This window comes from Canis aureus, chromosome 34 (assembly GCF_053574225.1).
Source record: "Canis aureus isolate CA01 chromosome 34, VMU_Caureus_v.1.0, whole genome shotgun sequence".
NCBI classification, from domain to species: Eukaryota; Metazoa; Chordata; class Mammalia; order Carnivora; family Canidae; genus Canis; species Canis aureus.
This window is the reverse complement of record NC_135644.1, coordinates 19,279,613-19,785,005: the sequence shown is the minus strand read 5'-3', so window position 1 is coordinate 19,785,005 and position 505,393 is coordinate 19,279,613. Positions and strand designations below refer to the sequence as shown.

General features: G+C 35.8%; 3 protein-coding genes, 7 long non-coding RNA genes and 1 pseudogene across 39 annotated transcripts; 8 read left to right on the top strand and 3 right to left on the bottom strand.

Moving 5' to 3' along the window:
• Positions 1 to 18,295: 18,295 nt before the first annotated feature.
• Positions 18,296 to 158,983, bottom strand: LOC144304823 (sodium channel protein type 1 subunit alpha). Of its 7 annotated transcripts, XM_077883417.1 has the most exons (29): positions 158,545 to 158,982; positions 154,528 to 154,628; positions 138,909 to 139,160; positions 95,497 to 95,809; positions 84,189 to 84,306; positions 82,145 to 82,235; positions 80,437 to 80,565; positions 78,167 to 78,258; positions 77,004 to 77,273; positions 75,143 to 75,206; positions 74,494 to 74,635; positions 73,625 to 73,831; positions 71,676 to 71,960; positions 70,325 to 70,705; positions 68,941 to 69,073; positions 67,645 to 67,883; positions 66,155 to 66,328; positions 64,785 to 65,141; positions 62,329 to 62,811; positions 45,379 to 45,499; positions 44,189 to 44,343; positions 42,325 to 42,498; positions 39,616 to 39,738; positions 32,311 to 32,592; positions 29,833 to 29,886; positions 27,976 to 28,113; positions 25,529 to 25,633; positions 23,717 to 23,987; positions 18,296 to 21,599 (listed from the first exon to the last, which is right to left on the bottom strand). In XM_077883417.1, the coding sequence occupies exons 4-29, from the start codon at positions 95,758 to 95,760 to the stop codon at positions 20,422 to 20,424; spliced, it is 6,030 nt and encodes a 2,009-aa protein (XP_077739543.1). In that variant the 5' UTR covers positions 95,761 to 95,809; positions 138,909 to 139,160; positions 154,528 to 154,628; positions 158,545 to 158,982; the 3' UTR covers positions 18,296 to 20,421. The 7 variants fall into 7 exon arrangements, with proteins under 7 accessions (XP_077739543.1, XP_077739545.1, XP_077739544.1 ...); XM_077883419.1 differs by lacking the exon at positions 138,909 to 139,160 and having other exon boundaries at positions 158,545 to 158,983; XM_077883418.1 differs by lacking the exon at positions 154,528 to 154,628.
• LOC144304879 (protein CEBPZOS pseudogene) lies at positions 63,973 to 64,390 on the top strand (annotated as a pseudogene).
• LOC144304835 (uncharacterized) lies at positions 138,463 to 142,094 on the top strand. Its single transcript, XR_013371817.1, has 2 exons — positions 138,463 to 138,696; positions 138,820 to 142,094. It is a non-coding gene; the product is annotated as an uncharacterized LOC144304835 (long non-coding RNA).
• Positions 158,576 to 231,502, top strand: LOC144304831 (uncharacterized). The gene is made up of 3 exons (XR_013371814.1): positions 158,576 to 159,064; positions 175,725 to 175,791; positions 229,098 to 231,502. It is a non-coding gene; the product is annotated as an uncharacterized LOC144304831 (long non-coding RNA).
• On the bottom strand, positions 199,925 to 359,628 carry SCN9A (sodium voltage-gated channel alpha subunit 9). Of its 7 annotated transcripts, none has more exons than XM_077883425.1 (27): positions 359,381 to 359,628; positions 295,591 to 295,898; positions 290,001 to 290,118; positions 289,535 to 289,625; positions 288,883 to 289,011; positions 286,733 to 286,824; positions 285,731 to 285,940; positions 280,020 to 280,083; positions 278,472 to 278,613; positions 276,616 to 276,822; positions 274,762 to 275,049; positions 272,113 to 272,484; positions 269,318 to 269,447; positions 267,730 to 267,968; positions 264,892 to 265,065; positions 263,714 to 264,070; positions 258,059 to 258,535; positions 235,611 to 235,731; positions 228,691 to 228,845; positions 224,469 to 224,642; positions 221,480 to 221,602; positions 217,132 to 217,413; positions 216,423 to 216,476; positions 215,337 to 215,474; positions 209,219 to 209,323; positions 207,121 to 207,391; positions 199,925 to 204,382 (listed from the first exon to the last, which is right to left on the bottom strand). In XM_077883425.1, exons 2-27 carry the CDS (start codon positions 295,846 to 295,848, stop codon positions 203,193 to 203,195), a joined length of 5,961 nt encoding a protein of 1,986 aa, XP_077739551.1. In that variant the 5' UTR covers positions 295,849 to 295,898; positions 359,381 to 359,628; the 3' UTR covers positions 199,925 to 203,192. The 7 variants fall into 7 exon arrangements, with proteins under 7 accessions (XP_077739551.1, XP_077739553.1, XP_077739549.1 ...); XM_077883427.1 differs by having other exon boundaries at positions 272,146 to 272,484; XM_077883423.1 differs by lacking the exon at positions 286,733 to 286,824 and adding an exon at positions 286,944 to 287,035 and having other exon boundaries at positions 359,381 to 359,627.
• LOC144304829 (uncharacterized) lies at positions 272,125 to 350,832 on the top strand. Its single transcript, XR_013371812.1, has 5 exons — positions 272,125 to 272,692; positions 274,947 to 275,076; positions 277,589 to 277,695; positions 279,257 to 279,328; positions 348,978 to 350,832. It is a non-coding gene; the product is annotated as an uncharacterized LOC144304829 (long non-coding RNA).
• LOC144304830 (uncharacterized) lies at positions 303,969 to 322,975 on the top strand. Its single transcript, XR_013371813.1, has 3 exons — positions 303,969 to 304,033; positions 305,464 to 305,576; positions 322,446 to 322,975. It is a non-coding gene; the product is annotated as an uncharacterized LOC144304830 (long non-coding RNA).
• A 192-nt stretch (positions 359,629 to 359,820) lies between the features above and the next one.
• LOC144304828 (uncharacterized) lies at positions 359,821 to 372,495 on the top strand. Of its 15 annotated transcripts, XR_013371804.1 has the most exons (10): positions 359,905 to 360,169; positions 360,400 to 360,526; positions 360,653 to 360,758; positions 360,953 to 361,066; positions 363,272 to 363,390; positions 364,126 to 364,206; positions 364,909 to 365,022; positions 366,112 to 366,368; positions 371,435 to 371,671; positions 371,705 to 372,495. It is a non-coding gene; the product is annotated as an uncharacterized LOC144304828 (long non-coding RNA). The 15 variants fall into 15 exon arrangements; XR_013371809.1 differs by lacking the exons at positions 359,905 to 360,169; positions 360,653 to 360,758 and adding an exon at positions 359,821 to 359,898; XR_013371799.1 differs by lacking the exon at positions 360,653 to 360,758 and having other exon boundaries at positions 363,286 to 363,390.
• Positions 372,496 to 399,252: 26,757 nt separating this feature from the next.
• Positions 399,253 to 424,755, top strand: LOC144304834 (uncharacterized). Its single transcript, XR_013371816.1, has 3 exons — positions 399,253 to 399,385; positions 402,889 to 403,082; positions 423,452 to 424,755. It is a non-coding gene; the product is annotated as an uncharacterized LOC144304834 (long non-coding RNA).
• SCN7A (sodium voltage-gated channel alpha subunit 7) lies at positions 400,054 to 505,142 on the bottom strand. Of its 4 annotated transcripts, none has more exons than XM_077883430.1 (25): positions 504,996 to 505,142; positions 456,947 to 457,182; positions 453,788 to 453,899; positions 453,344 to 453,434; positions 452,133 to 452,261; positions 450,612 to 450,703; positions 445,495 to 445,701; positions 442,543 to 442,612; positions 441,146 to 441,287; positions 437,501 to 437,701; positions 430,874 to 430,976; positions 429,977 to 430,215; positions 428,671 to 428,844; positions 426,637 to 426,993; positions 422,687 to 423,124; positions 419,532 to 419,637; positions 417,804 to 417,958; positions 415,358 to 415,531; positions 413,035 to 413,142; positions 410,261 to 410,539; positions 409,447 to 409,500; positions 408,395 to 408,536; positions 406,613 to 406,710; positions 405,789 to 406,059; positions 400,054 to 403,114 (listed from the first exon to the last, which is right to left on the bottom strand). In XM_077883430.1, the coding sequence occupies exons 1-25, from the start codon at positions 505,033 to 505,035 to the stop codon at positions 402,048 to 402,050; spliced, it is 5,085 nt and encodes a 1,694-aa protein (XP_077739556.1). In that variant the 5' UTR covers positions 505,036 to 505,142; the 3' UTR covers positions 400,054 to 402,047. The 4 variants fall into 4 exon arrangements, with proteins under 4 accessions (XP_077739556.1, XP_077739557.1, XP_077739558.1 ...); XM_077883431.1 differs by lacking the exon at positions 504,996 to 505,142 and adding an exon at positions 475,465 to 475,799 and having other exon boundaries at positions 406,613 to 406,717; positions 408,399 to 408,536; XM_077883432.1 differs by lacking the exon at positions 504,996 to 505,142 and adding an exon at positions 475,235 to 475,364 and having other exon boundaries at positions 406,613 to 406,717; positions 408,399 to 408,536.
• On the top strand, positions 447,775 to 454,757 carry LOC144304832 (uncharacterized). Its single transcript, XR_013371815.1, has 4 exons — positions 447,775 to 447,921; positions 448,482 to 448,653; positions 450,396 to 450,683; positions 454,124 to 454,757. It is a non-coding gene; the product is annotated as an uncharacterized LOC144304832 (long non-coding RNA).
• Positions 505,143 to 505,393: the final 251 nt, after the last annotated feature.

The following is a 505,393-nucleotide window of genomic DNA, read 5'->3' as shown; positions in this document are numbered from 1 at the left end:
TCCTCTGCGGATGTTTATGTTTGTACCCATCGGGCAACTCTGACAGCAGCTCACAGATTTCTTTAGGTCGGAAAATTTTAAATATGATGAATTAAGACATTTCCTGTTTCAGCTTACAGTTACTTTGAAAACGGTGGTAAAGATTTGAGGTTTAAGTGGTTTTTTTTTTTTTTGTAGATTATAAATTTCCATCCCATCTTTAGTAATCGTACTTTAGTTGATATGTTTGGAAGATGCCTTAATCAGATTTTACATTCGTTGAAGAGGAAGGGGGCCTAAGGGACTCCCTCTGCTGAGCTTTCTGCTCAGGTCCTGAGATCAGGGTCCTGAGGTCAAGCCCAGTGTACACTCTTTTTCTCTCCAATAAATAAATCTTAAAAAAAAAAAAAATCTGCTGAGGAGGCAATGAACATTAGCTTTCTCCATGCTAGTAGGTTAGGTAATGACAATCTAGAAGGAAAAAGTGGTTACTTTCCCAGACTCCATGGCTGGGAAACATTCTTCATTGGTTTATGTATAAAGATTGCTCCACCCAAAGTCGCATATTGTTTTCATGAGGATTATTTTTTTGTTTCCAGTATTTACAGTTGAAACTAGACAACTGCGCTGATGGACAACGTGTAAGCGCTGGTCTGAATCTCAAAGCCTGTAGTATAATTTGCACTTGTAAGTCATGGTGCTCATCAAAGTGCAGAATCTTGAACTCCTTGGTTTTGGTTCTAAGTGAAAAGTTCATTGGAAAGAAAATATTTAAGGATGTGGTTAAAGGTACAGGTGATCCAGCTACTGTTCTGAGAACTTTAAAGTCTAAACTTGGACCATCAATCAGACCATTGGAAGGCTGCATGCTTGGACCATATTAATTTAGCCCTTTATAGAATTTCCTTCATTGAGTTTTGTTCGATGATTAAATTATTTAACACAAAACACCATCCCTGGCACTCCATGAGTGTCTGTTGGATTAAATCTACTTTAGAAATTTTCTTCGCCGAGGCTGGGAACTTGATGTTCTCCATATAAGGTAAGAAGTTTCTTTTGGATCCCAGGCCAGGAAAAACTGTCTTCCCTAAAAAACCAAGGCATGTGTTCCTCAGCTCAAACATTTTTATGGACTCACCTTTGCCTACCAACTTCTGAGTGTGGCATCTAAGACTCTTCACTTCATCATCTTCTTCAACGTGCTTCACCCTCCCCAGAGCCTGATTTTAGGCAAATGGGACAACCATTCTTTCTTCTAGGAATGCTTTCCCCTACTCTGGGCTCCACCTTCATCTGAAAAAAAATCTACTCTTTCTTCAGAGTTCATCTCAAATCTCATTCTGTATGAAGGCTTTAGGATTACCATAACTGGATGGATGTGAGAGGTTGCGTGGAATGGTAGCAAGAATATGGTCTCCCAGACCTAAAGTAGAACTCTTACCTGTTTACGGTTGTGGCTTAGGAAGAAGCACTTTCCTGAGCCTTGGTTTCTTCAATAACTGAAAAAACTAAACACCTAACACACATGGAAATTTCCTAACATATAATAGGCATTCTACAACCAGTAATTCCCATTAAATGCATAGTGCTCTGCATGACCTGCAGCACTCATGTGTTCCTTGTACTCTGGTTTTGGTGTACTCTTTGTTAAATTTAATCTTGTCTATTATATGGTGAGCTCCTTAAAGCCATGCATGTAGTGTAGTCGGTAAGAGCTTAGTCCCTCGAGATAGATCATCTGAGATCATATCCTAATACTATTATTTACTAGTTGTTCATTGGGAAAAATTACTTAGCCTCTCTGTGTTTCAGCTGTAAACTGAAACTAATACTTCAGAAAGTTAAGAAGATTAAATTAGTTAATATTTAATGGATATAGCAGTGTTAGGTATAGGGTAAGCATTAAATAACTTTAACCTCTAATTATTTGTACTCCTAACTTCTCCAAGTATAGAATATGGTATTGATTCTGTAAGCATTTAGTAAATCTTACAGGACTGTTGGGGCTCTACAATTGCATCTGTTTGGCTTTCTTCTTTCCCATTCTTAAACTAAGCTACTTGTATCTACATTATTTCATTATATGAACTAGAAGTTAAAGAAAAAACATTTAGGATAAACAAGTGGTTCTGGTGAAGACAAAAGTAAAGGTAAGAAAAAAATAAAGCAGACATATGGAACTTGGAATCTGGTAAGAACTTTAGAGGGACGCCTGGGTGGCTCAGTGGTTGAGCGTCTGCCTTTGGCTCAGGTCATGATCCCAGGGTCACATATCAGGCTCCCCAGAGGGAGCCTACTTCTCCCTCTGCCTATGTCTCTGCCTCTCTCTCTGTGCCTCTCATGAATAAATAAAATCTTTTTAAAAAAAGAACTTTAGAGACTATTGTCCAACTTCTTTATTTTTCAAAGGAGTAGAATGAGGTCCAAAGAGATGAAATAATCCACCCCAAATCTCACAGTTTTCTACTTCCAATGTAGCCTTCAGAGCAGTTATGAAGAATGGACAAGATGAAGTGTTTGTCTTTCTTTTCTTCTTAAGGCTATTACTATAAAGTTGAAACAGGAGATGAAGAGGTTAAAAATGTATGAAATCCAGATAAACCAGCACACAGTTCAGTCTCAGAGGGGACGTTATAGAAAAGTTAGAGGTTAACCGAAGGCAGGAATCTGAGTTATGGCTCTGACCCTTAATAACTTTTCAACTCTGGGCAAGTTTTTAACCTTTCTCTGCTTTAGTTGATACATCTGTAATGAGTAATTGGAAATAGGATAATAATATTTGCTTTATCAATATTTAGACTAAATGAGATTATAGTAAGGTCATTGAAATATTGAAAAGTCCCATGTGAAAGACCGTAGTACATTTACAGGAAAACTCCTTAGCTGATGAGCTGTTTGACTATGGGGCAACCACCTTGCCTCGCTGAGATCAGGATCCAACCTTTCATACGCTGTCTAGTGCTCTTTTCTTTTCCAAATAACACAGGACAAAAGTACCATACTTTTGAATCATGTATGAAACGTGGTATCTGCTAATGCAAAAATTATGATTGTTGTAACTCATCCATTTAAAATTCTACAATTTGAGGCTCCTGGGTGGCTCCGTTGGTTAAGTATCTGCCTTCAGCTCAGGTCATGATCTCAGGGTCCTGGGATGGAGGCCCTGTTTTGGGGGCTCCCTGCTGAGTGGGAAGTCTGCTTTTCCCTGTCCCTCTGTTGCTCCCCCTACTTGTGCTCTCTCTCTCTCTCTCTCTCTCTCCCTGTCTTGCTCTGTCAAATAAATAAATAAAATAATAATAAAATTAAATAAAATTCTGCAATTTTATTCATTTAAGTTAGGGAGAAGACAGTAATTCTTGTTCCTCTCTTCCTATACTTTAAAGTCTAGTAAAGGTGAACAGACAATGAATGGGTAGTCACAATAGGAAATGAATAAATTATAAGTAGTGATCGCCTTAATAGCTGTTTTAGGAAGTGCAGTTAAACAAGAGACTAAATTGAGTGGTCTCTTCACAATTTTAGGGATTAATGTATTAAGAACAAAGTGAAATTAACATCACTTGTTATAGTCCAGAGAGTTCTTCTCCTCAATTCCTACAATTGACTTCTTTTCAACCATTGATACTTTGTTTTTCTTTAAAAATACCCATGCAGTTCAGCTATCTGATGGCTAAGAATTCCTAATAACAGAAAAATTTGCCTCTTGCTCATCTATCAGATGTGGTGACTGTTTCTACTCAAATACCATGATGGAGATTTACCAAGAGAGTTATTTTTTTTTCTTGATTATATCTTGACATTTAATCTATGCAAAAGTAGGAGGGGGAAGATACAGAAAAATATTTTTCAGAAGAGTCTGGAATTTTGAAATAGAAATAATAAATTATTTAAATGCTTACAACCACGATATACAGAACATCTTCACGAGATGCCATCTGTCTTCTTTCTACTCCTTTCAAGAATCTTTATCTGAAAAAAAAAAAAAGAATCTTTATCTGGTTGATAAAATAAGAACAAAAAATAGTGATAACTCCCCCCTCAGCCTGGAATTTACTCATGTGGGTCCAAGTTCATATCTGAAAAATCTTACCCAACATCAAATTCACACTGCCGTCTTCCTAGACAGTGTTATTTCTGGATGTAAGATAACCAGCGGTCTGTTCTACTTTTTATCCTAAAGTTGAGAAAAATCATTACCTTGGCTTTGTAGGTGTCTGATTCTTGATAACTTTGTTTATGGCAGTGTTTCCATCTGGTCACTAACATTCCTTAGAGGCAATACATTCTAATGTATAATGTTGAGTTTGCAAAAATGATGAGGGAACAGTGGCTTCATGCCCATGCCCAGTACACATGAGGTCATGAAGGATGCTGTGCTCTAATGCGATTGTCTTTGAGTATGTTGGATATGATTTTTCTTACTGGCCTTCCTTTCTCTGCCTTTCCCATTGGTCTCTCTCTTCCCTGCATCCATTTCAGCATCTGATGTTAACAGCCACTGTATGATACCTCTGCTCCACTGAATTGCCTCTTCAGTTTGTCATTCTAGTGTGCTTGCCCTTAATACCTCTTATTTCTCCAACTTCAGAAGCTCATTAGAGTGTCACCCCACCCTGAGGCACATGGCATGCCTTCCACCCTGAAGGCACCTGAGTCCATCTTCCTCAGGAAAGCACCTTTGCCAGAGTGATGCCTGGAAGCAGGGCTTATGTTTCCCTCTCACAGCTTATGAGATTTTTTTTTTCCCTCTCCTCAGAGTATCCAGGTTTTTTTCTTTTCACATCTTACTCCTGGCTTCTCATTCATAGACTCCTCCTCATCGGCCTTACCACTTATCTGAATTAGCTGAATTAAAACAGCTGGAGCTCACACCACAGGATCCCTGCTCATAAATCCATTTACAACTGAGCTCTAATTTGTGGCAATATATTTTTCCCCAAATCTTTATTTTGAGGATTTTCAAACATGTGAAAAATTGAACAATATAATGAACATTCCTATACTCATCACCGGAGAACTTTTCTGAGATGCTATTTTATTGCTCCCTGGATTTTCCATTCTCTTCAATTTATGTACATGACTAGGCCCTTAGTATTTTGTATCAGGGTGGAAGAAGAAGTCTTTAGAAACGTGCTGCCCAGTGAAACAGCCACTAGCCACATGAGGCTGTTTAAATTTACATAGTTAAAATGAAAATTAAATTCATCAGTTGCTCTAGTCACATTTCAGATGCTCAGTAGCCACATGTGTTGTGGCCAGCACGCACAGAGGACAATTTCATCGTCTCAGGAAATTCTATTTTACAGCACTTCAGAAGAATTTGAGATCTTTTCTAAAATAAAAGACCTTTTACAAAAGAGCTGGGTTTCTTGGCAGATAGAAGGGGCCAGAGCAGTGCCATTAAGGCAAAAGAGGGAGGACTTTCCAGAAACAGAGACAGAGACAAAAGTCAATAGAGTCCTGTAATTTCAGGTATCCACACCGCTGCCCCCCCACCCCACCCCCGCCCATCTGTGACAGTGTACCCAGAGGGAGGCGAAACTTCAGAACTTCAGATACATGGTTGCATGGTGGACCCAGTAAAGCTGAATCTATAATACCAACCTCAGAGACCCACTTTAGTTTGGACAATAAGGAAGTCATCAGAAGCTGTCATGAACTGTGGGGGTCAAGAAACGTCTCCCCTTTTTTGAGCACCATATGAACCTCTTGGATTCTAATTGAGTCCTGGGAGAGGAGGATGTTCCTACCGAGTGGAATTAATTTCCTGGCTATCCAATAGACCGATGCTAAGCCTTGAATTTTATTAGATTTAAAAGAAGAAAAGAAAGAAGAAGAAAAAGAAATAGAAATTTTTTGCACATATGAATTTTGGGACTGAATTTCAAGCCCACTAAAAATAGTGAAAGTTGTCTTTGGTAATTATTTAAAATATATGTGTATTTAAATAGTGTATGGGTTTTTGGCCACTGGGGGACATTGTTGCCCCATGCATAAGACAAGCAGTGGTTCTCAAACTTGAGCATACATCAAAATTACCTGGAGGGCTCCTTAAAACACAGATTGCTAGATTGCCACCTGCAAAGGTTCTAGTTCAATTTGTGGGGAGAGGGGGCTCAAAGATAGGAATTTCTAACACATTCTCACATAGTGCTGTTGCTGCTGGTCTGGGGACCATGCTTTGAAACCCACTGCTTTAGCGAAAATTGTAATGAAAATATAACATTAAGACTACTTATTGACCAAACTTGTTTCATCATTAGGGTATTCTAATGGACACAGAGAACAATCTAGATGCTATACTAACAACTGGCCTTAGTCTAGCATACGAATTTTGTGTGGTATTCCAATAGTTCATAAGAGCACTTTAGAAAGTCATAGTTTCTATATAGTTGAAGTTCATAGTTCTGTATAGTGCAATGGACGGAATGAAGTTTAAGACCAAAAATCTTCATGGCTTCTGTGACTAAATTAGCTTAGGTCTAAACAGAACTTGATCCCCCAAATAATGGTTTAGAAGATGCTCTCAAGATGCGTACCCAAATATACCTTAAAACCCGATAATTTATTTCCAAATTATAATTCAAATAATATCAAGGAGACTAGATTTGGCAGGATAATCCAGGGTGAGGTCTATTTCAGAGTTGCATTGGAGACTTGGACATGAGCCCCCTCATAAAATAAGACTTTCAGAGCAAAAAGAATATCATTTTTCATGGGTTCCAAAGAACTGGTGGTCTCTCTATAATGTTTGTATCTTTTTCTCCCCTAGGTATTATACCAAAATCAATGTGTAGATAGCAGCTATCCCTTCTCACGAAAACTCCTTTGTATTGTCTTAAAAGCCTAGAAAACTAATTTAGGGTTTACTTGATTTACCATGTTAATTATGGTAGTTTATTGTTTTATGCCGCCAAAATTGGTTTTGCTCTCAGAAAAGTAATGTTTTGAAATTAGAATAGACCTTGAAAATTCATGTCTTTTTAAACCCTGCATTTTGTAAATGAGATTCTAGTGTTCAGGAAAGTTAAATGATGAGTTCAAAGTGTTACAGCTTTTATTAGAACAGTATTTCTAGTCTTCTGGAAGAGCAACAAATAGTAGCGTAGGAAGTTTAAAAGGTTAAGCAAATGTTTGGATCTAATGTCACATGTAGTAATAAGCTATGAAAAAATATAAATCACATTTTAGCAATATTTGTCGTTGGGCTTCTCATTTTCTACTGCATAAATTTTATAGGCTTGATTTTGTTACAATAATCGTGTTTTGCTATTGTAATGAAAAATAGAGATAATTTCTATTTCAGAAATAAATGTAGCAGTACTTTTCAATATTTTAAAAGAAAAACTATTGCTGAATGAGATAGCTTAAGTATTATTGTTCATAGGTATTTAATATAAATTACATTCTTTATCATTCATAGGATATGTAGGAGTTAAATAGTATTATATAGGCTAATAGTATTTGCCATAACTCCTCATTTTCATTCTCAAATAAGCATTTTCTTTGAATAATAATGTGATGATATGTGGCTCCTATTATCTGAAATGACATTGTTAGCATGCTGTTTTGTGTTGGGTTCACTGCAAAAAAAATTGTATCATTGGCTTTATGTTTTTAATCCTAAATTTCAAGATATTGTGAGAAAAGTTTTCACTTTGCAATATCTATCCAAGTTGGTAGGTTGTTAATTTATTCAACTTTTTAAAAAAGTACAGTGCTGGCACTATTTGATACTATGTTAAGATGGCTGTGGTTCCGGCTCTTAGAGGTGTTTTGGTTGTAGAACTGTTTGTCCTGGAAGAGATGTTGGGAGATGAAAAATTAAAGAGTATCCTATAATACTGGCTGGCTCCTGCTTCAAGGAGAAGCACCTATACCTAAATCCAACTGTCTAATATAAATGTGGAAAATGTATCTTTGACCTAGAAAGCCCAATTTCAGAAATCTATCCAACAGAAATACTTACAGATTTCACAAAAATACCAGAACAAAGATATTCATTATAGCCTTGTCAGCTGCAAAGCAAAATTGGAAAAAAATCTAAATGTACATCAGGAAATGACCCATTAATTAAATCTATAGAATGGAATGCTATGCACCATTTAAAAAGAATGAGGTAGATTTAAAAAAATTGTTTTAAAAAGATTTATTCATTTGAGAGAGAGAGAGCACATGTGTGATTTGGGGGGAGGGGCAAAGGGAGAGGGGAAAAAGAGAATCCTAAGCAGATTCCCCACTGAGCACAGAGCTTGATGTGGAGCTCCATTTCACCATCCTGAGATCATGACCTGAGCCAAAATCAAAAGTTGGATACTTAACTGACTGAGCCACCGAGATGTCCCAAGAATGAGGTAAGATTATATGTGTCAAATGGAAATATACTCAAGATACATTAATTAAAAGAGCAAGTTGCAGAACAACATATGTATACAACATGATATGTGTACAACAATATGCATACAATAATGCCTGGACCGTTATTCAAGAACTATTTAAAGAAGAGAGTGGGAAAATATGATTTTATACCTTTCTGTGCTGTTTTAGTTATTTTTCTGAAATAAAAGGCATGCTATATTTTTATAGCCCAATCAAAAGCAATCTCTCTCGAATAAATAAATAAAATCTTAAAAAACAAACAGACAAATAAAGCTACATCACACTTCAATAAAGTTTGCAAAGACAAATACGTACTGGTCCCAATCCCTATTATAACTTTTATATTCTCATATTTATCATAAAATGCTATCTGGGTGGAAAAAAGTGTTCCATAGCCCTAAAATATTAGAATGGTCATTGGACTAGAAGTTAATATTTCCTATGTGATCTCTCTTGGTATTGTAGTCTGTGTCATTAAATGACCACCAGCGGCTCAGACTATCCTGCACCAAGATACCATGTCCCAGTTACCAAATTCTTTATCCCAGTGCACAGCTCTTTTCCCCAGAGGAGAAAGGGAAATCTTTCCTAATTTTTACAAAGATCTGTATGAGCTAATCGTGTTCTTGATGTTAGAATTTATCACATGTGCTAAAGATAACCATTTTGTTCTGCTTATTCAGCCTAGATTGCTGGGAAGTCTTTGGGCACCCAAAATATCATATGAAATCAAACTCTAACTCTGGGGTGGTCCTTGGTGATGCCAGCACATTCTGACCTTTAAGCATTTTATTGGTTTAGTACTATTATCAACTAATGATGAGTTCCTGAAGCCCTGAAACTTACCAGGTTGCCTATCCCTAAGTGAACTTTTCAGACTTGCTGATCATAAAACTCTCCTGGGGAGCTTACTCCACCTCATTCTAACACTGTAACTCAATAGACATTTTTGAGTCCTTTTCTAGAGATTCTGACATAATTTGAGGTGAGGCTTAAAACTGTAGTTTAGCTATTGCCCTGGTAGGTTGTTAGGATTAGATAAGGAAAGAAAGAAAGAAAAGAAAGAAAGAAAGAAGAAAGAAAGAGAAAGAGAGAAAGAAAGAAAAGAAAGAAAAGAAAGAAAGAAGAAAGACAAAAGAAAGAAGAAAGAGAAAAATAAAGAAAAAAAGAAAAGAAAAAGAAAAGAAAAAAGAAAAGAAAGAAAGAAAAAAGAAAAGAAAAGAAAAGAAGAAAAGAAAAGAAAAGAAAAGAAAACTGCCCTAAGATTGTTGAAAGGTAAGAGAGCCTATGTAATAGACTCAGAGACTTGGAGCCACCGTATTGAAGTTATCCTTGGATGGTTTGGACTCTTAAGGCCTAGTTCAGGGAGAATGCCGTGGAAATACCTAGGTTTTGGGGTGGAAGAGAGAGTATCTTATAGTTGTAAGACATACCTGGATAGTGTACTAAATTTCATGCAATTAACTGCACATTGAGTTTTATTTTAGCAAATCATAACATACGACAAATAGGACAACTTCTGCTATATTTGAATGAAGTCCTTCCTCACTCTCCTTATCTCTGAAGAAAATATTTCCAGGTATTTCACCATTCTCCATAAATCCTGTTGTCCATTTCCCTATATATTTATAAGATCACAATCTTATAGTTGCTATCTATAGTTTGCTCTAGCATTGCATCTATTTTAGGTCATCAGTTAGCATAACTCCATAAACTTTTCCCTAAGGTCAGGCAAATGGCTGCACTTACAATTGAGGTTGATCAGAGGTACAATCTATTTGCCTTTAGAAATTTGTGTTTTCTACAACTGCAAGAAATACTGCTGAACAAGACATTTCTTCACCATCTTTGATGAAAGATGAGCATTAATAATGCAGGTAAGAATCAGGCCAAGTGATGTTGAAAAGAAAACAAGGTCCAGTAGCCCTAATTCCTTTTAAAGGAATAAATTTAAAATGACAAGCTCAATAGTTCCACCATAGCAAAGAATGGGGTATTATATAATCCTTAAGTTCTAAAGAGTTAAAAATCAATTTATGAACTCTTTTACCTTGGAAATATTTATGTATATACATATCTATACCTATATCTATGTCTTTTTCTTTATAGGTAATAGGTAGTGTATGTGCTCTTATGGATAGATGTAATACTCATCCATTTAAATATTTATTATATATATCCAATATTACTAAAATATACTAAGGCCGATATTCATTTGTAACTCTTGAGATGTTTTATTGCTTTATATATCTTGTATATAATAAGAGCCCTCTGATATTATATAAATAAAGAGGAAAATATCTTAGAGGGATAAATAACTTAAAAATAGAGCTATTTTGATCAGTGCTAAAAATTAATTAATTTGTTCATTTGCTTAAATACCTACTGAAAACATTCTCTGTGCAAAGCTCTATAGAGGATAAAAGGCATTTATAGTCAGTCTCTGCCTATCAGACACCATCTGGTGTGTGAGTTCTTGTGGCAGAAGTAGAGAGGGAGGGTGGTCAGAGGAAGCAATCACATTCCAGACCACTGCATCCTGGCAGTTTAAGTGCTATATGAGGTGATCTCATGTCCTGGTTTGCCTCCTGGTTTTGCATAATTATTAATAGTCTCTTCCTTCATTCTCAAAACTTCTTGGGTTTGGAAATACCCATCAGAATCCCTTGGAAGTTCCTAGGAAAGAAAATTCTCTTGCAGTAATAAGATGCAAGGGAGGTGTCACTGAATTCCAAAGTTTGGGTTTGGTTTCAGTGGGGAGAAAGGGAGATGAGGAAGGAACTTAAGGCTAATCATGTCTCATCATTGCTTGCCTGGTTCTCCCAGTAGCTTTTTAAATTATGTATCTGCTGTTTCCTTTTCCTTAAAGTCAAAATCTTCTCTAGCATCTTCACTTCTACCTTTGCTTATTGTACAAATGTCTTAACAATTCTTTATCACTGTACTTTGGACATGCACTCAGGGCCCTTTATTATCTGGCCTCTACCTGTCTCTCAGTCACTGTCAATACTTACTTTTCATTTTATTGTGAATTCTCTGAACATGTTGTCCTGTTTCTATGTGTCTTGGTCATCAGCAGCAGGGCATATATGTGTATAGTAATTACTATATGCTTGAAACTGTTGATCGAAATGCTTAATTTGTATTAACTCATTTAATCCTCATAAAATTATTATTACCATTTTAAAGATGACAAAACTGAGGCAACAAAGTGTTAAGAAGCTTTTCAAGGTTGTTCAGCTAATAAGCAATATAGCTGATATTTGAGTCCAGGCACTCTGGCTCCAGAATCTATGCTTTTGACCCCTATTCTATAATATTTCTGCTGTTCAGCCTACCCTGCCCCTCTTATTCTTCAAACCCAGGCCAGAATTTACTGCTGTAATTGTTCCTACATCATCCTATAGAGGATCATCAATCCCTCTGTATACTATGTAACGTGTACTTACTTCTTTTCTTGAACTAGAAGGATAACCCACAAAATAACAGATATTGGGAAAGCAGGTCGACTTCTGGCGAGTTTTGTTGATGGCTGAGAGGAATAGAATGTAGTCAAATCAGTTTGGTCATATTAAGTGGAAGGTGATAGTTGAATATGCAAATCTAAAAGACCAACAGAAAGTTGAAATTGCAGGATCAGCTCAGCAAAAAAAGGCTGATGATATTGTATAAATCCAAAAGGACAGAAGAAGTTAATAAGTGGAAAAGGCAAAGAATCTAAAATATAGGAAGAAACCTAGAATAGTTAGTTTTATGGAAGGCAAAGGAAGATGCAATTTAATAAAGAAGGTATTGATGATGATCAACATCAAATTCTAATAATCTGTCAAATATAATAAAGATTGAATAAAGATCATGGAGTTTGGGTAATTGTAGCTTGGTGGGAATAGTACCCTTTTTTGAGAGCATTAAAGAGAGAAAGAAGAGCTATGGAAGAATAAGTTTCAGCATTGATTTGGCATTTGAATCTGTTAGAGTCACAATTTATATCAAACAGCTTGATGAAGAAAGAGAAAACCTGTATCTTAATGTTTTCCAAAAACATGCACATGTACACACAAATGCAGATTTTGGTAAATTTAGTACAGGATAGTGAATTCATTAATATCTTAATGAGCAAATTAAATTTTATATGATAATATATTTTCTATGAAAAATTTACACTTAAAATATAACTTCCTATAAATTTACTTTAAGATGATATTTGCAAATGACATATCTGATAAAGGATTAGTATCCAAATTTTTTTTTAGTGTCCAAAATTTATAAAGAACTTAGAAAACTCAACACTGAAAAAAACATATAATCCAGTTAAAAATGGGCAGAATACATGAGTAGACATTCTTCCAAAGAAGACATCCAGATGGCCAACAAACCATGTAAAGATGCTCCACATTACTCATCATCAGAGAAATAAATACAAATCAAAACTACAGTGAGGTATTACCACACATCTGTCAGAATGGCTAAAATTAACAACACAGGAAACAGGTGTAGCAAGGAAGTAGAGAAAGGGGAACCCTCTTACATTGTTGCTGGGAATGCAAACAGGTGCAGCCACTCTGGAAGACAATGTGGGGGTTCCTCAAAAAGTTAAAAAGAGAACCGCCTTATACCCTAGAAATTGCAGGAGTAGGTATTACTCAAAAGATACAAAAATATTAATTCAAAAGGATACATGCACTCCAATGTTTATAGCAACATTATCAATAATAACCAAATTATGAAAAGTGCCCAAATGTCCATCAACTGATGAATGGATTAAGGTGTGAGATACACACACACACACACACACACACACACACAGTAGAATATTATTCAGCCATAAAAAAGAATGAAATCTTGCCATTTATAATGACATGAATGGAGCCAAGAGTATATGCTAAGCGAAGTAAGTCAGAGAAAAACAAATACCATATAATTTCACTCATATGTGGAATTTAAGAAACTAAACAAATGAATATAGTGGGGAAAAAGAGGAAAACCAAGAAACAGACTCTTAACTATAGAGAACCAACTAAAGGTTACCAGAATGGAGGTGGTGGTGGGGGGTAGGTAGAGAGCTGGGTTAAATAGGTGATAGAGATTAAGGAGGATAATGAGCACCGGATATTGTATATAAGTGTTGAATCTCTAAATTCTACACCTGAAACTACTATTATTCTGTATGTAAACTAACTGGAATTTAAATAAAAACTTAGAAAATACAAAATAACTTTTTGGTCTCCATGCCTTATAAAGAAAGGTTATATTCCTGGGAAACAAAACAAACAAAATGCAGTTAACAGTTGAATAGCTCTGTGAATACATTTCCCTTCTAAGTAAACATTAAATAGAGAAGATGTAGTTCATGATAACCAGAAACAGAGCCTGTACAGCTTTGCTCCATGTGGGTGATGTTCTTTGTGCCTATTACTACCTTTTGTAAGTGTTTTCATCTTTTCCTCATAACGTTATTGATAAAAGCCAGTATAGCACTTTGAAAATTCAGTGTGCTTATGTGAACAAGATTTTCTTAAAAGTAATCTCTGTATCCAACATGAGGTTCAAATTTACAACTCTGAGATCAAGAGTCACATGCTCTGCTAACTGAGCCAGCCAGGTGCCCCCAACAAGAATATTCACAGTCAAGTTTTCTCATCAACATCACTGGGATCTATATTTTATGTAATTTTAGCCAAGAGTGAAGGTAGTCAGTAGAGAATACTGATTTCAGAAGGTAATTTTTTAAAAAGAATGAGATAATGGGACAGTGCATAAAGCATCAAAGTTGAGCAAAATTAGTTTTCAAGATTGGAAGAACCAATTTTAAAAGCACAAAGCCTGACAGAAAGGATCAATCAAGAAGAGAGAATAAAGATACGAAAGAAAGTAAATAGCTTATGGAGCATGGTATCAGAGCCTGTAAAAATGAATGGGGAGAAATTATTTCTGGACAGATGAAGAAATAGAAGAGAGGCAGAGAGAAGGAAGGAGAAAGGAAGGAAAGCAAAGACAAGGAGCAGCGAAGGAAATGGAAGGGGAGACAGGAAAAGGAAATGGAAGAGACGAGATAGGAAGGAAGACATATTTTTCACTGGAGAGGAAAGAATTTGAGGAAGTTCATGACAATGTCCTTGTGTTTATTGATCAGTAAGAGGCGGAGCTATCTGCAAATATGAGGAGTGTTCTGAGGGGATGAGAAAGCACTTGAGCAACACAGTTGGCATTGCAGATTATTCAGCTGTGATAGTAAGCATTTCTTGGTGATGCAACTTCTCTAGCAACACTCGATTGTCTGGAATATTTTTCTCCTCCAGGGCCTATGCTGCCACACTGATTGAATCAATGTTCATTGATAACTTCGAAGAGTATTCCAAGAGGTACTATCAGCTGCACCTGATTGAAGCAATAATGTTTTTTTGATTATAAAGATTTTAATAAATTTGTAATGATTGAGAAACATTTATTTTCTTATAATAATATGAAATTCCAGTAGAACAGGCAATTACAGGACATATTTGCTGTCTTTAAAACAGTTTATATAGTTCTAATCTAACTTTCTGGTGCACACATACGAATATACAAATTTATGAGGTCGAGTAGTATTTGTCTACCCCAATGGTTCCTAGACTTTTGAATTCATGTACCAGTAAAATACAAATGTGAGGACCACCACAAAGTTGCCAATTTTTAATCTGGCCAAAGAAAATATTAAAACAACCCACTACTATTTATTCTCACCATAATTTCTTTTTTTAAAGATTTTATCTATTGATCTATCATCTATCTATCATCTATCTATCTATCTATCTATCTATCTATCTATCTATCAAGAGAGAAGCACTTGTGTGAGTAAGCAGAGGGAGGGGCAGAAGGAGAGAGAGACAGAGAGAGAGAATGCTTAGCGCAATGCCTGCAGCAGGGCTCCAGCCTATGACCCTGAGTTCATGACCTGAACCAAAATCAAGAGTCAGAGACCAACCAACAGAGCCACCCAGGCTCACCATAATTTCTAAAAAAAACATTTTAACATAAAAATGATTTCAGTCTGAAAATAATATAAAAGATACACTTTTGCAATGAAATTATTAAATAGAATACATTAAACTTTATAAATATTTATGACATTTAATTTCTTGGCTTAACTATAGGCATATGAAAACCTTGTCATGGGGTGATGGTCTGTGGAACTGTGTTTGGGTTATTAGTTTATACCTACAATGTCTGGATCCCAGCTCAGATAGCCAATAAGCCAACTTCTTTTATGGTATGGATAAAATCCAGAGTTTAGATCATAAAGCTCCAGTTTAGGTCTAATTTCAAATACAGATGTCTTAACCATTAGGTCACATATATCTTTTAAAGTCTTCTTTTTTTGACAATGTAAGGATTATCATAAAGGGCAAGAAATAAATCATTTAAATGACTTGAGAAAGATGACTTATAGGAAAAAAAGAATTGTAGCTAAAACATAGCATTCTCTGAAGTAGTTAGAGATAGTATATCTAATTTTGAGGGTAGAAATACTCAATTCTAGGACGCAAAAAACAAATGACAGAGTGAACACACATACATACACACTTCAATAACTCAATCGGAACAAAAAACACCCTTCCCAAAAATATACATGTATATTATATTATATATATATATATATGTATACACATAATTCATTTTCCTTTGAACACATTTTCTTTTGATAGTGAATTGCAGACATCATCTCATTCACCCCTAAATAGCTTAGTGTGCATTTATCCAAGAAGGACATTACTTATAATTATGTAATAGCTACATTAGACTTACTAAAATGAGAAAACTCAGCTTGCATACTACTACTAATTAAACAACAGTCCATATTCAAACTTAGTTTTCCCAACAATATCTTTAATCAATGTTATTTTCCCAGTCTAATATCCAACACAGAATCACAGATTATGTTTAGTTTTCATAGCTTTTCCGTCTCAGGCAGTTCCTGACCTTTCTTTGTTTTTCATGACCTAAACATTTTGAAGAGTTCAATTCAGTTATTTTACAGAATGTCCTCAGTTTGATTTTCCTTATGGTTAAATTCTTAATTTGTGGATACTAAGAAGTGATGTATCTTTTTCAGTGTAATTGGCCCTATAGTTGATGTCTTTGAAGGTAGTATCTGCAAGGTTTCTCCATTGTAAATTCTTCTTAATTTTTTTAATTAATAAAAAAGAGATACTTTGAGACAACATAATTTTCTTATTCCCCATCAAACTTTCATTCATGAGTTTGCATGCATTATTCTTGCATGAATAAGTTGTCATTATCACAGTTGCCAAATGGTGACTTTCTAATTCCAGTATTTCTCCTATCCTTGTTAGTTAACTTTCACCTGTAAGGGTTTTACTTTTTTCCATTTATTTATATCACTATATATTTGTGGATTCTTATTTTTATTTAATGGGTTTTAATCTACTACTTTTGTTATTTATTTTGATTCTCAAATTCCCCCCAGTTTTGGCCAGTGGGAACCCCCTTCAAGCTGTTATTTTTGTTCCACTGATATGACTTATTATTCCTTAAGCATTGTATTGCTTTTTGGCACAACAAATATTACGTAAAGTAATACCAAAAGGAATTTGGTAATTTACAATTATATTTCACCAGTTCTTTATGTATTTGGAAAAATACCACTAATTGTGGTGTGGATATGAAGTATAAAAAAAAATCTCAATAGGAAACAAAAAAATAACTCAATAGGAACTAACTCTATAGGAATAGAGATTCTCCTATAATCCTACTGTGTTGGTTGGAAACAGGAAATTATTTTTAGCCACTAATAAATCAGAACTAACTGTCCTGATACGATGAAGAGACAAGTCAGTAAGTGTGGAAGGACAGGAGAAGCACTGTAAATGACTGTTCCTTTCTCCATCGACCTGTGTTCCCCCTTTAAGCTTTGCAACTGAGATTGTACTACCTTGATGACCAGAGAAGACTTCTCTTTCCTCGTCAATTTAGATGTTTTTGAGGCTGTTGCTCTTACTGTTGGGACCACTCTGGTAACATTTCTGTGATCTCTAGGAATAGAATTTTTTATTGTAATCCCCTCAGTTTTTATTCCTTTATCTACCATAGCCAGTTAGATTGAATTTCCAAGGTGACTTAAATCAACTCTGCCATTTGTCCCCTTCCGTAAGCTATTTAATTACTGTCTGATCCAGACAGGAGACAAATGAAACAAACAGATGAAGGGGCCGTTTGAAAGGGTGTCAGCAAGATGAGGGGAAAGCTACAAGGAACAGGGAAGACCAGCCACAGGTCTAAGGGAACCAGTAAGGGAGTGATGACCACACCCCCAAGTAGCTCTTGCTGTGGAATGGACTGTCTGACCAAAAGTATAGCTTTATGTTGATGAATGCACCACTGCCAACTGAGAGCAATTCAGCAAAGAAGGATCTGGGGAATAAATACCCAAGTTTACTCTCTCCCACTGATGCTTTCTTTGATGATGCTTCCCTGTTGGCACTTCCCAGGTGGAAGCCAGGGGATAAGAGAGCCCACTGATGCAATGCGTAAAATCACCCTGCCACAGAGCAGGATGGAGAAGTATGGAGAGTGGTTTTAGAGGAACAAACAAAATATCCGCAAGGCAATTTTTAATTTTCTAAATACAGATGTAAGGGCTTTTTATATCTCCAAAGGCCATCCACCATTGCTCTGACTCCCATACCTCTTTTCCACCGAGACCCACCAGCTTAGGCTCTGGTATCAGTATCTGGTAGCAGAGCTCACCCCCTACCGCTTGTAGCCCCTGGGAGGTTGTTCCTCCTAGTTCCATTTCTACCCCACGTTTTCTACTGTCAGCTCAGGTATAGCCATAGCCAGGTATAGCCGTATACTTCCCCTTCTCCCCTCATTTGTCGCATAAAGCATCTTCATCTTCTCACAAAATGCTCTTAACAAAAAGTAACGGGGCAAACAATAAAATAAAAAATGTAATCTTTATTAGTTTTGCACATTTTTAATGTTGGTTAGCATCATTTAGGGTAATAGCATTTTCCAGCATGCAGTTCACGGATACAGGTTATCTAAGTAATTTTAAGAAAAAGAAGAGCCTATGGTTTGCTTCTGTAAGAAACACAAAATATCCTGATGTAATTGTCTATGTGAGTTCACTACTCTCTGTTCTTGTGGAAAAAAAAAAAAACCTGCGAAACTCGCATTGTATTTACAGCAATCTAGAGCAACATGACTGCAAAGAAATGAAAATAAAAACAAGTTAGAAAGAAAAACGACAAAAATAAAAATTAGCATTATCTTCAATCAGCTTGTGCAGGCACTACCAAAAATGTAAGTAAAATTTTATGCCCTTTGCCAATTGCAGAGCATAGTCTGGAAGTGACTTGTGAAACTATTTTGCCCCTTAAAATTATGAAATAACCTAGAATTAGCAGATGTAATTAAAAAAAAAAGCAGAAATCTACAACTACCCAGTCTTGTTTTCATTTCTTAGTTAGCAAATGTCTTCCATGAAAAAGTACTATGGACAGAAAGTAAGAAAAGTGATCGTGATATCAACCCGAAGATAATTCCCTCTTCATATTTATGTACATAATGCTGAAAAATAAAATAAAATGACTTTTTACAGTATTTATATTTGCTTATAAAATTCTAAACACATTTTTAACAGGTTAAGCAGTGTTTGTTGTTTGTTTGTTTGTTTTTTAAACATGTCTGTACAGTCTGGCTATACACCATATGTTATCCACTTAAAATTTAAAAATAACCAAAAAGCTGTTAAAGTGCTGCAAACTATTGCTTAATGACTTAAAGAAATGAGATCTGTTGAACAATTTCCTTGACTTTACCACTGACATATGGTTTCCCATAAATGAGATTCTGAGCAGTGGGAGAAACCAGATACAGCAGCATGGTAATATAGACATGCATTGAGAGCATCCAAACTATCTCTAATGGTACAGAATACATTATATTACCTGTGTAAAGCTTGCACTCTACATTTCTTGTGGTACATATTTGATGCAATAAATACTGTGCTTAGGTCATTATTTGTTTGCCCAAACGTGCACCACAGGGTAAAATGACTATTTACATAATAAATAGCATTTCATTAACATATACGGTTGTCAACCTTGCTGAGCTGAAGATGGCTAACCAAAGTGCAGGATTAAGCAGAAATTTATAAAGGGTTCTTTTGGTCAATTCAGTCTTCAGAGGAGAAGCGATGCTCATTTCTCAGTTGTTGTTTGTTTTTAAATACAATAAACAGAAACACAACATTTATGACTCCAGACAGTTGAATGAAGTTTGCACCTGCTAAGGTTTAATGGCCAACCCCCCCCCCCCCCCCAGAAATGATCTACTTGGTGGGGGAGCTGGATTTGACAAAAACAAGATCTGCAAAGCACCTCCAATTATCACCCAATTACCCCTCCCAGAAACATGGATGGAATTTAAGAACTCATTGTATTCCTTGTGACTTTTTTTTTTTCATGCATGATCTCTAAGTGCAGCATGCCCTCATGCAAACCACACCTTTGTGCAGATGGGAGGCCACGAGATTGCGCTCACCCCTGGGGACATACCCGTTGAAGAGGCCCTTTGTCTATTTCACAACAGAAACCCCATTTACAAAAATAGTCACGTATAATAAACAACACATGGATTAAAAAAAAGATGAATCTCCTAACAGATTTCGTAAAAATGTGACAAATGTGGCAGTTGAGATGCAAAGAGTGGATACAATTACTACACTAAAGTGTTTCATGTTAAACAACCCCCAAATTATAGGTTTGCACCCCTTTGAACTGGTCCCTCCAGTCCGAGTAGCCATTTGATCTCTTGTCTTCAGCAGTGTCAGCTGGTAGTGAGAACAGTAACCTCCTGTCGAGGTCGTCTCCCCTTTACCCAGAGTCACAGTTTTCTGACAAGGGGTCACTGTCTTATTGTAGGCACTGACCTTAAGTAGATTTGTGTAAAAACAGTCAGTTTGGCATTGACCTCCGAAAGGAGTCCTGTGGACAAAAATACATCACCTTCACAGGCTGTAAACAATGTGTCACCCCATCATGCCTATTTATTTGCACTTTATTTCCCTTTGGCTTTTTCATCTTTGCCTTCTTGCTCATGTTTTTCCACAATTGGCTTTGTTACCCGATCGTAGGAAGGTGGACAAGCTGCGGTGGACATGGTCAGTTCGGTTTTCTCCGTAATTGAGTTTTCATTGATTCTGTCAATTATCATGTCTTCTTTTACAAGAAGATTAGCTCCACCTTTGATTTTATTTTTATTATACGTAAACGAAGCTTGTTTTACAGTTCGCTTCAAAAGGTGGCGCCTGTAAGCACGCTGAATGATAACAGCGGACACCTCCTCTTGTTTCCGTTTTAAAGTCGTAGTTATTGGCTGATAAGAGACCTTTGATGGGTTGGAAGCCATGAATCGCTCCTCCATCTGTATTCGGAGGGCATCCATCTCTCCGCTCTCTCCCAGGACCCGCTTTGTAAAAGCAAATAAGATGTCAAGACAGTGGATCCGGTCCCCACTGACCATGGGCAAATCCATGGCAATGAGCTGGAGTTTGTTCGGTTGTGGCAAATTGAGTGGGGGTTCAAGAGCAGCTGCAAACTGAGACAGTTTCTCAAATTCCATGAACTGGGTGGCATCAGGATCAAACTTCTCCCAAACCTCATAGAACATCTCAAAGTCATCCTCGCTCAGGGGCTCTGCACTCTCCTCAGTGGCAACACTGAAGTTCTCCAGGATGACAGCGATGTACATGTTCACCACAACCAGAAAGGAGATGATGATGTAACTGACAAAAAAGAAAATCCCCACAGATGGGTTCCCACAGTCTCCCTTAACTGAGCTTCCAGGATTAACTTTATTAGGATCACAATCGGGTGGTTTACTGTTGAGAATAGGTGCTAGCAATCCGTCCCAGCCAGCCGAGGTGGTAATTTGGAACAAGCAGATCATGCTGTTGCCAAAGGTCTCAAAGTTGAACATGTCATCAATCCCAACTTCCCTCTTGACATAGGCAAAGTTGGACATTCCAAAGATGGCGTAGATGAACATGACCAGGAAGAGCAGGAGGCCGATGTTAAACAAGGCAGGGAGGGACATCATCAGAGCAAAGAGCAGTGTGCGGATCCCCTTCGCCCCTTTGATCAGACGCAAGATTCGACCGATCCTGGCGAGCCGGATCACTCGGAACAGGGTGGGGGACACAAAGTATTTTTCTATCAGCTCAGCCAGAAACATGCCTGTGGAAAAAAATGAGAATACCAACCATTGAAGAAGTTATCCATTAAAATAATCATTACTCTCCTGTTAAATCTCCAAAGTAAAGTTTAGAGCCTGAAATTTAGTTACATAATCTCAACTTTGACATACATAGATTATATGTGACTGTATATAATATATATAAGTAAACCTTAATTTTGACATTCAGTATTAAATTCATCTCAATATTTGTTATAGACTAAATTGTGTCCCTTCCTCCTCCCTGCCCACCCCCCCATTCATATGTTAAAGCTCTAACTCTCCAGTGCCTGTATTTTGAGATAGGGTTTTGAGGAGATAATTAGGTTTAGATGAGGTCATAAGGGTGGGGCTCTCATAATAGGATTAATTCCCTTATGAGAAGAAACACTGGAGAACTTCCTCTTTCTCTGCCATATGACACAGAGAGAAGGTAGCCATATACCAGCCATGAAGAGAGCTCTCACCAGAAACCCACTATGCTGGGTTTGATCTTGGACATCTAGCCTCTAGAACTGTGAGAAAGTAAATTTTGGTTATTTAAACCACCCAGTCTGTGATAATTTGTTATGGCACTCCAAGCTCAGACAATATTCAATAACAATATTATAGTACTTTTTGTCTTGAGGGATGTCTGAAAACTATCTTTAGCTTATATAAAATCCCAAGACTAGATCTAAAAAAAATAAGTAAAAAATTATCAAGTCTGTCTGAACAGCAGTGGCCAAGGGTACCAGTACACATTTATATGAATAGAATTTTTTTTTTCTGAAATTGTATGTTGAGTCCTTATCCATCTAAAAGTATCTGCAATTTTTAATACTATTTTCATCTTCCGTGAACTTGATGCTTGCCTACACTTCCACTATAACGTTCTTATATATTATATAGACATATAAAGAGATATATGCTCTAGTACATTTCTCAAAGGATCCAAGCTGAAGCTCTTTCTGGTCTCCTGTGTCTAATGTTGGTCTCTCAGTCTGTTTTTTTTGTTTTTTTTTTTTTCTTTTTTTTCAAGACTTCTTCTCCATTTGCCTTTTAAATAATGAAATAAAGATTGGACTGAAGAGTTCAGGAAACTAAGTGTTTCCAGTTACATGGTCTCATTCAATAAAGAGTGAGTTAGTCTCACTATGTGTGGGTGTGTGAGAGAGGGAGAGAAAGAGGAAAATAGAGTGAAAGAGACGAGAGGTGAATACAACCTTAATACTCTTGCCACAACTGATTACACCATAGATCAGTATAGAAATTGAAGGCTACTTGCAACCTATGGGTTAGAGATAAGACCAACTTCTTCAGAGGGAGTAATGGCATGAAAAGCTACCCAGCAGAGGTGCCCCATATTGAATGGTAAAATGTTGACCTAATCATATTATCTGGTTTAAGAAAGAATGAATACTTTCAGCCCACAGATAGACTTCTTCACTTCCCTGGAGCTAGAGTTGTATCTTTAATGAGATGAGCTATTGCTCACGCGATGTGTTGTACATTCCAGACTTTGAAGTGTATAACTGTTAAAATGATGCCCCACACCACCTCACATCTTTTTGTGTATCATTACTATAACCCCATTTCAAGGTTATCTATAAAATCTCTACCTGATACCCTTAAAAGAAACTACCATCTGTATTTGGTAACATATTGCACTTAATTTTCTTTTCACTCTATACCTTTCTTTATCTTGCCACCAGCTTCCACTCCTATCTACATGCTAATGGCTCTGTGTCTATATCTCTGATGTAGTGTCTCTCCCGAGTATCCCAATAAATTTCTAGTTCTCTTCTCAACAGAGCCATTTAGATGTTATGCAGATTACTCAATCTCGACATTTCACAAATATTTTTATCTTGGTTAGTAGCACATGCCTAGTTCAAATGAATGAGAATTTACCCTTAGATTCACCATAATCTAAAATGGTTAGAAAAGGGTTAGGATACAATACTCTACATATATCAGGAGCCTCATTTTGTAAGAAGACAAACACACAGGGATGAAATACAAAAAAAAAAGATTTCAGAGTGGTTATTTGTGAGTAGTGGGATGACTTCTAATTTAAACTTGAATGTTCCAACTTTTACTTTTCCTGAACAGAACTTAAGAGATTTTAAATACTTACCTACAATGGAGAGAATGACAACCACAAAATCAAAAATATTCCAGCCTATGGTAAAATAATAATGGCGGAGGGAGATGAGCTTCAGCACACACTCTCCAGTGAACAACACAATGAACACCAGGTTGATGCGTGACAAAATGTTAGTCACATATTCACTCTGGTCATCTGTTTCTACCATCATTGTGACCATGTTGAGACAGATGAGAATCATGATGCTTATGTCAAAAACTTGTCTGGTTACAAAGTCAAAGACCATTCCTTGAAATTTGTTCTGTAGGGAAACAGAAATGGTTTTAGCAACCTAGGAGTTTTCCTATACATGTTGGCATCTACATAAGTACTTTCTACATTAACTCTCTAATACTATGCATAGTAACCACTGACCCTGAATTTTGTAAAAGATGGCTTACACATTAATTTTTAAAATTTAGTTATCAAAATTTCTATTTATCAATATGTATTCCACAGAATAGCAATCTCTATCCAAAGGGGATTTCTGAAAAGAAACACTGCATGCTGTATACTTCACTCAGAGGCACAAAATGCATAGTAACATATTAAGATTATGAGAAGTTAGAAAACCTGCTTAATTTTGTTTTACCAGAATATCCCATGATCAGTTGGACCATGCAGCCATTTCAAAACATAGTGTCTATTAACATTCCATTTGTCTTATTCTCAAAGACTTGTTAAAGGGAGCTTGGAACTTCAAGAACATATCTATAACATTATGCATTTAAAGGCTATAAGTGGCAATATTGATGTTCTTTGACTGAATAGTCTTTGCTGCTTGGCACAGAATGCTGAGGCTACACAGGAATAATCAGACCAGAATGATATTCCTTATGCTCTGATATAAAAAATTAATGTCTCTATCACTGATCTGTGGTTCTGCTCCCCATTTCTGCCACTTTTAGTCACTGCAGGCCATTGTCTGGCTCATTTTCCAAGGCTGTTCAGGAACTCTGAGGATATCTTCTATCTTAACATTTTTTCAACACATAGTTGACCCATTTCTACTGCCAGTGATAAGGTTTAACAGAGAACAGTATGTATTTCTCATCATTTTCAAGAAGGCAACTCTTGGCTAGCACAATATGAATGTTAACTAGTATTTTGCTCCCTAATGGACTCCATGAATTATTTTAACTTCATAGATCATCATGACAAAATCAATACAGTGTGGGATAAGTCTTCCCCATTTCACAGGAGTTGTTTGGTCAGTTCATCATGGAAACATAAGAATTGTTATTTATCAACATGAATTGTATTTATTGACCCTGACTCTGAAGACATTAGTAACTTCTAACTTCACAGCCATAAATACAAACAGTAGATACTAGAATTCTTTTGTTCTCCACTCAGTACCTCTAATGGAAAATAAAATGGAAGTAAGATGTTATTTCACCAACATTTTGTCAGTCTGTTAATCTAGTAGAAAATTGCATGTATTTTAACCCCATCCAAAGTTTACTCCTCTCTTTACATTTACTTGGCAACTACTCTTGAATTATATGACCAACTTTTTCTTGTGCATATCACCTACTTATGTGTCTCTGCCTTTTAGTTTGGAGTCTAGTTGTGTAGTTAGAAATACCCTGAAAATAGGGTGCGTTTTCTGTTTTCTTTATTTTGGTGGTCTTCCCCTTTTTAATTTTTTTTTTTTACCATTACTATAAAAGGTATAAATTAATGAAGCTCTAAATGTGGAAGAAATCTTTGCTATTGGAAATGTCAGCTGCTATCTCTCCTGTGAGAAAACCCATGCAATTTTTAAATTTTATTTTTCCCTTATCATTTGGTATTTCTTACTCCTGGTCGCGGTATAGGCTTTTGTGGCTTTTTTGATCCTAATTTTTTCATGGCATTATAGTATTTCTTCTGTTCTTCTGTCATGAAGATGTCTTGACCTCCAAAGTATAGAAAAGAAAAAGAAAAACTCGTTAAAATTATGTCCCTTTGCACATAATTTTTCAATGTTAAACTTAAAAGAGGTAATGGATAATTAAAAAAGAAAATGGATAATATAATTATGCCTAGGACTTTGAATTTGAAAAACAAGAAATGTATTTTTTATGTACTATAATATTATTTAATTCTCTCATTATACAAAACTGACTTTATTACTTTCATTATTATTTTCCATTAGAAAAAAACCTAGAAACTGAGAGGGTAAGTATTTTATCCAACATCATATACTTAGAGAGTGGTAAAATTCTATTCACTGAGACAGGAAATACTCAGTTCCTAATGCTATGTACTGCTTTTCAGAAATTAAAGACAATGATTTTCTTATTCCAATGTAGCAATGCATTATAGTATGTATATTGTAAGATGGGTTAAAGTTACTCACAAAAAGCCACTTTCACTTTGCCAAGAATTGGAACAAAAGGATAAAAAGGAAATTGGCTAAGTTGGTAGAAGAGTTATGGGATACATCAGAGATCATGAGTATGGCAAGAATCTGATAGGCCAGGAGGTACAGAGGATTGAAACTCAGGCTAATAAGTGAAATAAAGGCCTTACATTGACCATAGAATATTAATAACAATAAAAAGGGATGGGGAAAGAAAAAAAAATAAAATAAAAAAAAAGGGATGGGGAAAAGAATGTTCTATAGGCATTTCATACAATGGAAGCACTCACAATAAGAAGATACACTGAATAAAAAAAAAAAGAAAATATACTGAATACAAAAGATGAAGGAATATAAACAAAAGAAGAAATATAAATGAGAAAAAGCACTCAAAAACATGTTTATACATCTAGTAATAAAAGACCTAAAAATTAAAATTAAAAACAATTTTCATTTATCAAATATGAAGTATTAAAAATTAGAATGTTTGATGCCAGTGAAACAGCAGTGACCTGGGAACATCCATACACTGTTTTAGGAGTATGAGCAGGCATATTATTTGGAGGAAGCAAAATACTTTAGAAATTAGTCTTAGAAAAATAATTACTTTTTTTTTTTTAATTTACATGAAGACTTTTGACAAGGCACTATTTAAAGCATTATAATTAGTAACAACATAAATAATCAATTTGTTGGGCAATGGTTAAGTATATTATGATAATGTATATACAAAGACTTAACAGAATGGAAAAACATTTATGTTAATTCAAAAGAGAATTTATAATTATATGCAAGACCTCTTTTTTTTTTTTTATTTTAAGTAGGCTCCAAACCCAGCATGGGCCCAACACCAAGCCCAACGCTGGGCTTGAACTCATGACCGTGAGATCAAGATCTGAGTTCAAATCAAGAGTCAGAGGCCCAAATGACTGAGCCACTCAGGTGCCCTGAGAATTTATAATTATAGATAAAATAATTTTGATACCAAAAACATGTGTAGAAAAAGTATGAAGAGAAAAGCATAAAATATGAATAGTGATTATTTCCAAGTAATGATGTTTCTTTACTTTTCATATATTCTAGAATGTGCATATATAATTAGGATGATAAAATGGGCTTTATAAATGGTAATAAAATAAAGAGCTGTTCGATTCAACACTGGAGCTAATAGTTTATGATTAAATATCAGAGAGAAGGAAGTGGAAATTATACGAGGAACCAATGAAGGAAAAAAACAGTAGGAGATGTTTACATCTTATGCTTAATTTATTGCGAACATTCTAAGGGTTTTCACTATAAAGTATATTTTAAGGAGGGGATTTATAGGGATAAAAACAACAAATTGACCTTGGAAAAGGGGCATATACTTGGGTTCTTTTCCAATTTTTTTCCTAATTATTTTCTTCCAAAGGATTGAAAATTTGGCCCCCTGGCTTAAAAGAAGAAAGAAAGAAAGAAAGAAAGAAAGAAAGAAAGAAAGAAAGAAAGAAAGAAAGAAAGAAAGAAAGAAAGAAAGAAAGAAAGGAAGGAAGGAAGGAAGGAAGGAAGGAAGGAAGGAAGGAAGGAAGGAAGGAAAAAAGAAAAGAAAAAAAGAAAAGAAGAAAAGAAAAGAAAAAGAAAAGAAAAAAGAAAAGAAAAGAAAAAGAAAAAGAAAAGAAAAGGAAAGGAAAAAGAAAAAGAGAAGAGAGGTTTGTGAAGCTATGTACAGGAATACAGAGCACAGTTGTTTTTGACTTCCAATACTCTGAAACAGATGGACAGTGGATGGCAGAGGAGAAGAATGCAAAATGTAATTTAATATATATGCCCATTTTACTTCTGAATCAAAGTACTCATTTAGTGGAAATAACACTCCCAATAATTTTATCATCTTAGTGGGAGAGAAAATATTAGAAATACTTATCTTCTTTTTTTGCTGGTTGAAATTATCTATGATGACACCAATAAACAGGTTCAAGGTGAAGAAGGACCCAAAGATGATGAAAATAACAAAGTAAAGATACATGTATAGACTTTCCTCATACTTAGGCTGGAGTTCAACCTACCAAAGGAGAAGAGTTCGTAAAATATCATAATACATTTTGTTGCCAGAAGTCATGGGTACTTTTTCATGAGAATAGATAGAAAAGAAAATGCCTAGTAATACTTAGCAGTACTTTTCTTTTTCCCTCTTGAGAATCACCTACCTCTAATAAGTCTCTGAAATTAGCCTTTAGACATGTTTTCATGTAAAAAAAATATGGTTGTTATAACACTTTAGAATCTATTTTTATTACTATAAATACAACTAATATCTTGCTATAAGGATAGTAGAGTGTTAACTTTGGTAATTTTTTTTAAGTTCTGAATTTTAATAATTTACAAATTATTAGTGAAAAATTTTATTCCAGAAAATATGCATAAACTATGCTTAGACACAACAATTTGTGTATGCATGAATTTATTTGGCAAACAAGAATTGAGTTATTCATTTAGATGTTCAGCATCATACCTTTAACATTACAATAGCCATTGAATTTTTTAGATTGGGTAAATATAACCAAATATCCTTCTCATGAATTTTCAAGTGATAATTTAGTCTTTAGATTGTACTTACAGTAAGTTATCAGTGAGCTACCACATATCACATAGTAAAGGGTAAATGAATCACAGTAGATAGGTCCCTAATAAATTCATGTCTTTCTAAAGATAACAGAATTAAAACCAGCCAGACACACAAAATTGTGATAACAAATGAAATAACACAACTCTGGAGGATATCAGAGGAAAGTCAACATAAAACTAGAGCCACTTATGGGAAGTGCACATCAAGAAAGGTAGGTGAGCTCTACTGGGTCAGTTTAAAAATTACAGAGACAGAAGTTATTTTTCATGATAATAGACAAAACAGATTGGACTTCAGAAGAGAAAGATGGGGCAGCCCGAGTGGCTCAGCAGTTTAGCGCCTCCTTTAGCCCAGGGCCCAATCCTGGAGACCCAGGATCGAGTTCCACGTCAGGCTCCCTGTATGGAGCCTGCTTCTCTCTCTGCCTGTGTCTCTGCCTCTCTCTCTGTGTGTGTCTCTCATGAATAAATAAATAAAATATTAAAAAAAAAGAACAGAAAGATGAAGACAGAACATAGAATTTTATGAAGTTTTGAAGAGTAGGGTTGGAATAAGCATGGATTTCAGTTCTCTTCTTAAAGCCTGAAAGAGGCTATTGTAGGAGAAACCAAATAAAATAGGTCTTGCCTTTGATGATACAAACTTAAAGGAAATGTTGACCACTGAAGTGATAACATCATTGGTAAAGGCTCCTGTAAATTTATGGATACTAAAATCATACAAATGAATGAATTTGACAGGGATTATTACAGAAATCTAGAGATGGACAGCATCTCTAACTTTTCACACTATCTACTTACGGAGAGGAACTATACATTTCATCTACTGATAGCAATCATGTATTTTTTCACATTTGCTCTTACACACCAAAACTACTGCTTATGATTATAAAATTAGTAGATAACAAGAAAGTAAAATATTTGTCAGTTTTTAAATATAGGAATACGTTACTTTAACTTTCAAAATCATGTTTTAATTTATTTTATTAAGGTCTTTCTGATAAACACAGCTATCATTGAATATTAATTTGAGTCATGTTTTTTCCTTTTTAAAAATAGTCATCATAGAATCATCCCATTTTGCTGCTATGCTCTGTTGAGTTAATTTTAGTACTTAACCAATACTATGAAAAGGCAGGATACAAGAAATACTTACATTTCTGGAATCAACTGCTGCATACATTATATCCATCCATCCCTTAAATGTGGCCTATTAAAAAGGACATGCAAGCTTTACTTTGGAATAATTCAGACCTGCTGTTTAATAAATATTCTTACGTATCTATTTTTTTAAAAAGAACATTTTTGAAAGGCATTTCAAAACAAATTTTACATAGATTTTGGACAAATATCATATCTTAGTAAGGCTTTTCATTTCTAAAATACACAATAAACAAAATGGTTATTTTATATATCCTCCTGCTTGATAACCAACTCACAAATACTTTTCAATTCCTTAGAGTTAATGGAATAATGCAAATTTGAAGTGCTATCGAAATTTGGTGGAATACTTTTAGAAAGCTTTACAAATGCCAACACACTTGATAATAAATATAGCTGCAAAAACAATTGACAATTTAGATCCACAATCAACTGCTGAAATCTATCTGCTCGGTGATGACAGTGACAATAAGTTTAACATTTCTCTTGATTGTAACACTCTGAGGATCAGATTGATTACATAAAGTCAGAGCTGCAACTATTCTTCTAAGAATTTTGAAGCATGGCATCCAGAAATAGTCTTTTATTCTATTTTTTTCTCTGTAGTTTTTGATGAAAGTGAGTTAATATGGGTAAAAGTGGAAAATAAAACAGTAGATACTTGGTGTTCCATATTCAAGACAGATCCCAAGTCTAAAAGCTTATAGTAATTTGTTATTTGTCAGAGAACATAAACTTTAAACCCTGGAAGTCTGAGATGATTGTTCTTAGCTAGTGAGCAAGTCTAGCAAATCTTTCAGCAACTGTATCCCAACACATCTTTGTTTTCATAACACTAACACTTGTGAAGTGGTGGATGTCATGGGAAGAAAGCCGAGAAAGGGTGAGTGTGATGGCAGTAAAGAGACAGTAATAATTCTTAGCTAGAAAATGGAAGCTGTTTGTACATCAGAGAGGGAAATGTTGAATGTCAATGGCTGAGGTGAATGATAGAACAAGTCAATTACACACTAGGCATATGAAGAAAGGAAGTGATTTGAGGAACCAGTTCAACGAGTTACTCATCAACAGAGGTGATTTTGTAGAAAGCCAACTATAAAGAAGTACTTCGAGTTTCTTTAGTGGTAGAATTTATTTAATGGCTCCATGCACGATCATTATCCTACATTTTCAAGTTATTTAGCATTTTAAGGCATTTCTTGAAAAAATTTTTTCTTTTCTCCATTTTATGGAGGAAGTGATACACTTTAGTGATATTTACAAGTGCGGTTATTAATTAAGGGTTAGGATAAATTCTCAAGAGTGTCATCATGTGTCCACTATAATATTTAAAGAATTCATACTTGCCAGATTTTTTAAATCCCTATTTTAATTGCTTAAACATTCAGAGTAAGTCAGAAACATCCAAAAGAGAAATAGGAATTTCCAACAAGAAGGTGGGAAGAACTTGTCAAGGAATCATAGTACAGACACCTCTGAAAGAGATGTTAGAGGGTTTTGACCAATGCAGGTTTGTTTGCTTGGTTAGTCTCCTGGTTGAACAACTGAAAACAATCCTGGTGAACAGAAATGGATTTCTGCTCTAAAGCCTCTGTAGAAACACAAGGAAAGAACTTTTATAGACTTCTTTTTTTTTTTTTTTTTTTTAAGCTCAGTTTTTAGTGGCCAAAAAAGAGCAGGATCTTTCTGTGTTTTTCAAACAATCTGGATTCTGTTTTTAGCCACTGCTGTGTTGTGATGTAGCTGTTGCAAAATAGCATCAAATATACATCCTTCAAGGGCCACCATCTTCTCTTTGTGTTTTTATAAATTGTGAACTGTTTTTCTTTTGTGTAAATTAGGCTTAAAAACCAGTAATAAAAGGCAGGAATACTTAGATAAAATAGACTTAATTGCACTGAAAAGTCATTTGACAAGACCATGGCTGCTAGTATTTCATTTCTGAGTTCAGGCACTACCCTGTATTATTTCCATTTCACTGTAAGGATCCAACCCTAATACCTAAATATCATTTACTCCCTGATTTTCAATCCAAATCCTACAACTCAGTAGCATTAAACTGCCACCAATTAGTTACAATCCAATCAGGTGTGTTAAGTGTGTATGTTTGGGGAGGGTGATCCATCAGCGTACAAAGCTTTCCAGTAGCAATAGAAAAAAATACCAGCAAACTTAATGGCTAATCAACTTGTTCATATGGGAAGAGAGCATATGGGCAGGAGGAGAATAAAACCTTTGGGAAGAACTGAAATAGCTGGTCACTATCAACTATGTCTGCACTGAATTTCCACTGACTGGTAGCCACCCATCTGGGCTCATAGGCTCTTACTAATAAATCAAAATTAGAAAAAAAAGTCTGTTATAAACTTTCTTCTTAATAACTAACTCTCTTCTTAGTAACTCAGGTGTTTGTCATTACTTTGTTATTATTCCAAACAATAAACAAATTTCAGAGAAAAGAGTGTTCACTTACAACTTGAAGCAAAGAGAGATACCCAAATCCTACATTATCAAAGTTTACTTTCACATTTTTCCATCGGGCAGTCTCATTTCTTTCTATTAGTTTTAGGCAATCAGAATGATTATTCACTTCGGTGATGTCAAACATGTCACCAGTTGTGGTGTTAATACAGTGGTAGAATTTGCCAGCAAACAAATTTACGCCCATGATGCTGAAAATTAGCCAGAATATAAGACAAACCAGAAGCACATTCATGATGGATGGAATTGCTCCTAAAAGGGCATTCACAACCACCTAATACACAAATGGAAAAAAAGAAAAGTCAGAATTCTTATTTGTTAAAAAGGAAAAGACATTCCCTAGTAATCTTTAGTATTTCCATTTTTTTTTTAAAGTATCAAGACTATTCTAGGACACTTAAAAGTAAAGTAAAAAAAAAAAAACTTAAAATGAAATCCATTCTTTCTTAAGCAATACATTTAGGGAAACAAATATAGACAATATAACAAAGAAACAAAAAAAGTTTAAGAAAAGAGAGGAAGAAGTACCAAAAAGTTAAAGGAAAGGCAAAATCAGAGGAATTTGCTGCCAGATGATATTAGAATATTTGTTGTTTATTAGAAAAAAGAGAAATAGGAAATCCTAATACAGAAGATTAATTTTTAAAAAGGCAATATATTAAATAATGAAACTAAAATATTTGGACAGAAGTTGGCTTGACCAACATACTTTAATAAAAAAAAAGTTCAGATGTATAAATATAAAAATATTATTAAATGCCTACTATAAGTTTTGTCCTTAATTATTCATGCATTGCTATGACTAATAATTTTTGCATAAGAAGCAAGACCATTTAGCATTATGTATTTCATTAGATCATCACATCGTTTATTTCAAGCTCCAGTCATGTCAGTTGTTTCATTTACTGAGTTTAATTCAATAAACTTATTTTAAATGAAACATAATAGAAATTAGTTTCTTAGGAAAATAAGAAAAGGGGGATGTCATACATAGTTCCCAAATCTGATGTGATTAACATCAAATTCTGTGCTAAATAATTATCTATTCTTTTTCTATGGGAGCATGTTTTTTTCCCCTCTTATCTTAATTTCTGGATCCCAGATGAAAACATCTGAGTTTTCATATTTGGCAACACTGTAGGGATAGGTGTCCTTGCTCCCTGCTCGACAGTGCCCATTGGAGCTGTATAGGAGTAGCTAAGAGGGGAGATAAAGACAGGACCTCAGATGCTCGTAAGTGGCAGAGGATGCCTCAGACTTGAACACTGATAGCTACATTAATGCTACCTATGTACTTCTATTATTCTTGTCATTCTGGTCCAATGTAAACAATAAGCATCAAAGTATTTTCTATCTGCCATTTGATGCCAGTGCATTTTTAGAACAAAGTTTTTTGATTACATGTCTGAAAAAACAAATACATGAGCCAATTCCTTCTGCTCCTGAGCTATGTTTAAAGTTTGCAAAGAACTCTAGGACTTTTGGGATTCCAAAACAATGTGCTAAGTGGGCCAAAGGAAATAGTAAAACCACTACTGACAAAGGTAGGAAAATGAGCGTAAACATTTAGGTTGGTGGGGTCACCCAGGGAGATCCAGGTGATAAGGCCTACGCAGCTTACCAGACTGAAACATGGATCTTATCTCATTTCCCTGTCTGCAGTAATACCAGTTGATCAAATAAATCCTATTTTATACCTCATTTTAAATGTGTGGATACACTTAGATTTCTCTTGGATTCAAAATTTGATAGGTGGAATCAAGTTAGTTATCTCCCTCCTTTTCTGAATTTTTTGCCTACCATCCAGATTAAAAAAAAAACACTTATTTTTATTGTGTATACACAGAGTACATGTTAAAATGCATTTTACCTACAACAGTCAGTTTAGAGTATGGTGACCTATACGTATTCCTGAAGTTCTTTTCATGTCAATCTGTAGGTCCGATACTTCTTTTTTCAAATCCTTCCTCATCTCTGTCATTTCTTTCTCATTTTCACCTTCATCCTAAATCTGGCCTCCATTAATTCATAGTGGCACTATTGTCAGAGTCTTCTAATTTTCTCCTTCCTATGTGATACAAATTCATCATCCCCAAGTCTCACTTTAAAATTACTTAATGGATCTCCACTGATTATCTTTTCCTTGCCTCAGTATTCAAATCAATTCACAATCTACATTTCTAGTTTAAACTTCCCTAGCCAACTACCCTCATGCCAACCCAACTAATACAATTACCAGACAACTGAGATGCCTTTGAAATCCCTTGCCCAGTATCCCCCTTTCTGGAACATTCTTTCTTCTACAAGGTCTAGTTCACGTAGCACTTCTTTCATGAAGCCTCACTTCGCCCTCCACGTTAGCCTCCAAAACAAAGATGAGCGTTTCCTCTTTTGAATTTAAGAATCAGAATTCCAGGGCTGGCCAGGACCATAGAGATAATTTAGAATGATGTTCTCTGTTGGCAATGAAAAAAATGAGGCTAAGATAGATTAAATTCAGAAAGTAGACTAGAAGTAGCATCTAGGGCTTGTTCTTTCCATTCTACATCACTCATTCTCCATAGAGTTGCTCCTACTAACCTGGTTCCCACATTGCTCTGTCTTAGAGTTAACTGCATTCCTGTAATTTTGACAGACAAGAGGCTTTTTCTTTTTTTAACTTAAGATGCAAAAATATATTTGTGAATTCTCCAAGGTCTTCAATGCTTTGACTATGGGAATATAGTAGAGTACTTTGAATATAGGGAAAAATGGTGGAATGAATGAGTGGAGTAAAAGATTAGCTTAGCATTTATTGATGAAAACATAATTTTTAATGTTACTTTGGACACGAGATGAGAATAAAGAGCTGGGCATAACAAAAAATTGGGGGTTAGCCAGTAAGTCTGAGAGGTCTACTTTGAAACTGGGGATTAGTTTTGTGTTAAAATGAGCTCTATGTAATTCGTGACGCAAGTAAGTACTCTGAAGCAGTGTCTTTCAGAAAATAATTTGCAACGTTGGCATACTTTCGGTCCAGAGAAAAGGTTTATTTTTATGAAGATATGAAGATAAAAGAACTAAAACATTAGGCACAGTATTGGGAAATCTGCTATACAAAGGTCCATCGTATTTAAAATTTCATTAAGCAATAAAGTTCAGAGCAAGGATTGTCTTTTCCCAAGAGCCTCAAGGCATTTCTTGGTTCAGCACAGAGGGAGGTGTATTAATTCTTTCCAGGCTCTAGGGAACTGCAGTAATTGTTTCCCATGAGGTGAAGACACTGGGCAGAAATGGCCTGAATTAATTGGAAAGAACAGATTGAGGTTGTAGGATGCATAAAAGAAGATGTCTAAGGAAGGAACGATCTTAATAAATTAATATCAGAGATTGCGTCTTCTCACAAATGTTTTGCAAAACATCATCAATAGAATTTCTCTATTCTAGTACAATCCATTCTTATAAAAACTTTCTGTATCTGGTTCACCATCTGCATTTTTATTAAATCAACACAAAATGAAGGATTGACAGTTAAGTATGCAAATTAATGTTAGGAATTTTGATACATGTAGAAATGTCTTGTCTGAACAAATTATCTCTGAATTTCAAATACTACTACTCATGGATTCTAATGCTTCATTAATCTAAATACAAAACCTATATGAATAAAAATCAAAAGTAGGCAAAATAAAATCACACATTTTTAAATACAAAAAAGAATAATGGAATTTTTTAAAGAATCTACTGACTACATTTGTGTTGTGGGGCTTAATTAAGATAATTATCTTGGAAAGATATGATACATCAATTATCCAAGTAAAATCTCCAACTTTATCTCTTTCAAAAATAAAAACTCTCCTTCTTGTACATTAGTTTCAAACTTTAAGAATAAACAAAATATAGATTCATTTTTATTTATGTTTTCATTGTGGTATCTTCTAAGATCCTAAAAAGTTATTTGGGAGTGACTTACTCTAAGAAATGAGTTTATGGATTAAATTCTATTTAATACATATGGTAAGATATTTCTGTTTTATTTCAGGGCAGGTATTCTAGTTTGTATAATTCAAATATATAGATCTCTTTGTACTTACTTTTCCCCATTTAAAACACAAAGCACATGTGCTAACTCAACTCTTAATACATTGTTTTCTCATTACATTTTGAAAATAACCCTTATAAATTTCCACGTAAAAATGAATATGGTCATACATAATCATTATGAGTCTTATGAAATCTGGGATAGTGAACCCTAGTTTCTGCTCACATATATCAACAAGGCAGGGAACTGACTGCTGGTGTCTGGATGGCTGTTTTCAGGACCCAGACCGGTGTAAAAAATGCCGAGGATTTAATGCCTCAAACAGCATCATCAATCAAAAAGTTAACGTTTTCACGCATTCATTCTAAACCAGGTCGCCCACCCTCACCAATCAGATAATCTCCCCGTAAATGGATAACTCCATAAACACATAACTAAATCATATTCCGTGAAGCTTAATGAAGATATCAACAGTTGGTGTTCAGACCCACAGAGGGTAAGTTCACAAAGGTATTTTTCTCAAAAGAAAACTTAAGACAGTTGAAAATAGGGGATTAGAATATAGTGTATTTTCTCTACTGTGGTGCGATAGTACCCTTCCCAATCCCTCCCTCACCCCACTACACAAAGTCACAGTGAAAGGATGAAAGGTAGCAAAAGGGGTAATACAGTACCCATAATAAAGGGCTGAGGGGAGGAACCAGCGCTCCACCCCATCCAAGTTGGAGCAAGATTATCCTATATAAAATAGAAATATATAGTTTGTTATTAGTTAGAAATCTGATATTACAGAACATTTGGTGTTACTTTTTATATATGATGGTCTCTGTCTGTCTCCCTATCAATCAGGACTTGAGTTCTTTTGAAAAAGAAGGTATCTAAGATTTCCTAGATTAGGAAAATAAAAATACAAATTTAAGTACAAATTTTATGTTACTCTAGATAGTCACAACATCAATTCACTCAGTTCAATTTTACAGGTTGAAAAATTTGGACTGGAAATTTGAAATACAATAAATGTTTAAAAGCTGTCAGCCAGAAATGTGCATAGAACATGCAAAACATAAAGTGCAATGGGATGATAACTTATCACTTTCTAACTTCTTATCAGGCACTACATAACATGCTTTATTTGGTTATGTTGCATAAAAGCACATGCTTGAAAAAGTGACAAATCAACAAAAATAGAATGAGTGCTCGATTTACACTCTGACACAGCTATTGTGATTTTATGCTGCTAGTGAAAAGAATAAAATGAGAGTTTCTGCATATATTCAAATATCACTTCCCAATGATAGTCATCATTATCATCTCTAACCTCACCATCATCTATGTTTACATTTTTAAGAAAGTAAAAAATTCAAACACTAAAAATACAAAAATAGAGTCAATAATTAGGTTATTTTGTCTCTACAATGCCAAACACCTCTTGAAATGATCAGCCATTTTACGGTTGTATATATGCTGTCACTATGAGGCAAGAAACCATATTCATAAATCCTATAATTTAAAGATGAGTTCACCTCCTATTAGCATCAATAAAGAGTTTATTTTTAAAATTCTCAGTTGCAAAAGTTAATCTCTCTTTATAATATAAAAAGCATTACTGATCAATAATAACAGATAAGGTTATTTCTGTAAAAATCAAAGGTAGACCCACGAGACCAACGTCATTATGGAAATAAAGTGTTAAGCATGGGGATATCTGGCCATCTCAATTGTGGATTTAATACATTTTCAAAAGGTTAAATTTGAAACGTTTATAACAGCTTTAAATACTTAGCTTCGTTCAGATTTCAGAAGATGTTTAAAAGGTATTACTTTGATTCAGGTAATATGTTTTCAAGTAGAATGTATAAAAATAATATTTTTCTCAAAAACTGAAACTGCCTGTCTGAAACAAAAGAAAGTAACATTTTAATTGGAAAATAAACTTAATTTTTACATACCCTGGAGAGAATTTCCTTTAACATTTTAGTAAAAATGTGAAGATCTCTGTGAGAAATAAAATAAGACTGCATTATATTGTGTTAAATTGTTTCTAATGAGGAAAAAATTTTCTATATATGTTAGGGAAACTAAAGACAAGTCTCATGTTCTTCAAGTGACATTTAAAATAAATCTTATTTTAAAGGAACACGTAAGGCTATGAACAACCTACAAGATGTAATTGGAAGTCTTCAATACAGCTTAGTTTCTATAAGCGACTAAACCTTAAGCATTTTTTTTTTTTTAAAAGCAATGTTTTTCTATTGGAATCACACTTAATTCAGCAGCTTTGCTTTGGTAAAAGAAATTTTGACTTTTTTTTTTTAAAGGAGCTAATTTTTTAATGTTACACATCTTATATATCAATGCTTCATGCATTTTAAAAGGCATGGAAAATAATAACTCAGTAATGGCAACATTTATAATCTGTAATGAATCATAGGGATAGCTGAATATTTCCTTGAAAGGAAGAGTATAAAATTTTCTGTGACTCAAGTGAAATTTGAGTTATGCTTAATTTATGAATTATCTATGGTAATGAGTCAAAATTACATTTTCTGTTCATTATATTATAAATGCTTTATTGTCATGAAAAATTGTGTGGATTTCCACATAATCTTTAAGTTAGTACTACTATTTACATAAATTAAAAAGATTAATGCAGTTATAAATTGAGGCTATATTAAACAACTTTAAAAAAAAGTTGAAAATTCAGTCAATATTTAATAGCTACCTTTGAGCATATTCAAATAATGCAAACTTTGGCATTATACAGACAAAATTTTGACATTTAAAAATTGTTTTCCTTTCCTCTTAGGCAATGTGTGAGTCACATTATTTTCAATAAAACTCATTAAGTACAATTTAGGTCATCACAATGAGAAGCATATAATGTAGACTTCACTTCAGTGGATTATTATCCTATCATTACACATAGTACTTTAGTGGTGCATCTGTTTGGTTTTGTTGTTGTTGTTGTTGTTGTTGTTGTTGTTGTTGTTGTTGTTTTTTGTATACAGGTTGGTAAGGAAACTCCCAAGGTGGATTAGGAAATAAAGTCATTTTAATAAGCACAGCAGATAAATGATATTATATCATTTCAAGGGAGGCCTAAATTCTCTTGCATATCACACAGAAGTAAATATGCAACAGATAAAATGATAAAGTAGCAACTTTGCAAGGATTTGCCATTCCTTTTGCATGCATGGGTTTTCCTCTTATAAAGTTTAGTTTAATGAATTTAATTTTTACTACATGTAATACTTCAGGTTCTTTCATTTTCCTTACCCTCATCCCTTCAAATCGCGATAAGGCTCTTAGGGGTCTCAGAGCTCTTAGTGTCCTGAGAGATTTGATGGCACCAAGTTCTGAGTAACCCAAGGCGTTTGCTGTTAAACTGACCAATGAAACCTGCACCAATAAATAAGTAAATAAATAAAATCATCATACAATTTACTATATAATATAATAAATACGATTTTTGCTTATAATTACTCAGAAGAAAAATGGTTGTATATTTTCAGTAAAGCTTTTAAAATTTAAGGAAGTATTTTCAGCTTGATGCAAAAAAATGTAGTTTTCAGGATGTTAAAGGTAGTAGAATAAAAACCTTAAATGCTATGTAATTTATTAATTGTTAAACTAATTTATCAGTAGAGCAATTAGATAGAAAAACTAGATAAAAATTAATTTTAAAAAAAAGGAAGAAATTCAGGTATAAGGTAATTGGTTATCCTTCTTTATTTTATTAAGTAAATTTAGAACTTTGGATGGCCAGTAGATAAAATACAAAAGCTGCTATTATACCAGAGAAAGCAAGAAATCTTAGTCCTGCATTGTATGTTCAACTAATTATAGTTGGTACTCTCAAAAATTAATAACTTGGCACATTGATTTCACAGTTGATTTTTGAAGGTGCGTTTTTTTCTTGCTAACCTCTGTTTTTTCTCTAGTTTATTCAGATGTAAACAATGCAACCTAATAAATAATTCCATCATGAAAATTACTCAAATTTTTCTTTCTTTTTCTTTTTTTTTAAGATTTTTATTTATTTATTCACAAGAGACACACAGAGAGAAACAGAGACATAGGCAGAGGGAGAAGCAGGATCCTCGCGGGGAGCCCAGTATGGGACTCGATCACCGGACCCGGGATCAACGCCCTAGCCAAAGGCAGACGCTCAACCGCTGAGCCACACAGGAGTCCCAAATTTTTCTGTACTAACTTACAGCTTCTGTCACACTATCTGGCTGAAAATGGATAATCAATAAGTATTTGCCATGAAAATAAATCAATGCATTTACTTAATTTTTATGAAATAAGAGAGAACTAAGAAACAAAAATGTTAGGTGTCTAAGTCTCTAGCTAAAGAACATACCAAAACTCCATATCCAGAGCTACAATTTCTTTGGTTTGAGAAAGAACTAGTATTGGACAGTTTCATATATACTGGATATAATTTTTGCAAAATTTTCTATTTTTAAGTATATTAAGTTGCCTTATGTTTAAATATACTTTTTATATTACTTGCAATGTGCTATAATTTTTTTGTTTTTAAAAAAAGATACACTGATCCTTATGAAATAATTAAAATAGAACATTAAAAAATGATTATTGCAAAATAACAAGATCTATATAGAATTATTTTCTTAATATATTTCAGACTATTGAATTTACTTTGTTGCATACCTGAAACTAATGTGACATTGCATGCTAATTATACTTCAATAAAAATAATTAAAATAAAGTGTTTATAATCTAATAATTAAAAAACTCAACTTATAATAATAATAAAATCATCATTTTTTCATTAAAAATTTAGACATGAATAAGCATAGTAGAGAAAAGCAAAGCTCATGGTTTCAAAAGGGTTTGATTATATTTAGATTTAAAATGTAGTGTGAAAAAAATGTAGTGTGAAAAATTATGAAGAGTTGAAATATAACTTTTTTTTTTGAAATATAACTTCTAATGAAACCTCAATGTCGGAAATTTTTTCTTTTGTAATGATGAAGCTATTCTACTTTTGAGGTTTTTCTCAATTGACCATTTCATAGTAACGTCATTAAGCTTTTCAAACAGCTCTGGCTTTGCCTTTATTTAGAATTCAGGAAATATAACATGCATGACTCTGAGCTCTAGAAATACATTCCACAATAAACCTGTGTGGTCTTGCTGAATTATTATCTATTTTCTTTTGGAGATAAAACTTGCCTATGAAATCTGTGATATTTTGGACACATTTTCCTGCAGCTGAAATTACAGTAAATTGATAGCATGAAATATTTTGTTTAAGAAATCTCGAAGGCAACCACCTGGTTTGTGGTAGATGAAATATTATTAATTTTTATTGGACATGTAACTTCTGGGAAGGGCTGTTTGACCTATTATGGGCTTGCTGCAAATGGAGTCTACATCTCGGGAAACTCCTGCAGCTGCACCAAGCAGTTTTTCCCTACACTCGGTACACTTCACTGCCTCTAACGGATAATAATCTCTGTAATCTACTCTTTAAACTCACCCTTTAAAACTTTGAGTAGATCAAAGAGAATTTTTTAAAAATGACAGTAGCTCCTACCATCATCACTGTTTACTGAGAGCCTTCAATACCGTGTGTACTAATATCTTTTTACAGATTCAAGAGCCAGGTAATTCACTCACTGGCACACAACCAATCAGTCATGGGACTGGGATGTGAGCGTGTGTCTGTCTGATTTGCAATATAAGGGATTTAAGCAACATACCCTATTTCACCACTTTCTCTAGAAACTCCTGTGTCCTCTGTTTTTTATCCTAGATAACCTCCCCACCCCCTGTGCTAAACCAGTACTAAGCCAATGGTTTACTACAACACTATCATTCAGTGAATTAGTTTAGCGTCTATTAAGTAGCATATCCTGTCAACTCAGCATACTGGTCAGAGATTCACTGTTCTAGAATGAATACAGATAAGACAAATTACTGTGAATATGAGGCAAAGATAGGGAGGATACTTACATCAACAATTAAGAAGTCTAGCCAACACCAGGCATTGGTAAAATATGTTTGATAGCCATATGCCACCCATTTTAGAAGCATTTCCAGAATGAAAATGTAAGTGAAAACCTTGTCAGCATATTCCAACATTGTCTTAATTGTCTTTCGCTGATCAATATATATGTCTTCAAATGCCTGTAAAGAAAAGTTATATATTTTAAGCTTTCTAAAACTATTACAGTCTAGGCTATGTTTCTGATCATATATTTTTTCCCAGATTTTATATGTATACATATGACATTCCATTGGACTAGGAGGGCAGAGGGGTAGTAACTATTGCTGTTTTTAAGATTTTTTTCCTCTCAAAGATCTTTTAATGAACCAGGGGAAAGTTACTCTCCATTGATGTTATAGCCAGAAGAAAGAGGTAAAAGCATAATTCTCATTAATTTGACTTCTTTAGGAAACAGTTCTTGATGCTATATCCAGATGGTGCTACCCCAACTTGAAGTTATTTATTTCTTTTGTTTCATTTCTTTTGCTTCTTCCTGTTGATTTTTTGCCATAATAGGAAGATTGAAGAAATAAAAAGTGAAGGTTTATGTTTTTCATAAAGCAGAAATTGTAATCGATTATCACATTGCCCAATTTTATTACAGAGTGGGGCTCATTTGTCTCCTTCTCTCCCCTTCATTTTGTTGATAGTTTAGATTTCTCAGCAGAGCTATGCTATGACAATGATGATAGGATGAAAATACTTTTCATTTAGATTGTGATATTGTTCTTCTAATATGAACTTTTCTTTATACTTAACATCTGAGTCTCACATTTGTTTCAGGGGCAGATTATCTCTTGTATAAAGAGGCATGCAGAGAAAATTTATGTCATTAGAAAATATGCAGGAAAATAAAGACTTATGTTCCAATTATAAACCTAAGTTATAAACTTAAGTGAGTGTGTATCAATCAGACAAGCTCATTTTATCTCTCATCTATCTACCCTATGGCTTAAGTATTCTATTTGTGTCAGTGTTTTTCTAAAATGTTACCTATGTTATGCTTTATATTTTTATAAGTGATTTTCATATAAATATAAATTAATTTGTTATAAAAGCCATCTTCATATAAAGAAAAAGTGATCTTTAAATGAATCACTTAGGCATGCTGCCCAATATTTTTTGTTACCAATATTCCTTTGTTTCCTGAGTAGCATAAAAATAGTGTACACAATTAAAAAGGGACAGAGAAGTGGTCCCTAAGGACTTATTGGCTGTCCATAAACAAATGATAATACCATTCAGACACAATATTCGTCAGAACTCAGAAGTCCATCACAGGACTTCTATTAACTACATTGAGTTGCCATGCTTACTTTCTTGTTAAAATATGAGTAATTGAATATTTGTATTCTTTGGTTATAATGAATAAGCTGGAGGGACAAATTTTCATAGGTTGCTTACAAGTAAGCAAAAATTAAGAGTTTATTAGAAATTGTAATAGTAGAAATAAATCCAGAAGTATGTAGTTAAAACATTAAATCTATAATTTGGAAGATGGGATGTGGGGGTAGGCAATGAAAAATGTGTTGGAGACAGGTAGAAGAGTGGGTGGGTGGACAGGTGCTAAGTGGGTAGATGGATGGATGGAGGGATTGTTGGATACAGAGATGCACACATATTTAAGGAAGGAGTCTTAAGTAGAGATAAATGAGGTTTATCAAACAGAGGTTATGGCTGATACCATGAAAATGAAAATGGATGTAGGATGAGGGCTTCGGAAAGAATGCATTGGGTACTAAAACAGTGCAATAGAAAGAATTAAAAAGTCATCAGTATTAGATTATCTTAAACTTAATATTGTACCACTTTTACTTAATATTCACTTACCAGTGCACCACTACTAAGGAGAATCATGAAAACAATGAAGGTCTCAAACCAGTTATGTTCAACTATTCGGAAACATGTTCTTCTCAGGTTCCACCATTGTTTTCCTCTCCCTTCTTCCACACTGATTTGACAACATTTAAATCTTTGTACACAGCCTGCAAGTATAATGTTCAAAGAGGAGTAGATGAAGTAACTTCTGTTGCCTCAGTAATATTCTTTAGCATGTCCCTGATTGATCTTTTTACTACAATTATCATCTCCATCTTGCTAGGGTAACTCTCTAAGCTGGAGTAGTAAAAGCACATTCATTAGCTGTGTGAGGTTGTGAAAACTGAAAATTATTCAGCCTCCTTAAACAGTTTCCTGGTTTTTCTGCCCCGGGTCATATTGTCCAAGAAAGAACTTTGAAAAGTACAAACAAATGTAAAGTAGCTTTGCCTTGTCCTATGTCATCTTATTGCACTCTGTTGAAGTGACACTAGTAGAGGAGTTCAAAACGAATATTAGTGATAAATAGAAAACTTCCCTTTTGAAGAGATTATAGAATAATAATGTAGATATCCCCCAACTGGGTTTGTTACTGTTTTATTTTTTGAGGTGTTTCTAGAAGAGCTCACATAATTTTCAAAATTAATTTAGTCCACTAAGATGTGATTGGTTGGCCCTGCTTAGATTTCTCATTGCTTTCCTTATACTGCTTTTACTCACTCAAACATAAGAATTAAATCCACAGATATCTGTGACTACCTTTGCAAACACCATGGAGGATACAAATACATTTTTTTAAGGCAAAAAGAAAAAAGTATGGGACCTGGACCTTCCCGCCAAGAACCTTACATTCTTGTTTTCGAGAAAAGATATAAACCCAGGAAACCTACCTCAAGGCAAAAACAAAAACAAAACAAACCCAGAAAACAAAAAGAAAAGAGAAAAAAGAAAAAGTCATGTATGCTAGAAGAAAAGGGAGGAAGGGAAGGAAGGAAGAGAGGGAAGAAAAAAGACAGTAAAGATACATATAATAGTTCAAAACAGAAAGAGAAGAGTTATCATAAAGTAATAAACAAAAAGTTATCAGCTGAATTAAATGGGTATATTTATTCTATTATGAATGGTCCATCTTGGGTGATCAACAGTTAAAAAAAACCTGCACTCTATAAATGGAAGATTAACGTGAGGGTCACTGCCTTTACCTTCAGTGAAACAGGCCTCAGGTTCAAGGGTTTCCTCCGGTTCCACTATAGGCTGTTCTTCTGCAGGTGCACCAATGTCTACAGTGCTGCCTTCAGAGGAGCTACTGCTTTCATTGAGTTTCTGTGCATGAGGTGGACATAAAAAGTCAGTCACTTTAATTTCAGTAATGAATAGTCTAGAAAGAAAGGATTAGTACTATGAATTGATTTTTTGGATTCTCCTTGAAGTGAAGAGATTTTAAGTTTAGAGCAAAGGACAGGTTGAATAAGAAAAGGAAATAAGAAAATTGTCTGTTGTCTCCTTGCCATTATTCACAATGTTAGTATGAAACCAAATTGTTATGTTATGAAGTTACAGATGGCCATCAGGAACATGTACTAAGCAAACCACTTAGAGAAGGCCCAGAGAGAAGGTGAGGGGGGAGGAAAATTAATTGTTCTCATTTTGTAGATAAGGGAACTAAGGCCTAGATAGGTTAAGAATTTGTCTAACATCATATAACTAGTAAATGTGCAAAGCAAGATTTGAGAGAATTACTCCTGAGCCCAAACTCCATGCTCTGTCTTCTGTGCAATCACACTTATAATTTTCCCATCAATTTAAAACTGAAAATAATTCATTGAAAAATGTGGCAAGATTAGCCTAACAGGTGAAGAGAATCTACAATTTGAAGTGAAAAACAAAAAACAAAAACACTTATACACACCACAAACTAATTACGCCATTTTATGTAATACAAATATTCAGTATCTTCATGGAAATTATTTCATCAGCTACAGCAAGCCAGCTCTTTGGTAGCTGTAGACATGAGTTCCATTTAATTTCTGTTTACAGTAATTTTGCCAATCTAATTATATACTTGCTATAAAGCAAATGTCACAATAATAAGTTAAGCACAAGCAGTAATAAAACCCTTTGTTATACAGTATTACTTCAACTCACAGGGAAATTTTGTTTGTTTTTGTTTGTTTTGAGTTTTTATTTACATTTTAGTGAGTTAGTATCTAGGGTATTAGTGGTTTCAGGAGTAGAATTCAGTGATTCATCACTTACATGGAACACCTGGTTACAGGGAAATTTTTTAAAGTAATATTGAAAAGTCTTTTTAAAATTTGGACAAATCCACCTTTTGCATATCACAGTTCTTCACACATGGTGCCAAATATCAGCCTCCATATCAAACTTCATACCCATTAGTAAATGCCATTATTAGTCATCTAGATTTCAAATTTCCAATCAGCAACTGTATTAAGGTAAAAAGATGTGAATCTAAAATGATATGAAATTAATTTTTATCAAATGCCTCCTCATTGCCTCCCTGAATATCCTCCTCTGATGTGTCTTGCCCGGATGATGATAAAATAAATTGCTAGCTTTTTTTTTTTTTTTAATGCACAGAGTTACTCCAGGTCTAACTGGTTCAGATTTTCTATAGATAAGAGTGCTATTGCCAATATATCAAACTTTATTCTTAAGAATATTCTTTAAAATCAGCTATTCTTGTTTTACAACCCAATTTTGTAATATGTTACCAGTTACTAGGTATAGACAAGTGATCCTATACATGCTTACAAATTAATTTGCAAACACTTCTCAAGCAATATAAGTATATTCTACAGTCAGCCTGGAATACTGTAAGAAAGTTGAAGCATGCCTAATGTTACTCAAACTCAAATGCTCTCAATTAAAGTCATGACTTTTTTTTTCTATCCTAACCTACTCCTTTAACCATGTTTGAGGCTGGTTGTTTGCAATATCATTCTTCGAGCAAACAGACTCAAACTCTCCTTTATTCTTAATGCTTTTCTAATATTGACTGTAATTGAAAGTCAGATTTGTTAAATTTTACCTTTGTAATAACCCTTCTCTCAGTATCATCTTCCAAATTCCTGTGGGCTTTCTGTTCATTCTTGTCACTTCTTTGGAGAGTTATACTTAATAATTATTGCCCTCATTCTAGCCTCACCTAATTCTGGAACTTTGTGGGCCACAAAGCCTATTCTGCGCCAGATGCCCAATAAATACTTGGTGAATGAATACCTCTGTTTTATATATTCTTGCCAGATGAAGCTTTTTGTCTCCAACTTAGCACTCCAACCAAATTTCCCAAATCTGTCCTTCACAGAAGTTGTGCTTTAGCCAAGGTGAACTTCCTAATGTTCTCTGGCTGTTGCTCATAGTAGTTATTTTTGCCCATTATCGTGTCAGAATAATAATTGCTGCCTCATCTAAACCCCCTTCACCACTTTATCTGCACAATCTTTTGGGCACATATTGCTTTATCTAACCTACCTGTATTCTAATTGACTTACCACATTAACAATGGTTGGCATTTTGTCTGTGAGACACAATGACCGATGTGCTCGGTGTGCTACAGTTGATCGGTGTGCTAAAGTTGATCAGGTAATTAGCTACACTGTCACACCTGTGCATTGCTGCTTTCACCAGGTGAGCTGTTTGCTTATCAAGAATAAGTTATATTTGTTTTCAAATCATTGTGCCACTTTAAATTATTGTAATTATGTAATTTACGCTTACATAATTTGATAAAATGAATGAAAAGAAAGTTAGTCTTGTTGTGTCCATAAAAACTAAGTTGAAATCATTGTATACATTTAATAAAGAAAAATCCCCCACACATATACATACACACACAAAAAACTTGTTATAAAATCAGGCATGAATTGCTAAAAAAAAAAAAGGAGGGGAATGGGGACATGCATTTCTGGAAGGATGCTAAATTCGGGTTTTATAAGGTTCTGAAAATCTCAATCCTTTTTGAAAACAACCTAAACTGGAAATCACAGTTGAAATTATAGGTATGGCTCAGGCCAAAGAGAGGGTGTAGAACTGCCAACAATGGAACACCTGTTAGAACAAGAGGCCTAGGGACGCCTGGGTAGCTCAGCAGTCGAGCGTTTGCCTTCGGCCCAGCGTGTGATCCCAGAGTCCCGGGATCGAGTCCCACATCAGGCTCCCTTCATGGAGCCTGCTTCTCCCTCTGTCTGTGTCTCTGCCTCTCTGTGTCTCTCACGAATAAATAAATAAAATGTTAAAAAAAAAAAAAAAGAACAAGAGGCCTCAAGCAACATTTGATGTAGGTACCTATCATTTTTCAAAATGAGGCAGTTTATAATATCTGGGATCTAGGAGAAATTTGCACACCTCTCAGGAGTGGGACACGATTACAAATTAGATTTTAAAAGTTACTCTCCATATTTGGCTTAAACAACTTCCAAAATCAACATATTGCAAAGAAAGCCTGGTAAGCCATATCGCAGCAGGGTAGACCCTGATTCTCATACTAGTCAGGGAAACTTGCTCCAAATTTCAAGTCAGGACAACATCAGATACAGTGATAAGTGAATGGCAGCAAGATCAAACTACAGACAGGTGGGTGCAGGCCAGTTAGTCTACTCCAGATTAACTACCCTAACCACGCCACAGTGTGATAGGCGGCCCTTTGCGCATCTGCCTTAGTAGAGAGGGCGAGTGCCCCCTGCCCTGACGGGTGGAGCTCCAGAGCGAGCTTTCTGGACCAGATGCCCTGTGACAGACTGGTTAAATCCCCTCATTTTACAGAGTTGATGCTAGCTATGCTTTTGCTCAGAGGTCCCAAGTGACATTTAGTGACATTTATGTGCGACTTTGACTTCTGTCACAGTGTCCCTATAGATGAGGAGCAATTCACATCCTGTCTGTGCCAGGGCTTCTCCAATGAAACCCAGTTCTGGACTGGGTAGTCATCTAGCTTTTTATATCCAAATCTAATTTTTCATTTGTTTTTCAAAAATGCTTCAAATAAAAACAAAATGGAGCAGGGGAGAGAGAAGGGGAAGGGACCCTGGCTTCTTCACTTCAATTCTTTGCTCTGCTGTGGGGCACCCAGCCTGAGAAGACAGCACAAGCCCCAGACACTATGACCTATGACAGGCAGCCTTTCCTTCCTCCTGGGCAACTGTTCTTGGAACGGTAAAATCAGAATCATTATATAAATATAATGTTTAGAAAAACCTAACCAACACATTTTGAATTTTAAAATTTTGGCTTTCTTAATATTTAAGTATTATCTAAAATGAAAAAAAAATTAAATTTTGTTCATTTCTGTTTAAAATCAAAACAAAAAACTACCATAACCAGAAAGAAATGTCACTGCTTTTTCCAGGAGTTTACACGTGATGTAAACAAATGAGTATTAGTGTGGGAGAGAAAAGAAAAACAAACAAAATAAAACAGATGCAGAAATGACTGAGCTGAAGTGTGCCCAGGCCATTCATGGGCGGCAACAAGGATTTTTATAAATTATTCTCAAGATTTTTACTAGAAGCTTATAAGGATTAAAATTAAAATTGACCCTAGAGAACTTCACATTCAGGTTTGAAAAGTGGACCTAGATGGTACAACTGGCAAATCTGACCTGGCAAACATAAACAGTTAATAGGTCAATAAGCTAGGGTTCAAAATGTCTAACTTTAAAACTCTTTTTTAATTGAACTTGTTGCTTCTGCGCATATTTCATTACCACATACCACTGTACCAATTATTCATAGTTGTTTTATGTGTTTGTATGCATGCAGAAAATATGCATGAACTGTTATCATGTTGTAAGTTTATCCACAGATGAAGTAGGCAGGTTTAGGCTAGTTTACAGTCAAGCCACATCTGTCACTCTCAGCATTTCTCAACTGATTATTCCAAGAATTTTTAAAACCCTATGGCCTCCAGTTGAACCTTTCTTCAATCCATCTGCCACCAAAAGCTGGTGTGATGTTTTAACACAAATCACCTTCCTACTAAAATCTACAAAGACTCTCCATCATTTCTCTGGCATTTAACTACTTTTTTAGGATTCATTATCTGTGAGTCACTGACAACCCTATCTTTCACCCTCTCCTGGCCCCAGCCATCACAGTGGAAAGAAAACCATTAATAATTATGGGAAGAAATCTGCCCTGGTTCAACCTCTCGCTTTCTGTATGGTTTTGTCCACATAATTATTTGGGCTAGTCTCTTATATGTAAAATGAAGGGATGATCTCCCATGTTCCCATGTTCTTGTTGTAATGTTCTACAACTCACAGTCTTTTAGGATTTGAAATGATATAAGAGAGATACTGATATTGAAAATGATAAGAAACCAATGTAGGGACAAACCTGAACCCAGGAAGAGATAAGGCAATAAGAGCTCAGGTGGGTATGATTGCTGGAAAAATCCCATGATTTTTAGAAAAATCCCATGATCTATATCTAGAAAAATCTATATCTAGAAAAATCCCATGATCATCTTTGGCCAATGATGGGACAAGCAAGAGTAATAGCTACTCCTACCTTGGAAACAGAGAAACCACTCACATATAACTGGGCTTTTAAGTTAATTTCTCTACTAGCTCTATGTGCAATATTCAATTAATCATTAAACATTTGTTTGAGGATGCTATATTCTGAAATTTGTGTTAAGTCTCTGTCTCATAGAAACCCTTTATCAGCATAATGCATTATTTATCTGGGTTTTTTCCTATTCCTTCACTGCCTTTTTTTTTCTTTAGTGGCCAAAGTGAAAAGTACAAAGTACTTTATGGTTAATTTAATTTATTAAAATTAAGGTTAACAATTCTTAAGCTTCATTTCAATTATGTTTTTTCTTCTGTCAATTGTCCCTGACTTTTGCCCATTTCTCTACTGGAGTGTTGTGTTCTTCTTCTTTTTTTTTTTAAATGTTTTATTTATTTATTCATAACACACAGAGAGGAGGCAGAGGGAGAAGCAGGCTCCCTGGAGAGCCCGATGTGGACTCAATCCCAGGACCCCAGGATCATGACCTGAGTCAAAGGCAGATGCTCAATCGCTGAACCACCCAGGTGCCCCTGTTTATGTTCTTACCAAACTGCAATTGCAATTTATAAACAGAAAGTGATTTGAGTTTCCTTAATATATAATATTTGCCAAATATTAGTTCTCTACTGCTGTGTATCAAATTGTACAAATTTAGCAGCTTAAAACAATACCAATTTATTATTTGGAGTTTCTATAGGTCAGTAGTCTGGCACTACATAGTCACATTCTGTACTAGGGTCTCACTGGGATGAAGTTAGGGTGTTGGCTGGGAATGCAGTTATCATCCAAAGCTCAGGATCCACCAACTTTACTGGCTATGAGTAAAGTTCATTTCTTTTCTAAGAATCACCTGCTATCTTAATATCATCTGCCACGTTGATAATTCATTAATTTCTCTACTTATAGTCTCTTCATTTTAATTTCCAATTTATCAAACTAAGTATTTTTATCATATTCTTTCATTAATTCTTCTTTTTTAAGATTTTATTTATTTATTTGAGAGAAAGACAGCATGAGGTGGAGAGCTGAGGATGGAACCCCATGTGGGGCTCAGACCAGGTTTGGGCATGGGGCTCCCTTGCAGGACCCTGAGGTCATGACAGGAGCAGAAGTCAGAAGCTTAACTGACTGAGCCACCCAGGTGCCCCTCATTCTTTCTTGATCATTCTTGTCAATATTAAGACTCTCAATGACTGCTTGGTCCTATTCCACAGATTCTGACAGAAAATGTTATTTTCCAAATAGCTATTTATATATTTTATCTGGTCCTTAATCCAATATTTGTTTAGGAGGGGATTTCTTAATTTTCAAATGGCTAGAATTTTTTCTGTCATTTTACTATTAACTTCTAGTTTAACTGTATTGTGATTAGATAATAACCCAATAACTCTTTTACTACAAATTTATTGAGTTTTACTTAGCTGTCTAGTATATTTTTAATTTATGTAAATATATACATAAATAAGAATTCTCTACATGTATACATTTAAGATATATAATCCATGACATTTACTTTTATTACTTATATTATCAAGTGATCAATGTCCCTATTTAATTTTTCTTTGTTTTATCACATTCTAAAAGAATGTAAATGTAAAACTCTCACAACCATTTTTATATATTTTTATCAATATAGTCTTATATTTTTCATTGTTAAAAATCAAAGATGATGTGTCTCTGAGTTCTTTCTTTCATTGAAGTAATAATACAATTACTCAAAGAAGGAAGGAAAAAGTTTTAGATGTGTGGCAAGAATACATCTCTAATAAAATACTTAAAAAATTGGATAACAGCCAAACTAGAACATTCTCAAACAAGTACTTTTACTTATTTAAAAACCAATAAGGCCAATTAATTTTTCCTTTTTTGTTTTTAAATTCAAATTTAATCTTATTTTGAAATTCACCATCCAAATAATAAAGCATCCAGTTCTCAATTTTTGAGAGCAATAGACTATTTTAAAAATCCAATTTTCATGTTTATTAAGCCATTAATCAAATTTTAATTTACCAATGAGCTAGTTCATTTGCAAATATGTGTATGTTCACACATGACTCTCTAAATTTTACCCTGACCTATAGTGTATTTTTGGCAGGCTGACTTAATAAGTGAGCTGAAAGAGTGCAGGGACCACAGCATATCTAAAGCATCCACTTTGCCTGTACACCAGGGCATTCAATAACCACTTAATAACTACACACTGATGGTAAGAGCATTTTTCCTTCTCAGTGGATTTATGCAACATTTCTTGCTTTTTAAAAATGTTCTCTACTATAGCAAATGATTTTGACCTTGAGGGCGAAGCAAAACAAAGCACAGCAAATAAAATACTCCATGATATTTTTAAAGAGTAAATGATTAAATGGTTTTCTTGTTCTCTGACTTGATTAGGATGTTTACACTTTTATTTTAGACTTGGTTTGTTACAGGAAGCTTACTTATAGGGTTTAATAGGAGTTCAATTTATAATAAGTGATAAGTGTATTAAAATATAAACTTGGCATTTAGGGTCAAGAGGATACAGAATACATGTGTTTGTGTGTATATATATATATATATATATATATTATTTTTGAAGAAGTACTTATTTTTAAAGATTTATTTATTTATTTTAGAAAGAAAGAGAGGCAGTATGAGTGGGGGGAGGGGCAGAGGGTAAGAAAAAATCTGAAGCAGATTCTGAGCTGAGCGCAGAGCCTGACACAGAACTTGATCTCAGAGCTCTGAAATCATGACTTGAGCGAAATCAGGAGTTAGATGCTTAAATGACTGAGCCATCCAGGCACCCCAAAAACACTTATTTTTAAAGCTAGGCATGTATTACTTTAAAAGTGGGCATTTTATATTGTTTTATATATATATACACAAATACATATGTACATATATATCATCTTAAATCATACATAAATGAGATGCTCTACATAAAAAATATTAGTATTAATATTTCATTGTGTACACTATGCATTAGTAAATATTTTTTGTGTACACTAGTATATTAAAAATTTAAATGACCCCTATTAAAGACTCTCAACAAAGCAACAATATAATATCAAAGAAAAATACACTGTATAGAAATTTAACATTTCTATAAAGCAGCTGGAAAAGTCAAATATTAACTCATTAATTCCCACATCATCCCTAATACCCAGATGACTTCTAGCTGTGGGTTGAAAGGGAAGTTTCAGTGCATTATTCCCTTTTACTAAATATTAACTTGTCTTATCAATTGTGAAATCCAGTATTAGACACTTCACCAAGGTAGAAGGGAAGGTGGAGGAAAGGAATATAGCTCTAATATATTCTGAATTCTGCCTTAAAATACGTCAAATATGAATTTTGTATTGAGTATTAGATATAAAAGAACAGAAATAGAATATCTAATAATATATTGGACCAATAGAAAATTATAATGCAAATAAATTAAAAATAGCAAAAAAATTCTGCAAAATTGCATTTATAATTCCCAAGCTAGAAATCAAGGTTGTAAATCAATTGAGAATTTTCCTTGTTAAAGTCATTTTGCTTGCTCTAGAGTTCTTTTGACATTAATTTTTCATGATAAATTAAAACATATTTAACAAATATTTAACAAGTGTCTACTGGCTGGAGGAACCATGTAACAACTATAATGAAAAGGATAAGAGTTTTAAGTCACACAAGCTTGAGTTTCAATCATAATTAGTGGTTTTATGGACTTTTTGGAATTATCTCCACCTCCTTAAGCTTTAGTTTCTAATTTGTAAAATGATCCTTATGTAACATGATTGTTGTAAGGATCAAACAAGATAACACATGGAAAGTGCCTGGCATGTGCTTACCCAATAAATGGTTATAAATTTCATAACACTATTATATAGTGTGTAATTTGTATAACTGCAAATATTTGACCTTTTCAAATACCAAAAATATCAGTCCATATACAACAAGATCAGGACCTGAAAAATGAAACAGTGAATATCATAGACCTCGTACCTGCCCTCATGTGTTCACAATCAGAAGGAAGATACAGATAAGCAAATGACTGCCACACACTGTGATTGGGTTAGTTTAGGGTATCTTGAGAGCACCTCTAAGTCTAAGAAGGGCAGGGTAGAAGAAAGTAACATTTGACACCAGAAGGATGAGTTGGGTGGCGGTGGGGCAGGTGAAGAGGATAACGTAAGAGTATGCAAGATGGAAAGAACAGGTATAAGGATAAGAACCTGACAAAGCATGGGCAGTTTTAGGAAACAAAACATCAGTGTACTTGGATGCAGAGAGGTGGAGAGTACTACTATGTGAGGCTGGAAAGATCCATAATGGTCATTTTTTGCAGGGACTCTTAGGCATGTAGTATAAACTGTAAGCAAGGGGCAACTCCTGAAAGGTTAGAAAGAAAGGGGAGTTATGACCAGATTTGCCTTTTAGAAAAACTACCTATTATAAGCAGACTAGACTAGTGAGAGGGAACATTAGTTGCAGCAGTTAAGTCTGAGAGATGATGGAGGTCTGATGTTGTGTGTGCTGGTGGGGATGCAGAGTAGACAAAGATGCATAGAGTTGGTGGCACCTGGTAATCATTTAGATATAAGGAAGAGGAAGTTTGGGTATCCACTGGTTAGATGGTAGCACTCTTCACATAGAATAGTTGCCATCTCATTAAAGAGCATGGCCCTGACACACTATAGCTCAGGACAAGGAAATAGGAAAGAGCTGGAAGGAACACATCCAACCAATGTTCGGATGGGCCTCTACATCTGTTCCTGAACATCTGTCAGGCAATTATATGAAAATTCTGAGTGTTTTCTTTTCTCCTCTCTCTCTCCTTCCTGCTCCCTCCCCAGAGAAGAAGCTGCATCCAAAAGCAAACTGCTTACATAGTTTTACTTAGGCATAGTCTTGCTTGATTTATTCATCTGTATACTTTCAGAAGGAATAACCGATAAAAATGTAGGTATTCATGAAACATGTAATTAACTAACATAATGCTAATTAACACCGATCCAACACCTCATTTGTGCCAGGTACTATGCAAGTTACTAGAAGTACAAAGGTACAAATGACCACAGTGCTTGTTCTCGAGTTGCTCACAAGTTTGGGAAGTAGGATAGACAGATACACAACAGATAAATAGAGTTAGTTATGCAGCTAGTCATTCTACTTGGGGGGAAATTCAGAGGGCTTTCCAGAATTACGAGTTGTTTGATATAGTGAGCAACAAAGCAGCAATATATCTTTATTGAGTGAATACATGGACAGAGTCTTGCATGTTGATTCAAAGGTCATTTTGTTTTGTTAAATTTTGCAGAGTGGCGAGGAGAAGAAGATAACTTCTAACAAGAAATGAGGGAGTCCAAAGACATAAACTTCATGGAACTATGTGACTAGAACTGACCTGAGTCATGGGGAATTAGACTGATGAAAAGAGTCTGATCAAGACTGTCTAATTGCTCATGATATGTTCAAGACTGCCTTTTTTCCTCCCATGGAAATGTGTTTCAGATGGTAATTGTAGTGATACAGATGAAATAATAGGACAGGAAGTGGGAGGCCAAGGTTGGGGATAGATTTAGGGGAAAAAATCGACAGGACTTGGCAGTAAATTTGATGAGGGCCTTCCGATTAGAGAAGTTGAGAATGAATCCGGCCTTCTTATAAGCTATTTGAGAGCTTATGTGATTGGGAGGAAAGTCGCATGGATTTCTGGAAGCCAGGGAATGCAGAGCTTAAAGAATTAGGAAATATTGCAGACAAGTGATATAGGGTCACTGAACTTGGCAAATACGAGAACATCAATAATTTTTGACAGAGAGAAATGTAGAGGAAGAAACCAGAAAGGAGATGTTTGAAGGTGACCGAGCAGTGGAAAATGGGAAGGCAGTGAATATAATCTAATCTATCTTTTAAGGAAGATTGGCAATGAATTCAAGGAGAGAAACTTAAGGAAGAGATGAGATCAAAGGAACATTTAAAATTTACATGATTTTGTTTTATTTTAGGACAGGAATCTTCTCCATTTATATAAGTTTGTGGTAAGGGCTTCTGAAGGAGAAAGTGTAATACGGGATGGAGACAATAGCTGCTGCATCAGAGACCACGAGGATTTGTGAAGAGACTGAACAGAAAGAACAGCTGGGGGCACACACATTTATCTCCCAGAGATCTTTGATGTCCTCAGATATGTTGTGTGATGCTTTTCTAGGGGGAAAATTATGTTATCACGATGTTCTTGAATTGGGATATTTGCAAAAATCTTGGTATATATCTATTTTGATTCAAGATTGACCAGAGACTTCCAACACTTATTTCTTTATTTAACATGTATTTACTGGACACCTACTCTATGCTAGGCATGATGGTGAATGTGGGCTATACTGTGGCAAATGAAATGGACTAATCCCCACATTTAAAAACTGAGCATTGCCCACGTAAGGCATTCACTGGAGGCCTTTCCGTGGTAGTATAAATTCAGTCTGATAAGCAGTATATGCTTTGGTTGGGAATTGTCATATGTTCTTTAACTCAAATATAGTAAAGGTAAAAGTACTAAATGAAAGAATATCCACAAAGCATCAAATAAATATTACTTTAACATAGATGTTCATCTGAGAGGGCCAATGAGGGTCTGGAAGTAAATGTTCATTACCCATTTATTTATTCATTTAATAAACATTTTGTACTCACTGTGGCCTTAAAGTGAGTAAGACCTGGTTAGTGTTTCACCTATTCTCAAAGACTTCATAAGCTAATGAGGCAACTACAGAAGTGCTTCCAAATGGTTTGAAAGATTCTTTCAGGTGGCATTAAATTTAGAAGCGTATCTTCCTAAAACACAGCTTGGGGTAACCATAGTCTAAGAGAACTAATGCTCTATAATTGGAATTAGACCTCTGTAGATCAGTGTGCGAGGCGGAAGCAGATGGCTGTAACATGCAGGCCAGTGCAGAAGGAAAAGGACCCTCCAGGACTGAGACAGAGGACTCAGACACCGGTGGTTATGCCATTACCCTAAGCCCACTGAAGAAGTATTGGGAGTTATGACAACTCTACAATGGACACCTATTCTTAGTTTTTCAATAAGCAATATCATTACTTTTAAAGTACTGGCAGAGAAAATATTTTATCAGACAATGTTAAGGAGATTTAGTTAAATAGATTTAATAGTTATTTAGATTTAATAGTTTATTTAGATTTATAAATATATTTATATTTATTTAGATTTAATAGTTAAAAACATAGACTGTGTCACCAAATGCCTGGATTCGAGTCCAGGATCAGTGCCTACCATTTGTATGACAGTGGCAAGCTATTTAAACTCTGCATTCAATGTCCTTATCTGTAATATTGGAATAATATCTATCTCTTGGTATGAAGATTGAGTGAGATGATACGTGTAAAACCCTACAAACAGTGTTTTCCCATGGTAAGCTCTCAACAAATGATATCTGTTATTAGCATGACCTGAATTACAAAGATCCAAATGGCATTTTCACTCATTCTAGGGCTGACTCGTTACAAAAACAATGAGTTTTTCCCTAACTAGTATAGTAATGTCTTGTTTTTATTCCAAAAAGGTATTAAGTTTAATAACTCAATTCATTTCAAAAGTATTGATGCAGACAGAATTATAGTAGTAATTGTGCTGTTATCACCTTATGTTTTTGAGCACTTTTAACTTCCAAATAGCTTTTAGATCCTCATAATATTCCCATAAGCACCAGAGGACAGTTGTCTTCCTTTTACAAATTAGGAAACAGGATAATGTAAAGTTAATGATTTGCTTGCAGTATAGCTAAGGCCACTAGACGTTTAGTCTAGTTATCCAAACAAGTCAACCAAAACTCAAAAAGTTATTGAGCACAGATTTGTGCCCAGCATTGCAGTGGGTGCCTCAGAAGACCAAAATTATATAAAATACAATCCATAACCAAAGAAACGTATTTTTTTAATCGGGGAGAGATATGATTTTATATTGCTTTTTGCGTAGTCTCAGCAATTTTGCCTTGTTTTTAATTTTTTTTTTTTTTTTTTTTTTTATTTATTTTTGATAGTCACACAGAGAGAGAGAGAGAGAGAGGCAGAGACATAGGCAGAGGGAGAAGCAGGCTCCATGCACCAGGAGCCCGATATGGGATTCGATCCCGGGTCTCCAGGATCGCGCCCCGGGCCAAAGGCAGGCGCTAAACCGCTGCGCCACCCAGGGATCCCCAATTTTGCCTTGTTTTTAAAGTTCTTCATAATCTTCAAAGTCTAAGTCACTGTTCTTTATTATTAATTTCCAGTGGAAACCCGTATTTCTAGTTGATCCATTATTCTTGACTGCTGAGTGAGTCAAGAAACTTTGCGGTTTTAAAAGCAATTCCTTAGGTTATTTGAATGTATTTTGTGGGTTGAGGTCTGCTGGGACTTATAGAAGTGATGAATGTGACCCATGCTATGCCTTTTCTGCATCTAGGGACAAGCATGGGACAAGTATAGAAAGATTGCCCGCAAATTTGTCCTGGAATGCAGGACAGTGATGCATAAGTATGCACCTTATTGGAGAGGCAAAACAAATACAGGTATGCATTTTATATGTCTCTTCATTTGCAGTCTGGTCTTCATGTCCTGGAAACTGAGGGAGTCTGCTCCTTGTACAACTCCTGTAGATTCATCTCCCAGAAACACCAAACTATTATGGTGTCTAAACACATCCTGTTGTGTAACTTCTCTAGATTTTTCTATATTTATTATCTCTGACTGGAATGATCTTTAGGAAAAAAAGTTTCCCACTTTTTTTTTTAAGGAGTCTACCATTATCAAGAATTTAATGAGGCAATTTAAAAATTAAACAGAAAATACAAAATCTATCACTTTCCCGGATAAACATGTAAAGCAATTTATTGCAGAAAGCAAACAACACAAAAGGACTAACAATGGAATATGTTACTAGTAATTCTTACAAGACACTGGAATAGAGTTTTGGAAGTGCTATTAGTAATAATAATAATAATGACAATTTATTGAATATCATTTGTCAGGAACTATGCTAACTCCTTCACGTTTATTGTCTCATTTAATACTCCACAGAAAGTATGAAATAGATAATATTATACCTATTTTTGAGATGAGAATTGAGGACTGGATAGTCAGGTAAGGCCATGTGGTATGTAGCTAAAATGGAATCGTATAACACATTGTCTGGCTCCAGAGAATAATCTATTCTGAACAACATTATAATTGTGAGCTTACATGTCTAAAAACAAATGCTTAGAAAATGGATAATAAACAATGGCCATTTATAACTTTAACCCAAGGCATTAATATAATTTCAATAATGATCCATTATAGATAAGGCTCATTATTGAAGTCTAGGAACAGAAACATTAACATATTCAAATGGAACAGGTCTAATAGAGCCCATGGCAGGTAACATGTGAATCAATAAAGTATGTCTCAACATATAAATTCATAGTTAAAGGTTAAGAGTCATCTTTCTAAAATCCAAATATATGTAGAGTTGTTTCTTGAACAATACAGAGGTTAAGGGTGCTCACTCCCTGTGCAGTCAAAAATCAGCATATAACTTTTGACTCCCCCAAACTCAAATATATACATATATATGATAATTATCACACGTGATAATTACCATACATATATGTAAAACTATGGCTCATTTGTATCCTCCATTATCTAGTACAATCTCTGGTACATGGTAACTGCTGAATAAATGAAGGTAGGCAAAAGAATAAAGGCTAGAACAGAAAGAACCAAAATGGTGAGATTACTTTAAATATACTATAGGCTGCATTCCTAACTTAGAATAAAGAATCTTCCTTTTTGAGGCATCTGCCATCAGTTTAATTCCACTAAAAAGAGCATCTTCTAAATTGTGCCTTGTTTTGAAGAGATTAGAATATAAGACTAAGGAAGCAATGAGGAGAAACAATTTTATACGGGTTTATTTCTGACCAAGAGGGACGAAATAAATGGCGAACTAAAGTGCCAGAAAATTTGTGACAATATGACAATTCATAAAAGAATATTTATAGAAAGCCAATTTAAAATGAATGAAAGAAACTGAAATGTAATGAGGATGAATAGAAGTTTCAGTATTTAATATAAAAATTCACCTGATTGAGATACAATTGCATTTCAATAGCAATTCTTGTGAAAAAAGATGAGATAATTACTATCCTAGAAGCCCAACACAAATTGACAAGGGAAATGTCTAATAAAGAAAAAAACAACAAAATCTAACACAATATTAGATTGAATCAAGAGAAAAATCCAAGAGTCTGAATCATAAATAAAACTATTTTCAAGTGTGCTCTCATCAGAGCAAGTGTGATAATGAGAATCCTTCAAAATGGTTCTATTAAACAGAGTTAAATGAGATGGAAAAATTTAATCTGGGTGGCTACTTTGTACCAAACATATTCAAGCATGTCACAATAGAAAAGGAGAGACATTATGCATATAAGTTGGAACAAAATGTTATGATACTTGGTGAGAAATATGAGCCTAGAAGATGAGTTGTTTATTACCTATACTCTGTCTTCTATTTTGGGGAACCCGAAAAGAAGCCATCCATTCTGTCTAGGGTCCAGAAGTCTCATGATCACTACTTTTAAAGAGCTGAAACAGTGTTTCTCACATTTAAGAATTCGGCACCTTAGGTGTCCCCGCCCCCCCCATGGACCTAGTCCTTGTATTCTGATTAGAAAAGCAGCGCATCTGAGTTCAGCATAGGCAGCCCAAGTGTCATTCAGTATCCTCTACATTATGCAATGTGCTTTGGTATCATCAATTCTGTTTAATTACAAATTAAAAAATTACTGGTACAATAAATTGGGTTATCAACTCCTACTGGGTCATGACTCATAATCTGAGAAAAACTGCATTAGATTGTCTCTAAAGTTTCTACTACCCTAACATTTAAATTTTCGATTAATACAATGATAATCCAAGATATAAAATAAAGAGTATGAAGAAATAGAACTGCCTCTAGTGGTTCAGTGGATAATCACTCTTTAATAAAAGATCAGTCTTTCTGTTAGCCCTGAACAATACAGATGAAAACAATATAAATCACGTAAATTTTTTGCAGAAAAGTATTTGTAATGGATGGTCTTTGTAATAAAAGTTTCTTTGTTTAAAAAGTTTCTTTTTTAAATTCATCAGAGCCTGTGGTAACTATTAGTCTTCATCAAACTATCAGATGCAAATCTGAAGATTCAAGACAAAAAAAATCAGACTAGACAAAAATATTGCCAAATTTAACAATACCTTAGACCCAACTTTGTAAAAATAAAGATCACTTTTAAAAAATGAGCTTCCATTGGTTCTTTAGTAAAACTCAAATCTTTAATAAACAGAATTTGAATGGAAATAATACTCAAATTAAAATCCTGAAAAAAATTATACAATGTTTTACAAAAATAATCGATCATTTCCCCCCTGAATCCATTATCTGTGGACATATAAAATGTGATAAGGATCTTCCGACCATTATATCTCTGCACTCTTTCTCACCCCATCTCATTACACAAATCTGATTTACCCAAGGCAGTAATATACATGTATATATTTATAGATAGGCAATAATAACTGTATATACATATAAATTTATACCTACCAACATCTATAAAATCTTACCTCTTTGCTTTCTTCCAGATCCGATTCACTGCTGAAGTCCTCTGTGTTTAAATTTTCAAAGTCAGACTCTCCTACAGCGATTGGTACAGTCACAGTAAGACTGGGATTGTTTATGAATGACATGTAATCGCTTTCATCAATAATGTATTTTTCAACACTGCTGCCGGTTCCTATTCCACTTGTGGTTCCATTCACGTCTTTAAGATAGTCAAGATCTTTTCCAATTTCTGTTGTATGATTGGACATACAACTGTCTTTCTTATTGTTTAGATCATCAAGTGGTTTAATTTCATCCAAAATCTTTTGTTTCCTAACAAAGGATTGTTGAATGAACTCATATATTTTTCTCTTCACGTAAGCTACTCCCTTGTGCATCCTGTCCACAGCTATTTGGAGATTGTTCATTTCATTATCATCATCCGTGGCTGCAAGATTGTCTGCACTAAATGAGCTCAGTAGCAAGGCCAGAAAGAGGTTCAGGACCTTAAAAATAAAACAGACATGATTGTGCTCGCTTCGGCAGCACATATACTAAAAAAACAAACAAACAAACAAACAAACAAAAAAAACAGACATGATTATAATTTTACCCCAATGTAAAGAATAGCAGAATGAAATTACTTATTCCTCGAAATGTAGAGGAAACTCTAAGTTCTAACAGCTAGATAAGAAAGAAACACCATAGCATAGTAATTAGAAGTTGGGTAATCTCAATTTGTGATCTGGCTCAGTAGTTACTATACTCTGCATCCTTGGGCAGACATGATTTTTGTTGGTCTCACATTCTCCCACTTTTAGAATGAAGAAGCTGAATGAGTTTACCTAAGGTTCAGCTATGTTTAAAATTGTATGATTATAAGAAAACAGATTGAAATATGTATAAGAGTTCTAACCTTAAAAATCATTAGTGTTTACACTTACACACTTAAATAAATTCTATAGTTTCTTTTTGATAAGCAGATATTGAGTTAGATATTAATTTAAAAAATAATCATGATGATCCAGAATGAGAATCTTAACACTGACATTTTCTCGACCTATTATATTTCTCAGACTCCACTATTGATTAAGTAGGAGAACTGTTTTTTGTTTTTTAAAGATTTTATTATTCATGAGAGACAGACAGAGAGAGAGAGAGAGACAGGCAGAGGGAGAAGCAGGCTCCATGATGCAGGGAGCCTGACGTGGGACTCGATTCCAGGACTCCAGGATCATGCTCTGAGCCGAAGGCAGATGCTCAACAGCTCAGCCACCCAGGCATCCCTGGAGAACTATTTTTAAATAATCTTTAATATTTCCATAAAACTGACACTTAATATATATACATATCTTTTAGAATATATTAAATTTTTCTATACTGTAAAGAGTCATTAATGTTTCAAACTTAGAAGAATTGATCAGTTACTCCATGTGGGTAATCTCAGGCATCATTAGCCCACCCTTATTTTGACTAGAACCATTAGAGAACTGATTAACCTAGGTTGGCTAATGCACCTGCCATATGATACAGAGTGATTGAATGCTATGCCCTGAAGAGGCAAGGAAATGGTAAAATCACTATGAATACTTAAGGACACCATCTTTTGTCCTATACTGGCAGGTAAGATTAAGTTTCCCTTAAAGTTATTTTTCGAGCACCTCAGGATGGCTCACACTATGGAACCACTGGCAAAGAAGATCTTTAAAGGAGTTTTAGTAGTTGAACTCTTGGGCATTTTTGGAGCGTATTTTTTGTTTAATAGGATGAACACAAGCCAAGATTTCAGGCAGACAATGAGGAAGAAATTTTCCTTCATCTTGGAAGTTTATTACAAATCCATTGAACAGTCTGGAATATATGAAGTCAGAGAGCAAGATCAAGAAAGATGGCTGAATAGCAAAAATTAGGACCAGTCATCGCGTTCAACCTCCCATCTAAGCTGTTTGAGACCTTTGCGGGGGAGAAGAAAGATGAGCACACCACATGGTAGACTCCTGGCCCCACAGAACAAAACAGGAGCTTCTGGCCTGCCATGGCTTACAGTCATTTCCCATCCACTGTACAAATCCACTTACTTTTGTTTGTTTTCCTTTGGCATTTATTGTTAAAGATTACTTTTAACAAAAGACTAAGATAAGAAAGGGGAAAAAATAAAGTTATTTTTCATACTTCTCCCTCCCTTTTTTTCTGAAATTGTAAAATGTTCCCAGCATATCCTCTAGGCCTGGCTTCAATGTTCTACTCTATTAAAATTCATATAATAAATGTGATGAAATGATTGACAAAGTGGATTTGAATATAAAAACTGTAGGGTCACTGCTATATTGTAGTGCTGTCAGAGTAAGACTGTATGCATATCCAAGGCTAGAGACTTTATCAATTATTAATTGTATTTTTTTTTGTTTTTAACAAGATGGTCACCATTCTATTACACCCTTCATCTATTTCTGAAACACATATCTTAAATGGTACATACCACCAAGTTTCCAATCACCATGACCATCATGAAGACAGTAAGGCACATGGCTTGACCAGCGACCTCCATGCAGTCCCACATGGTTTCTATCCACTCTCCACACAGCACGCGGAAGACAATTAGGAAGGAGTGGAAGAAGTCATTCATGTGCCAGCGTGGGAGCTCACAGCTGGTAGAGATCTTGCAGACACAATCTTTGTAGCTCTTACCAAAGAGCTGCATGCCGACCACAGCAAAAATGAAGACAATGATGGCCAACACCAAGGTGAGGTTACCCAGAGCCCCCACTGAGTTGCCAATGATCTTTATCAGCATATTCAATGTTGGCCAAGATTTTGCCAACTTGAAAACTCGGAGCTGGAAAATAAAAAAGTAATAATAATATATATTATTATGATCTTTAAGAGCATTACATATATTGAGGTTTACCAAGAAATGATGGATTAATGTTGAATCTCTTACAACATCTGCCTTGCCCTTGAACACTCTCAGGCTCATAGCTAATTTTTGGAACCCTAGGAAGAATCTAATTCTTCTGTATTTTAACCATGTAGATCATTTTCCCTAAGTGTGAATTTTTTGAAGATTACTTGAGGTCCCACTGTCCTTAATTTTTTTGTGAATGTGGCTCTAAGGCATACCAGACCTGACACTTATATTAACATCTGAATTACAATAATCACTGTTGAAAAGATATTCATTGGTCAATAACATGCAAAATGACATCATATAAGCTAAAAGCAGAGAAAAGTGATTATTATTCCCATTAATGCTTCTTTGGAGCACTGACATAGCTAGATGCCTGTGTTTAAAAATTTGGAGATTTCCCATACCTGTAATTATTTCCCTGATTTGCAAGGACATATATGTAAATCAATAGGCATGGTAAGTAATGCTACAGATTTTTCTCCTCTGATTTAGGAAACGAGCATATTTTCCAGAGGTCAAATTAGGAATATTTTGCATGCCCAATTTAGGGTCTGACCACCATACGAAGGGTTGTTTATATTTTTAATTACTATTAAAATGTAACATATTTTCATTAAAAATATTTTCTTAGATCCAGAAATCTCTAGAAGTAGTCCTCTCTAGTTAGTCACAATGGCAATTGAGTAATATATTAAACTCTACATGACCATGCTTTTTTAAATAAAGGTTTATCTAAATAAGTGGAGATAATTTTTTTCCATTTAGGGATAGTTTTGACAATGCAAATGTGACACAATTTTTTTTGTGTGTGACACAAAAATTTAAAATGTTAATAGTTGTGTAGTAAAACCTATGACAATACTATGTAAGAGCCCTGATGGTTGGACAGATTTTGTTTTTTTCAGATTTTGTTTTTGTTGTTGTTTTGTTTTGCTTTTTACCAGTCGGAATGAACGGAGAACTGATAATCCTTCCACATTGGCGAGGCCAAGCTCAACCAGGCTAAGTGTCACGATAAAACCATCAAAGATATTCCAGCCTTCTTGGAAATAATAGTAAGGATCCATGGCAATAATTTTCAGGAACATTTCTGCTGTAAAGATTCCAGTGAAAACCTAAGATCAAAACAAAGTGACGTTAATTCCATCAGATGATGATAAAGTAGAATGACATAGTATTTGATCTTAGAACAAAATGTTTATGCTAACTTCCTCATAATGATTCTAAGACTAGATACATTTGTGTAGTAATTTATAGTTTATAAAAAAGCTCTCATATACTTTATTTCATTATATTGCCACAGAAGTTTATGAAGTGGCTACTGCAGGTAATACAAATACTACTTTGCCAATGAGGAAACAGGTCTTTACATGGGTGCAGTGACTTGCCTGGTATCATATATCTGGAAAATGGCAAAACTAGGATTTGAATGCAAGTCTATTTTTAGATTCCATCACATCAAACTGCCTGTCCCTCCAGACTTTATACAGCACGGGTACTGATCACATCTTGCCCATGAACACTTTTATTTATTATAAATAAGTATATTCCCATTTTCTTAAAATCTGATTATTATTATATATGTATATCTATTACTATAATGTGTGTTACTGTTATCAATTTATTAAGCATGTGGAAAAAATAAATTTATTTCCATTGTATTAATACCAGAGCTTTAAAAATATGAATACTACAATACAGGATGTTTTATATGTTTTGCCTTTTCCATCAGAAATCTTAAACCTCAAAACAAATATTATGAAAAATACATAAAGTCCCCTTCAGCAAATAAAAGCTAATATTCCTAGATTGAGTCAACCGACAAACACTTTAATAATTCATTTTTTTGAGCATAGAAGAGAGGGATTTAAGTGACAACCTTTACCAAAAATGGCCTTACTAATCATATGACACACAAAATGTACTAGAAGTTTGTACTAGAAGTATTTGATGGTTTTGATATAAAATAGATAGATAAAACAATGCATGTCCTACCTAGATCCTGGAAGTGGAAAAGCTGAAGATATTTTTGAGTTGTTAAATTTTTTATTGTAATGATGATGACTAAGCAAAGTAAAAAGATATACTTTTTTTTTTCTTTCTACAGCTAGGGAAACTATGATAATATCATTTCAAAGATTGTGTCCTTAAATTTCTTCTGCATCTTGAAAAAATTATAAACCCCAATGTTGACTTTTCAAATAGTAGTAGAGGCCTATGCCTATTGCCCTCTTTCTCAGTTCTTGCTTTGACATTAAGGGCTATTATTGTTGGCAAAAAGTGCAGTGCAGCCAGCTAGATATAATTCTCATCTTTTGGGAGCCAGGAGGTAGGAAGGGTGGTAGAAAGACTGCTTTAAGCTATTAAATGGAAACAGTTTCTCAAACAGAAAATTCGAAGATTGAACACATTTACCTTCCAATATGCTTACCAAGTTTCCTACTGTAAGCACATTATTGAAATGTTCCGTCATTGGATAGTGCTCCATGGCCATGAAAAGGGTATTTAAGACAATACAGATGGTGATGGCCAGGTCAACAAATGGGTCCATTACAACCAGGTTGACAATATGTTTCACTTTTAACCAGTATGGTGAACAGTCCCAGATTAAGAATATGTTGGAAAATTTATACCAACAGGGTGGGCATTTCTGTCTGGATTCTTCAAGTTCTAGATTAAAAAAAAAAAACCACCAGAAGATATATTTTGTACACACATATATTTATTTCAGATCCACTAGACTTCTTTTTCAGTAATCAACACACTTTTATTTGCTACAGGATCAACCTTTTTTGTACTTAAAAAAAAAACTATAGAATTTATTCTTTAGACACCTGAAGATATTTCTTCAGACACACACATAGAGCAGAATTAGCAAAGAATAGTATTTTCCTCATATACAATGACAATACAGCTCAGCACTTGGCCCGAAGTGAAAGGTCTTTTAAATGAAGTTTCAATAGGAACACGAGATGCAGATATGTAGATACTATGTGTAATCCTGTATTGATTTCTGGCTAAACTGTCAACCTAAAGTTGTAAGAGACAACTTTATATGCGCCAAAAATCATCTTTGAAATGACCCACTCCTCCCCTCCAATCTTGAGAGTATTTAGGATGATGATGATGTTGAAGTCCTAAGCTAAATGGGACAGAACAGAGGGTCATTATGACTAATGAGATTAGAAACTCCTAATGGAAATGCTTTATTCCGCATTTTCAAGGAATTGCCACACACAGGAAAATATTCTTTATATTTCCAATATTATTGTGCTTAAGTAACTTTTTTTTTAATAAATTGCTTTATTTTATTGTATGTAGGAAACTAAGTAGTGGAATTGAAACATTTACAGTTTTATTTATTTTATTTTTTTTAAAGATTTTATTTATTTATTCATGAGAGACACATGAGAGAGACAGAGAGAGGCAGAGACACAGGCAGAGGGAGAAGCAGCTCCATGCAGGGAGCCTGACATGGGACTCGATCCTGGAGACCTGGGCCAAAGGCGGCACTAAACCTCTGAGGCACTGGGGCTGCCCTTAAGTAACTTTTTTTAAAGCTCCTAGAATATATGAGTAGGTATAACGAATAATAACTCTCAAATAAGATCTATTATAGTCCTTTTAAAATGTACTGTTTCCAATTTACAAACAGGGATATTTGTTTCAAGTGAGACAACAGAAGTTTAGTGAAAATAACTGAATGAAAATAGAATGTGTAACAAACCTTCTACTGTATTTGTTAAAATGCTGGCTATGCTCATTGCTCTTTGCCTTTGGGAAGGATCTTCTAGAAAGTCCATGGAAACATGGAAAGAACTTGACCTTCTCTTCCTCATCTCAGTTTCGGTGGTTGTTCCCTATAAAGAAAATGCTAATGTATTAAATGATTACTTGAACAAAGTGATAAGCAAAGAACCAAATGTGACACAGTGAATTTCATGAAACACATGCATCATGCACTTTCGTATTTAGTTGGTGATGGCAGATATTGCTGACTTATTGTATCATTAACCTGGAATATCCAAACTGTCAACCATTTAGTCATACAGCAAAAACTGAGTTTTTTAACTCTCTAATTTCATAATTTTATGAGACATGATATAATTTTGATATAGTTAATAAATCTCTTGAGAGACATATTTAACAGTTCACCTTATTTCTGAGCTAATAGTGCAAACAAACAACCTGAGAAGTCATGTAAATGATCAGGCATTTTCTTTTGAGAAGGTAGCCATTTATTTTTCAAGAAGTACAAGTGATTACAACACATGTAGCCGCCATCTCATTTCCTATACACAAGACACAGATGGTCATTGACAACACAAACTGTATGTTAAAAAACACACACATGCTGCATGGACAACAGTTTCATCCAGGGTACCAAAGCAATAAGTCATCTAATTCTGACTTAGTCATGCCTCATCATGCTGATATATTTCCAAGTGAGTTATCAGTCTAATAAGAGGCAGCATGTGTTCAGAAATTCCTCATCCTCGTATACGTTCACAAACACGTAACATTCGTTTGTACAGACAATTCCTTTATCTGTCTGTATTAACGATTTATTTCTGTCTTGTCATTTAGATTAATTTTGAGAAGACTTATATCAGCATTCTTTTTTACGAAGACAAATGTGAATACTAGAAATTTTTAAGATAACAATGAAGCTATCTACTTAGGCACAGTGTTCTTGAAAATCTTCTAAAATAAGGCAGAGATAGTGAAGGAGATGTTGGAAAGATTTATTATACACCCTTTATACTTAAACAGAGGAATCATTCATTTACTTTTATGCCAAAGCTTTAGAGGATATCTTGCTAACTAAGCTCAGCATGGGTATATAGCAAATCCTCCAACTGGAGGCAGTGATTCATTATTGTGTCTAATTTATCCTTAGCATGTTTAATAAGTAAATGCATTCGGTGTTATGCAAAAGTGTTGAGGCCTTCAGTTTTAGTTGGTTAGTCTATCAAAGGTATTACAAGATGCAGGTGCATTCACAGCTTGACCAACCAGGAATCATTCTCAAAGGGTTCCATTCTGTAGAAACACTGGCTGGTGCAGCAATAATGGGCCAGCCATGCCTGAACTATTTAAAACTTCCTTACATTGTCATCAGTAGCTGGCTTATCTATTATCACCTCTGGCAGAAGCTGTCCAACAGGCGATGTAGGAACTGAAGGTCCACCAACCAAGGAAACCACACCATTGCAATCCACAGTGCTGTGCATCTTCCCATTCGCTGGAAACACTGCCAGCATCCGGGAAGACCTACTGGTCTGACTCAGGTTACTGTTGCGTCGCTCTCCGTGTCGTCGTGGCACAAACAAGGAGTCTCTCCGGCTCTCGTTATCCTCAAACGTACTGTGCTCATCATCCGCAAAGTCATTCTCTGATCCCACATCCTTTGCTCGCCCTCTAAAGCTGAAAAGGCTTGTTCTGCTATTTCGCCTTGGAGAAAATAGGGAGCCACGGATGCTCAACAAAGACTAAAGTCAGAAACCAAAAAGAAGTACAATTATATTAATATAGGCTTTTGAAATGTGCTTTTAATTTTACAAGATTAAGTTGAAGGAGATTTCAGTATTCATAACAGAACGTGATTCATTCCTTTTGATTAACATTCTTATTTAAGAATGTTAATCAAAAGGAAATTAAATTGGTCAAATTAAATTGGCTTTCTCGGAGAAGATTTCTAGTCCTTGAGATTATGAATGGGGAGATAGAGATCACAACTTAAAGATACTGAAAAAACACCACCTCCAACCACCGTCTTTCAAATTCAAAAGGAAACATCCTTTGTACATACTGTGGACACCATGAACATTCAATAAACATTGGCAGCATGACCTTCACAAGGACACATTTGTTCTCACTGTTCTTTCCTTTCAAGGAAGTCCAACACTTCATAAATCGTTTTAGGTCATCTTTCTAAAGTCACTTTACATTAATTATCATCCCTGTATCATTTAAGAGGCACAGACTTCTGAAATTCAGAGTAATGCGCTTTTTGATCATGTACATCACACCTGATTATTTTCAGAAGCACAAATGCTGGTTTATAAAGAAGTTGGCGGGGGCAGAGGGAAGGGAACAGCATAAAATAACCCAGAAAAGTTACGGATCACTTTTTTGGTTTGTTTTTGTTTTCATTAAAAAGGGTGGGGAGCAAAAAGAATAAATGTCATTAGTTTCAAAAGGTATCAGCAGATAGGATCAGGATGGGAATCCAGGTCTTCTGCCTTTCACCCCAGCGTTACCCCAATTACACAAAGCCGCAGACTTACATACACATGGAGTAAAATTTTCTCCTAGCTATGTGAAGAAAAGATAGGTTTAAATATAATAAACATAGCAGTCAGTTCAGTTGATGACAATTCGTAAATCTGATTTCATTCTCCCCCTCTCTAGAGTGTTCTGATTTTCACCCATGCACCATCTAACCCAGTCGTGCCGTACCTGGTGCGGGGAGGAGTACCTCTTTTCATAGGTCAATCTGTTCCCTTCTATGGAGAAGCGAAACCCTTTCCTCCTGATGCTGTCTTCAGATTCAGATTTATGGAATTCATCCTCATCTTTCTCTTCCCCACCTGACTGCTCTTTCTGTTTTCTTTTCTTTCTCCGGTTTCTTCTTTCCTTAGCACTCTTGGAACTCAGCTTGGATGCTTCAGATGAGCTGTCGGAGAGCCCCCCGGCGGCACTAGGTTCTCTGGAATGCTCTGAGGCAGTTACAGCTGCTGCCTGCTACATTAAGGAGAAATGGTTTTAGTATGGCATGAGAGGAGACTTTATCTTTTTAAGCTCAAGTATTTGCACGACATTTAAAAAACATATTTAGCTGACTCAAGCTGTTTGTCCAAGAAGAAGCTCTGCAAGTGTAAGTGGGATTTTCCCCCCTTTCTAGCTAATGAAGACTTTTGGGGTTAATGTGGTTTTATCTGTGCTAACATCTATTGTGTTTATATTACACTATAAAGGCCACATATTCAAAAGGATCAATCAGGCATCAACAAGAACATAAAGTTTTATTTCTTTTTGGGATTTGATTTACTCTAAAAATTGCTATTTAATTAGCACTGTTTTCTTTTCTCTGAAAAAGAAACTGAAGCATGGAAGAAAAGCTAATGACTTAATTGAGGTCATATTCCAAGGTAGGAGGAATGAAATAAAAAGCTGAGATCCTCTTCCCAGTTATTAAAATTGGGCTGTCAAAATATTATCAATCAAATTTACAGAAAGGTGATAAAATCCCTTTCTTGCCCCTCCGTAATCCAAAAGACTGGAAAATGGGCAGTCACAGTTTCTACTAAGCAAGACAAGACATTCCATTCTCCAAACACCATCCCCAGCTTCTTTGGCTCACCACTAGTTCTTGCTGGATGTATGGGCGTGGAATGAAAACGACGCTTTTGATCATAGCTTGTACTGGTACTCAGTTGGCACTTTTTGATTATTACTACTGTTCTCAGAGTATCCTCAATACAGGGACTCTTGCAAATAAATCAGTATTTCCCAAACATCTTTATTCTAAAGTAAATGTACTGAGTTGTATGATAGACAGAAAGCATGAATGAAGATGGAAGTGATGAAACAGGCATTTTATCACACTGAGAGTATCAATACCTCACTATAAGAACAAGCAATCCATAGGCCACCTGGTCTTCATAAAATTGGTGACTTTCATATGCCTATTGAATACTGCTTTGTCATAGAACATTGTATTATTTCATCCCTTCCTTATTTACTATATAAGAAAGACAAGTAAGCAACCATATTAAAAGCCAGTAGAGGAGATCCCTGGGTGGCTCATTGGTTTAGCACCTGCCTTTGGTCCAGGGCGTGATCCTGGAGTCCCGGGATTAAGTCTCACATCAGGCTCCCTGCATGGAGCCTGCTTCTCCCTCTGCCTGTGTCTCTACCTCTCTCTCTCTCTCTGTCTCTCATGAATAAATAAATAGAATTTTTTTTTAAAAAAGCCAGTATATCTTTGGTTAAAGATCTTTAAAGAGTCAGATGAACATCTTTTTATATAATAACCAATACTTTTTTTCTAAGAAAAGATGACTTCTTAGGGATTTCTCCCAATGCCAGTGTACTCATTCAGTATGTTTTTCACTTGAGAAGATTCAAAATCACATTTTTCCTTTAGTCATAAAAAAACTTAAAACATTAAAAAGGCATGAGAGATTTCCATTGTGACCAATACTACAGACATCTTAGAAAAAAATTAAACTAAATGATCTCCAGATAACTAATATGTAGAAACCATTACTAATCTGCCAACTACCAGCCTAAGTGGAGTCAAACAATTATCCATCTCTCACTTTTTCTCCAGTATTTTTGTAACAATCAAAACAATAAAAAAGAATTGTATCATGAGACAGACATATTTGATTTGGAAAATTTACCTGAGCTGCCTCCTGTTGCTTTTTAAGCTGTTCGAGCATCTGCTGAAATTCAGCCTCTTTCTGTTCTGCTTCTTCCAAGGTGGCCTGATTCTGTTCCTCATAGGCCATGGCCACCACAGCCAGGATCAAATTTATCAGATAGAATGAGCCCAAGAAAATGACCAGCACAAAAAATATCATGTATGTTTTTCCAGCAGCACGTAATGTCTGAAAAGAACATTAAAATTATTTTTTCAATATCATTTCACTCACTAGGACCTTCAACTTTCAACTTACTTATATGTCATGTAGGACTCTGACATAAATAATAATTATGATGGTTACACCCCCTTCTACCTCCTTGATTGTAACCTCCTCTTCCTTTCCCCCTAACTCATGCAGTCACGTTCTGATCTCTAGGAGGAAATTCTCGGATAAATAATAAGTAAATAAGTAAGCAAGTAAATAAATAAATCAGAATCAAATTAAATACCGTTGAGATTTCATCAAAGAGCTGAGCCTGTGATAAAAGTCAAGAAGGACATCAAAGTTATCTTTCTATCTGCTTATTGATTTTCACCACCTGCCACCTGAGGAATAATACTTGAGGGGGCAGATGGGGCTGAGGGGAAGATGTACCTCCTATTTAGAGGACCTGTGTCTGGAAAGAGTGGGAAATTGGTTTTGAGCCTAAGAGAAATGAGAGAAAATTGTTATTCCTGTCATCAATATGCTGAATATGTGCTATAATCAATATGATAAAGGAACTCAAATCTAATTTCGAGTTCTGTTCCTTCTACTATATTATGCTGTGATTTGGATTTTATAACTAAGATGCTTTTCTTAGATGCTTCTAGGTAAATGAGGTATGTATATCTTCAGGTTCTCACCAGCTGATAAAGATTTTCCCAGAAGTCCTGAGTCATCAGTCGAAACAGAGACAAAAAAGCCCAACTGAAGGTATCAAAGCTTGTGTAGCCATAATTAGGATTTCTACCAGCTTTCACACACATATATCCTTCTGGACATTGACTATAAGTGGGGCAAAAGAAAGTATTACAAGAAGTTCTGCTATCCTTTTATTCTGATAGCGTGATATACTTAAAGCATTGTCTACCCAGGAAAACTGGCAATTTCAAGACATAGAAGTTATCTCAAGGGATAGAAGCATGATAAGTAAGTAACATACATTTCCCAACTTTAGACTTAACATAAGTTTACTAGCCTCTTGATGTCATCATTAAAATATTGCCTAGCATTTTACTAATATCTAACAAAATTATTTTCTGTTGATAAATAGAATTTTAGCATACTCTAGTTTATTTTCCCCACTATGAAGCTTCTAGACCTGTCTTCCAGCTCACATATAGTATTCTAAGAGACAAACCACTAAAGCCAAAGTATTGTTCCTTGTTTTATGAAACATAAAAGCTTGCCTAATCTTTAAATAATCCCTCACCTTAGGAGTAACCTTAATTATAGCAAATACGTATTAATAAAGTATACACATTCACAAGCACACACAAATTATTGGCTTACCCTGCATCAGAGCTATTTCCACATAGGAGTGCATCCAAAATACCCTCCAGAAAATAATGATATCCTGGTTAGAAAAAAGAAAGTCATATGATGGGCATTTGCATTACATTCCAAAATGAAAGCAAGATCAGGCCCAACTTTTAGGATTCATAGAGTAATTGAAAATATAATATAATTCACTCAAAGACAGACGTATTTGCCACCTGCCCCTCTAAATACTAGATATTATATTAAAGGGACTGGATACTTAATAGGAGAAAGCATTTGCTTTTTATGAATGTAAAATTAACAATAATTGCAGGTGCTAGCAGAAAAATTTAAAAGGTATCAGTGTTTTTTCCATCACCCTTGTGAAAAATAAAAATTTCATTCTGTAAAAATAGATAAGCATGAAGAGATTCCTTTATTTTTCAAAATAGCCAAGTATTTGAAAATAAAAGGATTGTATTTTTTCTTTCTTCTGTATGCTAAACTACTTATAAATGTTTAATAGTTAATTATAATTTCCATTCTACCAACTTCCAGAATATTTCATTAAAGTCAATGATCTAGAAACTTAATCTGAAGAAATTATAACTTTCAGTCATAATGTTTAACCTTTAATTTTAATAAATTTAATTTTCTATTACTTTCAAAGATAAACCATTTTATTTATATTTGCATTTGATTTAAATTAATCTTTTTGGGTACTTGGGTGGCTCAGTTATTTAAGTGTCTGCCTTCTGCTCAGGTTATGATCCCAGGATCCTGGGATCAAGCTCCTCAGCAGGGAGCCTGTTTCTCCCTCTCCTTTCTACTTGTGCTATCCCAGTCGCTATTTCTGTCTGCCTCTCTTTCTCAAATAAAACCTTTTTAAAATATAAATTAAAAAATTTTTAAATAATCTTTTCAACAATTGGAGTATTATTGAATACTCCATTCAACAAATAAAGTACTACTAGGCAAAATAAGTACAAATTGATAGAGATGAAAAATGCCTCAGATATTTATTATTTCTTTCTTTTACTTTGACAATAAGAGAAATGGAGTCCAGCACATTTTCACATGAGAGAATAAAACCTAACAGACATCCTCATAGACCCTTAATGTTAGATGAAGAGAAAAAATATAACAGATTTCAGGGAGTTGGTGACAGCAATAGCCTTAGTGGCATCATACGAAGTGAATAAGGGACATTTCATGTTTGCTTTAACACATAATTTTCTTAATCTAGAGATTTCCAACCGTTTGCAAAATATTTGTTGACATATCACTAATGTCATGAAAGAGTTAATCTGTGTCATCCAAGGCATTTTCTAGATCTCCAACTATAAAAAGAGACACTGATTAGGTTTTTTATAATGCTTATCATGCCTTTAAGAATTATCCAACTACCAGTAATTTTTTATGACTAATCCTACTTGTTCCATACAACAGTCACTAAGGTTTTTTCTTTGATTTTTTTTCCTCAGTGTTACTCATCACCTTAAACTAATAACGATACAAGCTCATCTAAAGACTAAGTTTTATATATTTAATATTTTTCTTTAAAAAAGACATTCCATTTCTCCATGAATTATGTTCTGTCTCTGCTTTTGAAACATTGCTACTGGCAAATACTAAAACTAAATAAAAGAGAAAATTTTACTTACTTTCTTTGCAGCCGAATTCTTCAGCCTCCCATATAATGATACAACAGAAAATGGCATTTAGGAGTCAAAATTAAAACAGTTATCAATAAAATAATTAAGTGTATATGCAAACCATTGATTAGATGATTAAAAGATCAGAACCTATTACACAATCATTTTAAGAGAATTTTTCATGTGTTGGTGGAAGACAGATCAATGAAAAAATAAATTTATGTAACAAAAATTCTTACTTGAATCTTGAATATATGATTTCCAGTCAAACTCAATGAGAGTTTCGTTGACAAGCGTGCCATTATAATTCACAGTTATATTCCTCTCTATACTGTGTTCCTCTAGAGAAGCATTGGTGGGAGGCCATTGTACACATTTATTCCGCAGGTTGCCCATGAACAGCTGCAGCCCGATCAGTGCAAACACACTCAGACAGAACACAGTCAGAATCATGACATCAGAGAGCTTCTTCACTGACTGGATCAGGGCCCCCACAATGGTCTTCAGGCCTTAAAGAAAGAAGGTGATGTCTATGAAGACTTAGAAGGTCAAAAATAACAAAGTCTCCACAATTTTCTTGAAAACAAAGATTCCATGCATAAGTCTGAAAATAACTGTAATGCTAGTGGATAAGCAACACTTTATGTAGGCTAAAGTGCTAAGGAGATAAGCTTTGGAAACATAATGATCCAAGCAATGAAATGAAGTTCATATCCCATTATGTTGAGAGAAAATAATGGAAAGTTCACGGTCTTCATGAAATCTGTGTTAAGAAAAGGCTCTTGTATCTCTACTTTTAGCTAATGAAACTCATTCTACACTTTCACTGGGGTCATTTGTCAGTTTTATAGCAAATTACCTGATACATATTTTTAAATGCCTATTTATAAGTAGGAAATGTTTTGCTATAACTCTGGAGGTGGTTTGGCATATAACTATACTTTAAGACAATAAATCCTCCATTCAGACTCATGCTATTCTCTATTATCTTATTTCCTTTTCTTTAAAGCAATATTAGAATTTACATTGTATATTCATCATCATCAATACCTACAATGAGCAAGAAATTATAAGTTGGTACATTCAGTAGGGACCAAATCCTTGGTACAACTGACATGGAGAAAAAGAAAACAAAATATGCCATCTCTAAGTACAAAACACACACGCTGTACTTTTCAGTATCTCCTGCAAAACACTATTAAACTCCTAGGCTGATGAAAAGTGGAAAAGCATAAAAGCTCATGTCCAAATAAGAATTATTGTCTGTAAAGCACTCAATTTTGATTATGATTTTGATTATTTCCTTATGATTCCTGATTTTCAGCAATGCTGAGTGTCAAGTAAAGAAGCTGTCACTGAAGAAACATGATGGGTCAGCCCTGGTTTTTAACCTAGCTCTCACCTGGGATGACTGAAATTGTTTTCAGTGCTCGGAGAACTCTGAATGTTCTTAGCGCTGAGACATTGCCCAGGTCCACAAACTCTGTCACGTATCTGTAATAGGGAGTTCACACACAACACAATAACAGGATACAAAGAAAGAGCTGTAGGTATAAGGACCCTTATGCTTCACACCAATCACTCCTTACCTGGAATTACAGAAATAGTTTTCAAAGCTCTCAAGACTCTGAAAGTTCGAAGAGCTGAAAAATTGCCTAGGCTTACAAATTCTGTTACATACCTGTAGAATTAAATCAGAGTTATTCAAGATTTAAGCAGGATTTATATTATTTGCTTGGACCTTTTATAAAGACCTTCCTGGTGATTCTAAATGATAATATTCTAAGTAGCAATTTAGAAATTAGAGTTTATCACTATGGTTCACTTAGCCTACATAATTAAGGCTGTTCATAGATGTAAACTTCATAAAGTATATAATCCTGTTGCTATTTAGGCAAGAAATACAATCAACATCATGTGTAACTAAGGAGAATTAAATACATAGAAAATAAATCTTGGCTATAGTTTCAGGGTTTCAGTTAGAAAAAAAAGGGGGGGTATGTAATCATCCAAGAGAAATTTAGGTAGGAAAGGGCAGATTGCCTTACTATCTGTACATGAAAGTTTTTTTCTGGTGCAACTCCTAATTAAAGTTAGGCAATGTAAGAACGAGATTTTTTTGAGGGCTCAATGGTGCCCTTGCTATTACTGTTACTTTATTAGCAAAAAACAATTGTCCCAATATGCTTTCTTTTGAATTGTCTGAGAAGGACTAGTGAAGGACTGGCTTATCTTGACTAGCTATGTAATTAAGACCAGACAGGCAGCATTTAGAGCCTTGAGTATGTATGTCAGCCCTATTTCTCCTCCTATCTCCCCCATTATGCCTACAAGAGACCAAGAAAATCAGCTCCTGAAGGAACAATGAGGGCAAGTGGACACAGGTCACCTTCCTCTATACTAATTTCACCTACTCTCCAATGACCTTTGGTTACTTTTCTGAGTCTTCTTCCTCGGGGAAGTTTACCACTAGAAAAAAAGGAGATGGTTGGAGAAACTGTCCGTATTACTACTGAGTGTACCTGGATGGGAGATGAAGATAAGAAGGTTTATGTTGAGGGTAAAGAATGATATGAAGAAAATCATGAAAGGGGGGAAAAAAAAAAGAGGCAGAAATAAATAGGACCAGGTGAGGAATAGAAAAAGACAGGAGATTCCTGGGTGGCTCAGTGGTTCAGCGCGGCCTTCAGCCCAGGGTGTGATCCTGGAGACCCGGGATGGAGTCCCACGTCAGGCTTCCTGCATGGAGCCTGCTTCTCCCTCTGCCTGTGTCTCTGCCTCTCTCTCTCTCTATGTCTATCATAAATAAATAAATAAAAATCTTTAAAAAAAAGAAAAATACAGAGAATGTGTCTGCTCGTAAGTCTTAAAAATCAATTTGCTGATAAAATAATAATTTACTATATTAAATACATAATATGTTAAGTACCTTATTTTTTCCTATTAGTTTGATCTGTAAGAATGTTTTGATGCTCATAGATGTTTATAGACTATTATTGTACCAACCAATAAAAGAAGACAGAGGATTGCCTCGGTGGCTCAGTCAGTTAAGCATCTGAATCTCAATTTCAGTTCAGGTTGTGATTTCCAGAGTTGTGAGACCAACCCCTGCATTGGGCTCTGCACTGGGTGTGGAGTCTACTTGTCCCTCCCCCTTCCTCTGCTTGCTGTCTCTCACTCTCTCTGAAATGAATGAATCAATGAATCAATGAATAAATAAATAAAATCTTTTTAAAAAAGAAGACAGAATACATAATACAGGTAAGGTCAATGAAAATTTGTGCAGTCAGCAAAGCTGTCTGTGACTATAATTTTTGTGTGTGTGGCTATAATTTTTAAAAGTGATTTTCACAGATGTATTATGAATATACCTGTGCTTTCATATTGTGTGAGTGTGGGAGGAGGTTGTGTGTGTGTTGAACAAGTGGCATGTATGAAATTTGCTTTCATGTTTGTTACACGCGGAGGTTGTAACTTCACTTCCCCTGCAGAAACTGTATGCCAAAGTAAAGCACTTTGACTTCTGTTGTCCTAAATAAAATCAGGAGCTTAAATATATAAATCACATCAAAATATCTTTTCAGTTAAAGCAAGCTTAGTCTTTAAAAACATAGGCACTCATAGAAAGTCAAACCACATTCTATCTTGCAGTTTCAAGTATCTTGCACTTACGCGAATGTAATGACAGTGAAGTCGAGCCAGTTCCATGGGTCTCGAAGGAAAGTAAAGTCTTCTAAACAGAAGCCCCTTGCAATAATTTTTATAAGTGATTCAAAAGTATATATTCCTGTGAAGGTGTACCTGGAGGCAAGTATCCAAAAAGAATTGATAAAGACATAATTTTCTTTTATAGCATATCAATTTCTTATCATTCTGTCATTGCCGTAGATGAATATTAAAAAAGGAACCTAAGCAGGCTGTTATTTTCATGGAAATAAAAAATTTAAATCCACTCCCTAACATATAAAGAGTTGTTTTTAAAGTGTCCTAAGGGCAGAGTGAGAAATACATGCTGTATAAAGTCTATGGAGCTACTGTCTGAAATGTCTTGGGATTGACATAAATGAATAGAACCTCCTGAAAATTACCCAGTTCATTCACATGATAGAGTCGCCAACTAATAATATTGCAGAAGCATAAAATGATTTTCCCTTAGACACTAAAAAATTAATTTCAATCATGTTTTATGAATGAAAGAACATTGACAAGTTAGCAAGTCTCGTGTTTTTCCCTTTCTATAAGATAAGACAGTTAACTAACTTGGATAAAGGATTTTATTAACATCAAAACAGGGTAACTCCAGGGTCATAAGAGTTAATTGAAAATTTAATTTGGAATAAAATGTTAGTCTAATTCAGAAATTTAGATGATTCCAAAGTTTTGACCTTCTACTCACAAGTTAGAGAATAAAATCACAGAAACCAGGGGACTCACAGGTTAACTTTAATACTTTAGGAATTCTTTGTACGCAAATTGTATTATTTCCTGTAGGATCTCTGTTTCTTTCTGATTGGCTCCAACTTGGAAGTGTCCAGTGAGGGATAGGGCTCTTGGGAATACTCTGTGGTGGTTGTTTTCAGAGTCAGCAGCCACAGAGCAAGAGTGGTTACAACCTAGGCAGGTGAGCAGCCTCAGCAGCACTTAACACAACTCCAGCCTCTCTGCCCTCTGAGGTAGCCCAGAGCAGAGACACCAGTGCAGTTAGTGATGCTTCAGGTTTCCAAAAACACAAACGTAACTTTCACTCCAGTTAGTTTAGCCTGCAGTTTATTGAATTTTCAAGTTGTAAAATTCCAAATTTGGGGATTTTTTTTTCAGTGAAGTTTTTGATGACAATGCTTAAAACTAATATAAGCCTGACACAAAGTGGATGTGCCTGATGGAAATGAAAACTCTGAAGAGGATCAACATTGTCCTCTTATGGCATGTGTAACATTCCCTTATAAGTTCTTAATTCACTGAATTCATCTAGGATTTAATTGGAATCAAGGTCTATCATATTAGTTCTTTTCTGCAATTATTTTCATCACATTTGCTTTGGCCACTGTAGATCCTAAAGGAAAAATGGTGAATGTCCAAGGATGATGGGATTCTGATAACCATCAAATATAAGTGAGGGACCGATATTAAATCCAATACCAGCAGGCCTGAAGGCCAATGTCATTTGTCTTCCTGCTTGTACTTGTATTCAGAAATGGCTTTACTAAAACTCTTCAGTGTTGTTTGGAAAGTACGTGGGGTATTTTTTCAAAATCCTAAATAGATAGATATACATGTCTATATGTCTCTACATGTATATGCTTTCATCTACACACACACACACATACACACACAAACACACGCTCACATAGTAGGTGGTTTAAATATAAGTTGAACTTACTCTACATTCTTTGTCCAGTCAGGAGGGTTACTCATTGTCATAAACACACAGTTTGTCAAAATAGTGCACATAATTAGCATGCTGAATAATGTAGGTACTTGTTAAGGAACACACAAAAGAAAATCTAAATCCATGTATTATATTATATAAAACCAGCATTGAAAGCTCAAACTGTAGTTTGTCCAGGACACTATCTAATACATTGTGGGCAATTACATTTTGTCATCTGTCAAATATGGGCAATAATATCGCCCTCACAGAGGAGTTGTGTAGATTAAGTGAGATAATGTATGAGGAGGCTTTATGTAAGTATAAAATGTTGCTTTGATACTATTATTGAATCAGTATACTTACTTCCCAGAGAACTTCAGTGAGAAAACTGTGCAATCAGGAGTAGTACAGCTTTTGAAGAGAGATAACCGATCTGAACCAATTTGAATTTGAACTAATTCAAGTGACTAAAAGAGCAAATCTTAAAGGAAGGCACATATATGCAATATTGTAATTTCTTAAATACATAGAAATTTGATGCATTAAATAATAATGTAAATATGATAAATTTTAAAAATTGGTAGTCATAGTATAGCATGGTGCTAAGTGTCTGATTGCTTTACTTTGAGTTTGTACAAGTGCAGCAGTACTGAATATGGGTAAAAATGAAAATTCCAGAAGGCCAGGATTTAATGTGATATGAATTATAATTAAAATTCAACATAAAAGTGATCTTGGGCAAGTCACTCAGCCACTCTGACCACAGAATCTTAGGTCTCCACTGACTTTCTTATAATGTAGCTGGTCAAGTCTAGACCTGGTCAGTTCTAGGTGCAGATGACATGAGTTAAAAACGTGGAAGGTACTTGGCAGAGGCCTAAATGTTAGTAGACAGGATCCAAGTGTTAGCTCAAACAAATGACGAAGACAGAACTATTAGGGAGCTGAAAGGGACCTTGAAAAACACCTAGCCTAATCACTATATTTCAGGAATTAGAGAAATAAGACCTAAGCTCTAGAGAAATTAGATAACTTGGCTGAGGAGTAGAACATAAGTTTCCTGCCCTCATAGCCAACATTCTTTCCACTACGGTTTACTGCCAAAACAAAAATTTTCCATAAGTGCAAAAGGAAGTTTTCATCAAATGACCACATGATGGCACTCGGAGTACAAACTAGGATAAGGTAACCTCTGTAAATGTAAAAACCTTGAACATATAATTCTTATGTTTCAAATCTTTTAATATTAATAGCATCATATTTAGACCTCTAAGGATTCTCTTGCTAGCAGGTTAAAAATAGAATGGCCTTTTTAGTTTTAGAATCTTTTAAAAAAATCAGATAGTATGTGTTTATCACCAAAGCTATCAAATGAGACATAACCAGAAATAAAGTATTTCTGCCAATGAATATGAATAGATGAATTTAGAGTCCGTTTTTAACAGCAATGAAAATTGCAAAGTCAAATCCCTAAAGACTATTCAGAAATATAATCTCAGCTTCTTTCATTAATTTCCAGAGTCTTTACTAAGCAATCAGTTTTACATGACACAGCCATAATTCAATGACTTAAATTTGAAATTCAGCCAATATTCCAGTATTTCCTCAGGTATTTCATTAGAAAAGTTCAAGAATTCACTAAGTATTGGCCAATGCCCCTTGACATTCTCCCACAGAAAATATACTTAAAGGTTTATACTAAGGTCCATTAAAATGCTTTATATAATAAATAAGTCTACACTTGGCTCTGGAAATAGATTTCTCTGTTATTATATCATTATTCACTGCAAGTTCCAGATAGTCACAAACTTTGTACAAAGATGGTAAGGATAAATATGGCCACCTTTCACTAGTTTTCTAAGACTCAATACATACAAGTATTTTTAGGAAGATATATACCAAATGTTGAAGAGTGACATATAATATATGTTTGAAAGATATATTGATAAATGCCATAGAATATGGACATTTCCCAAGCAAACTTTATATTTAGCTACAAAACACTTATAGATCACCCACAAATAGTTAGTATCGATCACTTGAAAAGGATATGAATGTACCAAAATCTTAATAGCTATTTTCCTAAGAGGATTGAAGGGAGTTAAAATGTACAGGGCAGAGGTGGCACTGAACCGGAAGATGGCCTTCCCTTTATTCAATACTATAAAAGTCTGTAAGATAGGAACACAACATAGAAGTATAAAAGTATAAACCATATAACTTTTTTGCCTACTTCTGTTATTTGTCATAATGAATCATTCCAATATTGCAATTCTTACTGTGCACCATGCAGCCAAACTGTCACTGGACATCCAATGGTGTCACTTACCTTTTACCTGGTACTTACCTGCAATTTTATCATACATAAGGTATTTGGCCAAGAGAATGTATTTATTTTCTTAATATTTTAAGCATCTGAGTTAAATGAAAGTCTTAAATTGGTATGTATTTCATTTCATTCTAAAACTCTTAAGACACTACATTCCTTTGATAGTGATTCCAAGCTTTCCCAATTCAAACATCTTGAAAATTAGTCCCGTAGAATGCAAAATCATTCAATAGAACTAATTCTTTTTTTTTTTTGAAATTATTTTTTAACCACTTATTCTTTAAAATAAATATCATCACTCTACGGGTAATAGGAAATAAAAACAGCCACCATCAAAACCACTCTTGAGTTAGATGGACATAATCCAATAATTGATTTTTGGAAGCCAAGCTCCCTGGAGAGTATCTGTTGACCAGGAGTGCTAAATTCTGTATTGGGATTTCTGAGTTAGCTGACACATTGAATTCTAATCCCAGTTGAATGCTCATCTCATGTAGTGATTTTTTAGCACAGAGGAAAACCCCAAAGCCCCCCAAAAACCTAGGTTCCATTAATGTAAATGGAATCACATTCTAAAAATTAGATATATTTCAGAGCAATTAGCAGTGTGCAGCCAAAAAAATAAAGTAGCAACATACAATGACATAAATTTCATATAACAGAAGATTCTGATTCTGTGTTTCTTAAAGCATTTACTAATAATCACATAACAAAATTTACCGTCTTAACCAATTCTAAATGTATACTTTAATATTGGCTTTTTAAAAGAATGTGTTGGATGGTTTATTATATAATGAAGTACCTTAGCGTCTTTTAAATCTAATTAGTTCAATAAAAATTTCATTACCACAACTCCTCAGGATAATGTTTACTGTACAAAGTTACTTCAATACCAATGAAGAAGTTCAAAATTGATGGTTGAGGAGAAAGGCTGATAAATAGCATTGAGCTTGAAATAGACTTCTCTTCACAGCCCAAGGGTGCAGAAAACTCATGGATTCATTTCAACATAATTAAATAATTATATGAATAATTATGTGCCTCAGAACAAATTTCAAAATAGCATTTTCACTGAATCAGAAATGAGATTCTATATATGAAATATCACTTTAAGGATACATTTGTATGAGTGTAACTCTTCATACATTAGATGGTGGTCAGATTTGTCACCTCTTCATATGTAGTTATTAAATTCAAGTAACATTTATTGAGTCCCTATATGATAAGCTGCTAATATGTATGATCATGTCAAACACATGGAAAGTATCATGGAACTAGTTTAGGTTCAAATATTACTTGAATTAAATATCAATGCAAAAGATGTATATTAACTATGTAGCACAATATGTGCAAATCTCTGTGCTATGGTTTATAGGGAAAACAAAGATAGACATGACCCCAAGAAGTCTGTATACTAGTAAATGTTCAACTCTATCAGCTAATGGAAGAAAACTTAGAAGGATAAGGGAATGTTTACCTAGATCAGAGCTGTCCAATAGAAATATTATGAGAATTACAAATCTGAGACCATATGTGATTTTAAATATTCTGAGTCATAGTTTTAAAAAGTAAAGAAGCAAATGAAATTAATTTTAATAGTTTCTTTAGCCTAATATATCCATTATATTATCATTTCATGAAATCAATATTAAAAATTATTGAGAGATTTTACTTTTTTTTTTTTCATACCAATTCTAAGTCTTCAAAGTCTGGACTCACCACATTTAAAGTACTTTAGCCACACTTGGCTAATGTCTATTGCATTTGGCAACACAGGTCAAGAGGTAAACCATGCATTGTACTGCTAGTTCAGACTCTCTTCAGCCAGGTAAAAATCAATTCTGATTTTAAAGGCAAACCAAGAAAAACAGGCAAACACCCCTGCTACTCAACAGTCTGACAATCTGGAGAGCAACGTTAGGAAAATATAAGTAGGATTTGTTTTAACTAATGTAGTTATTAAGAGTGCAGACTCTGGAGTCAGATGTCTGGCTCAAATGTAGCCTTCTAGCGGTGAGATCCTAGACAAGTTACTTCATTTTCATGTGACTCATTTGTCTCTTTTGAAAAATGGGAATACACATTCTTAGCTCATAAAGTTGTTAGGATTCCAATTCAGTAGAGATTCTGATGCCTAGTATTGTGTATTTTTCATAAAATACTCAGGTGATTCTTCAATAGCGGGGCTGTGAACCTGTGTTTCTTAATGAGCAATATTTAAAATTGCCCAAATTGTCAATGATTATGTTGTACACAAGCATTAAAATTCTTCCTCTTGACCTAGCTGCATGGTCAATAAGGAAACAATTATGTTATGAAAGTTTGGTAGAAACTGCTATTTATGAATCTGTGCTTGTTAGCATCAAGTGATTTTTGTCTCGGAGTTTTTAGAAAGCTATTTTTTAATAATTTTCTTCCCAACGTGGACATTAAATCTAACAAGCCATAGTTTTCCAGTCTCATTTTCTAAAGATGTCCACTTCTAAAGAAATCTTAACTTTTCCTTCAATCTAGGGGCCATATTCCTTACAATAAAGCGTTTCAATGCAAGCCCCGATTTTGTATTTATCTAAAAAAATTACCAAAATTAAATTTACTGCATTTGCCTGCTTTGAAGGTAAATGCACTGGCAAAAGTAATAGAGGAAGGTTAGCAATGGTCATAAACAAGAGAAAATATAGAATACGGGTTGATGAAATTTATGCTTCAGCCTCAAAATTTAAAACAAGCGATTTTCAACTTGTACATACACTATGCTCCAAAGATATATTTGGAAATCAATTCTTTGAAACATTGAATATATTTTCCTATTGAAAGAATATATACATATATATATATATATACATATACACATATACATATATATAGTTACATGCCACTCCAAATTGAGCCTATGTAATGCTCAATGAAAAGGAATTCTATATTTATGGTAAACTTTATTACCATGTAAAAGAAAATGTGACTCTGCAAATGGCAAAAGAATTCCAAGTTGGGCTGTAAGGTAAACCTTTCCCCTGATGTTGCCCTGGCATGTGACCTAGGGAAATTCCCTGGCTCAGTCTTCCATCAGAAGAGGAGTCAACCTTTTCCCAGTTCTAAACTGCTGGTTTGGGAAGAGATTCTAGAAGAGAGGGATAGAATGGGAGCCATGTGGCAGGAGGAGAGATATTTCAGAAGTTTTGGGTGTAAAGAACTTCATAGAAAGTCAAGAGATTCCTCTTGGTGCTTATCTCTGGGAACATTCCTCATCCCTGCCAACTCCACAGAGTCTAATACTTTTTCCCCCCTGGGCATTCTAAATGGTCTTACTCTGACTATTTTACGATAACCTGTGGATTCAGGCCAAGATTTTCCTCTTTTTCTGGCTCACTGGGGGAATGGAAAGCATTCTCACATGTTTACCACCTAACTGAAGGGAACATGTCTTATTTAAAATTTTTTTTCTCTCCTAGTCTTATTCTATTTTTTCCCTTTAGGCTTGGGATAAGCAGTCTAAAGAACAACCTGTAGCACTTGCCTGCCTGTGGCCCACCCAAGCTTTAGTATCTGGCCTTTACCTAATTACACATGTAATCTTTAATCCAGGGATCACAAGCCAAAATGCCCACAGAGGCTAGATGGTAGGAGGTCCTTATCAATTTTTGGTATGCAAACCAGTAATGCCAGATCTGATATTATAAGAGAAATCCGAAATATGCATGATTATATGTGTGTCTGTGTGTGTGTAATCTCTCAATTTATAGATCTTGGAAACTAATTCAAAATAAACAATAGTGCATGATTCAAAGCAAATGTATGTGTGGGCTCAATACCTCACAGTCAGTTAAAAAAAACAAAAACAAAAACTGTTTTAAGCTCATCCAAAAGAGAAGAATTTGTATCCAAGGAAGAGTCTGTAAAGTTGCTGGTCCCTAGGCTTTAGCTGGGTGTAATAGTGGGGGTGGGGCCAGTGCCCTCCCACGGGAGGCCCAGCTGGGGTCTATCAGCCAGAGTTATAGCTGCCTCTGCCTCTGCCTCTGCCTCTGCCTCCACCTCAGAGAAGAGAAACTCTAACTGCAGGTGCGAGTAAAATCTGAGGGTCAAATATGTCCCAGTCTGTATCTTCAGCCTATATCGTGGGTGTGGTACATTATTATATGCTCAAGTTTTCACTGACTGGAGAGGACTAATTAGTGGCCCAGTTTTATTGCAGACTTGCTGTGTCAGAACTTTGAGCAAATTATTCCCTGTTGATTCTTACATCTGAATAGGGAAGATGTGAACGCCCTTAATGAATTCTAAAGTGGCCACAAAAATACAAGACTTTAAAGGTGAAAAGTGTGTGTTTGTCTGGTTCTCAAATACGTACACATACCAAAACTTGCATATTTGAAAGCAGGATCAATTTTCACATTGGAACTTTGCTGCTCAACGTTTCCTCCCAAATTTCATATTCAGAAAACAATGCCATAAGTCAGCTCTTGTCTGATTCTTGCGCACCTCCAAAATATATTTAGATCCCATCTATCATTCTCTGTTTTCATTGACAAAAATCTAGACTAAGCTTCCATAAACACTCCCAACTTGATCCTTAAAAATATAAAGTGGACCATGTCACTCCTGTACTCAAATCTTACTGAGAATTCATTTTGCCCTTAAACTTCGAATTCTTCAGTATGCACTTCAAAGCACCCTTACCTAGCCCTGGGCCACCTCCCCAACCACATCTTCTTTTCTTCCTACTTATTACAGTCCAGCTCTATTGCATGTCCACTTATAGGCTGTTCCCTTTCTCTGGAAAACTTTTCTCTCCTCTCCTTTCTACCCTGCAGACCCAAATTAAATGCATTTCTTTGCAGAGGCACATAATTTAAGTTTCCTGAATTGGTCCTCTTTGAAGAAAAAATGTTTATCACCCTATAACAATCTGATGGGAAATGTAATTATCTATTTTTTAAAAGATTTTATTTATTTATTCATGAGACACACAGATAGAAAGAGAGGCAGAGACACAGGCAGAGGGAGAAGCAGGCTCCATGTAGGGAGCCCAACATGGGACTCCATCCTGGGTCTCCAGGATCACACTCTGGGCTGAAGGCAGCGCTAAACTGCTGAGCCACCTGGGCTGCCCTTATCTAATGATTTTAGAAGTTGATCCAAGTCTACTGAGTCTTAAAGATTTTAGTTTTTACAAAGACAGGGCATGCTCCTGATTGAGCAGAAATAAGGAAGCAATAAGGCAGGCTTGGGAAATATTGCCCATCTAGGAAGTGAAGGGTACAGGTTACAAGGCGGTGTGAGTAGAGGGGCAGGAAAAGCAGCAATAGGCTTATTTAAATTCTATTATTGGCTTTTCTGTTCCACTGGCATTATCAGTGCAAAGACTACAAACCCAAAGTAGCATGGCAATGGGCCATAGAAACTGACAGATCTGTTTTAAATCTAGTATCCATTACTTAATAGCTTTGTGATCTTAGGCAAATTACTTCACCTCAGTTTCATTATTTTAGAATAAAGACAAGAGTTATCTTGGAAGGACATGAGGATTAAATAAAAACTGTAAATATTCTGACATGTAGTGTACTGAGTACAGTTATAATTTTTCCCTGCCTGGCATACTTCCTTCAGCTGACTCCATGTCTTCATTTCAGAGAACACCTCTGCTCCATTGTCTGCCCATGTGGCTTGGGTGGAGCTGAACCATCCCTTGGCAACATAGGTCAACGTGTGGCACTAATCTGGGCAAGGAGACCATCACATACCCAAGGCTACAGAAATTAATTCAGAGGAAGTCAAGGGAACTGATTAGAACAAATTCTAGGACTTCTGCTAGAGCTTTTGGAGAAAACATGAGCTTTTTCTTGGGGTTACTGGGCTGTAGGATGTTAGCGTGATGCTGCCAGTAGCCATTTCTGCCATCTTGTGGGAAGAGCCAGTCTGTGAATATAGCCAGCACAGGAGAAAGTAGAGCTCAAATGGAAAATGACTGCGTCCTGTTGTTGTTCTTTTAGCTGCTAGATCCTTTGATAGTAAAATGAGATTCACCTCACACATATATTTATTTATTAATTATTTAGCTTGTTTGTTTTCAAGAACTTGTTTCTGTTGGATTTTTGTCTGAATCAAAGGGTTTCTTCCTAACATAGCAGGTGCTTAATAAATGCTAACCTTGATTTTACTACCACCACCTTCATTTGGGGCTGTTTCTGAGCCAGAGATGGGGAAGTGATGAAGATAGGGGCATAAGGAAGAAATAATGGATGAGGTGGAGAAAGATTTGGAAGTCAACTATAGTGCTTTAGGTATAAGGGAGAGCCTGGGGGACTGCTAGCTCTAGAGGAGCTAATGATATGCCAAAAAAAAAGTTATAAATTGGCGACTGTTCATAATATAATTTATGGGATCATAAGCTTTTGTTTACCATCTACTTTTCTTATTTTCTGTTAAATTCTTTTTGCAAGAAAAACCCCTTAATTAAAAACAAAGCAAACAGCTCTCTCTACTTAATATAGCCATTTTAAATTCCTGCAGCAGTAACAGACCAGGCATGAATTTGAATCACAAATTCATATATGACTCTTCAAGCAGCTCCAATAAAGAGGCAGTATGCATCTTTTTTTAGAAGAGTTGATAAAAAGGGAGAATAAGTTGTTCATAAATGGCCCATGAGACAATCAAAGAAAGAATACATTTTTAAATGGATACATTTCTATATTCCATAATTAACAAACATCCATTTTCACTACAGATCTAAAATACTTCATTCTATTTCTAGGACACTGTCACAAAGGATATTTTCTTCCATGGTACTAATGAGTCATCTGTAATTTTAAGAAGAACATGAGAAGAAAGAAGTTTTCTGTAATAAAGAGTAGGTGAAGAATTTGAATGTATAGCCAAATGGTACAAAATTAAGCCAAACTATGAAAATAAATGTGGAAAAAAATAAGGGAAAAAAAGCTTAAAAAGTGTTCACAAGCTAATGTGCCTTGCCACATAGCTAATACAAATCAACAAACAAAAGGAACCCAACCTGGAATTGTGTTTTGAAGACCACTGGACCAGAGCTAACATGATAGGGAAAATTCTGTGACTATATTCTGATAGCACTGTTATTTTATTTTTTAGTTCTTATCGTGGACTGCTGAAGGCTTAAAACTTCTGAGGGTCTAGAAATGCTTCCATGCATCAGGAATGTTCATGAGATGGTTGCTACGATCTCTTCAGTTGTTACTACCATATTACTGACCACCATGGATTAAACTACTTTAACAACTTTAGTAGAACTCTTGAACATTATATAACTTGCACATTTTAAACTAGGGCAAAGAAGATAAAAATATGTGGGCATATGCCATCTGAAAATACACCATCAGCAATGACATTTCCAAAAGCTCACTGACATTGTCTTTTTAGAAGATCACAGAGGGCTTTAGTGTGGTTTGTGTGTTTCTATTCCTTACATATAAATTTCCTATATGGATACCACTGTACTTTATAACATAAAGCACAGATTCTGCAACCATTTTTATAGTGGCTTGCTTTGTTTATTCTATACATTAGTAAGAAACTAGAGACTTTGTGTAGAGCTATAAATGGCACATGAATTATTGTACTTGAGTTAAACCTTTAGGAAGTAAGTCACTGGCCTCCTGATATTTGCATATTCCAACTCACTCGGGCAATAAAATCCACAACCCCAATATCAGGGATAGTGGGAAATTTCATCCTAAGAAGCATTTTCTCCAGGGACATTTCCACCATTAGACGCTTTGTCTATGCTAGGATTCCCATGTGTGTGTAATCCACCATTTTAATGAAGATTGCCTTGATGATCTCAGATATCCAAGTCAGAAAATAAAACTGGTTATCAAATATCAAAAGAAATAGTCATTATTTTAAAAAGGCTATTAATTTTCTAAGCATTCCAACTTTAATCAGAGCAAACTAACTTAGAATTTAAGGCTATTCCTCAATATTGAGATAATCCAATTATGGAGGGAAAATTTAAGACTAGAAAACAGTGTAATGGCAACCGTAGAACGTCTTCCCATGAAAATGCAAAAGAAGGAAATTTTAAACACATAGCTTAGTCATGTGCCCTAAGCATGCAGGGTTAGTTTCTAAGGATTACAGTGCTTCATTTGCATTGTTGTTGGATGGCTTACATTAGAAGACTTGCTTGATTGATGTCAGCTCAGTGGTAAGCCAATGCATGTGCCTTACCTTGGGGAAAACTTCCTGATAACAATATTTCTTTTATCGGGTCATCCTGCTTGGACAATGTGATTTGTTCCAAAATGCCAAAATGTTTTTCCTTCCTCACACAATGTGCATTTGAAGATAAAGATAGATGAGGGTTAGAGGCAAGTCTGAATGTGAGCCTAACAAAGTTTTAAGGGTTACTTCAGCACAAGAATCTGGCTGGCTAGTCATTCCTTCAGAGTTGGTCTTTTATCCTCAGTTTTAACAACTTTTCTTTTAACTATTTGAAAAGATTTGCATAATTTTCTTTTCTATCTGCCTTTGTATCCTTTGTTACATATCATATGTTATAAGCCAATCAAGGGGGATCCCTGGGTGGCGCAGTGGTTTGGCGCCTGCCTTTGGCCCAGGGCGTGATCCTGGAGACCCAGGATCGAATCCCACATCAGGCTCCCGGTGCATGGAGCCTGCTTCTCCTTCTGCCTCTCTCTCTCTCTCTCTCTCTGTGTGTGACTATCATAAATAAATAAAAATTAAAAAAAAAATAAGCCAATCAAGGGGTGTTCTTTTGGGGGGATACTCCCTCAACACAACTTGTATCAGTTTGAAAACTCTCAAATTGGGGCACCTGGGTGGCTCAGTGGTTGACCATCTGCCTTCCGCTCCAGTTGTGATCCTGGGGTCCTGGGATCAAGTCCTACATCAGGCTCCCCACAGGGAGCCTACTTCTCCCTCTGACTATGTCTCTATCTCTTTCTGTGTGTCTCTCATGAATAAATAAATAAAATATTTTTTAAAAAGGAAAGAAAACTCTTTAATTTAAAGCAAAGATTGATTGGATAATCTGGTTTTCACATAAAGAATTGCCCTTGTCAACATGTATTAGTTTGGTCTTTCTCAAAATAATCACTTACTGTTTTATAAATAAGGACATGGAGTATGAGCTGTGAGGCTAGATTTCAGCCCTGTTGATAAAGGGGTAGTCTCTGGGTAGCTTTAATTATTTTTAGATTATGATTCCTACCAGAAAGGTGGGGCATGGATATTGGGGGGCAGCAAAAGTCCTGCTGAGGATGGAGCTCACTATTCCATGATAATAGCACTTTTAGATAGGCTGTCCAATGGCTGAAAAAATAAAGGAACAAATTCTATGGTGTGAATGAATTTCTGCCTAGAAACACATCAGATTCCTTTAATAATGAAGCAATTTTAAATAAGTTAAAATGTTGTATAATTGAATTCTCTGCATTGTTACTTTCCTTATGCAAATAAGCCCTTCATCATTTGCTTAATTTGGGTTTTAGCTTTCCGGATATTATATTAAATTAATTTTCAAAGGATTAACTTAACCATAATGTGCAATTTATAATTTAAATAGTAGTTATAAAGTGGATAAACTTTTACCTGCTAAGATTTAACAGTACTATGTTAAAAAGCAAAGTTAAATAAAAGATAATAAAATCTATAGAAAGTGACTTTAAAAACTCTTTCTATACTGTATAAACAGGCAAACCAGTTTTTAAAAAGGGAAAGTAAGTACTGAAATTGGTTATATCCCTAAAAATTAAAAAAAAAAATCTGAGCATAGTGAGATTTTTACCTCTGAAACTACAGTAGTCAATAAGAAGCAATTTGTGAAACTGTCTCAAATCCACATATTAAAATCACCAAACTTATACATCTAATAAGGACTAACTTGATACAGAACTGTGCCAGCAACCAAGAAAGTCCCTAAAAGTTTTGGGGGTATTTTAAGGCTCATGTCCAACTAAATAAATTTATTTGCTTAGTTACAATCTTTTTGCCCCACCCTTCTACCAAGAGTTCAAAGGTGAAAAAGATAATAAAATGTTGGAAGTTAACTAGTCATAAATTTAATGTAATATCAATATGATACTTTTTTGCTTTTCCTTCTTGGTTTGGTGAAATCATGGTTATTATGAAAGACTGGGTGCTTAATATAAGGTATTCATTTCAAGCATGGATACAGAAAATGCAGGCATTTAAATATTATTTTATAAGTTCTTCAGAATACTATGTTTTTGTTAATTCTTACCAATATCAATATACTTCCATCAAGAAATTGAATAATTTTTTGAAATAAAAATATTTTAAGTAAATTTTTATGTATTAATAGTATTGAGAAAATGGTTGAATAGCTTTCACTATTTAAATTTTGATTTAACATTTGTCATACAGCAATTCAGTTATTTGTTTCATAATTCAGTTGATTGATATACTGAGTTTTAATGAATGTTACTGTTAAACATGATACTTCCCAAAGATACATGGATCCAAATGGAAAGAAAAAGTACATTATAATTTGCTCTGAATAACTTTTAAAACTATAGTTTGTATAGGAATGTTCTTTTCCAAGCAGAAAAAAATTTCTGCAGAAAATTGATTTATTATATATAACATTATATAGAAATTGAAACCCTTTGTGGCATCAAATTTTGTTCCATGAGAAATTAATATTGACATTTTCGAAGTCTTTATCATTGTGATACTTTCAGGATTTTCAAGTGCAGAAGCCACATCAAATTGTATAGTTAATACAATCTCTGGGGAGAACTTTTTAATTTGTTAAATTAGCTGCCTGCCTACAACATATATTTATTTTTAGGTATCCATTATGGTGCATTTGGGACAGCTCCATCTGTTAGGATATCAGTTTATTTCTCATGCATGCATATACATAAAACACATTTACATAAAACACATACAAATGTGTTTTATTTTTTAAACAGAAGGACTTTCTGCTAATTTGGCATGTGTTGGTACTATAATAGTCCAAGGTATGCAGTAGGCAATTAGCAGTAAAATATGCCTGATAAAAAACACTCACTTTTTTATTGATATAGTATGGGTCCAGGTCCTCCAGCGGCTCTGACACCATCTCTGGAGGGATGTCTCCATAAATAAAAGGAAGGTTCTTTCCAGCTTCCAAGTCACTATTTGGCTTTGGGCCATTTTCGTCATCATCTTTCTTGTCTGGTTTGGGATTCTTAGCCTTTTCTTCTGCAATGCGTCTTTCAATAGCCGCAAGAGATTCTCTGGTGAAGAAGTTGAAGCTGTCAGGTCCTGGTGGTACAAGCACTGTTTGCTCCATCTTGTCATCCTGCACATTTTAATTACCATTTACTCTGCATATGAAAGTCCTAAAAAAAAGAAGGATGCAGATATTCTAAGGAGATTAAGAGAAGATTTTAATACCTATAAACTCTAGTCATGAAATATAAACTAGAGGATTGGATTTTTGTTTCCAATTAAATGAAATGCAATTGTTAAATTTTTTGGTAGTAAGACCATTTAACACCAGGTCTACCCTTTTAATAAATGTTTAAGTGTGCATGACAGTATCATCAAAGTGTGCATGACAGTATCATCAGCTACCAGCACAAAGATGTACAGCAGATGTCTAGTACTTATTCATCTTGCATAACTAAAGCTTTATACCCTTTGAATGTCAACTCTCTATTCCCCCTCCCCTGGCAACCACCATTCTACTTTTTGCTTCACTGGCTTGGGCTTAACAGATATGTTTTCTATCTCAGGTTTTGTTAAGTGTCCCATGTTTATTCATTCTTTTGCTTTGCCAATACAGGAACTGTGCCATGACTTAAGAAAGCAATTCAACTATAGCCTTAATTAAAGCACATTAGGCTAAATACCATCGTGTCTCTAATGGGCTGTTCACTCTGTAAGCCACCCACATGAGGATGGATCCCCATAGAGGCAATGGATAGCTTATCAACAGGATCAAGTGGAAAGGAAGTTGACTCTGAGAGGATATAAAAATCCAACCCTTAGGTCCTGACAAGTGGCTCCTGGCCAAGCGGATCAAAACAGTTTGCTGCAGCCAGCCTTAATAACCAATCAAATAATCAGTACTGATGGAGTTGCAGACCTGAGTCTTGAGCTAATCTGAGATTGAGACAACTGGATCTGTGACCTGCTCACATCATTAGCCATGGAAGGGTTGGCTTACTTGAATGCACACAGAGATGTTTCAGTGTTGGACAAATGCCATTCATGTGACTAGGAATGAGAAAAAGAGTAGGCTGAAAAGAAATTCCTAGATTGGGCTTCAGATGGGAAAAGACAGCAGAATTCTTCTATTTTGGGAAAAAATAATCGGAAAGAAGCCATTGTGCCATAAGCTCAACAAGAACGGAAGTGTTTTTCTTCACCCAAGCAATAATGCTATTCTTGCTGAGTCTATAGTCCTATAGTGCTAAACATATTACAAGGACCTGAGGCAAAACTCTCAACTCCATACAGCAGAGTCAGATCTGACCTGATGCCAGGAGCCAAATCCCAGATGCATAGTTTTAAGGTATATTTAATATGAGCTCAAATTTCACAGATACTATGGAGCCAAGACTTCCCAGAGCCGAGTCTCCTGCTCAGCCATGAGTTTTATTTGGAAACTGTGTTAACTCATTAAGGTCAACAAGCTATGATGCAGTTAATTGCAGCTTTGGTGTATGTAAACTGCAATAATAAAACTGCAGCCATAACTGTTTTGTGAAGAGTCCTAGAGGGACCTCAAATTTCACTGAAGGATGTTCCCACCGCTGGCAGGTTTATGACCGTATTTTTGAGTGGAAGGCCAGAAACAAGTGGGATGTTCAAGTCTAAATCTGTACCCTCTGTCTAGTAAGTGAACTAACTTTCATACAATCTACTTTCCATCAGCCTACAAGAATAGAAAAATTAAATCAGTAAATTTAAATGAATGGAAAAGGGATATTTTACCCCAAAACTCTATCTGACCCATAAGGCATCAGGAAACCCTGGCAGTTATTTATTTGGAAATAAAAGTTTAGGGATAACAACTATGGTGCGTTTTCTCATAAAGGAAGTATTATGACACGGATGTTTTTACTTTACAGTGTAAACCCTCCCTGCCACCTGTTCTTCAGCACTCAGTTCTGTTCCCAGAGGTAACCAATGTTATGGGTTTCCATATATTTTTCCAGGTATGTAACAGGTAAACACTAAGCACATGAGCGTGTGCATACTCACACATTTTCTATTTAAAAACACATACACACAGTATCTTAGTATACAAACTCTTCATTTTTCACTTAAAATATATTAGAGTTCATTCCTTATCAATTTTTATAGATTCAACTTTTTCATCGGCTACATGGTTTTCCATTGTTTGTATGTACTATAATTTATTGCACCAATTGTCCAGCTATGAGTATTCAGGTTGTTTCCAAACTTTTGCTTTTATAAATAAAGATGCAACAAATATATTTCATCCACATACTTTCACATATATGTGGACATATTTATGGTATCAGTTTCTAAAAATGGACTTGGCTGTGTAAAAGGTGAATAGTTAATTTTAATATTATTGCAAAATTACTTGCTATGAAGTATTGGTTTTCCTGACAGCAATATAATGCTGTGCCTGTTCATCTATATCTTCACCACATAATATGTTATTATATATTCAATATTTCTAATCTGATTGGGACAAAAATGGGATCATATTATAGTTTTAATTTGCATAGTGCAGAAAAGCTGAACTTTTTTCTATATGGTTAAGAGTTTTAAAATTTTCTTTTCTGTGGCTTATTTATTTATTTATTTATTTATTTATGTGTCTTCCTATTTAAATAACAGTCCATGTTTCCATTTTTTCCTTGCTAATCTATATCAATTTTTTTAGATATGGCATCAACAATTTAATTTTGGGCCTTTTAAAAGGGTATATTTTTTCTGAGTTTGTGGTGTTTTTGTGCTATAGGTTAAGACACTTTTAAAAATATTTTTGAATGTTAACATGATGATTTAACTGTAGCTCTTCTTTGACTCCCAGATTTTGTGTCATGCTGAGGAAAGCAACCATGTCCCTGGGGGAGTGGAGTGATATATGAGAGATCATATTTTCTTCTTGCATTTCTAGCATTTTTATGCTTTAATTTTATACATTTAACTCTTTAATCTATTTGGAATTTGTTGTCTATATGGAATAAGGTAGATTCTTTTTTTCCTTAGTTATTCCAATGAACATTGACTACTACATAAGCTAACTATACATATATCTATTCATTTGTATGAACCCCAAAGTCAGTAGCGAATCTTATGAAGTAATTCTAGAGGTATTTTCATTAAGGTCAAGAAAAAAAATCAACACTATTATTTAATAATTTTCTGAAAGTACAAGCCAATCGAATTAGAAGTGAGAAATAATTGTACTTATAATAATAATAAGGACAAGGAAGTAGAATTGTACTTATTTGCATATTCTGTAATTGTATACCTAGAAAACTTAACAGAAACATCTGGAAAACTCCTAGAAGTAGTGAGAGAATTAAGTATCCGGGTTTAAAAGAGAAAAAAACTCAAAGGATTTTCTTTACAGGAACGTTATGCACCTAAAAATACAATAGAAGAAACTAGAAGCTTTCTCACTATGATTAGAAACAAAACAAGGATAGCCCTTCTCACCACTCCTTTTCACACTGTGCTGGAAGTCTTAACTACTGCAATAAGACAAAAATAGGAAATAAAAGATATACAGATTAAGAAGGAAGAAATAAAAGTGTCTTTCTTTGCACATAACACACATAACAAATTTTCCATGTAGAAAACCCAAAAGAAGTAATTAAAAACCGACCAACCTACCTACCAACCTCCTGGAACTAATAAGCAGGTACAGCAAGGTTGCAGGATACAAGATCAATGTACAAAAGTAAATTGCTTTCCTATACATCATCAATGAACAAGTGGGAAATTTGAAATTAAAAACACAAACCATTTACATTAGCATACCCTGAAAATGCAATTTTTAGGCATGAACCTGACAGGTTATGTGTACAAGGTGTATATGAGGAAAACTACAAAACTAATAAGAGAAATAAAAATGAGCTAAATAATGGAGATATTCCCTGCTCATGGATAAGAAAACTCAATAATTTCAAGATGTCAGTTTTTCTCAACTTGATCTCTGGTGGTCAACTGATCCATTGATCAATGCAATCTCAATCAAAATTCCAGCAAATTATTTTGTGGATACTGGCAACTTGATTCTCAAGTTTATATAAAGAAGCAAAAGACCCAGAATAGCCAACACAATACTGAAGAAGAAAAACTTGGATGACTGACTTGACTTCAAGGCTTACTATAAAGCTACAGAGACCAAGTAGTGTGGTATTGGTGACAGTATTGACAAACAGGTCAACAGAACAGAATAGAGATTCCAAAATAAGCCCATATAAATTAAGTCAAGGGATCTTTGACAAAGGAGCAAAGGCAACGTTATGTAGCAAAGATGGTCTTTTCCAATGGATGGTGCTGGCTAGAATTGGACATCAACATGCAAAAATATGAATCCAGACACAGACCTTACACTCCCCACAGAAAGTAACTCTAAATGGATCACAGAGCTAAACATAAAATGCAAAACTATGACTCCTAGAAGAGAACATAGAAGGAAATTTAGACGACCTTTGGTTTGGGAATGCCTTTTAGATAAAAAAACAACAAGCATGATCCATGAGAAAAAATAATTGATAAGCTGGATTTCATTAAAATAAAAACTGCTCTGTTGACTACAGTTTCAAGAGAATGACAGGACAAGCCTCAGACTGGCGGAAAATAGTTGCAGAAGATAAAGCTGATAAAGGACTGCTATCCAAATATTCAAAGACACTCCCATATAATGGCAGAGATGATTTTAAATTTTTTAGGGCAAGGGCAATCATTTCTGAAGCACCAGAAGATTTAGCAACATTTCAAAATTGAAGGGTTCCCATGTTTGATGTTCTTCCTGTTGCTACAATCAGGCTGCAACTAAGGGGTAACATATTTCATAGATTCTCCAGCTTTGACACTTCCCAGATGTGTTTAGAACTTCTTTTTAATTGAACTGCCCCAGAAAAAATGTAAACACATTTTATTTTAGTTCAAAAGAAAAAAATACACACAAAGAACTCTTAAAAGTCTAAATAAGAAAACAATCAACTTGACTGAAAAAAATTATCAAAGACTTTAATGGATACCTCGCCAAAGAAGATACACAGATGGAACAAAAGCATATGAAAAGATGCTCCATATCATATGTCATCAGAAAAATGCATATTAAAACAAAGAGAAATCACTACCCACATATCAGAATGGCCAAATACTGATACTAAAACACTGATAACACAAAATGCTGACAGGACTGTGGAGTAACAGGAACTCTCATCCACTGCCATCTGGACAGCTAAAAGGTACAGCCACTTTGGAAGATAGTTTGGCAACTTTTTAAAATGAAACATACTTTTAGCATACAATCCAGCAATTGCTCTCCTTGGTATTTACCCAAATGGTTTGAAATCCTATGTCTACACAAAACCCTGCACACAAATGTTTATAGCAGCTTTATTAATAAAAATTGCCAAAATGTAGAAGCAATCAAGATGTCCTGAAAATGTAAATGGATCAATAAAAGGTGGTATATCCTGACAATGGAATACTATTTAGCACTAAAAATAAATGAGCTATCCAGCCACAAAATGACATGGAGGAAACTTAAATGCATAATAGTAAGTGGAAGAGTCGATCCGAAAAAGCTATATACTGTATGATTCCAATTATATGACATTCTGGAAAAGGAAAATTATGGAGACAGTAAAAAGATCAGTGGTTGCGGGGGGTTAATGGAGAAAAAACAATGAATATGCAAAGCACAGAGAATTTTTATGGCAGTGAAACTTTTCTGAATGGTACCATAATGGTAGATACAAGTAACCATATATTTGTCCAAACCCATAGGATGTTCAACATCAAGTGAACAATAATCTAAACTTTGTACTTGGGGTGATAATAATGTGTCGATGTAGATTCACCAATTATAACAAAATGATACTGTGGTATTGAACTGTACTTAAATGGGGGCTGGGCATATAGGGGAACCTTGAACTTCTTGCTCAGTTTTATGTGAACCTAAAAAATAGTCTATTTAAAAGGGGAAGTTACAATTAGTGAATAGTTCATAAATACAATGTAAGAAATTTTTTCAATCTTTGAATAAATCTAAAACATTATAAATGGAAAGACATATCCTTTTCTTGGATGGAAATACAATATAATAAAGATATGAAGTTTTCCTAAGTTAATAAATTAAGTATAACCTTCACAAAATAATAATATAACTCCTACTTTCTTCTTGTTTGCTATCTGGTATGTCTTTGCCCATCCCATTTGGTTTTATCCTTTTCATTTCACTGCTTTCTTTTGGAAATTCCTTATTATGTATATGTTTAGATCTTGTATGTAGGTATATTATAAATATATATAATCATTGTGGCCAATTGCTGCCCTATGTTGGAGATCATTGCCCATGAAGTTGTGTAAATGAACAGAAAGTTACTAAAAGTCTTCCTATTTTTCAGAAATAGTCCATTTGAGAAAAGTCCTCCAGGCAAATCTTCCTGATTATTGGCTGTGAGTTTCAACTGGAGAAGTAAACAACCGGGAAGACAGAAGAAAAGAATTTTACATTGACAAATATGATCATTTTAACTGTATTACAAATAACTATAAATTAGTTCAGATACTAGAATTACATTTATATATGAGCAATTTCATGGATATTATAGTGACATCACACTGAGATTAATGTAAGGCTTTTTGCAACTCTAGTAGACCTTATATTCAAATATCTACTTAAAAATAAACCTTATATTAATTATATGAATAAAAAAATTTTAATTGGGATGCCTGGGTGGCTCAGTGGTTGAGTATCTGCCTTTGGCTCAGGGTGTGATCCCAGAGTCCTGGGATCAAGTCCCATATCAGGCTCCCCACAGGGAACCTGCTTCTCTCTCTGCCTGTGTCTCTGCCTGTCTCTCTTTGTGTCTCTCGTGAATAAATAAATAAAATCTTAAAAAATTTTTTTAGATTATAACCTATCCCATAAGTTTATTTATTTTTTTATCCCATAAGTTTATTTATGGAATATTTAGAAACTATCAGATACAATTCAATATAAATATTTTGTCAGTAACACTATAGAAAAAAGTTCTAAATTATATTTGAAATTTGTACATACTTTGCTAGAAAATATAAAAGTGAATCATGAGATTTTCATTTATACTTGAAAGGAAACTTCACTCTTCAGTGCAAAAATGTATAATTGAATAAATGGTCCTAAGTTTATGAGACTATAGCTCATTTGATAATGGAAGAGGGAACCTCAAAGAATCGATGGTTTTGGCTTACACCTCTTTCTTTACAAGAGAAACAGCATTTATATGTCTTTGGGTTGACAGAGGAGCCCTTGCTAACTTATAAAAGAGGCAAGATGACATGTTCACTTTCTTAGTGAAAAAACTTCAAAGACACATATATATATTTTCAAGAAGAATAGGGATATTTAGATCAAATTAAAAAAGAGAACTAAAAAAAAATAAGTAACCATAATTAGGAACAAAAAATAACAGGAAAGATATGTTAACAGAAAGCAAATGTGAAAAAGACAAAAAATGTTGGGGTGGCTAGGTGGCTCGGTTAAGTGTCTACCTTTGGGTAGGATCATGATCGCAGGGTTCAGGGATGGAGCCCTGCATCTCCCTCTCTCTCTGCCTGTTGCTCCCCTTGCTTGTATTCTCTCTCTGTGTAAAAAAATAAATAAATAAAATCTTTTTTTAAATGTTGGGAATAAGTAGTATAATGGACAATAGAAAAATGGAAGGGGCACCTAGGTGGCTCAGTCAGTTAAGTGTCTGCTTTCACCTCAGGTCAGGATCCCAGTGGGAAGTCTGTTTCTCCCTCTCCCTCTGACCCCCAACCCCCTTGTGTGTGCATGCAGGTGAGCTCTCTCTCTCACACACAAACAAATAAATAAATAAAATCTTTGGGGAAAAAATGGAAGAAGAATTGTTCTTCAGGAAGACAAGCAAAACAGGGATCCCTGGGTGGCGCAGCGGTTTGGCGCCTGCCTTTGGCCCAGGGCGCGATCCTGGAGACCCGGGATCGAATCCCACGTCGGGCTCCCGGTGCATGGAGCCTGCTTCTCCCTCTGCCTGTGTCTCTCCCTCTCTCTCTCTCTCTCTTTCTCTCTCTCTCTGTGACTATCATAAATTTAAAAAAAAAATTAAAAAAGGAAGACAAGCAAAACAATAGTAAAAAACAATCAGATATGAAGTTCTATAGAAGATAAGAAAAAAAAAAGGAAAGAAAAGAAATGGAAGCCAGAGGCTGTGGAAAGAAGGTCATAAAAAATATAGAATTTGTGACTGGAAAGAAATAAAGTAATAGCCCAATATTAATTAATATGGATGAAAGACTAATAAAAAGGGAAAATTTATCAGAATGTAGAAATAATAAGTGATACATTCTGATGATATCAAACTGATATAAAAAAGGGAAGCAAAATCAGTGCCATTAGAATTACATTTTAGTAATATTACACATTCTTGGAGAGCTTTGTAATATCCAAAAGTTAGTAATGAGAATATTCTGTATCATTTCTAAGATTTCCTGAATTCCTTACATAATTATTATAATAAACATTCTATTACTGGATGAAGTTTTTGCGTCTAGACATTTTGTATTTCTCTTTTCTATAGAAGATTAAGTATGTATTACATACAGGACTTGAGCAATTGTGTATCACAGCCAAAAGATTTTTACACTGAGGTAGCCTAGACTGGTGAACAATATGGTTTTGATCATCTTTGTAAAAAAAAAAAAACTCCATTTAAAGTAACCTTTACCCATGAGGTCTCATACTCAGACTTCTTTGGGCATCTGAATTTTTCCATCCAAATGGAAATGTCTACAATAGCTCAAATTGAAGCATTTCATCTTCATTGTGGCATTTCACACAAATAGCCTTAAGCATGAAGGTAATCTTATAAATGCTTTGTCTGTGAAGAAGTCTGGCCTTTTATAAGTTAAGGACTATGTAACTTCTTTTTCGAAAGCACCTCTGTCCATGACAACTTGGGCCTGGGTGTGTAGGTCTGCCTAACTCTGGAATTTGATTTGCGGGCTTTTTGGGTCTTTCACACAAAGCTACATCCTCCAAACAAACTTCTACGAAGTATGAAGGTGAAATTTTATTCCTTTCTTAGTCCTCTGTTTAATTTTTCTCTTGGTTCTGAATGTGAGTGAGAAAGACAGATGCTATTTAATGTTCCCCTTAAGAGACTACTAATACCCACAACTTTGCATTTTAATTTAATCGTGGGTTTAGGTGAAGAAATAGCATAACTGCTAACTTCTGATGAGATATTTTTGCTTCCATGGTGTCCTTAAATTCCATGTTGTATTTAAAGCCTAAAAGCAATCCCCCCTCTTGCCTGCCTGCCCCTCCTGCCACCAACATGGTGAGACAATCCTCATCTTTTCCTCCAAGGTTCTACTGCTACCGTTATGAGTTATTAAATTAATTACTACTATTTTTATGCTTTATCTGGCCCTGAAAAAATTTACAGGGAGGAGGGGGAATCAATTGACCAATTGATGAGTGAACCAAACATACAGCTTTATGTTTTCTCAGGTGTAGCTTTTAAGTTTCTCTTTACATACGAGAATATATGTAATCCTTACTATAATAGTATTTTGATGCTGATGAGGAACAAGTCACTGGAAACTACAAGAAAGGCTTTTAGGCAGAGAGGACTTAGTTTGCCTCAACCTCTGAACTTCTGAAAGGTTAAGTAAGGTATTTTAAGAGAATCAAAGAGAAGTCACCATAAAATCAAGAAATAGCAAACATTTAAAGAAGAGTTAGGGATCATCTAATTCATCCCTCTCACTTAATAGAAAACAAACTGAATCAAAGCAAAATTGATATTTCTTTTTTGAGAATTTTTGTGCTTTCTACTTCCAAAATAAATATGTGATATGTCCAGGGTCACACAGCTTAATAATGGCAGAAGTGGAATCAGAATTTTTATTCCCTGACTCCCAAACTCCCAATGCCTGTCCATTCTCATAGTACAAAATAATTTTCAAGTACTTACATGATCTTAAACTTCAGTAAAGTATATGCAAATATAATATTAGTAGCCACCTTAAACTAATATTCACTTGAATTATATTCCTCAGAGACACCCGAAACAAATCTAGTAAATAAAATATTTTGGCAGAAATGGAGACTATCTTAGAAAATCTTAAAAACAGGAGACATCAAAGCAAATGGTTATTGTAATGTTTAAATTTAGAAACTATATCACTATATCATGCAGGTGTAAAACCTGACGAACTATATTTCCACAGTCAATTTATATTTTACTTCAATAATGGTTTTCATTTTATTTTATTTATTTTTTAATTTAAATTTTAGTTAACATACAGCACAATATTAGTTTTAAAGTAGAATTCAGTGATTTATCACTTACATACAAAACCCAGTGCTCATCATAACAAATGCTCTCCTCAATCCCCATCATCCATCTAGCTCATCCTCCACTCTTAAGTAACTTTTTAATGCTTTGCTAAACCTGGCTATTTCTAGTTGTCTACTGAGCAGATCACTTTCTATAATTCATCTGCCCCACTTCAATTTCTCCAAAGATTTCCTTACACCAAAGTTATAATTATATGACATTTATGTATCTTGTTCACCTTATACTATATAATTTGAGGTGGGGAAAATTCATATATCTGCAATTCTGTTTTTAAAGTGATTTGATTTTCATACTGAGGAGAAACCAGACGGACTCCTGCCAAAATGACTGTCAGCTTCTGTACAGTCCCATTACTATTCTGAGCACATAAACCATCTGGGCATGACAATTCATGAAGTGTTTCAGTTGGTTTTGTGGTGTATCTGCCACCTATTTTATAAAAGAATGTTGCTGCCAATAATAATAAAAATAACTAGGTAAAATGTTATTCTTACAGTTGTGATCTCACATAACTCTTTTTTTTAACACCCAAGAAAGAAACTGCTTTTTACATAGAATTTCACAAGCCTAGGAAATACTGTTTTACAAATTTCTTTTCTAGGAATAATTTGGTTTGGTACATGTATTAAAAAGTCCTCATGAGTTTTTAACAATACGCATTTTTACAATTATAATTGAGATTAACAAATGAAATTGCCTATTTCATTCACATCTTTAAAACATTTACATTCTTGGGACACCTGGGTGGCTCAGCAGTTGAGCATCTGACTTCAGCTCAGGGCTTGAATTCGGGGTCCTGGGATCAAGTCCCTCATCAGGCTCCCTGCATGGAGCCTGCTTCTCCCTCTTCCTGTGTCTTTTCCTCTCTCTCTCTCTCTCTCTCTCTCTCCCTCCCTCCCTCCTTCTCTTTGTCTCTTATGAATAAATAAATGGAATGTTTAAAAAATTTACATTCTTTAAAATATTTGTAATCCATCCTTAAATTTTCATGCTGTATGCAGATCACATTTAAAATAAGGTCATATATCTAACATACATTGACATCCACATTGTGTATTTCAAGAGTATTTTTCAGGGCATTTGAATAATAAACCACGAGCTCCACAAATCATTCAATCCACTGTTGCCCTGGTCGATCCAATATCAATAAACTACTTTGGTCAAACCGACATCATTTATTACGCTGGTAAATAGATGGTCTGTATTTACTTCAGATGCTAATGCAAAATTAGCACAAAGAGTAGAATTTAAAAGTATATATATTGAACTAAAATAAAACACTATATTCTAGGGATGTTTAGAATCGAGGAATATATAATGTATTATTTTTTCAATTAATAAAATTGTGCAATTATTAGGCATTTTTGCCTCACTGTATAATTACTGAATTAAATGTTAGAAAAGCAAAATAGGACCTAATGTCCCAATCCTATCAGTTGGAATTAACTTTGAATATATACTAATTTGGCAATATGTTTAAGACAGTATTTAAAGAATTGAAAAAAAATACATTGACTCATTCAAATCAGTTCCCAAAATGTGCTTGATCATACATATACTGTTGTACCCCAAACACTTGTATTTTTGCTTCACAGAGAATTTTCCTACTCAAATTTAGCTCTGATAGATTCCATCCTGCCTATAATCCTATTTTCCTTTGTCCTGTGGCAAATTCTATTAGGCAAAATAGTTCACTGGGTTCAGTCTTATGGGCAATTGCTATTTCCATGCCTTTAACTATACCATTAATTCGTTCCCTGAATTCCAGAAACCACTCAACTACCACCCAGTACAGGATATATCACTTCGTGTATTCCTGAATAAAAGGTTGTAATGATGTTAGGAAGTGCTGGCATATTTGTATCCTAGACTTTCACTGAGAGACTTAGCCTTTAGATAACTCATTACAGGGTGGCAACATTTACTGAAATATAAATTTGTGTGTGCTCTGCTTATATGTATTTTTTTATCATTTCAAGCAAATGGAATGCTAAAGTCTTTATTACCTCATGAATTTTAGTAGAGGAATAAACAGAAGCTGCATGAAGTCCATGCTTTCTTCCCTCTGGGAAAACCCTTACGCGCATTGCAGACATGAGGTTAGAAATCCCAGAGCAGGGAGATGGGGGAGAGAGCTGCCTCTGTGAGTAGTCAGAGTCTCTAGACAGGGAAGGGGTTGGCAGTGCCTTAGGCAGGTGTTAAAATCTCAGAAGGGACAGCTGGCAGGGGAGATCCTTGACAGGGAGAGTCTTGGTCCTGCAAAAAAACTCCTCTTTACGTTGAACATCGCCCACTGCAGCAGGTGCAATGAACTTGAAGGGGTGAAATGAGCGCTTCAGTGGGATTCAACTGTGGGAGATGTGCAATCGTTTGCTTCCCCTAAGGAGATGATACATCATCACCAACTGCCTTGTGACTTGTAGCCCTTCCGGGTAGGTGGAACATACTTCCAGGGAACATAATTCCCATTGTCCCTTTGACCAAGTGATTTGCTTTGGCCAATGGAAGATGGAAAGACAGAGTCTTCAACTACACAGAAGCTCACCAGGCAAATGTTGTGGTTCCACCCAGCCTTATTCTTTTCCCTCATTCTGGAGAAGGGCATTTCTCAAATAGAGTCTGCTCCCTCAGCCTTGGTCCTAGCAGAGGAAGACCCATAGATAGAGTTGCCAGAGCCAGCCAGGAACCGCTAACAAGTTTGTAAATTACTGAAGCTTCGGGGTTGAGTTAACAGAATAAAGCTAACTAATCTGTCAGGAAAAGCCACTAATCCATGACCAGATTGCTAAACTGATTTAACAAATGATACAGAAACATAGTATCTCTCAAACACAACTTTTGAATGAGATTCAGACCTGCTTTTGTTTATGAGTTTCTGCCTGTAGTTTGGTCACGAAGAACATAATATCTTTAGAATGGTTTTTTCCCCCTTAAAAGATAAAAAGTAGGATGGTGGATTAGCCCACATTATAAACCTTGTACAAGTCAAGATCTCTTCTTGATCACCCTACTCAGGATAACTTAAGGATACTTTCTGGCACACCTCTAACTCTAATTAGTTTGTATTAAGAATACAGTAATAGCCTTAATGATAAATCAATTATTCTACGTAAAATCTCTTAGCAAAAAAGTCTTTTATGTTTGAAAGTAAATACTCTTATGTTGGTGGGTGAATGGTCCAGTACAGAGCTTTGGGAGGATAGAGAGAGAGTAAAGGTCTCATCGGGCTGTGTCTGTGGTTGTAGATTTGGAGACACCGAGTGTGAGGTGAAAGCACTGAAAGCCTCCCATACCTGTGCAGCCAGGAATGAGGGGGGCACTGCCTTAGCTCAGCTTATACAGGGCAGGTTTTAAACCTGCAGTGGCCGGTCTGTTCATCTGCTTCCCTTCCCTTGCCCCTTGCTCATTTCTTTTCTCTTCCAACTCTCCTTGATGCTCCATTTCTTTCCTTTTCCTCAGCTGCTCATCTCACTTCTGTTGCTCATCTTCCTCACACTTCTCACCCTTCCTCTCTGTTTAGAAATGTCAGCAGTTCATTCAACATTTTTCAAAAACCACTGTTTAAAAGTAATTTAGTATAAATCTCACAAGGATACAGAGAGAATGAATGCCATTATTCTTGCTGCGCTCTCTCAGGCAATGCAAGTCATTTGTGCCCATGGTGTGGTGAAGGTGGGAGTTATGTAGCTGTAAGTAGCAGCCAGGGAAATAGTGCTAGAGTCAGCATCTGTCCTTTGCTGTGGGACAATAATGGGAGAGAAAAAAATCAGGCTTCCTTGGTACAATTCCTGTTGAGGGAAAAAGAAGTCAGCACTAGCATTTAACACAAGATGTTGGGGGAGGGACTGTCATTCTCCCTTTTTGCCAATATCTCCTTTGATAACCATTTCAGGGAAATAGTGCAATATTTTCAACCAATATATAAACCCTTTCAGGTCTCATGGCATGCAGGATTAGACGTTGGTAAGACCTTCACTGAATGTCTAGGTGTTAGCATCCTTAAAAACTCGTAGGGTCTTTTTGTTTTTTGTTTTGTGTTTACGGCTTTCCCCCTCCACTTATATGTGTGTTGCCTGAACAACTCAGGGTGTGAAATAGTTCATGAGCAGTCCTTGAGCTGCTGTAGCCAGAAGGGTGTTTAAATGGTGTCATACAGAAAATGTTCTGGAGTGTGGAATTCTGCTCAGGGGGGTTGTTTTTTAGCATAAATTCAACTTGAAGTTACTCTTCCTGTTCAAGGGAATTAACATGAGACCACCTCATCACAAACCAAAACTGCTGAGGGCACAGTTGATGCATGGAGAGATATAGCACAGACCCAGGGGCAACTGGATAGATGAAGGACAGAACTACCTGGGAAAGAATGAGAGACAGATATGGTGGAACAGGGGAGAGGAGAGTGTGGCACACAAATTTACCACCCTGATGCATGAGTACCTGGTGCTGGACACTTACACTGTTCAAAATGTCCTGAAGACAAAGGTAATCTCCCTGAGTTAGGAGAAATTAGGATCAGAAGTTATCAGAGCTGCAGGAATTCAGTTGATAAAAGTCTGAACACTGAACAAAATTACAAAGTAATAATATTATCTGCAATTATTGCTATGAACTCTTGTTCAAAGAAGAACCATATTGGTACAAGATAAGCTGCAAGAACTCACAGAAAATAGATCTTGAAAGATGAAAAAGATAACTTCCTGATTCAAAAACTCACCATATTGGATTTTCTGTATACATTATTTATCATCTGTCCAAGAAAATTCGCTTAACTTATTATATATAATACTTATGTTAGTGGCTCTTTATCTGTAGTGTGATTTTAGTCATTCTCACTATATACCGTCTGTGGAACACTGGTCTAGGTTAAAGTGACCCTCTAGTTATTGTTATAGCTTTATATAGATTGAGTGCCCATCAGCTGGTGATTATCACAGATTTGTAGAGAAGGGACATTACCAGATGTCCAGCACGTCTGTCATAGCAGAGCCCTAGCCAGGTCTATTCCTGTCTGGTTTGTGACATGTGATACATGCAATCAGTTTTGTTTACCTCAAATATTTACAGAATGCATACCATGTACAAGGTCCTGGGCAGGGCTGTGAAGGATATAAGATGGTAAAGGGAAAAAAACAATATTGGAAATACTGGAATGTAAGCAAATTCCTTCTACAGGCTGCCTTATGAATTAGACTTTAGGGCACTTGGAGAATTGGATATTTCTGACCTGAGTGGACTCATTTTTTTAGTCCCAGAGAGGAAGGAAATGAACACTGAAGCATTGAAAACAACATCTTTCTTCAACCCAAAGTCAAGTTGGTGTGTGGGTATGTGCATAGTGCGTGCAGTGAACTGATAATTCTTCTGAATTATCAGTAAACCATATTTTAATAACTAGTCAACCATTGTGTCATCCATATTCACCATCTCATGTGAAATTATCAGGCCAGAGTGATTTTTCTCCAATCTAAATGCACATTTTAATGCTTGTATCATTTAAAGATGTTTTTGATATATCACACTGAATTTAATAAACACATGAGACAAGAAAACATAAAGTTCAATGCCCGTCCTGCATTCTTTCCACTTAACCATTTTTTGCAGTTGTCATTGCCTTTTAGTCAGATGTCAGTGATGAAGAACCAGAACAAGATTGTTAAAACAAAAATTCTTAAAAACAAAAAACAGGCATGCTTTTTGGATCCATTTCTGTTCTTCCATCTCAAAATGTTTTCTAACATTCCTTAAATACTGAGAAAAATTTCCTTTTCATTATCTTCAATGGCAGGTGGCAGATGAAGTCATTTAAATACATGTTTTATTAAATAAATCCTTAGAAATAATTTGAACACTATTATTATGTTCCACTAAGGCTTATACTTAAATTGTTTTTCCTTGTGCTTAAATTCTCAAGTATTTCTTGCCTGTTACTCCATTCCCACCTCTAGTAAAGTTCCAAAGCTCCTGGGCAGACAGGGCCTTATTGCCAACCAAATGTTATGAAGTTGGCCTAGAAAAGTGCTGGATTTATAGCAATAGCTACTGCTCTTTGCCGGGTGGAGTGCTAGATGGAGGAAACATAATTGTGTTCAAAGGCCAACTCCTAAACTGATTGGAGGTAGGGAGAGCCAGGGCCATCTTAGGCCATAGAAGATACTAGTAATCACCATGATAATTTAAGAAATCTCAGTAGGGTTGCCAAAGGAAAAAAAAATACATGACATCCACTTAATTTGAAGCACAGATAAACAACAGATTCTCTTTTTTTAGTATAAGCATATCACATACAATATTTTGGGCATACTTATACAAAACATTATTCATTGTTTATCTGAAATTCACACTTAACTGGGCATAACGTATTTCTGTTTGCTAAGCTTAGCAACCCTAAATTTGAAGAAAGGTTTCCCTGATAAAAATTATTTTCATATTGCCTAAAATTCAATTAGGTAACATTTTCAGTTCAGTTAACGAGTATTCCCTTTTGAAAGACAAATATCTCTGGTAAGTATGAATTGTTCATACATCAGCATGAATTAACATTAAAGGCTACTTATTTCTCAGTGTTTAACTCATTTTTCCATATCAAAGTGAGTCATTCCATCAGATGGAGGGCCTGGGAATTCTTTTCTGGTGGGAAGAGGTATTCTGTGGGGTTAGGTGGGAACTGTTAATTTCAGTGGGAGGATACTTGTGGATAAACGAATTTTAGTGGGGATTTTCTGATAAAACAATCAATTGCCAAGGAGAAAGGATACAATGGGGGCAGAGATTAACATAGTAGTCCCAGTGAGATCTCACTCCTAGTATTGTTCTTGAAGACAGTCCTTAACTGGAGGGGAATCTGTAGGGGGCTTTATTTTTCTCAAGTGGATAACGGTTAAATGTTAAAATACTGACAAGCAGATTTTCATCAATGGTGGAGAGATGGCACTAAAAATAAAACAGCAAGACAGATCAAGTTTACTAACTTCATTATGGCTTCCCTAAGTGTAAATTGTGGTGGTTAAATGAATAATATTGGCTTCTGTTTTTAACAAAAATCTCACATAGGAGGTTCTGAAAAGCAAACTCATGGCATAGATAATATGTGCTTCCTCTCATACTCTATGGTCAGGTTTTTTCTTTTTTCTTTTTTTTTTTTTTTTGGTCAGGTTTTTTCTATTATAAAGAGTATGAACTATGCTCAAAGGTTTGGCTAGTACATCTTTCCATATCAGTGACTTGTCTCCCTTTTATTGATTTTTTCACTTTCCTCTTGACTCAGTAGGTTATATAGGTACAAACTCAAGAATGAAAGAAAGAGAAGGCAATTCAGATCAGTAAGGAAGAAACCACTGAACATGAATAGCCATAAGAACAAGGAGAAAAAATGCTCTTAAACATTTATGTGAGTCACAAACCTCTAAGAGATAAAGCCATTTTATACTGCCTACAGCCTGAGAGGTGATGCAGTGTATTCCAAGCAAAAGGAAAGGATGAGTAAGAATCTGGCAATATTTAGCTCTCCTGGAACCTACAGGCCCTAACACCTTCCCAGGTCACCACAGTCCTGGCTTCTGTTGTCTTTACCACTCATTGGCACCAGACAGATATTTTCTGGTAAAATGTAACTAACTAATATGTTAAATATTTACCTCAGCTACAAACCCCTTTTACCTCTGGTAACACCCAGGAGAGTAACTACTAAATAGGCCCTCTGAAACTTTTGGTTAATTGAAGAATTGTTAATCAAAATTCATATTTTAAAGCAAAAATCCCCTAAATATATTCTACATTTCAAAATTTAATATTTTATATTATGAATTGGCCTCTAGACAATATTGTTTCTCCCACATAATACTCTGCCCAGAAAAGAACAGTAGCTATCATCATAAATCTAATATTATATAGAGTATATCTATTCATATTGCTATTTGCTACTCCTAACTAAATAATCTATGCTTAAATTTCCTTTTCCTAAGATTTCCTTGTTTTAAAAAAACACAATTTCCCAAAATTAGCTTAAGCTACAATCACAAATTCTCTTTTGGTTACTAGCATTTGACTGTACCACAATCTGCATGAAACATGTCAGGAACATATGGACTAACCTGCATTGTATTTTTATTTTTTGCCCTCTCTTGAACAATGACTTTTATGGGAAAGAGAGTTAAACAGCTCTCAGCCTGATGGGGAAAGTTATACAATGCACAGCTTTGCAGCAGCGTCCTAATGCAGTACCGAGATGCTGCAGAGAAGCTGGAAATCAAATCATTTCTTTCTGGAGCAGCACTGGTTGCTGTCAGCTGAGATGAAAAAGAGATTTTCTTTTCTTTCCTCTTCCTCCTCTTCCTCTTCTCCTCCTCCTCCTCCTCCTTTTAGAAAATCACATAACTAATCAACTAATCTAACTTAATTCCTTTAAACACTGGCTACAAGGAAAGATATTTACCTCAGGAAATTGTTTAGCAGTGTTCAGAGACATAGCACTTAAAAAAATTTTTTTTTCTAGCCTGTAACCAAAGTGGAAGATCCTCCCTCACAAGATGGACTGAGATGTTACTGATTTGAATAAGGAAAATACTGATAACTTACTGAATGCTTTATTTAGTACGAAACTTCTCTGGAGTTTTAGAAACAGAGTTATAAAGGATTATGTAGCACTGCTAAAGGGCATTCACTGCACTGTAGGGAAGGGACAGATCGGCCTGTTACATTGGCAGGCATTACTCAGCACTTTAGGCATTTTCTTAAGCTGATAAATTCTGCTGGCTGCATAGGCAAGTCAGGACCCCTTCCACTATTGGCAGAAAAGACAACTTCAGCATTGAAGAAAAAAGCAAATCATGCAAATAATCAAGAACTAAATGAACTAAATCTCCTGGGTCCTATGTTTTTCTCCAACTCCCCTAGAAATATAGGCATATTCATTCTGAGATATTAGAGAACCAAGATATGTGCCACACTGAGTTTTTTGAATGAATGAATGAATGAATGAATACATGAATTAACTTGTAATTAATCAGTGGCTTGCCCTAGGCCATCTGCTCAGTGCACAGGTCATAAGAAGTGCAATGCCACTGCTCTCCACTTTATGCCAACCTGCATTTTATCACTAAACTAAGTGAACACCGACATAGAACCACAATGAAAATTTTCAGTTTTATTCAGATAAAAATTCCCCTTTCTATGAAATACAAGAATGTAATACAACATTTTAATTAAGTGAGGGTATGTGGAAAACTAAAATAGCATGGCACATTGCTTATTGTTCTAATAGACACTGAACTTTGAGGATGCAAACCATTGCACTTACAAAATCATCTGGGGAGCATTTAGAAAATATACAGTTCAAGACCTCACCTCTGATTTTGTTTCAGAGGTCTGAAGTTGGGCCCAGCACCTGTATTTAACTCACTTGTCCAGGTGATGAGGATGTAGAGCTTGTACTTTATCGATGGGCAAGTGTTGAGAAACACTGGTGTAGAAAAACAGACTAGGTAAGGCATTTTTTACAAATATCAAAAGCAAGTTTTTGGCACCTAAGCTATTGAGTTAATTCATGCAAGTATTGGTTTGTTAGTTAGAGATGAATCCATGATACAATCTAAATGTTGGAAGGGGTCGTCATTTCTGACCTGGAGATTTCCATTCTCAGCCATAAAAGTTTCATGTTGAGATCACTGGATTTACAATGAGAATATATTTTGGTTCACATTGTGGTTGGAATCCTTAGTAGAATTGTGACATGAAGATAGTTTCTTGACCTCTCTCAGCTTCAATTCCATCATTTTTGTACCACCTGACTTTCCGAACCCTTTCCCACGGCCAAAGCCAGGGAGGTTAAATGAGGACACTGATCCCAGGGAAGCTACTGCATAAGTGTAAGTGAGCCAACAGGATTCTCTTTTTGGAGAACGTTTAAATTGGACTAAGATTGACTTGAGTGAGTCAGAATGTTATGGGAACCTGAAGTGAGTGATCTAGAGTTGAGGCTGGGAAGCAATGTCTGGCCAGGACCAAGCAGGGAATACCAGCCGACACAGCAAAAAAAGAGATGAACAGAAAGAAGATGTAAGTATGCAACCAAAGACTAGGCTATTTTGATTGGGTTCCTGACTTTTCAATTTCAGTTTAGGCTCTTCATTGGCTTAGCTATGTTTTGCTCAATGGGTTTTCAATACGTAATCCATTTTATGTATGTTAACTTAAATGTGGTTTTAATCATTGAAAACAAATGTTGCCTGACATGTATACAGAGTTTGCACATAAAATATTATTTTTTAAAAGATTTTTTTATTTATCTATGCATGAGAGACACACAGAGAGAGACAGAGACATAGGCAGAGGGAGAAGCAGGCTTCCTGTGGGGACCCTGATACAGGACTCTATTCCAGGACCCCGGGATCACGACCTGAGCCAAAGGCAGATGCTCAACTACTGACCCACCCAGGTGCCCCTAAAAAATTCTTAACCCTCTATTTTAACTGCCTTTTTTACAGAGAAGGACATGGAAGGATGGTAAAGTTGAGTGTCACAGATGATGATGTGACCAGCCTCAGTCAGATAGTCTGTAGGAAGGTTGAGATCTGGATCTGGGTCTACTGTTTCAGTTCAGTGTTCTTATTTCAAAACCAGAAATTCAGCAGCTGATATTTTATTACATTTATTGTCCTGACTGATTACGTCCCTGAACAATTAAGCCATCCCATAAAGGTAGACTGAAAGAATCCTTCCAGGCCAAGATCTTCCTCAAAAGGTTCTTAGCATAATCTCAAGCCTTTGGACAAGTTCCTAGTTGGGATGTCAGAGCTGTATGTTGTAAAAGATGGATAAAATTATGACCAGAAAAAAAAGTCAGCCATCATTATTACACCTTATACATTAAAAAATAAAAGACACTTGGAAAAAGACTGATTTGGAGGAGAATTGTATACAGACAGATGGGCTACCTGCAAATGAAATCCCTGAGCCACTTAATGAGGCGAGTGTTTGAAAGTGTCCTCTTAAATGATCAACTCAGATCTTGTAGAACATCTACCAGAAAGAACAAGTTTTAGTGCAGCTGACTCTAAGTTTGTGCCCAGAATATTGAATTGAGCCAAATTTATTTTCCACATAAAGTCACAGTTTTATACATCATTATATAATCTTTTGGCAGAAATAAGGAATAACATTCAGAATGTGGCACTTCGAAATTCAAAAGATCCTAGCATAAAAATACCTAGTGTTTTAGATGTTTCAAAGTAAGGCCAAATGCAGAAAATAAGTTGGATATGATAAAAATACCAGAAATTTCTATTCAGTTGGCATAGGCACACCGTTGCTAGGCATAGGTAGTAGAACAGAATTCAACAAAAAAGGATCACTAAATACCAATCACTCAATCAATCAATCACCGAAGAAACTATTAAATCACATAGCAATGCTGTTACATGCTAGAGGACATAGGGTTGTAAGAGATTTGCAGGTGCTCCCCTTTAATTATTAACTCTCCTGAGCAAGGAACAAGGTCTAACCATGGAAGTCACCATGTCCCTTACCCTGACCCTTTTGCTATTAGAAGCACAAGCTAAACTGAAGATCAAACAAAAATCACTATTACTTTTCAGCTTTTAACATCTACTTTACTACTTTTTTTTTTTTTTTAGCTTTTTGGTCTTTATTATTCGGATTTATATTGTATTTGATTTTCCAAGTCATTAAATAATTTTCAGAAGTAGAAAATAAACAAAACTCTCCCTTGCTTCAATTTATGCCCATTTCCAATGTTTTGTCTTTCTAGAGACAAAAAATTCAGTCACATACTCTCCTTATGACAAACCTGCATATGTTTGCAGGCAGCTATCTTGTCTCCCTTTAGTTTTCTCTCTACTAAACTGAAAAAAGTTTCACTTCCGTATCATGGACACTATATAACTACTTGCATTGTTCATTTGCTCCTTTCCAATTTCTGCCCATTTCCACTGATCTGCTTAGACACTGTAATAGAAGAATGGTAATAAGAATAGCATAAAGATAATGCCTGACTTTTGCATATATTTCTCTTAGTACAAAGTACTGTGTAAAGTTTTTCAGTAATAGAATATCTCTATTTAGCCTAGTTCTTTGTATAAATCAATTTAATATTTTTTAAAAAGGATTGAAACAATAAAGTTGATCTTTTAAAAAATTGATCTTTACTTATAAAATTATCCTATGATCCTCCTATTCTTCCTGTTATTAATCAGAAACAAACACAATTGACCTCCTTTCAAACACAAGGGCCTTGTTGATTCTACCAACATGTGGCAAATTAGTTTCCCTACCATCTTGTTGTTTGTATAGTTTTTTTCTCTCTCTTTTTTTTTTTTTGATATTTTATTTATTTATTCATGAGAGAAGCAGAGACATAGGCAGAGGAAGAAGCAGGCTTCCCCCAGGGAGCCTGACACAGGACTCGATCCCAGGATGCTGTGATCACAACCTGAGCTAAAGGTAGAGGTTCAACCACTGAGCCACCCAAGTGCCCCTGTACAGTTTTTTCTTGATTCAAAACATATTACATTATGGTTAAACTTAACACTAGAGTTTCTCTTGCCTTAATGAACCAGTTTCTAAAAGTTTCAAGTTCCTATTCCTATGTCCCTCAGAGCTATTAATATTGTTTACTCCATGCCACTTAAATTTTTATTCTCAATTTCAACATCAAGATCAGTGAAAAGTCATTAAACAGTAATAGTTTTGAGATTGATTTCAATAGGGTATAGTTAATATATTTCTTCAGGATATCATGGAATCAGTGTTAACCATCTGGAATAACTTGAAATTACCCTAGCAACAATATAATATGGACCAATGATTGCAAGAAATAAGTTTCAGAGTTATTTTAAAGATTCGAAGAATTTGTAATGCCAGCTCCAGCTTCAGATTTATGTTGAATGCATATTTTACACATGTTCATGGGAATATGTAATAAAATCCAAATTCTCTCATAGAAGGCTTTTTAACAGTCAATATTCATTCTTACCAGAAACAGATACTGAAAGTTCAATTTCTTGCTTGTGGTGGTCCTTCATAATTCTGATATAAAAGTTGGTGATTAATGATGAAAGCTACATTTTATAAGTAACACATTCTACCCTTTAAATCAGCAGTATGAATGTGTGATTTGTAAGGCTCTTTCTCATTAAAGTTACATGAAAGATAAATCTTATTTTATTTTCTTCACTTGCAATTATAAAAGCCAGTAAGTAAATTTATAGCCTTGAATATTAAAACTAATTGCCAGCCAAACATCTTTTCTATTTCTACATTGTAAGATACTGCCGTTTTAAAAGCTTTATAGTGCAACATTCCATAAAATAACAAAAAAGAATTATATTAATATCCAAAATGAGAATGACTATGTGCTGAAACATCAATCTCGCTGGCCAATCCTTAATTTGCTATAGTTATTCAAGGCTAAGAAATTATTGTCTGATATTTAAAACAACATAAATAATGAAATACTTAAAATTTAAAAAGTACAGCAGATAATAAAATAATCTTACTGTATTTATCTGAATCAATGCATTTAAAAAAGGAATAACCTCACTCTAAAACTGAAGGCACATCTTGGGCATACCTTTGTGTGTTTTTTTTTAAGATTTTATTTATTTATTCATGAGAGACACACAGAGAGAGAGGCAGAAACACAGGCAGAGGGAGAAGCAGGCCCCATGCAGGGAGCCCGATGTGGGACTCGATCCCAGGACTCCAGGATCACGCCCTGGACCAAAGGCAGGCATTAAACTGCTGAGCCACCCAGGGATCCCATCTTTGTTCATTTAAAACCAAAACTCGAACATTTTAATATGATAGGAAAGTATTTAAAACACTTATTCATAATGCAAAACATATATGTCAGCATTCAGAAGACACTGAATTAAAGAAACAATTTTGTTTGCTAAATATATTATTTGGATTATTTGGCAGGATTATTTGGATCACGTAATAATTACATTGTATTGCATTGTTATTCAGATATGCCAGGTATAGAGAAAATAACACTTATCAAATAAAACTTCAGTAAATTTGATGTTCTCTATTTTACGTATAATGAAAGACTTTTGTATCTGAAAGCATGGCTTCATCTGTTTAAGAATAAATCATTCCTGGGTTGCCTAACTGGCTCTAAGCCTGATTTCAGATTTGGGATATACATATGAAAGACATGGCTTCTGTTCAGGAGGAACTTATAGTATATTAGGAGAGACACATTTGTTACACTGTGTATTTGTAGCACTAAGTTATCCATGAGACACAGAAGAAGCACAGAAGAGGCCATGATCAATTCTTTGGGATGGGGGGAGGAGTAGAAATGTTGCTAAGAGAAGCTTCCTAAGTAGGTGATAACTGAAATGGATTTTATAAAATGAAAGGAAATTTTCCAGGAGACAAAGGAAAGGGTCTGAGGGCATGTAGGACCCACTTAATTAATATGGTCTTTTGATCACTTAGAAAAAAGTACAAAATAGAATGCTAATAATGTTTAAACACATCTACACAGTGCCAAGCATTGTGCTATGTACTTGATGAACATGAACTTTAGACTTTACAATTTGTATGGCAAATATGTATTTTTGTCACTATTTTACAGACAAGAAAACAAAACTTGGAAGAAATAAACCCTGATCAAAGTCACAGAGTATTCAGTGAGAGCTGGGATATGAATACTGAGTCATCTGACTATAGCTCCATGTTATTCCACTATATCAGATTTGCTGGAAATATCTCTCTGCTCATGGCAGGGTGGCTGGCACTCTGCTTATAAATACCTGCTGAGTAAAGGAAATGAGTGAATGATTTGATATCAAACTCAATTTAGTCAGTTAATTTTATTGGTGGTATTTGTGGATAGGAGAGAAAAGAATTGGGAAGGAAGAACAGAGACACATATTTGTCATAACTTTCTTAAGACAATGGTGAAACTTGACATTGGTCAAAAAGGAATGTATTAATTCTTAAGGCTCAGATGTTAATCTTTGCAGAAATAATCCCCATTTTCCAAAGAGGAAATCAGGAAGAGAAAGTAAGAAAGAGACAATGATCACCTCTATCTAATGTTACAGAATAATCTAGAATAGGAAGAACAGAAGAGTCCATTGCATTACCAACAGGATTGTTCCTCATGATCTTATGAACATAAGGACATTCTAGAGGGCTAAAAATGAAAAAAAAAACAATTATAGTGGTTTAAAAAGTAAATGGGCAATGAGGAATGGAGACACTGAATGAGTCTTCTTTCAAGAAGCTTGACTGAACAGAAGGACAAGATGTTACTGAAGCTTGAGGGAGAAGGAACATTTTGATTAAGAAGAAAAACATCTTATGTGCTGGAGAAAACAAAGCAGAGGTGAGAAAATAGATGTGGAGAAAACAGTGGAATTGGGAGATTAATATAGAAGAAGAAACTGTTCAAAATGCAGATCCTTACTTGAGTGAGCGGAGATGTAACATTTCACTTCTCTTAATTTGTCTTCATTTATAAAAGGTGGTGTTGAACTTGATAGGACATGAGAGTTTCATGAAAAGAAGGGCAAGATAAGATCACCCCTAAGGTTCCATTTGGCACCCTTAGAATAATCCTTCTTAAAGCTAAAATAAGGTGTATTTTTTTGGATGGGATCTCCAAGTGATACTTCTTGGTCAACAACCCTTAATGGAAAAGCTTCTTCATCTTTGAAGCGAATTGGCCACTTTGTCTTGCCAGCCTGCTGTTTAGAAGAAAGTGCAAAGCTGCTGGTGAGAAAGGAAACAATTAATATCTGGTCCTGAGAAAGTACTTCCTCAGGGAATAAAAATAACAGAAAATACTTTATCTGTGGGAGAGCACTTCTAAAAGAAAATGAGATAATTTCTCAGTTTATTTCTGATATGTTTCAAAGAACCTCAGGTCCATCCTAAGGGGAATGTCTTATATCTTAGATCTTATTTTTTTTAGGATTTTTGCTAGAGCGAAAAGAATGTGAACTTTCCTTCATTTAATATTTTGTACACATTTGCTTGGTGTATCTTGCTCCAATCCAGTGGGTATTCTTGGTAAATATTTTCACTTTTAAAAGATCCCTGAGTCAATAAACTTACAGCCTGGCTGTTACTGATTTTGGTTGTTTTAGAAATCTTTGAGGTAAAATTGCCATTGTGAGTTAAAAAAATTTAAATCACAAAAGTTTTAAAACTGCTTTATCCAGGGTCCTCCCCTTTTATCAAAGTATTAAAATGAGGGACTTAATTTAGTTGTTGGCATGGCTAACACCAAGCATGAATATAACTGAAAATGTTGGCAATAGAAGTGAAATCAAAGTTATAATTAACAAGTGATTTTGTGGACTACAGACCTCATCATACCTATTAAAACTTCCATATACATACTTATATTTTATGGAAACCCTTTACATTGAAATAATTATCGTACATATGACCATATGAAAATAGTTTAAATCTGTCTCATGTGGCTAACTTTGATCAAAATAATCCCTATACATCTGTTATGTGGATAACTCAATATGAAATTAAGCATTTTAATTGTAAATAGGATTAATGAGACTTCATTTTATCAGTGAATGCCCAATTTTTATTTCTGAATGGGAGTGCTAGACCATATTTAGCATTCCTGAGCGAAAAAGCCATCTTCCATGAAGCCAAGTGAGATGATAATGTCATACCTGTCCAGTTTTTTTTTTTCAGGGATAAGTGACATGAAATTTAAGCCTTTACCACTACAAAATAAGGAACTTGAAAATTAATAATTTTAATGGAGCAAGAGAACTTGTAGCAAGAGATACCAGGATGGGATCCAATCAGGAGACAGAACCCACATACTAAATACAGGAAGTTTAATATGAAGAGTTTTTAAGTTATGACAGAAGAATCACTATAAAGATTTAAGAAAGGCCTAAAGAGTGTCCTCAGGGCTGAAGTAGAGCACCCAAAGGAGGATAAGCATGGGAAGGTTCTGTGTTTGAAGCCCTGTTTCTGCGGGGCCGTGTCGTTTGCTGGGGTGCCCAGGCCAGAGCTGGGCCAGAGTTGTGGGGCAAGCAGGAACAGCCCTTCGGCGCTGGCGAATGGGCCTTCAGGAGGAATGGTACACCATTCTGGGCCTCAATCCAGCAGCCTGTGGTGTTTCTGTTGGGAAGGCCATGAAGTCACCAATGGGCTGCCTGAACTGGGTATGTGGCTGGGATGAATACCACCAGATGTTGCCACACACACACACACACACACACCTTCTACTGGACCATGAACTAGAAGCAAGTAAAATCAACATGTAACATTTAGGGGCACCTGGGTGGCTCAGTGGTTGAGTGTCTACTTTCTGCTCAGGTAGTGTTCCCAGGGTTCTGGGATCAAATTCCGCATCAGGCTCCCTGAAGGCATTATGTTAGGCATTGTAACTTTGATTTCACTTCTATTGCCAACATTTTCAGTTATATTCATGTGTGGTGTTAGCCATGCCAACACTCCCTCTGCCTGTGTCTCTGCCTCTGTGTGTTTCTCATGAATAAATAAATAAAATCTTAAAAAAAAAAAACATGTAACATTTAGAACCAGGAACATTTAGCTCCCTCCTCTTGCAATGCCCCTTCAGTGCCTTCTACTGCTCAAGTATAGCATCAGTGACAAAACTTCCTGTAAAGGACAAATGCTTAATAGAGCCCCACATACTATGGCTAACTAGATACCAAAGGGTGAACCTGAAGCTGAGTGTCAATAAATTGGTGGCTGGCATGTCTTATACAGTGAATATAATTATTCATAATTATTTTTGCCACAGGCTATACTTCTTATTAGCTACCCATGTTTCATTTATTTTTATCCATCATATACTTACTGCCTACTCTTTGTTGATCCCTTTAACTACTTTTATAAGCCAACGTGGAGGCAAATTTGCTGTCATATAGACTTAACTTCTTCATTTACTGGCAGTTCTCCAAAACAAAGAGCAAGTCATCTTTGAATTCCCATAAGCATTTAACTGCAACTCTTACATTACTTGCTGACTTCTACCCACCTTAACCCTACTTGTGAATATGTCTCATTTTCTGTCTTAGTCCATAAGCACCTGAGGACAGCCACCACCTTGGCATTCATCACTAAACCGTACAAAGTTCTTTCCTCATAAATGGCATACAGTAAATAGCTGCTGAATTAATCAATAAAATAATTGGAAAAACAATGCCGTCTTCCAAGAGGGAGAGATGCAAAAGCATAATAGTTCAAAATTCAACAATAGTCAAAACTAAAATACAGAACATTTTATAGTAAAATACATAAATGTATTTCTTTACCTAATTTTCTTTTTTCCTAAAATCAAGAATTATTACTCCTTGGGACGCCTGGGTGGCTCAGTGGTTGAACACCTGCCTTCAGCCCAGGGTGTGATCCTGGGGTCCCGGGATCAAGTCCCACACTGGGCTTCCTGCATGGAGCCTGCTTCTCCCTCTGCCTGTGTCTCTGCTTCTCTCTCTCTCTCTCTCTGTGCGTCTCTGATAAATAAATAAATAAAATCTTTATATAAAAAAGAATTGTTACTCCTTACAGAATATCTATTAATTCTTTGATGTTATGTTAGGCATTATAACAAAAAAAATCTTTGTTCTAAATTTAATTTGGAATTTTGAATCCTTTTTAAAAAATATTTTATTTATTTATGAGAGACACAGAGAGAGAGAGGCAGAGACACAGGCAGAGGGAGAAGTAGGCTCCAAGCAGGAAGCCCAACATGGGACTCGATCCTGGGTCTCCAGGATCACGCCATGGGATGAAGGCGGCGCTAAACCACTGAGCCACCCAGGCTGCCTGGAATTTTGAATCCTATTATTACTGATCAAGGCACAGTACTCCATTTATATGAAGAGACTAATACATGTAAAGAAGAACATTGATTTTCCTAAGTTCTGTAGTATTGAAGCTTAAAGATGGTATAAAATATGTTCAGAGATTCAAAGAGTAATGCATTCCATCTTTCTAAGAATAATTTATATACCCAGCTTATATTTTTTTATTTAGAATCTAATACTTAGGTGTGGTATCTTGGCATTCTTATACATAACCTTTAACACTAGTCTTATACAAAGTAGGTTCTCAATATATACTTGTTAAGTGAATGAATAGTAAATGAAAAAAAATGAGTGATGGAAAAAATTATTTCTTGCTCTGACCACCTTTCTGACCATTCTACTTCATTCAGGGTCTATTAACTGTGACTATTATTATAATGCTAAATCAATGTTATTGGCCAATATTTCCACTGTCTATCAGACTGTGCAGTCAGCACATATGCTAATCATAAATATAATATAGAGTAATAGACTGTAGGAATAATTAAATAAATGTAAGGCTCAATGATGGAATATATGGAGCCATTAAAATTATATTATTGGATTATTTCTGATGGTATGAAAAAAATGTTTAAGATATAACACCTGACACTAAACTGAAAACAGTATAGGAATCCTATAATGCAAAAAAAAAAAAAAAAAAAAAAGGAATCCTATAATGCAAACAAAACTAAAAATTATTTAGAGGAAAATATTAAAAACAACATCCTATTATTATTGTGGGAAAAATTACATAAAAGATAATAAGATTGTGAATATTATTTTTTCCATTATACTTTTCTAAATATTCTAAGTTTATCTATAGTAACTATTTATACATTCTACAACTATAGATAATCATACTTGGATAATTATATAAGTTAGATTCAAGTATGAAAACAACATATGTCATAAAATGACAATAAAGGAAGTAATCAAATATTAAATCAATTCATGATGCTAAAGATAATGAGAAGAAAACATTAAGAATTACTTTGAAAAACAGTGTTAATTGTCATTTATATGGGCTCTATAATAAGAGTTTGGAATTTGCATAAGAAATAATTATTAAAATTACTATATAATTCTTATGTATAGCTTTATAAAAGTGGTATTTTAAAGAAGTGTATTAAAGTATAGAACTGTCAGGTGGTAGACCTTAGCCAAAAATTGTTTTTGGTTTTGTTTCATTTTCATAAACAGATGTTTATCTGTTGAGTACCTATGTGCTCCAAAGTGAAGCAGCCATTGGTAGTAATATTTAGTCACAGTAGATACTGGGTTGGTCAGTGTCGCAAAGAAGGTACAAGACAGGAGAGGGAGGCCGAGAAATAAGCACACTAAAAGTACCACTGGTGCTGTGATAGAAGCATACCCCAGCACAGCCGCACCACAACAGGGAAAAGAAGCCTTCTCGCCAGAGGAAGCACTGATGGCTTTTTAGGCAGAAAAAGAAGCAGTAGCAAAGACTTGGAGACAGAAACAGCTGTAGATATTCACAGAAATGCAATTAGTTCTGCAAGACTAATGGTATGGTAGATGGGCCAAGGGGAAGAGAGAAACCTAGACAGCTCACAGAAGCCAGCCGTCCTAAAGGAATTTGGGTTTTACCCCAGTTTATCACTTAGAGTCTCAAAAAGTAGTGAATTGATGTGCTTGTTAGAAAGGTCACTGGTGACTGTGTGGAGGGCTGACTCCAAGTAGGGGAGATGACCAACAGAACATTCTTCCATTGGTTTAGTTGAAGGATGATGAAAGTCCAAACAAGAGTGTTAGAACATTGTAAGGTCCCTGGGTGGTTCCCTCAGTTAAGCCACTGACTCTTAATTTTGGCTCAGGTCATGATCTTAGGCTACTGAGATGGAGCAACCACGTTGGGCTCTGCGCCCAGCAGGGAGTCTGCTTGAGATGGTCTCTCTCCCTCTGCCCCTCCCCCTCACTCACTTGTGCCCTCTCTCCTAAAAAACCAATAATAATAAAAAATAAAAAGTGTTAGAACATTTATCTTTTATGATCTCTGATTTACTCTGCAAGATTTTTTGTTTATTTTTACTAGAACTTATTGAACTAAACTGATGATGTGTGCAGCTCATATTATAGTAATGGAAAACTTACTGGTATAATGTGACAAATATTTTCTCTATCAGCGTAACTTCCAGGGACTGAGTTAACCTGCATTATAATAATCTGAACAAGTCCATGTCTACCATGTAACAGACATAAATGTACCATTGAATCTGATGAATTATCAAATTATCCTTGTCATATAAAGTTTTGGTCTCAGGACCCTCTATATTGTTAATATTATTGAGGACCCCCAAAAGCTTTTGTTTGTATGGGTGAAGTTTTTTAAGATGTTAGATATCTTATCTAATATTTAAGATATTAGAAGTTAAAATAGAGAAATCATAAAATACTAATTTGTAAATAACAACAAAGCAATCACATGTTAAAAAATAATATTTTAAGTGAAAATAATCATAGTTCTAAAAGAAAAAATCTGAGAGTGGTGCTATTTTATAAATTTGTGAATTTCTTTAATGTCTGGCTTAATGTCTAGATTCTTAAATCAGCTTCTGCATTCAATCTATTATAGTCTACATTTGGATGAAGAAAATCTGGCCTCACACGAGATTTGTAGTTTGAAAGTTTTAATAGCCTTTTCTCTTAATTGTGAACAGTCTTCTTTGATAAGTCTACAGAAACCAGACAACTGGAATCTGAAACCATTACCATTGGTCTATCTTACACTTTGAATGGATCAATTATCCATGTATGATTTTGTACCATTATATATTGTTCATTTGTAAATGTATCGGTTGACTGACTGATGCAGATCTCTGAGATGTTGAAACATTTCATTATCCATCTATTAACAGCACTACTAATTGTACCAGAAAATCCTTTAAGTTTTGAGAAGCTGCTGAGTTCAGAGAAAGTTTTCAAAAATTCTAACTTTCTCTTGAAAGCTCCCATGCTGTCATTGGTAACAAATATTCTCAGCTATTTTTCTTGAAATGACAGGCTTGTTTCATTTTCAAAAAATTGCCAAACAGCCAAGTCTGAATGACCACAATTTGTCTGTCAGTCATTCTTTCAAGTAAAAATGATCTTCCATGGAAAAGCAGCCAGTTCGGTTTGTAACTCAAACAACTGCACAGTGCTTTCTTTTGAGTCAACCATCATCATACTTTGTTTTTTTTTCCCTTAAGATTTTATTTACTTATTTATGAGAGACACAGAGGCATAGGCAGAGGGGGAAGCAGGCTCCATCCGGGGAGCCTGATGCAGAACTCGATCCCAGGACTCCAGGGATCATGCCCTGGGCTGAAGGCAGGCGCTAAACCGCTGAGCTAACAAAGGATCCCCCATCATCATACTTTGGAATGTGGCACATACTCTTTATGTATATTTCCCATTTCAGCACACAGAATATTATAACTGGCTTTTAATTTAATTAATTAATTAATTAATTAATTAATTTACCTGTTTTTACAGGGAGTGAATGGCAGTGAAAAATACAAATGACTACTAGTCCAGTTTGGTGCCTCCGTCTTAATAAGTTTAAGGCTAGGAGTTTTTTTTGTTCTTTTTTTTAATCTTTTTTTTTAAGATTTTATTTATTTATTCATGAGAGACACAGAGAAGGCAGAGATATAGGCAGAGGGAGAAGCAGACTCATTGCAGGAGCCCAATGTGGGACTTGATCCTGGAACTCCAGGATCACGTCCTGAGCCAAAGACAGATGCTCAACCACTGAGTCACCCAGGCTCCCAAGACTAGGAGTTTTAATCATTCTTGTACCATAAGGGCAAATGTCAATATACTGAAAAAAGGAAAAATTATTTTGTATGATTATGAAAGTAGTTTTGAACGATGGACTCCCTAAAAGGCTTCAAGGGAACTCAGAGCAGACTGTGGGACACATTTTGAAAATAACTGTTGAAATCATGTTAGTAATTTTTCAATTTTTTTGTATTACATTCTGTATGCATCAAAGACTATGAACATATTGAGAATATGATTGTGGAAATATTTTTAGATAACCACTGAGTGGAAGGAGTGTTAGAAATGAAGTACAAAAACAGAGGTTCCAGCATGGCCAAATCAGTTAAGTGTCCGACTCTTGATCTCAGCAAAATGCCTAAAAACAAAACAAAAAAAAAAAAAAAAAAGAGAGAGAGAGAGGGTATAGGAGTATAAGATAGGGTTTGGCCCCAGAGGAGAATGAGCTGAGATTCCAGTCTTTCTTATTCCATAGGGAGTTTTATAGAGTCCACCCTCATGTTTTCTTTTTTCTTTGCTTACTGATGTCTATGTAAGCTCCTAATTATGTTCAAACATCCTTTTTTGGAATGTCTTCAAAAGTCAGTCTTGCCTTCACTCAAACAGGTTGATCTATAAACCTCTAAATGCCTTAAATATTGGTGTGCAATCTTACAGACTCCTCAAATCACTGGAAACCCGAACTGCCAAGGCCCACTGAAATTATGGCATTCTAGACCTGAAACCAGTCTGTTGCCTCTTTGGTTTTGTACCAACACACTGACATACATAGCCCAAAATACCACTGGCCTTTTTAAATGGCATATCACATTCCAGGATAATAGGAAAACTGCTGCCTGGTAGCATTTGTCAAGTCTCAAAGTAACTCTTTCCAGGATTTTCAAATCCACTGAATTTCTTAGGCTGAAATATTTCATGTGACATAATTCTCCTAGTTTTTTCTCCTCTATGACTATAGGATCAGAAATCCCGAACTCTGGTTTCTTTTCTGTATTCAATACTTCTCTTCAATTTTAAAATTATTAGTTATTTGCTTAAAAATAATCTAGATATTGTCATCTAAGACTTGCAATTAGCCATCTGTTCCTCCACACAGACTTGTCCTACTATATACTCTCCACACAAATAATTCCACATCTCCAAATGCCACATATACTAATAATGACCCTCACTCACTGCTCCACCCTGTCCTCTGGCTTAATAGTGTACGTTGTTAACATACTCTTACTATTCTATGTGTTAATCTTATAAACTGATTTTGCCAATTTGATGGGTTTTATTCAAAGTAGTTTAAAAATTTATGTACAGGGGGACCTGGGTGGCTCAGTTAGTTGAGGGGCTACCTTGGGTTCCCTGCTCAGTGAGGAGTCCGCTTCTCCATCTCCCTCTGCCCCTCCTCCTCACCCTGCCCCCCCCTTCCCATTCATTCTTTCTCTCTCTCAAATAAATAAATAAAATCTTTTTTTAAAAATCATGTATAAACTGCAAAATTATTTAATAGGGGTTTTTGGTCTGCTTTTAATGTTCTCAGCCTGAGGTCAATCTTTACTAAAACAATCCATTGCAAACAATAGGTGTGTCACAAATATAAGAGGACTTTCCTAAAATGCTGCTGAATTCTAAAGGGAGAGGTTAGATCAAATTACACAATTTTTAGAACAATACTCCTATGACATTTAAAGCTAACTTTACTTTAGCCTCCTTTCCAAAGCTCATCTACGGTTATAAAATTTACAGAATACTAATTTTATCATAGAGAATTCAAGGGCTGATAAAATATTCAAACATTCAACTGTTTCTTTAATGACTTTATATTGAATTTACTATTTTGATACAGATACAATAAGGATATTTATACAAAATAGATTTACCCAAATCCATTTGAAAAGTAATGTATTAGCTAACGTTTTAAAAATATTATTATATTTAAGTAATCTCTTTACCCAATGTAGGGCTCACATTGATCAAGAGTCTCATGCTCCATGGACTGAACCAGCCAGGCGCCCCTGAATGCTAACTTTTATTCTGAGTTTTAAAACAACACATGCTTATTTTGGAGAAGTTGTACAAAAAATACTTTGGAGTATAAAATAAATTATTTTTTTAAATATTTTTTATTTATTTATTTATTCATGAGAGACAGAGAGAGAGTGAGGCAGAGACACAGGCAGAGGGAGAAGCAGGCTCCATGCAGGGAGCCCAATGCAGGACTCGATCCCGGGACTCCAGGATCATGCCCTGGGCTGGAGGCAGGCACTAAACCACTGAGCCACCGGGGGATCCCAAAATAAATTATTAATAGTAATAACTTTGCTTATATAGAGTAGAGGTCATTTTATCATCTTTATTCTTCTATACTTTCCTTCTTGCTTTATGTAATGAGCAAGTACTTCTTTCGTTATAAGAAAAATAAGATATACTATTCTATTTTTTAAAGGAAAATTTATAAAGAAGAAAGTAAAAAATCATAATCTCTATAAACTGGAAATAACTGTTACATTCTTTCCAGTTTTTCTTTTCCTAAGAAAAAATACTCGCTTTTTGTTTTTCATTACTGAGATCATACCAGATATATATGTTTGTATGGTACTTTTTATGTACCCATTATACCCTGGGTAATTGTGCAGAGAAGTAAACATTCCTGAAACATTATGTTTAATGGCTCTATAAAATCTCATTATTTGTAAGGACCATGGTTTATTTAACCATTTTTCTAACATTGTATATATAGATTGTTTTCAATTTTTGAAAAATTTTGTTTGGGTGAAATTATTCTTCCTAAACAGGGAATAGTTTGGTAGTACTGTCAGTGGAAGGGTTCAGTTCACCCGTAACTAGGGATAAGATTTATAATCCAAACTTGACCAAAAAAATGCTCACTTCCTGGAGTTTTAATTTTCAAACCAAAGAAAAAAGAGAGAGAGAGAGAAGAAAAAGAAAAAGAAAAAAAAGCTTTAAGTAGTTGAATGTGTTCATCCTAGGAGATAACAGTAACTTGTAGAAACCACCAGAAAGTCCACCAGAAACCACCAGAAACCTCCAGAAAATCCACCAGAAACCATCAGAAAGTCCAAAGTAAGGGCTAGCTGACTGTCATTACCTTCCTAATTCTTGTCATTTCCAGTCTAGATTTCAACTATTCTTCAACTGCATGAACTATACTAATTTTCTAAGAAATTACTTTTATACTTAAATTAATCTCAGTTTCAGTTGCTTATTGAAGCACTTTGAAATTAATTATTTATAAATTCTTCATGGATTCCTAAGTTTTATATCCTTTTATGTCACTTCTATAATTGAAACAAGTAAGAGTCTTAGCTAAGTAAACTCATAGATTATGAATACAAACATGACATTACAGGCACACAAGTGTAATCAATGTCACTGCTTTTTTGCTTCTGCCCACTTTGTTATTCATCATGCCCCTTTATATAGAAGCCAGATTAATTGCCTTTATTGGACTATTAACACATATACAGACATTATGCAGTGGGAGAAAGTTAAGAATAATGCAAACTCACCATTAATATAACAACAATAATTTTATCAATAACAAGAAATAGCTTATCAGTTTCTATCTTCTTTGTTCATTATCTTAGCAGTCATTAGTATACCAACGACAACTGGTATAGGCTGGATTGTCCCCCTCAGAATTCATATGTCAAAGTAACCCCTAGAACATCAGAATGTGACTGTGTCTGGAGACAGGGTCTTTAAAGAGGTGATTAAGTTGAGATGAGGTTGTGAGGGGGATCTCCATTACAATTTGACTGGTGTCCTCATAAGAAGAGGAAACTTGGACACAAAAAAAGATGTTAGGGAACCATACACACAAATTAAAAACTGTGTGGGGACATAGAAGGTTGCCATCGGCAAGTCAGTAAGAGAGACTCAGGAAAAATCAAACCTGAGAACACCTTGACCTTGGACTCCCGGCCTCTAGAACTAAGAGAAATAAACTTCTCTTGTTTGGTCTGTGGCATTTTACTATGGCAGCCCTAGCAAACCAATACAACAAGCAACTCTATTTGGATGGTACGCCTCTATTTTAAGTTCAATGATTTTCCCCCAATGGTGTTCATGAAACAAAAGCAGACTAGAAACATATTATAAAGAACATGGATAGTGTTTGTGTAAGTTTGGGAGGGCATGTGCAATACAGTAGGGATGTTCCTTAGAAATTACTAATGATCTTTCTGCGAAAACATTAGCTCATCATTACTCATTACCTCATTATATTTCCAGGAGAGACACAAATAAATATGTTTTCAACTATAAGAAAAATTTTGACATGAAGTTAGGTTAAAAAAGTGCTTAGCAGTTACAGGTATGTGTAACAATTATCTTAGTTATATAGATTCTCAAAAAGGGAGAGTCTTACTGCTCATTTCTTAAAAAAAGAAAGGCAACCATAGCACTATGGTTGTACTACCTGGTGTGTGTGTACTAACTGATGCTAAAAACACAGATGCATGGAAAATACAACCAGGCCAACAGGATTAACATGACGATTCAGTGGGGAAACAACAGTCTTTCCAACAAAGTCTGAGGCCAAAGACTTTGTTCCTGGGTCCGTTTTGAAAGCATAAAGACAACTACAGTTGTATTAGTTGCATTATTAACTTAACTCCACATTCTGTTTTGACCTCTACTTAATCATGTTTTCTGTACCTCCTAGCCTCCTGTATGATCAGTCATTAACTTTGCCTTTTTACCCCTATTCTCTGTTTATCCACTGATTGTGGAAACGCACTGGGTGCCGGAGGGTAGCAGTTGTCTTAAAATCCGACATACCCGATCTTACCAGGTCCCAAATGGCTCCTCAGTGTCTGGAAGAATGCTTACCTCCAGATTTCTTCAAGCCTTCCCTTCAAGCCTTGAAACCTTCAAGGTTTCAAGATATGCCTCACCCTCCCCACAAGTGTTTATCTTCCTCCCCCAACACAGAGAGCTGTCCCTAGGCTCAACAGGGCAAGGCAACATTGGGAATGATCTGTCCTTTCATTGATTTGCCCTTCTGATAGTAAAGCTTTCTTTCCTTCAAAATCCATGTCTTGGACCTTGGTCTACTATGTATCAGGTGTTCAGACAAGTTTAAGTTTGGTAAGGAACTGGTGCTGGGACAACTGGCTATCAACATGCAAATGAATGAAGTTGGATCCCTGCCTCACGTTATTTACAAAGATTGACTCAGAATGAATCACAGACATAAATGTAAATCCTAAAACCATAAATAGAATAGAAAGAAAGAAAGAAATTGGAAAGACCTTGGCTTAGGTGATGGTTTCATATATATGACATCAAAAGCACAAATGACAAAAGAAAAAATTAAAGCCAAAAATTAGGGATGTTTCCATCCAAGTTCAGGCTAAGGTTGTGGGCAGAGCACCAAGGGAGGAAGAGGTCCTAAGAGAAGGAAAGGACTTTGGCCACATACAGAGTTAGAAGCAAGGTTCATTCTAAGAAGAGAATTTCACACTTGCTGGAGACAAATTACAATGTTTGTAGGTAACTGAGAAGGAGTGGGAGCAAATAGCAAAGATTAAAAAGATAAACCATTAGAATGTGAATTCCGGGGGAATACAAACCTAACAAATATTTAATATAGATAAAAATGAAAGCTGATATTTATAGTTTACCATGTTATTTTGAGATCCTGTTAATTCTTCTGCAAAAAAAGATTTGTTCAAACAGTCCTGAGTGCCTACTGTATCCTAACCAACCTAAGGGATGCCAGAGTGGTTTCTATCCTCACCATCAACCCACATCTCCCAAATTTAGCCATTTCAGGGGCCAGTGCTGAAGTGTAAGAAAGATGTACCAGGTGCCTGGGGTGGTGGTGTTTGTCTGTTTGTTTTTTAATCTTAACTGTTTATATGCGGCCATCTAACCAAAGATCTCAGTGTTTTGTTTTGTTTTGTTTGTTTTATTAAATAGTGTCTTTTAAACAGTGCCTGTTAAACATTTGAGCCAATTTTACTACATTTTAGGAAACAGCATTTTTCACAGAACTTTACAAATTGTCAAAACTTTTCAGTGTGTGAAAATGAGTGGTTTAGGTTTGTTCTGTTGGTTTTTTTTTTTTTTTTTTTAACCAGTTACTTGTCACCATTAAATGTGCGACTTAAATTTACTTGACCTTGTACCTTGGTTTGTTTTTATAAATGCCAGGGATGATAAGAGCCCGAAATACACTGCCAGGGCTCCAGAGATCTTAGCTGGTCACCTGTGTGGACCCCAAGTCCTTCCAATTCTTCTCCTCTGGGGATTGCTATCAAGGCAGGTGCCACTCCCTAGACCTGGGAGACACTGTGCCCTGAGGGGACCTATTTGTTTTCTTTCTTCCTTCAGCCCTGAATGTTCTTCTCACCTCACTCAGGTAAAAATCTCTGCACCTCTTTTGCCTTCTCTCTGCATGCCCCTGTCATCTTCAGTATTGTCTTACCCTACTTTATTGTTCTTCAAGGAGCATATCTTCTCTGTTATTTCCTTCCACACTGATAAGCCTACTAACTCTAACACAAAGCTGAAGGCACCAGGTGGGCAGGGATTTTCGTCTTATTGTATTCCTGTACCTAGCACAGGGACTGTCCTATACCATAGGAGGGCACAACTTGGTGTTTGCTTGTTTGTTTGTTTGTTTTCCCCAGTGAATGAGTATAGTACATTTAGGAAATCATTCTAAATCAGAGTACATGAAGTTTCAGATGAATTGACATGGGGAACAAAGGAAAAAGAAAAAAGAAATCTCTTTACAACTTACATCCCATTGACAGGTCCTTGGGCCGGGCAGAGTGACCTTCCTCTAGGAACTCATCTGCCTATGGCGATACTGTACTAAAGGCAAAAGGCAATCTTAGTTTTATATGAATCCACCTCCAGGATCTGGTAAGTCTGCTTTTTAACATATCACAATTCCTCCAGAAGCTTCATTTATCTCTATCCCCCAATATTACGTTAGCAATCATCCCCTAACCAATATGGCCCGTGGATACACCTGAAGCGTCTCATGACTGAGGTTTTCCTAGACGGTAGTAAATGACCTTTTTCCTAACAACAAACTGTTTAGCCTCTCAGATCCTGGAAACCTTGGCTCCAAATTCCTCAGAGATTCACGCTCTCCCTAACCCCCTCTCAACCTGAACGTATATACTGGGTCACTCCTCACAACTCCAGTGCAGCTCTTTCTGCCCATGGGTCCTGTCCAGTGCTTTAATAACAACCACACTTTCTGCACCACAGGTGCCTCAAGAAGTCTTTCTTGAGCTGGTCAATGGGCAAGTCTTTCTTGCCCATTGGCTCTGCGCCCCAACATTTCCACATCAAGAGTTACAGCTGCCACATACAGATTGCACTACCTGAGTCTTGATCATCTGCGTTAAGTTCTAGCTCTCCCAACACACCGGTGCACAGGGATGGTCAAAACCAGAGACTCTGCAGCCAGCCCGTCTAGGTTTGGGCTCTGCCACTTGTTGTCTCACCAAGAGCAAGTTAACCTCACTAAACCTTGGCTTCCTTATCCATAAATTGGTGATTAATAATAGCACCTATCTCATAAATTAAGATAATAGTACATATCTCACAAAATTTGTAAAGATCTGCTCATAGTGGCTGAGATGGAGTAAATGCTATCATCTTTGCTAAATAAAATAATAAAGGGTAACCTAGCAACACGGACAAGAGAGAAAGTTAGAAAAGCACAGTTTGGTTTAATTTCTTTTCTGACCGCAATTGCTCAGAGAACAAATCCCTTCCCCACACCCACCTTTCACAAGTATAATCTAAATAGAGATGTGAAACATGCTTAATTGACTACTCAGAATTTCAAAGGGTAGTGATTACTTCACAAATCACAGCCCCATTGACCCGGAGATGAAGACAGCAAAAGCATCAAGGGCTGATTCTCAACCCCTCCCCACCCTCCCCTGTAATCTCTTTCTCCACCCCTCCCCCTTCCAAGGTAGCTGTTCACCAGGCAGGAAGGGATGGATTTGGTCTAAAATACCTTGTACCGTCCCCCAGGATAAATTCTGGAGGGGTGCTTTCAGGTGTCAGACTCACACCGGTATAAACCCACGGGGACTGCCGGTCAGTGCGGTCCTAGGCCTAACTCCAAACAAGCCCCAGATTTTTCCCTTCCTTTTCTGCAACACACAGAGGTGCTCTTACAGTTTTTCTCCTGGGATCTCTGGGTTCCCTGACGGTGCCCTCCATACAAGGAATTAGAATGATTCTTACTGGACTCCTCTATGAGATTCTGGAGTTTTCATGCCCTAGGCTGGTGGCAATAAAGTTTACTTATGGGTCTTCAGTCTGTCCCTGTGTCCCTGGTATTTCTAGTTGCTAATGGAGAACCCTGGCTGAGATCCCCAGTGCCTTCTTGGATGCTGTATAATTAATTAGGCCTCCAGTTGTGCCTTCCCTTCCCCTTCCCCTCCCGTGGATGGAGGAACCCTTTCCACCATGCCTTAAAGGGAAACTGCTCTAGTAAATGAGTCTCCAGATACCTAATTTCCCAGCAAGAAGGGGCCCTGTAAACAGAGACTATTAGTATTGGCGGCAAAATCCAATGGATTAATTACTTTTACCAGCAGGAGCATTCGGATGTGTTGGCTACCTAAAAACATATATATATATTTGAAAGAACAGACCAACCAAATGAAGAGGGAAGGAAAAAAAAAAAAAAAGCAATACAACGGAGTTGCAGGGAGTTTAATGAAAACTAATTGCATTTGCCGGGTTCATGTGACATAACCAGCCACCGTGCTCCGTTCTGGTGGTTTATAATGTTACCTCAGCCTCTCCACGAAATTGTTTTCCCGTAAATCTCTGTGGCCATCCATTCCTGTCTACACATTATGTTCCTAAAATAGACACCATCTAAAAACCTCTTCAAGGAGCTTTGTGGAGGAAGGCCTAAACTGCAACAGTGCTCCTAGAAAAGGGATGCGGTGGCTTCCCAGCAATCACAGGAGCAACCACCCCACGGGAGAGGTTTAAAGGAGTTTTTCACGGTAGTTCTTCTTCTTCCAAAAATGCCCGGACGAGGGGGACGAGAAGGGTCCGAGGCCCAGTGGGGCGAGCAGAAGCCCCAACCGGAGGCACCCTGGGGTGCCAGGTCTAGCAGCAAATAGGAGAGGAAAGCTCCCCGCTGCTCTCTCTGCAGGGACCAGCAACCTCAGCCTGGAAATGCCCTATTTCTGTGGGGCACCTTCCTCCCGGGACGCTCGCAGGCGCTTCAGGGGGGATCTGTCCTGTGAACGCACAGGGGCCGCAGCACGCCTCGCAGGTGCGGGAGCCCCGCCGCAGTCCGGGGGGTGCCGGCGCCCCGCGGGGCCTCCCCGGCTCCGGAACCGGCAGCCCGGGCTGGGCGTCGGGGCCCCCTGCGGCCACCACGTGCGGCGAGGAGCTGCGGGCGCGGCGGCCTCCGGGAGGTCCCCGCGCACCTGCCTCCCAACAGGTAGGAGCGCGGCGGGCCGGGGCCGGGGCCGGGAGGCTGCAGGGCCTCATGTGGCCGCCCCAGCCCTGGCGCCCGCCCGCAGCCGCAGGAGCAGGAGCAGGAGCAGCCGCAGGAGCAGGAGCAGGAGCGCCCCGGAGTAGCTCGCGGTTGCTGCGCGGCGGCCGGCGGACAAGGGGGCCCGGGGCTGCTGCGCGGCGGCCGGGGGACGAGGGCGGGGGGGGCCGGGGTTGCTGCGCGGCGGCCGGCGGAGGGGGGGGGCCGGGGTTGCTGCGCGGCGGCCGGCGGAGGAGGGGGGGCCCGGGGCTGCTGCGCGGCGGCCGAGGCCGGGACGGCGCCCTCCCCCGCGGCTGCTCCCCTGCGGCGCCCCGGCCCCTGCCCCCTGCCCCTGCCCCTGCCCCCGCCGCGGCCCGAGGGCTGACGACCGCTCCGTCCGAGGAGCGAGGTGACCTCTCCTCCCCGCCAGCCGGCGCCGTCCCGAAGCCGGGGAAGGAGGGGGCTTCCGGGGAGCCCTTGGACAGGATGGAGGCGGGCCGGGCTCCGAGCCATTTCAGGCCAAAGAATCGCATCTTGCATCAGGATGCTGACTGCAAAGCGAACCTGGTTTCAGTTCGTGGAAGGTGGAGAGCGGAGGGGGAGGGGGAGGGGGAGGGAGGAGGGGAGGAGGGGAGGGAGAAGGGGAGGAGGGGAGGGAGGAGGGGGACCGCCGGGTCCGAATTCACAAAAATGGACTTCCTGCTCAGCCGCCCCTGGGGACCCGCGGGCTCCTTCTCCGCCGGCATAACTAGAGCGAACGTGACTAAGATCCCAACGAAAGCACCAGCTGGCTTACCTGGTGAAAAGGAAAATCACCCATCTGCACCGAGGAGCAGCATCTCCCAAAAAGCCGGACGGTAACAGCGTGCCTTCAGTTGCAATTGTTCAGATTCCTTTTGCAAAAGGCGACCAAGTGTTCCCCAGGGCTGCAGTCTCACTGAGGCCGGACCCACGGACACGGATGCACGGACACACGCACACATACACACATGCACCGGAGACCTCTGCAGTATCCTCTCGGCTTCATCCTCGCCTCACTCTATGGTACCTAATACAAATCAGCAAATAGCTTGTTTAAAAAAAAAAAAAAAAAAGTCGAGGCAGCACCTTACATTACATCGCCATCTAGTGGCCAGACGCTAAGTGTTTTCTCGCCGGCCAGATTTACGGGTTCTTCTCAACCTCTGTCCTGCTCCTTACTTTCCCTTCTTCCCTTTGGCTCTCTCATGCTTGCTTCCTCATTTCCAGTTGTTCCATCATATCAAACCACCAACGACTCAAAGATGAGAAAGTTTAAAACTACATATAGCTACCTTCAAGCCCAGTAAATGTCTTGAGTTTCTTTTGCAAATGTCTTTATTTTCTTTGTGCTACTTTATTGCATGAATCATTGCTGTCTTTACAAATTATGTAATTTGTGGGGGAAAAAAAAAAAGCTTTGTCTTCTTATCCCACCAGGAGAGAGTTGGGTGGCCCTTTATTGCTTGTCTGTGGCTTTCCTTTGAAGATCTGCCTGTGATTTTTCTCATTTTTAAGGTTGTGGTCAGTAGGAGGTTCTGTATGGGAGTGAACAGCTCGGTGTGAGAAGACGTGAGTTTTACTTCAATTTCAGCACTCATGAGCATGGTTTGGCAAGCAAATATATATGTTTTCAGTCAAATGAAGTAAACCCTATTGATAGAATTATAGGAGCCATTTCTATCAGGTGTTCCAAAGACAATGGAGCATCCACGTGAAACTATTTGTAACTCTAGGAACTGAGAATAGAACTTTCTCTGTTGTGTACTGTAAAACTGAGACAGTCTTTAACGTCCAGTCATGCATAAACTCACCATGAACTACGTGCAGATTAGAATTTGGAGTAAGTATTTCATCCTGGTTGTTTTCCACCTAACACACTGTTGACAACTATCATCGCATGTGCTTTACCACTTGTTAAATGACATCGCCTTCAGTACTTCATCTATCTGTTCCTTACTGCAGAGCAGTACAACAGTTACTATTAATATTATCATGACTATTCCTCGTGCAGCTGAGAATTCTGAGGCTTGCTGAACCTTATCGGGAAGGCTCCAGGCCACACATAACTTGCAAAGCAGCAAAACTAAGGCTGTTGGCTCTGGAATCTATGGACCTTTGCAGCCTCCTCAAAAGTCCACCTTTCCCCTCAGCCCCGTTCTAGAATCACAAGGATATATTGTTTCTCTGCTCACAAAACATTTACTGAACCATTTTTCTAAATAAATTACTTGTGGGCTCACCTTCTCATCTATAAAAAGAATGAAACTAAGTAATCATTTCTTATTCATCTCAGCAAATCTGTATTTTCACCAAAGCCAATCAACGTAGCATGAAGACATTAATTAAAGTTATTCAGTGTCTGGAAAATGGTGCTGTTCAGTCTCTGGTAGAGTCAGGGCAATGTTGAAGGGAGCTGGAGGGACAGGTGCCCAATATTTAGTAAATAATTACTAAGTTGTTGGAGCTGAAGAAGTGGGAAGTATGTGAACTAAGAGATTTTTTTTTTTAATGTTGGGCTAACATTTCATATGAACAGTGCTCATGGCTTAAACATACAGGTATACAAAATAAGAACACCATTGGCCACATGCTTTCATGCCTTCTAGTTGCTTATTATAAAAGTCAAGCTTTCGAGTGGCTGCTCACGAGAATCCTCTCAACAGCTCTCCCTCTCTAGTCCCCAGCAGCAACCCTGTGCTCCTGGCTCCTGAGGACCTGGACAGGGAAGGGTGTGTCCGCCCATCTGACCAAGTCCAACAGAGCTGCTCCATGTGATTCTGGCAGCTGAGGGGCTCACGCTTCACTCAAACCAAAACACATGGGCCAAGGCTCTGGAGCAAGGAATTGCACAGGTGTGGAAGGAGTTGTGACAAAAGATCGATCCAGAAAACTTGCAATGACTTCTAGAAGTTCCAGTCCTTCCTAAGATCTAGATACTTTCCTGATTTGGGGTTCCATAATAAACACAAACTCAATTTTTTACTTAGTGAAACTCAGTTTCTGTTACTCTATAGAGTCCTAACGAGTTTACTCCTTGCAGGAATCCAAATGCCCCAACCCTTGAAATCTGCCAAATACTGCTTATATCCTGGGCATCCAGTACTTCATTTATTCACCTCTTCAAGCTCTGAAATTTTTTTGCCAGGCACTTTTCCAGATACTGAAGTTACATCAGTGAACAGATCAGATCAGAATCCCTCCATAGTGGAGTTTACTCCAACCCTTTAAACAAATGGAAAGGCATACCAATTTTCATTGCACACACCACCCTTCCACCTCTGTATTTTTGGTCACAGTCTTCACTTCTCTTGATAAATCTTCCCTGCCGCCCCCCGCCCCCCATCCATACATGGAAAATTCTACCCATGTTTCAGCTCACATATTCCTTTTTCTCTAATATCTCTCTTATTTCCTCAGTAGTTAGAATCATGTTTCTTTTGTTAATTACAGAATGGCTTTATGTTTCATTTTGTGGAATATGGTTGCTAATTAAAGTGAAAGAACTGAACATAAGAGAATAAATGGCTGTTCTGATACAGACTGAAAAAAAGGCCAATATCCCACCCATTGCACAAAAGGTATTTTTAACAACTAGCTGGTCATTCTGTACACAAGACATTTCCTTCATCAGAGCTGAAGCAGTTTAACAACATTGATAATTTTAAATATTTCTCATTTAAGCATTGGCATAAAGGCAAAATATGAGGTGTTTGTTTGTTTGTTTGAGCAAGTTCCACTCCCAGTATGAGACTCAAACTCCTGACCCTGAGATCAAGACCTGAGCTGAGATGAAGAATCACATACTTAACCAACTGAGCCACCCAGCATCCCCAAAAATGAGATTTTTTATTAAATTAGTGTGGTATACACTTTCAAAGTCACATATTCATTAAAGTTGGCAAAAGATAAAGTAAAAATGAAACTCTGTGCTAAATTTTAACACTATTGCATTGTCTCTTTCGACCTTGTGCTGAGAGTTTTACATAGATTTCTTATTCACCTCCCAGATTTTACAGTCCCTATGGAACTAGCTCTGTATTTTATTTACCTTTATGCAGCAAGTTAACTTATTGAGATATAATTTTCTCTTTCTCACAGTTAGGTTTTCAGTTGCAAAGAATGAAAAGATAATTTCCCTCCCTTACCTCCCACTCTTAATGTTAGCCATCCCTGTAAATTTGTCTCAGAAGGTAGGAAGGATATACTGGCCATTTCCTATATGACAATCCTTCCACCTGTGAATACACCGCTTTGCTCACCTGCTAAGAGGCTTAGGCTGTGCCTTTCCTATAAGAGGGTTTCTAACAAAGGAAAGAGAATGAAAGCATAAACTGTCCTTTAGTCTTTGCCTTGTTCTGTCCTGAGAATTGGATCGTGACTTTGATACAGCTCTGTTGGGCCCTAGCAGCAGCAGTTCACTGCTGGGTGAGCCAAAGAGAAAGGGATGTGCTAATGGGACCTCGGGGCTGTCAGTACATTTTGGGTATTACAGGGGAAGAGAGGTCACTCAGATGGAAAAAGCTGCCCTGGGTCTTTTTGTCCAGTCAGTTCCAGGACAGACAGGAGAACTTCCTGCTGTGATTAGAACTTTGAGAGTGCAAGGGGAGAGCTCAGCATCAGAAGGCTGAAGAATCGGGGAGATTAATATCAGAATATTATTTAGCATTTTCTTGCAGAGAAAATAAAGGGAATTTTTTTTTATCAAAACATTATGCTCAGGCATCCCCGGTGGCGCAGCGGTTTGGCACCGCCTGCAGCCTGGGGTGTGATCCTGGAGACTAGGGATCGAGTCCCACATCGGGCTCCCTGCATGGAGCCTGCTTCTCCCTCTGCCTGTGTCTCTGCCTCTCTCTCTCTGTGTTTGTCTATGAATAAATAAATAAAATCTTAAAAAAAAAAGACACATTATGCTCAGTGCCCACCTCTTAAAGTTCTGAACCTTTTAGCTGCCTTATAAAAAGAGTTGATTTAACTCTTAATTAATTTGGGTCTCGGCAGGGAGAAGGAGCTCATCCTTGGTCTTTGATGCAAAATATCCCAAAGTGATAGTCAAATCATTGTGTTCTGGATTATGGATTCCCTTGATCAGAATTATAAATGACGTTTGAGTTTTAAAGGAGAAAATGTGAATAGACCCTTCTGTACTTGTTTGGGAATCTAGGCTTACTGAGTGACATAAAGCTGGGTCCTCCCTGAAGGAAATGGATCAGGATATTGGTGTCTGGAGTTGAAACTGGGCAGGGGTCTGACCCTGGGATGGTGTCCCAAAGGATATAATAGGGATGCCGCACAGGCCTGTGGGTGGTGGCAGGTCTGATAGAATGGTGATTCTGATACTCATTGCATATGCCAGAGTCAGAATTTGAACCCAACTTTATGATTCTAAATCCACAGGATCATTGTATCATTACCTGGCTTCAAATCTTAGCTTTGCCCTCGTGTGATTGGAAAATGAAACTCAGCTAAAGAACAGTTTACTGTGGAACTGTGATTCCACAGTAAACATAATTTACCACTTCAGGACTTCGCTTTTACATATGTATTCCCCAGTAGTGTGTACACATATATTATTCTGCAAACATTTACTACTGATTCCTTGTCCTCCAAACATTTATTAACATAGTGCCTTAAGCAGCCACTATTTTATAAATGGAAACCATTTCCTAACAGAAAATAATAAACTCCTAACTTTACTTTTCAGGTAATTTGTCCTTCTGAAAATGAGCCAGAAAAGAGGGTAGAATTTACCTGCTATTACATAAATAAATTCAGAAACTGTCATTTAGATCCATCTCTTAGGGACCATAGCTAATCAGTTTTTCAGAAAGTTTAGTTACAATTTCTTGCTAGTCTAAAACCAATAGGCCAATTTTGTGCTATCTTGTAAGTACTTGACTTGAAGATAAACATTTAAAATCATGGTAAAGTCCATACACTTCATGAAAGAAAGAAAAGAAAGAAGAAAAGAAACGCAAAGAAAGAGAAGAGAAGAGAAAAAGAAAAGGGGGGGATCCCTGGGTGGCGCAGCGGTTTGGCGCCTGCCTTTGGCCCAGGGCGCGATCCTGGAGACCCGGGATCGAATCCCACGTTGGGCCCCGGGTGCATGAAGCCTGCTTCTCCCTCTGCCTGTGTCTCTGCCTATCTCTCTCTCTCTCTCTCTCTGTGACTATCATAAATAAATAAAAATTTTAAAAAATTAAAAAAAAAGAAAAGGGAGAAGGAAAAGAAAGAAAAGACAGAAAACCAGCTATTTCTTCAAACAGGATATCAACATACTTGAGCTCCCCACCCCCATTTAGCACTGGAATTTACTGAAACAAACCTGTTACAGATTTATGATCTTTTTCCACTCACAAATTGCCATTCTTAAAATCACCTACAATATACTGAGCCTGAACCTATTCTAAAATGTTTCTCAAGTAGCTAGAATCAGCGTTTGTAGGCACACAGAAAAATATTTGTAAAGGTTTCTAAAAAGTCACTAAAATTATTTCTGATTCTCCCTCTTTCTGGTAGTATAGGAAAATGAATGGTAAGGTTTGGGGTTTTTTGTTTTGTTTTGTTTTTACCTCACCACAATGCTGTATTTTAAAGTGAGAGAGAAAAATGGGGGAGGTTGTGGGATCATGAGAGAGGTCCCCAGAATGCCCCAGTCGCCCCCTGCCTTCCCTGCCATTCCACCCAAAGCAATGAAAGCCAGAATTTAATTATAAATTCACAGATGACCATTTCCAGGGATGCAGTTACTTCCTGTTGAAAGATTCACTGCAATTTTCTTTTAATTACATAGGCAGCTGTTGGTGTTGGAGAAGCAGACAATGATATTCCTAAACCAAATACATAGGTTTTATGGACAAGACATAATAATACCCAAACATGATTTCCTGGAAGGGAATTAAATCTGATGAGGTCAGCATTGCAATATTGGTTCATAAGGGTGTTAAATTACAGAATTACTTTTTATCCCTTCATATAATATTATTCTTTCTCTATCATACAATCATTTGAGCAATGTTTTAAAAAATTACTTCAGTGTTCTATGAATTTTTAGTTTTAAATCCTTTCTTATTTGGGGCCCTGGCTTATTTTTGGTCTTTTTTTCTTCAGCTAAAGTATAAGAGTACATTATTAATATTTACTGAGGATGTTCGATGTCATATTTCATAACAAACTCTTTGCCTTTCCCCAAATAAGCCAGGAGCCCTCACACCTTTAATAGTTGGTTTTCTTCCTTTCCCCTCTGGCCCTATCACCCTCAAACCCTCTGCTGTGCTCCTCCTGCCTGGACTCCATCCCCTAATCTCTTTGAAACCAAGAACTATGTCTTATTTCTTATTTTATTTCCAAACACACCCCAGTGTTTGAGGTTGAATGAAGGCATTTTCTGAAGGTGAACAGATGACATCTGCTGAGTACTGATGAATCAAAATTCCAGAATCAAATTCCACTAAGATTTACAGGCAGGATAAAACAACTTTTAAAGTCACATGAAACAGAACATCAATTGACATAAATCTTTAGCACGGCTTCACAGATATGCTTTTGATAGTCCTTGAGGAATTGTGGCATTGGAAAGTTCTCAAAGATCATCTAAACAAGGTTCTTATTTTGGAGAGAAGGAATGATGTCAAGAGAAATGTGTGACTTGTCCAAGGTCACATAGCTAGTTTTATACCACAAAAGTCCATTCAAATTTTTTCCACTGTCTAACTATGAAGGAAATTAATATTGAGTAGGTGCATAAGCACATAAGAAGCAAAATGGAAGTGAGTGGAGTATTTCTAGATACGCCACAATTGATTTTCACTCATGTTTTGACAGAGAGATGGATGTGATGGTGTGTGATTGCAGTTACTGTTTACGAAGGTGATGGACTAACCAACATTGGTTTTAGCAAAGGGTAAAGAAGTGACCGTCCTTCAGTCTAGCTCTACATGCTGATCTTAAATATTAACCACAAAATGTTCAAGTTCAAGGGCAAGAGCACCAGGTACTCAGGGTAACATTGACAGCTTTCAGGAATGCAGCTCCAAAAAGAGGCCCAGAAAATACCTAGTAAGCAAATGATCTGGAAGTTCTGTAATTTCTCTGAAAAGCCAAAATGTAATCTAAAAATATATTTTCTGTTTCTTTAGTCTAGCAAACCATATTTGTATGCCCGTTAACTTTCTTATATTGAAGAAATATTTAATATTTCACATGCTTGAGCTTTATGCCTCTTTCTTTAAATACATAAAAGCTTCAGATCCTAAAGTTTCGGCTCTTAAAACAAGATCAAAGTACATCACAATATTTAAAGCAATAAACATAAATATTTATGTTTAGATCTACTGCTACAGTAGGGTAAAGAAGAAGACGCATCAATATAAATAAAGAAAACATGTGAGCAATATATTAAAAAAAAAACTAAGTTACTGTGTTGGGTTCTAGTCTGTGCTTACGTGTGCTCTTTCCCTTCCCTTAGATCAATTATGCATTATGCCTGGTTTTTGCCTGGTCTGTCACATATAGCAATTTCCCCCCTTTGCAAAGAAAAGTCAGCTACAGCTAGTGCTAAGCAAAATATGATTGATTACTTATTGGAACCACAAAACCAGTTTGCCATTTAAATATATATATTTTTTATTTTTTTAAATATATTTTTTATTTTTATTTTATTTATGATAGTCACAGAGAGAGAGAGAGAGAGGCACAGAGACATAGGCAGAGGGAGAAGCAGGCTCCATGCACCGGGAGCCTGATGTGGGACTCGATCCCGGGTCTCCAGGATCGCGCCCTGGGCCAAAGGCAGGCGCCAAACCGCTGCGCCACCCAGGGATCCCTTTATTTTTTTTTTTTTTAATTTTTATTTATTTATGATAGTCACAGAGAGAGAGACAGAGAGAGAGGCAGAGACACAGGCAGAGGGAGAAGCAGGCTCCATGCACCGGGAGCCTGATGTGGGATTTGATCCTGGGTCTCCAGGCTCGCGCCCTGGGCCAAAGGCAGGCACCAAACCGCTGCGCCACCCAGGGATCCCTAAATATATTTTTTAAATCAAACATGTCACTTCTCTATCTATTAAAGAGATTTAATTAGATTTTATTTTATGAAGAGGGCTTTCTTTACACTAAAAGAAATAGCTGATATTTATGAAGACAACTCTTTATTTACAAAATAAAACTGAACTTGGCCACAACTTAGCAAATCAAACGTGTAGTTCATGTTTCCCTAAGGAATGTTTACCAACATCTTTTTCCTTTCATGTTCAAAGACCGAGAGCCTTTGCCTTTACCAAGAAAAACTATCCATGATTTCCACATATATAATTAAAATTATGACACCATTTTTTCGGGGAGATTAACATCTTTCCCACATCCCTAAGCAGTTCTAACCTTCAAAAATCCATTCACAAACTCACCCAAATCATCTCTTCTATCTTCTCTTGGGACAAGCAAGAATTCCACTGTGGGCCAAATAATGGGCAAAGCCTGCTTCCGTGCTTCAGACTCTTTGGAAGAGATTGGTAGCAACTGAGGGAGAAGATGCATGAGCTCCAGACAATCACCACATTTAGCCTAGTTCCCTTAGGTTTCCTTGGAAATTTTCCAGTGCATGAACTGAGTTGCCAGTTCTAGGATTGCCCCTATTTGCATTGGCTAGCTGAGCAATGGGATGTCTTAGCCACACCTGGATCTCTTGGAGCTCAGGTGTGATGGGATGGGCACCAGGCCACGTCACTCCCACACTGCATACGGTCTCCTATACCTGCTGGTCTACAGTCAGATAATACTTGCTGGGAAGAGCTACTATGACAGAGCCACTTTGTCTCAATGTTTTCCATCGCCTTTGAATGAAGGTATTTTCTGAAGGTGAACAGATGACATCTGCTGAGTCTCTTTGACATAGTCTCTTTGAAAGTCTTTTGCAGCCTGGTTGTTATTACATCAAACTAACCTGTTCCTCCTCTCTGTGGGGCAGAGCAGACTGTATAAGCAGGATATGGTTCCCCAGAGGGGCTGCACCCCTTCAATGAACACATAGGGGATGTCACCATCTACATTTCTGTCCCCTTTACTCTTTCTGCAACTAAGCAAATACAGACTGTGAACCTTTCCATACCTTCAGCAGTGATGAAACTCAGAAATCATTTGTCCTCCTTCACAAGGCACTTACCGTCCCACAAGACAGCAGTACCTTTATCCATATCTTCATCGGCCCAGAGTCTCCTCTCTAGGGCATCACAACAGAGTTACCTTTCCATGAAACATCTATTGCTTTAAAATTCTGTAGCTCTGATTCAGTCAGGATCCTGCAGGAAATAGATGCTACACGCAGAAGCTGTTAAATGAAAATAATTTAATGGAGAAACATTTTCCTATGTAAGTTAAGACGGTTGACAAAGCACTCAGGGATTACCAATGGAGTCACTGCCACCTCTGGGTCTCAATGGATAAGAGAAGGAAACAGTGGCACCAGATCCTAGTGAGACGGGGGTTTTGGAAGGCCCCAGCGGGAGGCTGACTTCTAGCCACTCAGGCTAGAAGATGGGGTGTGGTGGGGAAGATCCTCCAGTTCCTACTCATGCCTGCCTTGGGATCAGCCCAGAAGAACCCAGAAGACAAAGGCTTCCAGATTATGCCTAACTATGGAAAGCAGTCTTTTTTTTTTTTTGGAAAGCAGTCTTTGAGGGCTGAAGGTCTTTTCTCTGACCCACCATTGTGCCACCACTCCCTTCCTGGACCTTGCACTCTGCATCTCCTGCTGCTGTGGCCTCCTTTCTACGAGGGCAGCTCTTGCCAGGCTCTGGAAATGCTGTCATCTGCATGCTCACCTTCAGGCCTCCCCACTGTTGCATGTCCCTGGCTGTCTCATCATCTGGTTTTGGATTCCTTGAACATACTCTGCATAGAGTCCCTTCATTCACACTGTCCTGATTAAAACTTCCATTCTTTGCAAGCCTCAGGCAGATGACTCATGAGTGCATCAGTTGTGAAGAGCTGGGAGGAAAGGGGGAAAAACTATGTATCTCATTTTATCTCTGAAAACACTTTTTCCTCTTTGCTTAAAAAACAAGTACATGAATTTAAGCTATTTTCTAGAAATGAACCCAATCTTTATGATAAGAGATTCTGTTTACCCCTGAACCCTTTGCACAGTGCATAGTATGTGGTAGGTATGCAGAAATATATTACTATTTTCAAATCAATTCTAATAGTGGTTTAAGAGGAATCATAATTAAATATGCTAGGACTTTAAAACTTCATTATAATCTAATAAAGTAGGTACCATTATCATTATCATGATTTTGTAGATGAGGAAACTGAGACTCCGAATGGTTGAGTAACTTGGCCGAGGTCACATTTCGGAGGGTCCCCAGGTAAGGAGATGATGATTAATTAAGTGTGATTTTGAAACCAACACTCTGTCTTCAAAGTGCCCAATCGCAGCCCAAGTTCATATTGTCTTGTTTCATATAAAACTCTCGGCAATACCACATTATTAAAATCAAGATGGTAAGTCTCTAGGATCCAAGTTCAAAGGCAAACAAATGGGAGACAACACACCTGTCCTCACTGAGCTGGATTACATCATACATGCCCCACAGACTGTGACGGAGAAAGACACCTGTTTCTTAGGTATCTTCCCTTGTGTCTATCCAATCAAAGGTATTTCTACATGTGGCCAACGCAAGATAGCTTTGATGTGTATAGTAGATCTACAGCCTGGATTTCTGTCAAATGTGTTGGGGTGTGTCCTGTGGCAGGGTGGAAGAGTGGCAGATGGCATTTCTTCCTTCTCCTTGTTTTAGGCTCTTCAATCTTCCTCAGAATATGAAAGAGCATAGCTATGTTTGGAAATATGCTCACCAAGTCAACAAATAAACACATAAGGAGTGGAGTGGAGAAGCTTGCCTCCATCTGGCAATGCTCTAGTTTCCAGAAGTCTACATTTGTTAAACATGAAGAGTCTCACAAAGCAGAACTGCTGATCATGAACATTTGACAATAAGATCCCTTTGGCAAAGCCTCATGTTGCAAACCTCATACTCTATGAGGACTCTTTTTCTCAGCTCATTTTCTAAAAACAAATGCTTTCTGGCTCTGCTTCATGTTTGTGAGGACACAAACCACACAAACACGTGATACTCTTAAGTTTTGAAGCCCTGCTTCTCAAAATGTGCCAGTGGGCTTGCTGCATGGGCATCTCTTGGGAGCTTGTGGAAATGCAGAATCTGGGGCTTACTCCTCTTTGCTAAAGCAGAATTTGCATTTTAACAAGACTCCCAGGTGATTTCTGTACACTTTAAAGTTTGAGAATCACTGTTGTAGAGGGTACTGTTGGCAATGGCCATCACAGAAGCTCAGCTCCTAAGCCTGCCCTCTTCCCTCTGCACCCATGCCCTGTGAATCAGCCAGTGCCCTTCTCACTGTCCCCTAAGCATGCCCACTCACCTTTGGAAGGCAAACTTGTAAGGACTACTGGAGACAGGTGCCCCTTCCCCTCTTCTACCAAGAAAACTCCCTAACCTACTCTTCAAGTGACATTTTGCATGTCACTTGACCTATGTGGCCCTTTAAATCAAAATTAACTTTCCTGCTTCTCTTTCCCCAGGGCCATTCTGGAGAGGCAATCACTGTTAACAATTTCTTTTGAATCTTTTCTGAAATTTCTTGTGTCTATCCAAGCATCTGAAATATATATTTTAGGGATCCCTGGGTGGCGCAGCGGTTTGGCGCCTGCCTTTGGCCCAGGGCGCGATCCTGGAGACCCCAGATCGAATCCCACGTCAGGCTCCCGGTGCATGGAGCCTGCTTCTCCCTCTGCCTATGTCTCTGCCTCTCTCTCTCTCTCTATGTGACTATCATAAATAAATAAAATTAAAAAAAAAATTTTGAAATATATATTTTAGATCTTTTTTTCAGAAATGACATCATACTATTGATGTACAGCGTGTTTGAATTATATCATTTATCTCAGAATTTTCCCCTTGTGATTATGTGAAGAGTATCTTAGTATGTATATAGATGGATACACCAAAAAGTCTTCAAATGATAATCACTTAGGTTATTTCCAGTTTTTTGGTTTCATTTGTTTTGCTGTTATATCAAACAACACTGGTGTCAACAGTGTTTCCTAACACTTTCCCCAGTTGTACAAGTTTTCCTGTGGAATATCTTCTCAGGAAATGTCTCTGCTGAGTGAAAGGGCATGAGCCATTTTAATTTGGTAGATATTGCTAGGCTTCCCTCCAAAGACATGGCACCTTTTTACATTCCAGCAACATCATGAGATACCTGTTACCCACATCTTTGCCATTATCAGGAAATATCAAGCTTTTCTTTTTGTTAACTGGGAAGTGATATCTAGGCCAAGTCTTGACTTCACCTGGGGGTCTCCCATAGGAGTTTGTTAGGAGAAGCACAGAGACATGTGGACAAGAAAGAGAAGGTGCATCCTAAGAAGAGGAGACATCATGTACAAACAGATGTAAGGTTGGCTCTATGGAAATGGCTAGAGTTTGGAGGGGTGGGCAGATTCCAGTTCACACAGGTCCCAGCACACCTGCTGCGGAAGGAAAGACAGAACCACGTTCAAAGGAGACCAGGAGAGAATGATGTTGAGAAGTTAAAATGGAATATTCTCCTTTTGTTTCCACCAGTTTAAGGAAGCCATTTATTTGCTATAAGGCTACTGACGATATTGGTAGTGTCTTCATAATTGTCTTATTTGCTCCTAAAACCACTTCGGACAAGATGGATGTGTGTGGGAGGGTTGGTTAATTGTCAAGAGGACACATTTAGTGAATCTGGAGACCAAAACATTTCTTCCTGATGTCCTGATTAGGCTGACTGATACATAGTTTTCTCTAACGTTTCCACTAGAAACTGCACATTTGAAACCAAAGCACTCTTACTATTACTGCCATGTTCCCTTCTCCCAATATTAGATTATCACTATAATATCTTCATGTGGAAGATTGATACCTGTTCTATTTTTCTTTGTACCCCCAAATGAGAGAATCTCAACAGAACACTGATAACTCTTAGGTATCCTATTTCACCGTTTCACTTATTGGATGTAAAAAATAAATGTAATGTCATTTTATCAGAGAACTGTCATTTCATTAAAAAAAAAAAAACAAAAAGGATTAATTTCTCGCAAACCAGTTTATTTAACAAACAAATTCCAGAATTCGAGGCCCATGTGACTAATGATGTATTTTAGGATAAGTGATTAAAATGGCAACATTCAGAGTCATTTATTTTTCTTTAATTATCATTGGTTACATGAAATGGGTCTGTTAAATCTAATCATCTTGGATTTTGTTGATACATGGCTGACCATATTCCACAGTTAATCTCATTTACACAGAATATTGGAATTAAAAGACATTCTGAGGAATTATTTAATTTTGGCTTTCAGTTGTCAAAGAATTTATCTTAACTTGGTAGGAATTTGCTTGTCTTTATCTTTAGGTCCAAATTGTTTTTCAAGATAAATTAAATCAGCATAATTCTAAATTTCTTTTTGAATCAACTTTTACATTTCTTTTCCTCTAAATAGTTGCTCCTTCTACTCTGCAGAAAAAATTTCTACATTTCCTAGGCTTTTCAAATCTCTCAAAGGATTATTTACCTTGATAATGTAATCTTTTAAGTACAGGGGCTGACATTAAAAAAAAAAAAGAATAAAAATGCTGGGCACAAGGCTGGCTAGTTATCTGAGGATGCTGCTTTTGTAAAAGTATCTTTAGGGGCAGTGTTAGAGTAAGTAATAGTCCATTCATGGCTAGCCTTGTCCTGCCACTTTACCAGGTCTTGACTCATCAGTGCTTTGAATGTCAGTCCTTGAATCCAGCAACTTTGAGTCCCAGAGCCCTTACTAAAATCAATGTCTGGTTGCTCAGAAGAGTTTGGGAGGACTCCTTGAGACTGCCTGACATATTTGGGAGCATATGATGCCAAATATTATTATAAACTCTTATTTTCTGAACAGGTTTACTATGTGAAAGATAGTACTTGATATACATTATCTCTTCTAAATTCTTGACAGTAGATAGGGTGATTCTCACTTGGGAGCTGAAGAAACATATTTTCAGAGAGGTTCAATAAATTTTCATCACAAAGTTAACCAGTGGTACAGAAACTGGGTGGATTGACAACACCTTGCAACCCTATCTGTCCTGAGGTAGGATGTAGGTTGAGCACTTCTACTCTCAACAGAAGACTGTAATATTGGGCTGAGTCATAGCTTCAGAAAAAAAATGGAATTTACATATACTACCAAGTCATTTGGAATCTATTGTATTTAGTATGTGTCTAAATTATCTTCTATTATTAAATACATTTTTTCCTGAATATTCTAAAATGGAATATGTACAGTGACAGGTAGAGACTACACTTATGGTGGTGAGCATTTAGTAATGTACAGAGCTGTCAAATCAATATGTTGTACACCTGAATCTAATATAATGTGGTATGTCAGCTTTACTTCCTAATAACAAAATGGAAGAAAAGATCTTTCAAGGTCTTCCTGGGTATTTAAGATAAAATGAAGTTGGAAGTGGCTGTGTGATTCTGGTGTTGGGAAACTAGCATTTTAAAGGAAAAATTTATGCTTGATGTTTGAAATAATTTTTCACTTTGTAAGTCTGAGAAAATCTCCATATCAAACCCAAAAGATTTTTTTTCCTTAAGGTAAATAAAGAAAGTGTCATGAATGATTGAATTGCAAAGAACTCCAAATATATTGCAGCCTTAAATGAACCTACCTCTTCCTTTTGGAATCTGATTTTTTTCCTCTGGATCTCATTTGCAAGTTGCTATTTAATTGACTGAGGTGAATAATGTTGTTATGTAAAGCACAAAACATAAAGGAATTGGGTAGTAGTGATAATTATTCAACATCTATTCTACAAGTATTTACTGAGGCTCAGTATATGGTCAGGGCTGTGCCATGTACTGGGCACCATAGTGAGAAGAGATAGTCTGCTTGCATGACTCTACTTTGTCTAGTGGAGACAAGAGCAGATGGCTAGGTCAGTGGAGGAACACTACTAAAGCTCAAGTTTAGGTTAAATTAAATTCAGTGGCAACTCTTAAGAGGGGGAATAATTCCAACCTCTTGGAGATTTCAAGACCATTAAGTGACATAATGCATGTTACTATAACTAGTATAGTAAATGGTGTGTTGAAATCATTCCCAAAGTACTTAATAGTACATATAAAGTACAATTAATTAAATGTATAATACAAATAAATGTATGATAAGTCAGGGAAAATATATTAATTTTAGCAACTAAAGCAAAGAACTGGTAACACATATCAGCCCTTAGAATCTCTGAATGACTTTAGAGCAAGAAGACTCTTGAAATAAGTCTTTATCAAAAAACACTTAGAATTCATACTCACCAATGTGTTCAAACTACATTACACTATTGAGTCTCGCCTTATGGAATAGTGGGAAGAGAAGTAAATTTGGCATCTGAAGATCTTCAGTTTTATTTTCTTATCTGTAAAATGATAATAGTAATGGGACCTATTGTATAGGGTTGCTGTGGGTCTCAGAAAGGATGTCTATAAAATTACTTGAAAATACAGAAATCATTCAAATATAAGCTATTAGTTTCGATTACTCAAGATACAGCTGTCTGGTACATTTTTTATATCCACGTTTTAGATTAAGTTGCTTAATTCACAAATATCTTAGGATACAGTTTGAGTTTGTATTATATTGTCCTAAAGAGAATTTCTAACACTTGGGAAAAAAGCGTGTGTGTGTTTGTTTGTGCATGTGGCATGTGGTGTATCTATTTCTACCATGCAAGTCAATTCCAGCAAATGTTTGAACTGAATCGCTGAACTGGTTGAGGTAACAATTCATGGGTAGATATTATTTAAAAGTCTGAGACGCTGGTATGCAAATATGTAATCTTAAGGGCCAAGAGCTATTATTCAGTATGACTTCTAAAGACATGTAAAATGAAATTAGATACCTATTCCAGCCCCATAACTCTATGATTTTATGATTACATAACATGGCCTCAACTGCCTTCCATGAAGGGAAGATGGTTCTAACCTAGAGACTCTTAATCATCTAAGCTCTTTGATGGGTCTGGGTATTTACATCTGGATATAAGAGCTGTAGAAAGCCGGTCTGCTGTGTACACTAGAAAGAGAGTTTGAAGCTCTCAGAACATCCTGTGGGAAGGGGTGAGGAGCAGAGATGGGAGAGAGAGGAGGAATGAAGAAAAGAGCCCAAATCCTTAGTGGAATCTATCAACCCCAAAGATGATTGGTATAGAAAAGTCTTTGGTGGAAACTCATGACAGGATTTAGGTCACTTTTTAAGAGTGATGAAGTAGGGCAGCCCAGGTGGCTCAGTGGTTTAGCACCGCCTTCAGCCCAGGACCTGATCCTGGAGTCCTGGGATCGAGTCCCACATCGGGCTCCTTGCTTGGAGCCTGCTTCTCCCTCTGCCTGTGTCTCTGCCTTCCTTCCTCTCTGTGTCTCTCATGAATAAATAAATAAAATCTTAAGAAAAGAAAGAGTGATGAAGTAGCACACATGGAACCTGGACTCCAAAACACAGAGGGTGATACAAGATCTTAAGACACCAAGAAGTTGAAGAAGGGTTTTGGACTTTCACAGACTGTGGAATTAGTAGGGATTCATGCATATTACACCTAGGTCTTCAAGGGGGCAAAGAGGCTTCAGCTTATAAGTCTCTTACATAAAAGAGACATATACCTATTTTATTAAGTTTGAACCTACCTGCTTCCCAAAGGGGAAATAATACATTCATTGTACTATTTAGTATACTAGAACTTTACATAGGGGAGTTACCCTAGGCCAGCACTTCTCAGGTTCACAAATGTGGGGAGGGGATGCGGTGGGTATGAGGAGCTGGGAGGGGCAATCTTGCCCTCAGAAATATTTCTATTTGTCACAATTGAGGGTGGCTAGTGGCACCTTGTGGGTAGAGAGCAGGGGTGTTTGCTCGCCATATGGTGTACAGAATAGACCCCAATAAAGATTATCTGACCCCAAATGTCAACTGTGCCAAGCCGAGAAACCCTGCCATAGGCCCACCTATTGTTTTATAAATGAGAAACTGAACATCAGAGAGGGTCAGGGACAGGGGCCAAGTCACACAGGGAGCAGGAAGTCCTTGCTTCCTGAAGAGATGGAGGCAGTAGGTCCTTTACTGTCTCCCCACCACACTTTGGGACTTCCAAACGCTAAAAATGGAACTTCTGGAAAATAATGCTTCTTATGGACAAATTTAGGTTGAAGATGAACTAAGCACCAGCATAAATCCTTAAAACACGGTAGTGCTTACATTGGAAAATCTGGGTCACCAGAAAACTCGAGAATTTAATTATGTAACTTATATTTGACTGTATGTAGTAAAAACTATTTTCATGATGTTTAAGTAGAGGTCTACCCAGCATAGTGGTTCTCAAACTTTAGCATGCTTCATGGCCACCTGGAGGGCTTGTTAAAAGACAAGCTGCCCATCCCTGAGAATCTGCATTCCTAACAAGCTTTCAGGAGGAACTGCTGCTGCTGCTGCTGCTCAGGAGGCCATGCTTTGAGAACCACCGACCTAGTGTTTGGTAGCTACTTAATGAATGTTGGCTTAGTATTGTAGGTATTTAAAAATGTAATCTCACCAAAAAAGTGAAATCTCACTTTGGCATAGATTAATTAATAATGCTACTTCAGATTTAGAGGAAAATCATCTATAGATGGCTGAACCAAAACTAACTGTAGACCTCATTTAACTCATATCTTTTACTTTAGAGATGAAGAAATTAATATAGCCATTTAAGCTTCATTAACAGGAAAAGGAATCCCTATTAAAAATAGTTTTTTAAACAAAAATTGTTTATAGGCATTTGAGAACTGGCAGTAAAGATATATGAACTAAGGATTGTAAGTACGACTAAATATGCCTGCATTATTTTTAACATTCTGTGTATGAGGAATATTCTGAATGCCAGACAGTAAACCCTGGTCTGATGGGGCTCTTATGCCAAGCGAGGTCTATGGGGAACATGCCTATTGACATCAGTAATATAAAATCAGGCCCTGAAGGACCATAACTGTCTCTTCAAATTATTTGGGGAAACATGTACATGTTTAATCAATTAAATACAGCATAAAATGATAAGCAATATATTTTCATCATAATCAATGCGCTGTTGTTAATCACGATTAACAGAATGAAAAAGTACCCAGAAAGACATCCATCCCAGCAACATTCATTTTCATTCCTTCAATTTAATAAAAATAACGCAAGAAATTTCAGATTCTTGAAAACTACCTGTTTGCCTAGTGAGCCAGCCTGCTCTGCAATTAATTGCCCCACGCCAGTCCTCATTTATGGACACCGAATAGTCAGCTCCCCATTTACCTCTTTAACGTCATGAGACACTTGACACAGCCTTGATTTCCCTAACTCATGACACGCTGTCCAAAGTGCTGAACTTCTCTCTTGCCAAGGGCACGCAGGAAGCCAAACCCTCTCAAACGTGCTGCTCCTGCCTTGAACTTTTTAAATACCCACCTATCTTTTAAATTAGGTGCCATCTGTCGTGTCAGGATCTCTGGCTAAGACTTATTACAATTCCTTGCCAATGCCACACCACTGCTGCAGTCTTACCCTGCTACTTCTCCAGGCTTTTCTGCAGCGTTCAATAAGAGCCTGCTATTTTAACTAATTCCCGTACCAGGACACGGTGTGAGAGTCTAAAACAGAACCGACGCTATACGGTTTCTAATTTTACTCATAGAGGGAATAACCGTTCGTGTCAAATCTGGGATCATGCCTCCCAGTCCCCTAAACGCAGCACAGTTTGAGCTCGAGCAGTTAACCCAACATCATTCAGTGCTAGTATCAAATGGCGCTTTTACTGCAGTGTTCACCTTGGAACGAAGTAGGATTTATTCTTTGTGGAAGTCACAGACCTGCCAGGCTATGCAGGCTTCGCTCTCATGTTGTCACAAACAATCACAACGGAGGACACATACAGGAGAACACAGAGCTTATTTACGAGGAAAGCAAATTTGCAATCAGACAAGGGCAACAGAAAAGCCAAGAACTGCAGTAAATCTCTTAGAGCTAATAGTGCTCTCCTACAACACCTCCCGGCAAATGGATTGTATTCAGAGTTTAAAACAGCCAAAGCAACACTCATTCCTCGATGGCTAGAGAGGATGCTTGATAAGCAGATCCTAATTTATGACTCGTTTGCTCCTTAAGTGTCTTAAAACTAGGATTGCCACCAGACTTCCTCTGCTTATTCAGGCATGCTGACAAAACTGGACTCCCTCAGTAATCTCTCTCTGCACCTCTCAGCATGGCTGACAGGCATCTGCCAAGACTATAGCATATAAACCACTGAATCATGCAAAAATATTTACCCCCAAAAGATGTAGTAAAAGCTCAGCTTCCTCCAGCTTCCATAGTCTCTGAAGTGTTAATCTGAAGGAACAGTTCCATGAGTTTTCACAGGCCAGCAGTGTGTCTCCTACACTTGACCTAGACAGCCTTACATAACGAAGCGTCGGGGCTGGGGAGCTCGCTGAATGTCATCACCAGCAAGAGTAAGAAGTATTGGCAGCAGCAGGCAGGCGGGCAGGCTGGGAGTTTGCATGGGAAGCATGAAATCTTGTCTTCTCTTTTGAAATGTTTTGGAAGGAGAGTTAAGAATAGCTCGGAAACTGGTCGTGTTTTTTTTGTGGGAAGAATGACCAGAAGCATAAAAGCTAAATTTTCCAGCAAGTGCAAGACACTGCTTTCGGTGTTTGCCATAAACCTAAGAGAGCGAACCGCTGTCTGTAAAGTACTGTGCCATGACACCTAAGATGAAGGGGATGGTAAAGCAAAGTAATGACTCAAAGGCTGCCACCGAGAGCTTTTGTCTACCTTTAACTCATTGTGGTGAGTATAGGGGAACATGCGTGTATGTAATAGGAGTAATAGTTGGAGGTGTGAGTTGGTTTGCAGGATGACCAGAAGAGTGGTAAAGAGTGTTTATGTTCCTTAAACATCTTTTTGCAGGCGAGAGGATGGCATTTTAAATCTTGATTTATCAAATTCAGAAGGGGGTGGGTTAAACTGGTTGTGCTTAATGCATTTCAATTCAGGTATTTTCATGAAAGTAATAAGAAAATCGGGTTACCTCTCTGTGCTGGTTTGCAGATAACTGTCAAGTGTGTTCATTAATTACTGCCATTGTTGATACTAAAAAGATCAGACTTTCAGATTTTGTATACAATGAATCTTTTTTTAGACTCTCAAAGCAATGTCTCAGAATGGGGCAGGAAGATCACTGCTTTTAAATAAGCTTTGTTACACTCACTCCTAGATATCTGGAGGATACTTTTTAAACAGCAAATGGAAAATAATGTATTCTCTATTTAATTTCCATTCAATTATCTCGAGTGTATGCAATGCAAATTGCGTTCTTAAAAGCTAGAAATAATAAAACCAGTCCTATATTCTGATCCTGAGTACAATGATATGACATTATTAATATAAGATGGGATTATATTGTTTAATTATATATAAAACTGTGGTTTGATACGGGATGTGGGCTAAGATGTATAATTCCCGAGGCAACAGAAATAGAGAAGCCATGCATCATTTAAAAATAATATTAATGTGCTGCTCTTAGCTGGGAAACTTATCTACTAATGCATCACACTGAGAATAGAGCAGAGAAATAAGAGAATTTTAGGTCTAGGGGGCAACATGGTGATCTAATTCCACCCCACCATTTAACCCCTTTGGAAACTGAGGTAGAAAGAAGTTAAACGAGGTGGTTAAGGTGACCCCGAAGAAGAGTTGAATGAAAAGTGGGTTTCCTGATACTCACCGGTGTTTGCCTACCATCCTGCAGTAAATAATTGTCCTCTAATACTTGTGTAAGGGCCTGATGTACAATGATTTTTTTAATCATAGAAATGACAGAAAACAAAGTGGAGTAGCACTAAATATTTGCTTTTAGGAGCAGTCTGATTTTAGGAAATCCATTTCTGTAGTGGATAGGATGAACACTTTGACTCAATTAGTTCTCACAGCCGTAATGAACATACTGGCACATTTAATTCAATTTTTCAAATTATGAAATAATGTTCTGAACATTTGGCGATGGACACTACATTGGTAGTTTAGATCTTTTTATCTTTTTAATGTTGATTGTGGAGCTAGGCTTGTCCTTCTTTTGGAGAGCTAATGCACATAAAATAAATAACCCATAGAAGGCCAGGAACTGGAAAACGGAATGTTTAAAAAAGACTTGGCCTTATTACTTTCAAGTAAACTGAGCTCTTGTAGTCAGGCACTTCTTTTTGATCCTTCTATCCCTGCCCCAGCACAGTGCTTACTGGAAACCTCAATAAATGTTTACTGAATAAATAAATGGAGGGGTGAAATGCATTCAAGATGATCCATGTATGATAGTTGCATATGCTATTCCCTAGCAAAGTTCCTTGGTGGCATTTTAAAGAACGTAGAAAAATGATTTATGAATATATCAGTTTAATAATTGCCAAAGTAAATGAATGCTTCTGAAATACCTGTTTGGAGGCTATTCTCATTTTTAAGAAAACAGCATTCTTCTTGCATCTAGTTGGATCAACTTGGTATAGGTTTGGCAGCTTCTAAGAGATAATCCGACTTTCACTAGTTTAACCAAATAGAAGTTTTTTTTTTTCCTCTAGTGACATGAAGGTAGGACTTCACGCAGTACTGGCAAGACCCACAGTCTTCAGAGGTCTAAGCTAATCTTTCCTTCCTTTTAGCCATCCTTAGCATCTGGCTTTCATTCTCTGATTTGTTGCCTTGTAGTCTCAAAATGGCTGCCTCTCCTCCAGCATCCTGGGTACATTCCAGACAGGAGGGTAAGAACTGCAAAGGGCAAAAGGCAAGTCCCAGTTGAATCGGCTCTTTCTCCAAGAGCTTTCCTGATCACCTACACAGTGTGGCTTATGTCTTATGGATCATAATTGTGAGAAATGCCACCCTTCATAGTGAGGAGTCTAGAACAATTGTGTTTTTAGCCAAACCCATTGTCTTCCCTAGGAGATCTGGGCTTCTGTGTTTAAGGCAAATGGGGTTGTTTCCCCACTATCCATTCTCCCTTAGCATATACTTTTGGTAGTTCTGGTAAAATCCTAAAGGATTCAGCATGATCATTTAGTCTAAGTTGATTTATCTCCCAAAAGAAGGAAAAAGCTTCTCATCTTATATCCAGATCTTCTATGGAAAAAATTAACCTACTTTTGCAACGGAACATTACTTGGGTAGCAATGGGTTTATAATTACACTGTAGTCAAATATGCAAAGAGAAACCTGCAGATAATTTTTTTCAGAATGAAAAAAGAAAATAATGCCATTTCACCCTATATTCACCCTCAAAATAAGGTTGTCTGAAGTAGTTTCTTTCTGAGGAGATTCTGACTATAGAAGAATAAATGGACACTGAATTGGAGCTAAGATCTTTGAATTTTCTGTAGTTACTAAGAAAAATGGTGCCTCACTACTTTAGAAAAGAGGCTTTTGCTTTATTTATTTATTTATTTATTTATTTATTTATTTATATTTATTTTGGTTCTGCCTGTTGTCTTACTGGAGTTAGCTAGGCTGAAAAGCATGTGGCTCCTCCTGTGGGCCATGGAAGGGCTACATGAGATATTCCAGTTAGGTCACAAGAATGTCTCTCTAAACCATGTTCTTTATACTGGGACAAGGAATAATACCGACATCTTTAAAAGGACATGGAACAGGATGGCCCCTCAGACCAAAAGTTTCATGCAAAACTTGTAGAAAATTCCTGGCCAGACTGGATTAGGGACTCTCTGATTTCAGGAGGAAAAATTCTGGCATTCTTAGTTTCTATTAAACTCAACTTTTATAGGGAAGATAGTTGACTTTGAACCCAAGTCACAATCATTTTGAAATAATCTATTCAGAAAAAAATGGAATATTGTACTAACCTCTACTCTACTGAAAAGCCACACAGAACATGGTATTCATTTCACTCTCTTAACAGGAGTAAATAGAGGAAATTCTTGGCAGGAAAGCAGACTATATCCAGCCTGACTGAGGACAAATTAAAGTCTGTTTAGTGCCTGGAGGTATGAGTTTTACAAGTCACAAACTCAAGGGAGAACAAAACTGGAAATTTCTTCCTTTTCCTATAAATTAATTTAATTTCAATTTTAATGTCCCATCTTTGCCTCATGGCAGAAAATTTAATTATTTCTAGGTCAGCTCAATCGCTTTAGTACTTTTTCAGTTATCTTGGGTTTGGCTCAGTAAAATGTGATATTTTTGTCCTTCTTTATATTAATTAGAATAACACTAGCTTCAGCAATAAATATACCCAAAAGTCTTGGTGGCTTAGCACAATTAAATTATATTTTTTACTCAGGAAAGGTTCTATGTGGTTGCTCCTGATTGGCAGGTGGCCTTCCATGTGATGATGTATGGATCTTGGATCGTTCTGTCTCATGGCTCCTCCTGCCTCCAGGTACTCAGAATCAGCCAACAGAGAGGAAAAGACTCCAGGAAGAGTTCTATGTACCTCTTCAGCCCAGAAATGACTGGCTTGTATTTAAATGGTGAAGGATAGTCATGTGGCTTCATCTACATGCAATGGAAGGCTGAGAAATGTTGTCCCTAGCTGGGCAGCTACTTCTCGAAAGGAAGCATAGGTTATTGTGGTAACCAAGATGTCTCTGCCTTTCATCTTTGCAGTTAATCACTTAAAAAAATATCATCTTTTTCCAGTTATAGTTTTTTGAGATTAGAGAACTCAGGATTCCATGGGGGAGGGGGGCGAGAAGGGGAGAGTTCTCCTTGCGTTAATGATTGATTATATTTTGCACCTGAAAATGGGATCACATCCTTTTTCTTCTACCCACAGATATTAGAGAAAATTTAGTATAGATTTTCAAAGTTATACACTGTAGTTTCTGGAATTCAGGTCTGTGGTTTTACATTTTAAGTAAAATACCCAAATTATAGCAGTCACATGCAATGAGAAACATGGCTGGTTCATATGAGCCTTGAAAGGTTGGTTTCTGAATTCATTCTGATCAGAGCACCCAGATAACGCTTGGATATCACATGGGTATTTCGGGCAGGATGTAAGAAGGCACAGGGAGAAAGGGGTTGAGCCTATATAGAAAAAGCAAAATTTTCAGAAATTCTCAGCAGACTTCCTCCTGGGTCTCATTGTCCAGAACTGTTATGTATTCCCTCACAGGAATAAGAGAGGAGCCTAGGAAAAGTAGCTTTCTAGTTGGACTAACAGATGTTTCAAACAAAATTGGGGTTCCCTTAATAAGGAAGAAGGGGGCAGCCTGGGTGGCTCAGCGGTTTAGTGCCGCCTTCAGCCCAGGGCGTGATCCTGGAGACCCGGGATCAAGTCCCACATCAGGCGCCCTGTATGGAGCCTGCCTCTCTCTCTACCTGTGTCTCTGCCTCTCTCTCTCTCTCTCTCTCTCTGTGTGTGTGTGTCTCTCATGAATAAATAAATAAAATCTTAAAAAAATAAGGAAGAAGGGAGAAAAATAACAATGTCTGATTCAACATTAATAGGCCAATCAATCTGCCTGAGGTAATTATAAGCTTGTTTCCACTTCCCAGAGGGCTTGGTCTCAGTGGTGTGTGTGTGTGTGTGTGTATGAGGGCGGGGGGGGGGGGAGAAAGAGTGAGAGACACACACACACACACACACACACACACACACACTAGGTTTATTGGTGCTGTGGTGCTGAGCATGAACCCCTAGGCAATCCAGAGACTGCTTTCATTTAAAATGGTCTGTAACTTAGTGGCTAATGAACCAGGATGTCTATAGATTTATACATCTGCTTTTCCATATTTTTCAGTCTTGGATTCTCTTCTGAACTTGCTAGGTCATATTCTAAGCAGGTGTTCTATTTAAACTGGGAAGAAGCACCCTTTAAAAAAAGCTCTCTGCTCTCCAGCTGTCTCTCTTCATTAAACACACACACACATTCCAGAGTTTCTAAGTTTTTGAGTAAAAAGGAGAATCAACTAGGTCAAACTATATGTGTAGATGGGAGGATAGGGAAAGATGGGTGCCTGGGAAGAGGAAAAAACCAGATGTTTAATATTTGTCCTTTTTGGTGTTTTCTCTTTTCCAAATTGGTTTCCCAAGTGAGAACTAAGAATGTGCAAGCCTTGGTTCATTATTCAATGCATTATATTATCTCTAATATAACCCTAAGGGACTGGCATAACTGCACTGTCTTTTCTTTTCCAGGACCCCCATGTCCTATTTCTCATCAAACACCACATGGTTAGCCAGACTCAGAAATTCCCTTAAAGATCTATGAACAATTCTCAGGCGAAATCAAAAGAAACAATTGACTTCCCCATTCACTCATTTTGACCAATGTTCTAGTCTCATTGAGTTGCTTGCAGATATAAGAAAACTTTAGGCTATCTCATGCCTCTGAATTCACTTAGATTGTTCTCTCTGATGGAGTCACTCATCTCTGCTCACTTCTACAACCCCTGGCTTTGCATCCCATCCGCAGTCCTTTCTTATCATCGTTGAAACATAGTAGGTTTAAGGACGAGTTCTTTAAAATAGCAGGTCCTTATCCCTTCACCTCCACCCAAGTGGAAATTATTACTGCTTTTTGGGATGTTACCATGACCTAGAAAGCCCAAGTGTGCTTATACTACACTTGGTTAAATATATTTGCTTTCACACCATCATCCTCAAATCACTGGTTAACTATTTAAAATCCAAGAACATATTTTTTTTTTCCCACCTTTGAATTTCTAGTACCTAAAATGGAGACTTCTTGGGACATAGTATGCATTCAATAACATTCCTTGCAATAAAAAGTTGAGATTACTAATAACAATGAAGATGAACCCATAAACTTCAAGAAAGCCAAGCATACACAAACATGGAATTATTAAATAGAAAACACTAGGAATAATAATATATCCTATAAAAAGATGTTTCATTTTTTGAGAGATCACCAAAGTTTCATTGAACATGTCATGTAGTAGTTTTCTTTACTTTCGGTTTTTCCACAAAAAGTCTATTTCTTAAAATAAGCCACATCTATCCTTCAAAAATCTAATTGTAGGCAATGGCTTGACATTTTTTTTTAATGATAATCTTGTTATTTTAGCAGTTCTACTTTGTTCTCTACATATTATATTAAGTCCATATGTAGGAGATAAAAAGTACTTCCTTTAATCAGAATTCCAAATTAAGCTATTGTATTTGGAACCCAGCTTTAGAAATCTTGTCTTCAAATAGCAAGTCTTGGCCTCCCTCAGACATTGTGATATGAAAATCTGAGTATGTGGAGCTCTAAACTAGTAGAGCTCCCTTTGCTGAAGGCCAGCGTTTCCCTGGAGGTAGAGAAGTAAGATGTGGATTCTGAACTGGGTGCCCAAACCCATTTGTTCCTTTGGCCTCATCTCTTTCTCACCCCTCCACTTTCCAATTGGAGAAAAACTTGAAATTAGATGACTTGCCGGAGGCCACATACCTAGTTGTCTCTCAGGGTAGGCCAACACACAGGGCTTCTTGACCAGGGTACAGGAGTGAAGAATCAAATATCAAAATGAACAGCCCGTTTTGCTTTTGTAGATATAGCTGGATTATAAAAAATTTAAAGTGCATCCCATTTAGCAAAACCTCTAAACATGCTCTTCACAGTGACATTATATATGCTGAGTCATCCTCTTCTTGCCCTTTTATTTTTTATTTTTAAAAAAATATTTATTTATTTGAGAGACACAGAGCATGAGTGGGGTGAAGGGCAGAGGAAGAGAAAGCAGCAGACTCCCCACTGATCAGGGAACCCAACAACATGTGGCTCAATCTGTGGACTCCAGGATCATGACCCCAGCCTAAAGCAGACGCTTAAGCAACTGGCCACCTGGTGCCCCTTCTTGTCCTTTTATAACTGAAAAAGTTGACAAAAATGTTGGACTAATAATGATAGATAAATATGAATTATAATTTACATCTCTATGAATGTGCTTAATACTTTACAAAGTACATTCCTATATTGGATTTCCCGGATCCTTACCAGATCCAGATCGGCATCGCGGTCTGCATGACAGCCCCTGACCTGACCCATGCCTCTACTAGATGAGCCCAGGATGCATCCTGAGGCCTGCGGCTCTGCATGCAGTGCTCTGTGTGACACTTCACACTGTAGGAATCTGCTGATCAAGGGGAGGGCCACATGGATGGGAGGTAAAAAATATCAGTGAGGAATGTCTAGTCCCAACCCCAAACCTGCCACAGAGAATCTCTGCTAGCATTTGGACCTCCATGTGGGCTTTTGGAAGAGAAGCTCAGGTTTCAGAGAGGGGCTCAGACATGTGAAATCCAGTGATGAATAAATCTTCAGAAATGCCAAGCTCTGTTATTATTCTGAGTAACAATTAGTCCCCAGATGATTTTTATTTTAGGGAAGGAAATCTCAGAAGTGATTAGTCAACTAGTTGCACAGCTGCAAATATCTTCAGATTTGAAAACATTGCCCTTTTTGCAGAGGACAGGCAACAAGGTTCCAAATGCAAGCAAATTTTGCACATACAAAAAAACCACTCTGTCAGCAAGCTTAATTAGGTAGAAAAAGTTTGCCTCTAATTCCATTATAAAGGAAGACTATAAATCAACCAATCATAGGGTTTGGAGGCTGGAAGAAACCCCAATTTTGCTATTGCCCCACATGGCTAGGTTGGCAAATGCAGAAAGTAGATGAAATTTGATTCTGATTAGCGCTATAATAGAAAAACCATTTCTATTTTGACACACAATATTTCTTTACTAATATATTTTTAAATGTAATATGTTAATAGTTTGATATTTAATCTTTGAACCCTAATTAATTAACCTTTAACAAATATTTAATATCTATTAATGAATATTAAAAGCACATAGGCTTTTTACTTCTTAATATATGTTTACAAAACAGAACAGAGGAAATATTACCTACAAGAAATACCATATCTTATTCATATTCTCTCAGTAATCCTGGTTCCTGAACATCCAGGGCAAATTTTGTAGGGGAAAAGTGGAATAACAATGCCTCTCTCATAGGATTATTGTAAATTTCAGTGGGAAAATATTTGTTAGTCACTGAGTTGTGTTGAGTGGTCAACAAAGTTCACGTCTTTCTTTCTTGTTTCCCTCACATAAAGGTGGGAACTAAGGAGTTTAACCAACTAAGGCTTCAGATTAAACTAAATTGGAAATATTTTCTTTTGAGCTTCTTTTTAAAAAGTGCATGTTTATTCTCACCTCTCTGTAACAGGAAAGGTGGGAAGTCTGGAAGGGTCCCTTCTTCATGGCGAAAACTTGCTTTCAGTAGGTGCATTAGCCAATGATCCACTGATGATTGAATTTTTAGAGTATCCTTGCTTCTGAGTACTTAAGCTGTTTGCTGGATTCAGTCTAGCTATTCACAAGGAATATTTATTGATTCCCTACCCACACCTATCTTCTGGGACATACAACTAAATCCTCTTGGAATGTTTAGAGTCTGGGGAATATATCGTATTATACTGTCTGACCAGTGTTGAGTGCTGGGAATATGAAGCACTCTGGAATTCAAAGGAGAACAAGATCACCTCCTCCTTTGGGGGTGTAAGAGATCTACTTGGAGAAAGTGGGATTTGGAGAGAGAAGCAGTGGGGGCGGACTTCACAAAGAAGAGCATGGAGAAGGTGGAATGGTTAATAGTTCTCGAAAGAAAAAAGGAAAGAGAGGAATATTCCAGAAAAAGGAATAGGCCAGTTTATTTAGAGCCTGAGGGTTTGTGCATTATCATGATTAATCACAGGAACAGTTGCCAAGCTTTCATTATAAAAATATTCTCCAGGAGGATTCATCAAGTTCTATTGCCTATTAATTTCTGTTGATGCATTTTATTTAGCATCTTCAATGACAGAGGACACTTTTTTTTTAAAAAAAGAAACGGAGGCAATAAGATGAAGCTCATTAGATAAATGGTTTACGTGTGATATTTTAAAACTAAGCAATGTTATCGCCCCAAGCAAATTATGAGTCTTTAGTTTTAATATGTTTGCAGTGTCCTTGAAAGTTCTAAGTTTATGGCTTAACATTTTTATTTAGTACATATAAGTGAATAGTGTTTTATCATCTCTAATTTACTATTTATTAAGAAATTACGACACAAGGCAATGTAGTGCTGTGGTATATGATTTGATTTGGAACTTTACAAAATATTTAGAGGCACCTGGGTGGTTCTGTTGATTAAGCATCTGACTTTTGATTTTGGCCCAGGTCATGATCTCAGGGTCATGAGATTGAGTACTGAGTCAGGCTCTGTGCTAGATATGGAGCCTGCTTAAGATTCCTCCTCTCCTTCTACCCCTCTCCCCTCCTGGCCTTTCCTTTTTTTTTTTAAATATTTATTTATTTATTCATGAGAGACACACACACACAGAGGCAGAGACACAGGCAGAGGGAGAAGCAGGCTCCTCGCAGGGAGCCCTATGTGAGACTCGATCCTGGGATCAGGCCCTGGGCTGAAGGCAGATGCTCAACCGCTGAGCCACCCACACATCCCTCCTGGCCCTTCCTTTAAAAAAACTGGCTTATGGTCTTACTTTTACCATGAAAATGCTCTTGTATGACCTTGAATATATTTCCCATCTGTGAATCTGTGTACTTGAGTGTAAAATAGATGAGACTAAACTTAAATGCATTTTAATTCCTCAAGTTTTAAAATTGCATACTATAAATATATAGACACACACATATTTTTTTAAAACTACAATACTCTTTTTATGTTTTTTTAAAAACCACACCCATGAGAATGGGATCTGCACTGTTCAAATAATTATTTCTTAGGTAGCCAGAGAATTTTTCAAGGGCTACATAACAGTTTGTAGCCCAGCTAAACCTTACTGTCAAAACCAACATCCTAAAGAAATGTCATGAGAGAAGATGATTTTAAAAGCAGGTCCCCTTTCTGTTCTTGGTTAGGTGAGGCTTGCAAGGAATTCTGAAACAGGTGTAATTTAACATTCATTACAGCATCACTTGAAGCTTTGCAGTTCCAAAGTGTATGTACCCATACACTTGACCTAAATGACCTTTTATGAAAGATAAAAATTCACTCAAGCCTCACCACTGGAACTGGCGAGGGATGCTCCCCTTAGGAAGACTGTGCTATTTTCTATCTTGAGGACATATCCACAGGAGGTCAACAGCTGATGAGTGGTTACCCCACATGTGAGTATAGCTAAAAAGTCCCTCTGGTAATCATCTCCCTCCATTTTCCAGCAAGAAGACTGAGCTCCCACTCTCCGAGCCTATGTGTTAGGACACTTGCCTATACCTACTAGCACAGACCATTGATTGAACATTGCTGATGCATCTCTATCAACAGAAGCCAGGCCGGATTGCTCAGAGCCCCTGCAAGAAAGCCCATGATGGGCTTTTGCATAGTTATAGTTTCTCACAGCCCCAAGAAAACCTTTCAGACGTTTTCATAAGGCTGAGTCCTATATGGGCATGTAATTCTAGCTACACATAAATAAATAACATCAGTGCTAATAGTACATACACTTTGTATTGTGAGGTAATTTTGTCCTAAATGCTTATTGCTATACATTTCTAATTCCCTTCAGAATAAATAGCTTTTCTTTACAAAGTGGTTAATGAAAGATTAAGCTCTTTTTTTCCCCTGGTTTTCTATTTAATGAAAACAAATGCATACATCTTCTTTAAGGTTTGAGACCCTATCTCTATCCCCCAAAGCATATTTTAATTTTCTAGATTTGTTTTTTCATATTTAAAGGTAATAAATTATATAAACCAACATAAAACTATGATTATAAAAACTATAATTCATCCTAAACCTCTATTACTTGATCATTTGAAGTTAGCCATGGTGTAGTGCAAAAATCACAGTAAAACACAGTTAGGCAGATCAGGATTGAGACTCTGGGCCTGTTAGTTAATAGTATGGTAACTTCTGGAAGTTGCTTAAATTTTCTGAGCCTTTGTTCTTACCTATCAAATAGGGATGATAATCTGAAACCATAGGGTTATAAAATAAGATAATGAGATAATGTGTTTGGCACATAAGAGGTGTTCAAAAATAGTACTCGTTTTTTGCCCTCTCCTCCTTAATCATGTTGGAAGCACAGGGCAGGAATTTAATTAATGTTTCACTGAAAAAGAAATATCAGAACTCATGATTTTATTTCAAGCCTTCTGTTTTCCTGACTTATATACTGTCCTGAGTTATCCTGATCTTTTTGTTGGCCACAATTACCACCTCTATGCTTGCTGATGGCCTCTTTATTTTTATTTCTGGTCCAAATCACTTTCCTGTGCTCTGGACTCTTATACCTATATGCTTTTTAGGACATGCCTCTGTTAAACTCACTTTAAAGTCTACATTTCCCAAATTGATTTTGGCATCTTCCACTTACCATGAAAAAAATACAATAACAATCAAATAATTTGGCTTTTGGGCATCCCTGGGTGGCTCAACAATTTAGCGCCTGCCTTTGGTCCAGGGCATGATCCTGGAGTACCGGGATCAAGTCCCACATCGGGCTCCCTGCATGGAGCCTGCTTTTCTCTCTCTCTCTCTCCCTCATAAACAAACAAAGAAACAAACAAACAGTTTGGCTTTTCTTGCTTTGTTTCCTATTGTGAGTGCCCAAGCTTGAATTTTGGGTTACAGCTTGGACACTTCTCTAACTTCTTCACATCCAACTACTAAGTCCCATCCCTTCCACTTCCAGAATATATTTCAGATCCATCTATAACTCTCCAGTCTTAATCGCTATTACTCTGCTTCAGACCACCATCATCTATTGCCTGAATTTTTCCAACCAACTTTCAACTGGTCTCTCTGCTTCTAGGCATGCTTCTCTCTAACCTGTGGCTCATAAAGCAGACAGAAAGACCTTTCTAAATCTACTGCATATTGTGTCTCTTCCATGTGTAAAAACCAGGCTTATCACCATTCTAACAGCTTACATGATATACCATTAACATGCTTTCTTTACAGTAGGCTCACTCTCTAGACCTCCTTGAGGACTCAAGCATTCGTTGTAGTGTCATAGCCAATAGCTCCCAGTTACGTCCCTCCTTGGGACTTTCCCTCAGCTGAAAGTACTTGCACAAGGTTATACCTTTCCCAGGGCAGCTGCCATGCAGTGACAGCTCCTCTCAGAGGTATGAAATTCCATCCCCTTATCCCAATCAGAGAAAACTCTGAAGGTCCATCCCAATTTAAGAGCTCCCTGTGGGATTTGCTGAAGACTTTGTTGTAATTATATTATAGTCCTGAACATAGAGATAGAAGTTGAGTAGTAGACTACGTTCATTGCTTCACAGGTGTTGATATTGAAAGTTCTCCCAATAAACTTCTAGCATGAAAGTCTCAACCTTTGAGTCTATGTTCCAGAGAACTCAACCTTTGACAACAAAACTCTCCCCTGGACTATTTAGTGTTTCAGCTTCATACTGCATCACTTCTTCCCTTTGTATTCTATTCTTCATCCAGTCTCACCTAAATTTCAGTTCTTCAACTATACAGCACTCTACTTTTAACATTTGCCCTTTTCTCTAGGCTCTCTTCCCTCATTTTTTGGGTCTTTGCTTAAAGTGTCACTTCTTTCAGGAGGCTTTGCTGATTCAGATTCTGGTTGTAGGCTCTGTAAATAAAGGGAATTATGCACCATCGTATCCTCATTCATTTCACAGTGTTTGGCTTATGTTCATCTTTCCAAGAATGCTGAATGATCGAAAGAATACATGAATGAATGAATGTTAGTTAAGACTGGATTTACAGTGGTTAAAACTAAGACATTCATGGAAGAATCTATATGCTTATTTAAGAATGATCGTGCGTATTTTGGATAAGAACTTTAGTTTTTACTGAATATAACTGTGTGTGTTAATTCAGGTACTCATTAGATTATTTATCATTCAAATGGAGGAATTTTTAAATATCCCGTAATGCAAAGCCACCTGAGTGGCTCAATGGTCGAGCGTCTGCTTTTGGCTCAGATCATGATCCTAGAGTCCTGGGATTGAGTCCCACATCAGGTTCCCCACAGGGAGCCTGCTTCTCCCTCTGCCTATGTCTCTCTCTCTGTGTCTCTCATGAATAAATAAAATGTTTTTTTAATCCCACAGTGCAGAGCCCTCCATAGGAGTTGGTTAAAAAATGTCAATTCCACTTCCACTAAGAATTTATGTCCAGTTATATTATTTTAAAATATTTATTTATTTATTTATTTATTTATTTATTTATGAGAGAGAGAGAGAGAGAGAGAGCCGGAGGAGGGACAGGGGGAGAGAGAATCTTGCGTGGACTCGCCCTGAGTGCAGAGCCTGACATAGGGCTCGAACTCATGAACCTGAGATCATGACTTTATCCAAAACCAAGAGTCAGAGGCTTAACTGATTGAGCCATCCAAGTGCCCCATTAGTATTATTTTTCTAACAATACCTCTTCCAGAAACATCTGTCTTGAAATTTTGTTAGAACTTACAATGATACTTTTTTCCTCCCCACCATCTACTCTATTGTTCCCAACAATGAGCTATCTGGGAAATGAAAGACTAAAATCGATCAAATCCCATTAGGGTAGTTTTATTAGGTGACCCAAGAAATAAAAGAGCCCAACAATGGTATTTGAAGTAGTAAATTCCTAGCCTTATGCTATAAAATGGAAAAGGAGGAGGAAAGTTGATATAAATGCTAACCATCCTTCACACTGGCTCCCTCAAGATGGGTTTCCCTGGAAGTGTGGCAGGTTCTTGCATGTCTTTAGGATCAGACTTTGAGTAATCAGATGCTCCCCTGGGGAAGAGGGTAGGACTTCCTAAACATTTCCAGGTTAGAAAGTCACTCCTGTTAGCCTAGGGCAATTCTTCAGGAAAGGAGAAAGTTAGGATCTATTTGATATCAACACTGACAACAATTGGGGGTCCACACACTGTCCTGGTAAAGGGATTTTACCAATGTCTATGATGCTATTCCCCTACCTCTGTGCCTGTATCTTGAGATAACTACAGTCTATGCATGATGCTTGCTGTCTTCCTTATTTTGACCTCAAACTTTTCTTTTGGGACAGAGTACCAGAATTCCCTCCATTGTCAGAAATTATCACTAATTTTCTTAGAATTTATAAGTACACTATACACTGTTGACAATCTTCTTATTTCTAAATTGAAAACAGAAAATAATTCTAGTCTAGATTTTATAACTTTTGATTTACTATTATACTATTATTAAATCTCTCATTGAGATAGAAGAGAATATTGAAATCTAGTAGATTCTTACAAAGCATGTTAGAAATAAGTTATTTTCTAAAGTTCCAACATTATCCTTGTTTTTTGAAGACTTGGAGACATCGTTGGTGTCAGTGGGAAGTTTGCACATAACTATTTGTTTATTCTCAATCAAATATCAAAGAGATGAACTGGTGCTGAGACTATTAGAGTGCTTTATAGGGAACCTGAAGGAAGCTGTAATCTAGGTCCATCTCCCATGTAAGAGCTTTGGGTAAGGCCTACACTTGTTCATAAAAAGGTGTTACCTTCCAATCTACACATTTGATAGCAAAGGGGTAAGAATTGCTCGTATCCAACATCCCAGAATATTCATATTTTAGACTTGTCAGAAACTGTAACATCAAACTCTGCTTTGGGACTCTTATCAAAAGTTAGAGAAGTTGAGTTTATAGAGGATACTTTGATGGCATGCAGCTCAGTCTTCTCAGCAGTTTCTTTAGACCTCATTATTGCATAAGCAAAGAGCTTTATCCTGGGACCATACAATTTTGTTTTGTTTTGTTTTGTTTTTAAATCAAGGATAGAAACTAGAAGCACATAATGGTCAAATTCTAGAGCAATCCACTGCAGGTTTCATTTGATTATGATCCCATCATTTTCACTAGGGTGGAACCATAAGAGGCTGTGGTTGAAACCACTGCAGTGTCTGTTAATAGTCTGACCAAACAGTTGCAGTTTAAAACCAAAGATCATCTAAATATGTATCTTTTGGACAGAAGAGAAAAAAATTCAGTGAAAATTGGCTTCAAACTCAAGTTTAGAAAGGATTTTAAACAAGATTATGTAAGTCAAACTAAAAATGCATGCAAATCACTACCTAAGCACTGACTATGAAACTTAGCACATTCATTGCTAAATTAGAAAGTAGTTGGACAATTCTTTGCTCCCTGGAGAGTGTGAAAACCTCCAGGCCCATGGCCAATAGACTGAATGCCTGCTTAACTTCAGGCTGCCTAGAGACTCACTGTTGTTATTGAAAGCCTATCACATGGCACAGATCTAGCTCCGGCAGGTGAGATTTAGGGAAAAGGAAAGACCATGTTCATCCATCTCAAAGGGCTTCTCTACCTTTGCCAAAACAGAGTGCATCCTCGTCTCTGGGAGGAAAAGAAAATTGTTTTAAGAATTGCTTATTAAGGGAAAAGAGACTTTTTACAGATTTTTAAGAATATACATATGTGTATACATACATATATATACATACACACATATATATTTAGGTTTCTATTTAAAATCTAGTTAATGTATAGGATAATATTAGGTTCAAGGGTACAATATCATGATTCAACAAATCCAATATCACCTGTGTTCATCATGACAAATTCACCCCTTACTCTCCATCACCTCTTGCCCCCAGCCCCTGGACTCCCTCCCCTCCCCCTCTGGTAACCAACAGTTTGATTTCTAATCTTAAGAGTCTGTTTCTTGGCACCTCGCTCTTTCTCATTTTTCCTTTGCTCGTTTGTTTTCTTTCTTAAATTCCACATTTAAAACAATTTTGCGCTTAGAGATTAAACATTTACCTTAGCTTTTGCATAAAATATCCAAGTTGACTCAAAAAGGACACAAGAGATCTTTAGATTTTTATCTGGACAAAGTCAAAAATAAATCTGCTTCAGGGCTATCTTATAGGACTCTGGTATTCGCCTCATATCCTCTTGGCTACACAGGTCATGAAACCGCTGCTACTCTACACCTCCTTCGTACATGCTACCTCTGCTTGTTTGGGTGATGGCAGCTACAGCTGACAAAGGGTGATCACAAAACACTGGGGCTACTTAAGGGGAAATCTCTCTGTGTTCCCCACATCTGTTTGCATCTGAAGCATTATGCTACAGGGGTGGGCGGGTAGTAAATCTCCATGGGACAAACATTGAGCAGGGGCAGACAGGAGAGAGGTAGGAGCCAGCAAGTAGATGGTCTTTTCCTTTCTCTTAAGGACAGTCCCAAAGCATGGTTTTGTTACAGGGCCTGTCCAGAGACTTCCCACATGGCTAAGTGATCAGCTGTGTCTCTTGGTGAAGCAAGCCAGCTCCAGCACCCCCACACCCCACCCCGCTTCTTTCCCTCTGTTTGCTCTTCTGTGACAGCCTCAGGCGGTTTGCTAGTCAGCCTTGGCTAAGACTAGAACAGAATCCTTTTACTGCTTGATGAAATAATTATGAAACACTGTAAATTTCAACCATATAACAAAATTTCTAAACCCCAGCTTAATACTTCTTTTCAGGTTTTATTTTCATTAAGAAAACAGCTAAACACAAGAAGAAAAACGAGAAAGGCTTAAATGAGAAGTGGTAAGAGTGGTTTTCTTTCTTTCTTCTTTCTTTTTTTCTTCCTATTGCATATTCCTATTTTCAATTTTTTTCTCTAAAGTGCAGGTATTTATGCATTTAAAGAACTACTAAAAGAATATATAATAGAATTTTATATTTTATTTTAAAATGTTACAGCTCTTATTTTTTCTAACCTACCTTGAAGCATTATTCTATGAAGTGTTTTTCCATTACTATATCTCAAGTACCAAAATGGAGTTAAGTAGATGCTCAAAAAATGTGTGAATGAATAAGTGGATTATTGAGGGAAGCATATGAAATAGCTATTTCACTCATTTCCAAACAATTATTTTCGTCTCCTTATCTCTACCACATTACATCTGCTTTCCTCCATTTTTACCACCCAATTCAAGTTCCCATCATCTCTTGCCGAAACTCTTGCAAAATCTTCTGAATTATAATCCCTGCTTGTTTTCTTGCCCTTTCTTTGTTGCTACTCCAGGAAGCAGCCAGAAGGACCTTTAATATATATATATATATATATATATATATATATATATATATATATATATATTAAAGTATGTCATTCCACTGCTTAATGCATCTAGAAGAAAACCCAAAGCCCTTATCAAGTCACACAAAGCCCTCCATGATATGGCCCCAGCCAGGCACTGGCCTCATTTCCTACACAGCCCTTCTTTTCCTCAAAGAATTTCCTGCCTTAGCAGATTTGCCCATACTCTTCCCTTTGTCAGGAATGCTCTGACTCTGGATCTTTATATGACTTATTTTCTAGTTATTTCAGCCTCACATTATATACAACCTCCTCCATGAGGTGTTTCCCTGGTGAACCAATGCAATTTTAGCCCTCTGTTTCCTCTCACAGCACCCTGACTTCCTTTCATTCCAGCCTTTGCCACTACCAGAATTTGGCTTATTCATTTACTTGTTTAGCTGCCCGCCCCCCCCATGTCCCTTCCTCATTCAGCATACATGTACTGGAATGTATGCTCAAAACAAGACAGGGCTTACTCACACTTGTTCTGCACTTGGTGTATACCAGACACAGAATATTTATTTCCACTGTTAATTTTGGACCTAGTATTTTATACAAAGCTCTTAAAGTTCCTTGATGTTGGAAATGTGATTCTGAAATCTCGGGCAGCTTTGACTTGAATCCAGCGAGGGGAAAACAAATGAATGAAATACTTCTTTGATGACAGTGCCCCACAAAGATCTAAATTATATCCAGCTACTGATTTTGAAAAACTCAATAAGGGGACAAGAAGATCTTGGCAAAAACTACCTGTTCACTCTTTAGAACTCTCATATTTTGTTGCCACCTTTATTCTTTTTTAAAAAAATCATGTTATAATCTTTCTGAAATTTTAAAATACATTCGTGTCTCCATGCTTTTGTGGTTGATGGTTTCCTAGGGCTAATAATGTAACTCTTCAAGTTGAGATGATCTTAGTTTTGCTTTTCTTGCAGGAAAATACTGGAGTTATTTCCCTGCAGAATTTAAGACTGAGATTACCCAAAGTAATTTCATCTAGTTAATTGCTCCACTGTGACCTAAAAGACCTTTCTTTCCCACTGGTGTTACCAGAAACTTGACATCATCAGATAGTGAAATAAGAGGTACTGACAACTGAGGCCTCAGCCTAATCCTTTTGGCATCTTTGCATAAAACAGACTCTAACTACTGGCTGACAGTTGCCCAAGAAGTCAGTGAGATTGCTGCTACCAAAAAGCCCTCCTGTAATTAAGAACTCAGATCAGTAGTCCCTAAGAGCTTTGGAAGCAACCTCAAGGCTTTAGTTTCTTCTACACTTATTTTCTCTCCTTGCAACACACACATTTTTATGAAACCCCAAAATAGGAAACAGAAGTGCATGTGTGTGTGTGCGCGCACATGTGTAGTTTATTGCCCTGGGGATATGGCATAAGAACATTTTTCTTAAAAGAAAGGACTTCATTGTAAAAGACATCCTCACAGAAATTCTTTATTTTATGACATCGCTCCTTTATTTTCTTATGGTGGAAAGTGCTCTATGGAGAGTCAGTAAAATTGCTAGCCTCCACATTCATTTAATGTCTGCAGATAGAATTAAAAACACTTTAATGTGGCATCAGTCAAATATACCACTTCCTGGCCATGTTCAAATTGAGCTTAAGAGGGGTACCTGGGTGACTGAGCAAGAGATTAACATATATAAATATCATTTTTAGAAACTAAGTTCTAACTATTTAATAATGGACTCAAAGATTTCTCATCAGTTTAGTGATGCCTTTCTCTAACTGAAGTACCATCTTTGCTAGGAAAATGGCACTGATCCATTGTCTTTTTGTTTCTTATCAAAAATATTGAGCAACTATTTATTGGTGCTTGATTCTGTTCTCTGTACTGAGACAATAAAACGTTGATTTGTCTTGTCTCTTAATGTTCCAGTCATCCTCTTTTTCTGCTTAGGTATCCTATATTCACTAGTAGGATAAAATATCTTGCTCAGTTCTGAGCAGCATGGGCAACCAGGATTATTCTTTAAACCATGTTCATACTGAGACTAGTTCTCTTCACTAAAAAGGAATTTTATTTTCTCAACAATTTTCTTCTGTTCCCAAGAAGACATGAGAGGCCTACTGCTGAGAGCAGAAAAATTAGAATCTTCTTACAGAGTGAGCTTTGTACTTACTCTTCTTTAAGTTAATATAAGCAGTTAAAAGTAACACAAACATGAGAAACACATGCTGTTGGTAGACTGTTCTTTTTAAAAACTATGTACAGTCAATTTGCAGTTTATTCTCAGGCATAGTGTATTATTCTTTTTCTAAAGTAAAATTAGTTGGCAAATGTTTTGTAGATTTACAAATATATCCAGGTACTGAGTAAAAAAGAAGCATTTCTAAGACCTTTGTGTTGGTTTGGAGATGCCTGATGCATAACTAGGCAGCTAATCTTACCTACTGCCTGTGTTCTTAAATATAATTCTGTACAATCTAGATGCCACATAGGCATTAGGGATCCATGTTAGGTACACCCTTGCTATATTTGGTTAATTTATCCTTTTTCCTCTTCTCTGTGAAGCAACTAACTGTCACACACGGAGCCCTCATTCAGTGTGAACGAGTTAGAGTCATTAGCAACATGACTTTAAAGGAATATCCAAGTAGACAGTGGACCTGTCTAGATCCCGAAAGCATCTTCATCCGGTGACCTGCGGCTCTCTGCATTTAAGATTGACCTGATTTGTGCTTTCTGCCCACAAGCTCATTCTCACACCAGGGGGACAAGTCTGCCTCAAGGTTAAAGCCTCAGCATAGTATTCCAATTTAAACAGCGTCTTTGCCCAATGCTTGTTCTACTTGCTTTATGTCTAAACAGATTATAGAATTCATTCACCATAATGAAACTTGATCTTGCAACCTCATCATTATGCTCATTGAACTATAGCATACACCAGTTTTTCTAGTTATTTTTATTTGGCAGCCTGCTTTCCATTATTCTTCTTTTGATAAGAATCCCAAGATTTACTTTGGGCAAATTACTTCTCCTCATTTTTTGTGCAGTCAAGGTATTTTACTTTCTGTTGGTCAAGAGGAACAGCAAATGACTCAAGTTGGGCCAGCTGGATTTTCTCTCTCCCAAGGCTTAGAACTTTGAGCAGAGGGAACACAAGGAAAGAAAAATGGTCAGAGCCTGTGCATTTTGGGTAGTGGCACTCGGATAGGTCCACTACTTTGAATCTTTAGATCCTTGTTCGTTGAGGCCTCTTCTTCAGCCTTTTCATGAATTTTGAACTATGAACTATCCTCATAACATATCGTTTTCTCCTTAAGTTAGCCACAGTTGATTTTGTTGCTTGTTACCAGAGAATTCTGGCTGAAATATGTTGCTTTCCTGAGTGTCATTCTGAGCTGTATCTGTATTCTTTATGGATTTAATCAACAATAATTATTTTTGAATGTGCACTTTGGAGTACATTTTGACATTTTGGAAATGGTTTTTCAGTAAGAGACCTGATACCAGCTTGCAATTCATGCTTAGTTAAAAAGAAGATTAAGTTAATATATCATTTTCCTAGTCGTGCATTAAGTATTTGTTTGGGTGCCTAGAAAGAGTATATCTCTATGTTGGATTAAGAGAAAGATATAAAATAGCGAAGGATCCATATTTCCTATGGAAGGAAGTTTTAATTTACAGTCTAATAAGATTATACTAACCTATTCATAAACCTATTATATTTAACCACAGAAAGTTAAACAAAAATGTAAGTCTTAAGTAAAAACAAACAAAAAATAAAACCCACAATACAAAGACGTCACAAGGCAATCATGATTCATTGCCAAATGAAGGATAGAGCTAACACGGGCTGCAGTGTGAGAGGAAGGTGAGCTATGTAGTGCTGGAGTGATCTAAGGAAGTTTCATAGAGGCTTGCTGGAGGTTGGATTGAACAGTGCCAAGAAGGATGGGGTGTCCAGTAGAGTAGTGTTGTTAATTTAAGGTTTTCCCCCAACTCTGCAAAGCATGCCAAACCACATGACAGGGCAGATGTAAAGGATACATTACAATAACATCTTGAACTGGCCTTTGGCACATGGACACCTCACTCCTCTTACATTCTCCAGTTCAACTCTCACGCTCTCACATTAGCTTTCTTTCTCTGTGCTCAGATTGTCTGACTTGGCAACTCATTTGATCAAATCTCAGAGCTCCTGATCCTCCCACTTGCAGGTTGCAAATTGCCTCCTTCCTCCAATATTGATTTTGGAGTATCTTCTTGGTAATGCCCTTCTTCCAATGGGGCTCCTCTCCTGATATAAAACTGCCCTTTTGAGCAGCACCTCCTAGGTACATGCCAAGCTTCTCTCCTCTAAAGTCCCCAAAGGCTGTACTCATATAACTGGGAAGGCTGAATAGACTGAGGGAGAGAGACTCCAGAGTGATAAAGTACAGGCAAGACAGCATGAAGCCAAAGGCAGATGCAGAAAAGTGTATGAGATATTTCGGGGAGCAGCACCAGCTAATTGGGACAGGATTCAATGGGGAAATAGTGAAGGATAGAAATTGGGAAAGCAAGGTGGAGCTGATGATTGATCAGAATGGATTTTATACTATAGGTGATAGCACATGATTGCTTTTAAGCAGCACCATCTATATCAACATTGACTGGATTTTAGAAAGTTTAATTTGGGAAGGTTATGACCAATAGATTGAAAGCAGAAGAATCTGGTAACAGCCAAGAGTTAGAGAGATGAAGTTATTGGCTAGATGGTGACACTTTATTTCACCTATATGGAAATAAGTGACTGATGAGAGAGGCATAATAATGTTTATAAGACCCAAAATGGTTTTTACTATGCTGGGCTTGGCAGAATAAACTACCAATTATTATTCTATAGATTTCAGAGTAAGCCAAGATAATAAGAAAAAATGATCCCTATTATTTTATTTAGATTGGTTGTCAAAAATAGTCTGATTCTTCAAAAGTCTTCTGCTTGAGATGTGCAGACAGAGAATAAGCAGTACTGTCACCAATATGGTAGCAGAGGAAACCCCAGCCTCTGTCCTCTGGCAAAGATCCACAGTTAGGCAGCTGACCATGAATAGAAACAGCTCTAGGGCAGTTCTGGGGCCCATGTAAGAAACTTTAGCAACATAGTGAACAAAAACCCTGAGATGGGAGCACAAGAAGGGTAGAAAGAACAGTCATTTTGCTTTCATCATCCCAACCCCTAGGGTGGCATTGATCAGAGCTAAGAGGGAACTCTCCCCATAGAAAGAGTTTCTCTCCGCAGGAGAGGGTGAGCGTGGTTTGTGGCACCAAACTAAAGGACCCAATTCAGTTTCGCTGAAAAGACCAGCAAAGCGGAGGCTTATAGAAATGGCTAGAAATAAAAGAGCAAGGGCTACCAATGTCAGCCACATGGTGGGAGCAACATGAGTTGGCAGTGACATGCCCTGTATATTCCCAGAGGAACCCTGTGACCATCATATGGTGAAAGATGGTAGCTACACTTGGGATGAGCATGTCATTGCACAGAGAGTTGTTAAGTCACCATGTTGTATACCTGAAATTAAATGTGTTAACTATACTCAAAAAAATTAAAAACTGAAAAAAATAAAATAAACTCCCCCCCCCAAAAAAAAAACCCCTCAGAATCATATGGCTTCCCTGAATTCTACAAAAAAACATAGGAGGAGTAAATTCACACCAATTCTTCTCAAAATCTTTCAAAAATTTTAAGAGGCAGGGATACTCTCAAAGTTGTTTTACAAGGACATCATACCCTTAATGCCAAAGCCAGATAAGGATACTATAGGAAATAGAAAACTACAGATCAGTTACCCTAATAAATAAAGATACACAAATTCTCAACAAAATACAAGCAAATTGAGATCAGCAGAACCTTAAAAGAATCAACCATGAAGATCAAGTCAGACTTATCCCTACAATACAAGGATGGTTCAACATACAGAAATCAATACCTGTGATATATCACATTAACAGAATAAAAGGCAAACATCATATAATCATTTTGATAGATGCAGAAAAAAGCATTTGACAAAATTCAACACCTTTTCATGATAAAAGCTCAACAAACTGGGTATAGAAGGAACATCCCACAACAGAATAAATGCCACACGTGACATGTCCATCGGTACCATCATACTTAATCACGAAAAATTTAAATCTTTTACTTTAATCTCAGGAACAAGACAAGCAAGCCCATTTCTAATCAGTCCTATTCAACAGGGTAAGAGAAGTCCGGACTAGAGCAATTAGAAAAGAAAAGACATTGAAATCAGAAAGGAAGAAGTAAACTTGTTCTGTCTGCTAATGATGTGATTTTGCATGTAGAAAATTTTAAAGATTTTACCAAAAGTCTGTTAGAACTAATAAACAAATACACTAAAGTTATAGGACACAAAATCAACATGCAAAAATCAGTTGTATTTCTGCACATTAACAATAAAATATTTGAAAAAGAAATAAAGAAAACAACCCCATTTACAATAGCATCAAAAAAGATAAAACACCGAAGAATAAATTTAGCCAAGGAAGTTAAATATCTATGTATCAAAAACGATAAAACATTGATAAAAGAAATTGAAGACACAAAAAAGTGGAATCCATATTTATGGATTGGAGACTTAATATTGTTAAAATGTCCTTACTTCCCAAAGTCATCTAAAGATTCAATACAATCTCTATAAAAATTTCAATGGCATTTTTCACAAAAATAGAAAAAAACAGAAAAAATCCTAAAATTCCTACAGAATTACAAAGGGCAAAGCTGGGGGCCTCACTGTATTATAAAACTATTTGAATCAAAACAGCATGTTATTCATACACAATAGACTGGTGAAACAGAGTCAAGAGCCCAGAATGCATATATAGTCAACTGATACTTGATAATGGAGTTGAGAATATTCAAAGGAAAAATATATTGAGAAAACTTGATATTCACATGCAAATGAATAAATTGGACCCTTATCTTACACCCCTGACATAATGCAAAATAAGGACTTCGACATAACAAACCATCAAAAAAATGTTTAAAGCCCATAAAACTCCTAAAAGAAAGCATAGGTGGTAAGCTCCTTGACATAGATCTTGGCAATGATTTATTTGCATATGACACCACAGCACAAGCAGCAAAAGTATAAATTGGCAAGAAGGGGTACATGAAACTGAAAATATTTCTTTTTTTTTTTCTGAAAATATTTCTGCACAGCAAAAGAAACAATCAAAAAAATTCAAAGACAACCTATGGAATGGGAGAAAATACATAAGGAATACGTAATTCAATAGGAAAAGCAAACAGGGATCCCTGGGTGGCGCAGTGGTTTGGCGCCTGCCTTTGACCCAGGGTGAGATCCTGTAGACCCAGGATCAAATCCCATGTCGCGCTCCCAGTGCATGGAGCCTGCTTCTCCCTCTGCCTGTGTCTCTGCCTCTCTCTCTCTCTCTCTCTCTGTGACTATCATAAATTAATAAAAAAAAATTAAAAAAAAAAAGAAAAGGAAAAGCAAACAGCCTGATTAATAAATTTGGCTTGAACAGACATTTTTCCAAAGAAGATCTGTAAGGCCCAAACAAGTACACAAAAAGGTGCTTGACATCACTAATCATCAAGGGAACACAAATCAAAACCACAAGATATCACCTCACACCTATTAAAACGGCTATTATCAAAAAAAGAAAAAGTAGTAAATTCTGACAAGGATATGGGAGAAGGGAGCCGTCATGCACTGTTGATGGAAATGTATACTGATGCAGCCACTATGGAGAAGAGTTTGGAGATTCCTCAAAAAAGTTAAAAATAGAATTACTATATGATCCAGGAATTCCACTCCTGGGTGTATATCCATAGGTAATGAAATCACTGTCTCTAAAAGATCTGCATTCCCGTGTTCATTGCAGCATTATTCACAATAGCCAAGACAAGGAAACAGCATAAGTGCCCATAAATAGATGAGTGGATAAACACAATGTGGCCTATGTGTGCATACATAACCGTGCATACATAATACACACACAGTGGAATATTACTCAGCCATAGAAAGAAGGAAATCCTGGCATGTGCAATAACATGAAAGGATCTTGATCCCTGTGGTGTTATGCAAAGTGAAATAAGCCAGAGAAAGATAGATACTGTATGATCTGACTCATATTTGAAATCTGGAAACACGGAACTTATAGAAACAGAGATTGGAATGATGGTGGCTGAGGGGTAGGGGTAATGGGGAGAAGTTGGTCAAAGATTACAAACTTTTATCAGTTAAAAGATGAGTAAGTTTGGGGAATTGAATGTACAGCATGGTGACTATAGTTAATGGTAGTATATTCTATAGTTGAAAGTTGCTTTGAGGGTAGAATTTTAATGTTTTCATCATAACATCAAAGTGGTAATTATGTAAGATAAAGGATATGTTTACTAACCCTGTGTGGCAAACACTTCACAACACATACATGTATCAGGTCATCACATTGGACACCTACATTTATACGTTTTTATATGTCAACTAATATATCAGGAGAAACTCAGTTCTCTAATATTGCAGTAACTCATATTCCAAAGTTTACTTGCTGAAAGTCTTTGCCGGACAGGACTTTTCTCTAATATGAATATAGTTTTAAGCATTTTACTATATTAGCCTTGGCCTCTGTAGAGGGCAGTATGCTATCATCTTTGAATGATTAAGAACACCAATATTAAAGACTGGAGTTTTGGTCTGCTTTGTTCATGGCTTCTTCCCCCATGCTCCCCAACCCAGTACCTACAACAGTATTGAACACAGGAAGCCGTTAACTCATGTCTATTGAATAGCTACTGAATTTAGTCCACAAATCGATCATTGGTTATCATTTCTTTTCCTTGTACATTTCCTATTAGAGAAGGTAAGACTTTGGTATCAGTGAAAATACTGTGTCCAGTGGAGATCCCAAAGTGGCTCAATGATCAGCTTGACATTGGAGCATTTGCTATCCTATTCCTTCATTTTTTTTAGCTTCTTGACTATATTTGTGAGCTAATTTTCTATACTTTCATTTTAATAAAACTATTCAAAATATCTCAACACTTGAAATTTGGAAGAGACTGTTGTTCACTATCATATTTAAAGCATAAAACAGGGGATCCCTGGGTGACTCAGCGGTTTGGCGCCTGCCTTTGGCCCAGGGTGTGGTCCTGGAGTCCCGGGATCAAGTCCTGCGTCGGGCTCCCTGCGTGGAGCCTGCTTCTCCCTCTGCCTGTGTCTCTGCCTCTCTCTCTCTCGAATAAATAAATAAATAAATAAATCTTAAAAAAATAAATAAAGCATAAAACAGTAGCAGACATTTTATACTCATAGAGAAGTTGTAGAGAAAGAAGTACGGTATTTCTTCCTATGTTAAGTCAGCTAACTGCTTGCATATACTTTACTCCAAGAGACATATTGGTAGACTCAATATGTCTTGGTATGAATAATATCCTTTATTGTGGCCCAGAACATTCTAACATAAATAAGTCCCAATTTCCATAAATAAATATAAAGAGTAAAAACCTAACTTCTATTTAAGTATGTCACTGCCTCCCTACTCCAAGAAAAGATTTTGTTCCCCTTAATGAAAAGCAAAACAACAGCTATATGGACAATAAGACTCAAGCTGAATTTCTAAAATACTAACCTACCCATATATATTAATATTCAGTTACATTGAACCAGTGAGTTATATTTGCTAAGGCTCAGGAAGACATTGAAATACAGCTTAAAATGGTCTCCTATTTTACTGTATTTTAGGAACTAAAGAATATGGGTCAATTTTGTTATGTTTCCCAAAGGAATATTAAATAGTCTGAGAACAGGGGGAGTAAAACATTTCCATGAGATTTTTGTCCAAACATAAAGTGGTTTCATAGTCCTTTTTTTTTTTTTGCATTCAAGTACACATCTTTTCTAGTCATTTAAAATGAATTTCACTTTTCAATTGGTCTTTATTCCTTCTGAGATAAGCCCGTAAACCCCCAAAGATCTCATATACTTGTTGGGTCTAGGTCTACTATTGGTGGTCTTCCTTTCTGCTAGACATTTCATCACAAGGAACCAAACTTTGTTCATGGGTCAGTGCAAATATCCATAATTTCTTATCGTGATTTTGGCATAAATTTCATTAAAATTTCTTCCAAATTAGAATGAAAAGTTTGGTACAGAGCATAAGATGTCAAGTGCACATGAAGTCTCAGGAGTAGGATCAGGACTCCAAATGCCAGGAGAAGAAGTACTACAAGGGAAGGTGAGGAGCTCTGATAAAGGAAACTAGAGAGAATGAGACAAATACAGCATCCATGGCAGCATTGGAGACACTGGGGTCAATTGAAACAATAAAGTAAAATTCTCATATCCTTTATTGAGAAGGAAGAAATTAATAAAGTTTGTGAAATTTTTCTCAATAAAAAGTCACGTTATTTATTTATTTATTTTTTTCTGACTCATACCTAGACTAGTTTAATTATTTGCAGTCTGAAACCTGACTACCTTTTAGAGTTTGGAAACTATTTCATTGACCAGAAGATGGAGCCATTATATAAGGAATTTTTAAGACTTGCAGGTCACAATGGAACCACGATTTCTCTCTTTACTATTATTTTAAACATTTTATAGAACCTGAGTAGTCAGTGTCACTTTGTTTTTAACAATGGAAAGGAGGTGGCACGTTTTAATCTTACAGATGCAGAGAAATAACATCTCATTAAGTGATCGGCCCTTATTAAATAAGCACATGTATGGAAGATTTATGGCTTTGATCCTCAATAGCTATAAAAATATATACTATAGATTTATAATCACATTGGTTACCTTGGACCAAGGCAGATTTCAACAAGCAGGTAGCATTTGAGCTGCTACTCTAACATTCTCATTTGGGATTCTCATATAGCAGATAATCTCATATAGCAGATAATCTGGGAAAATATATTTAAACAAGGAGTTGCACTATTTTATTTTGATCCATAAACTATATATAAGCACCACTGTCATTATACTCACTCATAATAATTCTTCTCTATAACATTTTAAACTTTTCTTAGCATTTTCCAAAAAATTTTAAAGATTTTATTTATATATTTGAGCGGGGAGGGACAGAGGCAGAGGTAGAGGCAGACTCCCCACTGAGCAGGGAGCCCAACACGGGGCTCGATCCCAGGACCCCCGGGATCTTGACCTGAGCTGAAGGTAGACCCTTACCCTACTGAGCCACCCAGGTGCCCCTCCTAATTTTTAATATACTGCCCACTCTTAACCAGAACAGAAAACAAAACCAAGAAGTTAAATGCCATATTCAACTAAGAAAGTCACACAGCAAAAGCAGAGACTGAGAGGGACCCAAAGCTGAGCTTCCTAACTCACAGCTTTGGCACAGTCTACTTCTGGATCTTTCAACTGATGTTCAAACTTCTACTGTTCAACACATACTTACAACAAACTAGGAAATTGAGGGTATGAGTACTTTTCTGATGGGTCAGTTTTAGGAGGGACACTGAGAGGTTGTGTGTAAAAAATTTAGCACCCATGTATTAAGATCCAGGGCAACTTTTATTGGTTTTCAAGCTCAGCTGCATATTGGAATCACCTGTGGAGCTTTGAAAAGCTCAATACCCAGGCTGAACGCAGACCAGTTAAAGCAGAATCTTGAGGTAGGATCCAGGCATTGGTTTTCAGGTCCGCGGGTGATTCCAATGTGCAATAAACTTTGGGAACAGCGATCTTGACCCCTGTTTTGGCAGCTGTAATGTATATACAATTTTTTTTGGCATCTGGAGCATCCCTACTTCAAGTGTGGTCACTGCACAAAAAGCCTCAGAATCATCCGGGAAGTTTTAGAAATGCACATTTGGCGCCCCACCCCCACCTATTGAATCAGAAACTGGCAGCGCAGCCCAGCATCTGCAGTGATTCTGAGAATCACAGGTCTATCTTGAGACCAATCTCCTCTTTTTATCCTTGGCAGGTGGTGATTCCATCCTCTGAAGGGATGAAACTTATTCATTGCTTGTTGACGGTTTTGTCCTGGAAACGGACCCATTTCTCTTTTTTCTTTCTTTCTTTTTTCTTTTCTTTTCACCAGATTTGCTAAACAAGTAGACACTTCTTGTTTGATATTGAGTCACTTTTTTTTTTTTCAATGCCTGTTCCCCTTGATGTTTAGAATGTTACTGTTTAGAGGGAAGGGGTCAAAAAAGAGCTGCAAAGAAAGTAAGAAAGGGGAGTAGAGAGAGGGTTCCAAGGTTTTATTGGTGCACTGAACTCCGATTATACTTGTAGGATTCTCAATCCATCTAATTTTATATTCCACATATAATTGATACTAGCAATAAAATTGGTATCATCTGCAAGACACCCAGGAATCAGAAAATAGCTATGATCTTAAGAAACAACTTGACATTAAGCCAAAGTCTAGCTGTCTTGTTTGTTGCTGGGTTTTGTTTGTTTATTTGTGTGTGTGTATATGGCTTTTTTTGGCTACCATTCCCTGACACAAATGAGAGATGCAGCCCCTGGAGTCAGACAGATCCGGATTTGTTTTTTTGGTTTTTTGTTTTTGTAAAATTTTATTTATTTATTCATGAGAACAGAGAGCAAGAGAGAGAGGCAGAGACACCAGCAGAGGGAGAAGCAGGCTCCATGCAGGGAGACGGATGCGAGACTCGATCCCAGGACTCCAGGCTCACTCCCTGGGCCGAAGGCAGGCACTAAGCTGCTGAGCCACCCAGGTGTCCCCAGATCTGGATTTGAACTCTGGTTTCAGCCCTTTCATTATGGCCTTTGGGCTGGCTATCTAGGCTTATTTCCTCATCTCTAACGGATGACCAATAAATCACTTTTATGGGCTGCTCTAAGATCGAAAAGACAACATATAAAATGCTTCACATTATTCTTGGCACATGGACGACACCAGAAGTGTGCTGGACCCAGCTTGGAACAGTTGGAGAGGGCCAGAGGTGCCCATGTCCTCCCCAGCCCAGTTCCAGTGACTTCAGGTTGTGTGCTTGAAATTGGCTGTGGTGGGGTATTTACACCATGGAAATCGATAAAAGGCACATAGAAACAAGAGTTTTTTTTTTTTTTTTTTTCCAGGCGAGCCAGTTATTAAACATTTACCAGCACACCACTGAAAGGCATCCTTTTGTGGTTGTTTATATTTTGATGGGCTGACTTTGGACACAGTTTGTCTCTTATTAAACAAAAATAGCCAAACATAGCCCGCATAGATGAAATGAATGGGAAGATCCCAGAAAACTCTTCCCTGCCATCTGTCTCCCAACACACATTCGCAAGAATTCCCTGTTAAATTCACAGACCGTGGAAAAGGTAACACAAAATTATGAGCAGACACTGACCTTTTTTGTGGTATTAGTTCAGCAGAGCTTTTCCTCTTCAAGGCAAGCTGATGGAGTTCAGGACTCTGAAATAATCTATTTAACTAATACTGAGCATCTGTTGGATGTCAGCCCCTTCTAAGGATGGAGATAGCTAAAATACATTAGGTCTTTACCTCATATGGCTATATTTGTCAGTTGAGAGGAGACAAGTAAACAAATAGATAAAATCATAATAATTTTAGATAATAGTAAGTAATGAGATGAAAATAATATAGTTTAGTGCAGTAGGGAAGGACGAGGGCAGTGGGGTTGCTTTGAATAGGCTGATTAGGGAAGGCCTGTCCAAGGAGGAGACACCGGAGCCGAGATCTCAGAAGACACAGCTGTGCTCTGAACCAGAGGAGCATTCCAGGCAGAGAAGGGCAAGAGCAAAGGCCCTGGGGCAAGAGGAGACTTAGAGGAAAGAACAGAAAGTCAGTGGAACCACAGCTTGTGAGTTTTAGAAAAGGGTGTGTGGTGTGGGGCAGTTAAGGGGCCAGATCACATAAGGCCCTTTAGGGTGCTTGTAAGTCTGTCCTTCGGCTAAAGAATTATGAGAAGAATCCAGGCGCTGGAAAGCATAGCTTGATGGAAATTAGAATTTCGAAGGATCACTCTGCTCTGTGGAGAACAGATTGTAGGGAATCAAAAGCGGATCCAAAAGACTAGTTCAGCAGCTACTGTAAAAGTCTAGGCAAAGGATGACCAGATGGTGGTAGAGATGAAGAGAAATGGGCAGATTTGAGGTCTGCTGTACAGGTTAAACCAGTAGATGGCTTGGAGACCTACGTCTGTCAGCTAATTTCTAGCCTGAGGTAGGCTGTAAAGAGAATGTCTAAGAAATGAAAAAAGAAAAACTTTTAGACTTGCTAGTCGGAGGAAAGAGAGCGGTCCATATCACATTCTTGATTTCCAGCCACTCCTCCAAAGAGAAATGATGAACACATTTATAGTACATCCCGGTTCTCAGAGAGCTTCATGGTATTAGGGAAAAGCAGTTACAGTGTGGTAGGAAAATGAGGCTGCATTTAGATCGCCAAATAATTACTCTCATGAAAAGAATTAAAACATTATCTGAGTTTACAAACTTAGGGGGTGCCTGGGTGGTGCAGTCGGTTAAGAAACTCTTGGTTTCAGCTCTGGTCCTGATCTCAGGATCTTGAGATCCAGCCCCACCTGGGCTTCCCGTTCAGCACTCAGCAGGGAGTCTGCTTGAGATTCTCTCTGCCTCTTCCACTCCTGTGCACTCTCTTTTACTATCAAATAAATAAATAGAATTTTAAAAAAATCTTAAATTTACGAACTGAAGTCTCAGTCTTAATGAATCTCCTTTTTTTAAAAAGAATATTTTATTTATTTATTCATGAGAGAGAGAGAGAGAGAGAGAGGCAGAGACACGGGCAAAGGGAGGAGCAGGCTCCTGGCGGGGATGTGGGACTCGATCCCAAGACCCTCAGATCAGGGGATCTCGACCTGAGCCGAAGGCAGATGCTCAACCACTGAGCCAACCTGATGCCCCTTAATGAATCTCCTTGAATGAGTTATTACTTTTTAAATTTACCTACTTTTTTTTTTTTTTCAAAGCTGTTTATAAGTCTGCTCTGGAAGCTTTAAAAAATGGAGAAAAAAATATTTGGGGAGCCCAACTTTCATTAGAATGACCTTAGGTTTTGTACTTGTCAGTCAGACAAAGGTACAGGAGATTCCTAGACAGGAAGTCATTTTGCATCCCATTTAGTATTCAGCAATTAGATGACTAGATATCCTGAAAAAAAAAAAAAGATCCTGATATAAAATGTCTGTTGGGTGAAATTTCATAAATACCTTTGTGAATGCAAGACAAAGCTTGCAAGAAATTAACAGAAGCTTCCACGAACCAGAAGCAAAGAAACAGCAGGAAACAGAGCAGCAAGATGATACTGGGGCCGAACCACCTGGAGGTGGTGGTTGATCTCAGTAGCAGATGCCGTCTTGTTGCTCCTTACTTTACTGAGTTTTAATAAATACACAGCCCAGTGAAAACGTGATACAGCTCAAATGTACATACTTGTACTTCTCTGTAAACACCACCTGGGGTAAGATGTAAAACATTTCTGTTCCCCTAGGATTCTCCTGGAGGCCTCTCTAAATCAATACCCCCTCCCCAAAGTCTCCAGTCCTTTAACTTCTACTATCAGAAATGTTTTGCCTATTATTAAGATTCATAAATGAGGGCAGCCCTGGTGGCTCAGCGGTTCAGCGCCACCTACGGCCCAGGGCCTGATCCTGGAGACCCCGGATCGAGTCCCATGTCAGGCTCCCTGCATGGAGCCTGCTTCTCCCTCTGCCTGTGTCTCTGCCTCTCTCTCTCCTCTCTGTGTATTCTCATGAATAAATAAATAAAATCTTAAAAAAAATTCATAAATGAGTTCATTCAATAGGTAATCTTTGGTGGGCTAGCTGCTTTAGTTGGTGAGATTTTCCATGATCTTGCAGATGTCAGTAAGGCGCCCTTTTTTGCTGTGTGTGGTATTTTGTTGCATACCTAATGCCACAATATTTGTCCTTTCTGATTTTGATGGATTTTTGCCTTGCTTCCTGTTTGTTCCAGGCTCTCGTGAATATAGCATCTCTGAACAATCATACAAATGTCTTTTGGTGGTAATAAAAGGTCGTTTCTATTTATATATGTCTGGTATAAGACTTTCGGTCATAGAAGAAGTTTAGCATTGGCAGACACTGACAAACGTATTTTTAAAATAATTGTACAAATTTATGTTCTTGCTAGAAAGGTATGAGAATTTCTTCTGCTTCATATATTTGACAATACTTGGTATTGTCAGTCTTTTTTTTTTTAAATGTAGCCATGCTGATGGCAGTCTAGTGATATTTCATTGCTGTTTTCATTTTCATTTCTCTTATGAATAGCTTAAAAAAAGATAAGTCTGACATTCCAATACATTGATAAAGTAGCATCTGTTTGCCACTTTGTTATTCTTATATGCCATGGCTTTTTCCCCTCAACTTTCACTTACTGTTTTCTTTTGTGTTAAATACATATTTTCTAGTGTTCTATGTTAATTCCCTTGTCATTTCTTTTACTATATTTTTGCGGTTGCCTTGAGGATTACAATTAATATTTTAACCTAACAATCTAGTTTGGATCAATACTAATTTAATTTCAATAGCACACAAAATATTTGCTCCCAAATGTCTCTTTTCCTTCCCTGTTCTTTGTGCTCTTAAGTCACACAAATTACATCCTGACACATCCTATGCCCATCAACACAGACTAATTATTACTTTATGCAGTTATCGTTTACGTCTTATAGGAGAAAAAGAGGAATGACAAAAAATACATTCCTGCTGTCTTTTATACTTCCTGACTTGGTTACCTTTCTTGGTGCTCGGTCTCTCTTCCTGTAAATTTGCATTACCGGCTAGTGTCCGGTCATTTCAGCCTAGGCTCTCCCTGTAGGACTTCTGGTCGGGCAGAAGTGCTCACAACATAATCGTTCAGTTTTTGTTTATCTGAGGATGTCTTAATCTCGCTACTTTTGAAGGTTAGTTTTTCTGGATACCGAATTCCTATTTCAGTGTTTCTTTAAGTACCTTGACTATGTCACCCCACTGCCTCTGTCCTCCATGGTTTCTAATAAGAAATCACCTGCTAATCTTAGGGTGAGATTTCCCCCTACCCCGGGTTTGTCCTTGTGGTAGTGGTGGTGGTGGTGGTGGTGGTGGTGGGTGCTGCTGCTGCTTGTCTGTTTAGTGGCTTGACTGGCCTAAATCAGTAAAGTCTGTGTTCTTTGTCACGTGTGGATACTGAAATCTCTTCTCAATCAACTTAGTGCTCTGCTAATGACTGGTCAGAAATCCCTTTAGATGCCTGCGACCATTCCATCTCCTAGCCTTTGCTGGTGGCCTCTATTTTCTTGTTGAGACCTGCCTTTAAGACTCAGGGAGGCAGGGCGCCTGGGTGGCTCAGTCGGTTAAGCATCTGCCTTCCACTCAGGTCATGATCCCAGGGTCTTGAGATTGAGCCATATCACATCAGGCTCCCCGCTGAAGCCTGCATCTCCCTCTGCCTGCCACTCCCCCTGCTTGTGCTTGCTCTCTGTGTGTCAAATAAATAAATAAAATCTAAAAAAAAAAAAAAAAAAAAAAGATGCAGGCAGTTTACAACTCTACCTTAGCTGTCATTTCCTGCTTATATAGAGTCTCAAGGTCAGCCAGAGGTAGGAACTCAGCCCATGTGTCTGGCCCTGTGCATGCAGGTAGCTTGTAGATTCCCAGAAATATGTTGGGGTTTTACAAAGTCCATTATGGACATGTCCTTCCCTGGCCTTTTCTTTTACATTTTTTTGGTAATCTTGTTTACCCCAACTATTATCACTGCCCCAGGCAGCTGCAATGTTAGATAATTGCAAACAACCCCAGGGAAAAGGCTGCTTGCACCAGGTATATTTTGAGCCAGGCCACATAAAGACAGCTTTGCAGGTGCATTTTTCAGGCAATTGCCAGACAATTTTCTGGAAACAGACATTTTTGGGGGAACGCCAAAGCTGTTCTGTCCTCTCCGCTGGCCTTTAGGCTTCAGATTTTCACTGGGATTATGAGACAACTGGCTTTTGAAACAACCAGAAGCCTTGATGTACTTACTGAGATTCAGCCATTTTTCTTGAATAAAAACTCCTTTGGTTAATTTCCAGAGTTCTGAAAAAGTTGGTTTTGACAATTTTGCCAGTGTTGTTCTTCTTTAACAGAGAAGTAGATTTTTGAGAGGTCCCTACTTTGACATTTCCACTGACGTCCTGAAATCCCAATTTAGAAATGGGCAGAAAAGGAAAATGTACACTTTACCAGAAAGGATATTCAGTTTGGTTTCTTAAGTTTTGATTTTTTTTTCATAACCTACCGTGCTGTGTGCTGGAAAGGTGACATTCGTGGGTGGTGGGGAATGGTCATGTTAAGGCCTAACATATTTCTCATTGACTCACGCACGGTGCATTTTACATGTACAATTCCACCAAAAAAACATGTACTCAACAATTGACATCTTTAGTGGTAAGTTGTGTGACCTCTCTGAAGCAGTCTGCGATGCCAACCCCTTTCTCTTTCTTCATATTCTGTTCACTCTCCTTAAAAGTTTGTTTCAAGCTTCTATTTGTGCATCCTCTTCCTGGCTGACTCAGCGTGCCTTTGGGTTTGCCCACCCCTGGGAAGCAATGACTCCTGGACATGTGTCTCTAACTCTGGCTGAACTTCATATTTGTATATTCTTTATTACCCAGATCTTACATTCAATTGTCCTCAGGACCTTGACTTTGACTCAGGGTACCTCAAACTCCAACACATTCAAAACTATCACTCATTTTTTAATCCTCAGCTCCAGGCTGCCCTGGCACAGCTCCTCTCCGTCATGTTCACATGTTACAATATGGAAAAATAATGTAGGGCTACTCTCATTGATTCTTCCACGACACAGTGGATGCTCAATATCATTTTATCGAATTTATGACTGAATCCTAGATTGAGAGGTACTTCAGAAAATGCATAATAAATTGCCGCCCTTTAAAGTTCCTATCACGTACTCATGTGCTTTAGGATGACTGAGTGCCAGTCTCTCATAGATGAACTTGAGGTTCAGAAAATACAGTATGTTGTTTAAGTTCACAGTCGCGTAGTCAGTAAGTCACAGATTTAAACTCATGATCTTACTGCTGCTGTGTATATATTTTATATTTACATTTTTGGGGCAATTCGTAAAGGCATAAGATAGTATTGCGCTGTGAAAAACAGAGCTTAGATTTCTTTAAGTGCTTTCAATGTCGTGTCCAATTTGCTCTATTGATCTTATAAAGAGGAAGAGGCTTGTTTTGTTGGTTTTAGCTCCCAAGATGACAGAAGCAGGGGAGAAAGAAAGAGTTCTCTTACTCCAGGAGGAAACAACTGGACAGGAAGAAATGACAATAGGGAAAAGAAATGCCAAAGGCTGCCAGGATGATTTCTCAGCTTTGTGCAGTTCCAAGGGCTTTGTTTTTTCCCTACCTGCACTGGCTTCTTTAGAGCAAACTATTCATGCCCCTCCTGGGCTCTGGGCATAAGAGTTAAGTGAAGTTTTAACTTTATTTCAAAGAAAAAAATTAAAATATGCCTGCCTAAAAAATTCACTTCTTGACCGCAGTCATTCTTCAGATTTCTGATGGAGGCTGTGGCTTGTGTCACAGAGCTGAAGGAGATCGCGTCTCTTGTTCTCCCTGGCTCTGTCCCAGAGATCCCTTTCTGCCCATAACCCGGCTCTAAGTGGTGTTCTGGCTGAAGTTCGTAGGAGGCAGACCCATTTGTCTCTAAAATAAATGGATGATATGTGACTCTTTAGAGATAAAGATAACTTTTCTTTCAGTCCCAAGTGCCAGGGCCAAATTAGGTGACTCTAAACCAGTCATCAATCTTTGTTCTGAATTTAGGGTCTAAATGAGATGGTTAGGGTAAGATGAGTGTATTAAAGGAAGCAAGTAAGGCAGGAAAATGATCATGAACGAATGCTTTCCCCCCTTCTGTTTCTTCCCAGTTCTCTCTTATTAGAGCTGATTCAATTGAGGGCTTCAGCTAGAACCAATATGTGCACTGAGTTGTTCAAGGAGATTACAGGAGAATTCTGTAAAGGGAGTCAGAATGAGAGTCTGATATTTAGAAGTTTGGTAGTTGTGATTACTGATTTTTTAAAAAAATATTTTTATGTCCACATATTTTCTGTGCACTTCAATAAGTGCTTTCATGCCCCTCCTTTGAGCATGTGTTGGACTTGCATCTCATGAATAGAATGCAGTGAAAATGATGGATTATGACTTTTGAGGGTAGGTCATAAAAGGCAGTGAAGTTTCCTCCTTGCTTTCTGGGGACCCAAACACTCAAGCAGCCCAATGGAAAGATCCAGGTGGAGGAAGTAAGGCCTTGAAACAGCCAGGGAGGATCTGAGGCCTCCTGCTAACAGCTATGCCAGTGAGCCATCTTGGTAATAGATCTTTCAGCCTTACTCAAGCCTCCAGATGACTGCATCCCCAGGTGGCAACTTCACGCTTCAGCCAAACGGCTTCCAAAGTCCTGGACCACAGAAATTACGAGATAATAAATGTTTGTGGTTTTAAGTTGCTAAAAAGAAAGAAAGAAAAAGAAAGAAAGAAAGAAAGAAAGAAAGAAAGAAAGAAAGAAAGAAAGAGAAAGAAAAAAAGAAAAGAAAGATAAGGGAAAAAGAGAATTTTGTGTGGAATTTTGATACCTATTTTTCATCTATAACATTTTATTACAAAATTTGTTCTTAATTTTCAATGTTGAGAACACCAAGGACAATGATAATATCCAAGCTTCAGACAGAACCATATATTTTTAGTTCAACTATAAATTTTAGTCTTTGTTTCATCAAATCTTTGGCATAAGTGCCAAAGCAAAATGACTACTTCGACTATTTTTTAAAAATCATTCATTTAGAGCAGTGAAAAGTGGATTAACTATTAGGAATCAAAAGTTAGCTCCTGAGTGATTTTCTCTGTCAAAACAGCTTGTAAATCATTGGAATGAATGACCAGAGGTAAAAAATTCGCAGTAAAAGAAAATATATAGCCACTATTTTTAAGTTTGGACAAAAAAATTATGAAGCTTTGAGAGTTAAGAATCCTGATATTAAGTATCATAAAATAAAATTGTATATAACATAGATTATAGAACATCCAATAAAACATAACCGAATACACATAACATTCATGATTAATAATGCATGATAAAATCAATCTAACATGACCTCCGATATTTATGGTAATTTATGGCTCATAATTTTTGTCCCTCCTCAAATAAAAGCTTCATGAGGGAAGGGATTTGTCTATGTTTGCAGACTGAGGGTGCTCGGTAGATACTGAATAATGAATAGCAAACTCCTACATGTTTCATTCTCTTTGAACACTAAATTTTGCTAAGTTTGACTTTCTAGAGATTCTAGAATCAGAAAAGTTTTGAATAGCAAACTCCTACATGTTTCATTCTCTTTGAACACTAAATTTTGCTAAGTTTGACTTTCTAGAGATTCTAGAATCAGAAAAGTTTTGAATTCTGGATTTGTTGCCTTAGGCTGAGATGGCAGTGAAAGTCTGCAGCTCTAAACCTCTGTGGTGAGACCTAAGGTAGAAATGATCTGTGAGACCTTTCAGGAAGGTTGGAAAACTCTGCTTACCTGTACCCTCAATTTATTGGTGGTCTTTCTCAGGCCTTGTCTTTGAACTGCTTTTTTTCCCCCACCTTAATACATTAAGAAAGGTTTTCTTTAGTCGTGTTCAGTTCAACTTTGCCAGGCCACTAATGTCATTAAAATCAACTCTATTTAAAATTCCCAATAAGTATGAAACCTCAGTGTGTTCTGACTACATTGAAATATTCCCACTGGAGCCAACCTGCTTGTTTGTAGAGTATGTAGCCTTCAGATTGGCTCCTTCCATTTAGTAATGTGATTTTGTCTTTGCTTCTCATTATCCTGACTGGCTCATAAAGACATTCTAAGCTGGTGCTAGTGGAAGTTAACTAAGTGGAATATGTTTCGTCTTCTATGAAATAAAACCAAAAATAGGATATACCAGCAAGTATGATATCTGGAACGAGAGTAATTTTTGTTCAGGTCAACTAGGTTTTTAAAATTGTTAATAAGACCTAAATATTTTTTATATATTTTTGTCCATTGCGTTATCTATTCCTTTGTTGCATTTCAATTGTTTTTGAAAAATATTTTAAATGAGATTCAAGCTACAACAACACATAATAAAATATTAAACGTGCCTCCTAAATCTCTTAAAATTGGCTTTTTTCTTAGATCAATTGTTAATGTTTGTATCTAATTACACTACTTGGAATTATAGGCAGTATAGTGTAGCATGTTTGCTCTACTGCTTGTTTAGAGCTATCTATTATTCATGTTTCTCTTCCTGTGTGCATCAAATGCTATTGCAGCAAAGGTCTGGCCAGTATGCAATTCTCTCCTCCCTTGAGAGAGATTACCATGTACTCCGCAGCTCATTCTGCTTGGATTATGGTATAGTGTTATCTATTGCAAGTAAGAAGTTAATTCTTTTGTTGTAGGAACTTTATGTGATTGCCAATCAGTTATGTTAAGATGCACAATGGTGCTGTGCAGGGACTATAATTCTATTTTGCAGTGATTATCACAACTACCAGTACAGAGGTCCCTAGGAATATTTTTTATCTTTTGATATGCCGTTATAATAGCATACAAAGTTGAAATAATGGCTGAGCACTGCAGCAATTATTCTTAGTGCACCTTATTTACAAATCAAAAGCAGGACTGGATGTTCACAGCTAAAACAAAATAGATGTTTGGATTGACTATTTAGCTAAATATGAGAACTACCTCCTCCACATTTTTTCTTGCAATAAGCTAAACCTTTGTAAATATGCACGTTTCCTCATTTTAGCATGTTGTTTGAAATCACAAATCTCAAAATAGCTCAATTTTGAAATATTTTTGTATATACGTTACATCACTAAATGTTCTCTACATTCCAATGAAATGTGTAAGACTCTTTTGGATACCTTGTTTACACAAAGTTATATAAAATCGAGGAAATATTGTCATTTAATATCCACAAAGAATGCATTGTGCTCCTATGTGATAGAGAGGTAGCCTGAGCTCTTATGTGTTTAGTGGCAAATCGGTTGCCAAATTACTACTACTAATATAAATTATTGATTTTGTATTGTCAGACATTGTTCTGATTGCTTCATGTGGATTTTCTCATTCTATTCTGTGACCATATATGGTGAGGTAGTACAATTATCCACATTTTATAGATAAGAATGCTGAGTCACATATAGTTTAAATGATGTATTCAGGAAACTCAGACTTAACTGGGATCCAAACACAGTTTCTAGGTCTGGAACCTGAGCCTTGACAAATGTCTCTCAATGACACAATTATGCTATTACATGAAAAAGATGCATTCAGTCAGCGTGCGGCTAAATGTTTGCATATCTTCACTTCTTGTCTCAATTTTTTCCGTCTGAACAAACTCTGTTGTGGATTTCAATGAATTGCTTTAGAACTCTTAATCCTTTATCTCCATATTCTTATCCTGGAAGACTTCTTATGGAGGACATTTGAAACTATACATCTTTCCATTTTAAGAAAAAAGCTACTAGTAGCTTCAACTTATTTAGGGAACTTAAAGATGATTCTCACAGAAACAGAAAATACATGCAAACATGACTTTGTTTTGTAATGATTTTTATTTTAACATTCTATTACAATGTGTAAGTCTCAAGTATAACTACAATATAATTTATGACAAACTCCAACATTTTGAGCATTCACAGATGTATGAAAATTATACAGAATTCTATGTAAACAGCATTATTATATTCATGGCTATTCATTTATTTTTATGAAGCAATTCTTGATTATTTTCCTCAAGAATATTACATCATAACCACAGATACTTAAAAAAAATGTGTAGTCTCTATACACAGGTCCTAAATCCAGGCCAATTACTTGGCCATTCTAATTTAGCTGGCCCTCCTTTCATTACTTCCAGTAACATTTCTCCAAAACTGCTATTTAAAACTGCTTTATTTACATGTGCATTTTATCTTAAATCTTTTTAATAAAGCTATGAAAAATCTATAAAATCATGCTGAACATTTTGGGTTGAGGTTTTCAACAATCAGCATTTAGAAACAGCCCACATATCACTTATATCTTTTGCAAACTATGTAACAGTCAAAAAAGCAAAATGAGAGTCTCCCACTATTCTCCACATTGTATGTATGCATTTGTGTTCAAATTTTTGCTTCCGTTTGTGTTTGCTTACATTTTATGCTAACTTAAACTTTACAGTGTAATTGCCTTTCCACATCATTAAGTGAAATGAATTCAGTGATTATGTAATTTAAATATTAGCATGACAGTGCCTTCTGGAGGTATCTCATTATCAGTACCAAATAGTAACCTACACGAAAAGCAAAGTCAAATTTTACTTCAAGCTTACACAGTACTAAATAAGCTCTCAATTCCATATATTGTTTTTAATTGATAAAAAGTCACAACTAGACATTCCTGGGAAAACATATTTATACAAAACCTAACTATGTCATATTAAAAAAAGTATTGTTCAGCATGAAATAGGAGAAAAGAGCAAATCTGTAACTTTTTTTTTTGAAATGCTAAGAAGAAACTGTTGAGGAACCAGTTGCCAGTAATTTTTATTTCACATAAAAATAAGGCAATGTAAAAACATGAACAGTAAATTACACATAAATCTGTCCACCACACATCTTTTCATAATATATAAATATGCAAAATGCAGTTATATTTATATGGGTTTAAAATATGAGGAGAGACTAAATTTAAATCTAAGGTGATATTAATTTCTCAATTTACTGTATTAAAAAATTTTACAAATGTAATATATTTTGTATGGTTCCCTAATTTCAAAACCTATTTTCAACAGGCTTAGCAGGTATGCAATGCAATGCTCTACATAGTCTAGGAAAACACTGCATGGTATCTTTCATATTAAATAAAAAAGAGGCTCAAATAACCTAAGATGAATGATTAAATGTAGGTGCAAAGAATCTTTGGCCCTAGGTTTAATTTCATATGTAACTTAGGACAAATGTCTAGAAGTTGTTAGATGTTCATGGATGTTGTAAAATACATCACAATTTAAAAACGTTAGAGATACGAAGTTCTGTGGAAATGTCTCTGTTTCTATCTCATAACTGTGTTTCTTTGTCTATCCATATCCTTCATTTCTGTAGGTATTTTAAAACCTCCTTTATTTTTAACTAACCAGAACAACAAAAAATAGGTTGTATTTATTATAGAAATATAATTTATGTTCTTTTTTAATTTAGAAAAGCAAATGAATGATATATATACTTGATTTGAAAACTCCTACAAAATCTTCTAAATAAAATTACTTCCTACTTATGTAACTCGATTTTTGCCTATGCATAAGTAACTTGATAGAAGAAAGATCTCATAGTCTTGAAATAAACTCATGAAAAAAAATGCATCATGGCCATTTCTTTTCAGAGCCACTATCAACGAGGACTTTCTAAAACTAGATTTATAATCCTTGGTAGGAGGACAGCAGCTAAAGCAAAATTGAATATTTGCTTGGTAAGCTACAAGCTCATGGTACTTTATTGATTGATATAAAATGTACCTCATAGTCATAGAATTTTAAGGAGAAAGTGATATTGTCGTCAATTTAAAGACGAAAGAGAAAGATTGAAAAGAATTAATAGCACAAATTAGGACAAGTATGTTAGTGGGAAGAGAGCAGGGTGGCAAGAATCCCCACTGATGTTCACTCAAACCAAAACAAGTCTGTGTTGAAAGGCTGCCGTGTATCATGACTTGAAAGTTTGCCATACACATTTAGGATGGTACGTAGGCGATGCAGTAAACACTTTGCCCAAGTCACTATCTGCTCATACATGTACCACAGTATCAAACAGATATCTGCACATCAGAAAGCACTTCATTAAAGGAAAATATCAACTTTACTTTCTGCTAAAGAATGACCAGACAATAGTGCATGAGAAAGCAGAAATTTGTGACCAAACAGATGAAGAGTTGGGTCATTACTAATGTTTTAAGGCAGCACAGTCCAGTGTTAAGATTGTGAAGATAAAAATGAATAAAGCTTTCTTCTGTTCCTTCTTTTCTTAAGCATCCTTGGTTTTTTCTTCTTTTGAGGAATGTAATATGTACGTAAAATAATTTTTCACTTTGTATGGTTACTGTATGAACAAGAGGGTATTTTAAAAGGCAGGCTATGAAGCACAATACTCTACAGGTAAGCCTTATCCTGGGTGGTCTATGAAGCAACATGAATAACAAATATTTTTTGAAATGAAAAGCCTACATATGTTTTCAATCCCATGTCATTGTATAGGCACATAAAAATTGGTTCCAATGCAGTAGAGAATAAATGTAAGCACCTCAAAATATAGAACGACTTCTGTACACAGAGAAGAGTCTTGCTCCCTAATAACAAGAAGTGTTAACTAAACCTTCATTACTAATGACCGTTCCTTCTGTCAGGGCATTTCATTGCAAAGCTAACGTAAAATACTTTTATAGACATCCAAATGATAGACATGTGTGTGTGTGTATTTGCACAGGAAACATGAATGTTTACAGTCACGTGAAGAGATGACGGAGTGGATATGAGCATTTTCCACATGGTCTTCTGATGTATTAAAAGCAAATAAAATCAAATCAGCTTTGTTTGCTGTAATCAAGAATCCCTACAGAGTACTCGTACTATTCTTACAGAATCATTTACTAATGCAAACATAGCCATCTGCCAATGCTGCCCATCTATTTTCAGGAATGAGAGCTAGTCATCGCACTGACTTTAAGAATATTTCAAAAAAAAAGTTTTGGCATAGACTTCCTTAAAAGAGTCTTATTAACACAAATGTATCACCTTCAGAGGCTGTAAACAATATATCAAAAACGAAACTCTATTTTTTGCTTTCCTTGCCATCTTTCCCTTTGTCTTCCTTTTCTGTTTTGTCTTTTTCATATTTCTCTTTGTCTGGCTTTGTTACACTGTCATATGAAGGTGGAGACACAGTAGATGGGGTTGCATCAGTTTTTTCTGGACTTGAGTTCTCAATGTTATCAAAAACCATATCCTCTTTATTGGGCAAATCATCATCTCGGTCTCCATCTTTTATGTATATACTCGATATATTTTTGACATTTTGCCGTAAGCGGTAACGTCTGTAAGCACGCTGAATGACAGTAGCAGACACATCCTCTTGTTTTCGTTTTAGTGTAGTTGTTATGGGTTCATAGGACACTTTAGAAGGATTTGCTGACATGAACCTTTCTTCCATCTGTGAACGCAGAGAGTCCATTTCTCCGCTTTCACCCAAAACACGCTTTGTAAAAGCAAATAAGATATCAAGACAATGGATCCGGTCCCCACTGACCATGGGCAGGTCCATGGCAATGAGCTGGACTTTGTTTGGTTTTGCTATGAGAAGAGGAGGATCCAGGGCAGCTGCAAAATCAGAGAGTTTGCTATATTCTATAAACTGGGTGGCATCAGGATCAAACTTCTCCCAAACCTCATAGAACATCTCAAAGTCATCCTCGCTCAGGGGCTCGGTACTTTCCTCAGTAGCAACACTGAAGTTCTCCAGGATGACAGCGATGTACATGTTCACCACAACCAGAAAGGAGATGATGATGTAACTGACAAAATAGAATATCCCGACAGAGGGGTTCCCGCAGTCCCCTTCGACTGAACTTCCAGGGTGAACTTTTTTGGGGTCACAGTCAGGTGGTGCACTGTTGAGAATAGGTGCTAGCAATCCGTCCCAGCCAGCTGAGGTGGTAATTTGGAACAAGCAGATCATGCTGTTGCCAAAGGTCTCAAAGTTGAACATGTCGTTAATTCCAGCTTCCTTTTTAACATAGGCAAAGTTGGACATTCCAAAGATGGCATAGATGAACATGACCAGGAAGAGCAGGAGGCCGATGTTAAACAAGGCAGGGAGGGACATCATCAGAGCAAAGAGCAGTGTGCGGATCCCCTTCGCCCCTTTGATCAGACGCAAGATTCGACCGATCCTGGCGAGCCGGATCACTCGGAACAGGGTGGGGGACACAAAGTATTTTTCTATCAGCTCAGCCAGAAACATGCCTGGTGAGGAAGAAGGGGATGGAAATTTAACAATTAAAATTAAAAATTAAAAATCATGACTTTTAAGTAATTTTATCTGGCATCTTATCTCTTATGATTTCAGGACTATCATTTTATATTGAAAACAATTTCATACCAAACGATTGAGCAAAGGAAAATGATTGAAATTACTATTGTGACATTTTCTCTCCCTTTACTAAATTTGTGGACATTGTTTTTTTTTCCCCCCTAATAATTTTTGATTATAGTGGTGATACCTACTCATGTAGAAAATCTAAGCAATACAGTAAAATGCATAAAAGGAAATTATAAATCACCTGAAATATCACCAATTACAATAGTTATTACTATTTTCTTGAGTATCGCTTTAGATATTTTTCTATGCAAGGACACACACACTTTGTCAATGAATGTAATTATGCTACATTGGTACTTTTAATAATGAGTCACTTCATCATGTCATGGAAATATTTCCATTCAAATGGCAACAAAGCAATTTCTTCTAGTTTCATAGTGTTCTATTTAGTCAAATAACTAAATATTTAAGAATTTTATGTTGTTTTCAATATTTTTGGCTGAGATGAATATACAAGTAGGTTTTTTCTAGTTACATGAACGTGATTTGACAATATATCAATAAAATATCAAACAGTATATTTAAATTTTTCTAATATATTGTCAAACCTATCTCCAGAAAGTCTGTACAACTCTCCATAGTGATGTATGAAAGTGCTCATCCTCTACATGCTCAACCAGTATTTTCGTTATCATTTTTACCAGAAAATCTTTTGATGTTTCAAAGCATCTCATTATAACTTATTTGCATTTATTTTAGGGGAAAAAATCCACATTTTTTTTTGTTAGTTGGACATTTTTTTGTGTGCTGCTTGGTAATTTTTTACTTTTTCTTTCTGGCCATGGTAAGTACTTTGCCCATTTTTCTATTGAGATTTACTATTTTCTTATTGATTTAGGAGGGCTATTTTTCTATTGAAAATGCCAATCCATTGCTGGTCATGTTACATACAATTTTTCCCTGTGTTTCATCTTTCAACCTTTTTGATTTGGGGAGAAGGTGGTGGCTTTTTCTCCATAGAATATTTTTATTTTATATAGTCTATTAGTTTTCCTTCATAGCTCAAATTTGTGTCATAAATAGGTTCATTGTTATAAATCTATTTCTTCTTGAATTTATTTTTTTACACTTTAATTTTTGATGCATGTGATCTGTTTACTGAGCAAATTACTTTTATTTTTCTTCCATATAAATTTTAGAATCATTCAGACTTGTATTGCCAATTTATTATTTCCACCAGGCAAAAAGACTTATTGATATTCTTGTTGGGATAAATAATACTGTATTTATAAATTGATTTATTTGAAAAAGGGTCACATTTATAGTGATAGCCTTCTTATCCAAGTATAAGAAGTCTTTCAATTATTTAAGACTTCTTTTGTATCTGTTAGCTTTCCTCATAAAAGTCTTATACATTTCTTATTAAAGTTGTTACCATATATTTTACTTTATTTTTATTGCAAATGTAAATGAGATTTTTCTTTAGGTCTACTTTCTAATTTTTTTTGTCCACATATAAAAAAAAATTGTGACTATCAATACATGTGATTTAAAGTTTGGACCTTCCGAACTCTAATTGAATTCATTTTTTTTTTTTTTTTGGTTGATTCTCTTTCATTTGTAAAAAATGCCATAATATGATCTGAAGATGAAGATCATTTGCTCATGTATCCCTGTTTTCTAATCTAATTGCATCAGCCAACATAAAAATAGAGGTGGTAGAGGAATGCTCTTTTTTCTTCCTAATTTAATGGGAATGCTTCTACTATTTTGCTTGTTATCACAGATTCATATTTAATTTGTTTTCTGATATCTTAATACTTTCTTAGTACTCTTTTTTCAAAAGTTGATTTTGAATGCCTCTTCTAAATTTTATGGTACTTAATATTGAAGTTTTAGGTTATATGACCTTTAACTTTTCTAGGCCCACCTGTTTCATCAACCGTAAGTTGAATTTGTATTAAACAATCTCCATAATCTCTAAAATTTGTAATTCTAAAAATAAATGCAATTGTAAAATACTGGGCAAGGAATGTGCAGATACTGAGAAAACAAGAAGACAGAGAAACAGCTATGGTAATGAAAGGAGAAGAAGCATAGAATCATACTATGATTCACGGTCAAGACGGGTTGGTTGAGAAATGATTCTATTTGATACACTTGCCAAGTATGAAGCCATAATTAAAATGGCATTTCTTGAGATCTTACCTTCGCTTTGAATTCAGAAAGAATTTTCACAAAAGGTCAGGGATATTCTGGCTATCAAGGGACATTTCTCATGATGTGCTAGAACTAGAGGTGATTTCAGATTCTGCACTGGTCTTCCTACCTACATACGGGATTTTCTACCTACATACTTACATACAGGTCTATCTATCTACATACCTACATACAGACACAGTTGCTACTTCTGTGAAGAGTAATCTTGGAGATCAAATATCCAGGAGTATTACATGCTTCTAACAAATAGAAAAGTTGTAGCTTTGAGACATGTAGCTTGAACCCAGGAATTCTGACACAGAGGTCTGTTTTATTTAGTATTGTTTTTAAGATTCTTTCATTCATTCATTTTACTAATGTACTCAAAAGTAAATTTACATTCAAGAATTCAGAAGCTTCTCTGAGCCTATGTGAAGTTTAGTTTGATTCAAAATGGTCTTACCTACAATGGAGAGAATCACAACCACAAAGTCAAAAATGTTCCATCCTACAGTGAAGTAGTAGTGTCTGAGGGAGATCAATTTCAGCACACATTCTCCAGTGAAAAGGATAATAAAAACCACATTTATCCAATATAAAACATCAGTCATGTATTCACTTTGTCCCTCTTTTTCTACCATCATGGTTACCATGTTGAGGCAGATAAGTACCATGATGGTTATATCAAAAACTTGATTTGTTACTAGGTCAAATATACATCCTTGGAATTTGTTCTGTAAAGAAATGAGAATTATATGGAATGTAGAGTACATTTTGCAAGTATCCATTAACCATTACATTAATAAAAAATATTTTAAAAAGGTATTACTTCAAAACTTGCATAAATTATCCTTGTCATAGGTTCTTGATTTCTAGAATATTATTGAATTAAATCTAACTCAGAGCAAATTAAAACTTTTGCTGTTGTTGTTGACTTTCAGTATATACCAGACCAGCCAGATTTTAGTTGGTTGTGTATACTAACATTTGCTTTTAAACTCATCTAGCCCAGTATGTTATATATCAATAGCCATAGTCACAGGTAATTTTTTACTAAGAAAACCTCAACTCTACTACCTGGAATATTTCAAGTTAATAAAATAACATGTCTCTAAATTTCTACTTTGTCATATTATTTTAACTAATGTGTTACATTGTCTTGCACTGATATAACTGCTTTGGTATCAGAGACCTATATTGTCCTATCTCTTTCATGTACGGAATATGTATTTCCATATCACCTTTCTTAATCTCACTGCTAGTATTATGCTTTCCAGGAAACACAGGCTTTTTCAAAGTCTTTTTAATAGTTGCACAGAAAAGTTTTAAGGAGTTCTACCAAGATCAAGTAGAGCAAGCAAAAAATCAAATACCAGGCCTTCAATTCCATAGATTGTGATTTAGTAGGTCTGGCTGAGATCTGGCAATGTGTCCATTTAAAAAGTGCTGAGTGGGCAGTCCGGGTGGCTCAGCAGTTTAGCACTGCCTTTGGCTCAGGGCCTGATCCTGGAGACCCGGGATCGAGTCCCATGTTGGGTTCCCTGCGTGGAGCCTGCTTCTCCCTCTGCCTATGTCTCTGCCTCTCTCTCTCTCTCTCTCTCTCTCTCTCTGTGTCTCTCATGAATAAATAAGTAAAATCTTAAAAAAAATAAAAAAAAAGAAAGTGCTGAGTGATCCTCATGTAACCAGCTGAGTACTAATTGGCTTTGTCTTCATTGATAACTCTTTGGCAAGGTGTGTTATGTTGAATATAAATTGAAATGCATATAATGCATTTAAACATTCCTCTCCTCCAGTTGTTAGAGGAATATAAACTATTCTTTGACTGCTAAGACTCACTATTTCCATCTGAGTCCAGTCTGGTCTTTGACCTCATAGTAGGAAAAAGTTTAGATTTATGATCAGTCCAACTGCTTCTCTTGCTTTTTGTCACAATTTCAAAAATCTTCATGTTAGTTTCATCCTTCTAATAGCAATAACTACACCATAAAATAGTCATTTAGATATATAAATTTCAATTAAAAGTAAATTTTATTTGTATCCTCTACAGGCCATTGTACTTATAGTAAGCTGTGTAATTAATATAAAAGTAAAACCATATATAATTACTTTTTATTTTTATAGAAAATAGTTTAAGAACTAGATGAATTAAAAATAATTTGAACATTTATACATTAAAGATGTACACATATACCATTAACCCTTTAACAACACAGGTTTGAACTGCATGGGTCCACTAATATGTGGCATTTTCTTTAGATAAATATAATATAGTACTATAAATGTATTTCTTTTTTATGATTCCTTAATAACATTTTCTTTTCTCTAGCTTACCTTATGTAAGAATATGCTATATAATACATACAACATAAAAACTATGTGTTTATCAACTTCAGTTTATTGGTAAGATTTCTGGTCAATAGTACTTTATTAGTAGTTAAGCTTTTAGGGAGTCAAAAGTTGATATGCAGATTTTCAACTGTGTGGATGGTTGGTACCCCTAACCCCTGTGTTGTTTAAGGATTAACTGGTTTTGTTTTGTTGTTTTTTGTTTGTTTTACCCCTGGCCGAGGTATTGGCTTTTGTGGTTTCTTAGATCCAAGCTTTTTCATTGCATTATAATATTTCTTCTGTTCTTCTGTCATAAAGATATCTTGACCTCCAAGGTAAAGAAATAAAAAATAAACCTAGTTAAAACCAGAATATAAAAAAATAGTGAAAAGGATTAAAGGGGAAAGGAAAGAAAATGAGTGGGAAATATCAGAGAGGGAGACAGAACATGAGAGACTCCTACTCTGAGAAACGAACAAGGGGTATTGGAAAGGGAGGTGGGCAGGGGGTTGGGGTGACTGGGTGATGGGTACCGAGGGGGGCACTTGTGACAGTATGAGCACTGGGTGTTATGCTATATGTTGGCAAATCGAACTTCAATAAAGAGAAAAAAAGCCAGAATCACTGTCTAGATCTTTTTTCAGATGACTAAGACAGGTTAAAAATGTTTTATATAGAAATAAGATGCATTTTATTATGTGCCGCATATCTATAAAATAAATGTCTTAAATAATTACTTAGATATAGGCCTGTCACTTTCTGTAATGTAATATGTATATATAATATGTATATATATATATAATATAAAATACATATATATTTTATATATACATATTACATGATAACTATTGGCTCATTTTTCTTTTGGTGAGGTAACCTGTGTTATTTTAAACTATGTGCTAAGACTTCATTTTATCTGCTACTTGTCTCATAAGGCATTTTATTGCTAGATTACAAATATATTAGGAAAGCTTATAAGAAATAAGAATACTGAAGATTTTTTTTATGATTTGGCTAATATTTGGGACTCTAATGAAAAACAGGGGCATAAACAATAGCAAAAATAGTTTTACATTCATTTGTATTCATTTACAAATGCCATATTCCTTTAGCACAGAAAAGGAATAAAACAGTAGTCCCCTCTTATCCACAGTATTCCTTTCCATGGTTTCTGTTACCCATGGTCAACTGTGGTCTGGAAGAGGTAAGGCTCCTTCTGGTATGCTGTCAGAAGGTCAAGAGTAGCCTAAGTGACACCAGAAGGCCTACATTATTCGCCTCACTTCATCTCATCATGTAGGCATTTTATCATCTCACATCATCACAAGAAGGGTGAGTATAGTACAGAAACATATTTTGAGAGAGATTATATTCATGTAATTTGTATTACAGTATACTATTCTATTTTATTACTAGTTACTGTTGTTAATCTCTTACTGTTCCTAATTTATAAATTAAACTTTACTGTAGGGGTATATGCAGGAGCAAAAACTTGTGTTTTTTTTTTTTTTTTTTTTTTTAAAGTTTGGTACTATCTGTGGTTTCAGGCATCCACTGGGGCTTTTGGAACATCCCCTGTAGATAAGGGGTACTGTACAATGAACATGTAACACATATATCTGTGTGTGTGTATTTCATGAAACTCTTAGCTACTTTTTTTATTCCAACAAGGAAATATCAACATAAATCTATGGGTGTCAACATTATACATAATAGCATTCTAGATATTGAGGAAATTACCAATGATCTAGGATCCTTGACCTGAAGGATTTCTTAATTGAGTAGACAACCTTTAAGTCTCAATAGTAAAAATAATGAATATCTAAATGAAGTTTTTTGATCTTTTCAATACTGTAAGAGTCTAAATCTCATAAAGGGTGCCTAGAAGATTTATCTGTTCTTTTAGGGTAAACTAATTTTCTTAAAATTATCTGTAATTTTTATATATTCACAGATTTTCTACATTGATCTGTAATGTTGACTTTTTAGTTGTAGGATAAATTAGTATCACCCATGTAATTAGGAATTTATTTTGCGAGAATTTATAGTTCTCAAATCCTTACCTAACTTGTAGGGTTCTGGAGTTAAGGATGATCTGGTATGGTTTCCCTTTAGTTTCCCTGGATTAGGAATACTCAGCTTCCTATTACATTGCTTTTTAATTTTTTAATTTAAAATACCTAATGGTAACCAGATTCCCCTTTCTTTCTCAACGTGTCATAATTTACCTTTATTCTAGTTGATATACAGTATTTGACATTTATCTTACATATTGATGCTAGGCATCAGGGACAACCTTCAGGCCAATGTTAAAAAAACTACTCATTGGCAAGGGCTGATTACCACAGCATGTCAAGAACCTACCAGAAGAAGCTAGGAAAACACAGGGAAGAGAACCATGAAATTAGAAGTAAACATCAAAGTAGTAAATTTTAACTTCTCTTAATGATACCCTGGTTGCCAAAGTAACAAAAAGTGGGGTGAAACTAGGAGGAGATTATAAGATGCTCCAATAGAGGAGCTTCTATTGTTTGGTTTGGTTTTACTGTAGCTTTGGAGACCTTGTGCAAAATGTATTCCTTTAAAAGCTAGATGGAAGACACTGTAAATCAGGGTGGTCTTTTTCAATGTTACACACTATGTATGTCAAGGGTGTATTACATAGTACTTAAGACTTCTGGTTTGTTCAGATCCTATCTCTGTTGTCCTTGGGCAACTTTCTTAATCTCTTTAAGGATAAATCATGTCGTCATTACTAGAGTAGCTACGCCTAGAAGAGTTGGGAGGATCAATTGAGGTAATACATTCAAAACACTCAGCATAATGCTAGATACACATGCCCTCAATAATTGTTAATTGCTGTTACTGTCATTGTTATTAAGCTTCTTGATAAGATTATAGTTACTGATAGGGGTTGCTTTACTTAGAATGTACCCAGGTCAATACTAGGTCTTTGTGTAAATATACTACATACTTTTCCCTTTTATAACTTGAACCTATTATAATTTGTGTTCAAATTTTCCAAAATATGTTTTCTGATGAATTAAACCCTAAATAACATGAACATATTAAATGAAAACATTACTTGTAAAAGTTATGGGTATTTGGAAAAAACTAGTAAAGTGGGATTGGTTAGTAGAAGAGGTATGGGTAGTTTGATAGAGCCTTGAGCTAAGACCAAAGTACTGAAGTTAAAAAACCTTAAGAGGCAGAATACACTATGAAAAGAACATGGAATTTGAAGTCAAACAGACCTTTGGACCCTGGCTGCCCATGGTCCTGTTACTTGATTTGAAATAAGCTATTTATCCTTACTAGGCCAGTGTATACACTTTTGTATAAAGATGCCACTTTAATTAGCCTGTGCTATGGATTAGATGAATTCATATATATAAAGTGTCTAGCATAAGGGCTCTTATGCACTAGGTTAACTGAAGTGTTGGTCCTGTCTCTTAGTAGGGTAGAAAGAAACCTGCAGCCATTCAGAAAAGGCCAGTAAATCAAAGGTTCACTTAAATTGGAAATGAAATACTGGAAGGAAGGTAGGGGATGGTGGTAGTTGTCAGTGCTTCTAGATTAGTAACTTTTGCCTGAGAGTAATGGTAATGGTGTCAACCCATCCTGTTTCTCCATCCTATGTTTTAAATATCTCAATAATATTTAAAAGCAAAGAGGTTAAAGCAATTAGGGCTGTGGCTGTCCTGTCCATGGTCACATGGCTTTATCTAGATACATGTCCAATTTATTCTATGCAGGGAATAGTGGGGAATCATATGTATATGCTTGCATATCATATATACACATATATAATGACTAAAGTTGAAAAGTACAATTAAATTGAAAATTAGAGTATACTTTGTAAAATTATTTTCAAGATTAATTATCAATTTTTAAAGATTCTCTGTCTAAAGACATGAATGTACGATAATGTTAGCTAAGTGTAACTCTCAGATACTAAATGTAAGAATGAAAGATGGAATTTTAAAACTACTTTGAAAAAAAACCCTGTATTTGAAAATGTAAGCATAAATAACATTTAACATTTACTAAATTTTCTTCCATTTGTGAATATCAATCATGTCCAATGATATTTCATTGTATGCACATCCATCTTTTCTGAGAGGCTAAGCCAATGTTTAAAATCACTCTCTGAATTCTACTCCTATCGTTGAAACATATCTTTTCATGTGAGTGGTGCTACAGCCATGGTAACTCAGTCAACTATGACAGGAAAATTGAGACTTCTTAGATGCTTTATTATCTTGCAAATCACAGATAATACTGTAGACTCTACTCCCTACCGTCTTTTCATTGAACATATCCCATATTCTCTATTGCTGCAAATGACTAATTTGAAGACTTAAATGTGGTTGAGGTGGCAATAATGCAGGGTCTGACCTAGTCTTTGGTCTCTCCAATCATTCCATATATCATTACTGGATTCATTTTTTAAATCAGAACTCAGTTTCCATAGTCTCTGGAAGACAGACCTCCAGTTGGATCTGTGATGAAGCTACTTCCTAGCTGTCAGGGCACATGCAAGTAACACAACCTCTCTGAGGGGAAGTGAGGTTACAACGTCTTTTAGATTTGTCGTAAAACCTAATTAAGATGACGTGTGGAGTACTTTACACAGAATCAGACACATCATCAAATCTTTTTTTTTTTTTCCACATCATCAAATCCTAATGCCAATGTCCTGATTGTATGTGCTTCCTTGCTTAAAAAACTCAATGACATATCAGCTCCTACTGACAAATATCTAATATGGTTTTTTAGTTCTGCTTTCAAGCAAGACCTTGTCTTTTACTATTTCTTTTCTTAAAACTCCATCATTACCAGAGGGGAAGTAGGTGGGAGGACTGTTAAAAAGGGCATAAGGATTAAGGCAGGACTTGTGATATGCAGTGGGTGTTGGATGGACATGTTGAATCACTATATTGTACCCTCCTACTGATATTACACTGTATGTTAATTAATTTCAATTTAAATAAAAACTTAAAACAAAATCCCAAAACTCCATCTCCAAATTCCTTTCAAACTGGATGGAAGGCTATTCCTCCAGGATTGTTGTCTCTTTTGTCAGTCCTATGCATGTGCTCACACATTTTTCTATCCTTCCCTATGGATTATTTATTTTTCTCTCAGTTGCTACATATCTTCTTGTTCATCTTCCAAGGCCTTCCAATTGTCACATAAATCATACAACTTTCTATAGCTGTTTTTTCTATTCACATCTATTTTTTCCTCTGTCCACTTATTTTTGGTTGTCATTGTTTTTTATTAATTTTTCTTATTACCCTTATCACTATTCCATATTATAGTATTTGGGGAGACAGCAATAGTAGAGGACTTAAAAAATAAATGAGGTATATGGGGTCAACTACTGATTTTTAAAATTATCACTTATTACATGCAGGATCTTGGGTAAATCACTGAACGTCTCTGTGGCTACCCATATTTATAAGACAAAGTCTATAATAATTGTCATTGTAGATGTAATTAAATTTAGGTGAGGTCATACTAGAGTAGGGTGGACCCTTAATCCAATATGACCAGTGTCCTTATAAGGAAAAGGAAAGAGACAGAGGAGAACACCATGCGACCACAGAGGCAGAGACTGAAGATATGCTGTGGTGAGCCAAGTAACACTTGAACTACAAGAAGCTAGAAGATGCAAGGAAGGATTCTCCCCTAGAGACTCTAAAGAGAGCATGGCCCTGCCACTACTTTGATTTTGGACTTAAAGCCTCCATAACTGAGAAAGAATAAATGTCTGTTGTGTGAAGCCATCAGTTTGTGTACTTGGTTACAGGAGCTCTAAGAAATTAATTCAGTTGATGTGAAGGGTAATGAAACAGAAATCTCAGGAGAGTATCTCACTTGCACCATTTAACAAATCTTAATTTCCATTACATGTATCCTTTCTTCTGCTATAATATAGGTCCTTGACCTCAGGAACCGCATCCTGTGTTGTCCATCTAGGGCCAGCCCAATACATAACCATACAGAATAGTGGCTCAGAGAATGAATGAAATGTGTTTTGAATAAATAGTGCATCATTTTTTCTTCATTAATAATTATTAGTCCTTTATAGGGAACACTGAAAAAACTGAATACTGTTATATTACTTAAAAATAGTCATGACTTAGGAGACAATTATTTTCTATGCAGAGATGAATGAGATTAGGCATATCTGTACTGTATTCTGGCCAATTATTTGAAAAATAAATGAAGTTCTAGTGAAGCTAATTACTAACTGATATAAGATTAAATTTCACATTATGTTTTTAGAAAAATAATTGTTCATATTTTTCAGTGCAGTAAAAAAAGACGTAAGATACTTATCTTCTTTTTCTGTTGGTTGAAATTATCTATGATGACACCAATGAATAAGTTCAAAGTGAAGAATGACCCAAAGATGATAAAGATGACAAAATAAATATACATGTAGAGATTGTATTCATATATGGGCTGCTTGTCTACCTATAAAATTAACAAAGATTAGCAGTATGTTGACAATAACATTAATCATTTTCTTTTTCACATGGGACAACAAGTTAATCCAAACAGTGCTATCTCCTAGGTGAACTTGGCTTCTCAGAAGTCACAGCATGTTAAGGATCAGCATAAATATTCTTAAACATTTATTCAACATTAAGTAAATATTTATTACATGCTACTTTGTACATGAATATAATCTTCAAATGATTAAAAAAGGACTTAACCATATGTACTACTTGTTCTCAGACTGGAGGTAAATGACCTAATGTATGTTTTTTATTTCCAGAACAAAAAAACTGTGATAGAAGTGATAACCATATTTATAGAAATTCTGTTGATTATTTTTCTTCATTTGATGACAGAAAAGTCTTCAGTGGATTTAACCTTCTCAGCATGGAATTCATTTCACGTAAACCCTTCCAGAGCATTTTAAATATAAAAACAATAGAAACTGAATTAAATTTTTAAAATCCATGAATAACATTTGTTACTCAATTTTTATCTCAATAAACATATTTATTGAGTGCTTATTATTGCCAGCTCTACTTACACTTTTTTTTTTTGGATCTTCAGAACAATACCATGAGGTGGATATTGAATTTTTTTTTTCAATGAACAGGCTGAGAGAGGCAAAGTAATTTGTCCAAAGTCAGTTGCAGAGCTCATATGATATGACAGAGACAGAATTTGAGCAAGCTCTGTCTCCAAATGCTGCGGGCATAATTGCTAGTCTACTATTAGGTGGGAGTTCATTTTGTGTGTACATGCCAAAGTTTCCTTGGGGTTACTGTTTGAAAATGGCTGAACCAAACTTAAAATTGTAAGTTTAGTGTAATATTGATCAATAATTACACTGGGTGTTTATACTATATGTTATATGTTGGCAAATCGAACTTCAATAAAAAAAATATATAGGAAAACAATACTTACATTAACAGAATCAACAGCTGCATACATAATATCCATCCATCCCTTAAATGTTGCCTATAAATATAACAATAAAATCTGGATGTGAAGCTGATATTCTAAAATAGCCATACATGAGTTTAGTTCATTTATTGTTACATCTATTAAGTGACATCAAATCACTGAATTTTACTGTACTTCAAAATATCAATATAATATAAAGATGCTATATCAAGAACAAAAAGGACATAGTCCCAGTCACATTCTAAATCTTAGTTCTAGTTAATTATTTCCAAGTTTTTATAATTCCTGTAAGTATTGTACATGAACCTTAATTTTTCCAGAGGCAGAGAGAATTTTATGAATAAGGTAGGAAACATTTTTCCTCCATTTCTTAAGGATCCTCTGTGATAGTGGGAAGTTCTTCCCATTTCTATGTAGTGTAAAACTGGCAGTCCAAAAACTATTTTTGGATCAATATTCAGATGGTGCAATGGTGAGGAGCCAAATGACACCAGAAGTCAATTATGAATTAATGACTCTCAAATGCAACAGTACATGCTTCTTAACTCATATTTTATAGGCAAATAATCTAAGAAAGACCCAGTCTCCTTTTTAAAGTCATAAAGTACATTATCTTTAATTTTTAGGTAATAGATTATTTAAAGAATGCCTTCTATCCCTCATCTAGTGTCTACTAAAATAATGAGCAATCATGACAAGGCTCACTTACAACTTGAAGCAGAGACAGGTAACCAAGTCCAACGTTATCAAAGTTCACCTTCAGATTCTTCCATCGTACATTCTGACTAACATTCATCAGTGCAAAACAGTCGGAATGATTTTGAACTAGATTTGTTGGAAAACGTGACCCATCTGTAGTATTAACACACTCATAGAACTTCCCAGCAAACAAATTTACTCCCATAATGCTAAATATTAGCCAGAATATAAGACACACCAGGAGAACATTCATGATGGATGGAATTGCACCTATAAGTGCATTCACAACCACCTAGAATTCAAAAGGAAGAAAAGGAAGATTAGGATTAGTAAAAATGTTAAATGGTCAACATTAATGAAGCACAATGCAGAATCAAATTAGAAAAGCCACCCTTACACGTTTAAGACATCAAATCACCAACCAACATGTATTAATTGAATGTCTATGCTCAAGTAGTATGCCAAACGAGACAAAGTGAGATAGGAGCCCTAAGAACAACAAGTTTACTAAAATAGATGATACACACACATTGAAACTATTAGCAGCAATGCAAAACAAAGTGATTAAAATGATACCACAGCTTAAATAAATAAAAAATAAAAATAATAAACCAAAAACCTGATATATGTAAGGTGAAGTCGTAAATCTGCATACTCTAGGAAAAAAAAAAGAAATTCCTAAATATAACAAATAAAATGTACATTTAAAGGTTTCTAGAATGACCAGTGCTAAAATTCTTTCAGATAGAGAAACTATTGTGTATGTAAGCAGGAGTTGAGGTTAGGAGTCTTTTATTATATGAACCCTTTTATTTAATTGGTTTGGTTAGGTGTGTGATACATGAATTCAATTAAGACTCTGGGACTCTTTCTCCATCTGCTTAAAGAGAGGCACCTTTTCAAATTTATTATTCTAAGTCTAAATATGCTTTATACATATAAATCCTTGGCTAAATATAGATAATGCTTGCCTTGGTTAAAATAAAAATAGTTTATCTTTAATATTTCCTTTATTTCTGCTTTTCAGCATTTCCACTGCTATTAAGCACCAGTGCCTCGTGCCACTCCAGTGTTCCTGCAGGAAGACCACTGTAGCGTTTATCATTCTCCAGATTTTCCTAATTACTTCCTCTTTCAAAACCTGTCTTTTTATACTTCATCTCTAGCCTAAATTTGAATCCAAATGTTAAAGACTAATTTTTTAAGTAAGAGCACTGTGAACCCTCTTTCTTCCAAATGGTGAAACATTAAGATCTCTGACTTACTTTTAATATTGTTTAGAGCAGGAATTAGCAAACGCTTCCTTAAGTATTTTTAGGCTTTGAGTGTTATGTGGTCTCTGTTGAAACTATTCAATTCTGTCACTATGGTAATAAATTATAAACAAATGGACATGGCTGAGAGGCAGTAAAACTTCCTTTACGAAACAGGCAACCAGCCTGTGGGTATTAGTTCGTTGACCTCTGGGCTAGAACAATAGTTATCACCCAGAGGTCCATGAGCCTGTTGAGGTTCCATGTGGGCATGAAATTATATGAAAAACATATGGCTGTACTTTTTAAATGAAGAGATTATCCATATTTTTATGAGATTCTTATAGTGTACATGACACTAAAAGGATTAGGAAAAACAAGAGTAGACAGTAAAGTTCAAAGTGGCCAAATCTTGCGCAGGCCTATGCTTTCATTCTCACTTCCTGTTGACCTCCCTCCCCACTGTGCTTATCATGGCACATTCATCTTCTAGTCATCGCTCAGACATGCCTTGCACACTCAACCCTGTGCTTTCCCATCAGGTTGCATCTCTGCCTGGGATGCCTGTGTGCTTGAGATTTGGGCCCACTCGTTCAGTTATGGCTCCAATGTCAACTCCTTGTGAGGCCTTTGACTTTTCCAAGTGGCCACTCCAACCACCATGTTTCTGTAGTACTGTGTGCTTACTAATTTATAGCTGATGTCATAGAATAACTCCTGTTCCCCTGTGTCTCCATGATTTTTGTCCCTACTCAGTGTTGGGGAACTGAGTCTCTTCACCATGTACTCTTTCTGTAGCATAATAGCTGACACATAGCTGATGTTTAAAATGTTTGCTGAGGGGATCCCTTGGTGGCTCAGTGGTTTAGCGCCTGCCTTGGCCCAGGGCATGATCCTGGAGTCCCGGGATCGAGTCCCACGTCGGGCTCCCGGTGCATGGAGCCTGCTTCTCCCTCCTCCCGTGTCTCTGCCTCTCTCTCTCTCTCTCTCTCTCTGTCTATCATAAATAAATAAAATAAATAAATAAATATTTAAAAAATGTTTGCTGAAAGAATGTGAGCAATGGTGGGTCTCTGAGGGAGATAGGTACATATTGGTCTGATGGGAAGTACTTTGGGAAAGTCAATAAGCTTAAGAGCCTCAAGACTCAAAGGAAGCTAACTACAAAATGCCTCAAATAATTATTTCATTTATTCTTCAGAATCATCCTGCAGTGTTAAAGAACATACCCTTTTTTTTTGTATGGTTAATAAATGCCTAAGAGACATATCTGGTCCTTCAAATATATTAAGACATTCTCCTGCATCCAGTTCAGCTCTATAATAGATAAAGAGGAAAGAGAGTAAAATAATGAGCTTGCTTAATCACTGAGGGAAGTAGTTTGGTAGGGGAAAGTATATTCTTCATTCATGAAAATGCAGTATACTGTCTGTTTGAGTCCAGAAATCAATCTTAAGCTCTAGAGAAATTGTAACATTCTACAAATGCTCAAAAACTGAAGTTAATGTCAATGGATTCCAATGCCATTGTAATTTTTCAATTCTCATGTGATAAAAAGAATTGACTTATTCTTATGATTTTTTTTGTATAATCATAATCTCTCATATACCTGGAAGCCATTGTACACTGGATGCATTAAGCAGTAGACATGACATTCATAGCAGAGATAACACCGAAGACCTGCTAGACTAAAAGACCTCTGATATTCAGATTTCTGAGCCCCATCCCAGAGTTTATGATCCAGTATGTCTGGAGCTGGGCCTGGGCATCTGCATTTCTAATAAGTTCTCAGATGACGTTGATGGCCGGTCTGCGGATCACATGTGGAGGAGCAGTGAGATAAGTGAGATAAACTAATATACATGTTGAGTTTTTCAGGGACTACAGGTAGAGAAGCAGTCAGATAAATAAGTAAAAAACAATATAATAAGAATTTTGTATGTCTGAACATAGAGGGAAGATGCCTACTTATGCTCGGTGGTGAAGAGACAAAGCAAATTTAAATTAAGGCTTAATGGCTTGGGTAGATAACTGTCTGCTATATTGATAAGTTAGGGTTGAGACAGGGCAGGGAGAAGCACTTCAGCCAAGAGAACAGCAGAAGCAGGAAAAAACAAGTATAAAGCTGGTGAGAGGAAAATTTGAGAAGAGCAGCTATAAATGAGGGTATTGACTAATTAGAGAAAACAAGGTCATTGTCCTCCATGTATTTTATGAAGTTGCTGGTTTAATACAGTTCTTTTTTTTTTCTTTTCTTAGATTTTATTTATTTACTCATGAGAGACACAGAGAGAAAGGCAGAGACACAGGCAAAAGGAGAAGCAAGCTCCATGCAGGAAGCATGATGTGGGACTCGGTCCCTGGACTCCAGGATCATGCCTTGGATCCAAGGCAGGCGCTTAACCACTGAGCCACCCGGGCATCTGAGGGTGCCCTTTTAATACAGTTCTTAAAGCTAAGTTGCTACAGGTCATTATTTGTCTCACCTTGTTTGTCTCTACAAAATAATCTCTTTTTTTGGCACCATGCAGCCTAGTACAAATTATGTAAATTCTCAGAGCTTTAGTTTTGTCAAATGTAATCTGGAGGTAATTCTACTTTCATTGAAACATTTGTTTTAAGAATGAAATTTAAGGTGGTGGCTGATGTCACTTCACTGTTTTTTCTTACGAGTCCTACCCAGCATAGCTCTTGAAAGAATATTTTATGAGCACTGGATACAGGCTAGTCCCTGATAACTTGTATATGGGAGATGGTATCAGAATGAATAGTGTCCCATTCACTTAAATTTCCTAGCATAGAGATGATTTTCTTTTTTTTTTTTTAGAGAAGATTTTCATTTAAAAAAGGAAAAGTCATTTATTTGAATTACTGCCTAACAATATTACATGAAGGAGGCATTATTGTATTTTACTCTGTTAAACAATATGCAGTAAATACTATGTATATACATATGTACATACACATATATAAATAGCCCATCTATAAGTAGATATGTAGACATATATACATATAAACAGCCCATAATTTCTACAGACTTACTTTTTTCATATTTTATATTCCATTAAGAAAATAAAGATATTAGAAAGTTTAGCATTTTCTTACCCTCATTCCTTCAAACCTAGATAAAGCTCTTAGAGGTCTTAAAGCTCTAAGTGTCCGAAGGGATTTAATGGGGCCAAGGTCTGAGTAGCCAAGAGTGTTTGCAACTAAGGTAACCAAAGAAACCTACAAAAAAATAAAATGTTCATTAATCATTCCAATGAAATAATAAAGCATAAAGACGAAAAGTCAATTTCAAAGATCACTAAGTGCAGATAAGCAAGAATCATATTTTATATATCAAATTGTCGATTCATAGCCTAAAAATAGATAAGATGAATGCTCTTGTAAGGACATAGCTTTAAAGGAAGGCTAAAAAAATTAAAAACAATAGTAGAAGGAAAGTAGGTTATTTCTTCTGTCAATAAAAATCACACATGCTTTTCACACTCTTTGTGGTCAATGATTATGTTCTTGCTTATTAAATCTGAATTTACGCTTGATATATTTAATTAGATATGCTATATATTTAATGTGAGCAACTTATACATTTATGCTTTACATTTAATTAGAACAACAATCAAAATTTCAATTATAATAAAACCTAGGGCATAACAAAATGTGTGATTCTGAAGCTAAGTCATGAGTGTGGCATTAACTCAACCAAATCTTAGTCTTACTATAAACCTTATTCAAAAACGTTTTGAAGATTCATGATTCTGAGATGGAGCTAATTCCCCACAAGATAGTTCTGCCTTGTAATTTCTCAGAACTGGCACCAAAGGATTTACATAGTAATAGTGGGAGAAAAATCTCAATTGTATTGATGAGAACTTAAGAGTAAGTGATCTCACTGGCTTTACAATCAACATAGACATACAGAACTTCATCACATTAGACCTGCCACAACGACCATAACCAGTATCCAACAGAAAGTTGTGTTCTCATCATAAACTGTCTTAGAGGAAGGAACATGGATAGAAAAAAAATCAATAAACATTTTGGTAAAAGAGCAATAAGCTCCTCAATGACCTTACATCTGGATCTGTAATGCATTCAGTCTCTGAGTAAGGTCCATTTAAAATATTCATTTGTTTTTACACTGTGTGTAGCAGGAAACAATGTCTAAGAACAATGTCTGGAATGCAGCGCTTCATTATGAATTAAGTACTGATGAAAAGATTGAAATTTTCCATGGGATGGGAACACCTGGGAGTCAACCTCCTTATATTTAACTATTGACAGAGTAAAAAATTTATTATGTTACAAAAGCATTTACCTTACTCCTTATTTTTCTAGCTAGTAATGAGGTAACATATATAAAAGTAAATTGAAAAACAATTCATATGGAATCGCTAATATAAGGTATCAAAAATCAGAGTTCTTACAGAGAAGGTCCAAAAGAACATAGGAGGTGTAATGTATAGCTATATCAGGAAAAAAATTGTTTTTGCATATCACCAATATAGAAAACAAAAATGTTATTGTTTGCAATGTTTTATATATTGATCTGTTAAAAAAGAGTTTACTGAGCTTCGGATGACAGTTGAGAAACTGAACTTTTGAGTAGATATGATGAGTTTTGGGTTAATTTTGCAGATGTGGCTATGTATAGTCATGCTTACTCGCAATTTTGATATCTATGAATGATGCTATCTTTATCTTTTCTGAAAATTTGATGCAAATTCTCAGTTAAATGTTGAAGCACTTGTTAAGACTATAAAAAAAAATTTCATACTGCCCTCTAATTCTAGACATCAGATGTAAAAAATATCTCTCAGAACTGTAACTGATTCTAAGTTGTTCCTTCCTTAGCCACAAAGACTAGAATTTGGAAAATCTGGGAGAATTAACAGAAGATGGAAAAACATAAATCATTCTAAGAAAAATTAGATTGGGAAACTGAGGTCATGAATTAATTTAGAAAGCCTTTTAAAATAATATAAAATATAATAAGGTCACTATTATATGTGATATTAAATTATATCAAGATATAAAGTAAAATATACTAAATAATAATAAATCGATAAATTGGATGTTGCACCATTTCTATTTGCAGTGCCTTACTCTCGCAGCTGTTTTAGGATTTCTTTCCTATTTCAACAAGACTCCTTAAAAATATTTGCTTTGTTAAAAATAATGCATATACTGAAGCATTCTTATATATTTTCCATCATTCAAGTTTTGAATAGTTCTCTGAATTTATTACTTGAAATTGCCAGTGCCTATTTCTCTGCTTCACTGCCACTCTAGAGATGAAAGGTAAATTGGATGTTTCAGGGGGGATAGGATTGTGACTCATTCTGGTTTTCCGTCTCACTGAGACAGAGATCAATATTTTGAAATTCCATGCCTCCCAAACTCCTAAACCCAGAGTTATTTAGCTTTAGCACTATACTTTTACATAACTTTCAGCTAACATATGAGACTTGAATATTCCTTATCCTCTTTTATTTTCTAATTTTATATTGTAAAAAAAAAATCAATGTTTTATTTTTTTAAGATTTATTTATTCATGAGAAAGAGAGAGAGAAGCAGAGACATAGGCAGAGAATGAAGCAGGCTTCCCGCGGGGAGCTTGATGTGGGACTCGATCCCAGGACCCCAGGATCATGACCTGAGCTGAAGGCAGATGCTCAACGACTGAGCCACCCAGGTGCCCCAATGTTTTATCTTCTTAATCTGGGCTTCTGCCCTTTTCATTCCCACCCTTCACCACCAAGGTTTTCACTTTGTTCTTCCCAACAGGAATGATATTCAAATCACACATATATATACATGTATATAAAATCAAATTTTCTCTGATTGCAGAAAACATACGCATAAGTAACTTATAAATGTTAGAATGGTACAGAAAATAATCCATAGTCACTGACAAATTTCCCTTTTAATACTCCTTACAGATATATTTCTATTAGCTACATTAATATTTCAAAAAAAACCATGAAACTATAGTCTGAAAGTACAAAAAGCTAACCAAAATTAAAATATGATAACAAACATTACTAAATGTTCTTCAGAACACTTATTTATAAGAATAAACCCAACTTACATCAACAATTAAGAAATCCAGCCAACACCAGGCATTGGTGAAATACGTTTTATAACCATAAGCTACCCATTTTAGAAGCATTTCCAGAATGAAAATATACGTGAATATCTTGTCAGCATACTCCAGGATAATCTTAATGGTCTTTTTCTTTTCAATATATATATCTTCAAAAGCCTGTGAAAATAGTATTCAAATTTCAACTCACGTCCAACTTAACGCTTATGATTCATAACAAAGACTGGAAATAAAATTCTGATGGAGAATTTTACACTGAAAGATACATACTATTATGGGCTAGCTGACTTTATTCTGGTTTACAGTACTATGTAACACTTCATTCTAGACTTCTCACTAGTATGTGCCACTGGTCACCAGAGTTTAAGAGAAAGGGTGCAAAGAATAAAATTATTTATAATCTTCTAAAGGAATACTCATCTTTGATACAGTGATTTTTACTTCCTCTGACTCCCCTTTACCTCTCTTCAAATTGGATGAATCTTAATAATTTAAAACATGATTCCCAGATTGGTCCATCATATTTATCTTTCTCACCTTGCACTCTCCTTCACACCCACCAGTAGGATTTGGAGATCTCCTTCAGTTTTTACATGCTTGTGCATTCCCAGTGCCTCACACTGTGTCAAGAACACAGCAGAAGGCAAGGGAAGGTTTGCTGAAAGGACAAGTGCAGTAGCTCATCGGGCTGTAGAACACAGAGGATGGCTTCTTTCTTTGAATTCTGCACAGTATTTTATCATTCATTGAGAGCTTTACCTCTTCAAATCACCATTACATTCATTTGATGAATGTGGCACTTTCTGACACTCTTTTGGAACTTTCAGTTTTGAAAGTGAAAACTTTCAGTAAGTAATAGAGGATATTCTGTGGTCATAGCCATTAGTCCCTTGAGAAGTAATTAGAACAGATTTAATGAATTGAGATCACCTCAGACACTGAAAATACTGCTGACCTAAACAGGTCTGAAGCAGTAGAATTTTCTCTTTCAAGGTGAAACAATATCCACTTTGTTGAAGAACATGAAAGCAAAAGGAGTTGTATCCTTAATGGTACATTACATTACCTATCCAAAGCCATTGGAATTCTTCTTATTCCAAGTTCTTCTATCTACTTTTAAAATGATCCTTCACACTTATTACATACTGTTGGTATCAATATTGAAGCATGCAGAGAAGTTGGGGCACAGAATGAGCAGACTTACTAAGATGGTAAAAGAAGGTTCTAGCAGCTGACTGAGGTTTTGAATGTCAGTGCCACTGAAGTGCAAAGGAAAACTTCCAGCCCTCAGGATTTTCTGGCCTCCCTTCTGCAAGTTGTGGAAGAGTCTGGCAGCTTCCCAGACAGACAGTATGGCAACACTTTAGTATTGAATGCAAAGGTAACAAAGGGACTTGACCACAAAGAACAAAGAGTTCCTGGAACTGGGGTGCAAAGGTTGAATGCAAAGGTGCAAAGGTTGAATGCAAAGGGTGCAAACTGGTTGAATGCAAAGGTAACAAAGGGACTTGACCACAAAGAACAAAGAGTTCCTGGAACTGGGGTGCAGAGCTGGACCAGTAACTAGTAAGTCTTGAGGCTGAAAACCAGATACCCTGCCTGAGTACACCTTATTTTGACTGGTTCTAGAGCTGGAAACCAGATTCAGCCTGCAGGGCTCCTGGCTAACCTCCAGGACTAGTTTCATGGATATGGGAGCAAGGAGGCAAGGGCAACATTAATGTGTAGTGCAGGTTTTACTGTTACTCATTTCAGTAACCGCTCATTTGTTTCTACATGGTGTGTACTCTCCTTTCTGAGGAGCCAGAAATCAGTGAAAAGATACAGTGGTTGTGACTTCAGACCTCAGTTAAGTTATAGGTTTGTCATTTACTAACTTTGGGACATTAAACAACTTTTAAAATTTAATTTAATTTAATTTAATTTTTATTTTGTTTATTTTTTAAACAAGTTTTTAAACTCTCTGCCCAATTTCCTCATTGGTAAAATAAGCAAAACAATAATAACTTCACAGGATTGTTTATAAAGATTAAGCAAAAATAACCTATGCAAAAAAAAATAACCTATGCAAGGATCTTAAAAATAACTATGTACTAACTCAGCTGTTATTTTTTTGTTTATTTTATAGACAGGTACTTAAAAAATCTAGTTCAATTAGCAAACTCCCTGAGTAAAAAATAGCAGTTTCTTAAAATACCTTTCCCTTTTCTTCCTCATATGATTCATTCATTTGAATTTCAGGGTTGTGTGTGTGTGTGTTTTTTTTTTATGATGTTATTTATTTACTTTAGAGAGAGAAAGAACACAGGAGTGAGCAGGGGGAGAGGCCAAGGGAGAGGGATAGAGAATCTCAAGCAGGTCCCATGCTGAACGAGGAGCACAATGCAGGGGTCCATCTCATGACCCTGAAATCAGGACCTCAGCTGAAATCAAGAGTCAGATTCTTAACCAATTGCCTTACCCAGGCTAACCAAAGTTTGGATAGTGCCTCTTCCCAAAAATGTCATCTTGCTTTTTAGATATTTTGAACAAGGGATTACTCTAAACTTTTTTTTTTTAACTCTCCTTTCTAAAAGTCTCAGTTATGTGTATGGCTCAACACAGAATAAACTTCCTTAGTTATGATGGATACAAGATAATGTAGATATTGTTGAGATTCCTATTTGGATTCCACCAGATAAGAAGAAAAGCATTTTTCTTATTTATCTTCTGTTTCAAAAGAGGTCATCCACTATAGGCCCTGAGCACCCCAACATATTCTCGTTGGGTATGCCAAGGATGCAAGAACCTGACTGCTCTTTACTCAGGCTATTTCTTAGTGTTGCTTTAGCAACAAGCAACTATGAGGGACGAAACAGTGCCTCTGGGACAAAAAAGCAAGGTTGCTTACTGCTTGCTATAAAAAGACAGGGTTCCTTGGGGTACTTGGGTGGCTGAGTCAGACTCTTGATTTCAGCTCATGTTATGATCTCAGGGTTGTGAGATGCAGTCCCGCACTGGGCTCCATGCCCAGCTTAAGATTCTCTCTCTCTCTTTCCCCCTCTCCTCTTCCCCTTCTCTTAAAAAAAAAAGAAAAAAAAAAGGACAGGGTTCTCTAAATTTAGTGCTCTTTAGCTGTGATGCTAATGCATTTATGTGTACCATTTATCCCCATGCCATGCCCCCATGAGACCTGGGGACTAAGGGGAGCAACCCAAACATGCTGAAGTTCATGTTGCTTCCAATGTCATGAGGAATAAAATCCTTTGTCTCTGACTTGGAAGTCTCATATTCCACTAGCATCTGTGAAATAGCAAGAGGTTAGCTTCTTTAAGTAAAGTAAAATCCAATCCCAGGTCCATGAAGACTATCTGTGAGGCAATTTACAAAGTTCTTGAGTATTCTTTTTTTAGTATAATGGAATTTCCAGTGGTATCTCTAGCTGGAACTGGGCTTCTAAGGGTTCATCTCTATTTGTGTCAGTGGGAAAGAAAAGTGAGTAAGAAAAGGCTCAGGGAACTTGTAACTCTCCCAGATGCTTATCAACTTCCATAGAAAGTGCTTGGTATATGCACATAAGAAGTGTGTCTCATTCTCACCCCCAAATTATGGTTTGTTTTGCAAGATGCTTCATAAGCTGACACTGCCTATCTTTGTCACAGTACCTGTGGCTACCACTCTCCTCCCTGTATTTGCTTTTCCTCCAATGTCATGTTCTACAACTTGACAACTTTTAATTTCCTGAACACATCATGATATTTAATGCTGCCTTATATACACTTGTTTCCCTCAGCCAGCCCACCATGTATGGCTGGAAAATTCTATTCATCTTTCTAGATCTTGCAAAAAAAAAAAATCAGCTACTTTCCTGAAAGTGCAAGCAGACAATTGTTCATCTCTTGCTAAAGATCTTTATCAATTATATTCTTCACTTACTAACACATCCCAGTTCTATAATCACTTGTGCCTCTCTCTACAGAGGTCTCTGAACTCATTGAGAAAAGTACCTGGATCTTAACCACCTTTGCACTCAAGGCAGCAAGAATAATGCCTGGCCTAGAGTAGTGCTTAGTAAATATTTACTGAACTAAACTAAAAGTTTGTCCCAGTACTAATCATAGGGATTCATTTTTAGGTAAAACAACTTTCATGATATTTTTATCCTCCAACTCATTTATTAAAAATACTGAGGGACTCAAATGATTGCTTTAGGTGTCATATAACTTACCAGAGCACCACTGCTGAGCAGGATCATGAGAACAATAAAGCTTTCAAACCAACTGTGTTCAACTATTCTGTAGCAGGTTTTCCTGATGTTCCACCAGATTTTTCCTTTCCCTGATTCTATGTCAACTTGGCAGCATGGGAACCTCCGCACACAACCTGAGAAGAGAGATATGCATATAAAATCTTGATATTCAGAATAAATAAAATGCTTATGCAAAGCTTTCCCTGTGACATCCCTCAACTGAATAATTTCTAACACTGCTGCTTTGAATAGATTCAACTTGAATACATTCAACTAAAAATAACGTCAATTATTTCTAACTTAAAATATATTCTGTACTTTCTTGATTTCTCATCAATCTCTTCCAAAGTGGTTAAAGCACTTATTATTTTTTTTCATTATTGCAGTCCAAACACTGTGTGGATACATGACAAACATGGAATGAATGAATATGAAACTCAAAGCTGAGAACAAAATGCTTTTCCGGACCTTCTCTGCTAATTTTCCTTGATGTGGATTTCATCTACAATTTTCTGATCCTTCTACTCTATTAAAAAAAAAGTTCCTCACAAAGCTTCATTCTAGATAATATGAAGAAAATTAGTAGGAGTTTCTAAAATTTTTAAAAAGTAGATTTTGATTAGAAGCAGATAAAACTGTTTCAAGTACTCTATATTAAAAACAACTCTACATTTGGAACTTTAAGTGCAAAATATGCTGCAAGATGAGTTGAAGATCATTTTATTTAAAATCTTAGGCTTATTTATTAATTTCTCCATTTATTATCTTTTAATCTTTTATATACTTAGCTATGTACATAGTTTTCTCTAATCTGGGGACTTATTTTTTTGTTTTGGCTAGGCAGATAGATATAGAAATAAATGACTAACTGGATAAGGCAACTAAAATCACAAATATAAAGGTGTAATATTGATAGCACAGAAAACCTCACCCCACTCGTTTGTTAAGAGACCAGAAGAGGCTTTGTGAAGATCTGACACCTGAATTGAGTCAAAATACTATCCAAAAAGAGTATGGGTGGAATTCCAGGCCAAGAGGGAGCAAAATGTGTTATGCATAGGAATTATAAGCAGTTCAGAATTGTGATGAAAGCCAAGTGTGGAGGCATGGGTGAGAAATGAGGTTAGAGAAGTTGGTCAGATTATGGAAAGGATTTTCTTCCACATGAAGGAGTTTGGTCTATATTCTATAAACGTTGGGGAGTAAGTGAAGGGTTGTAAGCCGAGAATGATATAGGCACATTAAACCTAAATTTATGTCTCCAACAGTTGAATGGAGGATAAGTGGAAGAGGAGAAAAAAAGGAGGGGAAGATGCAAAAAAACATTTAGGGTTCTTGTTCAGTAGCCTTAATAAGGCTGGATAGGTCATGGCAACTCTAGTTAGGAATTAGAGCAGTAATAGATTCAAGACATGTTTGGCAGGTAAAATCAGCAGGATTTAGTTATGCAGCATAAGAGAATAGGAGGAACTCAGAACAGATGGATGAATGTCAGCAATGAAATGAAGAACACAGGTGCAGGGCTACTTGGCAGGTAATGAGTTTGAGATGCTGGTAGGACTTCCAAATACAAATGTCCTGTAGTTATTTGGAGGTCTGAATCTGAAGCTCAGGGGAAAGTCTGGGCTAGAAAAGGAGAATTTTTGAGGTCATACATATAAAAATCTATTTAGGGCCAAGAAAAGGCCATATCTAGAGCATTCTAAAACAGTAATATTAAGGAAGAGAATGCAATGACATGCTGGAGCCAGCTCACATAAGTTTTGATAACTCATTGTTAAACTGGCAGGCATTTTTGCAAGCCTGTTGTTAAATGCAGCAATTATCAAAAGTTAAATTATATGAACTTAAAATTATAACTTACTTTTGAAAAGACTAAATCTTAAAAACATATCCCTTTCAAATCATTTTGCTATTATCTATAGAGTACATTTCTGTCTTCTATTTGAGTCAAGGGAAATTTGTCATACTATAAAAATAAAATGACAATTTGAAAGTACAAAATGCTATTGAACTAGTGGCATCTCTTCATTTGGTAGCATCTCCACATTTGGCAAACTCACATCAGTAGTTTGAAATAAGCCATGGTGGGGATCTTTACACTACAAAAGTCATCAAATGCTATAAACCAGGGTTTGCTGATTTTCTAGAGTAAACTTAACAAATAATACAGGAAATGTTAATAAAATATATAAAACAGTAAAGGTGTTGGGCAGCCCTGGTGGCACAGCGGTTTAGTGCCGCCTTCGGCCGGGGGTGTGATCCTGGAGACCCAGGATCGAGTCCCACGTCGGGCTCCCTGTGGGGAGCCTGCTTCTCCCTCTGCCTGTGTCTCTGCCTCTCTCTCTGTGTATCTCTCATGAATAAATAAATAAATCTTAAAAAAAAGACAGTAAAGGTGTCATATTTATAGCCATGACACTGGGAATAGCACTAAAAATTGAGGAAATATTCTTTCCTTATTCAAATTCTATTATCTAAGATTTGCAAACATCATTGATGAATGAGCGAAGTTCTGACATACAGTTTCTTTGTCTCACTGTTAGCTTACTGATTAACATAAATGAAATAACCAACCAACCTTCAGGTTAAAACTATACTTGTTCATCAACTGTAATCGTTGGTTATCTACAAATCCAAAACTTTGGTAGAATTTAACAACAGCATTCTATGAGAACCAATGAGCTATAGGGCATGTACAATAAGCAATGTTGCTTATGTTATTTGTAAATCATGTGCTACACATCCTTTATATCAGTAGATTTAAAATAAACTGATAAATGTATGCATACTTTCTTTTTCTTGGAGAATTATTTGTTAAACATTCACCTGAACACCACTAGGACAGATGGAATTAGAGAAAACCCTGAAGGAGAAGGAGACAGAGCAGAAGTGGGAGAGACATGTAAGGGGCTGCAGCAAAAAAGTCAGGGAGTAAAAAGTTTCATAAAGGGCTGATGAACAGAACCATAACCAAGAAAGACCCAAAAAGATAATGACTGAGATTTCAAAAATTAAAGTTGATTTTAAAAAACAACCACACTTATTTTGAAGAAAAGGAAGAATTGAAAAAGGAGGAACTACAATTAATCGATCTTTAAAAAATTTTTCCTTTCAGAACCATTGTGTACTGTTGGTGGTAATGTAAATTGGCGCAGCCCTTGTAGAAAACAGTATGGAGGTTCCTCAAAAAGTTAAAAATAAATGCCATATGATCCAGTAATTCCACTACTGGGTACTTACTAAAGAAAACAAAAATACTAATTTGAAAAGATACATGCACCCCTATGTTTATTTCAGCATTATTTATAATATCTAAGTCCATCAATAGACGAATGGATAAAGAATATATATATATATATACACACACACATACCATGAGTTCCCACTCAATCATAAAAAAGAATGAGGTCTTCCCATTTGTGACAATAAGGATAGAACAGAATTTATCTGCCTCAAGTATAATTAGCAGAGGAGAAAAGTTCCCTTTAAGATTTTACTATCTGAGATTTATTTGTGTCACTTAAAATTGAAGAGAAATATTATTCAAAAGATTGAGGCAAGAAAACAGATAATATATTCTAATTAGAAAAGTAAACTTTTTATCTGAGATGAAGGTTGATAAATATTGCCCTCAGGATTTATCACACCTCAGAGAGTTTCTCACCCTTATTTGGAGGCAGGAGTGTTCGACTGCCTGTCTGGCTTTTATGCAAAGGCATATCCTAAGAGATTTCCAACCTAGCTGGTTAGCAATGTTATCATACATTCTTTTTTAAAAGGACTGTTAATTAAATGTAAACATAACAGAGAACCTCTCAAACATTTTAATGGGTCCCCTTGGGTAAATGCTATTTCTTTTGGGTGGTTTCATTAATTTGTTCTCGTGATACATTTCATAAAGTCTATACTGGGTTTCATCATGTTAAGCCAGTGCTCCCCCCACCACCGCCCCAAACAAAAAAACTAACTTCCATCGACCTCTTCCAAGAAAGATTACCTATTAATAAAAATATAATAGTATAATCATATAATGTAAAAATTGATTAGGAAAATGGGTTTTTTTTAACAGTTCTTAAAACTTTCTAAATTCTCTAAAGTATTTCATCCATATTTTCTTTAAAAAAAGGATAAAAGTACGAGTGAGTTGTTATTGTGTTCTTAAAGTTAGAATTAGTTATTAGTTATTTTATAGGAAGTTGAATTCAGAATATTTTGGGAGCAACTTGAGTTGGTTTCTTCTACCAAATTAACAGAAAATACATTATTTTATGGAAAAGAGGGTATTCTCTTTTTTAAAATTTTATTTATTTATTCATGAGAGACACACAGAGAGAGGCAGAGACACAGGCAGAAAAAGGAGAAGCAGAATCCCCACAGGGACCCTGATGCGGGACTCAATCCCAGGACCCTGGGATCATGACCTGAGCCAAAGGCAGACACTTAACCACTGAGCGACACAGGTACTCCTGGAAAAGAGTATCCTCCTCATATCCTAATCCTGATTTTGTAATATACTAACTGTATAATCCGAAAAGAGTATAATGTAAAACCAAGCAGAATCAAAAAGTCCTGTCATGTCAGGTTGCCATCACATGCAGAAGTAAGGCTAGTGAAGAACAGTGGCAGATCTAGAGGAGGAGCCTGGAATCTTGAATTATGAAGCTAGTGGAACAGAACTAAGGAAAGGCCTGGCATAAGAGGGAGGAGAAAAAGATGAAGAGGAATATGATGAAAAGTAGTAAAGCAACTGTATATATTTTAGGTATATAAATTGATAATTTGATATTAAGTATACATTGTAAAATAATCATCACAATCAAGCTAATTAACATAGCCATCTTCTCACCAATTTCTTCCCTGTATGTGTGGTGAGAACAGTTGAGATCTATCCTCTTAGGAGATCTCAAGAATACAATGCAGTAGAGTTACGTATAGTCCCATTGGCTCACAAGAGCTCTCCAGAATGTATTTACCTTGTATAACTGAAACCTTGGCCCTTAGTAAATTTTCAGTGGTCAAGACTAAACACATCTGAAAACGTGTTTCTGTAATATCTCCTATACACTAGACTCAATTTAGAAGTTATGCATAACTTTAAAGAAATCACATAAATAGTCTCATTAGTGCTTTGTAGGACTAAAATAAACTTTTTATGTAGTTTAATGTTAATAAGATAGTCCTTACAGACTGAAATAGCTTAGCATTAATACTTTCTGCAGAAGGTTTAAGCTTTTCCAAAGCCCCTAATTTGAAGCCCTAATCTGCTTGGTAAACCCAACTTCTCTCTAGTTATCCTAGAGTTTTAAGTTAGGGTCATTCATAAAATGGGTGGAGAAAATCTTAGTAGCATCTGTACAAATTTAATGGTGCTTATTAATTTACTGAGAAATAGGCAACACCTGATGAAATTCTTAAGTGTCTTTAATACAAACACTTCTAAAGGAAACTCTATGTGTTTTGCTCCATGGTATTGATTTCAGCAAACAAAATTTCTATCAATTGGGTGTCATACTTGTTTGCTTCTCAAATAAAATAGAATTTAGCCTGTATTGAAGGAAAATTCATGAACCCATTGTAGTTCAAAGATATCTTTATTTGATAGCATTTTGTTTACTGCATGAGTGCTAGAGGAGGCTGGTTGAGAAAAATCACTGAGGATGAATGCAAGTCTGACTTCTACAAAAAAAAACTGATGCTGAGAGTAATGGATAGTAAGTCACTAGCATCAACACTATGCTATCATAGCTTCTCTACAGAATTATTAACAACATATTTTTAAAAATAAAAAAAGGAAAAGAATGATGTTAGTAAGAACTGTGGTAATTAGGGACACCTAGGTGGCTCAGAAGTTAAGCTCTGCTTTTGACTCAGGGTGTGATCCTGGAGTTCAGGTACCAAGTCCAACACTGAGCTCTCTGAGGGGAGCCTGGTTCTCCCTCTGCCTATGTCTCTGTCTCTCTCTCCCTCTGTGTCTCTCATGAATAAATAAATAAATAAAATCTTAAAAAAAAGAACTGTGGTAATTAATTTGTACTATCTCATTTAATCTCCTGGATACCCCTACGATTCAGATGTGGTTGTTATGCCTATTTCACAGATGAGGCATCTGAGATAAAAGATTTAAAACTGTGCTCAAGGTCTCAGAGAGTTATCAGTGGCCCAAGTAGAACCCACATATATCAGGCTCCAAAGCTTGTTACCTACACTATCGTATTATACTGCAACTCTAGTATAGGTTTGTGTTTTTACTTGAATGACACCATATTTGAAAATACTATACATTTCCATAGGTCAAGTTCAAAATCCCTGAAACATTCCAGGAGTAGTAAGTTCAGTAAGTCAGGAAGTGAAAAGGAATCAAAGGAGGTACTGTTGGAAAAGAATAGACTGAAGTGCAAAGGGCTTTACATGCTATGTTAAGGACTTTGGGTTTTATCCTGTAGACCAGTGGTTCTCAGCTTCTAGTGTGCATCAGAATTCCTTGGAGGATGTAAGCCCTGTCCCCAGAGTTTCTGAGCAACTTGTGATTTCTGTGATGAACATGGGGCTAGAAAGGAAGAGGTCAGGGCTGACTCAAAGTCTTTAGCTTGAGAGGGAGGATAGATCATAATGTCACTAAATGAGATAAAGACCAGAAGAAGCTACGGATTTTATGGGGGAGAACTCACTAAAGTTTGTTTTGAACTTCTTATACTTAGCATGTTTAAAGGCAACCAGCAGAGATGACCAGTGGGGAATTGGAAGCATATCTAAAAATTAAACATGAGATCTGGGGTAAAGATAATGATTTAAGAATCAACATAGAAATAGACTTTTGAGCTACAGACATGGATAGAAGATAGAACCCCAAATATCAATAAACGGATGGCTAACCAATGCTTTGATTTTTCTCTTACCATCTGTAAAACAGGCCTCTGGCTCATCTGAATTTACAGGTTCAGCCTCTGCTTCTTCTCCTTCTCCTGGCAGAGGGTTATCAACTGTGCTGCACTCAGAGGAACTCGACCGGTTCAATCTCTAAAAAGAAATTGACCACCCCCCCAGACAGTTCATTTAGTTCATTCAAATCTTATATTTAAGCCATATTTAATAATCAAAGTCATGCAAAGTGTTATGAAAAAAGATCAACAGTATGATGGCCATAAAAACGTATAAACACATATCGAGGTCAAATAACCTTACAATACATCTATGCTTGATCTTTCTATCTACACATCCTGTGAAAAATAAATTTTATTATTTTTAGTATGCTAACAAGGAAGTATTTAGAATTAGCATAAAGTATATTTTTACAAACTATAACATTTGCAAAGTACTGGTCACATTTTCATTTTTTTATGTTTAATATAAATTTGTGTACACCAATAATTATTATATTCAGACAACCAAGACAGCAGTAGAAATGATACAAGTGCCAAATTGCCAATGCCTGATAATTGAAAGATCATATCCTGACAGTTGGCAGAAGAGCTTGTTGATACTTAAAATTTTAAAAAGAAAGAAATTAGTGCAAAATTAAATTCAAACATATTTCTTCTATTATCTCTTGGATTTAAGAATATGTACCAGGATGATATAGATAGAAGGCTTTTCATCAAGACAAAATAATGTCAAATATTATATTGGAATCAAAATGCCAAAGACCATGGTAATTATTTCATCCAACACCACCCATTTTAGTATAAGATTTCAGGATATAGTTGAAAAGATCAGAAAGTATTATTTATACTGTCAAAAGATAGTGGCTACCAAAGTAAGCACCACATGCAAACTCTGAAACGAAGATTCAATGAAATTAAACATGGCAGACTCACACATGACAGGAATGAATTCATTGTCATTATGATCATACAGTTGATCATAACACAAGTTTTTCCCGCCCAGAAATTTATGATCAAACATGATGTTTACAAACGTACACATACACAAAGTTTTAGAAAAAATACATACAGCAATTGTAGCAAAACTCTGTCAATTTTTCCTAATTTTGCTTTATAAGGGGTAGAGCAGGACATCAATGGAAGAGTTCATTTTTCATTCTCATTTGCTAAACGACATGTGAATATTGAAAACTACTAGTTATTTCAGCACATGCTCCCCTTATTAAGATTACAGCTTTACTAATTTTTTAAAGAATAGTTCAACAAATACAAGGGCTAAAAGTGAGGAAATACTCGTTTCCATTAAACGGATTCCTTAATCTATTAATTTGCATTAATATCATAGGCCTAATCCAAAATGCTAATTTTTAGAGATTTACTGGGAAGCTAAAAGTGTTTTTTATGGTTACCACATTCTCAGTGCTATTATTATCACACATTATTCAACATCAGTAAAAAAGGCATTGATACAGTATTGTACATATGGAATGATATAAGTAAAGTTGTTTTTATAGTGAGAGTAAAGAATTATGAATACTCTAATACTTATAAGCTATTGGTATAAAGGCATTCTTCCCACCAGGGCAAACTGTTTTATAATAGTATCAGCTATGAAATTTCATTTAAAAAGCAGACTTAAATTGATTGAAGTGAATCACTGAATTGATCTAAAATGACTTTAAAATAAATAGAAATTAATAATAAGACGATATATTTAAGGTTTTAAAATATACATTACTCCAAGAAATAATGGGAAATGTATAATTACTAATATGCCCTACTGTGCCAATTACCATAAAAACTAATTTTAAGTATGATATCTAAAAGACAACAATTATTTGATGCCCTCCATTCTGGAGTTCTCAGCTGTCTATGGACTTTCACCAGGGAACTGAAAGACAAGGTACTATGATTCTATGGAGATGAGACCAAGTCCTTCAAACCTGAAAAATGGATTTTTGCCCTGGATTTTGAGGCAAAGCTGTGGAAGAAACAGCTAACAGAAAGAATTCAAAGCACTTTCCTGCTATTAGCCAAAATATTGACAACTAGCAAATAGTTCTCATGGTTTTCTCTAAGGTGGTAACAATTTTTAAATAAAATGATTCTAATTTGTAGAATGACTCTTCAGTCTAAATTAATGAAAACATCTTGAATCTCAGTATTTGGCTTTCTCACCAAGCATTAACAAAGAAGATATGCCAAGTTAATTTATAAGCAAATAAAATTAAGATGATTTTATAAACTATATCTTGTCATTTCTGAAACTTTTTAAAAATAGAAATTATGGCAAATTTTTTTTTGTCAATTCAATTCAGAGTTTGGCTCAAATTCTTTATCATAAATGACAGTTTTTCAAGACTATTCCTCATCAGAACGGACATTACCAAAATATTTGATATGAACTATAGTTTGTATCATAAACCAAATTGCTATGGCTTTTTAGAAATTCAAGTTTAAAATGCTTTTAGGAATTCTATGTTTTCCTGGGAATGCATAAAGTATTCACAAAGTAGCTATTTTAATATTGTATATAATATTAAACATTTATGTGCATGCCCTAATGATGTAGTCAGTTTAGTTCTAATCTATTCAGTCTTTAAATTTAATATTTACTGAAGTGGAAGTTTCTTTAACAGAGTCCAAAAGGATACCTTTAAATAGAAAGGCTAACATCTATAACAAAAACTTTCTCTTGAAGAGAAATGCATTTTATTCTCATAGCTAGTGTTGCTATAGTTAACTACTGAATTTTCTTATTTTCTTGTTTAGTACACAGAGAAGATCATGCCAATCATTTGAATCATTTTACATAATTAATTATATTATTATTTTTATATCTACAAACTCAATCACTTGTAATTATTTTCCTTTCTTGTAATATTGGGAATAGAAGAATTATTATATTACACCAAGACTGTTGAAATAAATACTTTAGCATCAAAAATGTCCCTTTCAGTGTTATAAATAGGCTATTTTGTGTGAATTTTATTTTTAATAAACAGTTAAGTATACTTTTCATCTATTACTTTTTTCCATGTCAACAAGGATAATTTTTTTTACCTTTGACAGCCTACATATATGCACTGTATAAATATGCACTGTATAAATACAGGATCATATGCTGTAGATTCATTAGCATTAGGAATAGCAATATGCTATAGACAGTATTCTCGCTTTTTTATTGAATAATATGGTGTTGTTTTTAGGTACTTTCTAAAATTTTGTCTTTCTTTCCTTTAAAATCTATATACTCGATTCAAAAATTTTAAATGAACAATAATATATGATAAAAAACAAAAGTCCTTTCTACTCTCTCCCTGATTCTATTACCTTGAGGTACCTACTACACACACACACACACACACACACACACACACATATATATATATCTTCCCATATTTTTCAGTGTATATTCATAAAACACTGAAGTAGTTCCGAAACATTCTAATCTTGATTGTAAACTACTATAGCTATCTAAGAAGCCCCTTTCAATTATGAAAATATGATCAGGTTAAGATGGCAGAGTAGTAGGATCCTACACTTGCCTTATCCCTTAAATGCAGCTAGACAGATATCAAATCATTCTGAAGACCCAGGAAATTGATCTGAGGACTGAGAGAACAAACTGCAAAACTAGAAGTAGAGAAGACCACATTGTGGAAAGTAGGAGGTGTGGAGATGTGACTTAGGAGAGAGAAGGATCACGGGTGCTACAAAGGGGAGGTTGCTGATCATGGGCAGTGGAGAGAAAGAGAGAGAGAGAGAGCAGTGCACAGGAGACCATACAAGAAAAACAATTCTTCAAAACCAGTGACTGGGAAAATAAGAGGTGTTGATCATCTTGAGTTTTTACAACTAGAGTTTTAGAAGTCCACACTGTGGTCAGTGTGGAGCTCAGCAGGTGCAGTGGTGCTCCTGTGGATGAGGAGGAGAGACCCTGGAGCACATGGTATGCTGAGCATCCTCTGGGATGCACCAGGAGAGACAGTTTCCCCCTCTTGGTGTGCATCTGGGAGAGGAAGCATTACCTCTCGGGAAAAAAGGCTGTCAGGTGTCATTGTGCTCCCATTCCTTAGCATAGGGGCAGAGATACCTGCTGAGGGTAGCTAACCTGGATGCTGGCTTTTTGTTGTGCTTTACTCTAAACTCCAATCTCCTGTGTGTCTGTGTGACTGCCCTCTGGGACAAACTGGCACCAGCCTGAGGATGGTGAGACCCTCAGAGGACCAGTGCAGTGCTGTGCTACACCACATCCCTAAAGTCTGTAGTTCTGAAACTCAGCCAACATGCCTGAAATAAAACACAGGTGTGTTTGTATTGCTGAGAGGAAAGATAGCCTGGATACAGACAAGGTGGAGGCAAGGATCTAGGGAAGCCTAGGATACACGAGGGGAGATTGTTCACTCTTTTGTGAGGGCTTCCTGAGCAGCAGTGGGCCTGAATTCCCCTCTGCAGGATGAAGGAGAGGGCTGGCACCATTTTTCGCTCCTGCCCATAAGCTCGCACTGACTTCAGTAAGTATAACAGCACCAACAGTGGAGGCCTGAACCACTTAAACCAGCCCCTGCCCTCCTGTACTCTTCAGGTGCTTCTTTACTAGGGTAAGTGTGCCTGAGAACCAGAGCAATGGGCCCCTCTCCCAGAAGACCAGCACAAACCCCTGCATGCACCAAGTCTACTGATCACAGAGTGCAGCAAAGCTTCAGCTCTAGTAGAAAGAGGATCTGGACTCATTTAACAAGCAGAACAGAGCATATCAAGTTAAGACTTGCCACACACTCAACAAGGTCCAAACACTCCTTACTGTAGGCATGAAGCAACTCTGCAGAGGACTGATCTGAGGAAAGAATAGCCAAAACACAGTAGCAGAGTGCACAAAGCATACAACAGAAATACTTCCTTAAGTGCCAGGTCCTGGACAGTATATGACCTTTTTTTCATAAAGCTATAATTCACAGGAGCAGGAAACATCGCAGGCTTTCCTAACACACAGGGGAAGACAGAGCTCTAGACAAAATGCCAAGATGGAGGAATTCATCCCAAAAGAAAGAACAAGCAAAGGTCACAGACAGGTATCTAATTGAAACAGATATAAGTAATATGCCTGATATAGATTTTAAAACAACAATCATGAAGATACTAGCTGGACTTGAGAAAAGCATAGTAGACATCAGAGAATCTCTTACTGCAGAAAACAGACCTAAACACTAGTTAGAACAGAAAAAAAAATGCTATAAATGAGGAGCAAACCAGATGTAATGACCACAAGGATAGAAAAAGCAGAGGAACAAATAAGTGATATAGAAAATAAACTTATGGCCTTAGGGAACTCAGTGACTCCATAAAGCATAATAATATTCATATCAAAGGAGTCCCAGAAGAAAAGGAGGAAAAGGGGATAAGGTTTATTTGAGCAAATTACAGCTGAAAACTGCCTTAGTCTGGGGAAGAAAATGGTCATCAAATGCAGGAGGAACAAAGAACTCCCATCAAAATAAACAAAAGCAGGCCAACACCAAGACATAGTAAAATTTGCAAAATACAGAGCTAAGGAAAAAATCCTAAAAGCAGCAATAGAAAAAAAAATCGCTAACTTATAAGAGAAGACAAATTAGGTTAACAGCAGGCCTATCCACAGAAACTTGATAGGTCAGAAGAGAGTGGAATGATATATTCAACATGCTGAATGGGAAAAATATGCAGCAAGAATATTTTATTCAGCAAGGCTATTATTCAGAATAGAAGGAGAAATAGTTTCTCAGACAAACAAAAACTAAAGAAATTCATGACCACTAATTCAGCCCTACAAGAAATATTAAAGGGGACCCTTTGAGTGGGAAAGAAAGACCAAAACTGACAAAGACTAGAAAGGAACAGAGAAAAATCTCAAGAAACAACAACAGGTAATACAATGGCATTAAATTCTCATATATCTATATTCACTCTAAATGTAAATGGGTTAAATGTTCCAATCAAAAAACATAGGGCATCGGAATGGATAGGAAAAAAAAAAGACCCATCTACATGCTGCCTACAAGAGATTCATTTTAGAACTAAAGAGACCTGCAGATTGAAAGTGAGAGGATGCAGAACGATTCATCACGCTAATAGATGTCAAAAGAAAGCCAAGTAGCCATACATATATTAGACAAACTAGATTTTAAACCAAAGTCTGTAACAAGAGATGAAGAAGGGCATAGTATCAGAATAAAGCAGTCTATTAAGCAGTCTATCCACCAAGAAGATCTAACAACTGTAAAATTTAGGCTCCCAACTTGGGAGCACCCAAATATATAAAACAATTAATAATAAACATAAATTAACTCATTAATAATACGATAATAGTAGGGGGCTTTAAGACTCAACTCACAGCAATGGACAGATCATCTAAGCAGAAATCAGTAAGGAAACAATGGCTTTGAATGACACACTGGACCATATGGACTTAACAGATATATTTAGTACATTTCATCTTAAAGCAGCAGAATACCACATTCTTTTTGAGTGCATATGGAACATCCTCCAGAACAGATCAAATACTGGGTCACAAATAAGACCTGTACAAGTACAAAATGATTGAGATCATAGTATGCATGTTTTCAGACTAACATGCTATGAAACTGAAGTCAACCACAAGAAAAATTTGGAAAGACCACAAAACATGGAGGTTAAAGGACATCCTACTAAAGAATGAATGAATCAACCAAGAAATTAAAGAAGAAATTAAAAAATACATGGAAGCAAATGAAAATGACAACATTTGTCATTTTCCAAAATCCCTGGGAAGAAGCAAAAGCAGTCCTAAGAGGAAAATATACAGCAATACAGACCCAACTGAAGAAGCAAGAAAAGTCTCATATACACAACCAAACCTTATACCTAAAGGAGCTTGAAAAGGGAATCTGACCAAACATTTAAAGAAGAATTAATATCTATTCTTCTCAAACTGTTCCAAAAAGTAGAAATGGAAGGAAAACTTCCAAACTCATTCTAAGAGGCCAGCCAGCGTTACTTTGATTCTAAAACCAGGCAAAGAGCCCACTAAAAAGGAGAATTACAAGCCAATATCCCTGATGAACAAATGGATGCAAAAATTCTCAACAAGATACTAGCAAATTGAATCCAACATGACATAAAAAGAATAATTCACACAATCAGATGGGATTTATTCCTGGGCTGCAAGGATGATTCAATACTATAAATCAATCAGTGTGATACACCACATTAATAAAAGGAGGATAATAACCATATGATCCTTTCAGTAGATGCAGAAAAAGCATTTGACAAAGTACAACATCCATTCTTGATAAAAACCTTCAATAGAGTAGGGATAAAGGGAACATACCTCAACATCATAAGGCCTTATTATGAAAGACTCACAGATAATATTATCCTCAATGGGGAAAAACAGAGCTATGGGCAGGGAGAAGACAGGTATTTCTACTCTCACCATTGTTATCTAACATAGTCCTGGAAGTCCTAGCCCTAACAATCAGATAATAAAAAGAAACAAAAGAAGTCAAAATTTCACTATTCACAGATGACATGACACTCTATGTAGAAAATCCTAAAGACTTCACCAAAAAAGTTGCTAGAATTGATATATAAATTCAGTAAAGTCACAGGATATCAAATCAAAGTACATAAATCTGTAACATTTCTCTACACCTATAGTGAAGCAGCAGAAAGAGAAATCAAGGAATCCATCCCATTTACAGCTGTACCAAGACTGTATGATACCTTGGAATAAACCTAACCAAAATGATAAAAGATCTGTACTCTGAAAACTATACAACACTGATGAAACAAATTGAAGAGGACACAACCAAATGGAAAACATTCTATGATCATGGATTAGAAGAACAAATGTTAACTGTCTATGCTACACAAAGCAATCTATACATTTAATGCAATTCCCATCAAAACACCACCAGTATTTTTCAACAGAACTAGAAAGAACAATCCTAAAATTTATATGGAACCGTAAAAGATCCCAAACAGCCTAAGTGATCTTGAAAAAGCAAAGCAAAGCTGGAAACATCACAATTCTGGACTTCAAGCTATTAACAAGGCTGTAGTCATCAAGACGGTATGGTACTGACACAAAAAAAGACACATAGATCAATGGAACAGAAGAGAAAACCCTGAAGTGGACAGAAAAACTATATGGTCAACTATTCCTTGACAAAGCAGGAAAGAATATCCAGTGGAGAACAGTCTCTTCAACACATGGTGTTGGGAAAACTGAACAGCAACGTGCAGAAGAATGAAACTGCACCACTTTCTTACACAATACACAAAAATAAAATAAAAATTGATGACAGAATCTAAATATGAGATAGGAAACCATCAAATTCATTGAGGAGAACACAGGCAGCAGCCTCTCAGATTTCGGCCATGGCAACTTCTTACTAGACACTTCTCCAGGGACAAGGGAAACAAAAGCAAAAATGAACTATTGGTACTTCCTCGAGATAAAAAGCTTCTGCACAGTGAAGGAAACAATCAATAGACCTATAAGGAAACTTATGGAATGGGAAGAGATATTTGCAAATGACATATCTGATAAAGGGTTAGTATCCAAAAGCTATAAAGAACTTATCAAACTTGACACCCCAAAACCAAATAATCCAGTTAAGAAGTAGGCAGAAGACATGATTAGACATTTTTCTAAAGAAGACATCCAGATGGCTAACAGACCCTTGGAAAGAACAACATCTCTCATCATCAGGACAATACAAATCAAAACTACAATGAGATATCACCTCACACCTGTCAGAATGGCTAAAATTAACAACACACAAAACAGCAGATATTGGGAAGCATGTGGCAAAGGGGGAACCTTTCTATAGTGTTGGTGGGAATACAAACTGGTGCAGCCACTCTGGAAAACAGTATGGAGGTTCCTCAGAAACTGAAAAATAGAACTACCCTATGACCCAACAATTGAGCTGCTAGGTATTTACCCAAAGGATACAAAATACTGATTTGAAGGAACCCATGCATTGTGATGTTTATATCAGATATTACCAACAATAGCCAAGTCATAGAAAGAGCCCAAATCTCCACTGACTGATGAATGGATAAAGAAGATGTGGTATACACACAATGGAATATTACTCAGCCATCAAAGAATGAAATCTTGCCATTTGCAGTGACATGGATAGAGCTAGTGTATTATGCTAAATGAAATGTCAGAGAAAGACAAATACTATTACAATTTCACTCATACGTGGAATTTAAGAAATAAAACAGATGAACATGGCAGTAAGAAAAAGAAAAGAAGAGAGGGAGACAAACCATAAGAGACTCTTAACTATAAAGGACAAACAGAGGGTTGTTTGAGTGGAGGTGGATGGAGGATGGGGTAGTTGGGTGATGGGATTAAGGAGGGCACTTGTGATGAGCACTGGGTTTTACATGTAAGTAATGAATCACTGAATTCAACTATGAAACTAATATTAAACTATATGTTAATTATATAGAATTTAAATAAAAACTTGTAAATTTAAAAATATGATCAAATTAAATGCTTTTAAAAATTCTTCATGGTTCTTCTTTTAAGTCCCTAGAAGGTGTGTTTCTACAACGATGAATATGAGTAGAAACTGTTTAATATAAGTGTCATATTAGAAACTGTCCTAAGCAGGTAAATTTATTACTGACATATCCCCAAATAGGCATTCACATCAGAAAGCTATTCCATGCTAGTATGGATGGTGGTTAATGCTAGTTGGTCATTTCTTATTTCAAAAAATATGAAATACAATTGTTTGATAATTTGATAATGGGGCACTCAAAAGCCAAAAAAAAAAAAAAATCAAACCTACAGCAGAATTATAGAAGACATCTTATTCAAAGAGGATAATTGTGGGGAAAACATTCTAAAGATGTCACGTTTGAAGTACATATTATAACACTGCTTGCTACATATAACAAAACATATTCTTTGAGGAGCAGAGCCTGGAACAGTTATCTCACCTGAGCATCAAAACAAAGAAACACAGAGGACAGCAAGAAGTTGAGAGAAGAAATCAAAGAGAAGGAATGGGCATATAAGGACAGAAAAATTATGGGAGACATTAGTGATAAACTAAGCTCTATTGTATGTCATGAAGCTTAAGAATTCTTTTCATTAGTTTCAAATCAATATTACCCATCTTTTAATTTTACAGTCTGATTTTACAATTGGTATTCATAATGAGGGCTCTCAATCATTAAAGGGTTATAAAATGGTAAAGTTCAGAGTATAGGATCAAAGGACCTTTAGAGAAGAATTCCACAAATAGCTACCACACTTTATGTAAGAGGCCAATGTTTTCCAAGTTACCATTCTGTTATGGGATAGCTTCAATTTTAAATATTCTTTTTATGGTCTAGAACCAAAATATGCTTTCCTCTCCCTGGCAATTGTTAGGGCCATTTTTGCCCTCTGAAGAAATGGGAATATTATCTTCCTATAGCTTTTCTAAAATTGGAGATTACCTATGGTAATACCATTTGTGTTTTTCATCTTCAGTGAACTGATATTTAGTTTCTTTACATGGTTTAGCATTCTGGGCCCCTTAAGTCTCTGTGATCCTTTTCTCATCTCTCTGAAATTCTGGTCTATCTCATTATTCTTTTTAAATAGTAATGCCAGTTAAAAAGTACTGAAGATAGGGGACACCTGAGTGGCTCAGTGGTTGAGCATCTATCTTTGGCTCAAGGTGTGATCCTGAGGTCCTGGGACTGAGTCTCACATCAGGGTCCCTGCAGGGAGCCTGCTTCCCCTCTATGCCTATATCTCTGCCTCTCTCTGTGTCTTTCATGAATAAATAAATAAAGTCTTTTTTAAAAACACACTGAGGATATCCTGAAGAGTCAACAGTATTTTCCTTCTGTTATCTAGATTTTCATTTTACTTCTGCTTAAATAATTAGAAAGTTTTAATTACCAGTTACAATAAACTCTTGATTCACATTATAATCATGGACAACTAAAGCCCCAGCACTTTTTCAGAGACAGGGCAAAAAGATGGAAGTTTTCCTTTCCTAGTGTTCTTGATGACTGCTACAGAAACAGCTTGTAGAGAACAGCTGCTTGTTCCCCAGGAAATCCACTCAAGAATTCTGTTGTAGGGTCAACGTGATATAGTTTCAGATGATGGAGAAATAATGGGGTCAAATCTCAGGCACCACCATGGAAATTAAAAATAAAGCAATGATTTCAGTGAGAGTTCTTACTCTTCCCCAGAATCTTCTAACTAGGGCACTTCCTATCCAATAACATGACAACTTATATGCCTAGAAGGTTAAGATCTTGCATAGAAAAACAAACGAGAAAAAAAAAAAATTTGGCCACACAAGAAGATTGGCCTGGTTACAGATTTCTCGGCTAGATCCTGCAGTGTCCTCTTGGACATCCTAAAGGCAAGGGCATTCATGGATAATGCCTTGACATGTGATCCACCAGCCATATTGAAGGGCTCTGTGTAAAACACAGAACTCCTATCAGCAGAGAATAGATGTTTAAGTAGCTGGAATGCAGTGGGTCAAATCAGAGAGAGTATCTCAAACACTAGGAACAAGCACTTGAACAGTTCTACTACTGAGGCCCACCAGAAGTGGGTAAATAAGGATTGGAACACAGGCAAACAGGACAGCAAAATGTGAGGGACAAGTGCAGACTCTAAGACTCAAGCTCATCCATTATTTAGAACTAAAAAAAAAAAATAACAAATAAGAAATAGACTACTTGTAGATTGATGCTATCCCCTAAAACCATGCAAAAAGAGGCAAGGGCAAGAAAAGACACATTACCTATACCTGTATGCATACTGTTGTGTATGGATGCATCTTTATTCAGATTCTAGGGGGAGGAAATTTACTACATTTTGAAATAAAATTGTTTTACAAGAGAATATTGCCACCCACCTGAAATAGAGAAATACGTCTTTTACTCAGGAGTACCTTTAACATTAACTTCAAGTAAACTAGAACAATATTAGTTTTTTTTTTATTGGAAACTGTTTGTATTATTATCCTTTCAGTGTATCATTTTTAAGATAAAGTTTTGCTTTCAACATTGCACAATGGAAAACAACAATACAAACATCCCAACAATGACAGAGCAATTCAAAATGTGAACTGGATTCTTTAAAAAAAAAAAGGCAAGATTCTTATTAACATGGATTTTTTTTTTCACAAGAAGTTATTATTATTTTTTTTACAAGAAGTTATTTATTAGAGTTCAGCCATTCAACAAACTATACTAAAATTAAGACAAAATGTATCCAAGTGGCATATTTTCTTTATACTTGTTAGAAATACTAGATAAGGAAATCCATTAAGACAAAATGTATCCAAGTGGAATATTTTCTTTTATACTTGTTAGAAATACTAGATAAGGAAATCCACATGAATTTGTCTCTAATTTTATAAAAAGTGTTTCATGTCTTATTAAAAGTTTTAGTGTTCAGGGCAGCCCGGGTGGCTCGGCGGTTTAGTGCTGCCTTCAGCCCAGGGCCTGATCCTGGAAACCCAGGATCGAGTCCCATGTCAGGCTCCCTGTATGGAGCCTGCTTCTCCCTCCACCTGTGTCTCTGTCTCTCTGTTTCTCATGAGTAAATAAATAAAATCTTTAAAAAATAATAAAAGTTTTAGTGTTCACATCATCCTATGTTCCATTTAAGCCTCTTACCTTCTTGATGCTATGCTGTATATCTCCTTATGATATATATATCCATAATAAGAAACACTCTCATCAGTGTATGATCTTGTTTTTAGATTCAAATAAAGCATTTCAAACACTTATAACTCATTCATCCATAGGCTGGGCCTAATAAATTTTAATTGATGCATTTTATATATGATCAAATGAAATCAAATGTTAGTTACTGAACCAATTAAAGAAATAAAGCCTTAGTTATCACTGTTCTTAAAATCATTTCAAAATATATTCAAAATTTAGCCTAGAAGCTAAGTACTTTGGCTCTGTCCCCAACTTCCTAGTTAGGTACTCAGAACACAGCTTACTTGTATGAGTCTTAATTTCTGCAAATACAGGTCTAGTACTAGAAAGTTCCTTTTATGTTCTGAGATTTTATGGTTATGCCTGAAATATTTTCACACAAAAATGGTTTCTTAATAGAGTTTTAATTTACTAAATTTAAATGTGATAATTTATTTTTTCAAGCTTTAGTGAGATATAGTTGACATATAACATTGTGTAAGTTTAATTGATGATTTGATACATGTATATATATAGTGTGTATATATATATACACATATATGTATGTCTATGTATATATATATTTACCACATCCTTCCCACACATAATTACAATTTGTTGTTGTTATGAGGAAAATATTAAAGTTCTACCCTCGTAGCAATAAATGTGACAATTTAATGTTACATATATTAAATGAGGTTGGATTAGATTACTAGAGGAAGTTGCTAGAGGTTTTCAAGTTAAATGTTGCTTCAACGGCTTCTGTTACATTCTATATATCTTACTTTTATAATCCATCCAATAAAAATCTACAGATCATGCACTTGAAATCACCTAAGGACATGAGAGATATATATATTAAGGAAGTCATCAAGAGAACCACAAAAAATGATGGAATTGCCCCTGTGACATGCTATGATGCCAATTCATCTACAGAACAATTGTATATGTTTCTACTTTCTTGCAATGGGTCAGGCAGAAACATTTTGTAGCTGAACAGCATGCATGACACTGAAAAAAATATCATATATGTATGATTTTTTTTTTTAGATAACCTGTATAAAAGTGGTCACATATGTCTCTGTCTGGTTAAAAGCACAGAGCTGCATCCTTGATTGATCCAGTTTGGTTTTACCCCTGTGAGAAGTAAGAAGGTTAGGTACTGAAGTTTAGAAATGCAGAATGATGAAATAGTTTAGTCAACTGATTTAAACTGTTTAAAGTCACATACCTGTAAATAAAAATTAGTTATATGCTAGAAAACATATGCTATATGCTCAATGTAAAGCAGCATCTTTGAAACACAGTAATAAGACTATCATTCAACATAAATTTTAAAACACTCAACAGTCATATAACTATTAGTTAGGTGATAAGTTTAAATATTATAATGTGCTAAGGAAATCTTTTGCATTCTGCTTGCTCTTTATAAAAACCAGTTAAAAATAAGTGAATCAAAAAAAAAAAAAAAGTGAATCACTGACCTCTACCTCTGAAACCAATAATACATTATACATAAATTAATTGAATTTAAATAAGAAATTTTAAAAATCAAAAAAAAAAGCGATTGTCAATTTTGGAATGAGTGACAGTAAAAGTGTACAGTTTTTAAAAAGTATATTCTAAAATTCATATTTCTTGATTAATTTTTAATTATCAAATTTATTTAATTTTGACGTTTTAAACAACATTGAAAGAAAAATGTTTCCAAATTTATCAAAATATAAAGAATAAGAAACACTGGCTCAAACCTCAGACTAAAATTTCACTGTTTTTAGACACATAAACAAATCCAGTAAAGTGGAAAGATTTTTCAAATAGTTTGAAACCAATCTGCAGAAAAGAAATGGTTAATTAAGTAAAATCCTATAGGAGTCTATTTTGTTTTGTTTTGTTTTGTGTTTTTTAAGAATCTATGCAAAAAATTAGGATCAATATCAACTTATTAAGGTATAATAGTATAAAATAATTATACAGTTGTATAATTATAACTAATCCCTAAATTTTGCCAAACCAAATGCAATTCTGGAAGAAATTATTTTCTGAACTGCAATAATGAGAAGAAATCTAAACTTCCATCTTGATGAAGGCAATAACTGTTTGAGGAAAAAACTTCATAAAAAATCTAAAGAGACACCGAATAGCAACATAATTAAAACCATCATAGAGTAAAAAGACAAAATCTTTAACCTCGCTGACTACAAATATTTAAACAGTTTTTAATCAAATCAATGCAATCAAAGGAATGCATTTCATAACAAGTAAGCACATTTAACTTTCTCCAAAGATAATGGCTTTTACAAGTGAAAAGACTGGATACTGAATAGATGAATGGGTGGCTGGATTACTCAATCAGTGAATCAGGTAAGCAATATGAATGTCTGTTCTTCTGCCTGGGATTTCCTTCTCCACTGTATCCACTCAATGAAATGATCTCCATCCTTTAGAGCCTGGCTCAAATGCTACCTCCTCTGACATGCCCCCGACCTGAGACTCTTACCCAATGCATCCTCAGTGAACTGGTTTATTATTCTGTTATGGAATGTGCTTTGTTCTACTCTGTTCTATTATTGAGGTAGACTATAACTTAGTAAGTCAGCATTAAGGAGGACTAGAAGCCAAATATGAACCAGCAAATGCACAATACCACTATACCAGAAATTTTGATCCTTAATTTTGAAATTTTGATGCAACATTGTAGTACATAACAGAAAATAATTATATTACTAGTCACATCTTGCCCTTCTATGGCATGTAATATGGTGCTTAAAGCTTGGAGTTTAAATTTTAAAATACCCCCAGAAACATCAGTGACTAATCAGCATCATTTCTTAATGATGTGTTTGAGTTATCTGTAAATATACATGAATAATATCCATTTTCCTGGCTGTCATAAGGAGGAAAGTTATATATTGTATATGAAAGTGGCAAATATATACAATTTTTACTTGGTCTTTTTGGTGCTTTCTTCTTGTGGGTCTACTTCTCAAGTGTTGAGCTGCTCACTTGTCCTCTTACTTTCTGTGGTCCTTGTAGTGTAGTGGATGCTGTGCTGTACTGCACAGATCCCCCTTTCAGGCAAGCCTCTCATTCTTCCAGCTACCAGGAGTGTTAGGGGCTGAAGGTTCACAGTTGAGCTCTTGCATGGGAACTGTCATGCAGAAGAAGACTGCCTCACCCAAGGTTACACCTCCTCCCCTGAAAAGGTGGAGAGGGAACCTGCATTCAGTGACTCATTGTTGGGAGAATACAAAGGCCTGACCCCCTTGCTTCAATCAGGACTACTCCAAAGGGTCATCCTTGTACCTATAGGAGTTGCCCATAGGATCAGCAGAGGCATCTGCTGAAACTGCACAGCATTTTGATCTCTCCCTGTACCCAATCATCTTGCTTCCCTCACTTCTTACAGGTGTTAGGTGTTGCTCCTGAGAACACTCCCCAGTAAATCTACTACACACAGATTTCTCTCCCAGAGCTGACTCCCCATATATCGTATGCTTAACGTAAATTAACACATAAGATCCTAACCTGTCCACAACTCTGACTTCTCCTCTTTACCGAGGACCTAAATTTTTAAATATATACTGTTTGGCATCACTTGGCTATCCTCCAAGTACTTCACAAATTAAGATGTTTCCAAATTAAACTCCAAATCTACTCTACCTCCTAAATTTCTCCTCTTCCTACACATTCATTAATAGCATTGATATCTATCCAGTCTTCTAAGATAAAACCTATTGTCATGAGTCAATCTGTGTCTCCCAAAAGGGTGCTGAAGTCCTAACCCCTGGTACACTTGAATATGACCTGAAATAGGGTCTTTGCAGATATAGTTAAGATGAGGTCACTAGGAGTGGGCCTTAATCCAGTGTAAGCAGTGGCCTCAGAGGAAGAAAAGACAGACACACACAGGGAGAATAACATGTGATGATAAGGAGCCACCATCAGAAGCTAGGAAAAAGCAAGGCAGGATGTTCTCTAGAGGCTTCAGACAGTATGGCCCCACCGAGACTTCCGTTTGAGACTGTTAGAACTCTAGAACTGTCAGAGAATACATTCCTGTGTATAAAGCCGAGTTTGTGATACTTTATTATGGCAGCCATGGGAAACTGATACACCTTTGGCAACGATTTACAACTCCCATATCTAGACCCTGAGGCCCTACATATTAACGTGGAAGTAATCTCAAAGTTTATCCCCACTTGCCACCATCATTCCCTTAGCTTGAGCCCTTATCAATTGTCCTTTGGATAAGTGAAATAGCTTCCCATCTTCTCCTCTTTCTTCTGGGCTGGGCCTTATTACACCCCCAAAGAAATTTTCTTTAAAAGTACAAGTTTGCTAGCAACAAGGTATAACAAAACAAGACCCCAAGTTACTCTTTCTGTTAAATAAAAAGAAACATATTTTAATCTCTTGTCATGGTACATCAAGCTGTTCACTAACTGGTTCCAATCTACCCCAGTTACCTACTACTACTTCCCACCAGGCCATTGTCATATGTATTTAATGGGCCTTTTTACATCTGGATGCTTCCACATACACTTAACTCTCTACCCCTATCAGAAAGATCTCTCACTTACTCTGTAGAAAGAATTTCTCTTTTCCTCATAAAATCTCCCTCAAATGCCATTTCCTCTGTGAAGTATTACAATTTTTTAAAGATCAGTTATACTCTCCTCTACCCTGTCTGAATATTTTGTCCAAAACCAAACTCTGTTTTAATATTTTATATATCTTTAATTATAATCTCTGGTTTCACCATGTTTCTTCTCAAAAGCAGGGACCTTGCTTTACTCATTTTATCACTTAAGACAGTGCTGAAGTGTCAAAGACAAAGACTTATAGCCTACATTTACTGAAGAAATGAGTGCACTAATGATGTGCCTTCCTAATGTCTAGCAGGAATATAGTAACTGAAAGAACCTCAGTAAACGTGAGTTGAACAAACGAATGGCACTGGTTTCTAGAAAATATTCTCTAATGTATTCCTTTGCGAGTTTCTCCCCCAATGATCAAAGTTAATGAGGGGTTTATTTGGAATTTGGTTCCTTATGGAAGGTGAAATCTTGCATAAATATGTTTGCAGTGTTTTAAATGATGTTCTCTTGAAGAAAGGAAGTTTGATTATGTAAAATTTGAATATTTCATTGACCTCCTTTCTCCAATGACCTCAGCTAGTTCCATCACAACTTTGATATGTTTCAAAACACTAAACAACTATTAAGTAAATCTAAGTATCTGCCTTTGGCTTGAAGAGGAATGAAGGGGCATCTCTCTAGGAGGAAATCTTTACACACAATATTTCCTCTCTGCTAAGCACATAATATGAGCAAATTCACTTAAGTAGTCTTGATAAGTAGATACATTTGTCAAAAGAGCAGTAAAAAAGTACTTGGGGGTTTAGAGTCACAGTGAATAAAACAGCTTCTCTGAAAGTTTTAAGAGTCTGTACTACTTTAAAATCACATGAGGCTATTTTTGTTTTTAAATATTTGAAGAAATAAATTTGGATTAATTTAATGTTTTCCTCTGAAATTTGCATATATACTTCTAAAGTCCATGTTACAATTCTATAAGCTGCTTCTTGTTTTTCATCTTTATAGCAGAGAAAGAAGTAATCTCTAGTGATAGAAAACAAAGAGAATGACTCTAATCATCTAAGAAAGAGCTCTCCATTAAAAAAATTACTTATTTAGCTTTTTGGAGTTTTAAATTTTGAGACTTGGCATAATTGAAAAAAAAAAAAACTATACTTATGAATTCAGTTAAGCCAGATGCCAATCACATTAAATCATTACAGGTGGGTGAAAAAAATTTTTTTTTCCTCAGCAACTCTTAGAACCATGCCTGGAGCATAGTAGATCTCAATAAATATTTATTGAATGAGTGGGTGCATTTCATGCTTCGTTTGAGGCTCATAATAAGGAAGCACTTCACTACTAATGGCAAAAATCTGTGCAGTGTGTTGTTAATGTTTGCTGCATGCTTAGAGGACCACAGTGTGCCTCAGGAGGAGGCTGATTTTGAAAGGGACCATTAGTTCAGTGTCTGTATTCTGAGAAGCAGCGACAAGTCTTATTCTCATAGGCCCATGGAAGATATCAGTATGTCTTTCTCAATTCTGAGAAAAACTCTTATCTTGAGAGAAATGCTGATGTTCTATTGCCAATTATTTCCTCAGAACCGTTTAAGATATTTTACTCAACACCTTATTTAAATTCATCTCTTTGGTCATCTTCTGGTAAGGAGTTTTATTATAAAAGATTTTTTCTTCATTCTGGAGTGTATATCAGGACAAGGACACTTGCCTATGTGAGATCTGATAGTAGAAGAAGATGGAAAAGTCTCCATCACGTATAATGGGAAAACAGAATGCTAGGCCATAAAAGAAAATTGTTTTGTTTTCTGTTTTGGTTTGGTTTTTTGATGGAGGTAGGGAGGAGAGGCGTCAAAGGTTAAAGATGTTGTTTCTCTCTGTTCAAAATGCAGATTCTTCAATAGGCAAAGACAAAAATAGCCTCAGCCCCTGAATAAAGAAAATGACATCTCAAAAACCTGGGTCAAAACATGCTAGGAGTGAATTTAGGTTCATTTCCCATATGCCAACTCAATCGACCACAGTGGCCACGGGGAAAAGCACTGATAAGGACTCTAAAGTTGCTTTCAGACTTAGGCAAAGAGAGTTTAAAGGGTACAACCCAGAACTGGAGTTTGGAACAAGTTCCCTGGGTCTTTTACACGAAAATTGTAAACCATTGAACTACATTCTGCTACCTCTCTTGAATTTAACCTGTAGCAGGTAACTGCTTACAGTGTATATGTGACCACTCTATACCCATAGCTGTTAATCAGGGACTTACTTTCTAACAAACACGTATCTAATTATTTATCTACATCATTTACTGTTCATTAACTTGTAGCAGGGAACTACTTATAGTGTATATGTGACCACTCAAATCCATACCCATAATAACTGTTAATCAGGCACTTACTTTCCAATAGACATGTATCTAATTATTTACCTACTTTATTTACTCTTCATTACCAATTCTCTTTTGCATATAAAGAAACTAAAAAACAACAACAACAATAAGAGTGTTTTTGTAAGTTGCTCAAGATCATAGAGGTAGTAAATACCAAAGCTAGAATTTAAGGCAAATCTTCTATCTCCAGAGGCTATATTCTTAAACATATCCCAAAATAGTACTTAAGACTTAAATAACCCAAATGTACTGAATCAGGCATTACTTTCTATTGGGTGATCAAGATTTGCTTTGGACAAGGTTCATCAAGACCATGGCAATCACTATTTTAAAGATGCGTTAGGCATGAAAAAATTAGAAAGTTGCACAGGAGGGAATAAGTAGTTCAAAAATTTTGGAACTCATGTGGGAGCTGAAGATTAGGGAGGTTAGCATAGGAGGGTATTAGACACACTTCTGATAAAGAAAATCTACGGTTTTTTAGTGATTCAAATGGAAAACCAAAACCAAGTCATAATGAGAAACATTTAAATCTTAAACATTTAAATCTCTTAGCTAGAGAGAAAGGCTATAAACATAGGGTTTCACAGTTGGTAACAGCTTAATAGTAGCTCTAAGTTACCTAACAAATTTCCTATAGATCCTGAACTTCTTTAAATCACAAACCCCCTCTGGATGCCACAGGGTATGTTAATTCTTCAGAAGCCTGGTTCACTACCCCAGAGGAGAAATACTGGGTATTAACTCAATAGGGATGTGTGTTTAACCCTGAAGGGGACAAAGAGGGCAAGGAGGTAGAAACAGGATTGGGTCTCCTGTCATGGCTCTGTCTCTGAGCTAGGTTTATAACTGTGGATAAAGTCACTTCGTCTTACTGCTACCTTTTCAGAAAATGAGGTGCTAAATGGGCAGATCTATAAGATTCCTTTTAAAATGCTATAATTAACATAGTAAGAATAAGATTTTTGCCAGCCAAAGAGGAGATCCATTTAGGTTTTGAGTGAAGGAAAAATGACCAGGTAAGACGATTCTTCCAAATATTAAGATTCAAAGAAGTTTTGATAAACTCTGCCAGCAACCAAAGTGTCTTAACACCTGGAATCCCAAACTTATTTAGAGTCTACCAAGTAATTGTGGCTTTTCAACTCTGGTCTCCATGAACATAAAAATGAGCAATTGAACTCGTTTCCCTTTCCACATGAGACTAGGCTCAGAAGACTGTTCCTGAAAAGGGGTATGTGGAATCTAATTTCCCACCTTCAAGATGAAACAACCATATTTTTGAATTTTAGAGATAGTACTTCTTCCATTTAAAAGTTTTAAAAATAAAAAATATTTGTTCCATACTTTGTCATCTTGGAGAGAATGTCTCTAGCTACTTAGAAATACATAGTCTTAATTTATATAGTCATGTATTCACTCAGTAAGTACTGAACACTTACTATGCACTCAGCACTGCACACACACACACACACACACACACACACACACTTCGGAATGTATTTTTATTCCAAATCCATTAGAAATTCATGGAGGGCAGGTCTTAGTATAGGATTAAGCAGATAGAGGGTATGTGATAAACACCTGTCAAATACTTTCAAATGTGACCTAAAGAAAGGAGTAAAATTTTTAAGTGATACCTTGAAACTTTACAGAACTGCCATAAAACTCACATATGGTCCTTATATCCTGTATTAATGAAAACACTGTTCAATTAATAAAACAGTAAAAAACTGTTACTTTAAATATATGCAACCAGGTGTACAGAAGGAAGATATAAAAAAGTTTTGATAAAAAGTTCCTCTTCTCAATGAGTTTAGAGTACCACTTTACACATACGATATTTTCTCCAAAAAATAAAATAAATAAAATTATTAAGGCTAAAAAATAAATTCAGGAAAAGTCATAAAATTGGGCAGGATTCAAAATGGAGAGAGTTCCTATCTCTTTGGGGAGAAATTAGGAAGGATGCAATAAGCTACTGCTTTTGAACACTCTGAGTACTGTTCTAAGCATTGTTACCCATGTTAATCCATGTAACCTTTAACCTGCCCTGTTATGTAAGGACTAATAATTTTATACACGAAGAATGTCTTAAGAACATGTATAGGATTTTGACAGAAGAAGGAAATCCCAAGCAGAGTGATGCACGAAGCACTTGGGGTGCAGAAGGAAACCAGGCAAACACTAGGGGACATGGACGGTCAGCTGATTGGGGCCATGGTGTGAAGACTTTATCCACAGCCTATAATTCAGGAGGCTTGGGGGGCCAAGCATACTTCAAAGGGGTGACAATGATTAGGATTGAACCTGAGTAAAATTAAACACGTGGCCTGGAGTAGATGGAAAATGCAGGCACAGAGACCAGCTGGGACTCTATCTGGTATGGTTTAGGCAAGAAGTAGTGAGTGCAAAGGCAAAGGTGATAAGGAGTGGTGGATTCAACAGACAGGAAACTGCATATTACTTTACGATCCATAACAAAAGGAAATGAGGGAAGCAAAGACTTAAAGGTACCTGGTGCTTTCAGATCTAGCTAAGTGAGAGAAAATCAATTATTAAGAATCAGTAAGTGTAAAACCTTAGCAGATGAACCTTCAGCAAGCTGCTGTGTAAATTCACAAACCAAAAACTAAACAAACAAAAGGAGAAACTCCTTATCAGTCTGCAATATTAGAAAGAACTTATCTTGGCAAAATTGGAAATTTCGATTGGTTTCACACTGATTAATAACATGAAACAATGGGTATGAAACAATCTTACCCCTTTGCTGTATTCACTATCTGAATCACTGCTAAGTTCCTCAGTATTCATATTTTCCAAATCGGATTCCCCCGGTGCAATCGGCACTGTCACAGTGAGGCTGGGATTATGAATAAATGATTGGCAATCACTTTCTTCCATCAAGTATTTGTCCATGCTGCTTCCAAAACCACTGATTTTCTCTTTTTCTTTGTGGAAATTGTGATCTTTGTTCATTTCAGCAAGTGTGCGGTTAGAGATACAATTTTCCTTCTTACTATTTTGATCTTCTGCTCTTCTTGTGTCTTTGGAAATCTTTGGCTTTTTGGAAAATGCTTTGAGAATAAACTCACGTAAGGTTTGTTTCACATAATTTACTCCCTTCTTAATTCTAGCCACTGCAATCTGGAGGTTGTTTGCATCAGTGTCTTCTTCGATTGCTGTAAGATTGTCTGAGCTAAATGAGCTCAATAATAAAGCCAGAAATAGGTTGAGGACCTACATCAGGATGGGAATGGAGTGTGGAGAAATAAGGAAACAGAACATAAAAAAGAAAATTAGCATATTTTTTCTGAAATACAGGCCCAAATCCAAACCAGGATTAAAGATCCCTGCACTTCTTCCCACAGAGAGAACATGTGATGGGTTAGAGAAGATGCTAGATTCCTCACCACTATCCTCTCCTATCACATATCCTAGCTCCTGGGAACTCTGGGGAGCAGAGGTCAGCCATGCCCAAGAAGGACTCAGCATGAGGAGCAAAGAGACGCTCTCTTCCCTATTATTATATCATTTTTTAAGTTCATCTGCAGCAGGAGTCACTTAGTCAAATTCTTTTTCATGGTATAAAAAGCCCTCCTAATGTGTACCTATAATTAATATTTGTCACCTGTAAGAAAAAGGTAGAACAAGAAAATTATGACAAGAGCCAAATGTGCTGAAGTAACCTATGCCAAGCTCTGTGTTCACTTTTCCCAGAAGATAAATGCCAGTTTGTTGCAACAAATGGAACATATAATACTTGCAAAGCTCCTGCAATAAAATATTCTGTCCATGAATTGTGCCAGCTTGCAACTTAATGAGGCTTTTAAAGCATACAAAAGGACCTGCCCACTGAACCAATTCAACTGAGATAATGGCATTATGACTGAATGGCCTCATGCCAATATTTGGCCCTAGAAGAAATAATAAAAAAGGACAGGACAACTCCTAAAATCCTATTTGTGTACAAAACAATTTGTTTTGCCTCCCTGAGGTAGGGGTCTACATGGTCTCGACATTGTAAAAACAGAAACGAAAACAAAAACAAAATCTCACAGAGGGTTGAAAGTATTTAAATTATATTTAAATGTTGTTTATATAGGAAACAAATACGTAACTGAAATACCCTTTCATGTAAGACTCTTCATGAACAAAAACATCTACCTTATTAAAATAATCAAAATTAGGTCAAATCGAAGATAAAAGATTTATGCCTGAATTTGGTCCCACCTAAAACAATTTTTTTCAGACATGTAAGTACAAGAGCACAGGTTAAAAATGTCTATGTAAATATGTTTGATTTAAGAGAAGAGTTTGACAGGGAGCAAAGAGAGAAAAATCACAGAAAGCAATTGTGATAAAACACTAAGGAACTCTGAACTCTACTTTCAATTTGGTCTTTATTGTCAATGAGAAAATATATTTCATTATGAGATACATGTTTGTTTGTGTCTAAGTTTTAACTAGAATGTTGATGAGAAGGCAGGGGCTCATTCTATAGCTTTAGTCTCCCTAATCAATGCAGATGTTAATAGATCTTTTTTCCTTTCAAATTTGTAATTAACTTAATTTTTCCACATTTAGTGAGATATAATTGTTATAAAATGTTGCATAAGTTTAAAGTGTACAACATGTTGATTATATATTGCAAAATGATTACCACCACGATGTTAAGGAACACCTCCATCATGTCAAATAATTGCCTTTTTTTTTTTTTTTGGTAGTGAGAACATTTAACTTTTTTTTTTAAATTTTTTATTTATTTATGATAGTCACAGAGAGTAAGAGAGAGAGAGGCAGAGACATAGGCAGAGGGAGAAGCAGGCTCCATGCACCGGGAGCCCGACGTGGGATTCGATCCCGGGTCTCCAGGATCGCGCCCTGGGCCAAAGGCAGGCGCTAAACCGCTGCGCCACCCAGGGATCCCGGTAGTGAGAACATTTAAGATCTCCCTCCCTCCCTCCCTCCCTCCCTCCCTCCCTTCCTTCCTTCCTTCCTTCCTTCCTTCCTTCCTTCCTTCCTTCCTTCCATTCTTTCATTTCTTTCTTTTTAAAGATTTTATTTATTTGTTCATGAGAGACACATGGAGAGAGGGAGAGACACAGGCAGAGGGAGAAGTAGGCTTCCCGCAGGGGAATGTGGGACTCAATCCCAGGACCCCAGGATCATGACCTGAGCCAAAGGCAGACACTCAACCACTGAGCCACCCAGGCATCCTTAAGATCTATTTCCTTAGCAACTTTAAAGTATATAATATAGTATTATTAGCTATAATTACCATGCTGTAAACAAGATTCCTAGAGTTTATTTATTTTGTAGCTGGAATTTTGAAATTTGACTGTCCTTTCTCATTACCCTTCATTACGCTGCTAGTTATCATTACATTCTGGTCTCTGTTTCTGTGAGTGTGGCTTTTATAAGATTCCACATATTTCAATAATGTGCTTCTTTTCTGTCACATCATTTTTTTTTAAGATTTTATTTATTTATTCATGAGAGACACACACACACACAGAGGCAGAGACACAGGCAGAGGGAGAAGCAGGCTCCATGCAGGGAGCCCGACGTGGGACTCGATCCCCTGTCTCCAGGATCATGCCCTGAGCTGAAGGTGGCGCTAAACTGCTGAGCCACCCGGGCTGCCTTGTCACATCATTATTAAGGATAATAACAATAACTTTCATTCCATCAAAAATCATAATAGGACTCTACTATTTTATCGAAATCTACTGGTATCACAAATGAAAATGAAATCCCTTCTGTATCACACATCCGTTATCAGATTAAGCAGGGAAAGACATTAATAAAATATATGTCTGATTCAACATCATTTTGATTATTGTTCTTTCTTATTGTTTTTAACCATTTTAACTAATTGGTAGTAAAATGAACTAAGGAAAAAGTAAAAAAAATGAGAGATCTGTTTAGTATGTAACTCATACACAGAGGACTGTATCAGAAACATAAATTTTTGTTTTTCTTTTTAGATTCTAATTATTATTATTATTATTATTATTATTATTGGTAATTCCTTAACAAAGAGTTGGTTATCTGTTTTGTGAATTATATTTCTCTTGTCTTTCACTATTACTAGCAAATCATGAATAAATATCATCATGAGTCAGTCATTACCAATTCTATATGATTAAACATTCCCCAAGATATCCCAGCTGTTTTTAACTATGAAATATTGCTTTTCAAAATAAACCATTGCTCTCACACTTGTGTTCATGCTTAAATATTACTTAACATTAAATATTACATTAACATTAATATGTTAATACTTAACATATTATTCAAAGGCCCACTTCAAAATTCTTTGAGTCACTATTTAGAATTTCCCTCATTTTCTACTGTGTCAAGAGCATTTATTTTTGCCTCACTGCTAGCACTTACCACTTCTTCCTTATCTGATAATTTTGTGTACCACTTTCCTATTTCCATAGATTGTAAGTAACTTGAACATGGACTAACTCACAGGTATATATCTTTAATCCATCCTGCAATATCCAAATACATTTCCTTTCACAGAGAAAGTGAAATTATTCATTATTATTCATTATTTAATGAATAATTCGAGAATGTTCAAAGAATTCCCCTTACTTCACACATCCCTGAGTGAGTACTAAATTTTAAAATCAGTTGTGACTAACAGCTTTGGTATGATATGTTTTGACATCCTATATCTTACAGAAAGCTACATTTTGATATTTTCATGGCAAAATTTTTAAGAAGAAGTATACAAACAAATCGCATTATAGGAGCTTATGAATACAAATGTTAAATTCAGAAGAACTGGATAGAGAACATACATTTTATTTCATCTTGGAAGGGATTTATAAGCCTGTATAAAGCTAGAAAATTTATTACTACAACAACTAAAGGATGATCAGTAATTACAGAATTCTAACTCATGGTGTCTATATTTTGTGCAGTAATGGCCTAGAATTTAGATTGCATAATTTACTCTGAATATATCTAGCCACTTAATGGCACAAAACAGTACCATTTAATATGTGATTTGATGAATGTAGCTCTGAATTACTTTTGACATGGGGGCTTCAAGGACAAAAAAAATTAGCAACTTTTTTCAAGTCAGTAGAAAGTAAAAGTGCTAACCATATAGTTGTGTCTATACCCCACTCCCAGGATTCCTAGTAAGGAGTCTGATGCCAAGCTGACAAACTAAACCAAGTCAACATGGTGGCTTTGAAAATTGAAGTGAGTCATGAAAGAGCATCTTATCCCAATTTTCTGTTTGTAAGCCTGAAAGTTTTCACCAATAAGTAGGTAAACAAACAAACAAACAAACAAAAAAAAAACAGAGAAGGAGTACAAACCAAGCAAACACTCTTGGAGAAGTAGATGTTCAATTGTGAAAGAGTTGCTACAGAGCAGTGGAGGGCAAATTTTTTCTATAAAGAGCGAGATAAAAAATATTTTGACCTCTGTAGGACATAGAATCTCTGTGGCAACTATTCAATTTTGTCACTGCAGAGTAAAACAGACATAGACAATAAGTCAATGAATTAGCATGTCTGTATTCTAATAAAATTTTCCTTACAGAGCCTGAAAATTTCATATAATTTCTATGTGTCACAAAATATTATTTTTCCTTTTATTTTTTTAAATCATTGAACGAATATAAAAACAAAAAACATTCCAAGCTCGCAAGGTCATACAAAAACAGGCAGTATGTATGCTGGATTTGGCACATGAGCCATAGTTTCTTGATCCTTGCTATGGTTGGTTGTGTTATTACATATGACTGTACAGCAATGGGACCAGTCCTTTCAATTGCTTTGTTCCATTATAACCTCATTTTTGTTATTGTAATTTAATCATATTCTATTTACTAGTATAACTTGATATTTGAATGGACTTTTAAGAGACAGGAAAACCACAGATTTAATTCATGTGACATCACTATCAAAATGAGAGAATATAAAGTAGAAAACTTCCCATTAAAATAAATATTGTGAAGGAGTGCCTGGGTGGCTCAGTTGGCTAACTGTCCAACTCTTGGTTTTGGTTCAGGTCACAATCTCACGGGTTGTGAGATTGAGCCCTGCATCGGACTTCATGCTTAGCAAGGAGTCTGCTTGAAGATTCTCTCCCTCTGCCCCTCCTTCCCTGCACATGCTCTCTCTTTTTCTCTCTCAAATAAATATTTTAAAAAATACAATAAATAAAACAAAATTTGTGAAAAATACAAATATAGGTTATCTATCAGGGAAATTGAAATAATATTTCATTTTCTTTTCTGTACTTTCCTATATTAAAATGAGCAATATTCTATTACAATTAATAGTTTCAGGTATAATTAATCCTAAAATTATAAAATAACAGATCTGATAAGATCATATAACAATTTTCTATGCAGAATTTTAAATGTGTGAACATCTGATTACGTACCACTAGGTTTCCAATGACCATGACCATCATGTACACAATAAGGCACATGGCTTGACCAGCGACCTCCATACAGTCCCACATGGTTTCTATCCACTCTCCACACAGCACACGGAAGACAATTAGGAAAGAGTGGAAGAAGTCATTCATGTGCCAGCGTGGGAGCTCACAGCTGGTAGAGATCTTGCAGACACATTCTTTGTAGCTCTTACCAAAGAGCTGCATGCCGACCACGGCAAAAATGAAGACGATGATGGCCAACACCAAGGTGAGGTTGCCCAGAGCCCCCACTGAGTTGCCGATGATCTTTATCAGCATATTCAGTGTTGGCCAAGACTTTGCTAGTTTGAAAACTCGAAGCTAAAAGGAAACACAATGCTTAACATTAATTATTATGAAAAATGTTCAATGTTTCCAATCTTGAGTTTTGTTCCAAATTTTAAATTCTAAAATATTATCATTATTAACTAAAATTGATTATTTCAATTTTTTTACTTTCAGCTATTTTCAATATTTCTATTATTTTGTTATGCTTGCCACAATATAATTACTACACATATATTTGCAGGAAGTTCAGGATTGCTATAAAAGCCTATTATTATGGTTTCAGATATTATTCCCTTTATTATTGATAATTTATCCTTAACTCTATCTTCTGATACTTTAAAATTTTTTAAAATTTTGAATATAGTCTGATACTTTTATCTACTTTTTCAGCCTGACGTAGGGATAAAGCCCAACATGTTAGAGAAAAATGCTTTTAAGTCTTTACATTTTTATATTTTTGATATTAGACAACAATCATTTTGGGGACAATAATTTGACTTTTAGTTATCAAACCCATAAAGTAATGATCATACTGTAGGAGCTGAAATTCTGTAAACCATAAGCTTCTTAATGTGAAATAAATTATTGCCTACTGGCAAAGAAATATTTTCTTTACCTACTTCTATTATACTAGTATATACAATTGAATGTCTTCAAGATCCTAAAATTAATTCAATTACGACTATGTCTTCAAGACGCTAAGATAAAAATATTCATGTGATTTTTGAGCTCTTTAGGAGCTTTTCTTATGGAATGAAATTGATTATACTAGATAGCAAGACCTAATCTTGTCTTTTGATTCAAACCTCCAATCTTATATGTGGAATATAATAGTAAGGTTGGTTTATATTTACCAATCTGAATGATCGCAGAACTGACAGTCCTTCCACATCTGCTAGAAAAAGCTCCACTAAACTTAAAGTCACAATAAGGCTGTCAAAAATGTTCCATCCTACTTGGAAATACTCATATGGATCCATGGCAATTAGTTTTAAAACCATTTCAGCTGCAAAGATCCCAGTGAAGACCTAAATGAGAAATACAACATTTTTTTCTAGTATTCTTAAAAGCATGGAATCAAAGTAATGATGATTATGACTATTTGTTTAGCATCTCTGTGCTTTAGTCAATGTACCAGATCCTTTACAAATGTATATAATTATCTCATTTAGTCCCATAAACTTGGTGATACTATTTCTATAGCTATAATACAAGCATTACAGAGTTAAAAAGCTCTAACTCCTGTCTGCTCTCATCATCTTTAGACAGCATTTTATTTTTTTAAAGATTTTTTAAATTTTTTATTTCTTTATGAGAGACACACAGAGAGAGGCAGAGACATAGGCAGACAGAGAAGCAGGTTCCCTGTGGGTAATCCAATGCAGGACTCAATCCCGGGGTCCTGGGATCATGCCCTGAGCCAAAGGCAGACACTCAACCACGGAACCACCCAGGTGTCCCTAGACAGTATTTTAGAAGAGCATATAAGAATTCCATATAAATAGGGGTACATGGGTGGCATAGTCGGTTAAGTGTACAACTCTTGGTTTCGGTGTAGGTCATAATTTCAGGGTCACGGATCTCATGGTTGTGAGATCAAGCCTCCCATTGGGCTCTGCACCCAGGGCAGAGTCTACCTGAGATTCTCTCTCCCTCTCCCTTTGCCCTTCCTGCTCCTGCTCTCTCTCTCTCTCATTCTCTCTCACATAAATAAAAAAAAAAAATCTTAAAAAAATTCCACATAAATAAAACTATGACAATTAACACAGTCACTTTTTGGAAAAAAAAAGTTATGAGGGTCAATAAGTTATTCTGGAAGAAAATGAAAAGGAAGTATAGATTGATACTGAAATTTTGAGCCAGTCTTTTTGTCTGGTCTGACGACTGCTAAGTTAATAGAGAATATGTTGACTCACTCTTTAAAGATTTATCAGTAGAATAGGAAAAAGTATTTAATTGACACAGTGGGAACTAAAGTAAGACTTCCAAAGCTTTGACACAAAAGTGCATCACAAAACATCATTAATTCATGACACTGGTATCAAAGGATTGACTTAAAAAGAAAACAGTAAAGGACTTGTTTATGAATCATTCAGATTTGATTTGACTCAAAGAAGCTGACCCAAGAAGGCTCAAAGGGAAATGGTGAAGTCTTTAAGTGCTGCGTCAATTAAAAAAAAATGCAACATCAAGAAGACAAGCAGGAAGTACCCACACTTAGGGTTGTGGCAAGAGATAAGAAACAGGATAAATTCTTTTGAGGTTCACAGTGATATAGTCAACTCAGCAAGAAGGTACTGATTTTCATGATCTGTGCCTCCACCAATTAGAAACAAGACAGTCCTTTTTTTATTAAAATTTTGCTACTTAACATACAATGCAATATTGACTTCTAGAATAGAATTCAGTGATTCATCACTTATATACAACACCCAGTGCTCAACACAAGTGACTTCCTTACTACCCATCACCCATCTAGTCCTGTCTTTTTCCAAAGAGATACAGAAGGGAAGAAGAATGCTACCTCAGAGAGCACATGTGGTACATATAACTCAACTAAAAATATATGGGAAAGAAGTGTGACTCAGAAACAAACTCTTTGGCTTCAAAGATCAATTGGTATGGGATTGTGGCAAAAGTAAAATGATCTGACAGACATTCACAAAGACATCCAGAATCATTCACAATTTATGAAGAGTCATAAACTGGGACCCTCTGGCCATGAAATAGAACTTCTGTCTGCTTCACACTGATTCTCACAAACTAGCACTTATCATTTGCCTTAAGGCATTAATTAAGTAAAAATGTGACCAGCACTGCACATTTAAGAGATCACTCTGGCACCCATTTTCCTAATAGGATCCTATAACTTCCTGAAGCATAGTGCCCTGTGTCTTCTGTGTCCAGTTCTCCCATTTTGGTTTCTTGGTATCCATCTTCTTAAGGCTTCCTTCTGCTAATTGATTTACAGCATGATTATGATTAATAGTAACAGTAATGATAGGTTTAATTTGTTAATGACTTATGATATACCACACCAATGTTAACTAGAAAGTGTTTAATCCTCTTAATAGTATGATAAATGAAGTGTTATTATTATAAATAATGAATCATTTTTCTAACTTAACAAATGATATTTTATAAATGAGAAAATTAAAGATTATAGAGATTAACACGTTTGTTAAAGGTCATACAACCAGTAAGAGGCAGAATCAGAAGTCAAATCCAGGACTTTGGGAAAGGCCCAGATACTTCACTTGTATGTCAAAACAAACCATCCATAGTCTTTCTGAAAATATGTGGAGAATGTACTCACAAGGCAGCTGCTATGTAATTATAAAATGGATAAGAAAGTATCAAATTTTCAGACTGTTACTTCAAAGAGATATGCCAGCAGAAAAGAAAAACATGCTATCAACTCCCAAGATGGTGAGTGACCCTCTTTGGAAATAGTATTGTTACAGACCTCTGAATCTCTGCAAAGTCACTTAAAATAGTATCACCAGAAAATTGACTCGGTACAATGATTCATACTGTGAATTCTGGATATTGACTCGGTACAATGATTCATACTGTGAATTCTGGATATGGATAATTATGTAATTACATATCCATATGACGTAAAAAATAAAGAAATGACAGTCATGACAATCAGAGAACTATGGGTATATAACATGCATTAAGAGACTCACCAAATTTCCCACAGTAAGTACATTTTTGAATTCATCAGTCATTGGGTGATGCTCCATAGCCATAAACAATGTGTTTAAAACTATGCAAATGGTAATAGCAAGATCTACAAAAGGATCCATGACAATAAAATAGACAAGCTTTTTGAATTTTATCCAATATGGAGAACAATTCCAGATCAAGAATGTGTGTGCAAATCTATACCACCAAGGTGGACATTTTTGTCTGGACTCTTCAAGTTCTGGGGGAAAAAACAGCAGAAAACAGTAAGTCCAATCATTTATTTATTTTATTCCTAACCAGGTACAAATCAGCACTACTCCAACACTGAAACAAATTTTCTGTTTACAAATTTACAAATTTAACAGTGCTTCTTCTATGAAAGCTTAGCATAGGGCAGCCCTCGTGGCTCGGTGGTTTAGTGCTGCCTTCAGCCCAGGGCCTGATCCTGGAGACCTGGGATCGAGTCCCACATTGGGCTCCCTGCATGGAGCCTGCTTCTCCCTCTGCTTGTGTCTCTGCCTCTCTCTCTTTCTCTCTCTCTCTCTCTCTGTGTCTCTCATGAATAAATAAATAAAATCTTTAAAAAAAGAAAGCATAGCATATTACATAGAAAATCTTATATTACCAATGTTCATTTACTAGAGAAAGTATAAGTTAGGGGAAGGCAATGAAATTAATGACTTAAAGCAGATACAGGCAACTCCCTGAGAAACATATACCTAACATGCGATGGGAAACAGGAGAACCTATGTTTTCTTAATGGAGAAGTATATATTTTCCACCAATATATATCCTTTCACAGGTGAAAACGATCTCAGAACCAAAAGACTAGAAATAACTTATGGAGTGACTCATTCAATAGATATGTCATGCCGTGAGCCCTTTCATTTCTTACCATTAAGTTTAAGAGGTGGGTGGAAACTTTGTTTGCCATCATGGTATTTTTGGGTATGAGGTGGCAATCTATGGACGAGGTGGGACCTCTGGGGCATGTTGTAGGGGGTGAGGGTGGGAGCCAGCACATTTTAAAAGTTGCCATCCTTAATTCTCTTCTCAATGCATCTCATGGTCTAACCACTATTGTTTCCATTATGTTCTCTGAATTGCTTTCTTAATGTCTTTTCATCATAATCTGGATAGATGTTAGATCACATATTATCATTTTATAATTTTACTGAATATGCTCAGGGATAGCCATTTATAGACATCTGGAAGTATGTATTATTTTCTTGCATATTAGAGAGATGATAATTTCAGAGAGACTAGTTTAAATTTCTAAGACTATATAGTGAGAACCACACAGCCCTAGGTTAGCCTAGATTTCTTCATTAATAACCATTGAGCTATTTATCTTTGCGAAGTCCTATCACTCAATGTCTTTAATCACAGAAAACTTTATCAACTTTTTGAGCACATAAAGACCATTCCATTAGTATCCATTGGTTATCTTTACTATTGTTTATAATCAATTTTTATTCTTTGAATTCTCCCTAAGAACTTCATATACCTATTTAAGACTGAGCAGGATTTATCTAAATTCTGTTTATAAAAATCTGTATGGGTAAGTAAGCGATTATTATTACATACCTTCTACAGTGTTTGTTAATATGCTTACTCTACTCATCGCTCTTTGTCTCAGATTTGGATCATTCAACATGTCTTCGGAAAGGAGATAAGAACTGGAACGTCTTTTCTTGTGTATTTGATTAGTTGTACCCTGAAAGAAAAAAAGATGATTACTTAAAGTTCTAAGAATAGAATTCTAATAAATTATAGGTTAGAATAAAATCTTGCTTAGGTAGTTGTAGTTCTTAAATAAAAGTAGAGACTAGGTTGCTGGGTTGGAATCATAGCTCTGCTACTCATGGGTATGTATAACTGGAGAGTTACTTAACTCCTGTCTGTTCTAGTATTGGTAAAATGGAGATAATCATAGTACTTGCCTCATATTCTTACTTTGAGGATTAAAAGAATTAATGCTTAGAAAAATAAAAAATAAAACAAGTTGTTTTGTTGTTACAATCATGTTTATCATCTATTTTTCTGGGTCTTTAATTTGTTCAGATAGTTTTACCATGTAAGAGTCCTACATGAAAACAGCTAGACATGTACTGCAGTGATGCGTAGTAAAGGGGCAGAGCCTCAGTTTTCTCTGATAAATTTCTGTAATTATTCTTTGTTGAGGTAATAGCATTAATGGTGGTGACTGTAATGGTTGTCTCATATTTTGCTCTGAGTATGATGATAAATGACTCCATTTGAAAAGCACAATGGGGACTGGTGGGAACTAGAGCAAAATGGAGAATGTAAGCTCCATCTAAAAGAGGTGACCACTGTTCTGCTCTAAAGCATTGTTGCCATGCAGGAATATGAGCTCAATCTTACCAGGTACACTCACTTTTGTGTGAAAATGTCTTATTTTTAAATCTTGGCAACCAATTCAAAGTTAAAACAGTATCCTGGTTCCGTGCAGGCCAATAATACACACACATACACACACCACTCACACACATATATACACACAAACAACTATACAACTCTATATGTATATCACATATCTATCTGCTTTGTTGTAGCATGTATTTATATGCACTTTACGAGCATATAAACATGGTTCTAGAGTTTTAATGTATAGTTGTTTGGATATAGTTATATATGTGTGTATCTCAAAACATGGACACATGGTCATAATATCTGCATATGTGTCTGTATGTGTATGTGCAGACATGCACACATACATATCTGCAGGTGGCTTTTCATAGAGATCTATCAGATACAATCTCTGATTTACTGACTTCCCAGAAACAGCAATTTTTCTACCAGTCAAATGAGAGTAACAAATTCTTTTTCATGTAGACATGTTTTAGTTGTCAAGGTTATATTATTTGTCATGCATTTTTTTCATCTGTACATTTTTGCCACAATATTACGTTTACTGCATTTCTGTTGAATCTTAGAGTATCCAGTTTCGTATTTTGTTTCAGGATTTATGGTAACACTGATTTTCCTATGGTAAAAGTAAGGTCTTAAAACATTTTATTTAAAGGTATGAAATATCACAAAAATTTGATATAAATTATATATTTCACAGATAATATGTCATTGAAAAGAAAAACACAGCAAAGATCTGGTTCCATAGAAATTTAACATGCTCATTTGATAAGGAAAAATATCTTGACAGAAGGGCCAAAGCTGTATCATGCAAGCATAGAGGTCACACGTTACCTAAAAGCACATGCGTTCATTCCAACTGAAATATGTTTGTGGCCATGACTTTGATGGAACTTTATTCTCAAGAAAAATACTATATCATCTGAAAATATAAATATATGAATAAGCAGCATGGGTTCAAAGCTTGTTAGGCTAGTCGAAACTCCTGCTGATATTTAGTAATGCAATGTAACATAGTGAGTGGTCTAAAGAGGTCTAAAGAGACCTGGAAACTCCAGAAACCAGAAAGATCTCTTTTAAGCCTAATCAGACTCTTTTGCTAACCAATTACTTCTAAACTCTTGAAATTGTTTCTTTGGACTAGTTGTTTTGTTTTTGCTTTTATGCATGTATATTCGTATTAGTGTATGCAGTATATTAGTTTTTTATTCATAGACTCCAGACAAAATAAGTTTTTTTTAAATGAAAACAGTAATTTTCACTTATGTATGGGGAAAAAGCATAGCTATTCTAAATTATTTCTGAGTTAAGAAGTCTACCACACATTGGAGAGACAGCAAAAGTGTGGTGGGTTAAAAGCACAAGCTCTGAAACAGAGGGTCTTTGTTTGAATTTCAGGACTACTATATATATTAGCTGAATGAACTTGAGCAAGCTGCTTTACTTCTCTGTGTCTTTGTTTCCCCCTTCCTAAAACAGGAATAATATATACCGCTTTACAGGGCCATTGTGAATATTGAACACACATTTGCTATTATTATTACTATTTTTAAAACTCAATATTCCTTGCACAAGGTATAAACAGTATCTTGAACAAGGTATCAGTAGGTGGCAAATAATCAAAACTTCCTTACAAAAATGAGACCTATTATCAACTGATAAGATCAGCATGATCAATGCATTTCCTGTGTTGATACATTTGCATGTATGTCTTTTATACATTGTTTTGTACAGGGATGGTTTATAATATCCAAGTATAATATCAATAGATAAATTCCTTTTTAAAAAAATGGAGTTTCAAATATCTTTGCATTAGACATCTACAGCATACAGTATGCAAATTATGTTAATGAGTTAAAGGTGTGTTTCTAGAGTAGAGGTATTGCAAAATGCAGAGCCATTCACAGGACCAGAGAAGGTCCCACTAGCAGAGACTGAGTGATGCAAGAATAAAGGCCGAGCCATGCCTGAGCTATTCAAAACGTCCTTACGCTGTCATCAGAAGTTGCCTTATCTATTATCACCTCTGGCAGAAGCTGTCCATTGGGGAGCATGAGAGTTGAGGGTCCATCAACCAGGGAGACCACACCATTGCAGTCCACGGCACTGTGCATCTTCCCATTCACCGGCAGCACCGGGGGGGACCTACTGGCTTGGCTGATGTTACTGCTGCGCCGCTCCCGAGGTCTGTGGGGCACAAACAGTGAGCCCCTCCTGCTTTCACTGTCTCCGAAAATGCTATGCTCATCGTCGGCAAATTCAGTCTCAGAGCCGATATCTTTCCCTCGACCTTTGAAACTAAAAAGACTTGTTCTGCTGCTGCGCCTTCCAGAAAACAAGGAACCTCGAATGCTGAGCGGTGACTGCAGAAAAGAGAAGAGATGACACTTATCTGCTGAAGCACCAAGAATAGAGCACACAGAACTGGCTACTGACACGGCTGAGTGGAGGTCAGGTGGCTCCATTCTGGTTTAAAAGGAACATAGTTAAAAACAAAGAAATCCGGCAGCAAGACAAATTCTTCCAAATAAGGGATGAAAAGATAGGATGAATTCATCCTTTTAGGAACAGGTAAATTATTCATTGCCGTACAGATATTTTCTACCATGGTCTCTACTGTTCTTTTTTTCTTTTTTCTTTTTAAGATTTTATTTACTTATTTGAGAGATAGAGAGAGATAGCAGAGTGTGAGAGAGAAGGCCTGAGCTGGGGGTAGTGCCAGAGGGAGAGGAAGAAGTAGGCTCCCCACTGAGCGGGGAGCCCAACGTGGGGCTTGATCCTAGCACCCTGGGCTCACGACCTGAGCCAAAGGCAGATGCTTAACCAACTGAGCCACAGGTGCCCCTATATTGATCCCTAAGTTCTCTAAGTAACTGACACTTTCTTGAGGCCAAAGACCACACTGTATGCTTCTTTGCCTTCCATTGCTTGCAACTCCACTTTACATATTGGAAACTCAGTCAAGGTACGTTGAGAAAGACCTTTTAATGTCAATGAGTTTACGAAGTCATAAAACACTAGAACTTGAGAGAGACTGCCCAACAACAAAGAGGGGTAAGTCACATTTATTTGACTCGTGGCCAGGACAAACTGAATGTTTATTCTTTGGAAGTACCTATTTCTTTTTTTTTTTTTTTTTTAATTTTATTTATTTATGATAGTCACATAGAGAGAGAGAGAGAGAGAGAGGCAGAGACACAGGCAGAGGGAGAAGCAGGCTCCATGCACCGGGAGCCCGACGTGGGATTCGATCCTGGGTCTCCAGGATCGCGCCCTGGGCCAAAGGCAGGCGCCAAACCGCTGCGCCACCCAGGGATCCCTGGAAGTACCTATTTCAATAAATGTTAGTGCTTCCTATGGACAGGACAAAGTGGCAGGCACTCTGAATGATGGAAAGTAAGCATAACAAAGTCTCTGTCTTAAAACTAGCTTGGATTGTTCTTGTCATATTTCCTTTTATTGATATCACATGTATTCAAGTTCAGTCTCTCCAGCTAAATTATAATATCTTTTATGGCAGGGACTCTATGTTTTATTTGTATGTCTGTCTGGAAGTGTCATAAACACTTAAGCAGTAGAAATTTTAAATGAAGACATAAATGAGAAGGTTAGTAATTCTGAGCAGGGCATCAAAGAGCTGACTGGACAAGTGGAGAGGGGAGTGGCATCCGAGCTAGTGAATGAAGAATGGGTGCTTCTGCACCAGGAGAAAAACAAAAAGAATGAGTGCTATGACACCAGTGGTTCTACACCACTTAGCAAACACGATATGTACTAAGTAATACAGGTACAGGGAGGGTAGGTAAGAGTGAATGATCATGGTGGACTAAGGGTACATGAACGTAGAGAAAGGAAGGAAATAAAGTTGAGGCCAGTCCACAACATGAATAAGTTGTGAGTCTTGTTCTGTGGTCTGTGATTATTCTACAGAGTTGGGCTTTGTTTTGTTTTTTAAAGTTGAGCCAAGGGACAGATTTGTTTTAGAAAAATGATTTGGGTTGTGTGATAGAACACAGGGAAGGGTGAAGAGACCAGAAGCAATTGTTCCTCTTGGAGGTCTGTAGGCAGGGAAACCTGAGATATGGTTTTCAGGAAGGAGAGAAAAAAATGAGAAGTTTTACACAAGCAGAAACAATAAACTGTGTAACTTGATGTTAGTGACTGAGTAGTTTGTGGGTGGAGGTTGTCAAGATGTCTTCAAACTTTCCAGCCTTGGTGACTGCAACTCAGTGGTCCCATGACTTACAGTGAAGAAAAGTGGAGAAACTAGTCAAGTTTAGTTTTTAACCAGTGAGGCCTTATAAAATACAGACTAGATAAAAATGTAGGAGTTAATATATAGTGTGAATGATTTTTTTTTTCATTTCTACGACAGTTCTCATGAATACTTTGTTTTGAAAATTTGTTTATCAGAGAAGATCATTTGACAATGCTGAAACTATAAGCTCCTTCAAAAATGGGTCAAACTTCCATGGAAAACTATGGACATCTATGTGCTTTTATTAAATGTCCAATGTTTTTTGCCTAAAAACACCGATGAAGTTGCTCACTTTCCTCTCATGAGATCCTGTACTTAAAAATGAACCATTTGCTCTGTAATCCTACCCCTGGTGAAATGCATTTGATAGCTGCAAGAGTACCTGGTTAGGGGTAGACAGCCTCTTCTCACGTGCTCGTCTATGACCTTCAACACCAAGATGGAAACTTTGTCTCCTGATGCTCTCCTCTGACTCCGATTTGGACAACTTCTCATTGTCTCCTTTTTCTTCCCCACTGGAGAGCTTCTTTTGATTCCTTTTCTTTCTTCTGTTTCTTCTTTCTTTAGCACTTTTAGAACTCAGTTTGGATGTTTCAGAGGAACTCTCAGAGAAGCCCATCATTCTGCTTCTCCCAATACTTGTGTATTCAGCTGCTGCTATTGCAATCGCCTGTTGGACCAAGAGGCCACACATACAGTAAGTCATTTCCAAAGTCTGGGGAACCCTATGCTAGGGCAGCTCTCTGCGAGGAATATAATTGCACTATGCATATAATCACGTCCCTTGTACAAGAGTAATGCTGTTTTCTTTGCACTATGACCAGAGAACTTACAGAGCATATAATTATTGCTTCTCTTGTATTGTAATAAGGCCCCATTTCACTTTGGAATTAAACTATTACACATTATTATTGTATTTATAGTAAAACAATTAAAAATAGTTTATGTGAAAGTTTTAGTAGTTAATTTTGGAACTTAAAACTCACATAAACTCACATAAACATAAACCTGAATACGTGTTATTCAGGTAATTAACTCACTATTATCAATAGAGTCAGGCACTCAGTTTAATGAAGACTGAATAGTCTGAAAATGAAAATGAATTATTATAAAATCATCTTAAAAAAATGAGAGACTTCTAAGGGTTTCCTAAAAGATTCTTGGGATGGCCTAGTGTCAACGCTTTATAAAAAAAATTAAGCTTTATTATTAAAATAATCCTTGTAAAAATTTGGAAAATAAGGGCATTGTGAATAAAAAATAAAAATCACTCAAAATCTTATATCCTGGAAATAACTGCTGTTAATATGTCTTCCAATCTTTATATATAATTTTTAAATTGTTTGTATATTATACTCAATTTTGTATCTTATTTAATATGTGATTATATTAACACATTTCACTGTCATAATATTCTTAAAACACCTAATTTTATGGCTGAATAATACTCCAAGAGACAAAAATATCGTAATTCTACTAATTTTAAAAAATTTAAATGCTTTCTGATTTTTAATGTTACCACAATACTGCACTGGACATCTTTCTGCATTCAAGTTCTCTGCATTACAGATTACTACCTTACACCTAATAAGTTAGATACTTTGAAGATATTTAACTTAGGTTGAACCATCAAATTATTTTTAAACTCTTGCAGAATATTTAAATTGTGTTCTCAAGGTACAAACCTTCCCAACTTCTCCCCTGAAGCGCCCCTTTGGAGAGGAATGTGAGGAAGAATCCTCTGGAATTTGTGCCTTAACCTAAGGCATCCATAACCATCAGTATAGACTTTCTTAACATCTCATGTTTTTTACCTTAAAAGTTCTTGCCACATTAATAAAAATCAATGCATATTTTGCTTTCTACCCCATAGGGTATCTGTTAACTTAAATATTTAAATAATTTTCCCTAAACTTTTGTATGCAATTGTTACACATCCTATCTGTTTTGGGACTGTGCATAATGTATACATACTGAGGCCTCATGGATAACAGGGTTAGGAGGAATGGCTTAGAACATTCTCTGTGCTGGAGTGAGCTGATGATAGGGAAAGGTACAATGGGACAGATGCCAATTCTAACTCAATCAAGAATTGGTTCCTTTGACCACATCAGAAAGAAAATTCTATTTATATTTATAAATACAGTAAGGAAAACTTCCCTAGAAAGGCCACAGAGACTCTGCTATCCCCCTTTGGACTTCGACTCCTAGGAAGAATTTTAAATGAAAAAAATACCTCAGCTTCTTCTTGTTCTTTTTTAAGACGATCTAACATCTGTTGAAATTCTAACTCCTTTTGCCTTGCTTCTTCAATGTTTGCCTGATTCTGTTCTTCATAGGCCATGGCAACCACAGCAAGGATCAAGTTGATTAGATAGAAGGAGCCCAGAAAAATCACCACAACAAAAAAGATCATGTAGGTTTTCCCAGCAGCACGCAGTGTCTAGGGAAAAATGGAAATCATTATTTTAGTGACACAAAGATTCCTGGTAAATTATTTCAACTTCAATGGCATATTAGGCCTGGAAAAGGTGAGGCAGGTCTGGACAAACCCATGTTATCAAAAGTATAAAGGAATAAAATTATATCTCCATGGAAAATAATGAGTGTGAAAATACATACTTTTTCAGCATAAAAGATATAGTAGCAATCCATTAAACTTGTATTAAAATCAGGTATGATTCTTTACAATTTTTAAGACTAAGAATCTTGCAATTTTTCTTTATCTGCAGTCTGAAAATTACTCAGAAACCCTCTGCTCTGCTCATTTTCAAATTAGAGGACCAGATAATATATATAGTTCCTTTCTTATTGATAAAATTCTATCTTTAGCAGGAAGTATTAATGATGATGTATTATAAAAAAAAAAAAAAACAAAAAACAAAAAACAAAAAAAAAACAAACAAAAAAAAATGATGATGTATTATGTTCACACAAAGCAGGAAGCCCCATTGAATGATCTTATCTGCTCATCTACTGTTATATTTACTTTCCATTAACATGCATTAGAAATTTTTGAATGCAGTCTACGGTAAAAAAAAAAAAAAATCAAACGGCCTAAAAAGATAGTACATGAAAAATCTCTCCTATCTCTGATGCTCCCTCATTTCCTTTTCTATCAGTTATTAATGTTACAGTTTCTTTTCTTTGATAAATTCTTAATTGTGGAATTGTTAGATTAAGGGGCATACTCATTTTAATTTTCATAGAGGTTCCCATGTTGCACTCTGCAGTGGTTCCCAGCAACACATGAGAAAGTCTGCCTCCCCACATCTCAGCCAGACAACGCCTCTTTTGAGCTCCATCATTCTAACAGGTAAAGAATTTGATGTTACTCTACTTTTAATCTGCATTTCTTTAATTCTGAGTAAAAGTGAGCATCTTTTTATATAAAGTTTTTTGTATTCCCTTTTTCCTCTAAAGTATATAATTTATTTATATAATTTCTATATTCATTTATAATATTATCAGAAATTAAGTAGACATAAGACAGGCCAAAGGAAGAATCTGGCAATTCTGAAAAAGTGATTCATTTTTATTTATAATACAGAATGGCCATTCTCTTCTCCTTCCTCTTGGGGTTGAGTGCTGAGAATATGTAAGTGAAAAGATGCAGCCTCTAGGACAAAAAAAGATCACATTTAAGCTGGAGAGCAATGGCCATGGGAATGAACAATGAAAGCACAAGCCACGGATAAACCGAGGAATATTCAAATGCCATGTAGGTCTAGGGGAATGAGCAATTGAGTCAGCATGTGCAGAAAACAGTGTGTACAGGAGAGCAACAAAAGACCATGACAGTGTATTTCCTGCTATTTACTCAGGACCCATGGGATGCTATATTCAGAAAGGGGGAAAGTGAACTAGAGATCAAATAAGCCAAAAAAGATATGAAAATAATATATGATTTTAAGAATTTTCTAATCTCATAAAGCTGGAAGTAAAACATGTCTAATTTTACTGATAAGACAATAGGCTTTTGTCCTTTCAAAACTGAATAAATATCTCATATAAAGTCTGAGAAGGAACATTCACCAGATTTTTGCATTCATCGCATTCAAAATTGCAATGAATGTTTCTCTTGCCACTCACCTGTTGGTAAAGGTTTTCCCAGTAATCCTGGGTCATTAGCCGAAACAAGGCCAAGAAGGCCCAACTGAAAGTGTCAAAGCTCGTGTAGCCATAATCAGGGTTTCTCCCAGCTTTCACACACTTGTACCCTTCTGGACACTGACTACATATGAAAAAGAATATCACAAGTTAGACTGTTTCCAGGATGTGTGTTAAAGAGTACTACAAAACAGTTAGATAGTCAAAGTTCCTTTCCTAGAGGGACAATACTTAATAATGGTTAAGAACACATTATCTGGAATCAAGAAGAACTGGGTTTGAAGCCTAACCCTATTATTTACTAGTTGGTGACTTTGTCAAATTACTGAAATTCTTCAAGATGCAGTTCATTCTTTCTGTGAGAAGAGGATAACACCTACTTCAAATAGTTAAGACTGCTGTTAAGTTAAAAAAAAAATAATGTATGCAAATTACCTAGCCTAGTTCCTGAACATAGAAAGCATTTAATAAATGGTACCTGCTATTAGTATCATCATCAAAACTTGGAAACTTCTGCTGATGTCAAATAATAGTTCTTGCATCATAAATACTGATATATAGGCTTCCACCAAAACTGGGTTCCCCCAAATTATTCTTGGAGTAAGAATTAAAAAATAGCCCAAATAGAGCAATTATATAAGTTCATAAAGATTTGCAGGTTATGGTATTTTTCTAAAATTGGTGGATTGATACCCATGATGCTCTGGACAGTGTTCTGAACTGTCTCTGAGGGCAGCATCTCTATCTTTTTACTATAACGTTCCCAGGGTACACAGAGCCTGGTGAAGAAATATCTGGTCGGGGGAGAACAAGAACAAAGGCAATCCAGCAGAAATAAGGTGATGTATAGGAGAAACTACAAGATGGGCATTTTGCATATATGGGAGATTCTTAAAATATCTTTACCGAAATCCATGGGTTCCTTTTGTTTAGGGTGCCAAATTGTCACTGCATTCATTCACCTATGAGTCATTCTTGATTGGAAATAGAATTTGGGAATGGAAGAAAAAGTTGATTCTGTAACTCTTCTTTCCAGAAAAAGAAAGACTTGAAACTATCCAGGCAACTTTTGGTGGAGTTTTCCAGCTTCATTTTCTTAAGATTTATATGACTTGTATCTTGTTTGAATTCAAGCACTACCTCCAAGTTTTGCTTTCAGAAGTAGGCACTAATAGGGACGCCTGGGTGGCTCAGTGGTTAAGCGTCTGCCTTTGGTTCAGGGCGTGACCCAGATTCCTGGGATCGAGTCCCACATTGGGCTTTCTGCAGGGAGCCTGCTTCTCCCTCTGCCTGTGTCTCTGCCTCTCTATGTGTCTTTCATGAATGAAGAAATAAAAACCCTTTAAAAAAAAAGAAGTATGCACTAACCATAAATTTTTAAAGTTGGGACTCACTGTGGGACAGAATAATGCCATGATATATATGAAAACAATATAAAAATCAGAGGTTCTTACTTTAAAAAAAAAAAACTCATTGGATATGCTTTTCCTTTTTTTTTGTAGCCTTTGACTAAAAACAAATATTACTTACCCTGAATCTGTGCTCGAACCACAAAGGAGAGCATCCTTAGATCCCTCTAAGTAATAAAAATATTCTGTTTAGGAAGAAATTCAACAATATAACATTAGAGAGTGCAAGCTTTAAGAGTGACACAGATGATAAATTAATTAGTATAGGCATATTCACACACACATTCAGGCCCAGTCTCAAGCAATATTTATCATATTCTTGTATATTCTCTTTCAAATATTTATTGATAACCTCTTATGGGCCAGGCAGTGAATATAATAATAAAAGCATGATAAACAAGATCATTAGTTTTATGGATCTTTCTTTATGTGTAGGGAAGGGTGGAAATTGGGGATGGAGAAGGATAGGTAAATAAAGAAATATACAAGGTATTTTCAGAAAACAACAAATGTCCTAAAGAAAATAAGACAATGAAGGGATGCCTGGGTGGCTCAGCGGCTGAGCATCTGCCTTCGGCTTGGGGCGTGATCCCAAAGTCCTGGGATTGAGTCCCACATCAGGCTCCCTGCATGGAGCCTGCTTCTCCCTCTGCCTATATCTCTTCCTCTCTCTGTGTGTGTCTCTCATGAATATTTAAATAAAATCTTTAGGAAAAAAAAAGAGAAAAGGTCAGGGAAGGCCTTTCTAAAGATATGACATTTAAACTGGGGCCTAAATGCTACAAAGAAGCTGACATCCAAACACCCTGGGAAGAGGTATTCTTGCAGGGTGAAGAGCAGGTGCAAAGGCCCTGAGGCAAAAGTGAAATTGGTGTGTGGAAGAAAGAGCAAGATGGCCAGCTTGGCTATGGTGCAGTGAGTGGAGAGAACTACGGTGGCAGAGGTAAGCAGGGGTCAAATGATGGAAGCCTTGGTATGTTATGAAAAGATGTTTGGATTTTAAGTATGATTAGAAGTAATAGAAGTGGGAGGTAGAGATGGGAGATAATAATCACATTTTAAAATATCCCTCTGGTTGTTTTGTGGACTGTAGACTATACGAGAGCAAGTGTGGAAGCAGGGAAATGACTTAAGTGACTACAGTGAGAGGCAACATGGCTAAAATTCAGAGAATAGCTGTGTGCATGAAGAGAAGGGGATGAGAACAGAGTAGACAGGACTCGTTGATAGAGTCGGGCGGGGGATGGAGAAGACACAAGAATATGATCATCAAGTAGATAGTTTTTAAAGCTGTGGGACTTGAGTTAACCCAAAGAGAAAGTGTAGCTCAGAAAGGGAAGGGGAGAAAAGAGAAGGAAGGGAGCCCCCAACTGAGCCCCAAAGCATTCTAGAAGAGGTGGAGCCAGCAAGGCAGTATCATACATAAATGGAACAATGCAACTTGTCTCCTGAAATTCTCTTGTTTATTCACCAATCACTATTTATGTAGGACTTATTAAGTTCCAGATATTGAGGCTGTGGCAGTGAGCTAAATGCACAATTTCTCACGTGGCACTCTTTGTATCCATTATCAGGCATTAAGGGATCTTATAATCTCTTCCTCCATGCACTATTAAGGCTTATTCCTAAAACACAGAGCTGATCCAACAATGCACAGTAAATGTATAAAGAACTAAAATATGCCACTCTTTTTAGTAAGGGCCCATCTTCCTATTTGGCTCAAATTGAAGGAATAAAGATGTAATTATTAGGAGGCTCTTTTTTTTTAATTTTTACTTATTTATGATAGTCACAGAGAGAGAGAGAGAGGCAGAGACACAGGCAGAGGGAGAAGCAGGCTCCATGCACCGGGAGCCCGACGTGGGATTTGATCCCGGGTCTCCAGGATCGCGCCCTGGGCCAAAGACAGGCGCTAAACCGCTGCGCCACCCAGGGATCCCTATTAGGAGGCTTTTGAAGTAATAGTGGAAGAAAGACTTTGAAGTCAGATATAGTTGGACTTGAATGTTGCTCCTACCCCTTCCTATGTAGGTGAATGATCTTACCACTTTAATGGTTAGCCACTGCCACTACATGTGTAAAATGTGCATAAGAATGTCTGCTTTGTAGAGATATTGTAGAGCATAAATAGGATATTGCATGGAAAGCACTTAATACAGTGATGCACACGTTCTACACAGCTGCTCAGAGAGCAGCAGCTATCATTATTAAACTATTAAACAATCCAGGTAAGATTAATTGACTGAATTACACATCATTTTGTCTTCCACGGAAGATAAAAATCTTAGAGGACACAAATAAAACAATAAAGCCTCTTCATTTGAGGTGATAATTTAGCTGGGAATGTACATGAACAACTTTTTTGAAAAAGAACTCCTGTACCTCAGGTAGGGTGGGCATGATAGAATAAGGAGGGAGGAGGTTAAGATGCAACTTTTTGTGCATAAGCCTCCAAGATATTATTATTATGGAAGGACTGCTTTAGAATTATCCTTTAAAGGAACGCTGGCTCACGTTTACCGGTGCTTGAGGAGTTGCCTTACAAGAACGGGGCTCTTGAGCTGCCTGTGCTAGCACATGGTAGGGTGACCAGACTCAAGTCGGTACAAGAATGATGAAAGCTAAAGCAATGGCAGTAGTTCATTCTGGTCTTATAGAACACTCTGAATTCACCCCTAAATAAGCAGACATTAAATGGTTAGAATAATTAGCCCCAAGAGGATTTAAGGTTAATGTGTAAAGGAAAAATGTAATGCAAAGAGAAATAAAAACATACGTCCACAGTAAAACTTACACATGAATGTTCATAGTAGCATTATTCACAATAGCCCCAAAGTGGAAACAACTCAGATGTTCATTAGTTAATGAATGAATAAACAAAATGTAGTATATACATACAATGGAATATTATTTAGCAATAAAAAGCGAATCAACTGCTGCATGGATGAACCTTGAAAACAATCTCAGTGAGAGAAGCCAGACACAAAGACCACGTGTTGTATAATTTTACTTATGTAAAATATTCAGAATAGGTAAATCCATCTAGAGACAGAATGATTAGTGGTTGTCAGGGGATGGTGGGGTGGAGGGAATGGATAGTGACTGCCTATGAGTACAGGATTTCTTTTGAGGGAGGTGAAGTTATTCTAAAATTAGTGATGTTTGTACAATGTGAATATACTGTGGATATACTATAAAACACTGAATTGTGTACTTCAAAAGGGAGGATTTTATGGTATGTGAATTATATAAAGCCGTTAAAAAACGTAATTCAGGGATCCCTGGGTGGCTCAGCGGTTTAGTGCCTGCCTTTGGCCCAGGGTGTGATCCTGGAGAACTGGGATCAAGTCCCACATCGGGCTTCTGCATGGAGCCTGCTTCTCCCTCTGCCTGTGTCTCTGCCTCTCTCTCTGTCTCTCATGAATAAATAAATAAAATCTTAAAAAAAAATTGTAATTCAGTACAACAACAAAGGTTGTGGATAGTAATAGATAAGCCCCAACCTCACAGTAAAAGACATATAAGGATAAAAGGCAATAGAAAATTGCAAAATCCACACACTAAAAATCTGGAACGGAGATCAAGTGCAGATTCTGAGGAAATTTTCAATTAATTTCAAAGCCAATGGTACAGAATGGTAAGACATGACTGGTGACCTTTAGCAACTACATATGACTTGGGCTTTTGGAGTTTATTCTTCAACCAAGAATAAGTCAACTCTGAGAACACTGGTGCAGGAGATAAGGTACAGGCCAAACACCTGCAGGTGACACACTGCATTCTGGGAGACTGCGTTCTATGGAGTCCCCACATGGAAAGCACTTACAGATGAAGACAGGAAAAGCCCTGGGTGTGGTACAGACCAATACTGTGGTTTTTCCAGGACCTTTTAAATGTCAAAACACTCAGAAAATTGGAATAAGAGACTATCTTTCTTCATCCCAACAGAACCACACCATATTAGTGTACAATAGCTACTGGAATCTTAGCTATCAGCTGTGCACATGAATCTTTCCTTCACCTGTGGTAGCAAGAAGGAAGTTTGATGAGTATCAATGTTGACAATGCTTGGTGTCAAAGGAAATCTATAAATTGTGTATTTTGAGACATGATGTTAGACAGTAGGCTCATTTATTTGATAATAAATTTTAAAAACACCTCCAAAAAAGGCTTTGCTGCAGGCACCAGAAAACACTTTCAAAATATATTCAGCCTTTCTCTGTGGGGCTGCCTAAACCACTGTAATACTTTAATTTCTTCAAGGGTTCCAATTCATGTACTGTATCACTTTCTCATATCTATCAACTAACTCTTGGGTTCGCTTCTTTCCTTGTCCAATGTAGAATCCAATAGGTAATCATTATGGTTATTTTTTTTATGATTTCCTCAACTTCAAAGTATTTCTCTAAGTCTATCATACTAGCTTGGCCCAACCTTAACTTTACACGTAATCAAAATAAAATAACTGGTAATAATCCTAGTAAAAAAGAAAAAGGTTAAATTTAAGTAAGTGTTATAAACTGATTGTTAATTGTAAATGTCAACAATTACCCATAAGATATATTACTTTTATGTTCTATAAATTAAGGAATACAATTCTTTGTAAACTGAAAATAAAATTAAAGATTATATCATTAAAAATCAGAAACTGGAAAAATAAGTCAAAATAAAATGGAAGGGAAAGCATGCTAAATTCCTCATCAAACACTGATGGTAAAGAAATTACACATTAAATATTTTACTTGAAAACCTTCACTTTTCTCATTTTAGGCTTCCATATTTTTTTTCTGTTTTCTTTATTTACAGTCTCCTACTATACTAGCTAGGTTTCATTTGCTTTTATCTTCCCTAGTGAGTGGGAGAGTACATATTTAGTAAAGTAAAAAAATGATGTATACTCTTCATAATCCAATTCAGATCTTTATTCCTTGATCACATTCTGTCAAAGGCATATACACTTGGAAGTTTCTTGATTTCCTCTCCCCCATTCTGGATCTAATTATCTATTAAGGTTCATGGGTTCATGTGGATAACATCATACAGACACACTGCAGGTGTTAGACAGAAAGCACAATCTTGTTTGATCTCATTCTCACCCAAATTTATCAATAGCTCTGGCAAGAGAAACTGCGGTAGGGGACAATTGTTCAGAAAAAACGCCAGGCTCTCTGTAAGATATTCTAAAATATACTTGTGAATTAAGCAGACTTGAGATTGTGTGCACAGATAAACTCATATGTTTCCTACAGACTAGTTCTGATGAATTAAACTTTGATATAACGCTATTGGCTAGACTCAGGAGAAGCCCTTAGAGCTGTGAAACTACATTGATTATAGGGATAGTGCTGATAAAGCTGAGTGAACCATTCTGCTTTATATAAACCTTCAGAAATACTATCAAGTAGACATTTTAATATGTGATAATTAATAATATTGTCATACTGGGATTCATACAACTACATATGTTATAACACAAGTGTAAAAATATAATTATATTATCATATAACAAATAGATTACCCTATAAACCTAAGTATGAATTACACAATACAACTGTAGTACATAAAACACATAAATTTATTTCTCTAGAACAAATTTATTTATTTTTATCTTATAGAAGAGATTAAGAATTATGTAGCTCTATCATATGTCCAATACCAAAACTGCTACAAAGCTTAGAAACAGGGAAATTTATGAACATATAACATGATCCAAATTCACACTGTGGTAACTTTCTATATATTTGAGTAATTTTGAAAAAATTAAAGAAAGCAACATTTCATTGCTAAAAGAGAACAATCTCATTTTAACATCAACTAAAGGGACATTCTTACTTTTATAGTCTTCTTCTTCAAGGGTATCCAATATGCTTGTTAATGTTTCATTATCGTCCAGTGGATCCCGCAGACATTTATGCTTCAGGTTGCCCATGAAGAGCTGTAGCCCAATCAGCGCAAACACACTCAGACAGAACACAGTCAAGATCATGACATCAGAGAGCTTCTTCACAGACTGGATCAGAGCTCCCACAATGGTCTTCAGGCCTGAACACGGGCAAAAAAAAAAAAAAAAAAAAAAAGAAGTTCATAATGAAATAAAGCCTCTGAATGAGAAATAAAAACAAAACACAAGCTTTCCTAAAAATGCATGCATTATATCAAATCAATGACCTTAAGTAACCTAGTTCAAAAAAGCCTACTAGCTCAACAGGGTGGATTTGCTGTTTTATATATTTTTTGTTTCTATATATTACAGCAAATGATAAAAAAATATAAAACATTTCCAATGAGTAGCCAGACTATCAAAATGAATAATTTGTTTGCTCAAATCATATCCATATTCACTTGTAAATATTATTTTTAAAAGTGCTAATTTAGTAAATGCTTGTCAAACAAACCATCTCTCTATAAAGACATTAAAAGAGGCTGAACTGCAGCGTATAGTGACAACTTAACCAATTTTCAGTTGAGAAATGGTTTGTTGTGAAAAGCTAAAAGACACAGTACATCATGCAATACCCTCATGCTGATATTTTTTTAAATCTCTTTTTCTAACTGTATGAAAAGCAATCAAAACAAATTGAAATTTTCGTTCCTGGCTAAACAAAATGCAAAATGATCGGTTACACAGGAAGGAAAATTTCAAGTTGAGATGTGAGCCAAATGGCCATCTTCATCCTCTAAGACCCATGCAATTGATTAAACGCAAAGGCTGACTTTTAATAATGATTGTGAAAACCACAAAAAATCAAATTCAATTAAAATATGTAGAGAAAATCATTCTTGTTTTTCCTCCAAAAGATCAAAGTCAGCCCCGGTGTTTAACCCCACTCTCACCTGGAATGACTGAAATTGTTTTCAGTGCTCGGAGAACTCTGAATGTTCTCAGCGCTGAGACATTGCCCAAGTCCACGAACTCTGTCACATATCTGTAATAGGGAGTTCACACACAACACAGTGACAACACACACACACACACGAACAAAGAACAACTCCCAAATAGTTGGAGTTATGAGTGGCCTAATGCTTCACACCAATCACTCCTTACCTGGAATTACAGAAATAGTTTTCAAAGCTCTCAAGACTCTGAAAGTTCGAAGAGCTGAAACATTGCCTAGGTTTACAAATTCTGTTAAATACCTGTAGAATTAAATCAGAGTTATTCAGAATTTAGATAGAGTCTATGATACTTACCTGTGCCTTTAGTCAAGGTATTACCTATATTTGGGAAATTCATATTTAAATGGATAGTTTCTGCAAGCCTTCTTTTTCCCCCATGACAACTAATTTAATTTGATTAGATTTGATTTGACCCCTTTTATGTGAGCAAAATACAGATTATTAAAATGGTTTCATGCACTAAAATCCCTACATAAACAATCAAATGGGGCAGCCCCGGTGGCTCAGCAGTTTAGCGCCGCCTGCAGCCCAGGGAGTGATCCTGGAGACCCTGGATCGAGTCCCACGTCAGGCTCCCTGCATGGAGCCTGCTTCTCCCTCTGCCTGTGTCTCTGCCTCTCTCTCTCTCTCTGCATCTCTATGAATAAATAAATAAAATCTTTATTAAAAAAATCAAATGCTTTAATTATTATACCTCCACATTATGGTAATGTAGATACTTAATATCCTATAAAATGTCAAGAGCAAACCTTGAAAACTGTATGCTAATGAAAAGAAGCAAAACACACAAAAGGTCACATACTATGTGACTCCATTCATATGAAATGCCTAGAATAGGCAAATGCATAGATTCAAAAACAGATGAGTGGTTTCCAAGCATTAGGGGGAGAAGGGAATGTAATTGACTTATTTTGGGGATGACGGAAATATTCTGGAATCAGAGATTAGTGACGGTTGCATAACTTTGTGAAAATACTAAAAAAAAAAAAAAAACACTGAATTTTATACTTTTAAAGGGGTTAATTTTACGTCATATAAATTATATCTCAACTTAAAATGAGACTCCTGAGAAGAGGCAGCCTTCTTTGACACAGTATTGTCTTACCAGCAGGTGGTAGGTACAACTGCAGTAGTCATGTGACCATGAAAGAAGCAAGCCTGATGGACAAGGAGGTGGAGGTGGGGGTGAGGGAATGGGAAACTAGAAATCTTAAGACCCTTCTCTATTGTCTAAATTCCTCCGATGGACATGTATTACTTTTAAAATTAGATAGATGAGAAAAATATTGTATCTAGGTTGGAGATTTTAAAAAACAATGGAATATTACTGGCATATATATTTGGGAAAATAACAGCAGTATGAATTAATTAAAATTATATTTTAATGTAATATTTTTCTCAAAAATAAGCTGTGGCTGCATATATGATTCACTGATGTTAGGATTATATGCAGTGACAGCCCTTATAAAAAGATTTACTTTTCTATATCTTAATATATTTAATTAGCTCTTGAATAGTATAGGTTAATAAAAAGAGAAATGTACTTTATAATTAAAGGCCTGAGCTTTTTCTGTGATTCTTACAGGTTTTATTAGTTTTTAAATAAGACACGGAAAAAAGGGATCCCTGGGTGGCGCAGCGGTTTGGCGCCTGCCTTTGGCCCAGGGCGCGATCCTGGAGACCCGGGATCGAATCCCACATCAGGCTCCTGGTGCATAGAGCCTGCTTCTCCCTCTGCCTGTGTCTCTGCCTCTCTCTCTCTCTCTGTGACTATCATAAATAAATAAAAATTAAAAAAAAATTAAAAAAAAAAAAGACACGGAAAAAAGTGTAATCTCACTTGCACTGCATAGACTATCCATCCAATTGCTGAGAATGGAGGAGATGATCAGTCTTAAGGATGTTATATACTTTTGAATGGGAAATGCTCTTTCTCAAAAATTAATATTTGCTTATCAATGACTAGCTTTCACACAGTATTCTTTAAATATAACTTTACATGCAGGAAAAGTCAGACCCCAAGGACTTGTTCTTACTGAAATACTGATTCTCCTAAGTTTGCCATTTCAAAAACTGAATGTACTTACGCAAAAACAATGACGACAAAATCGAGCCAGTTCCATGGGTCACGAAGGAAAGTGAATTCTCCTACACAGAAGCCTCTTGCAAGGATTTTGACAAGTGACTCAAAAGTATATATTCCAGTAAAAGTGTACCTAGACACAAGAATCCAATGGAATATTAAATATAAGGAGAATACAACACCATGTAAATCTTTTATTTTTTCTGATCAACCAGAGAAAGGCATCTATTGGAGTGTGGCTATTGGGGAAATCCCTGGATTCACTCTATTAGAATAAACTACAGTAAAGGTATTTCCAGAAAATTTTTAAATGTCTACATTAGAAAGTCGTGGTATTCAAAATGACTAAGAACATAGGTATTAGATCTGCCTGGAAAAGTCCTACATTACTCCTATCAGAAATACACATGTCTTAAGAAACAAGTAGGACATCTGATACATTCATTCTTCTAGAAAAGACTGTAGCATCTGACTATTCTATTCCACTGCTCGCAGATTAATACCACAGAGAAGAAAAAAATAATTGAAAGAAAAGCAACCATATAACATGGGCAGAAAAACACCACAATTTTTAGAGTTGTAGTAACTTTGTGGCGGGAAAGGAGAGGATTAAAATAACATAGAGATCATATTAAAATGTATTTATACCCACTTACTCTACATTCTTGGTCCAATCTGGAGGGTTACTCATGGTCATAAATATGCAGTTTGTCAGAATAGTGCACATAATAAGCATGCTGAATAAGGTAGCTTAGAATCAAGGAACAGGATAAAAGAACACAGTGGGAACTTTGAATATTTGATAATGACACTTGTTAAAATGCTAACAACTTTTTCCTAGAAAATAATTCTATATGAATTTATACCTTTTTTTTCTATTTCTTTGGACAAGGGACTAATATACAAAGTAATTTATCATAAAAATAATTTATCCTAAAATTTATCCTAAAATGCTAAAACTGCCATTCTCCCAATTTTCTGAGACTTACATCAAATTATATCAAAATCGGTGAACTAAAACCCGTCTTTTCAGCTACAAGAGGACTAAAATCTATACTTGAATAAACAGCAAAACCTACGTTTTAAAAAACCAATGCCAGTAATCATTTTAAAAAGGATATGAGTGTACTAAAATCTTAATAGATATTCTTCTTAGAGGACTGAATGGAGACAGCATGTACAAAGCAGGGGTGGCATTGAAACGGAAGATTGCTTTCCCTTTGTTCAATACTATGAAAGTCTGTGGGAAAAAAAGAAAATAGCATGAAATTGAGAATCCAAAATTTCATCCTAGCACGTTTATATCAGCAGTTTACCACATCTGCATGTAGTAGGGTCATAGTAAAGAAACATGCCATCAGACTCTAGCAACGTCGCCATTAACTGCCATTAATGCAGCTGTTTAGGTCACGTTGACCAACGAACTTGGTCCATTTCTTCTTAGTAAATTAAGAAGTGAGACAACTGTGAGCATGGATTGCCTAGAGCTCCCAAAATATAGTGTCTTCTCTTTTTCATATCCCTTTAATACCCAAATCAGTAACAATAAGTTGTGCCACTGGATTAGTTTAGAATATAATTTCCTTCTTTCATTTCACTGCATTTTAAGCAAACTAAATAGAAACTAGCTATCTCTGATTTTGGCCATAACACCTTGAGAATTTTAATACTTGTTGGCTATTGTCATGATTAATGGCAAGTGTTCCAAAATATGAGTCCTTTCAAAAACACATTTTCATCAATTTAAGGAATATTAGAGTTAGAAGAATCCTATTACCCAGTTCAATTTTCCTATTCTAGATATAATTCTAATAACAGCTAAAATAAAAGAACACAAATTAAAGGACTTACTTGCTCCTAACTCAGAGTAATTTTTAAAAATAATACAAATGAACCAAATACTCTTGAAATGTATTATGTAACCATTGCACAATAAGTGACATTCTCTATGGCTTTGGTATTTAGTTAAAAATTTAAACTCAAACAAATAAATAGCAACAATAAGAAAATATTAATGCAATCTAAGAAAGCTGCTGGAAAATTAGGAAGATTAAGTTCAAATCTTTGTCTAATTTTTCTGTAGTTGGTAGGCAAATTACCTGTGTTATTGAGTAGACACTGACTTGGTCTTTTGTTGTTGTTTAATCTGAATTTTATATAAGTTTAGGAACGGGTTTCCGGGAACAAATATTTTTCACCAAATTGGGGACCTAAGTTTGAGTATGTTACTTTTTAATTTTATGTGGCAGAGTTTTCATGAAAAGGAACGAGAATCTGCTATTTTCAGATGCCCTTTTATATTCCTGGTCACTTTCACTATACTAATTATACCTAAACATGATTTAACATAACGTTCACTTTTACACTTAAAATTAGCTTTAAAATTGATATCTAGTCTTTGAGTACAACCACTATTGTCTTAAATCTTGATACACTGTGCTTTTTAAAATTCATTCATCCATAACGTTCTGTAATTGTGTAGTGAGCAACTCTGGCATATGAGGTGATAAAAGGTATTTACTGTAAGTGAGTCTTTGGTTTTACATTCAAGAAACGTCCTAGAAAAGTGATGCATACACAATATCTTGAATACAAAGCAAGATGGGACAAGAATAATACAGAGAAATACAAATGGAGGAGTGTGACAATATGGAGGAGACAGGCACACGTGTGTCAGAATTATTAGGGAGACTTCCTGAACCAGAGGTCAGCTGAGCTCACGTAAAAATTGCAACATTACTGTCTAGACTTGGCCAGATAAAGTTACACTGCACTTGAAATTTTTACAAAAAAGAATTCATCTCTATTTTTAAATTTAAATTCCCAATGTTTATTCAAATCAAAAACTTCTCAGGCACCTGGGTGGTTGAGTGTCTGCCTTTGGCTCAGGTTGTGATTCCAAAGTCCTGGGATGGAGTCCCATGTGGGGATCCCCACAGGGAGCCTGCTTCTCCTGCTGCCTATGTTTCTGCCTCTGTGCCTCTCATGAATAAATAGAATCTCTAAAAAAAAAAAAAAAATCAAAAACTTCTCTAGGAATATCTGGGTTTACACACACCTAGGAGTTAATTATAGGTAGGAGAATAAGTAAACCTCAAACAAAATTTGAGGGATCAGCAAAGGTCCCTTTAAGAAATTCTAAAATCCTGCTATGAAATGCGTAGATGTCAAAGTTTGAATAAATTCTTTTAATTTTTTTTAAGATTTTATTTTATTTATTCATAAGAGACACAGGGAGAGGGAGGCAGACACAGGCAGAGGGAGAAGCAGGCTCCATGCAGGGAGCCCTACATGGGACTCAATCCTGGGTCTCCAGAATCATGCCCTGGGCTGAGGCGGCGCTAAACCGCTGAGCCACCGGGGCTGCCAAATTCTTTTCATTTTGCTAATTTATTTAAGTATTTGTTGAACATAAAATTAGAGAATTATGGTGTCTAAAAAGCATAGCTTTGGTTTGGATAGATGTGATTCCAAATATCAGATCCACCATTTAGCAGCGTGAGAGCCAGCACCTAGTACCTATAAAGTTTTTTAAGTTTATGGCACATTGCTAAATTCTTAGTCAATGTTGGGAGCAGCTGCTGAAATTACAGGCAACATATAAGGCACAGAAAATATGAAGATAATAAGACAATGTACCTTTCTTCTTAATACCCATAGCAGAGGGTGATTGGTAATTTATTCTTTTTAAAGACAAAAAAACTTTCACTTACAATAAAAGCACAGCATAACACTATTAAAAAGTACTTACATATGCATCACACGTAAAAATGAAGCCCTAACTTCTATCATTAACTGTTCTTTGTTTTATTTTATTTTTTTAATTTTTATTTATTTGTGATAGTCACAGAGAGAGAGAGAGAATGAGGCAGAGACACAGGCAGAGGGAGAAGCAGGCTCCATGCACCGGGAGCCCGACGTGGGATTCGATCCCGGGTCTCCAGGATCGCGCCCTGGGCCAAAGGCAGGCGCCAAACCGCTGAGCCACCCAGGGATCCCTGTTCTTTGTTTTAATGAAGCATTGATAATTACACTCAAATACAGATTAATATCAGAGCCCAAGTCAAATTTGGGGTCACTAAGATTTTTAATACAAGCAGTAATTATAATGTAGCAGAAATAAAGTTTTGGTCAATTAGTGTGAGTAACTTGAAACACAAAGTTAACCCGAAAGTTGTAAGCAAAAGTCAAAACTCAACAATACTGATGCACATGTGGGTTAGGCTTTTGATGAGGCTATCTGATATCCAAATACTGGATATTTAAAAGGAATTGGGGACAAGGTGAAGGGCTGGAGTCCCGTCCCAAATGTCGTCTATTAAATTAGTCTATCACATAACTAACATTACTCCATTTATTAATAAGTCTATAATCCTCCATTCAGACGAGATCAGGCGTGTTCAGGGTGGTATGGCCGTAGACTAATCCTCCATTCAAATGTAAACATTTTCTCTTTACCTCCCAAGTAATTTTAAACCAGTATTAGTGTCTATCTCTGACTCCAGGATTATTCTGGAGAGATTCCTTTCCCCCTAAGGAGTAGCTGATTAAGTAACATCCAGCCCCCTTGTGGAATTAAGAAATATAGTTGGTATCCATGCTGAGCCAGGAATTTTTCAGGATGAATAAGCAAATGAGAAAGTATTTTTTATCTTGCCTATCTAATTATTCACTCATCATTATTTCACTCACTTTTGCCAAGTTGTTGGCATAGTGGTTGCTATACAACAGAAACTGAGATACTAAGAGATGTTGCACAACAGAATATCTCAGTAGGGGGTCAAACCAACCTGAATTTTTAAAAATCTACAATTTACCAGGGTATAACATTTTGTACATTGAATTTCCCCAAGCCCTTTGTCTCATCCAAAAATAGAGTATTATGTCTCTTCTCACCAGTTTATGATAAATGTATTTGTGTGCTAATTTATAAAAAAAGTCTAGTGCCTAACACAGAGATTCTCCATACATATTACCATTCTTCCTTTCTGTGTTAGAATAGTGACTGATTAATTAGAATGCTGTGTAATATTTCAAGGTCTTCACAGGATTCCACTTTTTATCACTGTGCTATCAGCCTGTTGAGATGCTGGGTTTAAAGTGAACCAAAATATTAGGTATCGCTATTCATAGCAACTACCACCTGAGGCAGACATGTTTCTACTGTCAAAATATAACCTCATCATATTTTATACTTCAAGATATTTAAAATATGTTTTCTATTTTACCTTATGTGCTAGGTGTCTTTTCAAGAAATATTCTTTTATTTATATTTTAAACAAATCAAAAATATGTTTTTACTTTTGTTTACGATTTTATTTATTTATTTGAGACAGAGAGAGAGCGTACAAGTGGGGAGGAGGGGCAGAGGGAGAGAGAGAAGCAGACTCTCTGCTGAGCAGGGAGCCCAATGCAGGACTTGATCCCAGAACCCTGAGATCACGATCTGAGCCAAAAGCACTCACTTAGCCAACCGAGCCATCTAGGCGGCCCAAAATATGTTTTTAAATGGACAGTATTTTGCCTTTCTTGATCTCTCAAAGTCTACAGGTGCTATAATGCAAAGCAATGTTGGAGAAAGTTATGGAACTGCTTATCTAATTCTTTACAGACTCCTCGTAGAGTCTTCAACTTCAACCTGGTTGTGTCTGCAACTGTACTTCGCATTTTCTCAATAGAATAAACTTGACAGCAGTTATTTCAAACTTTTCCCAATTCACTAATGTAATAAACACCTTCTCAACTCTGGTAATCTCAACGTTTGACATTCAGAGGACAATTTCCATTCCTGTACTATGGAAAATACTGACATCATTTAACACGCATTTCCTCTGATGTGCCTGCATTTACTTCATTACCGCATTACTTCAACATATCAGGACTCTTCAAATCCAACCTCTATCTGCCCCTCAAGTCTCTCCACGTTTCTTTTTTTTTTTCTCTCCACATTTCTAATGCAAATACACTTGGACCTGAAGCTTGTATCTTGTCTGTTAACATCTGCAACTCGCTATGACATTATTCCAACCCTCTGTATTTTTCTCCTGTGAATAATTTTCCTTTGCTTTCAAAGCTGTGTTGAAAAGGTTTTCAATTTGGTGCCTCAACTGACCATCTTTCTAGTGGAAAAATGAGAGATTTCTCAGCATGAATGTACCACTACCAACTTCCTCTTTTTATTTGCTCTCTGCCACCATCTTGCTTTGCTTTCTATCCCCTAAGACAGACTGCTTACGCAAAGTTGCCAGCTCATTTTCTTTGCTCATTCCTACAGTCTTTCTTGGTCCTCAACTTTTCTAATAATTTTATAATATATGCCCCTTTCTTTTTTGAACAATGGAAAGTCTAAATTCCATTACTAGCTGAATGATCTTAAATGTTCCCATGGATTCAGCTGTCACCTGTGTGCAAATGCATTCTGGACATATCCCAGCTCTTAGTTCTCAGATTGATAATGATTTTGTTCCTACAGGTATGCATCTGTGTCACGTCCAAAAAGGTTGGACATTATATTGAATATTTTGAAAGATTACAGAAATCAAAATAATATGCCAGTGACAACCAGTTTTGATGAAAAATTAAAAGTACATAATCTGAATATCCTACATATGCATTTAGCTGAACACCTGTGTCATGTAGTGGATTCTCAACTTAAAATAGCTCTCTGAACAAAAGAAGCAGAGACCACACTACTGCAGTCACAATAACTCACTTTTTTGTCTGCGTAGTAGGGGTCCAGGTCCTCCAGGGGCTCTGACACCATGCCTGGGGGGATGTCCCCATAGATGAAGGGCAGCTGTTTGCCAGCTTCCAAGTCGCTACTTGGCCTCGGGCCTTCTTCATCATCATCTTTCTTTTCTTCCTTGGGTTCCTTTGTTTTTCCTTCAGCAATACGTTGTTCAATGAGGGCAAGAGACTGTTTTGTAAAGTAGACAAAACTCTGAGGTCCTGGGGGAGGCAACGTTGCCATCTTTTCATCCTGTTTATTTTATTTCCCCTTCAGCTCCTTACATAAGAGGCCTAAATGGAAACAAAGAAATAAAGTGTTAAATGTTTGCCAGCCAGAAATGGCACAGTAAAAAAAATAATAAACAGATGTTGGGGCACCTGGGTGGCTCAGGTGGGTTAAGTGTTCAATTCTTGATTTCAGTTCAGGTCAGGATCTCAGGGTCATGAGATCAGGCCTGCCTCGGGCTCTGTGCTCAGCAGGAGAGTCTGCTGAGATTCTCTCCCTTTGCCCCTGTACTCACATGTGTGTGCACCTGGGCTCTCTCACTCTCTCAAATCAATCAATCAATCAATAAATCTTTAAACAGATTTTTTTGTTTCAACTCTAAGAAGTAATGTGTTCACAGAATTATTATGTTGAATTAGCATTTATTGAGTGACTGCTACACGCAAGACTTACCTTTTCATGCTCTTTACCATCTTTATTTAAAAATTTGAACTTAACACTTCCCAGCTTTTATTTTTTTATTTATTTTTTTACTTCTCAGTTTTTAAAGTGAAAAACTGACAACTTAATGAAAAAACAAATCAATTCCCTTTACTTTTCATCTGTATTCATTTTTACTGCAATTCAATCAACCTTTCTCATTTAAAATTTACCGCAGTAAGAATTTTAACAGTCTCCTACCACTCTCAAGCTTCTCTTGAATCTCTGATCACCTCACTTCATCCTCTTCTGTCTTAATCTCATTAACATTGCTCACAAACCTCTGCTCCCCTCTCTTGGGGAAACTCATTTCTGTGAAATGAGGTGATGGAAAGATTGTTTTATTCTATTTTGCATTTCTACATTTTCTTACAATTATATGTCCCTTTAGATACCACAAAAAATATATTCTCATTTTGAATTAAAAACAATTAGGGAAAATATGTTAGGAATAACAAAGAAAAGAAATTTAAAACATATTTGTGTTTTAATTTAAATTTGAATTTAAAAATTCAATTTAAATTTTTTTAAAAAACCACAATAGGGTATGCATTCAAATTAAAAATTTAAATTCAATTAAAAAATTAAAAAAAAACAAAATAGGGTATGCATTCAAACTATGACTTCCCTAAATAACATATATGTATATACAAAACATCACAAAACTTATATAAAAGAAAAAATGTAAAATACAAAAGTCAAGTCCCTATGTATCAGTATCTTGGAATGTTCTAAACAAAAAAGCATAAAAAAGAATAGTTCTTATTTTAAAATAACAAACACATTATTTCAATGAGTCAGGATAGCTTCATAACTTCTTCATTAAAAAACAAAAGTAATCCTTTTTTTTTTACATTAAGATTGCCTCAGAGTTGGACACACCAACATGACCAACATGTAATATACTGGTCCATTGTGAATGGCTTGAAAAGCTGTATAGTAAATAATATCACCAAACCCGGAGAGTGAACTAAGAGAAGTCAGGGTCTGCTCTTTTATTATCCAGGGCTAAGTATAAAAATTAAGCAAATCACAGTAGTGACAACAAAGATTCAGAAAAAGAAGTGGGAGAAGCTAAAACTATTCTTTTTCAGGATTTTCCTATTGCCATATCAAACAAAATAAACTTCAATTATATTTAAAACAAAGTGGATGATTTTTCCACTCAGTTATTTGGGCACAGTTATAAGAAAGAAATCTCCTTAACAGAAATCTATGTATTTTAAAAAGACCTTAGTAGCCTTGTAGAAACTATACCACTTCAATCTGAGAAATAAGGCAGTGAGTGCAGTTTCCACTTGGGTTTTGCAGGCTCCACAATGCTTCTGGACATCATACAGGGGAGGGGAAGATTACTTTCCTCAAAAGACTTTCAGTGTACACATACTTGGTCTGTTGGAGAAAAGATGGTTGAAGAACTGGTATTTTTATATATCCTACATTCAAATGGAGGTATCACACCTTTCAGGAATTATCTGAGAAATTCAGGTAAGTAGATGTCAGGAATACAGATGTCCAATCCCCAATTCCACTATCCTTATTCTTTTTTCCCTTCTTTTTCTTCCCTTCACTCTCTATTTATGCATACCCTATACAGACAGGTTCTGATTCACTAAAGTATACACAAACAGCAGGGTTGGCAAGTGATTCATGTCAGTGGTACCACGCTTGGTATTTTCCGGATTAGGCCAAAAGACACTAAGCATCTGAGCATCTGCTTACAATCATGGTCTGTCTTGGAAAGTAAGCTGAAGAGACTCAGATCAGATTCCATCATCATCCTCTAGTTTGGAGGGTATAGAAGTCACTGCCTCCTATCTTGATGATGGGAATAAATAATGTATCCAAACTTTTTGAGGAGAATTCTGTAATATCTATCAAACCCTTAAATATGATAATTCATTTTTATTGCTAAATAACCTCCCTTCTAGAATTTATCCAGAAGCAATAATCTCAGATGTCCTCATTTATGAAGATGTTTACTTCAGATGTTTACCATAATATTGAAAAATTATAATCAACCTAAAAGCCTAATAGGGTTCCGTAAAATAAAAAATGAACATATAATGAAAAACTGAGTGGCATTTGAAGAACACTTTTAAAAACTATTTAATGAATTATAAAAATCTTCTAATGGGTAACTGATGTATGTGTTACATATACACATACCTGTATATTCATCTCAATTTTTAATTTTACTTTCTTTATACTTTCTTTATTTTTCAAATTTTTATAATGGAAATGTCATGCATTATTGCCCAAAAAAATACTTTGAAAGGATGCACTTAAATTTATTTCACTTGAATCTAATAAATTTAATGAAATCAACATTTTTTAATTTAAAACTTTGAAAAATAATACTATCATATTTCCACTTATTAATATTACTAGGACTACACTTACTTTTGAATATTGTACATATTGTACATTTTGGTGTTCTCATGACGATTTTATCCAGCTACTGTTAACCTCAATATTAGATGATACTTACACAATTACTGAAAACCAAAAGTAAAGGTATAATCCCTGTATCTAGGATTTCTCACAGTTAAAGTAGATATAAAAAATTTATTCTGAACTCCCTTATCTATGCATGCATACATGTACTATCTATCATCTATTTTTTCTTCATACATTTTTCCAGTCAAGACTTCAATTTCTAATTTATGACTTCTAACCCATGTGTTTTTCACCCCTTGGCTTTCAAATTCCCAATGCAATGAAAATAAAGATGGAGTAGGGAAAATTTTCATGATGTCACTGAAGACCAGAGAAGACACTAAAGAGTTTTCACAAATCTGAAGAAGAGAAAGCATATAGGATTACCTAAGTGAGGAAATTAGCAGAAGCCACAGCCTACACACTCATCTGAGAGAGTTAGAGAAAAAAATATTCCCATCCAGCAAAGAAGTCATAGAGTTGGCCCATGGGTTAAGTAGGTCAGAAAACAAGTTGAGTAAGGATTATCTACCCAACAATGTCGCAGGCCACATTTCTCCACTTCCTCCTTTATATCTAAGTGTGAGGCAGTGGGATTTATCCTCAGGTTAAACCAAAACATTAATCTCTGAATTAATTGACATAAGATCCCTAAAGTGTTCATTTCCATTTTTCCTAGAAGCAGGGTAGAGTCAAGGGGAAAACAGGCTCTTTGTTGATTTTCTTTTTTTAATTTACTACCTTTTTGTCATGTTTTTGAATTTTTATTTCTATTTCTATTTTAAATATAATTTTCCACTGAATAATTCCTCAAATTATTTTGATAAGTAATTGGGTACAAATTACAAAGCAGCATATAAAAAACTAGTATCTATGAATGCTGGCACATGCAATATGAAATAATACGCCATAAAAGAGTTCTGGGGCTAAATTTGGAAAATACTGGAGTAGAAAACAAGCAAACAAATTTCTCTGCCACTAAACTATGAGAGACTTTTTACATTTAAGAGTTTGATAGAGTTGATATATGGCCGACTTTGACTCTGCTAGATCATAGAACTCTTTTTTAGTGGTTCCTTTTTTATTTTGATGATGTTAGAAATGATAAATTATAAAATATTTCAAACACACAGAAAGTATAGGAAATACTAGATTTAACAAACTTTAACAGTTTCCCATATTTGCTTTGGATCTTTAACTTTTTGTTTTTTGAAGAAATAAAAATATTCAGTTATAGTTGAAGCCCCCTCACCATTCTCAACTCAATTATCTTCACTCCTCACTCATTTCCTAAGGGTAACCTCAAACTGGTACAAAACTCTTTGTATTTCACATGTTAATTTCTCCTGCGTTTTTCAGAAGACAGTTTGGAAACACTGTTTTGAATAACAATGGAACAATTGTTTGATGCAAAAATGGTAAAATTGAACCTAGTTTAGTATCCCGTGGCTTTGCTAAATTTACTCTTATTACCCCTGATATTTTGGTAGATTACTTAGGATTTTCTCTGAAGGTGGACTCTTCTTGCCTTTTCCTTACCCATATCCTAAAATTTAGCCTACCAGACATATACACACCACACAGCCACATACACAAAGCTTGCAGGTATTCCCCCAACAAGGCAGGATTTGTTTGGGAAACAGACCTACACAAAGGCAGAAGCAACCTTAAACAGCAACATAGTCTTTCATTCATAAATATTAATAGATAATTAAGGATGAATTGGTAATCAAGGCCTTATCAAATATAAAATTGAAAGACTGAGATGAACAGACCATACTCCTAACTCTAGAAGAAAGGAAACATTTAGCAAACATAGGGTAATAAATAAGAGGTTAAAATTAGTATTTTCAGAGAAGTTTGAGAAGATAAGCTCCTAGTGAAAAGAACAGGTTATTAGAACTGAAAACTATAAAAATTCTTGGTAACTGGAGGCATAATCATCAAAATAAAAATTTCAATAGAGTATTTGCTAAAAAGACATCAGAATTTTAGTTATTTTCCACAGGTACTTCACCAGGAGGGGTACAAGTGAGAATTCTCAGGTGTGTGAGAGCTGATCTGTGTGATGGTCACACAGGTACGTATATATGAAAAAAATTCAGTGTTCTGTACTTTAGATTTGTGTCAATACAGTAGAACAAGGGAAAACTCAAAACAAAATTTAGATGTGGAATTATTTAGGAAGTCCTAGCATCAGTTTCAAAAAAGGGAGCAGCAAATGGAAGAAAGAAAATACAAGAAATGATACAGGAAACTTAATCAAGAGTCACCTGGCTGAAAAGCATGAAAGAGGTTCAATTAAAAAGATCATTCTAGTGAAAATTTAGTACTCCAATAATAAAGACAAGGTTTTGAAAAAAAATCTCTGTATTAGACCCATTATTTATATAATCGGGTAAATGAAATAATTTGAAATTTATTTTGTTAATAACTCTTTCAAAGTCTTAATATGTCACACTGCAAAATCCCACAGGGTAAGGAATGTGTCTTCTACTTTCTCTCTTAAATGAATATGGAATGCTTTTTTAGGTGCCACCTATGGCTGGCTTGCTAGATGTGTGATTTTCAATAATATCAAGTATCACTGAATCTGATGCCAATTCTTCCATAATTAGGTTTAGAAATTGGTATTATGTTATACCAAGAACCCATAGTATGGAATTAATAAGTATTATCTCCTACTATTTTCTTAACGACTATGTTTTAAAAGCTCTTTTCACTTATGTTAGGTAATAGTAAGAAGGCAGCTTGTCCCTATTGCTGCCTGAAATGCATATGTCAAAGTAAAGGTATACTCCACTGTGATTCTAAACCACAATGTATAAAAGAATCAACCATGTAACTTAAAAAAAAAAAAAAAAGCAGCTGTCAGGGCTTACCCAAGTAAGTTTGCTGAAACAAACTTCTAGTGGGAGGATCTAAGCTTTTCTACTTTTTAAAAAATATTATTTATTTATTTATTTATTTATTTGTGAGAGACGTAGAGGCAGAGACACAGGCAAAGGGAGAAGCAGGCTCCATGCAGGGAGCCCGACATGGGACTCGATCCTGGAACTCCGAGGATCATGCTCTGAGCCAAAGGCAGATGCTCAACCGCTGAGCCATCCAGGCGTCCCACTTTTCTACTTTTTAAAAAACATAAATGATTGATATGAACCTCCTTTTAAGAACCACTTCAAACCAACAAATGCACTAAAGTGAAAACATCTGATGAATACAACTTAGTAACCAGGTTTTATTACTTAATAAGAGAAAGCAAATTTAATTTAAGGCGAACAAAAACTTTTTGGATTTTGTTTTATTTGAAGAGTAAGAATGTAAAACATCAAAGTTTAAAATTTCCATTTTAAAATTGAAAGGATAAACATAAACTCCATTCAAGAAAAGCAACACACACACACATATACACACACACAGGAATATTACTCAGCCATCAAAAATAATGAAATCTTGCTGTTGGCAACCATGTGGATGGAGCTAGAGTGTATTATGCTAAGTGAAATAAGTTAGTCAGAGAAAGACAATTCTCATATGATTTTTTTTCTTCATCGGAGTTCCTATGGAATGGGCATACTTTTTTTTTCCATCTGAGGAAACCCTTGTTTTCTACCAAAGAAATGGGCAGAGGCCTCTCTCTGGAACTCAGCTGGAGGGATGTCACCCTCCTGGGGAGCCCCACTGTCTGCGAATATCCCAGAGCAGGCCCAGACTGCCGTGTTCCTTTGTTGGGACAGAAAGGGAATGGAATCCTACCAGTAGGTGAAAAGGGCTGGAGAGAACACCAAGGATGGGCCCATCCTTCTCCCTACAAAGGCCTTAACGCAAAAGGGAGAGGGGGGGGAATTAAAGAAACAAAACAGAAGAACATAAGGGAAGGGAAGGAAAAATAAGATCAAAATTGAGGAGGCAAACCATAAGAGACACTTAACTCTAGGAAACAAGCTAAGGGTTGCTGTAGGGGAAGTGAGGAGGGATGGGGTAACTAAGTGATGGGGATTAAGGAGGGTATGTGATGGAATGAGCAGTAGGTATTATATACAACTGATGAATCCCTAAATCCTACCCCTGAAACTAATGATACATTCTATGTTAACTAAATTGAATTTAAATAAAAAAATTTTAAAAAGAGAAAAGCACCACATATTTGAACTCTGAATCTGTTAGCCTCAGTTAAAGAAAGAAAAGTGGAATGAAGAAACACAAAGAATAATGAGAAACGACACTGAAGCACTGAAGGAAGATGATAAACCAAGGGATGTGAGATTAACAAAAATATCCTCTGTCCCTTAGTATATTCACAGCTCTAAAATCCAAGACAATGAAAGAGCAAAGCAAATTCGTCATCATGTTAATTTTTAGTTTTAATTCTCAACATTTATTTTTATTTTTTTTTAAATTATTTCTCAACATTTTAAGCATCACTCATGTTGCTCACATTCCTTTATCCCTATTAGGCCTGGAAACCCCATTTTTATATCCTTTATTCTCTCTACTTTCCTTTGAGGCATGGGATACTCCTTGCTAGAATGCCCTTAACACTCACTCATCCTTCAAACTGGTCAGCTCTTATGTGACCTCAGATAACTTGCTGCTAACAAAAATTGGGCCTCTGAGGGTGGGAGGGAAGGACCTTCTCCCAGTGAGTCAGGGCCCGTGCGGGCTGGCTGGAGTGCCCTCCCATCTGCTCCCCAGAGCCCTCCAGCGTGGCCCCCTGAGGTCACCAGGCGCTTCTGGCCCTCCCAGGAGGGTGGGGTTTGTCTCCAGCTTCTCTGCTTGAGCTGCCATCTCATCCAGTGCCTTGAGTAGACGGAATGGAACACTGATAATAAAATGTCTTTCAAAAATAACAATGACAAAAAAAAAAAAAAGAAAAGAAAGAAAGAAAAAGAAAAAAAGAAAAAAAACCCTGTAAAACTGTAAAATAACTAAGAGCTGCATCTAGTTTTTTTAAGTATTTTTTTAAAAGTCAATCTTCCGTGGTGCCTATAGTCAATAATACTGTATTGAATATTTGAAAGTTGCTGAGAGTAAACCTTCAAAGTCCTCAACAGAAGAAGAAAAAAGAAAAAAATTTAACTATGTATGATGTCAGATGGTAACTACTTATTGTAGTGATCATTTCGCAGTGTATACAGATACCAAATCATTCTGTTATACACCTGAAAGTTACATATTACATGCCAGTTATACCTCAATTTTTTTCAGGAATAAATAACACTACAAAAAAGAAAAAGATATTAAAAGAAACATGTTTATTTTATCAACATAAGAATGAAAGGTATGTATTCATTACTTTATGAATATTATTTAGGAATGTATACACTTTTTATTTTTTTATTTTCATTATTATTATTATTTTTTTTTAATTATTTATTTATTTATGATAGTCACACAGAGAGAGCGAGAGAGGCAGAGACATAGGCAGAGGGAGAAGCAGGCTCCATGCACCGGGAGCCCGACGTGGGATTCGATCCCGGGTCTCCAGGATCGCGCCCTGGGCCAAAGGCAGGCGCCAAACCGCTGCGCCACCCAGGGATCCCTATTATTATTTTTAATTTATGATAGTCATCACAGAGAGAGAGGCAGAGACACAGGCAGAGGGAGAAGCAGGCTCCATGCACCGGGAGCCCGATGTGGGATTCGATCCCGGGTCTCCAGGATCGCGCCCTGGGCCAAAGGCAAGCGCCAAACCGCTGCGCCACCCAGGGATCCCTGTATACACTTTTTAAAAATGAGTTTCTAGTTTCTTTTTAAATTTGAGTTTCTGCAAGACATTGGAAATATGGCTTAATTTCCAAAATGTAAAGTAGATGAAATCCTTCAGGAATAGTTAACGTACACCATGAAGTACATTGGTATTCAATACGAAAAATGCAAACTGGTTCCAGTAGCTCACAGATAAATAATCATCTTGACCTGAACATCACAATCCCTGTTCTACCTTTTATAGCTATTGACCCTGTTCAGATGACTTAACTTTTTTGAATTTCAGTTTCCTACTTTGAAAAATGGTATTTTATTAATATCACTGCCTCAAAGAGTGGCTAGGCCTGGGATGGTTAAGTATGTGTAAAGTACTTAGAAGAGAGTTTTGCAAATTGTTATCCTGAAAAAAGTAGTTTTGTTAATAATATTAACTTGTCCTTCCATCTGAATTCCTTGTTTTGAACAATTTCATCATGCATCTATAATTAAGATCTATTAATTCCATTAATCTTGAGGATAATTCAGTTTATAGGAATTACTAGCCTCTTAAACATGAAACATATTTCATATATATATATATATTCCCATAGAATTCTAATATAATACAAGCAGAGTTTTGGTCTAGAATAATGATTCAAGTGTAAGTTCTAGAGGTAGAAAGCCTGGAGTTTAAATCTTGGATTTACCATTTACTAGCTATGTATGTGACCTTGGATGTCAAACTTATGTACCCACTCTGAGCCTAAAATCATTGGACCATTTAAAACCAGTTACTTTGTAAAATATAATGTTAGACATAGCCCTAGGATAAATACCGATCACTCAGAGGTTTGGATTGCTGCTGCATTTCCTTTATTTGATGAAATTCCCATTAATTTATTTTTGTTGCCTTGAACTTTATATGAAAACTTGAAAATATTTTTTTAATTAGACCAGTTATGGGCTCAATAGACATATGAGTAAGATTTTTTTTCTTTAATTGAATTGGTATTTCTGAACAAGCTCAAAAGGAAATGAATTCTTCTACTTGGTTCATCTTCTAAGAAGCATTTAAATATCCTTAATGGAATCAGACTACAAGAATGATCCCTTCTTTCAAGCAAGAAATATCACAGGTAATGTCTCTAGAGTTTTAGGGTCTCTGGATGCCTGCTATGACTCAGAACAGACTATTGCTCTGGAAACTATCTTCCTGGAATCAAATATCAAGAGCAGCTTCCAGGAAGCTGCTTTCGGGGATTCCATTAGTCCTCAGGGTCCTATGAAATTTTCTACATAGGGACAGCCCCTGGGAGAGAGACTGGGTTCCCCTACATACTTAGAAACCAAATTGGGAATCTCCCAGAAATCACTTTAGTGAACCCCAAAAGCAATTCTTACGTAAATGACTGAAAGGAGAAAATGTGGGCTGTGCCCATTATCTTATGCTGGCAAAGGTCCCAGTGGCCTCTATTACCTTCTTGGCTCCATGGCAGGTACCTAATACTGGAACACTAAATTGCAGTCCCCAGTTGATTCATTAATGTCACAGTGTCAACTCCATTGTGGTTCAGATAGGATATGTATTATGTCCATATACTTTTGCAATATGAATTATGCTTTGGTAATGATTATTATTGGCATACTTTGTCTTACATATGAAATCTACATTTAAAGAATGGGATTAATTATGCTCTTAAAAATATTTCCCATAGAATTGTTTTAGCAGTAAATTGAGAACTTTCAACATTTCTTATAGAAAGCAAGTAATATTTTAATTTCTTGTGTAACTGTGATTAGAGAGATTAAGATAGGATATTTCCACATTTTAAGTAGAATAATTACATATATATGACTCTATCATAATCTCAGACTCTTTTGATTTCTCTCAGAGTCTCTCACCTATAGATAACTTAAATTCTATGGATATAAAATTAAAATTGGTTCAATAAACCATTAAGAGCTGTCAAAATCTGAATCAAATTAGGTCCTATCTAAATTATTTAAGACAGTGGACCAATGTAAAAATAAGTAAAATAGAATATTTTATTGATGCTGACTGTTGTCAAATGAAAAACTGCTTTGAAAATGTCACTTCTCTGGAAATAAAGAGTGATATTTTCCCATAGGTAAAATCTTGGCTGGAGTACTATTAATTTTTAAAGTATTCTCAAGGTACCACAGAATCTATACATGAGCATTTTTCAAAAGCACTGTAAAATAAATCATAGCTAACATCAGCAGTGATAACTCATGTTGATAATATGTTCCCTTTTCTTTTTAAAGATTTTTAAAATTTATTTATTTATTTATTTATTTATTTATTTATTGAGCACGCATGAGTGGGGGGGCGGTAGGGGCAGAGGAAGAGGGAGAGAGAGAATACTAAGCAGACTCTGGGCTGAGCATGGAACCCAACCCAGGGCTTGATCTCAAGACTCTGAAATCATGACCTGAGCCAAAATCAAGAGTGGGACACTTAACCAATTAAGCCACCCAGGCTCAGTATATGTTCAACAATAATATGTTCCCTTGATATGATGAGAATTGTACTTTCTTTGTATAGCCTTTCTCCCCAAAACCCCTAATTTTGATCTAATGATAAAAAAAATCAGAAAAATTCCAATTCAGGGACATTCTACAAAATACCTTGACCAACGTTACTTCAAATTGTCAAGGTCATCAAAAACAAGGGAAGTCTGAGAAATTGCCTCATCCTAATTATGCCTAAGGAGATAATGATGGTTAAATGCAATGTGGTATCCTGGATGTAATCTTGGAGTAGAAAAAAAAAAAGGATAGTGAGGAAAAACTGAGGAAATCTGCATTAAGGACATTAGTTAATAATAATAATGTATCATTATGGTTTTATTACTTGTGACAACTGCACCATACTAATGTATGTCTTAATACAGGGGAACTGGGTAGGGACTCCTTCAGAACTTTCCATACTGTCTGCACCATTATTCCATAAATCTATTTCAAGATAAAAAGTACATGTAAAAATAGATATCACAGATATAGAATTATACTAATATATGTAAAGTTAACAACATTCCAGCAAATTTGAAGTAAATATATTGCCATTATTTATAATGTACCTAAGTGATTAACAGTCTAATTAAAATGGGTTATAATTAATATATAAAAATATTTTACACAGTACAAAATAACACTTTGATCAATAAGAGGTTCATTAGAAATGCTGATCAACTTTTTAAAGTTATTATGCTTGAGAGGATAATTTTCTATAAATGTGTTCTCTTGGGTAAGGAATGAGCTTACAACTTAAAAACATAGAAATAGACTGGAGTCACAATGTCTGAGTCCTAATTATACTTGAGAGTCATTATGACTAAGTAGGCCAAAAAATAAATCTGCAAGGGATTCTGTGTGCATTCCCTTTTAGAAAAATGGTAATTTAACTTACCTGGTAGTGTTAAACACAAAAACTATTTTTTAAGTTGTTAAATTAATACTTTATTATGTATTAATCTTCATGATTCTATTAAGATACAAAGGTTCTGTTTTGATTTTTGTGTTACTTTAAGAACTGCGGTGTAACACTGAAATGAAAGAAAGCAATTGACTCAGAAATTCTCCTTTTACTGATGTGTGAACACTTGATAACATGACCAAAACAAGGCAACAGATGACTCCACTATGGCTGCCAGGGGTATATCTAACCATTTCCGATATCCATAAAGGCCGCTTTGGTCACCTGGCATTTTAAAAACTCCTATTAATTCAATGACAATATGTCACAATTTTTCCATTACTAAAATCTAAAATGCCATGATAAAAAAGAATGACATCATCAGGAGAGATGGAAGAGGCAATGTTCACTTCCAATACAAACTATTACGATCTGTACTCTCTTCCATGAGAACTGAAAAACTTCCAGAATGAGTCTTTCCAGCCTCAGTGCAGAAGAATATCAAGATCATACAAATCCTCTATGTTAACAACAAGGAAGATAAAGCTGACACATCTGACGACAAGAGGAAATGCCCTTTAGTCATCCAGTTGCTCAGCTAATTGCATAAGAAAATGAACACTGCTTTAGAAAACTCAATCTAGAGAATATAGGGAAAAGATAATCATTAAACCAGGTTTAGAGTCCACTCCTACTGCTCTCTGAATTGTAATTAAGAAAAAATCTCTCAATGGTTTTTCATTTTACTGAGATTTGAACACTTGACAGTATCACTGGAGGAAATCAGGGAGAGATAGATCTTGGCTATGAAAATATACACTTGACAGTCTGGTTCTATCCTTAGCAGGATGACCCTAGCATTTACATTGCGAAACAAGATTTTTTTTTTGTCAAGAATAAATGCTACATCACATTGGACACCAAGATAACAGGTATAATCTGGGACTGTTCTGGACCAGTCTAGATATATATACACATCTTGTTTTGAGAGATCCTAGGAGAACTTACCAAATAGGATCTAAAATCCTGGTTCTGCTTTGTAATACATCTTTTTAAGGGAGCATATGAAACTAATTGTATTTTTTTAAGATTATGTATTTATTTATTCATGAGAATCACAGAGTGAGAGGCAGAGACACAGGGAGAGGGAGAAGAGGCTCCCTGTGGGGAGCCCAATGCGGGACTGGATCCCAGGACCCTGTCATCACAACTCGAGCCAAAGGCAGATGCTCAACTACTGAGCCACCCAGGTGCCCCGAAACTAATTGTCTTGATCATAATTCTTTATCAAGGTATGCCCCAGTTACCATCTGCTTTTCTGAAAGACAGATTTTATGGCTGCACAGAAGTACTAAAATAAACAAATAGATCTTAAACCTTAAATCTTAAATTCTTAGGATTTGGGGCTCCTGGGTGGTGCAGTCAGTTAAACATGCCCCTCTTGATTTCAGCTCCGGTCATGATCTCAGGGTCCTGGGATCAAGCCCCATGTCCAGCTCTGCACTTAGTGGAGAGTTTGCTGGAGATTTCTCTCTCCCTCTCCCTCTGCCCCTCCCCCATGCATGTTTTTTCTCTCTCTCTCTCTCTCTCTGCCTAAAATAAATAAACAAATCTTTAAGAAAAAATCTTAGGATTTAGTCGTAGTGACATACTAGTGTTGGGAAATCCTGTATCTTGATTAAACGGCATCCTAGTGAGTTGCAGAGCTGGGGAACCTCAAAAACAAGATTCCCAACTTTGGGCTAAAGGCTGGAAGCACCATGAATCATATCCAAATACTGCTTGGCACTGTATTTAATCTGCAATAAAAGGGCTGTCTTGAAATTTGTCTTATTTTGGTCAAAATAAATACAGAATTTTTAGCTCTGATTTTGGGAAACCCTCCAATACTTTGTGAATATCAGTTTATCATTTTAGAAAACTATCAATTTTCGAATTGCTGACTGTTCTACCACTAACATTTTACCTTACCCTTTGCCCAGTGTAGGTGCGGTAAAACCAATGATTATAATCCATCATACTCAAGAATTTAGGTGATGGACATATTATTGCTCTGTTACCTGAAATTTCAAAATTAACCAAAATTTTTACATTTAAGTAGGCAGTAAAGAGACTGGAATTAAGACAGCCTTTATGCATCTACACACACTCTTATTTCCTCAATATAATATCTCCATTTGCTTTTAACTTTATATAGTTTCTTACAATGTCATCAGAAGTAAACAGTTAAATATAGTACAACCTTATCAATTAAGTGCATATCTTCATGATAAATTTATCCAGTCCATTTCTCTAGAAAGCTTATCTGAACCCAGGTAACTGTCCCCAAGCCCCCAAGCCCTGCTAACTCAGTTATTTCTCATAGAATTAACGGGCTTTCCCTGACAAAGTGGGCCAGGTGCGCTTATCTGTGTCACCCTTTAACTACAGCCCATAAATACCTTTACTTAACTATTAGAATTAGATGTCTCTAGGAACTTCTAAAATTATGAAATCCTAAGGAGCTGAGTATCCTTAGCTTGTAATTGTGCTTGGAAGAATGTACACATGCCACTTGACAATTTTCTGACAAAATGATAATATAGTCTGACGATAATATATTACATATATTATTCTGATGATAGTCTGAAAATTCAGAATACTAAAGGGAGTAAAATATCCTTCTAGAGTGAGGGAACTCTATGTTTTTATCCCAGTGCTGCTTGCACGGTTTGTTTAGTTTGGAGCATTCATTGGACTACATATTTAGGATATATGTATTTTTATATAAGTATACTGTATCTCATGAAAAGTTTAAAAAGACAAATGTGAAATTAAAAAAAAATTTTCAGAAAAGGCAAACAGAGAATTCATCACTGCACTAAATATACATTAAAGAAACATTTTAGGCAGAATGAAAAGATCCTAAAAGCAGAAGAATGGAAGCACAGAAAGAAATGAGTATCAGAATGGGTGTGTCTGTGTATATAAAAAAAATTTACTCGACAAAAGAGAACAAGGACTATACAAAGCATTAATGATATCTTATGGATTTTACGACTATGTAGGATAAAATGCATAAATGAATTCCAGCTTGTATATTTTCTTAAATTCATCAATTTGTATATACGAACTAGATTTTCTTTAATCTTATTTGATTTTCAATTATTTTGTCTACAATATTTGACTGGTTTTATTAAGAAGGCATTGTTCTCAGATTTTTTTAAAAAGCAGATGTAATTTTTCTCTTTGGTAGAAAATACTGTCCATGAAGACTCTTAGAGTATACCATTGTAAGATATTACTTTTTTTCCCAAGTAGTCTTATTTTGAAAGATCCTTCACTAACTGAAAATTAGAGAATAAATTTTAAACAACAAGTTGAAATTATAACTGAAATAATCAGTTGAATTATTGTAATACTACTATGTGTATTAAAATGTATTTTTATTTTTATTTATTTTTATTTTTTAAAGATTTTATTTATTCATGAGAGACACACAGAGAGAGGCAGAGACACAGGCAGAGGGAGGAGCAGGCTCCATGCAGGGAGCCCGATGTGGGACTCGATCCTGGGACTCCGGGATCACACCCTGAGCCGAAGGCAAACGCTCAACTGCTGAGCCACCCAGGCATCCCTAAAATTTATTTTTAAATGCCATCATATTAATTGCTAGCAGTATTAATGGAATATGCTTGTAAATTTCTCTTTATTAAGCTATAAAAGAGTAAAACAAGAAGACCTAAATATTATTACTTTCAAATTACTAAATCAAAATGAAGGTAATCCTAATTTTAAGATCATCCCTCAGTAGAAGGTACAAATAATGACTGCTATATGTGTGAAATCATGTGATGCTAACATCCTTTTAATACTAATTCTACTTAATCGACTCCTCAACAAATATTTTAAAAATGATTACTAAGTGCCAGACACTATGCCAGGTGCTGGGGACAAAAATACAAATTAGGCAGCCTTGGTGCTTGTCCTCTGGGACCCCTGGTCTATTGGGAAATAAAGTCAAATAAACAAATGCAATCCCCCTATCATTCAAAAGTAATGACAATATACAAGAACGGCATCAGACTTGGGCTTCGGAGGGAAGATTTAGGTCAGAGAGAGAAGATGAGTAGAAGCCAGCTGAGCTGTACTATGACTCACATCCTTGATAAATCCTCTCTCTTGACACTCTTCATTCATAAGATTATTTATTAACTAACTGCTTGGTGTGGTCCGGAAGCTGTCTTTGTCATCTTCTAGGTTTATCCCCGCTTTCTTGTCTTCACCACTCTCAGCTTTTCTAAACAATAAAAAAATTATCTTTGTCTTTGTACTTCCATGGAATTTGAAATGTATAACTTCACAAACTTTTTACATTCCATTCCTAGATTTATCTAAACTAGTGTAATTTAAGATTTAAAATGTTTGCACATAGCTTGTAGAGATTAAATCATGATTTAACTATATTGTAGATAATATCAACCAAAGTTCCTTCATCCTATCATTTTTTTTTTTACCTCAGGTTTGGAGTTAAACTCCCCAGAGCACAGACAATTATCATCATTGGCCATACAAAGCCTATCATAATTATTATTCTTTTCCTTCATCAGCCGCATTCCATTCCCTGCTACTTTAGCATCTTCTCATTCTCATTGTTAGGCAAGCATCCTAGTATAGTTTACTATACATCTTTGCACTATGTTTTCTTAAAAATTGAATATTATCTTGGATGTTATATCTTAAATTTACATAAATTTCATGTCATATGACTCATTTTATTTTATAACTAAGCACTATGGTTTTAAAGATCTATCCATGTTACTACAAATAATTCTAATCTGTATTTCTAACTACTGCATAATATTCCAACATATATTATCAGATATGCTGCCTCTTTGCTCTTAGAACACTCGGGTGCCATCTAGACCTCCCCCCCATCCTTCCCGAAACCGAGAGACAGATCCATATGGCCCATAGCTTACGCAACTTTTTCCGGGGGGGGGGGGGGGGGGATTGAGAACAAAATGCATATTACAAAAAAAGTTAGATATAAAAATGCATATTTATTAAAAGTGAGTTCAGAAATTAAATGGATTTCCATTTTTTAAAAAAACTAACCAATATCACAAACACCACAAGTTCCAAAATTTAACTCCCTAGCACACTTAATACTTTTTCTCCATGTTTGGCTTCATGCTCTGGTTATCTCTTCATAGGGCAACGGGTTTTGTAAATACAGGGAATAGAGGCACACTTATCTTTCCTTTAACATAACTAGTTGAAATATAGGAATGTGTATGTATTTATTACTGATAGTTGGGCAAAGTTCTTTGATCTCTACAACTCATTATTGGTAAAAGCATATAAATTTTTAAAAATACTGTCAAATTTGTGAATGCCTCCATTTAGTTCCTTTCATAGATGAGCTATAAAATAACAGGATTTCAAATATCCTAGTCCAATGGTTTATCTTAAATACTTTGAATTAACTACTTTCTAACCACTTTGTCATCAATGTCCTCAATATAGTGATGTATAATGAGTTCTGTGTTATCTCATGCATTGGATATTTCATGGCAAACCAACATCAAATTTAAATCTTTTTTCCTCAACATATTTATATGATTCACTCTTCTTCTTTAACCGGATTACCAAACACCAAGGATCTATTTAATACGTCTTTAAGAAATACCCTTCTTCCTTTTAGTGAAATACTGTTTCTCACTTTTGCTTCTGAGATAACAAAACATTTTGTTATATTTCATTGCTCAATGTTAATATAATTTATTCATTTCCTTGCTTTTTATACTTTTTTATATACCACTAATCTTGTATCTGAATTCTCTCAGTATTTTAATACAAAAAAGTTAAAGATAACAAAAAAGTGCTTTTTCTATGTGTAATATATATATATATAGTATGTTCAATAATTTGTAATTTGCAATTTTAAACTTAAAATACTTTTATACACTTTCCAAACTGGAGCTAAACTGTCATTTTTTGCTTTATCACATTCATGATTAAGTCTTGTACTTCATTGATATTTGGTTTTCTCAACAAAATCTTTAAAGGTCTATCTTAGAATTTCATTGTACCTAATTTGTGTAGCTTGGAAAGCTTTGTAACAGGCAGAGTACATAAAAGAAAATTCCAAGTTTGGAATTTGTGTTTAAATATGTCTATAAAATGCAGTAAGAAAATGCAATAAGAAAAAAATGCAACTATTGAAAAATACCAAGTAATCACAGTTTCAGATACTGGGAAGAGAGTTTCTTTCTTCTCCATCAAGATTAAAGGAAATCCTGTGCATGGCATCTGTTCTATATACTTAGTGTTTTTCTAAGAATGTGGATGATAAATGTACATGAAAGTGACTACAAACCACATAAATACATCCCACTGAATCCCTGTTAAATGTATCTCCAACTGAACTCCACTTTGCTGCAAACCAGATATGCCCGTAGCCATACTCTTAACACTACATAATAAGAGGGAAATTATGGTAATAGTTAAGACATCTTACTTTTGTAAATCTTACCAAAATAGCTAACCATGTGAATACATTGTTAAGGCTCCTCCTTTCTCAGTAAACTCACTTGTCACCAGCACAAAATAACAGTCCTGAACAACTCTGCATGTGTCCCTTTATGGAGCTATATAAGAATTACTGGGAAATTGTTTCCTGGGAGCTAACTCCTGGATCCTAGGGTACATATATATTTAATTGAACTAAGCAGTGCCACATTCCTCTCCAGAATGACTTTACTTTTCTATTCTTCCACCAGAGTACGTGAAGGTTCTACATCTCTACATCCTCACCAATCCTTGGCATTATTCACTTGTACATTTACAATATCATCTTCCCAAGGAGGATTTCTCTCAAAATTATTTTCTTTTACAAGATCTAGAGATCAAAAATCACCTATTTCTGTTGAATTCGCATTGCTCTGGTCTACAATAATGCTGAGCACTCCTTGTATGCCTATTAGCTCTCTGAGTTTCTTCTCATGTAAATTCTTTGTTCTTACCCTTTTTCCAATTTTTCTGTTGTGATTTTTGTCTTTTATGGTTGATAAGTAGGTGTTCCTTGGATATATTAGATTTTTTTGATATATTGGATTTTAATATCTCAGTTTCAGAATTTCAAGTAACTTCTATTCTGTCATTAACTTTCTCAGTAGTATCTTTTCTTTATTGAACACGTACCTTTGTCTTATTGTAGTACTCTGAAAGTATTGCTTAAAATAGCCTTCTCCACCTCTCCTCCCACCAAGATTTCTTATAGTATGTCTTAGTACATATTGAGACAAGTCCTTTTTCTCTTAAGGTCAACTTATCTACAAATGATCATTCATTTTTCTGTTTGATCTATTTCTACAAAAAGCCAACTGAAACTTGTATTTATGAAGAATTTATATATTTACAGTATTGTCTTCCCATCCAAAAGCATAGAATGATTCTCTAATGAGGTAGATAATCTTATCTACATAAGAGTTTGTGTATTTCTAGATATATTATATACTTCATAGCTTTATGTTGCTATTATAAATGACATCCTATTTTTAAAACCATATACAGGGGATCCCTGGGTGGCGCAGCAGTTTAGTGCCTGCCTTTGCCCAGGGCATGATTCTGGAGTCCCAGGATTGAGTTCCCTCTGCCTGTGTCTCTGACTCTCTCTCTGTGTCTCTCATGAATAAATAAATAAAATCTTACAAAATATAAAATAAATAAAACCATATACATTCTAGTTGGTAATTGCTACCAAGGGACTTTATATTCAGCAACTAATTTTCCTTTCTAATAGTTTGTCAATTTTGTTTTCTGAATAGATGATCATATCATCTAGAAATAAAAACACATTATTTTTTTCTCCTTGCTTTTTCTTTTCTTGGAGCACCAGTAAAGAATATGAGTAACTGTTTTGTGTCAGATACTGGGTAAGATCCGGGAATTCAATGACAAAAAAGACAAAATGCCATGTCCTCAATTTTAACTGCTTTTTAAAAATACAATCTACTTTTTAGTGCATTACCTTTTGCATTCATATAAGCTCCTCATAATACACTATTTCATAGTTAACTTAAGAAATTAGAGAATAGGCATAGTTGCGTCTAAATCATAGTTGGGTCTAAACTGTAGAATTACAATTTCACAAGTTGGAAAAGCACCACAAGTTATCTTTTACCTAAGTGGGGAGGGGATATCCACTATCACTTAGATGGCAACTTATATTCAAACATAAGATGACACTATTTGAAAATTATACTATTTGAAGTAAAAATGCCTTTTTTTGCTTCAAGCATATATAGTGCATTGATTCTAAATATTCAGTCATTCTACGTCTGATTCTACATACATGTCCAACATCAATTTGTTTTTTAACCCCAAAGCAAATTATAGATGTGTGCATGCATGTGTGTATGTATATAGGACTACCCACACTTACATACACACATACATATATTTTTCCTATCCAACATACAATTTTCCTTCTTACCTGGGGTAAATGAAGATTTCCCACTGTGAGTAGTAATGCGACTGAAGCACTGTCTCTTACTATGGAAATCTAAGGTGAATCTTTCCTTTCCATTCCTGCTAGTAGGGTAAGGCCACGTCTCTTAAACTGTTCCAGATGGATTCACTTGCCTTTTATTTTGACCCTGGAATGAATAAAACCAAGTGAAGGAAGAGCTGGTTGGCATTCCTTTGTGCTGGAGCCTTTAGATGGCTATGGGAAAATCTGGTTGTGGCAGAGTGGTCCAGCAGTCTTTGCCACCTGGGTCAGCCAAACAGCCTCTAGTCCTCCCTTTGGTCTTCTCATTTTCCCATTCAGCTCATCCAACTTCTCAAAGCTTTCCGATAACTCTGTCAGGATCCTGTAACTTCCAATAAGTATCTCTTTGGCTTAAGACAGCAAATGTTTGTTCCTCTTGCTCTCAGCCAATATTCTTGTTTAATATGGGATAATTTCTTTTGACTCACTGTGTAGAAACTAGGCTATGACAAAAACAAGCTAATTTTAGACAGGGCAGTTTTGCTAAGTGATTAAAGTATTTCTTCTGAATTATCTGAAAAATAATTATCTGAGCTCAGAAGTAGCAATTTGGAAGAAAAATAATGTACTCTATAAATGCAGAACCCATTTCATAAGTCTGCATAGTTTAAAAAAGATATGATTATTTTGCTTACAATCTCCATTTAAAGTGTTTCTGCAAAATCAGTAGTCTAAAACTTCTATACAATCTAAATTCAGTCGTTAACACTCACTTTAAATATTCTGCTCTTAAAAATAAAAATAATAAATAAATCAACAAGCAAACTGCTCTTTTATCTCTTCCATTATTATTCTTAGCATTTGAAAATGGAACCATTGACATATATATGCAACAAATTTAAACAATTTTCTAATGTGACAGGACCTTAATTCTTCAGTGAGCGGTACAAGGGTTGTCAACCGGCTAGAATAAAACAAAATTTTGATATTTTAAAATCTTCAAAACTAAATTTTCTTTCAAAATACATTTTTAATTCATTTCATTATAAAACATAAAATATACTTTTTCATCTTTAGGAAAGTTGGGGACATATAGGAATATTATTATGAGAAATATATATGCTAATAATAAAATAAAATAAAATAATTAAAATAACAATCATAGAATGCTATCTTATTTGATCTAGCCCTAAACTAGCGGTTCCCAATTGGGCAATTCTTTCCTACCCACCCTCCCTTAGGGTTGGCTTGCCAGACTTAGCAAATAAAAAAATTACAACATTCAATTAAATTTAAATTATTTCTAGTTCCCTGTGCACATTTTGGGATAAAAAATATGCATATAACATACTTATTCCAAAAATGCACACTGTTTATCTGAAATATATTGTCAGTAAGTTATATACATCTTTCCTGAATATTTCCTTAATGATTTGGCTTTCATGAACAGCTCCTTGTTTTACAGAATTTGCTTATAAAATTTCTTGTAATTAAAGTCTATGTTCAATTTAACTTGTAAAGTCTATGTTCTATTTACCTTTATCTACCATAGCAGAACATTCATTAATGAGAAAATTAGCTTTATGAGCTGGGATACCGAACACATATTGACATAAAGTCAACAACTCTAAGAAATATGAGTTTTTTGAGGCATTTAGTACTATCTTTCAAGGCATAACTTGCTTTTGCATTCTTGAGGATCAGGTTATATCTCTCAGACTATAACATTTTAAGATGCTGTCCACTGACAAAACATTACTGTAAATTTTTACTCCCTTCTTCTACCACGATAATTCTACTTACTTCCATTCTGTAAGATTATTTAGCAACATCCATATAAAAGAATCAAATTCTTCAGGGGATGAAATTCATTTCAAAATATAATCATGACAACTGCCATTAAATTATTCTCTTCAAGATGGATTTTTCTCCCCGCTTATTCTTAGGTAATATTCTCCCTTTTAAAAACAACCTTGGCATTTAAGGGATAACATTTTCATTAATTTTCTTTTTTACACATTCCACAAGTTCTTTTAAGAAATGGAGTACACAATACTCAATAACATTCTCTTCTCTTCTTTCAAGCTGCATAATCTTGCTGCTAAAGAGATCACGAAAATCACTACAAATAAGAAACACGTAGACTTCACTCAATGGATACTTTAAAAAGTCAGCAAGAATTTGTGGGGACTTTTCATAATTATGATTTCAATGCTTCAAATAAGCTGAGGAGTCTCCCAGCTTCGTTTGTTCAAGAGAGCCACTAACTTCTAGAATGCAAAAGAACTGAAGACTATTAAATGCAAAGAAAAAAATGACAAAACTTCTTTTAATTGTTCAGTTTGAACAGAATAAGTGCTGAAATAAGAGAATAATTTCATGACAATTACTGTCACTATAAAGAACATCAAGTACTCTTCATTATGTACAATAGAGCAGAACCATAATACCAGCCAGAGATTCATTTATGCTTTGTTTCAACTTCCAATAAACACTGCACCTTTGGGCAAACATCCACCAAATTTATATTTCTATTATCTCCACCAAAAGTATAATTTTTATGACTAGCTTGTAATTCAGTAAGAGGGAAGAGTACTTACCGTGAATACTTGGTGAGAAGAGCCTAGAGAGGACACTAAGCACCCTACAAGGAATGCCTCCCAGGACAAAGAATTCTATAACCCCAAATGTCCTTTCTGCTGAATTAAGAAAGTTAGGCTTAGATCACAATTTCATCTGGTGGCCTCTTTAATTTAGTACTGGCTATGGTTCTTACAAAATGACTTTTTAATTTCTAACGTGGCTCTAATTGCTTTTTACATTATCTAGCTGCCATTTACATTGTAAACTCTCCTGAGGGGTGTTCTAGGCTGTCAGAAAGTCCACAAAAGCTAGCCTCTTTTAAATTACAATCATTCTCTTGTCAGTGGCTTTTTGGTTCAACCTTTGGTACTCAGAGTATTCTCTGTAAAGAATACCTGCACTGAGCTATAGGCCTTGTACATTGACACTAATTCATTTGGGAAATATTGACTGATTGTTTCCATTATTTTGTAAGGCACCATCTCCTTGAAAAAATAAAGTGGAGAGAAAGAGGATGGGAGAAGAAGGTATATGCAATGAGTATGAATTGATTTAAGCAGGAAGATGAACAAATCCGTATTTTATAAAACTCCTGTCTCCCACAGGGCAGAGGGTGGATTTGTAGTAGAGAGATCAGCTAGCAAAGTAATGAAACTGATACAACTGGGGGTACAGCATACGCTGGTGTATAGGTGTGGTCATATTTGAGAGCTCATTAAAAGAGAAAATCGACAGTTGAATATGGGATTCCAGGAATGAGATGGGAAGCAAGGATTTTTTTCAGCTGAGTGGGTCAACCAAATAAATGGTCCTATGATCCCATATGGTAGAAAAACTAGGAGGATGAGGCTTGAACAAGAAAGGAATATGATGGGTAAGTACTTAGCCATGCTGTTCTAGAACTCATAAAATGAGCCTGGCTTGGAAATAGTAACTTTGGAGTCACAGAATATAAAGAACTATGTGATACTGACCATAAAATTTCCTACTCTCCAAGGGTTAATGGTCTTTAAGAGACCATAATACAAGGCATGGTACAATTACTTAAGTAGAAGTAGTTAAAATGTATTTTGGAACACAAGGAATTAGAAGTGAGTTTGAGATGGTAATAAGAAAGATACGTCAAAATTCTACAGAAGAACACGGTTGCATGCAAATTTGTAAAGGTGAGACTGACAAGCCAGATACCTTCTTTCTAACCCTACCTCCAACATTTAGAAGTGATGTCTCCTTGGTCAACTTAGTTAACTGGGAATCTCAGTTTACCCATCTGTAAAATGAGTATGAAAAGAATGTTGAACAATTAAATGAGTTAATGAATATGAATTTTTTAGAACGATATTTGTAACAGTAAGATGATAGTAAAAGCCTATGACTGTTGTCATTATTCTCATTATTAATCGCACAGGGAACAAAATGAACCAAGCCAGCCATGCATGCATCAGAACACATAGAACAAGTTAAAGCAATGATGAGAGGCCTATGGAGTACTTGGTAGTACTCTACCAAGGTATGAACTGGCACTTGCTAGCAGAAGAGTAGTAGTGACAGGCATTTCTCTTCTATGGGAGACTTTTTGGCAGTTTTTACAGTAATCAGTATAGCACTACACATCCATACAAGTACCAGGATATGAGGTTCATGCTGAACAAGTGTGGGACTCACACCACTTAAAAGCTACATGTTTCACCAATCAGTTATAACAACTTTGCTTTGAAGGGGCAAGCTCACTTATATGAGTCATTGCATTAAGGGTGGCCGAAGGCAAGACCATCTCCTCAGGCATTTATAGCTCAGTTGGGCCCTACCAATCAGGGAGCATTTTTAATCTTTTGTTCAGTTTCCCTTATACTTAACTGATACTAGAGGTTACTGTTACAGCCCGTCTAATGTGCACACATACAACAGCATTATACTTAGGGCATTTGTTGTTTCCTCCTCTCTATGCAGCTTTCATTTATTATTTAAACCTTTATTTTGAACAAGTGATTCATAATGCCCATGTGTCTTACTATGCAGATGTTACCTTGATCACTTAGTTCAGTTGAATTTTTTCAATTTTCTCCACTACCAAGTTCCTCACTTTACCTTTGTTGTTGGTAAGGGAAGATACTTAGACTACGGAAATCCTGTTTGTCCTCGAACATTTGCATACCAATTTTAGTATAGCCATCAGTGGATCTTGTTTGCGATAATTATTACTATTGTTTTTGCTGACTGGTGAATCTCTGTATCTCAGGAGACTCTGTTAACATGAACAATGTGATTTAGTGATATCATTCACGTATTTTTTATGTTTCCAAGGTAATAGAGCCAGAAAGTTAACTGAAAGTTGAATTGTCATAGAGGATGGGAAAGGCCTAAGTTTGCTATTTACCTACAGACACCGGAGGCCTCTTAGGCTACAGACCAATCATAAGTGGATAACAGGAGAAAGGGAAAAAAATGGAGAATAAGAAGTTTCTAAACTGGGTGTCAGAGTATAGCTGAGGAATAATCAATACATTTTGCTGGGGAAAAAAAACTTTTCTGCCACTAGTTTTTCTCTTTAGGAATCAGTATCAATTCTTGGAGTTGAGCAGAATTGGATGTGTAACTTTTGGCCCCTTTTTATTTCCATCTTTCCTCTCAGAACACTGTATTTACTCCTCTCTCCTCCAGCTAACGTGTTTACTTAGGATCCTGTTCTTTTCAGTGGAAGCACTCATCTCACTCTGAATTATTTGCTTAATACTTAAACCATTCCCGTGGTCAACTCTATGTGGACAGTAACCAAGTTTGTCTCTAGTATAGTACAGTGCCTAGAACTATAAATGTTAATGTATATTAACGTTTATGTTTAATACACATTAGTACTACTAAACAAATGAAGTAGAATGGCTAAGTTCTGTAGTATTATGTGTATGCTATTCTGGATACATCAAGTGTTACATGGGCTTCCATGAGCCAGTTGTGAAAATACTATATATTCCTTACAGGAAAATGTATTCTGAATTCCTAATGAAAGCCTTATAAATGAATGCCTTATAAATGAACTCAATAGCATGTTTCTGACAAGACTTTTCCTTTTTATGAATAAAGCTTAAAACAGAAAAAGTGTCCCTCTGTAAACTATCTTATTTGATCTGATTAACAGATGTTAAAATATTAATATTCTAAAGTTCTTTTAATCTTAAAAAAGCAGATTCCCTCAGCTTACCCTAGTATCAGATACTTTCACGGAAAATGTAAAATTTAAATGATGGTCTTTAATTTCTTTTCTGGTTTAAAAAGTGTATTTAAATAGCTATGATTTTTCTGAATTTGTGATACTACCAGAAATGGTTTAGCTTATTTTGAATAGAAATAACAGTGTCAGTAAATGATTATTTAATAAATCCTTCCATCTTATTTGGTAATGAGACTGTCTTTTGAAAAAATAAAAAATAAACTAAACTTAGACAAAAGAGGAACAAAAGAGGAAATATGTGTGTTCTAATATTCACTCTTGCCTTTCTTTGAGAATCCTAGGTAATCTACCCAACTGAAAAGCATTTCAGCATCCTGAAAATCTACCCAACATTACCCAGTTTTCCTAACAGGTACATGAGAGGAGGCTGACAAGTATGAGAAGTGTTGCATGGAACTTCATGGCAGATGCCTGAAAAGGGAGAATTTGTGTCCTTCCTCCTCTCTGATGCCTTGCATTTGAATATTGGCACTCCGACAATCAATTACCGTGGACTACAGCATGACCATACTGGAAGTCAGGAGTAGCAGTACAGAAAGACAGAAGATCTGGGTACTCAGTGACTTTATACAGACACTACCAGTTCTGGAAGTCTACCTTGGTTTCTAATAAGTGAAAGGATAAAATCTGGGAGTGTAAGCTACTGTGTTCAGGTCTCTAATATTAGCAGCTGAATCTAAAATTCAAAATGATACTAAAACAATATTTAATAGCTATTAAATTAAGTAATACTAATTTGATTCATATTAAATTAAACTGATTAACCTGGAATAAATAGTTATTCTTAGTAGCATCAAAGACAACACTGAAACATATTTTGTACGCTTCTGTTCTTTTACATATACCAAACTTTAATTTTTCACTATTGTTATTAATTTTAAAAATGTATCTTAATCAGTGCTTGATATGTCACCACACAGGTTGGTTCTCTCAAGAAGCACAGATTTTATGGATTTCAGAGGGCTATAAAACAATCCCATAACCATACAGCTTTAATACCATAGTTAATATTATTTTTCCAAAAAGAAATAAAGCACAGAGCTGTCTTAGGTACCTTTCAAAAGAAGGTCAAGGCACAGCAAAATATCAATTTCACTTATAAGAGAATTCCATGGAATATACACACAAATGCAGACATAATATTTCACTAAGACTCCAATTATAGTGTATAAAGACCTTGGTCCAAATGAGCTGTATATAAATGACTATACTGCAGCAATTCTTCCTACTTAGAGCTTTTCAAGACCGAAAGGACCATAAAATCTATTTTACAGCCTAGAAATAAAAAGGAAACTTGAATACTTTACGAAGACTACATTACTATCCACTGAGGCTCAACAATCATTAATCATCTTGATTTAATATGCAAATCTTAGATGGCAATTATCAGACTCATCATTCTGAAAGAACAGGGCCGGCAAAGCCAACATTAAAATTTAACAATCAATTAACTTTTGGGATGCAGGAAATACTTAAAATGCATCTCAATCTAACTGGGCAAAATACTACTTAGTGCCTTAAACACACTTCTGCTTTTCCATGACTAAATTTAGGATAATATTTGGAACCCTATTTTATATATATTTGTGTTGGCTTTATTTAGGGGTTTACTGTTTGGGGGCATGGCATTTTTAAGACTGGGACAATTAAAATTCTGTACTGGGGACAGATGATACTTATTAAGTATTCATTTGTAAACCAAATCTTATGAACAAAGTGAAATGCTGGTTAAAATTCTACAGAAGTTATTTTCACAATGTTTGGCCAAGTTTCACAGTGCAAACTATATTTTACTAATATCTGAAACAAAGCTTCACAAAAAAATACTTATTCTTATTACAGATAACACTGATGTTCTCTCCTAGTCTACTCCCATTAGCCTGCATGCATGCATTAAATCTACATGCTACAATTCACTAAAATCCCGTTTAAAAATACTACTCTAGAGTGACTAGAGTTTAGAGAAACTGTAAGTCAGACCTCTAAATTTGAAAGTAAGGAAACTGGGACACCTTGGCGGCTCAGTGGTTGAGCATCTGCCTTCAGCTCAAGTCGTGATCCTGAGGTCCTGGGATCCAGTCCTTCATAGGCTCCCTACAGGGAGCCTGCTTCTCCCTCTGCCTGTCTCTGCCTCTCTCTCCGTGTCTTTCATGAATAAATAAATAAAATCTTTTTTAACAAGTAAGGAAATTGAAGTGTCGTCTAGAGGTTACTTTGTTCAAGATGACAGAGCTGTGTCTAGCAGAGCCAGGCCTAGGACTGAGGTCTATTCATCCCCAGTCCTATAGGAAAACAGATAACACCAGGTGAGGAATGTTTGTTTTTAAAAGTTCAAAAAGTAGCATACAGCTTAGAATATGTACCTGTCAAAGAGGTCTTGGCATCCGAATCACTAAGGTTTATTTTCTTATTTTCTTATTTTAGAGAGGAGCTTTTTATTCCTTTTTATTTTAATTCCAGTTATTAACATACAGAGTATACTAGTTTCAAATACATAATATAGTGATTCAACAATTCCTAAATCATTAAAGTTTTTAATTGATGATTCATTTGGCCTTTTTCACCAGGCTTGAGTTTAGAAATTCAATCAGTGAGTAGTTTATTTGGTAAATTGCCCTTGTAATTAAATAAAAACAATCCCCAGAAACTTAATTGAAGAATGCCTACCCATCAGTAACAACTAGAAGCCACATTTTGTTGGGTTTGTTTATGTCACACTTCTGGCACCCTGCTCTTTGAAAATCAAATTTAAAATGACAGGCAGGTTGCTCTTAACTTCCTTAAAGGCATGAAGAAGTAATTACAAACTCTCTAATATTGAATACATCACAGAAAAGGCTCATTTTGTAGGTAGGTAGGTAGGTAGTAATCTTTCATTGATAGCAACGTTAAGTCAGGAATTTCTAAATTTGGACTTTAGAGCTTATAGTAATTAAAATTAAAATGAAAAAAATGGGTGACAAGAAGGGGAAATTAAAGAAATGCTATGGCAAGGAAATGCATTCTCTTAGAATTTTGTTGATACATAACAAATCTATGGGTCCTTACATTTTTGTAGGCCCCTGCGTCTAAGTGTAATAAATTTATGAAGGTGGAGGAGAAGTTTCTTAAATCTATTACCATTTATCCCTACAAGCCTCTATATTTATTTATCTTTTTAAGCCTCTATATTTAAATTTAAAAAGCTACATTAATATCAACAAAACTGTCTCTTGCATCTAAGTATCTGCTCAATACCTATTCATTAATTGCAAACTCACCATTGCAAAGAAATAAATTAATGTTACTATAAAAAAATCACCTTAAGAAAAATCAGCTTTTTGTTTAAATAACGTTTATATTATAAAATGGTAGAAAAATAAATGAGAACCTTAGTTCTCTGCCTAGAGGGGCAACATAATATAATTTAAAAATCTGCTTTGTTGTTACAAAAGCATGTTGGCTTTATCACTGCTGTGTGAAAAGCAAGTGATTTATCCTCTCAGATACCTAGGTACTGTACATCTCACTTCAGTGGTGAGGAACCTACCTGGCTAATCTGTTGGGAAGAGGGGATGAGATAAGTTAAGGCATATCAAGAAACTGGTTAGTTTTATTCTAGAGCATCACAGCTAAGAAGAAAGAGAAGGAAGGAAGAAAGGAAGGAAGGGAGGACAGAAGGGAAGAAGGGAGGGAGGGCGGAAAGGGGGAGGAAGGAAAGGGGGAGGAAGGGAGGAAGAAAGAAAGAAGAAGAAAGGAAAAGAAAGTAACTGGGTAACCTGTTTCCTTAATGAAAATGAGTGAAAACAAAATTTAAAAAAATACAAATGGTTACATCAAGGTTTATAGAGTTTAATATTTGCCACATCATGTTTAAGGAAATTCTGGAGCTATGACCAGAAGTTTTGAGCTTTGATTTCAGTGCCTGCCACCATTTCGTACAGCTTAAAATAGATCATTTTGATAGTAGGTGATAAAGACTGAGCAAGAATAAGCCTAATACTTACTCCTAAAACAAAAGGGCACCAGTTTAGCTAATATGACTAAAGACATACATCTCTTTGTTTTAAGACTATTATAAAGAGACACTGACAGGAGTTCATGGGAATGAACTAGGTTTATCTGTAAATAAATTTAGTTCACAGTTGCTGTGGGGAAAAATGAAGGATCCAATTACAAAGTCTGAAAGGTTTCCTATAATTAGTGACTATTATATTACTTCTGTTTATGACATAATACAGAGGGAAGGAAAAATGAGAGAGGAATTGCTGGTTCATTTCTTCATTATTTTCCTAATTGCTTTTTTACTAACAGCTTACATTTCAAGGAAGCCAAGCTATAATCATTTCATCAATAACATTAACCTGTCATTTCATTCAGGAAATATGAGGCAAGTTTTGGTCTTAACTTTAAGAATAGTAGAAGATCCTCGTTTCTCCAATATTGTCTCATAAGCATGCTTGCAGAACAGTGTGGTCAATACATAGGAAATGTCTCAGACTTATATTTGTGACTGTGGCATAAATATCTACCAAAGTAATAATTAATTAATTAATGACTGTGTATGCTTTCTTTTTTTTCTGTATATGCTTTCTAAAAAATCTTTCATAAAGATACTTTTTATTGACATTTGAGAAATAATGATGTCTTTCAAATAGAAAATATACATACACTCATATACATAAATATATAATACTACTTTAAAATAATATATAATTATTGGATTATTTCAAGTTTGTTCAGGAAACAGGTGATTTAGATCAGTGGTAGAACCAATTTATTCAAAAAATAACATATAGAGATGTTTATGTTTGGTCACTTTCTGCTATAATAAACCAATAGCAACATGTCAACAGTCAATTCCTATAGCTAGTTTTCTTGCCTTTCCTTAAAATGGTGACAATTATAGGATAATGTTTTCAATATAAGAGAATGTCCCAGACTCATTTTTTCTAGCAAAATAACAACAACAATAACAAAGTGGGCACCTTCCAATACATGAATTTATACTACTGCTAAATTTTAAAGAATCTACACATCACCTATAGAACATTATATACATTAAAATATTATGTATAAAATTGAAAATTTAGGGCAGCCCCGGTGGCGTAGTGGTTTAGCACCGCCTGCAGCCTGGGGTATGATCCTGGAGACCAGGGATCGAGTCCCACTTCAGGCTCCCTGCATGGAGCCTGCTTCTCCCTCTGCCTGTGACTCTGTCCCTCTCTCTCTCTCTCTCTCTCTCTCTGAATAAATAAAATCTTTAAAAAAATAAAATAAAACTGAAAATTTAAAGACATTGATTAAAAAAAAAACTTCCAACATCCTTCTTATGTGTGCATATACCACCTGGAGACCACAGATTATGCCTTCTACGATGTCCAAGTCCCAATCTATTTGTCAGGTTCAGCTAGGCCTCTCAGCGGCCACCCAAACTTCCCTGGAGTACTCTGGCACACATGCCTCGTCTATTCTGACCTTCATATTACAAAAACACATTTTTCACATAGCCTACATCTGGTTTTAAAACCAGCATTCTTTCAATATCAAGATTAATTGTAATATCTTCTGTTTAACAACTTTCTAGGTGTTGTAAAATTAACTACATACTTTAGTGCAGGTGAAAATTCTTATTCAAATGAAATAACTATAAGACTGATTTTCTTCGTGTGATGAGAAAAAGAGCACACAAAATTTTTATCATATCCTCTGCTAGTTTTACAGGAGAAAATTACATATTTGGGGTAACCCATTTAGAATTCTAACTGATGTTTTATTTTGAAAAGAAAACAAGAAATCTTTACATATGTAAAAAACTAAGCTTTTGAGAAATATTATATATGCCAAGCTTTTTAGAGAACTGGGAATGTTCGTGTTTCAAAAACGAAGCCTCCACACAAAATACTTGCCAAAAACCTTTGCTGGAAAAGAAAAATGAATAAGTAAAATCTAGCTTTTATTTTTTTTTTTCCCCAAGAATTATTCTATGCATTTCAAAATCAGCCAAGAGGAAGCCTTTGGTTTGAGGAATACAGCATAGTAGTAGGAACCATGAGTCAGACAAGCCTGAGTCAAAATTCCAGCTATATCATGTTCCAGTTGTGTGTAATGGACAAATGCCTTTACATTTCTAAGCCTCAGCTTCCTCATCTAAGAAGTGGAGATAATAGAGCCCAACCTCAGGTTACTGTGTGCATTACAATAGGTAATGCGTATAATGCCATCTACTTTAGATAGATACTTCATAACAAAAGTGCCGAGACGGTGCTGAACACAAGCAGCACTCGATAAATATGAAATCTCAAAATGCTAAGGGTCAATTCCATGCTTGTGAGAGATAACAGGCTAGGTTCAAGGAGGATTGTCTGAGCGTGGGTCTTTCCATGGAGAAATGCTAAGTGTTCCTAAAGGAATCCAATTCATTGCATTAGCTTCAGTAGCATCATATTCTAATCAAGCAAACTAAACTGGCACGGATAAATGCTTAATTGAAAAATTATTAACCACATTACATCACTTAGAATAAATGAAGCATCATTAAAACCTTATTTTGATATATTTTTAACTTCATAAAGCTTTTTAGTATCCACTACTTCATTTGAACCTGACAACATTATACTGCTGAAAAAGATACCATTATCCATCACCTAGGAGTTAACATGAGAAACCACAGAGTAAAGACTTTTGGTGAGAAGGTATCTTATGAAACTAAGGATTTGTAATTTTTATATTTGCTTTGAAAGTGGTCTTGAGAATCGTTCAACCTTGCATGGAGTACTGGTCTTGGCCAGCAGAGAATAAATTTTAAGATGTATCTGAGGTATATAAACAATCAGCATACTAGCAACTCACCACTATGTATTAGATCTTCTGTAAAAGAGGAAACAAAATTTTCTGCTGCTATTTTTTTTCTCCACTGCACATAACACCTGATTTATTTTGCCAACCTTTTTAGTGATGCCTTTCATGTATGTTTTATCAAAAGCCACCTAAAATTCTTTGTGCCGAGTGGAAAAAAATAATCAAGCTAACAAACCTAGAGATGGAAATTTCCATCACTGATGTCATAGCTGTGACTTTAGATGAGAAAATCTAAAATATGTGGGAGGAGAAGGTCACTAAACATAAAATTCTCTGCTCTGATGTGAAGCAGGAGTGCAAATCTGAAAGCAGTTGAGTCATGTCCTTTGTTATCTTGGCAAGCAGCTTTTTCTCAAGGCACCAAAAGGGAGCTTTGACCATGTTTCAGACCTCATAAAATTGATAAATTAGATTTGAGCTGATTGTATTGCAAATACATCCCCAGTTACTCCAGGAGTTAAAATATCACAGCTGTCATGGAAAATGGGAATCCAGTGTCCTAAATAGGGACTTCTCTATCATCTGTATGGGTGAATATCAAGCAAATCACTGCTTTATGATACATATCTTGGCTTAATGGCACTCAATGTTCTTTCATAGAATTTCTATTCTCAGGCTTTTCTTTGGGACATTTCGTGACAAAATTGGTACTGACTTGTGGTGTGCATGGCTTAGGGAATTAGCCAGTGATAAGGAAGCTTATACAGAGCTGTAAAGAACATCAGGAGAGAACTGGATTTGTGACAGAAGAGTTGTGCTGTAGAAGAAAACATATCTATCTATCTATCTGTCTGAGAGAGCAGAGTGCATGAGAGCAGTTACTCTGTGTTCTTCAAAGCTGTTAGAAATATAATCTTTTTAGCAACACGAAGAATGGTTTTATCCTCATTTCATTCTTCATTCATGGAGAATTAGAGATTTCATCCGATACTACTAGAAAGGGACAGAAGCAGGCTTTACACTCAGTTCTGCATGTGTTGTATGTGTTCACTATGTTGAGGTCAGTGGGGTCTTGAAAAAGTGGGGAAAGGAGGGATTATTGGCTGACAAAGATGTAAGTTACAAGCAAACACAATAGAACAAGGTTTTTCAAATCAATAGAGGAATTTAAAAAAAGCATATTTGCCAGAAGTTCCTATTAATGATGAAGGTATTTGTCACTTTCCTTCTTTCTGATCTCTCTATGTTGCCGTGATACCCTTGGTTGTGTATTTCCAACCATGACCACCTCCCAAAATAAAATTGACAGTGCCTAGCCTGTGTCTTTCTATTTTCACCACAAGAGGACATCTTTTAATAATAGAAGTTATAAGCTACTAGGGGAAAAAATGCTGAAGAATAGGCATTGTAAGTTACACTCCGCAATATTTTCACCGGAAAGGAACTAGACCTAGCATTCTCCCTGAATCTCAGAAATACTCTGCACTTAAAACGATCACTGTGGAACATGTGATAAAGGTCTATGCCAATAGGTCTGCTAACTGGGATTTACAGGCTGCAGAGTTCTTCTCATCTGCCTTGAAACCACAGAGATGGAGGAGAATTCTATACTAAAATATGAATAAAGAGTGTCTCATCCTCCTGCTCCTCCGATCCCCTTGATTAACCTGTGCTGCTGTGGGAGAGGTAATTTGTCTCACCACTTGTAAACAAACAAGGAAAGATGATTCAGTGATGCCCCAACACTTGCTCCCTCTTTTATGACTTAGTCATATTTCTCACAAAGGCCACGGGCTTGGCAGGGGACATAAAAATGGAACAGATCATCATGAAAATCTCATTTTTTATCTCTAACCTTAATTCCAAAATTCAATACCAAAGACCATGAACCTTTTGCCAGGAACCTTTTTTTCTTTTTTTTCCCCAATGAATCTACTATGACTTAGCATTTCTCAAAGACCATTTCAGTCTTGACTAGGGAAAACTGAACACAAACTGAGCACCTTTCATTCATCTCAAAAAAGTAAGAGTATTTACTAAGATTCTTAATTCAAACAATTCAATATTGCACAAGAGAAAACGTATCAGACGTTTTAATGTATACAATGCTTGAGCCACGTCGGTGACACAGAGACAGGCCTCTAGGGGCATTTCTCCTAATGAATGAGAAGTGCTCTGCCCAACTGTTTGTGAAAGATATGGTTCAGCTGCTACCTTGACAACAAAACCAGCACATTAGTGACCTGAGGGACTTCAGAGATACCTGCTATTGTTTGACACCGAAAGGAATTGGAAACTTACTAAACATAGAGCAGGTGCAGAGAAATCTATCATTGTTCTCTCTCTACATCATGGGCTCAGGTGGGAATGAAGCTCATTGTAAAGGATATATGGTATACAAAAGTACACAATAACATATATGATTTCTAATAGTAGGTAGAAAAGCCAGGAGAGGAAAGACTCAGAAAGACAACAAAAAAACCTAGAAAAACGGGCATCTATACAATAGCTTTGAGACAGTCATTCAAATCATTTGAGCCTCAGGCTGGAGAGAACTCAGTTTGCCTAAAAAGCTGGATTTTCCAATTTAAAATAGAATGGGGAATTGAGACTGGACCTGGGTCACCCGCGTGTCTGCCACATTTCCCACATCAATTTGATGATACCAGACTGGTCTACTTTTTAAAATGTTTTTAAGTACGACGGTGACCCTGATCTAATAAGAATGGCATTTAGAGAACACAAGAAGTATCAGCACCGGGTGTCTGTCTGAAATCCTCAGGCACTGTGCGGCCCACTGGCTCTCTCTCCTCCCTCACCCACTGCCCTCACCCCCCTTCCTTCTCTCCTCTAGGAGCTTACGTTTTTAGAGTATTCTGTTGTTTCCACTGACACTGATAACTCCTGAATCAAAACATAAAATATTTTCATCATGTCAAGTAACTGTTTATGAATACAGATGAAAATAACCTCACAGCACTGTCCAAGGTCCAGGAGGTTCATGAATCATTGCTCTTAGAAAGCCTTTCACACTCAGGGGATATTTTTTTCAGGCAAGCAGTCACACTGGGAGATTAGTGTTCCTAGTGGGTGATGTACCTCATGTACTACAAGTTGTGTTTGTTTTTCCTGGTTTAGTAAAGTGCTATTTAAGTGGACCCCTGATTGAGGTGAAAAGCCCCGAGTTCCATGCTATTTAGAATGCCTCTCAACAAAGTGTTTCATAATTAACTAATTAATGCTCAAAACACACCTGCAGTACTGTTAGTACTATTCCATCATTCTTCCTGAGTTATAAACACATTAAGCTTTTATGTGAAGTAATCAATAAAGGACAACACTGAAAATAAATCCAGGAATCAGTGTCTGAAGTACCTGGAATTGACTGGTGGTAGACTATCCTCCCCTAACCCCATCCTTCTCATGCATATGAAATGCATGTCCCAGAATTTAAGGCCTCTAGTACATTCTGATCTTGAGCTTATATATTGGGATCATGAAGAGACAGAGAAGGATGAACATTTAAGAGAAACATAGGATAGGGTAACTAGATAAGTGGCACCTAGCTGAATTGGAATTTCAGATAAACCCAGGAGATACGTAAAAAATAATTGGTAACTTTTCTTGAACATATTCCAGAAGGAAGAAGCCTTTTTCCTAGAAGATGGTGGGGGACTCAAATCAGGTACCCACTGAGGGACAGCATGTGGGAAAGATACTGTCTGTTTCACAGCTGGCAGCCAACACCTGTCGGACAGGAAAGCATGCAGCCATCAACTCATGAGCCGGTGTGTAAATGAGCTAATATACCACCTTTGTACATGTGCAGTTGTCTGTTGATTATTGTATATGGTTTCTACAAACTAAGAATGGAAAGAGTTTCCACTGTAAAATATTTTTTAAAAACACTATTTTCCAGCTTAGATATGTCATTCGAGGTCAGCACACATAGCTACCTTTTCATATACTCTTTTATTACTCTGCTCATTTAAATGACACTAATCAGTAGCCAAGGCTAGAAATGGCTACATTTTTCTACCTGGGAACTCAGAATAGAATCTTAACATCTCATCAACAAGTCCTATTGATTCTCCTTTCTAAAAAATCATCCCTAACTCATTCCCTTGTACATCCCCACAGTTTTCTCTTTCTTTCTTTGCCTCTTATCTGCACTATCACAATAGTCTCCTAATTTCTAGGTGTTCAGTTTTTTTCCTCCCATCTATAGGCTACATATTCATGAGAGTGGCAAACAAACTGACAGCACCACTTGTCTATTTAAGGCATCAATAGCTTCCCCAGGCCTTATGAGATGAACTCAAAAGAGTCTTTCCTAAATGGTCCTAGTCTCATTCCCTGCAATTCAGCTCCACCCACCTATCCAAGACTGTGGCTTCTTCAAGGTCCTAAGGACCACTTCGTGAAGTCTCCAAAGTAGTGACTCTCCTCGTGATCTGACAACTTATTCATCTTTCTACTCTCAATATTTAGCCCAATGGGGCACACGGTAGGAATAAACATTGATTCAATGTCTATATACTCTTTTCTCTTTTCCTTACTTCAGAAAGAAAGGAATGGAAAAGGTGAGGAAAACCTCAAAACTGAAATCCTCAATGAAAGAAAAAAAAAAAGTCACAAAGTTATGTACTGTTCTCCACTTCCTCTTGCATGTACTACTTTCTGTACAACGAATTGTATTTATTTTAATTTCTTTTTTAAAAAAGATTTATTTATTTATTTATGATAGACAGAGAGAGAGAGAGAGAGAGAGAGAGAGAGAGGCAGAGACACAGGCAGAGGGAGAAGCAGGCTCCACACCGAGAGCCCGATGTGGGACTCAATCCCGGGTCTCCAGGACCGCGCCCTGGGCCAAAGGCAGGGGCTAAACCGCTGAGCCACCCAGGAATCCCCTTTATTTTAATTTCTATATTGAACTGGATGTTTTACTTATTGAGTATTTTCTCCTCATCTTAAAATTCAGGAATATTAAACATTCTCAATGGTCAGAGGAAGTTAAAATACTGTCAATTCTGCAAACCAGAATATCTCCACTACATTTTAAATTAGGGCACAACTTTACCATACATTCCACATAGATATTGGCAGTAATGTACTATAAGAACCTAGACAAACCATATCTATAAAAATGTTTCAAATTAACATACCAGGTCTGCTATATTTTCAGTTAAAAGCCTTTCTACTCTTGGTTCATAGACTTGAGTCTAACTTGCTGTGCCATAGCTAAACCATCTCTAAGCACCAAAAACATTTATAAAATGAGTAGTTTTGACTACAACATCTCTGTAAAATTCCTTTCAGTATGAAAATTGTATTCCATTTTTCCTGCTTGTGTAATTTATAGGTAACGTGAGTACTTTACGTAATCACAGAGATTATCAAATAGGCTAGTAAGAATGCCCCCCTTCAGGCACTTCATATTCATTCTCATCTGGGCTTTGACTCTGACACCTCTCTTTGTGGGTAATATCCCCACCACTTAGTCCATGAAACTAGACATCCCCCTATATGTGCCTAGGCAGCAGAAAACCCAATAGAATCAGAGCCCCTTGCCCTCATCTCTGGTGACTTTGAAGGCTTATAAATTTAAGAATATATGGAGAAATTTTGATTTGGTGGTAGGAATTAGCATGGATAGAGGTGTCCTCAGAAATTCACTAAAGAAAAATTTTAAATTACAATTACTTTTGATCACTTCTTTAACTGTGCTTCCCATTATCCTGGACACATCAAATTAAACTCTCAGGGACCCAGCGTAAAATAAGGAGGTAGACCATAATTTTTGAAGACTCCTTCAACCTCATTATCTATGATTCCATGATTGTAAACACATTCTCTGCCAGTCATTTTGCAATTGCTCGCTGATAGTCACCAAGGAAAAAGTAAAGGGTCATTCATAGCTTAAAAAGAACATTATGAATGCATGCATTACTTCAAGTGGGAGTATATTAATGTATTATGGGCTTCATATTATTAATCAAATATATGATTATAGTTATAACTAAGAATGAGAAACAGGAATTTCTAGAACTATAAATATATTCAAGGTTAATGCTATTTGATGTCATATTTCCTTATGATGAAAATATCTTTAAACATTTTAACAAAAAAAGAAAGCTTATTTGGAAAGCCAAGGGAAATTTTCATGAACACACAAACACAAATACAGTTTTTCTAATTAGATATTTAAGACATACATATCTAAGTGAAAAAATATAACTTGGGAACACAGAATTTAAAAAAAATAACCTGAAGTATGAAATTCCTAAAATATAAAGAATAATATAAAACAAAAGCGGTATGAAGGGGATGAGCAAGTCAGAAATATTTCCTTTGTACTGTGTTATCAACCACGCAAGTACTTTAGTTCATAGAAAATCATGAACTGCATAAATCTCATCATGAAAAAATGCCTTCCTGCGACTGAAGAATTCAGAGGCTATACATGTCAAAGGTAAAAATGTGTTCCTTTCTCAAGCAAAAGAGATGGGTCACAGGATGATGTTCTATTGCAATATCTTCATGGCTCCCTTGCCAAAGGACTGATGTATATTTAATCACTTTATCTAATGGATGTGATTTCTCAAGTCACAGTTACCCATTAGGAAAGCTCTTGCTCTGGTTCAGCTCAGCAATCTGATTACATTTCCTGACTTTGTGGTTTCAGAGGCAGAGCTAGTGGAGAATTCCCTGGCTGATCCATCTGTCTTCGGTATGGACAAACGAATACAACATGATCATCTAAGTCATTAGGGTTGGGGGCTGGGTAGAAAAATCATGTGGATTCACAATATCCAAACCTTTTGAGCCAGGTGCCCACATAGTTAACTTTAATTACCAAAGGATAGACCTAGGATTTTTTTTTAATGCCTTATCCTTCTTGACTGAAATGGGAACAAATCTCATTCTGGAGTTTTATTTACTATGAAGCACATCATCAGCATATTATCACCCAAGAATATGTTTACATGCAAAACAATAAAGTGACACTTGATTGTCACTTTATTGCCTTTTATTTTTATTCCAGTATATATGATATGGCTTTATTTTGCTTTACTCTTGTAAGACATAGTAAAAATAAAATCTGAGGATAAGGGCTAAGCTATGTTAGGAACACTCTTCCACTGTCCGCCCTCTTCAGGCTGTTCTTAAGAAACACATACAATATAATGAGCACTGGGTGTTTCTGCAAACAGTAAATCACTAAATTCTGTCCCTGAAACAAATAATACCGCATATGTTAACAAGTTAATTTATTTGTTAAGAATTTATTTATTTATTCATGAGAGACACAGAAAGAGCGACAGAGACAGGCAGAGGGAGGAGAAGCAGGCTCCATACAAGGAGCTCGATGTGGGACCTGATCCCGGGAACTCAGGATCAGGCCCTGAGCCAAAGGCAGATAGACACTCAACTATAGACACTCAACTGCTGAGCCACCCAGGCATCCCCAAATTGAATTTAAATAAAGAATTTTTTAAACAAAGAAAACAATGTTGAAATTATACTTGGCATGGCTAAAATATAAAATTTATACATGTAAGAAAGAAAAAAAACTCAGCTAACTCAGAAGATTGGTTAGAAGTTTTCCTAACATAATTTAATGGAGTATCACTTTTACACAGCCCTACTTAAGATAGCTTAAAAGAAAATGTAAAATAGATAGATCCATACGGATTTAATGATGTACTTTTAAAGACTGCTCTATTCAACAAATATTTACATGGTTGGTAAGGGGATTCTTTTATTGAGACAAGAAATAGAGCATATAAAATATGATCTTAAATAAGTACAAAAAATGAAATACTACAGCAAATTAATGATAATGACAAATTAAAAACATAAACCTACCATTAAAAGCAGAGTGCAGTATTACTGAAACTAAGAAACCAAATAATGCATTAGCAACGACCTTATATCCCATCGTGAAATATAATGGTATTTAGGAAAGCAATCCTCAATTACAAAATATTAATAGTTAACTAAAATACACTTTTATTTTTAAATCATCTTCATCAGAATTTTAATGCATTCTTTAAAAATACTGTTTCAAGTTTGTTAATTAACTATAATTAACTATAATGACACTGTGTTCTATATCTTGACCAAGAAACCATTGCTTTACAGTTGTAAGGAGATACCGAGAGTTTTAAGTGAATTAAACTTTAAATAAAGGAAAGAAATTCCAAACAGAACCTATTATTCCACCTGAAAGGGGTTTCCAGATTTCTGCACTGCTCCATTCTGCTGCCTCCATCAGTTGAAAATTGGGTGTCATTTCTGTGTAAGTGCGATGAGCCACATTAGTAATTTTCAATTTAGGAGCGTTAGGAATTACTGAAACAATAAATTGTTTTCTCTATACCAGGATTTAAAACTTTTAGGGATGTATCTTTCCATTTTATCTGCTTTTTTTCTGTATTGAAGTGCTACAAGATTTCTTTTGGAAAACAAAAACAAAAACAGCTGTGCTGTAGAAAATGCTTAAAAACACTTCACCAGGTAGTAGCAAGGAAGTTTGGTTCAATGATAGAATGTTAATTCCGGGCACAAGAGATTCTATTTTTATAATGGGAAATTTGATGACTTTCTGCTGCTTAAAAAAAAAAAATCCTCTAGCTGTCTACTACAGAATAACCTGCTCTGTGTCTGTTCTGGCATAGAAAGATTTTCCAAACCTGGGGCTGACAGCCTCTTTCGCTTCCCCTATTTGCAGTCTACATTCCAGCTCCATCACTCTACATTTTATTTCCTCAAAGGGCAGCCAGATTATTTTATGATCTCTGCCTTCTCATGATGCTCTCTCTCTCCAGTTTCAACTATCCTGATCCCTTGATCACTTATCTTTTAATATTTAGTTCCATATCTCTTCTCTGAAGACATCTGACCTCATCTCCTATCTTCTTTCCATCAAATATAAATTAGCTCTTCATCAGCTTCTCCTCTCATCTCTCCTGTCTGCTTCGGGTTTCCAACAGCCCCTGAGAGCAAGAGTTTTGTTTTGTTGTTGTCATTTTTTTTCTTAAATCATAGCTGCAGGGCAGCCCGGGTGGCTCAGGGGTTTAGCGCCGCCTTCAGCCCAGGGCGTGATCCTGGAGACCGGGGATCGAGTCCCATGTAAGGCTCCCTGCATGGAGCCTGCTTCTCCCTCTGCCTGTGTCTCTGCCTCTCTCTCTCTCCACTCTGTGTATTCTCATGAATAAATAAATACAATCTTTAAAAAAATAAATAAATCATAGCTGCAGTAATGCTTCATTTCTTTCATCAGTCTCAATGCCTGTCTTCTTCAACTAGACTCTAGGTTCCCTAGATAGGAAACTTACCCTAGCATCTTTTATTTTGTATTTTCCTTTCTGTGTTTATAAATCTTTATTTAGGATTTTATTTTTTTATTTAAATTCTAGTTAGTTAACATATAGTATAATATTAGTTTCAGGAGTAGAATTTAGTGATTCATCACTCACATCCCTAACACCAGTGCTCAACAAGCAAGTGCCCTCCTTAATCCCCATCACCCAACTAGCCCATCCCTTGCCCACCTCCCACCATCAACTCTGTTTGTTCTCTATTATTAAGTGTATTATGGTTTGTTTCCCTCTCTCTTTTTACCCTTTCTATACAGTCATCTGTTTTGTTTCTTGAATTCCACATTTGAGTGAAATCATATGGCATGTGTCTTTCTCTGAGTGACTTATTTCCCTAAGCATAATACTCTCTAGGTCCATCCACATCCTTGCAAATGGTAAGATTTTACTGGTTTTGATGGCTGAGTAATATTTATATATATACCACAGCTTATCTATCCATTCATTAGTTAATGGACATTTGGGCTCTTTCCATTGTTTGGCTATTGTTGATAATGCCGCTGTAAACATTGGGATGCATGTACCACTTTGAATCAGTATTTTTGTATCCTTTGGGCATATACCTAGTAGTTCAATTGTTGGATCATAGGGTAGTTCCATTTTTAACTATTTGAGGAACCTCTACACAGTTTTCTATAGTGGCTACACCGGTTTGCATTTAGGCATATTTTATTACCAGTGTTTATCAGGGTATCTAGGCGTCATGGAAACTTGTTAAATGCTCGAGGAATGACAACTTCTCTTAACCCAAATTCTTGAAGAAGTGTAAGCATCTTGTCCTTAAGATAACACATATATCACACAGATTTGTAAGCAAACTTTATTAACTAAATTACTAAGATTTTTAACTAAATTATTTAAGATTTTTTAATATTTTGAAAGTGTCCTCAAATATTTATATTAATAACCATCATTGACTTTATATCAGAAACATGCTTTAAAATTATTAAAAAATAAAAATAAAAAAATAAAAATTATGCTATCTCAATTTTTTTTTCCTTGTTTGAAAAATTCAAACATATCAGGAACAAAGTAATTCCTAACCTTATATTTAGCTTAACATGGGCAAGAAATACACAAGTTTTGCTATTATAGTTTATTTCTCATTTTAATGACACTAACATAAAAACTACTATCTGTTTGGGTTTAATCAAAGCAGCTTTCTTTTAACTATCAACAATAAAGTTAAAAAAAGTTTGATCAGATGGATGAGAAGGGAGACCAATACAGTGGACACAACCTAATTAAACTTTAAAATTCAATAATTTTGAGGTATACTTAGCAGAAGTTAAAAAAAACATTAGAAGTGTTTTTCCATTTTCACCAGTATTTAAGTTCCCCCAAATTGCAAATACTTTATTTGAGGTGTATGTTTGATTAAGGATAAATGACCAAATGTCTGGACCTCTAACAAAATGAAAACTTAATTTTTTCAGAAATTCAGGCACAGATACAGTAGTGGATTATTGGTTAATTCTAACTTAAATTTTGCTATTAAATAATGTAGTTTATTTTTTATTTTTTTAATAATGTAGTTTATTTAAAATTGGTAGATAAAAACAAGGTCAAGTTATAAAGAAAACATTTTATTATCATTAAGTCCAAGACACAATCCTCTCCAGAATGTTGTGCATATAATTAATTTGGGGTAATAAACACAGTACCTTAGAAAATTTAGAAAATATTGAAAGGCATAAGACTAAAATAAAATTAACCTGTGTGGAGAAAATTACTGCTGTTATTTTGAGGTATTTACTTTGTCTTTTTATGTACATACATTTAGCCAAACTGCTTTCCAGAGAGGCTATAAAAATTTATGTTCTCTCTAGCAATATATGCAGGCTTTTTTCACTATTTTCCAAGTAAAAATGCTTCCCAATTTGATGGGGAAAATATTTTTTAAATATTACATGGAACATTTCTGTTTCTTCTTTGATAAATCTGTATTTTCTTGGTCCTTTTTCTATTGGGGTATTCATCATTTTCTTCTTTTGATAAAGATTCTATGTAAGAATATTGATCCCTCTTCACAAAAATTTCTATTTATTTTTTGGCAATTTGTCATTTTTTCATTTTTGTCTTGGGTAAATCTGGTTGTTAAAAATAAATAAAAATATGTAATTAGTACTTAAAAGAACTATACAGTTACTTTATAATTAAAACATTCTCACTTTTGTGCCTATATATTTTTTTCATAGTGTGACAGCAGAGTTTTATTTTCAATTACTATTTGTGGGAAGCACAGGACTAGGAATGAGATATTCACACAATCCCTGGAGTCTTATCTGAGGCTGATCTTAGTTACTCATTTTACCTCAAATGAAACCATCTAAACTTTCCTCCTCTCTTTTCTCAGTGTTTGGGTAACACAGCTCCTCAGATCTTCTGTACTATCTTTTCTGGATTTGTTATTTCGAAGATTGAAATTTCTTTAATTCATATGACTCTAAAGAAGGCAAATAGCAATATTATATACTTTTATACTCATTATAGTTTGCAAAACACTTTTATATGCATCATTCATTCAAATTCATTCCAGATATATTTTTGAAGACCTGTCATTTGTTTATAATCCTAAGCTTCAGAGCAGTTAATAACTCCAAGAACAGAACACATTTAAGTTGAATAGTTAAGCCAAAACTACCAGTTTATGACTCATTTTTTCCCTAAATATCATTCTTATATTTATTGTTGAAGCATAAATACAGCCAAGAAACTCAAAAGTATGTATAAAGAAAAGAATTCTCTCTCTCTCTCTCGTTTCTCAGATACCCAGATTCCTACCCTGGAGGGAACTACTGGTACCAATCCCTTGTGTATCCATCTATGTGTTTTTATAAACACATATACACCTCTTAATTTTCCTTTCCATACAAATAATGCCCTGTATGCACACTGCTTTACATTTTGCATTTGTTGCTTAAAAATATAGCCTGGAAACGTTTCCATGTTAGTATGTATAGAGCCACCACCTCTTTTTGCAACAGTTTCATAAACTTCTATTTGCATAGACACGCCGAAATTATTTAGCCATTCCTCCCTGCAAACATTATGGTTGTTTCCCAAAGCCACAATGATTATCTTCTCATACATAGCCTCACAATATGAAATTATATTTGTGAGTGAAAAGCTGAGAGTAAAATCTCTGATTCACAACTGCATCTGCAGTTTTACTTGGAGAAGATAATATTGCCAAGTTAATTTTCATAGAGGTTCTACATATTTATGCTCCCCATAAACAGTACATCAGGGATTCTCTGCACACACCCTCAACATGGTGTTTTATTAAAAAAATGTTCACTTTTGCTATTTTAAGTAAGAAATTATAACTTTCTATTGTTTCAGTTTGCATTTTTTTCTTATGAGTAAGGTTGGGGATCTTTTCATATTCTTAAAATGGGCTTCCTTTCTGTGAACTCTCCATACATAGCCTTCCTCCATTTTTATAATGGGCTATTATTCTGTTCTTATTAATTTAGGAACTCTGAATAATAAATTAGCTCTTTTCTGTAGTATAAGATGCAAATATTTTTATCACTTTGCTGTTTTTCATTTCTTTTCATTTATGGTAATTTTGCCCTTTGAAGCATTTACTATTTTATTCAACAATCCTTTCTCTAATGACTATTGTTTTTACACTAAAAGTTAGAAAAAATTCTATGTTTTCATCTAATATTGTTTAAAGATTTTATTTATTTTAGAGAGGGAGAGCAGGAGAGGGGCAGAGAGAGAGAGGAAGAGAACCTCAAGCAGACTGAGCACGCTGAGCACAGAGGCTGATACAGAACTCAATCTCAAAATCATGAGATCATGACCTGTGCTAAAACCAAGACTCGGACACTTAATTGACTGAGCCACCTCGGCACCCTATCTACATGTGTTCTTCCAGTAACATTTCTTGTTCTTTGTGATTTATACTTTATATTTTAAATATTTGATTCATCTGATATGTATCTTGGGTTAAGCTATGAAGTAGCAATCTGAATTTATTTTTATCTGCATGGCTATCCAGTTGTCCCAATGATACTTATTAACTAATATTTCCTCCCACCTATTTGAGATGGCATTTATAATTATCAAATATAATTATGTCTATTTCTGGACATTATATTTTCTTCCACTGCACTATATATTTTATCCATACCATATCATTTTAATTATTCTAGTTTTATAAGATGGTTTAATATTTAATGCATTGCCTTATCAGATATTGCTCTTTCTTGTGTATATATTATCCTAGATATAACTCGACTCGTGTTATCTAATTTTGAAAATCCTATTTTTGTTTTCATTGGGATGCAGTAAATTTATAAGTTAAAAAGAACCGCAGTCTTTATATGCTGTAACTCCTTTTCTTAATACTTTCTCTTGAGATCATAAATACAAAGTATACCATCATAATAAGAAAAATGGACCTAGCTGGCTACCCATTTTAGAGGCTCTAATGTTAAGTACATCATCTCTAAATTAAATATAATAATCAAAATATAAGTAACCAATCATTTTAATTAATTACTTTCCTAACTGCCAAATTCTTCTCATTGCATCCTTCATGTTTAGCACCATGGTAATCATATTAATAAATTCTTTAGGGGTGCCTGGGTGGCTTATTGGTTAAACATCTGCCTTCAACTTGGGTAAGGATCTCAGGGTCCTGCTCAGCGGGGACTCTTCTTCTCCCTCTGCCCCACCCCCCATCTCATGCTCTTTCTCTCTCTCAAATAAATAAAATCTTTCAAAAAATAAATAAATAATAAATTCTTTAAATGATTATTGTTTCTTAGAGATACATAATTTGGGGGATGACAATGACTATTATAAAGATTTCAAGAGTAGTCCAATATTCCATGTCCTAAAATCACTCAAAAATTTTTTATGAAATTTTACAGTCTTTGAACAATTGATACGCAAAAAAACCTTAAGAGGTGTATGTGATTTTAAATTATGAGTAGCAGATGGATGTTAGGGATTTATTTATTAAAATATTGTGATCTGGGTCTTGTGCAACACACATAATGATTATTTAAATTCTACCTTAAGATAGAAATTGTCTCTATTTGTGAGCTAACAAAATATAGTTTTCCTCAGATTTAAAAGAAATTAATGTTTAGAACTCAAGAAGTGTATTATTTTCGGGGAAATTATGTTTATTGTCAATGACAGTTGACATATCTGAAATTGTTAATAGAAAAATGCATGTTCCATCTACATATGATATCTGAAGAAAAAAGGAAAATATTTCTTAGCCCATATTAGCTAATTCTGACTAACAGAAAAGATTTGAACCCAGAACTAACACATTTCTGAGAGCCCAAATCATCACAAACTTAAATAACTGCTGAGGTCACTAAAGTGTGGCTTCAGAAGAAGTCGTACACCGTTTTATAAAGTGTTATATAGAGAATGCATTTCTACTCTGACTGTGCCATGACCCAAGACATCAACATGATTTAGGAGAAAGGGCATAACAGCTTTGGTGCAGGCAGATTTAGGTTTGAACCCCATGATTATGACACCCAAGTAGCTCTGCAGCATTATGCAAATTCCTCATAAATTCCTCATAAATGAAGCAGAGAAAATATCCACCTTACAAGGTTATTTGGCAGAATAGAAACAGTTTCTGTGCCTACCACAGTGCCTAGGCTAAATAAATACTGGCCACAGGATCATCTCCCCATATATAGAGCAATTTTTAAATGATAAACCATGAAGTAGTGAATAAAAGTAAAACCTCATTAAAATCTTAGGGGAGAATATTTGCTGCTTATGTTGCACTTCATTTTCCTAACATGTTTGTGGCCTTCATTTAAAATCTAGATGTGCAGTACAATAGGAAGACAGCATAACAGAGTTGTTAATTTTGTGGCTCCAGAGTGAGAGAAACCTGGGTTCAAATCCCATTTCTTTTACTTACTAACTTGTGTCTGTGGGTAAGTTAATTAACCTCTGTAAATCTTGGTTTCTGCATCATAAATTAACAGGGCTGAAAAAGACTATCCTATTAGATCATTTAATGGAAAAAAATGAGACACTGCATTTTAATTATTAAGCACATTTCCTGATACACTTTAAGTGTGTAATATATTCTAACCATTATTATTAGTGATTTTTATCAACTTTCTTACAAATTGATTTAGCTTACCTAATGTTCTTAAGAATGGAGAATAAATTTGGTGACTTCATAATAGATAAGTTTTGTATTACATATACAGAACTTATTCTTCTTAAAGACATTTATTTCAACTTAGGATATTTTAAAAAAAAGAAAATTATGATCATTGCAAAACCGAACTACACTGCTCTCTACCAATGGGCGGCAATATATATCACTTATAGCCATTTCGTTTCTACCAACATAAGGCTCATTAGTCCATGCAGTGTAAACAGAATGTATGCATTGTTTTTAAGTGGTGATGAAAATGATTAAAACCACCAGGCTTGTTAAATGCAAACATCTGAGAGTGCTGTAATATTTGAAACCAAAATTGAAATAATCAAATAGATGAAAGTGTAAGAAAATAAGAAATATGGCAAATTCATAAAAGATTAATCATCTAACAGTAGAAATGATTCTTTAGGACTGAGCAGCATCATGTGATCATTAAAAGTGCTGGGCCTCGGTAACATCTAGCAAGATACAAAAAACATTATTTTAAGAAACAAAAAGAAAAAACATTCTACCATGGACCAGAGGATTTTCTTCATCCAGAAATTAACTGACAAAGCAAGAGAAAGCTAGCTATACATTTAAGAGGGTAACATCCAAGCAGAGTGACAGCTGTTGATGAAATATTCCTGGCAACCCAGGAGTAGTTCAATAACAAACGGCCCTTTAATGCAATATCAGAACAGGTGAGTTAAGTAGTATACATGCCAAGGGATTCTTTGGAATATTTGTGGACATCATTGAGAAAAGTAGTCATCTACTTATAAGATCTTTACTGTAGACATTCCGTTAGAATGTCTATCAGCAGGGGAAGGAGGTTCTATGGGATAAGTAACATAAACTTACAAACAAAGCTTTTGCAAACTAATATGTTCACCTGCAGAGGAAATTCCACGTTTTATACTTCTCTACACCTACTCTTGGAACCAGAGGCTAAAATTATGGTGAGGAATTTAGCAGCCCTGAACTTAATCTGGGAATGTGATGAAATACATGTAATAATGTTTAAAATGGTTGTTGTTATTGTTTGAAAGATAAAAGATGAAGGGTATGGCTATTTTTTAGGGGGGGTTAATTAAATGTATGATATCATTTCTTACTTTTCACCATTTTGATACATGATTTTCAGAATTCCATAATAGACATCAATAAACTTAGAATAGTGAATAAAATTCCAGATTAGATAGTGGCCACAGAGTGACAAGTAAATTTGAAGAAAATATTTCCTACCCATCCTCAAATTTATATTCTAGTAGATATGTGATCAGGAGACTTGGATTCTGAGATAAGGTGAGTACTGAGGCAAAAAGAAACTAAAACAATCCAATGGCAAAGGTAATTTTTATTTACAGGCTTTACTTCTTTTATTATACTAATTAATGCACTGAACTATTTATAAGCAAAAAGATGTTCATATGTCATATTTTCATGACAATATAAACCATACTCAGTGACCTTGAGTTTCCATAAATAATCACCATTTTTCATTTGCTGGTAGCCACCCAAGGGGAAAAGGTACTGCCTATGGGATTTAACCTCCACAAGGACTTCTCATGGAACAAAAAATATTTATGGTACGAACCCTAACCTTCAAACTTCAGTTCTCAGTAGCAAGCTCTTCTGTAAACACTTCAAGAAAAATTGATTGAGAAATTAACATCTTTATAAGAATTAAGGAATAGAGGAAATATTTTTAAACTTAAGATGAATCTAAGATTCTAAAAAGTAGAAGTCACTGATTAACTAAACACTTAAGAAAACAAGACAATGTTTTTCATGCATTTGCCCATTTGTTTACTCACTCAAGTATTATTTAGTACTCTGTGTAAAATATCGTGCTAGAGGTGGAGGAGATTTGATTGCAGCAAGACAGAATTCTTGCTCTACTTAATCAAAACATCTAATACTTAGGATTAGAATACAAACAGTTCCTGAATTTATTAACTAGTTGGCAAGGAATCAGAATTTCTAGACAATATAGGCAGGGACCAAACCCAAACGGTTTTCAATAATAGGATTGATCAAAAGAATGAATAAACCCAACAGATAGCAGAATAGTACATTTTTTTCCATATCAGGAATCTCCCTAGTTGTTAGCATATTCTTCCAATAATTCAAGGACTTTAATCCTAGCATACAAGGAAAAAAAAAATGAAACGAGGGGGCTATTAAAAGGTAAGGTAAATATTTACATAAGATAAGGAATATTTAGTTACCGAACTCTAAGTAAGGAATGAGTAAGGAATATTTGAGCTAAAAAACCAGACCTCTGGGAAGGGGTGGCACTGTGGGTTAAGCCTCCCAACTCTTGATTTCAGCTGAGGTTGTGATATTAGGTCGTGATCTTAGGTCATGATCTCAGAGTTGTGAATGGAGCCCCAAGTCTTGCTTTACACTCAGTGCAGAATCTGCTTGGGACCCTCTTTGCCCCTCCCCCATGCATTTGCTCACCTGCAAGTACTTGCTCTCTCTCTTAAATAAATAAATTAAAAAAAAAAAAACACAACAGAAGGATGAAGGGAAGTTGGAGACTCTTAGACTCTATAATGTGTACAGGAATTGAAAAAAAAATGGATTCAATGGATCACAGACCTAAATGTAAGAGCTAAAGCTATAAAACTATAATAAGAAAACATAAGAGAAAATCTTTAAAACATTGGATTTGGCAATGTTTTCCTGGATATGGCACCAAAAGTACAGACAACAAAAGAACAAAACAGATACATTGGATTTCATCAAAATTGAAAACTCGTATGTCAAAGGATACTGTCAGAGAGTGAAAAGGCAGCCCAGAGAATGGATAAAATATTTTCAAATCACATATCTGATAAAAAAATAATATCCAAATATACATAGGATTCCTAAAACTTAACAACAAAAACAAGCAATATTACAAAATGGGCAAAGAACTTCAACAGACATTTCTTCAAGGAAGATGTACAAATAAATGGTCAATAAGCATATGAAAAGATATTCAACTTCACTAATCATTACAGAAAAGTAAATAAAACCACAATGAGATACCACTTGACACCCAATAGAATGGTTATTTTTAAAAAAAGAAAAAAAATAAATGTTAGCAAGAGCGTGGAGAAATTGAAACCCTTGTGCATTGCTGGTGGGAATGTAAAGTAGTGCAGCTGATATGGAAAATGGTATGATAGTTCTTCAAAAAAAATTAAACACATAATTATCATGTGCTCCAGCAATTCCACTTGTGGGTATATACCCAAGACATTTAAAGCAAGGATGCAATCAGATATTTGCCCACCAATGCTCACGATATTATTATTCACAATAACCAAAAATTAAAAGCAACCCAAACATTCATCAACTGATGAATGAGTAAACAAAATGTGATATACACACAAGGAAATACTAGGCAGCCTTTAAAAGGAAGGAAATTCTTTTTTTGTTTTAAGGAAAGACATTTTGACATATGCTACAACATCTGTGAACCTTAAAAATATTATGCGAGGTGACATAAGCCAGACACAAAAGGACATATATTATATGATTCCATTTATAGGAGGTACCCAGAATAATCGAATTCTTGGGTAAAGCGAGTAGAATGGTGACTACCAGGGACAGGGGTAGATGTAGCAAGGCAATATGTTATTGTTTAATGGGTACAGAGTTTAAGTGTAGAATGATGAAAAAGTTCTGGAGATGGATGGTGGTGATGGTTGCACAACAATGTGGATGTACTTAATGCCCCTGAATTGTATACTTAATAATGGCTAAAGTGGCAAATTTTATGTTATAAATATTGCACCACAATTAATTTTTTTTTTTTATTTCACAAGAACTTGCTGGAAACTGTAAGGAAGAGAGAGTCAGTAGAATACCAAAGTCATAGCAGTTAGCAGGGGGTCAAGCTTTACAGGATACAGGTGTGTTCCCTGGTATCTATTTTGCTAGGCAGTACTTTCTATCCATGCAGTTCCACTATTTCATAAGTAATTAACTGTACAAGAGATACAAAAATCAATCAAAATATGCAAAATATTACTGTACTCTCACCATGTTTGAGTTTCCTGAATTTATTTATTTTTTTCTGAACTTAAACATTTAAAAATACTCTCAATTATAATCTCTGTTAAGTGAGCCCTTTCTTCCTCAAATGGTAGTGAGGGCTGCTAAGAATCTAATTCATTGCAGATAGGAAGAGAATATAAGCCATTTACATATAAATCACAAAAAAGATTAATATTATATGGAAATTAGGAGTTTCCCAAATATTTATTTGGATCGTGCAGTGCCTATATTCAAAATGAGATCCAGTTTAAAAAAAAAAAAAGGGCACAATTCAGCTCCCTGCAGTTTGTCCCATGCTGGTCACCAAAGCATGTGCTCATTATACAGACCTCTAGGCAGACTTAGTAACCCCTTTGAAATTAAGAAAAGGCACCATCTTCTACCATTTTCTACTTAGCTCTCTGCACTTCAGCCACCCTGACGGTCTTTGGTCTTTGCTTTTCCAGGAACACATCAAAGATGCCTTCAGGCTGGTGCAACTGCAGCTCCTTGTGAATGCAATGATCTTCCTGTTGCTTCTGGGCATCCACATTTCCCCATCTCCTTCAGGTCTCAGCTCAAAGACCACCTCTAAAAGGCTTTTCTAACCATCCTTATTAACTAACGCCTCCTTCCCTCAGATCTCTCTGTCCAGCTACATGTTTCTCCACAGCATACAGATAGTGGTTTATGTTTATTTACTCATTATGTCTCAAAATTAGTGTGACTCCTCCATGCTCTATCTACACTGTCTGCAACAGTGCCTGAGTAGCCACTCAATAAATATCTGCTGAGAGAAGAGAGTGAATAAAGGAAGAAGGAAGGAAAGAAGGAATTTCTGTTCAATTGCAGAACAAAATGCTGAGAGCAGTGGTGCTGAATTTTAAAAGCTGACCCAGAGCCACTCAGCCTCCCTTTACCGCTACCCTTAGGATCTCTGCCAGGCTCTCCCTCCCCACAAACCTCAATGGCATGACACCAATTTGGATGCCAACTCCTGACCTACACATTTTGGAGGCCAACCAGACATGGCTGAATGACTGACTGATCACCAGCTCAAGACAAATCAGTTGGAAGTTTTAGTTTTAACTTTTTAAAAGAAATATGATTGTTTCATGACCTAGTGATAAAAACGCTAGGTATGAGAAGTCTAAATTACTAAATTCCTCTTAACCTATTTCTCCCACATACTTAGAAAGTAAGTTTCAGTGAAAAGGAGCTATTTTTAATGAGTTAAGCATATACTTGTGAAATAAATATGATTCATTGCTTCAGCAAATCTGTATTGAGAATGGCTGCATATAAGGCACCACACAGAGATGCCGATGTGAAAAAGCTATGGTCTCTACCCTTAAAGTCTCAACAGTCTACTGGACAAGCTGCCAGTCAACAACCATTAGAACTCAGATATACCGTAGAACTCAAGGTTCCAACTGTCATGTTTACGTACCCCACTCAAAGTACAGCATCTAAGTAGACACTTGATACTTAAAGATCATTTGCATTATAAAATTATAAATATAATGCAAAATAAATTAATTTTCCAAAAATATTTTAAAATCTTTAAGAGCAAACACCTTGAATCATTAATGTTAAACACTTTAACTGACATAAATCATTGTCTCTTTGTGACAATAAGTACTATGATTAAGATTACATTTGAGTGTATCAATTTGGGGTACCCAAAATATCTGTACTCTTCTAATTAAAAAGGTTTATATTCTCAATTTCTAGGACATAAGAACTTTAGATGAACATTGTCTTCTTCTTTCCTGACACTTTACAAGGTCACTTTGCTTTTCTCTACTTCTCCATCCCCTAACACCCAGGATCTTGTATGTGGCTTCATTTCTTCTTTCCTCTCCATTTCATTATTCAAATTTGAGGCTGAATGAACTTTGTCTAGATGTTTCATACTCCTATCCTTTTTAATGGCACTAGTCTTTTTCTTTCAAACTCTTGCTCATATTGGGAAAGTTCACTGGTTTCCCCAAAATAAAAGAAGCAAAATATTCACATCGTGGCCAAGGCAGAGTATTACAATGACATCCTTTGACCAGGAAAGCAAAGCCACGCAACCTTAAAAACAACCTCAAAAACACTTTAAACTTATGGGTGCATTTCATAATATCATAATGTCCTCAAACTTCCATCTAAATCTCAGCTTCTGGGATCCCTGGGTGGCGCAGCGGTTTAGCGCCTGTCTTTGGCCCAAGGCGTGATCCTGGAGACCCGGGATCGAATCCTACATCGGGCTCCCGGTGCATGGAGCCTGCTTCTCCCTCTGCCTGTGTCTCTGCCTCTCTCTCTCTCTCTCTCTCTCTCTCTCTCTCTCTGTGACTATCATAAATAAATAAAAATTTAAAAAAAATAAATCTCAGCTTCTGTTTAATACAAATACACTACCCAAAAATCAGTATTCAAAATGAACACTGAATAAGAATCTGTCTTATTCTCTAGTGTTGTAATTACACAGTTTGCTTTAATTGCAAATGTAGATTATTTTAGCTCCATTGTGGATTGAAAAGACTTTCATCCTTGTTAACATAACTCCTAGGCATATTTGGGTGGAATACGTACAACCACATTCATAGGACACATACAATTTTGTTGCCTCTAAAAAGAATGCACATTACTCAGTTTAGTGATCACTGCAAATCTTTGGGAAAGTTAGCAAACTTCTGAGCCTGAGTGTTCTCACCTCACATGGTGGTCGTAGGGATTTAAAAGGAGCATTTGAAGGACCCTTAATGAACCGCTTGGCAAAAATGAGAGCTCCATATTTGAGGCTATTAAATTAATGGTATAATCAGTAATCTTAACAGTATGTAAATGATGCTGCTACCGGTATTTCTCTTAATGGCAGTGTACCTGTTCATATATTCATTTTCTGTCTATGAACTGTTGCCATGATCTACCTCTTACAGTGCAAAGTCTCTTATTCTTTATAACTGAGGAAGAATCACAGATTGCTAAAGAAAACAATAAATAAAACCAATTCAATTATTACCCTTAATATGATGATTTCCTTTACGAGATTCCGGTTTTTGTTAATGATTACTACTGAAAGAAAGTAAGCAAATGGCCATATTGGCAAATTGGCAAATGTTTCCTTCAAGCTCAGACATCTTATTTGCTGATTTAAAAATTTAGAGTTAAAAAGAAATTTAGAATTACATTCCTAAAAAAAAAAAAAAAAAAAGAATTACATTCCTGATGACTGAAGTACTAGAGTAAGTTTGATTTCACACGTAAGTGAGAAATTTCATGATATGATCTTTAAAAAAAATTCCTATCAAAGTAGGTAGTTTTATGATGTATAATTAGGATATCTGGCAGGTCCCCTCCACTGAACTGCTCCCTATTAATGAAAAATTCTGAGGGATCACGGTCAAAAACAGAAAGAAAACATAACTGAATAGTTAACAAAGTCTTGAATTTTAGACTCTGCTTTCATTTTTCCTACTTAATAAGGTTTTAGGTACTTCACATAAACTATTTGTAATAGCTTATAACTGACAACTTTACCAACAGAATTCAAAATGGAATGATCCTATATTAGAGATGTATAATTAGGACTGTCTTTTAAAATAGGATTCAAAGTAAATGTAACAAGAGTGAACTTTAAATGCAGTACCATTTGTATTCAAATAGAACACATTTTGATTATAATATACTAAGTTACCAAATATCTATCTACCATTATTGAAAACCTCCTTATCATGTGCAAGACACTGTAATTGCTTTTTTGAATATATATATTCTGGGACGCCTGGGTGGCTCAGCAGTTGAGCATCTGCCTTTGGCTCAGGGTGTGATCCTGGGGTCCCGGGATCTAGTCCCACATCGGGCTCCCTGCATGGAGCCTGCTTCTCTGTCTGCCTATGTCTCTGCCTCTCTCTCTCTGTCTCTCATGAATAAATAAATATTTTGTGTGTGTATATATATATATATGTACATACATACATATATATATACACATTCTAATTTGTATAGAAACCTTAGAAGTGGACACTTTCAATTTTACAAATAATGAATTTGCATTTGAGAAAAAACATTTGGCTAAGACCACATGTTGAGCAAGAGAAATATCTAGAAAAACACATTGTAACTACACTAATATGAATACAAATTTATCCCTCTATGTTTTTAACCCTTTATAAAAATATTTTATAAATATTGCAAAATACAGTAAGGATGTAATATGAATTTTTAAGAATGTCTCTGCATATCAATCCTATAAACATTAATTCCTGAAAGTCTACTACATGATCTCATGAGATTGTAAGAACCTTGTTCCCACTTGAGGATGCTATTTCTCTTCTCCCTATATGAATTACCATGAGCGAAGTTTTTCCAGGGTAACAAGTATATATATTATGTTAAGGGGGACAAATCATTACTTATACTTTGTGATATTTTATTCCATGAAAGAATCATCTATAAAGATTAGTCTCATAATATTTATCTATATGGAATGCTAACTTTATATCATTATCTAGAGAAAGCAAAGGAAGGCATAATTTTTCAATAAAATATTCTATGTATCTTATTCAAAATGTACATACAGTTAATAAGCTATCCTTACTCTAAACCCTGAAAGAAGCATTGTCCATGGGACTTGAAAAAAATAATCATTTAGTGGAGTTAAACCAATAAATAAGAGGATATTTCCCCTATTTTACTTTTCTGTACATATTTTAGTATCTACTATTTACTTCTTTTTTGAATCTCTAATTACAGGCTCTTAGAAAGATGAAAAGAATTGCTTAGATTCTAAGATACATAGTTTATGAGCAACTAGTACAGTTGACAAATACCACTACATACTACTACCTCTAGTAAAATCACCCCTATTTAAAAAAAAAAAAAATCAGATGACGCAGGATGTCTAGTTTGGCACATAATACATAGAAATTTCATTAAAAATCTCTACAGAAATGTTTTGTGCTTATGTTTTAATGCATCTATCTAATCTTATTAGTTCTTCTCTAGGAGCTCAATTTTCCAATTATTTGTACTAATAGTTTGACCAGAGTGGAGCAAAATTTGTCTTACTGCATATACATCAAATGTTCAGAAGATGATATGTAAAGAGAAAAAAGACATAAACTGTAGAACAGAGATGGTAGGTTGACAGTGTAAATGTACTTACTCCCTCTAAATTTCTAAGTGAACATCACAGTTACAATTAGTTTTATTGTATTCTGGCAAAGCATTGTAAAAAAAAAAAAAAAAAAAAACCCAAGGAGACATTTTAAAGAAATTGTATAATCAATACAGCAGTCTCTCAAACACCTGACACAACAAAAGGAAATCATGAAATGAAGAGTAATGAATTTACAATTAAAGAAAATAAGGTATTTTAAAAATAGTAATACATGACATTTTTGGGTCCCTATTATATCATTTTAAAAATCCAAAGGTAATCCATTTCCTGTATAAAAGAAGCAATAATGGCATGTTTTCATTGAAACTACAGTTGTTATTCTAAAGACAAGAGAAGAAAGAATTCTTCTCAATGTGGCTAAAAAGATCTCAAATAATTCAACTGTATATACAATGTCAACTCAAATTTGTCTGTGGCAGATTATATTTATTGGCAATGTTCAAGGCATTCCCACCTCCTGTCCCTCTATGCCGTGGTCTGGCATTTTTCCTTACCACCCAGAAGAGTTTTGTTCCTCCAAAGTTTATTCTACCGTCAGCTGCCAAGAGCTGATGGCTTTCCCTGTTGCCTAAAGCCATTTCCTTCCAGCTATGGGGGTGGGGGGTGGGGGGGAAAGAGCCAGTTTAACCCTCAGTGAAGAAATTCTGTTTTGCAGGATGGCAAGACACCAAAACCGTTTTCTCACATTCTGCAAAAGTAGTCTACCCACATTCTGGGGATGCTCTTCCATGAATCCTCAAGTGAAAATTATTTTTATACGACCTTATAATACTCATTTTATAATGACAGTGCCATCTTAAGTGCTATTCTAATGTAAATATTTCTGAAGAAAGCTATAATACCTCTGAGTAAGAAAAAACATTAGCTAATTTCGACATGTAAAACAGAGGGTCATCTTCAATTAGTACACAGAGGCACTCCAACACATTACAACCACAATGTGCCACCACCTTAGTAGCAAATTTACAAAATCCCTGGTGACAATTCATGAAATAGTTTAGTCCTTCCAGAAATAAGATTGCCAAATTCTTTACAATAAAAAAAAAAAAAAAAAAAATGTGGCCGGTCACTTGCTAGATAAAAAACAGAAATCAAAGCTTTTTGCCTAATTGAAAGCTAGGTTTTTCAATTATATGTTAATACCAAGAATGTTTAATATCTCTAAATACAGACTCAAAAAAATAATGGGTGGATTTACCACTACACAAAGTGTGTATATTTGTATAAATTCTAGTACAAATATGACATTATCATTAACCAGCATGAATTTTGGAGCCCCATTTCCTCCACACCCAGTAACAGTGATAGATCTTCACAGATGAGCCCATACTGTCTTTCAGAACCTTCCTGAGCAGACACTTGGGGTTTATGAGATAATCTGCCCCTTGAACCTGGCATAAACACCAACATGGATCATGCTGGCACAGGCTCTATGGCCTCAGCCTCAATCGACCATACTGCCATCAACTGAACTCATTCAAGTATCCATTTTTATTACAAAACAATATTTTAAATTTAGTGATTACTAAGAGACCCTCAAATTCTTGGCAAAAGATACATAACTAAATCTAATAAGTGACACACAGTCATTGCTGTGTGTCAGAAGTCACTCATACAAGAGTCATATTGGCTTACACGCTCCAATTTTCCTTCAGGATATATTTTAATCCAGTTGTGGTCACTGCTTTCCAAAATATATGCTATAGTCTACTTACCTCTGAACACATCATTGCCTAGCCTGCTGAAAGATGGGGATACATCTCAGACTATTTCACTTCCTCAGAATCATAGTACAGGGTTGTAAATGCACCAGATGCTCAACAAATAAAAAAGAAATTGAATCATAAAATGCATAAATTGACTGGGTTGACGTGTGTTATGGTGAAATAAGTCATATCCTTGTACTCTATTATTCACATAAATATTTAGGAACCTCACACCACTTCATGCCAGGTACTATTCTGGACATTGGGCCAACCATCAAGACTCGGTCTCTCTTCCTTTTTGGAGCATTCAGTATTCAAATCCACAAAATATGAGCATGCTACAATAAGCACCAAGAAGGAAACAAAGAGTACCAAGACAGAGACTAACAGATGACAACCTGGGACGCCTGGGTGGCTCATTGGTTGAGCATCTGCCTTGGGCTCAGGGAATCATCCCAGGATCCAGGATCTGGGATCGAGTCCCACATTGGGCTCCCTGCAAGGAATCTGTTTCTCCCTCTGCCTGTGTCTCTGCCTCTCTCTTTCTGTATCGCTTATGAATAAATAAATAAAATCCTTTTTTAAAAAACAAAACAGATGACAACCTACTTTCAACAGGTGATCAAGAATGATCACCTGAGGAAGAGACTTTTGAGCTGAGATTTAAAGTTTGAGAAGGTGAGGCACATGAGTGGCTCAGTGGTTAAGCCTTTGGCTCAGGTCGTGCTCCCGGGGTCCTGGTACAGAGTCCCCCAACAGGCTCCCTTCAGGGAGCCTGCTTCTCCCTCTGCCTGTGTCTCTGCCTGTCTCTCTGTGTCTCTCATGAATAAATAAAATCTTTTTTAAAAAATAAAGTTTGAGAAGGAGCTAACCATTCAAAGAGTGAAAGGAGGAGTCCAGGCACTGGCAACAGCATTTAAAACAGCCTCAGGGGGGATCCCTGGGTGGCGCAGCGGTTTGGCACCTGCCTTTGGCCCAGGGCGCGATCCTGGAGACCCCGGATCGAATCCCACATCAGGCTCCCTGCATGGAGCCCGCTTCTCCCTCTGCCTGTGTCTCTGCCTCTCTCTCTCTCTCTCTGTGACTATCATGAATAAATAAATAAAATCTTAAAAAAAAATCATTAAAAAAAAAAAACAGCCTCAGGGGGTGAAATTATTCCATGTGTTCTAAGTACTAAAAGACCAGTGTGACTCTAGTCACATATAAATGAGGGGGATACACTCCAGTGAAGTCATAATGAAGGGCCAGATTAGAGTGAGCTATATGCTAACATAAGGAATGTGCTGTTGATTGGTTTCTGTTTCTGCATTGATTCTTTTTTTTTTTTCCTTCTATGCAGTTAGCTAATGAATGTTTTTAAGGAGAGGCATGATAGTATGCTTTGTATGAAGGGTGAATCGCAGGGAAGGAAACTATGGAAGTAGAGAGACTAATATGATGCATGGAGCAGAAATCCAGGTAAATATGATGGTGGTTTGAACTAATTTACTGGCATAGTAGATATAGAGAATAAGGCAAAAGAGATATAAATGAGAAGTACAATTGAATAGAGATGTTTGGAAGAGAAACTGATAGATCTAAATCTGGACTAGCTATAGATGGTCTTGAGGAAGAGAGAAAGCAATCAACTTTTGGAGGTTAAGCCATTTATTCAGATGTTAACCACTGCGGGAAAGGATCTAAAACAGTTTGAGGGAAAATCATCATCATACCACTATGATATTTAGAATGACCCATTTACATTAATAAACTTTAAGCTCCTCAGCAAGGTCATGCCTTGGATTAGAAAAATACCAAATAAATCCTTCCAGCATATCCCATTCTTTCATATATCTAGTAGGAATAGAAATTAGATAAATGTTAGTCACTATTATCCATGCAAAATGCCATTCTTTTTTTTTTTTTTTTCCTTGCCACAAAGAAAGTGGTTTGGTCATATTGAATAGAGTGACTCACCGACGCCACCTCTGAATGTCTTACTTTTTCTTTGCTGACAAAGCTCACCTCAGCAACAAGTAGCAAAAACACAGAAGCACTACCACAGGAGGGCTCCCATGATTGTTTCCCACTCCTAGGGGACACCAAGAGGCATAAGGATGCTGTTGGCAGAGAGCCAGACCTGACTCATCTTTCCTCTGTACTCGACAAGGTACCCAGCTGGCCCTGCCCTAAACCATAGGAATCATGCCATATTGTCTACTGAGCCTCTGTAAAAACACGTCACGGTGTCTGTCCCATGATTGCACAACGGTTCTCTTCCAAAAGCGAACCTCCAATAGACAGGTATTGTAAAGCCATGCAAAATGCAAAAACTTCTCTTGAGCAAAACTATTACCCATTGCCTACATAGAAGGCACGCTCTCCAACACATCAAATGTCATATTTTGTCTAGTATTTTGTGAGGAAGCTCTTCTAACAATTGTGATAACTCCATACGTACGGATCAGATAAGATTAGCTTTTAAATAATCAAATAAAAATTCTTTAATCCTATTTATCATAGTTTCTAAGAGCCTGAAATCTAGTTTCATTATTTTAAAACATGGAAAAAGAATTTCAAGACTTTTCAATAAAACGGGCTATTTAATAATTGGATCTGGTTTGCAGATTATATATAGTTAGGTTTTAAATGTTAGGTTATAATGTTAGGTTTAAGTGTCATAGTTAGGTTTTAGGTGTTAAAGCAAAAATCAGGAAAATGTATTTTAAATTCTCAAAGGAAAGAAAGAAAGAAAAAAATCTTTCTCCTGTCCACAGGGAAGGAGGAGAAATAGAAAAGAACATGAATTGTATTTCTGAAAAGAAACGAACCTCCCAACATTGGCACCCAGAAACTGAAAATCCACCGTTCTTTGAAAAGCCTGTGCTGACCTGGTCTTTACCTTACTGCAGTTAGCTTTTTTTAAAACTCCCCTATGCTTTTCAGATAAAAAAAAAAAAAAAAAAGATTCTTAGCGTCATAGGAGATAAAATTTACTGGGGAGGCTGCAACTATAATTGAAAAAAGAAACACTAAAAGAACGAGTCAAATGTTTGCTAGAATCACAAAAGTTGAAGTTTTTGGTGTGGTCATCTTGTTTTGATCTTTTGTCTTGAAGACAGGTAACAAAAATACCTATTTTTTTTCCCATTGAAAGTAAGTGACACTTTCAGTCGAGACCAAAAACAAGTTAAAAGGGCTCTGAATCTTTTCTGAGTATCACTGTAAAATGCTTATTCGTTTGGGGAAAAAAAAAACAAACAAAACAGAAAAGCAGAACCGGTGTGCGGAGCCCGGGGCGGCGGGGCGGCGGGGGGTGCGGGGCGGCCGGGGGTGCGGGGCGGCGAGGTTGCGGGGCCCCGGAGGGTGCGGGGCCGCGGATGGTGCGGGGCCCCGGGGGGTGCGGGGCCGCGGGGTTGGGGGCCGGCGGGGTGTGCGGGCCCCCGAGGGGTGCGGGGCCGCGGAGGGTGCGGGGCGGCGAGGTTGCGGGGCCCCGGAGGGTGCGGGGCGGCGGGGTTGGGGGGCGGCGGGGGGTGCGGCGCGCTCGCCGCCGGCAGGTGGGTCCGCGGCCGGGGCTGCACGCTCAGCTCCGCAGACGCCACCTGACACGGGCTGCTTTTTTGCTTTTTTGCTTTTTTTCTCGCAAATATGCGACCTGGCCCTTGGAACCGAAGCCCACCCCACAATTCTGCAGGCACAGACAGGCCTCCGGCGCGCAAGCCGCCGCGTCGGCCGCCTCTCCCTTCCGCATTTTCGGAGCCCGCCAAGCAGAGCCGCGCGGCCGGGACCCGCCGAGGACCGGCCCCGCACGGGACCCCGCGGCCTCGGCTCCTCCTGCAGCGGCCTGGACCTGGTCCCGCAGCTTCTCGCCTCCACTTTGCAGGCGGCGCAACACACCGAGGGACGGGCGGACCGACACAGGTGGGTGTGGCGGCCGAGGGAGCGCCGGCGCGACGCCGAGGGCTGCGGGCTCCCGGGCCGCCCCCAGCGGAGCCCCGGGGAAGGCACTTACTTGCACCCCGGCCGGCCGACGGCGCCCACCCAGCGCTCAGCGGTCCCGCCCGCGACGGGCGCGCTCCCCGGGGGCCCGGCCTCGCCCCGCCCGCGTGCCCTCGCCGCTCCTCCGCCCTCGTTCCTTTGGCTCCTGCTGCTCGGCGGGCGCCTCCGCCACCAGCCGCTGGTCCCCGGCCCGGCCCGGCTTCAGCCTCCGGGAGCGCGGACCTGCACGGACAGCGCTCGGCCGCCGCGGGCGCGCAGGCGAGGCCCCGCCGACACCCAGCCCCTCCGGCCCGGGCGCGCCCAGCGCCGCCCCGGCCCCGCCCCCTCCGCCGGCCCCGCCCCCTCCCCGCCCCCTCCCCGCCCCCTCCGCGCGCTCCCCACCCGCGCTGTCCACGCCCGGCGGGAGGCGCGGGGAGCCCCGGGGCGGCCGGGCTGCGGCATCTCCGCGGGCGCGGGGAGAAGGCTCCGGAGCGGGGCGCGGCCTCGCGCCCACCGCTACCCCGCCGGGGGGAGGGGGGCGCGCCCGTGTGTGTGAGTGTGAGTGAGTGTGAGTGAGTGTGAGCGTGTCCCCGTCCTGCAGCCTCCAGGGCTCTTCCCTGGCCTCACCCCGCCCCCCGCGCTCCCTTCCCGCCCGGCACCGTCTGCGAACGTTTCCGAGAAGTCCCTGTGGCGGTTTGGTGGGAAGCGGGGGGGGGGGGGCCCAGGCCCGAGGGCACAGGCCGGGCCGGGGTCTGCGGGGCCCGGAGGATTCGGGCTGCGAATCGGTTCCTTCTCCCAGGCTTTGCCCAAGGAGACCGGAGAGGTGCCGCCCAGACCTGTCTCTAGGCTGCGACCTTTTTCTTTACTTCCTTCCTCCCCTCCCCTCCGCTCCCCTCCCCCCTCCCCCTCCCCCTCCCCCTCCCCCTCCCCCTCCCCCTCCCCCTCCCCCTCCCCCTCCTCCCCCCTCCCCCTCCCTCCTTCCCCTCCCTCCTTCCCAGATCCATCTGGTTGCGGGACCTTCTACAGCAGGCAAAACCCCGTTTCCTTTGGAAGGTGTGCGGAGGAGTCAGTGGCCGCGGCTGCAGGGGGAGACGTAGGTAGGGGAGAGGCTGCCTTCGCAGACCTGGACCCGCGCGTCTGGATCCATCGTCGGTCATAGAGGTTCCAAGTTTAGAGCTGGGTACGAATGAGCGTGAAAACGAATCGTCATAAAATCTTTTGTGGTGTGTGTGTGCGTATGTATGTATATTTTCTACAACAGCCTGCTGGGAGAAACAGTAATGAAAACAGGATTATCTTTTCAAAGAGAAATTTCCACCAGAAGGAAAGATCAAAGGATTATGTTGGATTTCTGGATTCAGGCCTTAAAAAGAGGGCAAATCACACTGTGTAGTGTACAGTATAGTATAAATGTAAGTGGTGGCATTTGCACCTGTAGTTTGCTTCCACACCTTCTTGCTGTGGAAATAGTTAGTGGTCAATACACAGGATTTTAAATCCCAGGGTTGACCAATCCCAGCTGCCTACTGAGATTCTGAAGTTTGCCCTGGGGCGCTGACCTTAGATTCCTGGGGCCCTTGAAGAAAGGAAGCTTTCTGTTTCACAGGCTCTCCACTGAAGGGTGAGCTTGGCCACTTGAGATAATTCTTAATGCCACATCACAGCCACCTCATCTTCTCTTCCGTGATTGGTCGCGTAGAAGAGTTCAACTGTACTAAGAGTGAGAGCCCCTTTTTTTTTTATTACACTTAATCAATGGTGCTTTCTCTTTTTTGACACCTTCAAGTCCCTCCTCAACTAAATTGTCCAGTGCAGTCACAGTGAAGTAAAATGAGCTCAATCAACCCTTTGTCTTAAAGCTCCCTGACATCTGATCTCATTTCCATCAGGAGATAATCCATATGATATTCAGAATAATTAGAAGACAGGCACCTTTGGTGGGTTGTCATATAGCACCACCCAGAAAACAGCACTTGGGATAGTAATGAAATATTGGGCTGGGTAACCCATTAGTATAATGAAGTGTAGCAGTTTTTACTAGTGGAGAAAAAAAGTATGTTGCATCAGTGTGTCAGGAAAGAGATTTGGTATCCCTTTTCCTCTGCCACTAAGAAAATAATGAATAACCTACACCATGCTTTGTCAATGAGCATATATATATATATGTATATATGATATATATGTATATATATATCAACTGTATATATATATACAGTTGATCTTTGACCAACACAGATTTGAAGTGTACTTAATATGCAAATTTCTCTCAATATAGATACTGGAAAATATTTTTGAGATTTGCAACAATTTGAAAAAATTTGCAAATGAACCACATAGCCTAGCAGTATTGAATGTTAATATTTGCAATGCTGTATCGTGAATATGACTGTAATAATGCATGCCACAAAAATTTTATGATTCATTCATTAGCATATACACTAGGCTAACACGAAGCAATCATATCAATTATACTAGGCTACCATAAAGCAATCACATTGCTGCCTCTTTGTTATCAATGCATGATTTGTTGTACCTGTATATAAAAAATGAATTTCTTTTTCACATTATCTCTTTTGGTTTTGGTGTCTAGTGTTAGTTAGTAATACATGTTCTACTCCAAGAGTTTAGTCACAGGTACATATTATACATGATATACTTACACTCTGGTTAGGGATCTTCAAAAATAAAACTTCCTTGGTCTGTCTGAAGGATCCCTGGAAGGATTTGCCTATGAGCTCATTGGCAAAGCCTGGTGTATATTATTAATTATCTTCTCAATTCTCTTTTATCTTTCAACCATTTACCCCAAAACTGTTTTACGATTCATTTTTAGTCTCCAAAGCATTTGTAATCTGTTGCTTTTAGTCTATGCTGTCTCTGTTTTTAATCGCTTTTTTGGCAGAGATTTTTGTCTCTGTTTAAATCCAGAAAAGAACTGAAACTCTTATTAAATATTATAGTCAACATACCTAAGTTCATCAAGCATTAAGTGATGGTGTCACCTGTGCCATTGAGAAGGTTAAAGGGTAGACCTGAATTATGGAAGGCAGAAAAGATAATCTGGTTGAACCAGCCAACAACCAATAAATCCCTTAGGCTATTCACAAATGATGTTCTATAATTTGGGCACAAAAGGTAGAGATGTTTACATATTGAAATTAACCAATATTACATTCCAAAACCAGAACAGGAATAAAAAATTTATTTTTTTTATAAATAAAATAAATGGAACCATGGAAAACCGCACTTCTTTCTCCACATTGCTTCTCCAATTTTTAGAACTTCTTCAAATTTTCTGGAGGAGAGAGAAATAGACAGTACTATGAAGGCAGTAAATTAAACAGTACAGTACCGGCAGTTTGTTTTTTTCTCATTAAACAAGATTATAAATCTATATTTATCGTCTAATATCTGCTACGTGGCAATATTGTAACTTGAGTAAAAACAATTATGCTGTTGTGAAAATGAAAGAACCAAGCTACAAATTTTTTTGTATATACATAGCTAAAAAGCAGGTTTCAAAAGTTTGGTTTCAAAGTAGGATTAAAAAGAAATAGAACTACAATTAAAACAATGCAATACACAAGGAAGACTATTAGTCATAGTTTGGAATAATAAAAAGATGGACAAATTATGCAGAATGAAACAACGAAAAGAGGTTTCTTAAATATATCAGCATTAGAATATTCGCTCTTCTAATTTGACATGGTGGGAGTTTTTGTGCTAGTAAACTCATGTGAAGAAAAATAAACATGTTTTATCTTGCATGTAGTAGATGCTTAGTAGTGTAGTGATTGATCAATTGTTCATGATGAATTTCCACTAAGTCAAACAGCCCACCAATGAGTCCTTTACTAGAACAATGCTTTTGCTGATCAGATGCTTTCTATGGAATTTCATTTCATCGAAACTACTATTCTCAAAGTTCTTTTCTTGCAGAAGCCTTAGACTAGACTAGGTTAGCCAATATATGAAACATTTGTGTGTAGACATTAGGCAACATGATACAGAAGACTGATCACTGAGAGAAAGGACGTACACAAGGTGAGTCCTATGATGGTCCCAACGTACTACGTGAGATTCGTTTACAGACTGTAGCACAGGAAGGGGGAAATAGGAAAAGAGCCCTGCAGTGTCCTTGAATTGAGAAGGTGGAAACTGGAGTTTGAGAAGCTGAAGCATCTCAAATTTTTAGGACAGAGTACCATAGAGAAGAAACCTATACAGAGATCTGAGGAGTACCCTCAGGTTTTTGGTGGATACTGACATGTGGTGGTGTGAGAACCCAAATACCTAAGGCCAGGGAAAGAATTAATGGAAAACTGTAGGTCACAAAATCCCTGGATATCACACAGCTAGAAATAATTTGCATTTCCCCCAGCCAAAGTAGAAAAACTTCATCATAACATGAGATATTGCAGAGTCCTTAGAAGGGTATTATCTTAGTAATGAGGCTATATTAGTTTTGAATTAAAGTTGCTTTGGATTTACAATAACAAAGCTTTAAAGCAATACTTAAAAGGACCCAATTGATTTCAACTTGCTTAAATTCTAGCCAGAATAAAGTCCAACACTTTCTAAAGTATTTAATGATATAAAATTAACACTGACTAGCATCCGATTTAAAAGCTTACCAGGCATGCAAAGAAGCAGGAAAATATGAGCCATAGTCAGCAGAAAAGTCAATCAACAGGAACTGAGCCAGAAACAGCAAAGATGATAGAATTAACAGTTGATGACATTAGGTTCCATATTATAAGTGTGCTCTACATGCTCAAGACCCTAGAGAAAAATCTGAACATCATGAAGAGAGAAATAGAAGATATTAAAACAACAAATTGGAACTTCTACATATGAAAGGTACGGTACCAGAAATGAAAATCCACTCTATATAAATGCAATTCGCAGAAGAGAATATATATATATATATATGTATATATATATATATATGAAAAATAGGAAATTCATGAGCCCTAAATCACAAAACTTCATGTGCAACCTTTTTAAACAAGTTGACTACTCTCATTCCAGGCTTTAATTTGCCTATATAAATAAATATGTCATTATTATTTAAAACAATAAAACATTAATGCAATAATTTCTTTGCAGTTATAATAATTTGTAGGGAGCTGGGATCATCCTTAGCTTTGGATAAGCATTTTATTATATTTACCTAACATATTGCATTTATATTTATTAAGTTCACCCTCAAGGATCAGAAATTTTCTTCCATTAAGGATATATGAAACAGATCCTGAAGATAGTTCCAAAGAGAAATTCAGAAATATTTCAGCAATAGTGCTAGTGAAATCAAAATGTAACTTCCCAAGCTGCTACTTTAAGTGGGATAATAGCTATCTAAATGTATTAATTTCAGTTTATTTACTGAATTGAAACTTCCCTTATGTGACATGAAATATAGTTTGGAAATATAGGCATCCTTTTTGTAGTTATTTTGACTGCTGTCAGAAGTAGAGTTTTGACTAATTTGACTGTATAGTCTAAGATGTGGTAGTAACTGAGTTCTGTCTACTCGTTAACTTTGTTAACTTTGTTAACTAGTAATTGTTAAAGCAAAGATGGGAATGGAACATTTGAGAAAGAAGAAACTGTTAAAAAAAAAAAAAAAAAAAAAGACAGCAGACCTAAAATGGAGTCACTTGTGCTAAAGCCCAGGTCAGTAAACCAAGCCTTAATACCTAACTTAAATGCAGTTTCAATCTCTCCAAAAAATATAATCTTGAACTAGTCAACCTGGAATTTTGTTATCTGTACTAGTGAGATAATCCACCTGATAGACCCAAAGAAAGACAAAGTAATCATCTCTTTCCTTGTCCTGCCCCCCTGCCTATAAAGGTCTCCCATTGTTTAACTCCTTTCTGTTTGCTAGATGGAATGTTGTCTGATTCATGAATTGTTGAATAAGGTCAACTTGATCTTTAAATTAACTCAGTTGAATTTTGTTTTGGTTTGTTTTAACAAAACAATGGAATAAATATTCCCAATCTGTGGATCAAGTTTGGAGAGCTAAAAGAGTGGTAAGTCTTGGGGAAGTCCACAAGTTCTCAGTGTTCACAGGTCTTGCCTATATATGTAAGATCTTATTTGCTACTTACAGATCCCCACATTCTAAGTACTAAATTTATTTTTTAAAAGATTCCCATACTGAAACTTTGTATCATGTAAATAATAATCAGTTAAGGTTTATTGTTGAAATCCTAGATTTTCAAATGATCTGATTAACTACTATCGTGGCTTTTTGACATTAACTTTTTTTTTAACCTTGTGTTTTAAGCACTTCAATAAATAGACTCAAATTTTTGTAGCTTTAAGGAAAGACACCTGCACACACCAAAATTTTTAAAGAAAAAAAAGAAATTCATTTTCCTAAAATAGATTATATTTTATAGTGATGAATTAGATATAATAAATTATAAATTTGAGGTCTTTTGTAGCAATGTCTAAATTTGTTAACTATCCACCAAAATATTGGTATCTGAGACTGCATTATTATATGGACTGTAATAAAGATGGGTTGAATGGTAAATAACATGGTATTTTTTTAAATGGTCAGTATATTTTTATAAAAAATTCAGAAAAGTAATTAGGTTTAACTCTTGAAATTATTTTAGTCCTTGCCAGTGAGATGAATGATAACACTTGTTGAAGTTTTAACATGTATTTTTAAAACTTTTCTTGTTTAATCCAATTAATCCATACAGCAATGCTTTGAAGTAGGTAATATTACCATGCCCCTTTTCACAGGTGAAAACACTAACTAATGTGAGAGATTAAACAACCTGTCCAAGGCTACACAGCTAATATGTGGCAGAACCAAGATGTCAGCCTAAGCAATCAGGATCTGGAGCCCGTGTGTTAAGCAACAAGCTGTATTACTTCCATAGGAAGTGGCTATTCTATGTCTGTCAATATAAACATTCAGAAGACATTGGCCAGGCTACCCTACAATTATGAATTAAAAATTAAATTTGGTAAATGCAGGTGAACAATATAAATGTAAGGTAAGTAAACCTTTCAGGAGTTCATTTATTCACAGTTAAACCTGTTAACTGAAATCAAGCATGGCAGAGAAGTTACACCACTTCATAGTATAGTAGAAAGAGGACAAAAGCCATTTCCTAATTTACCAATCATTACTGTGTCTTTTCATGGGCATGTCTCCTAATCTCTGTGTGTTGTATTTTTACTTTTAAAAGATTTTATTTATTTATTGAGAGAAAGAGAGAGAGAGAGAAAGAGAGAACAAGCAGGGGGAGCAGCAAAGGGAGAGGGAGAAGAAGGCTCCCCACTGAGCAGGGGGCCCAATATGAGGTGGGATTCAATCTCAAGACCCTGAGATCATGTCCTGAGCCAAAGGCAGCTGCTTAGCCAACTGAGCCACCCTTGGCACCCCTCTCTGTATGTTTTAGTTTTCTCCTCCATAATGGAAAAGTTAGTACTAAATTGTTTTTAAGGTCCTTTCTTCTCTAACCTTTTAGATTTCTTTTATATGAATATGTGCAGTTTTTTAAGTCAAACTTAAATCGAATATTATTTTATTGAAACATATAGCCTCCAGAAAAATTGTTATTTGTGAGCAACATCTATTCATATTTTTTCTATGACTCCCACTTCTGGAAGGTGTTACCAAAATGGCTAATTAATGTATTTTGACACAAATTAAGAGAAGTAATCAAATGAAATTGAATTGAATAGAAATCGTAGGTTCAAATATGAAATCATCTAGAGTACTGGATTATGAGTTTCCTTCAGAGGTATCCCATTACAAATTCTAGCACCCTGCCTAATGTGAATACTCTGTATATCCTATTAATTTGCATACATAAAGTTCAAAATCCTTTTCATCCACACTTTCATTTTTGAGAAATGCTACATCTACTGCCACCTGGTGTTCATAATGTCAAACATTTTAGAAAGTCAACTGAAAACCTTTTACATTATTTTGTCTTTTCTTTCTTTCCTTTCCTTTCTTTCTTCCTTCCTTCCTTCTTTCCTTCCTTCCTTCCTTCCTTTTTCTTTCTTTTCTTTCTCTTTCTTTCTTTCTTTCTTTCTTTCTTTCTTTCTTTCTTTCTCTTTTTCTTTCTTCTTTCTTTCTTTCTTCTTTCTTTCTTTCTTTCTTTCTTTCTTTCTTTCTTTCTTTCTTTCTTCTTGTCTTCTTTCTTTATTTCTTTCTTTTAGATGTTCTAAGATAAGTTTTAGGTTTTAGGTTTAAAAGCAGTTTTAGGCTTATACCAAAATGGAAAGGGATGTATAGAGATTTCTCATATGCACCCAGCCCCCTCAAAGGAATAGCCTACCCTATTATTAGCAACACTCACAATAATGCTACATTGTTTTTAACTCAGAAATGAAATTCTGTTGTCACATTACAATCACTAGCAGTCCATAGTTTACCTTAGAGTTCGCTCTTGGGTGTTGTATATTCTATGAGTTTGGACAAAGGTATAATGACATAGATCCACTTCACCAATGTCACACCATCTTGATTACTGTAGCTTTATAGTAAACTTTGAAGTTAGGTAATGCCAATCCTCCAGCTTTGTTCTCCTTCAATATTATATGGCTATTTTGGGCCTTTTGCCTTTCCACATAAACTTTGGAATCAGTTTGTTAATATCCATAGAATAACTAGACATGATTTTGATGGGATTGCAATGAAACTATGGATCAAGTTGGGAAGAACTGACATTTTGACGATACTGAGTCTTCCTATCCATAAACAGAGAATAACTCTTCATTGATTTAGTTCTTTGGTTTTACTCATCTGTTTTGTAGTTTTCCTCATATGAATCTTGTTAAAATTTTATCTACATGAAAAGCAAAGGGAAAAGTATGTTTTGTTGATGTTCAGATCTAAGATCCATCTCTAGATGAGCAGAAGGGAACCACTTCTGAGTATTTGTAAGAGTGATATGAAAAGAAGTCATTTCAGCTAATAAATATGAAAGGTTTAATTTAGATTTATTTTATTTTTCTGATATATATATTTTTAAGTTGAGATATTAATAATTTGTAATTGTTTAATGCAAACTTTTCTTCCTCTACTTGTGATTTTGTCACAAATATTCATCGAACTTATTTTTAAGGGGACCCCACTTGATATAGAAAAGCCTTCCTCAAATCATATAATCTTATGTTAGTCTCTTGATTTACAACAAAGCAAAACAAAAGTCTCTCAGAGATACATATAAATTTGAAACAAAAGAGAGGGACAGTATAAATAGATGTAGAAGTTAGGATATTTAATTTTTTGAAAATATAAATATAATTATCATTTTATAAAGTATAATTTATTTTTAAAGTAGATCTCAAATAAAATTTGTTTGAATTTATAAACAAGATACTTTTCTCCTTCCATTAAAATAAAATAGTTTGGAGGAAATTCAAGATATGGTGGTTGGAGGCACTAGGTTTCCTGTCTAGAACCACAGGATGGACCAGAAACCAATGAGAGAAACAGGGAAATGCCTGTAGAATAAAAGTCTTTAAATGGCATAGAGTGCAGAAGGTAGGTAATAGTATCCATGGGGTACCCATACTCTCCAGAAGAGATGTACATACAGCTCTTCAGGAAAGTCTATTTAATTCCAGGGTATTAGTTGTCTTGTAAGGCCTGAGCCCATCTTAAAAGTAGATTACTCCTGAGTGTGCCAAGGCTTTGAATAATTCCTAATAGTGTTCTAAACAGATATCAAACATGAACATTGCCCCTAATTTCTCCTCTCACTTTTCCTCCTTTTACTGCTCTGTGCTCTTGGAGGAGAGGAGAAAAAAGTAATGGCAAGTAGAAGCAGATGTGGGGAGGCATCTGATGATGATCTTTGTCCTTCATGATAAAATGCAAAAATATTAATAACCAGGGATGCCTGGGTAACTTAGTTAAGTGTCTGATTTTGGCTCAGGTCATGATCTCAGGGTCCTGGGATGGAGCTCCATGTCAAACCCTATGTTGGCTAGTGCTCAGTGAGGACTCTGCTTCTCCTTCTCAGCCTATGCTCCCATTTGTGCTCTCTCTCAAATAAATAATTAAAATATTAAAACAAAAAGCATTAATTACCAAAGTACTATTTCATAACTTTGTGTCTTTGCTTCTGGGTTGGCTTTGAATGGCTTTTGTCCACAAATACATGATCAAAGAAATCCTACTACATGTTGACAAAGGAAGAGTCAATGGCAAATATTGGAGATTTATTGGTCTACAAAATGTAGGCACTTTTTGTTTGATCTAAGCAAAGGAGGGATCCCTGGGTGGCGCAGCGGTTTGGTGCCTGCCTTTGGCCCAGGGCGTGATCCTGGAGACCCAGGATCGAATCCCACGTCGGGCTCCCGGTGCATGGAGCCTGCTTCTCCCTCTGCCTGTGTCTCTGCCTCTCTCTCTCTCTCTCTCTCTCTCTCTCTCTCTGTGTGTGTGTGTGACTATCATGAATAAAAAAAAAAATCTTAAATAAAAAAAAAATTAAGCAAAGGAGAAAGAAAAGAATAGAACAACTGTTTTTCTTAGTTCCTGCGATTTCTTTCCTTCCTTTTTTTCCCCCTTCCCTCTTTTTTCTCCCTTCCTTCTTTCTTTTTTCTTCCTTCATTCATTTCTTTTTTTGGAAAAATCTACACCAAAGTTATTTATTTCCACCACTATTCCCACTGTCCTAGTTTGAGTGGCATGAACTTTTTTCTGTGTTATAAAAACAGTCTCTATATCTGCTCTGTCACCTTTAGGCATTAGCAACTCTAACCAATTCTCCATACTCCCTCTTTAATGGGTGGCCTTCAGGACAAAGGTCGAAAACCCTAACATATGCATTGTTATTTTTAGCAGCAAGGCTTTGCTCTTGCACCTTCCTTTGATAGAGCACTCTGCCCCACCACCTGTGCTTAACCCACTCTGATCATCCTGCAGATCTTAAATATCACATTTGCTAAACCCTGATTGATGAGCTAAGTATGGGTTAAATTCTACTTCTCCATGCTTCCATTATATCCTGAATATTCCCTTATCGAAACATTTACCACATTTTATTATGATGCTTTGTGTGGGTGCCAGCAAAAGTATTCCAAAAAAGTAATGCTTGAGCTGCACTTGGGAGGTTGCTCACAAGTTACTCAGGTGGTTTGGGTTAGTTGGAGGAAGGACACGTCCCAGGCAGAGGAAATATCATGTGTAAAGATAGGAAACTTTGTATACTGCAGGTAACTCCAGTTTCTGTATAGATGAAGTATTGGAAGCACTTGAGAGAATGAGAGAAGATAAGCCAGGAGGAAAAGAGGCCACAACAAGTCTCGAAAATGCCCTGCTACATTGTCTGGCATTAATCTGGAAGGGAGACATTCTAAATGTTTTACAAATATGAACTATCACCATTGTTATTTTAATTCTAAAATCATTATTCTTAAAAATATGTATTTCTTCAACAACACTAGGAAGAGTGATTTGAAAAATATTCAGTGGAGAGAAAATAAACACTGAAAGAAACTAATGAAGTAAAAATGAAACAGTATGGTCAGCACTGATAGCTTTAAGTACAATTGAGAGGAAGTAAGTAGTTATTGTAGTCAGGTGGGAGAGTAGATAGAAATATTCAGGATAAATCAAAAGATTTTGACATGGGTGACAACAGATGACAATGATGATTTTATTAACAATCCTACCCTCAATAAATAGTACAAAAAGTGGATTTAATGATGGAGGATGAATAAAGTTGTATACATACTGAGTTTGAGATGCTGTGACAAATACAAGTGGAAGTGTTTAGTAAGAAAGTCTGATGTGTGGACATCAACATAGTGTTATTAAAAAATTCCAAATATGATATTTAACACCTATATATTATATATTTTTAAATTACATTTTGATACTGAAAGAGTATACACAACATAATCTAAGAATAACAGTAATTTAACAGGAAAAAAAAACCTTGGTCGATATATATATATATACATACACATATATATACATATATATAGTTAATCTTATATATACTGCTAATTTTCTGAACTAGAAAGTTACAACTTAATATTATTTGCAAATCTCATTGCATGTAATTATTTTCTTGACTTACGTTTGTTACTTTAGGAATCCATATTTGGTAGCAAAACCCAAAGAAGAGAACAAAGATTTGATGTATCACAGTAACTTATAGCAGATGATGTGGTGTGTTACCCATCCCAATTCAGGAACAATGGATTCATTCCTTAAGTTAGAGGGAGTTTTCTTTGATTCCTTTATCTCAGAAGAAAGTCTGTATTGCATTGGAATATTGAGAAAAGTGAGTCAATCTCTGTATGAGAGAAGAAACCCTAGAAATCTGAGGCAATATTTCTTTTTTTTTTTTTTTTTTTTGAGGCAATATTTCTGACTTTGCCTTGACAGTTTGAGAATAAAAGGCTTAGAGACCAGGTAATGAATGGACTAATTGTTAGAACTGTGAGGGGTATGGAGACTGCAGAGCATTCCAGGACAGCTAGATGTCCGCTTGCAATGAGGCTATTGGCTGGATGCACTGATCCCCAACACAGAGAAGTCCGAAGTTGAGGACTGGTGAAAACTCCTCATGGACTTGTACCAACCATGGACAACATTGACAGCCTCTTGTCTGGAGATAGACTCTGTAGTATGATAAAAGCACAGAGTGCACCCCAAATCGAATGATGCACAAGAGATCTGGACTTAATAAGCACAGATAACTTGAACTCCAGATGCTTGTCAGAGAATTTATAACATTTTTTGCTTCAATACTGTTGTTGAAAAAAAAGGATATTGTCTGAAGATTCAACCATCCCTATGTACTTCTGATTTCTGGACAGCCCCCTAAAAAGACATATATCTGAACCAGGCCATCAGTGAACTGTAAACTGGCACCCAATTGATGTAAATTGTTTTCCTGACCTCTTAGGCCATTAACCCACATTAATAGATATTATCATAAGCATCAGTCTCCGGGGACCTGGAGAAGGAAGAGGATGGCGACAGAAGGCTGAAATGATGGCCACTGGCTAATTGTAGCTTTTAATGATCTAACCCTACAGGTTTTTGGAAGTCTTCCATATTATACATATTTGAAAAATGATCTGTATCACCAAGCTGGGTTGGCAAGGACACTGTAGTTCTCAGGAATTAAAAACATAATCACTGCATTTTGACTGATTTATTTCCTTTAACGTTCTTCTATCAATCAGTTTGCCTTCCATCATTTCCCCTAGTGATTTAACTTTGTGGTATCACTCATCAGGAGCTGTAGAATAATGCAATCTTGTTTCTATACTGCATTTAAGTTCAAAATTCCTTTATATAAACAAAGTTAAGAAATATGCTTGTGTCAGTATTAAAGAATAACTTCCCTTTTTAAAAAGAAGCAACCCTATGAAAGGATAAAGCTTACTGTGGTATCTAAAAGCCCCGGGCTCATAAGCAAGTGAAGCTGGTTAATGTGTTGAAGGTGTTTGAGTGTTCATGACATATCAGGCATTGGCACACAATCTCATTAAATTCTCATTACAAACCAGGGTGTAGGCACATTTACTACTCCCATTGAACAGACAAGGAGCTTATCTTAAATACATAACTTTATACGCAAATAATAAATGATGCTATACCACCTCTTGTGAGTGGAAACAAAAGTCAACAATTGAAGAAAGGGGAAAGAGAAGGAGGGAGGGAACAAGAGAGGGGGGAAGATACAGAGACAGAGACAGAGAGAAAGAAAAGAGTAGTTTCCTTTAGACTGTTGGAACAAGAAACACTCCTTTTCATTTCAGGGCTCTTTGACCATGCAGTTTCCTCTGATTATAGGGCCATCCCCATTCTCTGAAACTCTCTTCATAAATTATATCTCAGTTTGAAGCCAATCTTCAATTCCCAAGACTGGGTCACATTGTCCCCACCTTATGCTTTGAACTTTTCTTTCATCATGCTTGTAATTGTGTAATTATTTTTCAGCCTAGGCTGTTAAACTAAAGTTCTGTGAAAAGGGGAATATATCTACTTTATTACTATTTCTCAGTGCTAAAGGATGCCTGGTAAGGAGAAGAAGATTGATTATTAAATGAATGAGTGAAATGAAGAAGAAGGAGAAGGAGAAGGAAGGAGGAGAGGAGGAAGAGGAGGAAGAAGAGGAGGAAGAAGAAGGAGGAGACAAGCAAATCTGAGGCAGATGGTGACAACACATTCCACCAAACAGCATGTACAGATATGGAAGTGAGAAGTACAATAGAGCATTAAGGAATTAAAATCTGTTGGACAACTTTTATATGTGAGGCAGGGAGTGAATGAAAATGAAATCAAAGAGATAAGCAAAAATAAATCATGGAGGGACCTGTAATGACATGCCAGGGAGCTCAGACTTGATATTGTCAGTGATTGGGTAACTAGTTAGCTGTTAATTTAATAGCACTTTGATTCATGAGCTTCTCTCATGATAAATAATTCACAGTCTAGGGGCCCCTGGGCGGCTCAGGGTGTGTAAGCCCCTGACTCTTGATTTCATCTCAGATTGTGATCTTAGGTCCCGAGATCAAGCCCTGCATCGGGCTTAGGGTCTGCTTGCAATTCTGTCTCTTGGTACTCCCTCAAGTATCAGCCCAAATGTCACCTTCCCAAGTCAAAAGTGATGCCACACTGAAATGTCCCCTTTCTCTAACCCCACACTTTATGCCTCACATCTTCTGTCTGTCTTGATTATACCATCCAGCTTGATTTTCTTCATGCAGTTTCACTGAAAGTATCTTGTACAAATATATATATATATATATATATATCCTATGCCTTTCTGTAGAATGTAATCTCTGCAAAAAGCAGGGACCCCATGTCTCTTGATTACTACCATAGCCTTAGCAGCTAGAGTACTGTCTGGAATGGAGTGAGCTCTTAAAATCTTGCCAAATGAAACTCGGTCTATATTGTGTCAGTTATTTATTACCATGATAATAATGCATAACAGACAGTCAGAAAATCTCACTGGCATCCAACAACCAGTATTCATTGCCAGAGTCAGGAGTTTACTGGGGTTGGATAGGTGGCTCTGCTTTCTGAGATGGGCTTACTCACATGTCTGGAGGTTGGCTGGATGTTACTAATCTAGACTGATCGGACTGGCCTCAGTTGGGGCACTTGGGGTAGCTGAGTTCTACTGGACAGATCCGTGGTCATCCAGCCCCTAGCTAATCGAGACATATGCCCACAAAGAAGATAGCAAGTGGAAACATGTACGATCCCTTGTGGCTTCGGCTCAGACTTAGTATGGAGAACATTTTGCCACATTCTAGTGGGCAAAGCAAGTCACATGGCCAAACTCAGATTCAAAGTTGGAGAAATGAACTTACCTCACTCTGTAGTGAGATAAACTATTATACCACAAAGCAAAGGGCATGGATAGAGGGAAGAGCCAAGAATTGGGACCATAAATACAATCTACCACAAGAGTACTTTTGAGTGTTACTTTCACTCCATTCTAGAACAAGAGGTGGTACAAATAAGTATCTATACAAATAGAGGTTTTTTCTATTTTAAGACAACCAAATAGATTGACACTTTCCATATTTTTACTCAGAAGTGCTAATGTGTAATAGAGTCTGATGACAGATTTCTTATCTGTACCATACACTAGCCTAAGTTATCTGTGAAATGGGGACAATAACAATACTCATCCAATGGATATTTGGTAGGGAGATAATACAAATAAAATGCTAAATATAATGTTTTAAAAAAATAATAAGTAAATTTTATAGTAAGCGTTCAATAAACAATGACCACTATTATTAGCTATTGTCATTCATTACCATTGAGGACATGAGCAGAACACATAAAATGACTCTTACAAAGGCTTCATTACTTTCAGCACTGAAGTATTTATTATGGATTTATTTAAAACACTTTTTTTCTTAAAATCTGTATGTAACTAATTTGGCTTATAAAAGGTTCCCCCAAGAATCAGTTGCCCCTAGCATATCTGTCATTCATACCGTAGACTAAAATGATAATCAGAATTAAGGGCAGCCCGGATGGCTCAGCGGTTTAGCACCACCTTCAGCCCAGGGCCTGATCCCGGGACCTGGGATCGAGTCCGACGTCGGGCTCCCTGCATGGAGCCTGCTTCTCCCTCTGCCTGTGTCTCTGCCTCTCTCTCTGTGTGTCTTATGAATGAATAAATTTTTTAAAAAAAATAATTAAGAGTAAGACCAGTGGGACACCTCGTTGGCACAGTCGGTTAAGCTACTGACTATTGGTTTTAGCTCAGGTCGTGATCTCCAGGTCCTGAGATTGAGCCCCACATCAGGCTCTGTGCTCCGCGCAGTGAGGCTTGAGATTCTCTCCCCCTCTCCCTGCCCTCCTGCTTGTGCTCTCTCTCTCTCTCTCTAAAATAAATAATCTTTTTAAAAGAGTAAGACTAGTATGTGCTCTAATAAAGTGAGATATCCTATGATTTATCACAATCATATAAGCTATTAATCTATAATAATCCTCTGATTTGTACTACTTCATGAAATAATTAATTCTACTAGAGTCCAACTTGACTCATCTTATTATTCAAAAAGCATTAGTTCAAAGGCACTCCTTCATTTGGATGTATATTTGATGGCTCAGCCAAAGAATATTGACTACTGAACAGAAAGTGTTCCTGAAATTATAATGTAAGTCAGTGGGAATGTGTGAGAAGTCACTGGTCAGAACACTGTATTCCAATACCTTGGCTGAAGTTGCTCTTTTCCATTATGGGATTTTGTTACATAAATAAGTAGGAAGGGCAGAAAAGAAGGAAAGAGGGAGGGGAAAACAGGGGAGCAAGAGGAGTTGAGGGAAACTAAAAGGAATGAATAAGGTAGGGAAGGAAGGAACGAGGGAGAGAGGAAAGGAGGGAAAGAAGGAGAAAGAAGGAGGAAGAAAAGAAACAAGGAAGGAAATTGTGCTATTTTTTATATCTGAAAATGTGATTCTTCCTTTTATTTATTTGCTTATTATTCATAATTATATTTGTTATCTTTGGACAGTTCCTCTTCCATGTGAGTTTTAGATCATCAGCTTGCCTGGTTACAATAATACCAACGATATTAAAAAGAACATTATTTGGAATTAATGTCAGGATTGAATTTGTATCTCTTTGATTTTGAGGCTTTTCATCAGCACCCCTATCCATTTATTACTTTAAAAAAAACAACAACTTAATAGCTTTTAACAATTTCTCCAAAAGGATCATATCCATTTTTTTAAATTAACTATTTTAATTTTATAAAGTTTCCTGTGCTCTTCGAAAAATTGTGTATTCTTTATTTGTAGTGTGCAGGTTAAACCCAACTCAGTAGTGTTCTTCATATTCTAAATCTTATTGATCTTTCTTTGCATAATGTTTCTCAAATACATTAGAATATTTCTTTCTATGAATATATAACTTCTCGTTACAATTCCGTTGCTTTTAGTGCCACCTATTTTAATGCCACCTCATTAACTTATTTTTTTTCCTTTGATCATTAGGTAGTGTCCACCTCTTTTTTTAAGATTTTATTTATTTGCTTATTTATTTATTTATTTGAGAGAGAGAGAGAGAGAAAGAGAGTATGAACAGGCAGAGGGGCAGAGAGGGAGGGAGTAATCTCAAGCAGACTCCCTGCTGAGTGGGGAGCCCCACACAGGGCTTGATCTCATGACCCAGAGATCATGACCTGAGCTGAAATCAAGAGTGGACACCTAACAGACTGAGCCACTCAGTCCTTCCCTTCTTTACCTCTTTTAGTCCTTTTAAATTAAATATTTTATATTGTGTGATGTTAATATTGCCTCACCTCATTTTTAAATTATATTTGTTTGTTTCTTTTTCTCTACTTTCAATCTTACTCCATGATTCCTTTTATGTGTACCTCTCTCTCTCTCACTTTTAAAGATTTTATTTATTCATGAGAGAACACAGAGAGAGGCAGAGACACAGGCAGAGGGAGAAGCAGGCTCCCCACGGGGAGCCTGATGTGGGACTCCATCCCAAAGCCCCGGGATCACAACCTGAGCCAAAGGCAGATGCTCAACCACTGAGCCACCCAGGTGTCCCTGCATGTACATTTCTTGAGGAATATATCTCCAGTACTTGTTTCTTTTATTTATATAGTCTTAAAACTGCATTTTCTAAGGACAAATTTTATGGACTTATTTTTGTTCTTGTGTGTATTTTTGTGATTTTTACTATTTATTTTTTAAAATACATTTGTTTTTGTTTTGTTATTTAATTTCAGCCTTTTGAGCTAAATACAAAACATACTAATTTGTCATATATACATATATAAATATGTATACAGATTTATAATACATTTTTAAATTAAAATTTTTCTGAAAAGTTTTAGATTTATGGAAAAAGTAAGGCAGTACAGAGTTCCTATATATCCCATATCCAGTTTCCCTGATTATTAACATCTTAATTTAATATGGTACATTTGCTACAATTAAAATGAACTAATATTGGGATCCCTGGGTGGCGCAGCGGTTTGGCGACTGCCTTTGGCCCAGGGCGCGGTCCTGGAGACCCGGGATCGAATCCCACGTTGGGCTCCCGGTGCATGGAGCCTGCTTCTCCCTCTGCCTGTGTCTCTGCCTCTCTCTCTCTCTGTGACTATCATAAATAAATTATTAAAAAAATAAAAAATAAAATGAACTAATATTGATGATCATTAAATATATCCTTAGTTTATTCAGATTTCCTTAGTTTTAACTTAACATTCTGTTTCTGTTCCAAAGTTTCATGTAGAGTAGCACACATTTACTTGTCCTGTCTACAGGACAAGCTTCTCTTGACTGAGACAATTTTTCAAGCTTCCCTTGATTTTGGATGATATTGACAATTCAGCAATTCTGCAGAATACTACTCTTTTTTTTTGGAATTTGATCTTTTCCCTGTGATTAGACTGGGGATATAGAGTTTTTGGAGGAAAATCATGAAGAATAAATACCTTTTTGTCACATCATATCAGGGCTATATCCTTTCAGCGTGATTAATGACTGTGGATCTTGACCATTACCTGACTGTGGAAGTGCTTGTCATGTTCTCCCTTGTGAAGTCATCCCTTCTCCCCCTTCCTATACTGTATGAAAAACCACATTCTAATAGGTGTATCTCTTTTATTTATTGTGCTTAGTTATATGCTTGGATTTATTTCTGCCATCTCATTTTTTCCTGTTTATTTTACTCTTGATTTTCTTCTTTTTATTCTCTTCTTCCTTTCTACTCCTTGATATCTTTTATTTCCTTTATTTCTTGTGATAATTGATCTTAAATGTTGAAAGCATTTTCTTACCCGTGTATACATTTATTAAGGAAATATTATTCATCATACCTAACTTCTTGCCAGAAAAAGAGGCTACCTGGAGATTACCATGATTAATGCTTTAAATCTCATTTTCCAGAATTTTCTATGCATACATGTGTGTCTGTATAATTTAGCAGAACAGATTATATATTCTTCAAACTTATTAATATTTGATTTGTATCCAATTCTCTTATATGTGCAGTTCAATGGGTTTTGCCAAATGTATAGTTAGTTGTGTAACCACAACTGCCCAGATACTGAATTTAATATTTCCTTCACCTAAGAGCTTCTCTTTGGTGTATTCACTCCATACTCGGGCCCAGGCAACCACTTGTGTGCTTTCTATCTAGTTTTGTCTTTTCTGGGATTTGTTTTAAATGGAATAATAGAATATGTAAAATTTTTATCTTCTTTCTTTCACTTAGCGCAATGATTTTGAGATTCATTTACATTGTGATTATCAGTAGTTCATTTCTCTTCTCTTTTTTCTCTTTCTGAGTAGTATTCCTTATATGGATATATCACAGTTTATTGATCCACTCACCAGTCAATGGACATTTAGGTTGTTCTAGTTTGGGATTATTATGAAGATACCTGCTATTAACACCCAACAGAGAATTTTTTTTTTTCAACAGAGATTTTATATGGAGATTTGTATTTATTTCTCTTTGATACATACTCAGGAGTGGTTTTTCTGGGTAACAAATCTGTGCTTTAAGGAGTCAAACTATTTCTCAAAGTGCTTGTATCATTTTGCATTCTCACCTGCAGTATATGACAGAGCACCAGCACCTGCCATTGTCATCCTTTAAAACTTTATCCATTCTAGAGGGTACACACTGGTGTCTTATTGTGGTTTTTATTTGCATTTTCTTATGTCTATTTAACTATCTTGGGCTTATTTGTTCCTTGTGTCTCTTCTTCCTTTGTGAAGATGTATATCCACATTTTTCTTTTGCCATTTTTAAACTGGTTATTTTCTTAATATTGATATACGCGTTCTTTATATATTATGAATAAAAGTTCCTTGTAAGATAAATGTATTAAAATATTTTTCCCAGACTATAAAGGACTTATATTTCCTTTGCAGTGTTTCCAATGAGCAAATGGTTTTAAATTTTATGCTGCTCTAGTAATACATTCTTTTTTCTGCAGTAGTTTCAGTTTTTATGCTTGCTTAAGAAATCCTTCATTTACCAAATATTAGAATGATTATCCCCCATGTTTTCCTACAGAATTTTAACAGTTTTAGCCCTTATGTGTAGATCTAGGATCTATTTCAAGGTAATTTTTGTTTAAATGGTGGGAAGTATAGCCATTAATCAATTAATTAATTAATTAATTAGTTAATTTTTATTTGAATGTGACAGCCTATTGCTCCAGCACAGTTGTTGATATTTTCTTTCTCCATTTTACTACCCTGGTAACTTTGTTAAAAATCAATTGATCAGATAGTTGTAGATTTATTTCTGGACTTTATTCTGTTCCAAAGGTATATATATATGCTATTCTTACCTCAATACTATCCTATCTTGATATTGTAGCTTTATAGTAGCTTTTCAAATCAGATGATGTAACTCATCAAATTTTTTTTTTTTTTTAACTCATCAAATTTTGTATTCTTTTTCAAAGTTGTTTTTGATACTTGACTTGATTTCTACTGTGTTGTTGATTGGAATTGTATTGACTCTACAGATTAATTGAGGAAAAATTGACATCTTAATAATTTTAAATTTTCAATGCATTCAGAGTATATTTTCTCAGAAATGTTTTACACTATTCAGAATATAGATCTTGTGCATGGTTTGTTAAATTTATTCTTAAATACTTAACATTTTTATGCTCTTGTATATAATACTAGTTATTGGCTGTTTTATATTAATATCTCAGTAATTAATTCATATATAAACATTCTTTAATTTTGTTAATGATGCTTACCTTCTAAATTCTGTCTGCACAATAGCTTTTAAATTTTTTATTTAAGAAATCTGGGGATTTTCTTTGTACACAACGTTTTTGCCTCTAAATAAGGACAGATTTGCTTCATCCTTCCCTTTTGATTTCTTCTTTGATTCATGGGTTACTTAGGTACGACTTTCAATTTTTAAAAATTTAGAGGATTTTCCACATACCTTTCATTTACTGGCTTTCGGTTTAATACGGATGGGGTCATAGAACATATTTTTACAATTTCAGTCCTTTCAAATTTGTTGAGATGTGTTTTATGTCTCAGCTTATTGTGTCTGAGTCCATCATTCATTTATAGTTGAAAAGAATGTGTATCGTACTGTTGTTGGCAGAGGGTTCTAACGTCGATAAAATCAGGTTGGTTGTTCACACCTTCTACACGATTTCTGATGATCTCTTATAGTGTACCACTACTGTTGATAGATTTTCTTATATTTTGTTTCTCTTAAAAAATATTTATCCTAATTTTGGAAAGATTTCGCTTATGTAAAATGTGTAGACATTGGTGCACAGGTCACTGAGGCTCCAGTATTTTTTTTCTCTCTTTGTTAAATTTGGACAGTTTTTATTCCTACATATTTGAGTTCACAGATTTCTTCTGCAGTTTCTAATCTGCAATTAAACCCAGCCAGTTTTTCTTCATTTCAGATGATTTTATTTTTTATTTTTTAATAAAATAATTTTTTATTGGTGTTCAATTTACCAACATACAGAATAACACCCAGTGCTCATCCCATCAAGTGCCCCCCTCAGTGCCCGTCACCCACTCACTCCCACCCCCTGCCCTCCTCCCCTTCCACCACCCCTAGTTCGTTTCCCAGAGTTAGGAGTCTTTATGTTCTGTTTCCCTTTCTGATATTTCCCACACATTTCTTCTCCCTTCCCTTATATTCCCTTTCACTATTATTTATATTCCCAAATGAATGAGAACATATAATGTTTGTCCTTCTCCGACTGACATACTTCACTCAGCATAATACCCTCCAGTTCCATCCACGTTGAAGCAAATGGTGGGTATTTGTCATTTCTAATGGCTGAGGAATATTCCATTGTATACATAAACCACATCTTTATCCATTCATCTTTCGATGGACACCGAGGCTCCTTCCACAGTTTGGCTATTGTGGACATTGCTGCTAGAAACGTCGGGGTGCAGGTGTCCCTGTGTTTCATTGCACCTGAATCTTTGGGGTAACTCCCCAACAGTGCAATTGCTGGGTCGTAGGGCAGGTCTATTTTTAACTCTGAGGAACCTCCACACAGTTTTCCAGAGTGGCTGCACCAGTTCACATTCCCACCAACAGTGTAAGAGGGTTCCCTTTTCTCCGCATCTTCTCCAACATTTGTTGTTTCCTGCCTTGTTAATTTTCCCCATTCTCACTGGTGTGAGGTGGTATCTCATTGTGGTTTTGATTTGTATTTCCCTGATGGCAAGTGATGCAGAGCATTTTCTCATGTGCATGTTGGCCATGTCTATGTCTTCCTCTGTGAGATTTCTGTTCATGTCTTTTGCCCATTTCATGATTGGATTGTTTGTTTCTTTGCTGTTGAGTTTAATAAGTTCTTTATAGATCTTTGAAACTAGCCCTTTATCTGATATGTCATTTGCAAATATCTTCTCCCATTCTGTAGGTTGTCTTTGAGTTTTGTTGACTGTATCCTTTGCTGTGCAAAAGCTTCTTATCTTGATGAAGTCCCAATAGTTCATCTTTGCTTTTGTTTCTTTTGCCTTCGTGGATGTATCTTGCAAGAAGTTACTGTGGCCAAGTTCAAAAAGGGTGTTGCCTGTGTTCTTCTCTAGGATTTTGATGGAATCTTGTCTCACATTTAGATCTTTCATCCATTTTGAGTTTATCTTTGTGTATGGTGAAAGAGAGTGGTCTAGTTTCATTCTTCTGCATGTGGATGTCCAATTTTCCCAGCACCATTTATTGAAGAGACTGTTTTTCTTCCAATGGATAGTCTTTCCTCCTTTATCGAATATTAGTTGACCATAAAGTTCAGGGTCCACTTCTGGGTTCTCTATTCTGTTCCACTGATCTTTGTGTCTGTTTTTGTGCCAGTACCACACTGTCTTGATGACCACAGCTTTGTAGTACAACCTGAAATCTGGCATTGTGATGCCCCCAGATATGGTTTTCTTTTTTAAAATTCCCCTGGCTATACGGGGTCTTTTCTGATTCCACACAAATCTTAAAATAATTTGTTCTAACTCTCTGAAGAAAGTCCATGGTATTTTGATAGGGATTGCATTAAACGTGTATATTGCCCTGGGTAACATTGACATTTTCACAATATTAATTCTGCCAATCCATGAGCATGGAATATTTTTCCATCTCTTTGTGTCTTCCTCAATTTCTTTCAGAAGTGTTCTATAGTTTTGAGGGTATAGATCCTTTACCTCTTTGATTAGGTTTATTCCTAGGTATCTTATGCTTTTGGGTGCAATTGTAAATGGGATTGACTCCTTAATTTCTCTTTCTTCAGTCTCATTGTTAGTATATAGAAATGCCACTGATTTCTGGGCATTGATTTTGTATCCTGCCACGCTACCGAATTGCTGTATGAGTTCTAGCAATCTTGGGGTGGAGACTTTTGGGTTTTCTATGTAGAGTATCATGTCATCGGCGAAGAGGGAGAGTTTGACTTTTTCTTTGCCAATTTGAATGCCTTTAATGTCTTTTTGTTGTCTGATTGCTGAGGCTAGGACTTCCAGTACTATGTTGAATAGCAGTGGTGAGAGTGGACATCCCTGTCTTGTTCCTGATCTTAGGGGAAAGGCTCCCAGTGCTTCCCCATTGAGAATGATATTTGCTGTGGGCTTTTCATAGATGGCTTTTAAGATGTCGAGGAAAGTTCCCTCTATTCCTACACTCTGAAGTTTTGATCAGGAATGGATGCTGTATTTTGTCAAATGCTTTCTCTGCCTCTAATGAGAGGATCATATGGTTCTTGGTTTTTCTCTTGCTGATATGATGAATCACATTGATTGTTTTACGAGTGTTGAACCAGCCTTGTGTCCCAAGGATAAATCCTACTTGGTCATGGAGAATAATTTTCTTAATGTGTTGTTGGATCCTATTGGCTAGTATCTTGTTGAGAATTTTTGCATCCATGTTCATCAGGAATATTGGTCTGTAATTCTCCTTTTTGGTGGGGTCTTTGTCTGGTTTTGGAATTAAGGTGATGCTGGCCTCATAGAACGAATTTGGAAGTACTCCATCTCTTTCTTTTTTTTTTTTTTTTTTATTGGTGTTCAATTTACTAACATACAGAATAACACCCAGTGCCCGTCACCCATTCACTCCCACCCCCCGCCCTCCTCCCCTTCCACCACCCCTAGTTCGTTTCCCAGAGTTAGGAATCTTTACGTTCTGTCTCCCTTTCTGATATTTCCCACACATTTCTTCTCCCTTCCCTTATTTTCCCTTTCACTATTATTTATATTCCCCAAATGAATGAGAACATATAATGTTTGTCCTTCTCCGACTGACTTACTTCACTCAGCATAATACCCTCCAGTTCCATCCACGTTGAAGCAAATGGTGGGTATTTGTCATTTCTAATAGCTGAGGAATATTCCATTGTATACATAAACCACATCTTCTTTATCCATTCATCTTTCGTTGGACACCGAGGCTCCTTCCACAGTTTGGCTATCGTGGCCATTGCTGCTATAAACATCGGGGTGCAGGTGTCCCGGCGTTTCATTGCATTTGTATCTTTGGGGTAAATCCCCAACAGTGCAATTGCTGGGTCGTAGTGCAGGTCTATTTTTAACTGTTTGAGGAACCTCCACACAGTTTTCCAGAGTGGCTGCACCAGTTCACATTCCCACCAACAGTGTATGAGGGTTCCCTTTTCTCCGCATCCTCTCCAACATTTGTTGTTTCCTGCCTTGTTAATTTTCCCCATTCTCACTGGTGTGAGGTGGTATCTCATTGTAGTTTTGATTTGTATTTCCCTGATGGCAAGTGATGCAGAGCATTTTCTCATATGCATGTTGGCCATGTCTATGTCTTCCTCTGTGAGATTTCTCTTCATGTCTTTTGCCCATTTCATGATTGGATTGTTTGTTTCTTTGGTGTTGAGTTTAATAAGTTCTTTATAGATCTTGGAAACTAGCCCTTTATCTGATATGTCATTTGCAAATATCTTCTCCCATTCTGTAGGTTGTCTTTGAGTTTTGTTGACTGTATCCTTTGCTGTGCAAAAGCTTCTTATCTTGATGAAGTCCCAATAGTTCATTTTTGCTTTTGTTTCTTTTGCCTTTGTGGATGTATCTTGCAAGAAGTTACTATGGCCGAGTTCAAAAAGGGTGTTGCCTGTGTTCTTCTCTAGGATTTTGATGGAATCTTGTCTCACATTTAGATCTTTCATCCATTTTGAGTTTATCTTTGTGTATGGTGCAAGAGAGTGGTCTAGTTTCATTCTTCTGCATGTGGATGTCCAATTTTCCCAGCACCATTTATTGAAGAGACTGTCTTTCTTCCAATGGATAGTCTTTCCTCCTTTATCGAATATTAGTTGCCCATAAAGTTCAGGGTCCACTTCTGGGTTCTCTATTCTGTTCCACTGATCTTTGTGTCTGTTTTTGTGCCAGTACCACACTGTCTTGATGACCACAGCTTTGTAGTACAACCTGAAATCTGGCATTGTGATGCCCCCAGATATGGTTTTCTTTTTTAAAATTCCCCTGGCTATTCGGGGTCTTTTCTGATTCCACACAAATCTTAAAATAATTTGTTCTAACTCTCTGAAGAAAGTCCATGGTATTTTGATAGGGATTGCATTAAACGTGTATATTGCCCTGGGTAACATTGACATTTTCACAATATTAATTCTGCCAATCCATGAGCATGGAATATTTTTCCATCTCTTTGTGTCTTCCTCAATTTCTTTCAGAAGTGTTCTATAGTTTTGAGGGTATAGATCCTTTACATCTTTGGTGAGGTTTATTCCTAGGTATCTTATGCTTTTGGGTGCAATTGTAAATGGGATTGACTCCTTAATTTCTCTTTCTTCAGTCTCATTGTTAGTGTATAGAAATGCCACTGACTTCTGGGCATTGATTTTGTATCCTGCCACGCTACCGAATTGCTGTATGAGTTCTAGCAATCTTGGGGTGGAGACTTTTGGGTTTTCTATGTAGAGTATCATGTCATCGGCGAAGAGAGAGAGTTTGACTTCTTCTTTGCCAATTTGAATGCCTTTAATGTCTTTTTGTTGTCTGATTGCTGAGGCTAGGACTTCCAGTACTATGTTGAACAGCAGTGGTGAGAGTGGACATCCCTGTCTTGTTCCTGATCTTAGGGGAAAGGCTCCCAGTGCTTCCCCATTGAGAATGATATTTGCTGTGGGCTTTTCATAGATGGCTTTTAAGATGTCGAGGAATGTTCCCTCTATCCCTACTCTCTGAAGAGTTTTAATCAGGAATGGATGCTGTATTTTGTCAAATGCTTTCTCTGCATCCAATGAGAGGATCATATGGTTCTTGGTTTTTCTCTTGCTGATATGATGAATCACATTGATTGTTTTACGGGTGTTGAACCAGCCTTGTGTCCCAGGGATAAATCCTACTTGGTCATGGTGAATAATTTTCTTAATGTACTGTTGGATCCTATTGGCCAGTATCTTGTTGAGAATTTTTGCATCCATGTTCATCAGGGATATTGGTCTGTAATTCTCCTTTTTGGCGGGGTCTTTGTCTGGCTTTGGAATTAAGGTGATGCTGGCTTCATAGAACGAATTTGGAAGTACTCCATCTCTTTCTATCTTTCCAAACAGCTTTAGGAGAATAGGTATGATTTCTTCTTTAAACGTTTGATAAAATTCTCCTGGGAAGCCATCTGGCCCTGGACTCTTGTGTCTTGGGAGGTTTTTGATGACTGCTTCAATTTCCTCCCTGGTTATTGGCCTGTTCAGGTTTTCTATTTCTTCCTGTTCCAGTTTTGGTAGTTTGTGGCTTTCCAGGAATGCGTCCATTTCTTCTAGATTGCCTAATTTATTGGCGTATAGCTGTTCATAATATGTTTTTAAAATCGTTTGTATTTCCTTGGTGTTGGTAGTGATCTCTCCTTTCTCATTCATGATTTTATTAATTTGAGTCTTCTCTCTCTTCTTTTTAATAAGGCTGGCTAATGGTTTATCTATCTTATTAATTCTTTCAAAGAACCAACTCCTGGTTCTGTTGATCTGTTCCACAGTTCTTCTGGTCTCGATTTCGTTGAGTTCTGCTCGAATCTTTATTAACTCCCTTCTTCTCTTGGGTGTAGGATCTATTTGCTGTTTTTTCTCTAGCTCCTTTATGTGTAAGGTTAGCTTTTGTATTTGAGTTCTTTCCAGTTTTTGAATGGATGCTTGTATTGCGATGTATTTCCCCCTTAGGACTGCTTTTGCTGCATCCCAAAGATTTTGAACGGTTGTATCTTCATTCTCATTAGTTTCCATGAATCTTTTTAATTCTTCCTTAATTTCCTGGTTGACCCTTTTATCTTTTAGCAGGATGGTCCTTAACCTCCATGTGTTTGAGGTCCTTCCAAACTTCTTGTTGTGATTTAGTTCTAATTTCAAGGCATTATGGTCCGAGAATATGCAGGGGACAATCCCAATCTTTTGGTATCGGTTCAGACCCGATTTGTGACCCAATATGTGGTCTATTCTGGAGAAAGTTCCATGTGCGCTTGAGAAGAATGTGTATTCAGTTGAGTTTGGATGTAAAGTTCTGTAGATATCTGTGAAATCCATCTGGTCCAGTGTATCATTTAAAGCTCTCGTTTCTTTGGAGATGTTTTGCTTAGAAGACCTATCGAGTATAGAAAGAGCTAGATTGAAGTCACCAAGTATAAGTGTATTATTATCTAAGTATTTCTTCACTTTGGTTAATAATTGATTTATATATTTGGCAGCTCCCACATTCGGAGCATATATATTGAGGATTGTTAAGTCCTCTTGTTGAATAGATCCTTTAAGTATGAGATAGTGTCCCTCTTCATCTCTCACTACAGTCTTTGGGGTAAATTTTAGTTTATCTGATATAAGGATGGCTACCCCTGCTTTCTTTTGAGGACCATTCGAATGGTAAATGGTTCTCCAACCTTTTATTTTCAGGCTGTAGGTGTCCTTCTGTCTAAAATGAGTCTCTTGTAGACAGCAAATAGATGGGTCCTGCTTTTTTATCCAGTCTGAAACCCTGCGCCTTTTGATGGGGTCATTAAGCCCGTTCACATTCAGAGTTACTATTGAGAGATATGAGTTTAGTGTCATCATGATATCTATTCAGTCTTTGTTTTTGTGGCCTGTTCCACTGAACTTCTTCTTAAAGGGGAATTTTAAGAGGCCCCCTTAAAATTTCTTGCAGAGCTGGTTTGGAGGTCACATATTCTTTTAGTTGCTGCCTGTCTTGGAAGCTCTTTATCTCTCCTTCCATTTTGAATGAGAGCCTTGCTGGATAAAGTATTCTTGGTTGCATGTTCTTCTCATTTAGGACCCTGAATATATCCTGCCAGCCCTTTCTGGCCTGCCAGGTCTCTGTGGAGAGGTCTGCTGTTACCCTAATACTCCTCCCCATAAAAGTCAGGGATTTCTTGTCTCTTGCTGCTTTAAGGATCTTCTCCTTATCTTTGGAATTTGCAAGCTTCACAATTAAATGTCGAGGTGTTGAATGGTTTTTATTGATTTTAGGGGGGGGATCTCTCTATTTCCTGGATCTGAATGCCTGTTTCCCTTCCCAGATTAGGAAAGTTTTCAGCTAGAATTTGTTCAAATACATATTCTGGCCCTCTGTCCCTTTCGGCGCCCTCGGGAACCCCAATTAAACGTAGGTTTTTCTTCCTCAGGCTGTCGTTTATTTCCCTTAATCTATCTTCATGGTCTTTTAATTGTTTGTCTCTTTTTTCCTCAGTTTCCCTCTTTGCTATCAACTTGTCTTCTATGTCACTCACTCGTTCTTCCACCTCGTTAACCCTCGTCGTTAGGACTTCTAGTTTGGATTGCATCTCATTCAATTGATTTTTAATTTCTGCCTGATTAGCTCTAAATTCTGCAGTCATGAAGTCTCTTGAGTCCTTTATACTTTTTTCTAGAGCCACCAGTAGCTGTATAATAGTGCTTCTGAATTGGCTTTCTGACATTGAATTGTAATCCAGATTTTGTAACTCTGTGGGAGAGAGGACTGTTTCTGATTCTTTCTTTTGAGGTGAGGTTTTCCTTCTAGTCATTTTGCTCAGTGCAGAGTGGCCAAAAGCAAGTTGTATTGGGAAAAAGAGAAAAAGAGAGGAGAGAAAGAAGGAAAGAAAAGAGAAAGAGAAAAAAAAAGGGAAGAAAAAGAAAAAAAAAACGAAAAAAAGAAAAAAAAAAGAAGAAAAAGAGAAAGAAAAAGAAAGGAGAAAAAAAGGGGGTGGGGGAAGGAAACAAATCAAAAAGCAAAACAAAATAAAAACAAAAACAAAAACAAAAACAAACAAACAAAAAAAGAACCACCGGGGAGTATCTTCTGATTCTGTGTTCTTTAAGTCCCTTGGCTTCTCCTGGAAGTTGTCCGTCAGCTGGTCTTCTGGGGGAGGGGCCTGTTGTGCTGATTTTCAGGTGTTAGCACTTGGGGGAGCTGCTGTGCCCCTGCCTGGTGCAGGGCTCAGTGGGGGTTGTTTGACCCGTGAGGCCCCAGGAGCAACAGCCGTAGTGGCGGGGCCAGCCCTGGAGCCCTGGAGTCAGCCCCCGCAGTAGCTCCAGAGCTCTCCGTCTGCAGGGCCTGGAGGCTCCGGGGCGGGGCCGCTGATCTGCTCAGCTGGGGCAGGAGCGTCCTCGCTGTCCTGGGCCCTCCCGGCCTCTGCCTGTCCCGGGGGAGGCCGGATCCTGGGCTGTGTCCCGGCGCCCTGTGCTCCGGAGCCTGCGCTGGTGGATTCGCGCTCCCGGGCCGCGCAGCCCCCTCCGCGGAGCCGCCCCCGAGCCCCCCCGAGCTGCTCCTGGAACCGCGCAGCCCCCTCCGCACGGAGCCTCCTCCTCTGCCCGAGCCCCTCCGAGCTGCTCCCGCCCCGCAGCCCCCTCCGCGGAGCCGCCGCCCGAGCCCCCCGAGCTGCTCCGGGTCCCGCCGTGCGCTGCAGCCCTTAGGGAGCTCGGCGCACTCTCCTGGGCGCGCAGTTGCTCTGTTACTGTCCCAGGGAGCCCCAGGGCATCCTCGCCCTCCTGGGTCCTGCTCCACCTCCCCGCGAGCCCCTTTCCGCCCGGGAAGGTCGGTGCAGCTCCTGCTCCTCCGGGACGGGGCTCTCCTGTCCTGGGGACACTCGCCCCGGCCTCAGCCCGGCTCCTCGCGGGGCCCCTCCCCCTTGGAGGCCTTTGTTCCTTTATTTCTTTTTCCCCGTCTTCCTACCTTGATAGAAGCGCGAACTCTTCTCACTGTAGCATTCCAGCTGGTCTCTCTTTAAATCTCAGGCCGAATTCATAGATTTTCAGGATAATTTGAAGGTTTTCTAGGTAGTTTGGTGGAGACAGGTGATTTGGAGACCCTACTCTTCCGCCGTCTTGCTCCTCCCTCTACTCCATCTCTTTCTATCTTTCCAAACAGCTTTAGTAGATTTTATTTTAATCTCTAGGATTCTACTTCCATTTGAATTTCTTTTATATTTTCAATTTTTCCCTTATTAACTGATGTTTTCCTTTACACTCCTGTCCATAGTTATATTATTTAGAATAGTTGTTTTACTATTGTAGTTGGCTTATTTCATAATTTATGTCATAACTGAGTCTGTTTCTTATTTCTGCATCAGAGTCATATTTTCCTGCCTTTTTCTCTGACAGTTTTGATTGGATACTGAAAATTGTGAATTTTACATTATTAAGTGCTGCATTTATTCCTTAAATATGGCACAGATTCAAATTACTTTCAAATTAGTCTAGAAATTTGAGGCTTATATTGAAGTGTACTTAAAGCAGGTCTGAAGCATCCTTTAACTTAGGGCAGGGATCTAGAACTTAGTTGTCTCGGGACCCCTTCTGTCAATTTTCACAGTCCTGTGCTGCCTATTGCCCACTGTCTAAAACTATCTCTCTCATACATTTTGTCAAGTTTTCTTGTGGTTTAAAGTGAGATGACAATTCCCACAGCAGTTAATCTTTCATAAATGGAAGCATAAGATCCTGACTTTAAATAACCTTAAGCAAATCCCTTTTCCCCGATGTTTGCACCTCACACTAAGGACAGCTTAAATTTTAATTTTTCTTCTCTTCTCCATCATCATTTTTATTTTATTTTTTTTAAGATTTTATTTTTATTTATTTATGATAGACATAGAGAGAGAGAGAGGCAGAGACACAGGTAGAGGGAGAAGCAGGCTCCATCCCGGGACTAGATCCCGGGACTAGGATCACGCCCTGGGCCAAAGGCAGGTGCGAAACTGCTGAGCCACCCAGGGATCCCCTCATTTTTATTTTCATGCATTAAAACAACAAAGATAAGGAGGAACAACTAAGATATGGAGAACACAGCCGTAACAGACTAATGATATACTATATGTAAAGCCTGCTACAGACAATCAGCAACATAGAATCTACAGAGGACCTGATAATAACTCTGCTTTATAATATCAGCAAGAAAGTTACTCAGATACAGTTAATATTTTATAGGACTCACTGATAACATAATAGCCACTGAACTAAAATAATATAAAATGAAACAAAATGTACAGAAATCATTCTAACACTGTCTTGTTAAAGATTTGTGTAAGTAAAGAGGCTTAAATCTGTCACATATAACTTGGCCATGGGGGCCATCCACCAGTTCCTTACCCCCCAAAGCAGCAGTTAACTTTAGCCAATTGTGCTGATAATTATGGCTGAGGTGGAATGCTCCCCAAAACTCCTAATTACAAGTTTAACACATAGTCTGTGATTGGTGGGAAAAAGTGCCGCTATTTTTTTTTTTTCATCTAGAGTAATAAAAAAGTGATGTGATCATATTGGAGATTAGTGGTGGCTGTTCCAGGAAGGTGCTTGGAGCCTCCTGACATTTCTTGTCACTGGTGGTAAGAAAATGGACTAGAGTGGATTCATACTTTATAAATTAACTGTTCCTTTGGTAGCACATCAGCACTTGACACCGCCTCACAAGCACTTAACCTAGTTGTAAGGTGGCCTCATGATAAGCTGCTTCTGCTTCTTACCTGCTCTGCAGTGGAAGAATGGCTCTGGATTTTCATCCTTGTGGCTTTAAAATATTTTATATTTTTGTTTAGCATTACGATTCTGGTTATTGCTACAATTTACGTGGGTTTTTAGTAGAAAATAAATGGAAGTCAGTGCAAGCTAATGCACATGCAATCGATGCCTTGCAAAGCTTTTAATCACACTTTCTTCCTGTACAGATCAATTGCTAATGAAGGTATCCAATTACTTTCCTTAGAGTGTGTTTGGGAACAGCATTAAGTGAAGAGATCTTGATATGGTCACCTGTTTATAACCGTGCATTATTCATGAGACTTCTCCTGTGTGCCTCGAATGCTTTAGCAGCAGACATCCCCAGCAAACCGTGACTGGTTGGACTTGGGTTACACTGCCAAGTAGAGAGTCTTGGTGTCCAATGGAAGAATGCAGTGTCTTCTGCATAAAGTAATGTGAGGCCATAGAAATATATTTAATAATTTAAGGTCCAGGAAAAAAGTAGACATTTAGAGATAATTCTTAGTAACTTTCTGTGATATGAAAGAAATTAAATCAACACATCTACTTTAATCAAACTGATTACACTATTGTAAAGTCTTGCTTGACCCAAATGTGTCAGTGCTTCACCTTGATCTAAAGAAGTTTCACTTAGTTGAGAGAACAGATACTTTTCTTCACCGAGAACCATTAAGCATGATTGATGAAGCCATTAAAATAAATATGTATTTAGCAAACAAAGATAGCTCTTTCACATACTGAAACACCATGATGCACCTAATGATCAAAGAGGCATTCCCACTTCACTGTGCACTATTTTATGAGTTTATAAGTTTCTTTTCAATTTAGTTGTTAAAATCTTGGAGATATTTGTACTAAGCAAAAGTGAAAGTCAATGAAGAGTTGGAAAGTACTGCCCATAATACACACGTGGCTAACAAAAAAGTCAATTTTAATGGGATATTATATTAGATTGCTCTTTTCTCAACTGTACTGTTGTCTAACAATTTTTCTAGGCCTTAATGCTCGACAATATGACTTTGCTATAAAGATGTGGATTTCTTCCTTCCTTCCTCCCCCCCCCCCTTTTTTTTTTTTAAGATTTGGACCTTTGCCTAAAAATGTAAAGAAGTTTGGGACATCACTTCGCTATGATACAAAGGTTCTGTTTTTTTTTTTTTTTATTACAGGAGAAAAAATGTGATCAGACTAATTGCTACTACTTTATGATGATCTGAACAAGGCTCTTCTAACCTGTTGCTTATCATTCATTGATTATCGGCCTTACTTGTATCATTACAGATGGCCCATGTCTTTAACCATGTTCCAACAAGTGGAAAGAAATCTTAAAGAATAGAATTTAGCTACATGGTCAGCTTTCACTGCGAAAAGAGGTTGTAAAATGTAGTATTTATTTAATGAGGCCATGTTTAGCTAATAATTAGGAATGCTATTACCAAAGAAGAAGGGGAGAATAAATAGGGTGGGGGAAATAACAGTCATTTTTTTACATACTTAGAGTCCTCTTAACAGTGAGAAAAGAAACCTTTATCTTATTGAAAGTTTACACTTAGAAATGATTTATTGAAGACTTTTCATTGCCATGCCTTGAATTGGCTGCAGTTTTGAGAGGTCACTGTCTGTTTCTACTGGGTAGACTGGAAGCTTTGAGAGTAGTAAGACTCAGTATCCTTGGTGATGGAGTTCCAAGTGCTCAGGCTGGGCTGTGGCTGCAAAAAGTTGATTTTCTGAGCAGGGGATTCAAATAATTGGGAGTTGAAGTAAGAGGGGAAGAACTGGGCCGAACTAGTAGTGAAAGTGTTGTTCATTCCAATCACAAGCAGACTGTTAGCGTGTGGTTGAAGGTGAGGCCAAGTCCCATGATCGTATCACATTAGTGCCTGTGGTACCTTTACCTACTAATAATTTGAGTTATAGCATATACTACTTTTAATTATTTTATGTCTTTTTTCATAGCCTGTTTGAGCTAGATTATAACTTTTAGAGGTCAGAGAGTTTCAATTTTACTTTGTCTTTGTACCTAAACATACAACCTGGTAACCTGGCTCCTGGCTGAAGGCGGTGCTAAACTGCTGAGCCACCCAGGATGTCCAATTTTTTTTTAAAAGATTTATTTATTTATTTATTTATTTATTTATTTATTTATTTGAACAGAGGAGGTGCAGAGAGGGGGTGAGAGAGCATCTTAAGAAGGCTCCACACCTAGCATGAGCTTGATCTCACAAACCAGAGATTGTGACCTGAACTGAAATCAAAAGTCAGATGCTTAACCAAATGAACCACCCAGGCATCCACAAGGAACACATTTTGAGAACCACTGTTCTAGGTTAGGATTTATCCATACAAAAATTGATTATAATTTTTGATGGCCTAACTAAAATTTTATTACTATTTCTTATTGTGTTAAGTAGTGATGCTTGTTAATAATGATAATTCCAAGTAGCCTGATTAATGGCAACATAATTTACACTACTTTTAATATTTAGTATTTAGCACTAATTTCATAGCATTTTAGTCATTTTTAGTATTTATACTAATACTATATTTATATAATTGTCCAATTAAAGTGATGCCTCATTTATGTAATGTTGGAAAACATTCTACATTAACTAACTTTTCCTTTAACAATTTTAACAGACCTTTAAAAATATATTATGAGACTTTTGGTTGAGACAAGATGTCATAGACCATGTTTTTCCTTCTCTTTTCTGCTAAATACAACTGGAAATGCTATAAAACACAACCAAAAAAGAACCCTGAGGATGCTAAAAAGAAGGCAAGTTGACTTGAGAAACCATGACTGGAAACACAGTGCAGTGAAAGACATCTTGCATTCCAACAACCAACAGCAGAAGTCCACCACCTTTGATCTAAAAACAGAAGGTGGTCCAGGTTGGCTGATTCTCTCCCTGAATCTAAAGAGAGTCCCTCTGGCAACATTAGGCAGGCCTGCACAAGAACTTCTTGAGGGCCCTACCAAAAACAAGGTGATTGGGGAAGAACTCTCCTTTTCTTTTGGGCCTGAGGTGTTCCTTTTCTGGTGAAAGAGTAGCTGGAACTGCCCAAGGGAGAACAAGCTGTGGCAAGTGGCCTGATCCAGAATGGTTTTTTGACCCCAAAACTCTCTCTTTGATCCAAGGCTTGCCTGAGACCCTCTTTCCCTGTCCAGAAACACCATAATGCATGGGCAGAGCCAGCAAGGACAGTTTAGCCACAAGAGCCCACTTCAGAGAGCCTCTTTTTCTCATAAGCTGTGGGTAGGGGTATTCACCTCCCCTCCCTCACCACCACTGAGAAAAACCAGGTTGCCTGACCTATAGAAACTTCTTCCATTCCCTTTGACAGGAACCCACAGAAACCAGTGGGAGTCCAAGCCACACCAGATAAACTAAGAAGACCAAAATAACACCATAAAGCCTCTGAAAAACTAAGCCACCAGGGAACCATAACTCACAAAAATAGATCAGGACCTATGTGCTAAACCTAAGCAGTGTTTAAACTACTTGCCAAAATGAAAGACTTAAATAGGATCAGTATTTTCTACCATAGCAGACAAAATTCCCTGAGTATGATTAAAAAAAAAAAATCACTCAGCATACTAAGAACTAAGAAAATCATACCTTAAAGAGAAAAGATAATTAGTTGACATAACACTGAGAATGAATCCCATGTCAGAATTATCTGAAAAATATTTTGAAGCATCCATTATAACAATGCTTCAACAATTAATTACAAATTCTCTTGGAACAAATTAAAAATAGAAAATATCTAAAGAAATAGACTTTAGAAGAAAAACAATGGATTTACAGAACTGAAAAATATAATAACAGAAATAAAAAAATTCAATAGATGGCTCAATAGAAGAGAGTGAAGGCGACAGGAGAAAATCAGTGAATTTGAGTACAGAACAATAGAATTCATCCATTTTGAACAATGGAGAGGGAAAAAAAATCAACTGGAAAAAAATGAAAAGCCTTGGGGACCTATGAGACAATAACAAATGAGCCATCATTCATGTCAATATATTTCCAGAAGGAATGTAGAAAAGAGGGGGGAATGAAAAGTTGTTTGAGGTAGTGGCTGAAAATTCCTGAAGATGGTAAAATGACAGAAGTCTATAATTCCAAGAAGCTGGGTAAATACTAAGTAAGATAAATACAAAGAAATCCATGCTAAAGATACACCATAGTTAAAATTTTGAAAAATAAACACAAAGAAAAAATCGTGAAAACAACTAGAGGGAAATGAGTATTCCCTGCAGGGTATAACAATTCAAATGATTAATATATTTCAAATCTGAAGTCATAGAAACCAGAAGAAAGTGGTACCATATTTTTCAAGTGCTAAAATAAAAGAACTGTTAGCAACAAATTCTATATTTTGTGAATCCATACTTGAGGAATGAAAGAGAAATAAAAATATGTTCAGAAAAAGAAGAGCTAAAAGAATTTACTAGCATGCATATTCATTTTTAAAATTTAGTAATATATTTTGTTTAACTCAATATGCCAAAATGTTATTTAAATCATAAGTATGAAAATATTAAAGAGAAATAAAATATCTTTTTCTCAAAGATTGGCTAAACAAAATTCTTCAAATGGAAAGTAATTGATAAAAGAAAGAATGCTCGAGCATCAGGAAGGAAGAAAGAATAATGCAAAGAGCGGAAATATGGATACATTCAAGCAATCATTCATTTCCTCATGAGTTTTAAAACCAGATTTAAAAAAAATAAAAAATAAAAATAAAAAAACAGATTTGATCTTTGGAACAAAAATTATAGTGTCACGGGCACCTAGGTGTCTCACTCAGCCAGTTAGACATCTGACTCTTGATTTCGGCTCAGGTCATGATCTACGGGTTGTGAAATTGAGCCCTGAGACAGGCTCCACCCTCAGCACAGAGTCTACATGAGATTCTCTCTCTCCCTCGGCCTCTCCCCCAACTTGCACGCACACTCTATAAATAAATAAGTAAATATCTTCATAAAAAATTATAACATCATCTGACTCCCATGACAATGATACTTAAAAATGAAGAAGACAAAGGTATACAAATGAGAATGAAGTTTTCACATTTCATTCAAAGTGGTAAAATGTCGCTGCTAGTGAACAGTATAATTCATATATAGATAGAGGGACAGATTAGTAATACTCAGAATGACTACTACCAAAGATTTACAAGAGATATACTAAAAAACACTATATATAAATCAAGATGAAATCCTAAAAAATTTCGAGTTTTGTACAGGAAGGCCTGAAGGGAGAAACAGAGGAATCGGAAACAGAGAAATGAGGCCAGGAGAAACAAATAGAAAACAAATAATAAATGAAAACCGAAAGTGCTAACATATCAATAATTACCTTGAATGTAAATGGTCTAAGTACATCAATAAAAAGTGGATTAAAAAATGTAACCCAGCTATACACTGCTTACAAGAAACTCACTTCAAATCCAATGACACCCGTCTGTTAAAAGTAAAAGCATGAAAAAAAAAAAAAAAAAAAAAAAGAAGACTGCCCTCAACAATGTGGGCAAGCAACATTCAATTCATTAGGGGTCTGAATGAAACAAAAAGGTGGAGGGAAGGGTAAGTTCTCGCTCTGCCCTTGAGCTAGGACATCCATCTTCTCCTGCCCTTGGACATTGGAGCTCCTGGTCGTTGCGTCTTTGTTAATTCCAGGTCTAACACCAGTGCCCCTCAACATATTCTTTGGCCTCAGCCTCGGACTAAGAGCTACATCATGGCTCCCCTTGTTCTCAGGCCTTAGGATTTGTACTGAATTATACCACTGATGTTCCTGATTCTCCAGCTTGCATGTGGCATATTGCCACCCATCTCAGCTTCTATGACCCAATGAAACATTTCCTGTAATAATAAATTTCTTCTTATAAATCTATATATAAGTATTCCTTGCTTTTTGAAAAGTTTGAATTGCTCCACTTCACTTTTACAAAAGACCTATATTAGTACCTGTTTTCATTAACTAAAAGAAATCCAAAGAGGATTTTTGTCTTCATAAAAAGAAAAAGGAGAGGAAAAAACTAAAGGAAAAGTGAAAATAGCATTTTTTTTGCTATGAGCCCTTAACCAGGCAGCAAGAGCAGTCCCGCCAAACTTCTTCCCCAGAACTACACTTAGCATCTCATCATCAAACCGCCACACCTTTGAACTGTGTGAGCTTCTGTACTTTGTCTTGATATATTTTGTGTATGTATTAGCAAGTCGTGTCCTAAGAGGACACAAAAAAGCCTAAGAGGTTTTTTTTGGGGGTTTGGGAATGATAAAAATTGTTTTCATATAAATAGTAATTGCTTCTCACTTTACATTATTTCAGCTTATAAAAGGTTTTATAGGCACACTCTAATTTTGGATAGCAGGGGAAACCTATATGTTCTATTAGTTTTTTTCCTTCTGGAAAACCCTGACTACTACCTTTTTAAGGATAAAGACGACCTTATTTATCTCCAAATTGTTGTGTCTAATACCTAGGAAGTGTTCGATAAAATCTTATGAAAGCAAACATGGGAGAGAGAAAAGGGAAGAAGGATGATGAGATTTTACATGATTGGGAACTGTGAACTCATGCATCATTTTAAGAAGTTACTCTCATGTGATGTAGATTTAGAATCGAGGACTAGGGTGCTGTGCCACCTGGATGGTTAATAAACTAACAAGTTGGAATTGAGAGAATCCTTTGAGCTCATATCTGCTTTTGAAGTCAATGAAGATAAGAGGTTCACTTACTCATGAGGAGATGAGTAAGTGTCTGACCCTGACAATGTTAGGTTCTCTAAGATAAAAGATGAAAGTCCTCACCTGGAGAGTGAAGGCTCAGTCATTCACTGGAGCTCATTACTGACTGTTAGAATTGAGAATATGGACCTGGAATCTCTGGGAAGAACCGTAAGGGAGGAAGAGCTCAAGAACCAAAGGACAAAATAAAGCATATCTGGGAAGGGATCACGGTGTTTAGAGTAATTCTGCTCTAATTTGCCAACCAATCTCTTCAGTAGACATTTTATTCCATCTTTGATTTCTCTTTCTTTTTATTGTCTACCCTGAAGAATTAAAAGCTCAGATCCTTAGGTATCATCTCTGTATGGATTCCTTTTCTTAAAAATGTTTCTGTGTTGATCATAGTTACCTTCTTCTCTAACTGATAAAATCTTTCTTTTACTTCCAGGGCCTGCTTTACTAACTTCATCTATAATTTTCAATGCAGAACCCATCATTCTTTCCAAAATACATATTGCAATTTATATTAATAGTATAAAAATATAGTTATGTTTTCCCTCAGTAGTCAGCAAGTTCTCTAGTCTCAAATTTATCTTTGTGTGCTTATCTGTCTGTCTGTACGTATGTATGAATATCGATCCAGGCTTTGGGTTTACCTCTAGTATCTAGCATACAATAAATACTGAATGAAAAAATTCCTATAGCTTTATTTCTTGTGTCTTTCCTTTATCCAAGGATTGTCTCTAAACAAATTTTAAAATTCCGTCCACCAAATGAGAGATTGAGAGAGAGAAAGAGAGAGAGACCTTATCTCTCCACAACAACTTAATTCACCTTAAATTTCTTCTCTTCCTCTGCCTCTAGGTAGGTCATTTATTACTTGACTTTTACTTTTACATAGTGGTTAAATATTAAGGCTCTTCAACTAGACCTGGTTTGGAGTTCTGGCCTTGTCGCTTACAAGTTCTGTGCCACATAGGAGCTCTCATTACCCTTCTAAGTCTATTCTAAGTCTATAAAATGAAAATTATCATTGCTCCATGAGTTGTTGTAAATGCTGAGTTCATGCATGATAAATACTCAGCACAAAGCTGGGCATGTTAACAGTCTGCTCAATAAGTGGTAGCTTATTTCCAATAACTTTAGAACCATTTTAAGGTGCATTCATTATATTTACTAAAGAAGCAGAAAGAAAATTTTTAAAGATGCAGACTTTAAAATTGTAGCACACCCATCAATTTATTTCAGCATTATCCTCCATAAAGAAAATTCTAATTGATACTGAGATATATCTAATAAACTTATAATTTTAATAGGAGGAGTGTTTTGCAAATTTTGTCAATGTGTAAGGGTCTCTGTTAAGCTACCTAACACTTATTTTACAGAATTTTTGTGAATTCAAAGGAAGCACAAGTTTTGCCAGTTTTGAATTTTGAACCTGAATGAATAAACTTTAATGTAAGGCTCACTGGAAAAAGTTCTTATACAAAGTAGACAACCTGACTTATCAAAGAAAAAAACCCAAAGCTTACTGTGGTTAACAGGTTGTATTTATTATTTTCTATACTTTCTAAAAAGTAGAATATATTGTAAGATTTTGTTAAAAATAATTCTTTACACAGTTTTTGGAAGGTTAGTGACCAACATAGTTTACAAGTTAAATATGATTTCAAACGAAAATCAGTTAATGGTCTTGAATTTACAGAAGCAAGTTAAGATTCAATTTAAATATCTAAAGCAGTTTCTACATTAAAGCATTTCCAAGAAATAGAAAACTAAGAAATTTAGATAAAGCACCAACTGTCACCATGTCAACAAATTAACACTAGTTCCTCGCTGGTTCCCATCACATGATGAAGAACAGAAGGAGTAAGGGAAGGAACACTTAAAGAAACAGAACCCTGAAATTACATTTACTTAAGGGTTCCCCCAAAGGCATCTTGGTCAAGTTAATACATTTCTGAGGAGCAGAAATAGATTATAATAGTTAAGGCTCAAGATCATGCATTCATAATAAAATACAATTACTGACATTTAAGTGATATTGAATGTCATACAACTTATTTAAAGTTTATCATTTATGTCAGCAGTATACATATTTTCTTTCTGAATAATTTCAGATTTTCTAGGCACATTGAAATCAATCTTTATACAAAGGGAACAAATACCAGTATCTCGTACTAAATGGATGCAAGTGGCTGCATTTTTGTGATTATGTTAAAAAACAACTATTTGTGCCTATCTTAAAGATAAGTTCAATAGTGACAATTAATACTTAGGATTTTCAAGTTTTTCAAACATAAAACATTTTATAGAGTGTGCATGTGATGAGATAAGAAGAGTGAAAACAAACTTAAAAAGATAAATGAGAAAGTGAAAACTGATTTGTATACACTAATGTTGCACACCATCAACAAACTTACACTTTGATCTTCTATTCAGAGTCTTCACAGTTTCAGTGGTCATGTTCTTTCTCTAAGTTATAGAGAACAATAAAGTACAGTGAAAAGTATTTCAAAGTGGCCACAGTTACCCAACCAAGGATCTAGACTCTGTGAAAATCTCTAGACTTAATAGTAACCCTTGACTCTTCTAATTCATATTATGAGCTTCATTTGCCAGATCTTACTACTCAATGTTACATTATGGATAAATGGCAAAAATATATCAGCCTTATGATAATATAATACATGAATCTAATAGTTTCTATATTATATCATTTTAGTAAATGAATACTTTAAAAAAAGTGAAAATGAGAAAAAAAATGAGGAAAATGTAGGCCATAACTATGATTCCTTTTTGCTTCTTATTCTTTGAATCCATTCTGTTGAAGGGCTAGAGCTTAGGTAGAACTAGCCAGAGATGAAAAACCAGGAATCCAAAAACAAACATTATTAATCCCCAGTACCAAAAATAAAAGAAGACAGAAACACAAACCAAGGTTCCAGTCAACCAAACCTGGTTTGGATCAGCCCAAGAGTATCTGTGGTTGACCTCAAAGGAACTTTCTAAGAACTGCCCTTTTTTCTTCCCCCAGTCTGCAAGTTTATGACTTAATGGCCTGTAGCATTGTATTTTTCTAACACTTTCCCTTCCTTAAGAACGTACTTATTGTACTTGCTTATTTGTAATTAAGTCCTATTAATGGTGACTTGAATCCCATAAAGTAGACATAAACTATACAAGGAAGCTCCTTTTGCTACTAATCTCTCTATCACCTCCCTGATCCTCTAGAAGAAATAAGTACACACCATGTAAGTCAGATAGAGAAAATAAGCACTGGATTATCAAATGGCAATATTAAGCCATTTTAACTCACAGAAGTGATTTCAAGGGGTTGTCTTGGCTAGACTGAATATACAAAGGTAAAAAATAAACTTGACATGAAGTCTTGTGAACACAAGTTTAACTGCCATGGGTGGTAAACAATTGATTAGTAAGTAAAATCTTTACTTTTCTCATCTTCATTTTTATTTCTGATTCAAACTTCCAACATTTTTAGAACGTGAAAAGGTGGTAAGTGGGATTAGATTTGGCTTTGAATAGTTGACTTTTCCTCAGCTTTGTCAAAATAGGCATTTTCTGTGTTAGCCTGAACTTCCTTGTCTTCATCTATCATATGGATATCTGATGTATTTTTGTCATTTTGCCTTAAGCGGTAACTTTTATAAGCACGTTGAATTATGGTTGCTGAGACTGCCTCTTGTTTTCGTTTCAGAGTAGTTGTAATTGGCTCATATGTGATCTTAAAGGGGTTGGCTAACACAAACCCTGATTCCATCTCTGAAATAATTTTCTCCATCTTCACATCTTTACCCATAACTCGCTTTGTTAAAGCAAGTAAAATGTCAAGGCAATGAATTCTGTCCCCGGCAGCCATGGGAAGATCCATGGCAACAAGCTGGCCCTTATTTGGTTTTGCCATAAAAAGAGGAGGGTCAAGAGCGGCTGCAAAATCGGAAAGCATGCTTGAGTCTATATACTGGGTCTTATCAGGATCAAACTGCTCCCATACCTGAAAGAATTTCCTAAAATCATCTTCACTTAATGTCTTGGCTTTTTTTTTAGAAGCAATATTTAAAAATTCCATGACAACAACAATGTACATGTTTACTATGATCAGCCATGATATGATGATGTAACTGACAAAATAAATAATCCCAACAGAGGGGTTACCACAATCTCCTCTAACCTGAGTCCCAGGGTTAATTTTATCAGGATCACAGTCAGACCATTTACTGTTGAAAATTGCATTGAGCATCCCATCCCAGCCAGCAAATATTGTAACTTGGAAAAGACAGAGCATACTGCTGCCAAAGGTTTCAAAGTTGGACACATCATTAATTCCAGCTTCCTTTTTAACATAGGCAAAATTGTACATTCCAAAGATTGCGTAGATGAACATGACCAGGAAGATGAGAAGACTGATGTTCAACAATGCTGGGAGAGACAATATCAAAGGAAGTAGCAGATCATGGAACACCTTTGGTCCTTTCCCAGGACGCAGGATGTGGATAATCCGTGACATTCGTATCAATTCCACGATGGAAGGAGACACAAGGTAGTATCCTACCATCATAGGCAGAAATAGTTCTTGGTGTGAGAGAAGATAAAACAGGCAATAAAATTATTTAAATATGACTGTATTTAGAAGAATATAAATTTATTTAATTTATTTCTATTATTATTTCATTTTTTCTATATGCTAAGATCATTTTATAAATCCTTCTCATATAATAGAACATAATCAAAGTGCGGATTAGCCAAATATCAATTGTTGCAATTTTCAGGGCACCTAGCAAAATTTGTAGGAGAATTATTTATACCATTATCTTAAGAGTACTATAGGTGAAGTATTTCTGAATTCACAGATGCTATGACTTTATAATTTAGAATAGTAGTCACATTTTTTTTCTGATTATAGTTGGAAGAAGAATTTAGTTCAATCCAGCCTTTATTGTATATCTAATAAAGGTGTCATGCAAATATGCAAAGATGAATGACCTGACTTTTGTCCTCAAAGACCTTATACTCTAGAAAGTAGAGGTAGATATTTAAAGTAATTATAATGTAAGGCAGAAAGACCTCCTAGTTGATAAACATAACTATAAAAATGTCTGGCATTCAGTGATTCACAGACTGTAACTTAATTTATTTCATAAATAGAATTTGGGCCCTTGGCAGCTTTAAGTTGAATTCAATATATGAGTCCTGGCCTAGAACTTTTTTTTGTAGAAGTGTGGGTGGATGAGGGAACCATGGGAGTGAGAGCTATAACTATGAAACAAAGTGAAATTACAATTACCCTAAAAGCAGAGGGCATATTTTCTGGAAGTACTGGAGAGAGTGAGGTTCATTTTTAATTGAGAGGGTGGGTAGGGGAGAACTCCATGAAGCTTCTAAATGAGATGGTATGTTTGTTGAATCTGGAAGGATCATGTCTCCATTTCCATTCAGCTTGGTCATTGTCAATGATGACACTCTGACATTCTATCTTGTCTCTACCTTCCACGTTGTTTGTGAGTCTTCTGCTCTGACTTAAATTTTTATTTCTCCTTACAATCTTCCAAATTCATCCATTATGCCAGAAGTATCCCCATATAATTGTAGACAATTTTTCTACATCCTCATCACTAGATTTTCTTCACCTCTTTTCTTATCTAAAATTTGACTTTATCTTGAGGACACTATTACCCTTGGAACATTCTCAAGTGCAGAGAGCTCTTTCTTCCCACTCCAGATTTCTTGGGGTAGAAAAATTGAATAACCAAACATCTTCCATCTTTTCCAATGTGATTTCCAGACACTTTAAGTCAATTTCATAAAGAAAAAAAAAAGAATTTTCTGTCCTGACACATTGTGGATCATGCCACTGAACTGCACTATTGCATACCATTTCTTGGCTATATGATCTATTCATTTCTCCTTATTCACACTCATTGGAGAATTAATGCTTGGCTCACTCTCACGCTTTCCACCCCAACATCACCATCAACAGCGCATTGAAAGGCCAGTCTCTTGTTCTTTGACTTTCTTACCTGTAATAATCTCTATAATTTTACTTCAGTCATATGCAGCTATGGCCACATTCTGAACCCAGGATTCTTCACCATCTGAGACTTCTTCAAATTTAAAAACAGCTTTCTCTCTGACTGTGATTTGCTCTCCTTCTGAAACCTCTGATTCAGTAACTCTCACTTTAACCCCAAAGGGCTCTTCACTTCCATAGTCCTCTATTTTTCCCCCTATCAGCCCCTTCCTGCCTTTTGTATTTTTCTTTCAAGTTTCTTGTGCTTGTATTATCAATAGTTGTTGAACTGCTTCTACTACCAAATGAATAGGCTGAAGTTTCTGGAAGCACAACTGGGCAGACAGTTTATCTATATTTTCACTACTGACTATATAGAATAGTGCTTAACATAATAAACATTTAAATATTGTTTCTCATGGACCTTACTTTCTAGTATGTGTCTTATGGGGAGGCAGACAATGAACAAACTTTTCTGGGCCTGAAAGATTTTTATCCTAGATTTTTTATTAGTCCTTCCCCTTATCCAATGCATCTTGATTTAGATTTTGCTTCATCCATGGAGTTTTCTCTAATCTCTACTTACTGTTAGGTGCCCTTCACTCTCTTGTGCCACCATAACACCCTGTGCTTCTTCCCTTACCACAACCTTAATAGCACATTAAATATGTATTTAATCATCAGTATCCCTTACTAGATTGTAAATTAAGTGCATACAGGGACTTATTCCTACCTTGTTTACTATTGGATTCTTTGCATATAGTATAATATCTATTCACAAAGGGGATAATAAAATATATTTGTTCAATAAAACTGAGGTCCCCAGAATAAGAGAAAACTGGTGACAAATTTATTAAAGCCTAACACTCTAGAGTTGTGAAAGTTGTTAATAGTTTTAGAGATTAGAGAAAAAAGAATAGGGACCTTGAAAGGTTATATCATGCTAAGACCTAAAGCTCCTTCTAGAGTCATCCTAGAGAAATACTGTATGTGATATACTGAAGGGGTGACCTCTGAAGTAAAGTCTATGTATTAATTCAACAAGTATTTTTGAATACCTAATAACTGTCAGGCATGTGTACACATATGAATGAAAAAATATAAGCACTCCTGTTGGAATAAGAAGGATATCTTCTCTGTTTTGCCTATTAAGAGACTATATTTCAGGACACATTTAGTGTAAGAACTTGCCTGAATTGGTATTACTACAAAAGAAAATCTGACTAAACAAAATCTTACCTGTAACAGAGAAAATGACCACCATAAAATCAAAAATATTCCATCCAATAGTGAAATAGCTACATTGGAAAGCGATGAGCTTCAGTACACATTCTCCAGCGTACAGAATAATAAGAACTAAATTAATCCAGCAGAGAGCAGCGTCCATTTTTTGACTCTGTTCGTCACTTTGTATCATAATGGTTATGGCTTGGAAACAGATAAGAACCATAATGATAGCATTAAAAATGTCATTTGTTACCAAGTCAAAGATGAATCCTTGGCACTTATTCTGTGGATGAAGAAAAAGATATAATAGCCTTATTAAGAGGTTCTATTCCCACACATATTCTCTGTACATTTATAATTTCCCTCCTAGCATAAACAGGAAAATAAGTGAGGGCCTAAGTTTTCACCAAAATATAATTATAGTGTATATAGTCAAACAAACAAAAGATCATCAAAGCTTTGTTAAGGAACATATTTTTAAATTTTGTCAAAAGCATTTGTGAAGCATTCTAAAAACACATTTTCATTTTTTAAAAAGATTATTTTTATTTATTTATTTATTTATTTATTTATTTATTCATGAGAGACACACACAAAGAGAGAAAGAGAGAGAGAGAGGGAGTGAGGCAGAGACACAAGCAGAGAGAGAAGCAGGCTCCATCCAGGGAGCCGGACATGGGACTAGATCCTGGGACTCCCAGGATCATGCCCTTGGCCAAAGGCAGACATTCAACCCCTGAGCCATCCAGGCATCCCAACACATTTTCATTTTTAAAAGAGAATACACAAAAGAAACTCTTCTCGAAGTTAAAAATGAAATCTAGATGTTTTCTTACTCCTGGGCGACGTAATGTTTTTTGAGAGTCCTCACACAACAGCCTCCTCAGTGCATGGGATTGTTTCTTCTGTTTGACTGTTATAAAGATATTGGAGCCTCCCTGGTAAAGAAATGAAAGAAGATATTAAAATCACATTGAATCTAAATTTCACCTTACATCAAATCATTACTGATTTGATCTTTTATAAAGGGCATAAAGGCAATGACCTGAATCATGCCTAACCACATCTAACCTTCTGCACACAAATCCACACTAAGTACATGTAAAGTATATGGTAATGGCTAGCAACAATTATCTTTTGGTGCACTTTCTTGTAGTCAATTCTTGTCTAACTTTTCAGTCTACCAAGGCCTACCTCATGTTAAACAGAGACAGAGAAGAAACAGGAATAAACGGAAAGGTTTACTAGGAAAAATTTAATCCAAAAGGTAAAGGTAGGGCAGCCCAGGTAGCTCAGCAATTTAGTGCCACCTTCAGCCCAGGGCCTGATCCTAGAGACCCGGAATCGAGTCCCACATTGGGCTCCCTGCATGGAGCCTGCTTCTCCCTCTGCCTGTGTATCTGCCTCTCTGCCTCTCTCTCTCTCTGTCTCTAAAAAAAAAAAAAAAACAAAAAAAAACCTAAGGGTCAAATTAGTTTGTACCTTCTAATAAGCAGGAAAAATAGAATTGGCTATTATATGTTTTTATAAGTTCACATATTCTTAATTTTCAAATAATACTTATGGGAAGATATTTTTATACACTTATGCCAACAGGGCCTTGTGCTTACTTCTTCATAGCACCTTCTAGAGCTTATTTATCTCTGTGTCCCTAGTGCTAATTTCAGTGTCTTATATAAAAATATATCAAGTGAATAAGAGGTAAACAGTTAATGTATTAATCTAGAAATTAGGAATTATTACTGCCTAAGTCAGGATTTAGTCACTTAATTTTGACAAGAGTCACCAATTTCAAGTCCAGAAGCAAATCCTAGGATGTTATCCCATTAGGTTGAAGAAGATGAAGCATACTATCAAGTGCATATTTGCTCACTGTTCTCCTAATCCCATTTGACTAGCAGAGGCTGAGAGTAGTTTGTTTACCAGACTCTGTACATGGCTGAAGATAGAATTTAAAAACTAGACTATTGTTTTCTTTGATTCTTTAGAAGGCTCTCCTGAACCTCTAAAAAGTAGGTCTCTGTGGTTAAAATAAGCAGACTTCAATGACTTTTGAGGCCTTTACATTTGTAGAAGCCCTGAAGGAAGTCTTTGTGCAGAGATGCAACCAAACGTGTTGTTTGTTCTGTCTCTGAATCATCTCTTACTCGTTCCAAGTACTCCTGTTTAGACTGTATATTTAGGATTTAGGATTTTCTCTACTTCTAGCTGAAAAAGCTACTGAGCTGACAGAGATGTCTATGGTGAGTCTGAAGGCTTTGAACATATCAGAGAGTAAAAAGTATAGCTTATTTTTCTTGAACTTCACATATTTGTGCAGATGTACCACAATATACTTGTCAGTATGATATTTTTTACAAACATATATATATATATATATATATAAACTTGTAACTTTTAACTTTAAGCTTGTCCATTTATATTTGAATATAGAAAACAATGTAAAGATGATAATTTTATCAGTATTTCTCAATATGCAGGAATATCAACCTGTTTTTTTTAGGTAAGTACCAAATACAAATGGTATTAACCTGATCCCAAACCAATTATTTGAAGCAGGGCATTTTTATAAATGTGCTTGATTTTCTTAGGCATTAGTGGACAAAAAATATTTGTACTTATCTTTATCTTATGCTTGTTGAAATTAGCAATAATAACACCGATCAGCATACTCAAAGGAAGAAATAATCCAATAATAACAAAGTTGATAAAGTAACAATACATGTAGATGTTGTCTTCAAAATTAGGCTGCCTATTTACCTAAAAGTTAAGTTAAAAAATAAGAAAAATAAAGTAGGGCATTGCAGATTTTAGGGCAGTGAAAATATTCTCTATGATACTGTAATGATAGTTATATGTCATTACACATTTGTCCAAACCCATAAAATGTACAACACCAAGTGAACCCTAAAGTAAACTATGGACTTTGGGTGGTTATGATTTGTTAATGTAGGTTCATCCTTGGTAAAAATGTACCATTCTGGGAGGTGGTGTTGATAATAGGCTATGCATGTGTGGAGACAGTGGGTATATGGGAAATATCTAAATGTCCCTCCAATTTTGTTGTAGACCTAAAACTGCTCCAAAAAGTAAAATCTTTAAAAATAAAAGAGTGAAAAAATAAGCAAAATATTGATATACCAATCTTTTAAAACATAAGATTTATAAAACATAAGACTTATAAAACATAATAGTTATAAAATGTAAGATTTATAAAACAATTTATAAAACAATAAGATTTATAAAACAATATAGCAAAATATTGATATACCAATTTTTTAAAACATAAGATTTATAAAACAATTTTTCCTTTTTACAACAGGAAAAACCAACAATTCTACCTGAGGTAATGTTTCCTCTTTGTTCTTTGGTGAAGCAATATCATTGCTTTGCTTATTTAGATTTCAAACTTTACTCCATTAGTTTAATCATTGCTATGAAGTCTGATAATCCTTCAAATGAGCCTACTGGGCTTCAACCACTGTACATAATCCTGGAAGGATTTAATTTTCTGTGAAATACTCAATCTGAAATGTATTCAATTTCTGTCTAGAATAAGCATTTACTTTTATCATGTTATTGATTCTCTTATTGTTGGTACCCTTTTTGGAACTGCAAAAATAACCTTGCCAATACCTTAAAAATGGCTCTAAGATGATATTGTACTTACACCAATAGAATCAACTGCTGAATTCATAATAGTGATCCATCCATTAAACGTTGCCTGTAAAAATGGCATGTATTTAATTCTTATGGAAATCTTAAGCTTCATGGCAAATAAAATATAAAACTCAAATTGTTATTAATAGTGTAAAGCATGATTAGTAAGGCTGACCTCATTTCAATATACCATGTAATTGAGACCTTTATCATTTCCATTACTGCATTTATAATGTCTATTAGCAACTATTTAAAACCACTTAATTGTGGTAGCTTAATTGTAGCTGATAAAAATATTGTAAAATAGTATAAATAGAAAGGGGGGTAGGTAGATAAATGGTAAATATATACATGCTACCCAAGTGTCACTGTTACTTGTATCTACTATATATGTACTTGTGTATGGGGAAAGAAAGACAAGATAAATGATTCATCTCCTCATTTCCGTTAGATGTTGGGTGACTGAGGAGCCATAGCACTAAGTAGAAACAAAACAGTAGTGCCCTGAACTGGACCAAAAATTGTGACTCTATTACCTTACCAATGATGGTAGAAATAGGTTTCCAGTACCTGTCATCTCCCCCATCAGACCTATCTTCATCACCCTTCCCACTCCCAGTAGAGCAGGGTCTGTGTTTCACTTTTGTCTTCCCAAATAAGCCTAGTGCAGCATGTCCCATAACATGTATCTACTAAACTAATAATTGCTAAAATATGTTATAATAACCAACTCTAGCAATCATCCACATTTTGTCCTTTATGTTCACCTATAATATGAATGAATGTATATAAACACTGACAAAACAAATCAGAAGTGAACTTACTACTTGAAGGAGTGAAAGGAAACCATTTCCAACATTATCGAAATTCAGTTTTGCATTCTCCCATGGCATGGATTCATTAAACACAAGGCTTTCACACTGACTCTTATTCATGACTTCAGCTATAGGAAACCTTTCTCCACTCGTTGGGTCAATGCATTCATAGAATGTGCCAGCAAATAAATGTACTCCTAAGATGCTAAAAGCCAGCCAGATCATAAAGCAGACCAGAAACACATTCAAAGTAGGTAAGGTTGTTTTTATCAAAGCTCTCACAACCACCTGGCATATGAAAAACAAACAGGTAAACTTTAGGTAAGAAATGTAAAATCACTTTAATTGAATTGGAAATGTTAAATGTAATGTCATATAGAAATAACCAAAAAAAAACATCACTAAAGATTTACTTGCCACATGCCGGTATTTGAACAACCTAACTAATACATTTCAATTAAAAATATACATTAATATCCAGATATTCTCAAAATTTTCATACTAAAATAATCACTAAAAGGCAACAGAGTTGATTAGATAAATAATTATTTCACTGATTTAACATGTTTACCAATTTCCTGTATTGTGCCAGAAATGGGCAAGACAACTGAACCTGTGTGAATATATGTGTACATATTACCTAGAAAGTATATAAAATGAGAAAGAAGCAGGGCTACATCTAAGTCTTGATGATTCTAATTTTGGGGAGGACAAGCATACAAAGCAGACACTGAAGTGGTAGGGGAAATTAGAGGAAGACCAAGAAATCGTAGATCAATGAAGTCTTGGCAAGAGGCTATTTCAAGAAACACTGAACGAGCAGGGGTTGCCTGCAAGATCACAAACCTCCTCACTCTATCACTCTACATCACTGGTGAACCACTCCAGAGCAGTAAGTGTGGGAAATAAATCTACCACCTCAACCTGAATAACTATAATAGTCTAGAATCACTGTCTCCATAGAACTCCCTTCTCTCTGGAATACTATAATCGGAATTGAATTCTTATCACTCCATTATAGCTATTACGGCAAATGTAAACCAGTTCTTACAGCCAATAGAAATTTTCACTCTTTGCATTTCTTTATCTTTCCCTTAGCATCTATACTTTTGACCCCTTTCTCCCAATTTCATTTCTTTCTTTTTTTGTGAGGCACCATCGATTCTCTTTTCTACCACTCTATCCTTCCCTTCCCTCAGCCACTACTGGGTGCATACTTTTCTTGCTGTACTTTCTTGCTGATATTTATTCCCTAGTTTTCTGGCTTTGAATAAATATTTTAACTTTTAATTTGGTTTCAATAACACCTCATTTTATTTCTAAAACTAAGTCACAGGGATCCCTGGGTGGCGCAGCGGTTTGGCGCCTGCCTTTGGCCCAGGGCACGATCCTGGAGACCCGGGATCGAATCCCACGTCGGGCTCCCGGTGCATGGAGCCTGCTTCTCCCTCTGCCTGTGTCTCTCCCTCTCTCTCTCTCTCTCTCTCTCTCTCTGTTACTATCATAAATAAATAAAAATTAAAAAAAAATTAAAAAAATAAAACTAAGTCACAGATCCTTTGTTGGCACTTTAGATATTTTGAGAGGCCCACTGATGCCTCTAATAAAAAAAAAATGCTATTCTCATCCGAAATACACTCAATGTAAGAAAAAAGCAGTGGGATAGAGTTGACACAAATATTTTAGTAGTCAGAGCACCCAAGACCTGGAACTTATTAAATCTATAAAGCATTAATTTTGTAATCACGTGGCTCCTTATATATTCAATGATATATTTTCAGAAATCATTCAACTACAGAACTTCCAGAGGTAGAAATGAAGGCTAAGATCTGAATCTGCAATAGAACAGAACAGAGAATCCAGAAATAAACCCATGCTTATATAGTCAATTAATCTATGACAAAGGAAGCAAGAATATACAGTGTAAAAAGACAATCTCTTCAATAATGGTGCTAGGAAAAATAAGCAACCACATGCAGCTGGACTCTTTCTTATACAATTAAACACAGATAATTTTCTTATTGGATTCTACCTATATTGACTACATGAAATTCTGTAATATTAATCAAATAGATAGGTTAATGTTAAATAATCTATGTAAATGAAAAATGCAAGAAAACATTGATGTGTTATTATGAAATGAAGGTAAAATTGGGCTTTTTCTGTCATTTCTTCACATAGCTGATCACCATATATTACATAATTATACTCTGTGTGGTGGGTCATAAATTCTGTTTTCTCTATTAGCTCGAGCCATAAGGGGTGGGTTTCCATTATGGGCCCAAAAGATTGAATGTTAGTTGTTTTATGTGGCTCAACCTATTAGTTTCCCTCACATTGATAAGAGATTTTAACACATTGGTGAGGGAGAGATGACAAGAATTCATAATTTGTGATATATGACTTTAAAAAACTAATTTATTTTAAAATTCAAACTTTTATTCAGTATAATTACTTAGTGTGTACAATATTCCTATAATTTTAAACATCTAGGTGGTGATATGGGCTAGAATGGTTTCACTTTTTGAAACTTTACATTCTCTCCCAACTACTAGAGTTTTTTTTTCTTATTTTATGATTTTTCATATCTTATGAGCAATAAAGACCTAAAATCTTAAGCATAACTAACATACCTTTCTTCTATATTTTAAAATAGTAGAACATAAGGTTCTTGCATTGGTATTATTAAAGATGCAAATGTGAAAACTGCAAAAATTTAATTTGTAGAAGTTTAGTAATCCTAAATTAAAATCTACAGATTGGTTTAGAAACTTTTTTCTTACCTTCATTCTTTCAAATTGAGATAGAACTCTGAGTGCCCGAAGGAATTTAATGGAAATAAGTGGTTTTAATTCCTCCCGAGATTTGCCTATTAAGCTGAGACAAAACACCTAAATATGTTTAAGGGAAAAAAGAATGAATTGGGTTTAATTTTAAATTAAATAAAACAATCTGCAAAATAAACTTTGCATTTATCATAGAAAAGATAAGTTAAACCTTACCAAGAAATATACAAAAGATTTAATATATATTTCCATATATCTTATCAATCACTTACAGAAATGGATGAGGAAATAACTTCAAATAAGATAAAATAAAAATATTTTGCAGCAGAAGGAATATATGTTATTGAAGTAAACAAAAATTTGTATATTTGTCATACTTTATGATCAAGGAATTTTTTATCCATTTTTTAGTTTGAAATTAGATTAAGAGTCAGTTTCATGATTATTTGTAATATAGTAACAGTATGCTATGTATTCATAAAAGCAAAATTTGGAATATATTACATACAAATTCATATTAAATATGGTTAATAGAATAAGATTTCAGAGAAGAGGCATCAAGGAGGATATGGATATTTTTAAGTCCAAGTACAAATTACAAAAATGTATACAAAGATACTAAGGTGATTTTTTTAAAGTAAGCATATGCATAAAATCAATCAGGGCTGGGGTGCCTGGGTGGCTCAGCTGATTAAGCGTGCAGCTCCTGCTTTTAGCTCAGGTTATGATCTTGGGGTCATGAGGTTGAGCCCCCTGTTGGGCTCCACGCTCAGTGCAGAGTCTGCATGGGATTCTCCTTCCCTCTCCCTCTGCTCTTCCATCTGCTCTCTTTCTTTCTCCCTCTAAAACCAATCAATTAATCTATCTATCTTTTAAAAATACCATTCAGGGTTGATAATTGTTAATGGAGATTGAATAAGATGGTAGAGTTATGATGAACTTTTATAGCATCTTTATATTTTCTGTATTTTCAAGGCAGCATAAATGAAAAAAATTGTTCTTTTCTATGCTATACTAACAGATGGTCTTAAAGTGAGCTTTAAAGTAGTCATATGATTTATGTAAGCATGGAGGTATGTGGACACCTAAAAATAATGACTAGCAAACAGGAAGACGGGTTGATGGTATGGTGTGATTTTGTTGGCATAGAAGGTTAATTTGCAATAATTTATTTAGAAGTCAGAGATCAGAACTGTAAGTCATTTTATTTATACAGTGAGAAGCTTCAAATCATTGCTTGTAGAATAGGAGTCATTTGTTCATTCAACAAAAATTGCTGAGTACCAATTATGATACATGAATTGTTCTAGGCATTGGAGATAAGACAAGAACCATATTAGGAAAATGATTCTTCCATAAAGGAGCTAAGCTTTCAGTGGGGGAAGACAAGCAATCACAATGAATAAACAATGAATATCAATTAATATATAATACTAATGGTACTATGGAGATGAAGAAAGCAGAGAAAGTAATGGTTGCAGATTTAAATATAGTAATGCAGATAGACATCTAACTTCAGCATTTTTTTTTTTTTTGAGCAGAGCAGACATGAATGAAGTGAGCCAGCCAAAGTTCCAGGTGAGAGGAAAAATAAGTGCAAAGTCACTAAGATGGAACTCATCTTAGCATACCCGAGAAACTTCAGGAACGTCAGTGATGGTGGAGCAGTCTGTAGACTGGGATGGGGTAAATGGAGAGTAGTAGGAGATAAGACTGGATCATGTAGAGACTTGTAGGTTTTGATTGCAGAGAATGTAGCTTTATACTCTAAGTGAAATGAGGTGTTTATTGGAGGGTTTCAAGAAGAAAAGAGACTTGAGCTGACTTCTTTTTTACAACACTAAAATGCATGTGGTTGCTATGTGGAAAACAGAATGAAGGCGTGCAGTGATGGAAGCAGGGGTTGCAGTTTGAAATCTGTTGCAGTGATCCAAATGACAGTTTTTGGTAGCTTGGATCAGTGTGATGATGGTGAAGGTTATGGTAAGTAGTCTAATTTTGAATATATGTTTTAAAAATCAAGCCAACAGAATTTAAATATTTTAGGATACTGATGTGCAATAAGCCTATTCTGTTAGTAGCAGATTCATAGGTGATTGTTAGAATAATCCAAGAATGAATGTTGAACTTCAAAAATATTAGGATGAAAAGAAAAGGACAAGTGTTAGCATTATAAATGAAGATATAGGGGATTTTGGTAACTGAAAATGTATAGACAGAGGAAGAAGGAAGATATAAGTAAATGGAAGAGTTAAGTGAGAATCACAGTAAAGAAGAAAATCAAATAATGAACTTTAAAATTTTTCTTTAAAATACGTACAATAACAACCATGAAGTCTAGTTTATACCAGCCATTAGTGAAATAGGCTTTAAAACCATATGCCATCCACTTTAGAAGCATTTCCAGAATGAAGATGTAAGTGAAGATCATGTCAGCATATTCTAATAAGATTTTAATAGTCTTTCTCTGATCGATATATATATCTTCAAAAGCCTGTGGGTAAAAAAATTAAGGATTAGTGTACATGTTATTTCTAATAAATCTTTGGCATACAGATGAATGAAATGTCCTCCCTAGTAAGCAGATGGTGAGCAAAGTCATAGGCTGTTGTTTCAAGGGCTGGTTCACTTTGTTTGGATTTATTCACATAATCCCTAAGTATCAGTTTCTGATCTCATGCCTGTAGCAGACATCAACTGGTTCTAGAACTTCTTATACAGACTAGTTTGGCACCACAGTGATCCATAAAGCTTCTCTCAAATCAGTTAATCACACTTAACATAAGAGGTGCAACTTTTACTGACATCTGACTGGTTATTAGCTCTAATTCCATGTAGCCAACTCACAGATATATGCCAGTTGCTAGTAGAGAAGTAGAGATTTTTTTAAAATGTGTCTTCAGATATCTACACTGCTGTTACAAGAAAAATCACAAAGTTTGCTCTGCTGCAGAAATAATCAGGTAAACCAATGGAAACACATAAATATGAAATAAAACTATAATCATTTCTCCAAAGCCCCTCAGATTTAATTGATCAACTTTAATTTTACCAAGGAGGATGCAAAGCCTGACAATGTCATTTAAAGCAATTTTTTTTTATTTTAGCACTGAAAAAAAGGCAATAAAATACCAATAATGTCAGGCATACTTTTATTAAAGTATATTCAAGTTCAAAAAGCAAACAAGGATTAAAATTATAGTATGCAAATAATGGTATGATTCTTCTAAGTCTAATGTTAAATAAAAGTAAATATAACATGACAGCAGAGTTACTGACTTTTAATTGAACCAATTATGGAGTAAAGGTGTCTATGTAAGCAAATCATAAATATAACCTAAAATGATTATAAAGAACTTTATTACAATGTATTTACTTATTGCATAGCATATAATGTAAGATAATATAAAAAGATATACAAAAGTCTTTAAAAACATTTAAAAAATGGGCAAAACTAATATATAGTACTCGAAGTCCACATACCAGCTACCCAGGTGGACTGGGGAAGTAATTGTTAGGTGTCAGAGTATGTGGTTCTGGAGTCCTGGTAATGTTCTATTCCTCAAGCTAAGTGACAGTTACACAGATACATTCACTTTGTAAAAATTCTTTAAGCCTATATACTTAGAATTTCAATGGTTTTCATTATGTATGCTAAATGTCAATATAAAGTTTACTTTAAAAAATGTATACAGTATAAAGTTGGTTCCCAGCTGTGACTCCATTTTCTCTGCCCCATGCATCTCACAATTAACTATTTTTTTGTGTATCTTTCTCTGATCTTCTTCAATGAAACCCAATAAAATAATTTATAGTCTATTTTTCTTTTTTTCCTATGTAAAATGTAATATGTCTCATTCAATATTAAATAAATAAAACAATTTCAAAATATACGAATGACAGTGGGAAACATGAATGTTAATAGATATCTAATAGATACTTTTATTCCAGATCATTCTTTTTCTACTTATTACCATATCTTGCAATATCAGCATACATACAGCTTTTATAACTTTTAAAAGATACATTTATTTATTTTAGAGAGAAAGGGAGAGAACAGCGGTAGGGGCAGAGGGAGAGAGAGAATTCTAAAGCAGGCTCCCTGTTGAGGGTAGAGCCCAACCTGGGGCTGGATCCCAGGACCCTAAGATCATGACCTGAGTGGAAACCAAGAGGTGGTGGCTTAGCCAACTAAGTTACCCAGGCACTCCAGCTTTTATATTTTTAAAATAGCTGCACAGTATCCCATTGGGTGATTGTACCATAGCATATTTAAACCGTCACCTATTATAAACTGTTTTTGCTCTTCAATCTTTTTCTATTACAATGAACTGTTCAGTGAATAACGTTTAAATGCATTTAATACATGCTCAGATCTGTAGGATAATTTCCCAGAATTAGGGTTATTGGGCCAATGGATAAATACATTTTTTGTTCAAAGGTCGTTAAAAGTATATACAGCACTTTTCTTTCCTGATTGAATTGGTACCAAAGTACTAGCACAGTATGTGCATATTATTAAACTTTGTCTCATACAGAAAACTTTATTAAAATAAGAATTTGGTATCTAACATTCATTTTTCCCACTGTTATTCATATATTTCAAAATTATTTTATTTATTTAATATTGAAAGAGGCTAATACAGATTTTAAGACTGTAATATATGTCTTCCAAAAGTAAAATCACAAAATATGAACTTGGCATGATGACTTCGAATAACAGACTTCAGACACATTTTTTTCCCATAAAAGTATCATATACTTACCAGAGCACCTGTGCTGAGCAGAGTGACAAGGCCAATGAAACACTTAAAACAACTGTTTTCCACTATCTTGCAGCAGGTTTTCCTTATGTTCTGCCAAATTTTTCCTTTCCGGGATACCCTACTAAATTGGCCCGGTGAAGATCTTTGTCTATAACCTGTCAAGAATGAAACTGCTAAGAAGAAAAATCTTGAACAGTCATGAAAAAGTAGACATCTCAAACTTTCTACCATATGCTTTAGCAATTAGTTATTTACAGAATCTAATACAGGTGCTCTCTGACTTATAAAAATTTGATTTTTTTACCCCTGTTTCTGTGGACCACACAGTCACTGAGGAAGACAAGAAAAACTTAACTTGTGAGTTTGAGAATGGTAGGAGGAAAGAAATTGTAAAAGGGAAAGATGACTTAGAACATCCCCTAGCCTTGTGGGACAGAGGGACAGAGTGTAAGAAGAATAGAATTTATTCCCCACCCTTAAAAAAAAATGCACACACACATGCAACACCTTCTAAATATCACATTTTGGTATGATGCTTTAGAATTCATTCTCTGAAAATTTACAAAGCATTCTCATTTAAGCACATAGATGCTTATGAAATGTTGAGAAGTATAATATTAATTAAGTCAATTAAATTGATGTCAGGTCTTAGGTGGCATGAGAATGGTGATTCTGGGGAGCTCCTCTGGATTGTAGAGCACTTTGTGGGTAGAATTCATGTGCATGGATTGAACTCTACCTTCCGGTTAAGAGAGTTAGCATAAAAAATAAAAAACCCTGAGACTTGAGAAGACAGTGTGTAACAGGTGAGAAAATGAAGAAACAGAAGTGGGTGGAGTTTAAAGCCAATGCATTTTACTTTTTAACTTTACCTACTGTCAATTTATATATCTTTGGTCAAAAAAATATAGGAAATGTTTCCTCCTTTGTCTTGAATCATACAAATCCTAGAAGTTGAGCTACTGAGAGCAGGTTCTTTTTTTTTTTTTTAACTTTATTTTATTTTTTTTTTGAGAGCAGGTTCTTATACTAAATACAGGAATTTGAGCATTTAGCGGTTAACATTCTGATTTCCAGTGATTTCAAATGTCCAGAACCCGTAATTATTTTTTCATCTTGCTAGGACTAATTTGAATTATAAGTCATCAAGAGATGTATGTTATATATCTAGTGACTGAAGTCCTATACATTTCTTAATATTGATGTAATCACCATTACTTATTTTGTTTTCCTATGAAAGATATAAGATTTTTCATCTGAGTATTTTGAATATTGACTGTATTCCATGAAGCATAAAAATACACACACACATGCACACATGCATGCACATACACTTATTTAATCTTTTTACCAATCCTGGGAGTTAAGTTTTATTATTATCCTCAGTTTACATTTTAGGAAATGAGCCTAAGATAGGCTAAATAAAAGCCAGTAAATGGTGACTTGGGATTTGAATTCAGCCTGACTCCAGAGCCAATGCTCTTAACTATTGTATTAAACTTCCTAGGAAATAGGCCCTCTCCCTCTTTTCCACATGTTGACTTTTTTATTGACATTCCCTATAAATCTTATCAGGATTGATATGAACATGTGTGCATATATTTGTTTGTGTGTTCCTTAGCCAAATTAGTAAACTCTAAAATTAGAATATATCCAATAGTATTTGATAAACTAAGAAATTTAGTTGAATTCCAATATAATGATCAAAGGAACTTATTTTTTTCTTACCGTTTTTAAGATGCTTTGGCTTCTCATGTTCATAAACCATTTCTTCTTCTTCAGAGATAGCAATATCAACTGTACTGCATTCAGATGAGCTAGATTGCTTCACCTTCTGAAAAGTAAAGTCCCACCAAAAAAAGCTGTGATTAAAGCTTCTCACTGGAGTTCAAGTTTATTTCATTTTCAGGAATAAGAAAAATTGTGTACTGAAAGACTTTTATCAGGTTTAAAGACTATTTAGGCTAATTTCATGATTGACATTAAAATGCATACATATCTCTGTGATTTGAAGTTTTAAAAAATTAAAGATTAATTTAAACTAAAATAATTTTGAGATTAAAATTAGCATTTAGTTCATAATGCTGTTCTCCTGAAAGATGTATAGGATACCATATCTCCAGTATCCAAAAGGATTTTAGTTTCAAAGCTCTCTTGAAGTTATTCACAAGGTTTCCACATATGCCATTTCATCTAGATAAGTAGTATCAGAATAAATTACCCCTTGATGCTAAAGATGGGTAGACAAGGGTGCACTTAGTTTGTATTGTGAAATCCAGTCCAGACATTCTTGTATATACCATCATAGGACAGGACTGATGTGAGGTTATCCTGAAGTGAAATGAAGAAATGGCACAAGGAATAAAGGTCAGGACTAGACCTGGCAAAATGGTACCAGCCTTATGGAGAGAGGCTATTTACAGGGACTGACATTCTTTCTCACTCGGTACTTGACTGAAGTTCAAGACCGAATAGGATAAGGCAGCCATGACTTTGTATATGTGGTAATAATACATGTGACATGCATGGCTTTTACTTGAAATTATTTTCTCACAATGCTTTATTTTACTTTATCTTAAAATCAATATACAGCATGTCATCCTTTAAAATGACCAAGATCCTAAAGTTAATAACATAGATTATTTTCTAATTAAAAATAAGATAAATATATTAAAACATCTGGGGAAGAACAGTCTTATTTTTTAAAAATTAAGGAAAGATCTAAATAAGTATATCAAAAGGAAAATTATAAATATTTTGTCCTACCTATTGGTCTTATCCACAAAAAGTGTCAAGGAAATATAAATGGGAGGCTTTGTTTGCCTTAGACCTTACATGGTCAATTGTCAGTAAGACATTTGGTACTCAAAAAATATATATCCATTAGGGTATTACTCTTAAACAAATTGCTTTTATTATTTTAATTCCTCATATTTTCTTTATTTCCGATGAAATAAAGGTATAGCAATGTATGGGTTTGAGAGTAAACAATACATAAATGAATGTTATATAATGCTTCGGCATTCAATAATTAAAAATTATACACCTTATATTTATGTTATTTTAGAATTTTTAAATAAACTATTTGATGCGATTTTTCCAAACCCCTTTTAGTATGTTATTCTAAATATATATATAAATCAATTGGGATTCAAAATTATAAATAATTTTATTAGAAGACTATTTAATGGCATGATGAAGTGACCATGCTACATATGAAAAACATAAAATTCATTGTAAAGTTTGATGTTATTTTTTTTAAAATTTCTATAGTCACATTGCAACTAAAAAATGGCTGAAAGTTTTAATAACAAAGAAAAAGAAGAATATATCTCAGAATTATCAGATAAGATATACCTTTATATTCTTTGGTTTTTGGGAGATTAGCATCCTAAAGTACTCATGAGTTGCATAATCTTTAAAGTGTCTAAATTAAATATGTAACTAAATATACAGATAAGTGACTGATCAATCAACAAGACCAAATAATTATAAAGCATAAATTACATTTTCTGAAACCTTACCATTTACAATTATACTTAAGTGTCATCTTTCCTATATATTCTCAAATCCCAGACTTTCTAATGAGATTGGCAAGAAGTTTCCCAGAGCATCTCAACATGATGTGCTTTGATAAATAGCAATTTTACCCAGAATAAGATGGTAGTCAAAGTTGTAAGTGAAGATATGGAAGTGTATCTGGAGAAGAGTATTCCCTGTTTTTTTTTAGAAATGGTATTAATTAAAAAAAAAAAGAAAGAAATGGTATTAATTAAAGGAAAATAGACCTAAAAATATTGGGCATGCTAAGGAGTGAAAGTGTTTCTCTAACACAAAGATAGATATTTTCACTAGGAGCTGGATGGATTCTGGATAATTGCAATTCAACTCCTATTAGGCCAACTTGAGAAGTTATTACAGAGCAGCTGCCAAGCTGGAAGAGGTCTGAGAAACAAGATGGTGCCAAAGACTTTTTCAGGGATGTGGAAAGAGACATTCTTTTCTCCTTCCCAGTTCCTGTGAGTAATCTGAGATGGTTTCCTACTGAGGTACAAAGCAAGAAGCTTGCTAAGCAGATGTGATCTCTGTAGATGTAACTTTATATTAAATTATACCTCCTACTAAGACAACATAATGCTTGCAAATGAAGAAGATAAGATTGATTCCAGTAGGGTGTACATTTTAGAAGGTAAGTTAGCAGCAATATCTCTACTTCCTTGAATGTGTTGAATTTTTTGTTGCTGGGTTTTTTGTTTTGTTTTCATTTTGCTTTGTTCAAGAGTTGATAAAGCTACACACTGTTCACAATGGTAGCGTTTGCTTTATTCTTTTAACCTAACTCAATTATATATGTTATAGTAAATGTTGCAGAAATAAAGTGACAAGAATCCTAGAATTTTAGCAAGTAAGAAAGTATTTTAGCCCTCCTATAGTCTAGTTTCTCATTTCCAAGATGATTATGCCCAGAGTTTAATGATTTCTCTGATAATACACAAAGAAATGTCAATTTCTTTGAAAATTTAGATTTCTCCAATCTGCTTTTCATCACCCCATATTGCCTGCTTATTAATTTACCAAATTTTGTAATTATATTAACCTAATTTTACAAAGTGTTTACTATAGACTGGGCATTGTTCTATGCACCATTGAACTACTTTTCTCAGTCCCATCTTCCCTAAGAAATAGATTCAGTTCTATCTGCATTTATAGACAAGGAAACTGAAGCTTAGAAAGGTTAATTAACTTGATTAGGAGCATGAAATCCGGAGCAAGGAGTGCTATAGCTAGGATTGAATGGGTCCTCTCAACTTTACCACTAATTCACTTTCTTACCAACAATGCATAAATCAACAACAAGCAATCAGAATATTCAAACATCTTACCTCTTTGCTGCTCCCATCACCTGACTTGCTTTGAATCTCCTTATTATCCAGATTTTCTATATCAGATTCTCCTGAAGCAATTGGCACAGTTTCTGAGACACTAGGACTGGGGATAAGTGATTGACTCTCATTTTCACTCAGTGTGTTTTTCTCTGTGCCACTGCTTTTTTCCTTATCCTTGAGGAATTCTTGGGTGTTGCTTAATTCAGAAAGGGTATGGTCAGAAATATTCTCTTTAACATATACATCATTTACATTGTCCATTGTCTCCTTTGAAACATTTTTGTTTTTGCATAATATTTTAGAAAGCACATAGTTTATTCCTTTCTGAATCTTTGCCACTGCACGTTGGAGATTTTTTGCTTCATCGTCCTCTTCAGTTGTTGCAGCCTTGTATGAACTAAATGAGCTCACCAATGCCAGAAACAGGTAAATTATCTAAATGAGGAAGTAAATGAGGTTGATTTTATCTTACTTTTTGTTTCCTTCTAAACAATAAAACATCTTTTAAAAAAACTGACCTGAGATTTGAAAACAGGATACAAACTACAAGGCTATTTAGGCTAGCCAGTTCTTACAAAGGGTCAGGTGCTATGCTAAGAGTTTGTACAGCTAGAACTCCCTTAGGATCACAACATTCTCTGATGTATCATTTATTTCTCTTTTATAGATGAAAAAGGCAAGGCTTACAGGTCTCAAATATCAAAGGTCATATAGATTAGACTCAAATCTTATTCCAAAGCTTGTTTTCCTTTGTCGAGCCAGGCTACATCTTCCAAGATGAAGAAACAGATTGTTACTTCAGGTGGCTGACTTCACTTCAGCATTATCCCAGGAAGACATACAATGACATCTTCATGGGTTCTGCAAACCCACAAGGAATATAATGAGGAGAGTGCTATTCCTGGTTCTGAAGCATGCATCTAAATTTCCTTGGGACATGCTAGCACAAGGACTGGGTAGGTTAATTGATTCTCTGTGGTAATAAATTTTGTTAAATAAGAAAGAGATGAGTGATGGAAGAATCATTCCTAATACTTGTAAGTTATTTGAATTCAAGGAGGGTGTATATTTTGACCTTTACTATCACTAAGAGATATGATCAAACCATGTTTAGTTTCCAGAGAATCATACTTTTATCTTGTTTGTAATTGTAGGATATAAATAATATTTTTGGACTTTAGAGCTGGAGATTCATATTGGTAATTCTTTTAGACTTAAAATAATAATTTGAGCCTCTTGCTTGTTATGGAAGTTTTTCTGCCTCTCTTTGGATATCTGAACTTTTAATGATTTAGTTTCCTTTATGTTTTATACATTGCTTTTAATGAACCAAGTTCAAATGACATGAATTGTGTTTAAGAATATATTAAGAATAATGTTAAGAATAGATTTCTTATATCTTAGATACACATATCCTACACACAATACCTGCAGATTTACATATACAATAAAAATGTTAAAAAGCTGAAATGAAATTCTAAATGATAGAACTGAAATTTGAACCCATGGATCTGAACTGTTTTTCTTGGATCTGAACTCTGTTTTTATCTACAGCTCAATGCTACATGCAAGTATTTAAAAGTCAATTAAATACTTGCTTTTGTATATGACAATGTTTTAAGATTTCCACTTAAGACTGAATCACTGTCGGAATCTTGTTGGGAGAATAAGATAAAGTTAAATCTAAAAACTGGGAAATATTTTCTTTTTACATCAATGCTGAGATTAAGTGTGAAATTGCAATGCTGTAATGCAATGAGTTGGAAGTACAGGGGGGAAAGATCTGCAGCCTTACAGATTCTCTCCTTGCATTTTTTCCCTTATTTACTCTAGTGTTATTATCATGATGTTCCACACATGGGTGGCTGTTGAGGGGAATAAAGTTTAAAAGATTCAGCAAGCCAAGTAATATAATTGTCAATCAATTGGAAATGGAGGTTCACGTAAATCCATTTTTACCTCTAATCTGTCTGCCTATTGACATCAAGTTTCTGATAATCAGGAATAAGAAAAATAAGACACAGAGTAGAGTTCTAAAATAAAGAAACAGAAGTACAATTATATAATTGCCTCAGCATTTTTGCTTCCTTGCTTTCTGTGTGTGTGTGTGTGTGTGTGTGTGTGTGTGTGTGTGTGTGTTATTTACATCAATAGCCATCAACCATGATCCCTCCTTTTCGGAATAGAAACTTATATTTCATTTGCAAAATCACCCTTATCTCATTAGTAGTCATATGAGTTGAAATGATGCCAACTCCAGCTCCAGGACAGGGTTCTGAGTAGTTTAATGTAATACATGTTAATATATCACATGTTAATATATTCTACACTTTGCACAATAAATAATAAGTGTATTCCACACCCTGTGCAAAAGAGATTGGTTTACAAATAGACATGTGACTCAGAGCTAATATGAGAGATCTGCTGTGACTTCTAGGAAAGAAACAGGAATTTCTCTTCTATTAGACTTGACATGATATGAACACAAGAAGCTTTAGACTTCAGCAGCCATCTTGATAAAACAGAGGACACTAGCCAGCAAGAGGCATACAGAAGACAGATCTGAGATATACAAAGATGACCTTGTTTGAACATATGTGTCACACCATAACTGAAGTGAAATCTACCTCCGATATTTTGAGTTATGCATGCTGATACATATGTTGATTTTTGTTTCAGCCAGTTAGAATAGGATTTTGTCACTGGGAGTTGAAAGTGTACTAATAGCTACAAAGGCAGAGGTCAGTGAAGTATTTTCACATGTTGGGCCCTGTTCTAGGCTTTGATGATATGGAGAAAAGTCTTGATCCTTTCTTTGTGCAGCTTAGTTTAATAAGGAAGGTTGAGACATGTACATCAACAATTAAACATAATGTCAGCAGAGGTAAGTAGACAGGGGTTATAACCAAGGTGAAACAGAAGCAAGGTGAATAGGAGCACCAATAGATACAATGGAGTCTAACCTGTGATTGTTTTTTCAGTCTTTAGGAAAATGTATTTGATCTCCACCAAATATTGAATCCTTTCTTTTTTTTTTTTTCCTTTCTCCGTAAGAGCAATTTTCTTTTATAAGCTATTCCCTTTTCTTGGAAGAACTGAAAGCTACTTACTCAATTCATGTAATACCACTTCAATTACTGGGAATTTAAAAGTGACAGCTTTTCCTTTTAGTTAATGCACAACAGTTTTATAAACCAATGATTTTCAAACTGCTGCACAATTCAATCAAATGAAAACTTAAAAAAAAAAAATCCTGATGACCAGGCTATGTCCACATACCAATAAAATCAGAATCTCTGGGAATGGATCCAGGGTATTACTATAGTTTTATTAATTCCCCAGGTTATCCCAATGTGCAGCCAAGTTTGACAAACTGTGTTACATCTAAGTGCTTCTTAAAAATTTAATGTGCATACAAATGACCTAGGGTTATTGTTAAAAATGTAGATTCTACTTCCATAGGTCTGGGGTGGGGTCTAAGAATCTGCAGTGATAACTATCTCCCATGATGCCAATGCTACTTGAGTAGCAAGGTTTTAAACCAGTGCTATCCAACAGAAATACGATGCATGTCACATATGCAAACTTCTAGTAGCCACATTAAAAACATAAGCAAAAACAGGTGATATTAATTTTACTAACATATATTACTTAACTAAATATATAAAAAATGTTATTTTAAAATTCATTCAATATAAAAATTATTAATAAAGTCACTTACACTTTTTATGGAGTAAGACTTCAAATCCAGTGAGTATTTCCACATGTAGCACATCTCAAATTGGACCACTCATATTTCAACTGACCAACAGCCAGATATGGCTAGAGGCCACCATATTAGACAACACAATTAATAGACTACTAGATCCCATAAATCTGTATCATGAAAATACCAGCCTACATTACATCAGTTTTTCAAGGAAAATGTAAAAGCATGGGTTACTTACCAGTAAGTTTCCAATTAAAATGACCATCATGTAAAAAGGAATACAACTGAATTGGCCTGCTACCTTAAAGCAGTCCCATAAGGTCTCTATCCACTCTCCACAGAGAATCCGGAACACATTCAGGTAGGAGTGGAAGAAGTCCTGCATGTGCCAGTGTGGGAGTCGACAGTCTTTGTCTATGTTGCAGACACCTTCTTTGTAATTCATACCAAACAGTTTCAGGCCAACCACAGCAGAAAAGAATGTGAATGTGAGCAACAGCAGAACCAAGTCTTTCAGGGCCACCAATGAGTCATTAAGAATCTGCATCAGAATCTTAAATGTCGGCCAGTATTTTACCAACTTGAAAATTCTCAACTAATACAGAAATCCCAGAAACAACAAAAATAAGAAACAAACAACAAAAAACCTGGTCACTCTTTATTGTGACATATATTTAAAATTTTTATCAGCATTATACACATATACATATATAGTCTTTAATGCAATACTCAGCTTTAAGTTTTATTAATACTAACCACTGAAAATTCAATTTTATACAATTCTTAATATAACATACATATTCTGTATTTTTTACACTAACCATACACATCTTCTTCTATTTATTTGTCAATTTTCATTCAACATTATACTATTATAATTACTCTAGTTTTGTTTTAATATCTGGCAGGGCAACTAGCCATTCTTTGTTTTGCTTTTCACAACACACAGGAAATTCTCCTACATTCTGACAAATAGATGATATTGAAAAAACATGTTAGGTCCCATTAAATTCCAGTTAAAGTTTATTATGTATTTTCCTTTAAAGTAACTTATCAAAGACCAAACACAGCGTTCTAGGTTTAGTCTGAATATTTATCTTCTTTCCACTAGATTTTTTGTTTCTATTGATAGGGTTACCTTAAAACTTTAGCCACCATATTACAGTGAACTTAGTTATCTAAAACTGAAACATCATTTTTATAGATGTTATACCTTCTCCAACTTTCTCTAGTATACAGTTGGCTTTCTGGACTCAAGAGTAGGGCTTCACATTTATTCATGTAAAACTGAATCATTTATATTCAGTCCATACCAGCTTTTCAGATACTTTGATACTTTTATCATATTTTTGTATTTCCCAGTTTTGTTTCATCCATAAATTTGATAGGCACCTCTCACATATACATATCTTACTGATTAGAAAAGTCTACAGATGAAGACTTAAGACAAGGCTCTGAAGAATTACTTGGAAAAGGTCAAAGCTACTTAATTGTTCTTGATTCCTGCTACATTCCTTCAACTTCTCACCAGAATATATTACTTATTGAGTACTTAACATTTCTATACATACTCTTCTAATAACATTATTTCCTTGGCTAGTTTTCTGACTCTTACTACCACCCTACATTGCAGGCATATACTGATTCTGACTTAATATTTTTCATAATAACATTCTGCTAGCCTGATCTTTTATTTTATTTTTTTAAATTTATTTATGATAGGCACACAGTGAGAGAGAGAGAGAGAGAGAGGCAGAGACATAGGCAGAGGGAGAAGCAGGCTCCATGCACTGGGAGCCCGACGTGGGATTCGATCCCGGGTCTCCAGGATCGTGCCCTGGGCCAAAGGCATGTGCTAAACCGCTGCGCCACCCAGGGATCCCTAGCCTGATCTTTTATAATGTTTTCTAACTCTAGATTCAGAAATACTAAACTAATTCCAGTTCTTTAGTTATACACTGGCAATCAGCTTCTGGGACTCTAGATTATCCTGCTCCTCACAACTGACCAGTAACCCTGGTCCTGCTTCCTAAAACTACACCTCAAATTTGCTACAGATGTGGCTTATTTTCTTTGAGGTTTTGGTCAAATGACAGCATTGGAAACTGCTTACTCTTCCTGGGGCACTTTCTAAGCTCTTTCCATATAAATTAATTCATTTATTACTCCAAGTGTCCCACTGGGATAGGTATTACTATCCTTCCCACGTTGTGTCTGAGGAAGCTGAGATAAATTTTCATAAAATAAAATTTAGATCTTGAATCCTACTTACCACCCTGAATGTTCGAAAAGGAGCCAATCCATGAATATTTGCTAGATAAAATTCTGCTAAACCATGGAACACAATCAGGCTATCAAAAATGTTCCAGCCTACTTGAAAATACCCATATGGATGCATTGCAATTATTTTCAAAATCATTTCTGCTGTGAAAATTCCGACACAAATCTAAACAAAAACAAAACACATGGATGAGAATATGCTTTCAAATACACTATCAAAACCCTCATACACAGAAACTATAACTTTTCACTGCCACAGTCTTCACAGTTTCTCTGTCAAGATCTGATTAGTTTCGGAGCCTGTATTATAAGGCTAGGCTCAAACATTTTTATTTAACAGCCTAACATCAAGCATTGCATACAAAGTTTTCAGTTATTTAACAAAAAACTATTCCGGAAGACAACAAAAGAATTTTTAAGGATGAAAGTCTTTTCATTTTGAATGGTTCCTTTTGGTATATAGAGTAGATGATAAGATATTTGATTTTTTAAACCGTTAAAGAATTTTAAAAGTACATATATGAACTAGAAAAAAAACAGAGTAAATCTATGAAGACTATTTTTTTGTAAACTATACTGGCAGAAATAACTAAATTGTTATATTGGTACTGAATAAACACATAATTCAAAATGGGTAGCAGTTTGGCAATCCGTACTAATACCAAGCAACAAACAACAACCACCATGAAAGCAAAGAAAATTAAACAGTGTATATTTCCTTGAATGTGACTTATTTTCAAACTCTGAGAAATCTGTTTTGCTTTTTGCACTGTAGGTAAGAAAAAGGATGAGTGTATCTCAACAATGCCTTGCCAAAAGGATAAGTTCCCATCTAAGGCAAAGACAGGCAAAGTTCCCATCTGGAACAGACAGAGCAGGTATGGTTGTAGTCAGGATTCAGAATTCAGGTGTCATTGAGGAACTTGTATTTGTTATTTCACCTGTGCCCTGCTCTGATCTATGGAGCTATGGTACCAAGAGGGGATATACTTGGGAAGGGAGAGGAAATAAGTAATATTTCCATTTAACCTAACTGCCAAGCAGCTGACTAGAATCTCAAACTTAAATAGCAGAATTTTAAACTTTAGCTATAAACTTTTGCTATAAACTTTTTCAATGATAACAACACTTACAAAGCAGAGCTGGGGTGGGTTGTGGAAGTATGAACATAATACTTCAGAAGCTAATCTGCATTTAATGCATTTGTAACAAATTGGAGTTATAAAATAAAATAATGGGAATAATGATCACTAAAGAAAGCTGAAATCACAAAGGAAAATGATGTACAAGAGCCTTACCAGGTTTCCAATGCTGAGAACATTTTTGGTTTCTTCACTCATTGGATAAGAATCCAAGGCCAAAAAACATATGTTTAGAATTATGCATATGGCAAGGACAAGATCAGTAAAAGGGTCCATTATAATCATATGGATAAATTCTTTCAATTTTAACCAACAGGGAGAACAATTCCAAATCAAGAAAGTTTTAGTACATCTATACCAACACGATGGGCATCTCTTCCTGGATTTTTTAAGCTCTGAAACGAAAGAATAAAAAGTTAAACATTAGCAAATTCTTTAAGATCTAACTAATAAAATATTTTATTTTTGCATGCAGAGAGGTGCTTAAAACTTTTGATTTGGAACTAGCAAATAGAAATAATTTGTACTAATAAAAAGCAGAGCAAAGTAAATTTCCTCTATTTTGTTTACGCTTGCTGAGTTAGACCAATCAAAATGAGACAAACTGTCTATTAGAAGCAAAATATTAGTTTCTCTCAAGAAAACAGGTATGTAATAAAGTTGAGAGTATTATGATTTATAATTTCTAGATTTTAATGCTTTACAAAATAATGGCTTTTAATATTGTCCATGATAATGAGTTACTGGTTATAAATATAAAAAAGCAGACAGTACAGAAAGGATCTCAAAATATTGTATTATTATTACAACTTCTATTTTTAGTTGTTATAAGTTAATACTTTGTTGTTTGCAATGTTAAAGAAAATTTCTTAGCACTCTTTGGTGACTCTTTCCAATGTCTAAAATACCACGTTTATGGAATTCCTTAATATTCTTATATCATTCCTTAAACTTTTGTTATCATTTAAAATTCTGAAGAAACTGTATGATTTCTTTAAAAGTGAATCTTATGAATGGTACCTTTCATAATGTCTAAGTTTTTTTCTACTTTACCTTCCTCATGTCTGATAGCAGCAGTAGCATCATCCGACATATTCAAAGAAGTGATAATAGAAGTTGGTGATCTTTTCTTCATTTCTATTTGTGTGGCGTTGGTCTAAAAAGAAATTAGATGAGTCCAATGCTGGCTTCTTCCCTTTGTAGACACAAGACTATAACTATAAGAAGGTTTATAACCTTTTTTAAAATGCTGACTCTTTTACCTCCAGAAATCTCTTTTTGGGTTTCATCATCTGGTGCTCTTTACACTATAGGCAATACTAAACTAATCTAGGATTATTTGGGTAATGAATGTGTATAACCTGCAACCCAAAAAAATCATTTCATACTATGAGGTCAATATAAAAGGAGGAAATCAGAGAATACTGGTTTATTATTCATATTTGACAAGCCATTCAACATATATTTTAGGATTATTGCAAAATATCCAGTTGGTAAACATGCCACTGAATAATAGTATTTCTTAAACAAAATTTATTTGAGGGTATTTTATAACTGAAAACTCTCTTGAAGGACACCTGGGTGGCTCAGGGATTGAACATTTGCCTTTGGCTCAGGGCATGATACTGGGGTCCTGGCATGGAGTCCTGCCTCGGGCTCCCCACAGGGAGTCGGCTTCTCCTTCTGCCTGTGTCTCTGCTTTTCTCTCTGTGTCTCTCATGAATAAATCTTTTCTTATTTTTTTTAAAGAAACTCTCTTGATAAAATCAAAATTATTTGCTTTTGTGATAATGAAATAATCTTGAATAGTATGAGGTAAAAGAATGTATCGCAAAGAGTTGTTTTGGCTAGAACATATATGATAATTCCATAAAGGAATCACTTCTTTCTGTCATGTCTCTTGAGTGATGGTTTTAAGATAGTCTCTTTTGCTGATGTGGTTACACAGAGTTCAAAAGAAATCCTGCATTGGAAATACATTTCTAGAGTCTGATGTAGATGTTACAAGTTCTAGACCATTATAGTTATCACAAATAGAGCTCAGATGTTTCTAGCAACCATGAATAAATTTATATTTGAATTTAAAATGTAAGAAACTGACAATGGTGGGGCACCTGGATGGCACAGTTGGTGAAGTATCCAACTCTTGATTTCGGCTTAGGTCATGATCTCAGGGTAGTGAGATTGAGCCCTGCATTGCTCTCTGTGCTGGGTGTGGATCCTGCTTAGGATTTTCTCTTCTTCTCCCTTTGCCCTTTCCTGCTCAACGCACACATTGGTGCGCATGCATGTGTCTGAGTGCATGTGTGCACATGCTCTTTCTCAAAAGAAAAAAAGAAAGAAATTGACAATGGGTACATAATATCACACCACAGAGTTCCCAACAGTTTTTACATTTGATACACAAGAGAATTATATTTGTATATTTGTTAACTTGGCATTAGGTATGGCTAAATAGGTAAAATAAATAGTAAATAAATTTGAATATAAAGCTTTTCTGGAACAGAGGTAAATGGCATGGGGCTGCTGCTGCACTAACACTGAAGGAATTAGTGGTCAAGGCTCATTGATAAGCAATACTCAGCATTCGCTGGTTGGCAGGTTCTGCTGTGGTATTTCTGAAGTGGCATAATAGGTATCAAGGGAATCATCATATTTATCTCAGTCAATATAAGTCAAGTTACCTCTAATTTCATAAATAGTAGAATCAGAGGAGGTAAAAACCAACTGTACTACACACTGATTCCATCATGAAAATGACAGATTCTTTAGGTCTACAGATCTCTGTTCCTTTATTATTATTATTTTTTATTGAAAAAGTAATCTAAAAACTCAGATGTGAGGTTATTTACCTTAACTAAACTTACTTCAGAAAGTAGTTTTTAACTGACTTACAAGGTTATATATAAAATATAAGTTGTAATTTACAAAATTTCAAATTTCCATGAGTTAAAAACCAACAAAAGCATAATTGTTCTGTTATTAAAGTCTAACAAGGATTTTCCAGGTAAACCTTCATAAAGATGATATTTTATGATATAGTGAATAATACCTTCCACTATTCTTATATGAGGAATTGCCTCTCCTAGAGAGGTTTCTGATAATGACAGTGTTTGATGGAACCACCTGAAGAAGCAATTCAGTAAAGATAACCATCTGTGTGGAGAAGGTAGAGTGAGGAGAGAAATAACGTTATTGTCAATATAGTCAACGTTCAATTCTCTACTTATTTGGCTTGAACTGTAGATATATTTTAGAATATAAAATGAATAAACTACATATAAGTCTAGTAATATAGTTACTTCAATGGAACTTCTTAAAAATATTGAATGAATGCCCACAAGTTGGCCAACTACTAAGGACAGGACCATTTTATAATGCAAATTAAGAAGATCACAACTCAGCAATCTCCTGTTTGGAAGTTTAAGAGGTAATCAGGACATATCCCAGGTTAAAATTAGACTGAGAAAAGGAGCTACGATTCTTGTTCTCACAACCGGTTTAAATTTTCCTCTAGAGAGGATATATGAATAAGATAGAATCCAGTTATATTTCTAGCATTTAGCAGTGAATGAAGCAATGAAGTATTCATCTTGGACTTAGATTTGCTCTCTCTACTGCAGCTATACTGGCCTTTTTAATCCTAACTCACTGTGTTCCTTCCCCCTATATACTGTGGACTCATTCTTTAGATCTCAGTTCAAGCCTCAGTTCCTCAGAAAAACCTTTTCTTACTCAGGGAAATCTTTATTATAGGCTCTCAAACCATCTTGTTTCTCACCTTTATAGCATGTGCCACAGTTTCATTTATTTTTTTTATTAGAGAAAAATACAGTGAATCACCAGGTACCCAATATTAACATTATACTCTTCATTTGTGATGCATTACTCAACCTACTTTATTTTAAATATTTCAGGAAAAATATTTCAGACACTATATAATCAGACACCAGAATAAGCTTTGTAAGACACATAATAACAATATTAGGATCACAATCAGAAAATAGTAATTCCTTAATATTATTCAATACACAGACTGTGCTCCATTTTCTTTCATTGCTCAGAAATTTTCTATTATAGTTTATTTGTTCCAATCAAAATACAAAAGAGATCCACATATTGAACTTAGCTTACAGGTCTACTGATTATCTGGTGACTTTTTTTCCTATGTGATTTATTTGTTGACAATAATGGATCACTTATAACTGTAGAATTTTCCACTTTCTTGATTTGGCAGATTGTGTCCTATTAATGTAATTTAATGTGTTCTTTTTCTTATAGTCTCTAGACAAAGATAGTTAGATCTAGAGGCTTACTAGATTTAGCTCAGATTATAGCAATAATATATTATATCTGGTGTTTTATGTCCCATGTTTCATAACAACAGGAAACACATAATGTCTGGTAGTCCTAGAGGTACAATTTTGTGTTTATGATAATTTTACAGTCTATCTCCCCATTTGGTCATTAGCTTAATGAAAGCAGACTCTGTATTTGTATCTATTAACATTTAAAAATCTCCAATGCTGAGTATAATGCCAAGTATATAGAAGATTGTCAATAACATTTTATTTAGACAGATGAGATATAAGGATGCCATTTGCTATTAGATGGGCAAATATTTTTGAAAATATTTATATTCCTACAGTTGTATATATCTGAATCTCTTCTTGAGGTTTGGACAGCGACTGGCAATGTTTGAGAAAGTTTCATCTGCCAACTGTGTAACTGACTGAAAAATATAGTTTCAGCATTGAGCCTCCAGAAAAATAAAGTGGTGAAAAATGAAGTCAAGTGTTGAGAAATTAGATACCAATAGATACAAGTCAAGTTTTGCAACTGGAACTCCTCAAGAAAGATTAAATTTGAGGATTCATTAAGATGTTTATCATATGTGAGTCAACACTCAATAAACATTATATACCATTATTATTATCATTACTATTATTTTAATTACCCGTAAAAGGGGGTAATTAAATTACCTCTAAGAGGGGGATATAGTCAAAGACTTAAGAGTTTTATGTTGATTGGGTAGTCTCTATCATGTATTACTGTGCCTTCTTGTGTTTCCTATAATTAGCCATTAACATCTTTTTTTTTCAGTTTCTTTGTATACTATAAGCATTGCCAAGTGCTTTACAATAATTTATTTCATTTGAATCTCACAACAACCTATGAGACAGATACTACAATTATATACATATTGCAGATAAAGAAGCCGAAGTTCAGAAAGGTTAACAGACTTGGCAAATATCATATATCTATTAAGTGGCTAAAATAGACTGAAATCTATATTTATCTGACTGCAAAACTATGCTTTTAGCCAATATGATTTACTGCTTTCCTATAATGTGAAAGTATGAAGCATCTAAGTAATCTCTCAGTAATTCCATCATCAGATTTAGAATCTAATTAGTCTTAGATCAGTCACCTAAAGGGTTCTCAGTATTTACAGTATTTTCTTATGTATAAATAAAAAAGGAAAAGAAAGTAAATCTTGTGAAAATGTCCTTCACTCTTGCTTCCTAAAAAAAGTTTTTCATGACAAAATGTTCTAGCACTCCTCCAGGAAAAGAAATCCTTTACAATTGAAAGATTTTAATTAAAACCAGAAAGGATTTATGTGATCCAAGGCAGTCAAATGAATGGAGATATTAAGAAATTGAAAATAATTCAAGTTCTTTCTAAGCAGAGTTAATAGGGCATCTCATCTTGGGATAAGAGAAGTATTGTGCTCTTGGATACACTTGTGTGTAGGCCTTGACATTTGAAATACTACTTTGAAACAAATTACACATTCAGCATATCATTAAGACCATAATCATTCTATCAGAAGGACCCCACACTCATTTCTAGAGACAGAAATCTCTTGTAATTTTTCTATGACTTCCTCATGGGTGATATAATGACTACACTCAATAGCCTCTTTTTATACATGTTTTCTTCATACTGTCTATAATTGCTTCTTGTTTCAATGGTATGCATGTTATGAATCATGTAGACACAGTATCTATCAATAACTTTTAATTTGGTGTGATCCTACATTATGTTACTCAGTTCCCATGTTCTTAGGAGAATGGCTTTTCTAGAGCTTCTTCAGTGATGATTTAATAAAGAGTTATATATGTAGGGAAGTTAACATTTTCCCCCTTTGACCCAGAAGTTACCTTTGGTATTATTGAACCTCTTAGCCAGCCTTACTACACATTCTACTTAGTGCTGGAGTCTATCTTGGCTCTTTACTTGTCCCCATCTCTTTTTATCTTTCTCACATGACAGGGTCTCAGTAGAGTTCCCTTCTATTCTTTGTGTCCTCCCTCAGTCCGTCATTTTACCATGGAGTTTGTAGTTTTTCTCCAGTGTAGACAATCTTTATGAGCAGGTGTTGAGAGTGCAAAATAGTTACAAACCTGAAAGAATGGAAAAGGAGGCAGGGCAAGTGAGGTCCTGTATCTAGGCCACTCCAGTCAAGAAGCACTCAACTTGACTACGGCCATTTTGTTCCCAGTACCCTCCAAAGACTAAGTTCCCAGGCAAGAGGGTTCTTTATAATAGCAGGGTAGGGAGAAATACCTGGATAAAGCATGGGCTGAATCCTCCTGCAGGCCACTTGGCTCCTGACCACCATACATACCTCAACAGCTCCAGGTATGGGTGTTAGAAGACTGGACCAAACCTATTCCTCCCCAACTGAGAAAGAAGTATGAAATTTCCAGGTCCTATTGACTATAAGAAAGCAGCTCTGGTTGCTTCCCTGGGTCCTCTTCTTTTAGTACACTTATACCAATTTAGATTTTTAAAATATAATTTCTATAGCTTCTTTAATGTTACTTCTGTCAATACTTTTAGGTTCATTTTGCTATGAAGCTAAAAACCTGAAAATACACTCAAAGACAACACTAAAATAATGGGAAATTAATTAAATTTTACTAACCATGGATTTCATCATTTCATGAATAAAATAATTCCTTATATTGAAATGCATAGTGCATTTCCTCTTGAAAGACCTAGAAAGCCACTAAAGTGCATTGTTTTTCTTTTTTTTACAACTTCAGTACTGTACTTTTTTATAAAGATTTTATTTATTTATTCATGAGAGACACAGAAAGAGAGAGAGGCAGAGACACAGGCAGAGGGAGAAGCAGGCTCCACTCAGGGAGCCTGACATGGGACTCGATCCCGGGACTCCAGGATTCGGGGCTAAAGGCGGCGCTAAACCGCTGAGCCACTGGGGCTGCCCAGTACTGTACTTTTAATCCATACTTTTAGTACATCATGATATCTAAATTATGGAAGGCATTATAACTTTTGAGTTGAATACTAAAATTGTCCAGTTAAGTCTGATGTATTGTCTGAAGCAAGCTTGAATAAACTAAACCTGCATTAAGAGAAGTTTGAAAAATAATATATTCATAGTTTATCAGCAGTAGTAATAGATATTTTGGAACATAAAATTGTCTGTCTTAAAGAAATATTTAAAGATGTTAGTCACTCTTACCACACTGCACTCGGGAAATAATGTTAGGTAGCAACAGTGAGCCCACTTATCAAGATCACTGTTGATGTTCCTATCATGAACAACACACAGCTACTGAACACTAAGTAGAAAGCAATATAGTCCAAGATCTTGAGAAAATAACTCATTCTGTGATTCTATGAAGCATTAAGAAAAATTTTTACCTCAGCCGCTTCATTTCTTTCTTGAAGTTCTTTTAAAGTCTGCTGAAATTTTGGCTCAACCTTCCTAGCTTTAGTTTTCAGCTTTTCTTCTTCACAGGACTTAGCAAGTATGCCCAAGAACAAACTTGCTATGTAAAAAGCAAACCAAAAGCTTATCACAACAAAAAATATCATGTAGACTTTTCCAGAAGCATAAAGGATCTAAGGAGAGATGGAAAGCGACAAAAGAGGAAAACGTTATTTGTCTTCCTGTAATCTATTTTAAAATGAAAAATGACACTTTGTTATGAAAATAATTTAGTTGTAAGTAGAATGTAATCACAGAACAGTTTTACTGGCTCAACCTGGAGAAATAAGAGAAAAGCTCTTCAATTTTAGATATATACATTAGGTACAAAATGCATGGTATAAAACCAAAGGAAGAATTTAGTAACTGAATTAAGTTAGGGTGAGAGGTCTTCACTAACAGAGAAAACACACTGACAGGAAAAAGTTGTCATTTTTCAATAAAGAAAGCTGGACAGTCTGAAGTAAAGACTATTTCCTTTATAGTAAAATTTTTAATATATGAAGCTTATTAAAATTAGAGAATGAATATTTAGAGATTAGTTTCTTCTTATTACTTTATGAAAACATCATAACAAGGAAACAGCTTAGGTCTCTTCAAAGAGGTGGGGAATAAGATAATTTTTCTAGGTCAGATACCTACATTGGTGAAGAACATTTAGACAAATCACATGGTAAAGTCATATAATTTACTTATGGAAGTCATTTATGGATAGAAAAAAACCCAAGATTTTAGACTTCAAAACTGAGTATTGACTAGCTTTTATTTCATAATAATTACCTAAGAAAAATGAGAGCATTTAAAAATTTAGAAAATTATAAGTAATAGTATATAAGTAATACAGGCCACAGATTTATCATTATTGATTAAAAGTATATAAAGAAAATTTAAAAAAATAGATAAGACTAGTGTTCATTTTTAAGCATCCACTTGAATCAATAGGTAAGTATTATTTATAGAATATATTATACTGAATAACAGTTAAAATGTTTACAGATTAATAAGTTCTAACATTCAATCAAAAATAATATCTTATTAATCTATAGTGTATTTATCTTCAACGGTATTTTTTTTTATTTTTTATTTATGATAGGCACACAGTGAGAGTGAGAGAGAGAGAGGCAGAGACACAGGCAGAGGGAGAAGCAGGCTCCATGCACCGGGAGCCCGATGTGGTTTTCGATCCCCGGTCTCCAGGATCACGCCCTGGGCCAAAGGCAGGCGCTAAACCGCTGCGCCACCCAGGGATCCCTCTTCAACGGTATTTTTAGTAAGCTTTATTTCCCCCAAAGAGTCACCTATTTAGAATTTGGTTAAATATTTTTCCCACTGAACTAGCTATCATCTACAATAGACATTCAGGAGTCAATAATAGATGTTATAGGATATACTGCAGGCCATGCATATTAATCAATACTTTGTTTATATCTCATTAAATCTGTGCAGCACATTCATGTGGTATTTATTATTATTTCCAATATGCAGATGAAAGATGAGGTATGTGGATGCCACCAGGGTACTCCCAGGCTGATTTTTCATTTCACTAGTAGTGGGAAAGGATTTCCTTTAGAGCAATTCTAAGAAGAAAATTAAGTAACATACTTAGAGGGCTGTAACCAAAAATCAGAAAACATTAATTATTATGTAAAGTAATATGATCCATAAATATTCACTTATATTTTTGTTTATTAAAATTTCATTAAGCATTTCTATGTGTTTGATGCTGAGAACACAAAAATTAAAATGTGGCAAAATACTTTTTAGCTAACACATCTCCTAGTGGGAGAAACTGCTGAACAAGCAATTAAAATAACCATAATTAGGGATGCCTGAGTGGCTCAGTCGATTAGGTGTCTGACTCTTGATTTCGGCTCAGGTCATGATCTCAGGCTTGTGGGTTTGAGCCCTGTGTGGGGCTCTGTGTTGGTATGGAGTCTGCTTAGGATTCTCTCTCTCTGTTCTTCCCCTCCTCTTCCATGTGTGCGCATGCATGCTCTCTCTCTCTCTCTCTCTCTCTCAAATAAAATAAGATAAAATAACCACAATTAAAGACAATTATACAGTTCCATGGAATTCTACCGTAGGCTTTGCCTAACTGTGAAGAAGGGCTTGGGGAAAAGCTCAAGACTGGAAAAGCTCAAGACTTTTTCTGGGTTTGAGGCATGAATTTAAGGTATGAGACGGAAAACAGAAACCTGAATTTAGGCTGAGGGTACAACATACATTGAAACAAGAAATTATGGGAAAAAGCTCACTTAGGAAACAGCAAGCCTTTTCCAATAAAGCAGAGAGTAGGTATATATTGGGATATCACTAGAAAATAAATCTGGAGAGGTATGCAAAAACTAGATCCTAAAGGGCATTATAGACCAAGCATTTGAACTTTGAACTTCATACCAATGGATTTGGAAACCTTTGAAAGACTTTTAGCAGTAGGATAACGTTATAAGATTATTTTAGAAAGAAGAAGTTCCTAGTACAGTGGAGGAGGCATTGATACTTAACAATGTTTGGAAAATAACATAAATAAATACTCCCCTTACAAAATCAGAGAAATATAGTTTGCATTTTAAAAAGTCGTTTTAATATTTTCATGTATTTCTTTTATTAGAAATATAATTGTACTGCATGTCTATTTGGTTTACTTGATTTTCATCTAATAACATAACATGAACCTTTGAGCTGAAAGTCCTATCATTATTAATAGCCTGTAAATACACACACACACACATACACACACACACTCGCCATAATTTACCCAATTATAAAAAGTATGGAGTGTACGTATGTATTTTTTAAAAAAAGGAAAAAGTGTTTTTCTTCATTGTACATACTTTGGAAATTTAAAGTAATTTATTGTATCTAATATATTTTGATATTAATTATGCTGCTAAATTCACACTGCATATTATACTGTGATAAAACTTATCTTAAAAGAAAAACTGAGTCTCCATTATAAAGAGTATTATATCTTTCTGAGAAACTATGGCACATAAATCATCAGTTATGAAAGAGACTCAATTTGGATTTCAAGTCTCATAATGGCAAGCTTTCTGTTAAAATCAGACCATGATTAAATATTAAAGGGGAATGAAAAGAAATAGAAGAATTGATGTGAAATACACATTATAGATATTAAATAATTTTTTAATACATGGTAATCTCATAGGTTCAAAATTTTTTTAACTAAAGAATTAGTACCTACCAATGTTCTTTACTTAGTTAATATCAAATGTATGATAACATAGAGCAGGGCAGTCATCTCTGGAAGATACATGTGTTGTAACTTTGAAGAGGTTACTCACCCTTGGATCTTAGTGTCTTCATATAAAAAGCATATATATATATTGGTCTTGCAGGATTGTTTCAAAGATTAAATGAAATATATATAAGGGCACAGGCTTGGGCACAGCATTAGCATACAATTTGATATTCAATAATTCTGATTCTCTTTTCTTCTGTGCTCAAATTCTTCTCTCCATAAAAATTTGATAAACCATGTTACATTTGACCTTTATTTTAGAAGGGAGGAGCATGGCATCATTTTTATGTGCAATGCAGATTCATTCTGTTCTTACCTGATGATAAAGTGCTTCAGGGTAATCCTGCGTCACTAATCGAAACATGGCAAGCAAGGCCCAGCCAAAAGTGTCAAAATTTGTGAAGCCATAATCAGGATTTGTGCCAGCTTTCACACAGACATATCCTTCCGGACACTGACTAAAGATGACAAAGAAAAGAAAAGCTGATTACTCTTAAGTGACTCTCAGATTATAGCCAAATCATAAATACAGAACATCTACCCATGAATAATAAAGGGTTCTTTTCTTCCATAGAGAATAGTCTTCTAAACAATTTCTAGTGAAGAAGCTGCCAATGAGGTAGATTTTAAGTTAATATAAGTGAAGAGTGTTAATTAAGCTAAAAGGAAAAGGGGCCTCACAAATGGTTTTTTGCAAAGCCTTGTTAAAGATTTCTTTGCTACTCAGTATCAAAGTCAAAGCATACTTGATGGGAAATAACAGTCATAAAACAAAGCTGCAGTAGTTGAGAGTTTAATTTTCAAATGCTCTCACCTCAAGCCCTTAGCTCCCATTGTTTATGGGTGAGAAAACGCTTAGCACATTGATAATTTATAAGCAATACTTACGTGTTGGTAGAAAGATCAGATCATTCATATGATCTGGGCAAAGAGTTGAACAAGCAACAAAATGTCTAAATCATGTGAACATACAAACTACATAACTCATGCTCCTCTGCCTCCATATGACTTTTTAAATCTGGGCCCCAGAGCTAAAGCAAGAGCTGAGCCTACAGATGGGCATCAAATCATATTTGAGGAAAGTTACAATGAGGGAAGTAACATAAGGAATTACTGAAGTGCTAGTACTGCTGAGAAGCACCATATTTCTATTTTCTTTTCTCTGCTGAGAAGCACCATATTTCTATTTTCTTTTCTCTTTATTTGAAGCCATAAGACAATGACTTGAGAGTTTTGTCTTATCACTGAAGAATTATTTATAAGTACTATTTTTAAGAGCAATAAACATTTTATTAATATAAATTTTAGTCATAAAAGATACACAAGCCATAAAATAAGTGAAATTATAGCATATCTTTCCTATTTCTTCTCTTCAAAGGCTTCTGGCTAAAGAAAAGATTCATATCATCTTTCTTAATAATTCCCACTAGTTCTGGGGTATACAGAAAACAGAAAATCAGATCCTTATTTACTTCCCAGCCTTGCCATTTACTAACTTCTTGATCTTGAGTAAATCATTTAAGTAGTCTGTTTATTGCTTCTTCCTGTAAAATCAGATTAATAGTATTCCATGTTGTATACTTCTCAGCATGGTTTTAATAATAAAATGAGACAACGTAATCAAATGAGAAACATCATCCTAAGCAACAATAATTCAGTAAATATTATGGATCCATGATACTGACTTGATACAAGAACATTAACAGTACTTACCCAGCATCTGTTCTGTTGCCACAAAGGAGAGCAGAGTTTTCTCCTTCCAAATAATAAAAGTTTTCTGTTTCTGAAAAAATAGGAAAGAAATTATATTCTCTAATTTTGAATGAAGAGCATATCTGATATTCATTTATATCTGTATTAGAAGATAAATATCCCTCTCTACTATGAAAAAAAAATATACACCCTCGCCCTTTTTTATCTACAAAATTGTCCAAGATGCACAGGTCAAAATGCACCTATTTCACTTGGACAATCCACCTGTTTCACTGTCCCAAAAATGAAAGCTCAGCATAAAAAGAGGAGAATCTCTTTCAAAATTAGAGTTCTGGAAAATGAATGTAACCAGCCAGGTATGATGAGAACCTTGAAGGAAAAATTCCCAAAACTAAAATGTTTGAAAGCTGAGGAACTTTTTTCTTCCAGGGTTTATTCCTAATGATCTTACTGAACAGAAGACCATATTTCTACCTCTGGGTTTAAATGCCTCCTTCCATTTTGAAACTTATTCTTCTACAAAAAGCATCCAGAGCCAGTTACTTACCATAATGTCACCTAATTTCAATCACAATGCAAACTAATCTGAATCATAGTTCATAGAATTTATTCATATATCCTTATCTACTGTCATTCAAAATGTTAATTGTGTTTTTAGAGATGAGCTACCAGGGTTGGGAACATGCATTGACATCAGGTTCAAAATTCAAACCACAGAGATCCAAAACATGAGATTAGTCCTGATTGTATGCGTGTATGTTATAGAATTGTATACATATATGTATGTATGTACACACACACAAAACTAAATTACTCCAATCTCAAATAATGTCACTTTAGCTTGTTGCCTAAAATAATACCACTGATCAAATCTTTTTTTTTTTAAGGATTTTATTATTTATTCATGAGAGACACAGAGAGAGAGAGAGAGGCAGAGACACAGGCAGAGGGAGAAGCAGGCTCCATGCAGGGAACCTGATGTGGGACTCGATCCCGGGTCTCCAGGATCAGGCCCTGGGCTGAAGGCAGGTGCTAAACCGCTGAGCCACCAGGGCTGCCCCTGATTAAACCTTTTATTTATTATTATTTTTTTTTTATTAAACCTTTTAAATGACAGTCAAAAACCAAATGAAATTTGACATTAATAGAAGAGGGCAGCCCCAAATACTCTTCTAAATACAAGGACTTTGACATGGCAATTAGGTTAAATAATGTCTTATAAATATAATATTTTAATCAAGTCCTAATATGTTTTTAGAGGAAATGGAATGACCAAAATTGGACAAATTTTAAAGTAATTTCTTTCTAATATAAATTATGCTTTAAGATGAAAAGAACTTGGTCTTTGTTTTCCTAGCAATAACCAGTAAAGTAGTAAAAATTGTTTACTTTGTTATAACCAAAGAAACCAGAGAGTACCTCAATTGGAATCTAAGTTTTAACATTCATTTTCTGTTGCCCTCATCACCAGATTCATGACCATGAAATAGATACATATAATAAGGAAATATTTCACATACTCATATGCCAATAATTTTGTAATACTTGCATCATAATGATATTTTGGGGTAAACTAAACAGTACAATTTGTTAAGATTTTGTTTTAGAACTTTTTATATCTAAATACAAGTAGGGGAAATACATAAGACTTATCAATAATTTATTTTCATTAGTTTAAAAATATGCTTTTATATTTTTCTAAACACTATCAGAAGGATCTGACAGTTTTAATATGAGAGAAAAATCCAATAAGAGAATATAGCCTGGCAGAGAGGTAATGGATTTGAAATCTAGATTGAGTATGGTTAGAATCCTATTTTTATCACTGAGTAGTTACAATATGCTGGATTTTTCTGTTTGTAACAGGGGTCATTCACTTCTCTGCAGGATTATGGTGAAGGTATGTCATCAAGCATGTGAATTATTTATATATAAAAGCAAAGCAATATTTATTTTGGCATTATTACTATTTGCCTAAAATATGTTTATTATTTATCAAGGGATAATCCAAAACATTTAAAATTAGCAGCAGTAATTGAAACCCAACAAGAGTAAGAATTTCTATAATGTAGGGCATTTTTTATATTAAGGTCATTTTAAAACTTCTAATGAGTAAAGTTAAATTTATATTTTAAATAAACAACTTTATTGAAGAAAGGTAGTATTATGAGGATTCTACTTTGATGAAACTGCAAATAAGACTTTGGTCATATTTATTTATTTTGTAAAAGATAAAATTTACAAAACTTAGCAATTTCAAACTTAGGTTTCCCTCAGTGAACTGTCTGAAGATTGCAACTTTGCAGTTCTGATCATTGAAACTGATCCAAATCAGCACAGGTTTCCCTTCACTATCCAAAAGTAGAGCGTTTCTAATGAAATCTCTTGTGAACAGAAATGACATAAAGCAAAGAAACAATTATCATTAGTTTTTAGGGAAAAAATTGCAGGCATTCTTAGGCCCCCAAAGTAACCTCTTTTCAGCTTTTCTGATATTTTTGCACACATCTTGCTTATGGATGCACAAAATAAAGATAAAGCACAGGTGCTCACAGACACAATTCAAAGCTATGGCAGCTTGATGCCGAGAGGCTGAGTGTGGTTCCAGGGGAAGGAGCTTTGGTGGGGCCACTCTACCTGTGGGGATGCATGTTATCTTTTAACAGCTTGCTGCAAAACAAATGCTGAATGCTATCTTTTTAGCCTTTTTCATAAAAGTGAAAATCATCTTCAGATTTCCTTTGGTTAGCGAAAACAGGTACTCATGTAGGTCTTCGGTAAAAGCTAAGTGGTGAAATGTGAACCTTCAAAAAGCCGGGAAGACGTATAGAGCACAGTTATAGCATTTATAAGAAGTTTGTTCTGAAGTTGAGTGTTTAACACTTCTGTGAAGGCTGCATGGCCAGTAAGAAAAAATTTAATTTTTTTATATAGGTGGCAAGTGATTCTTACCTCGAATATAATATGGATTTCCAGTTTTGTTGTGCAGGGTTGCAGTTTCATTTTCTTGAGGCCATCGCAAACATTTATGTTTCAGGTTGCCCATGAAGAGCCCCATCCCAATTAGAGAAAATACACTCAGAAAAAACAGAGTGAGGGTAATGACACCAGTAAGTTTCTTCAAGCAGTGGATGAGGATCCCTACAAAAGACCTCAGACCTAAAAAAAGAAAAGTTTGTTTCTGATAAAGTAAAATATCTTAGTAAAGCAGCCTTTAGCCCAATTCCTCCAGGGCGAATTCATACTCCATTGAAATCAACAGCTTTGTGTTTCATAATCTAAATCATGATTATCTATATCTAATAAATAAAACGAATAAAAAATAAGATAACTAAATATACAAACTTTAAAATCTCTATATTTTTGCTAACTTATTACATCTGATAAAATAATTCAGGCACAAATTTTAAAATTACCTATTTGTTCTCTTTACTATAAAGAACAAGATTAATTTTATTTTGCTGTTTGCAAGTATTTTTTAATGTATTATATTAGAGGTAGAATTGCTTTACCATAATATATTAAGTATTAATACATTATATTCAATTTGTTTTTAAGAGATGTTGAAACACTATATAAACCAAAGATATAAATACATAGTCAAGCCTTCACTGACATCTTTAAAAAATATAGTTGCCAATTTATTAGAAGAAAAATAAGATCACTTTACTTTTATATAATTTCTGTGATGTGATTACCATAATGAACTTACAAAATATGTATATTTTATATGTACTTTTCATTTAGCAACTATCATGAGTCCTCTGTATATTTTCTTTAATTGAAGTATAGTTAACATAGTTAACTATATGTTTTAGTTGTAATTTTTTTCTACAAAAAATTTTTTGTAGTTTTGTTGGAATTATTATTATTTTTTAATATTTATTTATTTGAGAGAGAGAGAGTGAGCAGGGAGAGGGGCAGAGAGATAGGAAAGAATCCCAAGCAGACTCCCCATTGAGCAGGAGCCAGAAACATATGGGCCTCTATCTCATGGCCCTGAGATCACGACCTGAGTTGAAACAAGTGTCAGATACTTAACCGACTAAACTACCCAGCTACCCCTGTTAGAGTTATTCTTAAGAAGAGTAATTCTTAAGTAAGAATATATGTATGTGAATATGTATATGAATATGTATATGAATTCTTAAATAAGAATATATGTATGTCATATAGATATACATAACCAAGTTTCTTGTGGAGCTTTAATTTTAGTGATGACATTTTGAAGGTTAAAAAAAGTCACCATTGAATTTTACAAAATCAAATTTATTACTAATTTTCATTATTATCCACCATTCGCTACTATCTACTGTTCAAAGGTCTGAACCAATGCCAATTTTGATTTTGATTTCCTAGTATAACTTTCCCCTTTTATTTTTAAACTTTCATTCTGTTTTAGTTTAGGTATATCTTTTGTGGAGTTTGATTTACTTAAGATTTAATATTAAAGTCTACATCTTGACAGAAAAATTTGATCCAATTGTATTTATTTTCATAAATTGCCTTTACTTTTGGATATGACTTTACCGTTATATTTTTGGATTCATATATTCCCCTTATGTGTCTCATATTTTAAAAATAAAGTTTACTTTTTCTCCCTTTTCTCTAGTATTTAAGACAAAACATATTTGTTTTAGAAACTGTATCAAACTTATGTTCTTAATTTGAACAAATATACTCTCTACATCAAAAATAAAAGTGTACTATAGTCTCACCATGTAAGATAAGGAAATAATCATATTTATTTTCTCACATTTCTCTATTCCCACTTCTCAGTTTTTGTTAATATAATTTGGGACTTCTGTCCTAGTTATAATTCCTCAATTTGTGTATTTTGCATTACATATTATCTTTCATGATTTACAGGAAAGGTAACATTCAAATCCTTACAATAGCTTGTTAGGAAACATAAATTCATGCAAAAGAGGAGCAGAGGGGACTTGGATGAATATGCCTAATTTAAAGGAGCACCTGCTCCTCAACTACAGCTGGTAGTTGTCATGCAAGAATGCAGGTGGGTGGATACTGAGAATTCATCCAAAGTAATTTAGATTTTAATGTTAAAAATTACTAGATTTTTATGACTTTGGCATCTCTATCAAAGTTTTCTAAAACAAAATATGTTTCAGGAATGCTATTACTTCTGATTTATAATATTTGCATTCTGTTTTGCATACCACTAACAACAGTAATTAAAAATTCATTTTGTGTTGAAATTTCAGAGTTCACTGTGATTACCTCTGGTATTAAATCTCCCCATTGTTGAATATTTTGTTTTCATACCAGTTATTCAAGAAAGATACATATATAAAATTTCAGAACTCTTGCATGACTGAGAATATCTTCCTATCAACTTCACATACGGATAACAAACAGGTTAGAATACTGGTGTTATACCTCCCTGCCTACGTCTCCTCTAAGCTCTGAAACTCCACTGCCTATTCATGTTCAATATTATCAAAAGGTCTAAAAATAACCTTTCCACAGGGAATTTTTTTTTTGCTTATAAGATTTTTATACCTTTATTTTTTAATAGTTTAAATTTAAAAGGTATTATAATATGTTTAAGTATATCTTTTAGCTTTTGTCTACTACAAAATGAATCTTTTCCACTTGTGACAAAAATCTCAAATTATTTTTTAAAAACTTTTCTAGTATATTTTTAAATAATTTGTCTTTTACATTTATTCTAATCTCTTTTTTAGGGTCACCAATTACCCATAAGATGGAACTTAGTTTTCTCTTTTTCATTAACTCATCCACTTTTAGTTTTACTGTATTAATATAGAATTTCCCTAGTTTTTCTTTACCCAAATGGTTTTATTTTACTATACCATAATACTGTACAGATAATACTGTATTTTAGTGCTTCTATTACCATTAAATATTCACCAAGGATATTATAAATTTTTAAAAGATTGATTTCTTTATTTTAGAGAAAAAGAGAGTACATGAGCAGGAGGGGCAAAGGCGGAGAGAGAATCTCAAAGAAACTCCCCACTGAGCATGGAGCCCAACACAGGGTTCCATCTCACCACCATGAGATCATGACCTGAGCTGAAACCAAGAGTTGGATGCTTACCTGACTGAGCCACTCAGGTGCCCCAGGTATTATAATTTTTATCACTTTTTGTCTGATAAGTGTTTTTGTCTATTTTATTATTTCATTTTCATCTTCCACTTGTGTCAAAGTTTTCTTCTGAAGGCACTACAAAAGGTGCACCTGGATGGTGCAGTCAGTTAAGCATTGGACTCCTGGTTCCTGCTTGGGTCATGATCTCAGGGTCATGGGATCCAGCGCCATGTGGAGCTCAGTGCAGATTCCGCTTGAGATTCTTTCACCCTCTGCTCCTCCCCTCACGTGTGCTCTCTTAGATAGATAGATAGATGATGATAGATAGATAGATAGATAGATAAATAGATATAGATATAGATAGATGATAGATAGATAGATAGATAGATAGATAGATAGATAGATAGATAGATGATAGATAGATACAATCTTGAAGGCACAACAAAAAAAGATAACTTCTTATGCTTGCCCCTATTCCTTAGGGCATATTTCGTAAAGAGAAAAGAATTATTTTCATTCTCTTAAATAATATGCTCCTCTTTTGGTACTGCAAAAATACTTTCATATGCTCTATATTGTTGGTATGTGTCTTGATTATTTTCACCATTGGAAAAAAAGTAGTTTCTATCAGCCTGTGTGTCTTCAACTCAGTGAATACATTCTTTTTGTATTAACTTAGATTCACCTGATTTGTTCTATAATCTTTACTTCAGAGCCTAAGATGAAGATACAGGTGATGCAGGTTTATGTTCTAGTCACTTGTGGAGAGTAGTAGGGAGTTAGAACTGTGGAAATTCCTATCAGGGCGACTCTCACTGCTACTTTCGTTTTTTTTTTTTTTTAAGATTTATTAAAAAAAAAGATTTATTTATTTATTCATGAGAGACACAGGCAGAGGGAGAAGCAGGCTCCATGCAGGGAGCCTGACATGGGACTCGATCCCTGGTCTCCAGGATCAGGCCCTGGGCTGAAGGCGGCGCTAAACCACTGAGCCACCCGGGCTGCACTGTTGCTTTCTTCACTGGGTTTGGTGAAGCTGCCATGCATAGGTCATTTCTGTTAAATAGCTTTGTTGAGCTATAGTTCATAAATCACACAATTCACACATCGTATGTGTACCAATCAATGTTTTAATATATCGACAGGGCTATGCACTGTCCATCACCATACTCTCCAATATTTTTGCTGTTTTGCCCAAGCTGGACTCCAAGTATGTAGTATGCATATATCTGGTCTTCGTGGAATTCCAGTGGACAGAAACTATCTGTAGATCTCATTTTTGGTATTATCATACTTGCTTCTGGACTTATTGGTCCACCTCTTTCAAAAGTACTTCTGACTCAGCAGCCAAAAACACTCTGAGTGAGTGGAGTTTTTCCTATCTGTTTTTATTAATTCTTAACATAAATAGGTGCTGGTGGGCCTCTCTAGGATATCTTCGGGAATGGGAGCTGTAAATTAGTCCTTAGCATCTTCCATCAATGTGATCCCAGCTCTACCTTATTTAGCAGAACTTCCGTGAATTCTGTGGCATGTGGAATGTATCCTATCCAAGCACTCAGAAGAAAAGAAAATTTATCTTATTTTGTATTACTTTGTTAATTTCAACTGGCGTTTAGATGCAGTGAGGAAAAAAAGGCAGATTAGATATCTGTCTAGATTGCTCTCTTAGAAGTCTAAGGACAATTTGATAAGTTCATTTTTAAGATGCAAGAATAAATAAGAAAAAATAAGGAATAACATATTTTGATTAATCTCTATATTTTGTTATCATTAGGTACTGAATCCATTTCAAATAAATAACGGTTGAATGTGAATTTTTTTGGCTTTCTTGGAGTAACTGAAATAAACTTATAGATCGGATAATTCACTGATTTCAAAGAAGAAGCACTGTTCAATTTAATATTTCTCCAAGCAATTGCAGGGGAGTTCAAAAGAATACAGGAGAGTACATAAATCAAAATGAAGACAAGAACAAAATGCCATTTCTTACCTTGGTTTAGGGGAATAATTTTTAAAATTCTCAAATTTCTTGAAATTCTAAATATTGGAATGAAGTATAGGGGTAAGTATCTTGTTATGTGCCTGTGGAATTAAATTAGAATTACTTAGAAGTCATACTGAGTCTATGCTGCTTATGATTAACTTTTTATACTAGTTAAAACTTATTTTTAAAACCACATATCCAAACGTTTCCCTTGCTCTCATTGTTCCATTTTGCAAGTAGTTGCATTATTGATTTGAAGACAAAGATTGCTACAGTGCAAAGAAATTGGGTAATTATTAATCCACAAACAAATTATGACAGTTCATAAAAGACTGACACTGATTAGTCATAATTCCATACCAAATACCATATATTATGTTTATAAAAATATTTTGTTATCCAAACAGTGAAGAGGTAGTTAAAAATAGGAAAAATCCATAGTTTTCTAAGTAATGAGATTTAAGTACTTAAGCTTCTAATGGTGATCCTGATGAGGATGATGGTGGAGATGATGCTGGTGATGATAGCAGAAGGCAGTGTATATACTGGTTACGGGCACAGACTGTAGCCAGAGCATGTGTGTAGATATTCAGTGTGTAGAAATTCAGGCTCTCAATTTACTAGCTGTGTGACATGGAAAAATTAGTGATTCCTTCTTGGCTTAGTTTCTTCAAAATTAGAGTGGAGATAATATTTCCTAATTCTGAGGGTTTTGTGGGGATTAAACAAGCTAATAGACGTAAAGTGCATGCACAGTACCTGGCATATGGAGATAAGGGTTAGCTGTGTTAGCGAAGTATTAGCTACCAGCAAAGGCAATAGCAAAAGTACTAGTGATAATAATTTTAGGAATATTAACTATTATTTTCTATTGCTTACAACATGACAGACACTGATTATGTGCTTTATGAAGGCTATTCATTGTTTTTAAAAATCAACCTCAAATCTTGAAATAGAATATCATTTTAAATTATATTTAACAGAAGTTTAGTGCCAGTGATCACTTCCTTAGCCATAAGACAAAGTACACTAAAATAGAAGCATTAAAATTTAATGTAACACTCTTGAAAATGTGTGTGTTTAAAATATCTTACCCTAAAAAAATAAATAAATAAAAATAAATAAATAAAATATCTTACCCTGATATCTAATATGTTTACTGGCCCTAAGCAATGTAGCTAAATTAAATGTAGGTTGGAGACAAAATCAACATGTTAGGATCTTTTTGTTAAGTCTCCAAGAGATTTACTGCACATTGAGAATAATCACTTAAAATTCTAAAATTCAATTCTGTTACGTTGCTTCAGATAAAAAGAGATAATATCCCATTTCTTTCATTTTTATTGCATATTCTGAGGGCTAGTTCAGTCAGAGCTGCCTGAGAGAACTCATTATGGTTATGATTTATGAAATATTTTGTTTACAGAATTTTTGCAAGCAGAAAACTTTGTTAATCTTGATGTTTCTTTATGAAAAGTACTTGCTCAGCAAGGTATTAAGATGTTTGCAATTTGAAGAAATACTTACTCAAACAAAGTTACACTGAAATCGAGCCAGTTCCATGGATCACCAAAGAAATAAAAAGGTTCTACCCAGATGCCTCTTGCAATGAGTTTTATAAGTATTTCAAATGTGTAAATTCCAAGCAAAGTATTCCTGCAGAAAAATTTTCATATAAATGTTAAAAGTGAGAAAATGCATTATCAGCTCTGAAAAATACGTCTATGGTAACTCTTTCGCAACCAACCAACCAACCAACCAATCCACTAATCAACTAAACAACAAAAAACCTATGCCCTTTGAGCCATACAGTAGGACTTAGAGCTTTTAGGGTGGACTATGTGTTACAACATTAACTATGAAATCTATCAACTTTTTCAACAAGCTCTAGCTAAGGTTATAGTCTTTATATATTTTTTGGTAAATAATGAAAATATAAAATATCAAATTTATTCCACATTGGAAATCACACAATAATTAGCCGAATTATAAGAGTGTGAAAGAACTGATTTTATTATTTGCATATATAAGAATTTTTGTGGTGATTCAGTCTTATATTTACCTTCCAAAATTAACTAGTTTTAAGAACAGATTTAAAGCTTAAGAAATAGCATCAAGAAAGGCTTCTCAAGAAATTTTAATGGGCCTTTCCACCATTGTAGGCTAATACCATCCAAACTATTCACATCCTTCAAGAAAGAGAAGAAAAATAGAACAAAATGGAGGCAATAGAAATAACTTTCTTAAAGAATAGAAAGGAATAAATGTTATTTGAGTTTACAGCAAGTCAGGGGTGGAATTGCAATAGTAAAAATCTGAGGGACTGAAATGATATATTAATCATTATTAATTAACTTTAAAACCTCATTTGTATGACACAGATATAAGCATGTATCTAACATTCAAATATCTATATGATGTTGACTTAACATGTTGGAAAATCACAGCATTTAATATCTAAGAATAATGAAAGGGCAGAAAAACATTAAAATTTATTAACTAAAAAAAAATTTATTAACTAATATATGTATGTGTTTACTTGGAAAATTCATTAATTGTGCTATAGGTATAAGATAATATGTACAATGAGTTTATATTACAATGAATATTATATATGAAATATAAACAGTAAATTGTAAAATGTTAAATATGAAGTATATAATGTACTGTGATGCAATATGTTAAATATAAAATATAATCATATATGAGATAATGTATAATAAAATTCTATGACTTACTGTAATACTGGGCCCCATTTTGGCATCTCAGTCATGGACATAAATATGCAGTCAATCAGGACGCTAATTAAAATGAATAGTCGGAAAAAGGTAGGTTACAGTCAAGGAATAATGGATAAAAATAATATTGGAAATATGCTTTTATAACTTGTTTATATGTATATACATGAGATAAGATATCTTTTTAAATGTCAAGAAAGAATACTATTCATATTGAAAAACAAGGAGGATTAAGATTTGTTAATATTTACTACTGTTATGTATACCAGAAAAAAAATTTTAAATGTATTTTCAATTATGGAACACTTAGTGCAGTTATAATCTAGATTCCTATATGACCTAAAATGAGATATCAATTCAAAAGAGAAAAATACTGCAGCAATATTTGAATAGAATAGTTGCATCTGATACTATTACAGTCTAAAGCCAATAGAAAAGGATATGGATGTACCAAAATCTTAATAGTTGTTCTTCTAGTTGAACTGAAAGGAGAAAATGTGCACCATGTGGCATTGAATCTGAAGATTGTTCTACTTTTATTTAATACCATGAAAGTCTGTAAAATGAAAAAAGAACATCAAGTAAAATTACAACTAGGAACTATAATTTCATCCACTATGCAATCTATTGCCAATGATCACTTCAGTTGTGAATTCTAACAGTTACACTTTTCCTATATTTTGATATCCTCTACCAGATGAAATCAAATGAAAAAAATTGTTTTTTTAAACATTTTCACTGATATTTAGGATTATCTACTACTTTTTTTTTTTTTGCCAGTGTTCTACCTAAAAAGCCGTTTGCCACACTCCAACCCTCAAGTATTCCTAGAGAACTAATGTAATATGGAGAAATCTATATCCTGATCCTGATGGCTCATGAAGATACATTTAAAGAAACTTGAGTTAATGAATATAAAAAAGGTTAATTTTATTTCTTTTTTTTTTTTTGGTTAATTTTATTTCAAAGCAAATAAGGTGTGAGATTACAATAGTAAAAATGAGCCAATTCATGTAAATATTTTATTAATCACTAGTAATACCATAGATTATAATAGATGCATAGATATACATATGTACACATATACATATATATATCTATGCACATATATATATGTACAGTGAAAGTGTCTATGTGTGTATGTCTTTGTGTGTGTATGCATATATATTCACATATATACTTTTACTATATATACATATTTATTTGGAAAATTCATTTATTATGGTGTGAGTACAAATACATTATACACAATGAATATTATGTCCATAATACAACATAGTATATAACATATAGTATACAATGTAATGTGATATAATGTACTAAATGATATATGTAAAAATAATCTATTATATACTTAAGTATTATATTGTATGTGTTATATAATTAAGTATTAGAGGTACCTATGGTGACTATATATTGGCATTTATATATATATATAAATATTAGTTAATACAAATATATATCCATTGGTATTTATGAATGTATATTCTAAATGGAAATGGAGTGTGTTATAATTCTTCTCAATAAAACACTTTTTGAATATATAATCTATGGACATTTTGTCATTTATTGTAGTTATTTTCCCTATTTCCATTTCAAACGCAAAACAAAAATAAGAGGGTCACCGAAAATCTGATTATTTAACATGTGCTTTCTGTTATTTTCCAGGACAATCTCCAACTTCATACAAGAGGTAATGTGTGAGTGAGGCACGTGGGTAGCGCAGTTGGTTAAGCCTGTGACTGTTGATTTTGGCTCAGTTCCTAACCTCAAGGTTGTGAGTACAAGACCAGAGTCAGGCTCTGCACTTAGCATGGAGTCTGTTTGAGATTCTCTCTGCTTCTCCTCCACAAGCTCTTTCACTCTCTCTCTCTCTGAAATAAATTAATCTTTAAAAAAAAAAGATTGCACACTATATGTGCAATCAACTAGTTTGTTATTGTGAAAAAAATGTTTAATTGCAGACATAACAATTTTCCAGTGAATGTCTAAGTGCTGAAATTATTTAATTTCACAATTATTTATTGGTATGCCACCTTTAACAAAATAAACTGAATATAATTTACATTTTTAATACTTTGTATCATCATTAATACTAGTGATTTTATACTAAACTATCCTTATGCTTTTTGGCTTGTTTTATTTTTCAAAATCCTTGGTTTTGTCTTAAATAACAAACTTAGATTTACCTACCATATCTTATACATTACAAAGAACTCAGAACTCTGCTAGATAGCAAAAGTAAAAGCAGAGATAATTGAGATGAAGACTTAACATTTTCACTAAAATGCTCTGAAGATTTTACAGGTGTTTTATAGCTAATGCTACATAATGCCCATGGAAGCTACTGCAGATACTGGAGTCTTTGTTAACCTATACATTTACACTGTAAAATGCTAATACTCTTCCAGCATGCAAAATATTTGAAAGAGTTGTGGTTATGCAAAATCATCACTTTGCCTTCTATCCAGAGACTTTGGTTCAATTCCATTTTGCCCATTTTGCCCTGAATGCTTTAAAAGAATATCAAATTACGTTTGTCCACAATAGGGCTAATCCTCATATCCCCCCAAGCTTAATTTTTTTTAGAATTATTTCAGTTTTATAAAGTAGCACTACTATCATTCCAGGCTGGAAATTTTGGCATTATTAGTCTGTCTTCAAATCCTGTTGTTTCTTCTCAGGTTTGTTAATTTTTCCCTCTTCTAAGACCTTCCTATAATCCAGGCCTCTTCACTTCAGACCTGGATTACTCTCTTTCCTATATCATCTCTCTGACCCTGTCTCTTCTACACAATAGTAATTTATAAATATTCAAATTGAACTTAATTAAACATTGCATTCATCACATCAGTCCTTTGGCCATCACATTAAATCCATATTGACATCTTCATTTCCTCATTCCTTCATTTCCCACAACTTGCAATAGGGGTTGAGTGCTATCATCACCCTATCTCTTCCCTATTCCAATTAATATCAAGATCTTCCCTTTGCAGGGATAAAATGTGAAATGTTCTCCAAGCTGTAACTAAAATTCTATTTTCTTAAGGAAGATTCTTTCAGCTTTGTCAGCCCACATAGCCTTTGCTAAGAATAATAGTCTTATTTTATCATTTCTGTGCTTGTTTGTGGATTGTTCAAATACTTAGTTGGCTTCTCAAGTCATTCCAGGGATAAGATAGGATGTAAATGTATGAATTAATGAAAGTGACAAAATATAAGTTAGTTTTATTTTCCCATCTACTGAACAAGCTTATTAAGTTGAACATTTAAAATTATTGTACATATTACAAAATTTTTGTATCATAGTCTTTTTAAAATCAATAACCTTAAGTAGCCAATCCCATAAAATAAGTCCTTTACATTAAGTCCTAACAGTCTAGCCTATTAAAAGTAAAGTAACTCCCAAAAAACCCTAGCAGGCAAGCAACCAGTTTTAATAAAAATCCCAAATATTTGTGAAATTTCTTATCCAGTTTTCTACACTTAAAATAACTCTTTGACTTATTATTCATTCTTTTTAAATCCTATCTCAATTACATTTTTTGTACATCTGAAAAAAATAATGAAAATGTAGTCACGGTAAGTGCAATTCATTCTTACATTTTTATTCTTGTAGTATGGGTCCACATCTTCCAAGGGCTCCAACACCATTCCTTGAGGGAGATTCCCATAAGCAAATGGAAGTTCTTTTCCAACTTCCAAGTCGGTGTTTGGCGTTAAATCTCTTTGTTCTTCACTGTGCTTTTTAGCAATATGCTGTTTCATAAATTCGAGAGACTCTCTGGTGAAGGGGACAAGGCCCTTAGGTTCTCGGGAGGCCATTTCCAATTTTCTACCTGCAAAAATGTATTTTCTTCAATTCTTTATAAAATTTTGGTATATAAAGAAAAAAATTAAATTTCAAATGGTTAGGATATGATTAAGAGAGAAGAGCAAATTAAATATATACATTCAAAGAAAATTCCTGAGTTTTGTAGATACGGGAGTTGTTAAACTAGATTTTGTTATACTTGATATTATACCTATTTGTAAGTTCATGAGTGACTAATCTTACATGATTTACTCATCCACTGAATTCTCTTTGTTTTATTGAAAACTTCCTTCCAGTTTCTCCCCCATAATAAAAGATTTCTAAAGTTCTAGAGATTTTCAGTTTCCATTATTGTACATGGATATTTACCAAGAACATTTCCGCAAACATTCTCTTCTCTCAATCATCCAAGTGGTAATTACATCCATAACAGCAATTTAACAAGTAAAAACAAAATTCATTGTTTTCCTGAGTGACTAGAATTGCTCTTTAACCTTTTAGACATAGTAAACACACACGTACACAAACACACAAATTTAACACCTTGAAAATTATTCATGAAATCTTTGTCATCAATTCCTCTGAACAAAATAATATAATTATCTTCAATCATGAATTTAAACATGCTCTGCCCTAATCTCAGACTTTTAGAATCATAATTTGTCTGGTTGGGGTTCAGAGGGCTGGTGAGGGAGAGCTAGCTTCAGCATTTTGGTCAACTTTTGTTTGATGCTGATATAGTCAGTATGGCACCTGCCTGATGTGTGGTGTCCACAGCTGTCCACAGAGCAGTTATCCTCAGCTAGCAATAGGCTGAGTCAAGTAAGTCAGAAATACTGTGTCTATAATTGGAATAACTGTTTGCCAGAAAATTAGGGATCTCCCACTGGCATGGAGTGCAACTAGAATAAGCCTGATTTATAAATGAATGAACAAATATATGGAAATCATGATCTCAGTTGGGCCAAGAGATACATACACACCAGGTGAAAAACATCCCTATTTAATTTAAATATTATCCATTGTTCATATATCTGTGTCAAAGATAGAGATTGCCCTAGTAATCTCTAAGATTTCTCTCAGTTCTAAGTCTTGCCTATTTTAAGTCACCTGAAAGGCCACTGAAGTTAGTTTTCATTAAATATAATTTCATGCATTGATTCCCCATTCATGAACTTTGCTTTATTCTCTCACATAAAACATGTTCTTTGCTGATTTTCTCCATTCTGTTTCCTGTCAACACACCTCACATATCATACTTTATTGAGAGGATCCCAAATGCTTTGAATTAGTGCAATTTGTCAATACAAGCTACAGATACTTGATGTTTGCACTTACATATAAAATTTTCCGTTAAAATATTTAATGAAATATTTAATGAGCTTTCAAAATTATATCCATTACATGGAATTCCTTGAATACATATTAAATAGTTTCTTAATGACTCATGGTTATAGTCTAATACAAACAAATAAAATCATGAACCTTGGAATTAAATGGTCCTTCCTGTTACTAATGTTCTTAGCAGTCTCAGTAAAACCACTTAGTGTTCTTAAACCTGTCAGTCATAAAATAGGGATTCCTTCCCAGGTTAAATAAGGATAAAATAAAATAAAATAGGTGAAAATGCCTACTACCGTCATTGGCACACGATAGGTGGGAAGTAAATATGAATTTTTAATTGTGATAAGATTTTATATGTTAGAATAATGGGCCAAATCTAATAGAATAATATATAGTAAGAATACATACAAGGTTTTGAAATTTGAACCAAAACAACCCATCTGTGCAAGAGTAATAGATATGTTTTTGCAGCAGAGAAAACCAAGGGGTTTTACTTAATAATAATTGCAATATAAATCAATACCAGTTTGTGTCTGCCAAAAAAAGCTAATATAACTTTTGTCTGTTTCGAAGGAAGATGGAGGAAGCAGTCTTTACTTTGCTGCATTCCATGACCACGTCGAAGAGGCCTGTATATAAACTGAAAGGGTCTTCAGATGGGATTTGAATGTTGATTAGACTCAAATCACACCAGATAAAAGAATGGAGGATATGTTAATTGAAAGCAGAAAAGGCTCAAGTGGAACATTATTGATTCCAAGTATCTCAATGATTCTCATGTAGAAAAGAAATTTGATTTAAGTATTATTTTTTTAAAAAGATGAACTAGAATCATTAGGCTGAAGCAGAATACATTTGGCTTAAAATAATAAAGTAGTTTTTAAATAGCTGTCAAGACATGGAATAAGTTAATTTGGACATTAATCTCTCCTTGTAATTAGCAATATGAAAGCATGGACTTCTTGACAGTTGGGTAGAATAACTTAAATAGGTCCAAATACTGATTGGTTGCAGTTGGGTAGAATAACTTAAATAGGTCCAAATACTGATTGGTTGCAACCTTATAATTTTAGAACTTTCTGATCTTAAAATCTCTGGATTGAATTTTCACAGAGTATTATTACATGACCTAAAAGTCTGGGCTATTAGCTACACAGAACCTATGCAGCATTGAATTAACAAAATCAAAAGCATTTTTTTTCTTTTCATATTAAAATAAAAGTACTTCTTATATCTTATATTTTTAGGATCCATTGTAACTGGTAACAAATATTATTAAGTATATATGTAAAGAATATCCTCCTTAAAAGTAGACACTAAGGGAGTTTCAAACTTACTGCAAAGATGCTGTCAATAATGAAAATATTTTTGGGCACTTTACATAGAAACCTCAAAATTAAACTGCAAGCCAGGCTTTTATGTTAAAGCTTACCTATTAAAGTAATCTCTACACTCAATGTGGGCTTGAACTCATGACCCTAAGATCAAGAGCTGCATGTTCCACCAACTGGGCCAGCCAGGTGCTCCTGTAAGCCAGTCTTCTTATTACATTGTACAAATATAATCTTTTTTTCCTGTTATCACGTATACATAGCAAAATAATCTTTGATTCCTAATTCTGTCACCTACTAGCTATGAGACCTTGATAACATAACCTGTCATACATTCCTTTGGAATCCCTTATGCATCATCCCACAAGGTCATATATATTAAGCAGACCATATACAGAAAACCTGGACCACAGTACTGACTTTGCTGATGCTAATTCTCTCTATCAACCCAGTCAGTTATCCCAGAAGCCATCTCTAGTAATGATTTTGATGTTGAATGAAACTATTCTGAGTTGTTGACTAGGTGAATGAATGGACAGTGGGTATTCTCTTCCATGGTATGACAAAGAAAGGCAAGTATTTATCAAATGGACCTGGCTTGCATCCGACTTTTAGATAGCTGAGCGCAGACTTTAAATTATTCATCATTACATCATAATTCAGTGAAAGCATTTCTGTGGGGAATTCATAAAATATGGTCAGGCACTATGCTTTCCAGTGAGTGATCTTAATATAATGCTAAACCCTGAAAAATATAGAAAGATTAACCTGTCCATTAGAATGCCTTTCTAAAAAACTGAATAGGTAAAGTAAGCTTTTGGCAAAAATTGTATCAAAATCAGCCCAGATTTGGATCCTAACAAGTTCCAGTTGTACTGGTATCTTATATTGTTGGTTAAAGTGCAAGTCAATTTTCTTGGACATCAGTTGAAAGTAGCACAGCAGCATCAGTATAGAAAAAAGAGATGCATTCTTTTGAAAAATATTCTCTTTAAAGCAAATTTCAAACATTTGAACATAAGCCAATATTTACCATAATAATAATGGCAATTCTAATTATAGTTACAATGACTGAGTGATTACCATTTGAGAGGCAATGAACTACATGTTTCTAATTCTATGATCTCATATTCTCATGTATCATTGTTGTGGTCATCATTCTACCAGTGAGAAAACAGAGACAGATGAATTTCATGATTTCTCCATGACTCTATAGCTCGTTAGATGGTGGAGGGAGATGTTAACCCAGGTGTGTCTAATCTAAATTTGGGTATCTCTAAACTATAGGAGCTATAAATTTTTAGACAAGTGTAAACAATTGATATCTCAGTATGTCTACCTTAGAAATATCCAAAAAACCAATGGGCTTACTGGAGTGACTTGTTTCACTGAGTAATTGACAAGTTGATGTCATGTGGGATTGCTTAGAAATTTTTTTGTAAATGTTGTCAATGTCAAATATTTTGGAAAATTTTGTAAAACTGAAGGTGAGCTAGCATAGTAGACATTAATTTGGAGGGGAGGAGGTGCTGCCTAGTGAGCATGGTGATCTTCTACATAGATTTAGAAAATTTTGAATTGTATGAATCATGGTGAGAGACCTCTTGCAACAGAAGTGGAAAGGACCAGATAATACAATGACTTTTTCAGGGTCTCGCGGATTTAATGAGTGACAACATGATCTTGCAAAGACAAATGCATCCTCTCAAGCTTTCTAATTTTGATTTATTGACATAAAATAAGAGAGGCAGTGGAGAATCACTTTTTTTTTGCAAGAGAGGTAGATGCTTCAGCAGAAACTCTGAGCCATTTTGGGAGTGACAGTAACAACAGAGCCAGTAGCAGTAACCAGTGCTACATTTTTGGTGGTCTGAGCAGAGGTATTATGATGCTTACTAGACTGGTTCTGCCGTATGATGTTGGCTGTGATCTCAGCTATGACTTAGTGCACTCTACCTATAATCCCTCCCTCTATTTTCTTTTGTAGATACCCAGATTTAGGATTACTGGGTATTGAGTTTTAATCTATCACATGATTTTATTTTCCTCAGATTGATTTTGTTACTATCATTAAGCATAATTTGAAGTATTAGTATAATATAGAATCTACATAAAACCTAAATAGTTTGTTACAAATAAGAATGGGAAAAATAGAGGTTATTAAATAACTGATACAGGAAATTTATGGAAAATGCTTTTCCACTCAACTCTGGGAAACGAACTAGGGGTGGTGGCAGGGGAGGTGGGCGGGGGGTAGGGGTGACTGGGTGATGGGCACTGAGTTAGGCACTTGATGGGATGAGCACTGGGTGTTATTCTATATGTTGGCAAACTGAACACCAATAAAAAATAAATTTATAATAAAAAAAGAAAATGCTTTCCCCCCCATTATTTTCATAATTAGGATGAGTATTATCTTTCTTTTAGTCATTTTAAATCAAATTTAGAACTTACTTTCCATAAAGCTTTTGGAGCATGAAAGAGCATGCAAATGAATTTGGTTTGTGCATTTTGAAGTTCAGGCATTCTCTGTCTTCTAGTTGTGCTGATGGTGTGGGTTTTGTGTAGTTTGTTTCTCTTTTTGTACTGTATTATTTGTGGAGCATATATATGGAGGTTCAGAATCGGGCAGTTTCCATTATACTTCTTACAGCCAAACAAAACTTAGATGGTTCAGTGATTTAAATGAAAAATAATTTTTTAAATACTCTAAACTATGAAACTTAAAAAAGAAAACTTAAGTGAACATATTTATAATAATTTAAAATGGAAGTCCTAATTTAATGAAGCAAAGTGCTGGTAGGATTTGAGGAAATAAGCACTCTAATAAACTTTTTGGTAGTGTTAATAGTAGAACTTTTCTAGAAGAAGATCTGGCACTAATTATCCAAATTAATATGTGTATACCTTACCCTAGCAATTTGAATAATAGAAATTTACTTCACTGATATACCTCAAACCAATTTCTTTTTTTTTTTAAAGATTTTATTTATTTATTCATGAGAGAGACACACACACAGAGGCAGAGACACAGGCAGAGGGAGAAGCAGGCTCCATGCTTGAGCCTGACGTGGGACTTGATCCTAGGTCTCCAGGATCACCCCTGGGCTGAAGGCAACTCTAAACCACTGAGCCACTGGGGCTGCCCCCAATTTCTATGCACACATATATCTGGACTGTCATATCATATAAAGAACATGGAATATGGAAGAAGTACCAGTTTAGATTAGGGACAGAAGAGGTAATGTTTTGAATTTGGGGGGTTTGAGGTATCCAAAATAAAAAATTCAGAGATAAGTTGGAAATTTGGACCTGGAGCTTAACAAGATAATTAGACTGTATGTGTCTATATATTTTATATATGTGCATAAATATATGTGTATATATTAGTATACATATACATGTACATACCAAATATGATTATATAGTTATATAGATAAATAAATAGTTGAAATCAAAAGAGTACAAGAGATTATGTATACTTGCAAATGTGAAATTCTTTATAGAATGATATTAAGGACAGCCCACTGAAAAGCATCTATCTATTATTTAACATTTGCGATTTTTAAAAAAAATTTTGAAAACAAGTGATTTTATGTATCACTAAGTATTTTAAATCACATTGGTAAAAAAAATAAGAGACATCATAGTTAAAATATTGAAAGCCCTTAAAGCAAAGTGACATGTATTAGGAAACAATAATAAGATGATTACTTGCTTCTCATCACAAAAACACAGAAACCAGAAGATGGTGTAATGTTTTTAAAGTGTAGAAACAACAAAGAAAAGATAAATCTAGAATTCCACATAAAGCAAAAGTATCTTTCAAGAATGAAGACAAAGATATTTTTAGATGTTTAAGATGGAAATCTAGATCTGTAAGAAGAAATGAAGAGCAAGAGAATTTGTAAATATGTGGGAAATAAAGCATAATTACCTAAACCAGGAGATAGCCCAGTTGTCCATCAAGAGAATAGACAGAAAAATAAAAACTATGGCATATTATATAATAGAACACAATCCAGCAACAAAAACAAATGAAGTACTGATAGATCAAAATGACTAAGACCCAAAATATTACGCTGAGTGAAAGAAGCCTTCTGGCAAATATCAAAACTACACAATCCACTTTATATGGAGTGGTAGAACAGACAAAACTAATCTCTAGGTATGGAACAGAAATCAAGTGTGAAGGATGCTGGAACTTTCTGGGGTGAGAACATTCAAAGCCTATTAGGACTTAAGAGCACAAGAGTATACACATTTGTGAACACTCACCAAAGGATACCTTAAAGTTTGTGTTTTACTTTGTTTTACCTTTAAAAAGCCCATGAATAGAACACTTGGGCATCTCAGTTGGATAAGCAAGCATCTGACTCTTGATCTCAGCTCAGGTCCTGATCTCAGAGTCATAAGATTGAGCCCCACATAGGGTTCTGCACTGGACATGAAGCTTGCTTAAGATTCTCTCTGTCTTCATCTCTCTGTGTACCCCACAAAATAAATAAATAAGAAAAATAAGAAAATAAAAAACCTATAAACAAATACTGAATTCCAGTTAAATATATGAATTATAAAGTGTTTATGGTGAGCTCTGCTGGTGTTTGCAACTTATTTTGAAAGGCAATATGGAAATATGAAGAACAGATAAATGGTTTGAGGAATGCATTGATAGATAAATGACGAACTAAATATTATAGAATGACTATTGAAGACTCTAGGTTCTGAGTATAGGGTGTTCATTACACAGTTCTGTTGCTTTTTCTGTTTGAAATCATTTCATAATAAAAATTTGGAAAAAAACATTTGGTTCTGGAGCTAGATTACTTGGATTCAAATCTGAGGCTTTAGCATTTTCTAACTATGACGTTGAGCAAAGTACTTAATCTTTCCATTCCTCATTTTCCTCAACCAAATGTGAATAGGAAGGGCTTACCTCTGTGAAGAGGAATGTGAGCATTGAGAGTTAATAAATATAAAGCGCGGGATCCCTGGGTGGCGCAGCGGTTTGGAGCCTGCCTTTGGCCCAGGGTGCGATCCTGGAGACCCGGGATCGAGTCCCGCATTGGGCTCCCGGTGCATGGAGCCTGCTTCTCCCTCTGCCTGTGTCTCTGCCTCTCTCTCTGTGTGTGTGACTATCATAAATTAAAAAAATAAATAAATAAATAAAATTAAATTAAAAAAAAATAAAATAAATATAAAGCGCCTAGAACAGTGCCTGATAGTCGCTATACAATAAATACTAGTATTCCTATTTTCAATCCTTTAAAACATGGTATTTTTATGTTTAATCATCTTTTTAATTGAAATTACGATATTTCATGGAATTTAGAAAAAGAATAATTTTAATTTAATTTTTTTCTTTAAGACTTATTTATTTATTTTAGGGGGACAGGGCAGAGAGAGTCTCAAGTAGACTCCGTGCTGAACACCGAGCCTGATGCGGGCTCCATCTCACGCACAAGCCTAAGATCATTTCCTGAATCTAAATCAAGAGTGGGCTGCTTAACTGACTGTGCCACCCAGGCACCCCTTATTTAATTTCTTACTGATAAATCAAAGTAATAATAATATTCAACTACAATGATCACAATACATCCTTTTCAAAAAAGATTTTATTTATTTGAGAGAAAAAGAGTGCAAGAGAGAGAATGAATGGGGGGGGGGGGCAGAGATACAGACACCCTGTGGAGCAGGGAGCCTGACAGGGGACTGGATCCCAGGACCCTGGGATCATGACCTGAGCCAAAGGCAGATACTTAAACAACTGAGACACCCAGGCGCTCCAATATTATGAGATCCTTAAATAATTTTTAAAACTCAAAGAGTTCTGCTTTTTACATTTTCTTTGGCTTTATTTATTTATATCTCTTTTATCATCAGACTTCTAGATTCTTTTCCTGCTGCTTACAAGTTCCTTGCTTCTATATGCTTCCTCTTCTAATCATTGCCTCCAGCTTATTAAGTATAAACACCATTATAATAGGTGTTAGAGACGGCAGTCAAGCTCTCCAATGGGGGGAAAATAATCAACCAAATTTTAAAAATTCTGGCTTTTCATAAAACTTCTCCCCTCTCCCTATCCCTGATATCATTATTTTCTTATTCTGAGATATAGCTGGAAAGCTTGTGATTATGAAGGCTGACCCTTGGATAACTAAGGTAGAGCATACATGTCTTTAGATTCCCAGATTCCAGTCAGCTTTAGAAGAAGCTGATGGTATTTCTTTCTTTTATAAGTATAATCTAAAATATGACACAATCATTATCCAATGGTTTAATGTTCCAAGGGTATAACTCTTTCTACGAAGGTGTACTGTTGGAAGGCAGCTGGTTGGATAGACTTAACATGTGACAAAAAATAGCCATCTCCAAGCTCTAGTCTCCAAAACTGGCTCAGGCTTCACTCTGTTTATTGCACAACTCATTTATATTTCTGGATTCTTTGTGTGTTTGCATCTCTTCCCTCCAGTTGGTTATCATTTTCTTTATTCCAACTATTTGTCTTGTCCCTGGTGCTGTTTACTCTTTCCTGACTTAAATGACTTTTGATTTATGGCTCTGATCTTTACATTCTCTTTGTGTTCTGTCCAGAGTTTAGTCAGTTTAGGCTAAGGCTCCTCAATATATGTATCTGACTAGCACTGACCTACTTTGGGTCCCAGTTCTGGGCTTTTGGTGGCTTCAGATTTCATGATTGCTCACTTCTATCATTCCTTAGATCCCTTGTCCTAACGCCCCTCAGACCCCTTGGAGTACATTATTGGAATGTGCTATATTGCAGAGAAGTATGTTCTTATTTTTATTTATAATTTCAGATATATTTAAAAATTAATCTTTGATTTTTCTTTAAAAAATATTTCTTACATTTTGATATGTCATACAGGGCCATAGGTTTAACCACGGTGTTTGCTCTTAACAATTTATTTAGCAATCATTTGTAGAACATATACTTATTAAGTGCCAAGCACTGTGCCAGACAGAAGCACTGGTGATAGTAATAAAATATAGTCACTGAATTTAAGGACAATGGGAGACAGACATGTAAATAAATAGGAACCAAGTCATCTTGGTCATCTCTGAAAACTAAGCATCAAGAGCAACAAGGACTGAAATTAAAAATCATCTCCAACATGTCAAAATTTCCAATAATCTCAGAACAATTAATGTCTCTCTTCTTTAGGGAGGAGCAGTCTAAGATATTAAGCTTCAGAATGACACAATCAATACACACAATAGAATTAGAAGTTCATAACCAGGGTCAGATAACAAAGTCTCTCTATTTGCAGCTGACTGCAAATTTTGGAAGAACAATGAACAGAAGGAAAACGTAGTGGCCGTTGAAACACCAGGAATGGATGCAGTTGACTGGGAATAGGATCTCAATGAGGGTCTCTTGCCTCACTATTGAATATCACTATATATGACAGTAAAAAAGACAGTAGAAAGTGAGGTTGCCAGGAACACAAAAATAAAGTTGATTCTGCCTTAAATATTCCTACTTGAATCTTCTAAGACAACAAAGGTTTTGATCCCTACCAGTCAGTCTGGGAAAGGGGTCTAACCCAACATTCTAAACCACTCAATGTCCCCAAATTCTCCAGCTGTTCTCAAAACTTCTACTGCTTTGTGAAATTGGCCCCTAGAATTTCTGAATTATCCCTTGTTTCTCAAACAAAATGAGCAAGTTGTAAAGGAGCCAGAATCTTCCTAGAATTGTATTCATAGCGAACCCAATCTGTCAGATCCTTGACCAAAAATTTCTGACCAGAGGCCATGTTAGGGCTCAATAATTGAGAGAAAAATGCCCTTTGTTACTACCCAGAGGAATGCAAAGGGCTCTGTCATGCAACCAGATTCTATAACTTGCTTTCAATCCTGAAGTACTTGATGCAACCTGCTCCTTTGATATGCAAGACCTGACCCGATTTCTGTTTAAAAAAATCTAAAACTGGCACTCTCCCTGGAGCTTTCGGGGACATTCACAACTAGCTGACCTCCATGAACATCCTCTTCATATGCAGTTAAACTGCTACATTTCCTTGAACCTTCATTGTTGCTCACCTTTTGAGCAGTAGAACTAAGCTCAGAGATCCACAAACTATGCCCAAATGTGACCAGATGTAAGAGTTAAAACCAGTTGTCATGTAAGGCCAACTATAAACCTCTAGCAGCTAATTTGGCACTGGGTTATCTTGTGATGAGCACAAGACCTTAGACAATGTATGAAACCCTAGGCAGCTGACTAGATGTGATAGCATCAAATCTGCAGTTCATGACTCCTGGGGCCTCTGAGAGGACAGAGAAGGTGAGAGGATGGTGGTACTGTGAGTTGTATGGAAAGAAAATCCTCTTAATGCAGCTGATTTGAATTATACCAGCCCTTGACTGTATATTAGAAATCTCCTGGTGCTAATATTGAAAATCTAGGAAGCAGCCCAATCCAGACAGACAATTTCAGAACATCTTAGCCTTGGGCCCCTTGAGATAAAACTAATGCAGCTTGCTAGATAGAAAGATTCTTTTGGCTAATAGCCAAGTTTCATCCACTCACCTTTATAAAGCAGGCAGAGGCATCATTGCATTTTGGGAGATTGTTTTTTTCTTGACTGAGCTCTTAACTACAAGAGATGAAGCTACACTTGAATTGCTGAAGGGAATACTCATTTTAGAACATAACTTCTCCAGAAGATGCACATGTTTTTCACCTTTTTGGGTACCTTTTCCCCCCCATCTCTAAAATAGTCCTCATTCTCTAGGTGCCTATTTGGAAATGATCTTACCAGATGTTGCTATTTTGCCTCAGAGGTCCTGTGCAAAACAGCTCTAAATTTGAAGTCAAAGAAATGCAACTGGGACATCCATCTTATCCCATTGCGTCCAGTTCCTCCCAAGATAACGAATCTATCTTTTTCCTTCTTCTCTTCCTCTTGTTTCCAATACATCTTATCTCATATTTAAGTAGCATGGCCAAAAGTAACAATTTTGGGGGACAGTTTGGATTTATGCCTACTGTTGAGAACTAATTATTAATAGCATTCTTTTTCCTTTCAAAATCATCTTTAGTGGGATGATGAATGACACAGCCATCAAAGCAGTGAGCCAATGCTCAGCCTCTTCATCTGAGTTCCCAGGGAAGAGGCTATATGGATAGCATTCTGTATTGGCAACTGCAGCTGTGTTTTCTTAGAGATAATAAAGGACAGGGAAGAAAGGGAATGCCAGAAGTCAGTGTTTTTCCTTTCTCCTTGCCTCATTCTCTACTGCTTCCCTATCCCTTAGTTTGATTCCCTAAGTAGAGCCTGCCAGTAAGGCAGTCAGGCTGGGGAGACAGATATTCCCATATGTAAGAGGTGACTGACCAGGATAGGCACAGCTCCCTTAATTTTTTCCCACCTTATGGAATGGGAACCACAACATCTAAATGATAACCTCTATGCTTTCTGCGAAGCTAGTGTTGAGCCTAAGATGAGCTAGAGTAGCTTTTCCAAAAGATTTATGAGATGTTCTACTGTATACCAGGTAGTATATATTTATTTATTCTTCTAATATATTTACTAAAAAGACTTAGAGTAGCTGACAAGGGCATAAGTCATATAGCAATATAATATAAATTAATAAAAATAAAGCAAAAATAAAAATCCTTACTCTGTGGATCCACAGAATAAGGATAATATCCCAAATGCCAATTTCACTCTGACATGGAACAGGAGATAAGGGTAAAAAGACTTCTCAATTTCCAAAGTATTTTCTTTCTATATCAGAAATGGACAATGCATCAAGCCTATTGCACCAATGACATTCAAATAACTCTGAAAAAAAATAATGCTACTAATGACAAGGCTGGTAAATTAACTTGAGACTGGAAGGTATTGCACGCATAAGTGAAGGAGACACAGTTAATGTGATCATTAAACAAAATCTGTATGGTGAGAAGGTGAGAAGCACAACAGCTTTAGTGATGTGACCAATTTATTTTTTAATTTTTATTTTTTAATTTTTAAAAAGATTTTATTTATTTATTCATGAGACAAACACACACATACAGAGAGAGAGAGAGAGAGAGAGAGAGGCAGAGACACAGACAGAAGGAGAAGCAGGCTCCATGCAGGGAGCCCAATGTGGGACTTGATCCCAGGACTCCAGGATCACACCCTGAGCCGAAGGCAGATGCTCAACCACTGAGCCACCCAGGTGTCCTGAAGTGACCAATTTAGATTGACATTTTTGTTCATTGAGAGCACTTAAATGCACTTCATAGCACTTAAATGCTATATATTATAGCTTATATTTCATCCCCTCTCGCATTCTATGATGATTCACAGCTCTCACCTTTTTTTCTCTAGGGTTTAGAACTCAAATGATATTAGAGGCAGTGATTTTTTTCTTATGGAGAATACCAAAATAATAGCATTGTCTTTTAGGAAGCAGAAAGCTATGAGGAAAGATGACTGAAGCTCATGAAATTCTGATAGATACGGGTAAGATTAAAATAATCAATCATTTTTACTGTAAAGTTCTACAGGGCATCATTGAAACTCTCCTCAATGGATGCAACATTGATATGGAAGCAATGGACACCCTCATAGAGTTCAGCTAGGAGCAAAAATAAGCACATTCTTTTTTCCGTTTGGTACTAGTTTCTAAAATAAAGTTGCATGTACTCATTGGCCCAGCAACTAAGTTGTCTTATGAATATTCTTGTTGAAGTTTGAGAAATCATGTTTGCTAAGATGTTAATCACAACATACATTTAGTTTCAAAGACTAGAAACAATCAAGTAGTCCACCCTAAGGAACGAATACCATAAATTTCAGTATGTTGCTATCATGGAACACTAGTAATAATAAATAAGACAGATATATCTGTCTTTGGGAAAGATTCCCGAAATGAATTAGTGAAAAATTTAATGTTGAAATTGGCTTTCATTGTTCACCTTTGACTAAAGTATAAGAATTACATACATCATACTATATATGCTAGTGCATGCATAATGTTCCCCCTCTGGAAGGAAGTAAGCTGCTATATCTATGGAGAGGGGTTGATGAGGTGTCAGAGGATTTTGTCATCTTCTGGTTAATATTTCTATACTATTTGAACACAAATATATACAGACCCAAAGTCCAGAAATGGAGAGTCTTATACACTGAAGGCTCAGGAATAAAGCATAGGTTGACCAGAGTGGCACCAATCCACCTGGAATTTTGTAGCTGTCTCTTCCTCTTGACTTGAACTGACTTGGTTTTCTGCTTTGGGATTATTTTTCCCCTTGAGCTGCTTACTTCTTGTTAGTTTTGATGATCTGAGTTCTACTCTTTTACCTCTCCTGAGCATACAGTCCGTCTTGCCTGATTTAAATGACTTTTTTATCTGACCTGGATTCTTCCTGTAGCTCTGCTCTACTCCCAGGTCAGTCTATCTTGGCTTTGATATACCCATTTAATTCTGGACTCAATTCTCTCTGACAATTTCAGCTAAGTATTCCTAAAATATATCATTCTGCAAAGGAAATTTTTAAATAAGTAACTTTCTCAAAAACATACATATGCATTGCCATTTTGTTTTGATTATATTCCCTAAGATTTTTAATACTCGTCTGGATTCAAAAACTAGGAAAACAGCCTTGTCAATAAATGAGCACCACCAAAAATAAAAAAAAAAAGATCTCTTTTGAGAACCGAATTCCCCCCAAACCTAGTAAACTTGGATTCTAGTAATGGTTCATTAAAATAATCAGGAGCTGATGTCTTCACAAGTATCTTCTTGCCAGGGAGGAGGAGTGCAGGTCATACACATTCAGAGTGGTACAACCTATACTGAAGAGAAGAAATCTGGAGAAAAGTATCATGTTACAAAATCTTAGCATCTTGTCTCAAGTTCACTTACCAGAATTAGCCCAAGGAAAGCTCAGTGGACATTTGAAAGCCCTGAGTGGATGCAGGACAGTAAGTCATTGTGTAAGATGGTGTCTCACCAGGGTGAGCCATAATGACTAGCAATGGAGGCAGGGAAGGCTTCCAGGAACATGAAGGAAAGCTGCCTCAGTTTTAAGGATGCCCACTTGAACTTCTCTGGCAACCTCATGTTTCACTAGCATGGTTCACTTATTTCTATGGATACGGTAACAACTTCCAAGCTGCGCCTGTCCAGCCCACCAGAACAAGCATATTGGGGAAAGGCCAGAATCTTTACAGAACTAACTGTTCTTGTGACCCTAGTCAGTCAGACCTTTGACCAGAAGAAGCTGGCCAGAGTCCATTTAAGAGCTCAGGAAGAAGGAATGAATTCTTGCCCCTAATTGAGTAATACAAAGGAAAGATTGTTATACATGTACCTTCTATACCCATCAGCGATCCTGAGACCTTTTGGCCTATGGTTTTAGATGCAATTATATCTATGGAATACAAAAAAAAAAAAAAAACCCAAACTGGCATATTCACTGGAACCCTAGCAGTCTCTTAGAACTGGCTATTTGCCGCTGCTCCTGGTTACCCTGAAAGAGTTGGTCTGCTTTTCCAGGATTGACTGAAATCCCAAAACTACACTAGCTTTTCAAATGTAGAACCAGACACATAGATATTCAACTCTTTCTAGAGTTGAAGAGCAACTTTGAAACATATTAGGGTGAGACTAGATATAGACCAGAACCAAGTTATAGCCTGCAATCAGGTGCTTGGACCCTGAAATCTCTGGGGGAACTTGGAGAATTAAAAACTGGCAGATCAGTTGTCTCACTCTGGCATTTGAATTCGAAAGGAAGAAATATTGCATTCAGTACCATATATTTAACCAGGTATATGGTCCTCAAATCATCATCCTTTGGTTCTAGTTTAAAACCAAATGCTCTGCCCTAATCTCAGACTTTTAGAATTATAATTTGTCTGGCTGGGGTTCAGGGGGCTGGTAAGGGAGAACTAGCTTCAGCATTTTGGTCAACTTTTGTTTGATGTTGATATAGTCAGTTTGGCACTTGCCTGTTGTGTGGTGTCCAGAGCTATCCACAGAGCAGTTATCCTCAGTTAGCAATAGGCTGAGTCAAGTCAGTCAGAAATACTGTGTCTATAATTGGGATACCTGTTTGCCAGAATTAGGGATCTCCCACTGGCATGGAGTGCAACTAGAATAAGCCTGATTTATAAATGAATGAACAAATATATGGAAATCATGATCTCAGTTGGGCCAAGAGATACATACACACCAGGTGAAAAACATCCCTAGAAGCCCTTGGATGAAAATTTTCTCTTCAGCCTTAATGGTTTCCTCCTTCAGCATTGCAGAAGGGATGACTTCCTTGCCTGGCCTTGATCAGCTCACCCTAATAGAAGAGAAAGGGGCCAACTCAGGGAGAAATGAGATCTGTACAAGTTCATATGACGGTGAGTGACTACATTGCTAATAGCTAGTAATGGGAGGGACTTATACATACCCTCTCACAACTGATAAAACTGATACTGGTTACTGAAAATAGTAGGACCAGAGTCCCAGAAATCAAGAACATCGCTTTTACACTAATGCTTCCACCATAAGCTTTCAAGAGAATCTACGATGCTAGGTTTAGGGTTGTTAGTCAGTTTCTGGGCATCCCTGTTGTGGTACAGATCCTACCATAATGAGAACCTAGGGCTGAGGTCTATCAGGCTACTCCTTCCCTAAATAAGGTGTTGAGTAAATACTGCTGTTTCATTCCCAGAGTGCTTTAAAGCTGTATTCATCCTACTGGGGCAAAATTCATGGGAGTGTATATCAACTGCCCTACCAGACAGAGCCTCTCCCACAGGAGCTGTGAGACAGAATGCCCAGTTCTTAGGTGTTTGGCTCTACCTTCTGCTCTTTAGTGGAGGATGATAGGCAGCAGCAGGTCCTGGGACCTGCATATGTCATCTGGGGTCTATAGATCTCTTTTCTGGAGCCTACATCTAATTTCAGGTTTTTCTCCTATGGTTTTCAAACACATCAAGGGGGAAAGAAGGGGCTCACAGTACCTCTTCTGAGTCCAGGATTATAATAAACTCCAGAAGTTAAGAGTAGAATATTGTATACCTAAACTTTTATTTCTCCTATATTAATTAATTAATGAGCCAAATAAATTCACCAATATCTAATATACTTGCATCCCAAGGAAGTAAGACCACATACCAAAAATAAAATTTAGAGCTAAAAAGAGGAAGAGAATAGGGCATATTTTGAGAATATTTAAAATTATTTACATGTGTTAACCATGGCACCTGAGGATGCAATCTCACAGGCTAGAATATTCTTTAACTATACAGGTGGCAAGAGATCAGAACCTGGATTTGAATATTTTTTCCTTTAGTGCATTGTAGTGAGGTTGTCGAAGCCCCTTTCATTTTTATATAGACATAAAATGAGAATAGTAAAGTGGATAAAAACACAAAACAATTCCTTATACAAGCAACAGTTACACGTGATATATTCACAACATCCTTCATGTAATCTGTTATTCAGTCCTCACCAGGATATGTAAGTTTTTGATGTGTCATTTACAAATTAGAAGAATAAAGCTTAATCTAACATGAAATAATTAATTTCATTTCTAAAAAATGAAAATTTATTTTTATCATTCTAAATCTCAATGTCTTCATTGGATTTTCAGCTCATTATTGATTAGCCTAGTAACCTCAACAAATTACCTACAGGCCTTATCTTCTTCACTTGTAAAACTAGTGGCTGGGTTGTAGAAACTTTAATTAGGGCTGGAAAATAGCAGGTATGATGCACAGGACTCTGTTTATTATAGGGCCGAGATTCCTTCTATTTTGCTATAAACTACTCTCCTAAACAATAGCCAGGAAGAAAAGTATCCACAAAAATACTACCCATACTCATTACAAGAGTATTTTCTGACCAATATCCAAATTTGAGTCCATCATTTGCATTAATAAAGGGAGCATATCAGTGTGTCATTCTACATATTTTTTATCACTTGTCCTACTTTGACCAATATCCTAAGTATTGTAGTCAACATATAACCAGAGTCACAATGAACACATCATCACTTCTAGAAGATAACTTCCAGAACATATGCAGTTCACAGGCTAACCAAGATAACAATAAAAACAAACCTGTTGATCCAAACAATACCAAAATGCCCAGCCGTTTAAACTGCACACCATTTCCCATCACATCTATGCCTCTGATTTTTTTGTTTTTATTTTTTAATCTATGCCTCTAATTTTATACTGTTGATTCACATATGAAAAGCATCGATCTTAAAATTACTAAGTTACTTAAGAGACAAGATTCCTTCAAAGTATATTCCATCTTGCTGTGTAAGCTTTTATTCTCTCTCTTCTATCATTGTGTCATGTAACTAGAAGTCGTTGCCATATAGGATTTCTAGAAATTTTTCACTAACAGAGCCTCTTGGCTTCAGAAGCTTACCTGGTGGGATGAGAAAACTGACCACAGACACAGCACATAGTAAACATCTGCAGACCAACGCTGCTTTCGAAGTAGCTCTCTTAATTCAGGTCCAGAATCTTAAATCTACTGCTAAAGACCCTAAGGGTGTGTATGGGGTGGGGCAGGCTGGGGGTGGGTGGGAAAGGCTGGCAGCAGATGGCGGCTATCACCATCCTGGGGCTGGGCACACAGCAAGAAGAGGCACTTACTTGCGACCATGTGACAGGTCTCCAACAGCACCTGGGGAAGGAACCCTGAGAAGCACAACTCCCTGGAGCCCTTTTCTCCTCCTGGGCTTCTTTTTCTTCCCGGATCTCTCTGGCTTCCTGAGTTCTGGTTGCTTAGGAGGTGTTGCTAGGCTGGCGTCTGCCCTCACCAGCTGATGCTACAGGCCACGACGGCTCGGCGGTGAATGGGCCCCCACTGAATTCCCAGCTAGAAACCGGGTCTTTGGGGTGGCTGCCCAGCCACTGACCCGCAGACCCCTCCTGGCCAGACGCGCAGTGGAGCCGCGCCTGCCGCCTTGATGCTGTTTTTGTGTCCTCCCTCCTCCCTCCCATCCCCCAGCCACGCCACCCTCTCCCCCGCCCTCATCCCCAGGCCGGTGCGCGACTTCGCCTTCCAGACCGGGCGTGGGCGGGGTGATGGAGACGGAGCCTGCCTAGGCCTGAACTGCAGCTGCAGCGCGTCTCCTCCACAGCTGCCCCAGGAGGGCGGAGGCCAGAGGAGAGGGAGCGGAGAGTTCTTCGAGAGCTTGAAAAGATGGAGAGAAGTGGAAGGGGATGCAGCTAAGGGTTCTGGAAGGCTGGGATAGGAGGGAGATGGGGGAGAGGAAGAGAGGAAGGCAGCAAACTCATGTCTTAACCTCTAGTCGCGTTCTCTATCCTCTTGCATAGCTGCCCCAGTAGAGCTTGTCAGGGGGCAATTGTCAGCCTGCAGTTTTCAGACCTGAACATCACTTAGGGATGTGTGTGTGGGGGGTGGCCTGTTAAGGAAGGAATGGGCTGGAGCTACTACAACCTCATTCTAGATTTCTTTCCCACTCTCGTGATTTGAGGTACAAAGAGGAAAAATCATGCATATTTGGAAAAACTGGTGTGCAGCAATGAAGTTTGGGGGTGAAGGGAAGAGATGTTGGACCTTCTTTCCCAAAGGGAGTTTGGAAACTGTTACATCATAGAATGTTCACTTATAACTCTATCTTGTTTGCAAATGGTGATGTTTCTTTAAAAAAAGACAAAAACAAAAACTATTTCTACAACACACCAGGAAAAAATAACAAAAATGAGGAAAAGGGAAAAGAAACCATGTATATTTATGAGAGGCTTTAAGTTTATATTCCAAAGTGTGAGAAAGAAGGGTAAAGTGGAACTAAACACACACTGGTTCTCTGCATACCATGTCAGATACTGCATGTTTCATCCATGATTCACAGAAAAGGCCTTGTTACATGTATTTTGTTTGTTTAAATTAACACTTGTTATGAAAGACTTCAAACATATACAAAAATACAAAGAAGGTTTAATAAACTCCAATGTACTCATCACTCTGCTTCAGTCACACTGCCTCAACTATTGTCAACACATAGCCAATCTAGTTTTATCTATGCTTGCCCTCACACCTTGGATTAGCTTAAAAGTAGTCCAGACAACATAATATTTTATCCAAAATTATATTAACATAAGTCTCTGCATAAGCACTTTAAAAATACAACCCCCTCCATACAACCCAGTACCATTATCATACCTAATAATTAACAATTACTTCATAGTGTCAAACATCCACTTGATATCTTTTTAACAAACAATGTATGGATTATCATCTCTTCTTTCCCACACTTTGTGATGGCAGTACAAGTGAATGTTCTAGTGCACAGAACTCTCCTTTGGGGCAATCCAACTTATCTATCCCTTTTCACCCAGAAAAATCTATGCATCTTTCAGTATATTAAAACATAAAAACATTTAACAAATTTAATATTAAATATTTTAAAGCTTAAATAATATACTTGACATAAACTTCTTTGTGTAATGTGTAGTGAAGAGGCAACTAATCCCAAGACACTATGCAAACCAATAATAGAAATAAGAGACAAACAGAAGGGAAAACAATGATGTTGGACTCATCTTCTGAACTGGGCAATCATTTTTGTGTTGTTGTTCTGGAGGAAATATGTTGCTAATGTGGGACACAAAGGCAGAAGAAATTTATTAAATCTCCTTACTACATCCAGTCCATTGAAATGTCCTTGAAACAGGTAGAGTGACATTCTTCTAGGAAGTCAGCTGCCTCGATATTAATACTTTGCTAAGGGCACAAGACAATCTCAGTCTGCCCCCTCAGATGCTGTAAATTTACTTTAACATATAAAAATTCCCTTAAAACTTCCTTTATCTCTACTCCCAAGATACACGTTGGCAATCATTCCCAAAGCATATGACCCACCGATATACATCCGAAGAGTCTTATGAATAAGATTTTATTAGACTGTAATAAATGACCTTTTTCCAACAATAGCTGGCCCCTTCAAGGTCCTGGAAACCTTGGTTCCAAAATTCCTTAGAGACTTAGGCTATCCCTAACTCCTTCCTAACTTGAAAATATTTAATGGGCCATTCCTGATAACCCCAGTGCAGCTCTTTCTGCCCACGGGTCATGTCCCCATGTTTTAATAAAACTACCTTTCTGCACAAAGAATGTCGCAAGAATTCTTTCTTGGCCATTGGCTTCAAACCCTAAAATCTTTCCTACATCACTGCCAACATTGTCAGATAATATTACTAAGTTAATCTGACACATTTTAGCAATCATTATGATCCTAAAAATGACTTGATGAGATTCTTTTAGATTGCTCAGCAAGGGGATGCTGTTTGTTTTCTACACATCTGCCTTAAGAACCTTATAATTATGTTTTCTAAGCTGTGTTTCCTAAGTATGTATCCAGAAGGTGGAAGCTCTTCTTTACCAAGAAAAATCTGCTTTTGGTGAGGATGCAGAGAAAGGGGAACCTTCTTACACTGTTGGTGGGAATGCAAACTGGTATGGCCACTCTGAAAAACAGTATGGAGGTTCCTAAAAAAGTTGAAAATAGAGCTACCCTATGACTCAGCAATTGTACTACTAGATATTTAGCCCAAAGATACAAATGCAGTGATCTGAAGGGGCACCTGCACCCTAATATTTATAGCAGCAATGTCCACAATAGCCAAACTATGGAAAGAGCCCACATGTCTCTCGACAGATGAAGGGATAAAGAAGGTGTGGGATAAATATATATGTATATATTTATATATATTTATATAAAATAATATACATTTATTTTATTTATATGTATATATGTACATATATATTTATATGTATATATTTATATGTATATGTATTTATATTTTATATAAATATTTATATAAAATAATATAATGTATTATATATATATAATGCAATATTGCTCAGCCATCAAAAAATGAAATCTTACCATTTGCAACGACATGGATGGAACTAGAGGGTAGTATGCTAAGCAAAATAAGTCAACCAAAGAATTATATGATCTCATTTATATGTGAAATTTAAGAAACAAAACAGAGGAGCATAGGGAAAGTTAGGGAAAAATAAAATAAGACAAAATTAGAGAGGAAGACAAACCATAAGAGACTCTTAACTATAGGAAACAAACTGAGGGTTGCTGGAGGGAGGTGGGTGGAGGGATGGGGTAATTGAGTGATGGGCATTAAAGAGGGCATGTGATAAGCCCTGGGTATTATATGCAACTGATGAATCACTGAACTCTATATCTGAGACTATATGTTAATTAGTTGAATTTAAATAAAATAAATTTAAAAAAAAGAAAAGGAAAAACCTGCTTTCTCACAGTACACTTGAACCTGATAGGCCCCTAGGGGAATTATTTTCCTTGCTGCCTCAAGTGGGGGCTATTTATTCTGACCTCAAAGACGTCAGACTCAGGAGTGTGGATGGGACTCTTGTTTTTATTCTCACTCCATATCACCACACCCAGGTTTGATAAAACCTTAAACAATACTCCCAAAATGCAAACAAATCTAAACTCCTTTTTTGAAGATATGTGTATCTAGCTGTGTAATCTTTTTCTTCTTCTAGTCTAGCATTCATCTTTTAACTTTATGGACACTCTTATTTATTAAGAATTTACTTTCTAGTTGACAGTCTTCTCCTTTACCCAGACTCTCCCTATTATTAGTAACTTTCCCATCCATTTGGATATCAACAGCATTTGGATGAAACATCTAATAGCCTAGCTTCTGATATCTTCCCTAATAGATGATCTCTTTCTCCACTCCACCTCAGCTATAATTCCTACACTCTGAATCTTGTCTAGCAGCTTAGCAACTGCTTTGTTTTTCTCCATAACACTTACCTAGCATTGCTAAATATCAATTCTTATTTGTTTATTTTCTATTTTGTTCTACTTGAATGCATGCTGTATGACAATTTTTGTTTATCCCCTGCTATGAGGTAGTTCTTAGAACACAGGTTGTAATATAGTTGATACTCAGTAAATTTGCTAAAGGAACAAACACCAAGAATGCCTCTAATCCACTATGTGCTTCCCAGAAAAATATAGTGATTCACCATAGAAATAGATCATAGAGCATACGTAATATGAAGAACATGAGAATTGTTTGTTGATCTGCTTTCATTCTGCTTAACCTCCAGTATACTTATATACTTTAATGCTTTTGTAATATATAGGTATGAAAATTTCCCTAGTTGCAGAATCTTGATACAAAGCACAGGCCTCTCTGAAAAGAAAGGGTAAACAACAAATAAAAACAAAAAAACAAAACAAGAAAGTCCAATTATAACTACGGGGAATGCCGAAGCATTCAAGGAACTAAAGCACTCAGCATCAAGGAGGAACTTCCCTACTCTTATTCTAATATAACAAGAAATAGACATTGGCTTGGGTTTGTTGTGAAAATCCAGGCTTAGATATCTTTCATGACGAATATAATATAAATCATATTGTAGAAAATAATTTGAATCATTTGAATTTTAAAATTCTTAAGACTTCATGTTTTTTCTTTTTAGCAAATGCTAGTTACCTTTCCACATGTCATGTGTGACATCATAGGCGTATACTTAGAATCCTTTTATGTCTTAGTTAAAGATGCTATAACAAAATACCACAAACTTGGTGGTTTCTAAACAATAGAAAATGATTTCTCACAGTTTGGGGGGTTGAAAGTCTGAGACAAGAGTGCCAACATAGGTTCTAATGAGAGCCCTCTTCTGGGTTGCAGACTATAGATTTCTACTTGTATCTTCACATGGTGAAGAGCTGAGAGAAGCAAGCTCTCTCCTGATAATGCACTCGTGACAGCTCTACTCTTTGACCTGGTCTAATCCTAATCACTTCCCAAAGGCCCCATCTCCTATTACTATCACACTGTGGAGAAGGGTTTCAATACATGAATTTGGGGTGGGTGGGGGAGGGGGCTACACACAGTCCATCCACAATATTTTTGTTTGTTTTCTTAAGATTTTATTTCTTTAAAGCATCTCTACATCCAACATGGGGCTCGAACTTATAACCCTGAGATCAAGAGTCACATGCTCTACTGACTGAACCAGCCAGGTGCCCCATAGTTTCACTTTTTGTCATCCTCACATGCCTACATAAAGACAGTCTTGCAAAGCCAGAATCAGTTCCTTGATTGAAGTTATTTGGGCTCCTCTACAAAGTAGTGAGGAATAACACTTTATCAGTTGACAAATTTCTAAACTGATTTCAATTTCTTAGCTCCCTAGATGTATATACATACACACCCAGATCACATATTTGTTATATATATATGCATATGTTTTATATAAATAACATGTATATGTACATATATAGCATATATACATAAATACTTGTATATATACATACATACCTCAATGATATGTTTATAGATGAACATACACACACACACAGACGCACATATATAAACACATAGCCCCAATTTGACTCTTTCCAAAAATCTTCCAAAGATAGGCACAGTCAATAAAAAATATCAGCAAAAAGCCGTATTAAATATTGGAAATCAGGGTTGCTTGGGCAGCTCAGTTGGTTAAGTCTCTGCCTTTGGCTCAGGTCATGATCTCAGTGTCCTAGAATCAGAGCCCCACCTTCAGGGAGCCTGCTTCTCCCTCTCCTGCCTCTCCCCCCTACTTGTGCGCTCTCTCTCTCTCTCTCTAATAAATAAATAAAACCTTAAAAATAAATATTGGAAATTAACAGAGAAGACTTCAAACATCTCATATGGAAAACATACACTCATATAGTAGATGGTGGGTCATTTCGTACCTATACTTATTTTATAGTTTGCCTTGGTCCTAAGAATCAGATTACAAAGATCACAGGTATAACTGAAGTTTCTATTCAAAATGTTCCTAATCACAATGCTGTCCATTTCGCAATTTTATATCCAATAATCATGTATCAAGTAATTCCTAGCCAGGCTTGGCAGAAGCTCAGAATATTTTCAAATGAAAAATAAAATAGAAAACAAAGATAATTACAAATTTGCAACTTTTTGTCATTTATGTAGAAATCCCATTATAATTTACATGCATATATGTGAAATGGCTGAATATTTACATGTTGTATGTAGAAGTCAGATTTGATTGCTATAACAAAAATTTTAAATAACTATGGCTTAAACTTGGCAGAAGTTTCTTTCTCTCAAACCTAATAATCCAGGTATAAGTCCAAAACATCACTGAATGAGGCTCTTTCAATTTTGTTGATTTGCTATCTCTAGTGTATTAAACCCTTATTTGCATAATTCAAGATGGCAAGATTGCAGGCAGTAGAAAAAGGAAATAGAAGAAATGGAATTCATGCCATTCCACTAAAGATTACAATATAGAAGTTTTAGTTTACACATTCTTGGGTTCTTAATATATTAGCCAGAACTTAACCCCATAGACAGAACTGGTGCAAGGAAGGTTAAGGAATGTCATATTCATTCAGTGAGTCAAAGGTTGAGGTTTCTACTAATACAGAGAAAGGTAAGAATAATATTGGGGGATGACCAGCAACTTCTGCCATACTGTGTCTGTATCTACAATCGGCATTCTATCCAGACTTCCTGTCCATGCCAAACAGCAAATTAGAAAAAAAATGTAACTTCTAAAGATTTAAGAACTTACAAAAGCATACCCAAATTTATCAAGAAACATTTCTCCCCACCTAAATTACAATTGTCAGGCAAGAAATTCAGATTGAAGGACTAATTGAACAGTTATAGTGATAGAGTTTAGTTTGTTTACTCAAATGCATTAGGTTTCACAGTTATATTACTTGTTTCTACTACTTTGTGTTTTGTTTGATAAAATGCCAGGCCAAAAACTCTTCTTACAACTTTTCCTTTCCCAAATTTTTCAAGATAAGGAGTACAAAAACCAGAAATTGTTAATGGGATCTTCAGTGAAACTATGAAACATCTGTAACATCAAAATACAATATATGAAGTGAAATGCAGATGGAAAAATTAAAATAAATGACTTGGTAAAGTGAAACAAAGAAAGTCTAACCTAATTGTCTATAAATAATGATACCGGTGAGAGAAACTAATCCCTTCTGTAGACAGCTAGAAAATCTCAGAATTGAACAAACCTGGTTATCATATAGCTGAGCAAGGTTGGGTTCTGTAAAAATCAAGTTATCTGAAAATCTTTAGGCCACCAGAGGTTCAACACTAGCCCACTATACTAACTGCTTTCTTCCTCAACTCATGGTGGAAGGTATGTTCTCTAGGAAATTTGGATTACAGAGGCTTGAAATCTGGGATACTAAACACAGAAGAGAATGAAGGTGCTGGATGGAAAAGATTAATAAAAGTTTATACTCTCAATGATAAAACTCTCCGCTTTGCCCCAGGTTCCTTCCCTTAACCAACACCCATAATCCTAGTAGTTACATTTTTATATTTCAGAAAAGAGATTCTAGGATCTTCCTCTAGAAAATCTGATCTATCCCACCAGATAGGTCCATTGATTCTGGCATTTTGGTGTCTTCAAGAAAAAAAATTTGGCTGATTACTGAATCATTCTAGAATAAAGCCTTCTATTCCACAGATTTATTCCCTCAGCCCTTAAACACATGTATCCAATTAGTTACTTAGGGATCACTAAACAAGAATCACTGAACATCTGAGGAATTTTTTTAGCATGGCAGAAAGGAGCTGAAACAAATCTATTGAAAGAAGTAACTCTGTGAACTTAGAGATAGAACAAAGCATAGAAGAAAATTCAAATACAACATAATTAACATGAGATATAAGAGCGATATATCCATAGAACAAGAATAGGATCCCCTATTTTATTTAAGATTTATTTATTTATTTTAGGGAGAGAGAGAGAGAGAGAGAGAGAAAGAGCATGAGCGGGAGGAGGAGAGGGAGAGGGAGAAAGAATCTCAAGCTGTCTCCACACTGAGCTTGGAGCCTGATATGGGGCTTGATCCCACAACTCTGAGATCATGACATGAGCTGAAACAAGAGTCAGCCCCTTAACCAACTGTGCCACCCAGGAACCCCAAGATGCCCTATTTTATTAATTAATTAATTTATTAATTAATTTTTTTTTTATGAGAGAGAGAGAGAGAGAGAGAGAGAGAGGCAGAGACACAGGCAGAGAGAGAAGCAGGCTTCATGCAGGGAGCCCGATGTGGGACTCGATCCCAGGACTCCAGGATCACACCCTGGGCCAAAGGCAGGCACTAAACCACTGAGCCACCCGGGCTGCCCAATGCCCTATTTTAAAGGAACAATATATGAAAGACCTGGAATCTATATCTATGACAGATGATGATGATGGTGGTAGTAAAGTAGAAAGAGCTTCATAAATAAAATTGAGGAAACCACTAAGAATGTACAAAGAGATGGCCAGCAAGATATTAAAGATAAAATTAGAGAATAAATTCCAAAGATTCAACCTTCAGCTGAAAGGAATTCTAGAAGGCAGCAGAGAGAACAAGTGAGAGAAAATTGTTAAATAAAGTAATCAAGACAATTTCTTAGAATGAGGGCCTAAATCCCCAAGTGAATAGACCAACAGAAAGCCAGTTTAAATAAAAATAGTTCCTCAATAAAATAATCATGAAATATTATAATCTTTGTATAAAGATATGACTTAAAAACTCCTACACAGGAAAAAAAAGTGAGTTAAGTATAAGGGATGGTTATCTATCTATTGCTTAAATCTTGAGTGCCATACATATCATTGTCCAATAAAACTAACCAGGATGGTTTTGAGAAATGGTGGTTTCTAGGACTAGGGCAGAATATACAAGAGGAATCTGGCACATCTTGTAGTGCCAGAAAATAAAGAAATGCTCAAAAAATAAAACCCAAAATAAAACAGAACAAAACTCACCTCATGTTAATGAGTATCTATCAAAGCAAAAGGACTTGGAAGCCAACTGAGCAAGTTACTAATGACCAAAGTTGGAACAATTTAAGCAACAAAATAAGTAATGTTGAATTATAACCCAAAGTATAAAATATCTATGAGTCCATACTGATATAAATAAATGATTGAATAAATTAATAAATGTGGGAGAAGAAACAAATGTCCCACGCAGAAGAATTCTAAATTATTCATGTAGATACACCACATTAAAGGAGAGGGAGAATAACTCTGCACCCTTTAAGTGTGTGCTGGGCATAGTGACCTCTGTCCAAAGTGCAAAGTATGAAAACGGGGAAAAAAGAGTAACTTTAAAGTGCAGAAACATAACAAACACTACCTCAGCCAGGTGATCAAGGTCAACATCAACAGTCATAAGTCATGTTGACAGTATGCACTCTTGATATTGATGAAAATGGCACTTCACATCTGTCATCTTCCTCCCAAACTCATGTCCCCAGACTAAGAAAAAAAAAAAAAAACATCAAGGAAAGTCCAATAGAGGCATAACCTACAATATACCTCACCAATACTACTTAAAACTGTCAAGAATATCAAAAGAAGTAAGTCTCAGAAATTGCTACACCCAAAAGAAGATTAGGATATGACAACTACATGTAAGTATAGTAAGCTGGATGGGATATTGAAACAGAAGAAAATGACATTACGTTAAAAAAAAAAGAAATCTGAATTATGGACTTTGGTCCAGTACTTACAACAAATGTATCATACTAACTTAAGATGCAAATAATAGGGGAAATTGCATGGAGAGTACGGACAGTGATGTATGGAAACTGTTTATCTTTTCAAAAATGTTCCTTTGTAAATCTAAAACTGCTGGAAATAGCAAAGTATTATTTATAATGAAAGGATGATGAGAAATGGTATTCTCCAAATCCCAAAGAATCTAGTCAGAAAATAGGTATTAATTACAAAGGGAAAAATAGCAACTTTACAGTGGAATATCCTGGCAGAGGCCAACATAATGAAATGATCAAAATTAACATCAATTATAAGACATGCTAACATCATGTTCCTTCTGATAAAATGCACTGAGAAGGTATCATATACCACTTCTGTGATATTTTGTCAAATATGTATAAACTCAGTTTAATCAGAAGAACACATAAGACAAGCGCAAATTAAAGGAGAATAACTGGTCAGTACTCCTCAAAGGTATCAAAGTCACTAAGGGCAAAGAAATACCAAGAAACTGTCATAGATCATAGAGACTAAGGAGACATAAAAGTAGATACAATGTGGAACTCTGGATTACATCCTGTAGCAGGAGAATGACATTGGTGGAAAAACTAGAGAAATTCTAATAGAATCTATAGATTAAAAACAACAAACAATGAAGGATTGGGCTATAAATATTAAAGATTTATCAGTAGAAGCTTTGGAATGTAGGAGGCAATGGAGCGGTAAATTCAAATTTTAGAGTAAAATGATTTCCAATCTAGTACTTTACAGACAAACCATCAGTTAATAATATGAGAAGAATGTAAATGACTTTCAGACATTGGACTTCTCAAAATTTATTTTCCATGCACTTTTTTATCTATGCATTGTTACTTATGAAATTATTGAGCAATGTGATCTCTCCAAGAAGGAAACAATACAAAAATGCTCCTGGGATCCAACAAACAGGTTTCAAAACAAAGAGGCATTTCCCAATGATGAGAATAAACATGCCAGAATGAGAGATGCACTGCACATCCCAAGAGCACACAGTCCAGACTGGATGAAAAGGTACATTGAGGTACATGGTGGCATTTTACAGAGATTTTGAAGAGTGTCAAGATACTTGGCCAATGGTTAACATTTTTTTAAGTTATTCAAATATTAACTCTGCAAAAAACCAAAAGGGCATAGATTTAAGGACATAAAATTATAGTATTCTCTTTGACCTAGCAGAATCATATTATGAAAGCAACCAACATGGTTTTAATCAGTGTGATACAGTCACATTGGCAGGATGTTTGCCTGAGGAGGGGGTGAAAGAGAGGGAAAATGCTACTTTTTCTATAGTAGAAATGTGGTATGTAATATTTAAAATTGATGAACCAAAAGAGAGCAGTATCCATATAGTGTGTGTAAATTCAGAAGATTGTATATGAAAATATCAGCAGGGTGTGTGGGTGGCTCAGTCGGTTAAGCATCTGACTCTTGGTTTCAGCTCAGGTCATGATCTCATGGGTAATGAGATGAAATCCCACAGTGGGCTCCATGCTCAGCAAGGAGTCTCCTTGAAGATTCTCTCCATCTACCCCTTCTCCCACTCTCTCTCTAAAAAAATAAATAGGGATCCCTGGGTGGCGCAGCGGTTTGGGGCCTGCCTTTGGCCCAGGGCGCGATCCTGGAGACCCAGAATCGAATCCCACATCGGGCTCCTGGTGCATGGAGCCTGCTTCTCCCTCTGCCTGTGTCTCTGCCTCTCTCTCTCTCTCTCTCTCTCTGACTATCATAAAGAAATAAAAATTAAAAAAAAAATAAATAAATCTTTTTAAAAAGAAAATAACTTCTAAAATGATTTAAAGGGTTGCCTACTGGGAAGAAAAATGAAGAAGATGGGCAGGTTTTGTTATGAGCCTATTAGGATTCTAATTTAAACTATGTTTGTTTTACATTAATAAAATATAAAATTAATTAAAATAAATTGATACATAATTTCCCAGGAAGTTATCACACTATCATGAAGATATAAACAATGTCCTTTCTCTCTGCTCATTGATGCTTTATCTCTTTATCCTATCTGAAGGAAAAACAGACTTGAAATGGAGATTTTACAAAATAACTATTCATGAAATGAATTTCCAAAAGGATGGCATCTTCATCTTCTCATCTGGGAAAATGAGAGTAACTTCCAAAAAAACATCAAATCTTAATTTGGCTCTTCTCTTGTTAAGTGAATATACTTTCTGCCCTATCTCTTTCTTTCTTATTCTGGAATTCCTATAATACGAATATTGGTTCTTTTCATTGAATGCCGCAATTCCTGCTTTTTTTTACTTTACTTTTTTTACTCTTTCTCATTCCTTTTTTTTTTTGTTCTCCTGATTGAATAAGTTCCAATATCCTATCTGGCAGGTAAATGATTCTTCTGCACAGTTGATTCCACTTTTGAAACTCTTTATTGGATTCTTCAGTTTAGTTACTGCATTTTTAACCATAGGATTTTTCTTTTCTTTTTTTTATGGTTGCTCTTTCCTTGTCAAACTTCTCATTTGTTCATGCATTATTTTCCAAATTTCATTTAGTTGTCTATGTTTTCTTGTAATTTACTAAATTTCCTTCAAAGGATTAATATAAATTCTTTGTCTGATAGTTCATAGATCTCCATTTCTTTAGGGTTGGTTATAGCAGCCTCATTAATTTGGTGGTGTCAAAGTTACCTAATTTTCTGTGATTCTTGATTCCTTACATTGATGTCTGCACATTTGAGTTATTGGATTCCTCTTCTAAAATTATTAGTTATATTTATTAAAGTTATACCTATAAAGTTAGGTCTTTCTCTGCATAGTTCTGATCTTGGTACAAGTAGATACTAAGTAAGAATATTAAAACATAGTACTGAGCATAATTAGCTTATATTAACTGCTTAATTAATACCTGCTGATAAATTAGTTTATGATCACAGTTCTTACACATTTTCCATAAAATGTAATATATTGTATAACAGAAACATTTTTCTACATAGAAGTCGTATTTAGCAAAAATATTTAGGGAAAGCCTAGGTGAAATCAAGAAGTTTGAAGCAGTATTACAGGACTTCTTAATATGACTATTCAAGACTGTCTTTCTCTCTCTCCTTGCCCAGGCTTTCCTCTCTAATATGACCAAAATTGAAGTCCTTACTCCTTCCTAAGACTAATTCTCTCCTTTCTTCCTGATTCCTTTTCTTACTTGATATTCTGGGACCTTTATCAATCACTTTTCACCTTTCTATCTTCAAATTCTTCCATTAGACTAACCTATAGAGATGCTACACACTTCATCTACAGAAAAAGACACAAATGTACAAACCTAAAAAGCTTTGCACCTAGGGGTGTCTGGCTAGCTCAGTCAATAGAGCATGAAGCTCTTCATCTCAGGGTCATGAATTCAAGTCCCCATGTTGGTATGGAAATTACTTAAATAAACTTAAGGAGCACCTGGGTGGCTCAGTCAGTTGGGCATCCAATTCTTGAATTAGGCTCAGGTCAAGATCTTGGAGTTATGGGATCAAGTTCCATGTAAGGCTCCATGCTCAGCATGGACATTGAGATTCTCTCTCTCCTTCTCCCTCTGCTCCTCTCCACTCATGAGCGTGCATTCTCTCAAGAAACAAACAAATAAAAAAACTGTAAAAAAAAGTTTTGTAGTAAGTTTTAAGACCAGTTTGAAGCTCATTTATTAAAGTACATAGTGCAATAAAACAAAGTTCTTGTCTTCTCTAAGCTACCATCCTCTCTTTCTTCTCTCTGTCACCTTCTCAATAAAACAGATTATACTTGATGTTTTTACTTCCTCTCCCCTCATTCTCTCATTCTACTCTGGAATTTGGCTTTAGGCTTTCTCTCCCACTTGCTCTTGACACAGTCATCAATAAAAGCATCTTATATGAATAAAGTACCTTGCAGAAGACACACAGATAGTGGTTAGTGTCCCCATAGATTGCCATATTAGTTTATCTCTCCTTTAATTTATATTTTCAAAGATTTTTTTCAAAGTTTACACACAAAAATTGAAATTGAAAATGTTTTAATTCCAATTTTTTAAAGATTTTATTTATTTATTCATGATAGTCACACAGAGAGGGAGAGAGAGAGGCAGAGACACAGGCAGAGGGAGAAGCAGGCTCCATGCAGGGAGCCCGACGCGGGACTCGATCCCGGGCCTCCAGAATCGTGCCCTGGGCCAAAGGCAGGCGCCAAACCGCTGCGCCACCCAGGGATCCCTAAAAAATTTTTATTGTGTTTTTTTTTTTTTCAAAGGAAATGATTTCCTAAAAACATTTGTCCCAAAGATTTTCCTTCTTAGGTCTTGAAGTAGTTTAAATACTGAAGAAGAGTTATCGCTCAATTTGTTATTGGCATTTATTCAAAGAGCATTCGCACAAACAAAGTGGAAAGCCACAAATTATAGTTTAGTTGTTAAGAGAGATTTGAAAAGTTCTCACCAAGAAAACAAATTGTGGGGTGCCTGAGTGGCTCAGTCGGGTAAGCATCTGCCTTCAGCTCAGGTCATGATCCCAGGATCCAGGGATGGACCTCCTTATAGGACTTCCTGCTCAGCGAGGAGCCCATTTCTCCCTCTCCTTCTGCTGCTCTCTCTGCTTGTGCTCTGCTTTCTCTCTCTCTCTCTCTCTCTCTCAAATAAATAAATAAATAAATAAATAAATAAGCAAATTGTAACTGTGGGTGATGGATCTTAACTAGGCTTATTGTAAATTATTTCTCAATATATACATATATTGAATAATTATGCTACATAATTTAAAACAAATATATGTAAGTTGTACCTAAATTAAAGGAATAAATTATAGAAATTATAGTTTGCTGTTAGAAGAGGCATGTATATATTCACTATCTCAGTTCTAACTGAACTAGAAATTGACTTAAATAAGGTAACATAGGACTGCTGATTAATTTAATAATTATTTCATTTTATTTTATTTTATTTTATTTTATTTTTTTCGGGTGGTATCCATTATTTTGACTCCAAAAGAAAATTTCATCCTCCCACATAGGCAAACTCAATCTAGAAGCTTGAGGTCAGAGAGGACTTCAGAATTTCATCCAGCTCTCCTGCTCGATGCCAGAATTTTTCCACTGTGATAAAACTCAGTTAGCAAAGATCTGCTCAATGCCTGTTGAGTGCCAGGCATAAAGCAGGTCAGGGGCACACGCTAGGCACAAGGCACATCCCCTAGAAATCACAGGGCTCACAATATAGAAGGAATCTAAAAAATAAGCAAAGAAGCACCTGCAGACAATGGAAAAAGAGCTGAGGGATATCTGTCTATTGCTATCCGAAAGGCACAAGTCTTCCTTTTAACTAGGTATGTGAGGCTGGGCAAATTAATTTCTCTTTCTCTCCCAGTAAAATGAGATTAATGGTATTTTCCCTTTGGGGGCTTTAAATAAAAGCTGGCTTTGGTTTCCTATGACTGTCTTATTTCCACTGTTCGCTTACACAAACCCTGTGGCTCCAGGACCCTGAATTTCTCACCATTCTTCCAAAACACTATGATTTCTTCTGCTTCAATAGATGGAGCATCTCAGGTGGTGCCTGCACATCTGCCTTCTGTTTAATAAACTCCTTTCCAACTTGTATGATCTACCTTGAATTGCACATCTTCTGTGAAGCCTTCTCTAATTGCCTAGGTATATATTTTTTTAATTTATTTTTTATTGGTGTTCAATTTACTAACATACAGAATATTATATACAGAATATATTATATACAGAATATATATAATAACATACAGAATACTAACATACAGAATTCATTTTAAATACTTATGAACTAGTACATTATTTCTTAAGGAATTTACTCAGTATATTTTTCATAGGTCTGCATAAAGTGGGCATTTCAGTAAATATGACTGATTGAAAAAGTTTCAAATTAAGTTTTTCTTTTAGATACATTATATTTTAAATATAAAATGCCCTACTGCCCCCTGGTGTTAAAATTAAGCCTTATATGCTACACTGTCTACATCCCTCCACATACATTCCTATGGTTTAATCAAGCTTATGGTGTGCAAAATTTTGTGTATGGTGTGCAAAATTTTGGTTCAGATAGATACATTTTTATTGCAGTTGTGACTCTGATGAAAGTAATAACTATATATATGTTTGATTAATTCAATTGGATATCTGAAATAATTCCTGTCTAAAATCAAATTTCAGAGTCTGTTGGCTCGCTTTATCTCAGTCTCTTCCTTTTTTCCCTTACACCTTTCCTCCTCTCTCCCTTTCATTAATCAGTTAACATATACATTTCTACACATTTGCCATGATGCACATTGATTTAGCTTTCCTTTTTTCCCTCTGTTCAGATTAATTATAAGGAACTGCAAAAAGCGACGCTATTAGACATTCAGAACTGACAATGATCTCTAGATAGCATCTAGTTCAGCTCTCTCATTGTAGAATTTAAGATATATTTCACAAGGGACATAGAAGATAACAGATGTCAATGATAGAGTGCTAGATGTCCTGCCCACTCAGGCCTTTTCATTCTTAATTTCTCAAAGGCAAGTAGAGGGAGTTTTCATTGCTAATTTTACAAACAAGTATTTGTAGGATGCCTACTATGTGCCAGATATTGTGTTAGCCATAAGGTAGATCCCTTTTTTCCTCATGAAAAATATAGTTTTATAGAGGATACAGATAAATAAATGTACTTATAGTACAATGCGATAAGTGTGTTAAAAGAACAAATAGAAGGCACTATATGGGGGAATAAAAAAAAAATTGTTCCAGATCTAGATGACACAGATCAAAAACACTTCCCATTAGAAATGATGGCTAAGCTTTGACCAATGCAGCAATTTTGACAGGCCCTTAAAAGTCGGTTTGGTTGTAACTATAAGAAATTTGGCCATGAAGTATAAAAGCAAGATGCTTATATTTCTACAGACCATATTTATTTTAAAAATGGGGATTGATGTGTACAGGGAAAAGAAAAACAAAGAACCCACTGGTTAAATAACTGAACCTCCCCTAATACAAGTACAGGGAAAAGCAAGGAAAGAAGAGAAACAGGTAAGCTGGCAAGAACGACATTAGAAGGTTTTAACATCACTACAGTAAAAAAAAAATAATAGCATTAAAGTGCTTCAGAAAAAGAATCACGTTTGAAATTCCAGGCAGAGCACAGAGAATTTATATAAAATCAGTGCTCAAACTTTATTTTAATAAAATGTTAAAGAAAGCAAGGAAACTTTTAATATATTTTTGGGGAGGGTTACTGCAAATAGTGACCATTTATATGGGGATCTAGAAAAAGAACATTTTAGGGCAGAATTAGTTGCAAAATCCAGATCTTGTGTAAGAGAAAAACACTTGTTTTAGAAAAGTATATTTTGTATTTTAATGATAATTGAGAATTTGTCTTCTGAGACATCTATAACTGCAGATTTTGAAATTTATATAGATGCTGTAATTGTGACTAAAAGAACTTTCTGCATATAATCGATTGCAATTGCTTTTTGGCTTTTACCCTTATAGTCATTAGGAATAAATGTCAGTATTTGTAATGGCACAAAAATTAGTCTTGCTGCACTGGTAATGATTTTCAATAGTCCAAGAGCAAGGAAGAAAAACTAAAAATGCATTTAGAGAGTGAAGATAATGCAAGAAATATTATTACTGCTTAGGCAATTCTGAGTTTTGGGAACTTTGAGATTAGGAAGATTATGATTATCCAAGAACTCACAATTGTATCTGAAAGAATGACTTCTTTTTACTTAAAACCATTTGCTTAAAAATATTTATAGTTGAAAATTTTATTGATAAGATTATATATAATTCATTCTTTAGCTCAATGTCAAACTTACAGTATTCATTTCATGGGGGGTTAATTATTTATTGAAGTCAGAGGCATAATGGAGTATGTGAATAATGCAGTATATTGTACTCTCCAACAATTTGTTTGAAAATAGCCTAGATTTTCTTTATAGTAGCGCTCCTCACTCTGCTCACCCAGTTCCTTCATTCCCTCTTCAACTAAAATCTGGGTATTCTTTACTTGTTTCGCAACTTGAAAGAATCCTAAATTGCTTACTTGGGTCTTGGTTGTTTGGGGAGAAATTCAGCCCATGTTCCTCTGGCATTTAACATAGTGGAACAATAATGCCTATACTTAGGTAATTCTAGGCTTTCCCAGTGTGGGGAGGAAATAGGCCCCGACTCCAGAAAAATCCAAATACTATTTTTTTTAATTAAAGGCATTCCCCATACTGCAGGTTTGAAATCTAATTAAAATGGTCATTTAGAGTATTCTTAAAGGGGAAATGAATTTATTAAAAGGTAGCACACAAGGAATAAACACACCGAAAGTATGGAGCTTTGCTTCGACCATTGTTAGTACCGCCAAGATTCATGAAGCACAAGTCATATGCTGGGCTAAGGCAAGTTAGATTATCATCTGAACATAAGTAGTGAGTCCAGGTAGACTTATGCCAGGGTCCATGTTCTTAACCCCTCATGGATAATCTCTTAAACCTTAGATTCCAAGCCAACACAGCTCCCAAATTTCAGTTTGCATACAAATATCTTAAGGAACTGACTGTAAAACTAGCAGATATGGATGGAGTCCAGGGATTCACATTTTAACTCTAGCCGAGATCACAAGTTTAGATATACTAAAGTACTGTGCTATACTGGTTTGGCAGTAATCATGAATATAATCATGGAGTTATTTTGTACACGTGAGCATCAGTTGTTTTCTACCAGTTAGAGGAGCCAGCTTCTTCACTCAGTACCCTGCATCCCCTTAGAGCTGCCTCCACACATTACTGCTCAGCACCAGCCACACTCCTTAGGGATGCTCTGTCTTCTCCCAGATATTCACTTTTCCTAATGTAACTGCTTTGGCTAAGCATTGGCATCTTCTTAGAATATTATGCCAAGAGTTGGAAGAACATATTACTCCTCACAGGCCCACTGGGACTGCTGAGGAGAAAGTGTTGAAAAGCAACTCCTTCCAAGCTTTTTACTAAAAGCCATAAGTGACAAGTTAAATTCTAATCCATCTTCTAAACACTATTAAATGGAGATGCTAAAAGGAATGGAAAGATGGGAACAGTCATCTCTTATGGTAATAATATAATTTCCAGTTTCATCATAACTTGGATGTAAAAGAGAAATGTTAAACAACTTGTAAAACCAATTAGCATATTGGTCATTTTTATTCCATACTTCTAAGCACCCGTTCTCTACTTTCATTCTTTTCTAAATCTATTTCTAAATTTGTTTTATGGTGAATATTATTTATAACCATATAAACAGAATCCATTTTTAGTCATCACACCAAGTTTTATAATGTCTGAGAAGTACATAGAGGATGCAAGAGATTATAACATAATTGATGAAGTGATCCAATAAGTACTATAAACATATGAGACAAAAATGTTTTTGGGTAAAATTATTGGTATTGATAAAGCTTGCTTACTAGCATTGGTCTTATTAATCTATTCTGAACTTCAGTGATAAATTACTTGGGGATATTAAACTGGTATGCTCTGGCAGGATGTGTGTCCCACATCTTGAAAATGTGATGGCTCAGAATTCACAAAAACTCAGGGATTCAAACTAACAGTGTTTTTGAGTATCAAACTGAACACTAGCAAATAATTCTATCCATTAAAAAGGGAACACTAGAAGTATGGAATATATTTCTAGAGTTTAACAGCTATACTCAGGGTTTTATGACTGTATCTGGCACCACTTATTGCTACCACAGCTTTTCAAACTCATTTATGTTTCCTAGACCAATATTATGGTCCCAGTTGCTGGAGATCTAATAACTTTAGGTGGACCTGGTCCCAGCTGCTGCAGTAAAACCTAATGCTAAATTTTGTCATGCTTGTTCCTCCTACCACTTCTGACACAAAGAAAGTTCCACACAGCAAGTGGAGGGATTTACCTTCCTGATGGGAGCTGACATGGTTACGTGAGACACCTTGAAGTGAAGACAAAGTAATACTCCATGAAGAAAACTTTGATGAGGGATAGAGGTCCAGAGGGAACCAGAGGGAATTCCCTCTCAATTCCTCCTGGCTTGGACTATTTGAGATGAGTAGTTCCATCCTACTTCTCTGAAAACATCCAGCAAGACAATTCATCCTTGTTATAAAGCTGTGCTTGCGTCAGTAAAGCACTCCTATTTATTTGTTCTTCCTTTTATAGAAATCAGAACTCAAAGCAAAAGCTGTTTTGGTAACTATACTACCTCACACCTCAGCTCCCATGGTACTTCAATCACCAATAAAAATAAGGTAAACAAGCTTTTACTTCACTTTCTATTTTTATATAATCCTATCTAAGACAATGTGGCTTGCTGAGCAATATTTAAGAATTTTAGTTCTAATGTAAATTTCAATGGGTAGAGGAATTGATTCAGCTCCCACTGGAGGAAGGCATGGAAAGCCATATGAAATATACTTCACCACGGAAGCCTGTGTTAGGGAATTCAGAAATTCTCCATTAAGGGTTGTATGTGCAACACTGTATGCCCAACTCAAGGCTGCCTGAATATTTCTAGGAGATTTGGAATTGTGGTTGACAGGCATCCCAATTTAAGACCATGAAGACTTATAAAAGGCAAGGAAGAGGAAAATATAATATTAAAAAATGAAGTTGGGAAAATAAAGAGGCAAAGAAGCAAATGGTTCCGAATTCCTAAGAAAAGGAACCCTGGCTTGGAAAAGGGAGTTTGGAATAAACTACATTACTAATCTTTACTAATGTCATACTACCTTTATGTCCTTGAAGATAAAATTTTATAATGGCATATTATCCTTTTTACATATTATTAGATTTGATTTGTTAGTATTTTGTTTAGAGTTTTTGCACCTATGATTTTGAGAGACATTGGCATACAATTTATCTTTCTTTTTTTTTTTTTTTTTTTTTTACAATTTATCTTTCTTATGATTAACTTTGTCAGATATTAGGTCTGTGGTCATGCTGACCTCATAAAAGGATTCAAATAGTTTTTCTATTTTCTATATTTTTCTATTTTCTGAAGGAGTTTATGTATATGTATCAAAAAGTTCACACGTGAAATGATGGCTTTAATGCCATATTCAATTTCTTAAATTGGTACAGAACTATTCACATTTCCCACTTCTTCCTATGACATATTGAAAAAATATATTTTAAGAAACTAGTCCATTTCTTTAAATACTTAACTTATTGGAATAGAGTTGTCCATTATACTCTCTCTTATCTTTGTATACTTGTAGAATATGTATATCCCATTTTTAATTTAATTTGTTTTTTTTTCTTTTTTTTCCATTTTTAATTTAATTTGATTGATAGTTTCCTTTTTTTCTTGATCATTTTTGTTATTTAGTTTTTCAAGTTTTTTTAGTTTTCAAAGTTTTTTTTTCAAAGTTTTAAGTCTTTTAAAAAACTAAATTTGGTTTTATTGGCTTCTCTCATTCATTTGTTTTCTATTGTTTATACATGATATCTTTATTGTTTATTTTCTTCTGTTTTATTTTGATTTGTTGGTATTTTCTTAGCTTCTTTAGATGGATTCCTCAGTGATTAATGTTTAAGCTTTCTTCTTTTCCACAATATGCATTTAAGTCTATACATTTTATTTAGTGCTGCTTTAGCTGCATTCTATAAGTTTTCTTTTTCATTTTCATTTAGCTCAAAATATTATCTTATTTGACAATTTGTCCTTGGGCTATTTAGAAGTGCATTATTTAATTGCTAAAGAGAGATTTCCTTTTTGTTTGCTTTGTTATTTGCCACTAGCTTAATTCCACTGTGGTCAGATAAATATTCTGTATGATTTTCAAACTTTGAGCTTTATGGTCCAAGGCCCTGGGCTATTTTCTTAAATGGTTCATGTACCCTTGGGGAAAAAGTGTATTCTATTGTAAATGGGTAAATGTTCTATATGTTAGTCATTTTTGTTAATAGTGTTGTTCAAATATTTTACATATTTTCTGATTTTTTTGTTGCCTTCTTTTATGAGTTACTGAAAGAGGTTTGGAAAAATTTTCTACAATAAATGTGGATGTATTTTTTGTAAAATTTTGTCGTCATTTGCTTTCTACATTCATTTTTTTTTTTTTTTGTAGGTGCTAATAGCTTTTATTTTTTTTTTTATTTTTTTATTTTTTTTTTTTTTTTTATTTTTTTTATTGGTGTTCAATTTACTAACATACAGAATAACACCCAGTGCTTTCTACATTCAAAAGCTAGATTTTGGATACACAAAGATATAATATTATGATATCTTCCCAGTAGATTCAGCCTTTTCTCATTACAAAATGCCATCTTATTTCTACTGATGCTTCTTGTTATAAAGTATTTTTGTTTGATTTTAGTAAAGTTACATATTCTTTCTTTTGGTTAATACTGTATGGCATATCCTTTTGTATCCTTTTACTTTCAATCCTTCTTTTTAAAAATGATTTAAATTTATTTGAGAGAGAAAGCAAGCAAGAGGGGGGAAGAGCAGAAGAAGAAGTAGGGGGAGAGGGACAAGCAGACTCCTTGCTGAGTGCGAAGCCCCACACAGGACTGAATCCTAGGACCCTGAGATCCTGACCTGAGCCACCCAGAGTCAGAGTCTTATGCTTAAAATCAACAGTCGGACACTTAATTGACTGAGCCACTCAGGCACCCATATATATATTTTTTTTTTCTTAACATTTTATTTATTTATTTGAGAGAGTGCATGAGCGCACAAGTGCGGGAAGAAGCAAACTCCCCAAGGAGCAGGGAGCCCTATGTGAGGCTTAATCCCAGGACTCCAGGATTGTGGCCTGAGCCATAGGCAGATGATTAACTAACTGAGCCACCCAGGCACTACAATCTTTCTGATATTTAAAGTATGTTTATTGTAATTAGAAAAAAGTTAGGTCTATTTTCATCCAGACTAAAATATTCATCTCTAAATGTTATCACTGGTATATTTGAATCTACATCTATTATCTTACTTTTCCCCCAGTTTCCCCTTTTGTTTTTATTTCCTTTTTCTTCTTTCTTGACTTAATAAGAATAAAATACATTTTTAAATATTTCTATTTTCCCTTATATTAACTTCCCTATAGATTGTGTTACTATTTTCAAAGGAGGAGGGATGAATTTTCCAGAGATTACACAATGGATCCTAGATTTATTGAATCCATCTTAAATTAATATTTTACTCTTTGGGATAGTACAAATGGACACATAAATAATGGTATATTCAAATTACTGCTACATATAATAATCTGGATGAACCTCAAAATCATAACATCCAGCCAAAGAAGATATATACAAAAGAGCACATGCTTTAGAATTCTATTTCTATAAGGTACTACTGTAATCAGAAAAAGATAATTTATGGTGATAAAAATCAGGATAGTGTTTTCTTTTGGGCAAGGTGGTAGTCAGAAAGTACAGAGGGAATTTCTTGGGTACTCGCTATTTTCTATATTTTCATCTGTGTGTTGGTTGCATGGTTGGTTGCATGGTGCTATATCCATGTCATGAAAATTAACTGAAATGTACACTTACATATGTTCTCTTCTATAGATATGTTGATATATATATCATATCAACACATATAGTAACATTAAATAAAAATCTAGTTTCAATTTTCCTCTGGGCTAACTTCTGTAGGTTGCCCAGACAGGGTGAATTTCTCTCTGTGCTCACAACACAATATTCATGTATCTTATCAAATACTCATGTGGGTATATTGAAATGTGCCTGTTTACTCAGCAGATTCATAACTAAATCATTAATTTTTTGAGGAGAGCTCTGTGGAACTCAAGGACATGTGTCCTTACATAATCATAGTAATCCATCTTGTAACCAACTTTGATTTCAGAAAAATAAAAATTGTGAGTAATGCTCTCTTAAGCTCTCCTCTAGGGTTTGCTGCGGTGATTCTAGAGATAAGGATCACCCAACAGGGACTTGTGGTATCTTCAAGAAGCTGAAGCTTGCCTGCATGACACTTACATTATTCAAATCTCTGCTCCTTTTTTCTTCGTCCTAGAATCCTGCCACAATTCTCCTTCTTTCTTTCTTCATTCTTCACCGACTTTACTAAGTAACCAGGATGTGTGCTGTGTGTGTGATCAAGACAGAGTTCTTTTTGAAGAAAGATTCCTCCATGTCTTGGTTCAATTTATATTGATCCGTGACAATACTGGGTCCTTGATGTTTTATTCAGAGTACGAGTTTATTCTCTTTAAAATTACAGGCAAAAATAAAATAAAATAAAATAAAAAAATAAAAAAATAAAATAAAAACACAGGCAGATTATTTTGTACCCTTATTGTTTAATTAACTGTTATGAATTCTGCATATGAATCCAAGTTACTCCACTACCTCTAGTATAATGAGGGCATTTTCTGCTGAAACATTGTCTAACCATGCCTGATCCTACAGACCTTTAGCAATTGGCAGTATTTTTGTGCTTCTTCAATGCTTTCTGTCTCTCTTCTATAACAAAAGCTTAGTATTCTTTAAACCCAAATTCCTTTTCTACTCTTCTTTGCACAGAATTACCTACAAATTTCTTCAGTCTCTGGTAAAAACAATGCTTACTATCTTCAAATTTTATAGCAGCAGCCAAGTCTGAAGCTCTAGCCAGCAGGGCAGTACAAAGGCTTTAAATTCATCCAGGCATGTCTAATATTGACATCTCTTTTCAGTGAAGAAAAGCTCCTAAAGTTTAAGAAATTGGGTTTCCGTGCAAGTTGGGTGAAAAATGCGGCATAGTTTCAAATTTTACAAAGAAGTCTCCTTAGTTTTCTCTATTTAATAAACTCAAACAAATAAAAAAGAACATCACATATTGGAATAATTAATATTATTAAAATGCCCATATTACCCAAAGCAATCTACAGATTTAATGCAATCTCTATCAAAATACCAACAGCATTTTTCACAGAACTAGAGCAAATTATCCTAAAATTTGTATGAAACCACAAAAACAATCCTGAATAGCCAAAGCAATCTTGAAAAAGAACAAAACTGGAGTTATCACAATCCCAGATTTCAAGATACACTACAAAGCTGTAGTAATCAAAATAGTATAGTTCTGGCACAAAAACAGACACATAGATCAATAGGACAGAATAGAGTCCAAAATAAACCCAGGCATTTATGGTTAATTAATCTATGACAAAGAAGGCAAGAATATACAATGGGAAAAAGACAGTCTTTTCAATAAATGGTGCTGGGAAAACTGGACAGCTACATGCAAAAGGATGAAACTGGACGACTGTCTTAAACCAGGCACAAAAATAAACTCAAAATGGATTAAAGACCTACAAGGAAGATCTGAAACCATAAAATTTCTAGAAGAAAACATAGGCATTAAACTCTGACATAAAAACATTTTCCTAGATATGTCTCTTGAGGCAAAGGAAACAAAAGCAATAGTAAACTACTGGGACTACATCAAAATAAAAAACTTTTGCATGGCAAAGGAAACCATCAACAAAACAAAAAGATAAACCTCCAAATGGGAGAAGATATGTGCAAGTGATGGATCCGATAAGGGGCTGTTATTCAAAACAGATAAAAGCATACAACTCAAAAACAAAAACGTCCTATTTAAAAAATGGACAGAGGACCCAAATGGACATTTTCCCAAAGAAGACATACAGATTGATAGCAGATATAATGAAAGATGTTCAACATCACTAATTATCAGGGAAATGAATACCAAAATTATAGTGAGATATCATTTAACATCTGTCAGAAAGGCTAAGATAAAAAACACAAGAAATAATCAGTGTTGCAAGAATGTGGAGAAAAAAGGATCCTCATGCATTGTTGGTGGGAATGGAAATTAGTGCAGCCACTATGGAAAACAGTATACAGTTTCCTCAAACAGTTAAAAATAGAATTGTCATATAATCCAGTAATTCCACTACTGGGTTTTTACCCAAAGGAAACAAAAACACTAATTCAAAAAGATATATGCGCTCCTATGTTTATTGCTGTGGAGGCCGAGAAAAAATAAGGCCATTCCACCTCAAGTTAAGCGTTAGCACACGTACAGCCATCTTAGGCCCCTGTGAATAAGAGCTGAACTTTACAGGAAAAACTGCAGAATGTCCTCGGCAGGGAATCCCATATCAGAAAGACAACAGAGCCCAAGCAGAACAGAGCTCAATGCCCTTGAAAGACCCATATCAGAATGTAAACAGAACTTGAGAAATTCTTCCACCCCTTCTTAAAATTCCCTAGACCAGCCCATAAAAAACCCAGCTGTAACCCACTTTGGGGTCCAAGTCCCTGCTCCGCTGTGATGGGTATACTTGGACCCAAGCTCAAGCTTGCTAATAAACCCTCGTGTGCTTGCATCGGTGTCGGCTCCTTGGTGGTTTCTCGGATTTGCAATCTTGGGCACAACAACTGCAGCATATCACAATAGCCAAGATATGAAAGCAACCCAAGTGCCCATTTATTGATTAATGCATAAAGAAGATGTGAGATATAAATACACACAAACAACACACACACACACACACACACACACACTGAAATATTACTCAGCCATAAAAAAAATGAAAATTTTCCATTTGCAACAACATGGCTATATCTAGAGCGTACAATGCCGAGTGAAATAAGTAAAAGACGATTACCATGTCATTTCACTCATATGCAGAATTTAAGAAAAAAAAACAAAATAATAAAGAAAGAAAAAAGGACAGCAACAAAAAACTGGACTCAAATACAGAGAAAAAACTGGTGGTTGCCAGAGGCAGGTGGGTGGAATGATGGGTGAAATAGATAAAGGAAATCAATAGTACACTTATCTTGATGAGCACTGAGAAATGTACAGAATTGTTGAATCATTATATTGTACACCTGAAACTAAAATAACTCTATAAAACAAAACAAAACATTGAACAGAATATTTTATATCTTCTGCCTTGATTAATACCTTTTCCCCCAAAATACAATTTGTCTAGTTCATTTGCATGTCTTTCAACAGTAAATTTCAATATCACATGTTCATAGTTCATCACTACTCTTGGCTCATTTCCAGGGTGATGATTTTAATTCTAGATAAACCCTATTTTCATTTTGAGGACAGATTTTTCAGAGTCAAAAATAAATCCAACACAATTTCTAGTCTCCTCCAGCCTTCCCAGGAATGCAGCTGCTATCTATCTAACTAGTTAGTCAAGCCAGAAAATTACAAGTCATCTGTCACACTTCTTTCTCCTTGAACCTCACACCCATTCTGTCATTATTAGTGAAACTTGTTGATTCACTCTTATACAGCTTTTAATTCCATAAACTCATCCACCGGTATGACATCACTCATCACTGTCCTATCCTAGGCACTCTCAGCTCTCCTCGTTATGAATGCAATGGCCTTCCACTGGTCTGTCTATGTATCTTTTATTCCAAGCAGTCTCTGAAGAAAAATCCTTTCACAATATGAAACTGATTACATCAGCCCATTTCTCCTAAAGACAAAAACCAAAATCTTTATTAAGATTCACATGGAAACACACACACACACACACACACACACAGAAAGACTCACATGCCCCTTTATGGTCTGACATCTTTCTATGTCTCTTTTCCTTTCACTCCAAGCACTCACCGAATGCACCCCAGCCACGCTGCTTCTTTCTGTTCCTAGAACAGGCTAGGCTCACTCCCTTAATCATCCTTCAGATAAACCTTTGTTGACCATCCTGAGTGGATCAAACTCCCCTATTTTTACAATTACAGCAATTGCAACATTAATAATTTAACATTTCTGTGTCTGATTATTCAGTCAAGGTTTGTCATTTCCCTGAACAAAAGCTAAATGCAGACAGAGCCCTAGTTTTTTTCTTCTTCATAACAATCATAGGCACTTAGCCCAAGATACGACACATAGTTTTAGCTCCATTAATAATTCGTTGAATGAATTAATGAATGAAAACATGATCTGGCAACTTAAAATAAATAAAAGCAATTTTAGTTCCTATTATATCTTCTTAAAATTTCCAAAAGCTTAGTATCTTACTAAGGTATGTTCTTAAAAATCATTTCCTTTTTTTTTTTTTTTTTCGCTTTCAGTATTTCTTACACTTCTTGGCCAATTCCGTTTCTTTTCTTTCTTCTATTTTGTCCCAAGAGAAATCCTGTGCTCTAGCCAAAGCAAATCTTACCACCCTCTCTTCTCCAGTTTTTCATTCTACTCACTATTAGAATAAGCATCAGCCTCTTTGGTTCGGAGATATTCCTTATAGAAATAAGTGAGGAAAGGGAAGTAATAATGGTTAACATCTTTTGAGGGCTTTGCAATGTGTCAAGCACTGGTTTCAGAACTTTACCATAGATTGGCTTATTTAAACTTCAAAAAAGCCATTAGATAAGGTCTAAAACAATTCTCTAAAATGAGAATTCCTCATTAAAATATGAGTTAAAAAATAAAATAAAATAAAAAAATAAAATATGAGTTAATAAGTTATGAGTTAATAATTTGTCAAGATCAGAAAAATGAGAATGGTTGAGCCCTTGTCTGAACCTAGAAAGTCTGAATCTACTATCTATGATCTTCATCAATAACCAGTATGCTACTATCTCCCTAAAGCAACAACAATTCTCAGTGGTGGCGAGCCTGGAAAAGGTGGTGAAAACGCATGTGCTTAAATTTTTTTGTGCTTGTTACACACTTCTAGCACAAACTCTAGCACAAACTCTAGAAAATAGCCAATAAAATATCAGTAGAATAAATTAATGAATGAAAGAACTAATTAATGAATTGCTCCATTAAGTGGTATGATTCAATGTATTGAAAAACCAGTGATCGCTAAGCAACATGCGTTAAGAATAATATTTAGGATAGATTGTAAGGGACAGCTTTGAAAAAACACTAGTAATGTGATACATAATAATTTATATGTGAAGTGTTGGGGCTGGGACTAGAATATAATGTCGCTGGTCAGATAGACACCTTTTACAAAATTCTTAAATGTGAAGTTCTTTTTCTAACTCCTTTCTTTTTTTAAAAAAAGATTTTATTTATTTATTCATGAGAAACACACAGAGAGAGAGAGAGAAGCAGAGACACAGGCAGAGGGAGAAGCAGACTCCATGCAGGGAACCCGATGCAGGACCCAATCCAGGCATCCCAGAATCACGCCCTGAGCCTAAGGCAGGTGCCCAACCACTGAGCCACCCAGGCATCTCCTTTTTCTACTTCTTCTCTAATGTCTATTTACACATTTGTTGAAGGATAGATAAAGCAGATAATTGGAAAGGCAAGGCAATTTACATCTATACATTGTTTAAAATCTCATAAAACAGATTAAAATAATTACATAATTACTCTCCGAAAAAGGCCAGCTTCTGCCTTAAAAGGACTTATTTCCCATTTAATATCCCATGGAAATCACATTCACCTCTTTCGTTATACTTTTAGCGGTAAGAAAGGAAGTTAAACTGTTTCCAACAGGGCTTTTCTCTTTTTTCATCTCTATTATTTTCTCTTTCCTAGGCCACATTAAATTTAGACTCAAGTTTCTAAATGCTACTATAGCAGACAGAATAACATCCTCCCCCTCTGCAAAAGATATCCACAGCCCAGTCCTCAAAACCTATTAAGTATGTTACCTTACCTTGCAAAAGGGACTTTGTCGATGTGATTAAGTTAAACATCTTGTGCTGAGAGACTATACTGGATTATCTGAGTGGATCCAATGTAATCACAAGGGTCCTTATAAGAAGGAGACGAAATGTCAGAATCAGACATAGCTTCAAAGATGAAAGAAAAGGTCATGCACCCAAGAATCCAGGAGGCCTCCAGATGCTGGAAAAGACATGGAAACAGATTTTTCTCTAGTCTCCAAAAAGAATGCAGTCCTCTGACACCTTGATTTTAGGACTTCTGACCTCCATACACTAAGATAGCGAATTTGTGTTGTTCTAAGCCACTATGTTTGTGATATTTGTTACAATAACAATAGGAATTTAATACCTCCATGGTATGACTATAACGTTGTGCTTTTAAGATTGG

Coding starts and splice junctions, on each gene's coding strand:
- LOC144304823 (XM_077883419.1), bottom strand. CDS start 95,760: ATGGAGCAAACAGTGCTTGTACCACCAGGACCTGACAGCTTCAACTTC. Junction 77,274..78,166: donor AACAATTTCAGTCATCCCAG/GTGAGAGCTAGG, acceptor TCTTTCTTTAAG/GCCTGAAGACCATTGTGGGG. Junction 32,593..39,615: donor CGCGATTTGAAGGGATGAGG/GTAAGGAAAATG, acceptor TTTGTGTATTAG/GTGGTTGTGAATGCCCTTTT.
- SCN7A (XM_077883430.1), bottom strand. CDS start 505,035: ATGTTTAACTTAATCACATCGACAAAGTCCCTTTTGCAAG. Junction 415,532..417,803: donor TGCTCAGCACAGGTGCTCTG/GTAAGTATATGA, acceptor TTTTACCCACAG/GCTTTTGAAGATATATATAT. Junction 403,115..405,788: donor GGTCATTTTCTCTGTTACAG/GTAAGATTTTGT, acceptor TCTCACACCAAG/AACTATTTCTGCCTATGATG.
- SCN9A (XM_077883425.1), bottom strand. CDS start 295,848: ATGGCAACGTTGCCTCCCCCAGGACCTCAGAGTTTTGTCTACTTTACA. Junction 258,536..263,713: donor TGGTCATTGGAAACCTAGTG/GTACGTAATCAG, acceptor ATCCTGATGTAG/GTCCTCAACCTATTTCTGGC. Junction 215,475..216,422: donor CAGCTGTTGATTCTGTTAAT/GTAAGTATTGTT, acceptor TTAATTTTATAG/GTAGACAAGCAGCCCATATA.